A 576,716-nucleotide genomic window follows, 5' to 3' on the forward strand; every position below is an offset into this window, starting at 1 on the left:
GACCCGTGTGTATTAAACAATCTGGGGAACGCACTCTCCTCACTTATACTGTTTACCTGGGAACATGTCCCGTGTTTATTAAAACATCAGGGAAACACTCTCTCCTAACTTATACTGTTCACCTGGCAACATGTCCCGTGTGTACTAAACAATCTGGGGAACACACTCTCCTCACTTATACTGTTCACCTGGTAACATGTCCCTTGTATATTAAACCATCAAAGGAACACAGTCTCCTCACCTGTACTGTTAACCTGGTAACATGACCCGTGTGTATTAAACAATCTGGGGAACACACTCTCCTCACTTATACTGTTCACCTGGTAACATGTCCCGTGTGTCTTAAACCATCAGGGGAACACAATCTCCTCACTTATACTGTTCGCCTGGTGACATGTCCCATGTGTTTGAAACCATCAGGGGAACACAATCTCCTCACTGATACTGTTCACCTGGTAACATGTTCCGTGTATATTAAACCATCAGGGGAACACACTCTCCTCACTTATACTGTTCACCTGGTAAAACGTCCCGTGTAAATTGAACAATCAGGGGAACACACTCTCCACACTTATACTGTTCAACTGGTAACATGTCCCGTGTATATTAAACAATCAGGGGAACACACTCTCCTCGCCTTCCTGTTCACCTGGTAACATGTCCCGTGTATATTAAACCATCAGGGGAACACAGTCTCCTCACTAAAACTGTTCTCCTGGAAGCATGTCCTGAGTATATTAAACCATCAGGGGAACACACTCTCCTCACTCATACTGTTCACCTGGTAACATGTCCCGTGTGTCTTAAACCATCAGGGGAACACACTCTGCTCACTTATACTGTTCACCTGGTAAGATGTCCCGTGTATATTAAACCATCAAAGGAACACAGTCTCCTCACCTGTACTGTTTACCTGGTAACATGACCCGTGTGTATTAAACAATCAGGGGAACACACTCTGCTCCCTTCTTCTGTTCACCTGGTAACATGTCCCTTGTGTATTAAACAATCAGGGGAAAACACTCTCCTCACTTATACTGTTCACCTGGGAAGATGTCCCGTGTATTTTAAACCATCAGGGAACACACTCTCCTCACTTATACAGTTCACCTGGCAACATGCCCCGTGTATATTAAACCATCAGGGGAACACACTCTCCTCACTTATACTGTTCACCTAAAGCCATGTCCTGTGTGTATTAAACCATCAGGGGTACACACTCTCCTCACTCATACTTTTCACCTGGTAACATGTCCTGTTTGTCTTAAAGCATCAGGGGAACACACTCTGCTCACTTATACAGTTCACCTGGTAACATGTCCCTTGTATATTAAACCATCAAAGGAACACAGTCTCCTCACCTGTACTGTTAACCTGGTAACATGACCCGTGTGTATTAAACAATCTGGGGAACACACTCTCCTAACTTACACTGTTCACCTGGCAACATGTCCCGTGTGTACTAAACAATCTGGGGAACACACTCTCCTCACTTATACTGTTCACCTGGTAACATGTCCCTTGTATATAAACCATCAAAGGAACACAGTCTCCTCACCTGTACTGTTAACCTGGTAACATGACCCGTGTGTATTAAACAATCTGGGGAACACACTCTCCTCACTTATACTGTTCACCTGGTAAGATGTCCCGTGTATATTAAACCATCAAAGCAACACAGTCTCCTCACCTGTACTGTTTACCTGGTAACATGACCCGTGTGTATTAAACAATCTGGGGAACACACTCTCCTCACTTATACTGTTCACCTGGTAACATGTCCCGTATGTTTTAAACCATCCGGGGAACACACTCTCCTCACTTATAATGTTCACCTGGTGAAATGTCCCGTGTGTATTAAACAATCAGGGGAACTCACTCTCCTGACTTATACTGTTCACCTGGTGACATGTCCCGTGTGTATTAAACCTTCAGGGGAACACACTCTCCTCACTTATACTGTTCACCTGGTGACATGTCCCGTGTGCATTAAACAATCAGGGGAACACATTCTCCTCACTTATACTGTTCACCTGGTGACATGTCCCGTGTGTATTAAACCATCAGGGGAACACACTCTCCTCACTTATACTGTTCACCTGGTGACATGTCCCGTGTGTATTAAACAATGAGGGGAACACAATCTCCTCAATTATACTGTTCACCTGCTGACATGTCCCGGGTATATTAAACCATCAGGGGAACACACTCTCCTCACTTATACTGTTCACCTGCTGACATGTCCCGGGTATATTAAACCATCAGCGGAACACACTCTACTCACTTATACTGTTCACCTAGTAACATGTCCCGTGCGTGTTAAACCATCAGGGGAACACACTCTCCTCACATATACTGTTCACCTGCTGACATGTCCCGTGTGTATTAAACCATCAGTGGAACACAGTCTCCTCCTTATACTGTTCACCTGGTGAAATGTCCTGTGTGTAATAAACAATCAGGGGAACACACTCTCCTCACTTATACTGTTCACCTGGTAACATGTCCCGTGTATATTAAACAATCAGGGGAACACACTCTGCTCACTTAAACTGTTCACCTGGTAACATGTCCCGTGTGTATTAAACCATCAGGGAACACACTCTCCTCACTTATACTGTTCACCTGGTAACATGTCCCGTGTGTATTAAACCATCAGGGAACACACTCTCCTCACTTATACTGCTCACCTGGTAACATGTCCCGTGTGTATTAAACCATCAGGGAACACACTCTCCTCACTTATACTGTTCACCTGGTAACATGTCCCGTGTGTATTAAACCATCAGGGAACACACTCTCCTCACTTATACTGTTCACCTGGTAACATGTCCCGTGTGTATTAAACTATCAGGGGAAAACACTCTCCTCACTTATACTGTTCACCTGGTAACATGTCCAGTGTGTATTAAACAGTCAGGGGAACACACTCTCCTCACTTATACTGCTCACCTGGTAACATGTCCCGTGTATATTAAACAATCTGGGGAACATACTCGCCTCACTTATACTGTTCACCTGGTAACATGTCCCGTGTGTATTAAACAATCAGGGGAACACACTCTGCTCACTTATACTGTTCACCTGGTAACATGTACCGTGTGTATTAAAACATCAGCGAAACACACTCTCCTGACTTATACTGTTCACCTGGTAACATATCCCGTGTCTATTAAAACATTAGGGGAAGACACTCTCCTCACGTATACTGTTCACCTGGTAACATGTCCCGTGTGTATTAAAACATCAGGGGAACACACTCTCCTCACTTATACTGTTCGCCTGCTAACATGTCCCGTGTGTCTTAAACCATCAGGGGAACACAATCTCCTCACTTATACTGTTCGCCTGGTGACATGTCCCATCTGTTTGAAACCATCAGGGGAACACAATCTCCTCACTGATACTGTTCACCTGGTAACATGTTCCGTGTATATTAAACCATCAGGGGAACACACTCTCCTCACTTATACTGTTCACCTGGTAAAACGTCCCGTGTAAATTGAACAATCAGGGGAACACACTCTCCTCACCTTCCTGTTCACCTGGTAACATGTCCCGGGTATATTAAACCATCAGGGGAACACAGTCTCCTCACTAAAAGTGTTCTCCTGGAAGCATGTCCTGAGTATATTAAACCATCAGGGGAACACACTCTCCTCACTCATACTGTTCACCTGGTAACATGTCCTGTGTGTATTAAACAATCAGGGGAACACACTCTCCTCACTTACACTCTTCACCTGGTGACATGTCCCGTCAGTATTAAACAATCAGGGGAACACACTCTCCTCACTTATACTGTTCACCTGGTGACATGTCCCGTCAGTATTAAACAATCAGGGGAACACACTCTCGTCAATTATACTGTTCACCTGGTAACATGTCCCGTGCGTGTTAAACCATCAGGGGAACACACTCTCCTCACTTATACTGTTCACCTGGTAACATGTCCCGTGAGTATTAAACAATCAGGGGAACACACTCTCCTCACTTATACTGTTCTCCAGATAATATGTCCAGTGTATATTAAACCATCAGGGGAACACATTCTCCTCACTTATACTGTTCACCTGGTAACATGTCCTGTGTGTATTAAACAATCAGGGAAACACACTCTCCTCATTTATACTCTTCACCTGGTAACATGTCCCGTGAATATTAAACCATCAGGGGAAAGCACTCTCCTCACTTATACTCTTCACCTGGTAACATGTCCTGTGTGCCTTAAACCATCAGGGGAACACACTCTCCTCAATTCTACTCTTCACCTGGTGACATGTCCCGGGTTTATTAAACAATCAGGGGAACACACTCTCCTCACTTATACTATTCACCTGGTAACATGTCCCGTGCGTGTTAAACCATCAGGGGAACACACTCTCCTCACTTATACTATTCACCTGGTAACATGTCCCGTGAGTAATAAACAATCAGGGGAACACACTCTCCTCACTTATATTGTTCACCTGGGAACATGTCCAGTGCATATTAAACCATCAGGGGAACACACTCTCCTCACTTATACTGTTCACCTGGTAACATTTCCCTCGTATATTAAACCATCAGGGGAACACACTCTCCTCACTTATACTGTTCACCTGGTAACATGTCCCCTGTGTATTAAACCATCAGGGAACACAATCTCCTCACTTATACTGTTCACCTGGTAACATGTCCCGTGTGTATTAAACTATCAGGGGAAAACACTCTCCTCACTTATACTGTTCACCTGGTAACATGTCCAGTGTGTATTAAACAGTCAGGGGAACACAGTCTCCTCACTAAAAGTGTTCTCCTGGAAGCATGTCCTGAGTATATTAAACCATCAGGGGAACACACTCTCCTCACTTATACTGTTCACCTGGTGACATGTCCCGTGCGTGTTAAACCATCAGGGGAACACACTCTCCTCACTTATACTGTTCACCTGGTAACATGTCCCGTGAGTATTAAACAATCAGGGGAACACACTCTCCTCACTTATACTGTTCTCCAGATAATATGTCCAGTGTATATTAAACCATCAGGGGAACACATTCTCCTCACTTATACTGTTCACCTGGTAACATGTCCTGTGTGTATTAAACAATCAGGGGAACACACTCTCCTCATTTATACTCTTCACCTGGTAACATGTCCCGTGAATATTAAACCATCAGGGGAAAGCACTCTCCTCACTTATACTCTTCACCTGGTAACATGTCCCGTGTGCATTAAACCATCAGAGGAACACACTCTCCTCACTTATACTGTTCACCTGGTAGCATGTCCTGTGTGCCTTAAACCATCAGGGGAACACACTCTCCTCAATTCTACTCTTCACCTGGTGACATGTCCCGGGTATATTAAACAATCAGGGGAACACACTCTCCTCACTTATACTATTCACCTGGTAACATGTCCCGTGCGTGTTAAACCATCAGGGGAAGACACTCTCCTCACTTATACTATTCACCTGGTAACATGTCCCGTGAGTAATAAACAATCAGGGGAACACACTCTCCTCACTTATATTGTTCACCTGGGAACATGTCCAGTGCATATTAAACCATCAGGGGAACACACTCTCCTCACTTATACTGTTCACCTGGTAACATTTCCCTCGTATATTAAACCATCAGGGGAACACACTCTCCTCACTTATACTGTTCACCTGGTAACATGTCCCATGCGTGTTAAACCATCAGGGGAACACTCTCTCCTCACTTATACTGTTCACCTGGCAACATGTCCCGTGAGTATAAAACATTCAGGGGAACATACTCTCCTCACTTATACTGTTCACCTGGTGACATGTCCCGTCTGTATTAACCCATCAGGTGAACACACTCGCCTCACTTATACTGTTCATCTGGTAACATGTCCCGTGTATATTAAACCATCAGGGGAACACACTCTCCTCGCTTGTACTGTTCACCTGGTAACATGTCCCGTGTATATTAAACCATCAGGGGAACACATTCTTCTCACTTATCCTGTTCACCTGGTAACATGTTCCGTGAATATTAAACAATCAGGGGAACACACTCTCCTCACTTATACTGTTCACCTGGTAACATTTCCCTCGTATATTAAACCATCAGTGGAACACACTCTCCTCACTTATACTGTTCACCTGGTAACATGTCCGGTGTGTATTAAACAATCAGGGGAAGACACTCTCCTCACTTATACTGTTCACCTGGTAACATGTCCTGTGTGCATTAAACCATCAGAGTAACACACTCTCCTCACTTATACTGTTCATCTGGTAACATGTCCCGTCAGTATTAAACCATCAGGAGAACACAGTCTCCTCACTTATACTGTTCACCTGGTAACATGTCCTTTGCATATTTAACCATCAGGGGAAAACATTCTGCTCACTTATACTGTTCACCTGGTGACATGTCCCGTGTGTATTAAACAATCAGGGGAACACACTCTCCTCACTTATACTGTTCACCCGATGACATGTCCCGTGTGTATTAAACAATCAGGGGAATACACTCTCCTCACTTATACTGTTCACCTGGTGACATGTCCCGTGTGTATTAAACAATCAGGGGAACACACTCTCCTCACTTATACTGTTCACCTGGTAACATGTCCTGTGTATATTAAACCATCAGGGGAACACACTCTCCTCACTTATACTGTTCACCTGGTAACATGTCCCGTGAGTATTAAACAATCAGGGGAACACACTCTCCTCACTTATACTGTTCACCAGATAATATGTCCAGTGTATATTAAACCATCAGGGGAACACATTCTCCTCACTTATACTGTTCACCTGGTAACATGTCCTGTTTGTATTAAACAATCAGGGGAACACACTCTCCTCACTTATACTGTTCACCTGGTAACATGTCCCGTGAATATTAAACCATCAGGGGAACACACTCTCCTCACTTATACTGTTCACCTGGTAACATGTCCCGTGTATATGAAACCTTCAGGGGAACACACTCTCCTCACTTATACTGTTCACCTGGTAACATGTCCCGTGTGTATTAAACAATCAGGGGAACACACTCCCCTCACTTATACTGTTCTCCTGGTAACATGTCCCGTGTATATGAAACCTTCAGGGGAACACATTATCCTCACTTATACTGTTCACCTGGTAACATGTCCCGTGTGTATTAAACAATCAGGGGAACACACTCTCCTCACTTATACTGTTCACCTGGTGACATGTGTCGTGTGCATTAAAGAATCAGGGGAACACACTCTCCTCACTTATACTGTTCACCTGGTCACATGTCCCGTGTGCATTAAACCATCAGGGGAACACACTCTCCTCACTTATACTGTTCACCTGGTAACATGTCCCGTGCGTGTTAAACCATCAGGAAAACACTCTCTCCTCACTTATACTGTTCACCTGGTGACATGTCCCGTCTGTATTAACCCATCAGGTGAACACACCGCCTCACTTATACTGTTCACCTGGTAACATGTCCTGTGTGTATTAAACAATCAGGGGAACACACTCTCCTCATTTATACTCTTCACCTGGTAACATGTCCCGTGTGTATTAAACAATCAGGGGAACACACTCTCCTCACTTATACTGTTCACCTGGTGACATGTCCCGTGTGCATTAAAGAATCAGGGGAACACACTCTCCTCACTTATACTGTTCACCTGGTGACATGTCCCGTGTGCATTAAACCATCAGGGGAACACACTCTCCTCACTTATACTGTTCACCTGGTAACATGTCTCGTGCGTGTTAAACCATCAGGGGAACACTCTCTCCTCACTTATACTGTTCACCTGGTGACATGTCCCGTCTGTATTAACCCATCAGGTGAACACACCGCCTCACTTATACTGTTCACCTGGTAACATGTCCTGTGTGTATTAAACAATCAGGGGAACACACTCTCCTCATTTATACTCTTCACCTGGTAACATGTCCCGTGTGTATTAAACCATCAGGGAACACATTCTCCTCACTTATACTGCTCACCTGGTAACATGTCCCGTGTATATTAAACAATCTGGGGAACACACTCGCCTCACTTATACTGTTCACCTGGTAACATGTCCCGTGTGTATTAAACAATCAGGGGAACACAATCTGCTCACTTATACTGTTCACCTGGTAACATGTACCGTGTGTATTAAAACATCAGCGAAACACACTCTCCTGACTTATACTGTTCACCTGGTAACATGTCCCGTGTCTATTAAAACATTAGGGGAACACACCCTCCTCACGTACACTGTTCACCTGGTAACATGTCCCGTGAGTATTAAAACATCAGGGGAACACACTCTCCTCACTTATACTGTTCGCCTGGTGACATGTCCCATGTGTTTGAAACCATCAGGGGAACACAATCTCCTCACTGATACTGTTCACCTGGTAACATGTTCCGTGTATATTAAACCATCAGGGGAACACACTCTCCTCACTTATACTGTTCACCTGGTAAAACGTCCCGTGTAAATTGAACACTCAGGGGAACACACTCTCCTCGCCTTCCTGTTCACCTGGTAACATGTCCCGTGTATATTAAACCATCAGGGGAACACAGTCTCCTCACTAAAACTGTTCTCCTGGAAGCATGTCCTGAGTATATTAAACCATCAGGGGAACACACTCTCCTCACTAGTACTGTTCACCTGGTAACATGTCCTGTGTGTATTAAACCATCAGGGGAACACACTCTCCTCACTTATACTGTTCACCTGGTAACATGTCCCGTGAATATTAAACCATCAAGGGAAAGCACTCTCCTCACTTATACTCTTCACCTGGTAACATGTCCCGTGTGCATTAAACCATCAGAGGAACACACTCTCCTCACTTATACTGTTCACCTGGTAGCATGTCCTGTGTGCCTTAAACCATCAGGGGAACACACTCTCCTCAATTCTACTCTTCACCTGGTGACATGTCCCGGGTATATTAAACAATCAGGGGAACACACTCTCCTCACTTATACTATTCACCTGGTAACATGTCCCGTGCGTGTTAAACCATCAGTGGAACACACTCTCCTCACTTATACTATTCACCTGGTAACATGTCCCGTGAGTAAAAAAACAATCAGGGGAACACACTCTCCTCACTTATATTGTTCACCTGGGAACATGTCCAGTGCATATTAAACCATCAGGGGAACACACTCTCCTCACTTATACTGTTCACCTGGTAACATTTCCCTCGTATATTAAACCATCAGGGGAACACACTCTCCTCACTTATACTGTTCACCTGGTAACATGTCCCTTGCGTGTTAAACCATCAGGGGAACACTCTCTCCTCACTTATACTGTTCACCTGGCAACATGTCCCGTGAGTATAAAACAATCAGGGGAACATACTCTCCTCACTTATACTGTTCACCTGGTAACATGTCCCGTCTGTATTAACCCATCAGGTGAACACACTCGCCTCACTTATACTGTTCATCTGGTAACATGTCCCGTGTATATTAAACCATCAGGGGAACACACTCTCCTCGCTTGTACTGTTCACCTGGTAACATGTCCCGTGTATATTAAACCATCAGGGGAACACATTCTTCTCACTTATCCTTTTCACCTGGTAACATGTTCCGTGAATATTAAACAATCAGGGGAACACACTCTCCTCACTTATACTGTTCACCTGGTAACATTTCCCTCGTATATTAAACCATCAGTGGAACACACTCTCCTCACTTATACTGTTCACCTGGTAACATGTCCTGTGTGCATTAAACCATCAGAGGAACACACTCTCCTCACTTATACTGTTCATCTGGTAACATGTCCCGTCAGTATTAAACCATCAGGAGAACACAGTCTCCTCACTTATACTGTTCACCTGGTAACATGTCCTTTGCATATTTAACCATCAGGGGAAAACATTCTGCTCACTTATACTGTTCACCTGGTGACATGTCCCGTGTGTATTAAACAATCAGGGGAACACACTCTCCTCACTTATACTGTTCACCCGATGACATGTCCCGTGTGTATTAAACAATCAGGGGAACACACTCTCCTCACTTATACTGTTCACCTGGTGACATGTCCCGTGTGTATTAAACAATCAGGGGAACACACTCTCCTCACTTATACTGTTCACCTGGTAACATGTCCTGTGTATATTAAACAATCAGGGGAACACACTCTCCTCACTTATACTGTTCACCTGGTGACATGTCCCGTCAGTATTAAACAATCAGGGGAACACACTCTCGTCAATTATACTGTTCACCTGGTAACATGTCCCGTGCGTGTTAAACCATCAGGGGAACACACTCTCCTCACTTATACTGTTCACCTGGTAACATGTCCCGTGAGTATTAAACAATCAGGGGAACACACTCTCCTCACTTATACTGTTCACCAGTTATTATGTCCAGTGTATATCAAAACAATCAGGGGAACACATTCTCCTCACTTACACTGTTCACCTGGTAACATGTCCTGTTTGTATTAAACAATCAGGGGAACACACTCTCCTCACTTATACTGTTCACCTGGTAACATGTCCCGTGAATATTAAACCATCAGGGGAACACACTCTCCTCACTTATACTGTTCAGCTGGTAACATGTCCCGTGTATATGAAACCTTCAGGGGAACACACTCTCCTCACTTCTTCTGTTCACCTGGTAACATGTCCCGTGTGTAATAAACAATCAGGGGAACACACTCCCATCACTTATACTGTTCTCCTGGTAACATGTCCCGTGTATATGAAACCTTCAGGGGAACACACTCTCCTCACTTATACTGTTCACCTGGTAACATGTCCCGTGTGTATTAAACAATCAGGGGAACACACTCTCCTCACTTATACTGTTCACCTGGTGACATGTCCCGTGTGCATTAAACCATCACGGGAACACACTCTCCTCACTTATACTGTTCACCTGGTAACATGTCCCGTGCGTGTTAAACCATCAGGGGAACACTCTCTCCTCACTTATACTGTTCACCTGGTGACATGTCCCGTCTGTATTAACCCATCAGGTGAACACACTCGCCTCACTTATACTGTTCACCTGGTAACATGTCCTGTGTGTATTAAACCATCAGGGAACACATTCTCCTCACTTATACTGTTCACCTGGTGACATGTCCCGTGTGCATTAAAGAATCAGGGGAACACACTCTCCTCACTTATACTGTTCACCTGGTGACATGTCCCGTGTGCATTAAACCATCAGGGGAACACACTCTCCTCACTTATACTGTTCACCTGGTAACATGTCCCGTGAGTATAAAACAATCAGGGGAACATACTCTCCTCACTTATACTGTTCACCGGGTGACATGTCCCGTGTGCATTAAACCATCAGGGGAACACACTCTCCTCACTTATACTGTTCACCTGGTAACATGTCCCGTGAGTATAAAACAATCAGGGGAACATACTCTCCACACTTATACTGTTCACCGGGTGACATGTCCCGTGTGTATTAAACCATCAGGGGAACACACTCTCCTCACTTATACTCTTCACCTGGTAACATGTCCCGTTTGTATTAAACCATCAGGGAACACACTCTCCTCACTTATACTGTTCACCTGGTAACATGTCCCGTGTGTATTAAACTATCAGGGGAAAACACTCTCCTCACTTATACTGTTCACCTGGTAAAATGTCCAGTGTGTATTAAACAATCAGGGGAACACAATCTGCTCACTTATACTGTTCACCTGGTAACATGTACCGTGTGTATTAAAACATCAGCGAAACACACTCTCCTGACTTATACTGTTCACCTGGTAACATGTCCCGTGTCTATTAAAACATTAGGGGAACACACTCTCCTCACGTATACTGTTCACCTGGTAACATGACCCGTGTGTATTAAAACATCAGGGGAACACACTCTCCTCACTTATACTGTTCGCCTGCTGACATGTCCCGTGTGTCTTAAACCAGCAGGGGAACACAATCTCCTCACTTATACTGTTCGCCTGGTGACATGTCCCATGTGTTTGAAACCATCAGGGGAACACAATCTCCTCACTGATACTGTTCACCTGGTAACATGTTCCGTGTATATTAAACCATCAGGGGAACACACTCTCCTCACTTATACTGTTCACCTGGTAAAACGTCCCGTGTAAATTGAACAATCAGGGGAACACACTCTCCTCACTTATACTCTTCACCTGGTGACATGTCCTGTGTGTATTAAACAATCAGGGGAACTCACTCTCCTCACTTATACTGTTCACCTGGTGACATGTCCCGTGAATATTAAACCATCAGGGGAAAGCACTCTCCTCACTTATACTCTTCACCTGGTTACATGTCCCGTGTGCATTAAACCATCAGAGGAACACACTCTCCTCACTCATAATGTTCACCTGGTAACATGTCCTGTGTGCCTTAAACCATCAGGGGAACACACTCTCCTCAATTCTACTCTTCACCTGGTGACATGTCCCGGGTATATTAAACAATCAGGGGAACACACTCTCCTCACTTATACTGTTCACCTGGTAACATGTCCCGTGCGTGTTAAACCATCAGGGGAAGACACTCTCCTCACTTATACTGTTCACCTGGTAACATGTCCAGTGAGTATTAAACAATCAGGGGAAGACACTCTCCTCACTTAGACTGTTCACCTGGTACGATGTCCCGTGTGTATTAAACCATCAGGGAAACACACACTCCTCACTTATACTGTTCACCTGGTAACATGTCCCGTGTATATTAAACCAACAGGGGAACACACTCTCCTCACTTATACTGTTCACCTGGTAACATGTCCCGTGTGTATTAATCAATCAGGGGAACACACTCTCCTCACCTATACTGTTCACCTGTTAACATTTCCCTCGTACATTAAACCATCAGGGGAACATACTCGCCTCACTTATACTGTTCACCTGGTAACATGTCCCTTGCGTGTAAAACCATCAGGGGAACACTCTCTCCTCACTTATACCGTTCACCTGGCAACATGTCCCGTGAGTATAAAACAATCAGGGCAACATACTCTCCTCACTTATACTGTTGACCTGGTGACATGTCCCGTCTGTATTAACCCATCAGGTGAACACACTCGCCTCACTTATACTGTTCATCTGGTAACATGTCCCGAGTATATTAAACCATCAGGGGAACACACTCTCCTCGCTTGTACTGTTCACCTGGTAACATGTCCCGTGTATATTAAACCATCAGGGGAACACATTCTTCTCACTTATCCTGTTCACCTGGTAACATGTTCCGTGAATATTAAACAATCAGGGGAACACACTCTCCTCACTTATACTGTTCACCTGGTAACATGTCCTGTGTGTATTAAACAATCAGGGGAAGACACTCTCCTCACTTATACTGTTCACCTGGCAACATGTCCTGTGTGCATTAAACCATCAGAGGAACACACTCTCCTCACTTATACTGTTCATCTGGTAACATGTCCCGTCAGTATTAAACCATCAGGAGAACACAGTCTCCTCACTTATACTGTTCACCTGGTAACATGTCCTTTGCATATTTAACCATCAGGGGAAAACATTCTGCTCACTTATACTGTTCACCTGGTGACATGTCCCGTGTGTATTAAACAATCAGGGGAACACACTCTCGTCACTTATACTGTTCACCTGGTGACATGTCCCGTGTGTATTAAACAATCAGGGGAACACACTCTCCTCACTTATACTGTTCACCTGGTAACATGTCCTGTGTATATTAAACCATCAGGGGAACACACTCTCCTCACTTATACTGTTCACCTGGTGACATGTCCCATCAGTATTAAACAATCAGGGGAACACACTCTCCTCACTTATACTGTTCACCTGGTGACATGTCCCGTCAGTATTAAACAATCAGGGGAACACACTCTCGTCAATTATACTGTTCACCTGGTAACATGTCCCGTGCGTGTTAAACCATCAGGGGAACACACTCTCCTCACTTATACTGTTCACCTGGTAACATGTCCCGTGAGTATTAAACAATCAGGGGAACACACTCTCCTCACTTATACTGTTCACCAGATAATATGTCCAGTGTATATTAAACCATCATGGGAACACATTCTCCTCACTTATACTGTTCACCTGGTAACATGTCCTGTTTGTATTAAACAATCAGGGGAACACACTCTCCTCACTTATACTGTTCACCTGGTAACATGTCCCGTGAATGTTAAACCATCAGGGGAACACACTCTCCTCACTTATACTGTTCACCTGGTAACATGTCCCGTGTATATGAAACCTTCAGGGGAACACACTCTCCTCACTTATACTGTTCACCTGGTAACATGTCCCGTGTGTATTAAACAATCAGGGGAACACACTCTCCTCACTTATACTGTTCACCTGGTGACATGTCCCGTGTGCATTAAAGAATCAGGGGAACACACTCTCCTCACTTATACTGTTCACCTGGTGACATGTCCCGTGTGCATTAAACCATCAGGGGAACACACTCTCCTCACTTATACTGTTCACCTGGTAACATGTCCCGTGCGTGTTAAACCATCAGGGGAACACTCTCTCCTCAATTATACTGTTCACCTGGTGACATGTCGCGTCTGTATTAACCCATCAGGGGAACACACTCTCCTCACTTATACTGTTCACCTGGTAACATGTCCTGTGTGTATTAAACAATCAGGGGAACACACTCTCCTCATTTATACTCTTCACCTGGTAACATGTCCCGTGTGTATTAAACCATCAGGGAACACATTCTCCTCACTTATACTGTTCACCTGGTAACATGTCCCGTTTGTATTAAACCATCAGGGAAAACACTCTCCTCACTTATACTGTTCACCTGGTAACATGTCCTGTGTGCATTAAACCATCAGGGGAACACACTCTCCTCACTTATACTCTTCACCTGGTAACATGTCCCGTTTGTATTAAACCATCAGGGAAAACACTCTCCTCACTTATACTGTTCACCTGGTAACATGTCCCGTGTGTATTAAACTATCAGGGGAAAACACTCTCCTCACTTATACTGTTCACCTGGTAACATGTCCAGTGTGTATTAAACAATCAGGGGAACACACTCTCCTCACTTATACTGCTCACCTGGTAACATGTCCCGTGTATATTAAACAATCTGGGGAACACACTCGCCTCACTTATACTGTTCACCTGGTAACATGTCCCGTGTGTATTAAACAATCAGGGGAACACAATCTGCTCACTTATACTGTTCACCTGGTAACATGTACCGTGTGTATTAAAACATCAGCGAAACACACTCTCCTGACTTATACTGTTCACCTGGTAACATGTCCCGTGTCTATTAAAACATTAGGGGAACACACTCTCCTCACGTATACTGTTCACCTGGTAACATGTCCCGTGTGTATTAAAACATCAGGGGAACACACTCTCCTCACTTATACTGTTCGCCTGCTGACATGTCCCGTGTGTCGAAACCATCAGGGGAACACAATCTCCTCACTTATACTGTTCGCCTGGTGACATGTCCCATGTGTTTGAAACCATCAGGGGAACACAATCTCCTCACTTATACTGTTCACCTGGTAAAACGTCCCGTGTAAATTGAACAATCAGGGGAACACACTCTCCTCGCCTTCCTGTTCACCTGGTAACATGTCCCGTGTATATTAAACCATCAGGGGAACACAGTCTCCTCACTAAAACTGTTCTCCTGGAAGCATGTCCTGAGTATATTAAACCATCAGGGGAACACACTCTCCTCACTTGTACTGTTCACCTGGTAACATGTCCTGTGTGTATTAAACAATCAGGGGAACACACTCTCCTCACTTATACTCTTCACCTGGTGACATGTCCTGTGTGTATTAAACAATCAGGGGAACTCACTCTCCTCACTTATACTGTTCACCTGGTGACATGTCCCGTGTATATTAAACCATCAGGGGAAAGCACTCTCCTCACTTATACTCTTCACCTGGTAACATGTCCCGTGTGCATTAAACCATCAGAGGAACACACTCTCCTCACTCATAATGTTCACCTGGTAACATGTCCTGTGTGCCTTAAACCATCAGGGGAACACACTCTCCTCAATTCTACTCTTCACCTGGTGACATGTCCCGGGTATATTAAACAATCAGGGGAACACACTCTCCTCACTTATACTGTTCACCTGGTAACATGTCCCGTGCGTATTAAACCATCAGGGGAACACACTCTCCTCACTTATACTGTTCACCTGGTAACATGTCCCGTGAGTATTAAACAATCAGGGGAACACACTCTCCTCACTTATACTGTTCACCAGATAATATGTCCAGTGTATATTAAACCATCATGGGAACACATTCTCCTCACTTATACTGTTCACCTGGTAACATGTCCTGTTTGTATTAAACAATCAGGGGAACACACTCTCCTCACTTATACTGTTCACCTGGTAACATGTCCCGTGAATGTTAAACCATCAGGGGAACACACTCTCCTCACTTATACTGTTCACCTGGTAACATGTCCCGTGTATATGAAACCTTCAGGGGAACACACTCTCCTCACTTATACTGTTCACCTGGTAACATGTCCCGTGTGTATTAAACAATCAGGGGAACACACTCTCCTCACTTATACTGTTCACCTGGTGACATGTCCCGTGTGCATTAAAGAATCAGGGGAACACACTCTCCTCACTTATACTGTTCACCTGGTGACATGTCCCGTGTGCATTAAACCATCAGGGGAACACACTCTCCTCACTTATACTGTTCACCTGGTAACATGTCCCGTGCGTGTTAAACCATCAGGGGAACACTCTCTCCTCACTTATACTGTTCACCTGGTGACATGTCCCGTCTGTATTAACCCATCAGGGGAACACACTCTCCTCACTTATACTGTTCACCTGGTAACATGTCCTGTGTGTATTAAACAATCAGGGGAACACACTCTCCTCATTTATACTCTTCACCTGGTAACATGTCCCGTGTGTATTAAACCATCAGGGAACACATTCTCCTCACTTATACTGTTCACCTGGTGACATGTCCCGTGTGCATTAAAGAATCAGGGGAACACACTCTCCTCACTTATACTGTTCACCTGGTGACATGTCCCGTGTGCATTAAACCATCAGGGGAACACACTCTCCTCACTTATACTGTTCACCTGGTAACATGTCCCGTGAGTATAAAACAATCAGGGGAACATACTCTCCTCACTTATACTGTTCACCTGGTGACATGTCCCGTCTGTATTAACCCATCAGGTGAACACACTCGCCTCACTTATCCTGTTCAACTGGTAACATGTCCTGTGTGTATTAAACAATCAGGGGAACACACTCTCCTCACTTATACTCTTCACCTGGTAACATGTCCCGTTTGTATTAAACCATCAGGGAACACACTCTCCTCACTTATACTGTTCACCTGGTAACATGTCCCGTGTGTATTAAACTATCAGGGGAAAACAGTCTCCTCACTTATACTGTTCACCTGGTAACATGTCCAGTGTGTATTAAACAATCAGGGGAACACACTCTCCTCACTTATACTGCTCACCTGGTAACATGTCCCGTGTATATTAAACAATCTGGGGAACACACTCGCCTCACTTATACTGTTCACCTGGTAACATGTCCCGTGTGTATTAAACAATCAGGGGAACACAATCTGCTCACTTATACTGTTCACCTGGTAACATGTACCGTGTGTATTAAAACATCAGCGAAACACACTCTCCTGACTTATACTGTTCACCTGGTAACATGTCCCGTGTCTATTAAAACATTAGGGGAACACACTCTCCTCACGTATACTGTTCACCTGGTAACATGTCCCGTGTGTATTAAAACATCAGGGGAACACACTCTCCTCACTTATACTGTTCGCCTGCTGACATGTCCCGTGTGTCGAAACCATCAGGGGAACACAATCTCCTCACGTATACTGTTCACCTGGTAACATGTCCCGTGTGTATTAAAACATCAGGGGAACACACTCTCCTCACTTATACTGTTCGCCTGGTGACATGTCCCATGTGTTTGAAACCATCAGGGGAACACAATCTCCTCACTGATACTGTTCACCTGGTAACATGTTCCGTGTATATTAAACCATCAGGGGAACACACTCTCCTCACTTATACTATTCATCTGGTAACATGTCCCGTGTGTGTTAAACCATCAGGGGAACAGACTCTCCTCACTTATACTATTCACCTGGTAACATGTCCCGTGAGTAATAAACAATCAGGGGAACACACTCTCCTCACTTATATTGTTCACCTGGTAACATGTCCAGTGCATATTAAACCATCAGGGGAACACATTCTCCTCACTTATACTGTTCACCTGGTAACATGTCCCGTGCGTGTTAAACCATCAGGGGAACACACTCTCCTCGCCTTCCTGTTCACCTGGTAACATGTCCCGTGTATATTAAACCATCAGGGGAACACCGTCTCCTCACTAAAACTGTTCTCCTGGAAGCATGTCCTGAGTATATTAAACCATCAGGGGAACACACTCACCTCACTCATACTGTTCACCTGGTAACATGTCCTGTGTGTATTAAACAATCAGGGGAATACACTCTCCTCACTTATACTCTTCACCTGGTGACATGTCCTGTGTGTATTAAACAATCAGGGGAACACACTCTCCTCACTTATACTGTTCACCTGGTAACATGTCCCGTGAGTATTAAACAATCAGGGGAACACACTCTCCTCACTTATACTGTTCACCTGGTGACATGTCCCGTCAGTATTAAACAATCAGGGGAACACACTCTCCTCACTTATACTGTTCACCTGGTGACATGTCCCGTCAGTATTAAACCATCAGGGGAACACACTCTCCTCACTTATACTGTTCACCTGGTAACATGTCCCGTGAGTATTAAACAATCAGGGGAACACACTCTCCTCACTTATACTGTTCACCAGATAATATGTCCAGTGTATATTAAACCATCAGGGGAACACATTCTCCTCACTTATACTGTTCACCTGGTAACATGTCCTGTTTGTATTAAACAATCAGGGGAACACACTCTCCTCACTTATACTGTTCACCTGGTAACATGTCCCGTGAATATTAAACCATCAGGGGAACACACTCGCCTCACTTATACTGTTCACCTGGTAACATGTCCCGTGTATATGAAACCTTCAGGGGAACACCCTCTCCTCACTTATACTGTTCACCTGGTAACATATCCCTCGTATATTAAACCATCAGTGGAAGACACTCTCCTCACTTATACTGTTCACCTGGTGACATGTCCCGTGTGCATTAAACAATCAGGGGAACACACTTTCCTCACTTATACTGTTCACCTGGTGACATGTCCCGTGTGCATTAAACCATCAGGGGAACACACTCTCCTCACTTATACTGTTCACCTGGTAACATGTCCCGTGCGTGTTAAACCATCAGGGGAACACTCTCTCCTCACTTATACTGTTCACCTGGTAACATGTCCCGTGAGTATAAAACAATCAGGGGAACATACTCTCCTCACTTATACAGTTCACCTGGTGACATGTCCCGTCTGTATTAACCCATCAGGTGAACACTCTCGCCTCACTTATACTGTTCACCTGGTAACATGTCCCTTGCGTGTTAAACCATCAGGGGAACACTCTCTCCTAACTTATACTGTTCACCTGGCAACATGTCCCGTGAGTATAAAACAATCAGAGGAACATACTCTCCTCACTTATACTGTTCACCTGGTGACATGTCCCATCTGTATTAACCCATCAGGTGAACACACTCGCCTCACTTATACTGTTCATCTGGTAACATGTCCCGTGTATATTAAACCATCAGGGGAACACACTCTCCTCGCTTGTACTGTTCACCTGGTAACATGTCCCGTGTATATTAAACCATCAGGGGAACACATTCTTCTCACTTATACTGTTCACCTGGTAACATGTCCCGTGCGTGTTAAACCATCAGGGGAACACACTCTCCTCACTTATCCTGTTCACCTGGTAACATGTTCCGTGAGTATTAAACAATCAGGGGAACACACTCTCCTCACTTATACTGTTCACCTGGTAACATGTCCTGTGTGCATTAAACCATCAGAGGAACACACTCTCCTCACTTATACTGTTCATCTGGTAACATGTCCCGTCAGTATTAAAACATCAGGAGAACACAGTCTCCTCACTTATACTGTTCACCTGGTAACATGTCCTTTGCATATTTAACCATCAGGGGAAAACATTCTGCTCACTTATACTGTTCACCTGGTGACATGTCCCGTGTGTATTAAACAATCAGGGGAACACACTCTCCTCACTTATACTGTTCACCCGATGACATGTCCCGTGTGTATTAAACAATCAGGGGAACACACTCTCCTCACTTATACTGTTCACCTAGTGACATGTCCCGTGTGTATTAATCAATCAGGGGAACACACTCTCCTCACTTATACTGTTCACCTGGTAACATGTCCCGTGAGTATTAAACAATCAGGGGAACACACTCTCCTCACTTATACTGTTCACCTGGTGACATGTCCCGTGTGTATTAAACAATCAGGGGAACACACTCTCCTCACTTATACTGTTCACCCGATGACATGTCCCGTCAGTATTAAACAATCAGGGGAACACACTCTCCTCACTTATACTGTTCACCTGGTGACATGTCCCGTCAGTATTAAACAATCAGGGGAACACACTCTCGTCAATTTTACTGTTCACCTGGTAACATGTCCCGTGAGTATTAAACAATCAGGGGAACACACTCTCCTCACTTATACTGTTCACCTGGTAACATGTCCCGTGAGTATTAAACAATCAGGGGAACACACTCTCCTCACTTATACTGTTCACCGGATAATATGTCCAGTGTATATTAAACCATCAGGGGAACACATTCTCCTCACTTATACTGTTCACCTGGTAACATGTCCCGTGAATATTAAACCATCAGGGGAAAGCACTCCCCTCACTTATACTGTTCTCCTGGTAACATGTCCCGTGTATATGAAACCTTCAGGGGAACACACTCTCCACACTTATACTGTTCACCTGGTAACATTTCCCTCGTATATTAAACCATCAGGGGAAGACACTCTCCTCACTTATACTGTTCACCTGGTGACATGTCCCGTGTGCATTAAACAATCAGGGGAACACACTCTCCTCACTTATACTGTTCACCTGGTGACATGTCCCGTGTGCATTAAACCATCAGGGGAACACACTCTCCTCACTTATACTGTTCACCTGGTAACATGTCCCGTGCGTGTTAAACCATCAGGGGAACACTCTCTCCTCACTTATACTGTTCACCTGGTAACATGTCTCGTGAGTATAAAACAATCAGGGGAACACACTCTCCTCACTTATACTGTTCACCTGGTGACATGTCCCGTCTGTATTAACCCATCAGGTGAACACACTCGCCTCACTTATACTGTTCACCTGGTAACATGTCCTGTGTGTATTAAACAATCAGGGGAACACACTCTCCTCACTTATACTCTTCACCTGGTAACATGTCCCGTGTGTATTAAACCATCAGGGAACACACTCTCCTCACTTATACTGTTCACCTGGTAACATGTCCCGTGTGTATTAAACTATCAGGGGAAAACACTCTCCTCACTTATACTGTTCACCTGGTAACATGTCCAGTGTGTATTAAACAATCAGGGGAACACACTCTCCTCACTTATACAGCTCATCTGGTAACATGTCCCGTGTATATTAAACAATCTGGGGAACACACTCGCCTCACTTATACTGTTCACCTGGTAACATGTGCCGTGTGTATTAAACAATCAGGGGAACACACTCTGCTCACTTATACTGTTCACCTGGTAACATGTACCGTGTGTATTAAAACATCAGCGAAACACACTCTCCTGACTTATACTGTTCACCTAGTAACATGTCCCGTGTCTATTAAAACATTAGGGGAACACACTCTCCTCACGTATACTGTCACCTGGTAACATGTCCCGTGTGTATTAAAACATCAGGGGAACACACTCTCCTCACTTATACTGTTCGCCTGCTAACATGTCCCGTGTGTCTTAAACCATCAGGGGAACACAATCTCCTCACTTATACTGTTCGCCTGGTGACATGTCCCATGTGTTTGAAACCATCAGGGGAACACAATCTCCTCACTGATACTGTTCACCTGGTAACATGTTCCGTGTATATTAAACCATCAGGGGAACACACTCTCCTCACTTATACTGTTCACCTGGTAAAACGTCCCGTGTAAATTGAACAATCAGGGGAACACACTCTCCTCACTTATACTGTTCACCTGGTGACATGTCCCGTGAATATTAAACCATCAGGGGAAATCACTCTCCTCACTTATACTGTTCATCTGGTAACATGTCCTGTGTGTATTAAACAATCAGGGGAACACACTCTCCTCACTTATACTGTTCACCTGGTAACATGTCCTGTGTGTATTAAACAATCAGGGGAACACACTCTCCTCACTTATACTATTCACCTGGTAACATGTCCCGTGAGTAATAAACAATCAGGGGAACACACTCTCCTCACTTATATTGTTCACCTGGTAACATGTCCAGTGCATATTAAACCATCAGGGGAACGCATTCTCCTCACTTATACTGTTCACCTGGTAACATGTCCCGTGCGTGTTAAACCATCAGGGGAACACAATCTCCTCACATATACTGTTCACCTGGTAACATGTTCCGTGAGTATTAAACAATCAGGGGAACACACTCTCCTCACTTATACTGTTCACCTGGTAACATTTCCCTCGTATATTAAACCATCAGGGGAACACACTCTCCTCACTTATACTGTTCAACTGGTAACATTTCCCTCGTATATAAAACCATCAGGGGAACACAATCTCCTCACTTATACTGTTCACCTGGTAACATGTCCTGTGTGTATTAAACAATCAGGGGAACACACTCTCCTCACTTATACTGTTCACCCGATGACATGTCCCGTGTGTATTAAACAATCAGGGGAACACACTCTCCTCACTTATACTGTTCACCTGGTAACATGTCCTGTGTATATTAAACCATCAGGGGAACACACTCTCCTCACTTATACTGTTCACCTGGTGACATGTCCCGTCAGTATTAAACAATCAGGGGAACACACTCTCGTCAATTATACTGTTCACCTGGTAACATGTCCCGTGCGTGTTAAACCATCAGGGGAACACACTCTCCTCACTTATACTGTTCACCTGGTAACATGTCCCGTGAGTATTAAACAATCAGGGGAAAACACTCTCCTCACTTATACTGTTCACTAGATAATATGTCCAGTGTATATTAAACCATCAGGGGAACACATTCTCCTCACTTATACTGTTCACCTGGTAACATGTCCTGTTTGTATTAAACAATCAGGGGAACACACTCTCCTCACTTATACTGTTCACCTGGTAACATGTCCCGTGAATATTAAACCATCAGGGGAAAGCACTCCCCTCACTTATACTGTTCACCTGGTAACATGTCCCGTGTGTATTAAGCAATCAGGGGAACACACTCTCCTCACTTATACTGTTCACCTGGTGACATGTCCCGTGTGCATTAAACAATCAGGGGAACACACTCTCCTCACTTATACTGTTCACCTGGTAACATGTCCCGTGCGTGTTAAACCATCAGGGGAACACTCTCTCCTCACTTATACTGTTCACCTGGTAACATGTCCCGTGAGTATAAAACCATCAGGGGAACACACTCTCCTCACTTATACTGTTCACCTGGTAACATGTCCCGTGCGTGTTAAACCATCAGGGGAACACACTCTCCTCACTTATACTGTTCATCTGGTAACATGTCCCGTGTATATTAACCCATCAGGGGAACACACTCTCCTCATTTATACTGTTCACCTGGTAATATGTCCAGTGCATATTAAACCATCAGGGGAACACATTCTCCTCACTTATACTGTTCACCTGGTAACATGTCCCGTGCGTGTTAAACCATCAGGGTATCACACTCTCCTCACTTATCCTGTTCACCTGGTAACATGTTCCGTGAGTATTAAACAATCAGGGGAACACACTCTCCTCACTGATACTGTTCACCTGGTAACATATCCCTCGTATATTAAACCATCAGGGGAACACACTCTCCTCACTTATACTGTTCACCTGGTAACATGTCCGGTGTGTATTAAACAATCAGGGGAACACACTCTCCTCACTTATACTGTTTACCTGGTAACATGTCCCGTGCGTGTTAAACCATCAGGGTAACACACTCTCCTCACTTATACTGTTCACCTGGTAACATGTCCGGTGTGTATTAAATAATCAGGGGAACACACTCTACTCACTTATACTGTTTACCTGGTAACATGTCCTGTGTGTATTAAACCATCAGGGGAACACACTCTCCTCACTTATACTGTTCACCTGGTAACATGTCCTGTGTGCATGAAACCATCAGAGGAACACACTCTCCTCACTTATACTGTTCATCTGGTAACATGTCCCGTCAGTATTAAACCATCAGGGGAACACTCTCTCCTCAATTATACTGTTCACCTGGTGACATGTCCCGTCAGTATTTAACAATCAGGGGAACACACTCTCGTCAATTATACTGTTCACCTGGTAACATGTCCCGTGCGTGTTAAACCATCAGGGGAACACACTCTCCTCACTTATACTGTTCACCTGGTAACATGTCCCGTGAGTATTAAACAATCAGGGGAACACACTCTCCTCACTTATACTGTTCACCAGATAATATGTCCAGTGCATATTAAACCATCAGGGGAACACATTCTCCTCACTTATACTGTTCACCTGGTAACATGTCCTGTGTATATTAAACCATCAGGGGAACACACTCTCCTCACTTATACTGTTCACCTGGTAACATGTCCCGTGAGTATTAAACAATCAGGGGAACACACTCTCCTCACTTATACTGTTCACCAGATAATATGTCCAGTGCATATTAAACCATCAGGGGAACACATTCTCCTCACTTATACTGTTCACCTGGTAACATGTCCTGTGTATATTAAACCATCAGGGGAACACACTCTCCTCACTTATACTGTTCACCAGATAATATGTCCAGTGCATATTAAACCATCAGGGGAACACATTCTCCTCACTTATACTGTTCACCTGGTAACATGTCCCGTGAATATTAAACCATCAGGGGAAAGCACTCCCCTCACTTATACTGTTCTCCTGGTAACATGTCCCGTGTATATGAAACCATCAGGGGAACACACTCTCCTCACTTATACTGTTCACCTGGTAACATGTCCCGTGTGCATTAAACCATCAGGGGAACACACTCTCCTCACTTATACTGTTCACCTGGTAACATGTCCTGTGTGCATGAAACCATCAGAGGAACACACTCTCCTCACTTATACTGTTCATCTGGTAACATGTCCCGTCAGTATTAAACCATCAGGAGAACACAGTCTCCTCACATATACTGTTCACCTGGTAACATGTCCTTTGCATATTTAACCATCAGGGGAAAACATTCTGCTCACTTATACTGTTCACCTGGTGACATGTCCCGTGTGTATTAAACAATCAGGGGAACACACTCTCCTCACTTATACTGTTCACCCGATGACATGTCCCGTGTGTATTAAACAATCAGGGGAACACACTCTCCTCACTTATACTGTTCACCTGGTGACATGTCCCGTGTGCATTAAACAATCAGGGGAACTCACTCTCCTCACTTATACTGTTCACCTGGTAACATGTCCAGTGTATATTAAACCATCAGGGGAACACACTCTCCTCACTTATACTGTTTACCTGGTGACATGTCCCGTCAGTATTTAACAATCAGGGGAACACACTCTCGTCAATTATACTGTTCACCTTGTAAGATGTCCCGTGCGTGTTAAACCATCAGGGGACCACACTCTCCTCACTTATACTGTTCACCTGGTAACATGTCCAGTGAGTATTAAACAATCAGGGGAACACACTCTCCTCACTTATACTGTTCACCAGATAATATGTCCAGTGTATATTAAACCATCAGGGGAACACATTCTCCTCACTTATACTGTTCACCTGGTAACATGTCCTGTTTGTATTAAACCACAAGGGGAACACACTCTCCTCACTTATAATGTTCACCTGGTAACATGTCCTGTGTATATTAAACCATCAGGGGAACACACTCTCCTTACTTATACTGTTCACCTGGTAACATGTCCCGTGAATATTAAACCATCAGGGGAAAGCTCTCCCCTCACTTATCCTGTTCTCCTGGTAACATGTCCCGTGTATATGAAACCATCAGGGGAACACACTCTCCTCACTTATACTGTTCACCTGGTAACATGTCCCGTGTGCATTAAACCATCAGGGGAACACACTCTCCTCACTTATACTGTTCACCTGGTAACATGTCCCATGTGTATTGAACAATCAGGGGAACACACTCTCCTCACTTATACTGTTTACCTGGTAACATTTCCTGTGTGTATTAAACCATCAGGGGAACACACTCTCCTCACTTATACTGTTCACCTGGTAACATTTCCCTCGTATATTAAACCATCAGGGGAAGACACTCTCCTCACTTATACTGTTCACCTGGTAACATGTCCCCTGCGTGTTAAACCATCAGGGGAACACACTCTCCTCACTTACACTGTTCACCTGGTGAAATGTCCCGTGTGTATTAAAGAATCAGGGGAACAGACTCTCCTCACTTATACTGTTCACCTGGTAACATGTCCTGTGTGCATGAAACCATCAGAGGAACACACTCTCCTCACTTATACTGTTCATCTGGTAACATGTCCCGTCAGTATTAAACCATCAGGGGAACACACTCTCCTCACTTATACTGTTCACCTGGTGACATGTCCCGTCAGTATTTAACAATCAGGGGAACACACTCTCGTCAATTATACTGTTCACCTTGTAACATGTCCCGTGCGTGTTAAACCATCAGGGGAACACACTCTCCTCACTTATACTGTTCACCAGATAATATGTCCAGTGCATATTAAACCATCAGGGGAACACATTCTCCTCACTTATACTGTTCACCTGGTAACATGTCCTGTTTATATTAAACCATCAGGGGAACACACTCTCCTTACTTATACTGTTCACCTGGTAACATGTCCCGTGAATATTAAACCATCAGGGGAAAGCACTCCCCTCACCTATACTGTTCTCCTGGTAACATGTCCCGTGTATATGAAACCATCAGGGGAACACACTCTCCTCACTTATACTGTTCACCTGGTAACATGTCCCGTGTGCATTAAACCATCAGGGGAACACACTCTCCTCACTTATACTGTTCACCTGGTAACATGTCCTGTGTGCATGAAACCATCAGAGGAACACACTCTCCTCACTTATACTGTTCATCTGGTAACATGTCCCGTCAGTATTAAACCATCAGGAGAACACAGTCTCCTCACATATACTGTTCACCTGGTAACATGTCCTTTGCATATTTAACCATCAGGGGAAAACATTCTGCTCACTTATACTGTTCACCTGGTGACATGTCCCGTGTGTATTAAACAATCAGGGGAACACACTCTCCTCACTTATACTGTTCACCCGATGACATGTCCCGTGTGTATTAAACAATCAGGGGAACACACTCTCCTCACTTATACTGTTCACCTGGTGACATGTCCCGTGTGCATTAAACAATCAGGGGAACTCACTCTCCTCACTTATACTGTTCACCTGGTAACATGTCCAGTGTATATTAAACCATCAGGGGAACACACTCTCCTCACTTATACTGTTTACCTGGTGACATGTCCCGTCAGTATTTAACAATCAGGGGAACACACTCTCGTCAATTATACTGTTCACCTTGTAAGATGTCCCGTGCGTGTTAAACCATCAGGGGACCACACTCTCCTCACTTATACTGTTCACCTGGTAACATGTCCAGTGAGTATTAAACAATCAGGGGAACACACTCTCCTCACTTATACTGTTCACCAGATAATATGTCCAGTGTATATTAAACCATCAGGGGAACACATTCTCCTCACTTATACTGTTCACCTGGTAACATGTCCTGTTTGTATTAAACCACAAGGGGAACACACTCTCCTCACTTATAATGTTCACCTGGTAACATGTCCTGTGTATATTAAACCATCAGGGGAACACACTCTCCTTACTTATACTGTTCACCTGGTAACATGTCCCGTGAATATTAAACCATCAGGGGAAAGCTCTCCCCTCACTTATCCTGTTCTCCTGGTAACATGTCCCGTGTATATGAAACCATCAGGGGAACACACTCTCCTCACTTATACTGTTCACCTGGTAACATGTCCCGTGTGCATTAAACCATCAGGGGAACACACTCTCCTCACTTATACTGTTCACCTGGTAACATGTCCCGTGTGTATTGAACAATCAGGGGAACACACTCTCCTCACTTATACTGTTTACCTGGTAACATGTCCTGTGTGTATTAAACCATCAGGGGAACACACTCTCCTCACTTATACTGTTCACCTGGTAACATTTCCCTCGTATATTAAACCATCAGGGGAAGACACTCTCCTCACTTATACTGTTCACCTGGTAACATGTCCCCTGCGTGTTAAACCATCAGGGGAACACACTCTCCTCACTTACACTGTTCACCTGGTGAAATGTCCCGTGTGTATTAAAGAATCAGGGGAACAGACTCTCCTCACTTATACTGTTCACCTGGTAACATGTCCTGTGTGCATGAAACCATCAGAGGAACACACTCTCCTCACTTATACTGTTCATCTGGTAACATGTCCCGTCAGTATTAAACCATCAGGGGAACACACTCTCCTCACTTATACTGTTCACCTGGTGACATGTCCCGTCAGTATTTAACAATCAGGGGAACACACTCTCGTCAATTATACTGTTCACCTTGTAACATGTCCCGTGCGTGTTAAACCATCAGGGGAACACACTCTCCTCACTTATACTGTTCACCAGATAATATGTCCAGTGCATATTAAACCATCAGGGGAACACATTCTCCTCACTTATACTGTTCACCTGGTAACATGTCCTGTTTATATTAAACCATCAGGGGAACACACTCTCCTTACTTATACTGTTCACCTGGTAACATGTCCCGTGAATATTAAACCATCAGGGGAAAGCACTCCCCTCACTTATACTGTTCTCCTGGTAACATGTCCCGTGTATATGAAACCATCAGGGGAACACACTCTCCTCACTTATACTGTTCACCTGGTAACATGTCCCGTGTGTATTAAACCATCAGGGGAACACACTCTCCTCACTTATACTGTTCACCTGGTAACATGTCCCGTGTGCATGAAACCATCAGAGGAACACACTCTCCTCACTTATACTGTTCATCTGGTAACATGTCCCGTCAGTATTAAACCATCAGGAGAACACAGTCTCCTCACTTATACTGTTCACCTGGTAACATGTCCTTTGCATATTTAACCATCAGGGGAAAACATTCTGCTCACTTATACTGTTCACCTGGTGACATGTCCCGTGTGTATTAAACAATCAGGGGAACACACTCTCCTCACTTATACTGTTCACCCGATGACATGTCCCGTGTGTATTAAACAATCAGGGGAACACACACTCCTCACTTATACTGTTCACCTGGTGACATGTCCCGTGTGTATTAAACAATCAGGGGAACTCACTCTCCTCACTTATACTGTTCACCTGGTAACATGTCCAGTGTGTATTAAACAATCAGGGGAACACACTCTCCTCACTTACACTGTTCACCTGGTGACATGTCCCGTGTGTATTAAACAATCAGGGGAACACACTCTCCTCACTTATACTGTTCACCCGATGACATGTCCCGTGTGTATTAAACAATCAGGGGAACACACTCTCCTCACTTATACTGTTCACCTGGTGACATGTCCCGTGTGTATTAAACAATCAGGGGAACACACTCTCCTCACTTATACTGTTCACCTGGTAACATGTCCAGTGTATATTAAACCATCAGGGGAACACACTCTCCTCAATTATACTGTTCACCTGGTGACATGTCCCGTGTGTATTAAACAATCAGGGGAACACACTCTCCTCACTTATACTGTTCACCTGGTAACATGTCCTGTGTATATTAAACCATCAGGGGAACTCACTCTCCTCACTTATACTGTTCACCTGGTAACATGTCCCGTGTATATTAAAATATCAGGGGAACTCACTCTCCTCACTTATACTGTTCACCTGGTAACATGTCGAGTGAATATTAAGCCATCAGGGGAACACATTCTCCTCACTTATACTGTTCATCTGGTAACATGTCCAGTGAATATTAAACCATCAGGGGAATACACTCTCCTCACTTATACTGTTCACCTGGTAACATGTCGAGTGAATATTAAGCCATCAGGGGAACACATTCTCCTCACTTATACTGTTCATCTGGTAACATGTCCAGTGAATATTAAACCATCAGGGGAACACACTCTCATCACTTATACTGTTCATCTGGTAACATGTCCCGTGCATATTAAACCATGAGGGGAACACACTCACCTCACTTATACTGTTCACCTGGTAACATGTCCAGTGAATATTAAACCATCAAGGGAACACATTCTCCTCACTTATACTGTTCATCTGGTAACATGTCCAGTGAATATTAAACCATCAGGGGAACACACTCTCATCACTTATACTGTTCATCTGGTAACATGTCCCGTGCATATTAAACCATAAGGGGAACACACTCTCCTCACTTATACTGTTCACCTGGTAACATGTCCAGTGAATATTAAACCATAAGGGGAACACACTCTCCTCACTTATACTGTTCACCTGGTAACATGTCCAGTGAATATTAAACCAACAAGGGAACACACTCTCCTCACTTATACTGTTCACCTGGTAACATGTCCAGTGAATATTAAACCATCAGGGGAACACATTCTCCTCACTTATACTGTTCACCTGGTAACATGTCCAGTGTATATTAAACCAACAAGGGAACACACTCTCCTCACTTATACTGTTCATCTGGTAACATGTCCTGTGTATATTAAACCATCAGGGGAACACACTCTCCTTACTTATACTGTTCACCTGGTAACATGTCCAGTGAGTATTAAACAATCAGGGGAACACACTCTCCTCACTTATACTGTTCACCAGATAATATGTCCAGTGTATATTAAACCATCAGGGGAACACATTCTCCTCACTTATACTGTTCACCTGGTAACATGTCCTGTTTGTATTAAACCACAAGGGGAACACACTCTCCTCACATATAATGTTCACCTGGTAACATGTCCTGTGTATATTAAACCATCAGGGGAACACACTCTCCTTACTTATACTGTTCACCTGGTAACATGTCCCGTGAATATTAAACCATCAGGGGAAAGCTCTCCCCTCACTTATCCTGTTCTCCTGGTAACATGTCCCGTGTATATGAAACCATCAGGGGAACACACTCTCCTCACTTATACTGTTCACCTGGTAACATGTCCCGTGTGCATTAAACCATCAGGGGAACACACTCTCCTCACTTATACTGTTCACCTGGTAACATGTCCCATGTGTATTGAACAATCAGGGGAACACACTCTCCTCACTTATACTGTTTACCTGGTAACATGTCCTGTGTGTATTAAACCATCAGGGGAACACACTCTCCTCACTTATACTGTTCACCTGGTAACATTTCCCTCGTATATTAAACCATCAGGGGAAGACACTCTCCTCACTTATACTGTTCACCTGGTAACATGTCCCCTGCGTGTTAAACCATCAGGGGAACACACTCTCCTCACTTACACTGTTCACCTGGTGAAATGTCCCGTGTGTATTAAAGAATCAGGGGAACAGACTCTCCTCACTTATACTGTTCACCTGGTAACATGTCCTGTGTGCATGAAACCATCAGAGGAACACACTCTCCTCACTTATACTGTTCATCTGGTAACATGTCCCGTCAGTATTAAACCATCAGGGGAACACACTCTCCTCACTTATACTGTTCACCTGGTGACATGTCCCGTCAGTATTTAACAATCAGGGGAACACACTCTCGTCAATTATACTGTTCACCTTGTAACATGTCCCGTGCGTGTTAAACCATCAGGGGAACACACTCTCCTCACTTATACTGTTCACCAGATAATATGTCCAGTGCATATTAAACCATCAGGGGAACACATTCTCCTCACTTATACTGTTCACCTGGTAACATGTCCTGTTTATATTAAACCATCAGGGGAACACACTCTCCTTACTTATACTGTTCACCTGGTAACATGTCCCGTGAATATTAAACCATCAGGGGAAAGCACTCCCCTCAACTATACTGTTCTCCTGGTAACATGTCCCGTGTATATGAAACCATCAGGGGAACACACTCTCCTCACTTATACTGTTCACCTGGTAACATGTCCCGTGTGCATTAAACCATCAGGGGAACACACTCTCCTCACTTATACTGTTCACCTGGTAACATGTCCTGTGTGCATGAAACCATCAGAGGAACACACTCTCCTCACTTATACTGTTCATCTGGTAACATGTCCCGTCAGTATTAAACCATCAGGAGAACACAGTCTCCTCACATATACTGTTCACCTGGTAACATGTCCTTTGCATATTTAACCATCAGGGGAAAACATTCTGCTCACTTATACTGTTCACCTGGTGACATGTCCCGTGTGTATTAAACAATCAGGGGAACACACTCTCCTCACTTATACTGTTCACCCGATGACATGTCCCGTGTGTATTAAACAATCAGGGGAACACACTCTCCTCACTTATACTGTTCACCTGGTGACATGTCCCGTGTGCATTAAACAATCAGGGGAACTCACTCTCCTCACTTATACTGTTCACCTGGTAACATGTCCAGTGTATATTAAACCATCAGGGGAACACACTCTCCTCACTTATACTGTTTACCTGGTGACATGTCCCGTCAGTATTTAACAATCAGGGGAACACACTCTCGTCAATTATACTGTTCACCTTGTAAGATGTCCCGTGCGTGTTAAACCATCAGGGGACCACACTCTCCTCACTTATACTGTTCACCTGGTAACATGTCCAGTGAGTATTAAACAATCAGGGGAACACACTCTCCTCACTTATACTGTTCACCAGATAATATGTCCAGTGTATATTAAACCATCAGGGGAACACATTCTCCTCACTTATACTGTTCACCTGGTAACATGTCCTGTTTGTATTAAACCACAAGGGGAACACACTCTCCTCACTTATAATGTTCACCTGGTAACATGTCCTGTGTATATTAAACCATCAGGGGAACACACTCTCCTTACTTATACTGTTCACCTGGTAACATGTCCCGTGAATATTAAACCATCAGGGGAAAGCTCTCCCCTCACTTATCCTGTTCTCCTGGTAACATGTCCCGTGTATATGAAACCATCAGGGGAACACACTCTCCTCACTTATACTGTTCACCTGGTAACATGTCCCGTGTGCATTAAACCATCAGGGGAACACACTCTCCTCACTTATACTGTTCACCTGGTAACATGTCCCGTGTGTATTGAACAATCAGGGGAACACACTCTCCTCACTTATACTGTTTACCTGGTAACATGTCCTGTGTGTATTAAACCATCAGGGGAACACACTCTCCTCACTTATACTGTTCACCTGGTAACATTTCCCTCGTATATTAAACCATCAGGGGAAGACACTCTCCTCACTTATACTGTTCACCTGGTAACATGTCCCCTGCGTGTTAAACCATCAGGGGAACACACTCTCCTCACTTACACTGTTCACCTGGTGAAATGTCCCGTGTGTATTAAAGAATCAGGGGAACAGACTCTCCTCACTTATACTGTTCACCTGGTAACATGTCCTGTGTGCATGAAACCATCAGAGGAACACACTCTCCTCACTTATACTGTTCATCTGGTAACATGTCCCGTCAGTATTAAACCATCAGGGGAACACACTCTCCTCACTTATACTGTTCACCTGGTGACATGTCCCGTCAGTATTTAACAATCAGGGGAACACACTCTCGTCAATTATACTGTTCACCTTGTAACATGTCCCGTGCGTGTTAAACCATCAGGGGAACACACTCTCCTCACTTATACTGTTCACCAGATAATATGTCCAGTGCATATTAAACCATCAGGGGAACACATTCTCCTCACTTATACTGTTCACCTGGTAACATGTCCTGTTTATATTAAACCATCAGGGGAACACACTCTCCTTACTTATACTGTTCACCTGGTAACATGTCCCGTGAATATTAAACCATCAGGGGAAAGCACTCCCCTCACTTATACTGTTCTCCTGGTAACATGTCCCGTGTATATGAAACCATCAGGGGAACACACTCTCCTCACTTATACTGTTCACCTGGTAACATGTCCCGTGTGCATTAAACCATCAGGGGAACACACTCTCCTCACTTATACTGTTCACCTGGTAACATGTCCTGTGTGCATGAAACCATCAGAGGAACACACTCTCCTCACTTATACTGTTCATCTGGTAACATGTCCCGTCAGTATTAAACCATCAGGGGAACACACTCTCCTCACTTATACTGTTCACCTGGTGACATGTCCCGTCAGTATTTAACAATCAGGGGAACACACTCTCGTCAATTATACTGTTCACCTTGTAACATGTCCCGTGCGTGTTAAACCATCAGGGGAACACACTCTCCTCACTTATACTGTTCACCAGATAATATGTCCAGTGCATATTAAACCATCAGGGGAACACATTCTCCTCACTTATACTGTTCACCTGGTAACATGTCCTGTTTATATTAAACCATCAGGGGAACACACTCTCCTTACTTATACTGTTCACCTGGTAACATGTCCCGTGAATATTAAACCATCAGGGGAAAGCACTCCCCTCACTTATACTGTTCTCCTGGTAACATGTCCCGTGTATATGAAACCATCAGGGGAACACACTCTCCTCACTTATACTGTTCACCTGGTAACATGTCCCGTGTGCATTAAACCATCAGGGGAACACACTCTCCTCACTTATACTGTTCACCTGGTAACATGTCCCGTGTGCATGAAACCATCAGAGGAACACACTCTCCTCACTTATACTGTTCATCTGGTAACATGTCCCGTCAGTATTAAACCATCAGGAGAACACAGTCTCCTCACTTATACTGTTCACCTGGTAACATGTCCTTTGCATATTTAACCATCAGGGGAAAACATTCTGCTCACTTATACTGTTCACCTGGTGACATGTCCCGTGTGTATTAAACAATCAGGGGAACACACTCTCCTCACTTATACTGTTCACCCGATGACATGTCCCGTGTGTATTAAACAATCAGGGGAACACACACTCCTCACTTATACTGTTCACCTGGTGACATGTCCCGTGTGTATTAAACAATCAGGGGAACTCACTCTCCTCACTTATACTGTTCACCTGGTAACATGTCCAGTGTGTATTAAACAATCAGGGGAACACACTCTCCTCACTTACACTGTTCACCTGGTGACATGTCCCGTGTGTATTAAACAATCAGGGGAACACACTCTCCTCACTTATACTGTTCACCCGATGACATGTCCCGTGTGTATTAAACAATCAGGGGAACACACTCTCCTCACTTATACTGTTCACCTGGTGACATGTCCCGTGTGTATTAAACAATCAGGGGAACACACTCTCCTCACTTATACTGTTCACCTGGTAACATGTCCAGTGTATATTAAACCATCAGGGGAACACACTCTCCTCAATTATACTGTTCACCTGGTGACATGTCCCGTGTGTATTAAACAATCAGGGGAACACACTCTCCTCACTTATACTGTTCACCTGGTAACATGTCCTGTGTATATTAAACCATCAGGGGAACTCACTCTCCTCACTTATACTGTTCACCTGGTAACATGTCCCGTGTATATTAAAATATCAGGGGAACTCACTCTCCTCACTTATACTGTTCACCTGGTAACATGTCGAGTGAATATTAAGCCATCAGGGGAACACATTCTCCTCACTTATACTGTTCATCTGGTAACATGTCCAGTGAATATTAAACCATCAGGGGAACACACTCTCCTCACTTATACTGTTCACCTGGTAACATGTCGAGTGAATATTAAGCCATCAGGGGAACACATTCTCCTCACTTATACTGTTCATCTGGTAACATGTCCAGTGAATATTAAACCATCAGGGGAACACACTCTCATCACTTATACTGTTCATCTGGTAACATGTCCCGTGCATATTAAACCATGAGGGGAACACACTCACCTCACTTATACTGTTCACCTGGTAACATGTCCAGTGAATATTAAACCATCAAGGGAACACATTCTCCTCACTTATACTGTTCATCTGGTAACATGTCCAGTGAATATTAAACCATCAGGGGAACACACTCTCATCACTTATACTGTTCATCTGGTAACATGTCCCGTGCATATTAAACCATAAGGGGAACACACTCTCCTCACTTATACTGTTCACCTGGTAACATGTCCAGTGAATATTAAACCATAAGGGGAACACACTCTCCTCACTTATACTGTTCACCTGGTAACATGTCCAGTGAATATTAAACCAACAAGGGAACACACTCTCCTCACTTATACTGTTCACCTGGTAACATGTCCAGTGAATATTAAACCATCAGGGGAACACATTCTCCTCACTTATACTGTTCACCTGGTAACATGTCCAGTGTATATTAAACCAACAAGGGAACACACTCTCCTCACTTATACTGTTCATCTGGTAACATGTCCTGTGTATATTAAACCATCAGGGGAACACACTCTCCTTACTTATACTGTTCACCTGGTAACATGTCCAGTGAGTATTAAACAATCAGGGGAACACACTCTCCTCACTTATACTGTTCACCAGATAATATGTCCAGTGTATATTAAACCATCAGGGGAACACATTCTCCTCACTTATACTGTTCACCTGGTAACATGTCCTGTTTGTATTAAACCACAAGGGGAACACACTCTCCTCACTTATAATGTTCACCTGGTAACATGTCCTGTGTATATTAAACCATCAGGGGAACACACTCTCCTTACTTATACTGTTCACCTGGTAACATGTCCCGTGAATATTAAACCATCAGGGGAAAGCTCTCCCCTCACTTATCCTGTTCTCCTGGTAACATGTCCCGTGTATATGAAACCATCAGGGGAACACACTCTCCTCACTTATACTGTTCACCTGGTAACATGTCCCGTGTGCATTAAACCATCAGGGGAACACACTCTCCTCACTTATACTGTTCACCTGGTAACATGTCCCATGTGTATTGAACAATCAGGGGAACACACTCTCCTCACTTATACTGTTTACCTGGTAACATGTCCTGTGTGTATTAAACCATCAGGGGAACACACTCTCCTCACTTATACTGTTCACCTGGTAACATTTCCCTCGTATATTAAACCATCAGGGGAAGACACTCTCCTCACTTATACTGTTCACCTGGTAACATGTCCCCTGCGTGTTAAACCATCAGGGGAACACACTCTCCTCACTTACACTGTTCACCTGGTGAAATGTCCCGTGTGTATTAAAGAATCAGGGGAACAGACTCTCCTCACTTATACTGTTCACCTGGTAACATGTCCTGTGTGCATGAAACCATCAGAGGAACACACTCTCCTCACTTATACTGTTCATCTGGTAACATGTCCCGTCAGTATTAAACCATCAGGGGAACACACTCTCCTCACTTATACTGTTCACCTGGTGACATGTCCCGTCAGTATTTAACAATCAGGGGAACACACTCTCGTCAATTATACTGTTCACCTTGTAACATGTCCCGTGCGTGTTAAACCATCAGGGGAACACACTCTCCTCACTTATACTGTTCACCAGATAATATGTCCAGTGCATATTAAACCATCAGGGGAACACATTCTCCTCACTTATACTGTTCACCTGGTAACATGTCCTGTTTATATTAAACCATCAGGGGAACACACTCTCCTTACTTATACTGTTCACCTGGTAACATGTCCCGTGAATATTAAACCATCAGGGGAAAGCACTCCCCTCACCTATACTGTTCTCCTGGTAACATGTCCCGTGTATATGAAACCATCAGGGGAACACACTCTCCTCACTTATACTGTTCACCTGGTAACATGTCCCGTGTGCATTAAACCATCAGGGGAACACACTCTCCTCACTTATACTGTTCACCTGGTAACATGTCCTGTGTGCATGAAACCATCAGAGGAACACACTCTCCTCACTTATACTGTTCATCTGGTAACATGTCCCGTCAGTATTAAACCATCAGGAGAACACAGTCTCCTCACATATACTGTTCACCTGGTAACATGTCCTTTGCATATTTAACCATCAGGGGAAAACATTCTGCTCACTTATACTGTTCACCTGGTGACATGTCCCGTGTGTATTAAACAATCAGGGGAACACACTCTCCTCACTTATACTGTTCACCCGATGACATGTCCCGTGTGTATTAAACAATCAGGGGAACACACTCTCCTCACTTATACTGTTCACCTGGTGACATGTCCCGTGTGCATTAAACAATCAGGGGAACTCACTCTCCTCACTTATACTGTTCACCTGGTAACATGTCCAGTGTATATTAAACCATCAGGGGAACACACTCTCCTCACTTATACTGTTTACCTGGTGACATGTCCCGTCAGTATTTAACAATCAGGGGAACACACTCTCGTCAATTATACTGTTCACCTTGTAAGATGTCCCGTGCGTGTTAAACCATCAGGGGACCACACTCTCCTCACTTATACTGTTCACCTGGTAACATGTCCAGTGAGTATTAAACAATCAGGGGAACACACTCTCCTCACTTATACTGTTCACCAGATAATATGTCCAGTGTATATTAAACCATCAGGGGAACACATTCTCCTCACTTATACTGTTCACCTGGTAACATGTCCTGTTTGTATTAAACCACAAGGGGAACACACTCTCCTCACTTATAATGTTCACCTGGTAACATGTCCTGTGTATATTAAACCATCAGGGGAACACACTCTCCTTACTTATACTGTTCACCTGGTAACATGTCCCGTGAATATTAAACCATCAGGGGAAAGCTCTCCCCTCACTTATCCTGTTCTCCTGGTAACATGTCCCGTGTATATGAAACCATCAGGGGAACACACTCTCCTCACTTATACTGTTCACCTGGTAACATGTCCCGTGTGCATTAAACCATCAGGGGAACACACTCTCCTCACTTATACTGTTCACCTGGTAACATGTCCCGTGTGTATTGAACAATCAGGGGAACACACTCTCCTCACTTATACTGTTTACCTGGTAACATGTCCTGTGTGTATTAAACCATCAGGGGAACACACTCTCCTCACTTATACTGTTCACCTGGTAACATTTCCCTCGTATATTAAACCATCAGGGGAAGACACTCTCCTCACTTATACTGTTCACCTGGTAACATGTCCCCTGCGTGTTAAACCATCAGGGGAACACACTCTCCTCACTTACACTGTTCACCTGGTGAAATGTCCCGTGTGTATTAAAGAATCAGGGGAACAGACTCTCCTCACTTATACTGTTCACCTGGTAACATGTCCTGTGTGCATGAAACCATCAGAGGAACACACTCTCCTCACTTATACTGTTCATCTGGTAACATGTCCCGTCAGTATTAAACCATCAGGGGAACACACTCTCCTCACTTATACTGTTCACCTGGTGACATGTCCCGTCAGTATTTAACAATCAGGGGAACACACTCTCGTCAATTATACTGTTCACCTTGTAACATGTCCCGTGCGTGTTAAACCATCAGGGGAACACACTCTCCTCACTTATACTGTTCACCAGATAATATGTCCAGTGCATATTAAACCATCAGGGGAACACATTCTCCTCACTTATACTGTTCACCTGGTAACATGTCCTGTTTATATTAAACCATCAGGGGAACACACTCTCCTTACTTATACTGTTCACCTGGTAACATGTCCCGTGAATATTAAACCATCAGGGGAAAGCACTCCCCTCACTTATACTGTTCTCCTGGTAACATGTCCCGTGTATATGAAACCATCAGGGGAACACACTCTCCTCACTTATACTGTTCACCTGGTAACATGTCCCGTGTGCATTAAACCATCAGGGGAACACACTCTCCTCACTTATACTGTTCACCTGGTAACATGTCCCGTGTGCATGAAACCATCAGAGGAACACACTCTCCTCACTTATACTGTTCATCTGGTAACATGTCCCGTCAGTATTAAACCATCAGGAGAACACAGTCTCCTCACTTATACTGTTCACCTGGTAACATGTCCTTTGCATATTTAACCATCAGGGGAAAACATTCTGCTCACTTATACTGTTCACCTGGTGACATGTCCCGTGTGTATTAAACAATCAGGGGAACACACTCTCCTCACTTATACTGTTCACCCGATGACATGTCCCGTGTGTATTAAACAATCAGGGGAACACACACTCCTCACTTATACTGTTCACCTGGTGACATGTCCCGTGTGTATTAAACAATCAGGGGAACTCACTCTCCTCACTTATACTGTTCACCTGGTAACATGTCCAGTGTGTATTAAACAATCAGGGGAACACACTCTCCTCACTTACACTGTTCACCTGGTGACATGTCCCGTGTGTATTAAACAATCAGGGGAACACACTCTCCTCACTTATACTGTTCACCCGATGACATGTCCCGTGTGTATTAAACAATCAGGGGAACACACTCTCCTCACTTATACTGTTCACCTGGTGACATGTCCCGTGTGTATTAAACAATCAGGGGAACACACTCTCCTCACTTATACTGTTCACCTGGTAACATGTCCAGTGTATATTAAACCATCAGGGGAACACACTCTCCTCAATTATACTGTTCACCTGGTGACATGTCCCGTGTGTATTAAACAATCAGGGGAACACACTCTCCTCACTTATACTGTTCACCTGGTAACATGTCCTGTGTATATTAAACCATCAGGGGAACTCACTCTCCTCACTTATACTGTTCACCTGGTAACATGTCCCGTGTATATTAAAATATCAGGGGAACTCACTCTCCTCACTTATACTGTTCACCTGGTAACATGTCGAGTGAATATTAAGCCATCAGGGGAACACATTCTCCTCACTTATACTGTTCATCTGGTAACATGTCCAGTGAATATTAAACCATCAGGGGAACACACTCTCCTCACTTATACTGTTCACCTGGTAACATGTCGAGTGAATATTAAGCCATCAGGGGAACACATTCTCCTCACTTATACTGTTCATCTGGTAACATGTCCAGTGAATATTAAACCATCAGGGGAACACACTCTCATCACTTATACTGTTCATCTGGTAACATGTCCCGTGCATATTAAACCATGAGGGGAACACACTCACCTCACTTATACTGTTCACCTGGTAACATGTCCAGTGAATATTAAACCATCAAGGGAACACATTCTCCTCACTTATACTGTTCATCTGGTAACATGTCCAGTGAATATTAAACCATCAGGGGAACACACTCTCATCACTTATACTGTTCATCTGGTAACATGTCCCGTGCATATTAAACCATAAGGGGAACACACTCTCCTCACTTATACTGTTCACCTGGTAACATGTCCAGTGAATATTAAACCATAAGGGGAACACACTCTCCTCACTTATACTGTTCACCTGGTAACATGTCCAGTGAATATTAAACCAACAAGGGAACACACTCTCCTCACTTATACTGTTCACCTGGTAACATGTCCAGTGAATATTAAACCATCAGGGGAACACATTCTCCTCACTTATACTGTTCACCTGGTAACATGTCCAGTGTATATTAAACCAACAAGGGAACACACTCTCCTCACTTATACTGTTCATCTGGTAACATGTCCTGTGTATATTAAACCATCAGGGGAACACACTCTCCTTACTTATACTGTTCACCTGGTAACATGTCCCGTGAATATTAAACCATCAGGGGAAAGCACTCCCCTCACTTATACTGTTCTCCTGGTAACATGTCCCGTGTATATGAAACCATCAGGGGAACACACTCTCCTCACTTATACTGTTCACCTGGTAACATGTCCCGTGTGCATTAAACCATCAGGGGAACACACTCTCCTCACTTATACTGTTCACCTGGTAACATGTCCTGTGTGCATGAAACCATCAGAGGAACACACTCTCCTCACTTATACTGTTCATCTGGTAACATGTCCCGTCAGTATTAAACCATCAGGAGAACACAGTCTCCTCACATATACTGTTCACCTGGTAACATGTCCTTTGCATATTTAACCATCAGGGGAAAACATTCTGCTCACTTATACTGTTCACCTGGTGACATGTCCCGTGTGTATTAAACAATCAGGGGAACACACTCTCCTCACTTATACTGTTCACCCGATGACATGTCCCGTGTGTATTAAACAATCAGGGGAACACACTCTCCTCACTTATACTGTTCACCTGGTGACATGTCCCGTGTGCATTAAACAATCAGGGGAACTCACTCTCCTCACTTATACTGTTCACCTGGTAACATGTCCAGTGTATATTAAACCATCAGGGGAACACACTCTCCTCACTTATACTGTTTACCTGGTGACATGTCCCGTCAGTATTTAACAATCAGGGGAACACACTCTCGTCAATTATACTGTTCACCTTGTAAGATGTCCCGTGCGTGTTAAACCATCAGGGGACCACACTCTCCTCACTTATACTGTTCACCTGGTAACATGTCCAGTGAGTATTAAACAATCAGGGGAACACACTCTCCTCACTTATACTGTTCACCAGATAATATGTCCAGTGTATATTAAACCATCAGGGGAACACATTCTCCTCACTTATACTGTTCACCTGGTAACATGTCCTGTTTGTATTAAACCACAAGGGGAACACACTCTCCTCACTTATAATGTTCACCTGGTAACATGTCCTGTGTATATTAAACCATCAGGGGAATACACTCTGCTTACTTACTCTGTTCACCTGGTAACATGTCCCGTGAATATTAAACCATCAGGGGAAAGCTCTCCCCTCACTTATCCTGTTCTCCTGGTAACATGTCCCGTGTATATGAAACCATCAGGGGAACACACTCTCCTCACTTATACTGTTCACCTGGTAACATGTCCCGTGTGCATTAAACCATCAGGGGAACACACTCTCCTCACTTATACTGTTCACCTGGTAACATGTCCCGTGTGTATTGAACAATCAGGGGAACACACTCTCCTCACTTATACTGTTTACCTGGTAACATGTCCTGTGTGTATTAAACCATCAGGGGAACACACTCTCCTCACTTATACTGTTCACCTGGTAACATTTCCCTCGTATATTAAACCATCAGGGGAAGACACTCTCCTCACTTATACTGTTCACCTGGTAACATGTCCCCTGCGTGTTAAACCATCAGGGGAACACACTCTCCTCACTTACACTGTTCACCTGGTGAAATGTCCCGTGTGTATTAAAGAATCAGGGGAACAGACTCTCCTCACTTATACTGTTCACCTGGTAACATGTCCTGTGTGCATGAAACCATCAGAGGAACACACTCTCCTCACTTATACTGTTCATCTGGTAACATGTCCCGTCAGTATTAAACCATCAGGGGAACACACTCTCCTCACTTATACTGTTCACCTGGTGACATGTCCCGTCAGTATTTAACAATCAGGGGAAGACACTCTCGTCAATTATACTGTTCACCTTGTAACATGTCCCGTGCGTGTTAAACCATCAGGGGAACACACTCTCCTCACTTATACTGTTCACCAGATAATATGTCCAGTGCATATTAAACCATCAGGGGAACACATTCTCCTCACTTATACTGTTCACCTGGTAACATGCCCTGTTTATATTAAACCATCAGGGGAACACACTCTCCTTACTTATACTGTTCACCTGGTAACATGTCCCGTGAATATTAAACCATCAGGGGAAAGCACTCCCCTCACTTATACTGTTCTCCTGGTAACATGTCCCGTGTATATGAAACCATCAGGGGAACACACTCTCCTCACTTATACTGTTCACCTGGTAACATGTCCCGTGTGCATTAAACCATCAGGGGAACACACTCTCCTCACTTATACTGTTCACCTGGTAACATGTCCCGTGTGCATGAAACCATCAGAGGAACACACTCTCCTCACTTATACTGTTCATCTGGTAACATGTCCCGTCAGTATTAAACCATCAGGAGAACACAGTCTCCTCACTTATACTGTTCACCTGGTAACATGTCCTTTGCATATTTAACCATCAGGGGAAAACATTCTGCTCACTTATACTGTTCACCTGGTGACATGTCCCGTGTGTATTAAACAATCAGGGGAACACACTCTCCTCACTTATACTGTTCACCCGATGACATGTCCCGTGTGTATTAAACAATCAGGGGAACACACACTCCTCACTTATACTATTCACCTGGTGACATGTCCCGTGTGTATTAAACAATCAGGGGAACTCACTCTCCTCACTTATACTGTTCACCTGGTAACATGTCCAGTGTGTATTAAACAATCAGGGGAACACACTCTCCTCACTTATACTGTTCACCTGGTGACATGTCCCGTGTGTATTAAACAATCAGGGGAACACACTCTCCTCACTTATACTGTTCACCCGATGACATGTCCCATGTGTATTAAACAATCAGGGGAACACACTCTCCTCACTTATACTGTTCACCTGGTGACATGTCCCGTGTGTATTAAACAATCAGGGGAACACACTCTCCTCACTTATACTGTTCACCTGGTAACATGTCCCGTGTGTATTAAACAATCAGGGGAACACACTCTCCTCACTTATACTGTTCACCTGGTGACATGTCCCGTGTGTATTAAACCATCAGGGGAACACACTCTCCTCAATTATACTGTTCACCTGGTGACATGTCCCGTGTGTATTAAACAATCAGGGGAACACACTCTCCTCACTTATACTGTTCACCTGGTAACATGTCCTGTGTATATTAAACCATCAGGGGAACTCACTCTCCTCACTTATACTGTTCACCTGGTAACATGTCCCGTGTATATTAAAATATCAGGGGAACTCACTCTCCTCACTTATACTGTTCATCTGCAACATGTCCAGTGAATATTAAACCATCAGGGGAACACACTCTCCTCACTTATACTGTTCACCTGGTAACATGTCCAGTGAATATTAAACCATCAGGGGAACACATTCTCCTCACTTATACTGTTCATCTGGTAACATGTCCAGTGAATATTAAACCATCAGGGGAACACACTCTCATCACTTATACTGTTCATCTGGTAACATGTCCCGTGCATATTAAACCATGAGGGGAACACACTCTCCTCACTTATACTGTTCACCTGGTAACATGTCCAGTGAATATTAAACCATCAAGGGAACACATTCTCCTCACTTATACTGTTCATCTGGTAACATGTCCAGTGAATATTAAACCATCAGGGGAACACACTCTCATCACTTATACTGTTCATCTGGTAACATGTCCCGTGCATATTAAACCATAAGGGGAACACACTCTCCTCACTTATACTGTTCACCTGGTAACATGTCCAGTGAATATTAAACCATAAGGGGAACACACTCTCCTCACTTATACTGTTCACCTGGTAACATGTCCAGTGAATATTAAACCAACAAGGGAACACACTCTCCTCACTTATACTGTTCACCTGGTAACATGTCCAGTGAATATTAAACCATCAGGGGAACACATTCTCCTCACTTATACTGTTCACCTGGTAACATGTCCAGTGTATATTAAACCAACAAGGGAACACACTCTCCTCACTTATACTGTTCATCTGGTAACATGTCCAGTGAATATTAAACCATCAGGGGAACACATTCTACTCACTTATACTGTTCACCTGGTGACATGTCCCGTGCATATTAAAGCATCAGGGGAACACACTCTCCTCACTTATACTGTTCATCTGGTAACATGTCCAGTGAATATTAAACCATCAGGGGAACACATTCTACTCACTTATCCTGTTCACCTGGTGACATGTCCCGTGTGTATTAAACCATCAGGGGAACACACTCTCCTCACTTATACTGTTCACCTGGTAACATGTCCCGTGCATATTAAACCATCAGGGGAACACTCTCTCCTCACTTACACTGTTCAGCTGGTAACATATCCTGTGTGTATTAAACCATCAGGGGAACACACTCTCCTCACTTACACTGTTCATCTGGTAACATGTCCCGTCAGTATTAAACCATCAGGGGAATACACTCTCCTCACTTATACAGTTCACCTGGTAACATGTCCCGTGAATATTAAACCATCAGGGGAACACACTCTCCTCACTTAGACTTTTCTCTTGGTAACATATCCCGTGTATATTTAACCATCAGGAGAACACACTCTCCTCACTTACACTGTTCACTTGGAAACATGTCCCGTGAATATTAAACCATCAGGGGAAAGCACTCTCCTCACTTAGACTTTTCTCCTGGTAACATGTCCCGTGCGTATTAAACCATCAGGGGAACACACTCTCCTCACTTATACTGTTCATCTGGTAACATGTCCCGTCAGTATTAAACCATCTGTGGAACACTCTCTCCTCACTTATACTGTTCACTTGATGAAATTTCCCGTTTATATTAAACCATCAGGGGAACACACTCTCCTCACTTATACTGTTCACCGAGTCACCTGTCACGTGTATATTAAACCATCAGGGGAACACATTCTCCTCACTTATACTGTTCACCTGGTAACATGTCCCGTGTTAATTAAACCATCAGGGGAACACAATCTCCTCACTTATACTGTTCACCTGGTAACATATCCCGTGTATATTAAACCATCTGGGGAACACACTCTCCTCACTTACACTGTTCACCTGGTAAAATGTCCTGTGTGCATTAAACCATCAGGGGAACACACTCTCCTGACTTATACAGTTCACCTGGTAACATGTCCCGTGCGTATTAAACCATCAGGTGAACACACTCGACTCATTTATACTGTTCATCTGGTAACATGTCTCGTGTATATTAAACCATCAGGGGAACACACTCTCCTCACTTATACTGTTCACATGGTGTCATGTCCCGTGTATATTAAACAATCATGGGAACACACTCTCCTCACTTATACTGTTCACCTGGTAACATGTCCTGTGTGCATTAAACCATCAGGGGAACACACTCTCCTCACTTATACTGTTCACCTGCTAACATGTCCTTTGCATATTTAACCATCAGGGTAAAACATTCTGCTCACTTATACTGTTCACCTGGTGACATGTCCCGTGTGTATTAAACAATCAGGGGAACACACTCTCCTCAGTTATACTGTACATCTGGTAACATGTCCCGTCAGTATTAAACCATCAGGGGAACACACTCTCCTCACTTATACTGTTCACCTGGTGACATGTCCTTTGCATATTTAACCATCAGGGGATAACATTCTGCTCACTTATACTGTTCACCTGGTGACATGTCCCGTGTGTATTAAACAATCAGGGGAACACACTCTCCTCACTTATACTGTTCACCTGGTAACATGTCCCGTGTGTATTAAACAATCAGGGGAACACACTCTCCTCACTTATACTGTTCACCTGGTGCCAATGTCCCGGGTATATTAATCAATCAGGGGAAAACACTCTCCTCACTTATACTGTTCACCTGGTAACATGTCCCGTGCGTGTTAAACCATCAGGGGAACACACTCTCCTCATTTATACTGTTCAGCTGGTAACATGTCCCATGTGCATTAAACAATCAGGGAAACACACTCTCCTCACTTATACTGTTCACCTGATAACATGTCCCGTGTGTATTAAACCATAAGGGGAACACACTCTCCTCACTTATACTGTTCACCTGGTAATATGCCCAGTGTATATTAAACAATCAGGGGAACACACTCTCCTCACTTATACTGTTCACCTGGGAACATGTCCCGTGTATATTAAACCATCAGGGGAACACACTCTCCTCACTTATACTGTCAACCTGGTATCATGTTCTGTGTATATTAAACCATCAGGGGAACACAATCTCCACACTTATACTGTTCACCTGGTAACATGCCCTGTGTATATTAAACCATCAGGGGAACACACTCTCCTCACTTATACTGTTTACCTGGAAACATGTCCCGTGTATATTAAACCATCAGGGGAACACATTCTCTTCACTTATACTGTTCACCTGGTAACATGTCCCGTGTGCATTAAACAATCAGGGGAACACACTCTCCTCACTTATACCATTCACCTGATAACATGTCCCGTGTGTATTAAAACATCAGGGGAACACACTCTCCTCACTTATACTGCTAACCTGGTAACATGTCCCGTGTATATTAAACCATCAGGGGAACACATTCTACTCACTTATCCTGTTCACCTGGTGACATGTCCCGTGTGTATTAAACCATCAGGGGAACACACTCTCCTCACTTATACTGTTCTCCTGGTAACATGTCCCGTGCATATTAAACCATCAGGGGAACACTCTCTCCTCACTTATACTGTTCAGCTGGTAACATATCCTGTGTGTATTAAACCATCAGGGGAACACACTCTCCTCACTTACACTGTTCATCTGGTAACATGTCCCGTCAGTATTAAACCATCAGGGGAACACACTCTCCTCACTTATACAGTTCACCTGGTAACATGTCCCGTGAATATTAAACCATCAGGGGAACACACTCTCCTCACTTAGACTTTTCTCTTGGTAACATATCCCGTGTATATTAAACCATCAGGAGAACACACTCTCCTCACTTACACTGTTCACTTGGAAACATGTCCCGTGAATATTAAACCATCAGGGGAAAGCACTCTCCTCACTTAGACTTTTCTCCTGGTAACATGTCCCGTGCGTATTAAACCATCAGGGGAACACACTCTGCTCACTTATACTGTTCATCTGGTAACATGTCCCGTCAGTATTAAACCATCAGTGGAACACTCTCTCCTCACTTATACTGTTCACCTGGTAACATGTCCCGTGTGTATTAAACAATCAGGGGAACACACTCTCCTCACTTATACTGTTCACCTGGTAACATGTCCTGTGTATATTAAACCATCAGGGGAACACACTCTCCTCACTTATACTGTTCACCTGGTGCCAATGTCCCGGGTATATTAATCAATCAGGGGAAAACACTCTCCTCACTTATACTGTTCACCTGGTAACATGTCCCGTGCGTGTTAAACCATCAGGGGAACAAACTCTCCTCACTTATACTGTTCAGCTGGTAACATGTCCCATGTGCATTAAACAATCAGGGAAACACACTCTTCTCACTTATACTGTTCACCTGATAACATGTCCCGTGTGTATTAAACCATAAGGGGAACGCACTCTCCTCACTTATACTGTTCACCTGGTAATATGCCCAGTGTATATTAAACCATCAGGGGAACACACTCTCCTCACTTATACTGTTCACCTGGGAACATGTCCCGTGTATATTAAACCATCAGGGGAACACAATCTCCACACTTATACTGTTCACCTGGTAACATGCCCTGTGTATATTAAACCATCAGGGGAACACACTCTCCTCACTTATACTGTTTACCTGGAAACATGTCCCGTGTATATTAAACCATCAGGGGAACACATTCTCTTCACTTATACTGTTCACCTGGTAACATGTCCCGTGTGCATTAAACAATCAGGGGAACACACTCTCCTCACTTATACCATTCACCTGATAACATGTCCCGTGTGTATTAAAACATCAGGGGAACACAATCTCCTCACTTATACTGTTCACCTGGTAACATGCCCTGTGTATATTAAACCATCAGGGGAACACACTCTCCTCACTTATACTGCTAACCTGGTAACATGTCCCGTGTATATTAAACCATCAGGGGAACACATTCTACTCACTTATCCTGTTCACCTGGTGACATGTCCCGTGTGTATTAAACCATCAGGGGAACACACTCTCCTCACTTATACTGTTCACCTGGTAACATGTCCCGTGCATATTAAACCATCAGGGGAACACTCTCTCCTCACTTATACTGTTCAGCTGGTAACATATCCTGTGTGTATTAAACCATCAGGGGAACACACTCTCCTCACTTACACTGTTCATCTGGTAACATGTCCCGTCAGTATTAAACCATCAGGGGAACACACTCTCCTCACTTATACAGTTCACCTGGTAACATGTCCCGTGAATATTAAACCATCAGGGGAACACACTCTCCTCACTTAGACTTTTCTCTTGGTAACATATCCCGTGTATATTAAACCATCAGGAGAACACACTCTCCTCACTTACACTGTTCACTTGGAAACATGTCCCGTGAATATTAAACCATCAGGGGAAAGCACTCTCCTCACTTAGACTTTTCTCCTGGTAACATGTCCCGTGCGTATTAAACCATCAGGGGAACACACTCTCCTCACTTATACTGTTCATCTGGTAACATGTCCCGTCAGTATTAAACCATCAGTGGAACACTCTCTCCTCACTTATACTGTTCACTTGATGAAATGTCCCGTTTATATTAAACCATCAGGGGAACACACTCTCCTCACTTATACTGTTCACCGAGTCACCTGTCCCGTGTATATTAAACCATCAGGGGAACACATTCTCCTCACTTATACTGTTCACCTGGTAACATGTCCCGTGTATATTAAACCATCAGGGGAACACACTCTCCTCACTTATACTGTTCACCTGGTAACATATCCCGTGTATATTAAACCATCTGGGGAACACACTCTCCTCACTTACACTGTTCACCTGGTAAAATGTCCTGTGTGCATTAAACCATCAGGGGAACACACTCTCCTCACTTATACAGTTCACCTGGTAACATGTCCCGTGCGTATTAAACCATCAGGTGAACACACTCGACTCATTTATACTGTTCACCTGGTGTCATGTCCCGTGTATATTAAACAATCATGGGAACACACTCTCCTCACTTATACTGTTCACCTGGTAACATGTCCCGTGTATATTAAACCATCAGGGGAACACATTCTCCTCACTGATACTGTTCACCTGGTAACATGTCCTGTGTGCATTAAACCATCAGGGGAACACACTCTCCTCACTTATACTGTTCACCTGCTAACATGTCCTTTGCATATTTAACCATCAGGGTAAAACATTCTGCTCACTTATACTGTTCACCTGGTGACATGTCCCGTGTGTATTAAACAATCAGGGGAACACACTCTCCTCACTTATACTGTACATCTGGTAACATGTCCCGTCAGTATTAAACCATCAGGGGAACACACTCTCCTCACTTATACTGTTCACCTGGTGACATGTCCTTTGCATATTTAACCATCAGGGGATAACATTCTGCTCACTTATACTGTTCACCTGGTGACATGTCCCGTGTGTATTAAACAATCAGGGGAACACACTCTCCTCACTTATACTGTTCACCTGGTAACATGTCCCGTGTGTATTAAACAATCAGGGGAACACACTCTCCTCACTTATACTGTTCACCTGGTAACATGTCCTGTGTATATTAAACCATCAGGGGAACACACTCTCCTCACTTATACTGTTCACCTGGTGCCAATGTCCCGGGTATATTAATCAATCAGGGGAAAACACTCTCCTCACTTATACTGTTCACCTGTTAACATGTCCCTTGCGTGTTAAACCATCAGGGGAACACACTCTCCTCACTTATACTGTTCAGCTGGTAACATGTCCCATGTGCATTAAACAATCAGGGAAACACACTCTCCTCACTTATACTGTTCACCTGATAACATGTCCCGTGTGTATTAAACCATAAGGGGAACACACTCTCCTCACTTATACTGTTCACCTGGTAATATGCCCAGTGTATATTAAACCATCAGGGGAACACACTCTCCTCACTTATACTGTTCACCTGGGAACATGTCCCGTGTATATTAAACCATCAGGGGAACACACTCTCCTCACTTATACTGTTCACTTGGTAACATGTCCCGTGTATATTAAACCATCAGGGGAACACATTCTCTTCACTTATACTGTTCACCTGGTATCATGTTCTGTGTATATTAAACCATCAGGGGAACACAATCTCCACACTTATACTGTTCACCTGGTAACATGCCCTGTGTATATTAAACCATCAGGGGAACACACTCTCCTCACTTATACTGTTTACCTGGAAACATGTCCCGTGTATATTAAACCATCAGGGGAACACATTCTCTTCACTTATACTGTTCACCTGGTAACATGTCCCGTGTGCATTAAACAATCAGGGGAACACACTCTCCTCACTTATACCATTCACCTGATAACATGTCCCGTGTGTATTAAAACATCAGGGGAACACACTCTCCTCACTTATACTGCTAACCTGGTAACATGTCCCGTGTATATTAAACCATCAGGGGAACACATTCTACTCACTTATCCTGTTCACCTGGTGACATGTCACGTGTGTATTAAACCATCAGGGGAACACACTCTCCTCACTTATACTGTTCACCTGGTAACATGTCCCGTGCATACTAAACCATCAGGGGAACACTCTCTCCTCACTTATACTGTTCAGCTGGTAACATATCCTGTGTGTATTAAACCATCAGGGGAACACACTCTCCTCACTTACACTGTTCATCTGGTAACATGTCCCATCAGTATTAAACCATCAGGGGAACACACTCTCCTCACTTATACAGTTCACCTGGTAACATGTCCCATGAATATTAAACCATCAGGGGAACACACTCTCCTCACTTAGACTTTTCTCTTGGTAACATATCCCGTGTATATTAAACCATCAGGAGAACACACTCTCCTCACTTACACTGTTCACTTGGAAACATGTCCCGTGAATATTAAACCATCAGGGGAAAGCACTCTCCTCACTTAGACTTTTCTCCTGGTATCATGTCCCGTGCGTATTAAACCATCAGGGGAACACACTCTCCTCACTTATACTGTTCATCTGGTAACATGTCCCGTCAGTATTAAACCATCAGTGGAACACTCTCTCCTCACTTATACTGTTCACTTGATGAAATGTCCCGTGTATATTAAACCATCAGGGGAACACACTCTCCTCACTTATACTGCTAACCTGGTAACATGTCCCGTGTATATTAAACCATCAGGGGAACACATTCTACTCACTTATCCTGTTCCCCTGGTGACATGTCCCGTGTGTATTAAACCATCAGGGGAACACACTCTCCTCACTTATACTGTTCACCTGGTAACATGTCCCGTGCATATTAAACCATCAGGGGAACACTCTCTCCTCACTTATACTGTTCAGCTGGTAACATATCCTGTGTGTATTAAACCATCAGGGGAACACACTCTCCTCACTTACACTGTTCATCTGGTAACATGTCCCGTCAGTATTAGACCATCAGGGGAACACACTCTCCTCACTTATACAGTTCACCTGGTAACATGTCCCGTGAATATTAAACCATCAGGGGAACACAGTCTCCTCACTTATACAGTTCACCTGGTAACATATCCCGTGTATATTAAACCATCAGGAGAACACACTCTCCTCACTTACACTGTTCACTTGGAAACATGTCCCGTGAATATTAAACCATCAGGGGAAAGCACTCTCCTCACTTAGACTTTTCTCCTGGTAACATGTCCCGTGCGTATTAAACCATCAGGGGAACACACTCTCCTCACTTATACTGTTCATCTGGTAACATGTCCCGTCAGTATTAAACCATCAGCGGAACACTCTCTCCTCACTTATACTGTTCACCTGGTAACATGTCCCGTGTGTATTAAACAATCAGGGGAACACACTCTCCTCACTTATACTGTTCACCTGGTAACATGTCCTGTGTATATTAAACCATCAGGGGAACACACTCTCCTCACTTGTACTGTTCACCTGGTGCCAATGTCCCGGGTATATTAATCAATCAGGGGAAAACACTCTCCTCACTTATACTGTTCACCTGGTAACATGTCCCGTGCGTGTTAAACCATCAGGGGAACACACTCTCCTCACTTATACTGTTCAGCTGGTAACATGTCCCATGTGCATTAAACAATCAGGGAAACACACTCTCCTCACTTATACTGTTCACCTGATAACATGTCCCGTGTGTATTAAACCATAAGGGGAACACACTCTCCTCACTTATACTGTTCACCTGGTAGTATGCCCAGTGTATATTAAACCATCAGGGGAACACACTCTCCTCACTTATACTGTTCACCTGGGAACATGTCCCGTGTATATTAAACCATCAGGGGAACACACTCTCCTCACTTATACTGTTCACCTGGTATCATGTTCTGTGTATATTAAACCATCAAGGGAACACAATCTCCACACTTATACTGTTCACCTGGTAACATGCCCTGTGTATATTAAACCATCAGGGGAACACACTCTCCTCACTTATACTGCTAACCTGGTAACATGTCCCGTGTATATTAAACCATCAGGGGAACACATTCTACTCACTTATCCTGTTCACCTGGTGACATGTCCCGTGTGTATTAAACCATCAGGGGAACACACTCTCCTCACTTATACTGTTCACCTGGTAACATGTCCCGTGCATATTAAACCATCAGGGGAACACTCTCTCCTCACTTATACTGTTCAGCTGGTAACATATCCTGTGTGTATTAAACCATCAGGGGAATACACTCTCCTCACTTACACTGTTCATCTGGTAACATGTCCCGTCAGTATTAAACCATCAGGGGAACACACTCTCCTCACTTATACAGTTCACCTGGTAACATGTCCCGTGAATATTAAACCATCAGGGGAACACACTCTCCTCACTTAGACTTTTCTCTTGGTAACATATCCCGTGTATATTAAACCATCAGGAGAACACACTCTCCTCACTTACACTGTTCACTTGGAAACATGTCCCGTGAATATTAAACCATCAGGGGAAAGCACTCTCCTCACTTAGACTTTTCTCCTGGTAACATGTCCCGTGCGTATTAAACCATCAGGGGAACACACTCTCCTCACTTATACTGTTCATCTGGTAACATGTCCCGTCAGTATTAAACCATCAGTGGAACACTCTCTCCTCACTTATACTGTTCACTTGATGAAATGTCCCGTGTATATTAAACCATCAGGGGAACACATTCTCCTCACTTATACTGTTCACCGAGTCACCTGTCCCGTGTATATTAAACCATCAGGGGAACACATTCTCCTCACTTATACTGTTCACCTGGTAACATGTCCCGTGTATATTAAACCATCAGGGGAACACAATCTCCTCACTTATACTGTTCACCTGGTAACATATCCCGTGTATATTAAACCATCTGGGGAACACACTCTCCTCACTTACACTGTTCACCTGGTAAAATGTCCTGTGTGCATTAAACCATCAGGGGAACACACTCTCCTGACTTATACAGTTCACCTGGCAACATGTGCCGTGCGTATTAAACCATCAGGTGAACACACTCGACTCATTTATACTGTTCATCTGGTAACATGTCCCGTGTATATTAAACCATCAGGGGAACACACTCTCCTCACTTATACTGTTCACCTGGTGACATGTCCCGTGTATATTAAACAATCATGGGAACACACTCTCCTCACTTATACTGTTCACCTGGTAACATGTCCCGTGTATATTAAACCATCAGGGGAACACATTCTCCTCACTGATACTGTTCACCTGGTAACATGTCCTGTGTGCATTAAACCATCAGGGGAACACACTCTCCTCACTTATACTGTTCACCTGCTAACATGTCCTTTGCATATTTAACCATCAGGGTAAAACATTCTGCTCACTTATACTGTTCACCTGGTGACAAGTCCCCTGTGTATTAAACAATCAGGGGAACACACTCTCCTCACTTATACTGTACATCTGGTAACATGTCCCGTCAGTATTAAACCATCAGGGGAACACACTCTCCTCACTTATACTGTTCACCTGGTGACATGTCCTTTGCATATTTATCCATCAGGGGATAACATTCTGCTCACTTATACTGTTCACCTGGTGACATGTCCCGTGTGTATTAAACAATCAGGGGAACACACTCTCCTCACTTATACTGTTCACCTGGTAACATGACCCGTGTGTATTAAACAATCAGGGGAACACACTCTCCTCACTTATACTGTTCACCTGGTAACATGTCCTGTGTATATTAAACCATCAGGGGAACACACTCTCCTCACTTATACTGTTCACCTGGTGCCATGTCCCGGGTATATTAATCAATCAGGGGAAAACACTCTCCTCACTTATACTGTTCACCTGGTAACATGTCCCGTGCGTGTTAAACCATCAGGGGAACACACTCTCCTCACTTATACTGTTCACCTGGTAACATGTCCTGTGTATATTAAACCATCAGGGGAACACACTCTCCTCACTTATACTGTTCACCTGGTGCCATGTCCCGGGTATATTAATCAATCAGGGGAAAACACTCTCCTCACTTATACTGTTCACCTGGTAACATGTCCCGTGCGTGTTAAACCATCAGGGGAACACACTCTCCTCACTTATACTGTTCACCTGGTAGTATGCCCAGTGTATATTAAACCATCAGGGGAACACACTCTCCTCACTTATACTGTTCACCTGGGAACATGTCCCGTGTATATTAAACCATCAGGGGAACACACTCTCCTCACTTATACTGTTCACCTGGTATCATGTTCTGTGTATATTAAACCATCAAGGGAACACAATCTCCACACTTATACTGTTCACCTGGTAACATGCCCTGTGTATATTAAACCATCAGGGGAACACACTCTCCTCACTTATACTGCTAACCTGGTAACATGTCCCGTGTATATTAAACCATCAGGGGAACACATTCTACTCACTTATCCTGTTCACCTGGTGACATGTCCCGTGTGTATTAAACCATCAGGGGAACACACTCTCCTCACTTATACTGTTCACCTGGTAACATGTCCCGTGCATATTAAACCATCAGGGGAACACTCTCTCCTCACTTATACTGTTCAGCTGGTAACATATCCTGTGTGTATTAAACCATCAGGGGAACACACTCTCCTCACTTACACTGTTCATCTGGTAACATGTCCCGTCAGTATTAAACCATCAGGGGAACACACTCTCCTCACTTATACAGTTCACCTGGTAACATGTCCCGTGAATATTAAACCATCAGGGGAACACACTCTCCTCACTTAGACTTTTCTCTTGGTAACATATCCCGTGTATATTAAACCATCAGGAGAACACACTCTCCTCACTTACACTGTTCACTTGGAAACATGTCCCGTGAATATTAAACCATCAGGGGAAAGCACTCTCCTCACTTAGACTTTTCTCCTGGTAACATGTCCCGTGCGTATTAAACCATCAGGGGAACACACTCTCCTCACTTATACTGTTCATCTGGTAACATGTCCCGTCAGTATTAAACCATCAGTGGAACACTCTCTCCTCACTTATACTGTTCACTTGATGAAATGTCCCGTGTATATTAAACCATCAGGGGAACACATTCTCCTCACTTATACTGTTCACCGAGTCACCTGTCCCGTGTATATTAAACCATCAGGGGAACACATTCTCCTCACTTATACTGTTCACCTGGTAACATGTCCCGTGTATATTAAACCATCAGGGGAACACAATCTCCTCACTTATACTGTTCACCTGGTAACATATCCCGTGTATATTAAACCATCTGGGGAACACACTCTCCTCACTTACACTGTTCACCTGGTAAAATGTCCTGTGTGCATTAAACCATCAGGGGAACACACTCTCCTGACTTATACAGTTCACCTGGCAACATGTCCCGTGCGTATTAAACCATCAGGTGAACACACTCGACTCATTTATACTGTTCATCTGGTAACATGTCCCGTGTATATTAAACCATCAGGGGAACACACTCTCCTCACTTATACTGTTCACCTGGTGACATGTCCCGTGTATATTAAACAATCATGGGAACACACTCTCCTCACTTATACTGTTCACCTGGTAACATGTCCCGTGTATATTAAACCATCAGGGGAACACATTCTCCTCACTGATACTGTTCACCTGGTAACATGTCCTGTGTGCATTAAACCATCAGGGGAACACACTCTCCTCACTTATACTGTTCACCTGCTAACATGTCCTTTGCATATTTAACCATCAGGGTAAAACATTCTGCTCACTTATACTGTTCACCTGGTGACAAGTCCCCTGTGTATTAAACAATCAGGGGAACACACTCTCCTCACTTATACTGTACATCTGGTAACATGTCCCGTCAGTATTAAACCATCAGGGGAACACACTCTCCTCACTTATACTGTTCACCTGGTGACATGTCCTTTGCATATTTATCCATCAGGGGATAACATTCTGCTCACTTATACTGTTCACCTGGTGACATGTCCCGTGTGTATTAAACAATCAGGGGAACACACTCTCCTCACTTATACTGTTCACCTGGTAACATGACCCGTGTGTATTAAACAATCAGGGGAACACACTCTCCTCACTTATACTGTTCACCTGGTAACATGTCCTGTGTATATTAAACCATCAGGGGAACACACTCTCCTCACTTATACTGTTCACCTGGTGCCATGTCCCGGGTATATTAATCAATCAGGGGAAAACACTCTCCTCACTTATACTGTTCACCTGGTAACATGTCCCGTGCGTGTTAAACCATCAGGGGAACACACTCTCCTCACTTATACTGTTCACCTGATAACATGTCCCGTGTGTACTAAACCATAAGGGGAACACACTCTCCTCACTTATACTGTTCACCTGGTAATATGCCCAGTGTATATTAAACCATCAGGGGAACACACTCTCCTCACTTATACTGTTCACCTGGGAACATGTCCCGTGTATATTAAACAATCAGGGGAATACAATCTCCTCACTTATACTGTTCACCTGGTAACATGTCCTGTGTATATTAAAACATCAGAGGAACTCACTCTCCTCACTTATGCTGTTCACCTGGTAACATGTCCCGTGTGCATTAAACAATCAGGGGAACACACTCTCCTCACTTATACCATTCACCTGATAACATGTCCCGTGTGTATTATAACATCAGGGGAACACAATCTCCTCACTTATACTGTTCACCTGGTAACATGCCCTGTGTATATTAAACCATCAGGGAAACACACTCTCCTCACTTATACTGTTCACCTAGTCACCTGTCCCGTGTATATTAAACCATCAGGGGAACACATTCTCCTCACTTATACTGTTCACCTGGTAACATGTCCCGTGTAAATTAAACCATCAGGGGAACACACTCTCCTCACTTATACTGTTCACCTGGTAACATATCCTGTGCATATTAAACCATCAGGGGAACACACTCTCATCACTTACACTGTTCACCTGGTAAAATGTCCTGTGTGCATTAAACCATCAGGGGAACACACTCTCCTGACTTATACAGTTCACTTGGTGACATGTCCCGTGCGTATTAAACCGTCAGGTGAACACACTCGCCTCACTTATGCTGTTCACCTGGTAACATGTCCCGTGCGTGTTAAACCATCAGGGGAAAACACTCTCCTCACTTATACTGTTCACCTGGGAACATGTTCCGTGTATATTAAACCATCAGGGGAAAACACTCTCCTCACTTATACTGTTCACCTGGTAACATGTCCCGTGCGTGTTAAACCATCAGGGGAACACACTCTCCTCAATTATACTGTTCACCTGGTAACATGTCCCGTGTATATTAAACCATCAGGGGAACACACTCTCCACAATTATACTGTTCACCTGGTAACATGTCCCGTGTATATTAAACCATCAGGGGAACACACTCTCCTCAATTATACTGTTCAACTGGTAACATGTCCCGTGAATATTAAACCATCAGGGGAAAGCACTCCCTTCACTTATTCTGTTCTCCTGGTTACATGTCCCGTGTATATGAAACCATCAGGGGAACACACTCTCCTCACTTATACTGTTCAGCTGGTAACATGTCCCGTGTGCATTAAACAATCAGGGGAACACACTCTCCTCACTTATACTGTTCACCTGATAACATGTCCCGTGTGTATTAAACCACAAGGGGAACACACTCTCCTCACTTATACTGTTCACCTGGGACATGTCCCGTGTATATTAAACCATCAGGGGAACACACTCTCCTCACTTATACTATTCATCTGGTAACATGTTCCGTGTATATTAAACCATCAGGGGAACACACTCTCCTCACTTATACTGTTCACCTGGTAACATGTACCGTGTATATTAAACCATCAGGGGAACACACTCTCCTCAATTATACATTTCACTTGGTGACATGTCCCGTGTGTATTGAACAATCAGGGGAACACACTCTTCTCACTTATACTGTTCACCTGGTAACATGTCCCGTGTGTATTGAACAATCAGGGGAACACACTGTCCTCACCTATACTGTTCACCTGGTAACATGTCCCGTGCGTATTAAACAATCAGGGGAACACATTCTCCTCACTTATACTGTTCACTTGGTAAAATGTCCCGTCCGTATTAACCCAACAGGGGAACACATTCTCCTCACTTATACTGTTCACCTGGTAACATGTCCCGTGTGTATTAAACAATCAGGGGAACTCACTCTCCTCACTTATACTGTTCACTTGTTAACATTTCCCGTGCGTATTAAACAAACAGGGGAACACATTCTCCTCACTTATACTGTTCACTTGGTAACATGTCCCGTGCGTATTAAACAAACAGGGGAACACATTCTCCTCACTTATACTGTTCACCTGGAAACATGTCCCGTGTGTATTAAACAAACAGGGGAACACATTCTCCTCACTTATACTGTTCACCTGGTAACATGTACCGTGTATATTAAACCTCAGGGGAACACACTCTCCTCAATTATACATTTCACTTGGTGACATGTCCCGTGTGTATTGAACAATCAGGGGAACACACTCTTCTCACTTATACTGTTCACCTGGTAACATGTCCCGTGTGTATTGAACAATCAGGGGAACACACTGTCCTCACCTATACTGTTCACATGGTAACATGTCCCGTGCGTATTAAACAATCAGGGGAACACATTCTCCTCACTTATACTGTTCACTTGGTAAAATGTCCCGTCCGTATTAAACCAACAGGGGAACACATTCTCCTCACTTATACTGTTCACCTGGTAACATGTCCCGTGTGTATTAAACAATCAGGGGAACTCACTCTCCTCACTTATACTGTTCACTTGGTAACATGTCCCGTGCGTATTAAACAAACAGGGGAACACATTCTCCTCACTTATACTGTTCACTTGGTAACATGTCCCGTGCGTATTAAACAAACAGGGGAACACATTCTCCTCACTTATACTGTTCACCTGGAAACATGTCCCGTGTGTATTAAACAAACAGGGGAACACATTCTCCTCACTTATACTGTTCACCTGGTAACATGTCCCGTGTGCATTAAACAATCAGGGGAACACATTCTCGTCACTTATACTGTTCACCTGGTAACATGTCCCGTGTGCATTAAACAATCAGGGGAACTCACTCTCCTCACTTATACTGTTCACTTGGTAACATGTCCCGTGCGTATTAAACAAACAGGGGAACACACTCTCCTCACTTATACTGTTCACCTGGGAACATGTTCCGTGTATATTAAACCATCAGGGGAAAACACTCTCCTCACTTATACTGTTCACCTGGTAACATGTCCCGTGCGTGTTAAACCATCAGGGGAACACACTCTCCTCAATTATACTGTTCACCTGGTAACATGTCCCGTGTATATTAAACCATCAGGGGAACACACTCTCCTCAATTATACTGTTCACCTGGTAACATGTCCCGTGTATATTAAACCATCAGGGGAACACACTCTCCTCAATTATACTGTTCAACTGGTAACATGTCCCGTGAATATTAAACCATCAGGGGAAAGCACTCCCTTCACTTATTCTGTTCTCCTGGTTACATGTCCCGTGCATATGAAACCATCAGGGGAACACACTCTCCTCACTTATACTGTTCAGCTGGTAACATGTCCCGTGTGCATTAAACAATCAGGGGAACACACTCTCCTCACTTATACTGTTCATCTGATAACATGTCCCGTGTGTATTAAACCACAAGGGGAACACACTCTCCTCACTTATACTGTTCACCTGGGAACATGTCCCGTGTATATTAAACCATCAGGGGAACACACTCTCCTCACTTATACTATTCATCTGGTAACATGTTCCGTGTATATTAAACCATCAGGGGAACACACTCTCCTCACTTATACTGTTCACCTGGTAACATGTACCGTGTATATTAAAACATCAGGGGAACACACTCTCCTCAATTATACATTTCACCTGGTAACATGTCCCGTGTGCATTAAACAAGCAGGGGAACACATTCTCCTCACTTATACTGTTCACCTGGTAACATGTCCCGTGTGCATTAAACAATCAGGGGAACACATTCTCCTCACTTATACTGTTCACTTGGTAACATGTCCCGTGCGTATTAAACAATCAGGGAAACACACTCTCCTCACTTATACTATTCACCTGGTAACATGTGCTGTGTATATTAAACAATCAGGGGAACACACTCTCCTCCCTTATACTGTTCACCTGGTAACATGTCCCGTGTATATTAAACCATCAGGGGAACACACTCTCCACAATTATACTGTTCACCTGGTAACATGTCCCGTGTATATTAAACCATCAGGGGAACACACTCTCCTCAATTATACTGTTCAACTGGTAACATGTCCCGTGAATATTAAACCATCAGGGGAAAGCACTCCCTTCACTTATTCTGTTCTCCTGGTTACATGTCCCGTGTATATGAAACCATCAGGGGAACACACTCTCCTCACTTATACTGTTCAGCTGGTAACATGTCCCGTGTGCATTAAACAATCAGGGGAACACACTCTCCTCACTTATACTGTTCACCTGATAACATGTCCCGTGTGTATTAAACCACAAGGGGAACACACTCTCCTCACTTATACTGTTCACCTGGGACATGTCCCGTGTATATTAAACCATCAGGGGAACACACTCTCCTCACTTATACTATTCATCTGGTAACATGTTCCGTGTATATTAAACCATCAGGGGAACACACTCTCCTCACTTATACTGTTCACCTGGTAACATGTACCGTGTATATTAAACCATCAGGGGAACACACTCTCCTCAATTATACATTTCACTTGGTGACATGTCCCGTGTGTATTGAACAATCAGGGGAACACACTCTTCTCACTTATACTGTTCACCTGGTAACATGTCCCGTGTGTATTGAACAATCAGGGGAACACACTGTCCTCACCTATACTGTTCACCTGGTAACATGTCCCGTGCGTATTAAACAATCAGGGGAACACATTCTCCTCACTTATACTGTTCACTTGGTAAAATGTCCCGTCCGTATTAACCCAACAGGGGAACACATTCTCCTCACTTATACTGTTCACCTGGTAACATGTCCCGTGTGTATTAAACAATCAGGGGAACTCACTCTCCTCACTTATACTGTTCACTTGTTAACATTTCCCGTGCGTATTAAACAAACAGGGGAACACATTCTCCTCACTTATACTGTTCACTTGGTAACATGTCCCGTGCGTATTAAACAAACAGGGGAACACATTCTCCTCACTTATACTGTTCACCTGGAAACATGTCCCGTGTGTATTAAACAAACAGGGGAACACATTCTCCTCACTTATACTGTTCACCTGGTAACATGTACCGTGTATATTAAACCTCAGGGGAACACACTCTCCTCAATTATACATTTCACTTGGTGACATGTCCCGTGTGTATTGAACAATCAGGGGAACACACTCTTCTCACTTATACTGTTCACCTGGTAACATGTCCCGTGTGTATTGAACAATCAGGGGAACACACTGTCCTCACCTATACTGTTCACATGGTAACATGTCCCGTGCGTATTAAACAATCAGGGGAACACATTCTCCTCACTTATACTGTTCACTTGGTAAAATGTCCCGTCCGTATTAAACCAACAGGGGAACACATTCTCCTCACTTATACTGTTCACCTGGTAACATGTCCCGTGTGTATTAAACAATCAGGGGAACTCACTCTCCTCACTTATACTGTTCACTTGGTAACATGTCCCGTGCGTATTAAACAAACAGGGGAACACATTCTCCTCACTTATACTGTTCACTTGGTAACATGTCCCGTGCGTATTAAACAAACAGGGGAACACATTCTCCTCACTTATACTGTTCACCTGGAAACATGTCCCGTGTGTATTAAACAAACAGGGGAACACATTCTCCTCACTTATACTGTTCACCTGGTAACATGTCCCGTGTGCATTAAACAATCAGGGGAACACATTCTCCTCACTTATACTGTTCACCTGGTAACATGTCCCGTGTGCATTAAACAATCAGGGGAACTCACTCTCCTCACTTATACTGTTCACTTGGTAACATGTCCCGTGCGTATTAAACAAACAGGGGAACACACTCTCCTCACTTATACTGTTCACCTGGGAACATGTTCCGTGTATATTAAACCATCAGGGGAAAACACTCTCCTCACTTATACTGTTCACCTGGTAACATGTCCCGTGCGTGTTAAACCATCAGGGGAACACACTCTCCTCAATTATACTGTTCACCTGGTAACATGTCCCGTGTATATTAAACCATCAGGGGAACACACTCTCCTCAATTATACTGTTCACCTGGTAACATGTCCCGTGTATATTAAACCATCAGGGGAACACACTCTCCTCAATTATACTGTTCAACTGGTAACATGTCCCGTGAATATTAAACCATCAGGGGAAAGCACTCCCTTCACTTATTCTGTTCTCCTGGTTACATGTCCCGTGTATATGAAACCATCAGGGGAACACACTCTCCTCACTTATACTGTTCAGCTGGTAACATGTCCCGTGTGCATTAAACAATCAGGGGAACACACTCTCCTCACTTATACTGTTCATCTGATAACATGTCCCGTGTGTATTAAACCACAAGGGGAACACACTCTCCTCACTTATACTGTTCACCTGGGAACATGTCCCGTGTATATTAAACCATCAGGGGAACACACTCTCCTCACTTATACTATTCATCTGGTAACATGTTCCGTGTATATTAAACCATCAGGGGAACACACTCTCCTCACTTATACTGTTCACCTGGTAACATGTACCGTGTATATTAAAACATCAGGGGAACACACTCTCCTCAATTATACATTTCACCTGGTAACATGTCCCGTGTGCATTAAACAAGCAGGGGAACACATTCTCCTCACTTATACTGTTCACCTGGTAACATGTCCCGTGTGCATTAAACAATCAGGGGAACACATTCTCCTCACTTATACTGTTCACTTGGTAACATGTCCCGTGCGTATTAAACAATCAGGGAAACACACTCTCCTCACTTATACTATTCACCTGGTAACATGTGCTGTGTATATTAAACAATCAGGGGAACACACTCTCCTCCCTTATACTGTTCACCTGATAACATGTCCCGTGTGTATTAAACCACAAGGGGAACACACTCTCCTCACTTATAATGTTCACCTGGGAACATGTCCCGTGTATATTAAACCATCAGGGGAACACACTCTCCTCACTTATACTGTTCACCTGGTAACATGTTCCGTGTATATTAAACCATCAGGGGAACACACTCTCCTCACTTATACTGTTCACCTGGTAACATGTACCGTGTATATTAAACCATCAGGGCAACACACTCTCCTCAATTATACATTTCACTTGGTGACATGTCCCGTGTGTATTGAACAATCAGGGGAACACACTCTCCTCACTTATACTGTTCACCTGGTAACATGTCCCGTGTGTATTAAACAATCAGGGGAACGCACTCTCCTCACTTATACTGTTCACTTGGTAACATGTCCCGTGCGTATTAAACTAACAGGGGAACAGATTCTCCTCACTTATACTGTTCACCTGGTAACATGTCCCGTGTGTATTAAACAATCAGGGGAACACATTCTCCTCACTTATACTGTTCACTTGGTAACATGTCCCGTGCGTATTAAACAAACAGGGGAACACATTTTCCTCACTTATACTGTTCACCTGGAAACATGTCCCGTGTGTATTAAACAAACAGGGGAACACATTCTCCTCACTTATACTGTTCACCTGGTAACATGTCCCATGTGTATTAAACAATCAGGGGAACACATTCTCCTCACTTATATTGTTCACTTGGTAACATGTCCCGTGCGTATTAAACAATCAGGGGAACACATTCTCCTCACTTCTACTGTTCACCTGGTAACATGTCCCGTGCGTATTAAACAATCAGGGGAACACACTCTCCTCACTTATACTGTTCACCTGGTAACATGTCCTGTGTATATTAAAACATCAGGGGAATACACTCTCCTCACTTATACTGTTCACCTGATAACATGTCCCGTGTGCATTAAACAATCAGGGGAACACACTCTCCTCACTTATACCGTTCACCTGATAACATGTCATGTGTGTATTAAACCATCAGGGGAACACACTCTCCTCACTTATACTGTTTACCTGGTAACATGTCCCGTGTATATTAAATCATCAGGGGAACACACTCTCCTCACTTATACTGTTCACCTGGTAAAATGTCTTGTGTGCATTAAACCATCAGGGGAACACACTCTCCTCACTTATACTGTTCACCTGGTAACAGGTCCTGTGTGCATTAAACCTTCAGGGGAACACACTCTCCTCACTTACACTGTTCACCTGGTAAAATGTCTTGTGTGCATTAAACCATCAGGGGAACACACTCTCCTCACTTATACTGTTCACCTGGTAACATGTCCCGTGTATATTAAACCATCAGGGGAACACATTCTCCTCACTTATACTGTTCACCTGGTAACATGTCCCGTGTATATTAAACCATCAGGGGAACACACTCTCCTCACTTATACTGTTCACCTGGTAACATGTCCTGTGTGCATTAAACCATCAGGGGAACACACTCTCCTCACTTATACTGTTCATCTGGTAACATGTCCCGTGTGTATTAAACAATCAGGGGAACACATTCTCCTCACTTATACTGTTCCCCTGGTAACATGTCCCGTGGGTATTAAACAATCAGGGGAACACATTCTCCTCACTTATACTGTTCCCCTGGTGACATGTCCTGTCAGTTTTAAACAATCAGGGGAACACAATCTCCTCACTTATACTGTTCACCGGGTAACATGTCCTGTGTGTATTAAAACATCAGGGGAACACACTCTCCTCACTAATACTGTTTACCTGGTAACATGTCCTGTGTGTATTAAAACATCAGGGGAACACAATCTCCTCACTTATACTGTTCACCTGGTAACATGCCCTCTGCATATTAAACCATCAGGGGAACACACTCTCCTCACATATACTGTTTACCTGGTAACATGTCCCGTGTATATTAAACCATCAGGGGAACACACTCTCCTCACTTATCCTGTTCACCTAGTCACATGTCACGTGTATATTAAACCATCAGGGGAACACACTCGCCTCACTTATACTGTTCACCTGGTAACATGTCCCATGACTATTGAACAATCAGGGGAACACACTCTCCTCACTTATACTGTTCACCTGGTAACATGTCCCGTGCGTATTAAACAATCAGGGGAACACATTCTCCTCACTTATATTGTTCACTTGGTAAAATGTCCCGTGCGTATTAAACCAACAGGCGAACACATTCTCCTCACTTATACTGTTCACCTGGTAACATGTCCCGTGTGTATTAAACAATCAGGGGAACGCACTCTCCTCACTTATACTGTTCACTTGGTAACATGTCCCGTGTGTATTAAACAATCAGGGGAACACAATCTCCTCACTTATACTGTTCACTTGGCAACATGTCCAGTGCGTATTAAACAAACAGGGGAACACATTCTCCTCACTTATACTGTTCACCTGGAAACATGTCCCGTGTGTATTAAACAAACAGGGGAACACATTCTCCTCACTTATACTGTTCACCTGGTAACATGTCCCGTGTGTATTAAACAATCAGGGGAACACATTCTCCTCACTTATACTGTTCACTTGGTAACATGTCCTGGGCGTATTAAACAAACAGGGGAACACACTCTCCTCACATATACTGTTCACTTGGTAACATGTCCTGTGCGTATTAAACAAACAGGGGAACACACTCTCCTCACTTATACTATTCACCTGGTAGCATGTCCCGTGCGTATTAAACAATCAGGGGAACACACACTCCTCACTTATACTGTTCACCTGGTAACATGTCCCGTGTGCATTAAACAATCAGGGGAACACACTCTCCTCACTTATACCGTTCACCTGATAACATGTCCCGTGTGTATTACACCATCAGGGGAACACAATCTCCTCACTTATACTGTTCACCTGGTAACATGCCCTGTGTATATTAAACCATCAGGGGAACACACTCTCCTCACTTATACTGTTTACCTGGTAACATGTCCCTTGTATATTAAACCATCAGGGGAACACACTCTCCTCACTTATACTGTTCACCTAGTCACATGTCCCGTGCATATTAAACAATCTGGGGAACACACTCTCCTCACTTATACTGTTCACCTGGTAACATGTCCCGTGTATATTAAACCATCAGGGGAACACACTCTCCTCACTTACACTGTTCACCTGGTAAAATGTCTTGTGTGCATTAAACCATCAGGGGAACACATTCTCCTCACTTATACTGTTCACCTGGTAACATGTCCCGTGTATATTAAACCATCAGGGGAACACACTCTCCTCACATATACTGTTCACCTGGTAACATGTCCCGTGAGTATTAAACAATCAGGGGAACACACTCTCCTCACTTACACTGTTCACCTGGTAACATGTCCCGTGAATATTAAACCATCAGGGGAAAGCAGTCTCCTCACTTATACTGTTCACCTGGTAACATGTCCTGTGTGTATTAAACCATCAGGGGAACACACTCTCCTCACTTATACTGTTCACCTGGTAACATGTCTCGTGAATATTAAACCATCAGGGGAACACTCTCTGCTCACTTATGCTGTTCACCTGCTAACATGTCCTGTGTGCATTAAATCATCAGGGGAACACACTCTCCTCACTTAGACTGTTCATCTGGTAACATGTCCAGTGAATATTAAACCATCAGGGGAACACATTCTCCTCACTTATACTGTTCCCCTGGTGACATGTCCTGTGTGTATTAAACAATCAGGGGAATTCACTCTCCTCACTTATACTGTTCACCTGGTATCATGTCCTGTGTATATTAAACCATCAGGGGAACACACTCTCCTCACTTATACTGTTCACCTTTTAACATGTCCCGGGCGTGTTAAACCATCAGGGGAACACACTCTCCTCACTTATACTGTTCTCCTGGCAACATGTCCCGTGAATATTAAACAATCAGGGGAACACACTCTCCTCACTTATACTGTTCACCTGGTGACATGTCCCGTGTGTATTAAAGAATCAGGGGAACACACTCTCCTCACTTCTACTGTTCACCTGGTAACATGACCCGTGTATATGAAACCATCAGGGGAACACATTCTCCTCACTTATACTGTTCACCTGGTAACATGTCCCTTTTGTATTAAACAATCAGGGGAACACACTCTCCTCACTTATACTGTTCACCTGATAACATGTCCCGTGTGTATTAAACCATAAGGGGAACACACTCTCCTCACTTATACTGTTCACCTGGTAATATGCCCTGTGTATATTAAACCATCAGCGGAACACACTCTCCTCACTTATACTGTTCACTTGGTAACATGTCCCGTGTATATTAGACACACTCTCCTCACTTATACTGTTCAGCTGGTAACATGTCCCGTGTGCATTAAACAATCAGGGGAACACACTCTCCTCACTTATACTGTTCACCTGATAACATGTCCCGTGTGTATTAAACCATAAGGGGAACACACTCTCCTCACTTATACTGTTCACCTGGTATTATGCCCTGTGTATATTAAACCATCAGGGGAACACACTCTCCTCACTTATAATGTTCACCTGGGAACATGTCCCGTGTATATTAAACCATCAGGGGAACACACTCTCCTCACTTATACTGTTCACCTGGTAACATGTTCCGTTTATATTAAACCATCAGGGGAACACACTCTCCTCACTTATACTGTTCACCTGGTAACATGTACCGTGTATATTAAACAATCAGGGGAACACACTCTCCTCACTTATACTGTTCACCTGGTAACATGTCCCGTGTGTATTGAACAATCAGGGGAACACACTCTCCTCACTTATACTGTTCACCTGGTAACATGTCCCGTGCGTATTAAACAATCAGGGGAACAGATTCTCCTCACTTATACTGTTCACTTGGTAACATGTCCCGTGCGTATTAAACCAACAGGGGAACACATTCTCCTCACTTATACTGTTCACATGGTAACATGTCCTGTGTGTATTAAACAAACAGGGGAACACATTCTTCTCACTTATACTGTTCACCTGGTAACATGTCCCGTGTGTATTAAACAATCAGGGGAACAGACTCTCCTCACTTATACTGTTCACCTGGTAACATGCCCTGTGTATATTAAACCATCAGGGGAACACACTCTCCTCACATATACTGTTTACCTGGTAACATGTCCCGTGTATATTAAACCATCAGGGGAACACACTCTCCTCACTTATACTGTTCACCTAGTCACATGTCACGTGTATATTAAACCATCAGGGGAACACACTCGCCTCACTTATACTGTTCATCTGGTAACATGTCCCGTGTATATTAAACCATCAGGGGAACACACTCTCCTCACTTATACTGTTCACCTGGTAACATGTCCTGTGTGCATTAAACCATCAGGGGAACACACTCTCCTCACTTATACTGTTCATCTGGTAACATGTCCCGTCAGTATTAAAAAATCAGGGGAACACACTCTCCTCACTTATACTGTTCACCTGGTAACATGTCCTGTGTGCATTAAACCATCAGGGGAACACACTCTCCTCACTTCTACTGTTCAGTTGGTGACATGTCCCGTGTGTATTAAACCATCAGGGGAACACACTCTCCTCACTTATACTGTTCACCTGGTAACAAGTCCCGTGTATATTAAACCATCAGGGGAAGACACTCTCCTCACTTATACTGTTCACCTGGTAACATGTCCCGTGTGTATTGAACAATCAGGGGAACACACTCTCCTCACTTATACTGTTCACCTGGTAACATGTCCCGTGTATATTAAACCATCAGGGGAACACACTCTCCTCACATATACTGTTCACCTGGTAACATGTCCCGTGAGTATTAAACAATCAGGGGAACACACTCTCCTCACTTATACTGTTCACCTGGTAACATGTCCTGTGTGTATTAAACCATCAGGGGAACACACTCTCCTCACGTAGACTGTTCATCTGGTAACATGTCATGTGTGCATTAAATCATCAGGGGAACACACTCTCCTAACTTAGACTGTTCATCTGGTAACATGTCCAGTGAATATTAAACCATCAGGGGAACACATTCTCCTCACTTATACTGTTCACCTGGTGACATGTCCTGTGTGTATTAAACAATCAGGGGAATTCACTCTCCTCACTTATACTGTTCACCTGGTAACATGTCCTGTGTATATTAAACCATCAGGGGAACACACTCTCCTCACTTATACTGTTCACCTGGTAACATGTCCCGTGCGTGTTAAACCATCAGGGGAACACACTCTCCTCACTTATACTGTTCTCCTGGCAACATGTCCCGTGAGTATTAAACAATCAGGGGAACACACTCTCCTCACTTATACTGTTCACCTGGTGACATGTCCCGTGTGTATTAAAGAATCAGGGGAACACACTCTCCTCACTTCTACTGTTCACCTGGTAACATGTCCCGTGTATATGAAACCATCAGGGGAACACATTCTCCTCACTTATACTGTTCACCTGGTAACATGTCCCTTGTGTAATAAACCATCAGGGGAACACACTCTCCTCACATATACTGTTTACCTGGTAACATGTCCCGTGTATATTAAACCATCAGGGGAACACACTCTCCTCACTTATACTGTTCACCTAGTCACATGTCACGTGTATATTAAACCATCAGCGGAACACACTCTCCTCACTTATACTGTTCACTTGGTAACATGTCCCGTGTATATTAGACACACTCTCCTCACTTATACTGTTCAGCTGGTAACATGTCCCGTGTGCATTAAACAATCAGGGGAACACACTCTCCTCACTAAAACTGTTCACCTGATAACATGTCCCGTGTGTATTAAACCATAAGGGGAACACACTCTCCTCACTTATACTGTTTACCTGGTAATATGCCCTGTGTATATTAAACCATCAGGGGAACACACTCTCCTCACTGATACTGTTCACCTGGTAACATGTCCCGTGCGTATTAAACAATCAGGGGAACAGATTCTCCTCACTTATACTGTTCACTTGGTAACATGTCCCGTGCGTATTAAACCAACAGGGGAACACATTCTCCTCACTTATACTGTTCACATGGTAACATGTCCCGTGTGTATTAAACAAACAGGGGAACACATTCTTCTCACTTATACTGTTCACCTGGTAACATGTCCCGTGTGTATTAAACAATCAGGGGAACAGACTCTCCTCACTTATACTGTTCACCTGGTAACATGCCCTGTGTATATTAAACCATCAGGGGAACACACTCTCCTCACATATACTGTTTACCTGGTAACATGTCCCGTGTATATTAAACCATCAGGGGAACACACTCTCCTCACTTATACTGTTCACCTAGTCACATGTCACGTGTATATTAACCCATCAGGGGAACACACTCGCCTCACTTATACTGTTCATCTGGTAACATGTCCCGTGTATATTAAACCATCAGGGGAACACACTCTCCTCACTTATACTGTTCACCTGGTAACATGTCCTGTGTGCATTAAACCATCAGGGGAACACACTCTCCTCACTTATACTGTTCATCTGGTAACATGTCCCGTCAGTATTAAAAAATCAGGGGAACACACTCTCCTCACTTATACTGTTCACCTGGTAACATGTCCTGTGTGCATTAAACCATCAGGGGAACACACTCTCCTCACTTCTACTGTTCAGCTGGTGACATGTCCCGTGTGTATTAAACCATCAGGGGAACACACTCTCCTCACTTATACTGTTCACCTGGTAACATGTCCCGTGTATATTAAACCATCAGGGGAAGACACTCTCCTCACTTATACTGTTCACCTGGTAACATGTCCCGTGTGTATTGAACAATCAGGGGAACACACTCTCCTCACTTATACTGTTCAACTGGTAACATGTCCCGTGTGTATTAAACCATCAGGGGAACACACTCTCCTCACTTATACTGTTCAACTGGTAACATGTCCCGTGTGTATTAAACCATCAGGGGAACACACTCTCCTCACTTATACTGTTCACCTGGTAACATGTCCCGTGTGTATTAAACCATCAGGGGAACACACTCTCCTCACTTATACTGTTCACCTGGTAACATGTCCCGTGTATATTAAACCATCAGGGGAACACACTCTCCTCACATATACTGTTCACCTGGTAACATGTCCCGTGAGTATTAAACAATCAGGGGAACACACTCTCCTCACTTATACTGTTCACCTTGTAACATGTCCTGTGTGTATTAAACCATCAGGGGAACACACTCTCCTCACGTAGACTGTTCATCTGGTAACATGTCATGTGTGCATTAAATCATCAGGGGAACACACTCTCCTCACTTAGACTGTTCATCTGGTAACATGTCCAGTGAATATTAAACCATCAGGGGAACACATTCTCCTCACTTATACTGTTCACCTGGTGACATGTCCTGTGTGTATTAAACAATCAGGGGAATTCACTCTCCTCACTTATACTGTTCACCTGGTATCATGTCCTGTGTATATTAAACCATCAGGGGAACACACTCTCCTCACTTATACTGTTCACCTGGTAACATGTCCCGTGCGTGTTAAACCATCAGGGGAACACACTCTCCTCACTTATACTGTTCTCCTGGCAACATGTCCCGTGAGTATTAAACAATCAGGGGAACACACTCTCCTGACTTATACTGTTCACCTGGTGACATGTCCCATGTGTATTAAAGAATCAGGGGAACACACTCTCCTCACTTCTACTGTTCACCTGGTAACATGTCCCGTGTATATGAAACCATCAGGGGAACACATTCTCCTCACTTATACTGTTCACCTGGTAACATGTCCCTTGTGTATTAAACAATCAGGGGAACACACTCTCCTCACTTATACTGTTCACCTGATAACATGTCCCGTGTGTATTAAACCATAAGGGGAACACACTCTCCTCACTTATACTGTTCACCTGGTAATATGCCCTGTGTATATTAAACCATCAGGGGAACACACTCTCCTCACTGATACTGTTCACTTGGTAACATGTCCCGTGTATATTAGACACACTCTCCTCACTTATACTGTTCGGCTGGTAACATGTCCCGTGTGCATTAAACAATCAGGGGAACACACTCTCCTCACTTATACTGTTCACCTGATAACATGTCCCGTGTGTATTAAACCATCAGGGGAACACACTCTCCTCACTTATACTGTTCACCTGGTAATATGCCCTGTGTATATTAAACCATCAGGGAAACACACTCTCCTCACTTATACTGTTCACCTGGGAACATGTCCCGTGTATATTAAACCATCAGGGGAACACACTCTCCTCACTTATACTGTTCACCTGGTAACATGTTCCGTGTATATTAAACCATCAGGGGAACACACTCTCCTCACTTATACTGTTCACCTGGTAACATGTACCGTGTATATTAAACAATCAGGGGAACACACTCTCCTCACTTATACAGTTCACCTGGTAACATGTCCCGTGTGTATTGAACAATCAGGGGAACACACTCTCCTCACTTATACTGTTCACCTGGTAACATGTCCCGTGCGTATTAAACAATCAGGGGAACAGATTCTCCTCACTTATACTGTTCACTTGGTAACATGTCCCGTGCGTATTAAACCAACAGGGGAACACATTCTCCTCACTTATACTGTTCACATGGCAACATGTCCCGTGTGTATTAAACAAACAGGGGAACACATTCTTCTCACTTATACTGTTCACCTGGTAACATGTCCCGTGTGTATTAAACAATCAGGGGAACAGACTCTCCTCACTTATACTGTTCACCTGGTAACATGCCCTGTGTATATTAAACCATCAGGGGAACACACTCTCCTCACATATACTGTTTACCTGGTAACATGTCCCGTGTAAATTAAACCATCAGGGGAACGCACTCTCCTCACTTATACTGTTCACCTAGTCACATGTCACGTGTATATTAAACCATCAGGGGAACACACTCGCCTCACTTATACTGTTCATCTGGTAACATGTCCCGTGTATATTAAACCATCAGGGGAACACACTCTCCTCACTTATACTGTTCACCTGGTAACATGTCCTGTGTGCATTAAACCATCAGGGGAACACACTCTCCTCACTTATACTGTTCATCTGGTAACATGTCCCGTGCGTATTAAACAATCAGGGGAACACACTCTCGTCACTCATACTGTTCACCTGGTAACATGTCCTGTGTGCATTAAACCATCAGGGGAACACACTCTCCTCACTTCTACTGTTCACCTGGTGACATGTCCCGTGTGTAATAAACCATCAGGGGAACACACTCTCCTCACTTATACTGTTCACCTGGTAACATGTCCCGTGTATATTAAACCATCAGGGGAAGACACTCTCCTCACTTATACTGTTCACATGGCAACATTTCCCGTGTGTATTAAACAAACAGGGGAACACATTCTTCTCACTTATACTGTTCACCTGGTAACATGTCCCGTGTGTATTAAACAATCAGGGGAACAGACTCTCCTCACTTATACTGTTCACCTGGTAACATGCCCTGTGTATATTAAACCATCAGGGGAACACACTCTCCTCACATATACTGTTTACCTGGTAACATGTCCCGTGTAAATTAAACCATCAGGGGAACGCACTCTCCTCACTTATACTGTTCACCTAGTCACATGTCACGTGTATATTAAACCATCAGGGGAACACACTCGCCTCACTTATACTGTTCATCTGGTAACATGTCCCGTGTATATTAAACCATCAGGGGAACACACTCTCCTCACTTATAATGGTCACCTGGTAACATGTCCTGTGTGCATTAAACCATCAGGGGAACACACTCTCCTCACTTATACTGCTCATCTGGTAACATGTCCCGTGCGTATTAAACAATCAGGGGAACACACTCTCGTCACTCATACTGTTCACCTGGTAACATGTCCTGTGTGCATTAAACCATCAGGGGAACACACTCTCCTCACTTCTACTGTTCACCTGGTGACATGTCCCGTGTGTATTAAACCATCAGGGGAACACACTCTCCTCACTTATACTGTTCACCTGGTAACATGTCCCGTGTATATTAAACCATCAGGGGAAGACACTCTCCTCACTTATACTGTTCACCTGGTAACATGTCCCGTGTGTATTGAACAATCAGGGGAACACACTCTCCTCACTTATACTGTTCAACTGGTAACATGTCCCGTGTGTATTAAACCATCAGGGGAACACACTCTCCTCACTTATACTGTTCAACTGGTAACATGTCCCGTGTGTATTAAACCATCAGGGGAACACACTCTCCTCACTTATACTGTTCACCTGGTAACGTGTCCCGTGTGTATTAAACCATCAGGGGAACACACTCTCCTCACTTATAGTGTTCACCTGGTAATATGCCGTGTGTATATTAAACCATCAGCGGAGCACACTCTCCTCACTTATACTGTTCAACTGGTAACATGTCCCGTGTGTATTAAACCATCAGGGGAACACACTCTCCTCACTTATACTGTTCAACTGGTAACATGTCCCGTGTGTATTAAACCATCAGGGGAACACACTCTCCTCACTTATACTGTTCACCTGGTAACATGTCCCGTGTGTATTGAACAATCAGGGGAACACACTCTCCTCACTTATACTGTTCAACTGGTAACATGTCCCGTGTGTATTAAACCATCAGGGGAACACACTCTCCTCACTTATACTGTTCAACTGGTAACATGTCCCATGTGTATTAAACCATCAGGGGAACACACTCTCCTCACTTATACTGTTCACCTGGTAACATGTCCCGTGTGTATTAAACCATCAGGGGAACACACTCTCCTCACGTAGACTGTTCATCTGGTAACATGTCATGTGTGCATTAAATCATCAGGGGAACACACTCTCCTCACTTAGACTGTTCATCTGGTAACATGTCCAGTGAATATTAAACCATCAGGGGAACACATTCTCCTCACTTATACTGTTCACCTGGTGACATGTCCTGTGTGTATTAAACCATCAGGGGAACACACTCTCCTCACTTATACTGTTCACCTGGTAACATGTCCCGTGCGTGTTAAACCATCAGGGGAACACACTCTCCTCACTTATACTGTTCTCCTGGCAACATGTCCCGTGAGTATTAAACAATCAGGGGAACACACTCTCCTCACTTATACAGTTCACCTGGTGACATGTCCCGTGTGTATTAAAGAATCAGGGGAACACACTCTCCTCACTTCTACTGTTCACCTGGTAACATGTCCCCTGTATATGAAACCATCAGGGGAACACATTCTCCTCACTTATACTGTTCACCTGGTAACATGTCCCTTGTGTATTAAACAATCAGGGGAACACACTCTCCTCACTTATACTGTTCACCTGATAACATGTCCCGTGTGTATTAAACCATAAGGGGAACACACTCTCCTCACTTATACTGTTCACCTGGTAATATGCCCTGTGTATATTAAACCATCAGGGGAACACACTCTCCTCACTGATACTGTTCACTTGGTAACATGTCCCGTGTATATTAGACACACTCTCCTCACTTATACTGTTCAGCTGGTGACATGTCCCGTGTGCATTAAACAATCAGGGGAACACACTCTCCTCACTTATACTGTTCACCTGATAACATGTCCCGTGTGTATTAAACCATAAGGGGAACACACTCTCCTCACTTATACTGTTCACCTGGTAATATGCCCTGTGTATATTAAACCATCAGGGGAACACACTCTCCTCACTTATACTGTTCACCTGGGAACATGTCCCGTGTATATTAAACCATCAGGGGAACACACTCTCCTCACTTATACTGTTCACCTGGTAACTTGTTCCGTGTATATTAAACCATCAGGGGAACACACTCTCCTCACTTATACTGTTCACCTGGTAACATGTACCGTGTATATTAAACAATCAGGGGAACACACTCTCCTCACTTATACAATTCACCTGGTAACATGTCCCGTGTGTATTGAACAATCAGGGGAACACACTCTCCTCACTTATACTGTTCACCTGGTAACATGTCCCGTGCGTATTAAACAATCAGGGGAACAGATTCTCCTCACTTATACTGTTCACTTGGTAACATGTCCCGTGCGTATTAAACCAACAGGGGAACACATTCTCCTCACTTATACTGTTCACATGGTAACATGTCCCGTGTGTATTAAACAAACAGCGGAACACATTCTTCTCACTTATACTGTTCACCTGGTAACATTTCCCGTGTGTATTAAACAATCAGGGGAACAGCCTCTCCTCACTTATACTGTTCACCTGGTAACATGCCCTGTGTATATTAAACCATCAGGGGAACACACTCTCCTCACATATACTGTTTACCTGGTAACATGTCCCGTGTAAATTAAACCATCAGGGGAACACACTCTCCTCACTTATACTGTTCACCTAGTCACATGTCACGTGTATATTAAACCATCAGGGGAACACACTCTCCTCACTTATACTGTTCACCTGGTAACATGTCCTGTGTGCATTAAACCATCAGGGGAACACACTCTCCTCACTTATACTGTTCATCTGGTAACATGTCCCGTCAGTATTAAACAATCAGGGGAACACACTCTCGTCACTCATACTGTTCACCTGGTAACATGTCCTGTGTGCATTAAACCATCAGGGGAACACACTCTACTCACTTCTACTGTTCACCTGGTGACATGTCCCGTGTGTATTAAACCATCAGGGGAACACACTCTCCTCACTTATACTGTTCACCTGGTAACATGTCCCGTGTATATTAAACCATCAGGGGAAGACACTCTCCTCACTTATACTGTTCACCTGGTAACATGTCCCGTGTGTATTGAACAATCAGGGGAACACACTCTCCTCACTTATACTGTTCAACTGGTAACATGTCCCGTGTGTATTAAACCATCAGGGGAACACACTCTCCTCACTTATACAGTTCAACTGGTAACATGTCCCGTGTGTATTAAACCATCAGGGGAACACACTCTCCTCACTTATACTGTTCACCTGGTAACATGTCCCGTGTGTATTAAACCATCAGGGGAACACACTCTCCTCACTTATACTGTTCACCTGGTAATATGCCGTGTGTATATTAAACCATCAGCGGAGCACACTCTCCTCACTTATACTGTTCAACTGGTAACATGTCCCGTGTGTATTAAACCATCAGGGGAACACACTCTCCTCACTTATACTGTTCAACTGGTAACATGTCCCGTGTGTATTAAACCATCAGGGGAACACACTCTCCTCACTTATACTGTTCACCTGGTAACATGTCCCGTGTGTATTGAACAATCAGGGGAACACACTCTCCTCACTTATACTGTTCAACTGGTAACATGTCCCGTGTGTATTAAACCATCAGGGGAACACACTCTCCTCACTTATACTGTTCAACTGGTAACATGTCCCGTGTGTATTAAACCATCAGGGGAACACACTCTCCTCACTTATACTGTTCACCTGGTAACATGTCCCGTGTGTATTAAACCATCAGGGGAACATACTCTCCTCACTTATACTGTTCACCTGGTAATTTGCCGTGTGTATATTAAACCATCAGCGGAGCACACTCTCCTCACTTATACTGTTCACCTGGGAACATGTCCCGTGTATATTAAACCATCAGGGGAACACAGTCTCCTCACTTATACTGTTCACCTGGTAACATGTCCCGTGTATATTAAACCATCAGGGGAACACACTCTCCTCACTTATACTGTTCACCTGGTAACATGTCCCGTGTATATTAAACCATCAAGGGAACACAGTCTCCTCACTTATACTGTTCACCTGGTAACATGTCCTGTGTGCATTAAACCATCAGGGGAACACACTCTCCTCACTTATACTGCTCATCTGGTAACATGCCCCGTCAGTATTAAACCATCAGGGGAACACACTCTCCTCACTTATACTGTTCACCTGGTAACATGTCCTTTGCATATTTAACCATCAGGGGAAAACAATCTGCTCACTTCTACTGTTCACCTGGTGACATGTCCCGTGTGTATTAAACCATCAGGAGAACACACTCTCCTCACTTATACTGTTCACCTGGTAACATGTCCCTTGTATATTAAACCATCAGGGGAACACACTCTCCTCAATTATACATTTCACTTGGTGACATCTCCTGTGTGTATTGAACAATCAGGGGAACACACTCTCCTCACTTATACTGTTCAACTGGTAACATGTCCCGTGTGTATTAAACCATCAGGGGAACACACTCTCCTCACTTATACTGTTCACCTGGTAACATGTCCCGTGGATATTAAACCATCAGGGGAACACACTCTCCTCACTTATACTGTTCTCCTAGTCACATGTCCCGTGTATGTTAAACCATCAGGGGAACACACTCTCCTCACTTATACTGTTCACCTGGTAACATGTCCCGTGTATATTAAACCATCAGGGGAACACATTCTCCTCACTTCTACTGTTCACTTGGTAACATGTCCCGTGCGTACTAAACCATCAGGGGAACACATTCTCCTCACTTCTACTGTTCACTTGGTAACATGTCCCGTGCGTATTAAACAATCAGGGGAACACACTCTGCTCACTAATACTGTTCACCTGGTAACATGTCCTGTGTATATTAAACCTTCAATGGAACACACTCTCCTCACTTATACTGTTCACCGGGTAACATGTCCTGTGTATATTAAAACATCAGGGGAACACACTCTCCTCACTTATACTGTTCACCTGGTAACATGTCCCGTGTGTATTAAACCATCAGGGGAACACAATCTCCTCACTTCTACTGTTCACCTGGTAACATGCCCTGTGTATATTAAACAATCAGGGGAACACACTCTCCTCACATATACTGTTTACCTGGTAACATGTCCCGTGTATATTAAACCATCAGGGGAACACACTCTCCTCACGCACACTGTTCACCTAGTCACATGTCCCGTGTATATTAAACCATCAGGGGAACACACTCACCTCACTTATACTGTTCATCTGGTAACATGTCCCGTGTATATTAAACCATCAGCGGAACACACTCTCCTCACTTATACTGTTCACCTGGTAACATGTCCCGTGTGCATTAAACCATCAGGGGAACACACTCTCCTCACTTATACTGTTCATCTGGTAACATGTCCCGTCAGTATTAAACCATCAGGGGAACACACTCTACTCACTTATACTGTTCACCTGGTAACATGTCCTGTGTGTATTAAACCATCAGGGGAACACACTCTCCTCACTTATACTGTTCACCTGGTAACATGTCCTTTGCATATTTAACCATCAGGGGAAAACAATCTGCTCACTTCTACTGTTCACCTGGTGACATGTCCCGTGTGTATTAAACAATCAGGGGAACACACTCTCCTCACTTATCCAGTTCACCTGGTAACATGTCCTGTGTATATTAAACCATCAGGGGAACACACTCTCCTCACTTATACTGTTCACCTGGTAATATGTCCCGTGTATATTAAACCATCATGGGAACACACTCTCCTCACTTATGCTGCTCAACCGGTGACATGTCCCGTGTGTATTAAACAATCAGGGGAACAGACTCTCCTCACTTATCCAGTTCACCAGGTAACATGTCCTGTGTATACTAAACCATCAGGGGAACACACTCTCCTCACTTATACTGTTCACCTGGTAATATGTCCCGTGTATATTAAACCATCATGGGAACACACTCTCCTTACTTATACTGTTCACCTGGTAACATGTCCCGTGCGTGTTAAACCATCAGGGGAACACACTCTCCTCACTTATACTGTTCACCTGGCAACATGTCCCGTGAGTATTAAACAATCAGGGGAACACACTCTCCTCACTGATACTGTTCACCTGGTAACATGTCCCGTGCGTATTAAACCATCAGGGGAACACATTCTCCTCACTTATACTGTTCACTTGGTAACATGTCCCGTGCGTATTAAACCAACAGTGGAACACACTCTCCTCACTTATACTGTTCACTTGGTAACATGTCCCGTGTGTATTAAACAAACAGGGGAACACATTCTCCTCACTTATACTGTTCACCTGGTAACATGTCCCGTGTGTATTAAACAATCAGGGGAACACATTCTCCTCACTTATACAGTTCACCTGGTAACATGTCCCGTCAGTATTTAACAAACAGGGGAACACATTCTCCTCACTTCTTCTGTTCACCTGGTAACATGTCCCGTGCGTATTAAACAATCAGGGGAACACACTCTCCTCACTTATACTGTTCACCTGGTAACATGTCCCGTGTATATTAAACCATCAGGGGAACACACTCTCCTCACTTATACTGTTCATCTGGTAACATGTCCCGTGTGTATTAAACCATCAGGGGAACACACTCTCCTCACTTATACTGTTCACCTGGTAACATGTCCGGTGTATATTAAACCATCAGGGGAATAGACTCTCCTCACTTATACTGTTCACCTGGTAACATGTCCCGTGTGTATTAAACCATCAGGGGAACACAATCTCCTCACTTATACTGTTCACCTGGTAACATGCCCTGTGTATATTAATCCATCAGGGGAACACACTCTCCTCACATATACTGTTTACCTGGTAACATGTCCCGTGTATATTAAACCATCAGGGGAACACACTCTCCTCACTTATACAGTTCACCTGGTAACATGTCCCGTGTATATTAAACCATCAGGGGATCACACTCTCCTCACTTATACTGTTCACCTGGTAACATATCCCGTGTATATTAAACCATCAGGGGAAATCACTCTCCTCACTTACACTGTTCACCTGGTAAAATGTCCTGTGTGCATTAAACCATCAGGGGAACACACTCTCCTCACTTATACAGTTCACTTGCTGACATGTCCCGTGCGTATTAAACCATCAGGTGAACACACTCGCCTAAATTATACTGTTCATCTGGTGACATGTCCCGTGTATATTAAACCATCAGGGGAACACACTCTCCTCACTTATACTGTTCACCTGGTAACATGTCCTGTGTATATTAAACCATCAAGGGAACACACTCTCCTCAATTATACTGTTCACCTGGTGCCATGTCCCGGGTATATTAAACAATCAGGGGAAAAGACTCTCCTCACTTATACTGTTCACCTGGTAACATGTCCCGTGCGTGTTAAACCATCAGGGGAACACACTCTCCTCACTTACACTGTTCACCTGGTAAAATGTCCTTTGTGCATTAAACCTTCAGGGGAACACACTCTCCTCACTTATACTGTTCATCTGGTAACATGTCCCGTTAGTATTAAACCATCAGGGGAACACTCTCTCCTCACTTATACTGTTCACCTGGTAATATGTCCTGTGTGTATTAAACAATCAGGGGAACACACTCTCCTCACGCACACTGTTCACCTGGTAACATGTCCCGTGTATATTAAACCATCAGGGGAACACACTCTCCTCACTTATACTGTTCATCTGGTAACATGTCCCGTCAGTATTAAACCATCAGGGGAACACACTCTCCTCACTTATACTGTTCACCTGGTAACATGTCCCGTCAGTATTAAACAATCAGGGGAACACACTCTCCTCACTTATCCAGTTCACCTGGTAACATGTCCTGTGTATATTAAACCATCAGGGGAACACACTCTCCTCACTTATACTGTTCACCTGGTAATATGTCCCGTGTATATTAAACCATCATGGGAACACACTCTCCTCACTTATGCTGCTCAACCGGTGACATGTCCCGTGTGTATTAAACAATCAGGGGAAAAGACTCTCCTCACTTATCCAATTCACCTGGTAACATGTCCTGTGTATATTAAACCATCAGGGGAACACACTCTCCTCACTTATACTGTTCACCTGTTAATATGTCCCGTGTATATTAAACCATCATGGGAACACACTCTCCTTACTTATACTGTTCACCTGGTAACATGTCCCGTGCGTGTTAAACCATCAGGGGAACACACTCTCCTCACTTATACTGTTCACCTGGCAACATGTCCCGTGAGTATTAAACAATCAGGGGAACACACTCTCCTCACTGATACTGTTCACCTGGTAACATGTCCCGTGCGTATTAAACCATCAGGTGAACACATTCTCCTCACTTATACTGTTCACTTGGTAACATGTCCCGTGCGTATTAAACCAACAGGGGAACACACTCTCCTCACTTATACTGTTCACTTGGTAACATGTCCCGTGTGTATTAAACAAACAGGGGAACACATTCTCCTCACTTATACTGTTCACCTGGTAACATGTCCCGTGTGTATTAAACAATCAGGGGAACACATTCTCCTCACTTATACAGTTCACCTGGTAACATGTCCCGTCAGTATTAAACAAACAGGGGAACACATTCTCCTCACTTCTTCTGTTCACCTGGTAACATGTCCCGTGCGTATTAAACAATCAGGGGAACACACTCTCCTCACTTATACTGTTCACCTGGTAACATGTCCCGTGTATATTAAACCATCAGGGGAACACACTCTCCTCACTTATATGTTCATCTGGTAACATGTCCCGTGTGTATTAAACCATCAGGGTAACACACTCTCCTCACTTATACTGTTCACCTGGTAACATGTCCGGTGTATATTAAACCATCAGGGGAATACACTCTCCTCACTTATACTGTTCACCTGGTAACATGTCCCGTGTGTATTAAACCATCAGGGGAACACAATCTCCTCACTTATACTGTTCACCTGGTAACATGCCCTGTGTATATTAATCCATCAGGGGAACACAATCTCCTCACATATACTGTTTACCTGGTAACATGTCCCGTGTATATTAAACCATCAGGGGAACACACTCTCCTCACTTATACAGTTCACCTGGTAACATGTCCCGTGTATATTAAACCATCAGGGGATCACACTCTCCTCACTTATACTGTTCACCTGGTAACATATCCCGTGTATATTAAACCATCAGGGGAAATCACTCTCCTCACTTAAACTGTTCACCTGGTAAAATGTCCTGTGTGCATTAAACCATCAGGGGAACACACTCTCCTCACTTATACAGTTCACTTGGTGACATGTCCCGTGCGTATTAAACCATCAGGTGAACACACTCGCCTAAATTATACTGTTCATCTGGTGACATGTCCCGTGTATATTAAACCATCAGGAAAACACACTCTCCTCACTTATACTGTTCACCTGGTAACATGTCCTGTGTATATTAAACCATCAAGGGAACACACTCTCCTCAATTATACTGTTCACCTGGTGCCATGTCCCGGGTATATTAAACAATCAGGGGAAAAGACTCTCCTCACTTATACTGTTCACCTGGTAACATGTCCCGTGCGTGTTAAACCATCAGGGGAACACACTCTCCTCACTTACACTGTTCACCTGGTAAAATGTCCTTTGTGCATTAAACCTTCAGGGGAACACACTCTCCTCACTTATACTGTTCATCTGGTAACATGTCCCGTTAGTATTAAACCATCAGGGGAACACTCTCTCCTCACTTATACTGTTCACCTGGTAATATGTCCTGTGTGTATTAAACAATCAGGGGAACACACTCTCCTCACGCACACTGTTCACCTGGTAACATGTCCCGTGTATATTAAACCATCAGGGGAACACACTCTCCTCAATTAGACTGTTCACCTGGTAACATGTCCCGTGAATATTAAACCATGAGGGGAAAGCACTCCCCTCACTTATACGGTTCTCCTGGTAACATGTCCCGTGTACATGAAACCATCAGGGGAACACACTCTCCTCACTTATACTGTTCACCTGGTAACATATCCCGTGTATATTAAACCATCAGGGGAAAACACTCTCCTCACTTACACTGTTCACCTGGTAAAATGTCCTGTGTGCATTAAACCTTCAGGGGAACACACTCGCCTCACTTATACTGTTCATCTGGTAACATGTCCTGTGTATATCAAACCATCAGGGGAACACACTCTCCTCACTTATACTGTTCACCTGTTGACATGTCCCGTCAGTATTAAACAATCAGGGGAACACACTCTCCTCACTTACACTGTTCACCTGGTGCCATGTCCCGGGTATATTAAACAATCAGGGGAAAAGACTCTCCTCACTTATACTGTTCAGCTGGTAACATGTCCTGTGTGTATTAAACAATCAGGGGAACACACTCTCCTCACGTACACTGTTCACCTGGTAACATGTCCCGTGTATATTAAACCATCAGGGGAACACACTCTCCTCAATTATACTGTTCACCTGGTAACATGTCCCGTGAATATTAAACCATGAGGGGAAAGCACTCCCCTCACTTATACGGTTCTCCTGGTAACATGTCCCGTGTCTATTAAACCATCAGGGGAACACACTCTCCTCACTTATACTGTTCACCTGATAACATGTCCCATGTGTATTAAACCATAAGGGGAACACACTCTCCACACTTATACTGTTCACCTGGTACTATGCCCTGTGTATATTAAACCATCAGGGGAACGCACTCTACTCACTTATACAGTTCACCTGGGAACATGTCCCGTGTATATTAAACCATCAGGGGAAAACACTCTCCTCACTTATACTGTACACCTGGTAACATGTCCCGTGTATATTAAACCATCAGGGGAACACACTCTCCTCACTTATACTGTTCACCTGGTAACATGTACCGTGAATATTAAACCATCAGGGGAACACACTCTCCTCAATTATACATTTCACTTGGTGACATGTCCCGTGTGTATTGAACAATCAGGGGAACACACTCTCCTCACTTATACTGTTCACCTGGTAACATGTCCCGTGTATATTAAACCAACAGGGGAACACACTCTCCTCACTTATACTGTTCACCTGGTAACATGTCCCGTGCGTATTAAACAATCAGGGGAACACATTCTCCTCACTTATACTGTTCACTTGGTAACATGTCCCGTGCTTATTAAACCAACTGGGGAACACATTCTCCTCACTTATACTGTTCACCTGGTAACATGTCCCGTGTGTATTAAACAATCAGGGGAACAAACTCTCCTCACTTCTACTGTTCACTTGGCAACATGTCCCTTGCGTATTAAACAAACAGGGGAACACATTCTCCTCACTTATACTGTTCACCTGGTAACATGTCCCGTGTGTATTAAACAATCAGGGGAACACATTCTCCTCACTTATACTGTTCACCTGGTAACATGTCCCGTGTGTATTAAACAAACAGGGGAACACATTCTCCTCACTTATACTGTTCACCTGGTAACATGCCCCGTGTGTATTAAACAATCAGGGGAACACATTCTCCTCACTTATACAGTTCACCTGGTAACATGTCCCGTCCGTATTAAACAAACAGGGGAACACATACTCCTCACTTCTACTGTTCACCTGGTAACATGTCCCGTGCGTATTAAACAATCAGGGGAACACACTCTCCTCACTTATACTGTTCACCTGGTAACATGACCCGTGTATATTAAACCATCAGGGGAACACACTCTCCTCACATATACTGTTCACCTGGTGACATGTCCCGTGCGTATTAAACCATCAGGGGAACACAATCTCCTCACTTATACTGTTCACCTGGTAATATGCCCTGTGTATATTAAACCATCAGGGGAACACACTCTCCTCACATATACTGTTTACCTGGTAACATGTCCCGTGTATATTCAACCATCAGGGGAACACACTCTCCTCACTTACACTGTTCACCTGGTAAAATGTCCTGTGTGCATTAAACCATCAGGGGAACACACTCTCCTCACTTATACTGTTCACTTGGTGCCATGTCCTGTGCGTATTAACCATCAGGTGAACACACTCGCCTCACTTATACTGTTCACCTGGTAACATTTCCTGTGTATATTAAACCATCAGGGGAACACACTCTCCTCACTTATACTGTTCACCTGGTAACATGACCCGTGTATATTAAACCATCAGGGGAACACACTCTCCTCACTTATACTGTTCACCTGGTAACATTTCCTGTGTACATTAAACCATCAGGGGAACACACTCTCCTCACTTATACTGTTCATCTGGTAACATGTCCCGTCAGTATTAAACCATCAGGGGAACACACTCTCCTCACTTATACTGTTCACCTGGTAACATGTCCTTTGCATATTTAACCATCAGGGGAAAACAATCTGCTCACTTCTACTGTTCACCTGGTGACATGTCCCGTGTGTATTAAACAATCAGGGGAACACACTCTCCTCACTTATACTGTTCACCTGGTGCCATGTTCCGGGTATATTAAACAATCAGGGGAAAAGACTTGCCTCACTTATACTGTTCACCTGGTAACAGGTCCCGTGCGTGTTAAACCATCAGGGGAACACACTCTCCTAACTTAAACTGTTCAGCTGGTAACATGTCCCGTGAGTATTAAACCATCAGGGGAACACACTCTCCTCACTTATGCTGTTCACCTGGTAATATGTCCTGTGTGTATTAAAAAATCAGGGGAACACACTCTCCTCACTTATACTGTTCACCTGGTAACATGTCCCGTGTATATTAAACCATCAGGGGAACACACTCTCCTCACTTATACTGTTCACCTGGTAACAAGTCCCGTCAGTATTAAACCATCAGGGGAACACACTCTCCTCAATTATACTGTTCACCTGGTAACATGTCCCGTGAATATTAAACCATGAGGGGAAAGCACTCCCCTCACTTATGCTGTTCTCCTGGTAACATGTCCCGTGTATATGAAACCATCAGGGGAGCACACTCTCCTCACTTCTCCTGTTCACCTGGTAACATTTCCCGTGTGCATTAAACAATCAGGGGAACACACTCTCCTCACTTATACTGTTCACCTGATAACATGTCCCGTGTGTATTAAACCATCAGGGGAACACACTCTCCTCACTTATACTGTTCACCTGGTAATATGCCCTGTTTATATTAAACCATCAGGGGAACACACTCTACTCACTTATACAGTTCACCTGGGAACATGTCCCGTGTATATTAAACCATCAGGGGAAAACACTCTCCTCACTTATACTGTACACCTGGTAACATGTCCCGTGTATATTAAACCATCAGGGGAACACACTCTCCTCAGTTATACATTTCACTTGGTGACATGTCCCGTGTGTATTGAACAATCAGGGGAATACACTCTCCTCACTTATACTGTTCACCTGGTAACATGTCCCGTGTATATTAAACCATCAGGGGAACACACTCTCCTCACTTATACTGTTCACCTGGTAACATGTCCCGTGCGTGTTAAACCATCAGGGGAACACACTCTCCTCACTTATACTGTTCACCTGGCAACATGTCCAGTGAATATTAAACCATCAGGGGAACACATTCTCCTCACTTATACTGTTCACCTGGTAACATGTCCTGTGTGTATTGAACAATCAGGGGAACACACTCTGCTCACTTATACTGTTCACCTGGTAACATGTCCTGTGTGTATTAAACAATCAGGGGAATACAATCTCCTCACTTATACTGTTCACCTGGCAACATGTCCCGTGTGTATATTAAACCATCAGGGGAGCACACTCTCCTCACTTATACTGTTCACCTGGGAACATGTCCCGTGTATATTAAACCATCAGGGGAACATACTCTCCTCACTTATACTGTTCACCTGGTAATATGCCGTGTGTATATTAAACCATCAGGGGAACACACTCTCCTCACTTATACTGTTCACCTGGTAACATGTCCCGTGTATATTAAACCATCAGCGGAACACACTCTCCTCACATATACTGTTCACCTGGTAACATGTCCCGTGTGTATTGAACAATCAGGGGAACACACTCTGCTCACTTATACTGTTCACCTGGTAACATGTCCCGTGTATATTAAACCATCAGCGGAACACACTCTCCTCACATATAATGTTCAACTGGTAACATGTCCCGTGTGTATTGAACAATCAGGGGAACACACTCTGCTCACTTATACTGTTCACCTGGTAACATGTCCCGTGCGTATTAAACAATCAGGGGAACACATTCTCCTCACTTATGCTGTTCACTTGGTAACATGTCCCGTGCGTATTAAACCAACAGGGGAACACATTCTCCTCACTTATACTGTTCACCTGGTAACATGTCCCGTGTGTATTAAACAATCAGGGAAACACACTCTCCTCACTTATACTGTTCACTTGGTAACATGTCCCGTGTGCATTAAACAATCAGGGGATCACACTCTCCTCACTTATACTGTTCACTTGGTAACATGTCCCGTGCGTATTAAAGAAACAGGGGAACACATTCTCCTCACTTATACTGTTCACCTGGTAACATGTCCCGTGTGTATTAAACAAACAGGGGAACACATTCTCCTCACTTATACTGTTCACCTGGTAAAATGCCCCGTCCGTATTAAACAAACAGGGGAACACATTCTCCTCACTTCTACTGTTCACCTGGTAACATGTCCCGTGCGTATTAAACAATCAGGGGAACACACTCTCCTCACTAATACTGTTCACCTGGTAACATGTCCTGTGTATATTAAAACATCAATGGAACACACTCTCCTCACTTATTCAGTTCACCTGGTGACATTTCCCGTGTGTATTAAACCATCAATGGAACACACTCTCCTCACTTATACTGTTCAAATGGTAACATGTCCTGTGTATATTAAAGCATCAGGGGAACACACTATCCTCACATATACTGTACACCTGGTAACATGTCCTGTGTATATTGAACCATCAGGGGAACACACTCTCCTCACTTATGCTGTTCACGTGGTAACATGTCCCGTGTATATTAAACCATGAGGGGAGCACACTCTCCTCACTTATACTGTTCACCGAGTGACATGTCCTGTGTGCTTTAAACAATCAGGGGAACACTCTCTCCTCACTTATACTGTTCGCCTGGTGACATGTCCCGTCAGTATTAAACAATCAGGGGAACACACTCTCCTCACTTATTCTGTTCACCTGGTAACATGTCCCGTGAGTATTAAACAATCAGGGGAACACACTCTCCTCACTTATACTGTTCAACTGGTAACATGTCCCGTGTATATTAAACAATCAGGGGAACACTCTCTCCTCACTTATACTGTTCAGCTGGTAACATGTCCCATGCATATTAAACCATCAGGGGAACACACTCTCCTCACTTATACTGTTCAACTGGTAACATGTCCCGTGCATATTAAACCATCAGGGGAACACTCTCTACTCACTTATACTGTTCACCTGGTAACATGTCCCATGTGTATTAAATTATCAGGGGAACACAATCTCCTCACTTATACTGTTCACCTGGTAACATATCCCGTTCGTTTTAAACAATCAGGGGAACACACTCTCCTCACTTTACTGTTCACCTGGTAAAATGTCCCTTATGTATTAAACAATCAGGGGAACACACTCTCCTCACTTATACTGTTCGCCTGGTTACATGTCCCGTTCGTTTTAAACAATCAGGGGAACACACTCTCCTCACTTATACTGTTCACCTGGTAACATGTCCTGTGTGTATTAAACCATCAGGGGAACACACTCTCCTCACTTATACTGTTCACCTAGTAACATGTCCTGTGTGTATTAAACCGTCAGGGGAACACACTCTCCTCACTTATGCTGTTCACCTAGTAACATGTCCTGTGTGTATTAAACCGTCAGGGGAACACACTCTCCTGACTTATACTGTTCACCTGGTGACATGTCCCGTCAGTATTAAACAATCAGGGCAACAAACTGTCCTCACTTCTACTGTTCACCTGGTAACATGTCCCGTGTGTATTAAACCATCAGGGGAACACACTCTCCTCACTTATACTGTTCACCTGGTAACATGTCCCGTGTGTATTAAACCATCAGGGGAACACACTCTCCTCACTTATACTGTTCACCTGGTAACATGTCCCGTGTGTATTAAACCATCAGGGGAACACACTCTCCTCACTTATACTGTTCACCTGGTAACATGTCCCGTGTGTATTAAACCATCAGGGGAACACACTCTCCTCACTTATACTGTTCACCTGGTAACATGTCCCGTCAGTATTAAACAAGCAGGGGAACACACTATCCTCACTTATACTGTTCACCTGGTAACATGTCCCGTGAGTATTAAACAATCAGGGGAACACACTCTCCTCACTTATACTGTTCACCTGGTTACATGTCCCGTCAGTATTATACAATCAGGGGAACACAATCTCCTCACTTACACTGTTCACCTGGTAACATGTCCCGTGCTTATTAAACCTTCAGGGGAACACATTCTCCTCATTTACACTGTTCGCCTGGTGACATGTCCTGTGTGCATTAAACAATCAGGGGAACATACTTTCCTCACTTATACTGTTCGCCTGGTAACATGTCCTGTGTATATTAAAGCATCTGGGGCACACACTCTCCTCACTTATACTGTTCACCTGGTAACATGTCCTGTGTGTATTAAACAATCAGGGGAACACACACTCCTCACTTAGACTGTTCACCTGACAACATGTCCCGTCAGTATTAAACAATCCGGGGAACACACTCTCCTCACTTATACTGTTCACCTGGTAACATGTCCCGTCAGTATTAAACAATCAGGGGAACACACTCTCCTCACTTATACTGTTTACCTGGCAACATGTCCCGTCAGTATTAAACCATCAGGGGAAAAAACTCTCCTCACTTATACTGTTCACCTGGTGACATGTCCCGTGTATATTAAACAATCAGGGGAACACAGTCTCCTCACTTATACTGTTCACCTGGAAACATGTCCCGTGTATATTAAACAATCAGGGGAACACAGTCTCCTCACTTATACTGTTCACCTGGTAACATGTCCCGTGTATATTACACCATCAGGGGAACACAGTCTCCTCACATACACTGTTCACCTGGTAACATGTCCCGTGTATATTAAACAATCAGGGGAACACACTCTCCTCACTTGGTCTGTTCACCTGGTGACATGTCCCATGTATATTAAACCATCAGGGGAACACACTCTCGTCACTTATACTGTTCACCTGGTAACATGTCCCGTGTATAATAAACAATCAGGGGAACACACTCTCATCACTTATACTGTTCACCTGGTAACATTTTCCGTGTATAATAAACCATCAGGGGAACACACTCTCCTCACTTATTCTGTTCACCTGGTAACATGTCCCGTGTGTATTAAACAATCAGGGGAACACACTCTCCTCACTTATACTGTTCACCTGGTAACATTTTCCGTGTATATTCAACCATCAGGGGAACACACTCTCCTCACTTATTCTGTTCACCTGGTAACATGTCCCGTGAGCATTAAACAATCAGGGTAACGCACTCTCCTCAATTATACTGTTCACCTGGTAACATGTCCTGTGTGTATTAAACAATCAGGGGAACACACTCTCCTCACTTAAACTGTTCACCTGGTGACATGTCCTGTGTATATTAAACAATCAGGGGAACACACTCTCCTCACTTATACTGTTCACCTGGTAACATGTCCCGTGTGTATTCAATCATCAGGGGAACACACTCTCCTCACTTATACTGTTCACCTGGTAACATGTGCCGTGTGTATTAAACAATCAGGGGAACACACCCTCCTCACTTATACTGTTCACCTGGTAACATGTCCCGTGTATATTAAACAATCAGGGGAACACACTCTCCTCACTTATACTGTTCACCTGGTAACATGTCCCGTGTATATTCAATCATCAGGGGAACACACTCTCCTCACTGATACTGTTAACCTGGTAACATGTCCTGTGTGTATTAAACAATCAGGGGAACACACTCTCCTCACTTATACTGTTCACCTGGTAACATGTCCCATGTATATTAAACCATCAGGGGAACACACTCCCCTCACTTATACTGTTCACCTGGAAACATGTCCTATGTATATTTAACAATCAGGGGAACACACTCTCCTCACTTATACTGTTCACCTGGTAACATGTCCTGTGTATATTAAACCATCAGGGGAACACACTCTTCTCACTTATACTGTTCACCTGGTGACATGTCCTGTGTATATTAAACCATCAGGGGAACACACTCTCCTCACTTATACTGTTCAAATGGTGATACGTCCTGTGTGTATTTAACCATCAGGGGATCATACTCTTCTCACTTATAATGTTTACCTGGTAACATGTCCCGTGTGTATTAAACAATCAGGGGAACACACTCTCCTCACTTATTCTGTTCAAATGGTGATATGTCCTGTGTATATTAAACCATCAGGGGAACACACTCTCCTCACATATTCTGTTCACCTGGTAACATGTCCCGTGCGTATTAAACCATCAGGGGAACACACTCTCCTCACTTATACTGTTCACCTGATGACATATCCCGTGTATATTAAACAATCAGGGGAACACAATCTCCTCACTTATACTGTTCATCTGGTAACATGTCCCGTGTGTATTAAACCATCAGGGGAACACACTCTCCTCACTTAAACTGTTCATCTGGTAACATGTCCCGTGTATATTAAACCATCAGGGGAACACAATCTCCTCACTTATAGTGTTCATCTGGTAACATGTCCCGTGTATATTAAACCATCAGGGGAACACACTCTCCTCAAATATTCTGTTCACCTGGTAACATGTCCCGTGAGCATTAAACAATCAGGGGAACACACTCTCCTCACTTATACTGTTCACCTGGTGTCATGTCCCATGTGTATTAAACCATCAGGGGAACACACTCTCCTCACTTATACTGTTCACCTGGTGTCATGTCCCATGTGTATTAAACCATCAGGGGAACACACTCTCCTCACTTACACTGTTCACCTGGTGACATGTCCCATGTATATTAAACAATCAGGGGAACACATTCTCCTCACTTATCCTGTTCACCTTGTAACATGTCCTGTGTATATTAAACAATCAGGGGAACACACTCTCCTCACTTATACTGTTCACCTGGTAACATGTCCCGTGTGTATTAAACCATCAGGGGAACACAATCTCCTCACTTACACTGTTCACCTGGTGACATGTCCCATGTATATTAAACAATCAGGGGAACACACTCTCCTCACTTATCCTGTTCACCTGGTAACATGTCCTGTGTATATTAAACCATCAGGGGAACACACTCTCCTCACTTATACTGTTCACCTGGTGACATGTCCCGTGTATATTAAACAATCAGGAGAACACACTCTCTTCACTTATACTGTTCATCTGGTAACATGTCCCGTGTATATTAAACCATCAGGGGAACGCAGTCTCCTCACTTATACTGTTCACCTGGTAACATGGCCTGTGTGTATTAAACAATCTGGGGAACACACTCTCCTCACTTATAGAGTTCACCTGATGACATGTCCCGTGTATATTAAACCATCAGGGGAACGCAGTCTCCTCACTTATACTGATCACCTGGTAACATGGCCTGTGTGTATTAAACAATCAGGGAAACACACTCTCCTCACTTATACTGTTCACCTGGTAACATGGCCTGTGTGTATTAAACTATCAGGGGAACACACTCTCCTCACTTATATTGTTCATCTGGTAACATGTCCCGTGTGCATTAAACCATCAGGGGAACACAATCTCCTCACTTATACTGTTCACCTGGAAACATGTCCCGTGTATATTAAACCATCAGGGGAACACAATCTCCTCACTTATACTGTTCACCTGGTAACATGTCCCGTGCGTATTAAACCATCTGGGGAACACATTCTCCTCACTTATACTATTCACCTGTTGACATGTCCCATGTATATTAAACCATCAGGGGAACACACTCTGCTCTCTTAAACTGTTCACCTGGTAACATGTCCCATGTATATTAAACCATCAGGGGAACACACTCTCCTCACTTATACTGTTCACTTGTTAACATTTCCCGTGTATATTAAACAATCAGGGGAACACACTCTCCTCACTTATACTGTTCACCTGTTAACAAGTCCTGTTTATATTAAACCATCAGGGGAACACACTCTCCTCACTTATACTGCTCACCTGGTTACATGTCCCGTCAGTATTATACAATCGGGGGAACACACTCTCCTCACTTACACTGTTCACCTGGTAACATGTCCTGTGTATATTAAAGCATCTGGGGCACACACTCTCCTCACTTATACTGTTCACCAGGTAACATGTCCCGTGTATCTTAAACCATCAGCGGAACACACTCTCCTCACTTATACTGTTCACCTGGTTACATGTCCCGTCAGTATTATACAATCGGGTGAACACACTCTCCTCACTTACACTGTTCACCTGGTAACATGTCCCGTGCTTATTAAAACTTCAGGGGAACACATTCTCCTCATTTACACTGTTCGCCTGGTGACATGTCCTGTGTGCATTAAACAATCAGGGGAACACACTTTCCTCACTTATACTTTTCGCCTGGTAACATGTCCTGTGTATATTAAAGCATCTGGGGCACACACTCTCCTCACTTATACTGTTCATCTGGTAACATGTCCCGTGTATATTAAACCATCAGGGGAACACACTCTCCTCAAATATTCTGTTCACCTGGTAACATGTCCCGTGAGCATTAAACAATCAGGGGAACACACTCTCCTCACTTATACTGTTCACCTGGTGTCATGTCCCATGTGTATTAAACCATCAGGGGAACACACTCTCCTCACTTATACTGTTCACCTGGTGTCATGTCCCATGTGTATTAAACCATCAGGGGAACACACTCTCCTCACTTACACTGTTCACCTGGTGACATGTCCCATGTATATTAAACAATCAGGGGAACACATTCTCCTCACTTATCCTGTTCACCTTGTAACATGTCCTGTGTATATAAAACAATCAGGGGAACACACTCTCCTCACTTATACTGTTCACCTGGTAACATGTCCCGTGTGTATTAAACCATCAGGGGAACACAATCTCCTCACTTACACTGTTCACCTGGTGACATGTCCCATGTATATTAAACAATCAGGGGAACACACTCTCCTCACTTATCCTGTTCACCTGGTAACATGTTCTGTGTATATTAAACCATCAGGGGAACACACTCTCCTCACTTATACTGTTCACCTGGTGACATGTCCCGTGTATATTAAACAATCAGGAGAACACACTCTCTTCACTTATACTGTTCATCTGGTAACATGTCCCGTGTATATTAAACCATCAGGGGAACGCAGTCTCCTCACTTATACTGTTCACCTGGTAACATGGCCTGTGTGTATTCAACTATCAGGGGAACACACTCTCCTCACTTATATTGTTCATCTGGTAACATGTCCCGTGTGCATTAAACCATCAGGGGAACACAATCTCCTCACTTATACTGTTCACCTGGAAACATGTCCCGTGTATATTAAACCATCAGGGGAACACAATCTCCTCACTTATACTGTTCACCTGGTAACATGTCCCGTGCGTATTAAACCATCTGGGGAACACATTCTCCTCACTTATACTATTCACCTGTTGACATGTCCCATGTATATTAAACCATCAGGGGAACACACTCTGCTCTCTTAAACTGTTCACCTGGTAACATGTCCCATGTATATTAAACCATCAGGGGAACACACTCTCCTCACTTATACTGTTCACTTGTTAACATTTCCCGCGTATATTAAACAATCAGGGGAACACACTCTCCTCACTTATACTGTTCACCTGGTTACATGTCCCGTCATTATTATACAATCGGGTGAACACACTCTCCTCACTTACACTGTTCACCTGGTAACATGTCCCGTGCTTATTAAACAATCAGGGGAACACAATCTCCTCACTTATACTGTTCATCTGGTAACATGTCCCGTGTGTATTAAACCATCAGGGGAACACACTCTCCTCACTTAAACTGTTCATCTGGTAACATGTCCCCCGTGTATTAAACCATCAGGGGAACACAATCTCCTCACTTATACTGTTCATCTGGTAACATGTCCCGTGTATATTAAACCATCAGGGGAACACACTCTCCTCAAATATTCTGTTCACCTGGTAACATGTCCCGTGAGCATTAAACAATCAGGGGAACACACTCTCCTCACTTATACTGTTCACCTGGTGTCATGTCCCATGTGTATTAAACCATCAGGGGAACACACTCTCCTCACTTATACTGTTCACCTGGTGTCATGTCCCATGTGTATTAAACCATCAGGGGAACACACTCTCCTCACTTACACTGTTCACCTGGTGACATGTCCCATGTATATTAAACAATCAGGGGAACACATTCTCCTCACTTATCCTGTTCACCTTGTAACATGTCCTGTGTATATTAAACAATCAGGGGAACACACTCTCCTCACTTATACTGTTCACCTGGTAACATGTCCCGTGTGTATTAAACCATCAGGGGAACACAATCTCCTCACTTACACTGTTCACCTGGTGACATGTCCCATGTATATTAAACAATCAGGGGAACACACTCTCCTCACTTATCCTGTTCACCTGGTAACATGTCCTGTGTATATTAAACCATCAGGGGAACACACTCTCCTCACTTATACTGTTCACCTGGTGACATGTCCCGTGTATATTAAACAATCAGGAGAACACACTCTCTTCACTTATACTGTTCATCTGGTAACATGTCCCGTGTATATTAAACCATCAGGGGAACGCAGTCTCCTTACTTATACTGTTCACCTGGTAACATGGCCTGTGTGTATTAAACAATCTGGGGAACACACTCTCCTCACTTATAGAGTTCACCTGATGACATGTCCCGTGTATATTAAACCATCAGGGGAACGCAGTCTCCTCACTTATACTGATCACCTGGTAACATGGCCTGTGTGTATTAAACAATCAGGGAAACACACTCTCCTCACTTATAATGTTCACCTGGTAACATGGCCTGTGTGTATTAAACTATCAGGGGAACACACTCTCCTCACTTATATTGTTCATCTGGTAACATGTCCCGTGTGCATTAAACCATCAGGGGAACACAATCTCCTCACTTATACTGTTCACCTGGAAACATGTCCCGTGTATATTAAACCATCAGGGGAACACAATCTCCTCACTTATACTGTTCACCTGGTAACATGCCCCGTGCGTATTAAACCATCTGGGGAACACATTCTCCTCACTTATACTATTCACCTGTTGACATGTCCCATGTATATTAAACCATCAGGGGAACACACTCTGCTCTCTTAAACTGTTCACCTGGTAACATGTCCCATGTATATTAAACCATCAGGGGAACACACTCTCCTCACTTATACTGTTCACTTGTTAACATTTCCCGTGTATATTAAACAATCAGGGGAACACACTCTCCTCACTTATACTGTTCACCTGTTAACAAGTCCTGTTTATATTAAACCATCAGGGGAACACACTCTCCTCACTTATACTGCTCACCTGGTTACATGTCCCGTCAGTATTATACAATCGGGGGAACACACTCTCCTCACTTACACTGTTCACCTGGTAACATGTCCTGTGTATATTAAAGCATCTGGGGCACACACTCTCCTCACTTATACTGTTCACCAGGTAACATGTCCCGTGTATCTTAAACCATCAGCGGAACACACTCTCCTCACTTTTACTGTTCACCTGGTTACATGTCCCGTCAGTATTATACAATCGGGTGAACACACTCTCCTCACTTACACTGTTCACCTGGTAACATGTCCCGTGCTTATTAAACCTTCAGGGGAACACATTCTCCTCATTTACACTGTTTGCCTGGTGACATGTCCTGTGTGCATTAAACAATCAGGGGAACACACTTTCCTCACTTATACTTTTCGCCTGGTAACATGTCCTGTGTATATTAAAGCATCTGGGGCACACACTCTCCTCACTTATACTGTTCACCAGGTAACATGTCCCATGTGTATTAAACAATCAGGGGAACACACTCTCCTCACTTATACTCTTCGCCTGGTAACATGTCCCATGTGTATTAATCAATCAGGGGAACACACTCTCCTCACTTATACTGTTCACCTGGTAACATGTCCTGTGTGTATTAAACAAACAGGGGAACACACTCTCCTCACTTATACTGTTCACCTGATAACATGTCCCGTCAGTATTAAACAATCCGGGGCACACTCTCTCCTCACTAATACTGTTCACATGGTGACATGTCCCGTCAGTATTAAACAATCCGGGGAACACTCTCTCCTCACTAATACTGTTCACATGGTGACATGTCCCGTCAGTATTAAACAATCAGGGGAACACACTCTCCTCACTTATACTCTTCGCCTGGTAACATGTCCCATGTGTATTAATCAATCAGGGGAACACACTCTCCTCACTTATACTGTTCACCTGGTAACATGTCCTGTGTGTATTAAACAACCAGGGGAACACACTCTCCTCACTTATACTGTTCACCTGATAACATGTCCCGTCAGTATTAAACAATCCGGGGAACACTCTCTCCTCACTAATACTGTTCACATGGTGACATGTCCCGTCAGTATTAAACAATCAGGGGAACACACTCTCCTCACTTATACTGTTTACCTGGCAACATGTCCCGTCAGTATTAAACCATCAGGGGAACAAAATCTCCTCACTTATACTGTTCACCTGGTGACATGTCCCGTGTATATTAAACAATCAGGGGAACACAGTCTCCTCACTTATACTGTTCACCTGGAAACATGTCCCGTGTATATTAAACAATCAGGGGAACACAGTCTCCTCACTTATACTGTTCACCTGGTAACATGTCCCGTGTATATTACACCATCAGGGGAACACACTCTCCTCACTTATACTGTTCACCTGGTAACATGTCCCGTATTTATTAAATAATATGGGGAACACACTCTCCTCACTTATACTGTTCACCTGGTGACATGTCCCGTATATATTAAACAATCAGGGGAACACACTCTCCTCACTTGGTCTGTTCACCTGGTGACATGTCCCATGTATAATAAACAATCAGGGGAACACACTCTCATCACTTATACTGTTCATCTGGTAACATGTCCCGTGTATAATAAACAATCAGGGGAACACACTCTCCTCACTTATACTGTTCACCTGGTAACATGTCCCGTGAGCGTTAAACAATCAGGGGAACAGACTCTCCTCACTTATACTGTTCACCTGGGAACATGTCCCGTGAGCGTTAAACAATCAGGGGAACAGACTCTCCTCACTTATACTCTTCACCTGGTAACATGTCCCGTGTATATTAAACAATCAGGGGAACACATTCTCCTCACTTATACTGTTCACCTGGTACCATGTCCCGTGTGTATTAAACAATCAGGGGAACACATTCTCCTCACTTATACAGTTCACCTGGTAACATGTCCCGTCCGTATTAAACAAACAGGGGAACACATTCTCCTCACTTCTACTGTTCACCTGGTAACATGTCCCGTGCGTATTAAACAATCAGGGGAACACACTCTCCTCACTTATACTGTTCACCTGGTAACATGTCCTGTGTATATTAAAACATCAGGGGAACACACTCTCCTCACTTATACTGTTCACCTGGTAACATATCCCGTGTATATTAAACCATCAGGGGAACACACTCTCCTCACTTACACTGTTCACCTGGTAAAATGTCCTGTGTGCATTAAACCATCAGGGGAACACACTCTCCTCACTTATACAGTTCACTTGGTGACATGTCCCGTGCGTATTAAACCATCAGGGGAACACACTCGCCTAAATTATACTGTTCATCTGGTGACATGTCCCGTGTATATTAAACCATCAGGGGAACACACTCTCCTCACTTATACTGTTCACCTGGTAACATGTCCTGTGTATATTAAACCATCAAGGGAACACACTCTCCTCAATTATACTGTTCACCTGGTGCCATGTCCCGGGTATATTAAACAATCAGGGGAAAAGACTCTCCTCACTTATACTGTTCACCTGGTAACATGTCCCGTGCGTGTTAAACCATCAGGGGAACACACTCTCCTCACTTACACTGTTCACCTGGTAAAATGTCCTGTGTGCATTAAACCTTCAGGGGAACACACTCTCCTCACGCACACTGTTCACCTGGTAACATGTCCAGTGTATATTAAACCATCAGGGGAATATACTCTCCTCAATTAGACTGTTCACCTGGTAACATGTCCCGTGAATATTAAACCATGAGGGGAAAGCACTCCCCTCACTTATACGGTTCTCCTGGTAACATGTCCCGTGTACATGAAACCATCAGGGGAACACAATCTCCTCACTTATACTGTTCACCTGGTAACATATCCCGTGTATATTGAACCATCAGGGGAACACACTCTCCTCACTTACACTGTTCACCTGGTAAAATGTCCTGTGTGCATTAAACCTTCAGGGGAACACACTCTCCTCACTTATACTGTTCATCTGGTAACATGTCCTGTGTATATCAAACCATCAGGGGAACACACTCTCCTCACTTATACTGTTCACCTGTTGACATGTCCCGTCAGTATTAAACAATCAGGGGAACACACTCTCCTCACTTACACTGTTCACCTGGTAAAATGTCCTGTGTGCATTAAACCTTCAGGGGAACACACTCGCCTCACTTATACTGTTCATCTGGTAACATGTCCTGTGTATATCAAACCATCAGGGGAACACACTCTCCTCACTTATACTGTTCACCTGTTGACATGTCCCGTCAGTATTAAACAATCAGGGGAACACACTCTCCTCACTTACACTGTTCACCTGGTGCCATGTCCCAGGTATATTAAACAATCAGGGGAAAAGACTCTCCTCACTTATACTGTTCACCTGGTAACATGTCCCGTGCGTGTTAAACCATCAGGGGAACACACTCTCCTCACTTATACTGTTCAGCTGGTAACATGTCCTGTGTGTATTAAACAATCAGGGGAACACACTCTCCTCACGTACACTGTTCACCTGGTAACATGTCCCGTGTATATTAAACCATCAGGGGAACACACTCTCCTCAATTATACTGTTCACCTGGTAACATGTCCCGTGAATATTAAACCATGAGGGGAAAGCACTCCCCTCACTTATACTGTACACCTGGTAACATGTCCCGTGTATATTAAACCATCAGGGGAACACACTCTCCTCACTTATACTGTTCACCTGATAACATGTCCCGTGTGTATTAAACCATAAGGGGAACACACTCTCCTCACTTATACTGTTCACCTGGTAATATGCCGTGTGTATATTGAACCATCAGGGGAACGCACTCTACTCACTTATACAGTTCACCTGGGAACATGTCCCGTGTATATTAAACCATTAGGGGAAAACACTCTCCTCACTTATACTGTACACCTGGTAACATGTCCCGTGTATATTAAACCATCAGGGGAACACACTCTCCTCACTTATACTGTTCACCTGGTAACATGTCCCGTGTATTTTAAACCATCAGGGGAACACACTCTCCTCAATTATACATTTCACTTGGTGACATGTCCCGTGTGTATTGAACAATCAGGGGAACACACTCTCCTCACTTATACTGTTCACCTGGTAACATGTCCCGTGTATATTAAACCATCAGGGGAACACACTCTCCTCACTTATACTGTTCTACTGGTAACATGTCCCGTGCGTATTAAACAATCAGGGGAACACATTCTCCTCACTTATACTGTTCATCTGGTAACATGTCCCGTGTATATTAAACCAACAGGGGAACACATTCTCCTCACTTATACTGTTCATCTGGTAACATGTCCCGTGTATATTAAACCAACAGGGGAACACACTCTCCTCACTTATACTGTTCACTTGGTAACATGTCCCATGCGTATTAAACAAACAGGGGAACACATTCTCCTCACTTATACTGTTCACCTGGTAACATGTCCCGTGCTTATTAAACCAACTGGGGAACACATTCTCCTCACTTATACTGTTCACCTGGTAACATGTCCCGTGTGTATTAAACAATCAGGGGAACACACTCTCCTCACTTATACTGTTCACCTGGTAACATGTCCCATGCGTATTAAACAAACAGGGGAACACACTCTCCTCACTTATACTGTTCATCTGGTAACATGTCCCGTGTATATTAAACCAACAGGGGAACACATTCTCCTCACTTATACTGTTCACCTGGTAACATGTCCCGTGTGTATTAAACAAACAGGGGAACACACTCTCCTCACTTATACTGTTCATCTGGTAACATGTCCCGTGTATATTAAAGCATCAGGGGAACACACTATCCTCACATATACTGTACACCTGGTAACATGTCCTGTGTATATTGAACCATCAGGGGAACACACTCTCCTCACTTATGCTGTTCACGTGGTAACATGTCCCGTGTATATTAAACCATGAGGGGAGCACACTCTCCTCACTTATACTGTTCACCGAGTGACATGTCCTGTGTGCTTTAAACAATCAGGGGAACACTCTCTCCTCACTTATACTGTTCGCCTGGTGACATGTCCCGTCAGTATTAAACAATCAGGGGAACACACTCTCCTCACTTATATTGTTCGCCAGGTGACATGTCCCTTGTGTATTAAACAATCAGGGGAACACACTCTCCTCACTTATACTGTTCACCTGGTAACATGTCCCGTGAGTATTAAACAATCAGGGGAACACACTCCCCTCACTTATACGGTTCTCCTGGTAACATGTCCCGTGTACATGAAAACATCAGGGGAACACAATCTCCTCACTTATACTGTTCACCTGGTAACATATCCCGTGTATATTGAACCATCAGGGGAACACACTCTCCTCACTTACACTGTTCACCTGGTAAAATGACCTGTGTGCATTAAACCTTCAGGGGAACACACTCTCCTCACTTATACTGTTCATCTGGTAACATGTCCTGTGTATATCAAACCATCAGGGGAACACACTCTCCTCACTTATACTGTTCACCTGTTGACATGTCCCGTCAGTATTAAACAATCAGGGGAACACACTCTCCTCACTTACACTGTTCACCTGGTAAAATGTCCTGTGTGCATTAAACCTTCAGGGGAACACACTCGCCTCACTTATACTGTTCATCTGGTAACATGTCCTGTGTATATCAAACCATCAGGGGAACACACTCTCCTCACTTATACTGTTCACCTGTTGACATGTCCCGTCAGTATTAAACAATCAGGGGAACACACTCTCCTCACTTACACTGTTCACCTGGTGCCATGTCCCGGGTATATTAAACAATCAGGGGAAAAGACTCTCCTCACTTATACTGTTCACCTGGTAACATGTCCCGTGCGTGTTAAACCATCAGGGGAACACACTCTCCTCACTTATACTGTTCAGCTGGTAACATGTCCAGTGTGTAATAAACAATCAGGGGAACACACTCTCCTCACGTACACTGTTCACCTGGTAACATGTCCCGTGTATATTAAACCATCAGGGGAACACACTCTCCTCAATTATACTGTTCACCTGGTAACATGTCCCGTGAATATTAAACCATGAGGGGAAAGCACTCCCCTCACTTATACTGTACACCTGGTAACATGTCCCGTGTATATTAAACCATCAGGGGAACACACTCTCCTCACTTATACTGTTCACCTGATAACATGTCCCGTGTGTATTAAACCATAAGGGGAACACACTCTCCTCACTTATACTGTTCACCTGGTAATATGCCCTGTGTATATTAAACCATCAGGGGAACGCACTCTACTCACTTATACAGTTTACCTGGGAACATGTCCCGTGTATATTAAACCATTAGGGGAAAACACTCTCCTCACTTATACTGTACACCTGGTAACATGTCCCGTGTATATTAAACCATCAGGGGAACACACTCTCCTCACTTATACTGTTCACCTGGTAACATGTCCCGTGTATTTTAAACCATCAGGGGAACACACTCTCCTCAATTATACATTTCACTTGGTGACATGTCCCGTGTGTATTGAACAATCAGGGGAACACACTCTCCTCACTTATACTGTTCACCTGGTAACATGTCCCGTGTATATTAAACCATCAGGGGAACACACTCTCCTCACTTATACTGTTCTACTGGTAACATGTCCCGTGCGTATTAAACAATCAGGGGAACACATTCTCCTCACTTATACTGTTCATCTGGTAACATGTCCCGTGTATATTAAACCAACAGGGGAACACATTCTCCTCACTTATACTGTTCATCTGGTAACATGTCCCGTGTATATTAAACCAACAGGGGAACACACTCTCCTCACTTATACTGTTCACTTGGTAACATGTCCCATGCGTATTAAACAAACAGGGGAACACATTCTCCTCACTTATACTGTTCACCTGGTAACATGTCCCGTGCTTATTAAACCAACTGGGGAACACATTCTCCTCACTTATACTGTTCACCTGGTAACATGTCCCGTGTGTATTAAACAATCAGGGGAACACACTCTCCTCACTTATACTGTTCACCTGGTAACATGTCCCATGCGTATTAAACAAACAGGGGAACACACTCTCCTCACTTATACTGTTCATCTGGTAACATGTCCCGTGTATATTAAACCAACAGGGGAACACATTCTCCTCACTTATACTGTTCACCTGGTAACATGTCCCGTGTGCATTAAACAAACAGGGGAACACACTCTCCTCACTTATACTGTTCATCTGGTAACATGTCCCGTGTATATTAAACCAACAGGGGAACACACTCTCCTCACTTATACTGTTCACTTGGTAACATGTCCCATGCGTATTAAACAAACAGGGGAACACATTCTCCTCACTTATACTGTTCACCTGGTAACATGTCCCGTGTGTATTAAACAAACAGGGGAACACATTCTCCTCACTTATACAGTTCACCTGGTAACATGTCCCATGTGTATTAAACAAACAGGGGAACACATTCTCCTCACTTATACTGTTCACCTGGTAACATGTCCCGTGTGTATTAAACAAACAGGGGAACACACTCTCCTCACTTATACTGTTCAGCTGGTAACATGTCCCGTGAGTATTAAACAAACAGGGGAACACATTCTCCTCACTTATACAGTTCACCTGGTAACATGTCCCATGTGTATTAAACAAACAGGGGAACACATTCTCCTCACTTATACTGTTCACCAGGTAACATGTCCCGTGTGTATTAAACAAACAGGGGAACACATTCTCCTCACTTATACAGTTCACCTGGTAACATGTCCCGTGTGTATTAAACAAACAGGGGAACACACTCTCCTCACTTATACTGTTCACTTGGTAACATGTCCCGTGCGTATTAATCAAACAGGGGAACACATTCTCCTCACTTATACTGTTCACCTGGTAACATGTCCCGTGTGTATTAAACAAACAGGGGAACACATTCTCCTCACTTATACAGTTCACCTGGTAACATGTCCCGTCCGTATTAAACAAACAGGGGAACACATACTCCTCACTTCTACTGTTCACCTGGTAACATGTCCTGTGTATATTAAACCATCAGGGGAACACAATCTCCTCACTTATACTTTTCACCTGGTGACATGTCCTGTGTATATTAAACCATCAGGGGAACACATTCTCCTCACTTACACTGTTCACCTGGTAAAATGTCCTGTGTGCATTAAACCATCAGGGGAACACACTCTCCTCACTTATACTGGTCACTTGGTGCCATGTCCTGTGCGTATTAACCATCAGGTGAACACACTCGCCTCACTTATACTGTTCATCTGGTAACATGTCCCGTGTATATTAAACCATCAGGGGAACACACTCTCCTCACTTACACTGTTCACCTGGTAACATGTCCCGTGTATATTAAACCATCAGGGGAACACACTCTCCTCACTTATACTGTTCACCTGGTAACATTTCCTAAGTACATTAAACCATCAGGGGAACACACTCTCCTCACTTATACTGTTCATCTGGTAACATGTCCCGTCAGTATTAAACCATCAGGGGAACACACTCTCCTCACTTATACTGTTCACCTGGTAACATGTCCTTTGCATATTTAACCATCAGGGGAAAACAATCTGCTCACTTCTACTGTTCACCTGGTGACATGTCCCGTGTGTATGAAACAATCAGGGGAACACACTCTCCTCACTTATACTGCTCACCCGGTGACATGTCCCGTGTGTATTAAACAATCAGGGGAACACACTCTCCTCACTTATACTGTTCACGTGGTGCCATGTTCCGGGTATATTAAACAATCAGGGGAAAAGACTCGCCTCACTTATACTGTTCACCTGGTAACATGTCCCGTGCGTGTTAAACCATCAGGGGAACACACTCTCCTAACTTAAACTGTTCAGCTGGTAACATGTCCCGTGAGAATTAAACCATCAGGGGAACACACTCTCCTCACTTATGCTGTTCACCTGGTAATATGTCCTGTGTGTATTAAACAATCAGGGGAACACACTCTCCTCACTTATACTGTTCACCTGGTAACATGTCCCGTGTATATTAAACCATCAGGGGAACACACTCTCCTCAATTATACTGTTCACCTGGTAACATGTCCCGTGAATATTAAACCATGAGGGGAAAGCACTCCCCTCACTTATACTGTTCTCCTGGTAACATGTCCCGTGTATATGAAACCATCAGGGGAACACACTCTCCTCACTTATACTGTTCACCTGGTAACATTTCCCGTGTGCATTAAACAATCAGGGGAACACACTCTCCTCACTTATACTGTTCACCTGATAACATGTCCCGTGTGTATTAAACCATCAGGGGAACACACTCTCCTCACTTATACTGTTCACCTGGTAATATGCCCTGTGTATATTAAACCATCAGGGGAACACACTCTACTCACTTCTACAGTTCACCTGGGAACATGTCCCGTGTATATTAAACCATCAGGGGAACACACTCTCCTCACTTATACTGCTCACCCGGTGACATGTCCCGTGTGTATTAAACAATCAGGGGAACACACTCTCCTCACTTATACTGTTCACGTGGTGCCATGTTCCGGGTATATTAAACAAGCAGTGGAAAAGACTCGCCTCACTTATACTGTTCACCTGGTAACATGTCCCGTGCGTGTTAAACCATCAGGGGAACACACTCTCCTAACTTAAACTGTTCAGCTGGTAACATGTCCCGTGAGAATTAAACCATCAGGGGAACACACTCTCCTCACTTATGCTGTTCACCTGGTAATATGTCCTGTGTGTATTAAACAATCAGGGGAACACACTCTCCTCACTTATACTGTTCACCTGGTAACATGTCCCGTGTATATTAAACCATCAGGGGAACACACTCTCCTCAATTATACTGTTCACCTGGTAACATGTCCCGTGAATATTAAAACATGAGGGGAAAGCACTCCCCTCACTTATACTGTTCTCCTGGTAACATGTCCCGTGTATATAAAACCATCAGGGGAACACACTCTCCTCACTTATACTGTTCACCTGGTAACATTTCCCGTGTGCATTAAACAATCAGGGGAACACACTCTCCTCACTTATACTGTTCACCTGATAACATGTCCCGTGTGTATTAAACCATCAGGGGAACACACTCTCCTCACTTATACTGTTCACCTGGTAATATGCCCTGTGTATATTAAACCATCAGGGGAACACACTCTACTCACTTATACAGTTCACCTGGGAACATGTCCCGTGTATATTAAACCATCACGGGAAAACACTCTCCTCACTTATACTGTACACCTGGTAACATGTCCCGTGTATATTAAACCATCAGGGGAACACACTCTCCTCAATTATACATTTCACTTGGTGACATGTCCCGTGTGTATTGAACAATCAGGGGAATACACTCTCCTCACTTATACTGTTCACCTGGTAACATGTCCCGTGTACATTAAACCATCAGGGGAACACACTCTCCTCACTTATACTGTTCACCTGGTAACATGTCCCGTGCGTGTTAAACCATCAGGGGAACACACTCTCCTCACTTATACTGTTCACCTGGGCAACATGTCCCGTGAGTATTAAACAATCAGGGGAACACACTCTCCTCACTTATACTGTTCACCTGGGAACATGTCCTGTGTGTATTAAACAATCAGGGGAATACAATCTCCTCACTTATACTGTTCACCTGGCAACATGTCCCGTGTGTATATTAAACCATCAGGGGAGCACACTCTCCTCACTTATACTGTTCACCTGGGAACATGTCCCGTGTGTATATTAAACCATCAGGGGAACACACTCTCCTCACTTATACTGTTCACCTGGTAACATGTCCCGTGTATATTAAACCATCAGCGGAACACACTCTCCTCACATATACTGTTCACCTGGTAACATGTCCCGTGTGTATTGAACAATCAGGGGAACACACTCTCCTCACTTGGTCTGTTCACCTGGTGACATGTCCCATGTATATTAAACCATCAGGGGAACACACTCTCATCACTTATAATGTTCACCTGGTAACATGTCCCGTGTATAATAAACAATCAGGGGAACACACTCACATCACTTATACTGTTCATCTGGTAACATGTCCCGTGTATAATAAACAATCAGGGGAACACACTCTCCTCACTTATACTGTTCACCTGGTAACATGTCCCGTGAGCGTTAAACAATCAGGGGAACAGACTCTCCTCACTTATACTGTTCACCTGGGAACATGTCCCGTGAGCGTTAAACAATCAGGGGAACAGACTCTCCTCACTTATACTCTTCACCTGGTAACATGTCCCGTGTATATTAAACAATCAGGGGAACACATTCTCCTCACTTATACTGTTCACCTGGTACCATGTCCCGTGTGTATTAAACAATCAGGGGAACACATTCTCCTCACTTATACAGTTCACCTGGTAACATGTCCCGTCCGTATTAAACAAACAGGGGAACACATTCTCCTCACTTCTACTGTTCACCTGGTAACATGTCCCGTGCGTATTAAACAATCAGGGGAACACACTCTCCTCACTTATACTGTTCACCTGGTAACATGTCCTGTGTATATTAAAACATCAGGGGAACACACTCTCCTCACTTATACTGTTCACCTGGTAACATGTCCCGTGTATATTAAACCATCAGGGGAATACACTCTCCTCACTTATACTGTGCACCTGGTAACATGTCCCGTGCGTGTTAAACCATCAGGGGAACACACTCTCCTAACTTAAACTGTTCAGCTGGTAACATGTCCCGTGAGAATTAAACCATCAGGGGAACACACTCTCCTCACTTATGCTGTTCACCTGGTAATATGTCCTGTGTGTATTAAACAATCAGGGGAAAACACTCTCCTCACTTATACTGTTCACCTGGTAACATGTCCCGTGTATATTAAACCATCAGGGGAACACACTCTCCTCAATTATACTGTTCACCTGGTAACATGTCCCGTGAATATTAAACCATGAGGGGAAAGCACTCCCCTCACTTATACTGTTCTCCTGGTAACATGTCCCTTGTATATGAAACCATCAGGGGAACACACTCTCCTCACTTATACTGTTCACCTGGTAACATTTCCCGTGTGCATTAAACAATCAGGGGAACACACTCTCCTCACTTATACTGTTCACCTGATAACATGTCCCGTGTGTATTAAACCATCAGGGGAACACACTCTACTCACTTATACTGTTCACCTGGTAATATGCCCTGTGTATATTAAACCATCAGGGGAACACACTCTACTCACTTATACAGTTCACCTGGGAACATGTCCCGTGTATATTAAACCATCAGGGGAAAACACTCTCCTCACTTATACTGTACACCTGGTAACATGTCCCGTGTATATTAAACCATTAGGGGAACACACTCTCCTCAATTATACATTTCACTTGGTGACATGTCCCGTGTGTATTGAACAATCAGGGGAATACACTCTCCTCACTTATACTGTTCACCTGGTAACATGTCCCGTGTATATTAAACCATCAGGGGAACACACTCTCCTCACTTATACTGTTCACCTGGTAACATGTCCCGTGCGTGTTAAACCATCAGGGGAACTCACTCTCCTCACTTATACTGTTCACCTGGGCAACATGTCCCGTGAGTATTAAACAATCAGGGGAACACACTCTCCTCACTTATACTGTTCACCTGGTAACATGTCCCATGTATATTAAACCATCAGGGGAACACACTCTCCTCAATTATACATTTCACTTGGTGACATGTCCCGTGTGTATTGAACAATCAGGGGAATACACTCTCCTCACTTATACTGTTCACCTGGTAACATGTCCCGTGTATATTAAACCATCAGGGGAACACACTCTCCTCACTTATACTGTTCACCTGGCAACATGTCCCTTGAGAATTAAACAATCAGGGGAACACACGCTCCTCACTTATACTGTTCACCTGGTAACATGTCCCGTGCGTGTTAAACAATCAGGGGAACACACTCTCCTCACTTATACAGTTCACCTGGTAACATGTCCTGTGTGTATTAAACAATCAGGGGAATACAATCTCCTCACTTATACTGTTCACTTGGGAACATGTCCCGTGTGTATATTAAACCATCAGGGGAACACACTCTCCTCACTTATACTGTTCACCTGGTAACATGTCCCGTGATATATTAAACCATCAGCGGAACACACTCTCCTCACATATACTGTTCACCTGGTAACATGTCCCGGGTGTATTGAACAATCAGGGGAACACACTCTCCTCACTTGGTCTGTTCACCTGGTGACATGTCCCATGTATATTAAACCATCAGGGGAACACACTCTCATCACTTATAATGTTCACCTGGTAACATGTCCCGTGTATAATAAACAATCAGGGGAACACACTCTCATCACTTATACTGTTCATCTGGTAACATGTCCCGTGTATAATAAACAATCAGGGGAACACACTCTCCTTACTTATACTGTTCACCTGGTAACATGTCCCGTGAGCGTTAAACAATCAGGGGAACAGACTCTCCTCACTTATACTGTTCACCTGGGAACATGTCCCGTGAGCGTTAAACAATCAGGGGAACAGACTCTCCTCACTTATACTCTTCACCTGGTAACATGTCCCGTGTATATTAAACAATCAGGGGAACACATTCTCCTCACTTATACTGTTCACCTGGTACCATGTCCCGTGTGTATTAAACAATCAGGGGAACACATTCTCCTCACTTATACAGTTCACCTGGTAACATGTCCCGTCCGTATTAAACAAACAGGGGAACACATTCTCCTCACTTCTACTGTTCACCTGGTAACATGTCCCGTGCGTATTAAACAATCAGGGGAACACACTCTCCTCACTTATACTGTTCACCTGGTAACATGTCCTGTGTATATTAAAACACCAGGGGAACACACTCTCCTCTCTTATACTGTTCACCTGGTAACATGTCCCGTGTATATTAAACCATCAGGGAAATACACTCTCCTCACTTATACTGTTCACCTGGTAACATGTCCCGTTTGTATTAAAACATCAGGGGAACACAATCTCCTCACTTATACTGTTCACCTGGTAACATTCCCTGTGTATATTAAACCATCAGGGGAACACACTCTCCTCAATTATACTGTTCACCTGGTAACATATCCCGTGTATATTAAACCATCAGGGGAACACACTCTCCTCACTTACACTGTTCACCTGGTAAAATGTCCTGTGTGCATTAAACCATCAGGGGAACAGACTCTCCTCACTTATACAGTTCACTTGGTGACATGTCCCGTGCGTATTAAACCATCAGGTGAACACACTCGCCTAAATTATACTGTTCATCTGGTGACATGTCCCGTGTATATTAAACCATCAGGGGAACACACTCTCCTCACTTATACTGTTCACCTGGTGCCATGTCCCGGGTATATTAAACAATCAGGGGAAAAGACTCTCCTCACTTATACTGTTCACCTGGTAACATGTCCCGTGCGTGTTAAACCATCAGGGGAACACACTCTCCTCACTTACACTGTTCACCTGGTAAAATGTCCTGTGTGCATTAAACCTTCAGGGGAACACACTCTCCTCACGCACACTGTTCACCTGGTAACATGTCCAGTGTATATTAAACCATCAGGGGAACACACTCTCCTCAATTAGACTGTTCACCTGGTAACATGTCCCGTGAATATTAAACCATGAGGGGAAAGCACTCCCCTCACTTATACGGTTCTCCTGGTAACATGTCCCGTGTACATGAAACCATCAGGGGAACACACTCTCCTCACTTATACTGTTCTCCTGGTAACACATCCCGTGTATATTAAACCATCAGGGGAACACACTCTCCTCACTTACACTGTTCACCTGGTAAAATGTCCTGTGTGCATTAAACCTTCAGGGGAACACACTCTCTTCACTTATACTGTTCATCTGGTAACATGTCCTGTGTATATCAAACCATCAGGGGAACACACTCTCCTCACTTATACTGTTCACCTGTTGACATGTCCCGTCAGTATTAAACAATCAGGGGAACACACTCTCCTCACTTACACTGTTCACCTGGTAAAATGTCCTATGTGCATTAAACCTTCAGGGGAACACACTCGCCTCACTTATACTGTTCATCTGGTAACATGTCCTGTGTATATCAAACCTTCAGGGGAACACACTCTCCTCACTTATACTGTTCACCTGTTGACATGTCCCGTCAGTATTAAACAATCAGGGGAACACACTCTCCTCACTTACACTGTTCACCTGGTGCCATGTCCCGGGTATATTAAACAATCAGGGGAAAAGACTCTCCTCACTTATACTGTTCACCTGGTAACATGTCCCGTGCGTGTTAAACCATCAGGGGAACACACTCTCCTCACTTATACTGTTCAGCTGGTAACATGTCCTGTGTGTATTAAACAATCAGGGGAACACACTCTCCTCACGTACACTGTTCACCTGGTAACATGTCCCGTGTATATTAAACCATCAGGGGATCACACTCTCCTCAATTATACTGTTCACCTGGTAACATGTCCCGTGTATATTAAACCATCAGGGGAACACACTCTCCTCACTTATACTGTTCACCTGATAACATGTCCCGTGTGTATTAAACCATAAGGGGAACACACTCTCCTCACTTATACTGTTCACCTGGTAATATGCCCTGTGTATATTAAACCATCAGGGGAACGCACTCTACTCACTTATACAGTTCACCTGGGAACATGTCCCGTGATATATTAAACCATTAGGGGAAAACACTCTCCTCACTTATACTGTACACCTGGTAACATGTCCCGTGTATATTAAACCATCAGGGGAACACACTCTCCTCACTTATACTGTTCACCTGGTAACATGTCTCGTGTATTTTAAACCATCAGGGGAACACACTCTCCTCAATTATACATTTCACTTGGTGACATGTCCCGTGTGTATTGAACAATCAGGGGAACACACTCTCCTCACTTATACTGTTCACCTGGTAACATGTCCCGTGTATATTAAACCATCAGGGGAACACACTCTCCTCACTTATACTGTTCATCTGGTAACATGTCCCGTGCGTATTAAACAATCAGGGGAACACACTCTCCTCACTTATACTGTTCACCTGGTAACATGTCCCGTGTACATTAAACCATCAGGGGAACACACTCTCCTCACTTATACTGTTCTACTGGTAACATGTCCCGTGCGTATTAAACAATCAGGGGAACACACTCTCCTCACTTATACTGTTCACCTGGTAACATGTCCCGTGCGTATTAAACAAACAGGGGAACACATTCTCCTCACTTATACTGTTCACTTGGTAACATGTCCCGTGTGTATTAAACAAACAGGGGAACACATTCTCCTCACTTATACTGTTCACCTGGTAACATGTCCTGTGTGTATTAAACAATCAGGGGAACACATTCTCCTCACTTATACAGTTCACCTGGCAACATGTCCCGTCCGTATTAAACAATCAGGGGAACACATACTCCTCACTTCTACTGTTCACCTGGTAACATGTCCCGTGCGTATTAAACAATCAGGGGAACACACTCTCCTCACTTATACTGTTCACCTGGTAACATGTCCTGTGTATATTAAACCATCAATGGAACACACTCTCCTCACTTATACTGTTCACCTGGTGACATGTCCCGTGCGTATTAAACCATCAGGGGAACACAATCTCCTCACTTATACTGTTCACCTGGTAACATGTCCTGTGTATATTAAACCATCAGGGGAACACACTCTCCTCACTTACACTGTTCACCTGGTAACATGTCCCGTGTATATTAAACCATCAGGGGAACACACTCTCCTCACTTATACTGTTCACCTGGTAACATTTCCTGTGTACATTAAACCATCAGGGGAACACACTCTCCTCACTTATACTGTTCATCTGGTAACATGTCCCGTCAGTATTAAACCATCAGGGGAACACACTCTCCTCACTTATACTGTTCACCTGGTAACATGTCCTTTGCATATTTAACCATCAGGGGAAAACAATCTGCTCACTTCTACTGTTCACCTGGTGACATGTCCCGTGTGTATTAAACAATCAGGGGAACACACTCTCCTCACTTATACTGTTCACCTGGTGCCATGTTCCGGGTATATTAAACAATCAGGGGAAAAGACTCGCCTCCCTTATACTGTTCACCTGGTAACATGTCCCGTGCGTGTTAAACCATCAGGGGAACACACTCTCCTAACTTAAACTGTTCAGCTGGTAACATGTCCCGTGAGAATTAAACCATCAGGGGAACACACTCTCCTCACTTATGCTGTTCACCTGGTAATATGTCCTGTGTGTATTAAACAATCAGGGGAACACACTCTCCTCACTTATACTGTTCACCTGGTAACATGTCCCGTGTATATTACACCATCAGGGGAACACACTCTCCTCAATTATACTGTTCACCTGGTAACATGTCCCGTGAATATTAAACCATGAGGGGAAAGCACTCCCCTCACTTATACTGTTCTCCTGGTAACATGTCCCGTGTATATGAAACCATCAGGGGAACACACTCTCCTCACTTATACTGTTCACCTGGTAACATTTCCCGTGTGCATTAAACAATCAGGGGAACACACTCTCCTCACTTATACTGTTCACCTGATAACATGTCCCGTGTGTATTAAACCATCTGGGGAACACACTCTCCTCACTTATACTGTTCACCTGGTAATATGCCCTGTGTATATTAAACCATCAGGGGAACACACTCTACTCACTTATACAGTTCACCTGGGAACATGTCCCGTGTATATTAAACCATCAGGGGAAAACACTCTCCTCACTTATACTGTACACCTGGTAACATGTCCCGTGTATATTAAACCATCAGGGGAACACACTCTCCTCAATTATACATTTCACTTGGTGACATGTCCCGTGTGTATTGAACAATCAGGGGAATACACTCTCCTCACTTATACTGTTCACCTGGTAACATGTCCCGTGTATATTAAACCATCAGGGGAACACACTCTCCTCACTTATACTGTTCACCTGGTAACATGTCCCGTGCGTGTTAAACCATCAGGGGAACACACTCTCCTCACTTATACTGTTCACCTGGGCAACATGTCCCGTGAGTATTAAACAATCAGGGGAACACACTCTCCTCACTTACACTGTTCACCTGGTAACATGTCCCGTGCGTGTTAAACAATCAGGGGAACACACTCTCCTCACTTATACAGTTCACCTGGTAACATGTCCTGTGTGTATTAAACAATCAGGGGAATACAATCTCCTCACTTATACTGTTCACCTGGCAACATGTCCCGTGTGTATATTAAACCATCAGGGGAGCACACTCTCCTCACTTATACTGTTCACCTGGGAACATGTCCCGTGTGTATATTAAACCATCAGGGGAACACACTCTCCTCACTTATACTGTTCACCTGGTAACATGTCCCGTGTATATTAAACCATCAGCGGAACACACTCTCCTCACATATACTGTTCACCTGGTAACATGTCCCGTGTGTATTGAACAATCAGGGGAACACACTCTGCTCACTTATACTGTTCACCTGGTAACATGTCCCGTGCGTATTAAACCAACAGGGCAACACATTCTCCTCACTTATACTGTTCACCTGGTAACATGTCCCGTGTGTATTAAACAATCAGGGAAACAAACTCTCCTCACTTATACTGTTCACTTGGTAACATGTCCCGTGCGTATTAAAGAAACAGGGGAACACATTCTCCTCACTTATACTGTTCACCTGGTAACATGTCCCGTGTGTATTAAACAAACAGGGGAACACATTCTCCTCACTTATACTGTTCACCTGGTAACATGTCCCGTGTGTATTAAACAAACAGGGGAACACATTCTCCTCACTTATACTGTTCACCTGGTAACATGTCCCGTGTGTATTAAACAATCAGGGGAACACATTCTCCTCACTTATACAGTTCACCTGGTAACATGTCCCGTCCGTATTAAACAAACAGGGGAACACATTCTCCTCACTTCTACTGTTCACCTGGTAACATGTCCCGTGCGTATTAAACAATCAGGGGAACACACTCTCCTCACTAATACTGTTCACCTGGTAACATGTCCTGTGTATATTAAAACATCAATGGAACACACTCTCCTCACTTATTCAGTTCACCTGGTGACATGTCCCGTGTGTATTAAACCATCAATGGAACACACTCTCCTCACTTATACTGTTCAAATGGTAACATGTCCCGTGTTTATTAAACCATCAGGAGAACACACTCTCCTCACTTCTACTGTTCACCTGGTAACATGTCCCGTGTGTATTAAAGAATCAGGGGAACACACTATCCTCACATATACTGTACACCTGGTAACATGTCCTGTGTATATTGAACCATCAGGGGAACACACTCTGCTCACTTATGCTGTTCACGTGGTAACATGTCCCGTGTATATTAAACCATGAGGGGAGCACACTCTCCTCACTTATACTGTTCACCGAGTGACATGTCCTGTGTGCTTTAAACAATCAGGGGAACAGTCTCTCCTCACTTATACTGTTCGCCTGGTAACATGTCCCGTGTGTATTAAACAATCAGGGGAACACACTCTCCTCACTTATACTGTTCACCTGGTAACATGTCCCGTGAGTATTAAACAATCAGGGGAACACACTCTCCTCACTTATACTGTTCAACTGGTAACATGTCCCGTGTATATTAAACAATCAGGGGAACACACTCTCCTCACTTATACTGTTCAACTGGTAACATGTCCCGTGCATATTAAACAATCAGGGGAACACTCTCTCCTCACTTATACTGTTCACCTGGTTACATATCCCGTTCGTTTTAAACAATCAGGGGAACACACTCTCCTCACTTTACTGTTCACCTGGTAAAATGTCCCTTATGTATTAAACAATCAGGGGAACACATTCTCCTCACTTATACTGTTCACCTGGTAACATGTCCCGTGTATATTAAACAATCAGGGGAACACACTCTCCTCACTTATACTGTTCACCTGGTAACATGTCCCGTGAGTATTAAACAATCAGGGGAACACACTCTCCTCACTTATACTGTTCAACTGGTAACATGTCCCGTGAGTATTAAACAATCAGGGGAACACACTCTCCTCACTTAGACTGTTCAACTGGTAACATGTCCCGTGTATATTAAACAATCAGGGGAACACACTCTCCTCACTTATACTGTTCAACTGGTAACATGTCCCGTGCATATTAAACAATCAGGGGAACACTCTCTCCTCACTTATACTGTTCACCTGGTAACATGTCCCATGTGTATTAAATTATCAGGGGAACACAATCTCCTCACTTATACTGTTCACCTGGTTACATATCCCGTTCGTTTTAAACAATCAGGGGAACACACTCTCCTCACTTTACTGTTCACCTGGTAAAATGTCCCTTATGTATTAAACAATCAGGGGAACACATTCTCCTCACTTATACTGTTCACCTGGTTTCATGTCCCGTTCGTTTTAAACAATCAGGGGAACACACTCTCCTCACTTATACTGTTCACCTGGTAACATGTCCTGTGTGTATTAAACCATCAGGGGAACACACTCTCCTCACTTATGCTGTTCACCTAGTAACATGTCCTGTGTGTATTAAACCGTCAGGGGAACACACTCTCCTGACTTATACTGTTCACCTGGTGACATGTCCCGTCAGTATTAAACAATCAGGGGAACACACTCTCCTCACTTCTACTGTTCACCTGGTAAAATGTACCGTGTGTATTAAACCATCAGGGGAACACACTCTCCTCACTTATATTGTTCACCTGGTAACGTGTCCCGTGTGTATTAAACCATCAGGGGAACACACTCTCCTCACTTATACTGTTCACCTGGTAACATGTCCCGTGGGTATTAAACCATCAGGGGAACACACTCTCCTCACTTATACTGTTCACCTGGTAACATGTCCCGTGTGTCTTAAACAATCAGGGGAACACACTCTCCTCACTTATACTGTTCACCTGGTAACATGTCCCGTCAGTATTAAACAAGCAGGGGAACACACTATCCTCACTGATACTGTTCACCTGGTAACATTTCCCGTCAGTATTAAACAAGCAGGGGAACACACTCTCCTCACTTATACTGTTCACCTGGTTCCATGTCCCGTCAGTATTATACAATCAGGGGAACACACTCTCCTCACTTACACTGTTCACCTGGTAACATGTCCCGTGCTTATTAAACCTTCAGGGGAACACATTCTCCTCATTTACACTGTTCGCCTGGTGACATGTCCTGTGTGCATTAAACAATCAGGGGAACACACTTTCCTCACTTATACTGTTCGCCTGGTAACATGTCCTGTGTATATTAAAGCATCTGGGGCACACACTCTCCTCACTTATACTGTTCACCAGGTAACACGTCCCATGTGTAGAAACAATCAGGGGAACACACTCTCCTCACTTATACTCTTCGCCTGGTAACATGTCCCATGTGTATTAATCAATCAGGGGAACACACTCTCCTCACTTATACTGTTCACCTCTTAACATGTCCTGTGTGTATTAAACAATCAGGGGAACACACTGTCCTCAATTATACTGTTCACCTGATAACATGTCCCGTCAGTATTAAACAATCCGGGGAACACACTCTCCTCACTTATACTGTTCACCTGGAAACATGTCCCGTGTATATTAAACAATCAGGGGAACACAGTCTCCTCACTTATACTGTTCACCTGGTAACATGTCCCGTGTATATTACACCATCAGGGGAACACACTCTCCTCACTTACACTGTTCACCTGGTAACATGTCCCGTGTATATTAAACAATCAGGGGAACACACTCTCCTCACTTGGTCTGTTCACCTGGTGACATGTCCCATGTATATTAAACCATCAGGGGAACACACTCTCATCACTTATACTGTTCACCTGGTAACATGTCCCGTGTATAATAAACAATCAGGGGAACACACTCTCATCACTTATACTGTTCACCTGGTAACATTTTCCGTGTATAATAAACCATCAGGGGAACACACTCTCCTCACTTATTCTGTTCACCTGGGAACATGTCCCGTGAGCGTTAAACAATCAGGGGAACAGACTCTCCTCACTTATACTGTTCACCTGGTAACATGTCCCGTGTGTATTAAACAATCAGGGCAACACACTCTCCTCACTTATACTGTTCACCTGGTAACATTTTCCGTGTATATTCAACCATCAGGGGAACACACTCGCCTCACTTATTCTGTTCACCTGGTAACATGTCCCGTGAGCATTAAACAATCAGGGTAACGCACTCGCCTCAATAACACTGTTCACCTGGTAACATGTCCCGTGTATATTAAACAATCAGGGGAACACACTCTCCTCACTTAAACTGTTCACCTGGTGACATGTCCTGTGTATATTAAACAATCAGGGGAACACACTCTCCTCACTTATACTGTTCACCTGGTAACATGTCCCGTGTATATTCAATGATCAGGGGAACACACTCTCCTCACTTATACTGTTCACCTGGTAACATGTCCCGTGTGTATTAAACAATCAGGGGAACACACCCTCCTCACTTATACTGTTCACCTGGTAACATGTCCCGTGTATATTAAACAATCAGGGGAACACACTCTCCTCACTTATACTGTTCACCTGGTAACATGTCCCGTGCATATTCAATCATCAGGGGAACACACTCTCCTCACTGATACTGTTAACCTGGTAACATGTCCCGTGTGTATTAAACAATCAGGGGAACACGCTCTCCTCACTTATACTGTTCACCTGGTAACATGTCCCATGTATATTAAACCATCAGGGGAACACACTCCCCTCACTTATACTGTTCACCTGGTAACATGTCCTGTGTATATTTAACAATCAGGGGAGCACACTCTCCTCACATATACTGTTCTCCTGGTAACATGTCCTGTGTATATTAAACCATCAGGGGAACACACTCTTCTCACTTATACTGTTCACCTGGTGACATGTCCTGTGTATATTAAACCATCAGGGGAACACACTCTCCTCACTTATACTGTTCAAATGGTGATATGTCCTGTGTGTATTTAACCATCAGGGGATCATACTCTTCTCACTTATAATGTTTACCTGGTAACATGTCCCGTGTGTATTAAACAATCAGGGGAACACACTCTCCTCTCTTATTCTGTTCAAATGGTGATATGTCCTGTGTATATTAAACCATCAGGGGAACACACTCCTCACATATTCTGTTCACCTGGTAACATGTCCCGTGCGTATTAAACCATCAGGGGAACACACTCTCCTCACTTATACTGTTCACCTGTTGACATATCCCGTGTATATTAAACAATCAGGGGAACACAATCTCCTCACTTATACTGTTCATCTGGTAACATGTCCCGTGTGTATTAAACCATCAGGGGAACACAATCTCCTCACTTATACTGTTCATCTGGTAACATGTCCCGTGTATATTAAACCATCAGGGGAACACACTCTGATCAAATATTCTGTTCACCTGGTAACATGTCCCGTGAGCATTAAACAATCAGGGGAACATACTCTCCTCACTTATACTGTTCACCTGGTGTCATGTCCCATGTGTATTAAACCATCAGGGGAACACACTCTCCTCACTTATACTGTTCACCTGGTGTCATGTCCCATGTGTATTAAACCATCAGGGGAACACACTCTCCTCACTTACACTGTTCACCTGGTGACATGTCCCATGTATATTAAACAATCAGGGGAACACACTCTCCTCACTTATCCTGTTCACCTTGTAACATGTCCTGTGTATATTAAACAATCAGGGGAACACACTCTAATCACTTATACTGTTCACCAGGTAACATGTCCCGTGTGTATTAAACCATCAGGGGAACACAATCTCCTCACTTACACTGTTCACCTGGTGACATGTCCCATGTATATTAAACAATCAGGGGAACACACTCTCCTCACTTATCCTGTTCACCTGGTAACATGTCCTATGTATATTAAACCATCAGGGGAACACACTCTCCTCACTTATACTGTTCACCTGGTGACATGTCCCGTGTATATTAAACAATCAGGAGAACACACTCTCCTCACTTATACTGTTCATCTGGTAACATGTCCCGTGTATATTAAACCATCAGGGGAACGCAGTCTCCTCACTTATACTGTTCACCTGGTAACATGGCCTGTGTGTATTAAACAATCTGGGGAACACACTCTCCTCACTTATAGAGTTCACCTGATGACATGTCCCGTGTATATTAAACCATCAGGGGAACACACTCTCCTCAATTATACTGTTCACCTGGTGACATGTCCCGTGTATATTAAACAATCAGGAGAACACACTCTCCTCACTTATACTGTTCATCTGGTAACATGTCCCGTGTATATTAAACCATCAGGGGAACGCAATCTCCTCACTTATACTGTTCACCTGGTAACATGGCCTGTGTGTATTAAACAATCAGGGAAACACACTCTCCTCACTTATACTGTTCACCTGGTAACATGGCCTGTGTGTATTAAACTTTCAGGGGAACACACTCTCCTCACTTATATTGTTCATCTGGTAACATGTCCCGTGTGTATTAAACCATCAGGGGAACACAATCTCCTCACTTATACTGTTCACCTGGAAACATGTCCCGTGTATATTAAACCATCAGGGGAACACAATCTCCTCACTTATACTGTTCACCTGGTAACATGTCCCGTGCGTATTAAACCATCTGGGGAACACAGTCTCCTCACTTATACTATTCACCTGTTGACATGTCCCATGTATATTAAACCATCAGGGGAACACACTCTGCTCTCTTAAACTGTTCACCTGGTAACATGTCCCATGTATATTAAACCATCAGGGGAACACACTCTCCTCACTTATACTGTTCACTTGTTAACATTTCCCGTGTATATTAAACAATCAGGGGAACACACTCTCCTCACTTATACTGTTCACCTGTTAACAAGTCCTGTTTATATTAAACCATCAGGGGAACACACTCTCCTCACTTATACTGTTCGCCTGGTAACATGTCCTGTGTATATTAAAGCATCTGGGGCACACACTCTCCTCACTTATATTGTTCACCAGGTAACATGTCCCGTGTATATTAAACCATCAGCGGAACACACTCTCCTCACTTATACTGTTCACCTGGTTACATGTCCCGTCAGTATTATACAATCGGGGGAACACACTCTCCTCACTTACACTGTTCACCTGGTAACATGTCCCGTGCTTATTAAACCTTCAGGGGAACACATTCTCCTCATTTACACTGTTCGCCTGGTGACATGTCCTGTGTGCATTAAACAATCAGGGGAACAGACTTTCCTCACTTATACTGTTCGCCTGGTAACATGTCCTGTGTATATTAAAGCATCTGGGGCACACACTCTCCTCACTTATACTGTTCACCAGGTAACATGTCCAATGTGTATTAAACAATCAGGGGAACACACTCTCCTCACTTATACTCTTCGCCTGGTAACATGTCCCATGTGTATTAATCAATCAGGGGAACACACTCTCCTCACTTATACTGTTCACCTGATAACATGTCCCGTCAGTATTAAACAATCCGGGGAACACTTTCTCCTCACTAATACTGTTCAAATGGTGACATGTCCCGTCAGTATTAAACAATCAGGGGAACACACTCTCCTCACTTATACTGTTTACCTGGCAACATGTCCCGTCAGTATTAAACCATCAGGGGAACAAACTCTCCTCACTTATACTGTTCACCTGGTGACATGTCCCGTGTATATTAAACAATCAGGGGAACACAGTCTCCTCACTTATACTGTTCACCTGGAAACATGTCCCGTGTATATTGAACAATCAGGGGAACACAGTCTCCTCACTTATACTGTTCACCTGGTAACATGTCCCGTGTATTTTACACCATCAGGGGAACACACTCTCATCACTTATACTGTTCACCTGGTAACATGTCCCGTGTATAATAAACAATCAGGGGAACACACTCTCATCACTTATACTGTTCATCTGGTAACATGTCCCGTGTATAATAAACAATCAGGGGAACACACTCTCCTCACTTATACTGTTCACCTGGTAACATGTCCCGTGAGCGTTAAACAATCAGGGGAACAGACTCTCCTCACTTATACTGTTCACCTGGGAACATGACCCGTGAGCGTTAAACAATCAGGGGAACAGACTCTCCTCACTTGTACTCTTCACCTGGTAACATGTCCCGTGTATATTAAACAATCAGGGGAACACACTCTCCTCACTTATACTGTTCACCTGGTGACATGTCCCGTATATATTAAACAATCAGGGGAACACACTCTCCTCACTTGGTCTGTTCACCTGGTGACATGTCCCATGTATATTAAACCATCAGGGGAACACACTCTCATCACTTATACTGTTCACCTGGTAACATGTCCCGTGTATAATAAACAATCAGGGGAACACACTCTCATCACTTATACTGTTCATCTGGTAACATGTCCCGTGTATAATAAACAATCAGGGGAACACACTCTCCTCACTTATACTGTTCACCTGGTAACATGTCCCGTGAGCGTTAAACAATCAGGGGAACAGACTCTCCTCACTTATACTGTTCACCTGGGAACATGTCCCGTGAGCGTTAAACAATCAGGGGAACAGACTCTCCTCACTTATACTCTTCACCTGGTAACATGTCCCGTGTATATTAAACAATCAGGGGAACACACTCTCCTCACTTATACTGTTCACCTGGTAACATTTTCCGTGTATATTCAACCATCAGGGGAACACACTCTCCTCACTTATACTGTTCACCTGGTAACATGTCCCGTGTGTATTAAACAATCAGGGGAACACACTCTCCTCACTTAAACTGTTCACCTGGTGACATGTCCTGTGTATATTAAACAATCAGGGGAACACACATTCCTCACTTATACTGTTCACCTGGTAACATGTCCCGTGTATATTCAATCATCAGGGGAACACACTCTCCTCACTTATACTGTTCACCTGGTAACATGTCCCGTGTATATTAAACAATCAGGGGAACACACTGTCCTCACTTATATTGTTCACCTGGTAACATGTCCCGTGTGTATTAAACAATCAGGGGAACACACTCTCCTCACTTATACTGTTCACCTGGTAACATGTCCCATGTATATTAAACCATCAGGGGAAAACACTCTCCTCACTTATAATGTTCACCTGGTAACATGTCCTGTGTATATTTAACAATCAGGGGAACACACTCTCCTCACTTATACTGTTCTCCTGGTAACATGTCCTGTGTATATTTAACAATCAGGGGAACACACTCTCCTCACTTATACTGTTCACCTGGTAACATGTCCTGTGTATATTAAACCATCAGGGGAACACACTCTTCTCACTTATACTGTTCACCTGGTGACATGTCCTGTGTATATTAAACCATCAGGGGAACACACTCTCCTCACTTATACTGTTCAAATGGTGATATGTCCTGTGTGTATTTAACCATCAGGGGATCATACTCTTCTCACTTATAATGTTTACCTGGTAACATGTCCCGTGTGTATTAAATAATCAGGGGAACACACTCTCCTCACTTATTCTGTTCAAATGGTGATATGTCCTGTGTATATTAAACCATCAGGGGAACACACTCTCCTCACATATTCTGTTCACCTGGTAACATGTCCCGTGCGTATTAAACCATCAGGGGAACACACTCTCCTCACTTATACTGTTCACCTGTTGACATATCCCGTGTATATTAAACAATCAGGGGAACACAATCTCCTCACTTATACTGTTCATCTGGTAACATGTCCCGTGTGTATTAAACCATCAGGGGAACACACTCTCCTCAATTATACTGTTCACCTGGTAACATGTCCCCCGTGTATTAAACCATCAGGGGAACACAATCTCCTCACTTATACTGTTCATCTGGTAACATGTCCCGTGTAAATAAAACCATCAGGGGAACACAATCTCCTCAAATATTCTGTTCACCTGGTAACATGTCCCGTGAGCATTAAACAATCAGGGGAACACACTCTCCTCACTTATACTGTTCACCTGGTGTCATGTCCCATGTGTATTAAACCATCAGGGGAACACACTCTCCTCACTTACACTGTTCACCTGGTGACATGTCCCATGTATATTAAACAATCAGGGGAACACACGCTCCTCACTTATACTGTTCACCAGGTAACATGTCCTGTGTATATTAAACAATCAGGGGAACACACTCTCCTCACTTACACTGTTCACCTGGTAACATGTCCCGTGTATATTAAACCATCAGGGGAACGCAGTCTCCTCACTTATACTGTTCACCTGGTAACATGGCCTGTGTGTATTAAACAATCTGGGGAACAGACTCTCCTCACTTATAGAGTTCACCTGATGACATGTCCCGTGTATATTAAACCATCAGGGGAACGCAGTCTCCTCACTTATACTGTTCACCTGGTAACATGGCCTGTGTGTATTAAACAATCAGGGAAACACACTCTCCTCACTTATACTGTTCACCTGGTAACATGGCCTGTGTGTATTAAACTATCAGGGGAACACACTCTCCTCACATATATTGTTCATCTGGTAACATGTCCCGTGTGTATTAAACCATCAGGGGAACACAATCTCCTCACTTATACTGTTCACCTGGAAACATGTCCCGTGTATATTAAACCATCAGGGGAACACAATCTCCTCACTTATACTGTTCACCTGGTAACATGTCCCGTGCGTATTAAACCATCTGGGGAACACATTCTCCACACTTATACTATTCACCTGTTGACATGTCCCATGTATATTAAACCATCAGGGGAACACACTCTGCTCTCTTAAACTGTTCACCTGGTAACATGTCCCATGTATATTAAACCATCAGGGGAACACACTCTCCTCACTTATACTGTTCACTTGTTAACATGTCCCGTGTATATTAAACCATCAGGGGAACACACTCTCCTCACTTATACTGTTCACCTGTTAACAAGTCCTGTTTATATTAAACCATCAGGGGAACACACTCTCCTCACTTATACTGTTCACCTGGTAACATGTCCCTTGTATATTAAACCATCAGGGGAACACACTCTCCTCACTTATACTGGTCACCTGGTAACATGTCCCGTGTATATTAAACAATCAGGGGAACACACTCTCCTCACTTATACTGTTCACCTGGTAACATGTCCCGTGTATATTAAACCATCAGGGGAACACACTCTCCTCACTTATACTGTTCACCTGGTAACATGTCCCGTTTATATTCAACCATCAGGGGAACACACTCTCCTCACTTATACTGTTCATCTGGTAACATTTTCCGTGTATAATAAACAATCAGGGGAAAACACTCTCCTCACTTATTCTGTTCACCTGGGAACATGTCCCGTGTATATTAAACCATCAGGGGAACACTCTCTCCTCACTTATACTGTTCACCTGGTAACATTTTCCGTGTATATTCAACCATCAGGGGAACACACTCTCCTCACTTATTCTGTTCACCTGGTAACATGTCCCGTGAGCATTAAACAATCAGGGTAACGCACTCTCCTCAATTATACTGTTCACCTGGTAACATGTCCCGTGTGTATTAAACAATCAGGGGAACACACTCTCCTCACTTATACTGTTCACCTGGTAACATGTCCCGTGTATATTCAATCATCAGGGGAACACACTCTCCTCACTTATACTGTTCAGCTGGTAACATGTCCCGTGTGTATTAAACAATCAGGGGAACACACTCTCCTCACTTATACTGTTCACCTGGTAACATGTCCCGTGTATATTAAACAATCAGGGGAACACACTGTCCTCACTTATACTGTTCACCTGGTAACATGTCCCGTGTATATTCAATCATCAGGGGAACACACTCTCCTCACTTATACTGTTCACTTGGTAACATGGCCTGTGTGTATTAAACAATCTGGGGAACACACTCTCCTCACTTATAGAGTTCACCTGATGACATGTCCCGTGTATATTAAACCATCAGGGGAACGCAGTCTCCTCACTTATACTGTTCACCTGGTAACATGGCCTGTGTGTATTAAACAATCAGGGAAACACACTCTCCTCACTTATACTGTTCACCTGGTAACATGGCCTGTGTGTATTTAACTATCAGGGGAACACTCTCTCCTCACTTATATTGTTCATCTGGTAACATGTCCCGTGTGTATTAAACCATCAGGGGAACACAATCTCCTCACTTATACTGTTCACCTGGAAACATGTCCCGTGTATATTAAACCATCAGGGGAACACAATCTCCTCACTTATACTATTCACCTGTTGACATGTCCCATGTATATTAAACCATCAGGGGAACACACTCTGCTCTCTTAAACTGTTCACCTGGTAACATGTCCCTTGTATATTAAACCATCAGGGGAACACACTCTCCTCACTTATACTGTTCACCTGGTAACAAGTCCTGTTTATATTAAACCATCAGGGGAACACACTCTCCTCACTTATACTGTTCACCTGGTAACATGTCCCTTGTATATTAAACCATCAGGGGAACACACTCTCCTCACTTATACTGTTCACCTGGTAACATGTCCCTTGTATATTAAACAATCAGGGGAACACACTCTCTTCAATTATACTGTTCACCTGGCAATATGTCCCGTGTATATTAAACCGTCAGTGGAAAACACTCTCCTCACTTATACTGTTCACCTGGTAACATGTCCCGTGTCTCTTAAACCATCAGGGGAAAACACTCTCCTCACTTATACTGTTCACCTGGTAACATGTCCCGTGTCTCTTAAACCATCAGGGGAAAACACTCTCCTCACTTATACTGTTCACCTGCAAACATGTCCCGTCAGTTATTAAACAATCAGGGGAACAAACTCTCCTCACTTATACTGTTCACCTGGTAACATGTCCCGTGTATATTAAACCATCAGGGGAACACAGTCTCCTCACTTATACTGTTCACCTGGTAACATGTCCCATGCATATTAAACCATCAGGGGAACACACTCTCATCACTTATACTGTTCACCTGGTAACATGGTCCCGTGTATATTAAACCATCAGGGGAACACGCTCTCCTCACTTATACTGTTCACCTGGTAACATGCCCTGTGTGTATTAAACAATCAGGGGAACACACTCTCCTCACTTATACTGTTCACCTGGTAACATGTCCCGTGTGTATTAAACCATCAGGGGAACACACTCTCCTCAAATATTCTGTTCACCTGGTAACATGTCCCGTGAGCATTAAACAATCAGGGGAACACACTCTCCTCACTTATACTGTTCACCTGGTGTCATGTCCCATGTGTATTAAACCATCAGGGGAACACACTCTCCTCACTTATACTGTTCACCTGGTGTCATGTCCCATGTGTATTAAACCATCAGGGGAACACACTCTCCTCACTTACACTGTTCACCTGGTGACATGTCCCATGTATATTCAACAATCAGGGGAACACACTCTCCTCACTTATCCTGTTCACCTTGTAACATGTCCTGTGTATATTAAACAATCAGGGGAACACACTCTCCTCACTTATACTGTTCACCTGGTAACATGTCCCGTGTGTATTAAACCATCAGGGGAACACAATCTCCTCACTTACACTGTTCACCTGGTGACATGTCCCATGTATATTAAACAATCAGGGGAACACACTCTCCTCACTTATCCTGTTCACCTGGTAACATGTCCTGTGTATATTAAACCATCAGGGGAACACACTCTCCTCACTTATACTGTTCACCTGGTGACATGTCCCGTGTATATTAAACAATCAGGAGAACACACTCTCCTCACTTATACTGTTCATCTGGTAACATGTCCCGTGTATATTAAACCATCAGGGGAACGCAGTCTCCTCACTTATACTGTTCACCTGGTAACATGGCCTGTGTTTATTAAACAATCAGGGAAACACACTCTCCTCACTTATACTGTTCACCTGGTAACATGGCCTGTGTGTATTAAACTATCAGGGGAACACACTCTCCTCACTTATATTGTTCACCTGGAAACATGTCCCGTGTATATTAAACCATCAGGGGAACACAATCTCCTCACTTATCCTGTTCACCTGGTAACATGTCCCGTGCGTATTAAACCATCTGGGGAACACATTCTCCTCACTTATACTATTCACCTGTTGACATGTCCCATGTTTATTAAACCATCAGGGGAACACACTCTGCTCTCTTAAACTGTTCACCTGGTAACATGTCCCATGTATATTAAACCATCAGGGGAACACACTCTCCTCACTTATACTGTTCACTTGTTAACATTTCCCGTGTATATTAAACAATCAGGGGAACACACTCTCCTCACTTATACTGTTCACCTGTTAACAAGTCCTGTTTATATTAAACCATCAGGGGAACACACTCTCCTCACTTATACTCTTCGCCTGGTAACATGTCCTGTGTATATTAAAGCATCAGGGGCACACACTCTCCTCACTTATACTGTTCACCTGTTAACAAGTCCTGTTTATATTAAACCATCAGGGGAACACACTCTCCTCACTTATACTGTTCACCTGTTAACAAGTCCTGTTTATATTAAACCATCAGGGGAACACACTCTCCTCACTTATACTGTTCACCTGTTAACAAGTCCTGTTTATATTAAACCATCAGGGGAACACACTCTCCTCACTTATACTGTTCGCCTGGTAACATGTCCTGTGTATATTAAAGCATCAGGGGAACACACTCTCCTCACTTATACTGTTCACCTGTTAACAAGTCCTGTTTATATTAAACCATCAGGGGAACACACTCTTCTCACTTATACTGTTCACCTGTTAACAAGTCCTGTTTATATTAAACCATCAGGGGCACACACTCTCCTCACTTATACTGTTCACCAGGTAACATGTCCCATGTGTATTAAACCATCAGGGGAACACACTCTCCTCACTTATACTGTTCACCTGGTGACATGTCCCATGTATATTCAACAATCAGGGGAACACACTCTCCTCACTTATACTGTTCACCTGGTTACATGTCCCGTCAGTATTATACAATCAGGGGAACACACTCTCCTCACTTACACTGTTCACCTGGTAACATGTCCCGTGCTTATTAAACCTTCAGGGGAACACATTCTCCTCATTTACACTGTTCACCTGGTGACATGTCCTGTGTGCATTAAACAATCAGGGGAACACACTTTCCTCACTTATACTGTTCGCCTGGTAACATGTCCTGTGTATATTAAAGCATCTGGGGCACACACTCTCCTCACTTATACTGTTCACCAGGTAACATGTCCCATGTGTATTAAACAATCAGGGGAACACACTCTCCTCACTTATACTGTTCGCCTGGTAACATGTCCCATGTGAATTAATCAATCAGGTGAACACACTCTCCTCACTTATACTGTTCACCTGGTAACATGTCCTGTGTGTATTAAACAACCAAGGGAACACACTCTCCTCACTTATACTGTTCACCTGATAACATGTCCCGTCAGTATTAAACAATCCGGGGAACACTCTCTCCTTACTAATACTGTTCACATGGTGACATGTCCCGTCAGTATTAAACCATCAGAGGAACACACTCTCCTCACTTATACTGTTTACCTGGCAACATGTCCCGTCAGTATTAAACCATCAGGGGAACAAACTCTCCTCACTTATACTGTTCACCTGGTGACATGTCCCGTGTATATTAAACAATCAGGGGAACACAGTCTCCTCACTTATACTGTTCACCTGGAAACATGTCCCGTGTATATTAAACAATCAGAGGAACACAGTCTCCTCACTTATACTGTTCACCTGGTAACATGTCCCGTGTATATTACACCATCAGGGGAACACACTCTCCTCACTTGGTCTGTTCACCTGGTGACATGTCCCATGTATATTAAAACATCAGGGGAACACACTCTCATCACTTATACTGTTCACCTGGTAACATGTCCCGTGTATAATAAACAATCAGGGGAACACACTCTCATCACTTATACTGTTCACCTGGTAACATGTCCCGTGTATAATAAACAATCAGGGGAACACACTCTCCTCACTTATACTGTTCACCTGGTAACATTTTCCGTGTATAATAAACAAACTGGGGAACACACTCTCCTCACTTATACTGTTCACCTGGTAACATTTTCCGTGTATATTTAACCATCAGGGGAACACACTCTCCTCACTTATTCTGTTCACCTGGTAACATGTCCCGTGAGCATTAAACAATCAGGGGAACAGACTCTCCTCACTTATACTCTTCACCTGGTAACATGTCCCGTGTATATTAAACAATCAGGGGAACACACTCTCCTCACTTATACTGTTCACCTGGTAACATTTTCCGTGTATATTCAACCATCAGGGGATCACACTCTCCTCACTTATTCTGTTCACCTGGTAACATGTCCCGTGAGCATTAAACAATCAGGGTAACGCACTCTCCTCAATTATACTGTTCACCTGGTAACATGTCCCGTGTGTATTAAACCATCAGGGGAACACACTCTCCTCACTTATTCTGTTCACCTGGTAACATGTCCCGTGAGCATTAAACAATCAGGGGAACAGACTCTCCTCACTTATACTCTTCACCTGGTAACATGTCCCGTGTATATTAAACAATCAGGGGAACACACTCTCCTCACTTATACTGTTCACCTGGTAACATGTCCCGTGTATATTCAATCATCAGGGGAACACACTCTCCTCACTTATACTGTTCACCTGGTAACATGTCCCGTGTATATTAAACAATCAGGGGAACACACTCTCCTCACTTCTCCTGTTCACCTGGTAACATGTCCCGTGTATATTCAATCATCAGGGGAACACACTCTCCTCACTTATACTGTTAACCTGGTAACATGTCCCGTGTGTATTAAACAATCAGGGGAACACACTCTCCTCACTTATACTGTTCACCTGGTAACATGTCCCATGTATATTAAACCATCAGGGGAAAACACTCTCCTCACTTATACTGTTCACCTGGTAACATGTCCTGTGTATATTTAACAATCAGGGGAACACACTCTCCTCACTTATACTGTTCTCCTGGTAACATGTCCTGTGTATATTTAACAATCAGGGGAACACACTCTCCTCACTTATACTGTTCACCTGGTAACATGTCCTGTGTATATTAAACCATCAGGGGAACACACTCTTCTCACTTATACTGTTCACCTGGTGACATGTCCTGTGTATATTAAACCATCAGGGGAACACACTCTCCTCACTTATACTGTTCAAATGGTGATATGTCCTGTGTGTATTTAACCATCAGGGGATCATACTCTTCTCACTTATAATGTTTACCTGGTAACATGTCCCGTGTGTATTAAACAATCAGGGGAACACACTCTCCTCACTTATTCTGTTCAAATGGTGATATGTCCTGTGTATATTAAACCATCAGGGGAACACACTCTCCTCACATATTCTGTTCACCTGGTAACATGTCCCGTGCGTATTAAACCATCAGGGGAACACACTCTCCTCACTTATACTGTTCACCTGTTGACATATCCCGTGTATATTAAACAATCAGGGGAACACAATCTCCTCACTTATACTGTTCATCTGGTAACATGTCCCGTGTGTATTAAACCATCAGGGGAACACACTCTCCTCACTTATACTGTTCATCTGGTAACATGTCCCCCGTGTATTAAACCATCAGGGGAACACAATCTCCTCACTTATACTGTTCATCTGGTAACATGTCCCGTGTATATTAAACCATCAGGGGAACACACTCTCCTCAAATATTCTGTTCACCTGGTAACATGTCCCGTGAGCATTAAACAATCAGGGGAACACACTCTCCTCACTTATACTGTTCACCTGGTGTCATGTCCCATGTGTATTAAACCATCAGGGGAACACACTCTCCTCACTTATACTGTTCACCTGGTGTCATGTCCCATGTGTATTAAACCATCAGGGGAACACATTCTCCTCACTTACACTGTTCACCTGGTGACATGTCCCATGTATATTAAACAATCAGGGGAACACACTCTCCTCACTTATCCTGTTCACCTTGTAACATGTCCTGTGTATATTAAACAATCAGGGGAACACACTCTCCTCACTTATACTGTTCACCTGGTAACATGTCCCGTGTGTATTAAACCATCAGGGGAACACAATCTCCTCACTTACACTGTTCACCTGGTGACATGTCCCATGTATATTAAACAATCAAGGGAACACACTCTCCTCACTTATCCTGTTCACCTGGTAACATGTCCTGTGTATATTAAACCATCAGGGGAACACACTCTCCTCACTTATACTGTTCACCTGTTGACATGTCCCGTGTATATTAAACAATCAGGAGAACACAATCTCCTCACTTATACTGTTCATCTGGTAACATGTCCCGTGTATATTAAACCATCAGGGGAACGCATTCTCCTCACTTATACTGTTCACCTGGTAACATGGCCTGTGTGTATTAAACAATCTGGGGAACACACTCTCCTCACTTATAGAGTTCACCTGATGACATGTCCCGTGTATATTAAACCATCAGGGGAACGCAGTCTCCTCACTTATACTGTTCACCTGGTAACATGGCCTGTGTGTATTAAACAATCAGGGAAACAGACTCTCCTCACTTATACTGTTCACCTGGTAACATGGCCTGTGTGTATTAAACTATCAGGGGAACACACTCTCCTCACTTATATTGTTCTTCTGGTAACATGTCCCGTGTGTATTAAACCATCAGGGGAACACAATCTCCTCACTTATACTGCTCACCTGGAAACATGTCCCGTGTATATTAAACCATCAGGGGAACACAATCTCCTCACTTATACTGTTCACCTGGTAACATGTCCCGTGCGTATTAAACCATCTGGGGAACACATTCTCCTCACTTATACTATTCACCTGTTGACATGTCCCATGTATATTAAACCATCAGGGGAACACACTCTGCTCTCTTAAACTGTTCACCTGGTAACATGTCCCATGTATATTAAACCATCAGGGGAACACACTCTCCTCACTTATACTGTTCACTTGTTAACATGTCCCGTGTATATTAAACAATCAGGGGAACACACTCTCCTCACTTATACTGTTCACCTGTTAACAAGTCCTGTTTATATTAAACCATCAGGGGAACACACTCTCCTCACTTATACTGTTCACCTGGTAACATGTCCCTTGTATATTAAACCATCAGGGGAACACACTCTCCTCACTTATACTGGTCACCTGGTAACATGTCCCGTGTATATTAAACAATCAGGGGAACACACTCTCCTCACTTATACTGTTCACCTGGTGACATGTCCGGTGTATATTAAACCTTCAGGGGAACACACTCTCCTCACTTATACTGTTCACCTGGTAACATGTCCCGTGTATATTAAACCATCAGGGGAACACACTCTTCTCACTTATACTGTTCACCTGGTGACATGTCCTGTGTATATTAAACCATCAGGGGAACACACTCTCCTCACTTATACTGTTCACCTGGTAACATTTTCCGTGTATAATAAACAATCAGGGGAACACACTCTCCTCACTTATTCTGTTCACCTGGTAACATGTCCCGTGAGCGTTAAACAATCAGTGGAACAGACTCTCCTCACTTATACTCTTCACCTGGTAACATGTCCCGTGTATATTAAACAATCTGGGGAACACACTCTCCTCACTTATTCAGTTCACCTGGTAACATGTCCTGTGAGCATTAAACAATCAGGGTAACACACTCTCCTCAATTATACTGTTCACCTGGTAACATGTCCCGTGTGTATTAAACAATCAGGGGAAAACACTCTCCTCACTTATACTGTTCACCTGGTAACATGTCCTGTGTATATTAAACCATCAGGGGAACACACTCTTCTCACTTATACTGTTCACCTGGTGACATGTCCTGTGTATATTAAACCATCAGGGGAACACACTCTCCTCACTTATACTGTTCACTTGTTAACATGTCCCGTGTATATTAAACCATCAGGGGAACACACTCTCCTCACTTATACTGTTCACCTGTTAACAAGTCCTGTTTATATTAAACCATCAGGGGAACACACTCTCCTCACTTATACTGTTCACCTGGTAACATGTCCCTTGTATATTAAACCATCAGGGGAACACACTCTCCTCACTTATACTGGTCACCTGGTAACATGTCCCGTGTATATTAAACAATCAGGGGAACACACTCTCCTCACTTATACTGTTCACCTGGTAACATGTCCCGTGTATATTAAACCATCAGGGGAACACACTCTCCTCACTTATACTGTTCACCTGGTAACATGTCCCGTTTATATTCAACCATCAGGGGAACACACTCTCCTCACTTATACTGTTCATCTGGTAACATTTTCCGTGTATAATAAACAATCAGGGGAAAACACTCTCCTCACTTATTCTGTTCACCTGGGAACATGTCCCGTGTATATTAAACCATCAGGGGAACACTCTCTCCTCACTTATACTGTTCACCTGGTAACATTTTCCGTGTATATTCAACCATCAGGGGAACACACTCTCCTCACTTATTCTGTTCACCTGGTAACATGTCCCGTGAGCATTAAACAATCAGGGTAACGCACTCTCCTCAATTATACTGTTCACCTGGTAACATGTCCCGTGTGTATTAAACAATCAGGGGAACACACTCTCCTCACTTATACTGTTCACCTGGTAACATGTCCCGTGTATATTCAATCATCAGGGGAACACACTCTCCTCACTTATACTGTTCAGCTGGTAACATGTCCCGTGTGTATTAAACAATCAGGGGAACACACTCTCCTCACTTATACTGTTCACCTGGTAACATGTCCCGTGTATATTAAACAATCAGGGGAACACACTGTCCTCACTTATACTGTTCACCTGGTAACATGTCCCGTGTATATTCAATCATCAGGGGAACACACTCTCCTCACTTATACTGTTCACTTGGTAACATGGCCTGTGTGTATTAAACAATCTGGGGAACACACTCTCCTCACTTATAGAGTTCACCTGATGACATGTCCCGTGTATATTAAACCATCAGGGGAACGCAGTCTCCTCACTTATACTGTTCACCTGGTAACATGGCCTGTGTGTATTAAACAATCAGGGAAACACACTCTCCTCACTTATACTGTTCACCTGGTAACATGGCCTGTGTGTATTTAACTATCAGGGGAACACTCTCTCCTCACTTATATTGTTCATCTGGTAACATGTCCCGTGTGTATTAAACCATCAGGGGAACACAATCTCCTCACTTATACTGTTCACCTGGAAACATGTCCCGTGTATATTAAACCATCAGGGGAACACAATCTCCTCACTTATACTATTCACCTGTTGACATGTCCCATGTATATTAAACCATCAGGGGAACACACTCTGCTCTCTTAAACTGTTCACCTGGTAACATGTCCCTTGTATATTAAACCATCAGGGGAACACACTCTCCTCACTTATACTGTTCACCTGGTAACAAGTCCTGTTTATATTAAACCATCAGGGGAACACACTCTCCTCACTTATACTGTTCACCTGGTAACATGTCCCTTGTATATTAAACCATCAGGGGAACACACTCTCCTCACTTATACTGTTCACCTGGTAACATGTCCCTTGTATATTAAACAATCAGGGGAACACACTCTCTTCAATTATACTGTTCACCTGGCAATATGTCCCGTGTATATTAAACCGTCAGTGGAAAACACTCTCCTCACTTATACTGTTCACCTGGTAACATGTCCCGTGTCTCTTAAACCATCAGGGGAAAACACTCTCCTCACTTATACTGTTCACCTGGTAACATGTCCCGTGTCTCTTAAACCATCAGGGGAAAACACTCTCCTCACTTATACTGTTCACCTGCAAACATGTCCCGTCAGTTATTAAACAATCAGGGGAACAAACTCTCCTCACTTATACTGTTCACCTGGTAACATGTCCCGTGTATATTAAACCATCAGGGGAACACAGTCTCCTCACTTATACTGTTCACCTGGTAACATGTCCCATGCATATTAAACCATCAGGGGAACACACTCTCATCACTTATACTGTTCACCTGGTAACATGGTCCCGTGTATATTAAACCATCAGGGGAACACGCTCTCCTCACTTATACTGTTCACCTGGTAACATGCCCTGTGTGTATTAAACAATCAGGGGAACACACTCTCCTCACTTATACTGTTCACCTGGTAACATGTCCCGTGTGTATTAAACCATCAGGGGAACACACTCTCCTCAAATATTCTGTTCACCTGGTAACATGTCCCGTGAGCATTAAACAATCAGGGGAACACACTCTCCTCACTTATACTGTTCACCTGGTGTCATGTCCCATGTGTATTAAACCATCAGGGGAACACACTCTCCTCACTTATACTGTTCACCTGGTGTCATGTCCCATGTGTATTAAACCATCAGGGGAACACACTCTCCTCACTTACACTGTTCACCTGGTGACATGTCCCATGTATATTCAACAATCAGGGGAACACACTCTCCTCACTTATCCTGTTCACCTTGTAACATGTCCTGTGTATATTAAACAATCAGGGGAACACACTCTCCTCACTTATACTGTTCACCTGGTAACATGTCCCGTGTGTATTAAACCATCAGGGGAACACAATCTCCTCACTTACACTGTTCACCTGGTGACATGTCCCATGTATATTAAACAATCAGGGGAACACACTCTCCTCACTTATCCTGTTCACCTGGTAACATGTCCTGTGTATATTAAACCATCAGGGGAACACACTCTCCTCACTTATACTGTTCACCTGGTGACATGTCCCGTGTATATTAAACAATCAGGAGAACACACTCTCCTCACTTATACTGTTCATCTGGTAACATGTCCCGTGTATATTAAACCATCAGGGGAACGCAGTCTCCTCACTTATACTGTTCACCTGGTAACATGGCCTGTGTTTATTAAACAATCAGGGAAACACACTCTCCTCACTTATACTGTTCACCTGGTAACATGGCCTGTGTGTATTAAACTATCAGGGGAACACACTCTCCTCACTTATATTGTTCACCTGGAAACATGTCCCGTGTATATTAAACCATCAGGGGAACACAATCTCCTCACTTATCCTGTTCACCTGGTAACATGTCCCGTGCGTATTAAACCATCTGGGGAACACATTCTCCTCACTTATACTATTCACCTGTTGACATGTCCCATGTTTATTAAACCATCAGGGGAACACACTCTGCTCTCTTAAACTGTTCACCTGGTAACATGTCCCATGTATATTAAACCATCAGGGGAACACACTCTCCTCACTTATACTGTTCACTTGTTAACATTTCCCGTGTATATTAAACAATCAGGGGAACACACTCTCCTCACTTATACTGTTCACCTGTTAACAAGTCCTGTTTATATTAAACCATCAGGGGAACACACTCTCCTCACTTATACTCTTCGCCTGGTAACATGTCCTGTGTATATTAAAGCATCAGGGGCACACACTCTCCTCACTTATACTGTTCACCTGTTAACAAGTCCTGTTTATATTAAACCATCAGGGGAACACACTCTCCTCACTTATACTGTTCACCTGTTAACAAGTCCTGTTTATATTAAACCATCAGGGGAACACACTCTCCTCACTTATACTGTTCACCTGTTAACAAGTCCTGTTTATATTAAACCATCAGGGGAACACACTCTCCTCACTTATACTGTTCGCCTGGTAACATGTCCTGTGTATATTAAAGCATCAGGGGAACACACTCTCCTCACTTATACTGTTCACCTGTTAACAAGTCCTGTTTATATTAAACCATCAGGGGAACACACTCTTCTCACTTATACTGTTCACCTGTTAACAAGTCCTGTTTATATTAAACCATCAGGGGCACACACTCTCCTCACTTATACTGTTCACCAGGTAACATGTCCCATGTGTATTAAACCATCAGGGGAACACACTCTCCTCACTTATACTGTTCACCTGGTGACATGTCCCATGTATATTCAACAATCAGGGGAACACACTCTCCTCACTTATACTGTTCACCTGGTTACATGTCCCGTCAGTATTATACAATCAGGGGAACACACTCTCCTCACTTACACTGTTCACCTGGTAACATGTCCCGTGCTTATTAAACCTTCAGGGGAACACATTCTCCTCATTTACACTGTTCACCTGGTGACATGTCCTGTGTGCATTAAACAATCAGGGGAACACACTTTCCTCACTTATACTGTTCGCCTGGTAACATGTCCTGTGTATATTAAAGCATCTGGGGCACACACTCTCCTCACTTATACTGTTCACCAGGTAACATGTCCCATGTGTATTAAACAATCAGGGGAACACACTCTCCTCACTTATACTGTTCGCCTGGTAACATGTCCCATGTGAATTAATCAATCAGGTGAACACACTCTCCTCACTTATACTGTTCACCTGGTAACATGTCCTGTGTGTATTAAACAACCAAGGGAACACACTCTCCTCACTTATACTGTTCACCTGATAACATGTCCCGTCAGTATTAAACAATCCGGGGAACACTCTCTCCTTACTAATACTGTTCACATGGTGACATGTCCCGTCAGTATTAAACCATCAGGGGAACACACTCTCCTCACTTATACTGTTTACCTGGCAACATGTCCCGTCAGTATTAAACCATCAGGGGAACAAACTCTCCTCACTTATACTGTTCACCTGGTGACATGTCCCGTGTATATTAAACAATCAGGGGAACACAGTCTCCTCACTTATACTGTTCACCTGGAAACATGTCCCGTGTATATTAAACAATCAGAGGAACACAGTCTCCTCACTTATACTGTTCACCTGGTAACATGTCCCGTGTATATTACACCATCAGGGGAACACACTCTCCTCACTTGGTCTGTTCACCTGGTGACATGTCCCATGTATATTAAAACATCAGGGGAACACACTCTCATCACTTATACTGTTCACCTGGTAACATGTCCCGTGTATAATAAACAATCAGGGGAACACACTCTCATCACTTATACTGTTCACCTGGTAACATGTCCCGTGTATAATAAACAATCAGGGGAACACACTCTCCTCACTTATACTGTTCACCTGGTAACATTTTCCGTGTATAATAAACAAACTGGGGAACACACTCTCCTCACTTATACTGTTCACCTGGTAACATTTTCCGTGTATATTTAACCATCAGGGGAACACACTCTCCTCACTTATTCTGTTCACCTGGTAACATGTCCCGTGAGCATTAAACAATCAGGGGAACAGACTCTCCTCACTTATACTCTTCACCTGGTAACATGTCCCGTGTATATTAAACAATCAGGGGAACACACTCTCCTCACTTATACTGTTCACCTGGTAACATTTTCCGTGTATATTCAACCATCAGGGGATCACACTCTCCTCACTTATTCTGTTCACCTGGTAACATGTCCCGTGAGCATTAAACAATCAGGGTAACGCACTCTCCTCAATTATACTGTTCACCTGGTAACATGTCCCGTGTGTATTAAACCATCAGGGGAACACACTCTCCTCACTTATTCTGTTCACCTGGTAACATGTCCCGTGAGCATTAAACAATCAGGGGAACAGACTCTCCTCACTTATACTCTTCACCTGGTAACATGTCCCGTGTATATTAAACAATCAGGGGAACACACTCTCCTCACTTATACTGTTCACCTGGTAACATGTCCCGTGTATATTCAATCATCAGGGGAACACACTCTCCTCACTTATACTGTTCACCTGGTAACATGTCCCGTGTATATTAAACAATCAGGGGAACACACTCTCCTCACTTCTCCTGTTCACCTGGTAACATGTCCCGTGTATATTCAATCATCAGGGGAACACACTCTCCTCACTTATACTGTTAACCTGGTAACATGTCCCGTGTGTATTAAACAATCAGGGGAACACACTCTCCTCACTTATACTGTTCACCTGGTAACATGTCCCATGTATATTAAACCATCAGGGGAAAACACTCTCCTCACTTATACTGTTCACCTGGTAACATGTCCTGTGTATATTTAACAATCAGGGGAACACACTCTCCTCACTTATACTGTTCTCCTGGTAACATGTCCTGTGTATATTTAACAATCAGGGGAACACACTCTCCTCACTTATACTGTTCACCTGGTAACATGTCCTGTGTATATTAAACCATCAGGGGAACACACTCTTCTCACTTATACTGTTCACCTGGTGACATGTCCTGTGTATATTAAACCATCAGGGGAACACACTCTCCTCACTTATACTGTTCAAATGGTGATATGTCCTGTGTGTATTTAACCATCAGGGGATCATACTCTTCTCACTTATAATGTTTACCTGGTAACATGTCCCGTGTGTATTAAACAATCAGGGGAACACACTCTCCTCACTTATTCTGTTCAAATGGTGATATGTCCTGTGTATATTAAACCATCAGGGGAACACACTCTCCTCACATATTCTGTTCACCTGGTAACATGTCCCGTGCGTATTAAACCATCAGGGGAACACACTCTCCTCACTTATACTGTTCACCTGTTGACATATCCCGTGTATATTAAACAATCAGGGGAACACAATCTCCTCACTTATACTGTTCATCTGGTAACATGTCCCGTGTGTATTAAACCATCAGGGGAACACACTCTCCTCACTTAAACTGTTCATCTGGTAACATGTCCCCCGTGTATTAAACCATCAGGGGAACACAATCTCCTCACTTATACTGTTCATCTGGTAACATGTCCCGTGTATATTAAACCATCAGGGGAACACACTCTCCTCAAATATTCTGTTCACCTGGTAACATGTCCCGTGAGCATTAAACAATCAGGGGAACACACTCTCCTCACTTATACTGTTCACCTGGTGTCATGTCCCATGTGTATTAAACCATCAGGGGAACACACTCTCCTCACTTATACTGTTCACCTGGTGTCATGTCCCATGTGTATTAAACCATCAGGGGAACACATTCTCCTCACTTACACTGTTCACCTGGTGACATGTCCCATGTATATTAAACAATCAGGGGAACACACTCTCCTCACTTATCCTGTTCACCTTGTAACATGTCCTGTGTATATTAAACAATCAGGGGAACACACTCTCCTCACTTATACTGTTCACCTGGTAACATGTCCCGTGTGTATTAAACCATCAGGGGAACACAATCTCCTCACTTACACTGTTCACCTGGTGACATGTCCCATGTATATTAAACAATCAAGGGAACACACTCTCCTCACTTATCCTGTTCACCTGGTAACATGTCCTGTGTATATTAAACCATCAGGGGAACACACTCTCCTCACTTATACTGTTCACCTGTTGACATGTCCCGTGTATATTAAACAATCAGGAGAACACAATCTCCTCACTTATACTGTTCATCTGGTAACATGTCCCGTGTATATTAAACCATCAGGGGAACGCATTCTCCTCACTTATACTGTTCACCTGGTAACATGGCCTGTGTGTATTAAACAATCTGGGGAACACACTCTCCTCACTTATAGAGTTCACCTGATGACATGTCCCGTGTATATTAAACCATCAGGGGAACGCAGTCTCCTCACTTATACTGTTCACCTGGTAACATGGCCTGTGTGTATTAAACAATCAGGGAAACAGACTCTCCTCACTTATACTGTTCACCTGGTAACATGGCCTGTGTGTATTAAACTATCAGGGGAACACACTCTCCTCACTTATATTGTTCTTCTGGTAACATGTCCCGTGTGTATTAAACCATCAGGGGAACACAATCTCCTCACTTATACTGTTCACCTGGAAACATGTCCCGTGTATATTAAACCATCAGGGGAACACAATCTCCTCACTTATACTGTTCACCTGGTAACATGTCCCGTGCGTATTAAACCATCTGGGGAACACATTCTCCTCACTTATACTATTCACCTGTTGACATGTCCCATGTATATTAAACCATCAGGGGAACACACTCTGCTCTCTTAAACTGTTCACCTGGTAACATGTCCCATGTATATTAAACCATCAGGGGAACACACTCTCCTCACTTATACTGTTCACTTGTTAACATGTCCCGTGTATATTAAACAATCAGGGGAACACACTCTCCTCACTTATACTGTTCACCTGTTAACAAGTCCTGTTTATATTAAACCATCAGGGGAACACACTCTCCTCACTTATACTGTTCACCTGGTAACATGTCCCTTGTATATTAAACCATCAGGGGAACACACTCTCCTCACTTATACTGGTCACCTGGTAACATGTCCCGTGTATATTAAACAATCAGGGGAACACACTCTCCTCACTTATACTGTTCACCTGGTGACATGTCCGGTGTATATTAAACCTTCAGGGGAACACACTCTCCTCACTTATACTGTTCACCTGGTAACATGTCCCGTGTATATTAAACCATCAGGGGAACACACTCTTCTCACTTATACTGTTCACCTGGTGACATGTCCTGTGTATATTAAACCATCAGGGGAACACACTCTCCTCACTTATACTGTTCACCTGGTAACATTTTCCGTGTATAATAAACAATCAGGGGAACACACTCTCCTCACTTATTCTGTTCACCTGGTAACATGTCCCGTGAGCGTTAAACAATCAGTGGAACAGACTCTCCTCACTTATACTCTTCACCTGGTAACATGTCCCGTGTATATTAAACAATCAGGGGAACACACTCTCCTCACTTATTCAGTTCACCTGGTAACATGTCCTGTGAGCATTAAACAATCAGGGTAACACACTCTCCTCAATTATACTGTTCACCTGGTAACATGTCCCGTGTGTATTAAACAATCAGGGGAAAACACTCTCCTCACTTATACTGTTCACCTGGTAACATGTCCTGTGTATATTAAACCATCAGGGGAACACACTCTTCTCACTTATACTGTTCACCTGGTGACATGTCCTGTGTATATTAAACCATCAGGGGAACACACTCTCCTCACTTATACTGTTCAAATGGTGATATGTCCTGTGTGTATTTAACAATCAGGGGATCATACTCTTCTCACTTATAATGTTTACCTGGTAACATGTCCCGTGTGTATTAAACAATCAGGGGAACACACTCTCCTCACTTATTCTGTTCAAATGGTGATATGTCCTGTGTATATTAAACCATCAGGGGAACACACTCTCCTCACATATTCTGTTCACCTGGTAACATGTCCCGTGCGTATTAAACCATCAGGGGAACACATTCTCCTCACTTATACTGTTCACCTGTTGACATATCCCGTGTATATTAAACAATCAGGGGAACACAATCTCCTCACTTATACTGTTCATCTGGTAACATGTCCTGTGTATATTAAACCATCAGGGGAACACACTCTCCTCACTTAAACTGTTCATCTGGTAACATGTCCCCCGTGTATTAAACCATCAGGGGAACACAATCTCCTCACTTATACTGTTCATCTGGTAACATGTCCCGTGTATATTAAACCATCAGGGGAACACACTCTCCTCAAATATTCTGTTCACCTGGTAACATGTCCCGTGAGCATTAAACAATCAGGGGAACACACTCTCCTCACTTATACTGTTCACCTGGTGTCATGTCCCATGTGTATTAAACCATCAGGGGAACACACTCTCCTCACTTATACTGTTCACCTGGTGTCATGTCCCATGTGTATTAAACCATCAGGGGAACACAATCTCCTCACTTACACTGTTCACCTGGTGACATGTCCCATGTATATTAAACAATCAGGGGAACACACTCTCCTCACTTATACTGTTCACCTGGTAACATGTCCCGTGTATATTAAACAATCAGGGGAACACACTCTCCTCACTTCTCCTGTTCACCTGGTAACATGTCCCGTGTATATTCAATCATCAGGGGAACACACTCTCCTCACTTATACTGTTAACCTGGTAACATGTCCCGTGTGTATTAAACAATCAGGGGAAGACACTCTCCTCACTTATACTGTTCACCTGGTAACATGTCCCATGTATATTAAACCATCAGGGGAAAACACTCTCCTCACTTATAATGTTCACCTGGTAACATGTCCTGTGTATATTTAACAATCAGGGGAACACACTCTCCTCACTTATACTGTTCTCCTGGTAACATGTCCTGTGTATATTTAACAATCAGGGGAACACACTCTCCTCACTTATACTGTTCACCTGGTAACATGTCCTGTGTATATTAAACCATCAGGGGAACACACTCTTCTCACTTATACTGTTCACCTGGTGACATGTCCTGTGTATATTAAACCATCAGGGGAACACACTCTCCTCACTTATACTGTTCAAATGGTGATATGTCCTGTGTGTATTTAACCATCAGGGGATCATACTCTTCTCACTTATAATGTTTACCTGGTAACATGCCCTGTGTATATTAAACCATCAGGGGAACACACTCTCCTCACATATTCTGTTCACCTGGTAACATGTCCCGTGCGTATTAAACCATCAGGGGAACACACTCTCCTCACTTATACTGTTCATCTGGTAACATGTCCCGTGTGTATTAAACCATCAGGGGAACACACTCTCCTCACTTATACTGTTCATCTGGTAACATGTCCCGTGTGTATTAAACCATCAGGGGAACACACTCTCCTCACTTAAACTGTTCATCTGGTAACATGTCCCCCGTGTATTAAACCATCAGGGGAACACAATCTCCTCACTTATACTGTTCATCTGGTAACATGTCCCGTGTATATTAAACCATCAGGGGAACACACTCTCCTCAAATATTCTGTTCACCTGGTAACATGTCCCGTGAGCATTAAACAATCAGGGGAACACACTCTCCTCACTTATACTGTTCACCTGGTGTCATGTCCCATGTGTATTAAACCATCAGGGGAACACACTCTCCTCACTTATACTGTTCACCTGGTGTCATGTCCCATGTGTATTAAACCATCAGGGGAACACAATCTCCTCACTTACACTGTTCACCTGGTGACATGTCCCATGTATATTAAACAATCAGGGGAACACACTCTCCTCACTTATACTGTTCACCTGGTAACATGTCCCGTGTGTATTAAACCATCAGGGGAACACAATCTCCTCACTTACACTGTTCACCTGGTGACATGTCCCATGTATATTAAACAATCAAGGGAACACACTCTCCTCACTTATCCTGTTCACCTGGTAACATGTCCTGTGTATATTAAACCATCAGGGGAACACACTCTCCTCACTTATACTGTTCACCTGTTGACATGTCCCGTGTATATTAAACAATCAGGAGAACACAATCTCCTCACTTATACTGTTCATCTGGTAACATGTCCCGTGTATATTAAACCATCAGGGGAACGCATTCTCCTCACTTATACTGTTCACCTGGTGACATGTCCTGTGTATATTAAACCATCAGGGGAACACACTCTCCTCACTTATACTGTTCACCTGGTAACATTTTCCGTGTATAATAAACAATCAGGGGAACACACTCTCCTCACTTATTCTGTTCACCTGGTAACATGTCCCGTGAGCGTTAAACAATCAGTGGAACAGACTCTCCTCACTTATACTCTTCACCTGGTAACATGTCCCGTGTATATTAAACAATCAGGGGAACACACTCTCCTCACTTATTCAGTTCACCTGGTAACATGTCCTGTGAGCATTAAACAATCAGGGTAACACACTCTCCTCAATTATACTGTTCACCTGGTAACATGTCCCGTGTGTATTAAACAATCAGGGGAAAACACTCTCCTCACTTATACTGTTCACCTGGTAACATGTCCTGTGTATATTAAACCATCAGGGGAACACACTCTTCTCACTTATACTGTTCACCTGGTGACATGTCCTGTGTATATTAAACCATCAGGGGAACACACTCTCCTCACTTATACTGTTCAAATGGTGATATGTCCTGTGTGTATTTAACCATCAGGGGATCATACTCTTCTCACTTATAATGTTTACCTGGTAACATGTCCCGTGTGTATTAAACAATCAGGGGAACACACTCTCCTCACTTATTCTGTTCAAATGGTGATATGTCCTGTGTATATTAAACCATCAGGGGAACACACTCTCCTCACATATTCTGTTCACCTGGTAACATGTCCCGTGCGTATTAAACCATCAGGGGAACACATTCTCCTCACTTATACTGTTCACCTGTTGACATATCCCGTGTATATTAAACAATCAGGGGAACACAATCTCCTCACTTATACTGTTCATCTGGTAACATGTCCCGTGTGTATTAAACCATCAGGGGAACACACTCTCCTCACTTAAACTGTTCATCTGGTAACATGTCCCCCGTGTATTAAACCATCAGGGGAACACAATCTCCTCACTTATACTGTTCATCTGGTAACATGTCCCGTGTATATTAAACCATCAGGGGAACACACTCTCCTCAAATATTCTGTTCACCTGGTAACATGTCCCGTGAGCATTCAACAATCAGGGGAACACACTCTCCTCACTTATACTGTTCACCTGGTGTCATGTCCCATGTGTATTAAACCATCAGGGGAACACACTCTCCTCACTTATACTGTTCACCTGGTAACATGTCCCGTGTATATTAAACAATCAGGGGAACACACTCTCCTCACTTCTCCTGTTCACCTGGTAACATGTCCCGTGTATATTCAATCATCAGGGGAACACACTCTCCTCACTTATACTGTTAACCTGGTAACATGTCCCGTGTGTATTAAACAATCAGGGGAAGACACTCTCCTCACTTATACTGTTCACCTGGTAACATGTCCCATGTATATTAAACCATCAGGGGAAAACACTCTCCTCACTTATAATGTTCACCTGGTAACATGTCCTGTGTATATTTAACAATCAGGGGAACACACTCTCCTCACTTATACTGTTCTCCTGGTAACATGTCCTGTGTATATTTAACAATCAGGGGAACACACTCTCCTCACTTATACTGTTCACCTGGTAACATGTCCTGTGTATATTAAACCATCAGGGGAACACACTCTTCTCACTTATACTGTTCACCTGGTGACATGTCCTGTGTATATTAAACCATCAGGGGAACACACTCTCCTCACTTATACTGTTCAAATGGTGATATGTCCTGTGTGTATTTAACCATCAGGGGATCATACTCTTCTCACTTATAATGTTTACCTGGTAACATGTCCCGTGTGTATTAAACAATCAGGGGAACACACTCTCCTCACTTATTCTGTTCAAATGGTGATATGTCCTGTGTATATTAAACCATCAGGGGAACACACTCTCCTCACATATTCTGTTCACCTGGTAACATGTCCCGTGCGTATTAAACCATCAGGGGAACACACTCTCCTCACTTATACTGTTCATCTGGTAACATGTCCCGTGTGTATTAAACCATCAGGGGAACACACTCTCCTCACTTATACTGTTCATCTGGTAACATGTCCCGTGTGTATTAAACCATCAGGGGAACACACTCTCCTCACTTAAACTGTTCATCTGGTAACATGTCCCCCGTGTATTAAACCATCAGGGGAAAACAATCTCCTCACTTATACTGTTCATCTGGTAACATGTCCCGTGTATATTAAACCATCAGGGGAACACACTCTCCTCAAATATTCTGTTCACCTGGTAACATGTCCCGTGAGCATTAAACAATCAGGGGAACACACTCTCCTCACTTATACTGTTCACCTGGTGTCATGTCCCATGTGTATTAAACCATCAGGGGAACACACTCTCCTCACTTATACTGTTCACCTGGTGTCATGTCCCATGTGTATTAAACCATCAGGGGAACACAATCTCCTCACTTACACTGTTCACCTGGTGACATGTCCCATGTATATTAAACAATCAGGGGAACACACTCTCCTCACTTATACTGTTCACCTGGTAACATGTCCCGTGTGTATTAAACCATCAGGGGAACACAATCTCCTCACTTACACTGTTCACCTGGTGACATGTCCCATGTATATTAAACAATCAAGGGAACACACTCTCCTCACTTATCCTGTTCACCTGGTAACATGTCCTGTGTATATTAAACCATCAGGGGAACACACTCTCCTCACTTATACTGTTCACCTGTTGACATGTCCCGTGTATATTAAACAATCAGGAGAACACAATCTCCTCACTTATACTGTTCATCTGGTAACATGTCCCGTGTATATTAAACCATCAGGGGAACGCATTCTCCTCACTTATACTGTTCACCTGGTAACATGGCCTGTGTGTATTAAACAATCTGGGGAACACACTCTCCTCCCTTATAGAGTTCACCTGATGACATGTCCCGTGTATATTAAACCATCAGGGGAACGCAGTCTCCTCACTTATACTGTTCACCTGGTAACATGGCCTGTGTGTATTAAACTATCAGGGGAACACACTCTCCTCACTTATATTGTTCTTCTGGTAACATGTCCCGTGTGTATTAAACCATCAGGGGAACACAATCTCCTCACTTATACTGTTCACCTGGAAACATGTCCCGTGTATATTAAACCATCAGGGGAACACAATCTCCTCACTTATACTGTTCACCTGGTAACATGGCCTGTGTGTATTAAACTATCAGGGGAACACACTCTCCTCACTTATATTGTTCTTCTGGTAACATGTCCCGTGTGTATTAAACCATCAGGGGAACACAATCTCCTCACTTATACTGTTCACCTGGAAACATGTCCCGTGTATATTAAACCATCAGGGGAACACAATCTCCTCACTTATACTGTTCACCTGGTAACATGTCCCGTGCGTATTAAACCATCTGGGGAACACATTCTCCTCACTTATACTATTCACCTGTTGACATGTCCCATGTATATTAAACCATCAGGGGAACACACTCTGCTCTCTTAAACTGTTCACCTGGTAACATGTCCCATGTATATTAAACCATCAGGGGAACACACTCTCCTCACTTATACTGTTCACTTGTTAACATGTCCCGTGTATATTAAACAATCAGGGGAACACACTCTCCTCACTTATACTGTTCACCTGTTAACAAGTCCTGTTTATATTAAACCATCAGGGGAACACACTCTCCTCACTTATACTGTTCACCTGGTAACATGTCCCTTGTATATTAAACCATCAGGGGAACACACTCTCCTCACTTATACTGGTCACCTGGTAACATGTCCGGTGTATATTAAACCTTCAGGGGAACACACTCTCCTCACTTATACTGTTCACCTGGTAACATGTCCCGTGTATATTAAACCATCAGGGGAACACACTCTTCTCACTTATACTGTTCACCTGGTGACATGTCCTGTGTATATTAAACCATCAGGGGAACACACTCTCCTCACTTATACGGTTCACCTGGTAACATTTTCCGTGTATAATAAACAATCAGGGGAACACACTCTCCTCACTTATTCTGTTCACCTGGTAACATGTCCCGTGAGCGTTAAACAATCAGTGGAACAGACTCTCCTCACTTATACTCTTCACCTGGTAACATGTCCCGTGTATATTAAACAATCAGGGGAACACACTCTCCTCACTTTTTCAGTTCACCTGGTAACATGTCCCGTGAGCATTAAACAATCAGGGTAACACACTCTCCTCAATTATACTGTTCACCTGGTAACATGTCCCGTGTGTATTAAACAATCAGGGGAAAACACTCTCCTCACTTATACTGTTCACCTGGTAACATGTCCTGTGTATATTTAACAATCAGGGGAACACACTCTCCTCACTTATACTGTTCTCCTAGTAACATGTCCTGTGTATATTTAACAATCAGGGGAACACACTCTCCTCACTTATACTGTTCACCTGGTAACATGTCCTGTGTATATTAAACCATCAGGGGAACACACTCTTCTCACTTATACTGTTCACCTGGTGACATGTCCTGTGTATATTAAACCATCAGGGGAACACACTCTCCTCACTTATACTGTTCAAATGGTGATATGTCCTGTGTGTATTTAACCATCAGGGGATCATACTCTTCTCACTTATAATGTTTACCTGGTAACATGTCCCGTGTGTATTAAACAATCAGGGGAACACACTCTCCTCACTTATTCTGTTCAAATGGGGATATGTCCTGTGTATATTAAACCATCAGGGGAACACACTCTCCTCACATATTCTGTTCACCTGGTAACATGTCCCGTGCGTATTAAACCATCAGGGGAACACACTCTCCTCACTTATACTGTTCACCTGTTGACATATCCCGTGTATATTAAACAATCAGGGGAACACAATCTCCTCACTTATACTGTTCATCTGGTAACATGTCCCGTGTGTATTAAACCATCAGGGGAACACACTCTCCTCACTTAAACTGTTCATCTGGTAACATGTCCCCCGTGTATTAAACCATCAGGGGAACACAATCTCCTCACTTATACTGTTCATCTGGTAACATGTCCCGTGTATATTAAACCATCAGGGGAACACACTCTCCTCAAATATTCTGTTCACCTGGTAACATGTCCCGTGAGCATTCAACAATCAGGGGAACACACTCTCCTCACTTATACTGTTCACCTGGTGTCATGTCCCATGTGTATTAAACCATCAGGGGAACACACTCTCCTCACTTATACTGTTCACCTGGTGTCATGTCCCATGTGTATTAAACCATCAGGGGAACACACTCTCCTCACTTACACTGTTCACCTGGTGACATGCCCCATGTATATTAAACAATCAGGGGAACACACTCTCCTCACTTATCCTGTTCACCTTGTAACATGTCCTGTGTATATTAAACAATCTGGGGAACACACTCTCCTCACTTATACTGTTCACCTGGTAACATGTCCCGTGTGTATTAAACCATCAGGGGAACACAATCTCCTCACTTACACTGTTCACCTGGTGACATGTCCCATGTATATTAAACAATCAAGGGAACACACTCTCCTCACTTATCCTGTTCACCTGGTAACATGTCCTGTGTATATTAAACCATCAGGGGAACACACTCTCCTCACTTATACTGTTCACCTGGTGACATGTCCCGTGCATATTAAACAATCAGGAGAACACAATCTCCTCACTTATACTGTTCATCTGGTAACATGTCCCGTGCATATTAAACCATCAGGGGAACGCAGTCTCCTCACTTATACTGTTCACCTGGTAACATGTCCCGTGTGCATTAAACCATCAGGGAAACAGACTCTCCTCACTTATACTGTTCACCTGGTCACATGGCCTGTGTGTATTAAACTATCAGGGGAACACACTCTCCTCACTTATATTGTTCATCTGGTAACATGTCCCGTGTGTATTAAACCATCAGGGGAACACAATCTCCTCACTTATACTGTTCACCTGGAAACATGTCCCGTGTATATTAAACCATCAGGGGAACACAATCTCCTCACTTATACTGTTCACCTGGTAACATGTCCCGTGCGTATTAAACCATCTGGGGAACACATTCTCCTCACTTATACTATTCACCTGTTGACATGTCCCATGTATATTAAATCATCAGGGGAACACACTCTGCTCTCTTAAACTGTTCACCTGGTAACATGTCCCATGTATATTAAACCATCAGGGGAACACACTCTCCTCACTTATACTGTTCACTTGTTAACATGTCCCGTGTATATTAAACAATCAGGGGAACACACTCTCCTCACTTATACTGTTCACCTGTTAACAAGTCCTGTTTATATTAAACCATCAGGGGAACACACTCTCCTCACTTATACTGTTCACCTGGTAACATGTCCCTTGTATATTAAACCATCAGGGGAACACACTCTCCTCACTTATACTGGTCACCTGGTAACATGTCCCGTGTATATTAAACAATCAGGGGAACACACTCTCCTCACTTATACTGTTCACCTGGTAACATGGCCGGTGTATATTAAACCTTCAGGGGAACACACTCTCCTCAATTATACTGTTCACCTGGTAACATGTCCCGTGTATATTAAACCATCAAGGGAACACACTCTTCTCACTTATACTGTTCACCTGGTGACATGTCCTGTGTATATTAAACCATCAGGGGAACACACTCTCCTCACTTATACTGTTCACCGGGTAACATTTTCCGTGTATAATAAACAATCAGGGGAACACACTCTCCTCACTTATTCTGTTCACCTGGTAACATGTCCCGTGAGCGTTAAACAATCATTGGAACAGACTCTCCTCACTTATACTCTTCACCTGGTAACATGTCCCGTGTATATTAAACAATCAGGGGAACACACTCTCCTCACTTATTCTGTTCACCTGGTAACATGTCCCGTGAGCAATAAACAATCAGGGTAACGCACTCTCCTCAATTATACTGTTCACCTGGTAACATGTCCCGTGAGCATTAAACAATCAGGGTAACACACTCTCCTCAATTATACTGTTCACCTGTTAACATGTCCCGTGTGTATTAAACAATCAGGGGAAAACACTCTCCTCACTTATACTGTTCACCTGGTAACATGTCCTGTGTATATTTAACAATCAGGGGAACACACTCTCCTCACTTATACTGTTCTCCTAGTAACATGTCCTGTGTATATTTAACAATCAGGGGAACACACTCTCCTCACTTATACTGTTCACCTGGTAACATGTCCTGTGTATATTAAACCATCAGGGGAACACACTCTTCTCACTTATACTGTTCACCTGGTGACATGACCTGTGTATATTAAACCATCAGGGGAACACACTCTCCTCACTTATACTGTTCAAATGGTGATATGTCCTGTGTGTATTTAACCATCAGGGGATCATACTCTTCTCACTTATAATGTTTACCTGGTAACATGTCCCGTGTGTATTAAACAATCAGGGGAACACACTCTCCTCACTTATTCTGTTCAAATGGTGATATGTCCTGTGTATATTAAACCATCAGGGGAACACACTCTCCTCACATATTCTGTTCACCTGGTAACATGTCCCGTGCGTATTAAACCATCAGGGGAACACACTCTCCTCACTTATACTGTTCACCTGTTGACATATCCCGTGTATATTAAACAATCAGGGGAACACAATCTCCTCACTTATACTGTTCATCTGGTAACATGTCCCGTGTGTATTAAACCATCAGGGGAACACACTCTCCTCACTTAAACTGTTCATCTGGTAACATGTCCCCCGTGTATTAAACCATCAGGGGAACACAATCTCCTCACTTATACTGTTCATCTGGTAACATGTCCCGTGTATATTAAACCATCAGGGGAACACACTCTCCTCAAATATTCTGTTCACCTGGTAACATGTCCCGTGAGCATTAAACAATCAGGGGAACACACTCTCCTCACTTATACTGTTCACCTGGTGTCATGTCCCGTGTGTATTAAACCATCAGGGGAACACACTCTCCTCACTTATACTGTTCACCTGGTGTCATGTCCCATGTGTATTAAACCATCAGGGGAACACACTCTCCTCACTTACACTGTTCACCTGGTGACATGTCCCATGTATATTAAACAATCAGGGGAACACACTCTCCTCACTTATCCTGTTCACCTTGTAACATGTCCTGTGTATATTAAACAATCAGGGGAACACACTCTCCTCACTTATACTGTTCACCTGGTAACATGTCGCGTGTGTATTAAACCATCAGGGGAACACAATCTCCTCACTTACACTGTTCACCTGGTGACATGTCCCATGTATATTAAACAATCAAGGGAACACACTCTCCTCACTTATCCTGTTCACCTGGTAACATGTCCTGTGTATATTAAACCATCAGGGGAACACACTCTCCTCACTTATACTGTTCACCTGGTGACATGTCCCGTGCATATTAAACAATCAGGAGAACACAATCTCCTCACTTATACTGTTCATCTGGTAACATGTCCCGTGCATATTAAACCATCAGGGGAACGCAGTCTCCTCACTTATACTGTTCACCTGGTAACATGTCCCGTGTGCATTAAACCATCAGGGAAACAGACTCTCCTCACTTATACTGTTCACCTGGTAACATGGCCTGTGTGTATTAAACTATCAGGGGAACACACTCTCCTCACTTATATTGTTCATCTGGTAACATGTCCCGTGTGTATTAAACCATCAGGGGAACACAATCTCCTCACTTATACTGTTCACCTGGAAACATGTCCCGTGTATATTAAACCATCAGGGGAACACAATCTCCTCACTTATACTGTTCACCTGGTAACATGTCCCGTGCGTATTAAACCATCTGGGGAACACATTCTCCTCACTTATACTATTCACCTGTTGACATGTCCCATGTATATTAAACCATCAGGGGAACACACTCTGCTCTCTTAAACTGTTCACCTGGTAACATGTCCCATGTATATTAAACCATCAGGGGAACACACTCTCCTCACTTATACTGTTCACTTGTTAACATGTCCCGTGTATATTAAACAATCAGAGTAACACACTCTCCTCACTTATACTGTTCACCTGTTAACAAGTCCTGTTTATATTAAACCATCAGGGGAACACACTCTCCTCACTTATACTGTTCACCTGGTAACATGTCCCTTGTATATTAAACCATCAGGGGAACACACTCTCCTCACTTATACTGGTCACCTGGTAACATGTCCCGTGTATATTAAACAATCAGGGGAACACACTCTCCTCACTTATACTGTTCACCTGGTAACATGTCCGGTGTATATTAAACCTTCAGGGGAACACACTCTCCTCACTTATACTGTTCACCTGGTAACATGTCCCGTGTATATTAAACCATCAGGGGAACACACTCTTCTCACTTATACTGTTCACCTGGTGACATGTCCTGTGTATATTAAACCATCAGGGGAACACACTCTCCTCACTTATACTGTTCACCTGGTAACATTTTCCGTGTATAATAAACAATCAGGGGAACACACTCTCCTCACTTATTCTGTTCACCTGGTAACATGTCCCGTGAGCGTTAAACAATCAGTGGAACAGACTCTCCTCACTTATACTCTTCACCTGGTAACATGTCCCGTGTATATTTAACAATCAGGGGAACACACTCTCCTCACTTATTCTGTTCACCTGGTAACATGTCCCGTGAGCATTAAACAATCAGGGTAACGCACTCTCCTCAATTATACTGTTCACCTGGTAACATGTCCCGTGTGTATTAAACAATCAGGGGAAAACACTCTCCTCACTTATACTGTTCAGCTGGTAACATGTCCCGTGTGTATTAAACAATCAGGGGAACACACTCTCCTCACTTATACTGTTCAGCTGGTAACATGTCCCGTGTATATTCAATCATCAGGGGAACACACTCTCCTCACTTATACTGTTCAGCTGGTAACATGTCCCGTGTGTATTAAACAATCAGGGGAACACACTCTCCTCACTTATACTGTTCAGCTGGTAACATGTCCTGTGTGTATTAAACAATCAGGGGAACACACTCTCCTCACTTATACTGTTCAGCTGGTAACATGTCCCGTGTATATTCAATCATCAGGGGAACACACTCTCCTCACTTATACTGTTCAGCTGGTAACATGTCCCGTGTGTATTAAACAATCAGGGGAACACACTCTCCTCACTTATACTGTTCACCTGGTAACATGTCCCGTGTATATTAAACAATCAGGGGAACACACTCTCCTCACTTATACTGTTCACCTGGTAACATGTCCCGTGTATATTCAATCATCAGGGGAACACACTCTCCTCACTTATACTGTTAACCTGGTAACATGTCCCGAGTGTATTAAACAATCAGGGGAACACACTCTCCTCACTTATACTGTTCACCTGGTAACATGTCCCATGTATATTAAACCATCAGGGGAAAACACTCTCCTCACTTATACTGTTCACCTGGTAACATGTCCTGTGTATATTTAACAATCAGGGGAACACACTCTCCTCACTTATTCTGTTCTCCTGGTAACATGTCCTGTGTATATTTAACAATCAGGGGAACACACTCTCCTCACTTATACTGTTCACCTGGTAACATGTCCTGTGTATATTAAACCACCAGGGGAACACACTCTTCTCACTTATACTGTTCACCTGGTGACATGTCCTGTGTATATTAAACCATCAGGGGAACACACTCTCCTCACTTATACTGTTCAAATGGTGATATGTCCTGTGTGTATTTAACCATCAGGGGATCATACTCTTCTCACTTATAATGTTTACCTGGTAACATGTCCCGTGTGTATTAAACAATCAGGGGAACACACTCTCCTCACTTATTCTGTTCAAATGGTGATATGTCCTGTGTATATTAAACCATCAGGGGAACACACTCTCCTCACATATTCTGTTCACCTGGTAACATGTCCCGTGCGTATTAAACCATCAGGGGAACACACTCTCCTCACTTATACTGTTCACCTGTTGACATATCCCGTGTATATTAAACAATCAGGGGAACACAATCTCCTCACATATACTGTTCATCTGGTAACATGTCCCGTGTGTATTAAACCATCAGGGGAACACACTCTCCTCAATTAAACTGTTCATCTGGTAACATGTCCCCCGTGTATTAAACCATCAGGGGAACACAATCTCCTCACTTATACTGTTCATCTGGTAACATGTCCTGTGTATATTAAACCATCAGGGGAACACACTCTCCTCAAATATTCTGTTCACCTGGTAACATGTCCCGTGAGCATTAAACAATCAGGGGAACACACTCTCCTCACTTATACTGTTCACCTGGTGTCATGTCCCATGTGTATTAAACCATCAGGGGAACACACTCTCCTCACTTATACTTTTCACCTGGTGTCATGTCCCATGTGTATTAAACCATCAGGGGAACACACTCTCCTCACTTACACTGTTCACCTGATGACATGTCCCATGTATATTAAACAATCAGGGGAACACACTCTCCTCACTTATCCTGTTCACCTTGTAACATGTCCTGTGTATATTAAACAATCAGGGGAACACACTCTCCTCACTTATACTGTTCACCTGGTAACATGTCCCGTGTGTATTAAACCATCAGGTGAACACATTCTCCTCACTTATCCTGTTCACCTTGTAACATGTCCTGTGTATATTAAACAATCAGGGGAACACAATCTCCTCACTTACACTGTTCACCTGGTGACATGTCCCATGTATATTAAACAATCAGGGGAACACACTCTCCTCACTTATCCTGTTCACCTGGTAACATGTCCTGTGTATATTAAACCATCAGGGGAACACACTCTCCTCACTTATACTGTTCACCTGGTGACATGTCCTGTGTATATTAAACAATCAGGAGAACACAATCTCCTCACTTATAATGTTCATCTGGTACATGTCCCGTGTATATTAAACCATCAGGGGAACGCAGTCTCCTCACTTATACTGTTCACCTGGTAACATGGCCTATGTGTATTAAACAATCTGGGGAACACACTCTCCTCACTTATAGAGTTCACCTGATGACATGTCCCGTGTATATTAAACCATCAGGGGAACGCAGTCTCCTCACTTATACTGTTCACCTGGTAACATGGCCTGTGTGTATTAAACTATCAGGGGAACACACTCTCCTCACTTATATTGTTCATCTGGTAACATGTCCCGTGTGTATTAAACCATCAGGGGTACACAATCTCCTCACTTATACTGTTCACCTGGAAACATGTCCCGTGTATATTAAACCATCAGGGGTACACAATCTCCTCACTTATACTGTTCACCTGTTGACATGTCCCATGTATATTAAACCATCAGGGGAACACACTCTGCTCTCTTAAACTGTTCACCTGGTATCATGTCCCATGTATATTAAACCATCAGGGCAACACACTCTCCTCACTTATACTGTTCACTTGTTAACATGTCCCGTGTATATTAAACAATCAGGGGAACACACACTCCTCACTTATACTGTTCACCTGGTAACATGTCCCTTGCATATTAAACAATCAGGGGAACACACTCTCCTCACTTATACTGTTCACCTGGTAACATGTCCCTTGTATATTAAACCATCAGGGGAACACACTCTCCTCACTTATACTGTTCACCTGGTAACATGTCCCTTGTATATTAAACCATCAGGGGAACACACTCTCCTCACTTATACTGTTCACCTGGTAACATGTCCCTTGCATATTAAACAATCAGGGGAACACACTCTCCTCACTTATACTGTTCACCTGGTAACATGTCCGGTGTATATTAAACCTTCAGGGGAACACACTCTCCTCACTTATACTGTTCACCTGGTAACATGTCCCGTGTATATTAAACCATCAGGGGAACACACTCTCCTCACTTATACTGTTCACCTGGTAACATGTCCCGTTTATATTCAACCATCAGGGGAACACACTCTCCTCACTTATACTGTTCACCTGGTAACATGTCCTGTGTGCATTAAACCATCAGGGGAACACACTCTCTTCAATTATACTGTTCACCTGGCAATATGTCCCGTGTATATTAAACCGTCAGTGGAAAACACTCTCCTCACTTATACTGTTCACCTGGTAACATGTCCCGTGTCTCTTAAACCATCAGGGGAAAACACTCTCCTCACTTATACTGTTCACCTGGTAACATGTCCCGTGTCTCTTAAACCATCAGGGGAAAACACTCTCCTCACTTATACTGTTCACCTGCAAACATGTCCCGTCAGTTATTAAACAATCAGGGGAACAAACTCTCCTCACTTATACTGTTCACCTGGTAACATGTCCCGTGTATATTAAACCATCAGGGGAACACAGTCTCCTCACTTATACTGTTCACCTGGTAACATGTCCCATGCATATTAAACCATCAGGGGAACACGCTCTCCTCACTTATACTGTTCACCTGGTAACATGCCCTGTGTGTATTAAACAATCAGGGGAACACACTCTCCTCACTTATACTGTTCACCTGGTACCATGTCCCGTGTGTATTAAACCATCAGGGGAACACAATCTCCTCACTTATGCTGTTCACCTAGTAACATGTCCCGTGCGTATTAAACAATCAGGGGAACACACTCTCCTCACTTATACTGTTCACCTTGTGACATGTCCTGTCTACATTAAACCATCAGGGGAACACTCTCTCCTCACTTATACTGTTCAAATGGTGATATGTCCTGTGTGTATTTAACCATCAGGGGATCATACTCTCCACACTTATACTGTTTACCTGGTAACATGTCCCGTGTGTATTAAACAATCAGGGGAACATACTCTCCTCACTTATGCTGTTCACCTGGTAACATGTCCTGTGTATATTAAACCATCAGGGGAACACACTCTCCTCACATATTCTGTTCACCTGGTAACATGTCCCGTGTATATTAAACCATCAGGGGAACACACTCTCCTCACTTACACTGTTCACCTGGTGACATGTCCTGTGTATATTAAACAATCAGGGGAACACACTCTCCTCAATTATACTGTTCACCTGGTAACATGTCCCGTGTGTATTAAACCATCAGGGGAACACAATCTCCTCACTTACACTGTTCACCTGGTGACATGTCCCGTCAGTATTAAACAATCAGGGGAACACACTCTCCTCACTTATCCTGTTCACCTGGTAACATGTCCTTTGTATATTAAACCATCAGGGGAACACACTCTCCTCACTTATACTGTTCATCTGGTAACATGTCCTGTGTATATTTAACCATCAGGGGAACACACTCTCCTCACTTATACTGTTCACCTGTTGACATGTCCGTGTATATAAATCAATCAGGGGAACACACTCTCCTCACTTATACTGTTCACCTGGTAACATGTCCCGTGTATATTAAACAATCAGGAGAACACAATCTCCTCACTTATACTGTTCACCTGGTAACATGTCCCGTGTATATTAAGCCATCAGGGGAACACACTCTCCTCACTTACACTGTTCACCTGGTAACATGTCCCGTGTGCATTAAACAATCAGGGGAACACACTCTCCTCACTTATACTGTTCACCTGGTGACATGTCCCGTCAGTATTAAACAATCAGGGGAACAAACTCTCCTCACTTATACTGTTCACCTGGAAACATGTCCCGTGTGCATTAAACCATCAGGGGAACACACTCTCTTCAATTATACTGTTCACCTGGCAATATGTCCCGTGTATATTAAACAATCAAGGGAACACACTCTCCTCACTTATACTTTTCACCTGGTATCATGACCCGTGTATATTAAGCCATCAGGGGAACACACTCTCCTCACTTATACTGTTCACCTGCAAACATGTCCCGTGTGCTTTGAACAATCAGGGGAACACACTCTCCTCACTTATACTGTTCACCTGGTAACATGTCCCGTGTATATTAAACCATCAGGGGAACACAGTCTGCTCACTTATACTGTTCACCTGGTAACATGTCCCTTGCATATTAAACCATCAGGGGAACACACTCTCATCACTTACACTGTTCACCTGGTGACATGTCCTGTGTATATTAAACAATCAGGGGAACACACTCTCCTCAGTTATACTGTTCACCGGGTAACATGTCCCGTGCTTATTAAACCATCAGGGGAACACACTCTCCTCACTTATACTGTTCACCTGTTGACATGTCCGTGTATGTAAAACAATCAGGGGAACACACTCTCCTCACTTATACTGTTCCCCTGGTAACATGTCCCGTGTATATTAAACCATCAGGGGAACACACTCTCCTCACTTATACTGTTCACCTGGTAACATGTCCCGTGAGTATTAAACAATCAGGAGAACACAATCTCCTCACTTATACTGTTCACCTGGTAACATGTCCCGTGTATATTAAACCATCAGGGGAATACACTCTCCTCACTTATACTGTTCACCTGGTAACATGTCCCGTGTATATTAAACCATCAGGGGAACACACTCTCCTCACTTATACTGTTCACCTGGTAACATGTCCCGTGTCTCTTAAACCATCAGGGGAAAACACTCTCCTCACTTATACTGTTCACCTGGTAACATGTCCCGTGTCTCTTAAACCGTCAGGGGAACACAGTCTCCTCACTTATACTGTTCACCTGGTAACATGTCCCATGCATATTAAACCATCATGGGAACACGCTCTCCTCACTTAAACTGTTCACCTGGTAACATGCCCTGTGTGTATTAAACAATCAGGGGAACACACTCTCCTCACTTATACTGTTCACCTGGTACCATGTCCCGTGTGTATTAAACCATCAGGGGAACACAATCTCCTCACTTATGCTGTTCACCTAGGAACATGACACGTGCGTATTAAACAATCAGGGGAACACACTCTCCTCACTTATACTGTTCACCTGGTAACATGTCCCGTCAGTATTAAACAATCCGGGGAACACTCTCTCCTCACTAATACTGTTCACATGGTGACATGTCCTGTCAGTATTAAACAATCAGGGGAACACACTCTCCTCACTTATACTGTTCACCTGGTGACATGTCCTGTGTATATTAAACCATCAGGGGAACACACTCTCCTCACTTATACTGTTCAAATGGTGATATGTCCTGTGTGTATTTAACCATCAGGGGATCATACTCTCCTCACTTATACTGTTCACCTGGTAACATGTCCCGTCAGTATTAAACAATCCGGGGAACACTCTCTCCTCACTAATACTGTTCACATGGTGACATGTCCTGTCAGTATTAAACAATCAGGGGAACACACTCTCCTCACTTATACTGTTCACCTGGTGACATGTCCTGTGTATATTAAACCATCAGGGGAACACACTCTCCTCACTTATACTGTTCAAATGGTGATATGTCCTGTGTGTATTTAACCATCAGGGGATCATACTCTCCTCACTTATACTGTTTACCTGGTAACATGTCCCGTGTGTATTAAACAATCAGGGGAACATACTCTCCTCACTTATGCTGTTCACCTGGTAACATGTCCTGTGTATATTAAACCATCAGGGGAACACACTCTCCACAGATATTCTGTTCACCTGGTAACATGTCCCGTGTATATTAAACCATCAGGGGAACACACTCTCCTCACTTCTACTGTTCACCTGGTGTCATGTCCCATGTGTATTAAACCATCAGGGGAACGCAGTCTCCTCACTTACACTGTTCACCTGGTGACATGTCCTGTGTATATTAAACAATCAGGGGAACACACTCTCCTCAATTATACTGTTCACCTGGTAAAATGTCCCGTGTGTATTAAACCATCAGGGGAACACAATCTCCTCACTTACACTGTTCACCTGGTGACATGTCCCGTCAGTATTAAACAATCAGGGGAACACACTCTCCTCACTTATCCTGTTCACCTGGTAACATGTCCTTTGTATATTAAACCATCAGGGGAACACACTCTCCTCACTTATACTGTTCATCTGGTAACATGTCCTGTGTATATTTAACCATCAGGGGAACACACTCTCCTCACTTATACTGTTCACCTGTTGACATGTCCGTGTATATAAAACAATCAGGGGAACACACTCTCCTCACTTATACTGTTCACCTGGTAACATGTCCCGTGTATATTAAGCCATCAGGGGAACACACTCTCCTCACTTACACTGTTCACCTGGTAACATGTCCCGTCTGCATTAAACAATCAGGGGAAAACACTCTCCTCACTTATACTGTTCACCTGGTGACATGTCCCGTCAGTATTAAACAATCAGGGGAACAAACTCTCCTCACTTATACTGTTCACCTGGAAACATGTCCCGTGTGCATTAAACCATCAGGGGAAAACACTCTCCTCTCTTATACTTTTCACCTGGTAACATGCCCTGTGTGTATTAAACAATCAAGGGAACACACTCTCCTCACTTATACTGTTCACCTGCAAACATGTCCCGTGTGCATTGAACAATCAGGGGAACACACTCTCTTCACTTATACTGTTCACCTGGTATCATGACCCGTGTATATTAAGCCATCAGGGGAACACACTCTCCTCACTTATACTGTTCACCTGCAAACATGTCCCGTGTGCATTGAACAATCAGGGGAACACACTCTCCTCACTTATGCTGTTCACCTGGTAACATGTCCCGTGTATATTAAACCATCAGGGGAACACAGTCGGCTCACTTATACTGTTCACCCGGTAACATGTCCCTTGCATATTAAACCATCAGGGGAACACACTCTCATCACTTATACTGTTCACCTGGTAACATGTCCCGTGTATATTAAACCATCAGGGGAACACAGTCTCCTCACTTATACTGTTCTCCTGGTAACATGTCCCATGTATATTAAACAATCAGGGGAACACATTCCCCTCACTTATACTGTTCACCTGGTAACATGTCCCGTGTATATTAAACCATCAGGGGAACACACTCTCATCACTTATACTGTTCACCTGGTGACATGTCCCATGTGTATTAAACCATCATGGGAACACATTCTCCTCACTTATACTGTTCACCTGGTAACATGTCCCGTGTATATTAAACCATCAGGGGAACACACTCTCCACACTTACACTGTTCACCTGGTGACATGTCCTGTTTATATTGAACAATCAGGCGAACACACTCTCCTCAGTTATACTTTTCACCGGGTAACATGTCCCGTGCTTATTAAACCATCAGGGGAACACACTCTCCTCACTTATACTGTTCACCTGTTGACATGTCCGTGTATATAAAACAATCAGGGGAACACACTCTCCTCACTTATACTGTTCCCCTGGTAACATGTCCCGTGTATATTAAACCATCAGGGGAACACACTCTCCTCACTTATACTGTTCACCTGGTAACATGTCCCGTGAGTATTAAACAATCAGGAGAACACAATCTCCTCACTTATACTGTTCACCTGGTAACATGTCCTGTGTATATTAAACCATCAGGGGAACACACTCTCCTCACTTATACTGTTCACCTGGTAACATGTCCCGTGTATATTAAACCATCAGGGGAACACACTCTCCTCACTTATACTGTTCACCTGGTAACATGTCCCGTGTATATTAAACCATCAGGGGAACACACTCTCCTCACTTATACTGTTCACCTGGTAACATGTCCCATGTGTATTAAACCATCAGGGGAACACACTCTCCTCACTTATACTGTTCACCTGGTAACATGTCCCGTGAGTATTAAACAATCAGGGGAACACACTCTCCTCACTTATACAGATCACCTGGTAACATGTCCTGTGTATATTAAACCATCAGGGGAACACACTCTCCTCACTTATACTGTTCACCTGGTGACATGTCCCGTGAATATTAAACAATCAGGAGAACACACTCTCCTCACTTATACTGTTCATCTGGTAACATGTCCCGTGTATATTAAACAATCAGGAGAACACACTCTCCTCACTTATACTGTTCACCTGGTGACATGTCCTGTGTGTATTAAACAATCAGGGGAACGCACTCTCCTCACTTACACTGTTCACCTGGTGACATGTCCTGTGTATATTAAACAATCAGGGGAACACACTCTCCTCAATTATACTGTTCACCTGGTAACATGTCCCGTGTGTATTAAACCATCAGGGGAACACAATCTCCTCACTTACACTGTTCACCTGGTGACATGTCCCGTCAGTATTAAACAATCAGGGGAACACACTCTCCTCACTTATCCTGTTCACCTGGTAACATGTCCTTTGTATATTAAACCATCAGGGGAACACACTCTCCTCACTTATACTGTTCATCTGGTAACATGTCCTGTGTATATTTAACCATCAGGGGAACACACTCTCCTCACTTATACTGTTCACCTGTTGACATGTCCGTGTATATAAAACAATCAGGGGAACACACTCTCCTCACTTATACTGTTCACCTGGTAACATGTCCCGTGTATATTAAACAATCAGGAGAACACAATCTCCTCACTTATACTGTTCACCTGGTAACATGTCCCGTGTATATTAAGCCATCAGGGGAACACACTCTCCTCACTTACACTGTTCACCTGTTAACATGTCCCGTGTGCATTAAACAATCAGGGGAACACACTCTCCTCACTTATACTGTTCACCTGGTGACATGTCCCGTCAGTATTAAACAATCAGGGGAACAAACTCTCCTCACTTATACTGTTCACCTGGAAACATGTCCCGTGTGCATTAAACCATCAGGGGAACACACTCTCTTCAATTATACTGTTCACCTGGCAATATGTCCCGTGTATATTAAACAATCAAGGGAACACACTCTCCTCACTTATACTGTTCACCTGGTATCATGACCCGTGTATATTAAGCCATCAGGGGAACACACTCTCCTCACTTATACTGTTCACCTGCAAACATGTCCCGTGTGCATTGAACAATCAGGGGAACACACTCTCCTCACTTATACTGTTCACCTGGTAACATGTCCCGTGTACATTAAACCATCAGGGGAACACAGTCTGCTCACTTATACTGTTCACCTGGTAACATGTCCCTTGCATATTAAACCATCAGGGGAACACACTCTCATCACTTACACTGTTCACCTGGTGACATGTCCTGTGTATATTAAACAATCAGGGGAACACACTCTCCTCAGTTATACTGTTCACCGGGTAACATGTCCCGTGCTTATTAAACCATCAGGGGAACACACTCTCCTCACTTATACTGTTCACCTGTTGACATGTCCGTGTATGTAAAACAATCAGGGGAACACACTCTCCTCACTTATACTGTTCCCCTGGTAACATGTCCCGTGTATATTAAACCATCAGGGGAACACACTCTCCTCACTTATACTGTTCACCTGGTAACATGTCCCGTGAGTATTAAACAATCAGGAGAACACAATCTCCTCACTTATACTGTTCACCTGGTAACATGTCCCGTGTATATTAAACCATCAGGGGAACACACTCTCCTCACTTATACTGTTCACCTGGTAACATGTCCCGTGTATATTAAACCATCAGGGGAACACACTCTCCTCACTTATACTGTTCACCTGGTAACATGTCCCGTGTCTCTTAAACCATCAGGGGAAAACACTCTCCTCACTTATACTGTTCACCTGGTAACATGTCCCGTGTCTCTTAAACCGTCAGGGGAACACAGTCTCCTCACTTATACTGTTCACCTGGTAACATGTCCCATGCATATTAAACCATCAGGGGAACACGCTCTCCTCACTTAAACTGTTCACCTGGTAACATGCCCTGTGTGTATTAAACAATCAGGGGAACACACTCTCCTCACTTATACTGTTCACCTGGTACCATGTCCCGTGTGTATTAAACCATCAGGGGAACACAATCTCCTCACTTATGCTGTTCACCTAGGAAAATGACACGTGCGTATTAAACAATCAGGGGAACACACTCTCCTCACTTATACTGTTCACCTGGTAACATGTCCCGTCAGTATTAAACAATCCGGGGAACACTCTCTCCTCACTAATACTGTTCACATGGTGACATGTCCTGTCAGTATTAAACAATCAGGGGAACACACTCTCCTCACTTATACTGTTCACCTGGTGACATGTCCTGTGTATATTAAACCATCAGGGGAACACACTCTCCTCACTTATACTGTTCAAATGGTGATATGTCCTGTGTGTATTTAACCATCAGGGGATCATACTCTCCTCACTTATACTGTTTACCTGGTAACATGTCCCGTGTGTATTAAACAATCAGGGGAACATACTCTCCTCACTTATGCTGTTCACCTGGTAACATGTCCTGTGTATATTAAACCATCAGGGGAACACACTCTCCACAGATATTCTGTTCACCTGGTAACATGTCCCGTGTATATTAAACCATCAGGGGAACACACTCTCCTCACTTCTACTGTTCACCTGGTGTCATGTCCCATGTGTATTAAACCATCAGGGGAACGCAGTCTCCTCACTTACACTGTTCACCTGGTGACATGTCCTGTGTATATTAAACAATCAGGGGAACACACTCTCCTCAATTATACTGTTCACCTGGTAAAATGTCCCGTGTGTATTAAACCATCAGGGGAACACAATCTCCTCACTTACACTGTTCACCTGGTGACATGTCCCGTCAGTATTAAACAATCAGGGGAACACACTCTCCTCACTTATCCTGTTCACCTGTTGACATGTCCGTGTATATAAAACAATCAGGGGAACACACTCTCCTCACTTATACTTTTCATCTGGTAACATCTCCCGTGTATATTAAACAATCAGGAGAACACAATCTCCTCACTTATACTGTTCATCTGGTAACATGTCCCGTGTATATTAAACCATCAGGGAAACACACTCTCCTCTCTTATACTGTTCATGTGGTAACATGTCCCATGTGTATTAAACCATCAGGGGAACACACTCTCCTCAAATATACTGTTCACCTGGTGACATGTCCCGTGTATATTAAACCATCAGGGGAACACAATCTGCTCACTTATACTGTTCATGTGGTAACATGTCCCGTGTGTATTAAACCATCAGGGGAACACACTCTCCTCACTTATACTGTTCATGTGGTAACATGTCCCATGTGTATTAAACCATCAGGGGAACACACTCTCCTCACTTATACTGTTCACCTGGTGACATGTCCCGTGTATATTAAACCATCAGGGGAACACATTCTCCTCACTTATACTGTTCACCTGGTAACATGTCCCGTGTATATTAAACCATCAGGGGAACACACTCTCCTCACTTATACTGTTCACCAGGTAACATGTCCCGTGTATATTAAACCATCAGGGGAACACACTCTCCTCACTTATACTGTTCACCTGGTAGCATGTCCCTAGCATATTAAACCATCAGGGGAACACACTCTCATCACTTATACGGTTCATCTGGTAACATGTCCCGTGTATATTAAACCATCAGGGGAACACAGTCTCCTCACTTATACTGTTCTCCTGGTAACATGTCCCATGTATATTAAACAATCAGGGGAACACATTCCCCTCACTTATACTGTTCACCTGGTAACATGTCCCTTGCATATTAAACCATCAGGGGAACACACTCTCCTCACTTATACTGTTCACCTGGTGTCATGTCCCATGTGTATTAAACAATCAGGGGAACACATTCCCCTCACTTATACTGTTCACCTGGTAACATGTCCCTTGCATATTAAACCATCAGGGGAACACACTCTCCTCACTTATACTTTTCACCTGGTGACATGTCACATGTATATTAAACAATCAGGGGAACACATTCCCCTCACTTATACTGTTCACCTGGTAACATGTCCCTTGCATATTAAACCATCAGGGGAACACACTCTCCTCACTTATACTGTTCACCTGGTAGCATGTCCCTAGCATATTAAACCATCAGGGGAACACACTCTCATCACTTATACTGTTCATCTGGTAACATGTCCCGTGTATATTAAACCATCAGGGGAACACAGTCTCCTCACTTATACTGTTCTCCTGGTAACATGTCCCATGTATATTAAACAATCAGGGGAACACATTCCCCTCACTTATACTGTTCACCTGGTAACATGTCCCTTGCATATTAAACCATCAGGGGAACACACTCTCCTCACTTATACTGTTCACCTGGTGTCATGTCCCATGTGTATTAAACAATCAGGGGAACACATTCCCCTCACTTATACTGTTCACCTGGTAACATGTCCCTTGCATATTAAACCATCAGGGGAACACACTCTCCTCACTTATACTTTTCACCTGGTGACATGTCACATGTATATTAAACAATCAGGGGAACACATTCCCCTCACTTATACTGTTCACCTGGTAACATGTCCCTTGCATATTAAACCATCAGGGGAACACACTCTCCTCACTTATACTGTTCACCTGGTGACATGTCCTGTGTATATTAAACCATCAGGGGAACACACTCTCATCACATATACTGTTCACCTGGTAACATGTCCCGTGTATATTAAACAATCAGGGGAACACACTCTCCTCACTTATACTGTTCACCTGGTGTCATGTCCCATGTGTATTAAACCATCAGGGGAACACACTCTCCTCACTTACACTGTTCTCCTGGTGACATGTCCTGTGTATATTAAACAATCAGGGGAACACACTCTCCTCACTTATACTGTTCACCTGGTAACATGTCCCGTGTGTATTAAACCATCAGGGGAACACACTCTCCTCACTTATACTGTTCACCTGTTGACATGTCCGTGTATATAAAACAATCAGGGGAACACACTCTCCTCACTTATACTTTTCATCTGGTAACATCTCCCGTGTATATTAAACAATCAGGAGAACACAATCTCCTCACTTATACTGTTCATCTGGTAACATGTCCCGTGTATATTAAACCATCAGGGAAACACACTCTCCTCTCTTATACTGTTCATGTGGTAACATGTCCCATGTGTATTAAACCATCAGGGGAACACACTCTCCTCAAATATACTGTTCACCTGGTGACATGTCCCGTGTATATTAAACCATCAGGGGAACACAATCTGCTCACTTATACTGTTCATGTGGTAACATGTCCCGTGTGTATTAAACCATCAGGGGAACACACTCTCCTCACTTATACTGTTCATGTGGTAACATGTCCCATGTGTATTAAACCATCAGGGGAACACACTCTCCTCACTTATACTGTTCACCTGGTGACATGTCCCGTGTATATTAAACCATCAGGGGAACACATTCTCCTCACTTATACTGTTCACCTGGTAACATGTCCCGTGTATATTAAACCATCAGGGGAACACACTCTCCTCACTTATACTGTTCACCAGGTAACATGTCCCGTGTATATTAAACCATCAGGGGAACACACTCTCCTCACTTATACTGTTCACCTGGTAGCATGTCCCTAGCATATTAAACCATCAGGGGAACACACTCTCATCACTTATACTGTTCATCTGGTAACATGTCCCGTGTATATTAAACCATCAGGGGAACACAGTCTCCTCACTTATACTGTTCTCCTGGTAACATGTCCCATGTATATTAAACAATCAGGGGAACACATTCCCCTCACTTATACTGTTCACCTGGTAACATGTCCCTTGCATATTAAACCATCAGGGGAACACACTCTCCTCACTTATACTGTTCACCTGGTGTCATGTCCCATGTGTATTAAACAATCAGGGGAACATATTCCCCTCACTTATACTGTTCACCTGGTAACATGTCCCTTGCATATTAAACCATCAGGGGAACACACTCTCCTCACTTATACTGTTCACCTGGTGACATGTCCTGTGTATATTAAACCATCAGGGGAACACACTCTCCTCACTTATGCAGTTCACCTGGGAACATGTCCTGTGTCTATTAAACCATCAGGTGAACACACTCTCCTCACATATTCTGTTCACCTGGTAACATGACCCGTGCGTATTAAACCATCAGCGGAACACACTCTCCTCACTTATACTGTTCACCTGTTGACATGTCCGTGTATATAAAACCATCAGCGGAACACACTCTCCTCACTTATACTGTTCACCTGGTAACATGTCCCCCGTGTATTAAACCATCAGGGGAACACACTCTCCTCACTTATACAGTTCACCTGGTGACATGTCCCATGTGTATTAAACCATCAGGGGAACACACTCTCCTCACTTATACTGTTCACCTGGTGACATGTCCCATGTATATTAAACAATCAGGAGAACACAATCTCCTCACTTATACAGTTCACCTGGTGACATGTCCCATGTGTATTAAACCATCAGGGAACACACGCTCCTCACTAATGCTGTTCATCTGGTAACATGTCCCGTGGGTATTAAACCATCAGGGGAACACACTCTCCTCACTTATACTGTTCATGTGGTAACATGTCCCGTGTGTATTAAACCATCAGGGGAACACACTCTCCTCACTTATACTGTTCACCTGGAAACCTGTCCCGTGTATATTAAGCCATCAGGGGAACACAATCTCCTCACTTATACTGTTCATCTGGTAAAATGTCCCGTGTGTATTAAACCATCAGGGGAACACACTCTCCTCACTTATACTGTTCATCTGGTAACATGTCCTGTGTATATTAAACCATCAGGGGAAGACAATCTCCTCACTTATACTGTTCATCTGGTAAAATGTCCCGTGTGTATTAAACCATCAGGGGAACACACTCTCCTCACTTATACTGTTCATCTGGTAACATGTCCCGTGTGTATTAAACCATCAGGGGAACCCACTCTCCTCACTTATACTGTTCACTTGTTAACATGTCCCGTGTATATTAAACCATCAGGGGAACACACTCTCCTCACTTATACTGTTCACCTGGTAACATGTCCCGTGTATATTAAGGGATCAGGGGAACACACTCTCCTCACTTATACTGTTCACCTGGTAACATGTCCCGTGTGCATTAAACAATCAGGGGAACACACTCTCCTCACATATACTGTTCACCTGGTGACATGTCCCGTCAGTATTAAACAATCAGGGGAACAAACTCTCCTCACTTATACTGTTCACCTGGAAACATGTCCCGTGTATATTAAACCATCAGGGGAACACACTCTCCTCACTTACACTGTTCACCTGGTGACATGTCCTGTGTATATTAAACAATCAGGGGAACACACTCTCCTCAATTATACTGTTCACCTGGTAAAATGTCCCGTGTGTATTAAACCATCAGGGGAACACAATCTCCTCACTTACACTGTTCACCTGGTGACATGTCCCGTCAGTATTAAACAATCAGGGGAACACACTCTCCTCACTTATCCTGTTCACCTGGTAACATGTCCTTTGTATATTAAACCATCAGGGGAACACACTCTCCTCACTTATACTGTTCATCTGGTAACATGTCCTGTGTATATTTAACCATCAGGGGAACACACTCTCCTCACTTATACTGTTCACCTGTTGACATGTCCGTGTATATAAAACAATCAGGGGAACACACTCTCCTCACTTATACTGTTCACCTGGTAACATGTCCCGTGTTTATTAAACAATCAGGAGAACACAATCTCCTCACTTATACTGTTCACCTGGTAACATGTCCCGTGTATATTAAGCCATCAGGGGAACACACTCTCCTCACTTACACTGTTCACCTGGTAACATGTCCCGTCTGCATTAAACAATCAGGGGAAAAACTCTCCTCACTTATACTGTTCACCTGGTGACATGTCCCGTCAGTATTAAACAATCAGGGGAACAAACTCTCCTCACTTATACTGTTCACCTGGAAACATGTCCCGTGTGCATTAAACCATCAGGGGAAAACACTCTCCTCTCTTATACTTTTCACCTGGTAACATGCCCTGTGTGTATTAAACAATCAAGGGAACACACTCTCCTCACTTATACTGTTCACCTGCAAACATGTCCCGTGTGCATTGAACAATCAGGGGAACACACTCTCTTCACTTATACTGTTCACCTGGTATCATGACCCGTGTATATTAAGCCATCAGGGGAACACACTCTCCTCACTTATACTGTTCACCTGCAAACATGTCCCGTGTGCATTGAACAATCAGGGGAACACACTCTCCTCACTTATACTGTTCACCTGGTAACATGTCCCGTGTATATTAAACCATCAGGGGAACACAGTCGGCTCACTTATACTGTTCACCTGGTAACATGTCCCTTGCATATTAAACCATCAGGGGAACACACTCTCATCACTTATACTGTTCACCTGGTAACATGTCCCGTGTATATTAAACCATCAGGGGAACACAGTCTCCTCACTTATACTGTTCTCCTGGTAACATGTCCCATGTATATTAAACAATCAGGGGAACACATTCCCCTCACTTATACTGTTCACCTGGTAACATGTCCCGTGTATATTAAACCATCAGGGGAACACACTCTCATCACTTATACTGTTCACCTGGTGACATGTCCCATGTGTATTAAACCATCATGGGAACACATTCTCCTCACTTATACTGTTCACCTGGTAACATGTCCCGTGTATATTAAACCATCAGGGGAACACACTCTCCACACTTACACTGTTCACCTGGTGACATGTCCTGTTTATATTGAACAATCAGGCGAACACACTCTCCTCAGTTATACTTTTCACCGGGTAACATGTCCCGTGCTTATTAAACAATCAGGGGAACACACTCTCCTCACTTATACTGTTCACCTGTTGACATGTCCGTGTATATAAAACAATCAGGGGAACACACTCTCCTCACTTATACTGTTCCCCTGGTAACATGTCCCGTGTATATTAAACCATCAGGGGAACACACTCTCCTCACTTATACTGTTCACCTGGTAACATGTCCCGTGAGTATTAAACAATCAGGAGAACACAATCTCCTCACTTATACTGTTCACCTGGGAACATGTCCCGTGTATATTAAACCATCAGGGGAACACACTCTCCTCACTTATACTGTTCACCTGGTAACATGTCCCGTGTATATTAAACCATCAGGGGAACACACTCTCCTCACTTATACTGTTCACCTGGTAACATGTCCCGTGTATATTAAACCATCAGGGGAACACACTCTCCTCACTTATACTGTTCACCTGGTAACATGTCCCATGTGTATTAAACCATCAGGGGAACACACTCTCCTCACTTATACTGTTCACCTGGTAACATGTCCCGTGAGTATTAAACAATCAGGGGAACACACTCTCCTCACTTATACAGATCACCTGGTAACATGTCCTGTGTATATTAAACCATCAGGGGAACACACTCTCCTCACTTATACTGTTCACCTGTTGACATGTCCGTGTATATAAAACAATCAGGGGAACACACTCTCCTCACTTATACTGTTCATCTGGTAACATGTCCCATATGTATTAAACCATCAGGGGAACAAACTCTCCTCACTTATACTGTTCACCTGGTGACATGTCCCGTGAATATTAAACAATCAGGAGAACACACTCTCCTCACTTATACTGTTCATCTGGTAACATGTCCCGTGTATATTAAACAATCAGGAGAACACACTCTCCTCACTTATACTGTTCATCTGGTAACATGTCCCGTGTATATTAAACCATCAGGGGAACACACTCTCCTCACTTATACTGTTCCCCTGGTAACATGTCCCGTTTGTATTAAACCATCAGGGGAACACACTCTCCTCACTTATACTGTTCATCTGGTAACATGTCCCGTGTATATTAAACCATCAGGAGAACACACTCTCCTCACTTATACTGTTCATGTGGTAACATGTCCCGTGCGTATTAAACCATCAGGGGAACACACTCTCCTCACTTATACTGTTCACCTGGAAACCTGTCCCGTGTATATTAAACCATCAGGGGAACACAATCTCCTCACTTATACTCTTCATCTGGTAACATGTCCCGTGTGTATTAAACCATCAGGGGAACACATTCTCCTCACTAATACTATTCACCTGTTGACATGTCCCATGTACAATAAACCATCAGGGGAACACACTCTGCTCTCTTAAACTGTTCACCTGGTAACATGTCCCATGTATATTAAACCATCAGGGGAACACACTGTCCTCACTAATACTATTCAGCTAGTAACATGTCCCGTGTATAATAATCAATCTGGGGAACAGACTCTCCTCACTTATACTGTTGACTTGTTAACATGTCCCGTGTATATTAAACCATCAGGGGAACACACTCTCCTCACTTATACTGTTCACCTGGTAACATGTCTCGTGTATATTAAACCATCAGGGGAACACACTCTCCTCACTTATACTGTTCACCTGGTAACATGTCCCGTGTATATTAAACCATCAGGGGAACACACTCTCCTCACTTATACTGTTCACCTGGTAGCATGTCCCTAGCATATTAAACCATCAGGGGAACACACTCTCATCACTTATACTGTTCATCTGGTAACATGTCCCGTGTATATTAAACCATCAGGGGAACACAGTCTCCTCACTTATACTGTTCTCCTGGTAACATGTCCCATGTATATTAAACAATCAGGGGAACACATTCCCCTCACTTATACTGTTCACCTGGTAACATGTCCCTTGCATATTAAACCATCAGGGGAACACACTCTCCTCACTTATACTGTTCACCTGGTGTCATGTCCCATGTGTATTAAACAATCAGGGGAACACATTCCCCTCACTTATACTGTTCACCTGGTAACATGTCCCTTGCATATTAAACCATCAGGGGAACACACTCTCCTCACTTATACTTTTCACCTGGTGACATGTCACATGTATATTAAACAATCAGGGGAACACATTCCCCTCACTTATACTGTTCACCTGGTAACATGTCCCTTGCATATTAAACCATCAGGGGAACACACTCTCCTCACTTATACTGTTCACCTGGTGACATGTCCTGTGTATATTAAACCATCAGGGGAACACACTCTCATCACATATACTGTTCACCTGGTAACATGTCCCGTGTATATTAAACAATCAGGGGAACACACTCTCCTCACTTATACTGTTCACCTGGTGTCATGTCCCATGTGTATTAAACCATCAGGGGAACACACTCTCCTCACTTACACTGTTCTCCTGGTGACATGTCCTGTGTATATTAAACAATCAGGGGAACACACTCTCCTCACTTATACTGTTCACCTGGTAACATGTCCCGTGTGTATTAAACCATCAGGGGAACACACTCTCCTCACTTATACTGTTCACCTGTTGACATGTCCGTGTATATAAAACAATCAGGGGAACACACTCTCCTCACTTATACTTTTCATCTGGTAACATGTCCCGTGTATATTAAACAATCAGGAGAACACAATCTCCTCACTTATACTGTTCATCTGGTAACATGTCCCGTGTATATTAAACCATCAGGGAAACACACTCTCCTCTCTTATACTGTTCATGTGGTAACATGTCCCATGTGTATTAAACCATCAGGGGAACACACTCTCCTCAAATATACTGTTCACCTGGTGACATGTCCCGTGTATATTAAACCATCAGGGGAACACAATCTGCTCACTTATACTGTTCATGTGGTAACATGTCCCGTGTGTATTAAACCATCAGGGGAACACACTCTCCTCACTTATACTGTTCATGTGGTAACATGTCCCATGTGTATTAAACCATCAGGGGAACACACTCTCCTCACTTATACTGTTCACCTGGTGACATGTCCCGTGTATATTAAACCATCAGGGGAACACATTCTCCTCACTTATACTGTTCACCTGGTAACATGTCCCGTGTATATTAAACCATCAGGGGAACACACTCTCCTCACTTATACTGTTCACCTGGTGACATGTCCTGTGTATATTAAACCATCAGGGGAACACACTCTCCTCACTTATGCAGTTCACCTGGGAACATGTCCTGTGTCTATTAAACCATCAGGTGAACACACTCTCCTCACATATTCTGTTCACCTGGTAACATGACCCGTGCGTATTAAACCATCAGCGGAACACACTCTCCTCACTTATACTGTTCACCTGTTGACATGTCCGTGTATATAAAACCATCAGCGGAACACACTCTCCTCACTTATACTGTTCACCTGGTAACATGTCCCCCGTGTATTAAACCATCAGGGGAACACACTCTCCTCACTTATACTGTTCACCTGGTGACATGTCCCATGTGTATTAAACCATCAGGGGAACACACTCTCCTCACTTATACTGTTCACCTGGTGACATGTCCCATGTATATTAAACAATCAGGAGAACACAATCTCCTCACTTATACAGTTCACCTGGTGACATGTCCCATGTGTATTAAACCATCAGGGAACACACGCTCCTCACTAATGCTGTTCATCTGGTAACATGTCCCGTGGGTATTAAACCATCAGTGGAACACACTCTCCTCACTTATACTGTTCATGTGGTAACATGTCCCGTGTGTATTAAACCATCAGGGGAACACACTCTCCTCACTTATACTGTTCACCTGGAAACCTGTCCCGTGTATATTAAGCCATCAGGGGAACACAATCTCCTCACTTATACTGTTCATCTGGTAAAATGTCCCGTGTGTATTAAACCATCAGGGGAACACACTCTCCTCACTTATACTGTTCATCTGGTAACATGTCCTGTGTATATTAAACCATCAGGGGAAGACAATCTCCTCACTTATACTGTTCATCTGGTAAAATGTCCCGTGTGTATTAAACCATCAGGGGAACACACTCTCCTCACTTATACTGTTCATCTGGTAACATGTCCCGTGTGTATTAAACCATCAGGGGAACCCACTCTCCTCACTTATACTGTTCACTTGTTAACATGTCCCGTGTATATTAAACCATCAGGGGAACACACTCTCCTCACTTATACTGTTCACCTGGTAACATGTCCCGTGTATATTAAGGGATCAGGGGAACACACTCTCCTCACTTATACTGTTCACCTGGTAACATGTCCCGTGTGCATTAAACAATCAGGGGAACACACTCTCCTCACATATACTGTTCACCTGGTGACATGTCCCGTCAGTATTAAACAATCAGGGGAACAAACTCTCCTCACTTATACTGTTCACCTGGAAACATGTCCCGTGTATATTAAACCATCAGGGGAACACACTCTCCTCACTTATGCTGTTCACCTGGTAACATGTCCCATGTATATTAAACCATCAGGGGAACACACTCTCCTCACTTATACTGTTCACCTGGTAACATGTCCCGTGTATATTAAACCATCAGGGGAACACACTCTCCTCACTTATACTGTTCACCTGGTAACATGTCCCGTGTATATTAAGGAATCAGGGGAACACACTCTCCTCACTTATACTGTTCACCTGGTAACATGTCCCGTGTGCATTAAACAATCAGGGGAACACACTCTCCTCACATATACTGTTCACCTGGTGACATGTCCCGTCAGTATTAAACAATCAGGGGAACACACTCTCCTCACTTATACTGTTCACCTGGAAACATGTCCCTTGTATATTAAACCATCAGGGGAACACACTCTCCTCACTTATACTGTTCACCTGGTAACATGTCCCATGTATATTAAACCATCAGGGGAACACACTCTCCTCACTTATACTGTTCACCTGGTAACATGTCCCGTGTATATTAAACCATCAGCGGAACACACTCTCCTCACTTATACTGTTCACCTGGTAACATGTCCTGTGTGTATTAAACCATCAGGGGAACACACTGTCTTCAATTATACTGTTCACCTGGCAATATGTCCCGTGTCTTTTAAAACATCAGGGGAAAACGCTCTCCTCACTTATACTGTTCACCTGGTAACATGTCCCGTGTCTCTTAAACCATCAGGGGAACACACTCTCCTCACTTATACTCTTCACCTGGTAATATGTCCCGTGTGTATTAAACAATCAGGGGAAAACAATCTCCTCACTTATACTTTTCACCTGGTAACATGCCCTGTGTGTATTAAACAATCAGGGGAACACACTCTCCTCACTTATACTGTTCACCTGGTAACATGTCCCGTGTATATTAAACCATCAGTGGAACACACTCTCCTCACTTATACTGTTCATGTGGTAACATGTCCAGCGTGTATTAAACCATCAGGGGAAAACACTCTCCTCACTTATACTGTTCACCTGGAAACATGTCCCATATATATTAAACCATCAGGGGAACACACTCTCCTCACTTATACTGTTCATCTGGTAACATGTCCCGTGAGTATTAAACCATCAGGTGAACACACTCTCCTCACTTATACTGTTCATGTGGTAACATGTCCCGTGTGTATTAAACCATCAGGGGAACACACTCTCCTCACTTATACTGTTCACCTGGTAACATGTCCCGTGTATATTAAGGAATCAGGGGAACACACTCTCCTCACTTATACTGTTCACCTGGTAACATGTCCCGTGTGCATTAAACAATCAGGGGAACACACTCTCCTCACTTATACTGTTCACCTGGTAACATGTCCCGTGTATATTAAGGAATCAGGGGAACACACTCTCCTCACTTATACTGTTCACCTGGTAACATGTCCCGTGTGCATTAAACAATCAGGGGAACACACTCTCCTCACTTATACTGTTCACCTGGTAACATGTCCCGTGTATATTAAGGAATCAGGGGAACACACTCTCCTCACTTATACTGTTCACCTGGTAACATGTCCCGTGTGCATTAAACAATCAGGGGAACACACTCTCCTCACTTATACTGTTCACCTGGTGACATGTCCCGTCAGTATTAAACAATCAGGGGAACAAACTCTCCTCACTTATACTGTTCATGTGGTAACATGTCCCATGTGTATTAAACCATCAGGGGAACACACTCTCCTCACTTATACTGTTCACCTGGCAATATGTCCCGTGTCTTTTAAACCATCAGGGGAAAACGCTCTCCTCACTTATACTGTTCACCTGGTAACATGTCCCGTGTCTCTTAAACCATCAGGGGAACACACTCTCCTCACTTATACTCTTCACCTGGTAATATGTCCCGTGTGTATTAAACAATCAGGGGAAAACACTCTCCTCACTTATACTTTTCACCTGGTAACATGCCCTAAGTGTATATTAAACAATCAGGGGAACACACTCTCCTCACTTATACTGTTCACCTGGTAAAATGTCCCGTGTATATTAAACCATCAGGGGAACACACTCTCCTCACTTATACTGTTCACCTGGTAACATGTCCCGTGTATATTAAACCATCAGGGGAACACAGTCTCCTCACTTATACTGTTCACCTGGTAACATGTCCAATGCATATTAAACCATCAGGGGAACACACTCTCCTCACTTATACTGTTCACCTGGTAACATGTCCCGTGTATATTAAACCATCAGGGGAACACGCTCTCCTCACTTATACTGTTCACCTGGTAACATGTCCAATGCATATTAAACCATCAGGGGAACACACTCTCCTCACTTATACTGTTCACCTGGTAACATGTCCCGTGTATATTAAACCATCAGGGGAACACAGTCTCCTCACTTATACTGTTCACCTGGTAACATGTCCAATGCATATTAAACCATCAGGGGAACACACTCTCCTCACTTATACTGTTCACCTGGTAACATGTCCCGTGTATATTAAACCATCAGGGGAACACGCTCTCCTCACTTATACTGTTCACCTGGTAACATGTCCCGTGTGTATTAAACAATCAGGGGAACACACTCTCCTCACTTATACTGTTCACCTGGTAACATGTCCCGTGTATATTAAACCATCAGGGGAACACATTCTCCTCACTTATACTGTTCACCTGGTAACATGTCCCGTGTATATTAAACAATCAGGGGAACACTCTCTCCTCACTTATACTGTTCACCTGGTAACATGTCCCGTGTATATTAAACCATCAGGGGAACACACTCTCCTCACTTATACTGTTCACCTGGTAACATGTCCCGTGCGTATTAAACAATCAGGGGAACACAATCTCCTCACTTATGCTGTTCACCTAGTAACATGTCCCGTGCGTATTAAACCATCAGGGGAACACACTCTCCTCACTTATACTGTTCACCTGGTAACATGTCCCGTGTATATTAAACAATCAGGGGAACACAATCTCCTCACTTATACTGTTCATCTGGTAACATGTCCCGTGTATATTAAACAATCTGGGGAACACACTCGCCTCACTTATACTGTTCACCTGGTAACTTGTCCCGTGTCTATTAAAACATTAGGGGAACACACTCTCCTCACTTATACTGTTCATCTGGTAACATGTCCCGTGTGCATTAAAACATCAGGGGAACACCCTCTCCTCACTTATACTGTTCACCTGGTAACATGTCTCGTGTATATTAAACCATCAGGGGAACACACTCTCCTCACTTATACTGTTCACCTGGTAACATGTCCCGTGTATATTAAACAATCAGGGGAACACAATCTCCTCACTTATGCTGTTCACCTGGTAACATGTCCCGTGCGTATTAAACAATCAGGGGAACACACTCTCCTCACTTATACTGTTCACCTGGTAACATGTCCCGTGTATATTAAACAATCAGGGGAACACACTCTCCTCACTTATACTGTTCACCTGGTAACGTGTCCCGTGCGTATTAAACAATCAGGGGAACACAATCTCCTCACTTATACTGTTCACCTGGTAACATGTCCCGTGCGTATTAAACAATCAGGGGAACACAATCTCCTCACTTATGCTGTTCACCTGGTGACATGTCCTGTGTGCATTAAACAATCAGGGGAACACCCTCTCCTCACTTATACTGTTCACCTGGTAACATGTCTCGTGTATATTAAACCATCAGGGGAACACACTCTCCTCACTTATACTGTTCACCTGGTAACATGTCCCGTGTATATTAAACCATCAGGGGAACACGCTCTCCTCACTTATACTGTTCACCTGGTAACATGTCCAATGCATATTAAACCATCAGGGGAACACACTCTCCTCACTTATACTGTTCACCTGGTAACATGTCCCGTGTATATTAAACCATCAGGGGAACACAGTCTCCTCACTTATACTGTTCACCTGGTAACATGACCAATGCATATTAAACCATCAGGGGAACACACTCTCCTCACTTATACTGTTCACCTGGTAACATGTCCCGTGTATATTAAACCATCAGGGGAACACGCTCTCCTCACTTATACTGTTCACCTGGTAACATGTCCCGTGTGTATTAAACAATCAGGGGAACACACTCTCCTCACTTATACTGTTCACCTGGTAACATGTCCCGTGTATATTAAACCATCAGGGGAACACATTCTCCTCACTTATACTGTTCACCTGGTAACATGTCCCGTGTATATTAAACAATCAGGGGAACACACTCTCCTCACTTATACTGTTCACCTGGTAACATGTCCCGTGTATATTAAACCATCAGGGGAACACACTCTCCTCACTTATACTGTTCACCTGGTAACATGTCCCGTGCGTATTAAACAATCAGGGGAACACAATCTCCTCACTTATGCTGTTCACCTAGTAACATGTCCCGTGCGTATTAAACCATCAGGGGAACACACTCTCCTCACTTATACTGTTCACCTGGTAACATGTCCCGTGTATATTAAACAATCAGGGGAACACAATCTCCTCACTTATACTGTTCATCTGGTAACATGTCCCGTGTATATTAAACAATCTGGGGAACACACTCGCCTCACTTATACTGTTCACCTGGTAACTTGTCCCGTGTCTATTAAAACATTAGGGGAACACACTCTCCTCACTTATACTGTTCATCTGGTAACATGTCCCGTGTGCATTAAAACATCAGGGGAACACCCTCTCCTCACTTATACTGTTCACCTGGTAACATGTCTCGTGTATATTAAACCATCAGGGGAACACACTCTCCTCACTTATACTGTTCACCTGGTAACATGTCCCGTGTATATTAAACAATCAGGGGAACACAATCTCCTCACTTATGCTGTTCACCTGGTAACATGTCCCGTGCGTATTAAACAATCAGGGGAACACACTCTCCTCACTTATACTGTTCACCTGGTAACATGTCCCGTGTATATTAAACAATCAGGGGAACACACTCTCCTCACTTATACTGTTCACCTGGTAACGTGTCCCGTGCGTATTAAACAATCAGGGGAACACAATCTCCTCACTTATACTGTTCACCTGGTAACATGTCCCGTGCGTATTAAACAATCAGGGGAACACAATCTCCTCACTTATGCTGTTCACCTGGTGACATGTCCTGTGTGCATTAAACAATCAGGGGAACACCCTCTCCTCACTTATACTGTTCACCTGGTAACATGTCTCGTGTATATTAAACCATCAGGGGAACACACTCTCCTCACTTATACTGTTCACCTGGTAACATGTCCCGTGTATATTAAACAATCAGGGGAACACAATCTCCTCACTTATGCTGTTCACCTGGTAACATGTCCCGTGCGTATTAAACAATCAGGGGAACACACTCTCCTCACTTATACTGTTCACCTGGTAACATGTCCCGTGTATATTAAACAATCAGGGGAACACACTCTCCTCACTTATACTGTTCACCTGGTAACGTGTCCCGTGCGTATTAAACAATCAGGGGAACACAATCTCCTCACTTATACTGTTCACCTGGTAACATGTCCCGTGCGTATTAAACAATCAGGGGAACACAATCTCCTCACTTATGCTGTTCACCTGGTGACATGTCCTGTGTGCATTAAACAATCAGGGGAACACCCTCTCCTCACTTATACTGTTCACCTGGAGACATGTCCCGTGCGTATTAAACAATCAGGGGAACACAATCTCCTCACTTATACTGTTCACCTGGTAACATGTCCCGTGTGCATTAAACAATCAGGGGAACACCCTCTCCTCACTTATACTGTTCACCTGGAGACATGTCCCGTGCGTATTAAACCATCAGGGGAACACACTCTCCTCACTTTTCCAGTTCACCTGTTGACATGTCCGTGTATATAAAACAATCAGGGGAACACACTGTCCTCACTTATACTGTTCATCTGGTAACATGTCCCATGTGTATTAAACCATCAGGGGAACAAACTCTCCTCACTTATACAGTTCACCTGGTGACATGTCCCGTGAGTATTAAACCATCAGGGGAACACACTCTCCTCACTTATACTGTTCACCTGGAAACATGTCCCGTATATATTAAACCATCAGTGGAACACACTCTCCTCACTTATACTGTTCATGTGGTAACATGTCCCACTTGTATTAAACCATCAGGGGAAAACACTCTCCTCACTTATACTGTTCACCTGGAAACATGTCCCGTATATATTAAACCATCAGGGGAACACACTCTCCTCACTTATACTGTTCATCTGGTAACATGTCCCGTGAGTATTAAACCATCAGGTGAACACACTCTCCTCACTTATACTGTTCATGTGGTAACATGTCCCGTGTGTATTAAACCATCAGGGGAACACACTCTCCTCACTTATACTGTTCACCTGGTAACATATCCCGTGTATATTAAGGAATCAGGGGAACACACTCTCCTCACTTATACTGTTCACCTGGTAACATGTCCCGTGTGCATTAAACAATCAGGGGAACACACTCTCCTCACTTATACTGTTCACCTGGTAACATGTCCCGTGTATATTAAGGAATCAGGGGAACACACTCTCCTCACTTATACTGTTCACCTGGTAACATGTCCTGTGTGCATTAAACAATCAGGGGAACACACTCTCCTCACTTATACTGTTCACCTGGTAACATGTCCCGTGTATATTAAGGAATCAGGGGAACACACTCTCCTCACTTATACTGTTCACCTGGTAACATGTCCCGTGTGCATTAAACAATCAGGGGAACACCCTCTCCTCACTTATACTGTTCACCTGGTGACATGTCCCGTCAGTATTAAACAATCAGGGGAACAAACTCTCCTCACTTATACTGTTCATGTGGTAACATGTCCCATGTGTATTAAACCATCAGGGGAACACACTCTCCTCACTTATACTGTTCACCTGGTGACATGTCCCGTGTATATTAAACCATCAGGGGAACACATTCTCCTCACTTATACTGTTCACCTGGTAACATGTCCCGTGTACATTAAACCATCAGGGGAACACACTCTCCTCACTTATACTGTTCACCTGGTGACATATCCTGTGTATATTAAACCATCAGGGGAACACACTCTCCTCACTTATGCAGTTCACCTGGGAACATGTCCTGTGTCTATTAAACCATCAGGGGAACACACTCTCCTCACATATTCTGTTCACCTGGTAACATGACCCGTGCGTATTAAACCATCAGCGGAACACACTCTCCTCACTTATACTGTTCACCTGATGACATGTCCGTGTATATAAAACCATCAGCGGAACACACTCTCCTCACTTATACTGTTCACCTGGTAACATGTCCCCCGTGTATTAAACCATCAGGGGAACACACTCTCCTCACTTATACTGTTCACCTGGTGACATGTCCCATGAGTATTAAACCATCAGGGGAACACACTCTCCTCACTTAGACTGTTCACCTGGTGACATGTCCCATGTATATTCAACAATCAGGAGAACACAATCTCCTCACTTATACAGTTCACCTGGTGACATGTCCCATGTGTATTAAACCATCAGGGAACACACGCTCCTCACTAATGCTGTTCATCTGGTAACATGTCCCGTGGGTATTAAACCATCAGGGGAACACACTCTGCTCACTTATACTGTTCATGTGGTAACATGTCCCGTGTGTATTAAACCATCAGGGGAACACACTCTCCTCACTTATACTGTTCACCTGGAAACCTGTCCCGTGTATATTAAGCCATCAGGGGAACACAATCTCCTCACTTATACTGTTCATCTGGTAAAATGTCCCGTGTGTATTAAACCATCAGGGGAACACACTCTCCTCACTTATACTGTTCATCTGGTAACATGTCCTGTGTATATTAAACCATCAGGGGAAGACAATCTCCTCACTTATACTGTTCATCTGGTAAAATGTCCCGTGTGTATTAAACCATCAGGGGAACACACTCTCCTCACTTATACTGTTCATCTGGTAACATGTCCCGTGTGTATTAAACCATCAGGGGAACCCACTCTCCTCACTTATACTGTTCACTTGTTAACATGTCCCGTGTATATTAAACCATCAGGGGAACACACTCTCCTCACTTATACTGTTCACCTGGTAACATGTCCCGTGTATATTAAACCATCAGGGGAACACAGTCTCCTCACTTATACTGTTCACCTGGTAACATGTCCAATGCATATTAAACCATCAGGGGAACACACTCTCCTCACTTATACTGTTCACCTGGTAACATGTCCCGTGTATATTAAACCATCATGGGAACACGCTCTCCTCACTTATACTGTTCACCTGGTAACATGTCCCGTGTATATTAAACCATCAGGGGAACACACTCTCCTCACTTATACTGTTCACCTGGTAACATGTCCCGTGTATATTAAACCATCATGGGAACACGCTCTCCTCACTTATACTGTTCACCTGGTAACATGTCCCGTGTATATTAAACCATCATGGGAACACGCTCTCCTCACTTATACTGTTCACCTGGTAACATGTCCCGTGTATATTAAACCATCATGGGAACACGCTCTCCTCACTTATACTGTTCACCTGGTAACATATCCCGTGTATATTAAACAATCAGGGGAACACACTCTCCTCACTTATACTGTTCACCTGGTGACATGTCCCATGTATATTAAACTATCAGGGGAACACACTCTCCTCACTTATACTGTTCACCTGGTAACATGTCCCGTGTGTATTAAACCATCAGGGGAACACACTCTCCTCACTTACACTGTTCACCTGGTAACATGTCCCGTGTGTATTAAACCATCAGGGGAACACACTCTCCTCACTTATGCTGTTCACCTGGTAACATGTCCCGTGCGTATTAAACCATCAGGGGAACACACTCTCCTCACTTATACTGTTCACCTGTTGACATGTCCGTGTATATAAAAAAATCAGGGGAACACACTCTCCTCACTTATACTGTTCATCTGGTGACATGTCCCGTGTGTATTAAACCATCAGGGGAACACACTCTCCTCACTTATACTGTTCACCTGGTGACATGTCCCATGTGTATTAAACCATCAGGGGAACACACTCTCCTCACTTATACTGTTCACCTGGTGACGTGTCCCATGTATATTAAACAATCAGGAGAACACAATCTCCTCACTTATACAGTTCTCCTGGTGACATGTCCCATGTGTATTAAACCATCAGGGAACACACGCTCCTCACTAATGCTGTTCTTCTGGTAACATGTCCCGTGGGTATTAAATCATCAGGGGAACACACTCTCCTCACTTATACTGTTCATGTGGTAACATGTCCCGTGTGTATTAAACCATCAGGGGAACACACTCTCCTCACTTATACTGTTCACCTGGAAACCTGTCCCGTGTATATTAAGCCATCAGGGGAACACAATCTCCTCACTTATACTTTTCATCTGGTAAAATGTCCCGTGTGTATTAAACCATCAGGGGAACACACTCTCCTCACTTATACTGTTCATCTGGTAACATGTCCTGTGTATATTAAACCATCAGGGGAAGACAATCTCCTCACTTATACTGTTCATCTGGTAAAATGTCCCGTGTGTATTAAACCATCAGGGGAACACACTCTCCTCACTTATACTGTTCATCTGGTAACATGTCCCGTGTGTATTAAACCATCAGGGGAACCCACTCTCCTCACTTATACTGTTCACTTGTTAACATGTCCCGTGTATATTAAACCATCAGGGGAACACACTCTCCTCACTTATACTGTTCACCTGGTAACATGTCCCGTGTATATTAAGGAATCAGGGGAACACACTCTCCTCACTTATACTGTTCACCAGATGCCATGTCCCGTCAGTATTAAACAATCAGGGGAACAAACTCTCCTCACTTATACTGTTCACCTGGAAACATGTCCCGTGTATATTAAACCATCAGGGGAACACACTCTCCTCACTTATGCTGTTCACCTGGTAACATGTCCCATGTATATTAAACCATCAGGGGAAGACAATCTCCTCACTTATACTGTTCATCTGGTAAAATGTCCCGTGTGTATTAAACCATCAGGGGAACACACTCTCCTCACTTATACTGTTCATCTGGTAACATGTCCCGTGTGTATTAAACCATCAGGGGAACCCACTCTCCTCACTTATACTGTTCACTTGTTAACATGTCCCGTGTATATTAAACCATCAGGGGAACACACTCTCCTCACTTATACTGTTCACCTGGTAACATGTCCCGTGTATATTAAACCATCAGGGGAACACAGTCTCCTCACTTATACTGTTCACCTGGTAACATGTCCAATGCATATTAAACCATCAGGGGAACACACTCTCCTCACTTATACTGTTCACCTGGTAACATGTCCCGTGTATATTAAACCATCATGGGAACACGCTCTCCTCACTTATACTGTTCACCTGGTAACATGTCCCGTGTATATTAAACCATCAGGGGAACACACTCTCCTCACTTATACTGTTCACCTGGTAACATGTCCCGTGTATATTAAACCATCATGGGAACACGCTCTCCTCACTTATACTGTTCACCTGGTAACATGTCCCGTGTATATTAAACCATCATGGGAAGACGCTCTCCTCACTTATACTGTTCACCTGGTAACATGTCCCGTGTATATTAAACCATCATGGGAACACGCTCTCCTCACTTATACTGTTCACCTGGTAACATGTCCCGTGTATATTAAACAATCAGGGGAACACACTCTCCTCACTTATACTGTTCACCTGGTGACATGTCCCATGTATATTAAACTATCAGGGGAACACACTCTCCTCACTTATACTGTTCACCTGGTAACATGTCCCGTGTGTATTAAACCATCAGGGGAACACACTCTCCTCACTTACACTGTTCACCTGGTAACATGTCCCGTGTGTATTAAACCATCAGGGGAACACACTCTCCTCACTTATGCTGTTCACCTGGTAACATGTCCCGTGCGTATTAAACCATCAGGGGAACACACTCTCCTCACTTATACTGTTCACCTGTTGACATGTCCGTGTATATAAAAAAATCAGGGGAACACACTCTCCTCACTTATACTGTTCATCTGGTGACATGTCCCGTGTGTATTAAACCATCAGGGGAACACACTCTCCTCACTTATACTGTTCACCTGGTGACATGTCCCATGTGTATTAAACCATCAGGGGAACACACTCTCCTCACTTATACTGTTCACCTGGTGACGTGTCCCATGTATATTAAACAATCAGGAGAACACAATCTCCTCACTTATACAGTTCTCCTGGTGACATGTCCCATGTGTATTAAACCATCAGGGAACACACGCTCCTCACTAATGCTGTTCTTCTGGTAACATGTCCCGTGGGTATTAAACCATCAGGGGAACACGCTCTCCTCACTTATACTGTTCATGTGGTAACATGTCCCGTGTGTATTAAACCATCAGGGGAACACACTCTCCTCACTTATACTGTTCACCTGGAAACCTGTCCCGTGTATATTAAGCCATCAGGGGAACACAATCTCCTCACTTATACTTTTCATCTGGTAAAATGTCCCGTGTGTATTAAACCATCAGGGGAACACACTCTCCTCACTTATACTGTTCATCTGGTAACATGTCCTGTGTATATTAAACCATCAGGGGAAGACAATCTCCTCACTTATACTGTTCATCTGGTAAAATGTCCCGTGTGTATTAAACCATCAGGGGAACACACTCTCCTCACTTATACTGTTCATCTGGTAACATGTCCCGTGTGTATTAAACCATCAGGGGAACCCACTCTCCTCACTTATACTGTTCACTTGTTAACATGTCCCGTGTATATTAAACCATCAGGGGAACACACTCTCCTCACTTATACTGTTCACCTGGTAACATGTCCCGTGTATATTAAGGAATCAGGGGAACACACTCTCCTCACTTATACTGTTCACCAGGTGACATGTCCCGTCAGTATTAAACAATCAGGGGAACAAACTCTCCTCACTTATACTGTTCACCTGGATACATGTCCCGTGTATATTAAACCATCAGGGGAACACACTCTCCTCACTTATGCTGTTCACCTGGTAACATGTCCCATGTATATTAAACCATCAGGGGAACACACTCTCCTCACTTATACTGTTCACCTGGTAACATGTCCTGTGTGTATTAAACCATCAGGGGAACACACTGTCTTCAATTATACTGTTCACCTGGCAATATGTCCCGTGTGTATTAAACAATCAGGGGAAAACACTCTCCTCACTTATACTTTTCACCTGGTAACATGTCCAATGCATATTAAACCATCAGGGGAACACACTCTCCTCACTTATACTGTTCACCTGGTAACATGTCCAATGCATATTAAACCATCAGGGGAACACACTCTCCTCACTTATACTGTTCACCTGGTAACATGTCCCGTGTATATTAAACCATCAGGGGAACACGCTCTCCTCACTTATACTGTTCACCTGGTGACATGTCCCATGTGTATTAAACCATCAGGGGAACACACTCTCCTCACTTACACTGTTCACCTGGTGACATGTCCCATGTATATTAAACTATCAGGGGAACACACTCTCGTCACTTATACTGTTCACCTGGTAACATGTCCCGTGTGTATTAAACCATCAGGGGAACACACTCTCCTCACTTATAATGTTCACCTGGTAACATGTCCCGTGCGTATTAAACAATCAGGGGAACACAATCTCCTCACTTATACTGTTCATCTGGTAACATGTCCCGTGTGTATTAAACCATCAGGGGAACACACTCTCCTCACTTTTCCTGTTCACCTGTTGACATGTCCGTGTATATAAAACAATCAGGGGAACACACTCTCCTCACTTATACTGTTCATCTGGTAACATGTCCCATGTGTATTAAACCATCAGGGGAACAAACTCTCCTCACTTATACAGTTCACCTGGTGACATGTCCCGTGTATATTAAACAATCAGGAGAACACATTCTCCTCACTTATACTGTTCATCTGGTAACATGTCCCGTGTTTATTAAACAATCAGGGGAACACTCTCTCCTCACTTATACTGTTCACCTGGAAACATGTCCCGTATATATTAAACCATCAGTGGAACACACTCTCCTCACTTATACTGTTCATGTGGTAACATGTCCCGCGTGTATTAAACCATCAGGGGAAAACACTCTCCTCACTTATACTGTTCACCTGGAAACATGTCCCGTGAGTATTAAACCATCAGGTGAACACACTCTCCTCACTTATACTGTTCATGTGGTAACATGTCCCGTGTGTATTAAACCATCAGGTGAACACACTCTCCTCACTTATACTGTTCATCTGGTAACATGTCCCGTGAGTATTAAACCATCAGGTGAACACACTCTCCTCACTTATACTGTTCATGTGGTAACATGTCCCGTGTGTATTAAACCATCAGGGGAACACACTCTCCTCACTTATACTGTTCACCTGGTAACATATCCCGTGTATATTAAGGAATCAGGGGAACACACTCTCCTCACTTATACTGTTCACCTGGTAACATGTCCCGTGTGCATTAAACAATCAGGGGAACACACTCTCCTCACTTATACTGTTCACCTGGTAACATGTCCCGTGTATATTAAGGAATCAGGGGAAAACACTCTCCTCACTTATACTGTTCACCTGGTAACATGTCCTGTGTGCATTAAACAATCAGGGGAACACACTCTCCTCACTTATACTGTTCACCTGGTAACATGTCCCGTGTATATTAAGGAATCAGGGGAACACACTCTCCTCACTTATACTGTTCACCTGGTAACATGTCCCGTGTGCATTAAACAATCAGGGGAACACCCTCTCCTCACTTATACTGTTCACCTGGTGACATGTCCCGTCAGTATTAAACAATCAGGGGAACAAACTCTCCTCACTTATACTGTTCATGTGGTAACATGTCCCATGTGTATTAAACCATCAGGGGAACACACTCTCCTCACTTATACTGTTCACCTGGTGACATGTCCCGTGTATATTAAACCATCAGGGGAACACATTCTCCTCACTTATACTGTTCACCTGGTAACATGTCCCGTGTACATTAAACCATCAGGGGAACACACTCTCCTCACTTATACTGTTCACCTGGTGACATGTCCTGTGTATATTAAACCATCAGGGGAACACACTCTCCTCACTTATGCAGTTCACCTGGGAACATGTCCTGTGTCTATTAAACTATCAGGGGAACACACTCTCCTCACATATTCTGTTCACCTGGTAACATGACCCGTGCGTATTAAACCATCAGCGGAACACACTCTCCTCACTTATACTGTTCACCTGATGACATGTCCGTGTATATAAAACCATCAGCGGAACACACTCTCCTCACTTATACTGTTCACCTGGTAACATGTCCCCCGTGTATTAAACCATCAGGGGAACACACTCTCCTCACTTATACTGTTCACCTGGTGACATGTCCCATGTGTATTAAACCATCAGGGGAACACACTCTCCTCACTTATACTGTTCACCTGGTGACATGTCCCATGTATATTAAACAATCAGGAGAACACAATCTCCTCACTTATACAGTTCACCTGGTGACATGTCCCATGTGTATTAAACCATCAGGGAACACACGCTCCTCACTAATGCTGTTCATCTGGTAACATGTCCCGTGGGTATTAAACCATCAGGGGAACACACTCTGCTCACTTATACTGTTCATGTGGTAACATGTCCCGTGTGTATTAAACCATCAGGGGAACACACTCTCCTCACTTATACTGTTCACCTGGAAACCTGTCCCGTGTATATTAAGCCATCAGGGGAACACAATCTCCTCACTTATACTGTTCATCTGGTAAAATGTCCCGTGTGTATTAAACCATCAGGGGAACACACTCTCCTCACTTATACTGTTCATCTGGTAACATGTCCTGTGTATATTAAACCATCAGGGGAAGACAATCTCCTCACTTATACTGTTCATCTGGTAAAATGTCCCGTGTGTATTAAACCATCAGGGGAACACACTCTCCTCACTTATACTGTTCATCTGGTAACATGTCCCGTGTGTATTAAACCATCAGGGGAACCCACTCTCCTCACTTATACTGTTCACTTGTTAACATGTCCCGTGTATATTAAACCATCAGGGGAACACACTCTCCTCACTTATACTGTTCACCTGGTAACATGTCCCTTGTATATTAAACCATCAGGGGAACACACTCTCCTCACTTATACTGTTCACCTGGTAACATGTCCCGTGTATATTAAACCATCAGGGGAACACAGTCTCCTCACTTATACTGTTCACCTGGTAACATGTCCAATGCATATTAAACCATCAGGGGAACACACTCTCCTCACTTATACAGTTCACCTGGTAACATGTCCCGTGTATATTAAACCATCTGGGGAACACACTCTCCTCACTTATACTGTTCACCTGGTAACATGTCCCGTGTATATTAAACCATCAGGGGAACACACTCTCCTCACTTACACTGTTCACCTGGTAACATGTCCCGTGTATATTAAACCATCAGGGGAACACACTCTCCTCACTTATACTGTTCACCTGGTAACATGTCCCGTGTGTATTAAACCATCAGGGGAACACACTCTCCTCACTTACACTGTTCACCTGGTAACATGTCCCGTGCGTATTAAACAATCAGGGGAACACAATCTCCTCACTTATGCTGTTCACCTAGTAACATGTCCCGTGCGTATTAAACCATCAGGGGAACACACTCTCCTCACTTATACTGTTCATCTGGTGACATGTCCCGTGTGTATTAAACCATCAGGGGAACACACTCTCCTCACTTATACTGTTCACCTGGTGACATGTCCCATGTGTATTAAACCATCAGGGGAACACACTCTCCTCACTTATACTGTTCACCTGGTGACGTGTCCCATGTATATTAAACAATCAGGAGAACACAATCTCCTCACTTATACAGTTCTCCTGGTGACATGTCCCATGTGTATTAAACCATCAGGGAACACACGCTCCTCACTAATGCTGTTCATCTGGTAACATGTCCCGTGGGTATTAAACCATCAGGGGAACACACTCTCCTCACTTATACTGTTCATGTGGTAACATGTCCCGTGTGTATTAAACCATCAGGGGAACACACTCTCCTCACTTATACTGTTCACCTGGAAACCTGTCCCGTGTATATTAAGCCATCAGGGGAACACAATCTCCTCACTTATACTTTTCATCTGGTAAAATGTCCCGTGTGTATTAAACCATCAGGGGAACACACTCTCCTCACTTATACTGTTCATCTGGTAACATGTCCTGTGTATATTAAACCATTAGGGGAAGACAATCTCCTCACTTATACTGTTCATCTGGTAAAATGTCCCGTGTGTATTAAACCATCAGGGGAACACACTCTCCTCACTTATACTGTTCATCTGGTAACATGTCCCGTGTGTATTAAACCATCAGGGGAACCCACTCTCCTCACTTATACTGTTCACTTGTTAACATGTCCCGTGTATATTAAACCATCAGGGGAACACACTCTCCTCACTTATACTGTTCACCTGGTAACATGTCCCGTGTATATTAAGGAATCAGGGGAACACACTCTCCTCACTTATACTGTTCACCAGGTGACATGTCCCGTCAGTATTAAACAATCAGGGGAACAAACTCTCCTCACTTATACTGTTCACCTGGAAACATGTCCCGTGTATATTAAACCATCAGGGGAACACACTCTCCTCACTTATGCTGTTCACCTGGTAACATGTCCCATGTATATTAAACCATCAGGGGAACACACTCTCCTCACTTATACTGTTCACCTGGTAACATGTCCCGTGTATATTAAACCATCAGGGGAACACACTCTCCTCACTTATACTGTTCACCTGGTAACATGTCCTGTGTGTATTAAACCATCAGGGGAACACACTGTCTTCAATTATACTGTTCACCTGGCAATATGTCCCGTGTGTATTAAACAATCAGGGGAAAACACTCTCCTCACTTATACTTTTCACCTGGTAACATGTCCAATGCATATTAAACCATCAGGGGAACACAGTCTCCTCACTTATACTGTTCACCTGGTAACATGTCCAATGCATATTAAACCATCAGGGGAACACACTCTCCTCACTTATACTGTTCACCTGGTAACATGTCCCGTGTATATTAAACCATCAGGGGAACACACTCTCCTCACTTATCCTGTTCACCTTGTAACATGTCCTGTGTATATTAAACAATCAGGGGAACACACTCTCCTCACTTATACTGTTCACCTGGTAACACGTCCCGTGCGTATTAAACCATCAGGGGAACACACTCTCCTCACTTATACTGTTCACCTGTTGACATGTCCGTGTATATAAAACAATCAGTGGAACACATTCTCCTCACTTATACTGTTCACCTGGTAACATGTCCCGTGTGTATTAAACCATCAGGGGAACACACTCTCCTCACTTATACTGTTCACCTGGTAACATGTCCCGTGCGTATTAAATCATCTGGGGAACACATTCTCCTCACTTATACTATTCACCTGTTGACATGTCCCATGTATATTAAACCATCAGGGGAACACACTCTGCTCTCTTAAACTGTTCACCTGGTAACATGTCCCGTGTGTATTAAACAATCAGGGGAACACAGTCTCCTCACTTGCACTGTTAACCTGGTAACATGTCCCATGTATATTAAACCATCAGGGGAACACACTATCCTCACTAATACTATTCAGCTAGTAACATGTCCCGTGTATAATAATCAATCTGGGGAACAGACTCTCCTCACTTATACTGTTCACTTGTTCACATGTCCCGTGTGTATTAAACAATCAGGGGAACACACTCTCCTCACTTATACTGTTCACCTGCCAACATGTCCCGTGTATATTAAACCATCAGGGGAACACACTCTCCTCTCTTATACTGTTCACCTGGTAACATGTCCCGTGTATATTAAACCATCACGGGAACACACTCTCCTCACTTATACTGTTCATCTGGTAACATGTCCCGTGTCTTTTAAACAATCAGGGGAACACACTCTCCTCACATATACTGTTCACCTGGTGACATGTCCAGTCAGTATTAAACAATCAGGGGAACAAACTCTCCTCACTTATACTGTTCACCTGGAAACATGTCCTGTGTATATTAAACCATCAGGGGAACACACTCTCCTCACTTATACTGTTCACCTGGTAACATGTCCCATGTATATTAAACCATCAGGGGAACACACTCTCCTCACTTAAACCGTTCACCTGGTAACATGTCCCTTGTATATTAAACCATCAGGGGAACAAACTCTCCTCACTTATACTGTTCACCTGGTAACATGTCCTGTGTGCATTAAACCATCAGGGGAACACACTCTCTTCAATTATACTGTTCACCTGGTAACATGTCCCGTGTCTCTTAAACCGTCAGGGGAAAACACTCTCAGCACTTATACTGTTCACCTGGTAACATGTCCTGTGTGTATTAAACAATCAGGGGAACACACTCTCCTCACTTATACTGTTCACCTGGTAACATGTCCCGTGTATATTAAACCATCAGGGGAACACACTCTCCTCACTTATACTGTTCACCTGGTAACATGTCCTGTGTGCATTAAACCATCAGGGGAACACACTCTCTTCAATTATACTGTTCACCTGGCAATATGTCCCGTGTATATTAAACCATCAGGGGAAAACGCTCTCCTCACTTATACTGTTCACCTGTTAACATGTCCCGTGTCTCTTAAACCATCAGGGGAAAACACTCTCCTCACTTATACTTTTAACCTGGTAACATGCCCTGTGTGTATTAAACAATCAGGGGAACACACTCTCCTCACTTATACTGTTCACCTGGTAACATGTCCCGTGTATATTAAACCATCAGGGGAACACACTCTCCTCACTTATACTGTTCACCTGGTAACATGTCCCGTGTATATTAAACAATCAGGGGAACACACTCTCCTCACTTATACTGTTCACCTGCAAACATGTCCCGTGTGCATTGAACAATCAGGGGAACACACTCTCCTCACTTATACTGTTCACCTGGTAACATGTCCCGTGTATATTAAACCATCAGGGGAACACACTCTCCTCACTTATACTGTTCACCTGCAAACATGTCCCGTGTGCATTGAACAATCAGGGGAACACACTCTCCTCACTTATACTGTTCACCTGGTAACATGTCCCGTGTATATTAAACCATCAGGGGAACACACTCTCCTCACTTATACTGTTCACCTGGTAACATGTCCCGTGTATATTAAACAATCAGGGGAACACACTCTCCTCACTTATTCTGTTCACCTTGTAACATGTCCTGTGTACATTAAACAATCAGGGGAACACACTCTCCTCACTTATACTGTTCACCTGGTAACATGTCCCGTGTGTATTAAACCATCAGGGGAACACAATCTCCTCACTTATGCTGTTCACCTAGTAACATGTCCCGTGCGTATTAAACAATCAGGGGAACACACTCTCATCACTTATACTGTTCACCTGGGAACATGTCCCGTGCGTATTAAACCATCAGGGGGACACACTCTCCTCACTTATACTGTTCACCTGTTGACATGTCCGTGTATATAAAACAATCAGGGGAACACACTCTCCTCACTTATACTGTTCATCTGGTAACATGTCCCATGTGTATTAAACCATCAGGGGAACACACTTTCCTCACTTATACTGTTCACCTGGTGACATGTCCCGTGTATATTAAACAATCAGGAGAACACACACTCCTCACTTATACTGTTCATGTGGTAACAAGTCCCGTGTGTATTAAACCATCAAGGGAAAACACTCTCCTCACTTATACTGTTCACCTGCAAACATGTCCCGTGTATATTAAACCATCAGGGGAACACAATCTCCTCACTTATACTGTTCATCTGGTAAAATGTCCCGTGTGTATTAAACCATCAGGGGAACACACTCTCCTCACTTATACTGTTCATCTGGTAACATGTCCCGTGTGTATTAAACCATCAGGGGAACACAATCTCCTCACTTATACTGTTCACCCGGAAACATGTCCCGTGTATATTAAACCATCAGGGGAACACAATCTCCTCATTATACTGTTCACCTGGTAACATGTCCCGTGCGTATTAAACCATCTGGGGAACACATTCTCCTCACTTATACTATTCACCTGTTGACATTTCCCATGTATATTAAACCATCAGGGGAACACACTCTGCTCACTTAAACTTTTCACCTGCTGACATGTCCCGTGTGTATTAAACAATCAGGGGAACACAGTCTCCTCACTTACACTGTTAACCTGGTAACATGTCCCGTGTATAATAATCAATCTGGGGAACACACTCTCCTCACTTAATCTGTTCACCTGGTAACATGTCCCGTGTGTATTAAACCATCAGGGGAACACACTCTCCTCACTTATACTGTTCACCTGGTAACATGTCCTGTGTGCATTAAACCATCAGGGGAACACACTCTTCAATTATACTGTTCACCTGGTAACATGTCCCGTGTCTCTTAAACCATCAGGGGAAAACACTCTCCTCACAAATACTGTTCACCTGGTAACATGCCCTGTGTGTATTAAACAATCAGGGGAAAACGCTCTCATCACTTATACTGTTCACCTGGTAACATGTCCCGTGTCTCTTAAACCATCAGGGGAAAACACTCTCCTCACTTATACTTTTCACCTGGTAATATGTCCTGTGTGTATTAAACAATCAGGGGAACACACTCTCCTCACTTATAGTGTTCACCTGGTAACATGTCCCGTGTATATTAAACCATCAGGGGAACACACTCTCCTCACTTATACTGTTCACCTGGTAACATGTCCCGTGTATATTAAACAATCAGGGGAACACACTCTCCTCACTTATACTGTTCACCTGCAAACATGTCCCGTGTGCATTGAGCAATCAGGGGAACACACTCTCCTCACTTATACTGTTCACCTGGTAACATGTCCCGTGTATATTAAACCATCAGGGGAACACACTCTCCTCACTTATACTGTTCACCTGGTAACATGTCCCGTGTATATTAAACAATCAGGGGAACACACTCTCCTCACTTATACTGTTCACCTGCAAACATGTCCCGTGTGCATTGAACAATCAGGGGAACACACTCTCCTCACTTATACTGTTCACCTGGTAACATGTCCCGTGTATATTAAACCATCAGGGGAACACACTCTCCTCACTTATACTGTTCACCTGGTAACATGTCCCGTGTATATTGAACAATCAGGGGAACACACTCTCCTCACTTATACTGTTCACCTGGTAACATGTCCCGTGTATATTAAACCATCAGGGGAACACACTCTCCTCACTTATACTGTTCACCTGGTAACATGTCCCGTGTGTATTAAACAATCAGGGGAATACACTCTCCTCACATATTCTGTTCACCTGGTGACATGTCCCATGTATATTAAACCATCAGGGGAACACACTCTCCTCACTTATACTGTTCACCTGGTAACATGTCCCGTGTATATTAAACCATCAGGGGAACACACTCTCCTGACTTATACTGTTCACCTGGTAACATGTCCCGTGTGTATTAAACCATCAGGGGAACACAATCTCCTCACTTATGCTGTTCACCTAGTAACATGTCACGTGCGTATTAACCAATCAGGGGAACACACTCTCATCACTTATACTGTTCACCTGGGAACATGTCCCGTGCGTATTAAACCATCAGGGGAACACACTCTCCTCACTTATACTGTTCACCTGTTGACATGTCCGTGTATATAAAACAATCAGGGGAACACACTCTCCTCACTTATACTGTTCATCTGGTAACATGTCCCATGTGTATTAAACCATCAGGGGAACACACTCTCCTCACTTATACTGTTCACCTGGTAACATGTCCCGTGTATATTAAACCATCAGGGGAACACACTCTCCTCACTTATACTGTTCACCTGGTAACATGTCCTGTGTGCATTAAACCATCAGGGGAACACACTCTCTTCAATTATACTGTTCACCTGGCAATATGTCCCGTGTATATTAAACCATCAGGGGAAAACGCTCTCCTCACTTATACTGTTCACCTGTTAACATGTCCCGTGTCTCTTAAACCATCAGGGGAAAACACTCTCCTCACTTATACTTTTCACCTGGTAACATGCCCTGTGTGTATTAAACAATCAGGGGAACACACTCTCCTCACTTATACTGTTCACCTGGTAACATGTCCCGTGTATATTAAACCATCAGGGGAACACACTCTCCTCACTTATACTGTTCACCTGGTAACATGTCCCGTGTATATTAAACAATCAGGGGAACACACTCTCCTCACTTATACTGTTCACCTGCAAACATGTCCCGTGTGCATTGAACAATCAGGGGAACACACTCTCCTCACTTATACTGTTCACCTGGTAACATGTCCCGTGTATATTAAACCATCAGGGGAACACACTCTCCTCACTTATACTGTTCACCTGCAAACATGTCCCGTGTGCATTGAACAATCAGGGGAACACACTCTCCTCACTTATACTGTTCACCTGGTAACATGTCCCGTGTATATTAAACCATCAGGGGAACACACTCTCCTCACTTATACTGTTCACCTGGTAACATGTCCCGTGTATATTAAACAATCAGGGGAACACACTCTCCTCACTTATTCTGTTCACCTTGTAACATGTCCTGTGTACATTAAACAATCAGGGGAACACACTCTCCTCACTTATACTGTTCACCTGGTAACATGTCCCGTGTGTATTAAACCATCAGGGGAACACAATCTCCTCACTTATGCTGTTCACCTAGTAACATGTCCCGTGCGTATTAAACAATCAGGGGAACACACTCTCATCACTTATACTGTTCACCTGGGAACATGTCCCGTGCGTATTAAACCATCAGGGGGACACACTCTCCTCACTTATACTGTTCACCTGTTGACATGTCCGTGTATATAAAACAATCAGGGGAACACACTCTCCTCACTTATACTGTTCATCTGGTAACATGTCCCATGTGTATTAAACCATCAGGGGAACACACTTTCCTCACTTATACTGTTCACCTGGTGACATGTCCCGTGTATATTAAACAATCAGGAGAACACACACTCCTCACTTATACTGTTCATGTGGTAACAAGTCCCGTGTGTATTAAACCATCAAGGGAAAACACTCTCCTCACTTATACTGTTCACCTGCAAACATGTCCCGTGTATATTAAACCATCAGGGGAACACAATCTCCTCACTTATACTGTTCATCTGGTAAAATGTCCCGTGTGTATTAAACCATCAGGGGAACACACTCTCCTCACTTATACTGTTCATCTGGTAACATGTCCCGTGTGTATTAAACCATCAGGGGAACACAATCTCCTCACTTATACTGTTCACCCGGAAACATGTCCCGTGTATATTAAACCATCAGGGGAACACAATCTCCTCATTATACTGTTCACCTGGTAACATGTCCCGTGCGTATTAAACCATCTGGGGAACACATTCTCCTCACTTATACTATTCACCTGTTGACATTTCCCATGTATATTAAACCATCAGGGGAACACACTCTGCTCACTTAAACTTTTCACCTGCTGACATGTCCCGTGTGTATTAAACAATCAGGGGAACACAGTCTCCTCACTTACACTGTTAACCTGGTAACATGTCCCGTGTATAATAATCAATCTGGGGAACACACTCTCCTCACTTAATCTGTTCACCTGGTAACATGTCCCGTGTGTATTAAACCATCAGGGGAACACACTCTCCTCACTTATACTGTTCACCTGGTAACATGTCCTGTGTGCATTAAACCATCAGGGGAACACACTCTTCAATTATACTGTTCACCTGGTAACATGTCCCGTGTCTCTTAAACCATCAGGGGAAAACACTCTCCTCACAAATACTGTTCACCTGGTAACATGCCCTGTGTGTATTAAACAATCAGGGGAACACACTCTCCTCACTTATACTGATCACCTGGTAACATGTCCCGTGTGTATTAAACAATCAGGGGAAGACACTCTCCTCACTTATACTGTTCACCTGGTAACATGCCATGTGTGTATTAAACAATCAGGGGAACACACTCTCCTCACTTATACTGTTCACCTGGTAACATGTCCCGTGTTATTAAACAATCAGGGGAACACACTCTCCTCACTTACACTGTTCACCTGTTAACATGTCCCGTGTGTATTAAACCATCAGGGGAACACACTCTCGTCACTTATACTGTTCACCTGGTAACATGTCCCGTGTCTCTTAAACCATCAGGGGAAAACACTCTCCTCACAAATACTGTTCACCTGGTAACATGCCCTGTGTGTATTAAACAATCAGGGGAAAACGCTCTCATCACTTATACTGTTCACCTGGTAACATGTCCCGTGTCTCTTAAACCATCAGGGGAAAACACTCTCCTCACTTATACTTTTCACCTGGTAATATGTCCTGTGTGTATTAAACAATCAGGGGAACACACTCTCCTCACTTATACTGTTCACCTGGTAACATGTCCCGTGTATATTAAACCATCAGGGGAACACACTCTCCTCACTTATACTGTTCACCTGGTAACATGTCCCGTGTATATTAAACAATCAGGGGAACACACTCTCCTCACTTATACTGTTCACCTGCAAACATGTCCCGTGTGCATTGAACAATCAGGGGAACACACTCTCCTCACTTATACTGTTCACCTGGTAACATGTCCCGTGTATATTAAACCATCAGGGGAACACACTCTCCTCACTTATACTGTTCACCTGGTAACATGTCCCGTGTATATTAAACAATCAGGGGAACACACTCTCCTCACTTATACTGTTCACCTGCAAACATGTCCCGTGTGCATTGAACAATCAGGGGAACACACTCTCCTCACTTATACTGTTCACCTGGTAACATGTCCCGTGTATATTAAACCATCAGGGGAACACACTCTCCTCACTTATACTGTTCACCTGGTAACATGTCCCGTGTATATTGAACAATCAGGGGAACACACTCTCCTCACTTATACTGTTCACCTGGTAACATGTCCCGTGTATATTAAACCATCAGGGGAACACACTCTCCTCACTTATACTGTTCACCTGGTAACATGTCCCGTGTGTATTAAACAATCAGGGGAATACACTCTCCTCACATATTCTGTTCACCTGGTGACATGTCCCATGTATATTAAACCATCAGGGGAACACACTCTCCTCACTTATACTGTTCACCTGGTAACATGTCCCGTGTATATTAAACCATCAGGGGAACACACTCTCCTGACTTATACTGTTCACCTGGTAACATGTCCCGTGTGTATTAAACCATCAGGGGAACACAATCTCCTCACTTATGCTGTTCACCTAGTAACATGTCACGTGCGTATTAACCAATCAGGGGAACACACTCTCATCACTTATACTGTTCACCTGGGAACATGTCCCGTGCGTATTAAACCATCAGGGGAACACACTCTCCTCACTTATACTGTTCACCTGTTGACATGTCCGTGTATATAAAACAATCAGGGGAACACACTCTCCTCACTTATACTGTTCATCTGGTAACATGTCCCATGTGTATTAAACCATCAGGGGAACACACTCTCCTCACTTATACTGTTCACCTGGTGACATGTCCCGTGTATATTAAACAATCAGGAGAACACACACTCCTCACTTATACTGTTCATGTGGTAACAAGTCCCGTGTGTATTAAACCATCAAGGGAAAACACTCTCCTCACTTATACTGTTCACCTGCAAACATGTCCCGTGTATATTAAACCATCAGGGGAACACAATCTCCTCACTTATACTGTTCATCTGGTAAAATGTCCCGTGTGTATTAAACCATCAGGGGAACACACTCTCCTCACTTATACTGTTCATCTGGTAACATGTCCCGTGTGTATTAAACCATCAGGGGAACACAATCTCCTCACTTATACTGTTCACCCGGAAACATGTCCCGTGTATATTAAACCATCAGGGGAACACAATCTCCTCATTATACTGTTCACCTGGTAACATGTCCCGTGCGTATTAAATCATCTGGGGAACACATTCTCCTCACTTATACTATTCACCTGTTGACATGTCCCATGTATATTAAACCATCAGGGGAACACACTCTGCTCACTTAAACTTTTCACCTGCTGACATGTCCCGTGTGTATTAAACAATCAGGGGAACACAGTCTCCTCACTTACACTGTTAACCTGGTAACATGTCCCGTGTATAATAATCAATCTGGGGAACACACTCTCCTCACTTATACTGTTCACCTGGTAACATGTCCCGTGTATATTAAACCATCAGGGGAACACACTCTCCTCACTTATACTATTCACCTGGTAACATGTCCCGTGTATATTAAGCCATCAGGGGAACACACTCTCCTCACTTATACTGTTCACCTGGTAACATGTCCCGTGTGCATTAAACAATCAGGGGAACACACTCTCCTCACATATACTGTTCACCTGGTGACATGTCCCGTGTATATTAAACAATCAGGGGAACAAACTCTCCTCACTTATACTGTTCACCTGGAAACATGTCCTGTGTATATTAAACCATCTGGGGAACACACTCTCCTCACTTATACTGTTCACCTGGTAACATGTCCCATGTATATTAAACCATCAGGGGAACACACTCTCCTCACTTAAACCGTTCATCTGGTAACATGTCCCGTGTATATTAAACCATCAGGGGAACACACTCTCCTCACTTATACTGTTCACCTGGTAACATGTCCTGTGTGCATTAAACCATCAGGGGAACACACTCTTCAATTATACTGTTCACCTGGTAACATGTCCCGTGTCTCTTAAACCATCAGGGGAAAACACTCTCCTCACAAATACTGTTCACCTGGTAACATGCCCTGTGTGTATTAAACAATCGGTGAACACACGCTCCTCACTTATACTGTTCACCTGGTAACATGTCCCGTGTGCATTAAACAATCAGGGGAACACACTCTCCTCACATATACTGTTCACCTGGTGACATGTCCCGTGTATATGAAACAATCTGGGGAACACACTCTCCTCACTTATACTGTTCACCTGGTGACATGTCCCGTGTATATTAAACAATCAGGAGAACACACACTCCTCACTTATACTGTTCATGTGGTAACAAGTCCCGTGTGTATTAAACCATCAAGGGAAAACACTCTCCTCACTTATACTGTTCACCTGCAAACATGTCCCGTGTATATTAAACCATCAGGGGAACACAATCTCCTCACTTATACTGTTCATCTGGTAACATGTCCCATGTGTATTAAACCATCAGGGGAACACACTCTCCTCACTTATACTGTTCACCTGGTGACATGTCCCGTGTATATTAAACAATCAGGAGAACACACACTCCTCACTTATACTGTTCATGTGGTAACAAGTCCCGTGTGTATTAAACCATCAAGGGAAAACACTCTCCTCACTTATACTGTTCACCTGCAAACATGTCCCGTGTATATTAAACCATCAGGGGAACACAATCTCCTCACTTATACTGTTCATCTGGTAAAATGTCCCGTGTGTATTAAACCATCAGGGGAACACACTCTCCTCACTTATACTGTTCATCTGGTAACATGTCCCGTGTGTATTAAACCATCAGGGGAACACAATCTCCTCACTTATACTGTTCACCCGGAAACATGTCCCGTGTATATTAAACCATCAGGGGAACACAATCTCCTCATTATACTGTTCACCTGGTAACATGTCCCGTGCGTATTAAATCATCTGGGGAACACATTCTCCTCACTTATACTATTCACCTGTTGACATGTCCCATGTATATTAAACCATCAGGGGAACACACTCTGCTCACTTAAACTTTTCACCTGCTGACATGTCCCGTGTGTATTAAACAATCAGGGGAACACAGTCTCCTCACTTACACTGTTAACCTGGTAACATGTCCCGTGTATAATAATCAATCTGGGGAACACACTCTCCTCACTTATACTGTTCACCTGGTAACATGTCCCGTGTATATTAAACCATCAGGGGAACACACTCTCCTCACTTATACTATTCACCTGGTAACATGTCCCGTGTATATTAAGCCATCAGGGGAACACACTCTCCTCACTTATACTGTTCACCTGGTAACATGTCCCGTGTGCATTAAACAATCAGGGGAACACACTCTCCTCACATATACTGTTCACCTGGTGACATGTCCCGTGTATATTAAACAATCAGGGGAACAAACTCTCCTCACTTATACTGTTCACCTGGAAACATGTCCTGTGTATATTAAACCATCTGGGGAACACACTCTCCTCACTTATACTGTTCACCTGGTAACATGTCCCATGTATATTAAACCATCAGGGGAACACACTCTCCTCACTTAAACCGTTCATCTGGTAACATGTCCCGTGTATATTAAACCATCAGGGGAACACACTCTCCTCACTTATACTGTTCACCTGGTAACATGTCCTGTGTGCATTAAACCATCAGGGGAACACACTCTTCAATTATACTGTTCACCTGGTAACATGTCCCGTGTCTCTTAAACCATCAGGGGAAAACACTCTCCTCACAAATACTGTTCACCTGGTAACATGCCCTGTGTGTATTAAACAATCGGTGAACACACGCTCCTCACTTATACTGTTCACCTGGTAACATGTCCCGTGTGCATTAAACAATCAGGGGAACACACTCTCCTCACATATACTGTTCACCTGGTGACATGTCCCGTGTATATGAAACAATCTGGGGAACACACTCTCCTCACTTATACTGTTCACCTGGTAACATGTCCCATGTACATTAAACCATCAGGGGAACACACTCTCCTCACTTAAACCGTTCACCTGGTAACATGTCCCGTGTATATTAAACCATCAGGGGAACACACTCTCCTCACTTATACTGTTCACCTGGTAACATGTCCTGTGTGCATTAAACCATCAGGGGAACCCACTCTTCAATTATACTGTTCACCTGGTAACATGTCCCGTGTCTCTTAAACCATCAGGGGAACACACTCTCCTCACAAATACTGTTCACCTGGTAACATGCCCTGTGTGTATTAAACAATCAGGGGAACACACTCTCCTCACTTATACTGATCACCTGGTAACATGTCCCGTGTGTATTAAACAATCAGGGGAACACACTCTCCTCACTTATACTGTTCACCTGGTAACATGTCCCGTGTGTATTAAACAATCAGGGGAACACACTCTCCTCACTTATACTGATCACCTGGTAACATGTCCCGTGTGTATTAAACAATCAGGGGAACACACTCTCCTCACTTATACTGTTCACCTGGTAACATGTCCCGTGTGTATTAAACAATCAGGGGAACACACTCTCCTCACTTACACTGTTCACCTGTTAACATGTCCCGTGTGTATTAAACCATCAGGGCAACACACTCTCCTCACTTATACTGTTCACCTGGTAACATGTCCCGTGTGTATTAAACAATCAGGGGAACACACTCTCCTCACTTATACTGTTCATCTGGTAACATGTCCCGTGTGTATTAAACAATCAGGGGAAAACACTCTCCTCACTTATACTGTTCACCTGGTAACATGTCCCGTGTGTATTAAACAATCAGGGGAACACACTCTCCTCACTTATACTGTTCATCTGGTAACATGTCCCGTGTGTATTAAACAATCAGGGGAACACACTCTCCTCACTTATACTGTTCACCTGTTAACATGTCTCGTGTGTATTAAACAATCAGGGGAACACACTCTCCTCACTTATACTGTTCATCTGGTAACATGTCCCGTGTGTATTAAACAATCAGGGGAACACACTCTCCTCACTTATACTGTTCATCTGGTAACATGTCCCGTGGTGTATTAAACAATCAGGGGAACACACTCTCCTCACTTATACTGTTCATCTGGTAACATATCACGTCAGTATTAAACCATCAGGGCAACACACTCTCCTCACTTATACTGTTCACCTGGTGACATGTCCCGTGTGTATTAAACAATCAGGGGAAAACACTCTCCTCACTTATACTGTTCACCTGGTGACATGTCCCATGTATATTAAACCATCAGGGGAAAACCATCTCCTCACTTACACTTTTCACCTGGTAACATGTCCCATGTATATTAAACCATCAGATGAACACACTCTCCTCACTATACTGTTCATCTGGGAACATGTCCCGTGTATATGAAACCATCAGGGGAACACACTCTCCTCACTTATACTGTTCACCTGGTAACATGTCCCATGTGCATTAAACCATCAGGGGAACACACTCTCCTCACTTATACTGTTCACCTGGTAACATGTCCCGTGTGTATTGAACAATCAGGGGAACACACTCTCCTCACTTACACTGTTCACCTGGTGAAATGTCCCGTGTGTATTAAAGAATCAGGGGAACACACTCTCCTCACTTATACTGTTCACCTGGTGACATGTCCCGTCAGTATTAAACAATCAGGGGAACAGACTCTCCTCACTTATACTGTTCACCTGGAAACATGTCCCGTGTGTATTAAACAATCAGGGGATCACACTCTCCTCAATTATACTGTTCACCTGGTGACATGTCCAGTCTGTATTAAACCATCAGGGGAACACACTCTCCTCCCTGATACTGTTCACCTGGTAACATGTCCCGTGTGTATTAAACAATCAGGGGAACACACTCTCCTCACTTTTACTGATCATCTGGTAACATGTCCCGTGAGTATTAAACAATCAGGGGAACACACTCTCCTCACTTATACTGTTCACCTGGTAACATGTCCCGTGTGTATTAAACAATCAGGGGAACACACTCTCCTCACTTATACTGATCTTCTGGTAACATGTCCCGTGTGTATTAAACAATCAGGGGAACACACTCTCCTCACTTATACTGTTCACCTGGTAACATGCCCTGTGTGTATTAAACAATCAGGGGAACACACTCTCCTCACTTATACTGTTCACCTGGTAACATGTCCCGTGTATATTAAGCCATCAGGGGAAGACACTCTCCTCACTTATACTGTTCACCTGGTAACATGCCCTGTGTGTATTAAACAATCAGGGGAACACACTCTCCTCACTTATACTGTTCACCTGGTAACATGTCCCGTGTATATTAAACCATCAGGGGAACACACTCTCCTCACTTATACTGTTCACCTGGTCACATGTCCCGTCAGTTATTAAACAATCAGGGGAACACACTCTCCTCACTTATACTGTTCACCAGGTAACATGTCCCGTGTATATTAAACCATCAGGGGAACACACTCTCCTCACTTATACTGTTCACCTGGTAACATGTCCCGTGTATATTAAACCATCAGGGGAACACAGTCTCCTCACTTATACTGTTCACCTGGTAACATATCACGTCAGTAGTAAACAATCAGGGGAACACACTCTCCTCACTTATACTGTTCACCTGGTAACATATCACGTCAGTAGTAAACAATCAGGGGAACACACTCTACTCACTTATACTGTTCATCTGGTAACATGTCCCGTGTGCATTCAACAATCAGGGGAACACAGTCTCCTCACTTATACTAAAATAAAAGCAAAATACTGCGGATGCTGGAAATCTGAAACAAAAACAAGAAATGCTGGATTCACTCAGCAGGTCTGGCAGCATCTGTGGAAAGAGAAGCAGAGTTAACGTTTCGGGTCAGTGACCCTTCTTCGGAACTGACAAATATTAGAAAAGTCACAGATTATAAACAAGTGAGGTGGGGGTTGGGCAAGAGATAACAAAGGAGAAGGTGCAGATTGGACCAGGCCACATAGCTGACCAAAAGGTCATGGAGCAAAGGCAAACAATATGTTAATGGTGTGTTGAAAGACAAAGCATTAGTACAGATTAGGTGTGAATATACTGAATATTGAACATCAGCAAGTGCAAACCTGAAGAAAAACAACCTGAAAAAAACAGTGGGTGAGCAAACTGAACTTATACTGTTCACCTGGTAACATATCACGTCAGTAGTAAACAATCAGGGGAACACACTCTCCTCACTTATACTGCTCATCTGGTAACATGTCCCGTGTGCATTCAACAATCAGGGGAACACACTCTCCTCACTTATACTGCTCATCTGGTAACATGTCCCGTCAGTATTAAACCATCCAGGGAACACACTCTCCTCACTTATACTGTTCACCTGGTAACATGTCCCGTGTATATTAAGCCATCAGGGGAACACACTCTCCTCACTTATACTGTTCACCTGGTAACATGTCCCGTGTGCATTAAACCATCAGGGGAACACACTCTCCTCACTTCTACTGTTCACCTGGTAACATGTCCCGTGTGTATTAAACAATCAGGGGAACACACTCGCCTCACTTATACTGTTCATCTGGTAACATTTCCCGTGTACATTAAACCATCAGGGGAAGACACTCTCCTCACTTATACTGTTCACCTGGTAACATGTCCCGTGTCTCTTAAACCATCAGGGGAAAACACTCTCCTCACTTATACTGTTCACCTGGTAACATGTCCCGTGTATATTAAGCCATCAGGGGAAGACACTCTCCTCACTTATACTGTTCACCTGGTAACATGCCCTGTGTGTATTAAACAATCAGGGGAACACACTCTCCTCACTTATACTGTTCACCTGGTAACATATCACGTCAGTAGTAAACAATCAGGGGAACACACTCTCCTCACTTATACTGTTCATCTGGTAACATGTCCCGTGTATATTAAGCCATCAGGGGAAGACACTCTCCTCACTTATACTGTTCACCTGGTAACATGCCCTGTGTGTATTAAACAATCAGGGGAACACACTCTCCTCACTTATACTGTTCACCTGGTAACATGTCCCGTGTATATTAAACAATCAGGGGAACACACTCTCCTCACTTATACTGTTCACCTGGTAACATATCACGTCAGTAGTAAACAATCAGGGGAACACACTCTCCTCACTTATACTGTTCATCTGGTAACATGTCCCGTGTATATTAAGCCATCAGGGGAAGACACTCTCCTCACTTATACTGTTCACCTGGTAACATGCCCTGTGTGTATTAAACAATCAGGGGAACACACTCTCCTCACTTATACTGTTCACCTGGTAACATGTCCCGTGTATATTAAACCATCAGGGGAACACACTCTCCTCACTTATACTGTTCACCTGGTAACATGTCCCGTGTATATTAAACCATCAGGGGAACACATTCTCCTCACTTATACTGTTCACCTGGTGACATGTCCCGTCAGTTATTAAACAATCAGGGGAACACACTCTCCTCACTTATACTGTTCACCTGGTAACATGTCCCGTGTATATTAAACCATCAGGGGAACACACTCTCCTCACTTATACAGTTCACCTGGTAACATATCCTGTGTGTATTAAACCATCAGGGGAACACACGATCCTCACTTATACTGTTCACCTGGTAACATATCACGTCAGTAGTAAACAATCAGGGGAACACACTCTCCTCACTTATACTGTTCACCTGGTAACATATCCTGTGTGTATTAAACCATCAGGGGAACACACGCTCCTCACTTATACTGTTCATCTGGTAACATATCACGTCAGTATTAAACCATCCAGGGAACACACTCTCCTCACTTATACTGTTCACCTGGTAACATGTCCCGTGTATATTAAACCATCAGGGGAACACACTCTCCTCACTTATACTGTTCAACTGGTAACATGTCCCGTCAGTATTAAAACATCAGGGGAACACACTCTCCTCACTTACACTGTTCACCTGGTAACATGTCCTGTGCGCATTAAACCATCAGCGGAACACACTCTCCTCACTTCTACTGTTCACCTGGTAACATGTCCCATGTGTATTAAACAATCAGGGGAACACACTCTCCTCACTTATACAGTTCATCTGGTAACATGTCCCGTGTGTATTAAACAATCAGGGGAACACACTCTCCTCACTTATACAGTTCACTTGGTAACATTTCCCGTGTACATTAAAACATCAGGGGAAGACACTCTCCTCACTTATACTGTTCACCTGGTAACATCTCCCGTGTGTATTAAACAATCAGGGGAACACACTCTCCTCACTTATACTGTTCATCTGGTAACATGTCCTATGTGTATTAAACAATCAGGGGAACACACTCTCCTCACTTACACTGTTCATCTGGTAACATGTCCCGTGTGAATTAAACAATCAGGGGAACACACTCTCCTCACTGAGACTGTTCATCTGGTAACATATCACGTCAGTATTAAACCATCAGGGGAACACACTCTCCTCACTTATACTGTTCACCTGGTGACATGTCCCGTGTGTATTAAACAATCAGGGGAACATACTCTCCTCACTATTACAGTTCACCTGGTGACATGTCCTGTGTATATTAAACCATCAGGGGAACACACTCTCCTCACTTATACTGTTCACCTGGTAACATGTCCCGTGCGTATTAAACCATCAGGGGAACACACTCTCCTCACTTATACTGTTCATCTGGTAACATATCACGTCAGTATTAAACCATCAGGGGAACACACTCTCCTAACTTATACTGTTCACCTGGTGACATGTCCCGTGCGTATTAAACAATCAGGGGAACATACTCTCCTCACTATTACAGTTCACCTGGTGACATGTCCTGTGTGTATTAAACCATCAGGGGAACACACTCTCCTCACTTATACTGTTCACCTGGTAACATGTCCCGTGCGTATTAAACCATCAGGGGAACACACTCTCCTCACTTATACTGTTCATCTGGTAACATATCACGTCAGTATTAAACCATCAGGGGAACACACTCTCCTCACTTATACTGTTCACCTGGCAAGATGTCCCGTGCGTATTAAACCATCAGGGGAACACACTCTCCTCACTTATACTGTTCACCTGGTGACATGTCCCGTGTATATTAAACAATCAGGGGAACACATTCTCCTCACTTATACTGTTCACCTGGTAACATGTCCCGTGTATATTAAACAATCAGGGGAAAACACTCTCCTCACTTATACTGTTCACCTGGTGACATGTCCCATGTATATTAAACCATCAGGGCAACACTCTCTTCTCTCTTAAACTGTTCACCTGGTAACATGTCCCATGTTTATTAAACCATCAGGGGAACACACCCTCCTCACTTAAGCTTTTCACCTGTTGACATGTCCCGTGTGTATTAAACAATCAGGGGAAAACCCTCTCCTCACTTACACTTTTCACCTGGTAACATGTCCCATGTATATTAAACCATCAGATGAACACACTCTCCTCACTTATACTGTTCACCTGGTAACATGTCCCGTCAGTATTAAACCATCAGGGGAACACACTCTCCTCCATTATACTGTTCACCTGGTAACATGTCCCGTGTGTATTAAATAATCAGGGGAACACACTCTCCTCACTTATACTGATCATCTGGTAACATGTCCCGTCAGTATTAAACCATCCAGGGAACACACTCTCCTCACTTATACTGTTCACCTGGTAACATGTCCCGTCAGTATTAAACCATCCAGGGAACACACTCTCCTCACTTATACTGTTCACTTGGTAACATGTCCTGTGCGCATTAAAGCATCAGGGGAACACACTCTCCTCACTTCTACTGTTCGCCTGGTAACATGTCCCGTGTGTATTAAACAATCAGGGAACACACTCGCCTCACTTATACTGTTCATCTGGTAACATGTCCCGTGTGTATTAAACAATCAGGGGAACACAGTCTCCTCACTTATGCAGTTCACCTGGTAACATTTCCCGTGTACATTAAACCATCAGGGGAAGACACTCTCCTCACTTATAAAGTTCACCTGGTAACATGTCCCGTGTCTCTTAAACCATCAGGGGAAAACACTCTCCTCACTTATACTGTTCACCTGGTAACATGCCCTGTGTGTATTAAACAATCAGGGGAACACACTCTCCTCACTTATACTGTTCACCTGGTAACATGCCCTGTGTGTATTAAACAATCAGGGGAACACACTCTCCTCACTTATACTGTTCATCTGGTAACATGTCCCGTGTATATTAAGCCATCAGGGGAAGACACTCTCCTCACTTCTACTGTTCACCTGGTAACATGTCCCATGCATATTAAACCATCAGGGGAACACACTCTCCTCACTTATACTGTTCACCTGGTAACATGTCCCTTGTGTATTAAACAATCAGGGGAACACACTCTCCTCACTTATACTGTTCACCTGGTAACATGTCCCGTGTGTATTAAACAATCAGGGGAACACACTCTCCTCACTTCTACTGTTCACCTGGTAACATGTCCCGTGTATATTAAGCCATCAGTGGAACACACTCTCCTCACTTATACTGTTCAACTGGTAACATGTCCCGTCAGTATTAAAACATCAGGGGAACACACTCTCCTCACTTATACTGTTCACCTGGTAACATGTCCTGTGCGCATTAAACCATCAGGGGAACACACTCTCCTCACTTCTACTGTTTACCTGGTAACATGTCCCGTGTGTATTAAACAATCAGGGGAACACACTCTCCTCACTTATACTGTTCATCTGGTAACATGTCCCGTGTGTATTAAACAATCAGGGGAACACACTCTCCTCACTTATACAGTTCACTTGGTAACATTTCCCGTGTACATTAAAACATCAGGGGAAGACACTCTCCTCACTTATACTGTTCACCTGGTAACATGTCCCGTGTGTATTCAACAATCAGGGGAACACACTCTCCTCACTTATACTGTTCATCTGGTAACATGTCCTATGTGTATTAAACAATCAGGGGAACACACTCTCCTCACTTACACTGTTCATCTGGTAACATGTCCCGTGTGTATTAAACAATCAGGGGAACACACTCTCCTCACTGAGACTGTTCATCTGGTAACATATCACGTCAGGATTAAACCATCAGGGGAACACACTCTCCTCACTTATACTGTTCACCTGGTGGCATGTCCCGTGTGTATTAAACAATCAGGGGAACATACTCTCCTCACTATTACAGTTCACCTGGTGACATGTCCTGTGTATATTAAACCATCAGGGGAACACACTCTCCTCACTTATACTGTTCACCTGGTAACATGTCCTATGTGTATTAAACAATCAGGGGAACACACTCTCCTCACTTACACTGTTCATCTGGTAACATGTCCCGTGTGTATTAAACAATCAGGGGAACACACTCTCCTCACTGAGACTGTTCATCTGGTAACATATCACGTCAGGATTAAACCATCAGGGGAACACACTCTCCTCACTGAGACTGTTCATCTGGTAACATATCACGTCAGGATTAAACCATCAGGGGAACACACTCTCCTCACTTATACTGTTCACCTGGTGACATGTCCCGTGCGTATTAAACAATCAGGGGAACATACTCTCCTCACTATTACAGTTCACCTGGTGACATGTCCCGTGCGTATTAAACCATCAGGGGAACAGACTCTCCTCACTTATACTGTTCATCTGGTAACATATCACGTCAGTATTAAACCATCAGGGGAACACACTCTCCTAACTTATACTGTTCACCTGGTGACATGTCCCGTGCGTATTAAACAATCAGGGGAACATACTCTCCTCACTATTACAGTTCACCTGGTGACATGTCCTGTGTATATTAAACCATCAGGGGAACACACTCTCCTCACTTATACTGTTCACCTGGTAACATGTCCCGTGCGTATTAAACCATCAGGGGAACACACTCTCCTCACTTATACTGTTCATCTGGTAACATATCACCTCAGTATTAAACCATCAGGGGAACACACTCTCCTCACTTATACTGATCACCTGGTGACATGTCCCGTGTATATTAAACAATCAGGGGAACACATTCTCCTCACTTATACTTTTCACCTGGTAACATGTCCCGTGTATATTAAACAATCAGGGGAAAACACTCTCCTCACTTATACTGTTCACCTGGTGACATGTCCCATGTTTATTAAACCATCAGGGGAACACACCCTCCTCACTTAAGCTTTTCACCTGTTGACATGTCCCGTGTGCATTAAACAATCAGGGGAAAACCCTCCCCTCACTTACACTTTTCACCTGGTAACATGTCCCATGTATATTAAACCATCAGGGGAACACACTCTCCTCACTTATACTGTTCACCTGGTAACATGTCCCGTGTGTATTAAACAATCAGGGGAACACACTCTCCTCACTTATACTGTTCACCTGGTAACATGTCCCGTGTGTATTAAACAATCAGGGGAACACACTCTCCTCACTTATACTGTTCACCTGGTAACATGTCCCGTGTGTATTAAACAATCAGGGGAACACACTCTCCTCACTTATACTGTTCACCTGGTAACATGTCCTGTGTGTATTAAACCATCAGGGGAACACACTCTCCTCACTTAGACTGTTCATCTGGTAACATGTCCCGTGGTGTATTAAACAATCAGGGGAACACACTCTCCTCACTTATACTGTTCACCTGGTAACATGTCCTGTGTGTATTAAACCATCAGGGGAACACACTCTCCTCACTTATACTGTTCATCTGGTAACATGTCCCGTGGTGTATTAAACAATCAGGGGAACACACTCTCCTCACTTATACTGTTCACCTGGTAACATGTCCTGTGTGTATTAAACCATCAGGGGAACACACGCTCCTCATTTATACTGTTCATCTGGTACAATATCACGTCAGTAGTAAACAATCAGGGGAACACACTCTCCTCACTTATACTGTTCATCTGGTAACATGTCCCGTGTTTATTAAACAATCAGGGGAACACACTCTCCTCACTTATACAGTGCATCTGGTAACATGTCCCGTCAGTATTAAACCATCCAGGGAACACACTCTCCTCACTTATACTGTGAACCTGGTAACATGTCCCGTGCATATTAAGCCATCAGGGGAACACACTCTCCTCACTTATACTGTTCAACTGGTAACATGTCCCGTCAGTATTAAAACATCAGGGGAACACACTCTCCTCACTTATACTGTTCACCTGGTAACATGTCCTGTGCGCATTAAAACATCATGGAACACACTCTCCTCACTTCTACTGTTCACCTGGTAACATGTCCCGTGTGTATTAAACAATCAGGGGAACACACTCTCCTCACTTATACTGTTCATCTGGTAACATGTCCCGTGTGTATTAAACAATCAGGGGAACACACTCTCCTCACTTATACAGTTCACCTGGTAACATTTCCCGTGTACATTAAAACATCAGGCGAAGACACTCTCCTCACTTATACTGTTCACCTGGTAACATGTCCCGTGTGTATTAAACAATCAGGGGAACACACTCTCCTCACTTATACTGTTCACCTGGTAACATGTCCCGTGTGTATTAAACAATCAGGGGAACACACTCTCCTCACTTATACTGTTCATCTGGTAACATGTCCTATGTGTATTAAACAATCAGGGGAACACACTCTCCTCACTTATACTGTTCATCTGGTAACATGTCCCATGTGTATTAAACCATCAGGGGAACACACTCTCCTCACTTATACTGATCATCTGGTAACATGTCTCGTGTGTATTAAACCATCAGGGGAACACACTCTCCTCACTTATACTGTTCATCTGGTAACATGTCCCATGTATATTAAACCATCAGGGGAACAAAGTCTCCTCACTTAAACTTTTCACCTGCTAACATGTCCCGTGTGTATTAAACAATCAGGGGAACACACTCTCCTCACTTATACTGTTCACCTGGTAACATGTCCCGTGTGTATTAAACCATCAGGGGAACACACTCTCCTCACTTATACTGTTCATCTGGTAACATGTCCCGTCAGTATTAAACCATCAGGGGAACACAGACTCCTCACTTATGCTGTTCACCTGGTAACACGTCCCTTGCGTAAAAAACCATCAGGGGAACACACTCTCCTCACTTATACTGTTCATCTGGTAACATGTCCCGTGTATATTAAACTATCAGGGGAACACACTCTCCTCACTTATAGTGTTCATCTCGTAACATTTCCAGTGTGTATTAAACCATCAGGGGAACACACTCTCCTCACTTATACTGTTCACCTGGTGACATGTCCGTGTATATAAAACCATCAGGGGAACACACTCTCCTCACTTATACTGTTCACCTGGTAACATGTCCCGTGTTTATTAAACAATCAGTGGAACACACTCTCCTCACTTATACTGTTCATCTGGTAACATGTCCCGTGTGTATTAAACAATCAGGGGAACACACTCTCCTCACTTATACAGTTCACTTGGTGACATGTCCATTGCGTATTAAACCATCAGGGGAACAAACTCTCCTCACTTATCCTGTTCACCTGGTTACATATCCCGTGTATATTAAACAATCAGGGGAACACACTCTCCTCACTTATACTGTTCATCTGGTAACATGTCCCGTGTATATTAAACCATCAGGGGAACACACTCTCCTCACTTATACTGTTCATCTGGTAACATTTCCCGTGTGTATTAAACCATCAGGGGAACACACTCTCCTCACTTATACTGTTCATCTTGTAACATTTCCCGTCAGTATTAAACCATCAGGGGAACACACTCTCCTCACTTATACTGTTCACCTGGTTACATATCCCGTGTATATTAAACAATCAGGGGAACACACTCTCCTCACTTATACTGTTCATCTGGTAACATGTCCCGTGTATATTAAACCATCAGGGGAACACACTCTCCTCACTTATACTGTTCATCTGGTAACATTTCCCGTGTGTATTAAACCATCAGGGGAACACACTCTCCTCACTTACACTTGTCACCTGGTAACATGTCCCATGTATATTAAACCATCAGGGGAACAAAGTCTCCTCACTTAATCTTTTCAACTGCTAACATGTCCCGTGTGTATTAAACAATCAGGGGAACACACTCTCCTCTCTTATACTGTTCATCTGGTGACATGTCCCGTGTATTTTAAACCATCAGGGGAACAAACTCTCCTCACTTACACTGTTCACCTGGTAACATGTCCCATGTATATTAAACAATCTGGGGAACACACTCTCCTCACTTATACTGTTCACCTGGTAACATGTCCCGTGTGTATTAAACAATGAGGGGAACACACTCTCCTCACTTATACTGTTCACCTGGTAACATGTCCCTTGCGTAAAAAACCATCAGGGGAACACACTCTCCTCACTTATACTGTTCACCTGGTAACACGTCCCTTGCGTAAAAAACCATCAGGGGAACACACTCTCCTCACTTACACTGTTCACCTGGTGACATGTCCCGTGTGTATTGAACCATCAGGGGAACACACTCTCCTCACTTATACTGTTTACCTGGTAACATGTCCCTTTGCATTAAACAATCAGGGGAACACACTCTCCTCACTTATACTGTTCGCCTGGAAACATGTCCCGTGTATATTAAACCATCAGGGGAACATACTCTCCTCACTTATACTCTTCACCTGGTAACATGTCCCTTGCGTAAAAAACCATCAGGGGAACACACTCTCCTCACTTATACTGTTCATCTGGTAACACGTCCCTTGCGTAAAAAACCATCAGGGGAACACACTCTCCTCACTTATACTGTTCATCTGGTAACATGTCCCGTGTATATTAAACTATCAAGGGAACACACTCTCCTCACTTATACTGTTCACCTGGTAACATGTCCCGTGTATATTAAACACTCAGGGGAACACACTCTCCTCACTTATACTGTTCGCCTGGAAACATGTCCCCTGTATATTAAACCATCAGGGGAACACACTCTCCTCACTTATACTGTTCACGTGGTAACATGTCCCGTGTTTATTAAACAATCAGGGGAACACACTCTCCTCACTTATACTGTTCACCTGGTAACATGTCCATTGTGTATTAAACCATCAGGGGAAAACACTCTCCTCACTTATACTGTTCACCTGGTGACATGTCCGTGTATATAAAACCATCAGGGGAACACACTCTCCTCACTTATACTGTTCACCTGGTAACATGTCCCGTGTTTATTAAACAATCAGGGGATCACACTCTCCTCACTTATACTGTTCACCTGGTAACATGTCCCATGTGCATTAAACCATCAGGGGAACACACTCTCCTCAATTATACTGTTCACCTGGTCACATGTCCCGTGTATATGAAACCATCAGGGGAACACACTCTCCTCACTTAAACTGTTCGACCGGAATCATGTCCCGTGTGTATTAAACCATCAGGGGAACACACTCTCCTCACATATACTGTTCATCTGGTAACATTTCCCATGTATATTAAGCAATCAGAGGAACACACTCTCCTCACTTACACTGTTCACCTGGTAACATGTCCCATGTATATTAAACAATCTGGGGAACACATTCTCCTCACTTATACTGTTCACCTGGTGACATGTCCCGTGTATATTAAACAATCAGGGGAACACACTCTCCTCACTTATACTGTTCACCTGGCATCATATCCTGTGTATATTAAACCATCAGGGGAACACATTCTCCTCACTTACACTTTTCACCTGGTAACATGTCCTGTGTATATTAAACCATCAGGGGAACACACTCTCCTCACTTATACTGTTCATCTGGTAAAATGTCCCGTGTGTATTAAACAATCAGGGGAACACACTCTCCTCACTTATACTGTTCATCTGGTAACATGTCCCGGCAGTATTAAACAATCAGGGGAACACACTCTCCTCACTTATACTGTTCATCTGGTAACATGTCCCGGCAGTATTAAACAATCAGGGGAACACACTCTCCTCACTTATACTGTTCATCTGGTAACATGTCCCGGCAGTATTAAACAATCAGGGGAACACACTCTACTCACTTATACTGTTCATCTGGTAACATGTCCCGGCAGTATTAAACCATCAGGGGAACACAAGCTCTTCACTTATACTGTTCATCTGGTAACATGTCCCGTGTATATTAAACCATGAGGGGAACACACTCTCCTCACATATACTGTTCACCTGGTAACATGTACCGTGTATATTAAACCATCAGGGGAACACACTCTCCTCACTTATACTGTTCACCTGGTAACATGTCCCGTGTGTATTAATCCATCAGGGGAACACACTCTCCTCACTTTTACTGTTCTCCTGGTAACATGTCCTGTGTATATTAAACCATCAGGGGAACACACTCTCCTCACTGAGAGTGTTCATCTGGTAACATGTCCCGTGTGTATTAAACCATCAGGGCAATACACTCTCCTCACTTACACTGTTCATCTGGTAACATGTCCTGTGTATATTAAACCATCAGGGGAACACACTCTCCTCACTTATACTGTTCACCTGGTAACATGTCCTGTGTATATTAAACCATCAGGGGAACACACTCTCCTCACTTATACTGTTCATCTGGTTAAATGTCCCGTGTGTATTAAACAATCAGGGGAACACACTCTCCTCACTTACACTGTTCACCTGGTAACATGTCCCATGTATATTAAACCATCAGGGGAACACACTCTCCTCACTTATACTGTTCATCTGGTAACATGTCCTGTGTATATTAAACCATCAGGGGAACACACTCTCCTCACTTATACTGTTCACCTGGTAACATGTCCTGTGTATATTAAACCATCAGGGGAACACACTCTCCTCACTGAGAGTGTTCATGTGGTAACATGTCCCGTGTGTATTAAACCATCAGGGGAATACACTCTCCTCACTTATACTGTTCACCTGGTGACATGTCCCGGCTATATTAAACCACCAGGGCATCACACTCTCCTCACTTACACTGTTCACCTGGTAACATGTCCCATGTATATTAAACCATCAGGGGAACACACTCTCCTCACTTATAATGTTCACTTGGTGACAAGTCCCGTGCGTATTAAACAATCAGGGGAACACACTCTCCTCACTTACACTGTTCACCTGGTAACATGTCCCATGTATATTAAACCATCAGGGGAACACACTCTCCTCACTTATACTGTTCATCTGGTAACATGTCCTGTGTATATTAAACCATCAGGGGAACACACTCTCCTCACTTATACTGTTCACCTGGTAACATGTCCTGTGTATATTAAACCATCAGGGGAACACACTCTCCTCACTGAGAGTGTTCATCTGGTAACATGTCCCGTGTGTATTAAACCATCAGGGGAATACACTCTCCTCACTTATACTGTTCACCTGGTGACATGTCCCGGGTATATTAAACCACCAGGGCATCACACTCTCCTCACTTAAACTTTTCACCTGGTGACATGTCCCGTGTATATTAAACCATCAGGGGAACACACTCTCCTCACTTACACTGTTCACCTGGTAACATGTCCCATGTATATTAAACCATCAGGGGAACACACTCTCCTCACTTATACTGTTCACTTGGTGACAAGTCCCGTGCGTATTAAACAATCCGGGGAACATATTCTCCTCACTTATACTGTTCACCAGGTAACATGTCCCGTGTATATTAAACCATCAGGGGAACACACTCTCCTCACTTATACTGTTCACCTGGTAACATTTACCGTGTATATTAAATCATCAGGGGAACACAATCTCCTCACTCATACAGTTCATTTGGTGACTTGTCCCGTGTGTATTAAACAATCAGGGGAACAGACTCTCCTCTCTTATACTGTTCATCTGGTGACATGTCCCGTGTATTTTAAACCATCTGGGGAACACACTCTCCTCACTTACACTGTTCACCTGGTAACATGTCCCATGTATATTAAACCATCAGGGGAACACACTCTCCTCACTTATACTATTCACCTGGCATCATGTCCCGTGTATATTAAAACATCAGGGGAACACACTCTGCTCACTTATACTGTACACTTGGTAACATGTACCGTGTATATTAAACCATCAGGGGAAGACTCTCTCCTCACTTAAACTTTTCACCTGGTGACATGTCCCGTGTATATTAAACCATCAGGGGAACACACTCTCCTCACTTATACTGTTCACCTGGCATCATGTCCCGTGTATATTAAATCATCAGGGGAACACACTCTCCTCACTTATACAGTTCATTTGGTGACTTGTCCCGTGTGTATTAAACAATCAGGGGAACACACTCTCCTCTCTTATACTGTTCATCTGGTGACTTGTCCCGTGTGTATTAAACAATCAGGGGAACACACTCTCCTCACTCATACAGTTCATTTGGTGACTTGTCCCGTGTGTATTAAACAATCAGGGGAACACACACTCCTCTCTTATACTGTTCATCTGGTGACATGTCCCGTGTATTTTAAACCATCAGGGGAACACACTCTCCTCACTTATACTGTTCACCTGGTAACATGTCCCGTGTATATTAAACCATCAGGGGAACACACTCTCCTCACTTACACTGTTCACCTGGTAACATGTCCCATGTATATTAAACAATCTGGGGAACACATTCTCCTCACTTATACTGTTCACCTGGCATCATATCCTGTGTATATTAAACCATCAGGGGAACACATTCTCCTCACTTACACTGTTCACCTGGTAACATGTCCCGTGTATATTAAACCATCAGGGGAACACACTCTCCTCACTTACACTGTTCATCTGGTAACATGTCCTGTGTATATTAAACCATCAGGGGAACACACTCTCCTCACTTATACTGTTCACCTGGTAACATGTCCTGTGTATATTAAACCATCAGGGGAACACACTCTCCACACTTATACTGTTCATCTGGTAAAATGTCCCGTGTGTATTAAACAATCAGGGGAACACACTCTCCTCACTTATACTGTTCATCTGGTAACATGTCCCGGCAGTATTAAACAATCAGAGGAACACACTCTCCTCACTTATACTGTTCATCTGGTAACATGTCCCGTCAGTATTAAACAATCAGGGGAACACACTCTCCTCACTTATACTGTTCATCTGGTAACATGACCTGGCAGTATTAAACAATCAGGGGAACACACTCTCCTCACTTATACTGTTCATCTGGTAACATGTCCAGGCAGTATTAAACCATCAGGGGAACACAAGCTCCTCACTTATACTGTTCATCTGGTAACATGTCCCGTGTATATTAAACCATGAGGGGAACACACTCTCCTCACATATACTGTTCACCTGGTAACATGTACCGTGTATATTAAACCATCAGGGGAACACACTCTCCTCACTTACACTGTTCATCTGGTAACATGTCCTGTGTATATTAAACCATCAGGGGAACACACTCTCCTCACTTATACTGTTCACCTGGTAACATGTCCTGTGTATATTAAACCATCAGGGGAACACACTCTCCTCACTTATACTGTTCATCTGGTAAAATGTCCCGTGTGTATTAAACAATCAGTGGAACACACTCTCCTCACTTATACTGTTCATCTGGTAACATGTCCCGGCAGTATTAAACAATCAGGGGAACACACTCTCCTCACTTATACTGTTCATCTGGTAACATGTCCCGGCAGTATTAAACAATCAGGGGAACACACTCTCCTCACTTATACTGTTCATCTGGTAACATTTCCCGGCAGTATTAAACAATCAGGGGAACACACTTTCCTCACTTATACTGTTCATCTGGTAACATGTCCCGGCAGTATTAAACCATCAGGTGAACACAAGCTCCTCACTTATACTGTTCATCTGGTAACATGTCCCGTGTATATTAAACCATGAGGGGAACACACTCTCCTCACATATACTGTTCACCTGGTAACATGTACCGTGTATATTAAACCATCAGGGGAACACACTCTCCTCACTTATACTGTTCACCTGGTAACATGTCCCGTGTGTATTAAACCATCAGGGGAACACACTCTCCTCACTTTTACTGTTCTCCTGGTAACATGCCCTGTGTATATTAAACCATCAGGGGAACACACTCTCCTCACTGAGAGTGTTCATCTGGTAACATGTCCCGTGTGTATTAAACCATCAGGGCAATACACTCTCCTCACTTATACTGTTCACCTGGTGACATGTCCCGTGTGTATTAAACAATCAGGGGAACAAACTCTCCTCTCTTATACTGTTCATCTGGTGACATGTCCCGTGTATTTTAAACCATCAGGGGAACACACTCTCCTCACTTAAACTTTTCACCTGGTGACATGTCCCGTGTATATTAAACCATCAGGGGAACACACTCTCCTCACTTATACTGTTCACCTGGTGACATGTCCCGTGTATTTTAAACCATCAGGGGAACACACTCTCCTCACTTAAACTTTTCACCTGGTGACATGTCCCGTGTGTATTAAACAATCAGGGGAACACACTCTCCTCTCTTATACTGTTCACCTGGCATCATGTCCCGTGTATATTAAACCATCAGTGGAACACACTCTCCTCACTGAGAGTGTTCATCTGGTAACATGTCCCGTGTGTATTAAATCATCAGGGGAACACACTCTCCTCACTCATACAGTTCATTTGGTGACTTGTCCCGTGTGTATTAAACAATCAGGGGAACACACTCTCCTCTCTTATACTGTTCATCTGGTGACATGTCCTGTGTATTTTAAACCATCAGGGGAACACACTCTCCTCACTTAAACTTTTCACCTGGTGACATGTCCCGTGTATATTAAACCATCAGGGGAACACACTCTCCTCACTTACACTGTTCACCTGGTAACATGTCCCATGTATATTAAACAATCTGGGGAACACATTCTCCTCACTTATACTGTTCACCTGGTGACATGTCCCGTGTATATTAAACAATCAGGGGAACACACTCTCCTCACTTATACTGTTCACCTGGCATCATGTCCTGTGTATATTAAACCATCAGGGGAACACACTCTCCTCACTTATACTGTTCACCTGGTAACATGTCCCGTGTATATTAAACCATCAGGGGAACACACTCTCCTCACTTATACTGTTCACCTGGTAACATGTGCCGTGTATATTAAACCATCAGGTGAACACACTCTCCTCACTTATACTGTTCACCTGGCAACATGTCCCGTGTGTATTAAACAATCAGGGGAACACACTCTCCTCACTTACACTGTTCACCTGGTAACATGTCCCATGCATATTAAACCATCAGGGGAACACACTCTCCTCACTTATACAGTTCAGTTGGTGACATGTCCCGTGTGTATTAAACAATCAGGGGAACACCCTCTCCTCACTTATACTGTTCATCTGGTAACATGTCCCGGCAGTATTAAACCATCAGGGGAACACAAGCTCCTCACTTATACTGTTCATCTGGTAACATGTTCCGTGTATATTAAACCATGAGGGGAACACACTCTCCTCACATATACTGTTCACCTGGTAACATGTCCCATGCATATTAAACCATCAGGGGAACACACTCTCCTCACTTATACTGTTCATCTGGTAACATGTTCCGTCAGTATTAAACCATCAGGGGAACACACTCTCCTCACTTATACTGTTCATCTGGTAACATGTTCCGTCAGTATTAAACCATCAGGGGAACACACTCTCCTCACTTATACTGTTCACCTGGTAACATGTCCCGTGTGTATTAAACCATCAGGGGAACACATTCTCCTCACTTATACTGTTCATCTGGTAACATTTCCCGTGTGTATTAAACCATCAGGGGAACAATCTCTCCTCACTTATACTGTTCACCTGGTGACATGTCCCGGGTATATTAAACCATCAGGGGAACACACTCTCCTCACTTAAACTTTTCACCTGGTAACATGTCCCACGTATATTAAACCATCAGGGGAACACACTCTCCTCACTGAGAGAGTTCATCTGGTAACATGTCCCGTGTGTATTAAACCATAAGGGGAACAGACTCTCCTCACTTAAACTTTTCACCTGGTAACATGTCCCACGTATATTAAATCATCAGGGGAACACACTCTCCTCACTTATACTGTTCACCTGGCATCATGTCCCGTGTATAATAAACAATCTGGGGAACACATTCTCCTCACTTATACAGTTCACTTGGTGACAAGTCCCGTGCTTATTTAACAATCAGGGGAACACACTCTCCTCACTTATACTGTTCATCTGGTAACATTTCCCATGTATATTAAACAATCAGGGGAACACACTCTCCTCACTTGTACTGTTCACCAGGTGACATGTCCCGTGTGTATTAAACCATCCGGGGAATACACTCTCCTCACTTATACTGTTCACCAGGTAACATGTCCCGTGTATATTAACCCATCAGGGGAACACACTCTCCTCACTTATACTGTTCACCTGGTAACATGTACCGTGTATATTAAATCATCAGGGGAACACAATCTCCTCACTCATACAGTTCATTTGGTGACTTGTCCCGTGTTTATTAAACAATCAGGGGAACACACTCTCCTCTCTTATACTGTTCATCTGGTGACATGTCCCGTGTATTTTAAACCATCAGGGGAACACACTCTCCTCACTTAAACTTTTCACCTGGTGACATGTCCGTGTATATAAAACCATCAGGGGAACACACTCTCCTCACTTGTACTGTTCACCAGGTGACATGTCCCGTGTGTATTAAACCATCCGGGGAATACACTCTCCTCACTTATACTGTTCACAAGGTAACATGTCCCGTGTATATTAAACCATCAGGGGAACACACTCTCCTCTCTTATACTGTTCACCTGGTAACATGTACCGTGTATATTAAATCATCAGGGGAACACAATCTCCTCACTCATACAGTTCATTTAGTGACTTGTCCCGTGTGTATTAAACAATCAGGGGAACACACTCTCCTCTCTTATACTGTTCATCTGGTGACATGTCCCGTGTATATTAAACCATCAGGGGAACACACTCTCCTCACTTAAACTTTTCACCTGGTGACATGTCCCGTGTGTATTAAACCATCAGGGGAACACAGTCTCCTCACTTATACTGTTCACCTGGTAACATGTCATGTGTATATTAAATCATCAGGGGAACACACTCACCTCACTGAGAGTGTTCATCTGGTAACATGTCCCGTGTGTATTAAATCATCAGGGGAACACACTCTCCTCACTCATACAGTTCATTTGGTGACTTGTCCCGTGTGTATTAAACAATCAGGGGAACACACTCTCCTCTCTTATACTGTTCATCTGGTGACATGTCCCGTGTATTTTAAACCATCAGGGGAACACACTCTCCTCACTTAAACTTTTCACCTGGTGACATGTCCCGTGTATATTAAACCATCAGGGGAACACACTCTCCTCACTTACACTGTTCACCTGGTAACATGTCCCATGTATATTAAACATTCTGGGGAACACATTCTCCTCACTTATACTGTTCACCTGGTGACATGTCCCGTGTATATTAAACAATCAGGGAACACACTCTCCTCACTTATTCTGTTCACCTGGCATCATGTCCTGTGTATATTAAACCATCAGGGGAACACAATCTCCTCACTTATACTGTTCACCTGGTAACATGTCCCGTGTATATTAAACCATCCGGGGAATACACTCTCCTCACTTATACTGTTCACCAGGTAACATGTCCCGTGTATATTAAACCATCAGGGGAACACACTCTCCTCACTTATACTGTTCACCTGGTAACATGTACCGTGTATATTAAATCATCAGGCGAACACACTCTCCTCACTTGTACTGTTCACCAGGTGACATGTCCCGTGTGTATTAAACCATCCGGGGAATACACTCTCCTCACTTATACTGTTCACCTGGTAACATGTCCCGTGTATATTAAACCATCAGGGGAACACACTCTCCTCACTTATACTGTTCACCTGGTAACATGTATCGTGTATACTAAATCATCAGGGGAACACAATCTCCTCACTCATACAGTTCATTTGGTGACTTGTCCCGTGTGTATTAAACAATCAAAGGAACACACTCTCCTCTCTTATACTGTTCATCTGGTGACATGTCCCGTGTATATTAAACCATCAGGGGAACACACTCTCCTCACTTAAACTTTTCACCTGGTGACATGTCCCGTGTGTATTAAACCATCAGGGGAACACACTGTCCTCACTTATACTGTTCACCTGGTAACATGTCATGTGTATATTAAATCATCAGGGGAACACACTCACCTCACTGAGAGTGTTCATCTGGTAACATGTCCCGTGTGTATTAAATCATCAGGGGAACACACTCTCCTCACTCATACAGTTCATTTGGTGACTTGTCCCGTGTGTATTAAACAATCAGGGGAACACACTCTCCTCTCTTATACTGTTCATCTGGTGACATGTCCCGAGTATTTTAAACCATCAGGGGAACACACTCTCCTCACTTCAACTTTTCACCTGGTGACATGTCCCGTGTATATTAAACCATCAGGGGAACACACTCTCCTCACTTACACTGTTCACCTGGTAACATGTCCCATGTATATTAAACATTCTGGGGAACACATTCTCCTCACTTATACTGTTCACCTGGTGACATGTCCCGTGTATATTAAACCATCAGGGGAACACACTCTCCTCACTTATACTGTTCACCTGGTAACATGTGCCGTGTATATTAAACCATCAGGTGAACACACTCTCCTCACTTATACTGTTCACCTGGCAACATGTCCCGTGTTTATTAAACAATCAGGGGAACACACTCTCCTCACTTACACTGTTCACCTGGGAACATGTCCCATGCATATTAAACCATCAGGGGAACACACTCTCCTCACTTATAGAGTTCAGTTGGTGACATGTCCCGTGTGTATTAAACAATCAGGGGAACACACTCTCCTCACTTATACTGTTCATCTGGTAACATGTCCCGGCAGTATTAAACCATCAGGGGAACACAAGCTCCTCACTTATACTGTTCATCTGGTAACATGTCCCGTGTATATTAAACCATGAGGGGAACACACTCTCCTCACATATACTGTTCACCTGGTAACATGTAACGTGTATATTAAACCATCAGGGGAACACACTCTCCTCACTTATACTGTTCACCTGGTAACATGTCCCATGCATATTAAACCATCAGGGGAACACACTCTCCTCACATATACTGTTCACCTGGTAACATGTAACGTGTATATTAAACCATCAGGGGAACACACTCTCCTCACTTATACTGTTCACCTGGCATCATGTCCTGTGTATATTAAACCATCAGGGGAACACACTCTCCTCACTTATACTGTTCACCTGGTAACATGTCCCGTGTATATTAAACCATCAGGGGAACACACTCTCCTCACTTATACTGTTCACCTGGTAACATGTGCCGTGTATATTAAACCATCAGGTGAACACACTCTCCTCACTTATACTGTTCACCTGGCAACATGTCCCGTGTGTATTAAACAATCAGGGGAACACACTCTCCTCACTTACACTGTTCACCTGGGAACATGTCCCATGCATATTAAACCATCAGGGGAACACACTCTCCTCACTTATACAGTTCAGTTGGTGACATGTCCTGTGTGTATTAAACAATCAGGGGAACACACTCTCCTCACTTATACTGTTCATCTGGTAACATGTCCCGGCAGTATTAAACCATCAGGGGAACACAAGCTCCTCACTTATACTGTTCATCTGGTAACATGTCCCGTGTATATTAAACCATGAGGGGAACACACTCTCCTCACATATACTGTTCACCTGGTAACATGTAACGTGTATATTAAACCATCAGGGTAACACACTCTCCTCACTTATACTGTTCACCTGGTAACATGTCCCATGCATATTAAACCATCAGGGGAACACACTCTCCTCACATATACTGTTCACCTGGTAACATGTAACGTGTATATTAAACCATCAGGGGAACACACTCTCCTCACTTATACTGTTCACCTGGTGACATGTCCGTGTATATAAAACCATCAGGGGAACACACTCTCCTCACTTACACTGTTCACCTGGTAAAATGTCCCATGTATATTAAACCATCAGGGGAACACACTCTCCTCACTTAAACTTTTCACCTGGTGACATGTCCCGTGTGTATTAAACAATCAGGGGAACACACTCTCCTCTCTTATACTGTTCACCTGGCATCATGTCCCGTGTATATTAAACCATCAGGGGAACACTCTCTCCTCACTTAAACTTTTCACCTGGTAACATATACCGGGTATATTAAACCATCAGGGGAACACACTCTCCTCACTTATACTGTTCACCTGGTAACATGTCATGTGTATATTAAATCATCAGGGGAACACACTCTCCTCACTTATACTGTTCATCTGGTAACATTTCCCATATATATTAAACAATCAGGGGAACACACTCTCCTCACTTATACTGTTCACCTGGTAACATGTCCCGTGTGTATTAAACCATCAGGGGAACACACTCTCCTCACTTATACTGTTCACCTGGTGACATGTCCGTGTATATAAAACCATCAGGGGAACACACTCTCCTCACTTGTACTGTTCACCTGGTGACATGTCCCGTGTGTATTAAACCATCCGGGGAATACACTCTCCTCACTTATACTGTTCACCAGGTAACATGTCCCGTGTATATTAAACCATCAGGCGAACACACTCTCCTCACTTATACTGTTCACCTGGTAACATGTCCCGTGTATATTAAATCATCAGGGGAACACACTCTCCTCACTTACACTGTTCGCCTGGTAACATGTCCCATGTATATTATACAATCTGGGGAACACATTCTCCTCACTTATACTGTTCACCTGGTAACATGTCCCGTGTATATTAAATCATCAGGGGAACACACTCTCCTCACTTATACTGTTCACCTGGTAACATGTCCCGTGTATATTAAATCATCAGGGGAACACACTCTCCTCACTTATACTGTTCATCTGGTAACACGTCCCGTGTGTATTAAATCATCAGGGGAACACACTCTCCTCACTCATACAGTTCATTTGGTGACTTGTCCCGTGTGTATTAAACAATCAGGGGAACACACTCTCCTCACTTATACTGTTCACCTGGTGACATGTCCCGTGTAATTTAAACCATCAGGGGAACACACTCTCCTCACTTAAACTTTTCACCTGGTGACATGTCCCGTGTATATTAAACCATCAGGGGAACACACTCTCCTCACTTACATTGTTCGCCTGGTAACATGTCCCATGTATATTAAACAATCTGGGGAACACATTCTCCTCACTTATACTGTTCACCTGGTGACATGTCCCGTGTATATTAAACAATGAGGTGAACACTCTCTCCTGACTTATACTGTTCACCTGGCATCATGTCCTGTGTATATTAAACCATCAAGGGGAACACATTCTCCTCACTTACACTGTTCACCTGGTAACATGTCCTGTGTATATTAAACCATCAGGGGAACACAATCTCCTCACTTATACTGTTCACCTGGTAACATGTCCCCTCAGTATTAAACCATCAGTGGAACACACACTCCTCAATTATACTGTTCACCTGGTAACATGTCCCGTGTGTATTAAACAATCAGGGGAACACACTCTCCTCACTTATACTGTTCATCTGGTAACATGTCCCGGCAGTATTAAACCATCAGGGGAACACAAGCTCCTCACTTATACTGTTCATCTGGTTACATGTCCCGTGTATATTAAACCATGAGGGGAACACACTCTCCTCACATATACTGTTCACCTGGTAACATGTCCCGTGTATATTAAAACATCAGGGGAACACACTCTCCTCACTTATACTGTTCACCTGGTAACATGTCCCATGCATATTAAACCATCAGGGGAACACACTCTCCTCACATATACTGTTCACCTGGTAACATGTCCCGTGTATATTAAACCATGAGGGAACACACTCTCCTCACATATACTGTTCACCTGGTAACATGTACCGTGTATATTAAACCATCAGGGGAACACACTCTCCTCACTTATACTGTTCATCTGGTAACATGTTCCGTCAGTATTAAACCATCAGGGGAACACACTCTCCTCACTTATACTGTTCACCTGGTAACATGTCCCGTGTATATTAAACCATCAGGGGAACACACTCTCCTCACATATACTGTTCACCTGGTAACATGTCCCGTGTATATTGAACCATCAGGGGAATACAGTATCCTCACTTATACTGTTCACCTGGTAACATGTCCCATGCATATTAAACCATCAGGGGAACACACTCTCCTCACTTATACTGTTCATCTGGTAACATGTTCCGTCAGTATTAAACCATCAGGGGAACACACTCTCCTCACTTATACTGTTCACCTGGTAACATGTCCAGTGTGTATTAAACCATCAGGGGAACACACTCTCCTCACTTATACTGTTCATCTGGTAACATTTCCCGCGTATATTAAACCATCAGGGGAACACACTCTCCTCACTTATACTGTTCATCTGGTAACATTTCCCGCGTATATTAAACCATCAGGGGAACTCACTCTCCTCACTTATACTGTTCATCTGGTAACATGTCCCGTGTATAATAAACAATCAGGGGAACACATTCTCCTCACTTATACTGTTCATCTGGTAACATTTCCCGCGTATATTAAACCATCAGGGGAACTCACTCTCCTCACTTATACTGTTCACCTGGTAACATGTCCTGTGTATATTAAACCATCAGGGGAACACACTCTCCTCACTGAGACAGTTCATCTGGTAACATGTCCCGTGTGTATTAAACCATCAGGGGAACAATCTCTCCTCACTTATACTGTTCACCTGGTGACATGTCCCGGGTATATTAAACCATCAGGGGATCACACTCTCCGCACTTAAACTTTTCACCTGGTAACATGTCCCATTTATATTAAACCATCAGGGGAACACACTCTCCTCACTTATACTGTTCACCTGGCATCATGTCCTGTGTATATTAAACCATCAGGGGAACACACTCTCCTCACTTATACTGTTCACCTGGTAACATGTCCCGTGTATATTAAACCATCAGGGGAACACACTCTCCTCACTTATACTGTTCACCTGGTAACATGTGCCGTGTATATTAAACCATCAGGTGAACACACTCTCCTCACTTATACTGTTCACCTGGCAACATGTCCCGTGTGTATTAAACAATCAGGGGAACACACTCTCCTCACTTACACTGTTCACCTGGGAACATGTCCCATGCATATTAAACCATCAGGGGAACACACTCTCCTCACTTATACAGTTCAGTTGGTGACATGTCCCGTGTGTATTAAACAATCAGGGGAACACACTCTCCTCACTTATACTGTTCATCTGGTAACATGTCCCGGCAGTATTAAACCATCAGGGGAACACAAGCTCCTCACTTATACTGTTCATCTGGTAACATGTCCCGTGTATATTAAACCATGAGGGGAACACACTCTCCTCACATATACTGTTCACCTGGTAACATGTAACGTGTATATTAAACCATCAGGGGAACACACTCTCCTCACTTATACTGTTCACCTGGTAACATGTCCCATGCATATTAAACCATCAGGGGAACACACTCTCCTCACATATACTGTTCACCTGGTAACATGTAACGTGTATATTAAACCATCAGGGGAACACACTCTCCTCACTTATACTGTTCACCTGGTGACATGTCCGTGTATATAAAACCATCAGGGGAACACACTCTCCTCACTTACACTGTTCACCTGGTAAAATGTCCCATGTATATTAAACCATCAGGGGAACACACTCTCCTCACTTAAACTTTTCACCTGGTGACATGTCCCGTGTGTATTAAACAATCAGGGGAACACACTCTCCTCTCTTATACTGTTCACCTGGCATCATGTCCCGTGTATATTAAACCATCAGGGGAACACTCTCTCCTCACTTAAACTTTTCACCTGGTAACATATACCGGGTATATTAAACCATCAGGGGAACACACTCTCCTCACTTATACTGTTCACCTGGTAACATGTCATGTGTATATTAAATCATCAGGGGAACACACTCTCCTCACTTATACTGTTCATCTGGTAACATTTCCCATATATATTAAACAATCAGGGGAACACACTCTCCTCACTTATACTGTTCACCTGGTAACATGTCCCGTGTGTATTAAACCATCAGGGCAACACACTCTCCTCACTTATACTGTTCACCTGGTGACATGTCCGTGTATATAAAACCATCAGGGGAACACACTCTCCTCACTTGTACTGTTCACCTGGTGACATGTCCCGTGTGTATTAAACCATCCGGGGAATACACTCTCCTCACTTATACTGTTCACCAGGTAACATGTCCCGTGTATATTAAACCATCAGGCGAACACACTCTCCTCACTTATACTGTTCACCTGGTAACATGTCCCGTGTATATTAAATCATCAGGGGAACACACTCTCCTCACTTACACTGTTCGCCTGGTAACATGTCCCATGTATATTATACAATCTGGGGAACACATTCTCCTCACTTATACTGTTCACCTGGTAACATGTCCCGTGTATATTAAATCATCAGGGGAACACACTCTCCTCACTTATACTGTTCACCTGGTAACATGTCCCGTGTATATTAAATCATCAGGGGAACACACTCTCCTCACTTATACTGTTCATCTGGTAACACGTCCCGTGTGTATTAAATCATCAGGGGAACACACTCTCCTCACTCATACAGTTCATTTGGTGACTTGTCCCGTGTGTATTAAACAATCAGGGGAACACACTCTCCTCACTTATACTGTTCACCTGGTGACATGTCCCGTGTATTTTAAACCATCAGGGGAACACACTCTCCTCACTTAAACTTTTCACCTGGTGACATGTCCCGTGTATATTAAACCATCAGGGGAACACACTCTCCTCACTTACACTGTTCGCCTGGTAACATGTCCCATGTATATTAAACAATCTGGGGAACACATTCTCCTCACTTATACTGTTCACCTGGTGACATGTCCCGTGTATATTAAACAATGAGGTGAACACTCTCTCCTGACTTATACTGTTCACCTGGCATCATGTCCTGTGTATATTAAACCATCAAGGGGAACACATTCTCCTCACTTACACTGTTCACCTGGTAACATGTCCTGTGTATATTAAACCATCAGGGGAACACAATCTCCTCACTTATACTGTTCACCTGGTAACATGTCCCCTCAGTATTAAACCATCAGTGGAACACACTCTCCTCAATTATACTGTTCACCTGGTAACATGTCCCGTGTGTATTAAACAATCAGGGGAACACACTCTCCTCACTTATACTGTTCATCTGGTAACATGTCCCGGCAGTATTAAACCATCAGGGGAACACAAGCTCCTCACTTATACTGTTCATCTGGTTACATGTCCCGTGTATATTAAACCATGAGGGGAACACACTCTCCTCACATATACTGTTCACCTGGTAACATGTCCCGTGTATATTAAACCATCAGTGGAACACACTCTCCTCACTTATACTGTTCACCTGGTAACATGTCCCATGCATATTAAACCATCAGGGGAACACACTCTCCTCACATATACTGTTCACCTGGTAACATGTCCCGTGTATATTAAACCATGAGGGGAACACACTCTCCTCACATATACTTTTCACCTGGTAACATGTACTGTGTATATTAAACCATCAGGGGAACACACTCTCCTCACTTATACTGTTCATCTGGTAACATGTTCCGTCAGTATTAAACCATCAGGGGAACACACTCTCCTCACTTATACTGTTCACCTGGTAACATGTCCCGTGTATATTAAACCATCAGGGGAACACACTCTCCTCACATATACTGTTCACCTGGTAACATGTCCCGTGTATATTGAACCATCAGGGGAATACAGTATCCTCACTTATACTGTTCACCTGGTAACATGTCCCATGCATATTAAACCATCAGGGGAACACACTCTCCTCACTTATACTGTTCATCTGGTAACATGTTCCGTCAGTATTAAACCATCAGGGGAACACACTCTCCTCACTTATACTGTTCACCTGGTAACATGTCCAGTGTGTATTAAACCATCAGGGGAACACACTCTCCTCACTTATACTGTTCATCTGGTAACATTTCCCGCGTATATTAAACCATCAGGGGAACACACTCTCCTCACTTATACTGTTCACCTGGTAACATGTCCCGTGTATAATAAACAATCAGGGGAACACATTCTCCTCACTTATACTGTTCATCTGGTAACATTTCCCGCGTATATTAAACCATCAGGGGAACTCACTCTCCTCACTTATACTGTTCACCTGGTAACATGTCCTGTGTATATTAAACCATCAGGGGAACACACTCTCCTCACTGAGACAGTTCATCTGGTAACATGTCCCGTGTGTATTAAACCATCAGGGGAACAATATCTCCTCACTTATACTGTTCACCTGGTGACATGTCCCGGGTATATTAAACCATCAGGGGATCACACTCTCCGCACTTAAACTTTTCACCTGGTAACATGTCCCATTTATATTAAACCATCAGGGGAACACACTCTCCTCACTTATACTGTTCACCTGGCATCATGTCCCGTGTATAATAAACAATCTGGGGAACACATTCTCCTCACCTATACAGTTCACTTGGTGACAAATCCCGTGCGTATTTAACAATCAGGGGAACACATTCTCCTCACTTACACTGTTCACCTGGTAACATGTCCTGTGTATATTAAACCATAAGGGGAACACCCTCTCCTCACTTATACTGTTCACCTGGTAACATGTACTGTGTATATTAAAGCATCAGGGGAACACACTCTCCTCACTTATACTGTTCACCTGGTAACATGTCCTGTGTATATTAAACCATAAGGGGAACACCCTCTCCTCACTTAAACTGTTCAGCTGGTAACATGTCTGAGTATATTAAAGCATCAGGGGAACACATTCTCCTCACTTATACTGTTCACCTGGTAACATGTCCTGTGAATATTAAATCATCAGGGGAACACACTCTACTCACTGAGAGTGTTCATCTGGTAACATGACCCGTGTGTATTAAATCATCAGGGGAACAGACTCTCCTCACTTATGCAGTTCATTTGGTGACATGTCCCGTGTGTATTAAACAATCAGGGGAACACACTCTCCTCACTTATACTGTTCACCTGGTGACATGTCCCGTGTATATTAAAGCTTCAGGGGAACACACTCTCCTCACTTAAAACTTTCACCTGGTAACATGTCCCGTGCATATTAAACCATCAGGGGAACACACTCTCCTCACTTATACTGTTCACCTGGCATCATGTCCCATGTATATTAAAACATCAGGGGAACACACTCTCCTCACTTATACTGTTCACCTGGCATCATGTCCCGTGTATATTAAACAAACTGGGGAACACACTCTCCTCACTTACACTGTTCACCTGGTAACATGTCCCATGTATATTAAAACATCAGGGGAACACACTCTCCTCACTTATACTGTTCACCTGGTAACATGTCCCCTCAGTATTAAACCATCAGTGGAACACACTCTCCTCAATTATACTGTTCACCTGGTAACATGTCCTGTGTGCATTAAACCATCAGGGGAACACACTCTCCTCACTTATACAGTTCAGTTGGTGACATGTCCCGTGTGTATTAAACAATCAGGGGTACACACTGTCCTCACTTGTACTGTTCATCTGGTAACATGTCCCGTCAGTATTAAACCATCAGGGGAACACAAGCTCCCCACTTATACTGTTCATCTGGTAACATGTCCCGTGCATATTAAACCTTCAGGGGAACACACTCTCCTCACTTCTCCTGTTCATCTGGTAACATGTCCCGTGTGTATTAAACAATCAGGGGAACACACTCTCCTCACTTATACTGTTCACATGTTGACATGTCCCGGGTATATTAAACAATCAGGGGAACTCAATCTCCTCACTTATACTGTTCACCTTGTGATATGTCCCGTGCGTATTAAACAATCAGGGTAACACACTCTCCTCACTTATACTGTTCACCTGGTAACATGTCCCGTCAGTATTAAACCATGAGGGGAACACAAGCTCCTCACTTATACTGTTCATCTGGTAACATGTCCCGTCAGTATCAAACCATCAGGTGAACACACTCTCCTCACTTATACTGTTCACCTGGTAACATGTCCCGTGTATATCAAACCATCAGGGGAACACAATCTCCTCACTTATACTGTTCACCTGGTAACATGTCCCGTGTATATCAAACCATCAGGGGAACACAAGCTCCTCACTAATACTGTTCACCTGGTAACATGTCCTGTGTATATTAAACCATCAAGGGAGCACATTCTCCTCACTTATACTGTTCACCTGGTAACATGTCCCGTGGATATTAAACCATCAGGGGAACACTCTCTCCTCAATTATACTGTTCACCTGGTAACATGTCCCGTCAGTATTAAATCATCAGGGGAACACATTCTCCTCACTTATACTGTTCACCTGGTAACATGTCCCGTGTATATTAAACCATCAGGGGAACACACTCTCCTCACTTATACTGTTCACCTGGTAACATGTCCCGTGTATATTAAACCATCAGGGGAACACACTCTCCTCACTTATACTTTTCACCTGGTAACATATACCGTGTATATTAAACCATCAGGGGAACTCACTCTCCTCAGTTACACTGTTCACCTGGTGACATGTCCCGTGTGTATTAAACCATCAGGGGAACACACTCTCCTCACTTATACTGTTCACCTGGTGACATGTCCTGTGTATATTAAACCATCAGGGGAACACACTCTCCTCACTTATACTGTTCACCTGGTGACATGTCCCGCGTGTATTAAACCATCAGGGGAACACATTCTCCTCACTTATACTGTTCACCTGGTAACATGTCCCCTCAGTATTAAACCATCAGAGGAACACACTCTCCTCATTTATACTGTTCACCTGGTAACATGTCCTGTGTGCATTAAACCATCAGGGGAACACACTCTCCTCACTTATACTGTTCATCTGGTAACATGACCCGTCTGTATTAAACCAACATGGGAACACAAGCTCTTCACTTATACTGTTCATCTGGTAACATGTCCCGTCAGTATTAATCCATCAGGGGAACACAAGCTCCTCACTTATACTGTTCACCTGGTGACATGTCCTGTGTATATTAAACCATCAGGGGAACACACTCTCCTCACTTAAACTTTTCACCTGGTGACATGTCCCGTGTATATTAAACCATCAGGGGAACACACTCTCCTCACTTACACTGTTCACCTGGTAACATGTCCCATGTATATTAAACCAGCAGGGGAACACACTCTCCTCACTTATACTGTTCACCTGCTAACATGTCCCGTGTATATTAAACCACCAGGGGAACACACTGTCCTCACTTATACTGTTCACCTGGTAACATGTCCCGTGTATATTAAACCATCAAGTGAACACACTCTCCTCACTTATACTGTTCACCTGGTAACATGTCCCGTGTATATTAAACCATCAGGGGAACACACTCTCGTCATTTATACTGTTCAGCTGGAAACATGTCCCGTGCATATTAAACCATCAGGGGAACACACTCTCCTCACTTATACTGTTCAGCTGGAAACATGTCCCGTGCATATTAAACCATCAGGGGAACACACTCTCCTCACTTATACTGTTCAGCTGGAAACATGTCCCGTGCATATTAAACCATCAGGGGAACACACTCTCCTCACTTATACTGTTCAGCTGGAAACATGTCCCGTGCATATTAAACCATCAGGGGAACACTCTCTCCTCACTTATACTGTTCATCTGGTAACATGTCCCGTGCATATTAAACCATCAGGGGAACACATTCCGCTCACTTATACTGTTCACCTGGTGACATGTCCCGTGTGTATTAAACAATCAGGGGAACACACTCTCCTCACTTATACTGTTCACCTGTTGACATGTCCCGTGTGTATTAAACAATCAGGGGAACACACTCTCCTCACTTATACTGTTCACCTGTTGACATGTCCCGGGTATATAAAACAATCAGGGGAACTCAGTCTCCTCACTTATACTGTTCACCTGGTGACATGTCCCGTGTGTATTAAACAATCAGGGGAACACACTCTCCTCACTTATACTGTTCACCTGTTGACATGTCCCGGGTATATAAAACAATCAGGGGAACTCACTCTCCTCACTTATACTGTTCACCTGGTAACATGTCCCGTGTATATTAAACCATCAAGGGAACACACTCTCCTCACTTATACTGTTCAGCTGGAAACATGACCCGTGCATATTAAACCATCAGGGGAACACACTCTCCTCACTTATACTGTTCAGCTGGAAACATGTCCCGTGCATATTAAACCATCAGGGGAACACAGTCTCCTCACTTATACTGTTCACCTGGTAACATGTCCCGTGTGTATTAAACCATCAGGGGAACACACTCTCCTCACTTATACTGTTCACCTGGTAACATGTCCCGTGTATATTAAACCATCAGGGGAACACACTGTCCTCACTTATACTGTTCACCTGGTAATATGTCCTGTGTATATTAAACCATCAGGGGAAAGCACTCTCCTCACTTATACTGTTCACCTGGTAACATGTCCCGTGTATATTAAACCATCAGGGGAACACACTCTCTTCAGTTATACTGTTCACCTGGTAACATGTCCCATGTATATTAAACCATCAGGGGAACACACTCTCCTCACTTATACTGTTCAGCTGGAAACATGTCCCGTGCATATTAAACCATCAGGGGAACACACTCTCCTCACTTATACTGTTCATCTGGTAACATGTCCCGTGCATATTAAACCATCAGGGGAAAGCACTCTCCTCACTTATACTGTTCACCTGGTAACATGTCCCGTGTATATTAAACCATCAGGGGAACACACTCTCTTCAGTTATACTGTTCACCTGGTAACATGTCCCGTGTATATTAAACCATCAAGGGTACACACTCTCCTCACTTATACTGTTCACCTGGTAATATGTCCTGTGTATATTAAACCATCAGGGGAAAACACTCTCCTCACTTATACTGTTCACCTGGTAACATGTCCCGTGTATATTAAACCATCAGGGGAACACACTCTCTTCAGTTATACTGTTCACCTGGTAACATGTCCCATGTATATTAAACCATCAGGGGAACACACTCTCCTCACTTATACTGTTCAGCTGGAAACATGTCCCGTGCATATTAAACCATCAGGGGAACACACTCTCCTCACTTATACTGTTCATCTGGTAACATGTCCCGTGCATATTAAACCATCAGGGGAAAGCACTCTCCTCACTTATACTGTTCACCTGGTAACATGTCCCGTGTATATTAAACCATCAGGGGAACACACTCTCTTCAGTTATACTGTTCACCTGGTAACATGTCCCATGTATATTAAACCATCAGGGGAACACACTCTCCTCACTTATACTGTTCAGCTGGAAACATGTCCCGTGCATATTAAACCATCAGGGGAACACACTCTCCTCACTTATACTGTTCACCTGGTAACATGTCCCATGTATATTAAACCATCAGGGGAACACACTCTCCTCACTTATACTGTTCAGCTGGAAACATGTCCCGTGCATATTAAACCATCAGGGGAACACACTCTCCTCACTTATACTGTTCATCTGGTAACATGTCCCGTGCATATTAAACCATCAGGGGAACACACTCTCCTCACTTATACTGTTCACCTGGTGACATGTCCCGGGTATATAAAACAATCAGGGGAACTCACTCTCCTCACTTATACTGTTCACCTGGTAACATGTCCCGTGTATATTAAATCATCATGGGAACACACTCTCCTCACTTATACTGTTCACCTGGTAACATGTCTCGTGTATATTAAACCATCAAGGGAAAACACTCTCCTCACTTATACTGTTCACCTGGTAACATGTCCTGTGTATATTAAACCATCAGGGGAAAGCCTTCTCCTCACTTATACAGTTCACTTGGTGAAATGTCACGTGTGTATTAAACAATCAGGGGAACACACTCTCTTCACTTATACTGTTCACCTTGTGACATGTCGCGTGTGTATTAAACAATCAGGGGAACAAACTCTCCTCACTTATACATTCACCTGGTAACATGTGCTGTGTATATTAAACCATCAGGGGAACACACTCTCCTCACTGAGACTGTTCATCTGGTAACATGTCCCATGTGTATTAAACCATCTGGGAAACACACTCTCCTCACTTATACAGTTCATTTGGTGACAAGTCCCGGGTGTACTAAACAATCAGGGGAACACTCTCTCCGCACTTCTACTGTTCACCTGATGACATGTCCCGTGGATATTAAACCATCAGGGGAACACACTCTCCTCACTTAAACTTTTCACCTGTTGACATGTCCCGTGTATATTAAACCATCAGGGGAACACACTCTCCTAACTTACACTGTTCGCCTGGCAACATGTCCCGTGTATATTAAACCATCAGGGGAACACACTCTCCTCACATATACAGTTCACCTGGTGACATGTCCCGTGTATATTAAACCATCAGGGGAACACACTCTCCTCACTTATACTGTTCACCTGGTAATATGTCCCGTGCATATTAAACCATCAGGGGAACACACTCTCCTCACTTATACTGTTCACCTGGTAACATGTCCTGTGTGCATTAAACCATCAGGGGGACACACTCTCCTCACTTATACTCTTCACCTGGTGACATGTCCCGTGTGTATTAAACCATCAGGGGAACACACTCTCCTCACTTATACAGTTCACCTGGTAACATGTCCCGTGTATATTAAACCATCAGGGGAACACATTCTCCTCACTTATACTGTTCACCTGGTAACATGTCCCGTGTATATTAAACCATCAGGGGAACACATTCTCCTCACTTATACTGTTCACCTGGTAACATGTCCTGTGTGTATTAAACAATCAGGGGAATACACTCTCCTCACTTATACTGTTCACCTGGTAACTTGTCCCGTGTATATTAAACCATCAGTGGAACACACTCTCCTCACTTATACTGTTCATCTGGTAACATGTTCCGTGCATATTAAACCATCAGTGGAACACACTCTCCTCACTTATACTGTTCACCTGGTAACTTGTCCCGTGTATATTAAACCATCAGTGGAACACACTCTCCTCACTTATACTGTTCACCTGGTGAAATGTCCCTTGTATATTAAACCATCAGGGGAACACACTCTCCTCAGTTATACTGTTCATCTGGTAACATGTCCCGTGCATATTAAACCATCAGGGGAACACATTCTGCTCACTTATACTGTTCACCTGGTGACATGTCCCGTGCGTATTAAACAATCAGGGGAACACACTCTCCTCACTTATACTTTTCACTTTGTTACATGTCCCGTGAGTATTAAACAATCAGGGGAACGCACTCTCCTCACTTATTCTGTTCACCTGGTAACATGTCCCGTGTATATTAAACCATCAAGGGAACACACTCTCCTCACTTAAACGTTTCACCAGTTGACATGTCCCGTGTATATTAAACCATCAGGGGAACACACTCTCCTCACTTACACTGTTCACCTGGTAACATGTCCCTTGCATATTAAACTATCAGGGGAACACACTCTCCTCACTTACACTGTTCACCTGGTAACATGTCCCTTGCATATTAAACCATCAGGGGAACACACTCTCCTCACTTATACTGTTCACACGGCAACATGTCCCGTGCGTATTAAACAATCAGGGGAACACATTCTCCTCACATATACTGTTCACCTGGTGACATGTCCCGTGTATATTAAACCATCAGGGGAACACACTCTCCTCACTTATACTGTTCACCTGGTAACATGTCCCGTGTATATTAAACCTTCAGGGGAACACACTCTCCTCACTTATACTGTTCACCTGGTAACATGTCCTGTGTGCATTAAACCATCAGGGGAACACACTCTCCTCACTTATACAGTTCATTTGGTGACATGTCCCGTGTGTATTAAACAATCCGGGGAACACACTCTCCTCACTTATACTGTTCACCTGGTAACATGTCCTGTGTGCATTAAACCATCAGGGGAACACACTCTCCTCACTCAGACAGTTCATTTGGTGACATGTCCCATGTGTATTAAACAATCGGGGAACACACTCTCCTCACTTATACTGTTCATCTGGTAACATGTCCCGGGTATATTAAACCATCAGGGGAACACACTCTCCTCACTTATACTGTTCACCTGGTAACATGTCCCGTGTATATTAAACCATCAGGCGAACACACTCTCCTCACTTATTCTGTTCACCTGGTGAAATGTCACGTGCGTATTAAACAATCAGGGGAACACACTCTCCTCACTTATACTTTTCACTTTGTTACATGTCCCGTGAGTATTAAACAATTAGGGGAACGCACTCTCCTCACTTATACTGTTCACCTGGTGACATGTCGCGTGTGTATTAAACAATCATGGGAACAATCTCTCCTCACTTATACATTCACCTGGTAACATGTCCTGTGTCCATTAAACCACCAGGGGAACAGACTCTCCTCACTGAGACTGTTCATCTGGTAACATGTCCCATGTGTATTAAACCATCAGGGAAACACACTCTCTTCAATTATACAGTTCATTTGGTGACATGTCCCGTGTGTATTAAACAATCAGGGGAACACACGCTCCGCTCTTATACTGTTCACCTGGTGACATGTCCCGTGTATATTAAACCATCAGGGGAACACACTCTCCTCACTTAAACTTTTCACCTGTTGACATGTCCCGTGTATATTAAACCATCAGGGGAACACACTCTCCTCACTTACACTGATCACCTGGTAACATGTCCCATGTATATTAAAACATCAGGGGAACACACTCTCCTCACTTATACTGTTCACCTTGTAACATGTCCCGTGTGTATTAAACCATCAGGGGAACACACTCTCCTCACTTAATCATTTCACCTGTTGACATGTCCCGTGTATATTAAACCATCAGGGGAACACACTTTCCTCACTTACACTGATCACCTGGTAACATGTCCCGTCAGTATTAAACAATCAGGGGAACACACTCTCCTCACTTATACTGTTCACCTGGTAACATGTCCCGTGTATATTAAACAATCAGGGGAACACACTCTCCTCACTTACACTGATCACCTGGAAACATGTCCCGTGTATATTAAACCATCAGGGGAACACACTCTCCTCACTTATACTGTTGACCTGGTAACATGTCCTGTGTGCATTAAACCATCATGGGAACACACTCTCCTCACTTATCCAGTTCATTTGGTGACATGTCTCGTGTGTATTAAACAATCAGGGGAACACACTCTCCTCACTTATACTGTTCACCTGGTAACATGTCCTGTGTGTATTAAACAATCAGGGGAATACACTCTCCTCACTTATACTGTTCACCTTGTAACATGTCCCGTGTGTATTAAACTATCAGGGGAACACACTCTCCTCTCTTGTACTGTTCACCTGGTAACATGTCCTGTGTATATTAAACCATCAGGGGAACACAATCTCATCACTTATACTGTTCACCTTGTAACATGTCCCGTGTGCATTAAACCATCAGGGGAAAGCACTCTCCTCACTTATACTGTTCACCTGGTAACATGTCCCGTGTGTATTAAACCATCAGTGGACCACACTCTCCTCACTATAATCTGTTCATCTGGTAACATGTCCCGTGTATATTAAACCATCAGGGGAACACACTCTCCTCACTTATACTTTTCACCTGGTGACATGTCCCCTCTGTATTAAACCATCAGTGGAACACACTCTCCTCACTACAATCTGTTCATCTGGTAACATGCCCCGTGTATATTAAACCATCAGGGGAACAAACTCTCCTCACTTCTACTGTTCTCCTGGCAACATGTCCCGTGTGCATTAAACCATCAGGGGAACACACTCTCCTCACTTATACTGTTCAAATGGTCACATGTCCTGTGTGCATTAAACCATCAGGGGAACACACTCTCCTCACTTATACTGTTCACCTGGTAACATGTCCCATGTGTATCAAACCATCAGTGGAACACACTCTCCTCACTAATACTGTTCACCTGGTAACATGTCCCGTGCGTATTAAACAATCAGGGGAACACACTCTCCTCACTTATACTGTTCACCTGGTAACATGTCCCGTACATATTAAACCATCAGTGGAACACACTCTCCTCACTTATACTGTTCACCTGGTAACATGTCCCGTGCATATTAAACAATCAGGGGAACACACTCTCCTCACTTATGCTGTTCACCTGGTAACATGTCCCGTGCATATTAAACCATCAGTGGAACACACTCTCCTCACTAATACTGTTCACCTGGAAACATGTCCCGTGCGTATTAAACCATCAGGGGAACACACTCTCCTCACTTATATTGTTCACCTGGTAACATGTCCCGTGCATATTAAACCATCAGGGGAACACAAGCTCCTCAATTATACTGTTCACCTGGTAACATGTCCTGTGTATATTAAACCATCAGGAGAACACACTCTCCTCACTTATACTGTTCACCTGGTAACATGTCCCGTGCATATTAAACAATCAGGGGAACACACTCTCCTCACTTATACTGTTCACCTGGTAACATGTCCTGTGTATATTAAACCATCAGGGGAACACACTCTCCTCACTTATACTGTTCAACTGGTAACATGTCCCGTGCGTATTAAACAATCAGGGGAACACACTCTCCTCACTTATATTGTTCACCTGGTAACATGTCCCATGCATATTAAACCATCAGGGGAACACACTCTCCTCACTTATACTGTTCACCTGGTAACATGTCCTGTGTATATTAAACCATCAGGGGAACACACTCTCCTCACTTATACTGTTCAACTGGTAACATGTCCCGTGCGTATTAAACAATCAGGGGAACACACTCTCCTCACTTATACTGTTCACCTGGTAACATGTCCTGTGTATATTAAACCATCAGGGGAACACACTCCCCTCACTTATACTGTTCACCTGGTAACATGTCCCGTGCATATTAAACCTTCAGGGGAACACACTCTCCTCACTTATATTGTTCAACTGGTAACATGTCCCGTGCATATTAAACCATCAGGGGAACACACTCTCCTCACTTATACTGTTCACCTGGTAACATGTCCTGTGTATATTAAACCATCAGGAGAACACACTCTCCTCACTTATACTGTTCACCTGGTAACATGTCCTGTGTATATTAAACCATCAGGGGAACACACTCTCCTCACTTAATCATTTGACCTGTTGACATGTCCCGTGTATATTAAACCATCAGGGGAACACACTTTTCTCACTTACACTGATCACCTGGTGACATGTCCCGTCAGTATTAAACAATCAAGGGAACACACTCTCCTCACTTATACTGTTCACCTGGTAACATGTCCCGTGTATATTAAACAATCAGGGGAACACATTCTCCTCACTTATATAGTTCACTTGGTGACAAGTCCCGTGCGTATTAAACAATTAGGGGAACACACTCTCCTCACTTACACTGATCACCTGGAAACATGTCCCGTGTATATTAAACCATCAGGGGAACACACTCTCCTCACTTATACTGTTGACCTGGTAACATGTCCTGTGTGCATTAAACCATCAGGGGAACACACTCTCCTCACTTATACAGTTCATTTGGTGACATGTCTCGTGTGTATTAAACAATCAGGGTAACACACTCTCCTCACTTATACTGTTCACCTGGTAACATGTCCTGTGTGTATTAAACAAGCAGGGGAATACACTCTCATCTCTTGTACTGTTCACCTGGTAACATGTCCTGTGTATATTAAACCATCAGGGGAACACACTCTCCTCACTGATACTGTTCACCTGGTAACATGTCCCGTGTGCATTAAACCATGAGGGGAAAGCACTCTCCTCACTTATACTGTTCACCTGGTAACATGTCCTGTGTATATTAAACCATCAGGGGAACACACTCTCCTCACTTATACTGTTCACCTTGTAACTTGTCCTGTGTGTATTAAACAATCAGGGGAATACACTCTCCTCACTTATACTGTTCACCTTGTAACATGTCCCGTGTGTATTAAACTATCAGGGGAAAACACTCTCCTCTCTTGTACTGTTCACCTGGTAACATGTCCTGTGTATATTAAACCATCAGGGGAACACACTCTCCTCACTTATACTGTTCACCTGGTAACATGTCCCGTGTGCATTAAACCATCAGGGGAAAGCACTCTCCTCACTTACACTGTTCACCTGGTAACATGTCCCGTGTGTATTAAACCATCAGTGGAACACACTCTCCTCACTACAATCTGTTCATCTGGTAACATGCCCCGTGTATATTAAACCATCAGGGAAACACACTCTCCTCACTTCTACTGTTCTCCTGGCAACATGTCCCGTGTGCATTAAACCATCAGGGGAACACACTCTCCTCACTTATACTGTTCAAATGGTCACATGTCCTGTGTGCATTAAACCATCAGGGGAACACACTCTCCTCACTTATACTGTTCACCTGGTAACATGTCCCATGTGTATCAAACCATCAGTGGAACACACTCTCCTCGCTAATACTGTTCACCTGGTAACATGTCCCGTTCATATTAAACAATCAGGGGAACACACTCTCCTCACTTATACTGTTCACCTGGTAACATGTCCCGTGCATATTAAACCATCAGTGGAACACACTCTCCTCACTTATACTGTTCACCTGGTAACATGTCCCGTGCATATTAAACAATCAGGGGAACACACTCTCCTCACTTATACTGTTCACCTGGTAACATGTCCCGTGCATATTAAACCATCAGTGGAACACACTCTCCTCACTAATACTGTTCACCTGGAAACATGTCCCGTGCGTATTAAACCATCAGGGGAACACACTCTCCTCACTTATATTGTTCACCTGGTAACATGTCCCGTGCATATTAAACCATCAGGGGAACACAAGCTCCTCAATTATACTGTTCACCTGGTAACATGTCCTGTGTATATTAAACCATCAGGAGAACACACTCTCCTCACTTATACTGTTCACCTGGTAACATGTCCCGTGCATATTAAACAATCAGGGGAACACACTCTCCTCACTTATACTGTTCACCTGGTAACATGTCCTGTGTATATTAAACCATCAGGGGAACACACTCTCCTCACTTATACTGTTCAACTGGTAACATGTCCCGTGCGTATTAAACAATCAGGGGAACACACTCTCCTCACTTATATTGTTCACCTGGTAACATGTCCCATGCATATTAAACCATCAGTGGAACACACTCTCCTCACTTATACTGTTGAACTGGTAACATGTCCCGTGCGTATTAAACAATCAGGGGAACACACTCTCCTCACTTATACTGTTCACCTGGTAACATGTCCAGTGTATATTAAACCATCAGGGGAACACACTCTCCTCACTTATACTGTTCACCTGGTAACATGTCCCGTGCATATTAAACCATCAGGGGAACACACTCTCCTCACTTATATTGTTCAACTGGTAACATGTCCCGTGCATATTAAACCATCAGGGGAACACACTCTCCTCACTTATACTGTTCACCTGGTAACATGTCCTGTGTATATTAAACCATCAGGAGAACACACTCTCCTCACTTATACTGTTCACCTGGTAACATGTCCTGTGTATATTAAACCATCAGGGGAACACACTCTCCTCACTTAATCATTTCACCTGTTGACATGTCCCGTGTATATTAAACCATCAGGGGAACACACTTTTCTCACTTACACTGATCACCTGGTGACATGTCCCGTCAGTATTAAACAATCAAGGGAACACAATCTCCTCACTTATACTGTTCACCTGGTAACATGTCCCGTGTATATTAAACAATCAGGGGAACACATTCTCCTCACTTATACAGTTCACTTGGTGACAAGTCCCGTGCGTATTAAACAATCAGGGGAACACACTCTCCTCATTTACACTGATCACCTGGAAACATGTCCCGTGTATATTAAACCATCAGGGGAACACACTCTCCTCACTTATACTGTTGACCTGGTAACATGTCCTGTGTGCATTAAACCATCAGGGGAACACACTCTCCTCACTTATACAGTTCATTTGGTGACATGTCTCGTGTGTATTAAACAATCAGGGGAACACACTCTCCTCACTTATACTGTTCACCTGGTAACATGTCCTGTGTGTATTAAACAATCAGGGGAATACACTCTCCTCTCTTGTACTGTTCACCTGGTAACATGTCCTGTGTATATTAAACCATCAGGGGAACACACTCTCCTCACTTATACTGTTCACCTGGTAAAATGTCCCGTGTGCATTAAACCATCAGGGGAAAGCACTCTCCTCACTTATACTGTTCACCTGGTAACATGTCCTGTGTATATTAAACCATCAGGGGAACACACTCTCCTCACTTATACTGTTCACCTTGTAACATGTCCCGTGTGTATTAAAATATCAGGGGAACACACTCTCCTCTCTTGTACTGTTCAACTGGTAACATGTCCTGTGTATATTAAACCATCAGGGGAACACACTCTCCCCACTTATACTGTTCACCTGGTAACATGTCCCGTGTACATTAAACCATCAGGGGAAAGCACTCTCCTCACTTATACTGTTCACCTGGTAACATGTCCCGTGTGTATTAAACCATCAGTGGACCACACTCTCCTCACTATAATCTGTTCATCTGGTAACATGTCCCGTGTATATTAAACCATCAGGGGAACACACTCTCCTCACTTATACTTTTCACCTGGTGACATGTCCCCTCTGTATTAAACCATCAGTGGAACACACTCTCCTCACTACAATCTGTTCATCTGGTAACATGCCCCGTGTATATTAAAACATCAGGGGAACACACTCTCCTCACTTATACTGTTCTCCTGGCAACATGTCCCGTGTGCATTAAACCATCAGGGGAACACACTCTCCTCACTTATACTGTTCACCTGGTCACATGTCCTGTGTATATTAAACCATCAGGGGAACACACTCTCCTCACTTATACGGTTCACCTGGTCACATGTCCTGTGTGTATAAAACAATCAGGGGAACAACCTCTCCTCACTTATACTGTTCACCTGGTAACATGTCCTGTGTGTATTAAACCAACAGGGGAATACACTCTCCTCACTTATACTGTTCACCTTGTAACATGTCCCGTGTGTATTAAACCATCAGGGGAACACACTCTCCTCACTTAATCATTTCACCTGTTGACATGTCCCGTGTATATTAAACCATCAGGGGAACACACTTTCCTCACTTACACTGATCACCTGGTGACATGTCCCGTCAGTATTAAACAATCAGGGGAACACACTCTCCTCACTTATACTGTTCACCTGGTAACATGTCCCGTGTATATTAAACAATCAGGGGAACACATTCTCCTCACTTATATAGTTCACTTGGTGACAAGTCCCGTGCGTATTAAACAATCAGGGGAACACACTCTCCTCACTTACACTGATCACCTGGAAACATGTCCCGTGTATATTAAACCATCAGGGGAACACACTCTCCTCACTTATACTGTTGACCTGGTAACATGTCCTGTGTGCATTAAACCATCAGGGGAACACACTCTCCTCACTTATACAGTTCATTTGGTGACATGTCTCGTGTGTATTAAACAATCAGGGGAACACACTCTCCTCACTTATACTGTTCACCTGGTAACATGTCCTGTGTGTATTAAACAATCAGGGGAATACACTCTCCTCACTTATACTGTTCACCTTGTAACATGTCCCGTGTGTATTAAACTATCAGGGGAACACACTCTCCTCTCTTGTACTGTTCACCTGGCAACATGTCCTGTGTATATTAAACCATCAGGGGAACACACTCTCCTCACTTATACTGTTCACCTGGTAACATGTCCCGTGTGCATTAAACCATCAGGGGAAAGCACTCTCCTCACTTATACTGTTCACCTGGTAACATGTCCCGTGTGTATTAAACCATCAGTGGACCACACTCTCCTCACTATAATCTGTTCATCTGGTAACATGTCCCGTGTATATTAAACCATCAGGGGAACACACTCTCCTCACTTATACTTTTCACCTGGTGACATGTCCCCTCTGTATTAAACCATCAGTGGACCACACTCTCCTCACTACAATCTGTTCATCTGGGAACATGCCCCGTGTATATTAAACCATCAGGGGAACACACTCTCCTCACTTATACTGTTCTCCTGGCAACATGTCCCGTGTGCATTAAACCATCAGGGGAACACACTCTCCTCACTTATACTGTTCACCTGGTAACTTGTCCCGTGAGTATTAGACCATCAGGGGAACACACTCTCCTCACTTATACTGTTCACCTGGTCACATGTCCTGTGTATATTAAACCATCAGGGGAACACACTCTCCTCACTTATACTGTTCACCTGGTCACATGTCCTGTGTGTATTAAACAATCAGGGGAACACTCTCTCCTCACTTATACTATTCACCTGGTAACATGTCCCGTGAGTATTAAACCATCAGGGGAACACACTCTCCTCACTTATACTGTTCAGCTGGTCACATGTCCTGTGTATATTAAACCATCAGGGGAACACACTCTCCTCACTTATACTGTTCACCTGGTAACATGTCCCATGTGTATCAAACCATCAGTGGAACACACTCTCCTCACTAATACTGTTCACCTGGTAACATGTCCCGTGCGTTTTAAACAATCAGGGGAACACACTCTACTCACTTATCCTTTTCACCTGGTAACATGTCCCGTGCATATTAAACCATCAGTGGAACACACTCTCCTCACTTATACTGTTCACCTGGTGACATGTCCCGTATATATTAAACAATCAGGGGAACACCCTCTCCTCACTTATATTGTTCACCTGGTAACATGTCCCGTGCATATTAAACCATCAGGGGAACACAAGCCCCTCACTTATACTGTTCACCTGGTAACATGTCCCGTGCGTATTAAACCATCAGGGGAACACACTCTCCTCACTTATACTGTTCACCTAGTAACATGTCCCGTGCATATTAAACCATCAGGGGAACACAATCTCCTTAATTACACTGTTCACCTGGAAACATGTCCTGTGTATATTAAACCATCAGGAGAACACTATCTCCTCACTTATACTGTTCACCTGGTAACATGTCCCGTGCATATTAAACAATCAGGGGAACACACTCTCCTCACTTATACTGTTCACCTGGTAACATGTCCTGTGTATATTAAACCATCAGGGGAACACACTCTCCTCACTTATACTGTTCAACTGGTAACATGTCCCGTGCGTATTAAACAATCAGGGGAACACACTCTCCTCACTTATACTGTTCACCTGGTAACATGTCCTGTGTATATTAAACCATCAGGGGAACACACTCTCCTCACTTATACTGTTCACCTGGTAACATGTCCCGTGCATATTAAACCATCAGGGGAACACACTCTCCTCACTTATATTGTTCACCTGGTAACATGTCCCGTGCATATTAAACCATCAGGGGAACACACTCTCCTCAATTATACTGTTCACCTGGTAACATGTCCTGTGTATATTAAACCATCAGGAGAACACACTCTCCTCACTTATACTGTTCACCTGGTAACATGTCCTGTGTATATTAAACCATCAGGGGAACACACTCTCCTCACTTATACTGTTCACCTGGTAACATGTCCCGTGTGTATTAAACAATCAGGGGAACACACTCTCCTCACTTATACTGTTCACCTGGTAACATGTCCCGTGTGCATTAAACCATCAGGGGAAAGCACTCTCCTCACTTATACTGTTCACCTGGTAACATGTACCGTGTGTATTAAACCATCAGTGGACCATACTCTCCTCACTATAATCTGTTCATCTGGTAACATGTCCCGTGTATATTAAACCATCAGGGGAACACACTCTCCTCACTTATACTTTTCACCTGGTGACATGTCTCCTCTGTATTAAACCATCAGTGGAACACACTCTCCTCACTACAATCTGTTCATCTGGTAACATGCCCCGTGTATATTAAACCATCAGGGGAACACACTCTCCTCACTTATACTGTTCACCTGGTAACATGTCCCGTGTGCATTAAACCATCAGGGGAAAGCACTCTCCTCACTTATACTGTTCACCTGGTAACATGTACCGTGTGTATTAAACCATCAGTGGACCACACTCTCCTCACTATAATCTGTTCATCTGGTAACATGTCCCGTGTATATTAAACCATCAGGGGAACACACTCTCCTCACTTATACTTTTCACCTGGTGACATGTCCCCTCTGTATTAAACCATCAGTGGAACACACTCTCCTCACTACAATCTGTTCATCTGGTAACATGCCCCGTGTATATTAAACCATCAGGGGCACAAACTCTCCTCACTTATACTGTTCACCTGGTCAAATGTCCTGTGTATATTAAACCATCAGGGGAACACACTCTCCTCACTTATACTGTTCACCTGGTCACATGTCCTGTGTGTATTAAACAATCAGGGGAACACACTCTCCTCACTTATACTGTTCACCTGGTAACATGTCCTGTGTGTATTAAACAATCAGGGGAATACACTCTCCTCACTTATACTGTTCACCTTGTAACATGTCCCGTGTGTATTAAACCATCAGGGGAACACACTTTCCTCACTTACACTGATCACCTGGTGAAATGTCCCGTCAGTATTAAACAATCAGGGGAACACACTCTCCTCACTTATATAGTTCACTTGGTGACATGTCCTGTGTGTATTAAACAATCAGGGGAATACACTCTCCTCAATTACACTGATCACCTGGAAACATGTCCCGTGTATATTAAACCATCAGGGGAACACACTCTCCTCACTTATACTGTTGACCTGGTAACATGTCCTGTGTGCATTAAACCATCAGGGGAACACACTCTCCTCACTTATACAGTTCATTTGATGACATGTCTCGTGTGTATTAAACAATCAGGGGAACACACTCTCCTCACTTATACTGTTCACCTGGTAACATGTCCTGTGTGTATTAAACAATCAGGGGAATACACTCTCCTCACTTATACTGTTCACCTTGTAACATGTCCCGTGTGTATTAAACTATCAGTGGAACACACTCTCCTCTCTTGTACTGTTCACCTGGTAACATGTCCTGTGTATATTAAACCATCAGGGGAACACACTCTCCTCACTTATACTGTTCACCTGGTAACATGTCCCGTGTGCATTAAACCATCAGGGGAAAGCACTCTCCTCACTTATACTGTTCACCTGGTAACATGTCCCGTGTGTATTAAACCATCAGTGGACCGCACTCTCATCACTATAATCTGTTCATCTGGTAACATGTCCCGTGTATATTAAACCATCAGGGGAACACACTCTCTTCACTTATACTTTTCACCTGGTGACATGTCCCCTCTGTATTAAACCATCAGTGGACCACACTCTCCTCACTACAATCTGTTCATCTGGTAACATGCCCCGTGTATATTAAACCATCAGGGGAACACACTCTCCTCACTTATACTGTTCTCCTGGCAACATGTCCAGTGTGCATTAAACCATCAGGGGAACACACTCTCCTCACTTATACTGTTCACCTGGTAACATGTCCCGTGAGTATTTAACCATCAGGGGAACACACTCTCCTCACTTATACTGTTCACCTGGTCACATGTCCTGTGTATATTAAACCATCAGGGGAACACAGTCTCCTCACTTATACTGCTCACATGGTCACATGTCCTGTGTGTATTAAACAATCAGGGGAACACACTCTCCTCACTTATACTGTTCACCTGGTAACATGTCCCGTGAGTATTAAACCATCAGGGGAACACACTCTCCTCACTTATACTGTTCACCTGGTCACATGTCCTGTGTATATTAAACCATCAGGGGAACACACTCTCCTCACTTACACTGTTCACCTGGTAACATGTCCCATGTGTATCAAACCATCAGTGGAACACACTCTCCTCACTAATACTGTTCACCTGGTAACATGTCCCGTGCGTATTAAACAATCAGGGGAACACACTCTCCTCACTTATACTGTTCACCTGGTGACATGTCCCGTATATATTAAACAATCAGGGGAACACACTCTCCTCACTTATATTGTTCACCTGGTAACATGTCCCGTGCATATTAAACCATCAGGGGAACACAAGCTCCTCACTTATACTGTTCACCTGCTAACATGTCCCGTGCGTATTAAACCATCAGGGGAACACACTCTCCTCACTTATACTGTTCACCTAGTAACATGTCCCGTGCATATTAAACCATCAGGGGAACACAATCTCCTCAATTACACTGTTCACCTGGTAACATGTCCTGTGTATATTAAACCATCAGGAGAACACACTCTCCTCACTTATACTGTTCACCTGGTAAAATGTCCCGTGCATATTAAACAATCAGGGGAACACACTCTCCTCACTTATACTGTTCACCTGGTAACATGTCCTGTGTATATTAAACCATCAGGGGAACACACTCTCCTCACTTATACTGTTCAACTGGTAACATGTCCCGTGCGTATTAAACAATCAGGGGAACACACTCTCCTCACTTATACTGTTCACCTGGTAACATGTCCTGTGTATATTAAACCATCAGGCGAACACACTCTCCTCACTTATACTGTTCACCTGGTAACATGTCCCGTGCATATAAACCATCAGGGGAACACACTCTCCTCACTTATATTGTTCACCTGGTAACATGTCCCGTGCATATTAAACCATCAGGGGAACACACTCTCCTCACTTATACTGTTCACCTGGTAACATGTCCTGTGTATATTAAACCATCAGGAGAACACACTCTCCTCACTTATACTGTTCACCTGGTAACATGTCCTGTGTATATTAAACCATCAGGGGAACACACTCTCCTCACTTATACTGTTCACCTGGTAACATGTCCCGTGTGTATTAAACAATCAGGGGAACACACTCTCCTCACTTACACTGTTCACCTGGTGACATGTCCCCTTTGTATTCAACCATCAGGGGAACACACTCTCCTCACTTATACTGTTCACCTGGTGACATGTCCCCTGTGTATTAAAACATCAGGGGAACACACTCTCCTCACTTATACAGTTCACTTGGTGACATGTCCCGTGCGTATTAAACCATCAGTGGAACACACTCTCCTCACTAATACTGTCCACCTGGTGACATGTCCTGTATATATTAAACCATCAGGGGAACACACTCTCCTCACTTATACTGTTCACCTGGTGACATGTCCCCTGTGTATTAAAACATCAGGGGAACACACTCTCCTCACTTATACTGTTCACCTGGTGACATGTCCCCTGTGTATTAAAACATCAGGGGAACACACACTCCTCACTTATACTGTTCACCTGGCAACATGTCCCGGATGTATTCATCAATCAGGGGAACACATTCTCCTCACTATACTGTTCACCTGGTAACATGTCCCGTGTATATTAAACCATCAGGGGAAGACACTCTACTCACTTATACTGTTCACCTGTTAACATGTCCCATGTATATTAAACCATCAGGGGAACACACTCTCCTCACTTATTCTGTTCACCTGGTAACATGTCCCGTTTGTATTAAACAATCAGGGGAACACACTCTCCTCACTTATACTGTTCACCTGCTAACATGTCCGGTGTATATTAAACCTTCAGGGGAACACACTCTCCTCACTTATACTGTTCACCTGGTAACATGTCCCGTGTATATTAATCCATCAGGGGAACACTCTCTCCTCACTTATACTGTTCACCTGGTGACATGTCCTGTGTGTATTAAACCATCAGGGGAACACACTCTCCTCACTTATACTGTTCACCTGGTAACATGTCCAGTGTGCATTAAACAATCAGGGGAACACACTCTCCTCACTTATACTGTTCACCTGGTAACATGTCAAGTGTGCATTAAACAATCAGGGGAAAACACTCTCCTCACTTATACTGTTCACCTGGTAACATGTCGCGTGTATATTAAACCATCAGGGGAACACACTATGCTCACTTATACTGTTCACCTGGTAACATGTCCGGTGTATATTAAACCATCAGGGGAACACACTCTCCTCACTTATACTGTTCATTTGGTGACATGTCCCGTGTATATTAAACCATCAGGGGAACACACTCTCCTCACTTATACAGTTCATTTGGTGACATGTCCCGTGTATATTAAACCATCAGGGGAACACACTCTCCTCACTTATACAGTTCATTTGGTGACATGTCCCGTGTATATTAAACCATCAGGGGAACACACTCTCCTCACTGAGACTGTTCATCTGGTAACATGTCCCGTGTATATTAAACCATCAGGGGAACACACTCTCCTCACTTAAACTTTTCACCTGTTGACATGTCCCGTGTATATTAAACCATCAGGGGAACACACTCTCCTCACTTACACTGTTCACCTGGTAACATGTCCCATGTATATTAAACCATCAGGGGAACACACTCTCCTCACTTATACTGTTCACCTGGCAACATGTCCCGTGTATATTAAACACTCAGGGGAACACACTCTCCTCACTCATACAGTTCACTTGGTGACAAGTCCCGTGCGTATTAAACAATCAGGGGAACACATTCTCCTCACTTATGCTGTTCACCTGGTAACATGTCCCGTGTATATTAAACCATCAGGGGAACACACTCTCCTCACTTATACTGTTCACCTGGTAACATGTCTCGTGTATATTAAACCATCAGGGGAACACACTCTCCTCACTTGTACTGTTCACCTGGTAGCATGTCCTGTGTGCATTAAACAATCAGGGGAACACACACTCCTCTCTTATACTGTTCACCTGGAAACATGTCCCGTCATTATTAAACCATCAGGGGAACACAAGCTCCTCACTTATACTGATCATCTGGTAACATTTCCCGTCAGTATTAAACCATCAGGGGAACACACTCTCCTCACTTATACTGTTCACCTGGTAACATGTCGCGTGTATATTAAACAATCAGGGGAACACACTCTGCTCACTTATACTGTTCACCTGGTAACATGTGCGGTGTATATTAAACCATCAGGGGAACACACTCTCCTCACTGAGACTGTTCATCTGGTAACATGTCTCGTGTGTATTAAACCATCAGGGGAACACACTCTCCTCACCTATACAGTTCATTTGGTGACACGTCCCGTGTATATTAAACCATCAGGGGAACACACTCTCCTCACTTAAACTTTTCACCTGTTGACATGTCCCGTGTATATTAAACCATCAGGGGAACACACTCTCCTCACTTAAACTTTTCACCTGTTGACATGTCCCGTGTATATTAAACCATCAGGGGAACACACTCTCCTCACTGAGACTGTTCATCTGGTAACATGTCCCGTGTATATTAAACCATCAGGGGAACACACTCTCCTCACTTAAACTTTTCACCTGTTGACATGTCCCGTGTATATTAAACCATCAGGGGAACACACTCTCCTCACTTACACTGTTCACCTGGTAACATGTCCCATGTATATTAAACCATCAGGGGAACACACTATCCTCACTTATACTGTTCACCTGGCAACATGTCCCGTGTATATTAAACACTCAGGGGAACACATTCTCCTCACTTATACAGTTCACTTGGTGACAAGTCCCGTGCGTATTAAACAATCAGGGGAACACATTCTCCTCACTTATGCTGTTCACCTGGTAACATGTCCCGTGTATATTAAACCATCAGGGGAACACACTCTCCTCCCCTATACTGTTCACCTGGTAACATGTCTCGTGTATATTAAACCATCAGGGGAAGACACTCTCCTCACTGAGACTGTTCATCTGGTAACATGTCTCGTGTGTATTAAACCATCAGGGGAACACACTCTCCTCACCTATACAGTTCATTTGGTGACATGTCCCGTGTATATTAAACCATCAGGGGAACACACTCTCCTCACTTATACAGTTCATTTGGTGACATGTCCGTGTATATTAAACCATCAGGGGAGCACACTCTCCTCACTGAGACTGTTCATCTGGTAACATGTCCCGTGTATATTAAACCATCAGGGGAACACACTCTCCTCACTTAAACTTTTCACCTGTTGACATGTCCCGTGTATATTAAACCATCAGGGGAACACACTCTCCTCACTTACACTGTTCACCTGGTAACATGTCCCATGTATATTAAACCATCAGGGGAACACACTATCCTCACTTATACTGTTCACCTGGCAACATGTCCCGTGTATATTAAACACTCAGGGGAACACATTCTCCTCACTTATACAGTTCACTTGGTGACAAGTCCCGTGCGTATTAAACAGTCAGGGGAACACATTCTCCTCACTTATGCTGTTCACCTGGTAACATGTCTCGTGTATATTAAACCATCAGGGGAACACACTCTCCTCACCTATACTGTTCACCTGGTAACATGTCTCGTGTATATTAAACCATCAGGGGAACACACTCTCCTCACTTGTCCTGTTCACCTGGTAACATGTCCTGTGTGCATTAAGCCATCAGGGGAACACACTCTCCTCACTTGTACTGTTCACCTGGTAACATGTCCTTTGTGTATTAAACAATCAGGGGAACACATTCTCCTCACTTATACTGTTTATCTGGTAACATGTCCCGTCAGTATTAAACCATCAGGGGAACACAAGATCCTCACTTATACTGTTCATCTGGTAACATGTCCCGTCAGTATTAAACCATCAGGAAAACACACTCTCCTCACTTATACTGTTCACCTGGAGACATGTCCCGTGTATCTTAAACCAGCAGGGGAACACACTCTTCTCACTTATCCTGTACACCTGGTAACATGTCCCGTGTATATTAAACAATCAGGGGAACACACTCTCCTCACTTATACAGTTCACCTGGTGACATGTCCCCTGTGTATTAAACCATCAGGGGAACACACTCTCCTCACTTATACTGTTCACCTGGTGACATGTCCTGTGTATATTAAACCATCAGGGGAACACACTCTCCTCACTTATACTGTTCACCTGGTGACATGTCCGGTGTATATTAAACCATCAGGGGAACACACTCTCCTCACTTATAATGTTCACCTGGTGACATGTCCCATGTATATTAAAACATCAGGGGAACACACTCTCCTCACTTATACTGTTCACCTGGTAACATGTCCTGTGTATATTAAACAATCAGGGGAAAACACTCTGCTCACTTATACATTCACCTGGTAACATGTCCGGTGTATATTAAACCATCAGGGGAACACACTCTCCTCACTTCTACTGTTCACCTGGTAACATGTCCTGTGTATATTAAACAATCAGGGGAACACACTCTCCTCACTTATACTGTTCACCTGGTAACATGTCCCGTGTATATTAAACAATCAGGGGAAAACACTCTCCTCACTTATACATTCACCTGGTAACATGTCCGGTGTATATTAAACCATCAGGGGAACTCACTCTCCTCACTTATACTGGTCACCTGGTAACATGTCGCGTGTATATTAAACAATCAGGGGAACACACTCTCCTCACTTATACTGTTCATCTGGTAACATGTCCCGTGTATATTAAACCATCAGGGGAACAAACTCACCTCACTTATACTGTTCACCTGGTAACATGTCCCGTGTATATTAAACCATCAGGGGAACAAACTCACCTCACTTATACTGTTCACCTGGCAACATGTCCTGTGTATATTAAACAATCAGGGGAACAAACTCTCCTCACTTATACTGTTCACCTGGGGAAATGTCCCGACAGTATTAAACCATCAGGGGAACACAGTCTCCTCACTTATACTGTTCACCTGGTGACATGTCCCGTGTGTATTAAACCATCAGGGGAACAAACTCACCTCACTTATACTGTTCACCTGGTAACATGTCCCGTGTATATTAAACCATCAGGGGAACACACTCTCCTCACTTACACTGTTCACCTGGTAACATGTCCCATGTATATTAAACCATCAGGGGAACCCACTATCCTCACTTATACTGTTCACCTGGCAACATGTCCCGTGTATATTAAACACTCAGGGGAACACATTCTCCTCACTTATACAGTTCACTTGGTGACAAGTCCCGTGCGTATTAAACAATCAGGGGAACACATTCTCCTCACTTATGCTGTTCACCTGGTAACATGTCCCGTGTATATTAAACCATCAGGGAACACACTCTCCTCACCTATACTGTTCACCTGGTAACATGTCTCGTGTATATTAAACCATCAGGGAAACACACTCTCCTCACTTGTCCTGTTCACCTGGTAACATGTCCTGTGTGCATTAAGCCATCAGGGGAACACACTCTCCTCACTTGTACTGTTCACCTGGTAACATGTCCTTTGTGTATTAAACAATCAGGGGAACACATTCTCCTCACTTATACTGTTTATCTGGTAACATGTCCCGTCAGTATTAAACCATCAGGGGAACACAAGATCCTCACTTATACTGTTCATCTGGTAACATGTCCCGTCAGTATTAAACCATCAGGGGAACACACTCTCCTCACTTATAGTGTTCACCTGGTAACATGTCCCGTGTGTGTTGAACAATCAGGGAAACACACTCTCCTCACTTATACTGTTCACCTGGAGACATGTCCCGTGTATCTTAAACCAGCAGGGGAACACACTCTCCTCACTTATCCTGTACACTTGGTAACATGTCCAGTGTGCATTAAACAATCAGGGGAAAACACTCTCCTCACTTATACTGTTCACCTGGTAACATGTCGCGTGTATATTAAACCATCAGGGGAACACACTATGCTCACTTATACTGTTCACCTGGTAACATGTCCGGTGTATATTAAACCATCAGGGGAACACACTCTCCTCACTTATACTGTTCATTTGGTGACATGTCCCGTGTATATTAAACCATCAGGGGAACACACTCTCCTCACTTATACAGTTCATTTGGTGACATGTCCCGTGTATATTAAACCATCAGGGGAACACACTCTCCTCACTTATACAGTTCATTTGGTGACATGTCCCGTGTATATTAAACCATCAGGGGAACACACTCTCCTCACTGAGACTGTTCATCTGGTAACATGTCCCGTGTATATTAAACCATCAGGGGAACACACTCTCCTCACTTAAACTTTTCACCTGTTGACATGTCCCGTGTATATTAAACCATCAGGGAAACACACTCTCCTCACTTACACTGTTCACCTGGTAACATGTCCCATGTATATTAAACCATCAGGGGAACACACTCTCCTCACTTATACTGTTCACCTGGCAACATGTCCCGTGTATATTAAACACTCAGGGGAACACACTCTCCTCACTCATACAGTTCACTTGGTGACAAGTCCCGTGCGTATTAAACAATCAGGGGAACACATTCTCCTCACTTATGCTGTTCACCTGGTAACATGTCCCGTGTATATTAAACCATCAGGGGAACACACTCTCCTCACTTATACTGTTCACCTGGTAACATGTCTCGTGTATATTAAACCATCAGGGGAACACACTCTCCTCACTTGTACTGTTCACCTGGTAGCATGTCCTGTGTGCATTAAACAATCAGGGGAACACACACTCCTCTCTTATACTGTTCACCTGGAAACATGTCCCGTCATTATTAAACCATCAGGGGAACACAAGCTCCTCACTTATACTGATCATCTGGTAACATTTCCCGTCAGTATTAAACCATCAGGGGAACACACTCTCCTCACTTATACTGTTCACCTGGTAACATGTCGCGTGTATATTAAACAATCAGGGGAACACACTCTGCTCACTTATACTGTTCACCTGGTAACATGTGCGGTGTATATTAAACCATCAGGGGAACACACTCTCCTCACTGAGACTGTTCATCTGGTAACATGTCTCGTGTGTATTAAACCATCAGGGGAACACACTCTCCTCACCTATACAGTTCATTTGGTGACACGTCCCGTGTATATTAAACCATCAGGGGAACACACTCTCCTCACTTAAACTTTTCACCTGTTGACATGTCCCGTGTATATTAAACCATCAGGGGAACACACTCTCCTCACTTAAACTTTTCACCTGTTGACATGTCCCGTGTATATTAAACCATCAGGGGAACACACTCTCCTCACTGAGACTGTTCATCTGGTAACATGTCCCGTGTATATTAAACCATCAGGGGAACACACTCTCCTCACTTAAACTTTTCACCTGTTGACATGTCCCGTGTATATTAAACCATCAGGGGAACACACTCTCCTCACTTACACTGTTCACCTGGTAACATGTCCCATGTATATTAAACCATCAGGGGAACACACTATCCTCACTTATACTGTTCACCTGGCAACATGTCCCGTGTATATTAAACACTCAGGGGAACACATTCTCCTCACTTATACAGTTCACTTGGTGACAAGTCCCGTGCGTATTAAACAATCAGGGGAACACATTCTCCTCACTTATGCTGTTCACCTGGTAACATGTCCCGTGTATATTAAACCATCAGGGGAACACACTCTCCTCCCCTATACTGTTCACCTGGTAACATGTCTCGTGTATATTAAACCATCAGGGGAAGACAATCTCCTCACTGAGACTGTTCATCTGGTAACATGTCTCGTGTGTATTAAACCATCAGGGGAACACACTCTCCTCACCTATACAGTTCATTTGGTGACATGTCCCGTGTATATTAAACCATCAGGGGAACACACTCTCCTCACTTATACAGTTCATTTGGTGACATGTCCGTGTATATTAAACCATCAGGGGAGCACACTCTCCTCACTGAGACTGTTCATCTGGTAACATGTCCCGTGTATATTAAACCATCAGGGGAACACACTCTCCTCACTTAAACTTTTCACCTGTTGACATGTCCCGTGTATATTAAACCATCAGGGGAACACACTCTCCTCACTTACACTGTTCACCTGGTAACATGTCCCATGTATATTAAACCATCAGGGGAACACACTATCCTCACTTATACTGTTCACCTGGCAACATGTCCCGTGTATATTAAACACTCAGGGGAACACATTCTCCTCACTTATACAGTTCACTTGGTGACAAGTCCTGTGCGTATTAAACAGTCAGGGGAACACATTCTCCTCACTTATGCTGTTCACCTGGTAACATGTCTCGTGTATATTAAACCATCAGGGGAACACACTCTCCTCACCTATACTGTTCACCTGGTAACATGTCTCGTGTATATTAAACCATCAGGGGAACACACTCTCCTCACTTGTCCTGTTCACCTGGTAACATGTCCTGTGTGCATTAAGCCATCAGGGGAACACACTCTCCTCACTTGTACTGTTCACCTGGTAACATGTCCTTTGTGTATTAAACAATCAGGGGAACACATTCTCCTCACTTATACTGTTTATCTGGTAACATGTCCCGTCAGTATTAAACCATCAGGGGAACACAAGATCCTCACTTATACTGTTCATCTGGTAACATGTCCCGTCAGTATTAAACCATCAGGGGAACACACTCTCCTCACTTATACTGTTCACCTGGAGACATGTCCCGTGTATCTTAAACCAGCAGGGGAACACACTCTTCTCACTTATCCTGTACACCTGGTAACATGTCCCGTGTATATTAAACAATCAGGGGAACACACTCTCCTCACTTATACAGTTCACCTGGTGACATGTCCCCTGTGTATTAAACCATCAGGGGAACACACTCTCCTCACTTATACTGTTCACCTGGTGACATGTCCTGTGTATATTAAACCATCAGGGGAACACACTCTCCTCACTTATACTGTTCACCTGGTGACATGTCCGGTGTATATTAAACCATCAGGGGAACACACTCTCCTCACTTATAATGTTCACCTGGTGACATGTCCCATGTATATTAAAACATCAGGGGAACACACTCTCCTCACTTATACTGTTCACCTGGTAACATGTCCCGTGTGTATTAAACAATCAGGGGAACACACTCTCCTCACTTATACTGTTCACCTGCTAACATGTCCGGTGTATATTAAACCTTCAGGGGAACACACTCTCCTCACTTATACTGTTCACCTGGTAACATGTCCCGTGTATATTAATCCATCAGGGGAACACTCTCTCCTCACTTATACTGTTCACCTGGTGACATGTCCTGTGTGTATTAAACCATCAGGGGAACACACTCTCCTCACTTATACTGTTCACCTGGTAACATGTCCAGTGTGCATTAAACAATCAGGGGAACACACTCTCCTCACTTATACTGTTCACCTGGTAACATGTCAAGTGTGCATTAAACAATCAGGGGAAAACACTCTCCTCACTTATACTGTTCACCTGGTAACATGTCGCGTGTATATTAAACCATCAGGGGAACACACTATGCTCACTTATACTGTTCACCTGGTAACATGTCCGGTGTATATTAAACCATCAGGGGAACACACTCTCCTCACTTATACTGTTCATTTGGTGACATGTCCCGTGTATATTAAACCATCAGGGGAACACACTCTCCTCACTTATACAGTTCATTTGGTGACATGTCCCGTGTATATTAAACCATCAGGGGAACACACTCTCCTCACTTATACAGTTCATTTGGTGACATGTCCCGTGTATATTAAACCATCAGGGGAACACACTCTCCTCACTGAGACTGTTCATCTGGTAACATGTCCCGTGTATATTAAACCATCAGGGGAACACACTCTCCTCACTTAAACTTTTCACCTGTTGACATGTCCCGTGTATATTAAACCATCAGGGGAACACACTCTCCTCACTTACACTGTTCACCTGGTAACATGTCCCATGTATATTAAACCATCAGGGGAACACACTCTCCTCACTTATACTGTTCACCTGGCAACATGTCCCGTGTATATTAAACACTCAGGGGAACACACTCTCCTCACTCATACAGTTCACTTGGTGACAAGTCCCGTGCGTATTAAACAATCAGGGGAACACATTCTCCTCACTTATGCTGTTCACCTGGTAACATGTCCCGTGTATATTAAACCATCAGGGGAACACACTCTCCTCACTTATACTGTTCACCTGGTAACATGTCTCGTGTATATTAAACCATCAGGGGAACACACTCTCCTCACTTGTACTGTTCACCTGGTAGCATGTCCTGTGTGCATTAAACAATCAGGGGAACACACACTCCTCTCTTATACTGTTCACCTGGAAACATGTCCCGTCATTATTAAACCATCAGGGGAACACAAGCTCCTCACTTATACTGATCATCTGGTAACATTTCCCGTCAGTATTAAACCATCAGGGGAACACACTCTCCTCACTTATACTGTTCACCTGGTAACATGTCGCGTGTATATTAAACAATCAGGGGAACACACTCTGCTCACTTATACTGTTCACCTGGTAACATGTGCGGTGTATATTAAACCATCAGGGGAACACACTCTCCTCACTGAGACTGTTCATCTGGTAACATGTCTCGTGTGTATTAAACCATCAGGGGAACACACTCTCCTCACCTATACAGTTCATTTGGTGACACGTCCCGTGTATATTAAACCATCAGGGGAACACACTCTCCTCACTTAAACTTTTCACCTGTTGACATGTCCCGTGTATATTAAACCATCAGGGGAACACACTCTCCTCACTTAAACTTTTCACCTGTTGACATGTCCCGTGTATATTAAACCATCAGGGGAACACACTCTCCTCACTGAGACTGTTCATCTGGTAACATGTCCCGTGTATATTAAACCATCAGGGGAACACACTCTCCTCACTTAAACTTTTCACCTGTTGACATGTCCCGTGTATATTAAACCATCAGGGGAACACACTCTCCTCACTTACACTGTTCACCTGGTAACATGTCCCATGTATATTAAACCATCAGGGGAACACACTATCCTCACTTATACTGTTCACCTGGCAACATGTCCCGTGTATATTAAACACTCAGGGGAACACATTCTCCTCACTTATACAGTTCACTTGGTGACAAGTCCCGTGCGTATTAAACAATCAGGGGAACACATTCTCCTCACTTATGCTGTTCACCTGGTAACATGTCCCGTGTATATTAAACCATCAGGGGAACACACTCTCCTCCCCTATACTGTTCACCTGGTAACATGTCTCGTGTATATTAAACCATCAGGGGAAGACACTCTCCTCACTGAGACTGTTCATCTGGTAACATGTCTCGTGTGTATTAAACCATCAGGGGAACACACTCTCCTCACCTATACAGTTCATTTGGTGACATGTCCCGTGTATATTAAACCATCAGGGGAACACACTCTCCTCACTTATACAGTTCATTTGGTGACATGTCCGTGTATATTAAACCATCAGGGGAGCACACTCTCCTCACTGAGACTGTTCATCTGGTAACATGTCCCGTGTATATTAAACCATCAGGGGAACACACTCTCCTCACTTAAACTTTTCACCTGTTGACATGTCCCGTGTATATTAAACCATCAGGGGAACACACTCTCCTCACTTACACTGTTCACCTGGTAACATGTCCCATGTATATTAAACCATCAGGGGAACACACTATCCTCACTTATACTGTTCACCTGGCAACATGTCCCGTGTATATTAAACACTCAGGGGAACACATTCTCCTCACTTATACAGTTCACTTGGTGACAAGTCCCGTGCGTATTAAACAGTCAGGGGAACACATTCTCCTCACTTATGCTGTTCACCTGGTAACATGTCTCGTGTATATTAAACCATCAGGGGAACACACTCTCCTCACCTATACTGTTCACCTGGTAACATGTCTCGTGTATATTAAACCATCAGGGGAACACACTCTCCTCACTTGTCCTGTTCACCTGGTAACATGTCCTGTGTGCATTAAGCCATCAGGGGAACACACTCTCCTCACTTGTACTGTTCACCTGGTAACATGTCCTTTGTGTATTAAACAATCAGGGGAACACATTCTCCTCACTTATACTGTTTATCTGGTAACATGTCCCGTCAGTATTAAACCATCAGGGGAACACAAGATCCTCACTTATACTGTTCATCTGGTAACATGTCCCGTCAGTATTAAACCATCAGGAAAACACACTCTCCTCACTTATACTGTTCACCTGGAGACATGTCCCGTGTATCTTAAACCAGCAGGGGAACACACTCTTCTCACTTATCCTGTACACCTGGTAACATGTCCCGTGTATATTAAACAATCAGGGGAACACACTCTCCTCACTTATACAGTTCACCTGGTGACATGTCCCCTGTGTATTAAACCATCAGGGGAACACACTCTCCTCACTTATACTGTTCACCTGGTGACATGTCCTGTGTATATTAAACCATCAGGGGAACACACTCTCCTCACTTATACTGTTCACCTGGTGACATGTCCGGTGTATATTAAACCATCAGGGGAACACACTCTCCTCACTTATAATGTTCACCTGGTGACATGTCCCATGTATATTAAAACATCAGGGGAACACACTCTCCTCACTTATACTGTTCACCTGGTAACATGTCCTGTGTATATTAAACAATCAGGGGAAAACACTCTGCTCACTTATACATTCACCTGGTAACATGTCCGGTGTATATTAAACCATCAGGGGAACACACTCTCCTCACTTCTACTGTTCACCTGGTAACATGTCCTGTGTATATTAAACAATCAGGGGAACACACTCTCCTCACTTATACTGTTCACCTGGTAACATGTCCCGTGTATATTAAACAATCAGGGGAAAACACTCTCCTCACTTATACATTCACCTGGTAACATGTCCGGTGTATATTAAACCATCAGGGGAACTCACTCTCCTCACTTATACTGGTCACCTGGTAACATGTCGCGTGTATATTAAACAATCAGGGGAACACACTCTCCTCACTTATACTGTTCATCTGGTAACATGTCCCGTGTATATTAAACCATCAGGGGAACAAACTCACCTCACTTATACTGTTCACCTGGTAACATGTCCCGTGTATATTAAACCATCAGGGGAACAAACTCACCTCACTTATACTGTTCACCTGGCAACATGTCCTGTGTATATTAAACAATCAGGGGAACAAACTCTCCTCACTTATACTGTTCACCTGGGGAAATGTCCCGACAGTATTAAACCATCAGGGGAACACAGTCTCCTCACTTATACTGTTCACCTGGTGACATGTCCCGTGTGTATTAAACCATCAGGGGAACAAACTCACCTCACTTATACTGTTCACCTGGTAACATGTCCCGTGTATATTAAACCATCAGGGGAACACACTCTCCTCACTTACACTGTTCACCTGGTAACATGTCCCATGTATATTAAACCATCAGGGGAACCCACTATCCTCACTTATACTGTTCACCTGGCAACATGTCCCGTGTATATTAAACACTCAGGGGAACACATTCTCCTCACTTATACAGTTCACTTGGTGACAAGTCCCGTGCGTATTAAACAATCAGGGGAACACATTCTCCTCACTTATGCTGTTCACCTGGTAACATGTCCCGTGTATATTAAACCATCAGGGAACACACTCTCCTCACCTATACTGTTCACCTGGTAACATGTCTCGTGTATATTAAACCATCAGGGAAACACACTCTCCTCACTTGTCCTGTTCACCTGGTAACATGTCCTGTGTGCATTAAGCCATCAGGGGAACACACTCTCCTCACTTGTACTGTTCACCTGGTAACATGTCCTTTGTGTATTAAACAATCAGGGGAACACATTCTCCTCACTTATACTGTTTATCTGGTAACATGTCCCGTCAGTATTAAACCATCAGGGGAACACAAGATCCTCACTTATACTGTTCATCTGGTAACATGTCCCGTCAGTATTAAACCATCAGGGGAACACACTCTCCTCACTTATAGTGTTCACCTGGTAACATGTCCCGTGTGTGTTGAACAATCAGGGAAACACACTCTCCTCACTTATACTGTTCACCTGGAGACATGTCCCGTGTATCTTAAACCAGCAGGGGAACACACTCTCCTCACTTATCCTGTACACTTGGTAACATGTCCAGTGTGCATTAAACAATCAGGGGAAAACACTCTCCTCACTTATACTGTTCACCTGGTAACATGTCGCGTGTATATTAAACCATCAGGGGAACACACTATGCTCACTTATACTGTTCACCTGGTAACATGTCCGGTGTATATTAAACCATCAGGGGAACACACTCTCCTCACTTATACTGTTCATTTGGTGACATGTCCCGTGTATATTAAACCATCAGGGGAACACACTCTCCTCACTTATACAGTTCATTTGGTGACATGTCCCGTGTATATTAAACCATCAGGGGAACACACTCTCCTCACTTATACAGTTCATTTGGTGACATGTCCCGTGTATATTAAACCATCAGGGGAACACACTCTCCTCACTGAGACTGTTCATCTGGTAACATGTCCCGTGTATATTAAACCATCAGGGGAACACACTCTCCTCACTTAAACTTTTCACCTGTTGACATGTCCCGTGTATATTAAACCATCAGGGAAACACACTCTCCTCACTTACACTGTTCACCTGGTAACATGTCCCATGTATATTAAACCATCAGGGGAACCCACTATCCTCACTTCTACTGTTCACCTGGTAACATGTCCTGTGTATATTAAACAATCAGGGGAAAACACTCTCCTCACTTATACTGTTCACCTGGTAACATGTCGCGTGTATATTAAACCATCAGGGGAACACACTATGCTCACTTATACTGTTCACCTGGTAACATGTCCGGTGTATATTAAACCATCAGGGGAACACACTCTCCTCACTTATACTGTTCATTTGGTGACATGTCCCGTGTATATTAAACCATCAGGGGAACACACTCTCCTCACTTATACAGTTCATTTGGTGACATGTCCCGTGTATATTAAACCATCAGGGGAACACACTCTCCTCACTTATACAGTTCATTTGGTGACATGTCCCGTGTATATTAAACCATCAGGGGAACACACTCTCCTCACTGAGACTGTTCATTTGGTGACATGTCCCGTGTATATTAAACACTCAGGGGAACACATTCTCCTCACTTATACAGTTCACTTGGTGACAAGTCCCGTGCGTATTAAACAATCAGGGGAACACATTCTCCTCACTTATGCTGTTCACCTGGTAACATGTCCCGTGTATATTAAACCATCAGGGAACACACTCTCCTCACCTATACTGTTCACCTGGTAACATGTCTCGTGTATATTAAACCATCAGGGAAACACACTCTCCTCACTTGTCCTGTTCACCTGGTAACATGTCCTGTGTGCATTAAGCCATCAGGGGAACACACTCTCCTCACTTGTACTGTTCACCTGGTAACATGTCCTTTGTGTATTAAACAATCAGGGGAACACATTCTCCTCACTTATACTGTTTATCTGGTAACATGTCCCGTCAGTATTAAACCATCAGGGGAACACAAGATCCTCACTTATACTGTTCATCTGGTAACATGTCCCGTCAGTATTAAACCATCAGGGGAACACACTCTCCTCACTTATAGTGTTCACCTGGTAACATGTCCCGTGTGTGTTGAACAATCAGGGAAACACACTCTCCTCACTTATACTGTTCACCTGGAGACATGTCCCGTGTATCTTAAACCAGCAGGGGAACACACTCTCCTCACTTATCCTGTACACTTGGTAACATGTCCAGTGTGCATTAAACAATCAGGGGAAAACACTCTCCTCACTTATACTGTTCACCTGGTAACATGTCGCGTGTATATTAAACCATCAGGGGAACACACTATGCTCACTTATACTGTTCACCTGGTAACATGTCCGGTGTATATTAAACCATCAGGGGAACACACTCTCCTCACTTATACTGTTCATTTGGTGACATGTCCCGTGTATATTAAACCATCAGGGGAACACACTCTCCTCACTTATACAGTTCATTTGGTGACATGTCCCGTGTATATTAAACCATCAGGGGAACACACTCTCCTCACTTATACAGTTCATTTGGTGACATGTCCCGTGTATATTAAACCATCAGGGGAACACACTCTCCTCACTGAGACTGTTCATCTGGTAACATGTCCCGTGTATATTAAACCATCAGGGGAACACACTCTCCTCACTTAAACTTTTCACCTGTTGACATGTCCCGTGTATATTAAACCATCAGGGAAACACACTCTCCTCACTTACACTGTTCACCTGGTAACATGTCCCATGTATATTAAACCATCAGGGGAACACACTCTCCTCACTTATACTGTTCACCTGGCAACATGTCCCGTGTATATTAAACACTCAGGGGAACACACTCTCCTCACTCATACAGTTCACTTGGTGACAAGTCCCGTGCGTATTAAACAATCAGGGGAACACATTCTCCTCACTTATGCTGTTCACCTGGTAACATGTCCCGTGTATATTAAACCATCAGGGGAACACACTCTCCTCACTTATACTGTTCACCTGGTAACATGTCTCGTGTATATTAAACCATCAGGGGAACACACTCTCCTCACTTGTACTGTTCACCTGGTAGCATGTCCTGTGTGCATTAAACAATCAGGGGAACACACACTCCTCTCTTATACTGTTCACCTGGAAACATGTCCCGTCATTATTAAACCATCAGGGGAACACAAGCTCCTCACTTATACTGATCATCTGGTAACATTTCCCGTCAGTATTAAACCATCAGGGGAACACACTCTCCTCACTTATACTGTTCACCTGGTAACATGTCGCGTGTATATTAAACAATCAGGGGAACACACTCTGCTCACTTATACTGTTCACCTGGTAACATGTGCGGTGTATATTAAACCATCAGGGGAACACACTCTCCTCACTGAGACTGTTCATCTGGTAACATGTCTCGTGTGTATTAAACCATCAGGGGAACACACTCTCCTCACCTATACAGTTCATTTGGTGACACGTCCCGTGTATATTAAACCATCAGGGGAACACACTCTCCTCACTTAAACTTTTCACCTGTTGACATGTCCCGTGTATATTAAACCATCAGGGGAACACACTCTCCTCACTTAAACTTTTCACCTGTTGACATGTCCCGTGTATATTAAACCATCAGGGGAACACACTCTCCTCACTGAGACTGTTCATCTGGTAACATGTCCCGTGTATATTAAACCATCAGGGGAACACACTCTCCTCACTTAAACTTTTCACCTGTTGACATGTCCCGTGTATATTAAACCATCAGGGGAACACACTCTCCTCACTTACACTGTTCACCTGGTAACATGTCCCATGTATATTAAACCATCAGGGGAACACACTATCCTCACTTATACTGTTCACCTGGCAACATGTCCCGTGTATATTAAACACTCAGGGGAACACATTCTCCTCACTTATACAGTTCACTTGGTGACAAGTCCCGTGCGTATTAAACAATCAGGGGAACACATTCTCCTCACTTATGCTGTTCACCTGGTAACATGTCCCGTGTATATTAAACCATCAGGGGAACACACTCTCCTCCCCTATACTGTTCACCTGGTAACATGTCTCGTGTATATTAAACCATCAGGGGAAGACAATCTCCTCACTGAGACTGTTCATCTGGTAACATGTCTCGTGTGTATTAAACCATCAGGGGAACACACTCTCCTCACCTATACAGTTCATTTGGTGACATGTCCCGTGTATATTAAACCATCAGGGGAACACACTCTCCTCACTTATACAGTTCATTTGGTGACATGTCCGTGTATATTAAACCATCAGGGGAGCACACTCTCCTCACTGAGACTGTTCATCTGGTAACATGTCCCGTGTATATTAAACCATCAGGGGAACACACTCTCCTCACTTAAACTTTTCACCTGTTGACATGTCCCGTGTATATTAAACCATCAGGGGAACACACTCTCCTCACTTACACTGTTCACCTGGTAACATGTCCCATGTATATTAAACCATCAGGGGAACACACTATCCTCACTTATACTGTTCACCTGGCAACATGTCCCGTGTATATTAAACACTCAGGGGAACACATTCTCCTCACTTATACAGTTCACTTGGTGACAAGTCCTGTGCGTATTAAACAGTCAGGGGAACACATTCTCCTCACTTATGCTGTTCACCTGGTAACATGTCTCGTGTATATTAAACCATCAGGGGAACACACTCTCCTCACCTATACTGTTCACCTGGTAACATGTCTCGTGTATATTAAACCATCAGGGGAACACACTCTCCTCACTTGTCCTGTTCACCTGGTAACATGTCCTGTGTGCATTAAGCCATCAGGGGAACACACTCTCCTCACTTGTACTGTTCACCTGGTAACATGTCCTTTGTGTATTAAACAATCAGGGGAACACATTCTCCTCACTTATACTGTTTATCTGGTAACATGTCCCGTCAGTATTAAACCATCAGGGGAACACAAGATCCTCACTTATACTGTTCATCTGGTAACATGTCCCGTCAGTATTAAACCATCAGGGGAACACACTCTCCTCACTTATACTGTTCACCTGGAGACATGTCCCGTGTATCTTAAACCAGCAGGGGAACACACTCTTCTCACTTATCCTGTACACCTGGTAACATGTCCCGTGTATATTAAACAATCAGGGGAACACACTCTCCTCACTTATACAGTTCACCTGGTGACATGTCCCCTGTGTATTAAACCATCAGGGGAACACACTCTCCTCACTTATACTGTTCACCTGGTGACATGTCCTGTGTATATTAAACCATCAGGGGAACACACTCTCCTCACTTATACTGTTCACCTGGTGACATGTCCGGTGTATATTAAACCATCAGGGGAACACACTCTCCTCACTTATAATGTTCACCTGGTGACATGTCCCATGTATATTAAAACATCAGGGGAACACACTCTCCTCACTTATACTGTTCACCTGGTAACATGTCCTGTGTATATTAAACAATCAGGGGAAAACACTCTGCTCACTTATACATTCACCTGGTAACATGTCCGGTGTATATTAAACCATCAGGGGAACACACTCTCCTCACTTCTACTGTTCACCTGGTAACATGTCCTGTGTATATTAAACAATCAGGGGAACACACTCTCCTCACTTATACTGTTCACCTGGTAACATGTCCCGTGTATATTAAACAATCAGGGGAAAACACTCTCCTCACTTATACATTCACCTGGTAACATGTCCGGTGTATATTAAACCATCAGGGGAACTCACTCTCCTCACTTATACTGGTCACCTGGTAACATGTCGCGTGTATATTAAACAATCAGGGGAACACACTCTCCTCACTTATACTGTTCATCTGGTAACATGTCCCGTGTATATTAAACCATCAGGGGAACAAACTCACCTCACTTATACTGTTCACCTGGTAACATGTCCCGTGTATATTAAACACTCAGGGGAACACATTCTCCTCACTTATACAGTTCACTTGGTGACAAGTCCCGTGCGTATTAAACAGTCAGGGGAACACATTCTCCTCACTTATGCTGTTCACCTGGTAACATGTCTCGTGTATATTAAACCATCAGGGGAACACACTCTCCTCACCTATACTGTTCACCTGGTAACATGTCTCGTGTATATTAAACCATCAGGGGAACACACTCTCCTCACTTGTCCTGTTCACCTGGTAACATGTCCTGTGTGCATTAAGCCATCAGGGGAACACACTCTCCTCACTTGTACTGTTCACCTGGTAACATGTCCTTTGTGTATTAAACAATCAGGGGAACACATTCTCCTCACTTATACTGTTTATCTGGTAACATGTCCCGTCAGTATTAAACCATCAGGGGAACACAAGATCCTCACTTATACTGTTCATCTGGTAACATGTCCCGTCAGTATTAAACCATCAGGGGAACACACTCTCCTCACTTATACTGTTCACCTGGAGACATGTCCCGTGTATCTTAAACCAGCAGGGGAACACACTCTTCTCACTTATCCTGTACACCTGGTAACATGTCCCGTGTATATTAAACAATCAGGGGAACACACTCTCCTCACTTATACAGTTCACCTGGTGACATGTCCCCTGTGTATTAAACCATCAGGGGAACACACTCTCCTCACTTATACTGTTCACCTGGTGACATGTCCTGTGTATATTAAACCATCAGGGGAACACACTCTCCTCACTTATACTGTTCACCTGGTGACATGTCCCGTGTATATTAAACCATCAGGGGAACACACTCTCCTCACTTATAATGTTCACCTGGTGACATGTCCCATGTATATTAAAACATCAGGGGAACACACTCTCCTCACTTATACTGTTCACCTGGTAACATGTCCTGTGTATATTAAACAATCAGGGGAAAACACTCTGCTCACTTATACATTCACCTGGTAACATGTCCGGTGTATATTAAACCATCAGGGGAACACACTCTCCTCACTTCTACTGTTCACCTGGTAACATGTCCTGTGTATATTAAACAATCAGGGGAACACACTCTCCTCACTTATACTGTTCACCTGGTAACATGTCCCGTGTATATTAAACAATCAGGGGAAAACACTCTCCTCACTTATACATTCACCTGGTAACATGTCCGGTGTATATTAAACCATCAGGGGAACTCACTCTCCTCACTTATACTGGTCACCTGGTAACATGTCGCGTGTATATTAAACAATCAGGGGAACACACTCTCCTCACTTATACTGTTCATCTGGTAACATGTCCCGTGTATATTAAACCATCAGGGGAACAAACTCACCTCACTTATACTGTTCACCTGGTAACATGTCCCGTGTATATTAAACCATCAGGGGAACAAACTCACCTCACTTATACTGTTCACCTGGCAACATGTCCTGTGTATATTAAACAATCAGGGGAACAAACTCTCCTCACTTATACTGTTCACCTGGGGAAATGTCCCGACAGTATTAAACCATCAGGGGAACACAGTCTCCTCACTTATACTGTTCACCTGGTGACATGTCCCGTGTGTATTAAACCATCAGGGGAACAAACTCACCTCACTTATACTGTTCACCTGGTAACATGTCCCGTGTATATTAAACCATCAGGGGAACACACTCTCCTCACTTACACTGTTCACCTGGTAACATGTCCCATGTATATTAAACCATCAGGGGAACCCACTATCCTCACTTATACTGTTCACCTGGCAACATGTCCCGTGTATATTAAACACTCAGGGGAACACATTCTCCTCACTTATACAGTTCACTTGGTGACAAGTCCCGTGCGTATTAAACAATCAGGGGAACACATTCTCCTCACTTATGCTGTTCACCTGGTAACATGTCCCATGTATATTAAACCATCAGGGGAACACACTCTCCTCACCTATACTGTTCACCTGGTAACATGTCTCGTGTATATTAAACCATCAGGGAAACACACTCTCCTCACTTGTCCTGTTCACCTGGTAACATGTCCTGTGTGCATTAAGCCATCAGGGGAACACACTCTCCTCACTTGTACTGTTCACCTGGTAACATGTCCTTTGTGTATTAAACAATCAGGGGAACACATTCTCCTCACTTATACTGTTTATCTGGTAACATGTCCCGTCAGTATTAAACCATCAGGGGAACACAAGATCCTCACTTATACTGTTCATCTGGTAACATGTCCCGTCAGTATTAAACCATCAGGGGAACACACTCTCCTCACTTATAGTGTTCACCTGGTAACATGTCCCGTGTGTGTTGAACAATCAGGGAAACACACTCTCCTCACTTATACTGTTCACCTGGAGACATGTCCCGTGTATCTTAAACCAGCAGGGGAACACACTCTCCTCACTTATCCTGTACACCTGGTAACATGTCCCGTGTATATTAAACAATTAGGGGAACACACTCTCCTCACTTATACTGTTCACCTGGTGACATGTCCCCTGTGTATTAAACCATCAGGGGAACACACTCTCCTCACTTATACTGTTCACCTGGTGACATGTCCTGTGTATATTAAACCATCAGGGGAACACACTCTCCTCACTTATACTGTTCACCTGGTGACATGTCCGGTGTATATTAAACCATCAGGGGAACACACTCTCCTCACTTATAATGTTCACCTGGTGACATGTCCCATGTATATTAAACCATCAGGGGAACACACTCTCCTCACTTATACTGTTCACCTGGTAACATGTCCTGTGTATATTAAACAATCAGGGGAAAACACTCTGCTCACTTATACATTCACCTGGTAACATGTCCGGTGTATATTAAACCATCAGGGGAACACACTCTCCTCACTTCTACTGTTCACCTGGTAACATGTCCTGTGTATATTAAACAATCAGGGGAACACACTCTCCTCACTTATACTGTTCACCTGGTAACATGTCCCGTGTATATTAAACAATCAGGGGAAAACACTCTCCTCACTTATACATTCACCTGGTAACATGTCCGGTGTATATTAAACCATCAGGGGAACTCACTCTCCTCACTTATACTGGTCACCTGGTAACATGTCGCGTGTATATTAAACAATCAGGGGAACACACTCTCCTCACTTATACTGTTCATCTGGTAACATGTCCCGTGTATATTAAACCATCAGGGGAACAAACTCACCTCACTTATACTGTTCACCTGGTAACATGTCCCGTGTATATTAAACCATCAGGGGAACAAACTCACCTCACTTATACTGTTCACCTGGCAACATGTCCTGTGTATATTAAACAATCAGGGGAACAAACTCTCCTCACTTATACTGTTCACCTGGGGAAATGTCCCGACAGTATTAAACCATCAGGGGAACACTGTCTCCTCACTTATACTGTTCACCTGGTGACATGTCCCGTGTGTATTAAACCATCAGGGGAACAAACTCACCTCACTTATACTGTTCACCTGGTCACATGTCCCGTGTATATTAAACCATCAGGGGAACACACTCTCCTCACTTATACTGTTCACCTGGTGACATGTCCGATGTATATTAAACCATCAGGGAAACACACTCTCCTCACTTATACTGTTCACCTGGCAACATGTCCCGTGTATATTAAACACTCAGGGGAACACACTCTCCTCACTTATACAGTTCACTTGGTGACAAGTCCCGTGCGTATTCATCAATCAGGGGAACACACTCTCCTCACTTAAACTTTTCACCTGTTGACATGTCCCGTGTATATTAAACCATCAGGGGAACACACTCTCCTCACTTACACTTTTCACCTGGTAACATGTCCCATGTATATTAAACCATCAGGGGAACACACTCTCCTCACTTATACTGTTCACCTGGCAACATGTCCCGTGTATATTAAACACTCAGGGGAACACACTCTCCTCACTTATACAGTTCACTTGGTGACAAGTCCCGTGCGTATTAAACAATCAGGGGAACACATTCTCCTCACTTATGCTGTTCACCTGGTAACATGTCCCGTGTATATTAAACCATCAGGGGAACACACTCTCCTCACTTATACTGTTCACCTGGTAACATGTCTCGTGTATATTAAACCATCAGGGGAACACACTCTCCTCACTTGTACTGTTCACCTGGTAACATGTCCTGTGTGCATTAAACCATCAGGGGAACACACTCTCCTCACTTATACTGTTCACCTGGTAACATGTCTCGTGTATATTAAACCATCAGGGGAACACACTCTCCTCACTTGTCCTGTTCCCCTGGTAACATGTCCTGTGTGCATTAAACAATCAGGGGAACACACTCTCATCTCTTATACTGTTCACCTGGTAACATGTCCCGTGTGTATTAAACAATCAGGGGAACACATTCTCCTCACTTATACTGTCTATCTGGTAACATGTCCCGTCATTATTAAACCATCAGGGGAACACAAGCTCCTCACTTATACTGTTCATCTGGTAACATTTCCCGTCAGTATTAAACCATCAGGGGAACACACTCTCCTCACTTATAGTGTACACCTGGTAACATGTCCCGTGTGTGTTGAACAATCAGGGAAACACACTCTCCTCACTTATACTGTTCACCTGGTGACATGTCCCCTGTGTATTAAACCATCAGGGGAACACACTCTCCTCACTTATACTGTTCACCTGGTGACATGTCCTGTGTATATTAAACCATCAGGGGAACACACTCTCCTCACTTATACTGTTCACCTGGTGACATGTCCGGTGTATATTAAACCATCAGGGGAACACACTCTCCTCACTTATAATGTTCACCTGGTGACATGTCCCATGTATATTAAACCATCAGGGGAACACACTCTCCTCACTTATACTGTTCACCTGGTAACATGTCCTGTGTATATTAAACAATCAGGGGAAAACACTCTGCTCACTTATACATTCACCTGGTAACATGTCCGGTGTATATTAAACCATCAGGGGAACACACTCTCCTCACTTCTACTGTTCACCTGGTAACATGTCCTGTGTATATTAAACAATCAGGGGAACACACTCTCCTCACTTATACTGTTCACCTGGTAACATGTCCCGTGTATATTAAACAATCAGGGGAAAACACTCTCCTCACTTATACATTCACCTGGTAACATGTCCGGTGTATATTAAACCATCAGGGGAACTCACTCTCCTCACTTATACTGGTCACCTGGTAACATGTCGCGTGTATATTAAACAATCAGGGGAACACACTCTCCTCACTTATACTGTTCATCTGGTAACATGTCCCGTGTATATTAAACCATCAGGGGAACAAACTCACCTCACTTATACTGTTCACCTGGTAACATGTCCCGTGTATATTAAACCATCAGGGGAACAAACTCACCTCACTTATACTGTTCACCTGGCAACATGTCCTGTGTATATTAAACAATCAGGGGAACAAACTCTCCTCACTTATACTGTTCACCTGGGGAAATGTCCCGACAGTATTAAACCATCAGGGGAACACAGTCTCCTCACTTATACTGTTCACCTGGTGACATGTCCCGTGTGTATTAAACCATCAGGGGAACAAACTCACCTCACTTATACTGTTCACCTGGTCACATGTCCCGTGTATATTAAACCATCAGGGGAACACACTCTCCTCACTTATACTGTTCACCTGGTAACATGTCTCGTGTATATTAAACCATCAGGGGAACACACTCTCCTCACTTGTACTGTTCACCTGGTAACATGTCCTGTGTGCATTAAACCATCAGGGGAACACACTCTCCTCACTTATACTGTTCACCTGGTAACATGTCTCGTGTATATTAAACCATCAGGGGAACACACTCTCCTCACTTGTCCTGTTCCCCTGGTAACATGTCCTGTGTGCATTAAACAATCAGGGGAACACACTCTCATCTCTTATACTGTTCACCTGGTAACATGTCCCGTGTGTATTAAACAATCAGGGGAACACATTCTCCTCACTTATACTGTCTATCTGGTAACATGTCCCGTCATTATTAAACCATCAGGGGAACACAAGCTCCTCACTTATACTGTTCATCTGGTAACATTTCCCGTCAGTATTAAACCATCAGGGGAACACACTCTCCTCACTTATAGTGTACACCTGGTAACATGTCCCGTGTGTGTTGAACAATCAGGGAAACACACTCTCCTCACTTATACTGTTCACCTGGTGACATGTCCCCTGTGTATTAAACCATCAGGGGAACACACTCTCCTCACTTATACTGTTCACCTGGTGACATGTCCTGTGTATATTAAACCATCAGGGGAACACACTCTCCTCACTTATACTGTTCACCTGGTGACATGTCCGGTGTATATTAAACCATCAGGGGAACACACTCTCCTCACTTATAATGTTCACCTGGTGACATGTCCCATGTATATTAAACCATCAGGGGAACACACTCTCCTCACTTATACTGTTCACCTGGTAACATGTCCTGTGTATATTAAACAATCAGGGGAAAACACTCTGCTCACTTATACATTCACCTGGTAACATGTCCGGTGTATATTAAACCATCAGGGGAACACACTCTCCTCACTTCTACTGTTCACCTGGTAACATGTCCTGTGTATATTAAACAATCAGGGGAACACACTCTCCTCACTTATACTGTTCACCTGGTAACATGTCCCGTGTATATTAAACAATCAGGGGAAAACACTCTCCTCACTTATACATTCACCTGGTAACATGTCCGGTGTATATTAAACCATCAGGGGAACTCACTCTCCTCACTTATACTGGTCACCTGGTAACATGTCGCGTGTATATTAAACAATCAGGGGAACACACTCTCCTCACTTATACTGTTCATCTGGTAACATGTCCCGTGTATATTAAACCATCAGGGGAACAAACTCACCTCACTTATACTGTTCACCTGGTAACATGTCCCGTGTATATTAAACCATCAGGGGAACAAACTCACCTCACTTATACTGTTCACCTGGCAACATGTCCTGTGTATATTAAACAATCAGGGGAACAAACTCTCCTCACTTATACTGTTCACCTGGGGAAATGTCCCGACAGTATTAAACCATCAGGGGAACACAGTCTCCTCACTTATACTGTTCACCTGGTGACATGTCCCGTGTGTATTAAACCATCAGGGGAACAAACTCACCTCACTTATACTGTTCACCTGGTCACATGTCCCGTGTATATTAAACCATCAGGGGAACACACTCTCCTCACTTATACTGTTCACCTGGTGACATGTCCGATGTATATTAAACCATCAGGGAAACACACTCTCCTCACTTATACTGTTCACCTGGCAACATGTCCCGTGTATATTAAACACTCAGGGGAACACACTCTCCTCACTTATACAGTTCACTTGGTGACAAGTCCCGTGCGTATTCATCAATCAGGGGAACACACTCTCCTCACTTAAACTTTTCACCTGTTGACATGTCCCGTGTATATTAAACCATCAGGGGAACACACTCTCCTCACTTACACTTTTCACCTGGTAACATGTCCCATGTATATTAAACCATCAGGGGAACACACTCTCCTCACTTATACTGTTCACCTGGCAACATGTCCCGTGTATATTAAACACTCAGGGGAACACACTCTCCTCACTTATACAGTTCACTTGGTGACAAGTCCCGTGCGTATTAAACAATCAGGGGAACACATTCTCCTCACTTATGCTGTTCACCTGGTAACATGTCCCGTGTATATTAAACCATCAGGGGAACACACTCTCCTCACTTATACTGTTCACCTGGTAACATGTCTCGTGTATATTAAACCATCAGGGGAACACACTCTCCTCACTTGTACTGTTCACCTGGTAACATGTCCTGTGTGCATTAAACCATCAGGGGAACACACTCTCCTCACTTATACTGTTCACCTGGTAACATGTCTCGTGTATATTAAACCATCAGGGGAACACACTCTCCTCACTTGTCCTGTTCCCCTGGTAACATGTCCTGTGTGCATTAAACAATCAGGGGAACACACTCTCATCTCTTATACTGTTCACCTGGTAACATGTCCCGTGTGTATTAAACAATCAGGGGAACACATTCTCCTCACTTATACTGTCTATCTGGTAACATGTCCCGTCATTATTAAACCATCAGGGGAACACAAGCTCCTCACTTATACTGTTCATCTGGTAACATTTCCCGTCAGTATTAAACCATCAGGGGAACACACTCTCCTCACTTATAGTGTACACCTGGTAACATGTCCCGTGTGTGTTGAACAATCAGGGAAACACACTCTCCTCACTTATACTGTTCACCTGGTGACATGTCCCCTGTGTATTAAAACATCAGGGGAACACACTCTCCTCACTTATACTGTTCATCTGGTCACATGTCCCGTGTATATGAAACCATCAGGGGAACACACTCTCCTCACTTATACTGTTCACCTGGTAACATGTCCCGTGTTTATTAAACAATCAGGGGAACACACTCTCCTCACTTATCCTGTACACCTGGTAACATGTCCCGTGTATATTAAACAATCAGGGGAGCACAGTCTCCTCACTTACACTGTTCACCTGGTGACATGTCCCCTGTGTATTAAACCATCAGGGGAACACACTCTCCTCACTTATACTGTTCACCTGGTGACATGTCCCCTGTGTATTAAAACATCAGGGGAACACACTCTCCTCACTTATACTGTTCACCTGGTGACATGTCCCCTGTGTATTAAAACATCAGGGGAACAAACTCTCCTCACTTATACTGTTCATCTGCTAACATGTCCCGCGTATATTAAACCATCAGGGGAACACACTCTCCTCACTTATACTGTTCATCTGGTAACATGTCCCATGTGTATTAAACCATCAGGGGAACACACTCTCCGCACTTATACTGTTCATCTGGTAACATGTCCTGTGTATATTAAACCATCAGGGGAACACACTCTGCTCTCTTATACTGTTCACCTGGTGACATGTCCCGTGTGTATTAAACCATCAGGGGAACACAATCTCCTCACTTATACTGTTCACCTGGTAACATGTCCCATGTATATTAAACCATCAGGGGAACATACTCTCTTCACTTATACTGTTCACCTGGTGACATGTCCCGTGTGTATTAAACCATCAGGGGAACACAATCTCCTCACTTATACTGTTCACCTGGTAACATGTCCCATGTATATTAAACCATCAGGGGAACACACTCTCCTCACTTACACTGTTCACCTGGTAACATGTCCCGTGTGTATTAAACCATCAGGGGAACACACTCTCCTCACTTATACTGTTCACCTGGGAACATGTCCCGTGTATATTAAACAATCAGGGGAACAAACTCTCCTCACTTATACTGTTCACCTGGGGAAATGTCCCGACAGTATTAAACCATCAGGGGAACACAGTCTCCTCACTTATACTGTTCACCTGGTGACATGTCCCGTGTGTATTAAACCATCAGGGGAACAAACTCACCTCACTTATACTGTTCACCTGGTAACATGTCCCGTGTATATTAAACCATCAGGGGAACACACTCTCCTCACTTACACTGTTCACCTGGTAACATGTCCCATGTATATTAAACCATCAGGGGAACACACTATCCTCACTTATACTGTTCACCTGGCAACATGTCCCGTGTATATTAAACACTCAGGGGAACACATTCTCCTCACTTATACAGTTCACTTGGTGACAAGTCCCGTGCGTATTAAACAATCAGGGGAACACATTCTCCTCACTTATGCTGTTCACCTGGTAACATGTCCCGTGTATATTAAACCATCAGGGGAACACACTCTCCTCACCTATACTGTTCACCTGGTAACATGTCTCGTGTATATTAAACCATCAGGGAAACACACTCTCCTCACTTGTCCTGTTCACCTGGTAACATGTCCTGTGTGCATTAAGCCATCAGGGGAAAACACTCTCCTCACTTGTACTGTTCACCTGGTAACATGTCCTTTGTGTATTAAACAATCAGGGGAACACATTCTCCTCACTTATACTGTTTATCTGGTAACATGTCCCGTCAGTATTAAACCATCAGGGGAACACAAGATCCTCACTTATACTGTTCATCTGGTAACATGTCCCGTCAGTATTAAACCATCAGGGGAACACACTCTCCTCACTTATAGTGTTCACCTGGTAACATGTCCCGTGTGTGTTGAACAATCAGGGAAACACACTCTCCTCACTTATACTGTTCACCTGGAGACATGTCCCGTGTATCTTAAACCAGCAGGGGAACACACTCTCCTCACTTATCCTGTACACCTGGTAACATGTCCCGTGTATATTAAACAATTAGGGGAACACACTCTCCTCACTTATACTGTTCACCTGGTGACATGTCCCCTGTGTATTAAACCATCAGGGGAACACACTCTCCTCACTTATACTGTTCACCTGGTGACATGTCCTGTGTATATTAAACCATCAGGGGAACACACTCTCCTCACTTATACTGTTCACCTGGTGACATGTCCGGTGTATATTAAACCATCAGGGGAACACACTCTCCTCACTTATAATGTTCACCTGGTGACATGTCCCATGTATATTAAACCATCAGGGGAACACACTCTCCTCACTTATACTGTTCACCTGGTAACATGTCCTGTGTATATTAAACAATCAGGGGAAAACACTCTGCTCACTTATACATTCACCTGGTAACATGTCCGGTGTATATTAAACCATCAGGGGAACACACTCTCCTCACTTCTACTGTTCACCTGGTAACATGTCCTGTGTATATTAAACAATCAGGGGAACACACTCTCCTCACTTATACTGTTCACCTGGTAACATGTCCCGTGTATATTAAACAATCAGGGGAAAACACTCTCCTCACTTATACATTCACCTGGTAACATGTCCGGTGTATATTAAACCATCAGGGGAACTCACTCTCCTCACTTATACTGGTCACCTGGTAACATGTCGCGTGTATATTAAACAATCAGGGGAACACACTCTCCTCACTTATACTGTTCATCTGGTAACATGTCCCGTGTATATTAAACCATCAGGGGAACAAACTCACCTCACTTATACTGTTCACCTGGTAACATGTCCCGTGTATATTAAACCATCAGGGGAACAAACTCACCTCACTTATACTGTTCACCTGGCAACATGTCCTGTGTATATTAAACAATCAGGGGAACAAACTCTCCTCACTTATACTGTTCACCTGGGGAAATGTCCCGACAGTATTAAACCATCAGGGGAACACAGTCTCCTCACTTATACTGTTCACCTGGTGACATGTCCCGTGTGTATTAAACCATCAGGGGAACAAACTCACCTCACTTATACTGTTCACCTGGTCACATGTCCCGTGTATATTAAACCATCAGGGGAACACACTCTCCTCACTTATACTGTTCACCTGGTGACATGTCCAATGTATATTAAACCATCAGGGAAACACACTCTCCTCACTTATACTGTTCACCTGGCAACATGTCCCGTGTATATTAAACACTCAGGGGAACACACTCTCCTCACTTATACAGTTCACTTGGTGACAAGTCCCGTGCGTATTCATCAATCAGGGGAACACACTCTCCTCACTTAAACTTTTCACCTGTTGACATGTCCCGTGTATATTAAACCATCAGGGGAACACACTCTCCTCACTTACACTTTTCACCTGGTAACATGTCCCATGTATATTAAACCATCAGGGGAACACACTCTCCTCACTTATACTGTTCACCTGGCAACATGTCCCGTGTATATTAAACACTCAGGGGAACACACTCTCCTCACTTATACAGTTCACTTGGTGACAAGTCCCGTGCGTATTAAACAATCAGGGGAACACATTCTCCTCACTTATGCTGTTCACCTGGTAACATGTCCCGTGTATATTAAACCATCAGGGGAACACACTCTCCTCACTTATACTGTTCACCTGGTAACATGTCTCGTGTATATTAAACCATCAGGGGAACACACTCTCCTCACTTGTACTGTTCACCTGGTAACATGTCCTGTGTGCATTAAACCATCAGGGGAACACACTCTCCTCACTTATACTGTTCACCTGGTAACATGTCTCGTGTATATTAAACCATCAGGGGAACACACTCTCCTCACTTGTCCTGTTCCCCTGGTAACATGTCCTGTGTGCATTAAACAATCAGGGGAACACACTCTCATCTCTTATACTGTTCACCTGGTAACATGTCCCGTGTGTATTAAACAATCAGGGGAACACATTCTCCTCACTTATACTGTCTATCTGGTAACATGTCCCGTCATTATTAAACCATCAGGGGAACACAAGCTCCTCACTTATACTGTTCATCTGGTAACATTTCCCGTCAGTATTAAACCATCAGGGGAACACACTCTCCTCACTTATAGTGTACACCTGGTAACATGTCCCGTGTGTGTTGAACAATCAGGGAAACACACTCTCCTCACTTATACTGTTCACCTGGTGACATGTCCCCTGTGTATTAAAACATCAGGGGAACACACTCTCCTCACTTATACTGTTCATCTGGTCACATGTCCCGTGTATATGAAACCATCAGGGGAACACACTCTCCTCACTTATACTGTTCACCTGGTAACATGTCCCGTGTTTATTAAACAATCAGGGGAACACACTCTCCTCACTTATCCTGTACACCTGGTAACATGTCCCGTGTATATTAAACAATCAGGGGAACACAGTCTCCTCACTTACACTGTTCACCTGGTGACATGTCCCCTGTGTATTAAACCATCAGGGGAACACACTCTCCTCACTTATACTGTTCACCTGGTGACATGTCCCCTGTGTATTAAAACATCAGGGGAACACACTCTCCTCACTTATACTGTTCACCTGGTGACATGTCCCCTGTGTATTAAAACATCAGGGGAACAAACTCTCCTCACTTATACTGTTCATCTGCTAACATGTCCCGCGTATATTAAACCATCAGGGGAACACACTCTCCTCACTTATACTGTTCATCTGGTAACATGTCCCATGTGTATTAAACCATCAGGGGAACACACTCTCCGCACTTATACTGTTCATCTGGTAACATGTCCTGTGTATATTAAACCATCAGGGGAACACACTCTGCTCTCTTATACTGTTCACCTGGTGACATGTCCCGTGTGTATTAAACCATCAGGGGAACACAATCTCCTCACTTATACTGTTCACCTGGTAACATGTCCCATGTATATTAAACCATCAGGGGAACACACTCTCCTCACTTACACTGTTCACCTGGTAACATGTCCCGTGTGTATTAAACCATCAGGGGAACACACTCTCCTCACTTATACTGTTCACCTGGGAACATGTCCCGTGTATATTAAACAATCAGGGGAACACATTCTCCTCACTTATACTATTCACCTGGTAACATGTCCCGTGTATATTAAACCATCAGGGGAACACACTCTCCTCACTTATACTGTTCACCTGGTAACATGTCCCATGTATATTAAACCATCAGGGGAACACACTCTCCTCACTTATTCTGTTCACCTGGTAACATGTCCCGTGTGTATTAAACAATCAGGGGAACACACTTTCCTCACTTATACTGTTCACCTGGTAACATGTCCCGTGTATATTAAACCATCAGGGGAACACACTCTCCTCACTTATACTGTTCACCTGGTAACATGTCCCATGTATATTAAACCATCAGGGGAACACACTCTCCTCACTTATAATGTTCACCTGGTGACATGTCCCATGTATATTAAACCATCAGGGGAACACACTCTCCTCACTTATACTTTTCACCTGGTAAGATGTCCTGTGTATATTAAACAATCAGGGGAAAACACTCTGCTCACTTATACATTCACCTGGTAACATGTCCGGTGTATATTAAACCATCAGGGGAACACACTCTCCTCACTTCTACTGTTCACCTGGTAACATGTCCTGTGTATATTAAACAATCAGGGGAACACACTCTCCTCACTTATACTGTTCACCTGGTAACATGTCCCGTGTATATTAAACAATCAGGGGAAAACACTCTCCTCACTTATACATTCACCTGGTAACATGTCCGGTGTATATTAAACCATCAGGGGAACTCACTCTCCTCACTTATACTGGTCACCTGGTAACATGTCGCGTGTATATTAAACAATCAGGGGAACACACTCTCCTCACTTATACTGTTCATCTGGTAACATGTCCCGTGTATATTAAACCATCAGGGGAACAAACTCACCTCACTTATACTGTTCACCTGGTAACATGTCCCGTGTATATTAAACCATCAGGGGAACAAACTCACCTCACTTATACTGTTCACCTGGCAACATGTCCTGTGTATATTAAACAATCAGGGGAACAAACTCTCCTCACTTATACTGTTCACCTGGGGAAATGTCCCGACAGTATTAAACCATCAGGGGAACACAGTCTCCTCACTTATACTGTTCACCTGGTGACATGTCCCGTGTGTATTAAACCATCAGGGGAACAAACTCACCTCACTTATACTGTTCACCTGGTCACATGTCCCGTGTATATTAAACCATCAGGGGAACACACTCTCCTCACTTATACTGTTCACCTGGTGACATGTCCGATGTATATTAAACCATCAGGGAAACACACTCTCCTCACTTATACTGTTCACCTGGCAACATGTCCCGTGTATATTAAACACTCAGGGGAACACACTCTCCTCACTTATACAGTTCACTTGGTGACAAGTCCCGTGCGTATTCATCAATCAGGGGAACACACTCTCCTCACTTAAACTTTTCACCTGTTGACATGTCCCGTGTATATTAAACCATCAGGGGAACACACTCTCCTCACTTACACTTTTCACCTGGTAACATGTCCCATGTATATTAAACCATCAGGGGAACACACTCTCCTCACTTATACTGTTCACCTGGCAACATGTCCCGTGTATATTAAACACTCAGGGGAACACACTCTCCTCACTTATACAGTTCACTTGGTGACAAGTCCCGTGCGTATTAAACAATCAGGGGAACACATTCTCCTCACTTATGCTGTTCACCTGGTAACATGTCCCGTGTATATTAAACCATCAGGGGAACACACTCTCCTCACTTATACTGTTCACCTGGTAACATGTCTCGTGTATATTAAACCATCAGGGGAACACACTCTCCTCACTTGTACTGTTCACCTGGTAACATGTCCTGTGTGCATTAAACCATCAGGGGAACACACTCTCCTCACTTATACTGTTCACCTGGTAACATGTCTCGTGTATATTAAACCATCAGGGGAACACACTCTCCTCACTTGTCCTGTTCCCCTGGTAACATGTCCTGTGTGCATTAAACAATCAGGGGAACACACTCTCATCTCTTATACTGTTCACCTGGTAACATGTCCCGTGTGTATTAAACAATCAGGGGAACACATTCTCCTCACTTATACTGTCTATCTGGTAACATGTCCCGTCATTATTAAACCATCAGGGGAACACAAGCTCCTCACTTATACTGTTCATCTGGTAACATTTCCCGTCAGTATTAAACCATCAGGGGAACACACTCTCCTCACTTATAGTGTACACCTGGTAACATGTCCCGTGTGTGTTGAACAATCAGGGAAACACACTCTCCTCACTTATACTGTTCACCTGGTGACATGTCCCCTGTGTATTAAAACATCAGGGGAACACACTCTCCTCACTTATACTGTTCATCTGGTCACATGTCCCGTGTATATGAAACCATCAGGGGAACACACTCTCCTCACTTATACTGTTCACCTGGTAACATGTCCCGTGTTTATTAAACAATCAGGGGAACACACTCTCCTCACTTATCCTGTACACCTGGTAACATGTCCCGTGTATATTAAACAATCAGGGGAACACAGTCTCCTCACTTACACTGTTCACCTGGTGACATGTCCCCTGTGTATTAAACCATCAGGGGAACACACTCTCCTCACTTATACTGTTCACCTGGTGACATGTCCCCTGTGTATTAAAACATCAGGGGAACAAACTCTCCTCACTTATACTGTTCATCTGCTAACATGTCCCGCGTATATTAAACCATCAGGGGAACACACTCTCCTCACTTATACTGTTCATCTGGTAACATGTCCCATGTGTATTAAACCATCAGGGGAACACACTCTCCGCACTTATACTGTTCATCTGGTAACATGCCCTGTGTATATTAAACCATCAGGGGAACACACTCTGCTCTCTTATACTGTTCACCTGGTGACATGTCCCGTGTGTATTAAACCATCAGGGGAACACAATCTCCTCACTTATACTGTTCACCTGGTAACATGTCCCATGTATATTAAACCATCAGGGGAACACACTCTCTTCACTTATACTGTTCACCTGGTGACATGTCCCGTGTGTATTAAACCATCAGGGGAACACAATCTCCTCACTTATACTGTTCACCTGGTAACATGTCCCATGTATATTAAACCATCAGGGGAACACACTCTCCTCACTTACACTGTTCACCTGGTAACATGTCCCGTGTGTATTAAACCATCAGGGGAACACACTCTCCTCACTTATACTGTTCACCTGGGAACATGTCCCGTGTATATTAAACAATCAGGGGAACACATTCTCCTCACTTATACTATTCACCTGGTAACATGTCCCGTGTATATTAAACCATCAGGGGAACACACTCTCCTCACTTATACTGTTCACCTGGTAACATGTCCCATGTATATTAAACCATCAGGGGAACACACTCTCCTCACTTATTCTGTTCACCTGGTAACATGTCCCGTGTGTATTAAACAATCAGGGGAACACACTTTCCTCACTTATACTGTTCACCTGGTAACATGTCCCGTGTGAATTAAACCATCAGGGGAACACACTCTCCTCACTTGTACTGTTCACCTGGTAACATGTCCGGTGTATATTAAACCTTCAGTGGAACACATTCTCCTCACTTATACTGTTCACCTGGTAACATGTCCCGTGTATATTAAACCATCAGGGGAACACACTCTCCTCACTTATACTGTTCACCTGGTAACATGTCCAGTGTGCATTGAACAATCAGGGGAAAACACTCTCCTCACTTATACTGTTCACCTGGTAACATGTCGCGTGTATATTAAACAATCAGGGGAACACACTCCGCTCACTTATACTGTTCACCTGGTAACATGTCCGGTGTATATTAAACCATCAGGGGAACACACTCTCCTCACTGAGACTGTTCATCTGGTAACATGTCTCGTGTGTATTAAACCATCAGGGGAACACACTCTCCTCACCTATACAGTTCATTTGGTGACATGTCCCGTGTATATTAATCCATCAGGGGAACACACTCTCCTCACTTATACAGTTCATTTGGTGACATGTCCGTGTATATTAATCCATCAGGGGAACACACTCTCCTCACTTATACAGTTCATTTGGTGTCATGTCCGGTGTATATTAAACCATCAGGGGAACACACTCTCCTCACTGAGACTGTTCATCTGGTAACATGTCCCGTGTATATTAAACCATCAGGGGAACACACTCTCCTCACTTAAACTTTTCACCTGTTGACATGTCCCGTGTATATTAAACCATCAGGGGAACACACTCTCCTCACTTACACTGTTCACCTGGTAACATGTCCCATGTATATTAAACCATCAGGGGAACACACTATCCTCACTTATACTGTTCACCTGGCAACATGTCCCGTGTATATTAAACACTCAGGGGAACACATTCTCCTCACTTATACAGTTCACTTGGTGACAAGTCCCGTGCGTATTAAACAATCAGGGGAACACATTCTCCTCACTTATGCTGTTCACCTGGTAACATGTCCCGTGTATATTAAACCATCAGGGGAACACACTCTCCTCCCCTATACTGTTCACCTGGTAACATGTCTCGTGTATATTAAACCATCAGGGGAACACACTCTCCTCACTTGTACTGTTCACCTGGTAACATGTCCTGTGTGCATTAAACCATCAGGGGAACACATTCTCCTCACTTATACTGTTTATCTGGTAACATGTCCCGTCATTACTAAACCATCAGGGGAACACAAGATCCTCACTTATACTGTTCATCTGGTAACATGTCCCGTCAGTATTAAACCATCAGGGGAACACACTCTCCTCACTTATAGTGTTCACCTGGTAACATGTCCCGTGTGTGTTGAACAATCAGGGAAACACACTCTCCTCACTTATACTGTTCACCTGGTGACATGTCCGGTGTATCTTAAGCCAGCAGGGGAACACACTCTCCTCACTTATCCTGTACACCTGGTAACATGTCCCGTGTATATTAAACAATCAGGGGAACACACTCTCCTCACTTATACTGTTCACCTGGTGACATGTCCCCTGTGTATTAAACCATCAGGGGAACACACTCTCCTCACTTATACTGTTCACCTGGTGACATGTCCTGTGTATATTAAACCATCAGGGGAACACACTCTCCTCACTTATACTGTTCACCTGGTGACATGTCCGGTGTATATTAAACCATCAGGGGAACAAACTCTCCTCACTTATAATGTTCACCTGGTGACATGTCCCATGTATATTAAACCGTCAGGGGAACACACTCTCCTCACTTATACTGTTCACCTGGTAACATGTCCTGTGTATATTAAACAATCAGGGGAACACACTCTCCTCACTTATACTGTTCACCTTGTAACATGTCCCGTGTATATTAAACAATCAGGGGAAAACACTCTCCTCACTTATACATTCACCTGGTAACATGTCCCGTGTATATTAAACAATCAGGGGAAAACACTCTCCTCACTTATACATTCACCTGGTAACATGTCCCGTGTATATTAAACCATCAGGGGAACACACTCTCCTCACTTATAGTGTTCACCTGGTAACATGTCCCGTGTGTGTTGAACAATCAGGGAAACACACTCTCCTCACTTATACTGTTCACCTGGTGACATGTCCGGTGTATCTTAAGCCAGCAGGGGAACACACTCTCCTCACTTATCCTGTACACCTGGTAACATGTCCCGTGTATATTAAACAATCAGGGGAACACACTCTCCTCACTTATACTGTTCACCTGGTGACATGTCCCCTGTGTATTAAACCATCAGGGGAACACACTCTCCTCACTTATACTGTTCACCTGGTGACATGTCCTGTGTATATTAAACCATCAGGGGAACTCACTCTCCTCACTTATACTGTTCACCTGGTGACATGTCCTGTGTATATTAAACCATCAGGGGAACTCACTCTCCTCACTTATACTGTTCACCTGGTAACATGTCCCGTGTATATTAAACCATCAGGGGAACTCACTCTCCTCACTTATACTGTTCATCTGGTAACATGTCCCGTGTATCTTAAACCATCAGGGGAACAAACTCACCTCACTTATTCTGTTCACCTGGTAACATGTCCCGTGTATATTAAACCATCAGGGGAACAAACTCACCTCACTTATACTGTTCACCTGGTAACATGTCCCGTGTATATTAAACCATCAGGGGAACAGACTCTCCTCACTTATACTGTTCACCTGGGGAAATGTCCCGACATTATTAAACCATCAGGGGAACACAGTCTCCTCACTTATACTGTTCACCTGGTGACATGTCCCGTGTGTATTAAACCATCAGGGGAACAAACTCACCTCACTTATACTGTTCACCTGGTAACATGTCCCGTGTATATTAAACCATCAAGGGAACACACTCTCCTCACTTATACTGTTCACCTGGTGACATGTCCCATGTATATTAAACCATCAGGGGAACACAGTCTCCTCACTTATACTGTTCACCTGGTGACATGTCCCGTGTGTATTAAACCATCAGGGGAACAAACTCACCTCACTTATACTGTTCACCTGGTAACATGTCCCGTGTATATTAAACCATCAGGGGAACACACTCTCCTCACTTATACTGTTCACCTGGTGACAAGTCCCATGTATATTAAACCATCAGGGGAACACATTCTCCTCACTTATACTGTTCACCTGGTAACATGCCCTGTGTGCATTAAACCATCAGGGGAACACACTCTCCTCACTTATACTGTTCATCTGGTAACATGTCCCGTGTATATTAAACCATCAGGGGAACACACTCTCCTCACTTGTACTGTTCACCTGGTAACATGTCCTGTGTGCATTAAACCATCAGGGGAACACACTCTCCTCACTTGTACTGTTCACCTGGTAACATGTCCTTTGTGTATTAAACAATCAGGGGAACACACTCTCCTCACTTATACTGTTCACCTGGTAACATGTCATTTGTGTATTAAACAATCAGGGGAACACATTCTCCTCACTTATACTGTTTATCTGGTAACATGTCCCGTCATTACTAAACCATCAGGGGAACACATGCTCCTCACTTATACTGTTCATCTGGTAACATGTCCCGTCAGTATTAAACCATCAGGGGAACACACTCTCCTCACTTATAGTGTTCACCTGGTAACATGTCCTGTGTATCTTAAACCAGCAGGGGAACACACTCTCCTCACTTATACTGTTCACCTGGTGACATGTCCCGTGTATCTTAAACCAGCAGGGGATCACACTCTCCTCACTTATACTGTTCACCTGGTAACATGTCCGGTGTATATTAAACCATCAGGGGAACTCACTCTCCTCACCTATACAGTTCATTTGGTGACATGTCCCGTGTATATTAAACCATCAGGGGAACACACTCTCCTCACTTATACAGTTCATTTGGTGACATGTCCGTGTATATTAATCCATCAGGGGAACATACTCTCCTCACTTATACAGTTCATTTGGTGACATGTCCGGTGTATATTAAACCATCAGGGGAACACACTCTCCTCACTGAGACTGTTCATCTGGTAACATGTCCCGTGTATATTAAACCATCAGGGGAACACACTCTCCTCACTTAAACTTTTCACCTGTTGACATGTCCCGTGTATATTAAACCATCAGGGGAACACACTCTCCTCACTTACACTGTTCACCTGGTAACATGTCCCATGTATATTAAACCATCAGGGGAACACACTATCCTCACTTATACTGTTCACCTGGCAACATGTCCCGTGTATATTAAACACTCAGGGGAACACATTCTCCTCACTTATACAGTTCACTTGGTGACAAGTCCCGTGCGTATTAAACAATCAGGGGAACACATTCTCCTCACTTATGCTGTTCACCTGGTAACATGTCCCGTGTATATTAAACCATCAGGGGAACACACTCTCCTCATCTATACTGTTCACCTGGTAACATGTCTCGTGTATATTAAACCATCAGGGGAACACACTCTCCTCACTTGTACTGTTCACCTGGTAACATGTCCTGTGTGCATTAAACCATCAGGGGAACACATTCTCCTCACTTATACTGTTTATCTGGTAACATGTCCCGTCATTACTAAACCATCAGGGGAACACAAGATCCTCACTTATACTGTTCATCTGGTAACATGTCCCGTCAGTATTAAACCATCAGGGGAACACACTCTCCTCACTTATAGTGTTCACCTGGTAACATGTCCCGTGTGTGTTGAACAATCAGGGAAACACACTCTCCTCACTTATACTGTTCACCTGGTGACATGTCCCGTCAGTATTAAACCATCAGGGGAAGACACTCTCCTCCCTTTTCTGTTCACCTGGTAACATGTCCCGTGTGTATTAAACCATCAGTGGAAGTCACTGTCCTCACTTATACTTTTCACCTGGTATCATGTCCCGTGTATATTAAACCATCAGGGGAAAGCACTCTCCTCACTTATATTGTTCACCTGGTAATAAGTCCCGTGTATATTACACCATTAGGGGAACACACTCTCCTCACTTATACTCGTCACCTGGTAACATGTCCCACGTATATTAAACAATTAGGGGAACACGCTCTCTTCACTTATTCTGTTCACCTGGTAACATGTCCCATGTATATTAAACCATCAGGGGAACACACTCTCTTCACATATACTGTTCACCTGGTAACATGTCCCGTGTGTATTAAACAATCAGGGGAACACATTCTCCTCACTTATACTGTTCACCTGGTAACATGTCCCGTGTATATTAAACCATCAGGGGAATACAGTATCCTCATTATACTGTTCACCTGGTAACATGTCCCGTGTATATTAAACAATGAGGGGAACACACTCTCCTCACTTATACAGTTCACCTGGTAACATGTCCCGTGTATATTTAACAATCAGGGGAACACACTCTCCTCACTTATACTGTTCACCTGCAAAGATATCCCACGTATATTAAACAATCAGGGGAACACACTCTCCTCACTTATACTGTTGACCTGGTAACATGTCCCGTGAGTATTAAAAAATCAGGGGAACACACTCTCCTGACTTATACTTTTCACCTGGTGACATGTCCTGTGTATATTAAACCATCTGGGGAACACACTCTCCTCACTTATACTGTTCACCTGGTAACATGTCCCGTGTATATTAAACCATCAGGGGAACACACTCACCTCACTTATACTGTTCACCTGGTAACATGTCCCGTTACATTAAACCATCAGGGGAATACATTCTCCTCACTTATACTGTTCACCTGCTAACATGTCCCATGTATATTAAACAATCAGGGGAACACACTCTCCTCACTTACACTTTTCACCTGGTAACATGTCCTGTTTGTATTAAAGCATCAGGGGAACTCACTCTCCTCACTTACACTGTTTACCTGGTAACATGTCCCGTGTGTATTAAACCATCAGGGGAACACACTCTCCTCACTGACACTGTTCACCTGGTAACATGTCCCGTTTATATTTAACAATCAGGGGAACACACTCTCCTCACTTATACTGTTCAGCTGGTAACATGTCCCGTGTATATTATACCATCAGGGGAACACACTCTCCTCACTTATACTGTTTACCTGGTAACATGTCCCGTGTATATTAAACCATCAGGGGAATACATTCTCCTCACTTATACTGTTCACCAGCTAACAAGTCCCGTGTATATTGAACCATCAGGGGAATACAGTATCCTCACTTATACTGTTCACCTGGTAACATGTCCCGTGTATATCAAACCATCAGGGGAACACACTCTCCTCACTTTCCTGTTCACCTGGTATCATGTCCTGTGTATATTAAACCATCAGGGGAACACACTCTCCTCACTTATACTGATCACCTGGTGACATGTCCCGTGTGTATTAAACAATCAGGGGAACACACTCTCTTCACTTATACTGTTCACCTGGTAACATGTCCCATGTATATTAAACCATCAGGGGAACACACTCGCTTCACATATACTGTTCACCTGGTAACATGTCCCGTGCGTATAAAACAATCAGGGGAACACACTCTCCTCACTTATACTGTTCACCTGGTAACATGTCCCGTGTATATTAAACCATCAGGGGAATACATTCTCCTCACTTATACTGTTCACCAGCTAACATGTCCCGTGTATATTGAACCATCAGGGGAATACAGTATCCTCACTTATACTGTTCACATGGTAACATGTCCCGTGTATATTAAACCATCAGGGGAAGACACTCTCCTCCCTTTTCTGTTCACCTGGTAACATGTCCCGTGTGCATTAAACCATTAGGGGAACTCACTGTCCTCACTTATACTGTTCACCTCTTGACATGTCCCGTCAGTATTAAACCATCAGGGGAAGACACTCTCCTCCCTTTTCTTTTCAACTGGTAACATGTCCCGTGTGTATTAAACCATCAGGGGAAAGCACTCTCCTCACTTATACTGTTCACCTGGTAATAAGTCCCGTGTATATTGAACCATTAGGGGAACACACTCTCCTCACTTATTCTGTTCACCTGGTAACATGTCCCATGTATATTAAACCATCAGGGGAACACACTCTCTTCACATATACTGTTCACCTGGTAACATGTCCCGTGTGTATTAAACAATCAGGGGAACACATTCTCCTCACTTATCCTGTTTACCAGCTAACATGTCCCGTGTATATTGAACCATCAGGGGAATACAGTATCCTCATTATACTGTTCACCTGGTAACATGTCTCGTGTATATTAAACCATCAGGGGAACACACTCTCCTCACTTATACTGTTCACCTGGTAACATGTCCCGTGTATATTAAACCATCTGGGGAACACACTCTCCTCACTTATACTCTTCACCTGGTAACACGTCTCGTGTATATTAAACCATCAGGGGAACACACTCTCCTGACTTATACTTTTCACCTGGTGACATGTCCTGTGTATATTAAACCATCAGGGGAACACACTCTCATCACTTATACTGTGCACCTGGTAACATGTCCCGTGTATATTAAACCATCTGGGGAACACACTCTCCTGACTTATACTTTTCACTTGGTAACATGTCCCGTGTATATTAAACCATCAGGGGAAAGCCCTCTCCTCACTTATACTGTTCACCTGGTAACATGTCCCGTGTATATTAAACCATCTGGGGAACACACTCTCCTCACTTATACTCTTCACCTGGTAACACGTCTCGTGTATATTAAACCATCAGGGGAACACACTCTCCTGACTTATACTTTTCACCTGGTGACATGTCCTGTGTATATTAAACCATCAGGGGAACACACTCTCCTCACTTATACTGTTCACCTGGTAACATGTCCCGTGTATATTAAACCATCTGGGGAACACACTCTCCTCACTTATACTCTTCACCTGGTAACATGTCCCGTGTATATTAAACCATCAGGGGAAAGCCCTCTCCTCACTTATACAGTCCACCTGGTAACATGTCCCGTGTATATTTAACAATCAGGGGAACACACTCTCCTCTCTTATACTGTTCACCTGCTAACATATCCCACGTATATTAAACAATCAGGGGAACACACTCTCCTCACTTATACTGTTCACCTGGTAACATGTCCCGTGAGTATTAAAAAATCAGGGGAACACACTCTCCTGACTTATACTTTTCACCTGGTGATATGTCCTGTGTATATTAAACCATCTGGGGAACACACTCTCCTCACTTATACTGTTCACCTGGTAACATGTCCCGTTACATTAAACCATCAGGGGAATACATTCTCCTCACTTATACTGTTCACCTGCTAACATGTCCCGTGTATATTAAACAATCAGGGGAACACACTCTCCTCACTTACACTGTTCACCTGGTAACATGTCCTGTTTGTATTAAACCATCAGGGGAACTCACTCTCCTCACTTACACTGTTTACCTGGTAACATGTCCCGTGTGTTTTAAACCATCAGGGGAACACACTCTCCTCACTTACACTGTTCACCTGGTAACATGTCCCGTTTATATTTAACAATCAGGGGAACACACTCTCCTCACTTATACTGTTCAGCTGGTAACATGTCCCGTGTATATTATACCATCAGGGGAACACTCTCTCCTCACTTATACTGTTCACCTGGTAACATGTCCCGTGTATATTAAACCATCAGGGGAATACATTCTCCTCACTTATACTGTTCACCAGCTAACATGTCCCGTGTATATTGAACCATCAGGGGAATACAGTATCCTCACTTATACTGTTCACCTGGTAACATGTCCCGTGTATATCAAACCATCAGGGGAACACACTCTCCTCACTTTCCTGTTCACCTGGTATCATGTCCTGTGTATATTAAACCATCAGGGGAACACACTCTCCTCACTTATACTGATCACCTGGTGACATGTCCCGTGTTTATTAAACAATCAGGGGAACACACTCTCTTCACTTATACTGTTCACCTGGTAACATGTCCCATGTATATTAAACCATCAGGGGAACACACTCGCTTCACATATACTGTTCACCTGGTAACATGTCCCGTGCGTATAAAACAATCAGGGGAACACACTCTCCTCACTTATACTGTTCACCTGGTAACATGTCTGGTGTATATTAAACCATCAGGGGAATACATTCTCCTCACTTATACTGTTCACCAGCTAACATGTCCCGTGTATATTGAACCATCAGGGGAATACAGCATCCTCACTTATACTGTTCACCTGGTAACATGTCCCGTGTATATTAAACCATCAGGGGAAGACAATCTCCTCCCTTTTCTGTTCAGCTGTTAACATGTCCCGTGTGCATTAAACCATTAGGGGAACTCACTGTCCTCACTTATACTGTTCACCTGGTATCATGTCCCGTGCATGTTAAACCATCAGGGGAACACACTCTCCTCACTTATACTGTTGACCTGATAACATGTCCCGTGCATATTAAACCATCAGGGGAAGACACTCTCCTCCCTTTTCTGTTCACCTGGTAACATGTCCCGTGTGCATTGAATAATCAGGGGAACACACTCTCCTCACTTATACTGCTCACCTGGTAACATGTCCCGTGTATATTAAATCATCAGGGGAAGACACTCTCCTCCCTTTTCTGTTCACATGGTAACATGTCCCGTGTGCATTGAACCATCAGGGGAACACACTCTCCTCACTTATACTGTTCACCTGGTAACATGTCCCGTGTATATTAAACCATCTGGGGAACACACTCTCCTCACTTATACTGTTGACCTGATAACATGTCCCATGTATATTAAACCATGAGGGGAACACATTCTCGTCACCTATACTGTTCACCTGCTAAAATGTCCCGTGTATATTGAACCATCAGGCAAATGCACTCTCATCACTTATACTGTTCACCTGGTAACATGTCCCGTGTATATTAAACCATCAGGGGAACACACTCTCCTCATTATACTCGTCACCTGGTAACATGTCCCACGTATATTAAACAATCAGGGGAACACGCTCTCTTCACTTATACTGTTCACCTGGTAACATTTCCCATGTATATTAGACCATCAGGGGAACACTCTCCTCACTTCTACTCTTCACCTGGTGACACGTCCCGTGCTTGTTAAACCATCAGGGGAACACACTCTCCTCACTTATACTGTTCACGTTGTAACATGTCCCGTGTATGTTACACCATCTGGGGAACACACTCTCCTCACTTATACTGTTCACGTTGTAACATGTCCCGTGTATATTAAACCATCTGGGGAACACACTCTCCTCACTTATACTGTTCACCTGCTAACATGTCCCATGTATATTTAACCATCTGGGGAACTCACTCTCCTCACTTATACTGTTCACGTTGTAACATGTCCCGTGTATATTAAACCATCTGGGGAACACACTCTCCTCACTTATATAGTTCACCTGGTAACATGTCCCGTGTATATTAAACCATCAGGGGAACACATTCTCCTCACTGATACTGTTCACCTGCTAACATGTCCCATGTATATTAAACCATCAGGGGAAAGCCTTCTCCTCACTTATGCTGTTCACCTGGTAACATGTCCCGTGTATATTAGACCATCAGGGGAACACATTCTCCTCACTTCTACTCTTCACCTGGTGACACATCCCGTGCGTGTTAAACCATCAGGGGATCACACTCTCCTCACTTAGACTGCTCACCTGGTAACATGTCCAGTGTATATTAAACAATCAGGGGAACACATTCTCCTCACTTATGCTGTTCACCTGGTAACATGTCCCGTGTATATTATACCATCAGGGGAACACACTGTCCTCACTTATACTGTTCACCTGGTAACATGTCCCGTGTGTATTAAACAATGAGGAGAAAACACTCCCCTCACTTATACTCCTCACATTGTAACATGTCCCATGTATATTAAACCATCAGGGGAAAGCCTTCTCCTCACTTATGCTGTTCAGCTGGTAACATGTCCCGTGTATATTAGACAATCAGGGGAGCACACTCTCCTCACTTATACTGCTCTCCTGGTAACATGTCCCGTGTATGTTAAACCATCAGGGGGACACACTCTCCACACTTATAGAGTTCACCTGGTGACATGTCCCGTGTATGTTAAACCATCAAGGGAACACACTCTCCTTACTTATACTGTTCATCTGGTAACATGTCCTGTGTATATTAAACCATCAGGGGAACACATTCTCCTCACTTATACTGTTCACCTGGTAACATGTCCTGTGTATATTAAACCATCAGGGGAACACACTCTCCTCACTTATACTTTTCACCTGGTAACATGTCCCGTGTATATTAAACCATCAGGGGAATACATTCTCCTCACTTATACTGTTCACCTGCTAACGTGTCCCGTGTATATTAAACCATCAGGGGAACACACTCTCCTCACTTATACTGTTCACCTGGTAACATGTCCCGTGTATATTAAACCATCAGGGGAAAGCCTTCTCCTCACTTATGCTGTTCAGCTGGTAACATGTCCCGTGTATACTAAACCATCAGGGGAACACACTCTCCTCACATATACTGTTCACCTGGTAACATGTCCCATGTATATTAAACCATCAGGGGAAAGCCTTCTCCTCACTTATGCTGTTCACCTGGTAACATGTCCCGTGTATATTAGACCATCAGGGGAACACATTCTCCTCACTTCTACTCGTCACCTGGTGACACATCCCGTGCGTGTTAAACCATCAGGGGATCACACTCTCCTCACTTAGACTGCTCACCTGGTAACATGTCCCATGTATATTAAACAATCAGGGGAACACATTCTCCTCACTTATACTGTTCACCTGGTAACATGTCCCGTGTATGTTAAACCATCAGGGGAAAGCCTTCTCCTCACTTATGCTGTTCAGCTGGTAACATGTCCCGTGTGTATTAAACAATGAGGGGAAAACACTCCCCTCACTTATACTCCTCACATTGTAACATGTCCCATGTATATTAAACCATCAGGGGAAAGCCTTCTCCTCACTTATGCTGTTCAGCTGGTAACATATCCCGTGTATATTAAACCATCAGGGGAACACGCTCTCTTCACATATACTGTTCACCTGGTAACATGTCCCATGTATATTAGACAATCAGGGGAACACACTCTCCTCACTTATACTGCTCACCTGGTAACATGTCCCGTGTATGTTAAACCATCATGGGGACACACTCTCCACACTTATAGAGTTCACCTGGAGACATGTCCCGTGTATGTTAAACCATCAAGGCAACACACTCTCCTCACTTCTCGAGTTCACCTGGTAACATGTCCCGTGTACATTAAACAATCAGGGGAACACACTCTCCTTACTTATACTGTTCACCTGGTTACATGTACCGTGTGCATCAAACAATCAGGGGAACACACTCTCCTCACTTATACTGTTCACCTGGTAACATGTCCTGTGTGTATGAAACAATCAGGGGAACACACTCTCCTCGCTTATACTGCTCACCTGGTAACATGTCCTGTGTATATTAATCCATCAGGGGAACACACTCTCCTCGCTTATACTGTTCACCTGGTAACATGTCCCGTGTGTATTAAACCATCAGGGGAACACACTCTCCACACTTATAATGTTCACCTGGTAACATGTCCCGTGGATATAAAATCATCAGGGGAACACACTCTCCTCACTTATACCGTTCACCTGGTAACATGTCCCGTGTATGTTAAACCATCAGGGGAACACACTCTCCTCACTTATAGAGTTCACCTGGTGACATGTCACATGTATATTAAGCCATCAGGGGAACACACTCTCCTCACTTATAATGTTCACCTGGTAACATGACCCGTGTGTATTAAACCATCAGGGGAAAACACTCTCCTCACTTATACTGTTCACCTGGTGACATGTCCCATGTATATAAAACCCTCAGGGGAACACACTCTCCTCAATTATACTGATCACCTGGTAACATGTCCCGTCTGTATTAAACCATCAGGGGAACACACTCTCCACACTTATAATGTTCACCTGGTAACATGTCCCGTCTGTATTAAACCATCAGGGGAACACACTCTCCACACTTATACTGTTCACCTGGTAACATGTCCCGTGTGTATTAAACCATCAGGGAAACACACTCTCCACACTTATAATGTTCACCTGGTAACATGTCCCGTCTGTATTAAACCATCAGGGGAACACAGTCTCCACACTTACAATGTTCACCTGGTAACATGTCCCGTCTGTATTAAACCATCAGGGGAACACACTCTCCACACTTATTATGTTCACCTGGTAACATGTCCCGTGGATATAAAATCATCAGGGGAACACACTCTCCTCACTTATACCGTTCACCTGGTAACATGTCCCGTGTATGTTAAACCATCAGGGGAACACACTCTCCTCACTTATTGAGTTCACCTGGTAACATGTCCCGTGTGTATTAAACATTCAGGGGAACACACTCTCCTCACTTATACCGTTCACCTGGTAACATGTCCCGTGTATGTTAAACCATCAGGGGAAAGCCTTCTCCTCACTTATGCTGTTCAGCTGGTAACATGTCCCGTGTGTATTAAACAATGAGGGGAAAACACTCCCCTCACTTATACTCCTCACATTGTAACATGTCCCATGTATATTAAACCATCAGGGGAAAGCCTTCTCCTCACTTATGCTGTTCAGCTGGTAACATATCCCGTGTATATTAAACCATCAGGGGAACACGCTCTCTTCACATATACTGTTCACCTGGTAACATGTCCCATGTATATTAGACAATCAGGGGAACACACTCTCCTCACTTATACTGCTCACCTGGTAACATGTCCCGTGTATGTTAAACCATCATGGGGACACACTCTCCACACTTATAGAGTTCACCTGGAGACATGTCCCGTGTATGTTAAACCATCAAGGCAACACACTCTCCTCACTTCTCGAGTTCACCTGGTAACATGTCCCGTGTACATTAAACAATCAGGGGAACACACTCTCCTTACTTATACTGTTCACCTGGTTACATGTACCGTGTGCATCAAACAATCAGGGGAACACACTCTCCTCACTTATACTGTTCACCTGGTAACATGTCCTGTGTGTATGAAACAATCAGGGGAACACACTCTCCTCGCTTATACTGCTCACCTGGTAACATGTCCTGTGTATATTAATCCATCAGGGGAACACACTCTCCTCGCTTATACTGTTCACCTGGTAACATGTCCCGTGTGTATTAAACCATCAGGGGAACACACTCTCCACACTTATAATGTTCACCTGGTAACATGTCCCGTGGATATAAAATCATCAGGGGAACACACTCTCCTCACTTATACCGTTCACCTGGTAACATGTCCCGTGTATGTTAAACCATCAGGGGAACACACTCTCCTCACTTATAGAGTTCACCTGGTGACATGTCACATGTATATTAAGCCATCAGGGGAACACACTCTCCTCACTTATAATGTTCACCTGGTAACATGACCCGTGTGTATTAAACCATCAGGGGAAAACACTCTCCTCACTTATACTGTTCACCTGGTGACATGTCCCATGTATATAAAACCCTCAGGGGAACACACTATCCTCAATTATACTGATCACCTGGTAACATGTCCCGTCTGTATTAAACCATCAGGGGAACACACTCTCCACACTTATACTGTTCACCTGGTAACATGTCCCGTGTGTATTAAACCATCAGGGAAACACACTCTCCACACTTATAATGTTCACCTGGTAACATGTCCCGTCTGTATTAAACCATCAGGGGAACACAGTCTCCACACTTACAATGTTCACCTGGTAACATGTCCCGTCTGTATTAAACCATCAGGGGAACACACTCTCCACACTTATTATGTTCACCTGGTAACATGTCCCGTGGATATAAAATCATCAGGGGAACACACTCTCCTCACTTATACCGTTCACCTGGTAACATGTCCCGTGTATGTTAAACCATCAGGGGAACACACTCTCCTCACTTATTGAGTTCACCTGGTAACATGTCCCGTGTGTATTAAACATTCAGGGGAACACACTCTCCTCACTTATACCGTTCACCTGGTAACATGTCCCGTGTATTTTAAACCATTTGGGGGACACACTCTCCTCACTTATAGCGTTCACCTGGTGACATGTCCCATGTATATAAAATCATCAGGGGAACACACTCTCCTCACTTATACCATTCACCTGGTAACATGTCCCGTGTATGTTAAACCATCAGGGGGACACACTCTCCACACTTATAGAGTTCACCTGGTGACATGTCCCGTGTATGTTAAACCATCAGGGGGACACACTCTCCACACTTATAGAGTTCACCTGGTGACATGTCCCGTGTATGTTAAACCATCAAGGGAACACACTCTCCTCACTTATACTGTTCACCTGGTAACATGTCCTGTGTATATTAAACCATCAGGGGAACACACTCTCCTCACTTATACTTTTCACCTGGTAACATGTCCCGTGTATATTAAACCACCAGGGGAATACATTCTCCTCACTTATACTGTTCACCTGGTAACATGTCCTGTGTATATTAAACCATCATGGGAACACATTCTCCTCACTTATACTGTTCACCTGGTAACATGTCCTGTGTATATTAAACCATCAGGGGAACACATTCTCCTCACTTATACTGTTCACCTGGTAACATGTCCTGTGTATATTAAACCATCAGGGGAACACACTCTCCTCACTTATACTTTTCACCTGGTAACATGTCCCGTGTATATTAAACCACCAGGGGAATACATTCTCCTCACTTATACTGTTCACCTGCTAACGTGTCCCGTGTATATTAAACCATCAGGTGAACACACTCTCCTCACTTATACTGTTCACCTGGTAACATGTCCCGTGTATATTAAACCATCAGGGGAAAGCCTTCTCCTCACTTATGCTCTTCAGCTGGTAACATGTCCCGTGTATATTATACCATCAGGGGAACACACTCTCCTCACTTATACTGTTCACCTGGTAACATGTCCCGTGTATATTAAACCATCAGGGGAAAGCCTTCTCCTCACTTATGCTGTTCAGCTGGTAACATGTCCCGTGTATACTAAACCATCAGGGGAACACACTCTCCTCACATATACTGTTCACCTGGTAACATGTCCCGTGTATATTAAACAATCAGGGGAACACACTCTCCTCACTTATACCGTTCACCTGGTGACATGTCATGTGTATGTTAAACCATTTGGGGGACACACTCTCCTCACTGATAGAGATCACCTGGTGACATGTCCCATGTATATAAAATCAGCAGGGGAACACACTCTCCTCACTTATACCGTTCACCTGGTGACATGTCCCGTGTATGTTAAACCATCAAGGGAACACACTCTCCTCACTTATACTGTTCACCTGGTAACATGTCCTGTGTATATTAAACCATCAGGGGAACAGATTCTCCTCACATATACTGTTCACCTGGTAACATGTCCTGTGTATATTAAACCATCAGGGGAACACACTCTCCTCACTTATACTGTTCACCTGGAAACATGTCCCGTGTATATGAAACCATCAGGGGAATACATTCTCCTCACTTATACTGTTCACCTGCTAACATGTCCCGTGTATATTAAACCATCAGGGGAATACACTCTCCTCACTTATACTGTTCACCTGGTAACATGTCCCGTGTATATTAAACCATCAGGGGAATACATTCTCCTCACTTATACTGTTCACCTGGTAACATGTCCCGTGTATATTAAACCATCAGGGGAAAGCCTTCTCCTCACTTATGCTCGTCAGCTGGTAACATGTCCCGTGTATATTATACCATCAGGGGAACACACTCTCCTCACTTATACTGTTCAGCTGGTAACATGTCCCGTGTATATTAAACCATCAGGGGAAAACACTCTCCTCACTTATACTGTTCACCTGGTAACATGTCCCGTGTATATTAAACCATCAGGGGAAAACACTCTCCTCACTTATACTGTTCACCTGGTAACATGTCCCGTGTGTATTAAACCATCAGGGGAAAACACTCTCCTCACTTATACTGTTCACCTGGTAACATGTCCCGTGTATATTGAATCATCAGGAGAATACAGTATCCTTACTTATACTGTTCACCTGGTAACATGTCCCGTGTATATTAAACCATCAGGGGAACACACTCTCCTCACTTATACTGTTCACCTGGTAACATGTCCCGTGTATATTAAACCATCAGGGGAACACACTCTCCTCACTTATACTGTTCACCTGGTAACATGTCCCGTGTATATTAAACCATCAGGGGAACACACTCTCCTCACTTATACTGTTCACCTGGTAACATGTCCCGTGTATATTAAACCATCAGGGGAAAACACTCTCCTCACTTATACTGTTCACCTGGTAACATGTCCCGTGTATATTAAACCATCAGGGGAAAAAACTCTCCTCACTTATACTGTTCACCTGGTAACATGTCCCGTGTATATTGAATCATCAGGGGAATACAGTATCCTCACTTATACTGTTCACCTGGTAACATGTCCCGTGTATATTAAACCATCAGTGGAACACATTCTCCTCACTTATTCTGTTCACCAGGTAACATGTCCTGTGTATATTAAACCATCAGGGGAACACATTCTCCTCACTTATACTGTTCACCTGGTAACATGTCCCGTGTATATTAAACCATCAGTGGAACACATTCTCCTCACTTATTCTGTTCACCTGGTAACATGTCCTGTGTATATTAAACCATCAGGGGAACACATTCTCCTCACTTATACTGTTCACCTGGTAACATGTCCCGTGTATATTAAACCATCAGGGGAACACACTCTCCTCACTTATACTGTTCACCTGGTAACATGTCCCGTGTATATTAAACCATCAGGGGAACACACTCTCCTCACTTATACTGTTCACCTGGTAACATGTCCCGTGTATATAAAACCATCAGGGGAACACACTCTCCTCACTTATACTGTTCACCTGGTAACATGTCCCGTGTATATTAAACCATCGGGGGAACACATTCTCCTCACTTATACTGTTCACCTGGTAACATGTCCTGTGTATATTAAACCATCAGGGGAACACATTCTCCTCACTTATACTGTTCACCTGGTAACATGTCCCGTGTATATTAAACCATCAGGGGAACACATTCTCCTCACTTATACTGTTCACCTGGGAACATGTCCCTTGTATATTAAACCATCATGGCAAAGCCCTCTCCTCACTTATACTGTTCAGCTGATAACATGTCCCATGTACATTATACCATCAGGGGAACACAATGTCCTCACTTAGACTGTTCACCTGGTAACATGTCCCATGTATATTAAACCATCAGGGGATCTCACTCTCCTCACTTCTACTGTTCACCTGGTATCATGTCCTGTGTGTATTAAACCATCATGGGAAGACACTCTCCTCCCTTTTCTGTTCACCTGGTAACATGTCCCGTGTGTATTAAACCATCAGGGGAACTCAATGTCCTCACTTATACTGTTCACCTGGTAACATGTCCCGTGTATATTAAAACATCAGGGGAAAGCACTCTCCTCACTTATACTGTTCAACTGGTAACATGTCCCGTGTATATTAAACCATCAGGGGAACTCACTCTCCTCACTTCTACTGTTCACCTGGTATCATGTCCTGTGTGTATTAAACCATCATGGGAAGACACTCTCCTCCCTTTTCTGTTCACCTGGTAACATGTCCCGTGTATATTAAACCATCAGGGGAATACATTCTCCTCACTTATACTGTTCACCTGCTAACATGTCCCGTGTATATTAAACCATCAGGGGAACACACTGTCCTCACTTATACTGTTCACCTGGTAACACGTCCCGTGTATATTAAACCATCAGGGGAAAGCCTTCTCCTCACTTATGCTGTTCAGCTGGTATCATGTCCCGTGTATTTTAAACCATCAGGGGAAAACACTCTCCTCACTTATACTGTTCACCTGGCAACATGTCCCGTGTATAATAAACCATCAGGGGAAAACACTCTCCTCACTTATACTGTTCACCTGGTAACATGTCCCGTGTATATTGAATCATCAGGGGAATACAGTATCCTCACTTATACTGTTCACCTGGTAACATGTCCCGTGTATATTAAACCACCAGGGGAATACATTCTCCTCACTTATACTGTTCACCTGCTAACGTGTCCCGTGTATATTAAACCATCAGGTGAACACACTCTCCTCACTTATACTGTTCACCTGGTAACATGTCCCGTGTATATTAAACCATCAGGGGAAAGCCTTCTCCTCACTTATGCTCTTCAGCTGGTAACATGTCCCGTGTATATTATACCATCAGGGGAACACACTCTCCTCACTTATACTGTTCACCTGGTAACATGTCCCGTGTATATTAAACCATCAGGGGAAAGCCTTCTCCTCACTTATGCTGTTCAGCTGGTAACATGTCCCGTGTATACTAAACCATCAGGGGAACACACTCTCCTCACATATACTGTTCACCTGGTAACATGTCCCGTGTATATTAAACAATCAGGGGAACACACTCTCCTCACTTATACCGTTCACCTGGTGACATGTCATGTGTATGTTAAACCATTTGGGGGACACACTCTCCTCACTGATAGAGATCACCTGGTGACATGTCCCATGTATATAAAATCAGCAGGGGAACACACTCTCCTCACTTATACCGTTCACCTGGTGACATGTCCCGTGTATGTTAAACCATCAAGGGAACACACTCTCCTCACTTATACTGTTCACCTGGTAACATGTCCTGTGTATATTAAACCATCAGGGGAACAGATTCTCCTCACATATACTGTTCACCTGGTAACATGTCCTGTGTATATTAAACCATCAGGGGAACACACTCTCCTCACTTATACTGTTCACCTGGAAACATGTCCCGTGTATATGAAACCATCAGGGGAATACATTCTCCTCACTTATACTGTTCACCTGCTAACATGTCCCGTGTATATTAAACCATCAGGGGAATACACTCTCCTCACTTATACTGTTCACCTGGTAACATGTCCCGTGTATATTAAACCATCAGGGGAATACATTCTCCTCACTTATACTGTTCACCTGGTAACATGTCCCGTGTATATTAAACCATCAGGGGAAAGCCTTCTCCTCACTTATGCTCGTCAGCTGGTAACATGTCCCGTGTATATTATACCATCAGGGGAACACACTCTCCTCACTTATACTGTTCAGCTGGTAACATGTCCCGTGTATATTAAACCATCAGGGGAAAACACTCTCCTCACTTATACTGTTCACCTGGTAACATGTCCCGTGTATATTAAACCATCAGGGGAAAACACTCTCCTCACTTATACTGTTCACCTGGTAACATGTCCCGTGTGTATTAAACCATCAGGGGAAAACACTCTCCTCACTTATACTGTTCACCTGGTAACATGTCCCGTGTATATTGAATCATCAGGAGAATACAGTATCCTTAATTATACTGTTCACCTGGTAACATGTCCCGTGTATATTAAACCATCAGGGGAAAACACTCTCCTCACTTATACTGTTCACCTGGTAACATGTCCCGTGTATATTAAACCATCAGGGGAACACACTCTCCTCACTTATACTGTTCACCTGGTAACATGTCCCGTGTATATTAAACCATCAGGGGAACACACTCTCCTCACTTATACTGTTCACCTGGTAACATGTCCCGTGTATATTAAACCATCAGGGGAAAACACTCTCCTCACTTATACTGTTCACCTGGTAACATGTCCCGTGTATATTAAACCATCAGGGGAAAAAACTCTCCTCACTTATACTGTTCACCTGGTAACATGTCCCGTGTATATTGAATCATCAGGGGAATACAGTATCCTCACTTATACTGTTCACCTGGTAACATGTCCCGTGTATATTAAACCATCAGTGGAACACATTCTCCTCACTTATTCTGTTCACCAGGTAACATGTCCTGTGTATATTAAACCATCAGGGGAACACATTCTCCTCACTTATACTGTTCACCTGGTAACATGTCCCGTGTATATTAAACCATCAGTGGAACACATTCTCCTCACTTATTCTGTTCACCTGGTAACATGTCCTGTGTATATTAAACCATCAGGGGAACACATTCTCCTCACTTATACTGTTCACCTGGTAACATGTCCCGTGTATATTAAACCATCAGGGGAACACACTCTCCTCACTTATACTGTTCACCTGGTAACATGTCCCGTGTATATTAAACCATCAGGGGAACACACTCTCCTCACTTATACTGTTCACCTGGTAACATGTCCCGTGTATATAAAACCATCAGGGGAACACACTCTCCTCACTTATACTGTTCACCTGGTAACATGTCCCGTGTATATTAAACCATCGGGGGAACACATTCTCCTCACTTATACTGTTCACCTGGTAACATGTCCTGTGTATATTAAACCATCAGGGGAACACATTCTCCTCACTTATACTGTTCACCTGGTAACATGTCCCGTGTATATTAAACCATCAGGGGAACACATTCTCCTCACTTATACTGTTCACCTGGGAACATGTCCCTTGTATATTAAACCATCATGGCAAAGCCCTCTCCTCACTTATACTGTTCAGCTGATAACATGTCCCATGTACATTATACCATCAGGGGAACACAATGTCCTCACTTAGACTGTTCACCTGGTAACATGTCCCATGTATATTAAACCATCAGGGGATCTCACTCTCCTCACTTCTACTGTTCACCTGGTATCATGTCCTGTGTGTATTAAACCATCATGGGAAGACACTCTCCTCCCTTTTCTGTTCACCTGGTAACATGTCCCGTGTGTATTAAACCATCAGGGGAACTCAATGTCCTCACTTATACTGTTCACCTGGTAACATGTCCCGTGTATATTAAAACATCAGGGGAAAGCACTCTCCTCACTTATACTGTTCAACTGGTAACATGTCCCGTGTATATTAAACCATCAGGGGAACTCACTCTCCTCACTTCTACTGTTCACCTGGTATCATGTCCTGTGTGTATTAAACCATCATGGGAAGACACTCTCCTCCCTTTTCTGTTCACCTGGTAACATGTCCCGTGTATATTAAACCATCAGGGGAATACATTCTCCTCACTTATACTGTTCACCTGCTAACATGTCCCGTGTATATTAAACCATCAGGGGAACACACTGTCCTCACTTATACTGTTCACCTGGTAACACGTCCCGTGTATATTAAACCATCAGGGGAAAGCCTTCTCCTCACTTATGCTGTTCAGCTGGTATCATGTCCCGTGTATTTTAAACCATCAGGGGAAAACACTCTCCTCACTTATACTGTTCACCTGGCAACATGTCCCGTGTATAATAAACCATCAGGGGAAAACACTCTCCTCACTTATACTGTTCACCTGGTAACATGTCCCGTGTATATTGAATCATCAGGGGAATACAGTATCCTCACTTATACTGTTCACCTGGTAACATGTCCCGTGTATATTAAACCATCAAGGGAACACACTCTCCTTACTTATACTGTTCACCTGGTAACATGTCCTGTGTATATTAAACCATCAGGGGAACACATTCTCCTCACTTATACTGTTCACCTGGTAACATGTCCTGTGTATATTAAACCATCAGGGATACACACTCTCCTCACTTATACTTTTCACCTGGTAACATGTCCCGTGTATATTAAACCATCAGGGGAATACATTCTCCTCACTTATACTGTTCACCTGCTAACGTGTCCCGTGTATATTAAACCATCAGGGGAACACACTCTCCTCACTTATACTTTTCACCTGGTAACATGTCCCGTGTATATTAAACCATCAGGGGAAAGCCTTCTCCTCACTTATGCTCTTCAGCTGGTAACATGTCCCGTGTATATTATACCATCAGGGGAACACACTCTCCTCACTTATACTGTTCACCTGGTAACATGTCCCGTGTATATTAAACCATCAGGGGAAAGCCTTCTCCTCACTTATGCTGTTCAGCTGGTAACATGTCCCGTGTATACTAAACCATCAGGGGAACACACTCTCCTCACATATACTGTTCACCTGGTAACATGTCCCGTGTATATTAAACCATCAGGGGAAAACGCTCTCCTCACTTATACTGTTCACCTGGTAATATGTCCCGTGTATATTGAACCATCAGGGGAATACAGTATCCTCACTTATACCGTTCACCTGGTAACATGTCCCGTGTATATTAAACCATCAGTGGAACACATTCTCCTCACTCATACTGTTCACCTGGGAACATGTCCCTTGTATATTAAACCATCAGTGGAACACATTCTCCTCACTTATACTGTTCACCTGGGAACATGTCCCGTGTATATTAAACCATCAGGGGAACTCACTCTTCTCACTTCTACTGTTCACCTGGTATCATGTCCTGTGTGTATTAAACCATCAGGGGAACACATTCTCCTCACTTATACTGTTCACCTGGGAACATGTCCCGTGTATATTAAACCATCAGGGGAAGACACTCTCCTCCCTTTTCTGTTCACCTGGTAACATGTCCCGTGTGTATTAAACCATCAGGGGAACACATTCTCCTCACTTATACTGTTCACCTGGTGACATGTCCCATGTATATAAAACCCTCAGGGGAACACACTCTCCTCAATTATACTGATCACCTGGTAACATGTCCCGTCTGTATTAAACCATCAGGGGAACACACTCTCCACACTTATACTGTTCACCTGGTAACACGTCCCGTCTGTATTAAACCATCAGGGGAACACACTCTCCACACTTATTATGTTCACCTGGTAACATGTCCCGTGTATATTAAGCCATCAGTGGAACACACTTTCCTCACTTCTCGAGTTCACCTGGTAACATGTCCCGTGTGTATTAAACAATCAGGGGAACACACTCTCCTCACTTATACCGTTCACCTGGTAACATGTCCCGTGTATGTTAAACCATCAGGGGGACACACTCTCCTCACTTATCGAGTTCACCTGGTGACATGTCCCGTGTATGTTAAACCATCAAGGGAACACACTCTCCTTACTTATACTGTTCACCTGGTAACATGTCCTGTGTATATTAAACCATCAGGGGAACAGATTCTCCTCACTTATACTGTTCACCTGGTAACATGTCCTGTGTATATTAAACCATCAGGGGAACACACTCTCCTCACTTATACTGTTCACCTGGAAACATGTCCCGTGTATATTAAACCATCAGGGGAATACATTCTCCTCACTTATACTGTTCACCTGCTAACATGTCCCGTGTATATTAAACCATCAGGGGAACACACTCTCCTCACTTATACTGTTCACCTGGTAACATGTCCCGTGTATATTAAACCATCAGGGGAATACATTCTCCTCACTTATACTGTTCACCTGGTAACATGTCCCGTGTATATTAAACCATCAGGGGAAAGCCTTCTCCTCACTTATGCTCTTCAGCTGGTAACATGTCCCGTGTATATTATACCATCAGGGGAACACACTCTCCTCACTTATACTGTTCACCTGGTAACATGTCCCGTGTATATTAAACCATCAGGGGAAAGCCTTCTCCTCACTTATGCTGTTCAGCTGGTAACATGTCCCGTGTATATTAAACCATCAGGAGAAAACACTCTCCTCACTTATACTGTTCACCTGGTAACATGTCCCGTGTATATTAAACCATCAGGGGAAAACACTCTCCTCACTTATACTGTTCACCTGGTAACATGTCCCGTGTATATTAAACCATCAGGGGAAAAAACTCTCCTCACTTATACTGTTCACCTGGTAACATGTCCCGTGTATATTGAATCATCAGGGGAATACAGTATCCTCACTTATACTGTTCACCTGGCAACATGTCCCGTGTATATTAAACCATCAGTGGAACACATTCTCCTCACTTATTCTGTTCACCTGGTAACATGTCCCGTGTATATTAAACCATCAGTGGAACACATTCTCCTCACTCATACTGTTCACCTGGGAACATGTCCCTTGTATATTAAACCATCAGTGGAACACATTCTCCTCACTTATACTGTTCACCTGGGAACATGTCCCGTGTATATTAAACCATCAGGGGAACTCACTCTTCTCACTTCTACTGTTCACCTGGTATCATGTCCTGTGTGTATTAAACCATCAGGGTAACACATTCTCCTCACTTATACTGTTCACCTGGGAACATGTCCCGTGTATATTAAACCATCAGGGGAAGACACTCTCCTCCCTTTTCTGTTCACCTGGTAACATGTCCCGTGTGTATTAAACCATCAGGGGAACACATTCTCCTCACTTATACTGTTCACCTGGTGACATGTCCCATGTATATAAAACCCTCAGGGGAACACACTCTCCTCAATTATACTGATCACCTGGTAACATGTCCCGTCTGTATTAAACCATCAGGGGAACACACTCTCCACACTTATACTGTTCACCTGGTAACACGTCCCGTCTGTATTAAACCATCAGGGGAACACACTCTCCACACTTATTATGTTCACCTGGTAACATGTCCCGTGTATATTAAGCCATCAGTGGAACACACTTTCCTCACTTCTCGAGTTCACCTGGTAACATGTCCCGTGTGTATTAAACAATCAGGGGAACACACTCTCCTCACTTATACCGTTCACCTGGTAACATGTCCCGTGTATGTTAAACCATCAGGGGGACACACTCTCCTCACTTATCGAGTTCACCTGGTGACATGTCCCGTGTATGTTAAACCATCAAGGGAACACACTCTCCTTACTTATACTGTTCACCTGGTAACATGTCCTGTGTATATTAAACCATCAGGGGAACAGATTCTCCTCACTTATACTGTTCACCTGGTAACATGTCCTGTGTATATTAAACCATCAGGGGAACACACTCTCCTCACTTATACTGTTCACCTGGAAACATGTCCCGTGTATATTAAACCATCAGGGGAATACATTCTCCTCACTTATACTGTTCACCTGCTAACATGTCCCGTGTATATTAAACCATCAGGGGAACACACTCTCCTCACTTATACTGTTCACCTGGTAACATGTCCCGTGTATATTAAACCATCAGGGGAATACATTCTCCTCACTTATACTGTTCACCTGGTAACATGTCCCGTGTATATTAAACCATCAGGGGAAAGCCTTCTCCTCACTTATGCTCTTCAGCTGGTAACATGTCCCGTGTATATTATACCATCAGGGGAACACACTCTCCTCACTTATACTGTTCACCTGGTAACATGTCCCGTGTATATTAAACCATCAGGGGAAAGCCTTCTCCTCACTTATGCTGTTCAGCTGGTAACATGTCCCGTGTATATTAAACCATCAGGAGAAAACACTCTCCTCACTTATACTGTTCACCTGGTAACATGTCCCGTGTATATTAAACCATCAGGGGAAAACACTCTCCTCACTTATACTGTTCACCTGGTAACATGTCCCGTGTATATTAAACCATCAGGGGAAAAAACTCTCCTCACTTATACTGTTCACCTGGTAACATGTCCCGTGTATATTGAATCATCAGGGGAATACAGTATCCTCACTTATACTGTTCACCTGGCAACATGTCCCGTGTATATTAAACCATCAGTGGAACACATTCTCCTCACTTATTCTGTTCACCTGGTAACATGTCCTGTGTATATTAAACCATCAGGGGAACACATTCTCCTCACTTATACTGTTCACCTGGTAACATGTCCCGTGTATATTAAACCATCAGTGGAACACATTCTCCTCACTTATTCTGTTCACCTGGTAACATGTCCTGTGTATATTAAACCATCAGGGGAACACATTCTCCTCACTTATACTGTTCACCTGGTAACATGTCCCGTGTATATTAAACCATCAGGGGAACACACTCTCCTCACTTATACTGTTCACCTGGTAACATGTCCCGTGTATATTAAACCATCAGGGGAACACACTCTCCTCACTTATATTGTTCACCTGGTAACATGTCCCGTGTATATTAAACCATCAGGGGAACACACTCTCCTCACTTATACTGTTCACCTGGTAACATGTCCCGTGTATATTAAACCATCAGGGGAACACACTCTCCTCACTTATACTGTTCACCTGGTAACATGTCCCGTGTATATTAAACCATCGGGGGAACACATTCTCCTCACTTATACTGTTCACCTGGTAACATGTCCTGTGTATATTAAACCATTAGGGGAACACACTCTCCTCACTTATACTGTTCACCTGGTAACATGTCCCGTGTATATTAAACCATCAGGGGAACACATTCTCCTCACTTATACTGTTCACCTGGGAACATGTCCCTTGTATATTAAACCATCAGGGCAAAGCCCTCTCCTCACTTATACTGTTCAGCTGATAACATGTCCCATGTACATTATACCATCAGGGGAACACACTGTCCTCACTTAGACTGTTCACCTGGTAACATCTCCCGTGTATATTAAACAATCAGGGGAATACATTCTCCTCTCTTATACTGTTCACCTGGTAACATGTCCCGTGTATATTAAACCATCAGGGGAATACATTCTCCTCACTTATGCTGTTCAACTGCTAACATGTCCCGTGTATATTAAACCATCAGGGGAACACACTCTCCTCACTTATACTGTTCACCTGGTAACACGTCCCGTGTATATTAAACCATCAGGGGAAAGCCTTCTCCTCACTTATGCTGTTCAGCTGGTAACATGCCCCGTGTATTTTAAACCATCAGGGGAAAACACTCTTCTCACTTATACTATTCACCTGGCAACATGTCCCGTGTATATTGAATCATCAGGGGAATACAGTATCCTCACTTTTACTGTTCACCTGGTAACATGTCCCGTGTATATTAAACCATCAGGGGAACACATTCTCCTCACTTATACTGTTCACCTGGTAACATGTCCCGTGTATATTGAATCATCAGGGGAATACAGTATCCTCACTTTTACTGTTCACCTGGTAACATGTCCCGTGTATATTAAACCATCAGGGGAACACATTCTCCTCACTTATACTGTTCACCTGGTAACATGTCCCGTGTATATTAAACCATCAGGGGAACACACTCTGCTCACTTATACTGTTCACCTGGTAACATGTCCCGTGTATATTAAACCATCAGGGGAACACACTCTCCTCACTTATACTGTTCACCTGGTAACATGTCCCGTGTATATTAAACCATCAGGGGAACACACTCTCCTCACTTATACTGTTCACCTGGAAACATGTCCCGTGTATATTAAACCATCAGGGGAACACATTCTCCTCACTTATACTGTTCATCTGGTAACATGTCCTGTGTATATTAAACCATCAGGGGAACACATTCTCCTCACTTTTACTGTTCACCTGGTAACCTGTCCCGTGTATATTAAACCATCAGGGGAATACATTCTCCTCACTTATCCTGTTCACCTGGTAACATGTCCCGTGTATATTAAACCATCAGGGGAACACATTCTCCTCACTTATACAGTTCACCTGGTAACATGTCCCGTGTATATTAAACCATCAGGGGAAAGCCTTCTCCTCACTTATGCTCTTCAGCTGGTAACATGTCCCGTGTATATTATACCATCAGGGGAACACACTCTCCTCACTTATACTGTTCACCTGGTAACATGTCCCATGTACATTATACCATCAGGGGAACACACTGTCCTCACTTAGACTGTTCACCTGGTAACATCTCCCGTGTATATTAAACAATCAGGGGAACACACTCTCCTCACTTATAATGTTCACCTGGTAACATGTCCCGTGTAAATTAAACCATCAGGGGAAAACACTCTCCTCACTTATACTGTTCACCTGGTAACATGTCCCGTGTATATTAAACCATCAGGGGAAAAAACTCTCCTCACTTATACTGTTCACCTGGTAACATGTCCCGTGTATATTGAATCATCAGGGGAATACAGTATCCTCACTTATACTGTTCACCTGGCAACATGTCCCGTGTATATTAAACCATCAGTGGAACACATTCTCCTCACTTATTCTGTTCACCTGGTAACATGTCCCGTGTATATTAAACCATCAGTGGAACACATTCTCCTCACTCATACTGTTCACCTGGGAACATGTCCCTTGTATATTAAACCATCAGTGGAACACATTCTCCTCACTTATACTGTTCACCTGGGAACATGTCCCGTGTATATTAAACCATCAGGGGAACTCACTCTTCTCACTTCTACTGTTCACCTGGTATCATGTCCTGTGTGTATTAAACCATCAGGGTAACACATTCTCCTCACTTATACTGTTCACCTGGGAACATGTCCCGTGTATATTAAACCATCAGGGGAAGACACTCTCCTCCCTTTTCTGTTCACCTGGTAACATGTCCCGTGTGTATTAAACCATCAGGGGAACACATTCTCCTCACTTATACTGTTCACCTGGTGACATGTCCCATGTATATAAAACCCTCAGGGGAACACACTCTCCTCAATTATACTGATCACCTGGTAACATGTCCCGTCTGTATTAAACCATCAGGGGAACACACTCTCCACACTTATACTGTTCACCTGGTAACACGTCCCGTCTGTATTAAACCATCAGGGGAACACACTCTCCACACTTATTATGTTCACCTGGTAACATGTCCCGTGTATATTAAGCCATCAGTGGAACACACTTTCCTCACTTCTCGAGTTCACCTGGTAACATGTCCCGTGTGTATTAAACAATCAGGGGAACACACTCTCCTCACTTATACCGTTCACCTGGTAACATGTCCCGTGTATGTTAAACCATCAGGGGGACACACTCTCCTCACTTATCGAGTTCACCTGGTGACATGTCCCGTGTATGTTAAACCATCAAGGGAACACACTCTCCTTACTTATACTGTTCACCTGGTAACATGTCCTGTGTATATTAAACCATCAGGGGAACAGATTCTCCTCACTTATACTGTTCACCTGGTAACATGTCCTGTGTATATTAAACCATCAGGGGAACACACTCTCCTCACTTATACTGTTCACCTGGAAACATGTCCCGTGTATATTAAACCATCAGGGGAATACATTCTCCTCACTTATACTGTTCACCTGCTAACATGTCCCGTGTATATTAAACCATCAGGGGAACACACTCTCCTCACTTATACTGTTCACCTGGTAACATGTCCCGTGTATATTAAACCATCAGGGGAATACATTCTCCTCACTTATACTGTTCACCTGGTAACATGTCCCGTGTATATTAAACCATCAGGGGAAAGCCTTCTCCTCACTTATGCTCTTCAGCTGGTAACATGTCCCGTGTATATTATACCATCAGGGGAACACACTCTCCTCACTTATACTGTTCACCTGGTAACATGTCCCGTGTATATTAAACCATCAGGGGAAAGCCTTCTCCTCACTTATGCTGTTCAGCTGGTAACATGTCCCGTGTATATTAAACCATCAGGAGAAAACACTCTCCTCACTTATACTGTTCACCTGGTAACATGTCCCGTGTATATTAAACCATCAGGGGAAAACACTCTCCTCACTTATACTGTTCACCTGGTAACATGTCCCGTGTATATTAAACCATCAGGGGAAAAAACTCTCCTCACTTATACTGTTCACCTGGTAACATGTCCCGTGTATATTGAATCATCAGGGGAATACAGTATCCTCACTTATACTGTTCACCTGGCAACATGTCCCGTGTATATTAAACCATCAGTGGAACACATTCTCCTCACTTATTCTGTTCACCTGGTAACATGTCCTGTGTATATTAAACCATCAGGGGAACACATTCTCCTCACTTATACTGTTCACCTGGTAACATGTCCCGTGTATATTAAACCATCAGTGGAACACATTCTCCTCACTTATTCTGTTCACCTGGTAACATGTCCTGTGTATATTAAACCATCAGGGGAACACATTCTCCTCACTTATACTGTTCACCTGGTAACATGTCCCGTGTATATTAAACCATCAGGGGAACACACTCTCCTCACTTATACTGTTCACCTGGTAACATGTCCCGTGTATATTAAACCATCAGGGGAACACACTCTCCTCACTTATATTGTTCACCTGGTAACATGTCCCGTGTATATTAAACCATCAGGGGAACACACTCTCCTCACTTATACTGTTCACCTGGTAACATGTCCCGTGTATATTAAACCATCAGGGGAACACACTCTCCTCACTTATACTGTTCACCTGGTAACATGTCCCGTGTATATTAAACCATCGGGGGAACACATTCTCCTCACTTATACTGTTCACCTGGTAACATGTCCTGTGTATATTAAACCATTAGGGGAACACACTCTCCTCACTTATACTGTTCACCTGGTAACATGTCCCGTGTATATTAAACCATCAGGGGAACACATTCTCCTCACTTATACTGTTCACCTGGGAACATGTCCCTTGTATATTAAACCATCAGGGCAAAGCCCTCTCCTCACTTATACTGTTCAGCTGATAACATGTCCCATGTACATTATACCATCAGGGGAACACACTGTCCTCACTTAGACTGTTCACCTGGTAACATCTCCCGTGTATATTAAACAATCAGGGGAATACATTCTCCTCTCTTATACTGTTCACCTGGTAACATGTCCCGTGTATATTAAACCATCAGGGGAATACATTCTCCTCACTTATGCTGTTCAACTGCTAACATGTCCCGTGTATATTAAACCATCAGGGGAACACACTCTCCTCACTTATACTGTTCACCTGGTAACACGTCCCGTGTATATTAAACCATCAGGGGAAAGCCTTCTCCTCACTTATGCTGTTCAGCTGGTAACATGCCCCGTGTATTTTAAACCATCAGGGGAAAACACTCTTCTCACTTATACTATTCACCTGGCAACATGTCCCGTGTATATTGAATCATCAGGGGAATACAGTATCCTCACTTTTACTGTTCACCTGGTAACATGTCCCGTGTATATTAAACCATCAGGGGAACACATTCTCCTCACTTATACTGTTCACCTGGTAACATGTCCCGTGTATATTGAATCATCAGGGGAATACAGTATCCTCACTTTTACTGTTCACCTGGTAACATGTCCCGTGTATATTAAACCATCAGGGGAACACATTCTCCTCACTTATACTGTTCACCTGGTAACATGTCCCGTGTATATTAAACCATCAGGGGAACACACTCTGCTCACTTATACTGTTCACCTGGTAACATGTCCCGTGTATATTAAACCATCAGGGGAACACACTCTCCTCACTTATACTGTTCACCTGGTAACATGTCCCGTGTATATTAAACCATCAGGGGAACACACTCTCCTCACTTATACTGTTCACCTGGAAACATGTCCCGTGTATATTAAACCATCAGGGGAACACATTCTCCTCACTTATACTGTTCATCTGGTAACATGTCCTGTGTATATTAAACCATCAGGGGAACACATTCTCCTCACTTTTACTGTTCACCTGGTAACCTGTCCCGTGTATATTAAACCATCAGGGGAATACATTCTCCTCACTTATCCTGTTCACCTGGTAACATGTCCCGTGTATATTAAACCATCAGGGGAACACATTCTCCTCACTTATACAGTTCACCTGGTAACATGTCCCGTGTATATTAAACCATCAGGGGAAAGCCTTCTCCTCACTTATGCTCTTCAGCTGGTAACATGTCCCGTGTATATTATACCATCAGGGGAACACACTCTCCTCACTTATACTGTTCACCTGGTAACATGTCCCATGTACATTATACCATCAGGGGAACACACTGTCCTCACTTAGACTGTTCACCTGGTAACATCTCCCGTGTATATTAAACAATCAGGGGAACACACTCTCCTCACTTATAATGTTCACCTGGTAACATGTCCCGTGTAAATTAAACCATCAGGGGAACTCACTCTCCTCACTTCTACTGTTCACCTGGTAACATGTCCTGTGTGTATTAAACCATCAGGGGAAGACACTCTCCTCCCTTTTCTGTTCACCTGGTAACATGTCCCGTGTATATTAATCCATCAGGGGAACACACTCTCCTCACTTATACTGTTCAGCTGGTAACATGTCCCGTGTATATTAAAACATCAGGGGAAAGCACTGTCCTCACTTATACTGTTCACCTGGTAACATGTCCCGTGTATATTAAAACATCAGGGGAAAGCACTGTCCTCACTTATACTGTTCACCAGGTAACATGTCCCGTGTATATTATACCATCAGGGGAACACACTGTCCTCACTTATACTGTTCACCTGGTAACATGTCCCGTGTATATTAAAACATCAGGGGAATACATTCTCCTCACTTATACTGTTCACCTGGTAACATGTCCCGTGTATATTAAACCATCAGGGGAACACACTGTCCTCACTTATACTGTTCACCTGGTAACATGTCCCGTGTATATTATACCATCAGGGGAACACACTGTCCTCACTTATACTGTTCACCTGGTAACATGTCCCGTGTATATTATACCATCAGGGGAACACACTGTCCTCACTTATACTGTTCACCTGGTAACATGTCCCGTGTATATTATACCATCAGGGGAACACACTCTCCTCACTTATACTGTTCACCTGGTAACATGTCCTGTGCGTGTTAAACCATCAGGGGAACACACTCTCCTCACTTATACTGTTCACCTGGTAACTTGTCCTGTGCGTGTTAAACCATCAGGGGAACACACTCTCCTCACTTATACTGTTCACGTGGGGAAATGTCCCGTCAGTATTAAACCATCAGGGGAACACACTCTCCTCACTTATACTGTTCACCTGGTGACATGTCCTGTGCGTGTTAAACCATCAGGGGAACACACTCTCCTCACTTATACTGTTCACCTGGTGCCATGTCCCGTCAGTATTAAACCATCAGGGCAAGACACTCTCCTCCCTTTTCTGTTCACCTGGTAACATGTCCCGTGTGTATTAAACCAACAGGGGAACTCACTGTCCTCACTTATACTGTTCACCTGGTAATATGTCCCGTGTATATTAAACCATCAGGGGAACACACTCTCCTCAATTATACTGTTCACCTGGTAACATCTCCCGTGAGTATTAAACAATCAGGGGAACACTCTCTCCTCATTTATACTGTTCACCTGGTAACATGTCCCATGTATATTAAACTATCAGGGGAACACACTCTCCTCACTTATACTGTTCACCTGGCAACACGTCCCATGTATATTCAACCATCAGGGGAACACACTCTGCTCACTTATACTGTTCACCTGGTAACATGTCCCATGTATATTAAACAATCAGGGGAACACACTCTCCTCACTTATACTGTTCAGCTGGTAACATGTCCCGTGTATATTAAACAATCAGGGGAACACACTCTCCTCCCTTTTCTGTTCACCTGGTAACATGTCCCGTGTATATTAAACCATCAGGGGAACACATTCTCCTCACTTATACTGTTCACGTTGTAACATGTCCCGTGTATATTAAACAATCAGGGGAAAACACTCTCCTCACTTATACTTTTCACCTGGTAACATGTCCCGTGTAGATTAAACCATCAGGGGAACACATTCTCCTCACTTATACTGTTCACCTGCTAACATGTCCCGTGTATATTGAACCATCAGGGGAATACAGTCTCCTCACTTATATTGTTCACCTGGTAACATGTCCCGTGTATATTGAACCATCAGGGGAATACAGTCTCCTCACTTATACTGTTCACCTGGAAACATGTCCATTGTATATTAAACCATCAGGGGAACACACTCTCCTCACTTATACTGTTCACCTGGTAACATGTCCCGCCAGTATTAAACCATCAGGGGAAGACACTCTCCTCCCTTTTCTGTTCACCTGGTAACATGTCCCGTGTGTATTAAACCATCAGGGGAACTCACTGTCCTCACTTATACTGTTCACCTGGTAACATGTCCCGTGTATATTAAACCATCAGGGGAATACATTCTCCTCACTTATACTGTTCACCAGCTAACATGTCCCGTGTATATTAAACCATCAGTGGAACACATTCTCCTCACTTATACAGTTCACCTGGTAACATGTCCCTTGTATATTAAACCATCAGGGGAAAGCCCTCTCCTCACTTATACTGTTCACCAGATAACATGTCCCGTGTATATTAAACCATCAGGGGAATACATTCTCCTCACTTACACTGTTCACCAGCTAACATGTCCCGTGTATATTAAACCATCAGAGGAAAGCCCTCTCCTCACTTATACTGTTCAGCTGGTAACATGTCCCGTGTATATTAAAACATCAGGGGAAAGCACTCTCCTCACTCATACTGTTCACCTGATGGCATGTCCTGTGCGTGTTAAACCATCAGGGGAACACACTCTCCTCACTTATACTGTTCACCTGGTAACATGTCCTGTGCGTGTTAAACCATCAGGGGAACTCTCTGTCCTCACTTATACTGTTCACCTGGTAACATGTCCTGTGCGTGTTAAACCGTCAGGGGAACTCTCTCTCCTCACTTATACTGTTCACCTGGTAACATGTCCTGTGCGTGTTAAACCATCAGGGGAACACACTCTCCTCACTTATACTGTTCACCTGGTAACATGTCCTGTGCGTGTTAAACCATCAGGGGAACTCTCTCTCCTCACTTATACTGTTCACCTGGTAACATGTCCTGTGCGTGTTAAACCATCAGGGGAACACAATCTCCTCACTTATACTGTTCACCTGGTAACATGTCCCGTGTATATTAAACCATCAGGGGAAAGCCCTGTCCTCACTTATACTGTTCACCTGGTAATATGTCCCGTGTATATTCAATATCAGGGGAACACACTCTCCTCACTTATACTGTTCACCTGGTAACATGTCCCATGTATATTAAACCATCAGGGGAACACATTCTCCTCACTGATACTGTTCATCTGGTAACATGTCCCGTGTATATTAAACAATCAGGGGAACACACTCTCCTCACTTTTGCTGTTCACCTGGGAACTTGTCCCGTGTATATTAAACCATCACGGGAACACACTCTCATCACTTATACTGTTCACCTGGGAACATGTCCCGTGTATATTAAACCATCACGGTAACACACTCTCCTCACTTATACTGTTCAACTGGTAACTTGTCCCGTGTATATTAAACCATCACGGGAACACACTCTCCTCACTTATACTGTTCACCTGGTAATTTGTCCCGTGTATATTAAACCATCACGGGAACACACTCTCCTCACTTATACTGTTCACCTGGTAACTTGTCCCGTGTATATTAAACCATCACGGGAACACACTCTCCTCACTTATACTGTTCACCTGGTAACATGTCCCGTGTATATTAAACCATCAGGGGAACACATTCTCCTCACTGATACTGTTCACATGCTAACATGTCCCGTGTATATTAAACAATGAGGGGAACACACTCTCCTCACGTATACCCGTCACCAGGTAACATGTCCCACGTATATTAAGCAATCAGGGGAACACGCTCTCTTCCCTTATACTGTTCACCTGGTAACATGTCCCATGTATATTAAACCATCTGGGGAACACACTCTCTTCACATATACTGTTCACCTGGTAACATGTCCCGTGTATATTAGACCATCAGGGGAACACAATCTCCTCACTTCTACTCTTCACCTGGTGACACGTCCCGTGCATGTTAAACCATCAGGGGAAGGCATTCTCCTCACTTATACTGTTCACCTGGTAACATGTCCCGTGTATATTAAACCATCAGGGGAATACATTCTCCTCACTTACACTGTTCACCAGCTAACATGTCCCGTGTATATTAAACCATCAGTGGAACACATTCTCCTCACTTATACAGTTCACCTGGTAACATGTCCCTTGTATATCAAACCATCAGGGGAAAGCCCTCTCCTCACTTATACTGTTCAGCTGGTAACATGTCCCGTGTATATTATACCATCAGGGGAACACACTGTCCTCACTTATACTGTTCACCAGATAACATGTCCCGTGTATATTGAACCATCAGGGGAATACAGTCTCCTCACTTATACTGTTCACCTGGAAACATGTCCATTGTATATTAAACCATCAGGGGAACACACTCTCCTCACTTATACTGTTCACCTGGTAACATGTCCCGCCAGTATTAAACCATCAGGGGAAGACACTCTCCTCCCTTTTCTGTTCACCTGGTAACATGTCCCGTGTGTATTAAACCATCAGGGGAACTCACTGTCCTCACTTATACTGTTCACCTGGTAACATGTCCCGTGTATATTAAACCATCAGGGGAATACATTCTCCTCACTTATACTGTTCACCAGCTAACATGTCCCGTGTATATTAAACCATCAGTGGAACACATTCTCCTCACTTATACAGTTCACCTGGTAACATGTCCCTTGTATATTAAACCATCAGGGGAAAGCCCTCTCCTCACTTATACTGTTCACCAGATAACATGTCCCGTGTATATTAAACCATCAGGGGAATACATTCTCCTCACTTACACTGTTCACCAGCTTACATGTCCCGTGTATATTAAACCATCAGAGGAAAGCCCTCTCCTCACTTATACTGTTCAGCTGGTAACATGTCCCGTGTATATTAAAACATCAGGGGAAAGCACTCTCCTCACTCATACTGTTCACCTGATGGCATGTCCTGTGCGTGTTAAACCATCAGGGGAACACACTCTCCTCACTTATACTGTTCACCTGGTAACATGTCCTGTGCGTGTTAAACCATCAGGGGAACTCTCTGTCCTCACTTATACTGTTCACCTGGTAACATGTCCTGTGCGTGTTAAACCGTCAGGGGAACTCTCTCTCCTCACTTATACTGTTCACCTGGTAACATGTCCTGTGCGTGTTAAACCATCAGGGGAACACACTCTCCTCACTTATACTGTTCACCTGGTAACATGTCCTGTGCGTGTTAAACCATCAGGGGAACTCTCTCTCCTCACTTATACTGTTCACCTGGTAACATGTCCTGTGCGTGTTAAACCATCAGGGGAACACAATCTCCTCACTTATACTGTTCACCTGGTAACATGTCCCGTGTATATTAAACCATCAGGGGAAAGCCCTGTCCTCACTTATACTGTTCACCTGGTAATATGTCCCGTGTATATTCAATATAAGGGGAACACACTCTCCTCACTTATACTGTTCACCTGGTAACATGTCCCATGTATATTAAACCATCAGGGGAACACATTCTCCTCACTGATACTGTTCATCTGGTAACATGTCCCGTGTATATTAAACAATCAGGGGAACACACTCTCCTCACTTTTGCTGTTCACCTGGGAACTTGTCCCGTGTATATTAAACCATCACGGGAACACACTCTCATCACTTATACTGTTCACCTGGGAACATGTCCCGTGTATATTAAACCATCACGGTAACACACTCTCCTCACTTATACTGTTCAACTGGTAACTTGTCCCGTGTATATTAAACCATCACGGGAACACACTCTCCTCACTTATACTGTTCACCTGGTAATTTGTCCCGTGTATATTAAACCATCACGGGAACACACTCTCCTCACTTATACTGTTCACCTGGTAACTTGTCCCGTGTATATTAAACCATCACGGGAACACACTCTCCTCACTTATACTGTTCACCTGGTAACATGTCCCGTGTATATTAAACCATCAGGGGAACACATTCTCCTCACTGATACTGTTCACATGCTAACATGTCCCGTGTATATTAAACAATGAGGGGAACACACTCTCCTCACGTATACCCGTCACCAGGTAACATGTCCCACGTATATTAAGCAATCAGGGGAACACGCTCTCTTCCCTTATACTGTTCACCTGGTAACATGTCCCATGTATATTAAACCATCAGGGGAACACACTCTCTTCACATATACTGTTCACCTGGTAACATGTCCCGTGTATATTAGACCATCAGGGGAACACAATCTCCTCACTTCTACTCTTCACCTGGTGACACGTCCCGTGCATGTTAAACCATCAGGGGAAGGCATTCTCCTCACTTATACTGTTCACCTGGTAACATGTCCCGTGTATATTAAACCATCAGGGGAATACATTCTCCTCACTTACACTGTTCACCAGCTAACATGTCCCGTGTATATTAAACCATCAGTGGAACACATTCTCCTCACTTATACAGTTCACCTGGTAACATGTCCCTTGTATATCAAACCATCAGGGGAAAGCCCTCTCCTCACTTATACTGTTCAGCTGGTAACATGTCCCGTGTATATTATACCATCAGGGGAACACACTGTCCTCACTTATACTGTTCACCAGATAACATGTCCCGTGTATATTGAACCATCAGGGGAATACAGTCTCCTCACTTATACTGTTCACCTGGAAACATGTCCATTGTATATTAAACCATCAGGGGAACACACTCTCCTCACTTATACTGTTCACCTGGTAACATGTCCCGCCAGTATTAAACCATCAGGGGAACTCACTGTCCTCACTTATACTGTTCACCTGGTAACATGTCCCGTGTATATTAAACCATCAGGGGAATACATTCTCCTCACTTATACTGTTCACCAGCTAACATGTCCCGTGTATATTAAACCATCAGTGGAACACATTCTCCTCACTTATACAGTTCACCAGATAACATGTCCCGTGTATATTAAACCATCAGGGGAATACATTCTCCTCACTTACACTGTTCACCAGCTTACATGTCCCGTGTATATTAAACCATCAGAGGAAAGCCCTCTCCTCACTCATGCTGTTCACCTGATGGCATGTCCTGTGCGTGTTAAACCATCAGGGGAACACACTCTCCTCACTTATACTGTTCACCTGGTAACATGTCCTGTGCGTGTTAAACCATCAGGGGAACTCTCTCTCCTCACTTATACTGTTCACCTGGTAACATGTCACGTGTATATTAAACCATCAGAGCAAAGCCCTCTCCTCACTTATACTGTTCAGCTGGTAACATGTCCCGTGTATATTAAAACATCAGGGGAAAGCACTCTCCTCACTCATACTGTTCACCTGATGGCATGTCCTGTGCGTGTTAAACCATCAGGGGAACACACTCTCCTCACTTATACTGTTCACCTGGTAACATGTCCTGTGCGTGTTAAACCGTCAGGGGAACTCTCTCTCCTCACTTATACTGTTCACCTGGTAACATGTCCTGTGCGTGTTAAACCATCAGGGGAACACACTCTCCTCACTTATACTGTTCACCTGGTAACATGTCCTGTGCGTGTTAAACCATCAGGGGAACTCTCTCTCCTCACTTATACTGTTCACCTGGTAACATGTCCTGTGCGTGTTAAACCATCAGGGGAACACAATCTCCTCACTTATACTGTTCACCTGGTAACATGTCCCGTGTATATTAAACCATCAGGGGAAAGCCCTGTCCTCACTTATACTGTTCACCTGGTAATATGTCCCGTGTATATTCAATATCAGGGGAACACACTCTCCTCACTTATACTGTTCACCTGGTAACATGTCCCATGTATATTAAACCATCAGGGGAACACATTCTCCTCACTGATACTGTTCATCTGGTAACATGTCCCGTGTATATTAAACAATCAGGGGAACACACTCTCCTCACTTATGCTGTTCACCTGGGAACTTGTCCCGTGTATATTAAACCATCACGGGAACACACTCTCATCACTTATACTGTTCACCTGGGAACATGTCCCGTGTATATTAAACCATCACGGTAACACACTCTCCTCACTTATACTGTTCAACTGGTAACTTGTCCCGTGTATATTAAACCATCACGGGAACACACTCTCATCACTTATACTGTTCACCTGGTAATTTGTCCCGTGTATATTAAACCATCACGGGAACACACTCTCCTCACTTATACTGTTCACCTGGTAACTTGTCCCGTGTATATTAAACCATCACGGGAACACACTCTGCTCACTTATACTGTTCACCTGGTAACATGTCCCGTGTATATTAAACCATCAGGGGAACACATTCTCCTCACTGATACTGTTCACATGCTAACATGTCCCGTGTATATTAAACAATGAGGGGAACACAGTCTCCTCACGTATACCCGTCACCAGGTAACATGTCCCACGTATATTAAGCAATCAGGGGAACACGCTCTCTTCCCTTATAATGTTCACCTGGTAACATGTCCCATGGATATTAAACCATCAGGGGAACACAATCTCCTCACTTCTACTCTTCACCTGGTGACACGTCCCGTGCATGTTAAACCATCAGGGGAAGGCATTCTCCTCACTTATACTGTTCACCTGGTAACATGTCCCGTGTATATTAAACCATCAGGGGAATACATTCTCCTCACTTACACTGTTCACCAGCTAACATGTCCCGTGTATATTAAACCATCAGTGGAACACATTCTCCTCACTTATACAGTTCACCTGGTAACATGTCCCTTGTATATCAAACCATCAGGGGAAAGCCCTCTCCTCACTTATACTGTTCAGCTGGTAACATGTCCCGTGTATATTATACCATCAGGGGAACACACTGTCCTCACTTATACTGTTCACCAGATAACATGTCCCGTGTATATTGAACCATCAGGGGAATAAAGTATCCTCACTTATGCTCTTCACCTGGTAACATGTCCTGTGCGTGTTAAACCATCAGGGGAACACACTCTCCTCACTTATACTGTTCACCTGGTAACATGTCCCTTGTATATTAAACCATCAGTGGAAAGCCCTCTCCTCACTTCTACTCTTCACCTGGTGACACGTCCCGTGCATGTTAAACCATCAGGGGAACGCATTCTCCTCACTTATAATGCTCACCTGGTAACATGTCCCGTGAGTATTAAACAATCAGGGGAACACAATCTCCTCACTTACACTGTTCACCTGCTAACATGTCCCGTGTATATTGAACCATCAGGGGAATACAGTATCCTCACTTATACTGTTCACCTGGTAACATGTCCCGTGTATATTAAACCATCAGGGGAAAGCCCTCTCCTCAATTATACTGTTCAGCTGGGAACATGTCCCGTGTATATTAAACCATCAGGGGAACACACTCTCCTCACTTATACTGTTCACCTGGTAACATGTCCCGTTTATATTAAACCATCAGGGGAACACACTCTCCTCACTTATACTGTTCACCTGGTAACATGTCCCGTTTATATTAAACCATCAGGGGAACACACTCTCCTCACTTATACTGTTCACCTGGTGACATGTCCCGTCAGTATTAAACCATCAGGGGAAGACACTCTCCTCACTTATACTGTTCAACTGGTGACATGTCCCGTCAGTATTAAACCATCAGGGGAAGACACTCTCCTCACTTATACTGTTCACGTGGGAAATGTCCCGTCAGTATTAAACAATCAGGGGAACACACTCTCCTCACTAAAACTGTTCACCTGGTGACATGTCCCATCAGTATTAAACCATCAGGGGAACACACTCTCCTCACTAAAACTGTTCACCTGGTGACATGTCCCATCAGTATTAGATCATCAGCGGAACACACTCTCCTCACTTATACTCTTCACCTGGTAACATGGCCCGTGTATATTAAACCATCAGGGGAACACACTCTCCTCACTTATACTGCTCACCTGGTAACATGTTCCGTGAGTATTAAACAATCAGGGGAACACATTCTCCTCACTTATCATGTTCCCCTGGTAACATGTCCTGTGTATATGAAACAATCAGGGGAAAACACTCTCCTCACTTCTACTCGTCACCAGGTAACATGTCCCACGTATGTTAAGCAATCAGGGGAACACGCTCTCTTCACTTATACTGTTCACCTGGTAACATGTCCCATGTATATTAAACCATCAGGGGAACACACTCTCTTCACATATACTGTTCACCTGGTAACATGTCCCGTGTATATTAGACCATCAGGGGAACACAATCTCCTCACTTCTACTCTTCACCTGGTGACACGTCCCGTGCATGTTAAACCATCAGGGGAACGCATTCTCCTCACTTATACTGCTCACCTGGTAACATGTCCCGTGAGTATTAAACAATCAGGGGAACACAATCTCCTCACTTATACTTTTCACCTGCTAACATGTCCCGTGTATATTAAACCATCAGGGTAATACATTCTCCTCACTTATACTGTTCACCTGCTAACATGTCTCGTGTATATTGAACCATCAGGGGAATACACTCTCCTCACTTATACTGTTCACCTGGTAACATGTCCCGTGTATATTAAACCATCAGGGGAACACACTCTCATCACTTATACTATTCACCTGGTAACATGTCCTGTGCATGTTAAACCATCAGGGGAACACTCTCTCCTCACTTATAATGTTCAACTGGTGACATGTCCCGTCAGTATTAAACCATCAGGGGAAGACACTCTCCTCACTTATACTGCTCACCTGGTAACATGTCCCGTGAGTATTAAACAATCAGGGGAACACAATCTCCTCACTTATACTTTTCACCTGCTAACATGTCGCGTGTATATTAAACCATCAGGGTAATACATTCTCCTCACTTATACTGTTCACCTGCTAACATGTCTCGTGTATATTGAACCATCAGGGGAATACAGTATCCTCACTTATACTGTTCACCTGGTAACATGTCCCATGTATATTAAACCATCAGGGGAACACATTGTCCTCACTTATACTGTTCACCTGGTAACATGTCCCGTGTATATTAAACCATCAGGGTAAAGCCCTCTCCTCAATTATACTGTTCAGCTGGTAACATGTCCCGTGTATATTATACCATCAGGGGAACACACTCTCCTCACTTATACTGTTCACCTGGTATCATGTCCTGTGTATATTAAACCATCAGGGGAACACACTCTCATCACTTATACTATTCACCTGGTAACATGTCCTGTGCGTGTTAAACCATCAGGGGAACACTCTCTCCTCACTTATAATGTTCAACTGGTGACATGTCCCGTCAGTATTAAACCATCAGGGGAAGACACTCTCCTCACTTATACTGTTCACGTGGGGAAATGTCCCGTCAGTATTAAACCATCAGGGGAACACACTCTCCTCACTTATACTGTTCACCTGGTATCATGTCCTGTGTATATTATACCATCAGGGGAACACACTCTCCTCACTTATACTGTTCACCTGGTATCATGTCCTGTGTATATTAAACCATCAGGGGAACACACTCTCATCACTTATACTATTCACCTGGTAACATGTCCTGTGCATGTTAAACCATCAGGGGAACACTCTCTCCTCACTTATAATGTTCAACTGGTGACATGTCCCGTCAGTATTAAACCATCAGGGGAAGACACTCTCCTCACTTATACTGTTCACGTGGGGAAATGTCCCGTCAGTATTAAACAATCAGGGGAACACACTCTTCTCACTTATACTGTTCACTGGTAACATGTCCCGTGTATATTAAACCATCAGGGGAAAGCCATCTCTTCACATATATTGTTCACCTGGTAACATGTCCCGTTTATGTTAGACCATAAGGGGAACACACTCTCCTCACTTCTACTCTTCACCTGGTGACACGTCCCGTGCGTGTTAAACCATCAGGGGAACACACTCTCCTCACTTATAATGCTCACCTGGTAACATGTCCCGTGAGTATTAAACAATCAGGGGAACACACTCTCCTCACTTATACTGTTCACCTGGTAACATGTCCCATGTATATTAAACCATCAGGGGAACACACTCTCTTCACATACACTGTTCACGTTGTAACATGTCCCGTGTATATGAAACCATCAGGGGAATACACTCTCCTCACTTATACTGTTCACCTGGTAACATGTCCCGTGTATATTAAACCATCAGGGGAACACTTTCTCCTCACTTATACTGTTCACCTGCTAACATGTCCCGTGTATATTGAACCATCAGGGGAATACAGTCTCCTCACTTATACTGTTCACCTGGCAACATGTCCCGTGTGTATTAAACCATCAGGGGAACACACTCTCTTCACATACACTGTTCACGTTGTAACATGTCCCGTGTATATGAAACCATCAGGGGAATACACTCTCCTCACTTATACTGTTCACCTGGTAACATGTCCCGTGTATATTAAACAATCAGGGGAACACACTGTCCTCACTTATACTGTTCACCTGGTAACATGTCCCGTGCGTATTAAACAATCAGGGGAACACACTCTCCTCACAGATACTGTTCACTTGGTTACATGTCCCGTGTGTATTAAACATTCAGGGGAACACACTCTCTTCACTTATACTGTTCACCTGGGAACATGTCCCGTGTGTATTAAACAATCAGGGGAACACACTCTCCTCACTTATACTGTTCACCTGGTAACATGTCCCGTGTATATTAAACAATCAGGGGAACACACTGTCCTCACATATACTGTTCACTTGGTTACATGTCCCGTGTGTATTAAACATTCAGGGGAACACACTCTCTTCACTTATACTGTTCACCTGGGAACATGTCCCGTGTGTATTAAACAATCAGGGGAACACACTCTCCTCACTTATACTGTTCACCTGGTAACATGTCCCGTGTATATTAAACAATCAGGGGAACACACTGTCCTCACTTATACTGTTCACCTGGTAACATGTCCCGTGCGTGTTAAACCATCAGGGGAACACACTCTCCTCCCTTAAACTGTTCACTTGGTTACATGTCCCGTGTATATTAAACCATCAGGGGAACTCACTCTCTTCACTTATACTGTTCACCTGTCGACATGTCCTGTGTGTATTAAACCATGAGGGGAACACACTCTCCTCACTTACACTCCTCACCTGGTAACATGTCCCGTGAGAATTAAACCATGAGGGGAACACACTCTCCTCACTTACACTCCTCACCTGGTAACATGTCCCGTGAGAATTAAACAATCAGGGGAACACACTCTCCTCACTTATACTGTTCACCTGGTAACATGTCGTGTGTATTAAACAATCAGGGGAACACACTCTCTTCTCTTATACTGTTCACCTGGTAACATGTCACGTGAGAATTAAACCATCTGGGGAACACACTCTCCTCACTTATACTGTTCACCTGGTAACATGTCCCATGTATATTAAATCATCAGGGAACACTCTCTCCTCACTTATACTGTTCACCTGGTGACATGTCCTGTGTGTATTAAACAATCAGGGGAACACACTCTCCTCACTTATAATGTTCACCTGGGGAAATGCCCTGTCAGTATTAAACCATCAGGGGAACACACTCTCCTCACATATACTGTTCAGTTGGGTACATGTCCTGTGTGTATTAAAGCATCAGGGGAACACACTCTCCTCACTTATACTGTTCACCTGTTGACATGTCCTGTGTGTATTAAACAATCAGGGGAACACACTCTCCTCACTTATAATGTTCACCTGGGGAAATGTCCTGTCAGTATTAAACCATCAGGGGAACACACTCTCCTCACATATACTGTTCAGTTGGGTACATGTCCTGTGTGTATTAAAGCATCAGGGGAACACACTCTCCTCACTTATACTGTTCACCTGGTAACATGTCACGTGAGAATTAAACCATCTGGGGAACACACTCTCCTCACTTATACTGTTCACCTGGTAACATGTCCCATGTATATTAAACCATCAGGGAACACTCTCTCCTCACTTATACTGTTCTCCTGGTGACATGTCCTGTGTGTATTAAACAATCAGGGGAACACACTCTCCTCACTTATAATGTTCACCTGGGGAAATGTCCTGTCAGTATTAAACCATCAGGGGAACACACTCTCCTCACATATACTGTTCAGTTGGGTACATGTCCTGTGTGTATTAAACCATCAGGGGAACACACTCTCCTCACATATACTGTTCAGTTGGGTACATGTCCTGTGTGTATTAAAGCATCAGGGAACACACTCTCCTCACTTATACTGTTCACCTGGTAACATGTCCTGTGTGTATTAAAGCATCAGGGGAACACACTCTCCTCACTTATACTGTTCACCTGTTGACATGTCCTGTGTGTATTAAACAATCAGGGGAACACACTCTCTTCTCTTATACTGTTCACCTGCTAACGTGTCCCATGTATATTAAACCATCAGGGAACACTCTCTCCTCACTTATACTGTTCACCTGGTATCATGTCCCGTGTATATTAAACCATCAGGGGAAAGCCCTCTCCTCACTTATACTGTTCACATGGTAACATGTCCCGTGTATATTAAACCATCAGGGGAAAGCTCTCTCCTCACTTATACTGTTCACCTGGGAACATGTCCCGTGTATATTAAACCATCAGGGGAACACACTCTCCTCACTTATACTGTTCATCTGGTAACATGTCCCGTGCGTATTAAACCATCAGGGAAACACACTCTCCTCATTTATACTGTTCATCTGGTAACATGTCCCGTGCATATTAAACCATCAGGGGAACACATTCCGCTCACTTATACTGTTCACATGGTAACATGTCCCGTGTATATTTAAAAATCGGGGGAACACAGTCTCCTCACTTCTACTGTTCACCTGGTGACATGTCCCATGTGTATTAAACCATCAGGGGAGCACACTCTCCTCACTTATACTGTTCACCTGGTGACGTGTCCCGTGTATATTAAACAATCAGGAGAACACACTCTCCTCACTTATACTGTTCACCTGGTATCATGTCCTGTGTATATTATACCATCAGGGGAACACACTCTCCTCACTTATACTGTTCACCTGGTATCATGTCCTGTGTATATTAAACCATCAGGGGAACACACTCTCATCACTTCTACTATTCACCTGGTAACATGTCCTGTGCATGTTAAACCATCAGGGGAACACTCTCTCCTCACTTATAATGTTCAACTGGTGACATGTCCCGTCAGTATTAAACCATCAGGGGAAGACACTCTCCTCACTTATACTGTTCACGTGGGGAAATGTCCCGTCAGTATTAAACAATCAGGGGAACACACTCTCCTCACTTATACTGTTCACGGGTAACATGTCCCGTGTATATTAAACCATCAGGGGAAAGCCATCTCTTCACATATATTGTTCACCTGGTAACATGTCCCGTGTATGTTAGACCATAAGGGGAACACACTCTCCTCACTTCTACTCTTCACCTGGTGACACGTCCCGTGCGTGTTAAACCATCAGGGGAACACACTCTCCTCACTTATAATGCTCACCTGGTAACATGTCCCGTGAGTATTAAACAATCAGGGGAACACACTCTCCTCACTTATACTGTTCACCTGGTAACATGTCCCATGTATATTAAACCATCAGGGGAACACACTCTCTTCACATACACTGTTCACGTTGTAACATGTCCCGTGTATATGAAACCATCAGGGGAATACACTCTCCTCACTTATACTGTTCACCTGGTAACATGTCCCGTGTATATTAAACCATCAGGGGAACACTTTCTCCTCACTTATACTGTTCACCTGCTAACATGTCCCGTGTATATTGAACCATCAGGGGAATACAGTCTCCTCACTTATACTGTTCACCTGGCAACATGTCCCGTGTGTATTAAACCATCAGGGGAACACACTCTCTTCACTTCTACTGTTCACGTTGTAACATGTCCCGTGTATATGAAACCATCAGGGGAATACACTCTCCTCACTTATACTGTTCACCTGGTAACATGTCCCGTGTATATTAAACAATCAGGGGAACACACTGTCCTCACTTATACTGTTCACCTGGTAACATGTCCCGTGCGTATTAAACAATCAGGGGAACACACTCTCCTCACAGATATTGTTCACTTGGTTACATGTCCCGTGTGTATTAAACATTCAGGGGAACACACTCTCTTCACTTATACTGTTCACCTGGGAACATGTCCCGTGTATATTAAACAATCAGGGGAACACACTGTCCTCACTTATACTGTTCACCTGGTAACATGTCCCGTGTGTATTAAACAATCAGGGGAACACACTCTCCTCACTTATACTGTTCACCTGGTAACATGTCCCGTGTATATTAAACAATCAGGGGAAAACACTGTCCTCACAGATACTGTTCACCTGGTGACATGTCCTGTGTGTATTAAACAATCAGGGGAACACACTCTCCTCACTTATAATGTTCACCTGGGGAAATGCCCTGTCAGTATTAAACCATCAGGGGAACACACTCTCCTCACATATACTGTTCAGTTGGGTACATGTCCTGTGTGTATTAAAGCATCAGGGGAACACACTCTCCTCACTTATACTGTTCACCTGGTAACATGTCCCATGTATATTAAACCATCAGGGAACACTCTCTCTTCACTTATACTGTTCACCTGGTGACATGTCCTGTGTGTATTAAACAATCAGGGGAACACACTCTCCTCACTTATAATGTTCACCTGGGGAAATGCCCTGTCAGTATTAAACCATCAGGGGAACACACTCTCCTCACATATACTGTTCAGTTGGGTACATGTCCTGTGTGTATTAAAGCATCAGGGGAACACACTCTCCTCACTTATACTGTTCACCTGTTGACATGTCCTGTGTGTATTAAACAATCAGGGGAACACACTCTCCTCACTTATAATGTTCACCTGGGGAAATGTCCTGTCAGTATTAAACCATCAGGGGAACACACTCTCCTCACATATACTGTTCAGTTGGGTACATGTCCTGTGTGTATTAAAGCATCAGGGGAACACACTCTCCTCACTTATACTGTTCACCTGGTAACATGTCACGTGAGAATTAAACCATCTGGGGAACACACTCTCCTCACTTATACTGTTCACCTGGTAACATGTCCCATGTATATTAAACCATCAGGGAACACTCTCTCCTCACTTATACTGTTCACCTGGTGACATGTCCTGTGTGTATTAAACAATCAGGGGAACACACTCTCCTCACTTATAATGTTCACCTGGGGAAATGCCCTGTCAGTATTAAACCATCAGGGGAACACACTCTCCTCACATGTACTGTTCAGTTGGGTACATGTCCTGTGTGTATTAAAGCATCAGGGGAACACACTCTCCTCACTTATACTGTTCACCTGTTGACATGTCCTGTGTGTATTAAACAATCAGGGGAACACACTCTCCTCACTTATAATGTTCACCTGGGGAAATGTCCTGTCAGTATTAAACCATCAGGGGAACACACTCTCCTCACATATACTGTTCAGTTGGGTACATGTCCTGTGTGTATTAAAGCATCAGGGGAACACACTCTCCTCACTTATACTGTTCACCTGGTAACATGTCACGTGAGAATTAAACCATCTGGGGAACACACTCTCCTCACTTATACTGTTCACCTGGTAACATGTCCCATGTATATTAAACCATCAGGGAACACACTCTCCTCACTTATACTGTTCACCTGGTGACATGTCCGGTGTATATTAAACCATCAGGGGAACACACTCTCCTCACTTATAATGTTCACCTGGGGAAATGTCCTGTCAGTATTAAACCATCAGGGGAACACACTCTCCTCACATATACTGTTCAGTTGGGTACATGTCCTGTGTGTATTAAACCATCAGGGGAACACACTCTCCTCACATATAATGTTCAGTTGGGTACATGTCCTGTGTGTATTAAAGCATCAGGGGAACACACTCTCCTCACTTATACTGTTCACCTGTTGACATGTCCTGTGTGTATTAAACAATCAGGGGAACACACTCTCTTCTCTTATACTGTTCACCTGGTAACGTGTCCCATGTATATTAAACCATCAGGGAACACTCTCTCCTCACTTATACTGTTCACCTGGTAACATGTCCTGTGTGTATTAAAGCATCAGGGGAACACACTCTCCTCACTTATACTGTTCACCTGTTGACATGTCCTGTGTGTATTAAACAATCAGGGGAACACACTCTCTTCTCTTATACTGTTCACCTGGTAACGTGTCCCATGTATATTAAACCATCAGGGAACACTCTCTCCTCACTTATACTGTTCACCTGGTATCATGTCCCGTGTATATTAAACCATCAGGGGAAAGCCCTCTCCTCACTTATACTGTTCACCTGGTAACATGTCCCGTGTATATTAAACCATCAGGGGAAAGCTCTCTCCTCACTTATACTGTTCACCTGGGAACATGTCCCGTGTATATTAAACCATCAGGGGAACACACTCTCCTCACTTATACTGTTCATCTGGTAACATGTCCCGTGCGTATTAAACCATCAGGGAAACACACTCTCCTCATTTATACTGTTCATCTGGTAACATGTCCCGTGCATATTAAACCATCAGGGGAACACATTCCGCTCACTTATACTGTTCACATGGTAACATGTCCCGTGTATATTTAAAAATCGGGGGAACACAGTCTCCTCACTTCTACTGTTCACCTGGTGACATGTCCCATGTGTATTAAACCATCAGGGGAGCACACTCTCCTCACTTATACTGTTCACCTGGTGACGTGTCCCGTGTATATTAAACAATCAGGAGAACACACTCTCCTCACTTATACTGTTCATCTGGTAACATGTCCCGTGTGTATTAAAGAATCTGGTGAATACACTCTCCTCACTTATCCTGTTCAACTGGTAACATATCCCGTGTGTATTAAACAATCAGGGGAATACACTCTGCTCAATTATACTGTTCACCTGGTAACATGTCCCGTGTGTATTAGACAATCAGGGGAACACACTCTCCTCACTTATTCTGTTCTCCTGGTGACATGTCCCCTGTGTATTAAAGAATCTGGTGAATACACTCTCCTCACTTATACTGTTCACCTGGTAACATGTCCCGTGCGTATTAAACCATCAGGGGAACACACTCTACTCAATTATACTGTTCACCTGGTAACATGTCCCGTGAATATTAAACCATCAGGAGAACACAATCTGCTCAATTATACAATTCTTCTGGTAACATGTCCTGTGTATATTAAACAATCAGGGGAACACACTCACCTCACTTACACGGTTCACCTGGTGACATGTCCCGTGCGTATTAAACCATCAGGGGAACACACTCTCCTCACTTATACTGTTCAACTGGTAAAATGTCCCGTGTATATTAAACCATCAGGGGAACACACTCTCCTCACTTATACTTTTCATCTGGTGACATGTCCCATGTATATGAAACCATCAGGGGAACACATTCTCCTCACTTATACTGTTCACCTCGTAACATGTCGCGTGTATATTAAACCATCAGGGCAACACACTCTCCTCACTTATACTGTTCACCTGGTAACATGGCCTGTTTGTATTAAACAATCAGGGGAACACACTCTCCTCCCTTATACTGTTCACCTGGTAACATGTCCTGTGAATATTAAACAATCAGGGGAACACACTCTCCTCACTTATACTGTTCATCTGGTAACATGTCCCGTGCATATTAAACCATCAGGAGAACACACTCTCCTCACTTATACTGTTCACCTGGTAACATGTCCCGTGTGTATTAAACCATGAGGGGAAAATGCTCTCCTCACTTATACTGTTCACCGGGTAACATTTCCCGTGTATATTAAACTATCAGGGGAACACACTCCGCTCACTTATACTGTTCACATGGTTACATGTCCCATGTATATTAAACCATCAGGGGAACATACTCTCCTCACATATACTGTTCACCTGGTGACATGTCCCGTGCGTAATAAACAATCAGGGGAACACACTCTCCTCACTCCTACTCTTGAGCTGGTAACATGTCCCGTGTATATTAAACCATCAGGGGAACACACTCTCCTCACTTCTACTGTTAACCTCGTAACATGTCCCGTGTATATTAAACCATCAGGGGAACACACTCTCCTCACTTATACTGTTCACCTGGTAACATGTCCCGTGTGTATTCAACAATCAGGGGAACACACTCTCCTCACTTATACTGTTCACCTGGTAACATGTGCCGTGTATATTAGACCATCAGGGGAAAGCTCTCTCCTCACTTATACTGTTCACCTGGGAACATGTCCCGTGTATATTAAACCATCAGGGGAACACACTCTCCTCACTTATACTGTTCATCTGGTAACATGTCCCGTGCGTATTAAACCATCAGGGAAACACACTCTCCTCATTTATACTGTTCATCTGGTAACATGTCCCATGCATATTAAACCATCAGGGGAACACATTCCGCTCAGTTATACTGTTCACATGGTAACATGTCCCGTGTATATTTAAAAATCGGGCGAACACAGTCTCCTCACTTCTACTGTTCACCTGGTGACATGTCCCATATGTATTAAACCATCAGGGGAGCACACTCTCCTCAATTATACTGTTCACCTGGTGACGTGTCCCGTGTATATTAAACAATCAGGAGAACACACTCTCCTCACTTATACTGTTCATCTGGTAACATGTCCCGTGTGTATTAAAGAATCTGGTGAATACACTCTCCTCACTTATACTGTTCAACTGGTAACATGTCCCGTGTGTATTAAACAATCAGGGGAATACACTCTGCTCAATTATACTGTTCACCTGGTAATATGTCCCGTGTGTATTAAACAATCAGGAGAACACACTCTCCTCACTTATACTGTTCATCTGGTGACATGTCCCGTGTGTATTAAAGAATCTGGTGAATACACTCTCCTCACTTATACTGTTCACCTGGTAACATGTCCCGTGCGTATTAAACCATCAGGGGAACACACTCTCCTCAATTATACTGTTCACCTGGGAACATGTCCCGTGAATATTAAACCATCAGGAGAACACAATCTGCTCAATTATACAATTCATCTGGTAACATGTCCTGTGTATATTAAACAATCAGGGGAACACACTCACCTCACTTACACGGTTCACCTGGTGACATGTCCCGTGCGTATTAAACCATCAGGGGAACACACTCTCCTCACTTATACTGTTCAACTGGTAAAATGTCCCGTGTATATTAAACCATCAGGGGAACACACTCTCCTCACTTATACTTTTCATCTGGTGACATGTCCCATGTATATGAAACCATCAGGGGAACACATTCTCCTCACTTATACTGTTCACCTCGTAACATGTCGCGTGTATATTAAACCATCAGGGCAACACACTCTCCTCACTTATACTGTTCACCTCGTAACATGGCCTGTTTGTATTAAAACATCAGGGGAAAGCACTCTCCTCACTTATACTGTTCACCTGGTAACATGTCCCGTGAATATTAAACCATCAGGGGAACTCACTCTCCTCACTTATACTGTTCACCTGGTATCTTGTCCCGTGTATTTTAAACCATCAGGGGAACTCACTCTCCTCACTTATACTGTTCACCTGGTAACATGTCCCTTGTATATTAAACCATCAGGGAAAAGCCCTCTCCTCACTTATACTGTTCAGCTGGTAACATGTCCCGTGTATATTAAATCATCAGGGGAACACACTCTCCTCACTTATACTGTTCACCTGGTAACATGTCCCGTGTGTATTAAATCATCAGGGGAACACACTCTCCTCACTTATACTGTTCACCTGGTAACATGTCCCGTGTGTATTAAACCATCAGGGGAACACACTCTCCTCACTTATACTGTTCACCTGGTAACATGTCCCGGGTATATTAAACCATCAGGGGAACACACTCTCCTCACTTATACTGTTCACCTGGTAACATGTCCCGTGTATATTAAATCATCAGGGGAACACACTCTCCTCACTTATACTGTTCACCTGGTAACATGTCCCGTGTATATTAAACCATCAGGGGAATACATTCTCCTCACTTATACTGTTCACCTGCTAACATGTCCCGTGTATATTAAACCATCAGGGGAATACACTCTCCTCACTTATACTGTTCACCTGCTAACATGTCCTGTTTGTATTAAACCATCAGGGGAACTCACTCTCCTCACTTACACTGTTTACCTGGTAACATGTCCCGTGTGTATTAAACCATCAGGGGATCACAGTCTCATCACTTATACTCTTCACCTGGTAACATGTCCTGTGTATATTAATCCATCAGGGGAACACACTCTCCTCACTTATACTGTTCACCTGGTAACATGTCCCGTGTATATTAAACCATCAGGGGGACACACTCTCCTCACTTACACTGTTCACCTGGTGACATGTCCCGTGTATATTAAACCATCAGGGGAACACACTCTCCTCACTTACACTGTTCACCTGGTGTCATGTCCCGTGCGTTTTAAACAATCAGGGGAACACACTCTCCTCACTTACACTGTTCACCTGGTGACATGTCCCGTGTATATTAAACCATCAGGGGAACACACTCTCCTCACTTATACTGTTCACCTGGGAACATGTCCCGTGTATATTAAACAATCAGGGGAACACACTCTCCTCACTTATACTGTTCACCTGGTAACATGTCCCGTGTATATCAAACCATCAGGGGAACACATTCTCCTCACTTATACTGTTCACCTGGTAACATGTCCCTTGTATATTAAACCATCAGGGGAACACACTCTCCTCACTTATACTGTTCAGCTGGTAACATGTCCCGTGTACATTAAACCATCAGAGGAATACATTCTCCTCACTTGTACTGTTCACCAGCTAACATGTCCCGTGTATATTGAACCATCAGGGGAATACAGTATCCTCACATATACTGTTCACCTGGTAACATGTCCCGTGTGTATCAAACCATCAGGGGAACACATTCTCCTCACTTATACTGTTCACCTGGTAACATGACCCTTGTAATATAAGCATCAGGGGAAAGCCCAATCCTCACTTATACTGTTCACCTGGTAACATGTCCTTTGTGTATTAAACAATCAGGGGAACACACTCTCCTCACTTATACTGTTCACCTGGTATCATGTCCTGTGTATATTAAACCATCAGGGGAACACTCTCTCCTCACTTATGCTGTTCACCAGGGGAAATGTCCCGTCAGTATTAAACCATCAGGGGAACACACTCTCCTCACTTATACTGTTCACCTGGTATCATGTCCTGTGTATATTAAACCATCAGGGGAACACTCTCTCTTCACTTATACAGTTCAACTGGGGAAATGTCCCGTCAGTATTAAACAATCAGGGGAACAGACTCTCCTCACTTATACTGTTCACCTGGTGACATATCCCGTCAGTATTAAACCATCAGGGGAAGACACTCTCCTCTCTTTTCTGTTCACCTGGTAACATGTCCCGTGTGTATTAAACCATCAGGGGAAAGCCGTCTCCTCACTTATACTGTTCAGCTGGTAACATGTCCCGTGTATATTAAACCATCAGGGGAACACACTCTCCTCACTTATACTGTTCACCTGGTAACATGTCCCGTGTATATTAAATCATCAGGGGAATACATTCTCCTCACTTCTACTGTTCACCAGCTAACATGTCCCGTGTATAATGAACCATTAGGGGAACACACTCTCCTCACTTACACTGTTCACCTGGTGACATGTCCCGTGTATATTAAACCATCAGGGGAACACACTCTCCTCACTTACACTGTTCACCTGGTGACATGTCCCGTGCGTTTTAAACAATCAGGGGAACACACTCTCCTCACTTACACTGTTCACCTGGTGACATGTCCCGTGTATATTAAACCATCAGGGGAACACACTCTCCTCACTTATACTGTTCACCTGGGAACATGTCCCGTGTATATTAAACAATCAGGGGAACACACTCTCCTCACTTATACTGTTCACCTGGTGACAGATCCCGCGTATATTAAACCATCAGGGGAACACACTCTCCTCACTTATACTGTTCACCTGGTAACATGTCCCTTGTATATTAAACCATCAGGGGAACACACTCTCCTCACTTATACTGTTCACCTGGTAACATGTCCCGTGTACATTAAACCATCAGAGGAATACATTCTCCTCACTTGTACTGTTCACCAGCTAACATGTCCCGTGTATATTGAACCATCAGGGGAATACAGTATCCTCACATATACTGTTCACCTGGTAACATGTCCCGTGTGTATCAAACCATCAGGGGAACACATTCTCCTCACTTATACTGTTCACCTGGTAACATGTCCCTTGTAATATAAGCATCAGGGGAAAGCCCTCTCCTCACTTATACTGTTCACCTGGTAACATGTCCTTTGTGTATTAAACAATCAGGGGAACACACTCTCCTCACTTATACTGTTCACCTGGTGACATATCACTTAAGTATTAAACCTTCAGGGGAAGACACTCTCCTCTCTTTTCTGTTCACCTGGTAACATGTCCCGTGTGTATTAAACCATCAGGGGAAAGCCCTCTCCTCACTTATACTGTTCACCTGGTAACATGTCCCGTGTATATTATACCATCAGGGGAACACACTCTGCTGACTTATACTGTTCACCTGGTAACATGTCCCGTGTATATTGAACCATCAGGGGAATACAGTATCCTCACATATACTGTTCACCTGGTAACATGTCCCTTGTATATTAAACCATCAGGCGAAAGCCCTCTCCTCACTTATACTGTTCAGCTGGTAACATGTCTCGTGTATATTAAACCATCAGGGGAACAAACTCTCCTCACTTATACTGTTCACCTGGTAACATGTCCCGTGTATATTAAACCATCAGGGGAAAGCCCTCTCCTCACTTACACTGTTCACCTGGTAATATGTCCCGTGTATATTAAACCATCAGGGGAACACACTCTCCTCACTTATACTGTTCACCTGGTAACATGTCCCGTGTATATTAAACCATCAGGGGAACACACTCTCCTCACTTATACTGTTCACCTGTTTACATGACCCGTGTATATTAAACCATCAGGGGAACACACTCTCCTCACTTATACTCGTCACCTGGTAACATGTTCCACGTATATTAAACCATCAGGGGAATACAGTATCCTCACTTATACTGTTCACCTGGTAACATGTCCCTTGTATATTAAACCATCAGGGGAAAGCCCTCTCCTCACTTATACTGTTCAGCTGGTAACATGTCCCGTGTTTATTAAACAATCAGGGGAACACATTCTCGTCACTTATACTGTTCACCTGTTTACATGTCCCGTGTATATTGAACCATCAGGGGAATACAGTATCCTCACATATACTGTTCACCTGGTAACATGTCCCGTGTATATTATACCATCAGGGGAAAACACTCTCTTCACTTATACTGTTCACCTGGTAACATGTCCCGTGTGTATATTAAACAATCAGGGGAACACACTCTCCTGACTTATACTTTTCACCTGGTAACATGTCCTGTGTATATTGAACCATCAGGGGAACACACTCTCCTCACTTATACTTTTCACCTGGTAACATGTCCCGTGTATATTAAACAATCAGGGGAACACACTCTCCTCACTTATACTGCTCACCTGGTAACATGTCCCGTGAGTATTAAACAATCAGGGGAACTCACTCTCCTCACTTATACTGTTCACCTGGTGACTTGTCCCGTGTATATTAAACCATCAGGGGAACACACTCTCCTCACTTATACTATTCATCTGGTAACATGTCCCGTGAGTATTAAACAATCAGGGGAACACACTCTCCTGACTTATACTTTTCACCTGGTAACATGTCCTGTGTATATTGAACCATCAGGGGAACACACTCTCCTCACTTATACTGTTCACCTGGTAACATGTCCCGTGTATATTAAACCATCAGGGGAACACACTCTCCTCACTTATACTGTTCACCTGGTAACATGTCCCGTGTGTATTAAACCATCAGGGGAACACACTCTCTTCACTTATACTGTTCACCTGATAACTTGTCCCGTGTATATTAAACCAACAGGGGAACACACTCTCCTCACTTATACTGTTCACCTGGTAACATGTCCCCTGCCTGTTAAACCATCATGGGAACACACTCTCCTCACTTATACTGTTGACCTGGTAACATGTCCCGTGCATGTTAAACCATCAGGGGAACTACTCTCCTCACTTATACTGTTCACCTGGTAACATGTCCCATGTATATTAAACCATGAGGGGAACACATTCTCCTCACCTATGCTGTTCACCTGCGAACATGTCCCGTGTATATTGAACCATCAGGGGAATACATTCTCATCACTTATACTGTTCACCTGGTAACATGTCCCGTCTATATTAAACCATCAGGGGAACATACTCTCCTCACTTATACTCGTCACCTGGTAACATGTCCCACGTATATTAAACAATCAGGGGAACACGCTCTCTTCACTTATACTGTTCACCTGGTAACATGTCCCATGTCTATTAAACCATCAGGGGAACACACTCTCCTCACTTATACTCTTCACCTGGTGACACGTCCCGTGCGTGTTAAACCATCAGCGGAACACACTCTCCTCACTTATACTGTTCACGTTGTAACATGTCCCGTGTATATTAAACCATCAGGGGAACACACTCTCTTCACTTATACTGTTCACCTGGTAACATGTCCCGTGTATATCAAACCATCAGGGGAACACATTCTCCTCAATTATACTGTTCACCTGGTAACATGTCCCTTGTATATTAAAATTTCATGGGAATACATTCTCCTCACTTATACTGTTCACCAGCTAACATGTCCCGTGTATATTGAACCATCAGGGGAATACAGTATCCTCACTTATACTGTTCACCTGGTAACATGTCCCGTGTATATCAAACCATCAGGGGAACACATTCTCCTCACTTATACTGTTCACCTGGTAACATGTCCCTTGTATATTAAACCATCAGGGTAAAGCCCTCTCCTCACTTATACTGTTCACCTGGTAACATGTACCTTGTGTATTAAACAATCAGGGGAACACACTCTCCTCACTTCTTCTGTTCACCTGGGGAAATGTCCCGTCAGAATTAAACCATCAGGGGAACACAATCTCCTCACTTATACAGATCACCTGGTGACATGTCCCGTCAGTATTAAACCATCAGGGGAAGACACTCTCCTCCCTTTTCTGTTCACCTGGTAACATGTCCCGTGTGTATTAAACCATCAGGGGAACTCACTGTCCTCACTTATACTGTTCACCTGGTATCATGTCCCGTGTATATTAAACCATCAGGGGAAAGCCCTCTCCTCACTTATACTGTTTACCTGGTAATAAGTCCCGTGTTTATTAAACAATCAGGGGAACACACTCTCCTCACTTATACTGTTCAGCTGGAAACATGTCCCGTGTATATTTAACAATCAGAGGAACACACACTCCTCACTTATACTGTTCACCTGTTTACATGTCCCGTGTTTATTAAACCATCAGGGGAACAAACTCTCCTCACCTATATTGTTCACCTGGCAACATGTCCCGTGTCTTTAAACCATGAGGGGAACACACTCTCCTCACTTATACTCGTCACCTGGTAACATGTCCAACGTATATTAAACAATCAGGGGAACACGCTGTCTTCACTTATACTGTTCACCTGGTAACATGTCCCATGTATATTATACCATCAGGGGAACACACTCTCTTCACATATACTGTTCACCTGGTAACATGTCCCGTGTTTATTAAACAATCAGGGGAACACATTCTCCACACTTCTACTCTTCACCTGGTGACACGTCCCGTGCATGTTAAACCATCAGGGGAACACACTCTCCTCACTAATACTGTTCACCTGGTAACATGTCCCTTTTATATTTAACAATCAGGGGAACACACTCTCCTCACTTATACTGTTCACCTGGTAACATGTCCCGTGTATATTAAACCATCAGGGCAAAACAGTCTCCTCAATTATACAATTCACCTGGTAACATGTCCCGTGAATATTAAACCATCAGGGGAAAGCCCTCTCCTCACTTATTCTGTTCACCTGGTAATAAGTCCCGTGTATATTAAACCATCAGGGGAACACACTCTCCTCACTTATACTGTTCACCTGGTAACATGTCCCGTGTATATTAAACGATCTGGGGAACACACTTTCCTCACTTATACTGTTCACCTGGTAACATGTCCCGTGTATATTTAACAATCAGGGGAACACACTCTCCTCACTTATACTGTTCTCCTGGTAACATGTCCCGTGTATATTAAACCATCTGGGGAACACATTCTCCTCACTGATACTGTTCACCTGCTAACATGTCCCGTGTATATTAAACAATGAGGGAAAACAAACTCTCCTCACTTATACTCGTCACCTTGTAACATGTCCCGCGTATATTAAGCAATCAGGGGAACACGCTCTCTTCACTTATACTGTTCACCTGGTAACATGTCCCATGTATATTAAACCATCAGGGGAACACACTCTCTTCACATATACTGTTCACCTGGTAACATGTCCCGTGTATATTAGACCATCAGGGGAACACAATCTCCTCACTTCTACTCTTCACCTGGTGACAACTCCCGTGCATGTTAAACCATCAGGGGAACACACTCTCCTCACTTATACTGCTCACCTGGTAACATGTCCCGTGAGTATTAAACAATCAGGGGAACACACTCTCCTCACTTATACTTTTCACCTGGTAACATGTCCCGTGTATATTAAACCATCAATGGAACACAATCTCCTCACTTATACTGTTCACCTGGTAACATGTCCTGTGTATATTAAACCATCAGGGGAACACACTCTCCTCACTTATACTGTTCACCTGGTAACATGTCCCGTGTATATTAAACCATCAGGGGAAAACATTCTCCTCACTTATCCTGTTCACCTGCTAACATGTCCCGTGTATATTAAACCATCAGGGGAACACACTCTCTTCACATATACTGTTCACCTGCTAACATGTCCCGTGTATATTAAACCATCAGGGGAAAGCCCTCTCCTCACTTATACTGTTCAGCTGGTAACATGTCCCGTGGATATTAAACCATCAGCGGAATACATTCTCCTCACATATACTGTTCACCTGCTAACATGTCCCGTGTATATCAAACCATCAGGGGAAAGCCCTCTCCTCACTTATACTGTTCAGCTGGTAACATGTCCCGTGTATATTAAACCATCAGGGGAACACATTCTCCTCACTTATACTGTTCACCTGGTAACATGTCCCTTGTATATTAAACCATCAGGGGAACACACTCTCCTCACTTATACTGTTCACCTGGTACCATGTCCCATGTATATTAAACCATCAGGGGAATACAGTATCCTCACTTATACTGTTCACCTGGTAACATGTCCCTTGTATATTAAACCATCAGGGGAAAGCCCTCTCCTCACTTATACTGTTCAGCTGGTAACATGTCCCGTGTTTATTAAACAATCAGGGGAACACATTCTCGTCACTTATACTGTTCACCTGGTAACATGTCCCTTGTATATTAAACCATCAGGGGAAAGCCCTCTCCTCACTTATACTGTTCAGCTGGTAACATGTCCCGTGTATATTATACCATCAGGGGAACACACTGTCCTCACTTATACTGTTCACCTGGTAACATGTCCTGTGTATATTAAAGCATCAGGTGAAAGCACTCTCCTCACTTATACTGTTCACCTGGTGACATGTCCCGTGTGTATTAAACAATCAGATGAACACACTCTCCTCACATATACTGTTCACCTGGTAACATGTCCCGTGTGTATTAAACAATCAGGGGAACTCACTCTCCTCACTTATACTGTTCACCTGGTGACATGTCCCGTCAGTATTAAACCATCAGGGGAAGACACTCTCCTCCCTTTTCTGTTCACCTGGGAACTTGTCCCGTGTGTATTGAACCATCAGGGGAACTCACTCTCCTCCCTTTTCTGTTCACCTGGGAACTTGTCCCGTGTGTAATAAACCATCAGGGGAACTCACTCTCCTCCCTTTTCTGTTCACCAGGTAACATGACCCGTGCATATTTAACAATCAGTGGAACACACTCTCCTCACTTTTTCTGTTCACCTGTTTACATGTCGCGTGTATATTAAACCATCAGGGGAACACACTCTCCTCACTAATACTGTTCACCTGGTAACATGTCCCTTTTATATTTAACAATCAGGGGAACACACTCTCCTCACTTATACTGTTCACCTGGTAACATGTCCCGTGTATATTAAACCATCAGGGGAACACATTCTCCTCACTGATACTGTTCACCTGCTAACATGTCCCGTGTATATTAAACAATCAGGGGAACACATTCTCCTCACTTCTACTCTTCACCTGGCAACATGTCCCATGTATATTAAACCATGAGGGGAACACATTCTCCTCACCTATACTGTTCACCTGCTAACATGTCCCGTGTATATTGAACCATCAGGGGAATACAGTCTCATCACTTATACTGTTCACCTGGTAACATGTCCCGTGTATATTAAACCATCAGGGCAAAACAGTCTCCTCAATTATACAATTCACCTGGTAACATGTCCCGTGAATATTAAACCATCAGGGGAAAGCCCTCTCCTCACTTATTCTGTTCACCTGGTAATAAGTCCCGTGTATATTAAACCATCAGGGGAACACACTCTCCTCACTTATACTGTTCACCTGGTAACATGTCCCGTGTATATTAAACGATCTGGGGAACACACTTTCCTCACTTATACTGTTCTCCTGGTAACATGTCCCGTGTATATTAAACCATCAGGGGAACACATTCTCCTCACTGATACTGTTCACCTGCTAACATGTCCCGTGTATATTAAACAATGAGGGAAAACAAACTCTCCTCACTTATACTCGTCACCTTGTAACATGTCCCGCGTATATTAAGCAATCAGGGGAACACGCTCTCTTCACTTATACTGTTCACCTGGTAACATGTCCCATGTATATTAAACCATCAGGGGAACACACTCTCTTCACATATACTGTTCACCTGGTAACATGTCCCGTGTATATTAGACCATCAGGGGAACATACTCTCCTCACTTCTACTCTTCACCTGGTGACAACTCCCGTGCATGTTAAACCATCAGGGGAACACACTCTCCTCACTTATACTGCTCACCTGGTAACATGTCCCGTGAGTATTAAACAATCAGGGGAACACACTCTCCTCACTTATACTTTTCACCTGGTAACATGTCCCGTGTATATTAAACCATCAATGGAACACAATCTCCTCACTTATACTTTTCACCTGGTAACATGTCCTGTGTATATTAAACCATCAGGGGAACACACTCTCCTCACTTATACTGTTCACCTGGTAACATGTCCCGTGTATATTAAACCATCAGGGGAAAACATTCTCCTCACTTATCCTGTTCACCTGCTAACATGTCCCGTGTATATTAAACCATCAGGGGAACACACTCTCTTCACATATACTGTTCACCTGCTAACATGTCCCGTGTATATTAAACCATCAGGGGAAAGCCCTCTCCTCACTTATAATGTTCAGCTGGTAACATGTCCCGTGGATATTAAACCATCAGAGGAATACATTCTCCTGACATATACTGTTCACCTGCTAACATGTCCCGTGTATATCAAACCATCAGGGGAAAGCCCTCTCCTCACTTATACTGTTCAGCTGGTAACATGTCCCGTGTATATTAAACCATCAGGGGAACACATTCTCCTCACTTATACTGTTCACCTGGTAACATGTCCCTTGTATATTAAACCATCAGGGGAACACACTCTCCTCACTTATACTCTTCACCTGGTAACATGTCCCATGTATATTAAACCATCAGGGGAATACAGTATCCTCACTTATACTGTTCACCTGTTAACATGTCCCTTGTATATTAAACCATCATGGGAAAGCCCTCTCCTCACTTATACTGTTCAGCTGGTAACATGTCCCGTGTTTATTAAACAATCAGGGGAACACATTCTCGTCACTTATACTGTTCACCTGGTAACATGTCCCTTGTATATTAAACCATCAGGGGAAAGCCCTCTCCTCACTTATACTGTTCAGCTGGTAACATGTCCCGTGTATATTATACCATCAGGGGAACACACTGTCCTCACTTATACTGTTCACCTGGTAACATGTCCCGTCTATATTAAAACATCAGGGGAAAGCACTCTCCTCACTTTTACTGTTCACCTGGTGACATGTCCCGTGTGTATTAAACAATCAGATGAACACACTCTCCTCACATATACTGTTCACCTGGTGACATGTCCCGTCAGTATTAAACCATCAGGGGAAGACACTCTCCTCCCTTTTCTGTTCACCTGGGAACTTGTCCCGTGTGTATTGAACCATCAGGGGAACTCACTCTCCTCCCTTTTCTGTTCACCTGGGAACTTGTCCCGTGTGTAATAAACCATCAGGGGAACTCACTCTCCTCCCTTTTCTGTTCACCTGGTAACATGACCCGTGCATATTTAACAATCAATGGAACACACTCTCCTCACTTTTTCTGTTCACCTGTTTACATGTCGCGTGTATATTAAACCATCAGGGGAACAAATTCTCCTCACGGATACTGTTCACCTGCTAACATGTCCCGTGTATATTAAACAATGAGGGGAACACACTCTCCTCACTTATACTCGTCACCTGGTAACATGTCCCACGTATATTAAACCATAAGGGGAACACACTCTCTTCACATAAACTGCTCACCTGTTAACATGTCCCGTGTATATTAAACCATCAGGGGAACACATTCTCCTCACTTATACTGTTCACCTGGTAACATGACCTGTGTATATTAAACCATCAGGGGAACACACTCTCCTCACTTATACTGTTCACCTGGTAACATGACCTGTGTATATTAAACCATCAGGGGAACACACTCTCCTCACTTATACTGTTCACCTGGTAACATGTCCCGTGTATATTAAACAGTCAGGGGAACACACTCTCCTGACTTATACTTTTCACCTGGTAACATGTCCTGTGTATATTAAATCATCAGGGGAACACATTCTCCTCACTTATACTGTTCACCTGGTAACATGACCTGTGAATATTAAACCATCAGGGGAACACACTCTCCTCACTGAGACTGTTCACCTGGTAACATGTCCCGTGTATATTAAACAATCAGGGGAACACAACCCCTCATTTCTACTCTTCACCTGGTAACATGTCCCGTGTATATTAAACAATCAGGGGAACACACTCCCCTCATTTCTACTCTTCACCTGTTGACACGTCCCGTGCGTGTTAATCCATCAGGGGAACACACTCTCCTCAGTTTTACTGCTCACCTGGTAACATCTCCCGTGAGTATTAAACAATCAGAGGAACACACTCTCCTCACATATACTGTTCACGTTGCAACATGTCCCGTGTATATTAAACCATCAGGGCAACACACTCTCATCACTTCTCCTGTTCACCTGGTAACATGTCCCGTGTATACTAAACCATCAGGGGAACACACTCTCCTCACTTATACTGTTCACCTGGTAACATGTCCCGTTTATATTTAACAATCAGGGGAACACACTCTCCTCACTTATACTGTTCACCTGGTAACATGTCCCATGTATATTAAACCATCAGGGGAAAGCCTTCTCCTCTCTTCTGCTGTTCAGCAGGTAACATGTCCCGTGTATATTATACCATCATGGGAACACACTCTCCTCACTTATACTGTTCACCTGGTAACATGTCCCTTGTATATTAAACCATCAGGGGAAAGCCCACTCCTCACTTATACTGTTCAGCTGGTAACATGTCCCGTGTATATTATACCATCAGGGGAACACACTCTCCTCACTTATACTGTTCACCTGGTGACATGTCCCATGTATATTAAACCATCAGGGGAAAGCCTTCTCCTCTCTTCTGCTGTTCAGCAGGTAACATGTCCCGTGTATATTATACCATCATGGGAACACACTCTCCTCACTTATACTGTTCACCTGGTAACATGTCCCTTGTATATTAAACCATCAGGGGAAAGCCCACTCCTCACTTATACTGTTCAGCTGGTAACATGTCCCGTGTATATTATACCATCAGGGGAACACACTCTCCTCACTTATACTGTTCACCTGGTGACATGTCCCGTGTGTATTAAACAATCAGATGAACACACTCTCCTCACATATACTGTTCACCTGGTAACATGTCCCGTGTGTATTAAACAATCAGGGGAACTCACTCTCCTCACTTATACTGTTCACCTGGTGACATGTCCCGTCAGTATTAAACCATCAGGGGAAGACACTCTCCTCCCTTTTCTGTTCACCTGGGAACTTGTCCCGTGTGTATTGAACCATCAGGGGAAATCACTCTCCTCCCTTTTCTGTTCACCTGGGAACTTGTCCCGTGTGTAATAAACCATCAGGGGAACACACTCTCCTCACTTATACAGTTCACCTGGTAACATGTCCCGTGCATATTTAACAATCAGGGGAACACACTCTCCTCACTTTTTCTGTTCACCTGTTTACATGTCGCGTGTATATTAAACCATCAGGGGAACAAATTCTCCTCACGGATACTGTTCACCTGCTAACATGTCCCGTGTATATTAAACAATGAGGGGAACACACTCTCCTCACTTATACTCGTCACCTGGTAACATGTCCCACGTATATTAAACCATAAGGGGAACACACTGTCTTCACATATACTGCTCACCTGTTAACATGTCCCGTGTATATTAAACCATCAGGGGAACACATTCTCCTCACTTTTACTGTTCACCTGGTAACATGACCTGTGTATATTAAACCATCAGGGGAACACACTCTCCTCACTTATACTGTTCACCTGGTAACATGACCTGTGTATATTAAACCATCAGGGGAACACACTCTCCTCACTTATACTGTTCACCTGGTAACATGTCCCGTGTATATTAAACCATCAGGGGAATACATTCTCCTCACTTATACTGTTCACCTGGTAACATGTCCTGTGTATATTATACCATCAGGGGAACACACTCTCCTCACTTATACTGTTCAACTGGTAACATGTCCCGTGTATATTAAACAATCAGGGGAACAAACTCTCCTCACTTATACTGTTCAGCTGGTAACATGTCCCGTGTATATTAAACCATCAGGGGAACACACTCTCCTCACTTATACTGTTCAGCTGGTAACATGTCCCATGTACATTATACCATCAGGGGAACACACTGTCGTGACTTATACTTTTCACCTGGTAACATGTCCCGTGTATATTAAACCATCAGGGGAAAGCCCTCTCCTCACTTATACTGTTCACCTGGTAACATGTCCCTTGTATATTAAACCATCAGGGGAAAGCCCTCTCCTCACTTATACTGTTCAGCTGGTAACATGTCCCATGTACATTATACCATCAGGGGAACACACTGTCGTGACTTATACTGTTCACCTGGTAACATGTCCCGTGTATATTAAACCTTCAGGGCAACACACACTCCTCACTTACACTGTTCACCTGGTAACATGTCCCGTGCATATTAAACCATCAGGGGAACACACTCTCCTCACTTATACTGTTCACCTGGTAACATGTCCCGTGTATATTAAACAATCAGGGGAACACACTCTCCTGACTTATACTTTTCACCTGGTAACATGTCGTGTGTATATTAAACAATCAGGGGAACACATTCTCCTCACTTATACTGTTCACCTGGTAACATGACCTGTGTCTATTAAACCATCAGGGGAACACACGCTCCTCACTTATACTGTTCACCTGGTAACATGTCCCGTGTATATTAAACCATCAGGGGAACACACTCTCCTCACTTATACTGTTCACCTGGTAACATGTCCCGTGTATATTAAACAATCAGGGGAACACACTCCCCTCATTTCTACTCTTCACCTGTTGACACGTCCCGTGCGTGTTAAACCATCAGGGGAACACACTCTCCTCACTTATACTGTTCACCTGGTAACATGTCCCGTGTATATTAAACAATCAGAGGAACACACTCCCCTCATTTCTACTCTTTACCTGTTGACACGTCCCGTGAGTATTAAACAATCAGGGGAACACACTCTCCTCACATATACTGTTGACGTTGCAACATGTCCCGTGTATATTAAACCATCAGGGCAAGACACTCTCCTCACTTCTCCTGTTCACCTGGTAACATGTCCCGTGTATATTAAACCATCAGGGGAACACACTCTCCTCACTTATACTGTTCACCTGGTCACATGTCCCGTTTATATTTAACAATCAGGGGAACACACTCTCCTCACTTATACTGTTCACCTGGTAACATGTCCCGTGTATATTAAACCATCAGGGGAACACATTCTCCTCACTGATACTGTTCACCTGCTAACATATCCCGTGTATATTAAACAATGAGGGGAAAACACTCTCCTCACTTATACTCGTCACCTTGTAACATGTCCCACGTATATTAAGCAATCAGGGGAACAGGCTCTCTTCACTTATACTGTTCACCTGGTAACATGTCCCATGTATATTAAACCATCAGGGGAAAGCCTTCTCCTCTCTTCTGCTGTTCAGCAGGTAACATGTCCCGTGTATGTTAAACCATCAGGGGAACACATTCTCCTCACTTATACTGTTCACCTGGTAACATGTCCTGTGTATATTAAACCATCAGGGTAACACATTCTCCTCACTTATACTGTTCACCTGGTAACATGTCCTGTGTATATTAAACCATCAGGAGAACACACTCTCCTCACTTATACTGTTCACCTGGTAACATGTCCCGTGTATATTAAACCATCAGGGGAATACATTCTCCTCACTTATACTGTTCACCTGGTAACATGTCCTGTGTATATTATACCATCAGGGGAACACACTCTCCTCACTTATACTGTTCAGCTGGTAACATGTCCCGTGTATATTAAACAATCAGGGGAACAAACTCTCCTCACTTATACTGTTCAGCTGGTAACATGTCCCGTGTATATTAAACCATCAGGGGAACACACTCTCCTCACTTATACTGTTCAGCTGGTAACATGTCCCATGTACATTATACCATCAGGGGAACACACTGTCGTGACTTATACTGTTCACCTGGTAACATGTCCCGGGTATATTAAACCATCAGGGGAAAGCCCTCTCCTCACTTATACTGTTCACCTGGTAACATGTCCCTTGTATATTAAACCATCAGGGGAAAGCCCTCTCCTCACTTATACTGTTCAGCTGGTAACATGTCCCATGTACATTATACCATCAGGGGAACACACTGTCGTGACTTATACTGTTCACCTGGTAACATGTCCCGTGTATATTAAACCATCAGGGGAAAGCCCTCTCCTCACTTATACTGTTCACCTGGTAACATGTCCCTTGTATATTAAACCATCAGGGGAAAGCCCTCTCCTCACTTATACTGTTCAGCTGGTAACATGTCCCATGTACATTATACCATCAGGGGAACACACTGTCGTGACTTATACTGTTCACCTGGTAACATGTCCCGTGTATATTAAAACATCAGAGGAACTCACTCTCCTCACTTCTACTGTTCACCTGGTAACATGTCCCGTGTATATAAAATCATCAGTGGAACACATTCTACTCACTTATTCAATTCATCTGGTGACATGTCCCATGTATATTAAAATATCAGGGGAACACACTCTCCTCACTTATACTGTTCACCTGGTAACATGTCCCGTGTATATTAAACCATCAGGGGAACACCCTCTCCTCACTTATACTGTTCACCTGGTAACATGTCCTGTGTATATTAAACCATCAGGGCAACACACTCTCCTCACTTACACTGTTCACCTGGTAACATGTCCCGTGCATATTAAACCATCAGGGGAACACACTCTCTTCACTTATACTGCTCACCTGGTAACATGTCCCGTGTATATTAGACCATCAGGGGAACACACTCTCCTCACTTATACTGTTCACCTGGCAACATGTCCCGTGTATATTATACCATCAGGGGAACACACTCTCCTCACCTATACTGTTCACCTGGTAACATGTCCCGTGTATATTAAACCATCAGTGGAACACATTCTCCTCACTTATACTGTTCACCTGGTAACATGTCCCGTGTATATTAAACCATCAGGGGAACACACTCTACTCACTTATGCTGTTCACCTGGTAACATGTCCCGTGTATATTAGACCATCAGGGGAACACACTCTCCTCACTTATACTGCTCACCTGGTAACACGTCCCGTGCGTGTTAAACCATCAGGGGAACACACTCTCCTCACTTATACTGCTCACCTGTTAACATGTCCCGTGAGTATTAAACAATCAGGTGAACACACTCTCCTGACTTATACTTTTCACCTGGTAACATGTCCTGTGTATATTAAACCATCAGGGGAACACATTCTCCTCACTTATACTGTTCACCTGGTAACATGTCCTGAGTATATTAAACCATCAGGGGAACACAGTCTCCTCACTTATACTGTTCACCTGGTAACATGTCCCGTGTATATTAAACCATCAGGGGAACACACTCTCTTCACATATACTGTTCACCTGGTAACATGTCCCGTGTATATTATACCATCAGGGGAACACACTCTCCTCACTTATACTGTTCAGCTGGTAACATGTCCCGTGCGTGTTAAACCATGAGGGGAACACTCTCTCCTCACTTATACTGTTCACCTGGTAACATGTCCCGTGTATATTAAACCATCAGGGGAACACACTCTCCTCACTTATACTGTTCACCTGGTAACATGTCCCGTGCGTGTTAAACCATGAGGGGAACACTCTCTCCTCACTTATACTGTTCACCTGGTAACATGTCCCGTTTATATTTAACAATCAGGGGAACACACTCTCCTCACTTATACTGTTCACCTGGTAACATGTCCCGTGTATATTAAACCATCAGGGGAACACATTCTCCTCACTGATACTGTTCACCTGCTAACATGTCCCGTGCATATTAAACAATGAGGGGAAAACACTCTCCTCACTTATACTCGTCACCTTGTAACATGTCCCACGTATATTAAGCAATCAGGGGAACAGGCTCTCTTCACTTATACTGTTCACCTGGTAACATGTCCCATGTATATTAAACCATCAGGGGAAAGCCTTCTCCTCTCTTCTGCTGTTCAGCAGGTAACATGTCCCGTGTATATTAAACCATCATGGGAACACACTCTCCTCACTTATACTGTTCTCCTGGTAACATGTCCCGTGTTTATTAAACAATCAGGGGAACACATTCTCGTCACTTATACTGTTCACCTGGTAACATGTCCCTTGTATATTAAACCATCAGGGGAAAGCCCACTCCTCACTTATACTGTTCAGCTGGTAACATGTCCCGTGTATATTATACCATCAGGGGAACACACTGTCCTCACTTATACTGTTCACCTGGTAACATGTCCCGTGTATATTAAAACATCAGGGGAAAGCACTCTCCTCACTTATACTGTTCACCTGGTGACATGTCCCGTGTGTATTAAACAATCAGATGAACACACTCTCCTCACATATACTGTTCACCTGGTAACATGTCCCGTGTGTATTAAACAATCAGGGGAACTCACTCTCCTCACTTATACTGTTCACCTGGTGACATGTCCCGTCAGTATTAAACCATCAGGGGAAGACACTCTCCTCCCTTTTCTGTTCACCTGGGAACTTGTCCCGTGTGTATTGAACCATCAGGGGAACTCACTCTCCTCCCTTTTCTGTTCACCTGGGAACTTGTCCCGTGTGTAATAAACCATCAGGGGAACACACTCTCCTCACTTATACAGTTCACCTGGTAACATGTCCCGTGCATATTTAACAATCAGGGGAACACACTCTCCTCACTTTTTCTGTTCACCTGTTTACATGTCGCGTGTATATTAAACCATCAGGGGAACAAATTCTCCTCACGGATACAGTTCACCTGCTAACATGTCCCGTGCATATTAAACAATGAGGGGAACACACTCTCCTCACTTATACTCGTCACCTGGTAACATGTCCCACGTATATTAAACCATAAGGGGAACACACTCTCTTCACATATACTGCTCACCTGTTAACATGTCCCGTGTATATTAAACCATCAGGGGAACACATTCTCCTCACTTATACTGTTCACCTGGTAACATGACCTGTGTATATTAAACCATCAGGGGAACACACTCTCCTCACTTATACTGTTCACCTGGTAACATGACCTGTGTATATTAAACAATCAGGGGAACACACTCTCCTCACTTATACTGTTCAGCTGGTAACATGTCCCGTGTATATTAAACAATCAGGGGAACACACTCTCCTGACTTATACTGTTCACCTGGTAACATGTCCCGTGTATATTAAACCATCAGGGGAATACATTCTCCTCACTTATACTGTTCACCTGGTAACATGTCCTGTGTATATTATACCATCAGGGGAACACACTCTCCTCACTTATACTGTTCAACTGGTAACATGTCCCGTGTATATTAAACAATCAGGGGAACACACTCTCCTCACTTATACTGTTCAGCTGGTAACATGTCCCGTGTATATTAAACAATCAGGGGAACAAACTCTCCTCACTTATACTGTTCAGCTGGTAACATGTCCCGTGTATATTAAACCATCGGGGGAACACACTCTCCTCACTTATACTGTTCAGCTGGTAACATGTCCCATGTACATTATACCATCAGGGGAACACACTGTCGTGACTTATACTTTTCACCTGGTAACATGTCCCGTGTATATTAAACCATCAGGGGAAAGCCCTCTCCTCACTTATACTGTTCACCTGGTAACATGTCCCTTGTATATTAAACCATCAAGGGAAAGCCCTCTCCTCACTTATACTGTTCAGCTGGTAACATGTCCCATGTACATTATACCATCAGGGGAACACACTGTTGTGACTTATACTGTTCACCTGGTAACATGTCCCGTGTATATTAAACCATCAGGGCAACACACTCTCCTCACTTACACTGTTCACCTGGTAACATGTCCCGTGCATATTAAACCATCAGGGGAACACACTCTCCTCACTTATACTGTTCACCTGGTAACATGTCCCGTGTATATTAAACAATCAGGGGAACACACTCTCCTGACTTATACTTTTCACCTGGTAACATGTCGTGTGTATATTAAACAATCAGGGGAACACATTCTCCTCACTTATACTGTTCACCTGGTAACATGACCTGTGTATATTAAACCATCAGGGGAACACACTCTCCTCACTTATACTGTTCACCTGGTAACATGTCCCGTGTATATTAAAGAATCAGGGGAACACACTCCCCTCATTTCTACTCTTCACCTGTTGACACGTCCCGTGCGTGTTAAACCATCAGGGGAACACACTCTCCTCACTTTTACTGCTCACCTGGTAACATCTCCCGTGAGTATTAAACAATCAGGGGAACACACTCTCCTCACATATACTGTTCACGTTGCAACATGTCCCGTGTATATTAAACCATCAGGGCAACACACTCTCCTCACTTCTCCTGTTCACCTGGGAACATGTCCCGTGTATATTAAACCATCAGGGGAACACACTCTCCTCACTTATACTGTTCACCTGCTAACATGTCCCGTTTATATTTAACAATCAGGGGAACACACTCTCCTCACTTATACTGTTCACCTGGTAACATGTCCCGTGTATATTAAACCATCAGGGGAACACATTCTCCTCACTGATACTGTTCACCTGCTAACATATCCCGTGTATATTAAACAATGAGGGGAAAACACTCTCCTCACTTATACTCGTCACCTTGTAACATGTCCCACGTATATTAAACAATCAGGGGAACAGGCTCTCTTCACTTATACTGTTCACCTGGTAACATGTCCCATGTATATTAACCCATCAGGGGAAAGCCTTCTCCTCTCTTCTGCTGTTCAGCAGGTAACATGTCCCGTGTATATTATACCATCAGGGGAACACACTCTCTTCACATATACTGTTCACCTGGTAACATGTCCCGTGTATATTAAACAATCAGGGGAACACACTCTCCAGACTTATACTTTTCACCTGGTAACATGTCCTGTGTATATTAAACCATCAGGGGAACACATTCTCCTCACTTATACTGTTCACCTGGTAACATGTCCTGTGTATATTAAACCATCAGGGTAACACATTCTCCTCACTTATACTGTTCACCTGGTAACATGTCCTGTGTATATTAAACCATCAGGGGAACTCACTCTCCTCACTTATACTGTTCACCTGGTAACATGTCCCGTGTATATTAAACCATCAGGGGAATACATTCTCCTCACTTATACTGTTCACCTGGTAACATGTCCTGTGTATATTATACCATCAGGGGAACACACTCTCCTCACTTATACTGTTCAGCTGGTAACATGTCCCGTGTATATTAAACAATCAGGGGAACAAACTCTCCTCACTTATACTGTTCAGATTGTAACATGTCCCGTGTATATTAAACCATCAGGGGAAAGCCCTCTCCTCACTTATACTGTTCACCTGGTAACATGTCCCTTGTATATTAAACCATCAGGGGAAAGCCCTCTCCTCACTTATACTGTTCAGCTGGTAACATGTCCCATGTACATTATACCATCAGGGGAACACACTGTCGTGACTTATACTGTTCACCTGGTAACATGTCCCGTGTATATTAAAACATCAGGGGAACTCACTCTCCTCACTTCTACTGTTCACCTGGTAACATGTCCCGTGTATATTAAATCATCAGTGGAACACATTCTACTCACTTATTCAATTCATCTGGTGACATGTCCCATGTATATTAAAACATCAGGGGAACACACTCTCCTCACTTATACTGTTCACCTGGTAACATGTCCCGTCTATATTAAACCATCAGGGGAACACCCTCTCCTCACTTATACTGTTCACCTGGTAACATGTCCTGTGTATATTAAACCATCAGGGCAACACACTCTCCTCACTTACACTGTTCACCTGGTAACATGTCCCGTGCATATTAAACCATCAGGGGAACACACTCTCTTCACTTATACTGTTCACCTGGTAACATGTCCCGTGTATATTAGACCATCAGGGGAACACACTCTCCTCACTTATACTGTTCACCTGGCAACATGTCCCGTGTATATTAAACCATCAGGGGAACACATTCTCCTCACTTATACTGTTCACCTGGTAACATGTCCTGTGTATATTAAACCATCAGGGTAACACATTCTCCTCACTTATACTGTTCACCTGGTAACATGTCCTGTGTATATTAAACCATCAGGGGAACTCACTCTCCTCACTTATACTGTTCACCTGGTAACATGTCCCGTGTATATTAAACCATCAGGGGAATACATTCTCCTCACTTATACTGTTCACCTGGTAACATGTCCTGTGTATATTATACCATCAGGGGAACACACTCTCCTCACTTATACTGTTCAGCTGGTAACATGTCCCGTGTATATTAAACAATCAGGGGAACAAACTCTCCTCACTTATACTGTTCAGCTGGTAACATGTCCCGTGTATATTAAACCATCAGGGGAAAGCCCTCTCCTCACTTATACTGTTCACCTGGTAACATGTCCCTTGTATATTAAACCATCAGGGGAAAGCCCTCTCCTCACTTATACTGTTCAGCTGGTAACATGTCCCATGTACATTATACCATCAGGGGAACACACTGTCGTGACTTATACTGTTCACCTGGTAACATGTCCCGTGTATATTAAAACATCAGGGGAACTCACTCTCCTCACTTCTACTGTTCACCTGGTAACATGTCCCGTGTATATTAAATCATCAGTGGAACACATTCTACTCACTTATTCAATTCATCTGGTGACATGTCCCATGTATATTAAAACATCAGGGGAACACACTCTCCTCACTTATACTGTTCACCTGGTAACATGTCCCGTCTATATTAAACCATCAGGGGAACACCCTCTCCTCACTTATACTGTTCACCTGGTAACATGTCCTGTGTATATTAAACCATCAGGGCAACACACTCTCCTCACTTACACTGTTCACCTGGTAACATGTCCCGTGCATATTAAACCATCAGGGGAACACACTCTCTTCACTTATACTGTTCACCTGGTAACATGTCCCGTGTATATTAGACCATCAGGGGAACACACTCTCCTCACTTATACTGTTCACCTGGCAACATGTCCCGTGTATATTAAACCATCAGGGGAACACACTCTCCTCACTTATACTGTTCACCTGGTAACATGTCCCGTGTATATTAAACCATCAGTGGAACACATTCTCCTCACTTATACTGTTCACCTGGTAACATGTCCCGTGTATATTAAACCATCAGGGGAACACACTCTACTCACTTATGCTGTTCACCTGGTAACATGTCCCATGTATATTAGACCATCAGGGGAACACACTCTCCTCACTTATACTGTTCACCTGGTAACATGTCCCGTGTATATTAAACCATCAGGGGAACACACTCTCCTCACTTATACTGTTCACCTGGTAACATGTCCTGTGCGTGTTAAACCATCAGGGGAACACACTCCTCACTGATACTGTTCACCTGTTGACATGTCGTGTGTTTTAAAAAATCAGGGGAACACACTCTCCTCACTTATACTGTTCACCTGGTAACATGTCCCGTGCGTGTTAAACCATCAGCGGAACACACACTCCTCACTTATACTCTTCACCTGGTGACACGTCCCGTGCGTGTTAAACCATCAGGGGAACACACTCTCCTCACTTATACTGCTCACCTGTTAACATGTCCCGTGAGTATTAAACAATCAGGTGAACACACTCTCCTGACTTATACTTTTCACCTGGTAACATGTCCTGTGTATATTAAACCATCAGGGGAACACATTCTCCTCACTTACACTGTTCACCTGGTAACATGTCCTGTGTATATTAAACCATCAGGGGAACACAGTCTCCTCACTTATACTGTTCACCTGGTAACATGTCCCGTGTATATTAAACCATCAGGGGAACACACTCTATTCACATATACTGTTCACCTGGTAACATGTCCCGTGTGTATTAAACAATCAGTGGAACACACTCTCCTCACTTATACTGTTCACCTGGTAACATGTCCCGTGCGTGTTAAACCATGAGGGGAACACTCTCTCCTCACTTATACTGTTCACCTGGTGACATGTCCTGTTTGTATTAAACCAGCAGGGGAACTCACTCTCCTCACTTATACTGTTCACCTGGTAACATGTCCGGTGCGTATTAAACCATCGGGGGAACACACTCTCCTCACTTATACTGTTCACATGGTAACATGTCCTGTGTATATTAAACCATCAGGGGAACACAATCTCCTCACTTATACTGTTCACCTGGTAACATGTCCTGTGTATATTAAACCATCAGGGGAACACACTCTCCTCACTTATACTGTTCACCTGGTAACATCTCCCGTGTGTATTAAACCATCAGGGGAATACATTCACCTCACTTATACTGTTCACCTGGTAACATGTCCGGTGCGTATTAAACCATGAGGGGAACACTCTCTCCTCACTTATACTGTTCACCTGGTAACATGTCCGGTGTGTATTAAACCATCGGGGGAACACACTCTCCTCACTTATACTGTTCACATGGTATCATGTCCTGTGTATATTAAACCATCAGGGGAACACACTCTCCTCACTTATACTGTTCACCTGGTAACATCTCCCGTGTGTATTAAACCATCAGGGGAATACATTCACCTCACTTATACTGTTCACCTGGTAACATGTCCCGTGTATATTAAACCATCAGGGGAACACACTCTCCTCACTTATACTGTTCACCTGGTGACATGTCCCGTGTATATTAAACCATCATTGGAACACACTCTCCTCACTTATACTGTTCACCTGGTAACATGTCCCATGTATATTAAGCTATCAGGGGAACACACTCTCCTCACTTATACTGTTCACCTGGTAACATGTCCAGTGCGTATTCAACAATCAGGGGAACACTCTCTCCTCACTTATACTGTTCACCTGGTGACATGTCCCGTGTATATTATACCATCAGTGGAACACACTCTCCTCACTTATACTGTTCACCTGGTGACATGTCCCTTGTGTATTAAACTATCAGGGGAACACACTCTCCTCACTTATACTGTTCACTTGGTTACATGTCCCGTGTGTATTAAACAATCAGGGGAACTCACTCTCTTCACTTATACTGTTCACCTGTCGACATGTCCTGTCTGTATTCAACCATGAGGGGAACACACTCTCCTCACTTATACTGTTCACCTGGGCAAATGTTCTGTCAGTATTAAACCATCAGGGGAAAACACTCTCCTCACTTATACTCTTCACCTGGTAACATGTCCCGTGTATATTAAACCATCAGGGGAACAGACTCTCCTCACTTATACTGTTCATCTGGTAACATGTCCCGTGCGTATTAAACCATCAGGGGAACACACTCTCCTCAATTAAACTGTTCACATGGTAACATGGCCCATGTATATTAAACCATCAGGGGAACACATTCTCCTCACTTATACTGTTCTCCTGGTATCATGTCCCGTGTATATTAAACAATCAGGGGAACACATTCTCCTCACTTGTGCTGTTCACCTGGTATCATGTCCTGTGTATATTGAACCATCAGGGGAACACACTCTCCTCACTTGTACTGTTCACCTGCTGACATGTCCCGTGTATATTAAACCATCAGGGGAACACACTCTCCTCACTTATACTGTTCACCTGCTGACATGTCCCGTGTATATTAAACCATCAGGGGAATACACTCTCCTCTCTTATACTGTTCACCTGGTGACATGTCCCGTGTATATTAAACCATCAGTGGAACACACTCTCCTCACTTATACTGTTCACCTGGTAACATGTCCCATGTATATTAAACCATCAGGGGAACACACTCTCCTCACTTATACTGTTCACTTGGTGACATGTCCCGTGTATATTTAACCATCAGGGGAACACTCTCTCCTCACTTATACTGTTCACTTGGTAACATATCCCGTGTATATTAAACCATCAGGGGAACACAATCTCCTCACTTATACTGTTCACCTGGTAACATGTCCTGTGTATATTAAACCATCAGGGGAATACATTCACCTCACTTATACTGTTCACCTGGTAACATGTCCCGTGCGTATTAAACCATCAGGGGAACACACTCTCCTCAATTAAACTGTTCACATGGTAACATGGCCCATGTATATTAAACCATCAGGGGAACACATTCTCCTCACTTATACTGTTCACCTGGTATCATGTCCCGTGTATATTAAACAATCAGGGGAACACATTCTCCTCACTTATGCTGTTCACCTGGTATCATGTCCTGTGTATATTGAACCATCAGGGGAACACACTCTCCTCACTTGTACTGTTCACCTGCTGACATGTCCCGTGTATATTAAACCATCAGGGGAACACACTCTCCTCACTTATACTGTTCACCTGCTGACATGTCCCGTGTATATTAAACCATCAGGGGAATACACTCTCCTCACTTATACTGTTCACCTGCTGACATGTCCCGTGTATATTAAACCATCAGGGGAACACACTCTCCTCACTTATACTGTTCACCTGGTAACATGTCCCATGTATATTAAACCATCAGGGGAACACACTCTCCTCACTTATACTGTTCACTTGGTGACATGTCCCGTGTATATTAAACCATCAGTGGAACACACTCTCCTCACTTATACTTTTAACCTGGTAACATGTCCCGTGTATATTAAACCATCAGGGGAACACGTTCTCCTCACTTATACTGTTCACCTGGTATCATGTCCCGTGTATATTTAACCATCAGGGGAACACTCTCTCCTCACTTATACTGTTCACTTGGTAACATATCCCGTGTATATTAAACCATCAGGGGAACACATTCTGCTCACTTATACTGTTCACCTGGTATCATGTCCCGTGTATATTTAACCATCAGGGGAACACTCTCTCCTCACTTATACTGTTCACTTGGTAACATATCCCGTGTATATTAAACCATCAGGGGAACACTCTCTCCTCACTTATACTGTTCACCTGGCATCATGTCCAGTGCGTATTAAAAAATCAGGGGAACACACTCTCCTCACAGATACTTTTCACTTGGTTACATGTCCCGTGTGTATTAAACAATCAGGGGAACACACTCTCTTCACTTACACTGTTCACCTGGTAACATGTCCCGTGCTTTTTAAACCATCAGGGGAAAACGTTCTCCTCACTTATACTGTTCACCTGGTGACATGTCCCGTGTATATTAAACCATCAGGGGAACACACTCTCCTCACTTATACTGTTCACCTGGGGAAATGTTCTGTCAGTATTAAACCATCAGGGGAACACACTCTCCTCTCTTCTTCTGCTCACCTGGTGACATGTCCCGTGAGAATTAAACCATCAGGGGAACACACTCTCCTCACTTATACTGTTCACCTGGTAACATGTCCCGTGTGTGTTAAACAATCAGGGGAACACTCTCTCCTCACTTATACTGTTCACCTGGCATCATGTCCAGTGCGTATTAAAAAATCAGGGGAACACACTCTCCTCACAGATACTTTTCACTTGGTTGCATGTCCCGTGTGTATTAACCAATCAGGGGAACACACTCTCTTCACTTATACTGTTCACCTGGTAACATGTCCCATGTATATTAAACTATCAGGGGAACACACTCTCCTCACTTATACTGTTCACCTGGTAACATGTCCTGTGTGTATTAAAGCATCAGGGGAACTCACTCTCCACATTTATACTGTTCACCTGGTAACATGTCCCGTGCGTGTTAAACCATCAGGGGAACACACTCTCCTCCCTTAAACTGGTCACTTGGTTACATGTCCCGTGCATATTAAACAATCAGGGGAACACACTCTCCTCACTTATACTGTTCACTTGGTGACATGTCCTGTGTGTATTAAACCATGAGGGGAACACACTCTCCTCACTTATACTGCTCACCTGGTAACATGTCCCGTGAGAATTAAACCATCAGGGGAACACACTCTCCTCACTTATACTGTCCACCTGGTAACATGTCGTGTGTTTTAAACAATCAGGGGAACACACTCTCCTCACTTATACTGTTCACCTGGTAACATGTCGTGTGTTTTAAACAATCAGGGGAACACACTCTCCTCACTTATACTGTTCACCTGTTGACATGTCGTGTGTTTTAAACAATCAGGGAACACACTCTCCTCACTTATACTATTCACCTGGTAACATGTCGTGTGTTTTAAACAATCAGGGGAACACTCTCTCCTCACTTATACTGTTCACCTGGTAACATGTCCCGTGCATATTAAACCATCAGGGGAACACACTCTCCTCACTTATACTGTTCACCTGGTAACATGTCGTGTGTTTTAAACAATCAGGGGAACACACTCTCCTCACTTATACTGTTCACCTGTTGACATGTCGTGTGTTTTAAACAATCAGGGAACACACACTCCTCACTGATACTGTTCACCTGGTAACATGTCCCGTGAGAATTGAACCATCAGGGGAACACACTCTCCTCACTTATACTGTTCACCTGGTAACATGTCGTGTGTTTTAAACAATCAGGGGAACACACTCTCCTCACTTATACTGTTCACCTGGTAACATGTCCCGTGCATATTAAACCATCAGTGGAACACATTCTCCTCACTTATGCTGTTCACCTGGTATCATGTCCCGTGTATATTAAACCATCAGGGGAACACACTCACCTCACTTATACTGTTCACCTGGTAACATGTCCTGTGTATATTAAACCATCAGGGGAACACACTCTCCTCACTTATGCTGTTCACCTGGTATCATGTCCCGCGTATATTAAACCATCAGGGGAACACACTCTCCTCACTTATACTGTTCACCTGGTAACATGTCCCGTCCATATTAAACCATCAGGGGAACACATTCTCCTCACTTATACTGTTCACCTGGTATCATGTGCCGTGTATATTAAACCATCAGGGGAACACACTCTCCTCACTTATACTGCTCACCTGTTAACATGTCCCGTGAGTATTAAACAATCAGGTGAACACACTCTCCTGACTTATACTTTTCACCTGGTAACATGTCCTGTGTATATTAAACCATCAGGGGAACACATTCTCCTCACTTATACTGTTCACCTGGGGAAATGTTCTGTCAGTATTAAACCATCAGGGGAACACACTCTCCTCACTTATACTCTTCACCTGGTAACATGTCCCGTGTATATTAAACCATCAGGGGAACACACTCTCTTCACATATACTGTTCACCTGGTAACATGTCCCGTGTGTATTAAACAATCAGTGGAACACACTCTCCTCACTTATACTGTTCACCTGGTAACATGTCCCGTGCGTGTTAAACCATGAGGGGAACACTCTCTCCTCACTTATACTGTTCACCTGGTGACATGTCCTGTTTGTATTAAACCAGCAGGGGAATACATTCACCTCACTTATACTGTTCACCTGGTAACATGTCCGGTGCGTATTAAACCATGAGGGGAACACTCTCTCCTCACTTATACTGTTCACCTGGTGACATGTCCTGTTTGTATTAAACCAGCAGGGGAACTCACTCTCCTCACTTATCCTGTTCACCTGGTAACATGTCCGGTGCGTATTAAACCATCGGGGGAACACACTCTCCTCACTTATACTGTTCACATGGTATCATGTCCTGTGTATATTAAACCATCAGGGGAACACACTCTCCTCACTTATACTGTTCACCTGGTAACATGTCCAGTGCGTATTCAACAATCAGGGGAACACTCTCTCCTCACTTATACTGTTCACCTGGTGACATGTCCCGTGTATATTAAACCATCAGTGGAACACACTCTCCTCACTTATACTGTTCACCTGGTGACATGTCCCTTGTGTATTAAACTATCAGGGGAACACACTCTCCTCACTTATACTGTTCACTTGGTTACATGTCCCGTGTGTATTAAACAATCAGGGGAACTCACTCTCTTCACTTATACTGTTCACCTGTCGACATGTCCTGTGTGTATTAAACCATGAGGGGAACACACTCTCCTCACTTATACTGTTCACCTGGGGAAATGTTCTGTCAGTATTAAACCATCAGGGGAACACACTCTCCTCACTTATACTCTTCACCTGGTAACATGTCCCGTGTATATTAAACCATCAGGGGAACAGACTCTCCTCACTTATACTGTTCATCTGGTAACATGTCCCGTGCGTATTAAACCATCAGGGGAACACACTCTCCTCAATTAAACTGTTCACATGGTAACATGGCCCATGTATATTAAACCATCAGGGGAACACATTCTCCTCACTTATACTGTTCACCTGGTATCATGTCCCGTGTATATTAAACAATCAGGGGAACACATTCTCCTCACTTGTGCTGTTCACCTGGTATCATGTCCTGTGTATATTGAACCATCAGGGGAACACACTCTCCTCACTTGTACTGTTCACCTGCTGACATGTCCCGTGTATATTAAACCATCAGGGGAACACACTCTCCTCACTTATACTGTTCACCTGCTGACATGTCCCGTGTATATTAAACCATCAGGGGAATACACTCTCCTCTCTTATACTGTTCACCTGGTGACATGTCCCGTGAAAATTAAACCATCAGTGGAACACACTCTCCTCACTTATACTGTTCACCTGGTAACATGTCCCATGTATTTTAAACCATCAGGGGAAGACACTCTCCTCACTTATACTGTTCACTTGGTGACATGTCCCGTGTATATTAAACCATCAGTGGAACACACTCTCCTCACTTATACTGTTCACCTGGTAACATGTCCCGTGTATATTAAACCATCAGTGGAACACACTCTCCTCACTTATACTGTTCACCTGGTAACATGTCCCATGTATATTAAACAATCAGGGGAACACACTCTCCTCACTTATACTTTTAACCAGGTATCATGTCCCGTGTATATTTAACCATCAGGGGAACACTCTCTCCTCACTTATACTGTTCACTTGGTAACATATCCCGTGTATATTAAACCATCAGGGGAACACAATCTCCTCACTTATACTGTTCACCTGGTAACATGTCCTGTGTATATTAAACCATCAGGGGAATACATTCACCTCACTTATACTCTTCACCTGGTAACATGTCCCGTGCGTATTAAACCATCAGGGGAACACACTCTCCTCAATTAAACTGTTCACATGGTAACATGGCCCATGTATATTAAACCATCAGGGGAACACATTCTCCTCACTTATACTGTTCACCTGGTAACATGTCGTGTGTTTTAAACAATCAGGGGAACACTCTCTCCTCACTTATACTGTTCACCTGGTAACATGTCCCGTGCATATTAAACCATCAGGGGAACACACTCTCCTCACTTATACTGTTCACCTGGTAACATGTCGTGTGTTTTAAACAATCAGGGGAACACACTCTCCTCACTTATACTGTTCACCTGGTAACATGTCGTGTGTTTTAAACAATCAGGGGAACACACTCTCCTCACTTATACTGTTCACCTGTTGACATGTCGTGTGTTTTAAACAATCAGGGAACACACACTCCTCACTTATACTGTTCACCTGGTAACATGTCCCGTGAGAATTGAACCATCAGGGGAACACACTCTCCTCACTTATACTGTTCACCTGGTAACATGTCGTGTGTTTTAAACAATCAGGGGAACACACTCTCCTCACTTATACTGTTCACCTGGTAACATGTCCCGTGCATATTAAACCATCAGTGGAACACATTCTACTCACTTATGCTGTTCACCTGGTATCATGTCCCGTGTATATTAAACCATCAGGGGAACACACTCTCCTCACTTATACTGTTCACCTGGTAACATGTCCTGTGTATATTAAACCATCAGGGGAACACACTCTCCTCACTTATGCTGTTCACCTGTTATCATGTCCCGCGTATATTAAACCATCAGGGGAACACACTCTCCTCACTTATACTGTTCACCTGGTAACATGTCCCGTCCATATTGAACCATCAGGGGAACACATTCTCCTCACTTATACTGTTCACCTGGTATCATGTGCCGTGTATATTAAACCATCAGGGGAACACACTCTCCTCACTTATACTGCTCACCTGTTAACATGTCCCGTGAGTATTAAACAATCAGGTGAACACACTCTCCTGACTTATACTTTTCACCTGGTAACATGTCCTGTGTATATTAAACCATCAGGGGAACACATTCTCCTCACTTATACTGTTCACCTGGGGAAATGTTCTGTCAGTATTAAACCATCAGGGGAACACACTCTCCTCACTTATACTCTTCACCTGGTAACATGTCCCGTGTATATTAAACCATCAGGGGAACACACTCTCTTCACATATACTGTTCACCTGGTAACATGTCCCGTGTGTATTAAACAATCAGTGGAACACACTCTCCTCACTTATACTGTTCACCTGGTAACATGTCCCGTGCGTGTTAAACCATGAGGGGAACACTCTCTCCTCACTTATACTGTTCACCTGGTGACATGTCCTGTTTGTATTAAACCAGCAGGGGAACACACTCTCCTCACTTATACTGTTCACCTGGTAACATGTCCGGTGCGTATTAAACCATCGGGGGAACACACTCTCCTCACTTATACTGTTCACATGGTATCATGTCCTGTGTATATTAAACCATCAGGGGAACACAATCTCCTCACTTATACTGTTCACCTGGTAACATGTCCTGTGTATATTAAACCATCAGGGGAATACATTCACCTCACTTATACTGTTCACCTGGTAACATGTCCGGTGCGTATTAAACCATGAGGGGAACACTCTCTCCTCACTTATACTGTTCCCCTGGTGACATGTCCTGTTTGTATTAAACCAGCAGGGGAACTCACTCTCCTCACTTATACTGTTCACCTGGTAACATGTCCGGTGCGTATTAAACCATCGGGGGAACACACTCTCCTCACTTATACTGTTCACATGGTATCATGTCCTGTGTATATTAAACCATCAGGGGAACACAATCTCCTCACTTATACTGTTCACCTGGTAACATGTCCTGTGTATATTAAACCATCAGGGGAATACATTCACCTCACTTATACTGTTCACCTGGTAACATGTCCGGTGCGTATTAAACCATGAGGGGAACACTCTCTCCTCACTTATACTGTTCCCCTGGTGACATGTCCGGTGCGTATTAAACCATCGGGGGAACACACTCTCCTCACTTATACTGTTCACATGGTATCATGTCCTGTGTATATTAAACCATCAGGGGAACACACTCTCCTCACTTATACTGTTCACCTGGTAACATGTCCAGTGCGTATTCAACAATCAGGGAAACACTCTCTCCTCACTTATACTGTTCACCTGGTGACATGTCCCGTGTATATTAAACCATCAGTGGAACACACTCTCCTCACTTATACTGTTCACCTGGTGACATGTCCCTTGTGTATTAAACTATCAGGGGAACACACTCTCCTCACTTATACTGTTCACTTGGTTACATGTCCCGTGTGTATTAAACAATCAGGGGAACTCACTCTCTTCACTTATACTGTTCACCTGTCGACATGTCCTGTGTGTATTAAACCATGAGGGGAACACACTCTCCTCACTTATACTGTTCACCTGGGGAAATGTTCTGTCAGTATTAAACCATCAGGGGAACACACTCTCCTCACTTATACTCTTCACCTGGTAACATGTCCCGTGTATATTAAACCATCAGGGGAACAGACTCTCCTCACTTATACTGTTCATCTGGTAACATGTCCCGTGCGTATTAAACCATCAGGGGAACACACTCTCCTCAATTAAACTGTTCACATGGTAACATGGCCCATGTATATTAAACCATCAGGGGAACACATTCTCCTCACTTATACTGTTCACCTGGTATCATGTCCCGTGTATATTAAACAATCAGGGGAACACATTCTCCTCACTTGTGCTGTTCACCTGGTATCATGTCCTGTGTATATTGAACCATCAGGGGAACACACTCTCCTCACTTGTACTGTTCACCTGCTGACATGTCCCGTGCATATTAAACCATCAGGGGAACACACTCTCCTCACTTATACTGTTCACCTGCTGACATGTCCCGTGTATATTAAACCATCAGGGGAATACACTCTCCTCTCTTATACTGTTCACCTGGTGACATGTCCCGTGAAAATTAAACCATCAGTGGAACACACTCTCCTCACTTATACTGTTCACCTGGTAACATGTCCCATGTATTTTAAACCATCAGGGGAAGACACTCTCCTCACTTATACTGTTCACTTGGTGACATGTCCCGTGTATATTAAACCATCAGTGGAACACACTCTCCTCACTTATACTGTTCACCTGGTAACATGTCCCGTGTATATTAAACCATCAGTGGAACACACTCTCCTCACTTATACTGTTCACCTGGTAACATGTCCCATGTATATTAAACAATCAGGGGAACACACTCTCCTCACTTATACTTTTAACCAGGTATCATGTCCCGTGTATATTTAACCATCAGGGGAACACTCTCTCCTCACTTATACTGTTCACTTGGTAACATATCCCGTGTATATTAAACCATCTGGGGAACACAATCTCCTCACTTATACTGTTCACCTGGTAACATGTCCTGTGTATATTAAACCATCAGGGGAATACATTCACCTCACTTATACTGTTCACCTGGTAACATGTCCCGTGCGTATTAAACCATCAGAGGAACACACTCTCCTCAATTAAACTGTTCACATGGTAACATGGCCCATGTATATTAAACCATCAGGGGAACACATTCTCCTCACTTATACTGTTCACCTGGTATCATGTCCCGTGTATATTAAACAATCAGGGGAACACATTCTCCTCACTTATGCTGTTCACCTGGTATCATGTCCTGTGTATATTGAACCATCAGGGGAACACACTCTCCTCACTTGTACTGTTCACCTGCTGACATGTCCCGTGTATATTAAACCATCAGGGGAACACACTCTCCTCACTTATACTGTTCACCTGGTAACATGTCCCATGTATATTAAACCATCAGGGGAACACACTCTCCTCACTTATACTGTTCACCTGCTGACATGTCCCGTGTATATTAAACCATCAGGGGAATACACTCTCCTCACTTATACTGTTCACCTGCTGACATGTCCCGTGTATATTAAACCATCAGGGGAACACACTCTCCTCACTTATACTGTTCACCTGGTAACATGTCCCATGTATATTAAACCATCAGGGGAACACACTCTCCTCACTTATACTGTTCACTTGGTGACATGTCCCGTGTATATTAAACCATCAGTGGAACACACTCTCCTCACTTATACTTTTATCCTGGTAACATGTCCCGTGTATATTAAACCATCAGGGGAACACGTTCTCCTCACTTATACTGTTCACCTGGTATCATGTCCCGTGTATATTTAACCATCAGGGGAACACTCTCTCCTCACTTATACTGTTCACTTGGTAACATATCCCGTGTATATTAAACCATCAGGGGAACACACTCTCCTCACTTATGCTGTTCACCTGGTATCATGTCCCGCGTATATTAAACCATCAGGGGAACACACTCTCCTCACTTATACTGTTCACCTGGTAACATGTCCCGTGCATATTAAACCATCAGGGGAACACATTCTCCTCACTTATACTGTTCACCTGGTATCATGTCCCGTGTATATTAAACCATCAGGGGAACACACTCTCCTCACTTATACTGCTCACCTGTTAACATGTCCCGTGAGTATTAAACAATCAGGTGAACACACTCTCCTGACTTATACTTTTCACCTGGTAACATGTCCTGTGTATATTAAACCATCAGGGGAACACATTCTCCTCACTTATACTGTTCACCTGGTAACATGTCCTGTGTATATTAAACCATCAGGGGAACACACTCTCCTCACTTATACTGTTCACCTGGTAACATGTCCCGTGTATATTAAACCATCAGGGGAACACACTCTCTTCACATATACTGTTCACCTGGTAACATGTCCCGTGTGTATTAAACAATCAGTGGAACACACTCTCCTCACTTATACTTTTAACCTGGTAACATGTCCCGTGTATATTAAACCATCAGGGGAACACGTTCTCCTCACTTATACTGTTCACCTGGTATCATGTCCCGTGTATATTTAACCATCAGGGGAACACTCTCTCCTCACTTATACTGTTCACTTGGTAACATATCCCGTGTATATTAAACCATCAGGGGAACACATTCTGCTCACTTATACTGTTCACCTGGTAACATGTCCCGTGTGTGTTAAACAATCAGGGGAACACTCTCTCCTCACTTATACTGTTCACCTGGCATCATGTCCAGTGCGTATTAAAAAATCAGGGGAACACACTCTCCTCACAGATACTTTTCACTTGGTTACATGTCCCGTGTGTATTAAACAATCAGGGGAACACTCTCTCCTCACTTATACTGTTCACCTGGTAACATGTCCCGTGCTTTTTAAACCATCAGGGGAACACGTTCTCCTCACTTATACTGTTCACCTGATGACATGTCCCGTGTATATTAAACCATCAGGGGAACACACTCTCCTCACTTATACTGTTCACCTGGGGAAATGTTCTGTCAGTATTAAACCATCAGGGGAACACACTCTCCTCTCTTCTTCTGCTCACCTGGTGACATGTCCTGTGTGTATTAAAGCATCAGGAGAACTCACTCTCCACATTTATACTGTTCACCTGGTAACATGTCCCGTGCGTGTTAAACCATCAGGGGAACACACTCTCCTCCCTTAAACTGGTCACTTGGTTACATGTCCCGTGCATATTAAACAATCAGGGGAACACACTCTCCTCACTTATACTGTTCACTTGGTGACATGTCCTGTGTGTATTAAACCATGAGGGGAACACACTCTCCTCACTTATACTGCTCACCTGGTAACATGTCCCGTGAGAATTAAACCATCAGGGGAACACACTCTCCTCACTTATACTGTTCACCTGGTAACATGTCGTCTGTTTTAAACAATCAGGGGAACACACTCTCCTCACTTATACTGTTCACCTGGTAACATGTCGTGTGTTTTAAACAATCAGGGGAACACACTCTCCTCACTTATACTGTTCACCTGTTGACATGTCGTGTGTTTTAAACAATCAGGGAACACACTCTCCTCACTTATACTGTTCACCTGTTGACATGTCGTGTGTTTTAAACAATCAGGGAACACACTCTCCTCACTTATACTGTTCACCTGGTAACATGTCGTGTGTTTTAAAAAATCAGGGGAACACTCTCTCCTCACTTATACTGTTCACCTGGTAACATGTCCCGTGCATATTAAACCATCAGGGGAACACACTCTCCTCACTTATACTGTTCACCTGGTAACATGTCGTGTGTTTTAAACAATCAGGGGAACACACTCTCCTCACTTATACTGTTCACCTGTTGACATGTCGTGTGTTTTAAACAATCAGGGAACACACTCTCCTCACTTATACTGTTCACCTGGTAACATGTCCCGTGAGAATTGAACCATCAGGGGAACACACTCTCCTCACTTATACTGTTCACCTGGTAACATGTCGTGTGTTTTAAACAATCAGGGGAACACACTCTCCTCACTTATACTGTTCACGTGGTAACATGTCCCGTGCATATTAAACCATCAGTGGAACACATTCTCCTCACTTATGCTGTTCACCTGGTATCATGTCCCGTGTATATTAAACCATCAGGGGAACACACTCTCCTCACTTATACTGTTCACCTGGTAACATGTCCCGTGTATATTAAACCATCAGGGGAACACACTCTCCTCACTTATACTGTTCACCTGGTAACATGTCCCGTGTATATTAAACCATCAGGGGAACACACTCTCTTCACATATACTGTTCACCTCGTAACATGTCCCGTGTGTATTAAACAATCAGTGGAACACACTCTCCTCACTTATACTGTTCACCTGGTAACATGTCCCGTGCGTGTTAAACCATGAGGGGAACACTCTCTCCTCACTTATACTGTTCACCTGGTGACATGTCCTGTTTGTATTAAACCAGCAGGGGAACTCACTCTCCTCACTTATACTGTTCACCTGGTAACATGTCCGGTGCGTATTAAACCATCGGGGGAACACACTCTCCTCACTTATACTGTTCACATGGTATCATGTCCTGTGTATATTAAACCATCAGGGGATCACAATCTCCTCACTTATACTGTTCACCTGGTAACATGTCCTGTGTATATTAAACCATCAGGGGAATACATTCACCTCACTTATACTGTTCACCTGGTAACATGTCCGGTGCGTATTAAACCATGAGGGGAACACTCTCTCCTCACTTATACTGTTCACCTGGTGACATGTCCTGTTTGTATTAAACCAGCAGGGGAACTCACTCTCCTCACTTATCCTGTTCACCTGGTAACATGTCCGGTGCGTATTAAACCATCGGGGGAACACACTCTCCTCACTTATACTGTTCACATGGTATCATGTCCTGTGTATATTAAACCATCAGGGGAACACACTCTCCTCACTTATACTGTTCACCTGGTAACATGTCCAGTGCGTATTCAACAATCAGAGGAACACTCTCTCCTCACTTATACTGTTCACCTGGTGACATGTCCCTTGTGTATTAAACTATCAGGGGAACACACTCTCCTCACTTATACTGTTCACTTGGTTACATGTCCCGTGTGTATTAAACAATCAGGGGAACTCACTCTCTTCACTTATACTGTTCACCTGTCGACATGTCCTGTGTGTATTAAACCATGAGGGGAACACACTCTCCTCACTTATACTGTTCACCTGGGGAAATGTTCTGTCAGTATTAAACCATCAGGGGAACACACTCTCCTCACTTATACTCTTCACCTGGTAACATGTCCCGTGTATATTAAACCATCAGGGGAACAGACTCTCCTCACTTATACTGTTCATCTGGTAACATGTCCCGTGCGTATTAAACCATCAGGGGAACACACTCTCCTCAATTAAACTGTTCACATGGTAACATGGCCCATGTATATTAAACCATCAGGGGAACACATTCTCCTCACTTATACTGTTCACCTGGTATCATGTCCCGTGTATATTAAACAATCAGGGGAACACATTCTCCTCACTTGTGCTGTTCACCTGGTATCATGTCCTGTGTATATTGAACCATCAGGGGAACACACTCTCCTCACTTGTACTGTTCACCTGCTGACATGTCCCGTGTATATTAAACCATCAGGGGAACACACTCTCCTCACTTATACTGTTCACCTGCTGACATGTCCCGTGTATATTAAACCATCAGGGGAATACACTCTCCTCTCTTATACTGTTCACCTGGTGACATGTCCCTTGTATATTAAACCATCAGTGGAACACACTCTCCTCACTTATACTGTTCACCTGGTAACATGTCCCATGTATATTAAACCATCAGGGGAACACACTCTCCTCACTTATACTGTTCACTTGGTGACATGTCCCGTGTATATTAAACCATCATTGGAACACACTCTCCTCACTTATACTGTTCACCTGGTAACATGTCCCGTGTATATTAAACCATCAGTGGAACACACTCTCCTCACTTATACTGTTCACCGGGTAACATGTCCCATGTATATTAAACAATCAGGGGAACACACTCTCCTCACTTATACTTTTAACCAGGTAACATGTCCCGTGTATATTTAACCATCAGGGGAACACTCTCTCCTCACTTATACTGTTCACTTGGTAACATATCCCGTGTATATTAAACCATCAGGGGAACACACTCTCCTCACTTATGCTGTTCACCTGGTATCATGTCCCGCGTATATTAAACCATCAGGGGAACACACTCTCCTCACTTATACTGTTCACCTGGTAACATGTCCCGTGCATATTAAACCATCAGGGGAACACATTCTCCTCACTTATACTGTTCACCTGGTATCATGTCCCGTGTATATTAAACCATCAGGGGAACACACTCTCCTCACTTATACTGCTCACCTGTTAACATGTCCCGTGAGTATTAAACAATCAGGTGAACACACTCTCCTGACTTATACTTTTCACCTGGTAACATGTCCTGTGTATATTAAACCATCAGGGGAACACATTCTCCTCACTTATACTGTTCACCTGGTAACATGTCCTGTGTATATTAAACCATCAGGGGAACACACTCTCCTCACTTATACTGTTCACCTGGTAACATGTCCCGTGTATATTAAACCATCAGGGGAACACACTCTCTTCACATATACTGTTCACCTGGTAACATGTCCCGTGTGTATTAAACAATCAGTGGAACACACTCTCCTCACTTATACTTTTAACCTGGTAACATGTCCCGTGTATATTAAACCATCAGGGGAACACGTTCTCCTCACTTATACTGTTCACCTGGTATCATGTCCCGTGTATATTTAACCATCAGGGGAACACTCTCTCCTCACTTATACTGTTCACTTGGTAACATATCCCGTGTATATTAAACCATCAGGGGAACACATTCTGCTCACTTATACTGTTCACCTGGTAACATGTCCCGTGTGTGTTAAACAATCAGGGGAACACTCTCTCCTCACTTATACTGTTCACCTGGCATCATGTCCAGTGCGTATTAAAAAATCAGGGGAACACACTCTCCTCACAGATACTTTTCACTTGGTTACATGTCCCGTGTGTATTAAACAATCAGGGGAACACACTCTCTTCACTTACACTGTTCACCTGGTAACATGTCCCGTGCTTTTTAAACCATCAGGGGAACACGTTCTCCTCACTTATACTGTTCACCTGGTGACATGTCCCGTGTATATTAAACCATCAGGGGAACACACTCTCCTCACTTATACTGTTCACCTGGGGAAATGTTCTGTCAGTATTAAACCATCTGGGGAACACACTCTCCTCTCTTCTTCTGCTCACCTGGTGACATGTCCCGTGAGAATTAAACCATCAGGGGAACACACTCTCCTCACTTATACTGTTCACCTGGTAACATGTCCAGTGTGTGTTAAACAATCAGGGGAACACTCTCTCCTCACTTATACTGTTCACCTGGCATCATGTCCAGTGCGTATTAAAAAATCAGGGGAACACACTCTCCTCACAGATACTTTTCACTTGGTTACATGTCCCGTGTGTATTAAACAATCAGGGGAACACACTCTCTTCACTTACACTGTTCACCTGGTAACATGTCCCATGTATATTAAACTATCAGGGGAACACACTCTCCTCACTTATACTGTTCACCTGGTAACATGTCCTGTGTGTATTAAAGCATCAGGGGAACTCACTCTCCACATTTATACTGTTCACCTGGTAACATGTCCCGTGCGTGTTAAACCATCAGGGGAACACACTCTCCTCCCTTAAACTGGTCACTTGGTTACATGTCCCGTGCATATTAAACAATCAGGGGAACACACTCTCCTCACTTATACTGTTCACTTGGTGACATGTCCTGTGTGTATTAAACCATGAGGGGAACACACTCTCCTCACTTATACTGCTCACCTGGTAACATGTCCCGTGAGAATTAAACCATCAGGGGAACACACTCTCCTCACTTATACTGTTCACCTGGTAACATGTCGTGTGTTTTAAACAATCAGGGGAACACACTCTCCTCACTTATACTGTTCACCTGTTGACATGTCGTGTGTTTTAAACAATCAGGGAACACACTCTCCTCACTTATACTGTTCACCTGGTAACATGTCGTGTGTTTTAAACAATCAGGGGAACACTCTCTCCTCACTTATACTGTTCACCTGGTAACATGTCCCGTGCATATTAAACCATCAGGGGAACACACTCTCCTCACTTATACTGTTCACCTGGTAACATGTCGTGTGTTTTAAACAATCAGGGGAACACACTCTCCTCACTTATACTGTTCACCTGATGACATGTCCCGTGTATATTAAACCATCAGGGGAACACACTCTCCTCACTTATACTGTTCACCTGGGGAAATGTTCTGTCAGTATTAAACCATCAGGGGAACACACTCTCCTCTCTTCTTCTGCTCACCTGGTGACATGTCCTGTGTGTATTAAAGCATCAGGAGAACTCACTCTCCACATTTATACTGTTCACCTGGTAACATGTCCCGTGCGTGTTAAACCATCAGGGGAACACACTCTCCTCCCTTAAACTGGTCACTTGGTTACATGTCCCGTGCATATTAAACAATCAGGGGAACACACTCTCCTCACTTATACTGTTCACTTGGTGACATGTCCTGTGTGTATTAAACCATGAGGGGAACACACTCTCCTCACTTATACTGCTCACCTGGTAACATGTCCCGTGAGAATTAAACCATCAGGGGAACACACTCTCCTCACTTATACTGTTCACCTGGTAACATGTCGTCTGTTTTAAACAATCAGGGGAACACACTCTCCTCACTTATACTGTTCACCTGGTAACATGTCGTGTGTTTTAAACAATCAGGGGAACACACTCTCCTCACTTATACTGTTCACCTGTTGACATGTCGTGTGTTTTAAACAATCAGGGAACACACTCTCCTCACTTATACTGTTCACCTGTTGACATGTCGTGTGTTTTAAACAATCAGGGAACACACTCTCCTCACTTATACTGTTCACCTGGTAACATGTCGTGTGTTTTAAAAAATCAGGGGAACACTCTCTCCTCACTTATACTGTTCACCTGGTAACATGTCCCGTGCATATTAAACCATCAGGGGAACACACTCTCCTCACTTATACTGTTCACCTGGTAACATGTCGTGTGTTTTAAACAATCAGGGGAACACACTCTCCTCACTTATACTGTTCACCTGTTGACATGTCGTGTGTTTTAAACAATCAGGGAACACACTCTCCTCACTTATACTGTTCACCTGGTAACATGTCCCGTGAGAATTGAACCATCAGGGGAACACACTCTCCTCACTTATACTGTTCACCTGGTAACATGTCGTGTGTTTTAAACAATCAGGGGAACACACTCTCCTCACTTATACTGTTCACGTGGTAACATGTCCCGTGCATATTAAACCATCAGTGGAACACATTCTCCTCACTTATGCTGTTCACCTGGTATCATGTCCCGTGTATATTAAACCATCAGGGGAACACACTCTCCTCACTTATACTGTTCACCTGGTAACATGTCCCGTGTATATTAAACCATCAGGGGAACACACTCTCCTCACTTATACTGTTCACCTGGTAACATGTCCCGTGTATATTAAACCATCAGGGGAACACACTCTCTTCACATATACTGTTCACCTCGTAACATGTCCCGTGTGTATTAAACAATCAGTGGAACACACTCTCCTCACTTATACTGTTCACCTGGTAACATGTCCCGTGCGTGTTAAACCATGAGGGGAACACTCTCTCCTCACTTATACTGTTCACCTGGTGACATGTCCTGTTTGTATTAAACCAGCAGGGGAACTCACTCTCCTCACTTATCCTGTTCACCTGGTAACATGTCCGGTGCGTATTAAACCATCGGGGGAACACACTCTCCTCACTTATACTGTTCACATGGTATCATGTCCTGTGTATATTAAACCATCAGGGGAACACACTCTCCTCACTTATACTGTTCACCTGGTAACATGTCCAGTGCGTATTCAACAATCAGAGGAACACTCTCTCCTCACTTATACTGTTCACCTGGTGACATGTCCCTTGTGTATTAAACTATCAGGGGAACACACTCTCCTCACTTATACTGTTCACTTGGTTACATGTCCCGTGTGTATTAAACAATCAGGGGAACTCACTCTCTTCACTTATACTGTTCACCTGTCGACATGTCCTGTGTGTATTAAACCATGAGGGGAACACACTCTCCTCACTTATACTGTTCACCTGGGGAAATGTTCTGTCAGTATTAAACCATCAGGGGAACACACTCTCCTCACTTATACTCTTCACCTGGTAACATGTCCCGTGTATATTAAACCATCAGGGGAACAGACTCTCCTCACTTATACTGTTCATCTGGTAACATGTCCCGTGCGTATTAAACCATCAGGGGAACACACTCTCCTCAATTAAACTGTTCACATGGTAACATGGCCCATGTATATTAAACCATCAGGGGAACACATTCTCCTCACTTATACTGTTCACCTGGTATCATGTCCCGTGTATATTAAACAATCAGGGGAACACATTCTCCTCACTTGTGCTGTTCACCTGGTATCATGTCCTGTGTATATTGAACCATCAGGGGAACACACTCTCCTCACTTGTACTGTTCACCTGCTGACATGTCCCGTGTATATTAAACCATCAGGGGAACACACTCTCCTCACTTATACTGTTCACCTGCTGACATGTCCCGTGTATATTAAACCATCAGGGGAATACACTCTCCTCTCTTATACTGTTCACCTGGTGACATGTCCCTTGTATATTAAACCATCAGTGGAACACACTCTCCTCACTTATACTGTTCACCTGGTAACATGTCCCATGTATATTAAACCATCAGGGGAACACACTCTCCTCACTTATACTGTTCACTTGGTGACATGTCCCGTGTATATTAAACCATCATTGGAACACACTCTCCTCACTTATACTGTTCACCTGGTAACATGTCCCGTGTATATTAAACCATCAGTGGAACACACTCTCCTCACTTATACTGTTCACCGGGTAACATGTCCCATGTATATTAAACAATCAGGGGAACACACTCTCCTCACTTATACTTTTAACCAGGTAACATGTCCCGTGTATATTTAACCATCAGGGGAACACTCTCTCCTCACTTATACTGTTCACTTGGTAACATATCCCGTGTATATTAAACCATCAGGGGAACACACTCTCCTCACTTATGCTGTTCACCTGGTATCATGTCCCGCGTATATTAAACCATCAGGGGAACACACTCTCCTCACTTATACTGTTCACCTGGTAACATGTCCCGTGCATATTAAACCATCAGGGGAACACATTCTCCTCACTTATACTGTTCACCTGGTATCATGTCCCGTGTATATTAAACCATCAGGGGAACACACTCTCCTCACTTATACTGCTCACCTGTTAACATGTCCCGTGAGTATTAAACAATCAGGTGAACACACTCTCCTGACTTATACTTTTCACCTGGTAACATGTCCTGTGTATATTAAACCATCAGGGGAACACATTCTCCTCACTTATACTGTTCACCTGGTAACATGTCCTGTGTATATTAAACCATCAGGGGAACACACTCTCCTCACTTATACTGTTCACCTGGTAACATGTCCCGTGTATATTAAACCATCAGGGGAACACACTCTCTTCACATATACTGTTCACCTGGTAACATGTCCCGTGTGTATTAAACAATCAGTGGAACACACTCTCCTCACTTATACTTTTAACCTGGTAACATGTCCCGTGTATATTAAACCATCAGGGGAACACGTTCTCCTCACTTATACTGTTCACCTGGTATCATGTCCCGTGTATATTTAACCATCAGGGGAACACTCTCTCCTCACTTATACTGTTCACTTGGTAACATATCCCGTGTATATTAAACCATCAGGGGAACACATTCTGCTCACTTATACTGTTCACCTGGTAACATGTCCCGTGTGTGTTAAACAATCAGGGGAACACTCTCTCCTCACTTATACTGTTCACCTGGCATCATGTCCAGTGCGTATTAAAAAATCAGGGGAACACACTCTCCTCACAGATACTTTTCACTTGGTTACATGTCCCGTGTGTATTAAACAATCAGGGGAACACACTCTCTTCACTTACACTGTTCACCTGGTAACATGTCCCGTGCTTTTTAAACCATCAGGGGAACACGTTCTCCTCACTTATACTGTTCACCTGGTGACATGTCCCGTGTATATTAAACCATCAGGGGAACACACTCTCCTCACTTATACTGTTCACCTGGGGAAATGTTCTGTCAGTATTAAACCATCTGGGGAACACACTCTCCTCTCTTCTTCTGCTCACCTGGTGACATGTCCCGTGAGAATTAAACCATCAGGGGAACACACTCTCCTCACTTATACTGTTCACCTGGTAACATGTCCCGTGTGTGTTAAACAATCAGGGGAACACTCTCTCCTCACTTATACTGTTCACCTGGCATCATGTCCAGTGCGTATTAAAAAATCAGGGGAACACACTCTCCTCACAGATACTTTTCACTTGGTTACATGTCCCGTGTGTATTAAACAATCAGGGGAACACACTCTCTTCACTTACACTGTTCACCTGGTAACATGTCCCATGTATATTAAACTATCAGGGGAACACACTCTCCTCACTTATACTGTTCACCTGGTAACATGTCCTGTGTGTATTAAAGCATCAGGGGAACTCACTCTCCACATTTATACTGTTCACCTGGTAACATGTCCCGTGCGTGTTAAACCATCAGGGGAACACACTCTCCTCCCTTAAACTGGTCACTTGGTTACATGTCCCGTGCATATTAAACAATCAGGGGAACACACTCTCCTCACTTATACTGTTCACTTGGTGACATGTCCTGTGTGTATTAAACCATGAGGGGAACACACTCTCCTCACTTATACTGCTCACCTGGTAACATGTCCCGTGAGAATTAAACCATCAGGGGAACACACTCTCCTCACTTATACTGTTCACCTGGTAACATGTCGTGTGTTTTAAACAATCAGGGGAACACACTCTCCTCACTTATACTGTTCACCTGTTGACATGTCGTGTGTTTTAAACAATCAGGGAACACACTCTCCTCACTTATACTGTTCACCTGGTAACATGTCGTGTGTTTTAAACAATCAGGGGAACACTCTCTCCTCACTTATACTGTTCACCTGGTAACATGTCCCGTGCATATTAAACCATCAGGGGAACACACTCTCCTCACTTATACTGTTCACCTGGTAACATGTCGTGTGTTTTAAACAATCAGGGGAACACACTCTCCTCACTTATACTGTTCACCTGATGACATGTCCCGTGTATATTAAACCATCAGGGGAACACACTCTCCTCACTTATACTGTTCACCTGGGGAAATGTTCTGTCAGTATTAAACCATCAGGGGAACACACTCTCCTCTCTTCTTCTGCTCACCTGGTGACATGTCCTGTGTGTATTAAAGCATCAGGAGAACTCACTCTCCACATTTATACTGTTCACCTGGTAACATGTCCCGTGCGTGTTAAACCATCAGGGGAACACACTCTCCTCCCTTAAACTGGTCACTTGGTTACATGTCCCGTGCATATTAAACAATCAGGGGAACACACTCTCCTCACTTATACTGTTCACTTGGTGACATGTCCTGTGTGTATTAAACCATGAGGGGAACACACTCTCCTCACTTATACTGCTCACCTGGTAACATGTCCCGTGAGAATTAAACCATCAGGGGAACACACTCTCCTCACTTATACTGTTCACCTGGTAACATGTCGTCTGTTTTAAACAATCAGGGGAACACACTCTCCTCACTTATACTGTTCACCTGGTAACATGTCGTGTGTTTTAAACAATCAGGGGAACACACTCTCCTCACTTATACTGTTCACCTGTTGACATGTCGTGTGTTTTAAACAATCAGGGAACACACTCTCCTCACTTATACTGTTCACCTGTTGACATGTCGTGTGTTTTAAACAATCAGGGAACACACTCTCCTCACTTATACTGTTCACCTGGTAACATGTCGTGTGTTTTAAAAAATCAGGGGAACACTCTCTCCTCACTTATACTGTTCACCTGGTAACATGTCCCGTGCATATTAAACCATCAGGGGAACACACTCTCCTCACTTATACTGTTCACCTGGTAACATGTCATGTGTTTTAAACAATCAGGGGAACACACTCTCCTCACTTATACTGTTCACCTGTTGACATGTCGTGTGTTTTAAACAATCAGGGAACACACTCTCCTCACTTATACTGTTCACCTGGTAACATGTCCCGTGAGAATTGAACCATCAGGGGAACACACTCTCCTCACTTATACTGTTCACCTGGTAACATGTCGTGTGTTTTAAACAATCAGGGGAACACACTCTCCTCACTTATACTGTTCACGTGGTAACATGACCCGTGCATATTAAACCATCAGTGGAACACATTCTCCTCACTTATGCTGTTCACCTGGTATCATGTCCCGTGTATATTAAACCATCAGGGGAACACACTCTCCTCACTTATACTGTTCACCTGGTAACATGTCCCGTGTATATTAAACCATCAGGGGAACACACTCTCCTCACTTATACTGTTCACCTGGTAACATGTCCCGTGTATATTAAACCATCAGGGGAACACACTCTCTTCACATATACTGTTCACCTCGTAACATGTCCCGTGTGTATTAAACAATCAGTGGAACACACTCTCCTCACTTATACTGTTCACCTGGTAACATGTCCCGTGCGTGTTAAACCATCGGGGGAACACACTCTCCTCACTTATACTGTTCACATGGTATCATGTCCTGTGTATATTAAACCATCAGGGGATCACAATCTCCTCACTTATACTGTTCACCTGGTAACATGTCCTGTGTATATTAAACCATCAGGGGAATACATTCACCTCACTTATACTGTTCACCTGGTAACATGTCCGGTGCGTATTAAACCATGAGGGGAACACTCTCTCCTCACTTATACTGTTCACCTGGTGACATGTCCTGTTTGTATTAAACCAGCAGGGGAACTCACTCTCCTCACTTATCCTGTTCACCTGGTAACATGTCCGGTGCGTATTAAACCATCGGGGGAACACACTCTCCTCACTTATACTGTTCACATGGTATCATGTCCTGTGTATATTAAACCATCAGGGGAACACACTCTCCTCACTTATACTGTTCACCTGGTAACATGTCCAGTGCGTATTCAACAATCAGAGGAACACTCTCTCCTCACTTATACTGTTCACCTGGTGACATGTCCCTTGTGTATTAAACTATCAGGGGAACACACTCTCCTCACTTATACTGTTCACTTGGTTACATGTCCCGTGTGTATTAAACAATCAGGGGAACTCACTCTCTTCACTTATACTGTTCACCTGTCGACATGTCCTGTGTGTATTAAACCATGAGGGGAACACACTCTCCTCACTTATACTGTTCACCTGGGGAAATGTTCTGTCAGTATTAAACCATCAGGGGAACACACTCTCCTCACTTATACTCTTCACCTGGTAACATGTCCCGTGTATATTAAACCATCAGGGGAACAGACTCTCCTCACTTATACTGTTCATCTGGTAACATGTCCCGTGCGTATTAAACCATCAGGGGAACACACTCTCCTCAATTAAACTGTTCACATGGTAACATGGCCCATGTATATTAAACCATCAGGGGAACACATTCTCCTCACTTATACTGTTCACCTGGTATCATGTCCCGTGTATATTAAACAATCAGGGGAACACATTCTCCTCACTTGTGCTGTTCACCTGGTATCATGTCCTGTGTATATTGAACCATCAGGGGAACACACTCTCCTCACTTGTACTGTTCACCTGCTGACATGTCCCGTGTATATTAAACCATCAGGGGAACACACTCTCCTCACTTATACTGTTCACCTGCTGACATGTCCCGTGTATATTAAACCATCAGGGGAATACACTCTCCTCTCTTATACTGTTCACCTGGTGACATGTCCCTTGTATATTAAACCATCAGTGGAACACACTCTCCTCACTTATACTGTTCACCTGGTAACATGTCCCATGTATATTAAACCATCAGGGGAACACACTCTCCTCACTTATACTGTTCACTTGGTGACATGTCCCGTGTATATTAAACCATCATTGGAACACACTCTCCTCACTTATACTGTTCACCTGGTAACATGTCCCGTGTATATTAAACCATCAGTGGAACACACTCTCCTCACTTATACTGTTCACCGGGTAACATGTCCCATGTATATTAAACAATCAGGGGAACACACTCTCCTCACTTATACTTTTAACCAGGTAACATGTCCCGTGTATATTTAACCATCAGGGGAACACTCTCTCCTCACTTATACTGTTCACTTGGTAACATATCCCGTGTATATTAAACCATCAGGGGAACACACTCTCCTCACTTATGCTGTTCACCTGGTATCATGTCCCGCGTATATTAAACCATCAGGGGAACACACTCTCCTCAATTATACTGTTCACCTGGTAACATGTCCCGTGCATATTAAACCATCAGGGGAACACATTCTCCTCACTTATACTGTTCACCTGGTATCATGTCCCGTGTATATTAAACCATCAGGGGAACACACTCTCCTCACTTATACTGCTCACCTGTTAACATGTCCCGTGAGTATTAAACAATCAGGTGAACACACTCTCCTGACTTATACTTTTCACCTGGTAACATGTCCTGTGTATATTAAACCATCAGGGGAACACATTCTCCTCACTTATACTGTTCACCTGGTAACATGTCCTGTGTATATTAAACCATCAGGGGAACACACTCTCCTCACTTATACTGTTCACCTGGTAACATGTCCCGTGTATATTAAACCATCAGGGGAACACACTCTCTTCACATATACTGTTCACCTGGTAACATGTCCCGTGTGTATTAAACAATCAGTGGAACACACTCTCCTCACTTATACTTTTAACCTGGTAACATGTCCCGTGTATATTAAACCATCAGGGGAACACGTTCTCCTCACTTATACTGTTCACCTGGTATCATGTCCCGTGTATATTTAACCATCAGGGGAACACTCTCTCCTCACTTATACTGTTCACTTGGTAACATATCCCGTGTATATTAAACCATCAGGGGAACACATTCTGCTCACTTATACTGTTCACCTGGTAACATGTCCCGTGTGTGTTAAACAATCAGGGGAACACTCTCTCCTCACTTATACTGTTCACCTGGCATCATGTCCAGTGCGTATTAAAAAATCAGGGGAACACACTCTCCTCACAGATACTTTTCACTTGGTTACATGTCCCGTGTGTATTAAACAATCAGGGGAACACACTCTCTTCACTTACACTGTTCACCTGGTAACATGTCCCGTGCTTTTTAAACCATCAGGGGAACACGTTCTCCTCACTTATACTGTTCACCTGGTGACATGTCCCGTGTATATTAAACCATCAGGGGAACACACTCTCCTCACTTATACTGTTCACCTGGGGAAATGTTCTGTCAGTATTAAACCATCTGGGGAACACACTCTCCTCTCTTCTTCTGCTCACCTGGTGACATGTCCCGTGAGAATTAAACCATCAGGGGAACACACTCTCCTCACTTATACTGTTCACCTGGTAACATGTCCCGTGTGTGTTAAACAATCAGGGGAACACTCTCTCCTCACTTATACTGTTCACCTGGCATCATGTCCAGTGCGTATTAAAAAATCAGGGGAACACACTCTCCTCACAGATACTTTTCACTTGGTTACATGTCCCGTGTGTATTAAACAATCAGGGGAACACACTCTCTTCACTTACACTGTTCACCTGGTAACATGTCCCATGTATATTAAACTATCAGGGGAACACACTCTCCTCACTTATACTGTTCACCTGGTAACATGTCCTGTGTGTATTAAAGCATCAGGGGAACTCACTCTCCACATTTATACTGTTCACCTGGTAACATGTCCCGTGCGTGTTAAACCATCAGGGGAACACACTCTCCTCCCTTAAACTGGTCACTTGGTTACATGTCCCGTGCATATTAAACAATCAGGGGAACACACTCTCCTCACTTATACTGTTCACTTGGTGACATGTCCTGTGTGTATTAAACCATGAGGGGAACACACTCTCCTCACTTATACTGCTCACCTGGTAACATGTCCCGTGAGAATTAAACCATCAGGGGAACACACTCTCCTCACTTATACTGTTCACCTGGTAACATGTCGTGTGTTTTAAACAATCAGGGGAACACACTCTCCTCACTTATACTGTTCACCTGTTGACATGTCGTGTGTTTTAAACAATCAGGGAACACACTCTCCTCACTTATACTGTTCACCTGGTAACATGTCGTGTGTTTTAAACAATCAGGGGAACACTCTCTCCTCACTTATACTGTTCACCTGGTAACATGTCCCGTGCATATTAAACCATCAGGGGAACACACTCTCCTCACTTATACTGTTCACCTGGTAACATGTCGTGTGTTTTAAACAATCAGGGGAACACACTCTCCTCACTTATACTGTTCACCTGGTAACATGTCGTGTGTTTTAAACAATCAGGGGAACACACTCTCCTCACTTATACTGTTCACCTGTTGACATGTCGTGTGTTTTAAACAATCAGGGAACACACTCTCCTCACTTATACTGTTCACCTGGTAACATGTCCCGTGAGAATTGAACCATCAGGGGAACACACTCTCCTCACTTATACTGTTCACCTGGTAACATGTCGTGTGTTTTAAACAATCAGGGGAACACACTCTCCTCACTTATACTGTTCACGTGGTAACATGTCCCGTGCATATTAAACCATCAGTGGAACACATTCTCCTCACTTATGCTGTTCACCTGGTATCATGTCCCGTATATATTAAACCATCAGGGGAACACACTCTCCTCACTTATACTGTTCACCTGGTAACATGTCCCGTGTATATTAAACCATCAGGGGAACACACTCTCCTCACTTATGCTGTTCACCTGGTATCATGTCCCGCGTATATTAAACCATCAGGGGAACACACTCTCCTCACTTATACTGTTCACCTGGTAACATGTCCCGTGCATATTAAACCATCAGGGGAACACATTCTCCTCACTTATACTGTTCACCTGGTATCATGTCCCGTGTATATTAAACCATCAGGGGAACACACTCTCCTCACTTATACTGCTCACCTGTTAACATGTCCCCTGAGTATTAAACAATCAGGTGAACACACTCTCCTGACTTATACTTTTCACCTGGTAACATGTCCTGTGTATATTAAACCATCAGGGGAACACATTCTCCTCACTTATACTGTTCACCTGGTAACATGTCCTGTGTATATTAAACCATCAGGGGAACACAGTCTCCTCACTTATACTGTTCACCTGGTAACATGTCCCGTGTATATTAAACCATCAGGGGAACACACTCTCTTCACATATACTGTTCACCTGGTAACATGTCCCGTGTGTATTAAACCATCGGGGGAACACACTCTCCTCACTTATACTGTTCACCTGGTAACATGTCCCGTGCGTGTTAAACCATGAGGGGAACACTCTCTCCTCACTTATACTGTTCACCTGGTGACATGTCCTGTTTGTATTAAACCAGCAGGGGAACTCACTCTCCTCACTTATACTGTTCACCTGGTAACATGTCCGGTGCGTATTAAACCATCGGGGGAACACACTCTCCTCACTTATACTGTTCACATGGTATCATGTCCTGTGTCTATTAAACCATCAGGGGATCACAATCTCCTCACTTATACTGTTCACCTGGTAACATGTCCTGTGTATATTAAACCATCAGGGGAATACATTCACCTCACTTATACTGTTCACCTGGTAACATGTCCGGTGCGTATTAAACCATGAGGGGAACACTCTCTCCTCACTTATACTGTTCACTTGGTTACATGTCCCGTGTGTATTAAACAATCAGGGGAACTCACTCTCTTCACTTATACTGTTCACCTGTCGACATGTCCCGTGTGTATTAAACAATCAGGGGAACACACTCTCCTCACTTATACTGTTCACTTGGTTACATGTCCCGTGTATATTAAACCATCAGGGGAACACACTCTCCTCACTTATACTGTTCACCTGGGGAAATGTTCTGTCAGTATTAAACCATCAGGGGAACAGACTCTCCTCACTTATACTGTTCATCTGGTAACATGTCCCGTGCGTACTAAACCATCAGGGGAACACACTCTCCTCAATTAAACTGTTCACATGGTAACATGGCCCATGTATATTAAACCATCAGGGGAACACATTCTCCTCACTTATACTGTTCACCTGGTATCATGTCCCGTGTATATTAAACAATCAGGGGAACACATTCTCCTCACTTGTGCTGTTCACCTGGTATCATGTCCTGTGTATATTGAACCATCAGGGGAACACACTCTCCTCACTTGTACTGTTCACCTGCTGACATGTCCCGTGTATATTAAACCATCAGGGGAACACACTCTCCTCACTTATACTGTTCACCTGCTGACATGTCCCGTGTATATTAAGCCATCAGGGGAATACACTCTCCTCTCTTATACTGTTCACCTGGTGACATGTCCCGTGTATATTAAACCATCAGTGGAACACACTCTCCTCACTTATACTGTTCACCTGGTAACATGTCCCATGTATATTAAACGATCAGGGGAACACACTCTCCTCACTTATACTGTTCACTTGGTGACATGTCCCGTGTATATTAAACCATCAGTGGAACACACTCTCCTCACTTATACTGTTCACCTGGTAACATGTCCCATGTATATTAAACAATCAGGGGAACACACTCTCCTCACTTATACTTTTAACAAGGTAACATGTCCCGTGTATATTTAACCATCAGGGGAACACTCTCTCCTCACTTATACTGTTCACTTGGTAACATATTCCGTGTATATTAAACCATCAGGGGAACACAATCTCCTCACTTATATTGTTCACCTGGTAACATGTCCTGTGTATATTAAACAATCAGGGGAATACATTCACCTCACTTATACTGTTCACCTGGTAACATGTCCCGTGCGTATTAAACCATCAGGGGAACACACTCTCCTCAATTAAACTGTTCACATGGTAACATGGCCCATGTATATTAAACCATCAGGGGAACACATTCTCCTCACTTATACTGTTCACCTGGTATCATGTCCCGTGTATATTAAACAATCAGGGGAACACATTCTCCTCACTTATGCTGTTCACCTGGTATCATGTCCTGTGTATATTGAACCATCAGGGGAACACACTCTCCTCACTTGTACTGTTCACCTGCTGACATGTCCCGTGTATATTAAACCATCAGGGGAACACACTCTCCTCACTTATACTGTTCACCTGCTGACATGTCCCGTGTATATTAAACCATCAGGGGAATACACTCTCCTCACTTATACTGTTCACCTGCTGACATGTCCCGTGTATATTAAACCATCAGGGGAACACACTCTCCTCACTTATACTGTTCACCTGGTAACATGTCCCATGTATATTAAACCATCAGTGGAACACACTCTCCTCACTTATACTGTTCACCTGGTAACATGTCCCGTGTATATTAAACCATCAGTGGAACACACTCTCCTCACTTATACTGTTCACCTGGTAACATGTCCCATGTATATTAAACAATCAGGGGAACACACTCTCCTCACTTATACTTTTAACCAGGTAACATGTCCCGTGTATATTTAACCATCAGGGGAACACTCTCTCCTCACTTATACTGTTCACTTGGTAACATATCCCGTGTATATTAAACCATCAGGGGAACACAATCTCCTCACTTATACTGTTCACCTGGTAACATGTCCTGTGTATAATAAACCATCAGGGGAACACGTTCTCCTCACTTATACTGTTCACCGGGTATCATGTCCCGTGTATATTTAACCATCAGGGGAACACTCTCTCCTCACTTATACTGTTCACTTGGTAACATATCCCGTGTATATTAAACCATCAGGGGAACACATTCTGCTCACTTATACTGTTCACCTGGTAACATGTCCCGTGTGTGTTAAACAATCAGGGGAACACTCTCTCCTCACTTATACTGTTCACCTGGCATCATGTCCAGTGCGTATTAAAAAATCAGGGGAACACACTCTCCTCACAGATACTTTTCACTTGGTTACATGTCCCGTGTGTATTAAACAATCAGGGGAACACACTCTCTTCACTTACACTGTTCACCTGGTAACATGTCCCGTGCTTTTTAAACCATCAGGGGAACACGTTCTCCTCACTTATACTGTTCACCTGGTGACATGTCCCGTGTATATTAAACCATCAGGGGAACACACTCTCCTCACTTATACTGTTCACCTGGGGAAATGTTCTGTCAGTATTAAACCATCAGGGGAACACACTCTCCTCTCTTCTTCTGCTCACCTGGTGACATGTCCCGTGAGAATTAAACCATCAGGGGAACACACTCTCCTCACTTATACTGTTCACCTGGTAACATGTCCCGTGTGTGTTAAACAATCAGGGGAACACTCTCTCCTCACTTATACTGTTCACCTGGCATCATGTCCAGTGCGTATTAAAAAATCAGGGGAACACACTCTCCTCACAGATACTTTTCACTTGGTTACATGTCCCGTGTGTATTAAACAATCAGGGGAACACACTCTCTTCACTTACACTGTTCACCTGGTAACATGTCCCATGTATATTAAACTATCAGGGGAACACACTCTCCTCACTTATACTGTTCACCTGGTAACATGTCCCGTGTATATTAAACCATCAGGGGAAAACATTCTCCTCCCTTAAACTGGTCACTTGGTTACATGTACCGTGCATATTAAACAATCAGGGGAACACACTCTCCTCACTTATACTGTTCACTTGGTGACATGTCCTGTGTGTATTAAACCATGAGGGGAACACACTCTCCTCACTTATACTGCTCACCTGGTAACATGTCCCGTGAGAATTAAACCATCAGGGGAACACACTCTCCTCACTTATACTGTTCACCTGGTAACATGTCGTGTGTTTTAAACAATCAGGGGAACACACTCTCCTCACTTATACTGTTCACCTGGTAACATGTCGTGTGTTTTAAACAATCAGGGGAACACACTCTCCTCACTTATACTGTTCACCTGTTGACATGTCGTGTGTTTTAAACAATCAGGGAACACACTCTCCTCACTTATACTGTTCACCTGGTAACATGTCGTGTGTTTTAAACAATCAGGGGAACACTCTCTCCTCACTTATACTGTTCACCTGGTAACATGTCCCGTGCATATTAAACCATCAGGGGAACACACTCTACTCACTTATACTGTTCACCTGGTAACATGTCGTGTGTTTTAAACAATCAGGGGAACACACTCTCCTCACTTATACTGTTAACCTGTTGACATGTCGTGTGTTTTAAACAATCAGGGAACACACTCTCCTCACTTATACTGTTCACCTGGTAACATGTCCCGTGAGAATTGAACCATCAGGGGAACACACTCTCCTCACTTATACTGTTCACCTGGTAACATGTCGTGTGTTTTAAACAATCAGGGGAACACACTCTCCTCACTTATACTGTTCACCTGGTATCATGTCCCGCGTATATTAAACCATCAGGGGAACACACTCTCCTCACTTATACTGTTCACCTGGTAACATGTCCCGTGCATATTAAACCATCAGGGGAAAACATTCTCCTCACTTATACTGTTCACCTGGTATCATGTCCCGTGTATATTAAACCATCAGGGGAACACACTCTCCTCACTTATACTGTTCACCTGGTAACATGTCCCGTGTATATTAAACCATCAGGGGAACACACTCTCTTCACATATACTGTTCACCTGGTAACATGTCCCGTGTGTATTAAACAATCAGTGGAACACACTCTCCTCACTTATACTGTTCACCTGGTAACATGTCCCGTGCGTGTTAAACCATGAGGGGAACACTCTCTCCTCACTTATACTGTTCACCTGGTGACATGTCCTGTTTGTATTAAACCAGCAGGGGAACTCACTCTCCTCACTTATACTGTTCACCTGGTAACATGTCCGGTGCGTATTAAACCATCGGGGGAACACACTCTCCTCACTTATACTGTTCACATGGTATCATGTCCTGTGTATATTAAACCATCAGGGGAACAGAATCTCCTCACTTATACTGTTCACCTGGTAACATGTCCTGTGTATATTAAACCATCAGGGGAATACATTCACCTCACTTATACTGTTCACCTGGTAACATGTCCCGTGCGTATTAAACCATGAGGGGAACACTCTCTCCTCACTTATACTGTTCACCTGGTGACATGTCCTGTTTGTATTAAACCAGCAGGGGAACTCACTCTCCTCACTTATCCTGTTCACCTGGTAACATGTCCCGTGTGTATTAAACCATCAGGGGAATACATTCACCTCACTTATACTGTTCACCTGGTAACATGTCCCGTGTATATTAAACCATCAGGGGAACACACTCTCCTCACTTATACTGTTCACCTGGTGACATGTCCCGTGTATATTATACCATCGGGGGAACACACTCTCCTCACTTATACTGTTCACCTGGTGACATGTCCCGTGTATATTAAACCATCAGGGGAACACACTCTCCTCACTTATACTGTTCACCTGGTAACATGTCCCGTGTATATTAAACCATCGGGGGAACACACTCTCCTCACTTATACTGTTCACATGGTATCATGTCCTGTGTATATTAAACCATCAGGGGAACACACTCTCCTCACTTATACTGTTCACCTGGTAACATGTCCCGTGTGTATTAAACCATCAGGGGAATACATTCACCTCACTTATACTGTTCACCTGGTAACATGTCCCGTGTATATTAAACCATCAGGGGAACACACTCTCCTCACTTATACTGTTCACCTGGTGACATGTCCCGTGTATATTATACCATCAGTGGAACACACTCTCCTCACTTATACTGTTCACCTGGTGACATGTCCCGTGTATATTAAACCATCAGGGGAACACACTCTCCTCACTTATACTGTTCACCTGGTGACATGTCCCGTGTATATTATACCATCAGTGGAACACACTCTCCTCACTTATACTGTTCACCTGGTGACATGTCCCTTGTGTATTAAACTATCAGGGGAACACACTCTCCTCACTTATACTGTTCACTTGGTTACATGTCCCGTGTTTATTAAACAATCAGGGGAACTCACTCTCTTCACTTATACTGTTCACCTGTCGACATGTCCTGTGTGTATTAAACTATGAGGGGAACACACTCTCCTCACTTATACTGTTCACCTGGGGAAATGTTCTGTCAGTATTAAACCATCAGGGGAACACACTCTCCTCACTTATACTCTTCACCTGGTAACATGTCCCGTGTATATTAAACCATCTGGGGAACAGACTCTCCTCACTTATACTGTTCATCTGGTAACATGTCCCGTGCGTATTAAACCATCAGGGGAACACATCTCCTCAATTAAACTGTTCACATGGTAACATGGCCCATGTATATTAAACCATCAGGGGAACACATTCTCCTCACTTATACTGTTCACCTGGTATCATGTCACATGTATATTAAACAATCAGGGGAACACATTCTCCTCACTTATGCTGTTCACCTGGTATCATGTCCTGTGTATATTGAACCATCAGGGGAACACACTCTCCTCACTTGTACTGTTCACCTGCTGACATGTCCCGTGTATATTAAACCATCAGGGGAATACACTCTCCTCTCTTATACTGTTCACCTGGCGACATGTCCCGTGTATATTAAACCATCAGTGGAACACACTCTCCTCACTTATACTGTTCACCTGGTAACATGTCCCATGTATATTAAACCATCAGGGGAACACACTCTCCTCACTTATACTGTTCACTTGGTGACATGTCCCGTGTATATTAAACCATCAGTGGAACACACTCTCCTCACTTATACTGTTCACCTGGTAACATGTCCCGTGTATATTAAACCATCAGTGGAACACACTCTCCTCACTTATACTGTTCACCTGGTAACATGTCCCATGTATATTAAACAATCAGGGGAACACACTCTCCTCACTTATACTTTTAACCTGGTAACATGTCCCGTGCTTTTTAAACCATCAGGGGAACACGTTCTCCTCACTTATACTGTTCACCTGGTAACATGTCCTGTGTATATTAAACCATCAGGGGAATACATTCACCTCACTTATACTGTTCACCTGGTAACATGTCCGGTGCGTATTAAACCATGAGGGGAACACTCTCTCCTCACTTATACTGTTCACCTGGTGACATGTCCTGTTTGTATTAAACCAGCAGGGGAACTCACTCTCCTCACTTATACTGTTCACCTGGTAACATGTCCGGTGCGTATTAAACCATCGGGGGAACACACTCTCCTCACTTATACTGTTCACATGGTATCATGTCCTGTGTATATTAAACCATCAGGGGAACACACTCTCCTCACTTATACTGTTCACTTGGTAACATATCCCGTGTATATTAAACCATCAGGGGAACACAATCTCCTCACTTATACTGTTCACCTGGTAACATGTCCCGTGTATATTTAACCATCAGGGGAACACTCTCTCCTCACTTATACTGTTCACTTGGTAACATATCCCGTGTATATTAAACCATCAGGGGAACACAATCTCCTCACTTATACTGTTCACCTGGTAACATGACCTGTGTATATTAAACCATCAGGGGAACTCACTCTCCTCACTTATACTGTTCACCTGGTAACATGTCCGGTGCGTATTAAACCATCGGGGGAACACACTCTCCTCACTTATACTGTTCACATGGTATCATGTCCTGTGTATATTAAACCATCAGGGGAACACACTCTCCTCACTTATACTGTTCACCTGGTAACATGTCCCGTGTGTATTAAACCATCAGGGGAATACATTCACCTCACTTATACTGTTCACCTGGTAACATGTCCCGTGTATATTAAACCATCAGGGGAACACACTCTCCTCACTTATACTGTTCACCTGGTAACATGTCCCATGTATATTAAACTATCAGGGGAACACACTGTCCTCACTTATACTGTTCACCTGGTAACATGTCCAGTGCGTATTCAACAATCAGGGGAACACTCTCTCCTCACTGATACTGTTCACCTGCTGACATGTCCCGTGTATATTATACCATCAGTGGAACACACTCTCCTCACTTATACTGTTCACCTGGTGACATGTCCCTTGTGTATTAAACTATCAGGGGAACACACTCTCCTCACTTATACTGTTCACTTGGTTACATGTCCCGTGTGTATTAAACAATCAGGGGAACTCACTCTCTTCACTTATACTGTTCACCTGTCGACATGTCCTGTGTGTATTAAACCATGAGGGGAACACACTCTCCTCACTTATACTCTTCACCTGGTAACATGTCCCGTGTATATTAAACCATCAGGGGAACAGACTCTCCTCACTTATACTGTTCATCTGGTAACATGTCCCGTGCGTATTAAACAATCAGGGGAACACATTCTCCTCACTTATGCTGTTCACCTGGTATCATGTCCTGTGTATATTGAACCATCAGGGGAACACACACTCCTCACTTGTACTGTTCACCTGCTGACATGTCCCGTGTATATTAAACCATCAGGGGAACACACTCTCCTCACTTATACTGTTCACCTACTGACATGTCCAGTGTATATTAAACCATCAGGGGAATACACTCTCCTCTCTTATACTGTTCACCTGGTGACATGTCCCATGTATATTAAACCATCAGTGGAACACACTCTCCTCACTTATACTGTTCACCTGGTAACATGTCCCATGTATATTAAACCATCAGGGGAACACACTCTCCTCACTTATACTGTTCACTTGGTGACATGTCCCGTGTATATTAAACAATCAGGGGAACACACTCTCCTCACTTATACTTTTAACCAGGTAACATGTCCCGTGTATATTTAACCATCAGGGGAACACTCTCTCCTCACTTATACTGTTCACTTGGTAACATATCCCGTGTATATTAAACCATCAGGGGAACACAATCTCCTCACTTATACTGTTCACCTGGTAACATGTCCTGTGTATAATAAACCATCAGGGGAACACGTTCTCCTCACTTATACTGTTCACCGGGTATCATGTCCCGTGTATATTTAACCATCAGGGGAACACTCTCTCCTCACTTATACTGTTCACTTGGTAACATATCCCGTGTATATTAAACCATCAGGGGAACACATTCTGCTCACTTATACTGTTCACCTGGTAACATGTCCCGTGTGTGTTAAACAATCAGGGGAACACTCTCTCCTCACTTATACTGTTCACCTGGCATCATGTCCAGTGCGTATTAAAAAATCAGGGGAACACACTCTCCTCACAGATACTTTTCACTTGGTTACATGTCCCGTGTGTATTAAACAATCAGGGGAACACACTCTCTTCACTTACACTGTTCACCTGGTAACATGTCCCGTGCTTTTTAAACCATCAGGGGAACACGTTCTCCTCACTTATACTGTTCACCTGGTGACATGTCCCGTGTATATTAAACCATCAGGGGAACACACTCTCCTCACTTATACTGTTCACCTGGGGAAATGTTCTGTCAGTATTAAACCATCAGGGGAACACACTCTCCTCTCTTCTTCTGCTCACCTGGTGACATGTCCCGTGAGAATTAAACCATCAGGGGAACACACTCTCCTCACTTATACTGTTCACCTGGTAACATGTCCCGTGTGTGTTAAACAATCAGGGGAACACTCTCTCCTCACTTATACTGTTCACCTGGCATCATGTCCAGTGCGTATTAAAAAATCAGGGGAACACACTCTCCTCACAGATACTTTTCACTTGGTTACATGTCCCGTGTGTATTAAACAATCAGGGGAACACACTCTCTTCACTTACACTGTTCACCTGGTAACATGTCCCATGTATATTAAACTATCAGGGGAACACACTCTCCTCACTTATACTGTTCACCTGGTAACATGTCCCGTGTATATTAAACCATCAGGGGAAAACATTCTCCTCCCTTAAACTGGTCACTTGGTTACATGTCCCGTGCATATTAAACAATCAGGGGAACACACTCTCCTCACTTATACTGTTCACTTGGTGACATGTCCTGTGTGTATTAAACCATGAGGGGAACACACTCTCCTCACTTATACTGCTCACCTGGTAACATGTCCCGTGAGAATTAAACCATCAGGGGAACACACTCTCCTCACTTATACTGTTCACCTGGTAACATGTCGTGTGTTTTAAACAATCAGGGGAACACACTCTCCTCACTTATACTGTTCACCTGGTAACATGTCGTGTGTTTTAAACAATCAGGGGAACACACTCTCCTCACTTATACTGTTCACCTGTTGACATGTCGTGTGTTTTAAACAATCAGGGAACACACTCTCCTCACTTATACTGTTCACCTGGTAACATGTCGTGTGTTTTAAACAATCAGGGGAACACTCTCTCCTCACTTATACTGTTCACCTGGTAACATGTCCCGTGCATATTAAACCATCAGGGGAACACACTCTACTCACTTATACTGTTCACCTGGTAACATGTCGTGTGTTTTAAACAATCAGGGGAACACACTCTCCTCACTTATACTGTTAACCTGTTGACATGTCGTGTGTTTTAAACAATCAGGGAACACACTCTCCTCACTTATACTGTTCACCTGGTAACATGTCCCGTGAGAATTGAACCATCAGGGGAACACACTCTCCTCACTTATACTGTTCACCTGGTAACATGTCGTGTGTTTTAAACAATCAGGGGAACACACTCTCCTCACTTATACTGTTCACCTGGTATCATGTCCCGCGTATATTAAACCATCAGGGGAACACACTCTCCTCACTTATACTGTTCACCTGGTAACATGTCCCGTGCATATTAAACCATCAGGGGAAAACATTCTCCTCACTTATACTGTTCACCTGGTATCATGTCCCGTGTATATTAAACCATCAGGGGAACACACTCTCCTCACTTATACTGTTCACCTGGTAACATGTCCCGTGTATATTAAACCATCAGGGGAACACACTCTCTTCACTTATACTGTTCACCTGGTAACATGTCCCGTGTGTATTAAACAATCAGTGGAACACACTCTCCTCACTTATACTGTTCACCTGGTAACATGTCCCGTGTGTATTAAACAATCAGTGGAACACACTCTCCTCACTTATACTGTTCACCTGGTAACATGTCCCGTGCGTGTTAAACCATGAGGGGAACACTCTCTCCTCACTTATACTGTTCACCTGGTGACATGTCCTGTTTGTATTAAACCAGCAGGGGAACTCACTCTCCTCACTTATACTGTTCACCTGGTAACATGTCCGGTGCGTATTAAACCATCGGGGGAACACACTCTCCTCACTTATACTGTTCACATGGTATCATGTCCTGTGTATATTAAACCATCAGGGGAACAGAATCTCCTCACTTATACTGTTCACCTGGTAACATGTCCTGTGTATATTAAACCATCAGGGGAATACATTCACCTCACTTATACTGTTCACCTGGTAACATGTCCCGTGCGTATTAAACCATGAGGGGAACACTCTCTCCTCACTTATACTGTTCACCTGGTGACATGTCCTGTTTGTATTAAACCAGCAGGGGAACTCACTCTCCTCACTTATCCTGTTCACCTGGTAACATGTCCCGTGTGTATTAAACCATCAGGGGAATACATTCACCTCACTTATACTGTTCACCTGGTAACATGTCCCGTGTATATTAAACCATCAGGGGAACACACTCTCCTCACTTATACTGTTCACCTGGTGACATGTCCCGTGTATATTATACCATCGGGGGAACACACTCTCCTCACTTATACTGTTCACCTGGTGACATGTCCCGTGTATATTAAACCATCAGGGGAACACACTCTCCTCACTTATACTGTTCACCTGGTAACATGTCCCGTGTATATTAAACCATCGGGGGAACACACTCTCCTCACTTATACTGTTCACATGGTATCATGTCCTGTGTATATTAAACCATCAGGGGAACACACTCTCCTCACTTATACTGTTCACCTGGTAACATGTCCCGTGTGTATTAAACCATCAGGGGAATACATTCACCTCACTTATACTGTTCACCTGGTAACATGTCCCGTGTATATTAAACCATCAGGGGAACACACTCTCCTCACTTATACTGTTCACCTGGTGACATGTCCCGTGTATATTATACCATCAGTGGAACACACTCTCCTCACTTATACTGTTCACCTGGTGACATGTCCCGTGTATATTAAACCATCAGGGGAACACACTCTCCTCACTTATACTGTTCACCTGGTGACATGTCCCGTGTATATTATACCATCAGTGGAACACACTCTCCTCACTTATACTGTTCACCTGGTGACATGTCCCTTGTGTATTAAACTATCAGGGGAACACACTCTCCTCACTTATACTGTTCACTTGGTTACATGTCCCGTGTTTATTAAACAATCAGGGGAACTCACTCTCTTCACTTATACTGTTCACCTGTCGACATGTCCTGTGTGTATTAAACTATGAGGGGAACACACTCTCCTCACTTATACTGTTCACCTGGGGAAATGTTCTGTCAGTATTAAACCATCAGGGGAACACACTCTCCTCACTTATACTCTTCACCTGGTAACATGTCCCGTGTATATTAAACCATCTGGGGAACAGACTCTCCTCACTTATACTGTTCATCTGGTAACATGTCCCGTGCGTATTAAACCATCAGGGGAACACATCTCCTCAATTAAACTGTTCACATGGTAACATGGCCCATGTATATTAAACCATCAGGGGAACACATTCTCCTCACTTATACTGTTCACCTGGTATCATGTCACATGTATATTAAACAATCAGGGGAACACATTCTCCTCACTTATGCTGTTCACCTGGTATCATGTCCTGTGTATATTGAACCATCAGGGGAACACACTCTCCTCACTTGTACTGTTCACCTGCTGACATGTCCCGTGTATATTAAACCATCAGGGGAATACACTCTCCTCTCTTATACTGTTCACCTGGCGACATGTCCCGTGTATATTAAACCATCAGTGGAACACACTCTCCTCACTTATACTGTTCACCTGGTAACATGTCCCATGTATATTAAACCATCAGGGGAACACACTCTCCTCACTTATACTGTTCACTTGGTGACATGTCCCGTGTATATTAAACCATCAGTGGAACACACTCTCCTCACTTATACTGTTCACCTGGTAACATGTCCCGTGTATATTAAACCATCAGTGGAACACACTCTCCTCACTTATACTGTTCACCTGGTAACATGTCCTGTGTATATTAAACCATCAGGGGAATACATTCACCTCACTTATACTGTTCACCTGGTAACATGTCCGGTGCGTATTAAACCATGAGGGGAACACTCTCTCCTCACTTATACTGTTCACCTGGTGACATGTCCTGTTTGTATTAAACCAGCAGGGGAACTCACTCTCCTCACTTATACTGTTCACCTGGTAACATGTCCGGTGCGTATTAAACCATCGGGGGAACACACTCTCCTCACTTATACTGTTCACATGGTATCATGTCCTGTGTATATTAAACCATCAGGGGAACACACTCTCCTCACTTATACTGTTCACTTGGTAACATATCCCGTGTATATTAAACCATCAGGGGAACACAATCTCCTCACTTATACTGTTCACCTGGTAACATGTCCCGTGTATATTTAACCATCAGGGGAACACTCTCTCCTCACTTATACTGTTCACTTGGTAACATATCCCGTGTATATTAAACCATCAGGGGAACACAATCTCCTCACTTATACTGTTCACCAGGTAACATGACCTGTGTATATTAAACCATCAGGGGAACTCACTCTCCTCACTTATACTGTTCACCTGGTAACATGTCCGGTGCGTATTAAACCATCGGGGGAACACACTCTCCTCACTTATACTGTTCACATGGTATCATGTCCTGTGTATATTAAACCATCAGGGGAACACACTCTCCTCACTTATACTGTTCACCTGGTAACATGTCCCGTGTGTATTAAACCATCAGGGGAATACATTCACCTCACTTATACTGTTCACCTGGTAACATGTCCCGTGTATATTAAACCATCAGGGGAACACACTCTCCTCACTTATACTGTTCACCTGGTAACATGTCCCATGTATATTAAACTATCAGGGGAACACACTGTCCTCACTTATACTGTTCACCTGGTAACATGTCCAGTGCGTATTCAACAATCAGGGGAACACTCTCTCCTCACTGATACTGTTCACCTGCTGACATGTCCCGTGTATATTATACCATCAGTGGAACACACTCTCCTCACTTATACTGTTCACCTGGTGACATGTCCCTTGTGTATTAAACTATCAGGGGAACACACTCTCCTCACTTATACTGTTCACTTGGTTACATGTCCCGTGTGTATTAAACAATCAGGGGAACTCACTCTCTTCACTTATACTGTTCACCTGTCGACATGTCCTGTGTGTATTAAACCATGAGGGGAACACACTCTCCTCACTTATACTCTTCACCTGGTAACATGTCCCGTGTATATTAAACCATCAGGGGAACAGACTCTCCTCACTTATACTGTTCATCTGGTAACATGTCCCGTGCGTATTAAACAATCAGGGGAACACATTCTCCTCACTTATGCTGTTCACCTGGTATCATGTCCTGTGTATATTGAACCATCAGGGGAACACACACTCCTCACTTGTACTGTTCACCTGCTGACATGTCCCGTGTATATTAAACCATCAGGGGAACACACTCTCCTCACTTATACTGTTCACCTACTGACATGTCCAGTGTATATTAAACCATCAGGGGAATACACTCTCCTCTCTTATACTGTTCACCTGGTGACATGTCCCATGTATATTAAACCATCAGTGGAACACACTCTCCTCACTTATACTGTTCACCTGGTAACATGTCCCATGTATATTAAACCATCAGGGGAACACACTCTCCTCACTTATACTGTTCACTTGGTGACATGTCCCGTGTATATTAAACCATCAGTGGAACACACTCTCCTCACTTATACTGTTCACCTGGTAACATGTCCCGTGTATATTAAACCATCAGTGGAACACACTCTCCTCACTTATACTGTTCACCTGGTAACATGTCCCATGTATATTAAACAATCAGGGGAACACACTCTCCTCACTTATACTTTTAACCTGGTAACATGTCCCGTGCTTTTTAAACCATCAGGGGAACACGTTCTCCTCACTTATACTGTTCACCTGGTATCATGTCCCGTGTATATTTAACCATCAGGGGAACACTCTCTCCTCACTTATACTGTTCACTTGGTAACATATCCCGTGTATATTAAACCATCAGGGGAACACATTCTGCTCACTTATACTGTTCACCTGGTAACATGTCCCGTGTGTATTAAACAATCAGGGGAACACATTCTGCTCACTTATACTGTTCACCTGGTAACATGTCCCGTGTGTATTAAACCATCAGGGGAACACACTCTCCTCACTTATACTGTTCACCTACTGACATGTCCAGTGTATATTAAACCATCAGGGGAATACACTCTCCTCTCTTATACTGTTCACCTGGTGACTTGTCCCGTGTATATTAAACCATCAGTGGAACACACTCTCCTCACTTATACTGTTCACCTGGTAACATGTCCCATGTATATTAAACCATCAGGGGAACACACTCTCCTCACTTATACTGTTCACTTGGTGACATGTCCCGTGTATATTAAACCATCAGTGGAACACACTCTCCTCACTTATACTGTTCACCTGGTAACATGTCCCGTGTATATTAAACCATCAGTGGAACACACTCTCCTCACTTATACTGTTCACCTGGTAACATGTCCCGTGTATATTAAACCATCAGTGGAACACACTCTCCTCACTTATACTGTTCACCTGGTAACATGTCCCGTGCTTTTTAAACCATCAGGGGAACACGTTCTCCTCACTTATACTGTTCACCTGGTATCATGTCCCGTGTATATTTAACCATCAGGGGAACACGTTCTCCTCACTTATACTGTTCACCTGGTATCATATCCCGTGTATATTAAACCATCAGGGGAACACATTCTGCTCACTTATACTGTTCACCTGGTAACATGTCCCGTGTGTGTTAAACAATCAGGGGAACACTCTCTCCTCACTTATACTGTTCACCTGGTAACATGTCCAGTGCGTATTAAAAAATCAGGGGAACACACTCTCCTCACAGATACTTTTCACTTGGTTACATGTCCCGTGTATATTAAACCATCAGGGGAACACACTCTCCTCACTTATACTGTTCACCTGGTAACATGTCCCGTGTGTATTAAACAATCAGGGGAACACACTCTCTTCACTTACACTGTTCACCTGGTAACATGTCCCGTGCTTTTTAAACCATCAGGGGAACACGTTCTCCTCACTTATACTGTTCACCTGGTGACATGTCCCGTGTATATTAAACCATCAGGGGAACACACTCTCCTCACTTATACTGTTCACCTGGGGAAATGTTCTGTCAGTATTAAACCATCAGGGGAACACACTCTCCTCTCTTCTTCTGCTCACCTGGTGACATGTCCCGTGAGAATTAAACCATCAGGGGAACACACTCTCCTCACTTATACTGTTCACCTGGTAACATGTCCCGTGTGTGTTAAACAATCCGGGGAACACTCTCTCCTCACTTATACTGTTCACCTGGCATCATGTCCAGTGCGTATTAAAAAATCAGGGGAACACACTCTCCTCACAGATACTTTTCACTTGGTTACATGTCCCGTGTGTATTAAACAATCAGGGGAACACACTCTCCTCACTTATACTGTTCACCTGGTAACATGTCCTGTGTGTATTAAAGCATGAGGGGAACTCACTCTCCACATTTATACTGTTCACCTGGTAACATGTCCCGTGCGTGTCAAACCATCAGGGGAACACACTCTCCTCCCTTAAACTGGTCACTTGGTTACATGTCCCGTGCATATTAAACAATCAGGGGATCACACTCTCCTCACTTATACTGTTCACTTGGTTACATGTCCCGTGTGTATTAAACAATCAGGGGAACTCACTCTCTTCACTTATACTGTTCACCTGTCGACATGTCCTGTGTGTATTAAACCATGAGGGGAACACACTCTCGTCACTTATACTGCTCACCTGGTAACATGTCCCGTGAGAATTAAACCATCAGGGGAACACACTCTCCTCACTTATACTGTTCACCTGGTAACATGTCGTGTGTTTTAAACAATCAGGGGAACACACTCTCCTCACTTATACTGTTCACCTGGTAACATGTCGTGTGTTTTAAACAATCAGGGGAACACACTCTCCTCACTTATACTGTTCACCTGTTGACATGTCGTGTGTTTTAAACAATCAGGGAACACACTCTCCTCACTTATACTGTTCACCTGGTAACATGTCGTGTGTTTTAAACAATCAGGGGAACACTCTCTCCTCACTTATACTGTTCACCTGGTAACATGTCCCGTGCATATTAAACCATCAGTGGAACACATTCTCCTCACTTATGCTGTTCACCTGGTATCATGTCCCGTGTATATTAAACCATCAGGGGAACACACTCTCCTCACTTATACTGTTCACCTGGTAACATGTCCCGTGTATATTAAACCATCAGGGGAACACATTCTCCTCACTTATGCTGTTCACCTGGTATCATGTCCCGTGTATATTAAACCATCAGGGGAACACACTCTCCTCACTTATACTGTTCACCTGGTAACATGTCCCGTGCATATTAAACCATCAGGGGAACACATTCTCCTCACTTATACTGTTCACCTGGTATCATGTCCCGTGTATATTAAACCATCAGGGGAACACACTCTCCTCACTTATACTGTTCACCTGGTAACATGTCCCGTGCGTGTTAAACAATCAGGGGAACACTCTCTCCTCACTTATGCTGTTCACCTGGTAACATGTCCCGTGCGTATTAAACCATCATGGGAACACACTCTCCTCACTTATACTGTTCACCTGGTAACATGTCCCGTGCGTGTTAAACAATCAGGGGAACACATTCTCCTCACTTATGCTGTTCACCTGGTATCATGTCCCGTGTATATTAAACCATCAGGGGAACACACTCTCCTCACTTATACTGTTCACCTGGTAACATGTCCCGTGTGTATTAAACAATCAGGGGAACACACTTTCCTCACTTATGCTGTTCACCTGGTATCATGTCCTGTGTATACTAAACCATCCGGGGAACACACTCTCCTCACTTATACTGTTCACCTGGTAACATGTCCAGTGCGTATTAAACAATCGGGGGAACACACTCTCCTCACAGATACTGTTCACTTGTTTACATGTCGCGTGTGTATTAAACAATCAAGGGAACACACTCTCCTCACTTATACAGTTCACCTGGTAACATGTCCAGTGAGAATTAAACCATCAGGGGAACACACTCTCCTCACTTATACTGTTCACCTGGTAACATGTCGTGTGTTTTAAACAATCAGGGGAACACACTCTCCTCACTTATACTGTTCACCTGTTGACATGTCGTGTGTTTTAAACCATCAGGGGAACACACTCTCCTCTCATATACTTTTCACCTGGTAACATGTCCCGTGCATATTAAAAAATCAGGGGATAACACTCTCCTCACTTATGCTGTTCACCTGGTATCATGTCCCGTGTATATTAAACCATCAGGGGAACACACTCTCCTCACTTAAACTGTTCACTTGGTAACATGTCACATGTATATTAAACAATCAGGGGAACACACTCTCTTCACATATACTGTTCACCTGGTAACATGTCCCGTGTGTATTAAACCATCAGGGGAACACATTCTCCTCACTTATACTGTTCACCTGGTAACATGTCCCGTGTGTATTAAACCATCAGGGGAACACAATCTCTTCACATATACTGTTCACCTGGTAACATGTCCCGTGTATATTAAACCATCAGGGGAACACACTCTCCTCACTTATACTGTTCACCTGGTAACATGTCATGTGTATATTAAACCATCAGGGGAACACACTCTCCTCACTTATACTGTTCATCTGGTGACATGTCCTGTGTATATTAAACCATCAGGGGAACACACTATCCTCACTTATACTGTTCATCTGGTAACATGTCCCGTGTGTATTAAACCATCAGGGGAACACATTCTCCTCACTTATACTGTTCACCTGGTAACATGGCCCATGTATATTAAACCATCAGGGGAACACACTCTCTTCACATATACTGTTCACCTGGTAACATGTCCCGTGTGTATTAAACCATCAGGGGAACACATTCTCCTCACTTATACTGTTCACCTGGTAACATGTCCTGTGTATATTAAACCATCAGGGGAACACACTCTCCTCACTTATACTGTTCATCTGGTGACATGTCCCGTGTATATTAGACCATCAGGGGAACACACTCTCCTCTCTTATACTGCTCACCTGGTAACATATCCCGTGTATATTAAACCATCAGGGGAACACACTCTCCTCACTTATGCTGTTCACCTGGTAACATGTCCCGTGTATATTAGACCATCAGGGGAACACACTCTCCTCTCTTATACTGCTCACCTGGTAACATATCCCGTGTATATTAAACCATCAGGGGAACACACTCTCCTCACTTATACTGTTCGCCTGGTATCATGTCCCGTGTATATTAAACAATCAGGGGAACACACTCTCCTCACTTATACTGTTCGCCTGGTATCATGTCCCGTGTATATTAAACAATCAGGGGAACACACTCTCCTCACTTATACTGTTCACCTGGTAACATGTCCTGTGTATATTAAACCATCAGGGGAACACACTCTCCTCTCATATACTTTTCACCTGGTAACATGTCCCGTGCATATTAAACCATCAGGGGATCACACTCTCCTCACTTATGCTGTTCACCTGGTATCATGTCCCGTGTATATTAAACCATCAGGGGAACACACTCTCCTCACTTAAACTGTTCACTTGGTAACATGTCACATGTATATTAAACAATCAGGGGAACACACTCTCTTCACATATACTGTTCACCTGGTAACATGTCCCGTGTGTATTAAACCATCAGGGGAACACATTCTCCTCACTTATACTGTTCACCTGGTAACATGTCCCGTGTGTATTAAACCATCAGGGGAACACAATCTCTTCACATATACTGTTCACCTGGTAACATGTCCCGTGTATATTAAACCATCAGGGGAACACACTCTCCTCACTTATACTGTTCACCTGGTAACATGTCATGTGTATATTAAACCATCAGGGGAACACACTCTCCTCACTTATACTGTTCATCTGGTGACATGTCCTGTGTATATTAAACCATCAGGGGAACACACTATCCTCACTTATACTGTTCATCTGGTAACATGTCCCGTGTGTATTAAACCATCAGGGGAACACATTCTCCTCACTTATACTGTTCACCTGGTAACATGGCCCATGTATATTAAACCATCAGGGGAACACACTCTCTTCACATATACTGTTCACCTGGTAACATGTCCCGTGTGTATTAAACCATCAGGGGAACACATTCTCCTCACTTATACTGTTCACCTGGTAACATGTCCTGTGTATATTAAACCATCAGGGGAACACACTCTCCTCACTTATACTGTTCATCTGGTGACATGTCCCGTGTATATTAGACCATCAGGGGAACACACTCTCCTCTCTTATACTGCTCACCTGGTAACATATCCCGTGTATATTAAACCATCAGGGGAACACACTCTCCTCACTTATGCTGTTCACCTGGTAACATGTCCCGTGTATATTAGACCATCAGGGGAACACACTCTCCTCTCTTATACTGCTCACCTGGTAACATATCCCGTGTATATTAAACCATCAGGGGAACACACTCTCCTCACTTATACTGTTCGCCTGGTATCATGTCCCGTGTATATTAAACAATCAGGGGAACACACTCTCCTCACTTATACTGTTCACCTGGTAACATGTCCCGTGTATATTAAACAATCAGGGGAACACACTCTCTTCACTTATACTGTTCACCTGGTAACATGTCCAGTGCGTATTAAACAATCAGGGGAACACACTCTCCTCACAGAAACTGTTCACTGGGTTACATGTCCCGTGTGTATTAAACAATCTGGGGAACACACTCTCTTCACATATACTGTTCACCTGGTAACATGTCCCGTGTATATTAGACCATCAGGGGAACACACTCTCCTCTATTATACTGCTCACCTGGTAACATATCCCGTGTATATTAAACCATCAGGGGAACACACTCTCCTCCCTTATTTTGTTCACCTGTTAACATGTCCCGTGTATATTAAACAATCAGGGGAACACACTCTCCTCACTTATACTGTTCACCTGTTAACATGTCCCGTGTATAATAAACCATCAGGGGAACACAATCTCCTCACTTATACTGTTCACCTGGTAACATGTCCCTGATGTATTAAACAATCAGGGGAACTCACTCTCCTCACTTATACTGTTCACCTGGTAACATGTCCCGTGCGTGTTAAACCATGAGGGGAACACACTCTCCTCACATATACTGTTCACCTGGTAACATGTCCCGTGCGTGTGAAACCATGAGGGGAACATTCTCTCCTCACTTATACTGGTCACATGGCGACATGTCCCGTCAGTATTAAACCATCAGGGGAACACACTCTCCTCACTTTTACTGTTCACCTGGTTACATGTCCTGTGTGTATTAAACAATCATGGGAACACACTCTCCTCACTTATACTGTTCACCTGGTAACATGTCCATTGCATGTTAAACCATGAGGGGAACACACTCTCCTCACATATACTGTTCACCTGGTAACATGTCCTGTGCGTGTTAAACCATGAGGGGAACACTCTCTCCTCACTTATACTGTTCACCTGGTGAAATGTCCTGTTTGTATTAAACCAGCAGGGGAACTCACTCTCCTCACTTACACTGTTCACCTGGTCACATGTCCCGTGCGTGTTAAACCATGAGGGGAACACACTCTCGTCTCATATACTTTTCACCTGGTAACATGTCCCGTGCATATTAAACCATCAGGGGAACACACTCTCCTCACTTATGCTGTTCACCTGGTAACATGTCCTGTGTATATTAAACCATCAGGGGAACACACTCTCCTCACTTATGCTGTTCACCTGGTAACATGTCCCGTGTATATTAAACCATCAGGGGAACACACTCTCCTCACTTAAACTGTTCACTTGGTAACATGTCACATGTATATTAAACAATCAGGGGAACACACTCTCTTCACATATACTGTTCATCTGGTAACATGTCCTGTGTATATTAAACCATCAGGGGAACACATTCTCCTCACTTATACTGTTCACCTGGTAACATGGCCCATGTATATTAAACCATCAGGGGAACACACTCTCTTCACATATACTGTTCACCTGGTAACATGTCCTGTGTGTATTAAACCATCAGGGGAACACATTCTCCTCACTTATACTGTTCACCTGGTAACATGTCCCGTGTGTATTAAACCATCAGGGGAACACACTCTCCTCACTTACACTGTTCACCTGGTAACATGTCCTGTGTATATTAAACCATCAGGGGAACACACTCTCCACACTTATACTGTTCATCTTGTGACATGTCCCGTGTATATTAGACCATCAGGGGAACACACTCTCCTCTCTTATACTGCTCACCTGGTAACATATCCCGTGTATATTAAACCATCAGGGGAACACACTCTCCTCACTTATACTGTTCGCCTGGTATCATGTCCCGTGTATATTAAACAATCAGGGGAACACACTCTCCTCACTTATGCTGTTCACCTGGTAACATGTCCCGTGTATATTAGACCATCAGGGGAACACACTCTCCTCACTTATACTGTTCGCCTGGTGTCATGTCCCGTGTATATTAAACAATCAGGGGAACACACTCTCCTCACTTATACTGTTCACCTGGTAACATGTCCCGTGTATATTAAACAATCAGGGGAACACACTCTCTTCACTTATACTGTTCACCTGGTAACATGTCCAGTGCGTATTAAACAATCAGGGGAACACACTCTCCTCACAGAAACTGTTCACTGGGTTACATGTCCCGTGTGTATTAAACAATCTGGGGAAGACACTCTCTTCACATATACTGTTCACCTGGTAACATGTCCCGTGTATATTAGACCATCAGGGGAACACACTCTCCTCACTTATACTGTTCACCTGGTAACATGTCATGTGTATATTAGACCATCAGGGGAACACACTCTCCTCTCTTATACTGCTCACCTGGTAACATATCCCGTGTATATTAAACAATCAGGGGAACACGTTCTCCTCACTTATTCTGTTCGCCTGGTATCATGTCCCGTGTATATTAAACCATCAGGGGAACACACTCTCCTCCCTTATACTGTTCACCTGGTAACATGTCCCGTCAGTATTAAACAATCAGGGGAACACACTCTCCTCACTTATACTGTTCACCTGTTAACATGTCCCGTGTATATTAAACTATCAGGGGAACACACTCTCCTCACTTATACTGTTCACCTGTTAACATGTCCCGTGTATAATAAACCATCAGGGGAACACAATCTCCTCACTTATACTGTTCACCTGGTAACATGTCCCGTGCGTGTTAAACCTTGAGGGGAACACACTCTCCTCACATATACTGTTCACCTGGTAACATGTCCCGTGCGTGTTAAACCATGAGGGGAACACTCTCTCCTCACTTATACTGGTCACATGGTGACATGTCCCGTCAGTATTAAACCATCAGGGGAACACACTCTCCTCACTTTTACTGTTCACCTGGTTACATGTCCTGTGTGTATTAAACAATCATGGGAACACACTCTCCTCACTTTTACTGTTCACCTGGTAACATGTCCCGTGCGTGTTAAACCATGAGGGGAACACTCTCTCCTCACTTATACTGTTCACCTGGTGAAATGTCCTGTTTGTATTAAACCAGCAGGGGAACTCACTCTCCTCACTTACACTGTTCACCTGGTAACATGTCCCGTGCGTGTTAAACCATGAGGGGAACACACTCTCCTCACATATACTGTTCACCTGGTAACATGTCCCGTGTATATTAAACCATCAGGGGAACACACTCTCCTCACTTATACTGTTCATCTGGTGACATGTCCTGTGTATATTAAACCATAAGGGGAACACACTCTCCTCACTTATACTGTTCATCTGGTAACATGTCCCGTGTGTATTAAACCATCAGGGGAACACATTCTCCTCACTTATACTGTTCACCTGGTAACATGGCCCATGTATATTAAACCATCAGGGGAATACGCTCTCTTCACATATACTGTTCACCTGGTAACATGTCCCGTGTGTATTAAACCATCAGGGGAACACATTCTCCTCACTTATACTGTTCATCTGGTGACATGTCCTGTGTATATTAAACCATAAGGGGAACACACTCTCCTCACTTATACTGTTCATCTGGTAACATGTCCCGTGTGTATTAAACCATCAGGGGAACACATTCTCCTCACTTATACTGTTCACCTGGTAACATGGCCCATGTATATTAAACCATCAGGGGAATACGCTCTCTTCACATATACTGTTCACCTGGTAACATGTCCCGTGTATATTAAACCATCAGGGGAACACACTCTCCTCACTTATACTCTTCGCCTGGTATCATGTCCCGTGTATATTAAACAATCAGGGGAACACACTCTCCTCACTTATACTGTTCACCTGGTAACATGTCCCGTGGATATTAAACCATCAGGGGAACACACTCTCCTCACTTATACTCTTCGCCTGGTATCATGTCCCGTGTATATTAAACAATCAGGGGAACACACTCTCCTCACTTATACTGTTCACCTGGTAACATGTCCAGTGCGTATTAAACAATCAGGGGAACACACTCTCCTCACAGAAACTGTTCACTGGGTTACATGTCCCGTGTGTATTAAACAATCAGGGGAACACACTCTCTTCACATATACTGTTCACCTGGTAACATCTGCCGTGTATATTAGACCATCAGGGGAACACATTCTCCTCTCTTATACTGCTCACCTGGTAACATATCCCGTTTATATTAAACAATCAGGGGAACACGTTCTCCTCACTTATACTGTTTGCCTGGTATCATGTCCCGTGTATATTAAACCATCAGGGGAACACACTCTCCTCCCTTATACTGTTCACCTGGTAACATGTCCCGTCAGTATTAAACAATCAGGGGAACACACTCTCCTCACTTATACTGTTCACCTGTTAACATGTCCCGTGTATATTAAACAATCAGGGGAACACACTCTCCTCACTTATACTGTTCACCTGTTAACATGTCCCGTGTATAATAAACCATCAGGGGAACACAATCTCCTCACTTATACTGTTCACCTGGCAACATGTCCCTTATGTATTAAACAATCAGGGGAACTCACTCTCCTCACTTATACTGTTCACCTGGTAACATGTCCTGTGTATATTAAACCATCAGGGGAACAGACTCTCCTCACTTATACTGTTCATCTGGTGACATGTCCCGTGTATATTAGATCATCAGGGGAACACACTCTCCTCTCTTATACTTCTCACCTGGTAACATATCCCGTGTATATTAAACCATCAGGGGAACACACTCTCCTCACTTATGCTGTTCACCTGGTAACATGTCCCGTGTATATTAGACCATCAGGGGAACACACTCTCCTCTCTTATACTGCTCATCTGGTAACATATCCCGTGTATATTAAACCATCAGGGGAACACACTCTCCTCACTTATACTGTTCGCCTGGTATCATGTCCCGTGTATATTAAACAGTCAGGGGAAGACACTCTCTTCACTTAAACTGTTCAACTGGTAACATGTCCCGTGTGTATTAAACAATCTGGGGAACACACTCTCTTCACATATACTGTTCACCTGGTAACATGTCCCGTGTATATTAGACCATCAGGGGAACACACTCTCCTCTCTTATACTGCTCACCTGGTAACATATCCCGTGTATATTAAACAATCAGGGGAACACGTTCTCCTCACTTATACTGTTCGCCTGGTATCATGTCCCGTGTATATTAAACCATCAGGGGAACACACTCTCCTCCCTTATACTGTTCACCTGGTAACATGTCCCGTCAGTATTAAACAATCAGGGGAACACACTCTCCTCACTTATACTGTTCACCTTTTAACATGTCCCGTGTATAATAAACCATCAGGGGAACACAATCTCCTCACTTATACTGTTCACCTGGTAACATGTCCCTTATGTATTAAACAATCAGGGGAACTCACTCTCCTCACTTATACTGTTCACCTGGTAACATGTCCCGTGCATATTAAACCATCATGGGAACACACTCTCCTCACTTATACTGTTCACCTGGTAACATGTCCCGTGCGTGTTAAACCATGAGGGGAACACACTCTCCTCACATATACTGTTCACCTGGTAACATGTCCCGTGCGTGTTAAACCATGAGGGGAACACTCTCTCCTCACTTATACTGGTCACATGGTGACATGTCCCGTCAGTATTAAACCATCAGGGGAACACACTCTCCTCACTTTTACTGTTCACCTGGTTACATGTCCTTTGTGTATTAAACAATCATGGGAACACACTCTCCTCACTTATACTGTTCACCTGGTAACATGTCCCGTGCGTGTTAAACCATGAGGGGAACACACTCTCCTCCCTTATACTGTTCACCTGGTAACATCTGCCGTGTATATTAGACCATCAGGGGAACACACTCGCCTCTCTTATACTGCTCACCAGGTAACATATCCCGTTTATATTAAACAATCAGGGGAACACGTTCTCCTCACTTATACTGTTTGCCTGGTATCATGTCCCGTGTATATGAAACCATCAGGGGAACACACTCTCCTCCCTTATACTGTTCACCTGGTAACATGTCCCGTCAGTATTAAACAATCAGGGGAACACACACTCCTCACTTATACTGTTCACCTGTTAACATGTCCCGTGTATATTAAACAATCAGGGGAACACAGTCTCCTCACTTATACTGTTCACCTGTTAACATGTCCCGTGTATAATAAACCATCAGGGGAACACAATCTCCTCACTTATACTGTTCACCTGGTAACATGTCCCTTATGTATTAAACAATCAGGGGAACTCACTCTCCTCACTTATACTGTTCACCTGGTAACATGTCCTGTGTATATTAAACCATCAGGGGAACAAACTCTCCTCACTTATACTGTTCATCTGGTGACATGTCCCGTGTATATTAGATCATCAGGGGAACACACTCTCCTCTCTTATACTGCTCACCTGGTAACATATCCCGTGTATATTAAACCATCAGGGGAACACACTCTCCTCACTTATGCTGTTCACCTGGTAACATGTCCCGTGTATATTAGACCATCAGGGGAACACACTCTCCTCTCTTATACTGCTCATCTGGTAACATATCCCGTGTATATTAAACCATCAGGGGAACACACTCTCCTCACTTATACTGTTCGCCTGGTATCATGTCCCGTGTATATTAAACAATCAGGGGAAGACACTCTCTTCTCTTATACTGTTCACCTGGTAACATGTCCAGTGCGTATTAAACAATCAGGGGAACACACTCTCCTCACAGAAACTGTTCACTGGGTTACATGTCCCGTGTGTATTAAACAATCTGGGGAACACACTCTCTTCACATATACTGTTCACCTGGTAACATGTCCCGTGTATATTAGACCATCAGGGGAACACACTCTCCTCTCTTATACTGCTCACCTGGTAACATATCCCGTGTATATTAAACAATCAGGGGAACACGTTCTCCTCACTTATACTGTTCGCCTGGTATCATGTCCCGTGTATATTAAACCATCAGGGGAACACACTCTCCTCCCTTATACTGTTCACCTGGTAACATGTCCCGTCAGTATTAAACAATCAGGGGAACACACTCTCCTCACTTATACTGTTCACCTTTTAACATGTCCCGTGTATAATAAACCATCAGGGGAACACAATCTCCTCACTTATACTGTTCACCTGGTAACATGTCCCGTGCATATTAAACCATCATGGGAACACACTCTCCTCACTTATACTGTTCACCTGGTAACATGTCCCGTGCGTGTTAAACCATGAGGGGAACTCACTCTCCTCACTTACACTGTTCACCTGGTAACATGTCCCGTGCGTGTTAAACCATGAGGGGAACACACTCTCCTCACATATACTGTTCACCTGGTAACATGTCCCGTGCGTGTTAAACCATGAGGGGAACACACTCTCCTCACTTATACTGTTCACCTGGTGAAATGTCCTGTTTGTATTAAACCAGCAGGGGAACACACTCTCCTCACTTATACTGTTCACCTGGTAACATGTCCCGTGCGTGTTAAACCATGAGGGGAACACACTCTCCTCACATATACTGTTCACCTGGTAACATGTCCCGTGCGTGTTAAACCATGAGGGGAACACACTCTCCTCACTTATACTGTTCACCTGGTAACATGTCCCGTGTGTATTAAACCATCAGGGGAACACACTCTCCTCAATTAAACTGTTCACATGGTAACATGTCACATGTATATTAAACAATCAGGGGAACACGCACTCTTCACTTCTACTGTTCACCTGGTAACATGGCCCATGTATGTTAAACCATCAGGGGAACACACTCTCTTCACATATACTGTTCACCTGGTAACATGTCCCGTGTGTATTAAACCATCAGGGGAACACATTCTCCTCACTTATACTGTTCACCTGGTAACATGTCCTGTGTATATTAAACCATCAGGGGAACACACTCTCCTCACTTATGCTGTTCACCTGGTATCATGTCCTGTGTATATTAAACCATCAGGGGAACACACTCTCCTCACTTATACTGTTCACCTGGTAACATGTCCCGTGTATATTAAACCATCAGGGGAACACACTCTCCTCACTTATACTGTTCACCTGGTAACATGTCCCGTGTATATTAAACAATCAGGGGAACACACTCTCTTCACTTATACTGTTCACCTGGTAACATGTCCAGTGCGTATTAAACAATCAGGGGAACACACACTCCTCACAGAAACTGTTCACTGGGTTACATGTCCCGTGTATATTAAACAATCAGGGGAACACACTCTCTTCACATATACTGCTCACCTGGTAACATATCCCGTGTATATTAAACAATCAGGGGAACACGTTCTCCTCACTAATACTGTTCGCCTGGTATCATGTCCCGTGTATATTAAACCATCAGGGGAACACACTCTCCTCCCTTATACTGTTCACCTGGTAACATATCCCGTGTATAATAAACCATCAGGGGAACACAATCTCCTCACTTATACTGTTCACCTGGTAACATGTCCCTTATGTATTAAACAATCAGGGGAACTCACTCTCCTCACTTATACTGTTCACCTGGTAACATGTCCCGTGCATATTAAACCATCAGGGGAACACACTCTCCTCACTTATACTGTTCACCTGGTAACATGTCCCGTGCGTGTTAAACCATGAGGGGAACACACTCTCCTCACATATACTGTTCACCTGGTAACATGTCCCGTGCGTGTTAAACCATGAGGGGAACACTCTCTCCTCACTTATACTGGTCACATGGTGACATGTCCCGTCAGTATTAAACCATCAGGGGAACACACTCTCCTCACTTTTACTGTTCACCTGGTAACATGTCCCGTGCGTGTTAAACCATGAGGGGAACACACTCTCCTCACATATACTGTTCACCTGGTAACATGTCCCGTGCGTGTTAAACCATGAGGGGAACACTCTCTCCTCACTTATACTGTTCACCTGGTGAAATGTCCTGTTTGTATTAAACCAGCAGGGGAACACACTCTCCTCACTTATACTGTTGACCTGGTAACATGTCCCAAAAGTATTAAACCATCAGGGGAACACACTCTCCTCACTTATACTGTTCACCTGGTAACATGTCCTGTGTGTATTAAACAATGAGGGGAACTCACTCTCCACACTTATACTGTTCACCTGGTAACATGTCCCAAAAGTATTAAACCATCAGGGGAACACACTCTCCTCACTTATACTGTTCACCTGGTAACATGTCCCGTGTGTATTAAACAATCAGGGGAACACATTCTCGTCACTTATACTGTTCACCTGGGTAAATGTCCCGACAGTATCAAACCATCAGGGGAACACACTCTCCTCACTTATCCTGTTCATCTGTTGACATGTCCTGACTGTATTAAAGCATCAGGGGAACTCACACTCCTCACTTATACTGTTCACCTGGGGAAATGTCCCGACAGTATCAAACCATCAGGGGAACACACTCTCCTCACTTATACTGTTCATCTGTTGACATCTCCTGACTGTATTAAAGCATCAGGGGAACTCACACTCCTCACTTATACTGTTCACCTGGTAACATGTCCCGTGTATATTAAACCATCAGGGGAACACACTCTCCTCACTTATACTGTTCACCTGGTGACATATCCTGTGTGTATTAAACAATCAGGGGAACACATTCTCGTCACTTCTACTGTTCAACTGATGACATGTCCCGGGTATATTAAACAATCAGGGGAACTCACTCTACTCACTTATACTGCTCACCTGGTATCATGTCCTGTGTATATTAAACCATTAGGGGAACACACTCTCCTCACTTATACTGTTCACCTGGTAACATGTCCCGTGCGTGTTAAACCATGAGGGGAACACTCTCTCCTCACTTATACTGTTCACCTGGTAACATGTCCCGTCAGTATTAAACCATCAGGGGAAGACACTCTCCTCCCTTTTCTGTTCACCTCGTAACATGTCCCGTTTGTATTAAACAATCTGGGGAAGACACTCACCTCACTTATACTGTTCACCTGGTAACATGTCCCGTGCGTATTAAAACATCAGGTTAACACACTCTCCTCCCTTAAACTGTTCACATGGTGAGATGTCCCGTCAGTATTAAACAATCAGGGGAACACACTCTCCTCACTTATACTGTTCACCTGGTGACATGTCCTGTTTGTATTAAACCATCAGGGGAACTCACTCTCCTCACTTACACTGTTCACCTGGTAACATGTCCCGTGCGTATTAAACCATCAGGGGAACACAATCTCCTCACTTATACTGTTTACATGGTAACATGTCCCATGTATATTAAACCATCAGGGGAACACACTCTCTTCACATATACTGCTCACCTGGTAACATGTCCCGTGTATATTAAACCATCAGGGGAACACATTCTCCTCACTTATACTGTTCACCTGGTATCATGTCCCGTGTATATTAAACCATCAGGGGAACGCACTCTCCTCACTTATGCTGTTGACCTGGTTACATGTCCTGTGTATATTAAACCATCAGGGGAACACACTCTCCTCACTTATACTGTTCACCTGGTAACTTGTCCTGTGTGTATTAAACCATCAGGGGAACACACTCTCCTCACTTATACTGTTCACCTGGTAACATGTCCTGTGTGTATTAAACCATCAGGGGAACACACTCTCCTCACTTATAATGTTCACCTGGGGAAATGTCCTGTCAGTATTAAACGATCAGGGGAACTCACTCTCCTCACTTATACTGTTAACCTGTTGACATGTCCTGTGTGTATTAAAGCATCAGGGGAACTCACTCGCCTCAATTATACTGTTCACCTGGTAACATGTCCCGTGCGTATTAAACCATCAGGGGAACACACTCTCCTCCCTTAATCTGGTCACATGGTGACATGTCCCGTCAGTATTAAACAATCAGGGGAACACACTTTCCTCACTTATACTGTTCACCTGGTGACATGTCCTGTGTGTATTAAACAATCAGGGGAATTCACTCTCCTCACTTATACTGTTCAGCTGGGGAAATGTCCCGACAGTATTAAACCATCAGGGGAACTCACTCTCCTCACTTCTACTGTTCACCTGGTGACATGTCCCGTGTGTATTAAACAATCAGGGGAACACACTCTCCTCACTTATACTGTTCACCTGGTGACATGTCCCGTCAGTATTAAACAATCAGGGGAACACACTTTCCTCACTTATACTGTTCACCTGGTGACATGTCCCGTCAGTATTAAACCATCAGGGGAACTCACTCTCCTCACTTCTACTGTTCACCTGGTAACATGTCCTGTGTGTATTAAACAATCAGGGGAATTCACTCTCCTCACTTATACTGTTCAGCTGGGGAAATGTCCCGACAGTATTAAACCATCAGGGGAACTCACTCTCCTCACTTATACTGTTCACCTGGAATCATCTCCTGTTTGTATTAAACCATCAGGGGAACTCACTCTCCTCACTTACACTGTTCACCTGGTAACATGTCCCGTGTGTATTAAACCATCAGGGGAACACACTCTCCTCACTTATAATGTTCACCTGGGGAAATGTCTCGTCAGTATTAAACCATCAGGGGAACACACTCTCCTCACATATACTGTTCACCTGTTGACATGTCCTGTGTGTATTAAAGCATCAGGGGAACACACTCTCCTCCGTTAAAGGGGTCACATGGTGACATGTCCCGTCAGTATTAAACAATGAGGGGAACTCACTCTCCACACTTATACTGTTCACCTGGTAACATGTCCCAAAAGTATTAAACCATCAGGGGAACACACTCTCCTCACTTATACTGTTCACCTGGTAACATGTCCCGTGTGTATTAAACAATCAGGGGAACACATTCTCGTCACTTATACTGTTCACCTGGGTAAATGTCCCGACAGTATCAAACCATCAGGGGAACACACTCTCCTCACTTATCCTGTTCATCTGTTGACATGTCCTGACTGTATTAAAGCATCAGGGGAACTCACACTCCTCACTTATACTGTTCACCTGGGGAAATGTCCCGACAGTATCAAACCATCAGGGGAACACACTCTCCTCACTTATACTGTTCATCTGTTGACATCTCCTGACTGTATTAAAGCATCAGGGGAACTCACACTCCTCACTTATACTGTTCACCTGGTAACATGTCCCGTGTATATTAAACCATCAGGGGAACACACTCTCCTCACTTATACTGTTCACCTGGTGACATGTCCTGTGTGTATTAAACAATCAGGGGAACACATTCTCGTCACTTATACTGTTCAACTGATGACATGTCCCGGGTATATTAAACAATCAGGGGAACTCACTCTACTCACTTATACTGCTCACCTGGTATCATGTCCTGTGTATATTAAACCATTAGGGGAACACACTCTCCTCACTTATACTGTTCACCTGGTAACATGTCCCGTGCGTGTTAAACCATGAGGGGAACAATCTCTCCTCACTTAAACTGTTCACCTGGTAACATGTCCCGTCAGTATTAAACCATCAGGGGAAGACACTCTCCTCCCTTTTCTGTTCACCTCGTAACATGTCCCGTTTGTATTAAACAATCTGGGGAAGACACTCACCTCACTTATACTGTTCACCTGGTAACATGTCCCGTGCGTATTAAAACATCAGGTTAACACACTCTCCTCCCTTAAACTGTTCACATGGTGAGATGTCCCGTCAGTATTAAACAATCAGGGGAACACACTCTCCTCACTTATACTGTTCACCTGGTGACATGTCCTGTTTGTATTAAACCATCAGGGGAACTCACTCTCCTCACTTACACTGTTCACCTGGTAACATGTCCCGTGCGTATTAAACCATCAGGGGAACACAATCTCCTCACTTATACTGTTTACATGGTAACATGTCCCATGTATATTAAACCATCAGGGGAACACACTCTCTTCACATATACTGCTCACCTGGTAACATGTCCCGTGTATATTAAACCATCAGGGGAACACATTCTCCTCACTTATACTGTTCACCTGGTATCATGTCCCGTGTATATTAAACCATCAGGGGAACGCACTCTCCTCACTTATGCTGTTGACCTGGTTACATGTCCTGTGTATATTAAACCATCAGGGGAACACACTCTCCTCACTTATACTGTTCACCTGGTAACATGTCCTGTGTGTATTAAACCATCAGGGGAACACACTCTCCTCACTTATAATGTTCACCTGGGGAAATGTCCTGTCAGTATTAAACGATCAGGGGAACTCACTCTCCTCACTTATACTGTTAACCTGTTGACATGTCCTGTGTGTATTAAAGCATCAGGGGAACTCACTCTCCTCAATTATACTGTTGACCTGGTAACATGTCCCGTGCGTATTAAACCATCAGGGGAACACACTCTCCTCCCTTAATCTGGTCACATGGTGACATGTCCCGTCAGTATTAAACAATCAGGGGAACACACTTTCCTCACTTATACTGTTCACCTGGTAACATGTCCTGTGTGTATTAAACAATCAGGGGAATTCACTCTCCTCACTTATACTGTTCAGCTGGGGAAATGTCCCGACAGTATTAAACCATCAGGGGAACTCACTCTCCTCACTTCTACTGTTCACCTGGTGACATGTCCCGTGTGTATTAAACAATCAGGGGAACACACTCTCCTCACTTATACTGTTCACCTGGTGACATGTCCCGTCAGTATTAAACCATCAGGGGAACTCACTCTCCTCACTTCTACTGTTCACCTGGTAACATGTCCTGTGTGTATTAAACAATCAGGGGAATTCACTCTCCTCACTTATACTGTTCAGCTGGGGAAATGTCCCGACAGTATTAAACCATCAGGGGAACTCACTCTCCTCACTTATACTGTTCACCTGGAATCATCTCCTGTTTGTATTAAACCATCAGGGGAACTCACTCTCCTCACTTACACTGTTCACCTGGTAACATGTCCCGTGTGTATTAAACCATCAGGGGAACACACTCTCCTCACTTATAATGTTCACCTGGGGAAATGTCTCGTCAGTATTAAACCATCAGGGGAACACACTCTCCTCACATATACTGTTCACCTGTTGACATGTCCTGTGTGTATTAAAGCATCAGGGGAACACACTCTCCTCCGTTAAAGGGGTCACATGGTGACATGTCCCGTCAGTATTAAACAATGAGGGGAACTCACTCTCCACACTTATACTGTTCACCTGGTAACATGTCCCAAAAGTATTAAACCATCAGGGGAACACACTCTCCTCACTTATACTGTTCACCTGGTAACATGTCCTGTGTGTATTAAACAATCAGGGGAACACACTCTCCTCACTTATACTGTTCACCTGGTGACATGTCCTGACTGTATTAAAGCATCAGGGGAACTCACACTCCTCACTTATACTGTTCATCTGGTAACATGTCCCGTGTATATTAAACCATCAGGGGAACACACTCTCCTCACTTATACTGTTCACTTGGTAACATGTCCTGTGTATATTAAACAATCAGGGGAACACACTCTCCTCACTTATGCTGTTGACCTGGTTACATGTCCTGTGTATATTAAACAATCAGGCGAACACACTCTCCTCACTTATACTGTTCACCTGGTAACATGTCCTGTGTATATTAAAACCTCAGGGGAACACACTGTCCTCACTTATACTGTTCACCTGGTAACATGTCCCGTGAGTATTAAACAATCAGGGAAACACACCCTCCTCACTTATACTGTTCACCTGGTAACATGTCCCGTGTATATTAAACCATCAGGGGAACACACTGTCCTCACTTATACTGTTCACCTGGTAACATGTCCCGTGTGTATTAAACAATCAGGGGAACACACTCTCTTCACATATACTGTTCACCTGGTAACATGTCCCGTGTATATTAGACCATCAGGGGAACACACTTTCCTCACCTCTGCTCTTCACCTGGTGACACGTCCCGTGTGTATTAAACAATCAGGGGAACTCACTCTCTTCACTTATACTGTTCAACTTTACACATGTCCCGTGCGTATTAAACAATCAGGGGAACACACTCTCCTCACTTATAATGTTCACCTGGGGAAATGTCCCGTCAGTATTAAACGATCAGGGGAACACAATCTCCTCAATTATACTGTTCACCTGGGGAAATGTCCCGACAGTATTAAACCATCAGGGGAACACACTCTCTTCACTTACACTGTTCAGCTGGTAACATGTCCCATGTATATTAAACAATCAGGGGAACACACTCTCCTCACTTATACCGTTCACCTGGTAACATGTCCCGTGTATATTAAACCATCAGGGGAACACACTCTCCTGACTTATACTGTTCACCTAGTCACATGTCCCGTGTATATTAAACCATCAGGGGAACACACTCTCCTCACTTATACTGTTCACCTGATGACATGTCCCGGGTATATTAAACAATCAGGGGAACTCACTCTACTCACTTATACTGTTCACCTGGTATCTTGTCCTGTGTATATTAAACCATCAGGGGAACACACTCTCCTCACTTATACTGTTCACCTGGTAACATGTCCCGTGCGTGTTAAACCATGAGGGGAACACTCTCTCCTCAATTATACTGTTCACCTGGTGACATGTCCTGTTTGTATTAAACCATCAGGGGAACACACTCTCCTCACTTATACTGTTCACCTGGTAACATGTCCCGTCACTATTAAACAATCAGGGGAACTCACTCTCCTCACTTATACTGTTCACCTGGGGAAATGTCCCGACAGTATTAAACCATCAGGGGAACACACTCTCCTCACTTATACGGTTCACCTGGTGACATGTCACGTCAGTATTAAACCATCAGGGGAAGACACTCTCCTCCCTTTTCTGTACACCTGGTAACATGTCCCGTGTGCATTAAACCATCAGGGGGAACTCACTCTCCTCACTTAAACTGTTCACCTGGTAACATGTCCCATGCGTATTAAACCATCAGGGGAACACCCTCTCCTCCCTTAAACTGTTCACATGGTGACATGTCCCATCAGTATTAAACAATCTGGGGAACACATTCTCCTCACTTATACTGTTTACCTGTTGACATGTCCTGTGTTTATTAAACCATCATGGGAACACACTCTCCTCACTTAAACTGTTCACGTGGTGACATGTCCCGTCAGTATTAAACAATCTGGGGAACACACTCTCCTCACTTATACTGTTTACCTGGTAACATGTCCCGTGTGTATTAAACCATCAGGGGAACACACTCTCTTCACTTATACTGTTCACCTGGTAACATGTCCCAAGTATATTTAACCATCAGGGGAACACTCTCTCCTCACTTCTAGTCTTCACCTGGTGACAAATCCCGTCAGTATTAAACAATCATGGGATCACACTCTCCTCACTTATACTCTTCACCTGTTAACATGCCCGTGTATATTAAACCATCAGGGGAACACACTCTCCTCACTTATACTTTTCACCTGCTAACATGTCCTGTGTATATTGAACCATCAGGGGAACACACTCTCCTCACTTATACTGTTCACCTGGTAACATGTCCCTTGTATATTAAACCATCAGGGGAAAGCCCTCTCCTCACTTATACTGTTCACCCGGTAACATGTCCCGTGTATATTATATCATCAGGGGAACACACTCTCCTCACTTATACTGTTCACCTGATGACATGTCCCGTGTATATTAAACAATCAGGGGAACTCACTCTACTCACTTATACTGTTCACCTGGTAACATGTCCCGTGTGCATTAAACCATCAGGGGAACACACTCTCTTCACGTATACTGTTCCCCTGGTAACATGTCCCGTGTTCATTAAACAATCAGGGGAACATACTCTCCTCACTTATACTGTTCACCTGGTAACATTTCCCGTGTATATTAAACCATCAGGGGAACACACTCTGCTCACTTATACTGTTCACCTGGTAACATGTCCTGTGTATATTAAACCATCAGGGGAACACACTCTCTTCACTTATTGAGTTCACCTGGTAACATGTCCCGTGTGCATTAAACCATCAGGGGAACACATTCTCTTCACTTATACTGTTCACCTAGTAACATGTCCTGTGTATATTAAACCATCAGGGGAACACACTCTCCTAACTTATACTGTTCTCCTGGTAACATGTCCCTTGTATATTAAACAATCAGGGGAACACACTCTCCTCACTTATAATGTTCACCTGGTAACATGTCCTGTGTGCATTAAACAATCAGGGGAAAACACTCTCCTCACTTATACTGTTCACCTGGTAACATGTACCGTGTGTATTAAACAATCAGGAGAACACACTCTCCTCACTTACACTGTTCACCGAGTGACATGTCCAGATTGTATTAAACAATCAGGGGAACAAACCCTCCTCACTTATACTGTTCACCTGGTAACATGTCAACTGTGCATTAAACAATCAGGGGAACACACTCTCCTCACTTATACTGTTCACCTGGTAACATGTCCCTTGTGCATTAAACTATCAGGGGAACACACTCTCTTCACTTATACTGTTCACCTGGTGACATGTCCCATGTATATTGAACCAACAGGGGAACACACTCACCACACTTATACTGTTCACCTGATAACAAGTCCTGTGTATATTAAACCATCAGGGGAACATACTGTCCTCACTTATACTGTTCATGTGGTAACATGTCCCATGTGTATTAAACAATCAGTGGAACACACTCTCCTCACTTACACTGTTCACCTGGTAACATGTCCCGTGTATATTAAACCATCAGGGGAACACATTCTCCTCACTTATACTGTTCACCTGGTATCATGTCCCGTGTATATTAAACCATCAGGGGAACGCACTCTCCTCACTTATGCTGTTGACCTGGTTACATGTCCTGTGTATATTAAACCATCAGGGGAACACACTCTCCTCACTTATACTGTTCACCTGGTAACATGTCCTGTGTGTATTAAACCATCAGGGGAACACACTCTCCTCACTTATAATGTTCACCTGGGGAAATGTCCTGTCAGTATTAAACGATCAGGGGAACTCACTCTCCTCACTTATACTGTTAACCTGTTGACATGTCCTGTGTGTATTAAAGCATCAGGGGAACTCACTCTCCTCAATTATACTGTTGACCTGGTAACATGTCCCGTGCGTATTAAACCATCAGGGGAACACACTCTCCTCCCTTAATCTGGTCACATGGTGACATGTCCCGTCAGTATTAAACAATCAGGGGAACACACTTTCCTCACTTATACTGTTCACCTGGTAACATGTCCTGTGTGTATTAAACAATCAGGGGAATTCACTCTCCTCACTTATACTGTTCAGCTGGGGACATGTCCCGTGTGTATTAAACAATCAGGGGAACACACTCTCCTCACTTATACTGTTCACCTGGTGACATGTCCCGTCAGTATTAAACCATCAGGGGAACTCACTCTCCTCACTTCTACTGTTCACCTGGTAACATGTCCTGTGTGTATTAAACAATCAGGGGAATTCACTCTCCTCACTTATACTGTTCAGCTGGGGAAATGTCCCGACAGTATTAAACCATCAGGGGAACTCACTCTCCTCACTTATACTGTTCACCTGGAATCATCTCCTGTTTGTATTAAACCATCAGGGGAACTCACTCTCCTCACTTACACTGTTCACCTGGTAACATGTCCCGTGTGTATTAAACCATCAGGGGAACACACTCTCCTCACTTATAATGTTCACCTGGGGAAATGTCTCGTCAGTATTAAACCATCAGGGGAACACACTCTCCTCACATATACTGTTCACCTGTTGACATGTCCTGTGTGTATTAAAGCATCAGGGGAACACACTCTCCTCCGTTAAAGGGGTCACATGGTGACATGTCCCGTCAGTATTAAACAATGAGGGGAACTCACTCTCCACACTTATACTGTTCACCTGGTAACATGTCCCAAAAGTATTAAACCATCAGGGGAACACACTCTCCTCACTTATACTGTTCACCTGGTAACATGTCCTGTGTGTATTAAACAATCAGGGGAACACACTCTCCTCACTTATACTGTTCACCTGGTGACATGTCCTGACTGTATTAAAGCATCAGGGGAACTCACACTCCTCACTTATACTGTTCATCTGGTAACATGTCCCGTGTATATTAAACCATCAGGGGAACACACTCTCCTCACTTATACTGTTCACTTGGTAACATGTCCTGTGTATATTAAACAATCAGGGGAACACACTCTCCTCACTTATGCTGTTGACCTGGTTACATGTCCTGTGTATATTAAACAATCAGGCGAACACACTCTCCTCACTTATACTGTTCACCTGGTAACATGTCCTGTGTATATTAAAACCTCAGGGGAACACACTGTCCTCACTTATACTGTTCACCTGGTAACATGTCCCGTGAGTATTAAACAATCAGGGAAACACACCCTCCTCACTTATACTGTTCACCTGGTAACATGTCCCGTGTATATTAAACCATCAGGGGAACACACTCTCTTCACATATACTGTTCACCTGGTAACATGTCCCGTGTATATTAGACCATCAGGGGAACACACTTTCCTCACCTCTGCTCTTCACCTGGTGACACGTCCCGTGTGTATTAAACAATCAGGGGAACTCACTCTCTTCACTTATACTGTTCAACTTTACACATGTCCCGTGCGTATTAAACAATCAGGGGAACACACTCTCCTCACTTATAATGTTCACCTGGGGAAATGTCCCGTCAGTATTAAACGATCAGGGGAACACAATCTCCTCAATTATACTGTTCACCTGGGGAAATGTCCCGACAGTATTAAACCATCAGGGGAACACACTCTCTTCACTTACACTGTTCAGCTGGTAACATGTCCCATGTATATTAAACAATCAGGGGAACACACTCTCCTCACTTATACTGTTCACCTGGTAACATGTCCCGTGTATATTAAACCATCAGGGGAACACACTCTCCTGACTTATACTGTTCACCTAGTCACATGTCCCGTGTATATTAAACCATCAGGGGAACACACTCTCCTCACTTATACTGTTCACCTGATGACATGTCCCGGGTATATTAAACAATCAGGGGAACTCACTCTACTCACTTATACTGTTCACCTGGTATCTTGTCCTGTGTATATTAAACCATCAGGGGAACACACTCTCCTCACTTATACTGTTCACCTGGTAACATGTCCCGTGCGTGTTAAACCATGAGGGGAACACTCTCTCCTCAATTATACTGTTCACCTGGTGACATGTCCTGTTTGTATTAAACCATCAGGGGAACACACTCTCCTCACTTATACTGTTCACCTGGTAACATGTCCCGTCACTATTAAACAATCAGGGGAACTCACTCTCCTCACTTATACTGTTCACCTGGGGAAATGTCCCGACAGTATTAAACCATCAGGGGAACACACTCTCCTCACTTATACGGTTCACCTGGTGACATGTCACGTCAGTATTAAACCATCAGGGGAAGACACTCTCCTCCCTTTTCTGTACACCTGGTAACATGTCCCGTGTGCATTAAACCATCAGGGGGAACTCACTCTCCTCACTTAAACTGTTCACCTGGTAACATGTCCCATGCGTATTAAACCATCAGGGGAACACCCTCTCCTCCCTTAAACTGTTCACATGGTGACATGTCCCATCAGTATTAAACAATCTGGGGAACACATTCTCCTCACTTATACTGTTTACCTGTTGACATGTCCTGTGTTTATTAAACCATCATGGGAACACACTCTCCTCACTTAAACTGTTCACGTGGTGACATGTCCCGTCAGTATTAAACAATCTGGGGAACACACTCTCCTCACTTATACTGTTTACCTGGTAACATGTCCCGTGTGTATTAAACCATCAGGGGAACACACTCTCTTCACTTATACTGTTCACCTGGTAACATGTCCCAAGTATATTTAACCATCAGGGGAACACTCTCTCCTCACTTCTAGTCTTCACCTGGTGACAAATCCCGTCAGTATTAAACAATCATGGGATCACACTCTCCTCACTTATACTCTTCACCTGTTAACATGCCCGTGTATATTAAACCATCAGGGGAACACACTCTCCTCACTTATACTTTTCACCTGCTAACATGTCCTGTGTATATTGAACCATCAGGGGAACACACTCTCCTCACTTATACTGTTCACCTGGTAACATGTCCCTTGTATATTAAACCATCAGGGGAAAGCCCTCTCCTCACTTATACTGTTCACCCGGTAACATGTCCCGTGTATATTATATCATCAGGGGAACACACTCTCCTCACTTATACTGTTCACCTGATGACATGTCCCGTGTATATTAAACAATCAGGGGAACTCACTCTACTCACTTATACTGTTCACCTGGTAACATGTCCCGTGTGCATTAAACCATCAGGGGAACACACTCTCTTCACGTATACTGTTCCCCTGGTAACATGTCCCGTGTTCATTAAACAATCAGGGGAACATACTCTCCTCACTTATACTGTTCACCTGGTAACATTTCCCGTGTATATTAAACCATCAGGGGAACACACTCTGCTCACTTATACTGTTCACCTGGTAACATGTCCTGTGTATATTAAACCATCAGGGGAACACACTGTCTTCACTTATTGAGTTCACCTGGTAACATGTCCCGTGTGCATTAAACCATCAGGGGAACACATTCTCTTCACTTATACTGTTCACCTAGTAACATGTCCTGTGTATATTAAACCATCAGGGGAACACACTCTCCTAACTTATACTGTTCTCCTGGTAACATGTCCCTTGTATATTAAACAATCAGGGGAACACACTCTCCTCACTTATAATGTTCACCTGGTAACATGTCCTGTGTGCATTAAACAATCAGGGGAAAACACTCTCCTCACTTATACTGTTCACCTGGTAACATGTACCGTGTGTATTAAACAATCAGGAGAACACACTCTCCTCACTTACACTGTTCACCGAGTGACATGTCCAGATTGTATTAAACAATCAGGGGAACAAACCCTCCTCACTTATACTGTTCACCTGGTAACATGTCAACTGTGCATTAAACAATCAGGGGAACACACTCTCCTCACTTATACTGTTCACCTGGTAACATGTCCCTTGTGCATTAAACTATCAGGGGAACACACTCTCTTCACTTATACTGTTCACCTGGTGACATGTCCCATGTATATTGAACCAACAGGGGAACACACTCACCACACTTATACTGTTCACCTGATAACAAGTCCTGTGTATATTAAACCATCAGGGGAACATACTGTCCTCACTTATACTGTTCATGTGGTAACATGTCCCATGTGTATTAAACAATCAGTGGAACACACTCTCCTCACTTACACTGTTCACCTGGTAACATGTCCCGTGTGTATTAAACAATCAGGGGTACACACTCTCCTCACTTATACTGTTCAACTGGTAACATGTGAACTGTGCATTAAACAATCACGGGAACACACTCTCCTCACTTATATTGTTCACCTGGTAACTTGTCCCGTGTATATTAAACAATCAGGGGAACAGACTCACCTCACTTATGCTGTTCACCTGGTAACATGTCCTGTGTATATTAAACAATCAGGGGAACAGACTCACCTCACTTATGCTGTTCACCAGGTATCATGTCCTGTGTATATTAAACAATCAGGGGAACAGACTCACCTCACTTATGCTGTTCACCAGGTATCATGTCCTGTGTATATTAAACCATCAGGGGAACATACTCTCCTCACTTATACTGTTCACCTGGTAACATGTCCTGTGTATATTAAACCATTAGGGGAACATACTCTCCTCACTTATACTGTTCACCTGACAACATGTCCTGTGTATATTGAACCATCATGGGAACACACTCTCCTCAGTTTTACTGTTCAGCTAGTAACATGTCCGGTGTGTATTAAACCATCAGGGGAACACACTCTCCTCACTTATACTGTTCACCGGTAACATGTCCCGTGTGTATTAAACAATCAGGGGAACAAGCTCTCCTCAGTTTCCTGTTCACCTGGTAACATGTCCGGTGTGTATTAACCATCAGGGGAACACACTCTCCTCACTCATACTGTTCACCTGGTAACATGTCCCGTGTGCATTAAACAATCAGGGGAACACACTCTCCTCACTTATACTGTTCACCTGGTAACATGTCCTGTGTGTATTGAACCATCAGAGGAACTGACTCTCCTCACTTCTACTGTTCACCTGGTAACATGTCCTGTGTATATTAAACCATCAGGGGAACACACTCTCCTCACTTCTGCTGTTCACCTGGTAACATGTCAAATGTGCATTAAAGAATCAGGGGAACACACTCTCCTCACTTATACTCTTTACCTGGTAACATGTCCCGTGTGTATTAAACAATCTGGGGAACACACTCTCCTCACTTATACTGTTCACCTGGCAACATGTCCCGTGTGTATTAAACATTCAGGGGAACACACTCTCCTCACTTATACTGTTCACCTGGTAACATGTCCCGTGTATATTAAACAATCAGGGGAACACACTCTCCTCACTTATACTGTTCACCTGGTAACATGTCCTGTGTGTATTAAACAATCAGGGGAACACACTCTCCTCACTTATACTGTTCACCTGGTAACATGTCCCATGTGTATTAAACAATCAGGGGAACACACTCTCCTCACTTATACTATTCACCTGGTAACATGTCAACTGTGCATTAAACAATCAGGGGAACACACTCTCGTCACTTATACTGTTCACCTGGTAACATGTCCCGTGTGCATTAAACTATCAGGGGACACACTCTCTTCACTTATACTGTTCACCTGGTAACATGTCCCATGTATATTGAACCAACAGGGGAACACACTCACCTCACTTATACTGTTCACCTGATAACATGTCCTGTGTATATTAAACCATCAGGGGAACATACTGTCCTCACTTATACTGTTCACCTTGTGACATGTGCCGTGTGTATTAAACAATCAGGGGAACAAACTCTCCTCAGTTATACTGTTCACCTGGTAACATGTCCGGTGTGTATTAAACCATCAGGGGAACACTCTCTCCTCACTTATACTGTTCACCTGGTAACATGTTCCGTGTGCATTAAACTATCAGGGGAACACACTCTCCTCACTTATACTGTTCACCTCGTAACATGTCCTGTGTGTATTAAACCATCAGGGGAACACACTCTCCTCACTTATACTGTTCACCTGGTAACATGTCCCGTGTGCATTAAACAATCAGGGGAACACACTCTCCTCACTTATACTGTTCACCTGGTTCCATGTCCCGTGTGTATTAAACCATCAGAGGAACATACTCTCCTCACTTATACTGTTCACCTGGTTCCATGTCCCGTGTATATTAAACAATCAGGGGAACACACTCTCCTCACTTATACTGTTCACATGGTAACATGTCCTGTGTATAATAAACCATCAGGGGAACACATTCTCCTCACTTCTACTGTTCACCTGGTAACATGTCAAATGTGCATAAAAGAATCAGGGGAACACACTCTCCTCACTTATACTGTTTACCTGGTAACATGTCCCTTTGCATTAAACAATCAGGGGAACACACTCTCCTCACTTATACTGTTCACCTGGTTCCATGTCCCGTGTGTATTAAACCATCAGAGGAACACACTCTCCTCACTTATACTGTTCACCTGGTAACATGTCCCGTGTGTATTAAACAATCAGGCGAACACACTCTCCTCACTTATACTGTTCACCTGGTAACATGTCAACTGTGCATTAAACCATCAGGGGAACACACTCTCCTCACTTATACTGTTCACCTGGTAACATGTCCCGTGTATATTAAACCATCAGGGGAACACACTCTCCTGACTTATACTGATCACCTGATGACATGTCCCGGGTATATTAAACAATCAGGGGAACTCACTCTACTCACTTATACTGTTCACCTGGTAACATGTCCCGTGTGCATTAAACCATCAGGGGAACACACTCTCCTCACTTATACTGTTCCCCTGGTAACATGCCCCGTGTGCATTAAACCATCAGGGGAACACACTCTCTTCACGTATACTGTTCCCCTGGTAACATGTCCCGTGTTCATTAAACAATCAGGGGAACATACTCTCCTCACTTATACTGTTCACCTGGTAACATGTCCCGTGTATATTAAACCATCAGGGGAACACACTCTGCTCACTTATACTGTTCACCTGGTAACATGTCCCGTGTGTATTAAACAATCAGGGGAACACACTCTCCTCACTTATACTGTTCACCTGGTAACATGTCCCATGTGTATTAAACAATCAGGGGAACACACTCTCCTCACTTATACTATTCACCTGGTAACATGTCCCATGTGCATTAAACAATCAGGGGAACACACTCTCGTCACTTATACTGTTCACCTGGTAACATGTCCCGTGTGCATTAAACTATCAGGGGACACACTCTCTTCACTTATACTGTTCAGCTGGTAACATGTCAACTGTGCATTAAACAATCAGGGGAACACACTCTCGTCACTTATACTGTTCACCTGGTAACATGTCCCGTGTGCATTAAACTATCAGGGGACACACTCTCTTCACTTATACTGTTCAGCTGGTAACATGTCCCATGTATATTGAACCAACAGGGGAACACACTCACCTCACTTATACTGTTCACCTGATAACATGTCCTGTGTATATTAAACCATCAGGGGAACATACTGTCCTCACTTATACTGTTCACCTTCTGACATGTCCCGTGTGTATTAAACAATCAGGGGAACAAACTCTCCTCAGTTATACTGTTCACCTGGTAACATGTCCCATGTGTATTAAACAATCAGGGGAACACACTCTCCTCACTTATACTATTCACCTGGTAACATGTCCCGTGTGTATTAAACAATCAGGGGAACACACTCTCCTCACTTATACTGTTCACCTGGTAACATGTCAACTGTGCATTAAACAATCAGGGGAACACACTCTCCTCACTTATACTGTTTACCTGGTAACATGTCCCGTGTGTATTAAACCATCAGGGGAACACACTCTCGTCACTTATACTGTTCACCTGGTAACATGTCCCGTGTGCATTAAACTATCAGGGGACACACTCTCTTCACTTATACTGTTCAGCTGGTAACATGTCAACTGTGCATTAAACAATCAGGGGAACACACTCTCGTCACTTATACTGTTCACCTGGTAACATGTCCCGTGTGCATTAAACTATCAGGGGACACACTCTCTTCACTTATACTGTTCAGCTGGTAACATGTCAACTGTGCATTAAACAATCAGGGGAACACACTCTCCTCACTTATACTATTCACCTGGTAACATGTCAACTGTGCATTAAACAATCAGGGGAACACACTCTCGTCACTTATACTGTTCACCTGGTAACATGTCCCGTGTGCATTAAACTATCAGGGGACACACTCTCTTCACTTATACTGTTCAGCTGGTAACATGTCAACTGTGCATTAAACAATCAGGGGAACACACTCTCCTCACTTATACTGTTCACCTGGTAACATGTCCCATGTGTATTAAACAATCAGGGGAACACACTCTCCTCACTTATACTATTCACCTGGTAACATGTCAACTGTGCATTAAACAATCAGGGGAACACACTCTCGTCACTTATACTGTTCACCTGGTAACATGTCCCGTGTGCATTAAACTATCAGGGGACACACTCTCTTCACTTATACTGTTCAGCTGGTAACATGTCCCATGTATATTGAACCAACAGGGGAACACACTCACCTCACTTATACTGTTCACCTGATAACATGTCCTGTGTATATTAAACCATCAGGGGAACATACTGTCCTCACTTATACTGTTCACCTTGTGACATGTCCCGTGTGTATTAAACAATCAGGGGAACAAACTCTCCTCAGTTATACTGTTCACCTGGTAACATGTCCGGTGTGTATTAAACCATCAGGGGAACACTCTCTCCTCACTTATACTGTTCACCTGGTAACATGTTCCGTGTGCATTAAACTATCAGGGGAACACACTCTCCTCACTTATACTGTTCACCTGGTAACATGTCCTGTGTGTATTAAACCATCAGGGGAACACACTCTCCTCACTTATACTGTTCACCTGGTAACATGTCCCGTGTGCATTAAACAATCAGGGGAACACACTCTCCTCACTTATACTATTCACCTGGTAACATGTCAACTGTGCATTAAACAATCAGGGGAACACACTCTCGTCACTTATACTGTTCACCTGGTAACATGTCCCGTGTGCATTAAACTATCAGGGGACACACTCTCTTCACTTATACTGTTCACCTGGTAACATGTCCCATGTATATTGAACCAACAGGGGAACACACTCACCTCACTTATACTGTTCACCTGATAACATGTCCTGTGTATATTAAACCATCAGGGGAACATACTGTCCTCACTTATACTGTTCACCTTGTGACATGTGCCGTGTGTATTAAACAATCAGGGGAACAAACTCTCCTCAGTTATACTGTTCACCTGGTAACATGTCCGGTGTGTATTAAACCATCAGGGGAACACTCTCTCCTCACTTATACTGTTCACCTGGTAACATGTTCCGTGTGCATTAAACTATCAGGGGAACACACTCTCCTCACTTATACTGTTCACCTCGTAACATGTCCTGTGTGTATTAAACCATCAGGGGAACACACTCTCCTCACTTATACTGTTCACCTGGTAACATGTCCCGTGTGCATTAAACAATCAGGGGAACACACTCTCCTCACTTATACTGTTCACCTGGTTCCATGTCCCGTGTGTATTAAACCATCAGAGGAACATACTCTCCTCACTTATACTGTTCACCTGGTTCCATGTCCCGTGTATATTAAACAATCAGGGGAACACACTCTCCTCACTTATACTGTTCACATGGTAACATGTCCTGTGTATAATAAACCATCAGGGGAACACATTCTCCTCACCTCTACTGTTCACATGGTAACATGTCAAATGTGCATAAAAGAATCAGGGGAACACACTCTCCTCACTTATACTGTTTACCTGGTAACATGTCCCTTTGCATTAAACAATCAGGGGAACACACTCTCCTCACTTATACTGTTCACCTGGTTCCATGTCCCGTGTGTATTAAACCATCAGAGGAACACACTCTCCTCACTTATACTGTTCACCTGGTAACATGTCCCGTGTGTATTAAACAATCAGGCGAACACACTCTCCTCACTTATACTGTTCACCTGGTAACATGTCAACTGTGCATTAAACCATCAGGGGAACACACTCTCCTCACTTATACTGTTCACCTGGTAACATGTCCCGTGTATATTAAACCATCAGGGGAACACACTCTCCTGACTTATACTGATCACCTGATGACATGTCCCGGGTATATTAAACAATCAGGGGAACTCACTCTACTCACTTATACTGTTCACCTGGTAACATGTCCCGTGTGCATTAAACCATCAGGGGAACACACTCTCCTCACTTATACTGTTCCCCTGGTAACATGCCCCGTGTGCATTAAACCATCAGGGGAACACACTCTCTTCACGTATACTGTTCCCCTGGTAACATGTCCCGTGTTCATTAAACAATCAGGGGAACATACTCTCCTCACTTATACTGTTCACCTGGTAACATGTCCCGTGTATATTAAACCATCAGGGGAACACACTCTGCTCACTTATACTGTTCACCTGGTAACATGTCCCGTGTGTATTAAACAATCAGGGGAACACACTCTCCTCACTTATACTGTTCACCTGGTAACATGTCCCATGTGTATTAAACAATCAGGGGAACACACTCTCCTCACTTATACTATTCACCTGGTAACATGTCCCATGTGCATTAAACAATCAGGGGAACACACTCTCGTCACTTATACTGTTCACCTGGTAACATGTCCCGTGTGCATTAAACTATCAGGGGACACACTCTCTTCACTTATACTGTTCAGCTGGTAACATGTCAACTGTGCATTAAACAATCAGGGGAACACACTCTCGTCACTTATACTGTTCACCTGGTAACATGTCCCGTGTGCATTAAACTATCAGGGGACACACTCTCTTCACTTATACTGTTCAGCTGGTAACATGTCCCATGTATATTGAACCAACAGGGGAACACACTCACCTCACTTATACTGTTCACCTGATAACATGTCCTGTGTATATTAAACCATCAGGGGAACATACTGTCCTCACTTATACTGTTCACCTTCTGACATGTCCCGTGTGTATTAAACAATCAGGGGAACAAACTCTCCTCAGTTATACTGTTCACCTGGTAACATGTCCCATGTGTATTAAACAATCAGGGGAACACACTCTCCTCACTTATACTATTCACCTGGTAACATGTCCCGTGTGTATTAAACAATCAGGGGAACACACTCTCCTCACTTATACTGTTCACCTGGTAACATGTCAACTGTGCATTAAACAATCAGGGGAACACACTCTCCTCACTTATACTGTTTACCTGGTAACATGTCCCGTGTGTATTAAACCATCAGGGGAACACACTCTCTTCACTTATACTGTTCACCTGGTAACATGTCCCAAGTATATTTAACCATCCGGGGAACACTCTCTCCTCACTTCTAGTCTTCACCTGGTGACAAATCCCGTCAGTATTAAACAATCATGGGATCACACTCTCCTCACTTATACTCTTCACCTGTTAACATGTCCCGTGTATATTAAACCATCAGGGGAACACACTCTCCTCACTTATACTTTTCACCTGCTAACATGTCCTGTGTATATTGAACCATCAGGGGAACACACTCTCCTCACTTATACTGTTCACCTGGTAACATGTCCCGTGTATATTAAACCATCAGGGGAAAGCCCTCTCCTCACTTATACTGTTCACCTGGTAACATGTCCCGTGTATATTATATCATCAGGGGAACACACTCTCCTCACTTATACTGTTCACCTGATGACATGTCCCGTGTATATTAAACAATCAGGGGAACTCACTCTACTCACTTATACTGTTCCCCTGGTAACATGCCCCGTGTGCATTAAACCATCAGGGGAACACACTCTCTTCACGTATACTGTTCCCCTGGTAACATGTCCCGTGTTCATTAAACAATCAGGGGAACATACTCTCCTCACTTATACTGTTCACCTGGTAACATGTCCCGTGTATATTAAACCATCAGGGGAACACACTCTCCTCACTTATACTGTTCACCTGGTAACATGTCCCGTGTGTATTAAACAATCAGGCAAACACACTCTCCTCACTTATACTGTTCACCTGGTAACATGTCCCATGTGTATTAAACAATCAGGGGAACACACTCTCCTCACTTATACTATTCACCTGGTAACATGTCAACTGTGCATTAAACAATCAGGGGAACACACTCTCGTCACTTATACTGTTCACCTGGTAACATGTCCCGTGTGCATTAAACTATCAGGGGACACACTCTCTTCACTTATACTGTTCAGCTGGTAACATGTCAACTGTGCATTAAACAATCAGGGGAACACACTCTCGTCACTTATACTGTTCACCTGGTAACATGTCCCGTGTGCATTAAACTATCAGGGGACACACTCTCTTCACTTATACTGTTCAGCTGGTAACATGTCAACTGTGCATTAAACAATCAGGGGAACACACTCTCCTCACTTATACTATTCACCTGGTAACATGTCAACTGTGCATTAAACAATCAGGGGAACACACTCTCGTCACTTATACTGTTCACCTGGTAACATGTCCCGTGTGCATTAAACTATCAGGGGACACACTCTCTTCACTTATACTGTTCAGCTGGTAACATGTCAACTGTGCATTAAACAATCAGGGGAACACACTCTCCTCACTTATACTGTTCACCTGGTAACATGTCCCATGTGTATTAAACAATCAGGGGAACACACTCTCCTCACTTATACTATTCACCTGGTAACATGTCAACTGTGCATTAAACAATCAGGGGAACACACTCTCGTCACTTATACTGTTCACCTGGTAACATGTCCCGTGTGCATTAAACTATCAGGGGACACACTCTCTTCACTTATACTGTTCAGCTGGTAACATGTCCCATGTATATTGAACCAACAGGGGAACACACTCACCTCACTTATACTGTTCACCTGATAACATGTCCTGTGTATATTAAACCATCAGGGGAACATACTGTCCTCACTTATACTGTTCACCTTGTGACATGTCCCGTGTGTATTAAACAATCAGGGGAACAAACTCTCCTCAGTTATACTGTTCACCTGGTAACATGTCCGGTGTGTATTAAACCATCAGGGGAACACTCTCTCCTCACTTATACTGTTCACCTGGTAACATGTTCCGTGTGCATTAAACTATCAGGGGAACACACTCTCCTCACTTATACTGTTCACCTGGTAACATGTCCTGTGTGTATTAAACCATCAGGGGAACACACTCTCCTCACTTATACTGTTCACCTGGTAACATGTCCCGTGTGCATTAAACAATCAGGGGAACACACTCTCCTCACTTATACTGTTCACCTGGTTCCATGTCCCGTGTATATTAAACAATCAGGGGAACACACTCTCCTCACTTATACTGTTCACATGGTAACATGTCCTGTGTATAATAAACCATCAGGGGAACACATTCTCCTCACTTCTACTGTTCACCTGGTAACATGTCCCTTTGCATTAAACAATCAGGGGAACACACTCTCCTCACTTATACTGTTTATCTGGTAACATGTCCCTTTGCATTAAACAATCAGGGGAACACACTCTCCTCACTTATACTGTTCACCTGGTTCCATGTCCCGTGTGTATTAAACCATCAGAGGAACACACTCTCCTCACTTATACTGTTCACCTGGTAACATGTCCCGTGTGTATTAAACAATCAGGCGAACACACTCTCCTCACTTATACTGTTCACCTGGTAACATGTCAACTGTGCATTAAACCATCAGGGGAACACACTCTCCTCACTTATACTGTTCACCTGGTAACATGTCCCGTGTATATTAAACCATCAGGGGAACACACTCTCCTGACTTATACTGTTCACCTGATGACATGTCCCGGGTATATTAAACAATCAGGGGAACTCACTCTACTCACTTATACTGTTCACCTGGTAACATGTCCCGTGTGCATTAAACCATCAGGGGAACACACTCTCCTCACTTATACTGTTCCCCTGGTAACATGCCCCGTGTGCATTAAACCATCAGGGGAACACACTCTCTTCACGTATACTGTTCCCCTGGTAACATGTCCCGTGTTCATTAAACAATCAGGGGAACATACTCTCCTCACTTATACTGTTCACCTGGTAACATGTCCCGTGTATATTAAACCATCAGGGGAACACACTCTGCTCACTTATACTGTTCACCTGGTAACATGTCCTGTGTATATTAAACCATCAGGGGAACACACTCTCTTCACTTATTGAGTTCACCTGGTAACATGTCCCGTGTGCATTAAACCATCAGGGGAACACACTCTCTTCACTTATACTGTTCACCTAGTAACATGTCCTGTGTATATTAAACCATCAGGGGAACACACTCTCCTCACTTATACTGCTCTCCTGGTAACATGTCCCTTGTATATTAAACAATCAGGGGAACACACTCTCCTCACTTATAATGTTCACCTGGTAACATGTACCGTGTGTATTAAACAATCAGGAGAACACACTCTCCTCACTTACACTGTTCACCGAGTGACATGTCCAGAGTGTATTAAACAATCAGGGGAACAAACTCTCCTCACTTATACTGTTCACCTGGTAACATGTCCCATGTGTATTAAACAATCAGGGGAACACACTCTCCTCACTTATACTATTCACCTGGTAACATGTCCCGTGTGTATTAAACAATCAGGGGAACACACTCTCCTCACTTATATTGTTCACCTGGTAACATGTCAACTGTGCATTAAACAATCAGGGGAACACACTCTCCTCACTTATACTGTTTACCTGGTAACATGTCCCGTGTGTATTAAACCATCAGGGGAACACACTCTCTTCACTTATACTGTTCACCTGGTAACATGTCCCAAGTATATTTAACCATCAGGGGAACACTCTCTCCTCACTTCTAGTCTTCACCTGGTGACAAATCCCGTCAGTATTAAACCATCAGGGGAACACACTCTCCTCACTTATACTTTTCACCTGCTAACATGTCCTGTGTATATTGAACCATCAGGGGAACACACTCTCCTCACTTATACTGTTCACCTGGTAACATGTCCCGTGTATATTAAACCATCAGGGGAAAGCCCTCTCCTCACTTATACTGTTCACCTGGTAACATGTCCCGTGTGCATGAAACAATCAGGGGAACACACTCTCCTCACTTATACTGTTCACCTGATGACATGTCCCGTATATATTAAACAATCAGGGGAACTCACTCTACTCACTTATACTGTTCACCTGGTAACATGTCCCGTGTGCATTAAACCATCAGGGGAACACACTCTCCTCACTTATACTGTTCCCCTGGTAACATGCCCCGTGTGCATTAAACCATCAGGGGAACACACTCTCTTCACGTATACTGTTCCCCTGGTAACATGTCCCGTGTTCATTAAACAATCAGGGGAACATACTCTCCTCACTTATACTGTTCACCTGGTAACATGTCCCGTGTATATTAAACCATCAGGGGAACACACTCTCCTCACTTATACTGTTCACCTGGTAACATGTCCCATGTGTATTAAACAATCAGGCAAACACACTCTCCTCACTTATACTGTTCACCTGGTAACATGTCCCATGTGTATTAAACAATCAGGGGAACACACTCTCCTCACTTATACTATTCACCTCGTAACATGTCAACTGTGCATTAAACAATCAAGGGAACACACTCTCGTCACTTATACTGTTCACCTGGTAACATGTCCCGTGTGCATTAAACTATCAGGGGACACACTCTCTTCACTTATACTGTTCAGCTGGTAACATGTCAACTGTGCATTAAACAATCAGGGGAACACACTCTCGTCACTTATACTGTTCACCTGGTAACATGTCCCGTGTGCATTAAACTATCAGGGGACACACTCTCTTCACTTATACTGTTCAGCTGGTAACATGTCCCATGTATATTGAACCAACAGGGGAACACACTCACCTCACTTATACTGTTCACCTGATAACATGTCCTGTGTATATTAAACCATCAGGGGAACATACTGTCCTCACTTATACTGTTCACCTTGTGACATGTCCCGTGTGTATTAAACAATCAGGGGAACAAACTCTCCTCAGTTATACTGTTCACCTGGTAACATGTCCGGTGTGTATTAAACCATCAGGGGAACACTCTCTCCTCACTTATACTGTTCACCTGGTAACATGTTCCGTGTGCATTAAACTATCAGGGGAACACACTCTCCTCACTTATACTGTTCACCTGGTAACATGTCCTGTGTGTATTAAACCATCAGGGGAACACACTCTCCTCACTTATACTGTTCACCTGGTAACATGTCCCGTGTGCATTAAACAATCAGGGGAACACACTCTCCTCACTTATACTGTTCACCTGGTTCCATGTCCCGTGTGTATTAAACCATCAGAGGAACATACTCTCCTCACTTATACTGTTCACCTGGTTCCATGTCCCGTGTATATTAAACAATCAGGGGAACACACTCTCCTCACTTATACTGTTCACATGGTAACATGTCCTGTGTATAATAAACCATCAGGGGAACACATTCTCCTCACTTCTACTGTTCACCTGGTAACATGTCAAATGTGCATAAAAGAATCAGGGGAACACACTCTCCTCACTTATACTGTTTACCTGGTAACATGTCCCTTTGCATTAAACAATCAGGGGAACACACTCTCCTCACTTATACTGTTCACCTGGTTCCATGTCCCGTGTGTATTAAACCATCAGAGGAACACACTCTCCTCACTTATACTGTTCACCTGGTAACATGTCCCGTGTGTATTAAACAATCAGGCGAACACACTCTCCTCACTTATACTGTTCACCTGGTAACATGTCAACTGTGCATTAAACCATCAGGGGAACACACTCTCCTCACTTATACTGTTCACCTGGTAACATGTCCCGGGTATATTAAACAATCAGGGGAACTCACTCTACTCACTTATACTGTTCACCTGGTAACATGTCCCGTGTGCATTAAACCATCAGGGGAACACACTCTCCTCACTTATACTGTTCCCCTGGTAACATGCCCCGTGTGCATTAAACCATCAGGGGAACACACTCTCTTCACGTATACTGTTCCCCTGGTAACATGTCCCGTGTTCATTATACAATCAGGGGAACATACTCTCCTCACTTATACTGTTCACCTGGTAACATGTCCCGTGTATATTAAACCATCAGGGGAACACACTCTGCTCACTTATACTGTTCACCTGGTAACATGTCCTGTGTATATTAAACCATCAGGGGAACACACTCTCTTCACTTATTGAGTTCACCTGGTAACATGTCCCGTGTGCATTAAACCATCAGGGGAACACACTCTCTTCACTTATACTGTTCACCTAGTAACATGTCCTGTGTATATTAAACCATCAGGGGAACACACTCTCCTCACTTATACTGCTCTCCTGGTAACATGTCCCTTGTATATTAAACAATCAGGGGAACACACTCTCCTCACTTATAATGTTCACCTGGTAACATGTACCGTGTGTATTAAACAATCAGGAGAACACACTCTCCTCACTTACACTGTTCACCGAGTGACATGTCCAGAGTGTATTAAACAATCAGGGGAACAAACTCTCCTCACTTATACTGTTCACCTGGTAACATGTCCCATGTGTATTAAGCAATCAGGGGAACACACTCTCCTCACTTATACTATTCACCTGGTAACATGTCCCGTGTGTATTAAACAATCAGGGGAACACACTCTCCTCACTTATACTGTTCACCTGGTAACATGTCAACTGTGCATTAAACAATCAGGGGAACACACTCTCCTCACTTATACTGTTTACCTGGTAACAAATCCCGTCAGTATTAAACAATCATGGGATCACACTCTCCTCACTTATACTCTTCACCTGTTAACATGTCCCGTGTATATTAAACCATCAGGGGAACACACTCTCCTCACTTATACTTTTCACCTGCTAACATGTCCTGTGTATATTGAACCATCAGGGGAACACACTCTCCTCACTTATACTTTTCACCTGCTAACATGTCCTGTGTATATTGAACCATCAGGGGAACACACTCTCCTCACTTATACTGTTCACCTGATGATTTGTCCCGTGTATATTAAACAATCAGGGGAACTCACTCTACTCACTTATACTGTTCACCTGGTAACATGTCCCGTGTGCATTAAACCATCAGGGGAACACACTCTCCTCACTTATACTGTTCCCCTGGTAACATGCCCCGTGTGCATTAAACCATCAGGGAAACACACTCTCTTCACGTATACTGTTCCCCTGGTAACATGTCCCGTGTTCATTAAACAATCAGGGGAACATACTCTCCTCACTTATACTGTTCACCTGGTAACATGTCCCGTGTATATTAAACCATCAGGGGAACACACTCTGCTCACTTATACTGTTCACCTGGTAACATGTCCTGTGTATATTAAACCATCAGGGGAACACACTCTCTTCACTTATTGAGTTCACCTGGTAACATGTCCCGTGTGCATTAAACCATCAGGGGAACACACTCTCTTCACTTATACTGTTCACCTAGTAACATGTCCTGTGTATATTAAACCATCAGGGGAACACACTCTCCTAACTTATACTGTTCTCCTGGTAACATGTCCCTTGTATATTAAACAATCAGGGGAACACACTCTCCTCACTTATAATGTTCACCTGGTAACATGTCCCGTGTTCATTAAACAATCAGGGGAACATACTCTCCTCACTTATACTGTTCACCTGGTAACATGTCCCGTGTATATTAAACCATCAGGGGAACACACTCTCCTCACCCCCCGACCAGCAGACCCATTCACCCGCCTCCAGTATTCTCCCTCTACCTGGACCCCTCACCCTGGCCTCTTACCCGCTCTTGATCTCTTCATTGAAAACTGTCGGCGAGACATTGGTCGTCTCAATTTCTCTGCCCCCCTCACTCACTCTAACCTGTCCCCCTCTGAACTTGAGGCACTCCGTTCTCTCAGGTCTAACCCCGACATGGTCATCAAACCTGCAGACAAGGGTGGTGCTGTTGTTGTATGGCGTACCGACCTCTACCTTGCAGAAGCTCAACGCCAACTCACAGACACCTCTTCCTACCTCCCTCTGGACCATGACCCCACCACCGAACATCAAGCCACCGTCCAAAGGACTGTCACTGACCTCATCTCCTCTGGAGATCTTCCCTCTACAGCTTCCAACCTCATAGTCCCGCAACCCCGGACAGCCCGCTTCTATCTCCTTCCCAAAATCCACAAACGGGACTGTCCCGGCAGACCCATTGTGTCAGCCTGCTCCTGCCCAACTGAACTTATTTCTTCCTACCTCGACTCTATCTTTTCTCCGCTGGTGCAGTCTCTTCCCACCTACATCCGTGACTCTTCTGATGCCCTACGTCATTTTGACAATTTCCAGTTTCCTGGTCCCAACCGCCTCCTCTTCACTATGGACGTCCAATCGCTCTACACCTCCATCCCCCACCAGGATGGTTTGAGGGCTCTCCGCTTCTTCCTGGAACAGAGGCCCAACCAGTCCCCATCCACCACCACCCTCCTCCGCCTGGCTGAACTTGTTCTCACATTGAACAACTTCTCCTTCAACTCCACGCACTTCCTTCAAGTAAAAGGTGTCGCTATGGGTACCCGCATGGGTCCTAGTTATGCCTGTCTTTTTGTGGGATATGTCGAGCATTCTTTGTTCCAGTCCTACTCAGGCCCCCTCCCCCAACTCTTTTTCCTGTACATTGATGACTGTATCGGTGCCGTTTCCTGCTCCCGCCCCGAACTCGAAAACTTTATCAACTTTGCTTCCAATTTCCACCCTTCTCTCACCTTTACATGGTCCATCTCTGACACTTCCCTTCCCTTCCTCGACTTCTCTGTCTCCATCTCTGGGGATAGGTTGTCTACCAATATCCATTATAAGCCCACTGACTCCCACAGCTACCTCGACTACACTTCTTCACACCCTACCTCCTGTAAGGACTCCATTCCATTCTCCCAGTTTCTCCGTCTCCGACGCATCTGCTCTGATGATGCTACCTTCCATGACGGTGCTTCTGATATGACCTCCTTTTTCCTCAACCGAGGATTTTCCCCCCACTGTGGTTGACAGGGCCCTCAACCGTGTCCGACCCATTCCCCGCACCTCTACCCTCACCCCTTCCCCTCCCTCCCAGAACCGTGACAGGGTTCCCCTTGTCCTCACTTTTCATCCCACCAGCCTCCATATCCAAAGGATCATCCTCCGCCATTTTCGCCACCTCCAGCGTGATGCCACTACCAGTCGCATCTTCCCCTCCCTTCCCCTGTCAGCATTCCGAAGGGATCGTTCCCTCCGCGACACCCTGGTCCACTCCTCCATTACCCCCACCACCTCGTCCCCGTCCCAGGGCACCTTCCCTTGCAATCGCAGGAGGTGTAATACCTGCCCATTTACCTCCTCTCTCCTCACTATCCCAGGCCCCAAACACTCCTTTCAGGTGAAGCAGCGATTTACTTGTACTTCTTTCAATGTAGTATACTGTATTCGCTGCTCACAGTGTGGTCTCCTCTACATTGGGGAGACCAAGCGCAGACTGGGTGACCGCTTTGCGGAACATCTCCGCTCAGTCCGCAAGCAGGACCCTGAGCTTCCGGTTGCTTGCCATTTCAACACTCCCCCCTGCTCTCATGCTCACATCTCTGTCCTGGGATTGCTGCAGTGTTCCAGTGAACATCAACGCAAGCTCGAGGAACAGCATCTCATCTACCGATTAGGCACACTACAGCCTGCCGGACTGAACATTGAGTTCAATAATTTCAGAGCATGACAGCCCCCCACTTTACTTTCATTTTTAGTTATTTTTTCTTCCTTTTTTTTTTGCATTCCTTTTTACATTTTTTGCATTTATTTCATTTCATCTTAGTTTGTTCAGTTTGCTTACCCACTGTTTTTTTCAGGTTGTTTTTCTTCAGGTTTGCACTTGCTGATGTTCTATATTCAGTATATTCACACCTAATCTGTACTAATGCTTTGTCTTTCAAAACACCATTAACATATTGTTTGCCTTTGCTCTGTGACCTTTTGGTCAGCTATGTGGCCTGGTCCAATCTGCACCTTCTCCTTTGTTATCTCTTGCCCAACCCCCACCTCACTTGTTTATAATCTGTGACTTTTCTAATATTTGTCAGTTCCGAAGAAGGGTCACTGACCCGAAACGTTAACTCTGCTTCTCTTTCCACAGATGCTGCCAGACCTGCTGAGTGAATCCAGCATTTCTTGTTTTTGCTCCTCACTTACACTGTTCACCGAGTGACATGTCCAGAGTGTATTAAACAATCAGGGGAACAAACTCTCCTCACTTATACTGTTCACCTGGTAACATGTCCCATGTGCATTAAACAATCAGGGGAACACACTCTCCTCACTTATACTATTCACCTGGTAACATGTCCCGTGTGTATTAAACAATCAGGGGAACACACTCTCCTCACTTATACTGTTCACCTGGTAACATGTCAACTGTGCATTAAACAATCAGGGGAACACACTCTCCTCACTTATACTGTTTACCTGGTAACATGTCCCGTGTGTATTAAACCATCAGGGGAACACACTCTCTTCACTTATACTGTTCACCTGGTAAAATGTCCCAAGTATATTTAACCATCAGGGGAACACTCTCTCCTCACTTCTAGTCTTCACCTGGTGACAAATCCCGTCAGTATTAAACAATCATGGGATCACACTCTCCTCACTTATACTCTTCACCTGTTAACATGTCCCGTGTATATTAAACCATCAGGGGAACACACTCTCCTCACTTATACTGTTCACCTGGTTCCATGTCCCGTGTGTATTAAACCATCAGAGGAACACACTCTCCTCACTTATACTGTTCACCTGGTAACATGTCCCGTGTGAATTAAACAATCAGGCGAACACACTCTCCTCACTTATACTGTTCACCTGGTAACATGTCCCAAGTATATTTAACCATCAGGGGAACACTCTCTCCTCACTTCTAGTCTTCACCTGGTGACAAATCCCGTCAGTATTAAACAATCATGGGATCACACTCTCCTCACTTATACTCTTCACCTGTTAACATGTCCCGTGTATATTAAACCATCATGGGAACACACTCTCCTCACTTATACTGTTCACCTGGTTCCATGTCCCGTGTGTATTAAACCATCAGAGGAACACACTCTCCTCACTTATACTGTTCACCTGGTAACATGTCCCGTGTGTATTAAACAATCAGGCGAACACACTCTCCTCACTTATACTGTTCACCTGGTAACATGTCAACTGTGCATTAAACCATCAGGGGAACACACTCTCCTCACTTATACTGTTCACCTGGTAACATGTCCCGTGTATATTAAACCATCAGGGGAACACACTCTCCTGACTTATACTGTTCACCTGATGACATGTCGCGGGTATATTAAGCAATCAGGGGAACTCACTCTACTCACTTATACTGTTCACCTGGTAACATGTCCCGTGTGCATTAAACCATCAGGGGAACACACTCTCCTCACTTATACTGTTCCCCTGGTAACATGCCCCGTGTGCATTAAACCATCAGGGGAACACACTCTCTTCACGTATACTGTTCCCCTGGTAACATGTCCCGTGTTCATTAAACAATCAGGGGAACATACTCTCCTCACTTATACTGTTCACCTGGTAACATGTCCCGTGTATATTAAACCATCAGGGGAACACACTCTGCTCACTTATACTGTTCACCTGGTAACATGTCCTGTGTATATTAAACCATCAGGGGAACACACTCTCTTCACTTATTGAGTTCACCTGGTAACATGTCCCGTGTGCATTAAACCATCAGGGGAACACACTCTCTTCACTTATACTGTTCACCTAGTAACATGTCCTGTGTATATTAAACCATCAGGGGAACACACTCTCCTAACTTATACTGTTCTCCTGGTAACATGTCCCTTGTATATTAAACAATCAGGGGAACACACTCTCCTCACTTATAATGTTCACCTGGTAACATGTACCGTGTGTATTAAACAATCAGGAGAACACACTCTCCTCACTTACACTGTTCACCGAGTGACATGTCCAGAGTGTATTAAACAATCAGGGGAACAAACTCTCCTCACTTATACTGTTCACCTGGTAACATGTCCCATGTGCATTAAACAATCAGGGGAACACACTCTCCTCACTTATACTATTCACCTGGTAACATGTCCCGTGTGTATTAAACAATCAGGGGAACACACTCTCCTCACTTATACTGTTCACCTGGTAACATGTCAACTGTGCATTAAACAATCAGGGGAACACACTCTCCTCACTTATACTGTTTACCTGGTAACATGTCCCGTGTGTATTAAACCATCAGGGGAACACACTCTCCTGACTTATACTGTTCACCTGATGACATGTCCCGGGTATATTAAGCAATCAGGGGAACTCACTCTACTCACTTATACTGTTCACCTGGTAACATGTCCCGTGTGCATTAAACCATCAGGGGAACACACTCTCCTCACTTATACTGTTCCCCTGGTAACATGCCCCGTGTGCATTAAACCATCAGGGGAACACACTCTCTTCACGTATACTGTTCCCCTGGTAACATGTCCCGTGTTCATTAAACAATCAGGCGAACACACTCTCCTCACTTATACTGTTCACCTGGTAACATGTCCCAAGTATATTTAACCATCAGGGGAACACTCTCTCCTCACTTCTAGTCTTCACCTGGTGACAAATCCCGTCAGTATTAAACAATCATGGGATCACACTCTCCTCACTTATACTCTTCACCTGTTAACATGTCCCGTGTATATTAAACCATCAGGGGAACACACTCTCCTCACTTATACTGTTCACCTGGTTCCATGTCCCGTGTGTATTAAACCATCAGAGGAACACACTCTCCTCACTTATACTGTTCACCTGGTAACATGTCCCGTGTGTATTAAACAATCAGGCGAACACACTCTCCTCACTTATACTGTTCACCTGGTAACATGTCAACTGTGCATTAAACCATCAGGGGAACACACTCTCCTCACTTATACTGTTCACCTGGTAACATGTCCCGTCTATATTAAACCATCAGGGGAACACACTCTCCTGACTTATACTGTTCACCTGATGACATGTCCCGGGTATATTAAACAATCAGGGGAACTCACTCTACTCACTTATACTGTTCACCTGGTAACATGTCCCGTGTGCATTAAACCATCAGGGGAACACACTCTCCTCACTTATACTGTTCCCCTGGTAACATGCCCCGTGTGCATTAAACCATCAGGGGAACACACTCTCTTCACGTATACTGTTCCCCTGGTAACATGTCCCGTGTTCATTAAACAATCAGGGGAACATACTCTCCTCACTTATACTGTTCACCTGGTAACATGTCCCGTGTATATTAAACCATCAGGGGAACACACTCTGCTCACTTATACTGTTCACCTGGTAACATGTCCTGTGTATATTAAACCATCAGGGGAACACACTCTCTTCACTTATTGAGTTCACCTGGTAACATGTCTTGTGTGCATTAAACCATCAGGGGAACACACTCTCTTCACTTATACTGTTCACCTAGTAACATGTCCTGTGTATATTAAACCATCAAGGGAACACACTCTCCTCACTTATACTGCTCTCCTGGTAACATGTCCCTTGTATATTAAACAATCAGGGGAACACACTCTCCTCACTTATAATGTTCACCTGGTAACATGTACCGTGTGTATTAAACAATCAGGAGAACACACTCTCCTCACTTACACTGTTCACCGAGTGACATGTCCAGAGTGTATTAAACAATCAGGGGAACAAACTCTCCTCACTTATACTGTTCACCTGGTAACATGTCCCATGTGTATTAAACAATCAGGGGAACACACTCTCCTCACTTATACTATTCACCTGGTAACATGTCCCGTGTGTATTAAACAATCAGGCGAACACACTCTCCTCACTTATACTGTTCACCTGGTAACATGTCAACTGTGCATTAAACAATCAGGGGAACACACTCTCCTCACTTATACTATTCACCTGGTAACATGTCCCGTGTGTATTAAACAATCAGGGGAACACACTCTCCTCACTTATACTCTTCACCTGTTAACATGTCCCGTGTATATTAAACCATCAGGGGAACACACTCTCCTCACTTATACTGTTCACCTGGTTCCATGTCCCGTGTGTATTAAACCATCAGAGGAACACACTCTCCTCACTTATACTGTTCACCTGGTAACATGTCCCGTGTGTATTAAACAATCAGGCGAACACATTCTCCTCACTTATACTGTTCACCTGGTAACATGTCCCGTGTATATTAAACCATCAGGGGAACACAGTCTCCTGACTTATACTGTTCACCTGATGACATGTCCCGGGTATATTAAACAATCAGGGGAACTCACTCTACTCACTTATAGTGTTCACCTGGTAACATGTCCCGTGTGCATTAAACCATCAGGGGAACACACTCTCCTCACTTATACTGTTCCCCTGGTAACATGCCCCTTGTGCATTAAACCATCAGGGGAACACACTCTCTTCACGTATACTGTTCCCCTGGTAACATGTCCCGTGTTCATTAAACAATCAGGGGAACATACTCTCCTCACTTATACTGTTCACCTGGTAACATGTCCCGTGTATATTAAACCATCAGGGGAACACAATCTGCTCACTTATACTGTTCACCTGGTAACATGTCCTGTGTATATTAAACCATCAGGGGAACACACTCTCTTCACTTATTGAGTTCACCTGGTAACATGTCCCGTGTGCATTAAACCATCAGGGGAACACACTCTCTTCACTTATACTGTTCACCTAGTAACATGTCCTGTGTATATTAAACCATCAGGGGAACACACTCTCCTCACTTATACTGCTCTCCTGGTAACATGTCCCTTGTATATTAAACAATCAGGGGAACACACTCTACTCACTGATAATGTTCACCTGGTAACATGTACCGTGTGTATTAAACAATCAGGAGAACACACTCTCCTCACTTACACTATTCACCGAGTGACATGTCCAGAGTGTATTAAACAATCAGGGGAACAAACTCTCCTCACTTATACTGTTCACCTGGTAACATGTCCCATGTGTATTAAACAATCAGGGGAACACACTCTCCTCACTTATACTATTCACCTGGTAACATGTCCCGTGTGTATTAAACAATCAGGGGAACACACTCTCCTCAATTATACTGTTCACCTGGTAACATGTCAACTGTGCATTAAACAATCAGGGGAACACACTCTCCTCACTTATACTGTTTACCTGGTAACATGTCCCGTGTGTATTAAACCATCAGGGGAACACACTCTCTTCACTTATACTGTTCACCTGGTAACATGTCCCAAGTATATTTAACCATCAGGGGAACACTCTCTCCTCACTTCTAGTCTTCACCTGGTGACAAATCCCGTCAGTATTAAACAATCATGGGATCACACTCTCCTCACTTATACTCTTCACCTGTTAACATGTCCCGTGTATATTAAACCATCAGGGGAACACGCTCTCCTCACTTATACTTTTCACCTGCTAACATGTCCTGTGTATATTGAACCATCAGGGGAACACACTCTCCTCACTTATACTGTTCACCTGGTAACATGTCCCGTGTATATTAAAACATCAGGGGAAAGCCCTCTCCTCACTTATACTGTTCACCTGGTAACATGTCCCGTGTATATTATATCATCAGGGGAACACACTCTCCTCACTTATACTGTTCACCTGATGACATGTCCCGTGTATATTAAACAATCAGGGGAACTCACTCTACTCACTTATACTGTTCACCTGGTAACATGTCCCGTGTGCATTAAACCATCAGGGGAACACACTCTCCTCACTTATACTGTTCCCCTGGTAACATGCCCCGTGTGCATTAAACCATCAGGGGAACACACTCTCTTCACGTATACTGTTCCCCTGGTAACATGTCCCGTGTTCATTAAACATTCAGGGGAACATACTCTCCTCACTTATACTGTTCACCTGGTAACATGTCCCGTGTATATTAAACCATCAGGGGAACACACTCTGCTCACTTATACTGTTCACCTGGTAACATGTCCTGTGTATATTAAACCATCAGGGGAACACACTCTCTTCACTTATTGAGTTCACCTGGTAACATGTCCCGTGTGCATTAAACCATCAGGGGAACACACTCTCTTCACTTATACTGTTCACCTAGTAACATGTCCTGTGTATATTAAACCATCAGGGGAACACACTCTCCTAACTTATACTGTTCTCCTGGTAACATGTCCCTTGTATATTAAACAATCAGGGGAACACACTCTCCTCACTTATAATGTTCACCTGGTAACATGTACCGTGTGTATTAAACAATCAGGAGAACACACTCTCCTCACTTACACTGTTCACCGAGTGACATGTCCAGAGTGTATTCAACAATCAGGGGAACAAACTCTCCTCACTTATACTATTCACCTGGTAACATGTCCCATGTGCATTAAACAATCAGGGGAACACACTCTCCTCACTTATACTATTCACCTGGTAACATGTCCCGTGTGTATTAAACAATCAGGGGAACACACTCTCCTCACTTATACTGTTCACCTGGTAACATGTCAACTGTGCATTAAACAATCAGGGGAACACACTCTCCTCACTTATACTGTTTACCTGGTAACATGTCCCGTGTGTATTAAACCATCTGGGGAACACACTCTCCTCACTTATACTGTTCACCTGGTAACATGTCCCGTTTATATTTAACAATCAGGGGAACACACTCTCCTCACTTATACTGTTCACCTGGTAACATGTCCCATGTATATTAAAAAATGAGGGGAACACATTCTCCTCACCTATACTGTTCACCTGCTAACATGTCCCGTGTATATTGAACCATCAGGGGAATACATTGTCATCACTTATACTGTTCACCTGGTAACATGTCCCGTGTATATTAAACCATCAGGGGAACACACTCTCCTCACTTATACTCGTCACCTGGTAATATGTCCCACGTATATTAAACAATCAGGGGAAAGCCCTCTCCTCACTTATACTGTTCACCTGGTGACATGTCCCGTCAGTATTAAACAATCAGGGGAACACACTCTCCTCAATTATACTGTTCACCTAGTAACATGTCCCGTGCGTGTTAAAACATCAGGGGACACATTCTCCTCACTTATACTGTTCACCTGGTAACATGTCCAGTGTGTATTAAACAATCAGGGGAACACACTCTCGTCACTTATACTGTTCACCTGGTAACATGTCCCGTGTATATTAATCAATCAGGGGAACACACTCTCCTCCCTTTTCAGTTCACCTGGTAACATGTCCAGTGTGTATTAAACCATCAGGTTGAACTCACTGTCCTCACTTATACTGTTCACCTGGTATCATGTCCCATGTATATTAAACCATCAGGGGAAAGCCCTCTCCTCACTTATACTGTTCACCTGGTAATAGGTTCCGTGTATATTCAATCATCAGGGGAACACACTCTCCTCACTTATACTGTTCACCTGGTAACATGTCCCGTGTATATTTAACAATCAGGGCAACACACTCTCCTCACTTATACTGTTCACCTGGTGACATGTCCCGTGCATATTAAACCATCAGGGGAACACACTCTCCTAACTTATACTCGTCACCTGGTAACATGTCCCACGTATATTAAACAATCAGGGGAACACGCTCTCTTCACTTATACTGTTCACCTGGTAACATGTCCCATGTATATTAAACCATCAGGGGAACACACTCTCTTCACATATACTGTTCACCTGGTGACATGTCCCGTGTGTATTAAACAATCAGGGGAACACATTCACCTCACTTCTACTCTTCACCTGGTGACACGTCCCGTGCATGTTAAACCATCAGGGGAACAACCTCTCCTCACTTATACTGCTCACCTGGTAACATCTCCCGTGAGTATTAAACAATCAGGGGAACACACTCTCCTCACTTATACTGTTCACTTGGTTACATGTCCCGTGTATATTAAACCATCTGGGGAACACACTCTCCTCACTTATACTGTTCACCTGGTAACATGTCCCGTTTATATTTAACAATCAGGGGAACACACTCTCCTCACTTATACTGTTCACCTGGTAACATGTCCCATGTATATTAAAAAATGAGGGGAACACATTCTCCTCACCTATACTGTTCACCTGCTAACATGTCCCGTGTATATTGAACCATCAGGGGAATACATTGTCATCACTTATACTGTTCACCTGGTAACATGTCCCGTGTATATTAAACCATCAGGGGAACACACTCTCCTCACTTATACTCGTCACCTGGTAATATGTCCCACGTATATTAAACAATCAGGGGAAAGCCCTCTCCTCACTTATACTGTTCACCTGGTAATAGGTTCCGTGTATATTCAATCATCAGGGGAACACACTCTCTTCACTTATACTGTTCACCTGGTAACATGTCCCGTGTATATTTAACAATCAGGGCAACACACTCTCCTCACTTATACTGTTCACCTGGTGACATGTCCCGTGCATATTAAACCATCAGGGGAACACACTCTCCTAACTTATACTCGTCACCTGGTAACATGTCCCACGTATATTAAACAATCAGGGGAACACGCTCTCTTCACTTATACTGTTCACCTGGTAACATGTCCCATGTATATTAAACCATCAGGGGAACACACTCTCTTCACATATACTGTTCACCTGGTGACATGTCCCGTGTGTATTAAACAATCAGGGGAACACATTCACCTCACTTCTACTCTTCACCTGGTGACACGTCCCGTGCATGTTAAACCATCAGGGGAACAACCTCTCCTCACTTATACTGCTCACCTGGTAACATCTCCCGTGAGTATTAAACAATCAGGGGAACACACTCTCCTCACTTATACTGTTCACTTGGTTACATGTCCCGTCTATATTAAACCATCTGGGGAACACACTCTCCTCACTTATACTGTTCACCTGGTAACATGTCCCGTTTATATTTAACAATCAGGGGAACACACTCTCCTCACTTATACTGTTCACCTGGTAACATGTCCCATGTATATAAAAAAATGAGGGGAACACATTCTCCTCACCTATACTGTTCACCTGCTAACATGTCCCGTGTATATTGAACCATCAGGGGAATACAGTCTCATCACTTATACTGTTCACCTGGTAACATGTCCCGTGTATATTAAACCATCAGGGGAACACACTCTCCTCACTTATACTCGTCACCTGGTAATATGTCCCACGTATATTAAACAATCAGGGGAACACGCTCTCTTCACTTATACTGTTCACCTGGTAACATTTCCCATGTATATTAAACCATCAGGGGAACACACTCTCCTCACATATACTGTTCACCTGGTAACATGTGCCGTGTGTATTAAACAATCAGGGGAACACACTCTCCTCACTTCTACTCTTCACCTGGTGACACGTCCCGTGCGTGTTAAACCATCAGGGGAACACACTCTCCTCACTTATACTGCTCACCTGGTAACATCTCCCGTGAGTATTAAACAATCAGGGGAACACACTCTCCTCACGTACAGTGTTCACGTTGTAACATGTCCCGTGTATATTAAACCATGAGGGGAACACACTCTCCTCACTTATATTGTTCACCTGGTAACATGTCCCGTGAATATTGAACAATCAGGGGAAAGCCTTCTCCTCACTAATGCTGTTCAGCTGGTAACATGTCCCGTGTATATTATACCATCAGGGGAACACACTCTCTTCACATATACTGTTCACCTGGTAACATGTCCCGTGTATATTAGACCATCAGGGGAACACATTCTCCTCACTTCTACTCTTCACCTGGTGACACGTCCCGTGCGTGTTAAACCATCAGGGGAACACACTCTCCTCACTTATACTGCTCACCTGGTAACATGTCCCGTGTATATTAAACAATCAGGGGAACACGCTCTCTTCACTTATGCTGTTCACCTGGTAACATGTCCCGTGTGTATTAAACAATCAGGGGAACACACTCTCCTCACTTATACTGTTCACGTTGTAACATGTCCCGTGTATATTAAACCATCAGGCCACCACACTCTCCTCACTTATACTGTTCACCTGGTAACATGTCCCGTGTATATTAAACCACCTGGGGAACACACTCTCCTCACTTATACTGTTCACCTGGTAACATGTCCCGTGTATATTAAACCATCAGGGGAACACATTCTCCTCACTGATACTGTTCACCTGCTAACATGTCCCGTGTATATTAAACAATGAAGGGAAAACACTCTCCTCACTTATACTCGTCACCTTGTAACATGTCCCACGTATATTAAGCAATCAGGGGAACAGGCTCTCTTCATTTATAATGTTCAAATGGTAACATGTCCTGTGTATATTATACCATCAGGGGAACACACTCTCTTCACATATACTGTTCACCTGGTAACATGTCCCGTGCATATTAGACCATCAGGGGAACACACTCTGCTCACTTCTACTCTTCACCTGGTGACACGTCCCGTGCGTGTTAAACCATCAGGGGAACACACTCTCCTCACTTATACTGCTCACCTGTTAACATGTCCTGTGAGTATTAAACAATCAGGGGAACACACTCTCCTGACTTATACTTTTCACCTGGTAACATGTCCTGTGTATATTAAACCATCAGGGGAACACATTCTCCTCACTTATACTGTTCACCTGGGAACATGTCCTGTGTATATTAAACCATCAGGGGAACACACTCTCTTCACATATACTGTTCACCAGTTAACATGTCCCGTGCGTGTTAAAACATCAGGGGAACACACTCTCCTCACTTTAATTGCTCACCTGGTAACATCTCCCGTGAGTATTAAACAATCAGGGGAACACACTCTCCTCACTTATACTGTTCACCTGGTAACATGTCCCGTTTATATTTAACAATCAGGGGAACATACTCTCCTCACTTATACTGTTCACATGGTAACATGTCCCGTGTATATTAAACCATCAGGGGAACACATTCTCCTCACTGATACTGTTCACCTGCTAACATGTCCCGTGTATATTAAACAATGAGGGGAAAACACTCTCCTCACTTATACTGTTCACCTGGTAACATGTCCAGTTTGTATTAAACCATCAGGGGAAGACACTCTCCTCACTTATCGAGTTCACCTGGTGACATGTCCCGTGTATGTTAAACCATCAAGGGAACACACTCTCCTTACTTATACTGCTCACCTGGTAACATGTCCTGTGTATATTAACCCATCAGGGGAACACACTCTCCTCACTTATACTGTTCACCTGGTAACATGTCCCGTGTGTATTAAACCATCAGGGGAACACACTCTCCACACTTATAATGTTCACCTGGTAACATGTCCCTTGTGTATTAAACCATCAGGGGAACACACTCTCCTCACTTATAGAGTTCACCTGGTGACATGTCCCGTGTATATTAAGCCATCAGGGGAACACACTCTCCTCACTTATAATGTTCACCTGGTAACATGTCCCGTGTGTATTATACCATCAGGGGAAAACACTCTCCTCACTTATACTGTTCACCTGGTGACATGTCCCATGTACATAAAACCCTCAGCGGAACACACTCTCCTCAATTATACTGATCACCTGGTAACATGTCCCGTCTGTATTAAACCAGCAGGGGAACACACTCTCCTCACTTATACTGTTCACCTGGTAACATGTCCCGTCTATATTAAGCCATCAGTGGAACACACTTTCCTCACTTATAGAGTTCACCTGGTAACATGTCCCGTGTGTATTAAACAATCAGGGGATCACACTCTCCTCACTTATACTGTTCACCTGGTAACATGTCCCGTGTATATTAAACCATCAGGGGAATACATTCTCCTCACTTATACTGTTCACCTGCTAACATGTCCCGTGTATATTAAACCATCAGGGGAACACACTCTCCTCACTTCTACTGTTCACCTGGTAACATGTCCCGTGTATATTAAACCATCAGGGGAAAGCCTTCTCCTCACTTATGCTGTTCAGCTGGTAACATGTCCCGTGTATATTAAACCATCAGGGGAACACACTCTCCTCAATTATACTGTTCACCTGGTAACATGTCCCGTGTATATTAAACCATCAGGGGAAAACACTCTCCTCACTTATACTGTTCACCTGGTAACATGTCCCGTGTATATTGAACCAACAGGGGAATACAGTATCCTCACTTATACTGTTCACCTGGTAACATGTCCCGTGTATATTAAACCATCAGTGGAACACATTCTCCTCACTTATACTGTTCACCTGGTAACCTGTCCCTTGTATATTAAAGCATCAGGGGAAAGCCCTCTCCTCACTTATACTGTTCACCTGGTAACATGTCCCGTGTATATTATAAAATCAGGGGAAAGCAGTCTCCTCACTTCTAATGTTCACATGGTAACATGTCCCGTGTATATTAAACCATCAGTGGAATACATTCTCCTCACTTATACTGTTCACCTGTGACATGTCCCGTGTATATTGAACCATCAGGGGAAGACACTCTCCTCCCTTTTCTGTTCACCTGGTAACATGTCCCGTGTGTATTAAACCATCAGGCGAACACACTCTCCTCACTTCTACTTTTCACCTGGTAACATGTCCGGTGTATATTAAACCATCAGGGGAAAGCCCTCTCCTCACTTATACTTTTCACCTGGTAATATGTCCCGTGTATATTAAACCATCAGGGGAACACACTCTCCTCAATTATACTGTTCACCTGGTAACATCTCCCGTGAGTATTAAACAATCAGGGGAACACACTCTCCTCACTTATACTTTTCACCTGGTAACATGTCCCGTGTGTATTAAACCATCAGGGGAACACGTTCTCCTCACTTATACTGTTCACGTTGTTACATTTCCCGTGTATATTAAACCATTAGGGGAACACACTCTCCTCACTTATACTTTTCACCTGGTAACATGTCCCGTGTATATTAAACCATCAGGGGAACACATTCTCCTCACTTATACTGTTCACCTGCTAACATGTCCCGTGTATATTGAACCATCAGGGGAATACCGTCTCCTCACTTATACTGTTCACCTGGTAACATGTCCCGTGTATATTAAACCATCAGGGGAACACACTCTCCTCACTTATACTGTTCACCTGGTAACATGTCCCGAAAATATTAAACCATCAGGGGAACACACTCTCCTCACTTATATTGTTCACCTGGTAACATGTCCCGTGTATATTTAACCATCAGGGGAACACACTCCCCTCACTTATACTATTCACCTGGTATCATGTCCCGTGTATATTAAACAATGAGGGGAACACACTCTCCTCACTTATACTCGTCAGCTGGTAACATATCCAAAGTATATTAAACCATCAGGGGAACCCGCTCTCTTCACTTATACTGTTCACCTGGAAACATGTCCCATGCATATTAAACCATCAGGGGAACACACTCTCTTCACATATACTGTTCACCTGGTAACATGTCCCGTGTATATTAGACCATCAGGGGAACACACTCTCCTCACTTCTACTCTTCACCTGGTGACACGTCCCGTGCGTGTTAAACCATCAGGGGAACACACTCTCCTCACTTATAATGTTCACCTGGTAACATGTCCCGTTTGTATTAAACCATCAGCGGAACACACTCTCCTCACTTATCGAGTTCACCTGGTAACATGTCCCATGTATATTAAACCCTTCGGGGAACACACTCTCCTCACTTATCCTTTTCACCTGGTAACATGTCACATGTATACTAAACCATCAGGGGAACACACTCTCTTCACATATACTGTTCACGTTGTAACATGTCCAGTGTATATTAGACCATCAGCGGAACACACTCTCCTCACTTATACTGTTCATCTGGTAACCTGTCCCGTGAGTATTAAACAATCAGGGGAACACAGTCCCCTCACTTATACTTTTCACCTGGTAACATGTCCCGTGTATATTAAACCATCAGGGGAACACATTCTCCTCAAATATAATGTTCACCTGGTAACATGTCCTGTGTATATTAAACAATCAGGGGAACACACTCTCCTCACTTATACTGTTCACTGGTAACACGTCCCGTGTTTTTTTACCATCAGGGGAACACACTCTCCTCGCTTATTCTGCTCACCTGGTAACATGTCCTGTGTATATTAACCCATCTGGGGAACACACTCTCCTCACTTATACTGTTCACCTGGTAACATGTCCCGTGTGTATTAAACCATCAGGGGAACACACTCTCCACACTTATAATGTTCACCTGGTAAAATGTCCCTTGTGTATTAAACCATCAGGGGAAAACACTCTCCTCACTTATACTGTTCACCTGGTAACATGTCCCGTCTGTATTAAACCATCAGGGGAACACACTCTCCTCACTTATAGAGTTCACCTGGTGACATGTCCCGTGTATATTAAGCCATCAGGGGAACACACTCTCCTCACTTATAATGTTCACCTGTTAACATGTCCCGTGTGTATTAAACCATCAGGGGAAAACACTCTCCTCACTTATACTGTTCACCTGGTAACATGTCCCGTCTGTATTAAACCATCAGGGGAACACACTCTCCTCACTTATAGAGTTCACCTGGTGACATGTCCCGTGTATATTAAGCCATCAGGGGAACACACTCTCCTCACTTATACTGTTCACCTGGTAACATGTCCCGTCTGTCTTAAACCATCAGGGGAACACACTCTCCTCACTTATAATGTTCACCTGGTAACATGTCCCGTCTGTATTAAACCATCAGGGGAACACACTCTATACACTTATAATGTTCACCTGGTAACATGTCCCGTCTGTATTAAACCATCAGGGGAACACACTCTCCTCACTTATACTGTTCACCTGGTAACATGTCCCGTCTGTATTAAACCATCAGGGGAACACACTCTCCACACTTATTATGTTCACCTGGTAACATGTCCCGTGTATATTAAACAATCAGGGGAACACACTCTCCTCACTTATATTGTTCACCTGGTGACATGTCCCGTGTGTATTAAGCAATCAGGGGAACTCACTCTCCTCAGTTATACCGTTCACCTGGTAACATGTCCCGTGTATGTTAAACCATTTGGGGGACACACTCTCCTCACTTATAGAGTTCACCTGGTGACATGTCCCATGTATATAAAATCATCAGGGGAACACACTCTCCTCACTTATACCGTTCAGCTGGTAACATGTCCCGTGTATGTTAAACCATCAGGGGGACACACTCTCCTCACTTATACCGTTCAGCTGGTAACATGTCCCGTGTATGTTAAACCATCAGGGGGACACTCTCTCCACACTCATAGTGTTCACCTGGTAACATGTGCTGTGTATATTAAACCATCAGGGGAACACATTCTCCTCACTTATACGGTTCACCTGGTAACATGTCCCGTGTATATTAAACCATCAGGGGAACACATTCTCCTCACTTACACTGCTCACCTGGTAACATGTCCTGTGTATATTAAAACATCAGGGGAACACACTCTCCTCACTTATACTGTTCACCTGGTAACATGTCCCGTGTATATTAAACCATCAGGGGAACACACTCTCCTCACTTATACTGTTCACCTGGTAACATGTCCCGTATATATTAAACCATCAGGGGAACACACTCTCCTCACTTCTACTGTTCACCTGGTAACATGTCCCGTGTATATTAAACCATCAGGGGAACACACTCTCCTCACTTATACTGTTCACCTGGTAACATGTCCCGTGTATATTAAACCATCAGGGGAAAGCCTTCTCCTCACTTATGCTGTTCAGCTGGTAACATGTCCCGTGTATATTAAACCATCAGGGGAACACACTCTCCTCACTTATACTGTTCACCTGGTAACATGTCCCGTGTATATTGAACCATCAGGGGAATACAGTATCCTCACTTATACTGTTCACCTGGTAACATGTCCCGTGTATATTAAACCATCAGGGGAAAACACTCTCCTCACTTATACTGTTCACTTGGTAACATGTCCCGTGTATATTGAACCATCAGGGGAATACAGTATCCTCACTTATACTGTTCACCTGGTAACATGTCCCTTGTATATTAAACCATCAGGGGAAAGCCCTCTCCTCACTTATACTGTTCAGCTGGTAACATGTCCCGTGTATATTAAAACATCAGGGGAAAGCCCTCTCCTCACTTATACTGTTCACCTGGTAATAAGTCCCGTGTATATTAAACCATCAGGGGAACACACTGTCCTCACTTATACTTTTCACGTGGTAACATGTCCCGTGTATATTAAACCATCAGGGGAACACACTCTACTCACTTATACTTTTCACGTGGTAACATGTCCCGTGTATATTAAACCATCAGGGGAACACATTCTCCTCACTTATACAGTTTACCTGCTAACATGTCCCGTGTATATTGAACCATCAGGGGAATACAGTCTCCTCACTTGGACTGTTCACCTGGTAACATGTCCCGTGTATATTAAACCATCAGGGGAACACACTCTCCTCACTTATATTGTTCACCTGGTAACATGTCCCGTGTATATTTAACCATCAGGGGAACACACTCTCCTCACTTATACTGTTCACCTGGTAACATGTCCCGTGTATATTTAACAATCAGGGGAACACACTCTACTCACTTATACTGTTCACCTGCTAACATTTCCCGTGTATATTAAACAATGACGGGAAAACACTCTCCTCACTTATACTCGTCACCTGGTAACATGTCCAACGTATATTAAGCAATCAGGGGAACACGCTCTCTTCACTTATACTGTTCACCTGGAAACATGTCCCATGTATATTAAACCATCAGGGGAACACACTCTCTTCACATATACTGTTCACCTGGTAACATGTCCCGTGTATATTAAACAATCAGGGGAACACGCTCTCTTCACTTATACTGTTCACCTGGTAACATGTCCCGTGTATATTAAACCATCAGGGGAAAGCACTCTCCTCACTTATACTGTTCACCTGGTAACATGTCCCGTGTATATTAAACAGTCAGGGGAATACACTCTCTTCACTTATACTGTTCACCTGGCAACATGTCCCGTGTATATTAAACCATCAGGGGAACACACTCTCCTCACTTATACTGTTCACCTGGTAACTTGTCCCGTGTATATTAAACCATCAGGGGAAAGCCCTCTCCTCACTTATACTGTTCAGCTGGTAACATGTCCCGTGTATATTAAACCATCAGGGGAACACACACTCCTCACTTATACTGTTCACATGGTAACTTGTCCCGTGTATATTAAACCATCACGGGAACACACTCTCCTCACTTATACTGTTCACCTGGTAACATGTCCCGTGTATATTAAACAATCAGGGGAACACGCTCTCTTCACTTATACTGTTCACCTGGTAACATGTCCCGTGTATATTATACCATCAGGGGAACACACACTCCTCACTTATACTGTTCACCTGGTAACTTGTCCCGTGTATATTAAACCATCACGGGAACATACTCTCCTGACTTATACTGTTCACCTGGTAACATGTCCCGTGTATATTAAACAATCAGGGGAACACACTCTCTTCACATATACTGTTCACCTGGTAACATGTCCCGTGTATATTAGACCATCAGGGGAAAACACTCTCCTCACTTCTACTCTTCACCTGGTGACACGTCCCTTGCATGTTAAACGATCAGGGGAACACACTCTCCTCACTTCGACTGTTCAGCTGGTAACATGTCCCGTGTATATTAAACCATCAGGGGAACACACTCTCCTCACTTCTACTGTTCACCTGGTAACATGTCCTGTGCATGTTAAACCATCAGGGGAACACCCTCTCCTCACTTATACTGTTCACCTGCTGACATGTCGTGTGTTTTAAAAAATCAGGGGAACACACTCTCCTCACTTAGACTGTTCACCTGGTAACATGTCCTGTGCGTGTTAAACCAACAGGGGAACACACTCTCCTCACTTATACTGTTCACGTGGGGAAATGTCCCGTCAGTATTGAACCATCAGGGGAACACACTCTCCTCACTTATGCTGTTCACCTGGTGACATGTTCCGTGTGTATTAACCAATCAGGGGAACTCACTCTCCTCACTTATACTGTTCACCAGGTAACATGTCCTGTGCGTGTTAAACCATCAGGGGAACACACTCTCCTCACTTATACTGTTCACCTGGTGACATGTCCCGTCAGTATTAAACCATCAGGGGAAGACACTCTCCTCCCTTTTCTGTTCACCTGGTAACATGTCCCGTGTGTATTAAAGCATCAGGGGAACTCACTGTCCTCACTTATTCTGTTCACCTGGTAACATGACCCGTGTATATTAAACCATCAGGGGAAAGCCCTCTCCTCACTTATACTGTTCACCTGGTAATATGTCCCGTGTATATTAAACCATCAGGGGAACACACTGTCCTCACTTATACTATTCACGTGGTAACATGTCCCGTGTATATTAGACCATCAGGGGAACACACTCTCCTCACTTCTACTCTTCACCTGGTGACACGTCCCGTGCGTGTTAAACCATCAGGGGAACACACTCTCCTCACTTATACTGCTCGCCTGGTAACATGTCCCGTGTATATTAAACCATCAGGGGAACACACTCTCCTCACTTATACTGTTCACCTGGTAACATGTCCCGTGTGTATTAAACAATCAGGGGAACACACTCTCCTCACTTATACTGTTCACCTGGTAACATGTCCCGTGTATATTATACCATCAGGGGAACACACTCTCCTCACTTATACTGTTCACCTGGTAACATGTCCCGTGTATGTTAAATCATCAGGGGAACACACTCTCCTAACTTATACTGTTCACCTGGTAACATGTCCCGTGTATATTTAACAATCAGGGGAACACACTCTCCTCACTTATACTGTTCACCTGGTAACATGTCCCGTGTATATTAAACCATAAGGGGAACACATTCTCCTCACTGATACTGTTCACCTGCTAACATGTCCCGTGTATATTAAACCATCAGGGGAACACACTCTCTTCACATATATTGTTCACCTGGTAACATGTCCCGTGTATGTTAGACCATCAGGGGAACACACTCTCCTCACTTCTACTCTTCACCTGGTGACACGTCCCGTGCGTGTTAAACCATCAGGGGAACACACTCTCCTCACTTATACTGCTCACCTGGTAACATGTCCCGTGAGTATTAAACAATCAGGGGAACACACTCTCCTCAGTTCTACTCTTCAACTGGTGACACGTCCCGTGCGTGTTAAACCATCAGGGGAAAACACTCTCCTCACTTACACTGCTCACCTGGTAAGATGTCACGTGTATATTAAACCATCAGGGGAACACACTCTCCTCACTTACACTGTTCACCTGGTAACATGTCCCGTGTATATTAAACCATCAGGGGAACACATTCTCCTCACTTATACTGTTCACCTGGTAACATGTCCCGTGTATATTATACCATCAGGGGAACACACTCTCCTCACTTATACTGTTCACCTGGTAACATGTCCCGTGTATATTTAACAATCAGGGGAACACACTCTCCTCACTTATACTGTTCACCTGGTAACATGTCCCGTGTATATTAAACCATCAGGGGAACACATTCTCCTCACTGTTACTGTTCACCTGCTAACATGTCCCGTGTATATTAAACAATGAGGGGAACACACTCTCTTCACTTATACTGTTCACCTGGTAACATGTCCCATGTATATTAAACCATCAGGGGAACACTCTATCTTCACATATACTGTTCACCTGGTAACATGTCCCGTGTATGTTAGACCATCAGGGGAACACACTGTCTGCACTTATACTTTTCACCTGGTAACATGTCCCATGTATATTAAACCATCAGGGGAAAACACTCTCTTCACATATACTGTTCACCTGGTAACATGTCCCGTGTATATTAGACCATCAGGGGAACACACTCTCCTCACTTCTGCTCTTCACCTGGTGACACGTCCCGTGCGTGTTAAACCATCAAGGAACACACTCTCCTCACTTATTCTGCCCACCTGGTAACATGTCCCGTGAGTATTAAACAATCAAGGGAACACACTCTCCTCACTTATACTTTTCACCTGGTAACATGTCCCGTGTATATTAAACCATCAGGGGAACACACTCTCCTCACTTATACTGTTCACCTGGTAACATGTCCCGTGTATATTAAACCATCAGGGGAACACACTCTCCTCACTTATACTGTTCACCTGGTAACATGTCCCGTGTATATTAAACCATCAGGGGAACACACTCTCCTCACTTATACTGTTCACCTGCTAACATGTCCCGTGTATATTATACCATCAGGGGAACACACTCTCCTCACTTATACTGTTCACCTGGCAACATGTCCCGTATATATTAAACCATCAGGGGAAAGCACTCTCCTCACTTATACTGTTCACCTGGTAACATGTCCCGTGTATGTTAAATCATCAGGGGATCACACTCTCCTAACTTATACTGTTCACCTGGTAACATGTCCCGTGTATATTTAACAATCAGGGGAACACACTCTCCTCACTTATACTGTTCACCTGCTAACATGTCCCGTGTATATTAAACTATCAGGGGAACACACTCTCTTCACATATATTGTTCACCTGGTAACATGTCCCGTGTATGTTAGACCATCAGGGGAACCCACTCTCCTCACTTATACTGCTCACCTGGTAACATGTCCCGTGAGTATTAAACAATCAGGGGAACACACTCTCCTCACTTATACTTTTCACCTGGTAACATGTCCCATGTATATTAAACCATCAGGGGAACACACTCTCTTCACATACACTGTTCACGTTGTAACATGTCCTGTGCATATTAGACCATCAGGGGAACACACTCTCCTCAGTTCTACTCTTCACCTGGTGACACGTCCCGTGCGTGTTAAACCATCAGGGGAAAACACTCTCCTCACTTACACTGCTCACCTGGTAAGATGTCAAGTGTATATTAAACCATCAGGGGAACACACTCTCCTCACTTACACTGTTCACCTGGTAACATGTCCCGTGTATATTAAACCATCAGGGGAACACATTCTCCTCACTTATACTGTTCCCCTGGTAACATGTCCCGTGTATATTATACCATCATGGGAACACACTCTCCTCACTTATACTGTTCACCTGGTAACATGTCCCGTGTATATTTAACAATCAGGGGAACACACTCTCCTCACTGTTACTGTTCACCTGCTAACATGTCCCGTGTATATTAAACAATGAGGGGAACACACTCTCTTCACTTATACTGTTCACCTGGTAACATGTCCCATGTATATTAAACCATCAGGGGAACACTCTATCTTCACATATACTGTTCACCTGGTAACATGTCCCGTGTATGTTAGACCATCAGGGGAACACACTGTCCGCACTTATACTTTTCACCTGGTAACATGTCCCATGTATATTAAACCATCAGGGGAACACACTCTCTTCACATATACTGTTCACCTGGTAACATGTCCCGTGTATATTAGACCATCAGGGGAACACACTCTCCTCACTTATTCTGCCCACCTGGTAACATGTCCCGTGAGTATTAAACAATCAAGGGAACACACTCTCCTCACTTATACTTTTCACCTGGTAACATGTCCCGTGTATATTAAACCATCAGGGGAACACACTCTCCTCACTTATACTGTTCACCTGGTAACATGTCCTGTGTATATTAAACCATCTGGGGAACACACTCTCCTCACTTATACTGTTCACCTGGTAACATTTCCTGTGTATATTAAACCATCAGGGGAACACACTCTCCTCACTTATACTGTTCACCTGGTAACATGTCCTGTGTATATTAAACCATCAGGGGAACACACTCTCCTCACTTATACTGTTCACCTGGTAACATGTCCCATGTATATTAAACCATCAGGGGAACACACTCTCCTCACTTATACTGTTCACCTGCTAACATGTCCCGTGTATATTATACCATCAGGGGAAATCCCTCTCCTCACTTATACTGTTCATCTGGTAACATGTCCCGTGTGTATTAAACAATCAGGGGAACACACTCTCCTCCCTTATACTGTTCACCTGGTAACATGTCCCGTGTATATTAAACCATCAGGGGAACACATTCTCCTCACTGATACTGTTCACCTGCTAACATTTCCCGTGTATATTAAACAATGAGGGGAACACACTCTCCTCACTTATACTCATCACCTGGTAACATGTCCCACGTATATTAAGCAATCAGGGGAACACGCTCTCTTCACTTATACTGTTCACCTGGTAACATGTCCCATGTATATTAAACCATCATGGGAAAGCCCTCTCCTCAATTATACTGTTCAGCTGGTAACATGTCCCGTGTATATTATACCATCAGGGGAACACACTGTCCTCACTTATACTGTTGACCTGGTAACATGTCCCGTGTATATTAAACCATCAGGGGAAAGCCCTCTCCTCAATTATACTGTTCAGCTGGTAACATGTCCTGTGTATATTAAACCATCAGGGGAACACACTCTCCTCACTGATACTGTTCACCTGGTAACATGTCCCGTGTATATTAAACCATCAGGGGAACACACTCTCCTCACTTATAGTGCTCACCTGGTAACATCGCCCGTGAGTATTAAACAATCAGGGGAACAAACTCTCCTCACTTATACTGTTCACGTTGTAACATGTCCCGTGTATATTAAACCATCAGGGGAACACACTCTCCTCACTTATACTGTTCACCTGGTAACATGTCCCGTGTGTATTAAACAATCAGGGGAACACACTCTCCTCACTTATACTGTTCACCTGGTAACATGTCCCGTGTATATTATACCATCAGGGGAACACACTCTCCTCACTTATACTGTTCACCTGGTAACATGTCCCGTGTATGTTAAATCATCAGGGGAACACACTCTCCTAACTTATACTGTTCACCTGGTAACATGTCCCGTGTATATTTAACAATCAGGGGAACACACTCTCCTCACTTATACTGTTCACCTGGTAACATGTCCCGTGTATATTAAACCATAAGGGGAACACATTCTCCTCACTGATACTGTTCACCTGCTAACATGTCCCGTGTATATTAAACCATCAGGGGAACACACTCTCTTCACATATATTGTTCACCTGGTAACATGTCCCGTGTATGTTAGACCATCAGGGGAACACACTCTCCTCACTTCTACTCTTCACCTGGTGACACGTCCCGTGCGTGTTAAACCATCAGGGGAACACACTCTCCTCACTTATACTGCTCACCTGGTAACATGTCCCGTGAGTATTAAACAATCAGGGGAACACACTCTCCTCAGTTCTACTCTTCAACTGGTGACACGTCCCGTGCGTGTTAAACCATCAGGGGAAAACACTCTCCTCACTTACACTGCTCACCTGGTAAGATGTCACGTGTATATTAAACCATCAGGGGAACACACTCTCCTCACTTACACTGTTCACCTGGTAACATGTCCCGTGTATATTAAACCATCAGGGGAACACATTCTCCTCACTTATACTGTTCACCTGGTAACATGTCCCGTGTATATTATACCATCAGGGGAACACACTCTCCTCACTTATACTGTTCACCTGGTAACATGTCCCGTGTATATTTAACAATCAGGGGAACACACTCTCCTCACTTATACTGTTCACCTGGTAACATGTCCCGTGTATATTAAACCATCAGGGGAACACATTCTCCTCACTGTTACTGTTCACCTGCTAACATGTCCCGTGTATATTAAACAATGAGGGGAACACACTCTCTTCACTTATACTGTTCACCTGGTAACATGTCCCATGTATATTAAACCATCAGGGGAACACTCTATCTTCACATATACTGTTCACCTGGTAACATGTCCCGTGTATGTTAGACCATCAGGGGAACACACTGTCCGCACTTATACTTTTCACCTGGTAACATGTCCCATGTATATTAAACCATCAGGGGAACACACTCTCTTCACATATACTGTTCACCTGGTAACATGTCCCGTGTATATTAGACCATCAGGGGAACACACTCTCCTCACTTCTGCTCTTCACCTGGTGACACGTCCCGTGCGTGTTAAACCATCAAGGAACACACTCTCCTCACTTATTCTGCCCACCTGGTAACATGTCCCGTGAGTATTAAACAATCAAGGGAACACACTCTCCTCACTTATACTTTTCACCTGGTAACATGTCCCGTGTATATTAAACCATCAGGGGAACACACTCTCCTCACTTATACTGTTCACCTGGTAACATGTCCCGTGTATATTAAACCATCAGGGGAACACACTCTCCTCACTTATACTGTTCACCTGGTAACATGTCCCGTGTATATTAAACCATCAGGGGAACACACTCTCCTCACTTATACTGTTCACCTGCTAACATGTCCCGTGTATATTATACCATCAGGGGAACACACTCTCCTCACTTATACTGTTCACCTGGCAACATGTCCCGTATATATTAAACCATCAGGGGAAAGCACTCTCCTCACTTATACTGTTCACCTGGTAACATGTCCCGTGTATGTTAAATCATCAGGGGAACACACTCTCCTAACTTATACTGTTCACCTGGTAACATGTCCCGTGTATATTTAACAATCAGGGGAACACACTCTCCTCACTTATACTGTTCACCTGCTAACATGTCCCGTGTATATTAAACTATCAGGGGAACACACTCTCTTCACATATATTGTTCACCTGGTAACATGTCCCGTGTATGTTAGACCATCAGGGGAACACACTCTCCTCACTTATACTGCTCACCTGGTAACATGTCCCGTGAGTATTAAACAATCAGGGGAACACACTCTCCTCACTTATACTTTTCACCTGGTAACATGTCCCATGTATATTAAACCATCAGGGGAACACACTCTCTTCACATACACTGTTCACGTTGTAACATGTCCTGTGCATATTAGACCATCAGGGGAACACACTCTCCTCAGTTCTACTCTTCACCTGGTGACACGTCCCGTGCGTGTTAAACCATCAGGGGAAAACACTCTCCTCACTTACACTGCTCACCTGGTAAGATGTCACGTGTATATTAAACCATCAGGGGAACACACTCTCCTCACTTACACTGTTCACCTGGTAACATGTCCCGTGTATATTAAACCATCAGGGGAACACATTCTCCTCACTTATACTGTTCACCTGGTAACATGTCCCGTGTATATTATACCATCAGGGGAACACACTCTCCTCACTTATACTGTTCACCTGGTAACATGTCCCGTGTATATTTAACAATCAGGGGAACACACTCTCCTCACTGTTACTGTTCACCTGCTAACATGTCCCGTGTATATTAAACAATGAGGGGAACACACTCTCTTCACTTATACTGTTCACCTGGTAACATGTCCCATGTATATTAAACCATCAGGGGAACACTCTATCTTCACATATACTGTTCACCTGGTAACATGTCCCGTGTATGTTAGACCATCAGGGGAACACACTGTCCGCACTTATACTTTTCACCTGGTAACATGTCCCATGTATATTAAACCATCAGGGGAACACACTCTCTTCACATATACTGTTCACCTGGTAACATGTCCCGTGTATATTAGACCATCAGGGGAACACACTCTCCTCACTTATTCTGCCCACCTGGTAACATGTCCCGTGAGTATTAAACAATCAAGGGAACACACTCTCCTCACTTATACTTTTCACCTGGTAACATGTCCCGTGTATATTAAACCATCAGGGGAACACACTCTCCTCACTTATACTGTTCACCTGGTAACATGTCCTGTGTATATTAAACCATCAGGGGAACACACTCTCCTCACTTATACTGTTCACCTGGTAACATTTCCTGTGTATATTAAACCATCAGGGGAACACACTCTCCTCACTTATACTGTTCACCTGGTAACATGTCCTGTGTATATTAAACCATCAGGGGAACACACTCTCCTCACTTATACTGTTCACCTGGTAACATGTCCCATGTATATTAAACCATCAGGGGAACACACTCTCCTCACTTATACTGTTCACCTGCTAACATGTCCCGTGTATATTATACCATCAGGGGAACACACTCTCCTCACTTATACTGTTCACCTGGTAACATGTCCCGTATATATTAAACCATCAGGGGAAAGCACTCTCCTCACTTATACTGTTCACCTGGTAACAAGTCCCATGTATATTAAACCATCTGGGGAACACACTCTCCTCACTTATACTGTTCAGCTGGTAACATGCCCCGTGCGTATTAAAGAATCAGGGGAACACACTCTCCTCACTTATATATTCACGTTGTAACATGTCCCGTGTATATTATACCATTAGTGGAACACACTCTCCTCACTTATACTGTTCACCTAGTAACATGTCCCGTGTATATTAAACCATCATGGGTAAGCCCTCTCCTCACTTATACTGTTCACCTGGCAACATGTCCCGTGTATATTAAACCATCAGGGGAACACAGTCTCCTCACTTATACTGTTCACCTGGTAACATGTCCCGTGTATATTAAACCATCAGGGGAAAGCAATCTCCTCACAATTACTGTTCACCTGGTAACATGTCCCGTATATATTAAACCATCAGGGGAACACACTCTCCTCACTTATACTGTTCACCTGATGACATGTCCCGGGTATATTAAACAATCAGGGGAACACACTCTCCTCACTTATACTGTTCACCTGCTAACATGTCCCGTGCGTATTAAACCATCAGGGGAACACATTCTCCTCACTTATACTGTTCACCTGGTAACATGTCCCATGTGTATTAAACAATCAGGGGAACACACTCTCCTCACTTATACTGTTCACCTGCTAACATGTCCCGTGTATATTAAACCATCAGGGGAACACATTCTCCTCACTTATACTGTTCACCTGTTGACATGTCCCGTGTATATTAAACAATCAGGGGAACACACTCTCCTCACTTATACTGTTCACCTGCTAACATGTCCCGTGTATATTAAACCATCAGGGGAACACATTCTCCTCACTTATACTGTTCACCTGGTAACATGTCCTGTGTATATTAAACCATCAGGGGAACACACTCTCCTCACTGATACTGTTCACCTGCTAACATGTCCCGTGTATATTAAACCATCAGGGGAACACACTCTCCTCACTTATATTGTTCAGCTGGTAACATGTCCCGTGCGTGTTCAACAATCAGGGGAACTCACTCTCCTCACTTATACTGTTCACCTGCTAACATGTTCCGTGTATATTAAACCATCAGGGGAACACACTCTCCTCACTTATACTGTTCACCTGGTAACATGTCCCGTGTATATTAGACCATCAGGGGAACACACTCTCCTCACTTATAATTTTCACCTGGTAACATGTCCCGTGTATATTAAACCATTAGGGAAACACACTCTCCTCACTTCTACTGTTCACCTGGTAACATGTCCCGTGGGTATTAAACCATCAGGGAAACACACTCTCCTCACTTTTACTTTTCACCTTGTAACATGTCCCGTGCATATTAAACCATCAGGGGAACACGTTCTCCTCACTTATACTGTTCACCTGGTATCATGTCCTGTGTGTATTAAACCATGAGGGGATCACACTCTCCTCACTTATACTGTTCACCTGGTAACATGTCCTGTGTGTATTAAACCATGAGGGGAACACACTCTCCTCACTTATACTGTTCACCTGGTAACATGTCCCATGTGTATTAAATAATCCGGGGAACACAATCACCTCACTTATACTGTTCACCTGGTATCATGTCCCGTGAGAATTAAACCATCAGGGGAACACACTGTCCTCATTATACTGTTCACCTGGTAACATGTCCCGTGCGTATTAAACCATCAGGGGAACACATTCTCCTCACTTATACTGTTCACCTGGTAACATGTCCCATGTGTATTAAATAATCCAGGGAACACAATCACCTCACTTATACTGTTCACCTGGTAACATGTCCCGTGCGTATTAAACCATCCGGGGAACACAATCTCCTCACTTATACTGTTCACCTGCTAACATGTCCCGTGTATATTAAACCATCAGGGGAACACACTCTCCTCACTTATACTGTTCACCTGGTAACATGTCCCGTGCATATTAAACCATCAGGGGAACACACTCTCCTCAATTATGCTGTTCACCTGATGACATGTCCCAGGTATATTAAACCATCAGGGGAACACACTCTCCTCACTTATACTGTTCACCTGGTAACATCTCCCGTGCGTGTTAAACAATCAGGGGAACACTCTCTCCTCACTTATACTGTTCACCTGGTGACATGTCCAGTGTGTATTAAACAATCAGGGGAACACACTCTCCTCACTTACACTGTTCACTTGGTGACATGTCCCGTGTGTATTAAACAATCAGGGGAACACACTCTCTTCACATATACTGTTCACCTGATAACATGTCCCGTGTGTATTAGACCATCAGGGGAACACACTCTCCTCACTTATAATGTTCACCTGGTAACATGTCCCGTGAGTGTTAAACAATCAGGGGAACACACTCTCCTCACTTATAATGTTCACCTGGGGAAATGTCCCGTCAGTATTAAACCATCAGGGGAACACACTCTCCTCACTTATACTGTTCAGTTGGTTACATGTCCCGTGCGTATTAAACAATCAGGGTAACACACTCTCCTCACTTATACTGTTCACCTGGTAACATGTCCCATGTATATTAAACAATCAGGGGAACACACTCTCTTCACATATACTGTTCACCTGCTAACATGTCCCGTGTATATTAAACCATCAGGGGAACACATTCTCCTCACTTATGCTGTTCACCTGGTATCATGTCCTGTGTATATTAAACCATCAGGGAAACATACTCTCCTCACTTATACTGTTCACCTGGTAACATGTGCCGTGCGTGATAAACAATCAGGGGAACACTCTCTCCTCACTTATACTGTTCACCTGGTAACATGTCCCGTGCGTATTAAACAATCAGGGGAACTCACTCTCTTCACTTATACTGTTCACCTGTAGACATGTCCTGTGTGTATTAAACCATGAGGGGAACACACTCTCCTCACTTATACTGTTCACCTGGAGAAATGTCCCGTCAGTATTAAACCATCAGGGGACCACACTCTCCTCACTCATAATGTTTACCTGGGGAAATGTCCCGTCAGTATTAAACCATCAGGGGAACACACTCTCCTCACATATACTGTTCAGTTGGTTACATGTCCCGTGCGTGTTAATCCATCAGGGGAACTCACTCTCCTCACTTATACTGTTCACCTGTTGACATGTCCTGTGTGTATTAAAGCATCAGGGGAACTCACTCTCCTCACTTATACTGTTCACCTGGTAACATGTCCCGTGCGTGTTAATCCATCAGGGGAACACACTCTCCTCCCTTAAACTGGTCACATGGTGACATGTCCGTGTATATTAAACAATCAGGGGAACACACTCTCCTCACTTATCCTGTTCACCTGGTAACATGTCCTGTGTGTATTAAACCATGAGGAGAACACACTCTCCTCACTTATACTGTTCACCTGGTAACATATCCCGTGTGTATTAAACCATCAGGGGAACACACTCTCATCACTTATACTGTTCACCTGTTGACATGTCCTGTGTGTATTAAACAATCAGGGGAACTCACTGTCCTCATTTATACTGTTCACCTGGTGACATGTCCCGTCAGTATTAAACCATCAGGGGAAGACACTCTCCTCCCTTTTCTGTTCACCTCTTAACATGTCCCGTTTGTATTAAACAATCCGGGGAAGACACTCACCTGACTTATACTGTTCAACTGTTGACATGTCCTGCGTGTATTAAACAATCAGGGGGAACTCACTCTCCTCACTTGTACAGTTCACCTGGTAACATGTCCCGTGCGTATTAAACCATCAGGGGAACACACTCTCCTCCCTTAAACTGTTCACATGGTGACATGTCCCGTCAGTATTAAACAATCAGGGGAACACACTCTCCTCACTTATACTGTTTACCTGTTGACATGCCCTCTGTGTATTAAACCATCAGGGGAACACACTCTCTTCACTTATTCTGTTCACATGGTGACATGTCCCATCAGCATTAAACAATCTGGGGAACACACTCTCCTCACTTATACAGTTTACCTGGTAACATGTCCCATGTATATTAAACCATCAGGGGAACACACTCTCCTCACTTATACTGTTCACGTGGTAACATGTCCCTTGTATATGAGACCATCAGGGGAACACTCTCTCCTCACTTATACTGTTCACCTGGTATCATGTCCCGTGTATATTAAACCATCAGGGGAACACACTCTCCTCACTTATACTGTTCACGTGGTAACATGTCCCTTGTATATGAGACCATCAGGGGAACACTCTCTCCTCACTTATACTGTTTACCTGGTAACATGTCCCATGTATATTAAACCATCAGGGGAACACACTCTCCTCACTTATACTGTTCACGTGGTAACATGTCCCTTGTATATGAGACCATCAGGGGAACACTCTCTCCTCACTTATACTGTTTACCTGGTAACATGTCCCATGTATATTAAACCATCAGGGGAACACACTCTCCTCACTTATCCTGTGCACCTGGTAACATGTCCCGTGTATATTAAACCATCAGGGCAAAGCACTCTCCTCACTTATACTGTTCACTTGGGAACATGTCCCGTGTATATTAAACCATCAGGGGAACACACTCTCCTCACTTATACTGTTCATCTGGTAACATGTCCCGTCAGCATTAAACAATCTGGGGAACACACTCTCCTCACTTATACTGTTTACCTGGTAACATGTCCCTTGGGTATTAAACGATAAGGGGAACACACTCTCTTCACTGATACTGTTCACCTGGTAACATGTCCCATGTATATTAAACCATCAGGGGAACACTCTCTCCTCACTTATACTGTTCACCTGGTATCATGTCCCGTGTATATTAAACCATCAGGGGAAAGCCTTCTCCTCACTTATACTGTTCACCTGGTAACATGTCCCGTGTATATTATACCATCAGGGGAACACACTCTCCTCACTTATACTGTTCATCTGGTAACATGTCCCGTCAGTATTAAACCATCTGTGGAACACACTCTCCTCACTTATTCTGTTCACATGGTGACATGTCCCGTCAGCATTAAACAATCTGGGGAACACACTCTCCTCACTTATCCTGTTCACCTGGTAACATGTCCCGTGTATATTAAACCATCAGGGCAAAGCACTCTCCTCACTTATACTGTTCACCTGGGAACATGTCCCGTGTATATTAAACCATCAGGGGAACACACTCTCCTCACTTATACTGTTCATCTGGTAACATGTCCCGTCAGTATTAAACCATCTGTGGAACACTCTCTCCTCACTTACACTGTTCACCTGGTAACATGTCCCATGTATATTAAACCATCAGGGGAACACACTCTCCTCACTTATACTGTTTACATGGTAACATGTCCCATGTATATTAAACAATCAGGGGAACACGCTCTCTTCACTTCTACTGTTCACCTGGTAACATGTCCCATGTATATTAAACCATCAGGGGAACACACTCTCCTCACTTATACTGTTAACCTGGTGACACGTCCCGTGTATATTAAACCATCAGGGGAACACAATCACCTCACTTATACTGCTCACCTGGTAACATGTCCCGTGAGTATTAAACAATCAGGGGAACACACTCTCCTCACTTATACATTTCACCTGGTAACATGTCCCGTGTATTTTAAACCATCAGGGGAACACATTCTCCTCACTTATACAGTTCACCTGGTATCATGTCCCGTGTATATTAAACCATCAGGGGAACACACTCTCTTCACATACACTGTTCTCGTTGTAACATGTCCCGTGCATATTAGACCATCAGGGGAACACACTCTCCTCACTTATACTGTTCACCTGGGGAAAAGTCCCGTCAGTATTAAACGATCAGGGGAACACACTCTCCTCACTTATACTGTTCACCTGGGGAAATGACCCGTCAGTATTAAACAATCAGGGGAACACACTCTCCTCACTTATACATTTCACCTGGTAACATGTCCTGTGTATATTAAACCATCAGGGGAACACACTCTTCTCACTTATACTGTTTACCTGTTGACATCTCATGTGTTTTAAACCATCAGGGGAACACACTCTCCTCACTTATACTGTTCATCTGGTAACATGTCCCGTCAGTATTAAACCATCTGTGGAACACACTCTCCTCACTTATACTGTTCATCTGGTAACATGTCCCGTCAGTATTAAACCATCTGTGGAACACAATCACCTCACTTATACTGCTCACCTGGTAACATGTCCCGGGAGTATTAAACAATCAGGGGAACACAGTCTCCTCACTTATACATTTCACCTGGTAACATGTCCCGTGTATTTTACACCATCAGGGGAACACATTCTCCTCACTTATACAGTTCACCTGGTATCATGTCCCGTGTATATTAAACCATCAGGGGAACACACTCTCCTCACTTATACTGTTCACCTGGGGAAATGTCCCGTCAGTATTAAACGATCAGGGGAACACACTCTCCTCACTTATACTGTTCACCTGGGGAAATGTCCCGTCAGTATTAAACAATCAGGGGAACACACTCTCCTCACTTATACATTTCACCTGGTAACATGTCCTGTGTATATTAAACCATCAGGGGAACACACTCTCCTCACTTATGCTGTTCTCCTGGTATCATGTACTGTGTATATTAAACCATCAGGGGAACACACTCTCCTCACTTATACTGTTCACCTGGGGAAATGTCCCGTCAGTATTAAACGATCAGGGGAACACACTCTCCTCACTTATACTGTTTACCTGTTGACATCTCGTGTGTTTTAAACCATCAAGGGAACACACTCTCCTCACTTATACTTTTCACCTGGTAACATATCCCGTGTGTATTAAACCATCAGGGGAACACACTCTCCTCACTTATACTGTTCACCTGGTAACATGTCCCGACAGTATCAAACCATCAGGGGAACACACTCTCCTCACTTATACTGTTCACCTGGTAACATGTCCCGTGTATATTAAACCATCAGGGGAAAACACTCTCCTCACTTATACTGTTCACGTGGTGACATGTCCCGTGCGTATTAAACCATCAGGGGAACACACTCTCCTCACTTATACTGTTCACCTGGTATCATGTCCCATGTATATTAAACCATCAGGGGAACACACGCTCCTCACTTATACTGTTCACCTGGTGACATGTCCCGTGCGTATTAAACCATCAGGGGAACACACTCTCCTCACTTATACTGTTCACCTGGTGACATGTCCCGTGCGTATTAAACCATCAGGGGAACACACGCTCCTCACTTATACTGTTCACCTGGTGACATGTCCCGTGCGTATTAAACCATCAGGGGAACACACGCTCCTCACTTATACTGTTCACTTGGTAACATGTCCTGTGTATATTAAACAATCAGGGGAACACTCTCTCCTCACTTATGCTGTTCACCTGGTAACATGTCCATTGCGTATTAAACAATCAGGGGAACCCACTCTCTTCACATATACTGTTCACCTGGTAACATGTCACGTGTATATTAGACCATCAGGGGAACACACTCTCCTCACTTCTACTCTTCACCTGGTGACACGTCCCGTGCGTGTTAAACCATCAGGGGAACACACTCTCCTCTCTTATACTGCTCACCTGGTAACATGTCCTGTGTATATTAAACAATCAGGGGAACACTCTCTCCTCACTTATGCTGTTCACCTGGTAACATGTCACGTGTATATTAGACAATCAGGGGAACACACTCTCCTCACTTCTACTCTTCACCTGGTAACATGTCCCGTGAGAATTAAACAATCAGGGGAACACACTCTCCTCACGTATACTTTTCACCTGGTAACATGTCCCGTGCATATTAAACCATCAGGGGAACACATTCTCCTCACTTATACTGTTCACCTGGTAACATGTCCCGTGCGTGTTAAACAATCAGGGGAACACTCTCTCCTCACTTATACTGTTCACCTGGTATCATGTCCCGTGTATATTAAACTATCAGGGGAACTCACTCTCCTCACTTATACTGTTCACCTGGGGAAATGTCCCGACAGTATCAAACCATCAGGGGAACACACTCTCCTCACTTATACTTTTCACCTGGTAACATGTCCCGTGCATATTAAACCATCAGGGGAACACTCTCTCCTCACTTATACTGTTCACCTGGTATCATGTCCCGTGTATATTAAACTATCAGGGGAACTCACTCTCCTCACTTATACTGTTCACCTGGTAACATGTCCTGTGTGTATTAAACAATCAGGGAAACACACTCTCCTCACTTATACTGTTCAGTTGGGTACATGTCCCATGTTTATTAAACAATCAGGGGAACACTCTCTCCTCACTTATACTGTTCAGTTGGGTACATGTCCCGTGCGTATTAAACCATCAGGGGAACACACTCTCCACCCTTAAAATGTTCACCTGGGGAAATGTCCTGTTCGTATTAAACAATCAGGGGAACACACACTCCTCACTTATACTGTTCACCTGTTCACATATCCCGTGCGTATTAAACCATCAGGGGAACACACTCTCCTCCCTTAAACTGTTCACCTGGTAATAAGTCCCGTCAGTATTAAACCATCAGGGGAACACATTCTCCTCACTTATCCTGTTCATCTGTTGACATGTCCTGACTGTATTAAAGCATCAGGGGAACTCACTCTCCTCACTTCTACTGTTCACCTGGTAACATGTCCCGTGTATATTAAACCATCAGGGGAACACACTCTCCTCACTTATACGGTTCACCTGGTAACATGTCAACTGTGCATTAAACAATCAGGGGAACACACTCTCCTCACTTATACTGTTCACCTGGTATCTGTCCTGTGTATATTAAACCATCAGGGGTACACACTCTCCTCACTTTTACTGTTCACCTGGTAACATGTCCCATGCGTGTTAAACCATGAGGGGAACACACTCTCCTCAATTAAACTGTTCACATGGTAACATGTCCCATGTATATTAAACAATCAGGGGAACACGCTCTCTTCATTTCTACTGTTCACCTGGTAACATGGCCCATGTATATTAAACCATCAGGGAAACACATTCTCCTCACTTATGCTGTTCACCTGGTAACATGTCCCGTGCGTGTTAAACAATCAGGGGAACACACTCTCCTCACTTATACTGTTCACCTGGTGACATGTCCCGTGTATATTAAACCATCAGTGGAACACACTCTCCTCACTTATACTGTTCACTTGGTAACATGTCCCGTGTATATTAAACAATCAGTGGAACACACTCTCTTCACTTCTACTCTTCACCTGGTGACACGTCACATGCGTGTTAAACCATCAGGGGAACACACTCTCCTCACTTATACTGTTCACCTGGTAACATGTCCCGTGCATATTAAACCATCAGGGGAACACGTTCTCCTCACTTATACTGTTCACCTGGTGTCATGTCCCGTGTATATTAAACCATCAGGGGAACACACTCTCCTCACTTATACTGTTCACCTGGTAACATGTCCCGTGCGTATTAAACCAACAGGGGAACACATTCTCCTCACTTATACTGTTCACATGGTAACATGTCCCGTGTGTATTAAACAAACAGGGGAACACATTCTTCTCACTTATACTGTTCACCGGGGGAAATGTCCCGACAGTATTAAACCATCAGGGGAACACACTCTCCTCACATCTACTGTTCACCTGGTAACATGTCGTGTGTATATTAAACCATCAGGGGAACACAGTCTCCTCACTTATACTGTTCACCTGGTAACATGTCCTGTGCGTGTTAAACCATCAGGGGAACACACTCTCCTCACTTATACTGTTCACCTGGTATCATGTCCTGTGTTTATTAAACCATCAGGGGAACACACTCTCCTCACTTATACTGTTCACCTGGTATCATGTCCCGTGCGTGTTAAACCATCAGGGGAACACACTCTCCTCACTTATCCTGTTCACCTGGTATCATGTCCTGTGTATATTAAACCATCAGGGGAACACACTCTCCTCACTTATACTGTTCACCTGGTAACATGTCCTGTGTATATTAAACCATCAGGGGAACACACTCTCCTCACTTATACTGTTCACCTGGTAACATGTCCCGTGCGTGTTAAACCATCAGGGGAACACACTCCCCTCACTTATACTGTTCACCTGGTAACATGTCCCGTGCGTGTTAAACCATCAGGGGAACACACTCCCCTCACTTATACTGTTCACCTGGTAACATTTCCCGTGCGTGTTAAACCATGAGGGGAACACAATCTCCTCACTTATACTGTTCACCTGGTATCATGCCCTGTGTATATTAAACCATCAGGGGAACACACTCTCCTCACTTATACTGTTCACCTGGTAACATGTCCCGTGTGTGTTAAACCATGAGGGGAACACTCTCTCCTCACTTATACTGTTCACCTGATGACATGTCCTGTTTGTATTAAAGCATCAGGGGAACACACTCTCCTCACTTATACTGTTCATCTGGTAACATGTCCCGTGCGTATTAAACCATCAGGGGATCACACTCTCCTCACTTATAATGTTCACCTGGGGAAATGTCTCGTCAGTATGAAACCAACAGGGGAACACACTCTCCTCACTTATACTGTTCACCTGGTAACATGTCCCGTGCGTGTTAAACAATCAGGGGAACACACTCTCCTCACTTATACTGATCACCTGGTAACATGTCCCGTGCGTGTTAAACAATCAGGGGAACACTCTCTCCTCACTTATACTGTTCACCTGATAACATGTCCTGTGTATATTAAACCATCAGGGGAACACACTCTCCTCACTTATACTGTTCACCTGATGACATGTCCCGTGTATATTAAACCATCAGGGGAACACACTCTCCTCACTTATACTGTTCACCTGATGACATGTCCCGTGTATATTAAACCATCAGGGGAACACTCTCTCCTCACTTAGACTGTTCATCTGGTAACATGTCCCGTGTGTATTAAACCATCAGGGGAACACACTCTCCTCACTTCTACTGTTCACCTGGTAACATGTCCCGGGTATATTAAACAATCAGGGGAACACACTCTCCTCACTTATACTGTTCACCTGGTAACATGTCCCGGGTATATTAAACAATCAGGGGAACTCACTCTACTCACTTATACTGTTCACCTGGTATCTGTCCTGTGTATATTAAACCATCAGGGGTACACACTCTCCTCACTTTTACTGTTCACCTGGTAACATGTCCCATGCGTGTTAAACCATGAGGGGAACACACTCTCCTCAATTAAACTGTTCACATGGTAACATGTCCCATGTATATTAAACAATCAGGGGAACACGCACTCTTCATTTCTACTGTTCACCTGGTAACATGGCCCATGTATATTAAACCATCAGGGGAACACACTCTCCTCACTTATACTGTTCACCTGGTAACATGGCCCATGTATATTAAACAATCAGGGGAACTCACTCTCCTCACTTATACTGTTCACCTGGTAACATGTCCCGTGCGTATTAAACCATTAGGGGAACACACTCTCCTCAATTAAACTGTTCACATGGTAACATGTCCCATGTATATTAAACAATCAGGGGAACAGGCACTCTTCATTTCTACTGTTCACCTGGTAACATGGCCCATGTATATTAAACCATCAGGGAAACACATTCTCCTCACTGATGCTGTTCACCTGGTAACATGTCCCGTGCGTGTTAAACAATCAGGGGAACACACTCTCCTCACTTATACTGTTCACCTGGTGACATGTCCCGTGTATATTAAACCATAAGTGGAACACACTCTCCTCACTTATACTGTTCACCTGGTAACATGTCCTGTGTATATTAAACCATCAGGGGAACACACTCTCCTCACTTATACTGTTCACCTGGTAACATGTCCTGTGTATATTAAACCATCAGGGGAACACACTCTCCTCATTTATACTGTTCACCTGGTAACATGTCCCGTGCGTGTTAAACCATCAGGGGAACACACTCCCCTCACTTATACTGTTCACCTGGTAACATTTCCCGTGCGTGTTAAACCATGAGGGGAACACTCTCTCCTCACTTATACTGTTCACCTGGTATCATGTCCTGTGTATATTAAACCATCAGGGGAACACACTCTCCTCACTTATACTGTTCACCTGGTAACATGTCCCGTGCGTGTTAAACCATCAGGGGAACACACTCCCCTCACTTATACTGTTCACCTGGTAACATGTCCCGTGCGTGTTAAACCATCAGGGGAACACACTCCCCTCACTTATACTGTTCACCTGGTAACATTTCCCGTGCGTGTTAAACCATGAGGGGAACACAATCTCCTCACTTATACTGTTCACCTGGTATCATGTCCTGTGTATATTAAACCATCAGGGGAACACACTCTCCTCACTTATACTGTTCACCTGGTAACATGTCCCGTGTGTGTTAAACCATGAGGGGAACACTCTCTCCTCACTTATACTGTTCACCTGATGACATGTCCTGTTTATATTAAAGCATCAGGGGAACACACTCTCCTCACTTATACTGTTCATCTGGTAACATGTCCCGTGCGTATTAAACCATCAGGGGATCACACTCTCCTCACTTATAATGTTCACCTGGGGAAATGTCTCGTCAGTATGAAACCAACAGGGGAACACACACTCCTCACTTATACTGTTCACCTGGTAACATGTCCCGTGCGTGTTAAACAATCAGGGGAACACACTCTCCTCACTTATACTGTTCACCTGGTAACATGTCCCGTGCGTGTTAAACAATCAGGGGAACACTCTCTCCTCACTTATACTGTTCACCTGATAACATGTCCTGTGTATATTAAACCATCAGGGGAACACACTCTCCTCACTTATACTGTTCACCTGATGACATGTCCCGTGTATATTAAACCATCAGGGGAACACACTCTTCTCACTTATACTGTTCACCTGATGACATGTCCCGTGTATATTAAACCATCAGGGGAACACTCTCTCCTCACTTATACTGTTCATCTGGTAACATGTCCCGTGTGTATTAAACCTTCAGGGGAACACACTCTCCTCACTTCTACTGTTCACCTGGTAACATGTCCCGGGTATATTAAACAATCAGGGGAACACACTCTCCTCACTTATACTGTTCACCTGGTAACATGTCCAGGGTATATTAAACAATCAGGGGAACTCACTCTACTCACTTATACTGTTCACCTGGTATCTGTCCTGTGTATATTAAACCATCAGGGGTACACACTCTCCTCACTTTTACTGTTCACCTGGTAACATGTCCCATGCGTGTTAAACCATGAGGGGAACACACTCTCCTCAATTAAACTGTTCACATGGTAACATGTCCCATGTATAGTAAACAATCAGGGGAACACGCACTCTTCATTTCTACTGTTCACCTGGTAACATGGCCCATGTATATTAAACCATCAGGGGAACACACTCTCCTCACTTATACTGTTCACCTGGTAACATGGCCCATGTATATTAAACAATCAGGGGAACTCACTCTCCTCACTTATACTGTTCACCTGGTAACATGTCCCGTGCGTATTAAACCATTAGGGGAACACACTCTCCTCAATTAAACTGTTCACATGGTAACATGTCCCATGTATATTAAACAATCAGGGGAACAGGCACTCTTCATTTCTACTGTTCACCTGGTAACATGGCCCATGTATATTAAACCATCAGGGAAACACATTCTCCTCACTGATGCTGTTCACCTGGTAACATGTCCCGTGCGTGTTAAACAATCAGGGGAACACACTCTCCTCACTTATACTGTTCACCTGGTGACATGTCCCGTGTATATTAAACCATAAGTGGAACACACTCTCCTCACTTATACTGTTCACCTGGTAACATGTCCTGTGTATATTAAACCATCAGGGGAACAAACTCTCCTCACTTATACTGTTCACCTGGTAACATGTCCTGTGTATATTAAACCATCAGGGGAACACACTCTCCTCACTTATACTGTTCACTTGGTTACATGTCCCGTGTATATTCAACCATCAGGGGAACACACTGTCCTCTCTTATACTGCTCACCTGGTAACATGTCCCGTGAGAATTAAACAATCAGGGGAACACACTCTCCACACTTATACTTTTCACCTGGTAACATGTCCCGTGCATATTAAACCATCAGGGGAACACGTTCTCCTCACTTATACTGTTCACCTGGTATCATGTCCCGTGTATATTAAACCATCAGGGGAACACACTCTCCTCACTTATACTGTTCACCTGGTAACATGTCCAGTGCGTATTAAAGAATCAGGGGAACACACTCTCCTCACTTATACTGTTCACTTGGTTAAATGTCCCGTGTGTATTAAACAATCAGGGGAACTCACTCTCCTGACTTATACTGTTCACCTGGTAACATGTCCCGTGTATATTAAACCATCAGGGGAACACTCTCTTATCATTTATACTGTTCACCTGGTAGCATGTCCTGTGTGTATTAAACAATCAGGGGAACTCACTCTCCTCACTTATACTGTTCATCTGTTGACATGTCCCGTGTATATTAAACCATCAGGGGAACACACTCTCCTCACTTATACTGTTCATCTGTTGACATGTCCCGTGTATATTAAACCATCAGGGGAACACACTCTCCTCACATCTACTGTTCACCTGGTAACATGTCCCGCGTATATTAAACCATCAGGGGAACACAGTCTCCTCACTTATACTGTTCACCTGGTAACATGTCCCGTGCGTGTTAAACCATCAGGGGAACACACTCTCCTCACTTATACTGTTCACCTGGTATCATGTCCTGTGTATATTAAACCATCAGGGGAACACACTCTCCTCACTTATACTGTTCACCTGGTATCATGTCCCGTGTGTGTTAAACCATCAGGGGAACACACTCTCCTCACTTATACTGTTCACCTGGTATCATGTCCTGTGTATATTAAACCATCAGGGGAACACACTCTCCTCACTTATACTGTTCACCTGGTAACATGTCCTGTGTATATTAAACCATCAGGGGAACACACTCTCCTCACTTATACTGTTCACCTGGTAACATGTCCCGTGCGTGTTAAACCATCAGGGGAACACACTCCCCTCACTTATACTGTTCACCTGGTAACATTTCCCGTGCGTGTTAAACCATGAGGGGAACACACTCTCCTCACTTATACTGTTCACCTGTTAACATGTCCCGTGCGTGTTAAACCATCAGGGGAACACACTCTCCTCACTTCTACTGTTCACCTGGTAACATGTCCCGGGTATATTAAACAATCAGGGGAACACAATCTCCTCACTTATACTGTTCACCTGGTATCATGTCCTGTGTATATTAAACCATCAGGGGAACACACTCTCCTCACTTATACTGTTCACCTGGTAACATGTCCCGTGCGTGTTAAACCATGAGGGGAACACACTCTCCTCACTTATACTGTTCACCTGGTATCATGTATTGTGTATATTAAACCATCAGGGGAACACACTGTCCTCACTTATACTGTTCACCTGGTTACATGTCCCGTGCGTGTTAAACCATCAGGGGAACACACTCTCCTCACTTCTACTGTTCACCTGGTAACATGTCCCCTGCCTGTTAAACCATCAGGGGAACACACTCTCCTCACTTCTACTGTTCACCTGGTAACATGTCCCCTGCCTGTTAAACCATCAGGGGAACACATTCTCCTCACTTCTACTCTTCACCTGGTGACACGTCCCGTGCGTGTTAAACCATCAGGGGAACACACTGTCCTCTCTTATACTGCTCACCTAGTAACATGTCCCGTGAGAATTAAACAATCAGGGGAACACACTCTCCTCACTTATACTTTTCACCTGGTAACATGTCCCGTGCATATTAAACCATCAGGGGAACACGTTCTCCTCACTTCTACTGTTCACGTGGTATCATGTCCCGTGTATATTAAACCATCAGGGGAACACACTCTGCTCACTTATACTGTTCACCTGGTAACATGTCCAGTGCGTATTAAACAATCAGGGGAACACACTCTCCTCACTTATACTGTTCACTTGGTTAAATGTCCCGTGTGTATTAAACAATCAGGGGAACTCACTCTCCTCACTTCTACTGTTCACCTGGTATCATGTCCCGTGTATATTAAACCATCAGGGGAACACACTCTCCTCACTTATACTGTTCACCTGGTAACATGTCCCGTGTATATTAAACCATCAGGGGAACGCTCTCTTTTCACTTATACTGTTCACCTGGTAGCATGTCCTGTGTGTATTAGACAATCAGGGGAACTCACTCTCCTCACTTATACTGTTCATCTCTTGACATGTCCCGTGTATATTAAACCAACAGGGGAACACACTCTCCTCACTTCTACTGTTCACCTGGCAACATGTCCCATGTATATTAAACCATCAGGGGAACACACTCTCCTCACTTATACTGTTCACCTGGTAACATGTCCCGTGCGTGTTAAACCATCAGGGGAACACACTCTCCTCACTTATACTGTTCACCTGGTTTCATGTCCTGTGTATATTAAACCATCAGTGGCACACACTCTCCTCACTTATACTGTTCACCTGGTATCATGTCCCGTGCGTGTTAAACCATCAGGGGAACACACTCTCCTCACTTATACTGTTCACCTGGTATCATGTCCCGTGTATATTAAACCATCCGGGAAACACACTCTCCTCACTTATACTGTTCACCTGGTAACATGTCCTGTGTATATTAAACCATCAGGGGAACACACTCTCCTCACTTATACTGTTCACCTGGTAACATGTCCTGTGTGTATTAAACAATCAGGGGAACACACTCTCCTCACTTATAATGTTCACCTGGTAACATTTCCCGTGCGTGTTAAACCATGAGGGGAATGCTCTCTCCTCACTTATACTGTTCACCTGGTATCATGTATTGTGTATATTAAACCATCAGGGGAACACACTCTCCTCACTTATACTGTTCACCTGGGTACATGTCCCGTGCGTGTTAAACCATCAGGGGAACACACTCTCCTCACTTATACTGTTCACCTGGTAACATGTCCCGTGCGTGTTAAACCATCAGGGGAACACTCTCTCCTCACTTATACTGTTCACCTGGTAACATGTCCCGTGCGTGTTAAACCATGAGGGGAACACACTCTCCTCACTTATACTGTTCACCTGGTAACATGTCCCGTGCGTGTTAAACCATCAGGGGAACACTCTCTCCTCACTTATACTGTTCACCTGGTAACATGTCCTGTGTGTATTAAACAATCAGGGGAACTCACTCTCCTCACTTATACTGTTCACCTGGTGACATGTCCCGTGTGTATTAAACAATCAGGGGAACACACTCTCCTCACTTATACTGTTCACCTTGTAACATGTCCCGTGTATATTAAACCATCAGGGGAACACACTCTCCTCACTTATACTGTTCACCTGGTGACATGTCCTGTGTATATTAAACCATCAGGGGAACAGACTCTCCTCACTTATACTGTTCACCTGTTGACATGTCCTGTTTGTATTAAACCATCAGGGGAACTCACTCTCCTCACATACACTGTTAACCTGGTAACATGTCCTGTTTGTATTAAACCATCAGGGGAACTCACACTCCTCACTTACACTGTTTACCTGGTAACATGTCCCGTGTATATTAAACCATCAGGGGAACACACTCTCCTCACTTCTACTGTTCACCTGGTAACATGTCCACTGCCTGTTAAACCATCATGGGAACTCACTCTCCACACTTACACTCTTCACCTGGCAACATGTCCCGTGTATATTAAACCATCAGGGGAACACACTCTCCTCACTTATACTGTTCACCTGCTAACATGTCCCGTGTATATTGAACCATGAGGGGAATACAGTCTCCTCACTTATACTGATCACCTGGTAACATGTCCCGTGTATAGTAAACCATCAGGGGAACACACTCTCCTCACTTATACTGTTCACCTGCTAACATGTCCCGTGTATATTGAACCATGAGGGGAATACAGTCTCCTCACTTACACTGTTCACCTGAGAACATGTCCCGTGTATATTAAACCATCAGGGGAACACATTCTCCTCACTTGTACTGTTCACCTGCTAACATGTCCCGTGTATATTGAACCATGAGGGGAATACAGTCTCCTCCATTACACTGTTCACCTGGGAACATGTCGCGTGTATATTAAACTATCAGTGGAGCACACTCTCCTCACTAACACTGTTTACCTGGTAACATGTCCCGTGTGTATTAAACCATCAGGGGAACACACTCTCTTCACTTATACTCTTCACCTGGCAACATGTCCCGTGTATATTAAACCATCAGGGGAAAGCCCTCTCCTCACTTATACTGTTCAGCTGGTAACATGTCCCGTGTATATTATACCATCAGGGGAACACACTGTCCTCACTTATACTGTTCACCTGGTAACATGTCCCGTGTATATTAAACCATCAGGGGAAAGCACTCTCCTCACTTATACTGTTCACCTGGTAACATGTCCCGTGTGTATTATACCATCAGGGGAACACACTGTCCTCACTTATACTGTTCACCTGGTAACATGTCCCGTGTATATTAAACCATCAGGGGAAAGCACTCTCCTCACTTATACTGTTCACCAGGTAACATGTCCCGTGCATATTAAACCATCATGGGTAAGCCTCTCCTCACTTATACTGCTCACCTGGTAACGTGTCCCATGTATATTATACCTTCAGGGGAACACACTCTCCTCACTTATACTGTTCACCTGGTGACATGTCCCGGGTATATTAAACAATCAGGGGAACTCACTCTCCTCACTTATACTGTTCACCTGGTATCATGTCCTGTGCATATTAAACCATCAGGGGAACTCAATCTCCTCACTTATACTGTTCACCTGTTGACATGTCCTGTTTGTTTAAACCATCAGGGGAACTCACTCTCCTCACTTACACTGTTCACCTGGTAACATGTCCTGTTTGTATTAAACCATCAGGGGAACTCACTCTCCTCACTTACACTGTTTACCTGGTAACATGTCCCGTGTGTATTAAACCATCAGGGGAACACACTCTCTTCACTTATACTCTTCACCTGGCAACATGTCGCGTGTTTATTAAACAATCAGGGGAACACACTCTCTTCACTTCTACTGTTCACCTGGTAACATGTCCCGTGAAAATTATACCATCAGGGGAACACACTCTCCTCACTTATACTGTTCATCTGGTAACATGTCCCGTCAGTATTAAACCATCTGTGGAACACACTCTCCTCACTTATTCTGTTCACATGGTGACATGTCCCGTCAGCATTAAACAATCAGGGGAACACAATCTCCTCACTTATACAGTTCAACTGGCAACATGTCCCGTGTGTATTAAACCATCAGGGGAACACACTCTCCTCACTTATACTGTTCACCTGGTAACATGTCCAGGGTGTATTAAACCATCAGGGGAACACACTCTCCTCACTTATACTGTTGACCTGGTAACATGTCCCGTGCATGTTAAACCATCAGGGGAACACACTCTCCTCACTTATACTGTTCACCTGGTAACATGTCCCATGTATATTAAACCATGAGGGGAACACATTCTCCTCACTTATAATGTTCACCTGCTAACATGTCCCGTGTATATTGAACCATCAGGGGAATACAGTCTCATCACTTATACTGTTCACATGGTAACATGTCCCGTGCATATTAAACCAACAGGGGAACACACTCTCCTCACTTATACTGTTCACCTGGTAACATGTCCCGTGTATATTAAACTATCTGGGGAACACACTCTCCTCACTTATACTGTTCACCTGGTAACATGTCCCGTGTATATTAAACCATCAGGGGAACACACTGTCTTCACATATACTGTTCACCTGGTAACATGTCCCGTGTATATTAGACCATCAGGGGAACACACTCTCCTCACTTCTGCTCTTCACCTGGTGACACGTCCCGTGCGTGTTAAACCATCAGGGGAACACACTCTCCTCACTTATACTGCTCACCTGGTAACATGTCCCGTGAGTATTAAACAATCAGGGGAACACACTCTCCTGACTTATACTTTTCTCCTGGTAACATGTCCCGTGTATATTAAACCATCAGCGGAACACATTCTCCTCACTTATACTGTTCACCTGGTAAAATGTCCTGTGTATATTAAACCATCAGGGGAAAACAGTCTCCTCACTTATACTGTTCACCTGGTAACATGTCCTGTGTATATTAAACCATCAGGGGAATACATTCTCCTCACTTATACTGTTCACCTGCTGACATGTCCCGTGTATATTAAGTCATCAGGGGAACACACTCTCCTCACTTATACTGTTCACCTGCTAAAATGTCCCGCGTATATTAAACCATCAGGGGAAAACACTCTCCTCACTTATACTGTTCACCTGATGACATGTCCCGGGTATATTAAACAATAAGGGGAACTCACTCTCCTCACTTATGCTCGTCACCTTGTAACATGTCCCATGTATATTAAGCAATCAGGAGAAAAGGCTCTCTTCTCTTATACTGTTCACCTGGTAACAAGTCCCATGTATATTAAACCATCAGGGGAACACACTCTCCTCACTTATACTGTTCACCTGATGACATGTCCCGGGTCTATTAAACAATCAGGGGAACTCACTCTCCTCACTTATACTGTTCACCTGGTAACATGTCCTGTGTATATTAAACCATCAGGGAACACACTCTCCTCACTTATACTGTTCACCTGATGACATGTCCCGGGTATATTAAACCATCAGGGGAATAAATTCTCCTCACTTATACTGTTCACCAGCTAACATGTCCAGTGTATATTAAACAATCAGGGGAACACACTCTCCTCACTTATACTGTTCACCTGGTAACATGTCCCGTGTGTATTAAACCATCAGAGGAACACATTCTCCTCACTTATACTGTTCACCTGGTAACATGTCCCGTGTATATTAAACCATTAGGGGAACACATTCTCCTCACTTATACTGTTCACCTGGTAACATGTCCCGTGTATCGTAAACCATCAGGGGAACACACTCTCCTCACTTATACTGTTCACCTGGTAACATGTCCCGTGTATATTAAACCGTCAGGGGAACACATTCTCCTCACTTATACTGTTCACCTGGTAACATGTCCCTTGTGTATTAAACCATCAGGGGAAAGCCCTCTCCTCACTTATACTGTTCTGCTGGTAACATGTCCCGTGTATATTATACCATCAGGGGAACACACTGTCCTCACTTATACTGTTCACCTGGTAACATGTCCCATGTATATTGAAACATCAGGGGAAAGCACTCTCCTCACTTATACTGTTCACCTGGTAACATGTCCCGTGTATATTAAACCATCAGGGGAACACACTCTCCTCACTTATACTGTTCACCTGGTAACATGTCCCGTCTATATTAAACAATCATTGGATCACACTCTCCTCACTTATAATGTTCACCTGGTAACATGTCACGGGTGTATTAAACCATCAGGGGAACACACTCTCCTCACTTATACTGTTCACCTGGTAACATGTCCCATGTATATTAAACCATGAGGGGAACACATTCTCCTCACTTATACTGTTCACCCGCTAACATGTCCCGTGTATATTGAACCATCAGGGGAATACAGTCTCATCACTTATACTGTTCACCTGGTAACATGTCCCGTGTATATTAAACCATCAGGGGAACACACTCTCCTCACTTATACTGTTCACCTGGTAACATGTCCCGTGTATATTAAACCATTAGGGGAAAGCCCTCTCCTCACTTATTCTGTTCACCTGGTAATAGGTCCCGTGTATATTAAAGCATCAGGGGAACACACTCTACTCACTTATACTGATCACATGGTAACATGTCCCGTGTATATTAAACCATCTGGGGAACACACTCTCTTTACTTATCCTGTTCATCTGGTAACATGTCCCGTGTATATTTAACAATCAGGGGAACACACTCTCCTCACTTATACTGTTCACCTGGTAACATGTCCCGTGTATATTAAACCATCAGGGTACACATTCTCCTCACTGATACTGTTCACCTGCTAACATGTCCCGTGTATATTAAACAATGAGGGGAACACAATCTCCTCACTTATACTGTTCACCTGGTAACATGTCCCGTGTATATTAAACCATCAGGGGAAGACATTCTCCTCACTTATACTGTTGAGCTGCTAACATGTCCTGTGTATATTAAACAATGAGGGGAACACACTCTCCTCAAATATACTCGTCACCTTGTAACATGTCCCACGTATATTAAGCAATCAGGGGAACAGGCTCTCTTCACTTATACTGTTCACCTGGTAACATGTCCAATGTATATTAAACCATCAGGGGAACACACTCTCTTCACATATAATGTTCACCTGGTAACATGTCCCGTGTATATTAGACCATCAGGGGAACACACTCTCCTCACTTCTACTCTTCACCTGGTGACACGTCCCGTGTATATTAAACCATCAGGGGAACACATTCTCCTCACTGATACTGTTCACCTGCTAACATGTCCCGTGTATATTAAACAATGAGGGGAACACACTCTCCTCACTTATACTCGTCACCTTGTAACATGTCCCACGTATATTAAGCAATCAGGGGAACAGGCTCTCTTCACTTATACTGTTCACCTGGTAACATGTCCCATGTATATTAAACCATCAGGGGAACACACTCTCTTCACAGATATGTTCACCTGGAAACATGTCCCGTGTATATTTGACCATCAGGGGAACACACTCTCCTCACTTCTACTGTTCACCTGGTGACACGTCCCGTGCGTGTTAAACCATCAGGGGAACACACTCTCCTCACTTATACTGCTCACCTGGTAACATGTCCCGTGAGTATTAAACATTCAGGGGAACACACTCTCCTAACTTTTACTTTTCACCTGGTAACATGTCCCGTGTATATTAAACCATCAGGGGAACACATTCTCCTCACTTATACTGTTCACCTGGTAACATGTTCCGTGTATATTAAACCATCAGGGGAACACAGTCTCCACACTTATACTGTTCACCTGGTAACATGTCCCGTGTATATTAAACCATCAGAGGAATACATTCTCCTCACTTATACTGTTCACCTGCAAACATGTCCCGTGTATATTAAACCATCAGGGGAACACACACTCCTCACTTCTACTGTTGACCTGCTAACATGTCCCGTCTATATTAAACCATCAGGGGAATACATTCTCCTCACTTATAGTGTTCACCTGCTAACATGTCCCGTGTATATTAAACCATCAGGGGAACACACTCTCCTCACTTATACTGTTCACCTGCTAACATGTCCCGTTTATATTAAACCATCAGGGGAACACACTCTCCTCACTTATACTGTTCACCTGGTAACATGTCCCCTGCCAGTTAAACCATCAGGGGAACACACACTCCTCACTTATACTGTTCACCTGGTAACATGTCCCGTGTATATTAAACCATCAGGGGAACACACTCCCCTCACTTATACTGTTCACCTGGTAACATGTCCCGTGTATATTAAACCATCAGGGGAACACACTCTCCTCACTTACACTCGTCACCTTGTAACATGTTCCACATATATTAAGCAATCAGGGGAACAGGCTCTCTTCACTTATACTGTTCACCTGGTAACATGTCCCATGTATATTAAACCATCAGGGGAACACACTCTCCTCACTTACACTCGTCACCTTGTAACATGTTCCACATATATTAAGCAATCAGGGGAACAGGCTCTCTTCACTTATACTTTTCACCTGGTATCATGTCCCGTGTATATTAAACCATCAGGGGAACACATTCTCCTCACTTATACTTTTCACCTGGTAACATGTACCGTGTATATTAAACCATCAGGGGAACACACTCTCCTCACTTATACTGTTCACCTGGTAACATGTCCTGTGTATATTAAACAATCAGGGGAACACAGTCTCCTCACTTATACTGTTCACCTGGTAACATGTCCCGTGTATATTAAACCATCAGGGGAACACACTCTCCTCACTGATACTGTTCACCTGGTAACATGTCCCGTGTATATTAAACCGTCAGGGGAACACACTCTCCTCACTTATACTGATTCACCGAATAAATTGTCCCGTGTGTATTATCCCATCAGGGGAACACACTCTCTTCACTTATACTGTTCACCTGCCAACATGTCCCGTGTATATTAAACGATCAGGGGATAGCCCTCTCCTCACTTATGCTGTTCAGCTGGTAACATGTCCCGTGTATATTATACCATCAGGGGAACACACTCTCCTCACTTATACTGTTCACCTGGTAACATGTCCCGTGTATATTAAACCATCAGGGGAACACACTCTCCTCACTTATACTGTTCACCTGGTAAGATGTCCCGTGTATATCAAACCATCAGGGGAATACATTCTCCTCACTTATACTGTTCACCAGCTAACATGTCCCGTGTATATTGAACCATCAATGGAATACAGTATCCTCACTTCTGCTGTTCACCTGGTAACATGTCCCGTGTATATTAAACCATCAGGGGAACACATTCTCCTCACTTATACTGTTCACCTGGTAACATGTCCCTTGTATATTAAACCATCAGGGGAAAGCCCTCTCCTCACTTATACTGTTCAGCTGGTAACATGTCCCGTGTATATTATACCATCAGGGGAACACACTGTCCTCACTTATACTGTTCACTTGGTAACATGTCCCGTGTATATTAAAACATCAGGGGAACACACTCTACTCACTTATACTGTTCACCTGGTAACATGTCCCGTGTATATTAAACCATCAGGGGAACACACTCTCCTCACTTATACTGTTCACCTGATGACATGTCCGGGTATATTAAACAATCAGGGGAACTCACTCTCCTCACTTCTACTGTTCACCTGGTATCATGTCCTGTGTATATTAAACCATCAGGGGAACACACTCTCCTCACTTATACTGTTCACCTGTTGACATGTCCTGTTTGTATTAAACCATCAGGGGAACTCACTCTCCTCACTTACACTGTTCACCTGGTAACATGTCCTGTTTGTATGAAACCATCAAGGGAACTCACTCTCCTCACTTACACTGTTTACCTGGTAACATGTCCCGTGTGTATTAAACCATCAGGGGAACACACTCTCTTCACTTATACTCTTCACCTGGCAACATGTCCCGTGTGTATTAAACAATCAGGGGAACACACTCTCTTCACTTATACTGTTCACCTGGTAACATGTCCCGTGTATATTAAACCATCAGGGGAACACACTCTCCTCACTTATACTGTTCACCTGGTAACATGTCCCGTGTATATTAAACCATCAGGGGAAAGCCCTCTCCTCACTTATTCTGTTCACCTGGTAATAAGTCCCGTGTATATTAAACCATCAGGGGAACACACTCTCCTCACTTATACTCTTCACCTGGTAACATGTCCCGTGTATATTAAACCATCTGGGGAACACACTCTCCTCACTTATACTGTTCACCTGGTAACATGTCCCGTGTATATTTAACAATCAGGGGAACACACTCTCCTCACTTCTTCTGTTCACCTGGTAACATGTCCCGTGTATATTAAACCATCAGGGGAACACATTCTCCTCACTGATACTGTTCACCTGCTAACATGTGCCATGTATATTAAACAATGAGGGGAACACACGCTCCTCACTTACACTCGTCACCTTGTAACATGTTCCACATATATTAAGCAATCAGGGGAACAGGCTCTCTTCACTTATACTGTTCACCTGGTAACATGTCCCATGTATATTAAACCATCAGGGGAATACACTCTCTTCACATATACTGTTCACCTGGTAACATGTCCCGTGTATATTAGACCATCAGGGGAAGACACTCTCCTCACTTCTACTCTTCACCTGGTGACACGTCCCGTGCGTGTTAAACCATCAGGGGAACACACTCTCCTCACTTACACTATTCACCTGGTAACATGTCCCGTGTATATTAAACCATCAGGGGAACACACTCTCCTCACTTATGCTGTTCACCTGGTAACATGTCCTGTGTATATTAAACAATCAGGGGAACACATTCTCCTCACTTATACTTTTCACCTGGTAACATGTACCGTGTATATTAAACCATCAGGGGAACACACTCTCCTCACTTATACTGTTCACCTGGTAACATGTCCTGTGTATATTAAACAATCAGGGGAACACAGTCTCCTCACTTATACTGTTCACCTGGTAACATGTCCTGTGTATATTAAACCATCAGGGGAATACATTCTCCTCACTTATACTGTTCACCTACTAACATGTCCCGTGTATATTAAACCGTCAGGGGAACACATTCTCCTCACTTATACTGTTCACCTACTAACATGTCCCGTGTATATTATCCCATCAGGGGAACACACTCTCTTCACTTATACTGTTCACCTGCCAACATGTCCTGTGTATATTAAACGATCAGGGGATAGCCCTCTCCTCACTTATGCTGTTCAGCTGGTAACATGTCCCGTGTATATTATACCATCAGGGGAACACACTCTCCTCACTTATACTGTTCACCTGGTAACATGACCCGTGTATATTAAACCATCAGGGGAACACACTCTCCTCACTTATACTGTTCACCTGGTAACATGTCTCGTGTATATTAAACCATCAGGGGAATACATTCTCCTCACTTATACTGTTCACCAGCTAACATGTCCCGTGTATATTGAACCATCAATGGAATACAGTATCCTCACTTCTGCTGTTCACCTGGTAACATGTCCCGTGTATATTAAACCATCAGGGGAACACATTCTCCTCACTTATACTGTTCACCTGGTAACATGTCCCTTGTATATTAAACCATCAGGGGAAAGCCCTCTCCTCACTTATACTGTTCAGCTGGTAACATGTCCCGTGTATATTATACCATCAGGGGAACACACTGTCCTCACTTATAATGTTCACCTGGTAACACGTCCCGTGTATATTAAAACATCAGGGGAACACACTCTACTCACTTATACTGTTCACCTGGTAACATGTCCCGTGTATATTAAAACATCAGGGGAACACATTCTCCTCACTTATACTGTTCACCTGATGACATGTCCCGGGTATATTAAACAATCAGGGGAACTCACTCTCCTCACTTCTACTGTTCACCTGGTATCATGTCCTGTGTATATTATACGATCAGGGGAACACACTCTCCTCACTTATACTGTTCACCTGTTGACATGTCCTGTTTGTATTAAACCATCAGGGGAACTCACTCTCCTCACTTACACTGTTCACCTGGTAACATGTCCTGTTTGTATTAAACCATCAAGGGAACTCACTCTCCTCACTTACACTGTTTACCTGGTAACATGTCCCGTGTGTATTAAACCATCAGGGGAACACACTCTCTTCACTTATACTCTTCACCTGGCTACATGTCCCGTGTGTATTAAACAATCAGGGGAACACACTCTCTTCACTTATACTGTTCACCTGGTAACATGTCCCGTGTATATTAAACCATCAGGGGAACACACTCTCCTCACTTATACTGTTCACCTGGTAACATGTCCCCTGCCTGTTAAACCATCATGGGAACACTCTCTCCTCACTTATCCTGTTCACCTGCTAACATGTCCAGTGTATATTAAACCATCAGGGGAACACACTCTCCTCACTTATACTGTTCACCTGCTAACATGTCCCGTGTATATTAAACCATCAGGGGAACACATTCTCCTCACTTATACTGTTCACCTGGGAACATGTCCCGTGTATATTAAACCATCAGGGGAACACACTCTCCTCACATATACTGTTCACCTGGTAACATGTCCCCTGCCTGTTAAACCATCAGGGGAACACACTCTCCTCACTTATACTGTTCAGCTGATGACACGTCCCGTCAGTATTAAACAATCATTGGATCACACTCTCCTCACTTACACTGTTGACCTGGTAACATGTCCCGTGCATGTTAAACCATCAAGGGAACTACTCTCATCACTTATACTGTTCACCTGGTAACATGTCCCGTGTATATTAAACCATCAGGGGAACACACTCTCCTCACTTACACTGTTCACCTGGTAACATGTTCCGTGTATATTAAACCATCAGGGGAACACAGTCTCCTCACTTATACTGTTCACCTGGTAACATGTCCCGTGTATATTAAACCATCAGGGGAATACATTCTCCTCACTTATACTGTTCACCTGCAAACATGTCCCGTGTATATTAAACCATCAGGGGAACACACTCTCCTCACTTATACTGTTCACCTGCTAACATGTCCCGTGTATATTAAACCATCAGGGGAATACATTCTCCTCACTTATAGTGTTCACCTGCTAACATGTCCCGTGTATATTAAACCATCAGGGGAACACACTCTCCTCACTTATACTGTTCACCTGCTAACATGTCCCGTGTATATTAAACCATCAGGGGAACACACTCTCCTCACTTATACTGTTCACCTGCTAACATGTCCCGTGTATATTAAACCATCAGGGGAACACACTCTCCTCACTTATACTGTTCAGCTGGTAACATGTCCCGTGTATATTATACCATCAGGGGAACACACTGTCCTCACTTATAATGTTCACCTGGTAACACGTCCCGTGTATATTAAAACATCAGGGGAACACACTCTACTCACTTATACTGTTCACCTGGTAACATGTCCCGTGTATATTAAAACATCAGGGGAACACACTCTCCTCACTTATACTGTTCACCTGCTAACATGTCCCGTGTATATTAAACCATCAGGGGAACACACTCTCCTCACTTATACTGTTCAGCTGGTAACATGTCCCGTGTATATTAAACCATCAGGGGAACACACTCTCCTCACTTATACTGTTCAGCTGGTAACATGTCCCGTGTATATTATACCATCAGGGGAACACACTGTCCTCACTTATAATGTTCACCTGGTAACACGTCCCGTGTATATTAAAACATCAGGGGAACACACTCTACTCACTTATACTGTTCACCTGGTAACATGTCCCGTGTATATTAAAACATCAGGGGAACACATTCTCCTCACTTATACTGTTCACCTGATGACATGTCCCGGGTATATTAAACAATCAGGGGAACTCACTCTCCTCACTTCTACTGTTCACCTGGTATCATGTCCTGTGTATATTAAACCATCAGGGGAACACACTCTCCTCACTTATACTGTTCACCTGTTGACATGTCCTGTTTGTATTAAACCATCAGGGGAACTCACTCTCCTCACTTACACTGTTCACCTGGTAACATGTCCTGTTTGTATTAAACCATCAAGGGAACTCACTCTCCTCACTTACACTGTTTACCTGGTAACATGTCCCGTGTGTATTAAACCATCAGGGGAACACACTCTCTTCACTTATACTCTTCACCTGGCAACATGTCCCGTGTGTATTAAACAATCAGGGGAACACACTCTCTTCACTTATACTGTTCACCTGGTAACATGTCCCGTGTATATTAAACCATCAGGGGAACACACTCTCCTCACTTATACTGTTCACCTGGTAACATGTCCCCTGCCTGTTAAACCATCATGGGAACACTCTCTCCTCACTTATCCTGTTCACCTGCTAACATGTCCAGTGTATATTAAACCATCAGGGGAACACACTCTCCTCACTTATACTGTTCACCTGCTAACATGTCCCGTGTATATTAAACCATCAGGGGAACACATTCTCCTCACTTATACTGTTCACCTGGTAACATGTCCCCTGCCTGTTAAACCATCAGGGGAACACATTCTCCTCACTTATATTGTTCAGCTGATGACACGTCCCGTCAGTATTAAACAATCATTGGATCACACTCTCCTCACTTACACTGTTCACCTGGTAACATGTCCCGGGTGTATTAAACCATCAGGGGAACACAGTCTCCTCACTTATACTGTTCACCTGGTAACATGTCCCGTGTATATTAAACCATCAGGGGAATACATTCTCCTCACTTATACTGTTCACCTGCAAACATGTCCCGTGTATATTAAACCATCAGGGGAACACACTCTCCTCACTTATACTGTTCACCTGCTAACATGTCCCGTGTATATTAAACCATCAGGGGAATACATTCTACTCACTTATATGGTTCACCTGCTAACATGTCCCGTGTATATTAAACCATCAGGGGAACACACTCTCCTCACTTATACTGTTCACCTGGTAACATGTCCCGTGTATATTAAACCATCAGGGGAACACACTCTCCTCACTTATACTGTTCACCTGGTAACATGTCCCGTGTATATTAAACCATCAGGGGAAAGCCCTCTCCTCACTTATTCTGTTCACCTGGTAATAAGTCCCGTGTATATTAAACAATGAGGGGAACACACTCTCCTCACTTATACTCGTCATCTTGTAACATGTTCCACGTATATTAAGCAATCAGGGGAACAGGCTCTCTTCACTTATACTGTTCACCTGGTAACATGTCCCATGTATATTAAACCATCAGGGGAACACACTCTCTTCACATATACTTTTCACCTGGTAACATGTCCCGTGTATATTAGACCATCAGGGGAAGGCACTCTCCTCACTTCTACTCTTCACCTGGTGACACGTCCCGTGTATATTAAACCATCAGGGGAACACATTCTCCTCACTGATACTGTTCACCTGCTAACATTTCCCATGTATATTAAACAATGAGGGGAACACACTCTCCTGACTTATACTGTTCACCTGGTAACATGTCTCGTGTATATTAAATCATCAGGGCAACACACTCTCCTCATTTATACTGTTCACCTGCTAACATGTCCTGGGTATATTAAACCATCAGCGGAACACACTCTCCTCTCTTATACTTTTCACCTGGTAACATGTCCCGTGTATATTAGACCATCAGGGGAAGACACTCTCCTCACTTCTACTCTTCACCTGGTGACACGTCCCGTGCGTGTTAAACCATCAGGGGAACACACTCTCCTCACTTATACTGCTCACCTGGTAACATGTCCCGTGAGTATTAAACAATCAGGGGGACACACTCTCCTGACTTATACTTTTCACCTGGTATCATGTCCCGTGTATATTAAACCATCAGGGGAACACATTCTCCTCACTTATACTTTTCACCTGGTATCATGTCCCCTGTATATTAAACCATCAGGGAAACACATTCTCCTCACTTATAATGTTCACCTGGTAACATGTCCTGTGTATATTAAACCATCAGGGGAACACACTCTCCTCACTTATACTGTTCACCTGGTAACATGTCCCGTGTATATTAAACCATCAGGGGAATACATTCTCCTCACTTATACTGTTCACCTGCTAACATGTCCCGTGTATATTAAACCGTGAGGGGAACACACTCTCCTCACTTATACTGTTCACCTACTAACATGTCCCGTGTATATTATACCATCAGGGGAACACACTCTCTTCACTTATACTGTTCACCTGCCAACATGTCCCGTGTATATTAAACGATCAGGGGAAAGCCCTCTCCTCACTTATGTTGTTCAACTGGTAACATGTCCCGTGTATATTATACCATCAGGGGAACACACTCTCCTCACTTATACTGTTCACCTGGTAACATGTCCCGTGTATATTAAACCATCAGGGGAACACACTCTCCTCACTTATACTGTTCACCTGGTAACATGTCCCGTGTACTTTAAACCATCAGGGGAATACATTCTCCTCACTTATACTGTTCACCAGCTAACATGTCCCGTTTATATTGAACCATCAGGGGAATACAGTATCCTCACTTATACTGTTCACCTGGTAACATGTCCCGTGTATATTAAACCATCAGGGGAACACATTCTCCTCACTTATACTGTTCACCTGGTAACGTGTCCCTTGTATATTAAACCATCAGGGGAAAGCCCTCTCCTCACTTATACTGTTCAGCTGGTAACATGTCCCGTGTATATTATACCATCAGGGGAACACACTGTCCTCACTTATACTGTTCACCTGGTAACATGTCCCGGGTATATTAAACCATCAGGGGAACACACTCTCCTCACTTATACTGTTCACCTGGTAACATGTCCCCTGCCTGTTAAACCATCATGGGAACATTCTCTCCTCACTTATACTGTTCACCTGCTAACATGTCCAGTGTATATTAAACCATCAGGGGAACACACTCTCCTCACTTATACTGTTCACCTGCTAACATGTCCCGTGTATATTAAAACATCAGGGGAATACATTCTCCTCACTTATAGTGTTCACCTGCTAACATGTCCCGTATATATTAAACCATCAGGGGAACACACTCTCCTCACATATACTGTTCACCTGCTAACATGTCCCGTGTATATTAAACCATCAGGGGAACACACTCTCCTCACATATACTGTTCACCTGCTAACATGTCCCGTGTATATTAAACCATCAGGGGAACACACTCTCCTCACTTATACTGTTCAGCTGGTGACACGTCCCGTCAGTATTAAACAATCATTGGATCACACTCTCCTCACTTACACTGTTCACCTGGTAACATGTCCCCTGCCTGTTAAACCATCATGGGAACACACTCTCCTCACTTATACTGTTGACCTGGTAACATGTCCCATGTATATTAAACGATGAGGGGAACACATTCTCCTCACTTATACTGTTCACCTGCTAACATGTCCAGTGTATATTAAACCATCAGGGGAACACACTCTCCTCACTTATACTGTTCACCTGGTAACATGTCCCGTGTATATTAAACCATCAGGGGAACACACTCTCCTCACTTATACTGTTCACCTGGTAACATGTCCCGTGTATATTAAACCATCAGGGGAAAGCCCTCTCCTCACTTATTCTGTTCACCTGGTAATAAGTCCCGTGTATATTAAACAATGAGGGGAACACACTCTCCTCACTTATACTCGTCATCTTGTAACATGTTCCACGTATATTAAGCAATCAGGGGAACAGGCTCTCTTCACTTATACTGTTCACCTGGTAACATGTCCCATGTATATTAAACCATCAGGGGAACACACTCTCTTCACATATACTTTTCACCTGGTAACATGTCCCGTGTATATTAGACCATCAGGGGAAGGCACTCTCCTCACTTCTACTCTTCACCTGGTGACACGTCCCGTGTATATTAAACCATCAGGGGAACACATTCTCCTCACTGATACTGTTCACCTGCTAACATTTCCCATGTATATTAAACAATGAGGGGAACACACTCTCCTGACTTATACTGTTCACCTGGTAACATGTCTCGTGTATATTAAATCATCAGGGCAACACACTCTCCTCATTTATACTGTTCACCTGCTAACATGTCCTGGGTATATTAAACCATCAGCGGAACACACTCTCCTCTCTTATACTTTTCACCTGGTAACATGTCCCGTGTATATTAGACCATCAGGGGAAGACACTCTCCTCACTTCTACTCTTCACCTGGTGACACGTCCCGTGCGTGTTAAACCATCAGGGGAACACACTCTCCTCACTTATACTGCTCACCTGGTAACATGTCCCGTGAGTATTAAACAATCAGGGGGACACACTCTCCTGACTTATACTTTTCACCTGGTATCATGTCCCGTGTATATTAAACCATCAGGGGAACACATTCTCCTCACTTATACTTTTCACCTGGTATCATGTCCCCTGTATATTAAACCATCAGGGAAACACATTCTCCTCACTTATAATGTTCACCTGGTAACATGTCCTGTGTATATTAAACCATCAGGGGAACACACTCTCCTCACTTATACTGTTCACCTGGTAACATGTCCCGTGTATATTAAACCATCAGGGGAATACATTCTCCTCACTTATACTGTTCACCTGCTAACATGTCCCGTGTATATTAAACCGTGAGGGGAACACACTCTCCTCACTTATACTGTTCACCTACTAACATGTCCCGTGTATATTATACCATCAGGGGAACACACTCTCTTCACTTATACTGTTCACCTGCCAACATGTCCCGTGTATATTAAACGATCAGGGGAAAGCCCTCTCCTCACTTATGTTGTTCAACTGGTAACATGTCCCGTGTATATTATACCATCAGGGGAACACACTCTCCTCACTTATACTGTTCACCTGGTAACATGTCCCGTGTATATTAAACCATCAGGGGAACACACTCTCCTCACTTATACTGTTCACCTGGTAACATGTCCCGTGTACTTTAAACCATCAGGGGAATACATTCTCCTCACCTATACTGTTCACCAGCTAACATGTCCCGTTTATATTGAACCATCAGGGGAATACAGTATCCTCACTTATACTGTTCACCTGGTAACATGTCCCGTGTATATTAAACCATCAGGGGAACACATTCTCCTCACTTATACTGTTCACCTGGTAACGTGTCCCTTGTATATTAAACCATCAGGGGAAAGCCCTCTCCTCACTTATACTGTTCAGCTGGTAACATGTCCCGTGTATATTATACCATCAGGGGAACACACTGTCCTCACTTATACTGTTCACCTGGTAACATGTCCCGGGTATATTAAACCATCAGGGGAACACACTCTCCTCACTTATACTGTTCACCTGGTAACATGTCCCCTGCCTGTTAAACCATCATGGGAACATTCTCTCCTCACTTATACTGTTCACCTGCTAACATGTCCAGTGTATATTAAACCATCAGGGGAACACACTCTCCTCACTTATACTGTTCACCTGCTAACATGTCCCGTGTATATTAAAACATCAGGGGAATACATTCTCCTCACTTATAGTGTTCACCTGCTAACATGTCCCGTATATATTAAACCATCAGGGGAACACACTCTCCTCACATATACTGTTCACCTGCTAACATGTCCCGTGTATATTAAACCATCAGGGGAACACACTCTCCTCACATATACTGTTCACCTGCTAACATGTCCCGTGTATATTAAACCATCAGGGGAACACACTCTCCTCACTTATACTGTTCAGCTGGTGACACGTCCCGTCAGTATTAAACAATCATTGGATCACACTCTCCTCACTTACACTGTTCACCTGGTAACATGTCCCCTGCCTGTTAAACCATCATGGGAACACACTCTCCTCACTTATACTGTTCACCTGGTAACATGTCCCGTGTATATTAAACCATCAGGGGAACACACTCTCCTCACTTACACTGTTCAGCTGGTAACATGTCCCGTGTATATTAAACCATCAGGGGAAAGCCCTCTCCTCACTTATTCTGTTCACCTGGTAATCAGTCCCGTGTATATTAAACCATCAGGGAAACACATTCTCCTCACTTATACTGTTCACCTGGTAACATGCCCCGTGTATATTAAACCATCAGGGGAATACATTCTCCTCACTTATACTGTTCACCTGCTAACATGTCCCGTGTATATTAAACCATCAGGGGAACACACTCTCCTCACTTATACTGTTCACCTACTAACATGTCCCGTGTATATTATACCATCAGGGGAACACACTCTCTTCACTTATACTGTTCACCTGCCAACATGTCCCGTGTATATTAAACGATCAGGGGATAGCCCTCTCCTCACTGATGCTGTTCAGCTGTTAACATGTCCCGTGTATATTGAACCATCAGGGGAACACACTCTCCTCACTTATACTGTTCACCTGGTAACATGTCCCGTGTATATTGAACCATCAGGGGAACACACTCTCCTCACTTATACTGTTCACCTGGTAACATGTCCCGTGTATATTAAACCATCAGGGGAACACACTCTCCTCACTTATACTGTTCACCTGGTAACATGTCCCGTGTGTATTAAACCATCAGGGGAACACACTCTCTTCACATATACTGTTCACCTGGTAACATGTCCTGTGTATATTAAACCATCAGGGGAACACACTCTCCTCACTTAAACTGTTCACCTGGTAACATGTCCCGTGTGTATTAAACAATCAGGGGAACACACTCTCCTCAATTATACTGCTCACCTGGTAACATGTCCCGTGAGTATTAAACAATCAGGGGGACACACTGTCGTCACTTATACTGTTCACCTGGTAACATGTCCCGTGTATATTAAACCATCATGGGAAATCACTCTCCTCACCTATACTGTTCACCTGGTAACATGTCCCGTGTATATTAAACCATCATGGGAACACACTCTCCTCACTTATACTGTTCACCTGGTAACATGTCCCGTGTATATTAAACCATCAGGGGAACACACTCTCCTCACTTATACTGTTCACCTGATGACATGTCCCGGGTATATTAAACAATCAGGGGAACTCACTCTCCTCTCTTACACTGTTCACCTGGTAACATGTCCCGGGTGTATGAAACAATCAGGGGAACACACTCTCTTCACTTATACTGTTCACCTGGTAACATGTCCCGTGTATCTTAAACCATCAGGGGAACACACTCTCCTCACTTATACTGTTCACCTGGTAACATGTCCCGTGTATGTTAAACCTTCATGGGAACACACTCTCCTCACTTATACTGTTCACCTGGTGACATGTCCCGGGTGTATTAAACCATCAGGGGAACACACTCTCCTCACTTATACTGTTGACCTGGTAACATGTCCCGTGCAAGTTAAACCATCAGATGAAAACATTCTCCTCACTTATACTGTTCACCTGGTAACATGTCCCGTGTATATTAAACCATGAGGGGAACACATTCTCCTCACTTATACTGTTCACCTGCTAACATGTCCCGTGTATATTGAACCATCAGGGGAATACACTCTCCTCACTTATTCTGTGCACCTGGTAATAAGTCCCGTGTATATTAAACCATCAGGGGAACACACTCTCCTCACTTATACTTTCACCTGGTGACATGTCCCGTGTATATTAAACCATGTGGGGAACACACTCTCCTCACTTATACTGTTCACCTGCTAACATGTCCCGTGTATATTAAATCATCAAGGGAACGACTCTCCTCACTTATACTATTCACCTGGTAACATGTCCAGTGTATATTGAACCATCAGGGGAATACAGTCTCATCACTTATACTGTTCACCTGCTAACATGTCCAGTGTATATTGAACCATCACGGGAATACAGTCTCATCACTTATACTGTTCACCTGGTAACATGTCCCGTGTATATTAAACCATCAGGGGAACACACTCTCCTCACTTACACTGTTCACCTGGTAACATGTCCCGTGTATATTAAACCATCAGGGGAAAGCACTCTCCTCACTTATACTGTTCACCTGGTAACATGTCCCGTGTATATTATACCATCAGGGGAACACACTCTCCTCACTTATACTATTCACCTGGTAACATGTCCCATGTATATTAAACCATGAGGGGAACACACTCTCCTCACTTAATCTGTTCACCTGGTAATAAGTCCCGTGTATATTAAACCATCAGGGGAACACATTCTCCTCACTTATACTTTTCATCTGGTATCATGTCCCGTGTATATTAAACCATCAGGGAAACACATTCTCCTCACTTATACTGTTCACCTGGTAACATGCCCCGTGTATATTAAACCATCAGGGGAATACATTCTCCTCACTTATACTGTTCACCTGCTAACATGTCCCGTGTATATTAAACCATCAGGGGAACACACTCTCCTCACTTATACTGTTCACCTACTAACATGTCCCGTGTATATTATACCATCAGGGGAACACACTCTCTTCACTTATACTGTTCACCTGCCAACATGTCCCGTGTATATTAAACGATCAGGGGATAGCCCTCTCCTCACTTATGCTGTTCAGCTGGTAACATGTCCCGTGTATATTATACCATCAGGGGAACACACTCTCCTCACTTATACAGTTCACCTGGTAACATGTCCCGTGTATATTGAACCATCAGGGGAACACACTCTCCTCACTTATACTGTTCACCTGGTAACATGTCCCGTGTATATTAAACCATCAGGGGAACACACTCTCCTCACTTATACTGTTCACCTGGTAACATGTCCCGTGTGTATTATACCATCAGGGGAACACACTCTCTTCACATATACTGTTCACCTGGTAACATGTCCTGTGTATATTAAACCATCAGGGGAACACACTCTCCTCACTTAAACTGTTCACCTGGTAACATGTCCCGTGTGTATTCAACCATCAGGGGAACACACTCTCGTCACTTATACTATTCACCTGGTAACATGTCCCGTGTGTATTAAACAATCAGGGGAACACACTCTCCACAATTATACTGCTCACCTGGTAACATGTCCCGTGAGTATTAAACAATCAGGGGGACACACTGTCCTCACTTATACTGTTCACCTGGTAACATGTCCCGTGTATATTAAAAATCAGGGGAAAGCACTCTCCTCACTTATAATGTTCACCTGGTAACATGTCCCGTGTGTATTAAACCATCAGGGGAAATCAGTCTCCTCACCTATACTGTTCACCTGGTAACATGTCCCGTGTATATTAAACCATCAGGGGAACACACTCTCCTCACTGATACTGTTCACCTGATGACATGTCCCGTGCATATTATACCATCAGGGGAACACACTCTCCTCACTTATACTGTTCCCCTGGTAACATGTCCCGTGTATATTAAACCATCAGGGGAACACACTCTCCTCACTTATACTGTTCACCTGATGACATGTCCCGGGTATATTAAACAATCAGGGGAACTCACTCTCCTCTCTTACACTGTTCACCTGGTAACATGTCCTGTTTGTATTAAACCATCAGGGGAACTCACTCTCCTCACTTACACTGTTTACCTGGTAACATGTCCCGTGTGTATTAAACCATCAGGGGAACACACTCTCCTCACTTATACTGTTCACCTGGTAATAAGTCCCGTGTATATTAAACCATCAGGGGAACACACTCTCCTCACTTATACTGTTCACCTGGTGACATGTCCCGTGTATATTAAACCATGTGGGGAACACACTCTCCTCACTTATACTGTTCACCTGGTGACATGTCCCGGGTGTATTAAACCATCAGGGGAACACACTCTCCTCACTTATACTGTTGACCTGGTAACATGTCCCGTGCAAGTTAAACCATCAGGGGAACACATTCTCCTCACTTATACTGTTCACCTGCTAACATGACCAGTGTATATTGAACCATCAGGGGAATACAGTCTCATCACTTATACTGTTCACCTGGTAACATGTCCCGTGTATATTAAACCATGAGGGGAACACATTCTCCTCACTTATACTGTTCACCTGCTAACATGTCCCGTGTATATTAAACCATCAGGGGAACACACTCTCCTCACTTATTCTGTTCACCTGGTAATAAGTCCCGTGTATATTAAACCATCAGGGGAACACACTCTCCTCACTTATACTGTTCACCTGGTGACATGTCCCGTGTATATTAAACCATGTGGGGAACACACTCTCCTCACTTATACCGTTCACCTGGTAACATGTCCCGTGTATATTTAACAATCAGGGGAACACACTCTCCTCACTTATACTGTTCACCTGGTAACATGTCCCGTGTGTATTAAACCATCAGGGGAACACATTCTCCTCACTTATACTGTTCACCTGATAACATGTCCCGTATATATTAGCAATGAGGGGAACACACTCTCCTCACTTAAACTCGTCACCTTGTAACATGTCCCACGTATATTAAGCAATCAGGGGAAAAGGCTCTCTTCACTTATACTGTTCACATGGTAACTTGTCCCATGTATATTAAACCATCAGGGGAACACACTCTCCTCACTTATACTGTTCACCTCGTAACATATCCCGTGTATGTTAAAACATCAGGGGAAAGCACTCTCCTCACTTATACTGTTCACCTGGTAACATGTCCCGTGTATATTATACCATCAGGGGAACACACTCTCCTCACTTCTCCTGTTCATCTGCTAACATGTCCCGTGTATATTAAACCATCAGGGGAACACACTCTCCTCACTTATACTGTTCACCTGGTAACATGTCCCGTGTATATTAAACCATCAGTGGAACACATTCTCCTCACTTATTCTGTTCACCTGGTAACATGTCCTGTGTATATTAAACCATCAGGGGAACACATTCTCCTCACTTATACTGTTCACCTGGTAACATGTCCCGTGTATATTAAACCATCAGGGGAACACACTCTCCTCACTTATACTGTTCACCTGGTAACATGTCCCGTGTATATTAAACCATCAGGGGAACACACTCTCCTCACTTATACTGTTCACCTGGTAACATGTCCCGTGTATATTAAACCATCAGGGGAACACACTCTCCTCACTTATACTGTTCACCTGGTAACATGTCCCGTGTATATTAAACCATCGGGGGAACACATTCTCCTCACTTATACTGTTCACCTGGTAACATGTCCTGTGTATATTAAACCATCAGGGGAACACATTCTCCTCACTTATACTGTTCACCTGGTAACATGTCCCGTGTATATTAAACCATTAGGGGAACACACTCTCCTCACTTATACTGTTCACCTGGTAACATGTCCCGTGTATATTAAACCATCAGGGGAACACATTCTCCTCACTTATACTGTTCACCTGGTAACATGTCCTGTGTATATTAAACCATCAGGGGAACACATTCTCCTCACTTATACTGTTCACCTGGTAACATGTCCCGTGTATATTAAACCATCAGGGGAACACACTCTCCTCACTTATACTGTTCACCTGGTAACATGTCCCGTGTATATTAAACCATCAGGGGAACACACTCTCCTCACTTATACTGTTCACCTGGTAACATGTCCCGTGTATATTAAACCATCGGGGGAACACATTCTCCTCACTTATACTGTTCACCTGGTAACATGTCCTGTGTATATTAAACCATCAGGGGAACACATTCTCCTCACTTATACTGTTCACCTGGTAACATGTCCCGTGTATATTAAACCATTAGGGGAACACACTCTCCTCACTTATACTGTTCACCTGGTAACATGTCCCGTGTATATTAAACCATCAGGGGAACACACTCTCCTCACTTATACTGTTCACCTGGTAACATGTCCCGTGTATATTAAACCATCGGGGGAACACATTCTCCTCACTTATACTGTTCACCTGGTAACATGTCCTGTGTATATTAAACCATCAGGGGAACACATTCTCCTCACTTATACTGTTCACCTGGTAACATGTCCCGTGTATATTAAACCATTAGGGGAACACACTCTCCTCACTTATACTGTTCACCTGGTAACATGTCCTGTGTATATTAAACCATCAGGGGAACACATTCTCCTCACTTATACTGTTCACCTGGTAACATGTCCTGTGTATATTAAACCATCAGGGGAACACACTCTCCTCACTTATACTGTTCACCTGGTAACATGTCCCGTGTATATTAAACCATCGGGGGAACACATTCTCCTCACTTATACTGTTCACCTGGTAACATGTCCTGTGTATATTAAACCATCAGGGGAACACATTCTCCTCACTTATACTGTTCACCTGGTAACATGTCCCGTGTATATTAAACCATTAGGGGAACACACTCTCCTCACTTATACTGTTCAGCTGATAACATGTCCCATGTACATTATACCATCAGGGGAACACAATGTCCTCACTTAGACTGTTCACCTGGTAACATGTCCCATGTATATTAAACCATCAGGGGATCTCACTCTCCTCACTTCTACTGTTCACCTGGTATCATGTCCTGTGTGTATTAAACCATCATGGGAAGACACTCTCCTCCCTTTTCTGTTCACCTGGTAACATGTCCTGTGTATATTAAACCATCAGGGGAATACAGTCTCCTCACTTATACTGTTCACCTGCTAACATGTCCCGTGTATATTAAACCATCAGGGGAACACACTCTCCTTACTTATACTGTTCATCTGGTAACATGTCCCATGTATATTAAACCATCAGGGGAATACATTCTCCTCACTTATACTGTTCACCTGCTAACATGTCCCGCGTATATTAAACAATCAGGGGAACTCACTCTCCTCACTTACACTGTTCACCTGGTAACATATCCTGTTTGTATTAAACCATCAGGGGAACTCACTCTCCTCACTTACACTGTTTACCTGGTAACATGTCCCGTGTGTATTAAACCATCAGGGGAACACACTCTCTTCACTTATACTCTTCACCTGGTAACATGTCCTGTGTATATTAAACCATCAGGGGAACACACTCTCCTCACTTATACTGTTCACCTGGTGACATGTCCCGTGTATATTAAACCATCAGGGGGATACATTCTCCTCACTTATACTGTTCACCTGCTAACATGTCCCGTGTATATTAAACAATCAGGGGAACTCACTCTCCGCACTTACACTGTTCACCTGTTAACATGTCCTGTTTGTATTAAACCATCAGGGGAACTCACTCTCCTCAGTTACACTGTTTACCTGGTAACATGTCCCGTGTGTATTAAACCATCAGGGGAACACACTCTTCTCACTTATACTGTTCACCTGGTAACATGTCCCGTGTATATTAAACCATCAGGGGAATACATTCTCCTCACTTATACAGTTCAACTGCTAACATGTCCCGTGTATATTAAACCATCAGGGGAATACATTCTCCTCACTTATACTGTTCACCTGCTAACATGTCCCGTGTATATTAAACAATCAGGGGAACTCACTCGCCTCACTTCCACTGTTCACCTGCTAACATGTCCCGTGTATATTAAACCATCAGGGGAAAGCCCTCTCCTCACTTATACTGTTTACCTGCTAACATGTCCCGTGTATATTAAACCATCAGGGGAACACACTCTCCTCACTTATACTGTTCACCTGGTAACATGTCCCGTGTATATTAAACCATCAGGGGAAAGCCCTCTCCTCACTTATACTGTTCACCTGGTAACATGTCCTTTATGTATTAAACAATCAGGGGAACACACTCTCCTCACTTATACTGTTCACCTGGTATCATGTCCTGTGTATATTTAACCATCAGAGGAACACTCTCTCCTCACTTATGCTGTTCACCTGGGGAAATGTCCCGTCAGCATTAAACCATCAGGGGAAAGCCCTCTCCTCACTTCTTCTGTTCACCTGGTAATAAGTCCCGTGGATATTAAACCATGAGGGTAACACACTTTCCTCACTTATACAGTTCACCTGGTAACATGTCCCGTGTATTTTTAACAATCAGGGGAACACACTCTCCTCACTTATACTCTTCACCTGTTTACATGTCCCGTGTATATTAAACCATCAGGGGAACACACTCTCCTCACTTATACTCGTCACCTGGTAACATGTCCCGTGTGTATTAAACAATCAGGGGAACACATTCTCCTCACATATACTGTTCACCTGGTAACATGTCCCGTGTGTATTAAACAATCAGGGGAACACATTCTCCTCACTTCTACTCTTCACCTGGTGACACGTCCCTTGCGTGTTAAACCATCAGGGGAACACACTATCCTCACTTATACAGCTCACCTGGTAACATCTCCCGTGAGTATTAAACAATCAGGGGAACACACTCTCCTCACTTATACTGTTCACCTGGTAACATGTCCCGTGTATATTAAACCATCTGGGGAACACACTCTTCTCACTTATACTGTTCACCTGGTAACATGTCCCGATTATATTTAACAATCAGGGGAACACACTCTCCTCACTTATACTGTTTACCTGGTAACATGTCCCGTGTATATTAAACCATCAGGGGAACACATTCTCCTCACTGATACTGTTCGCCTGCTAACATGTCCCGTGTATATTAAACAATGAGGGGAAAACAGTCTCCTCACTTATACTCGTCACCTTGTAACATGTCCCGTGTGAATTAAACCATCATGGGAAAGCCTTCTCCTCACTTATGCTGTTCAGCTGGTAACATGTCCCGTGTATATTATACCATCAGGGGAACACACTCTCTTCACATATACTGTTCACCTGGTAACATGTCCCGTGTATATTAGACCATCAGGGGAACACACTCTCCTCACTTATACTGTTCACCTGGTAACATGTCCCGTGTATATTAAACCATCAGGGGAACACACTCTCCTCACTTACACTGTTCACCTGCAAACATGTCCCGTGTATATTAAACCATCAGGGGAAAGCCCTCTCCTCACTTATACTGTTTACCTGCTAACATGTCCCGTGTATATTAAACAATGAGGGGAAAACACTCTCCTCACTTATACTCGTCACCTTGTAACATGTCCCACGTATATTAAGCAATCAGGGGACCAGGCTCTCTTCACTTATTCTGTTGACCTGGTAACATGTCCCATGTATATTAAACCATCAGTGGAAAGCCTTCTCCTCACTTATGCTGTTCAGCTGGTAACATGTCCCGTGTATATTATACCATCAGGGGAACACACTCTCTTCACATATACTGTTCACCTGGTAACATGTCCCGTGTATATTAGACCATCAGGGGAACACACTCTCCTCACTTATACTGTTCACCTGGTAACATGTCCCGTGTATAATAAACCATCAGGGGAACACACTCTCCTCACTTACACTGTTCACCTGCAAACATGTCCCGTGTATATTAAACCATCAGGGGAAAGCCCTCTCCTCACTTATACTGTTTACCTGCTAACATGTCCCGTGTATATTAAACCATCAGGGGAAAGCCCTCTCCTCACTTATACTGTTCACCTGGTAACATGTCCCGTGTATATTATACCATCAGGGGAACACACTCTCCTCACTTATACTGTTCACCTGGTAACATGTCCCGTGTATATTAAACCATCAGGGGAAAGCCCGTTCCTCACTTATGCTGTTCAGCTGGTAACATGTCCCGTGTATATTATACCATCAGGGGAACACACTCTCCTCACTTACACTGTTCACTTGGTAACATGTCCCGTGTATATTAAACCATCAGGGGAATGCATTCTCCTCACTTACACTGTTCACCAGCTAACATGTCCCGTGTATATTGAACCATCAGGGGAACACACTCTCTTCACTTATACTCTTCACCTGGTAACATGTCCTGTGTATATTAAACCATCAGGGGAACACACTCTCCTCACTTATACTGTTCACCTGGTAACATGTCCCGTGTATATTAAACCATCAGGGGAATACATTCTCCTCACTTATACTGTTCACCTGCTAACTTGTCCCGTGTATATTAAACCATCAGGGGAATACATTCTCCTCACTTATACTGTTCACCTGCTAACATGTCCCGTGTATATTAAACAATCAGGGGAACTCACTCTCCTCACTTACACTGTTCACCTGGTAACATATCCTGTTTGTATTAAACCATCAGGGGAACACACTCTCTTCACTTATACTCTTCACCTGGCAACATGTCCCGTGTGTATTAAACAATCAGGGGAACACACTCTCCTCACTTATACTGTCCACGTTGTAACATGTCCCGTGTATATTAAACCATCAGGGGAACACACTCTCCTCACTTATACTGTTCACCTGGTAACATGTCCCGTGTATATTAAACCATCAGGGGAATGCATTCTCCTCACTTATGCTGTTCACCAGCTGACATGTCCCATGTATATTGAACCATCAGGGGAATACAATATCCTCACTTATACTGTTCACCTGGTAACATGTCCCGTGTATATCAAACCATCAGGGGAACACATTCTCCTCACTTATACTGTTCACCTGGTAACATGTCCCTTGTATATTAAACCATCAGGGGAAAGCCCTCTCCTCCCTTATACTGTTCAGCTGGTGACATGTCCCGTGTATATTATACCATCAGGGGAACACACTCTCCTCACTTATACTGTTCACCTGGTGACATGTCCCGTGTATATTAAACCATCAGGGGAATACATTCTCCTCACTTATACTGTTCACCTGGGGAAATGTCCCGTCAGTATTAAACCATCAGGGGAACACACTCTCCTCACTTATACTGTTCACCTGGGGAAATGTCCCGTCAGCATTAAACCATCAGGGGAAAGCCCTCTCCTCACTTATTCTGTTCACCTGGTAATAAGTCCCGTGTATATTAAACCATGAGGGTAACACACTTCCCTCACTTATACAGTTCACCTGGTAACATGTCCCGTGTATTTTTAACAATCAGGGGAACACACTCTCCTCACTTATACTCTTCACCTGTTTACATGTCCCGTGTATATTAAACCATCAGGGGAACACACTCTCCTCACTTATACTCGTCACCTGGTAACATGTCCCGTGTGTATTAAACAATCAGGGGAACACATTCTCCTCACTTATACTGTTCACCTGGTAACATGTCCCATGTATATTAAACCATCAGGGGAACACACTCTCTTCACATATACTGTTCACCTGGTAACATGTCCCGTGTGTATTAAACAATCAGGGGAACACATTCTCCTCACTTCTACTCTTCACCTGGTGACACGTCCCTTGCGTGTTAAACCATCAGGGGAACACACTATCCTCACTTATACAGCTCACCTGGTAACATCTCCCGTGAGTATTAAACAATCAGGGGAACACACTCTCCTCACTTATACTGTTCACCTGGTAACATGTCCCGTGTGTATTAAACCATCAGGGGAAAGCCTTCTCCTCACTTATGCTGTTCAGCTGGTAACATGTCCCGTGTATATTAAACCATCAGGGGAACACACTCTCTTCACATATACTGTTCACCTGGTAACATGTCCCGTGTATATTGGACCATCAGGGGAACACACTCTCCTCACTTCTACTGTTCACCTGGTAACATGTCCTGTGTATATTAAACAATCAGGGGAACACACTCTCCTGACTTATACTTTTCACCAGGTAACATGTCCTGTGTATATTGAACCATCAGGGGAACACACTCTCCTCACTTATACTGTTCACCTGGTAACATGTCCCATGTATATTAAACCATCAGGGGAACACACTCTCTTCACATATACTGTTCACCTGGTAACATGTCCCGTGTGTAATAAACAAACAGGGGAACACATTCTCCTCACTTCTACTCTTCACCTGGTGACACGTCCCGTGCGTGTTAAACCATCAGGGGAACACACTCTCCTCACTTATACAGCTCACCTGGTAACATCTCCCGTGAGTATTAAACAATCAGGGGAACACACTCTCCTCACTTATACTGTTCACCTGGTAACATGTCCCGTGTATATTAAACCATCTGGGGAACACACTCTCCTCACTTATACTGTTCACCTGGTAACATGTCCCGTTTATATTTAACAATCAGGGGAACACACTCTCCTCACTTATACTGTTTACCTGGTAACATGTCCCGTGTATATTGAACCATCAGGGGAACACATTCTCCTCACTTATACTGTTCGCCTGCTAACATGTCCCGTGTATATTAAACAATGAGGGGAAAACACTCTCCTCACTTATACTCGTCACCTTGTAACATGTCCCACGTATATTAAGCAATCAGGGGAACACACTCTCTTCACTTATTCTGTTCACCTGGTAACATGTCCCATGTATATTAAACCATCAGGGGAAAGCCTTCTCCTCACTTATGCTGTTCAGCTGGTAACATGTCCCGTGTATATTATACCATCAGGGGAACACACTCTCTTCACATATACTGTTCACCTGGTAACATGTCCCGTGTATATTAGACCATCAGGGGAGCACACTCTCCTCACTTATACTGTTCACCTGTTAACATGTCCCGTGTATATTAAACCATCAGGGGAACACACTCTCCTCACTTATACTGTTCACCTGGTAACATGTCCCGTGTATATTAAACCATCAGGGGAAAGCCCGTTCCTCACTTATACTGTTCAGCTGGTAACATGTCCCGTGTATATTATACCATCAGGGGAACACACTCTCCTCACTTATACTGTTCATTTGGTAACATGTCCCGTGTATATTAAACCATCAGGGGAACACACTCTCCTCACTTATACTGTTCACCTGCAAACATGTCCCGTGTATATTAAACGATCAGGGGAAAGCCCTCTCCTCACTTATACTGTTTACCTGCTAACATGTCCCGTGTATATTAAACCATCAGGGGAAAGCCCTCTCCTCACTTATACTGTTCACTTGGTAACATGTCCCGTGTATATTATACCATCAGGGGAACACACTCTCCTCACTTATACTGTTCACCTGGTAACATGTCCCGTGTATATTAAACCATCAGGGGAAAGCCCGTTCCTCACTTATACTGTTCAGCTGGTAACATGTCCCGTGTATATTATACCATCAGGGGAACACACTCTCCTCACTTATACTGTTCATTTGGTAACATGTCCCGTGTATATTAAACCATCAGGGGAACACACTCTCCTCACTTATACTGTTCACTTGGTAACATGTCCCGTGTATATTAAACCATCATGGGAATGCATTCTCCTCACTTATGCTGTTCACCAGCTAACATGTCCCGTGTATATTGAACCATCAGGGGAACACACTCTCTTCACTTATACTCTTCACCTGGTAACATGTCCTGTGTATATTAAACCATCAGGGGAACACACTCTCCTCACTTATACTGTTCAGCTGGTAACATGTCCCGTGTATATTAAACCATCAGGGGAATACATTCTCCTCACTTATACTGTTCACCTGCTAACATGTCCCGTGTATATTAAACCATCAGGGGAATACATTCTCCTCACTTATACTGTTCACCTGCTAACATGTCCCGTGTATATTAAACAATCAGGGGAACTCACTCTCCTCACTTACACTGTTCACCTGGTAACATATCCTGTTTGTATTAAACCATCAGGGGAACACACTCTCTTCACTTATACTCTTCACCTGGCAACATGTCCCGTGTGTATTAAACAATCAGGGGAACACACTCTCTTCACTTATACTGTTCACGTTGTAACATGTCCCGTGTATATTAAACCATCAGGGGAACACACTCTCCTCACTTATACTGTTCACCTGGTAACATGTCCCGTGTATATTAAACCATCAGGGGAATGCATTCTCCTCACTTATGCTGTTCACCAGCTAACATGTCCCGTGTATATTGAACCATCAGGGGAATACAATATCCTCACTTATAGTGTTCACCTGGTAACATGTCCCGTGTATATCAAACCATCAGGGGAACACATTCTCCTCACTTATACTGTTCACCTGGTAACATGTCCCTTGTATATTAAACCATCAGGGGAAAGCCCTCTCCTCACTTATACTGTTCAGCTGGTGACATGTCCCGTGTATATTAAACCATCAGGGGAATACATTCTCCTCACTTATACTGTTCACCTGCTAACATGTCCCGTGTATATTGAACCATTAGGGGAATACAGTATCCTCACTTATACTGTTCACCTGGTGACATGTCCCGTGTGTATCAAACCATCAGGGGAACACATTCTCCTCACTTATACTGTTCACCTGGTAACATGTCCTTTGCATATTAAACCATCAGGGGAAATCCCTCTCCTCACTTATACTGTTCACCTGGTAACATGTCCTTTATGTATTAAACAATCAGGGGAACACACTCTCCTCACTTATACTGTTCACCTGGTATCATGTCCTGTGTATATTAAACCATCAGGGGAACACTCTCTCCTCACTTATGCTGTTCACCTGGGGAAATGTCCCGTCAGTATTAAACCATCATGGGAACACACTCTCCTCACTTATACTGTTCACCTGGGGAAATGTCCCGTCAGCATTAAACCATCAGGGGAAAGCCCTCTCCTCACTTATTCTGTTCACCTGGTAATAAGTTCCGTATATATTAAACCATGAGGGTAAAACACTTTCCTCACTTATACAGTTCACCTGGTAACATGTCCCGTGTATTTTTAACAATCAGGGGAACACACTCTCCTCACTTATACTGTTCACCTGTTTACATGTCCCGTGTATATTAAACCATCAGGGGAACACACTCTCCTCACTTATACTCGTCACCTGGTAACATGTCCCGTGTGTATTAAACCATCAGGGGAAAGACTTCTCCTCACTTATGCTGTTCAGCTGGTAACATGTCCCGTGTATATTATACCATCAGGGGAACACACTCTCTTCACATATACTGTTCACCTGGTAAGATGTCCTGTGTATATTAGACCATCAGGGGAACACACTCTCCTCACTTCTACTGTTCACCTGGTAACATGTCCTGTGTATATTAAGCAATCAAGGGAACACACAATCCTGACTTATACTTTTCACCTGGTAACATGTCCTGTGTATATTGAACCATCAGGGGAACACACTCTCCTCACTTATACTGTTCACCTGGTAACATGTCCCATGTATATTAAACAATCAGGGGAACACATTCTCTTCACATATACTGTTCACCTGGTAACATGTCCCGTGTGTATTAAACAATTAGGGGAACACATTCTCCTCACTTCTACTCTTCACCTGGTGACACGTCCCGTGCGTGTTAAACCATCAGGGGAACACACTCTCCTCACTTATACAGCTCACCTGGTAACATCTCCCGTGAGTATTAAACAATCAGGGGAACACACTCTCCTCACTTATACTGTTCACCTGGTAACATGTCCCGTTTATATTTAACAATCAGGGGAACACACTCTCCTCACTTATACTGTTTACCTGGTAACATGTCCCGTGTATATTAAACCATCAGGGGAACACATTCTCCTCACTGATACTGTTCGCCTGCTAACATGTCCCGTGTATATTAAACAATGAGGGGAAAACACTCTCCTCACTTATACTCGTCACCTTGTAACATGTCCCACGTATATTAAGCAATCAGGGGACCAGGCTCTCTTCACTTATTCTGTTCACCTGGTAACATGTCCCATGTATATTAAACCATCAGGGGAAAGCCTTCACCTCACTTATGCTGTTCAGCTGGTAACATGTCCCGTGTATATTAGACCATCAGGGGAACACACTCTCCTCACTTATACTGTTCACCTGGTAACATGTCCCGTGTATATTAAACCATCAGGGGAACACACTCTCCTCACTTACACTTTTCACCTGCAAACATGTCCCGTGAATATTAAACCATCAGGGGAAAGCCCACTCCTCACTTATACTGTTTACCTGCTAACATGTCCCGTGTATATTAAACCATCAGGGGAAAGCCCTCACCTCACTTATACTGTTCACCTGGTAACATGTCCCGTGTATATTATACCATCAGGGGAACACACTCTCCTCACTTATACTGTTCACCTGGTAACATGTCCCGTGTATATTAAACCATCAGGGGAAAGCCCGTTCCTCACTTATACTGTTTAGCTGGTAACGTGTCCCGTGTATATTATACCATCAGGGGAACACACTCTCCTCACATATACTGTTCATTTGGTAATATGTCCCGTGTATATTAAACCATCAGGGGAATACATTCTCCTCACTTATACTGTTCACCAGCTAACATGTCCCGTGTATATTGAACCATCAGGGGAACACATTCTCCTCACTTATACTGTTCAGATGGTAACATGTCCCGTGTATATTAAACCATCAGGGGAACACATTCTCCTCACTTATACTGTTCACCTGGTAACATGTCCCGTGTATATTAAACCATCAGGGGAACACACTCTCCTCACTTATACTGTTCACCTGGTAACATGTCCCGTGTATATTAAACCATCAGGGGAACACACTCTCCTCACTTATACTGTTCACCTGGTAACATGTCCCGTGTATATTAAACCATCAGGGGAACACATTCTCCTCACTTATACTGTTCACCTGGTAACATGTCCCGTGTATATTAAACCATCAGGGGAACACACTCTCCTCACTTATACTGTTCACCTGGTAACATGTCCCGTGTATATTAAACCATCAGGGGAACACACCCTCCTCACCTATACTGTTCACCTGGTAACATGTCCCTTGTATATTAAACCATCAGGGGAAAGCCCTCTCCTCACTTATACTGTTCAGCTGGTAACATGTCCCGTGTATATTATTCCATCAGGGGAACACACTGTCCTCACTTATACTGTTCACCTGGTAACATGTCCCGTGTATATTAAAACATCAGGGGAAAGCATTCTCCTCACTTATACTGTTCACCTGGTAACATGTCCCGTGTATATTAAACCATCAGGGGAACTCACTCTCCTCACTTATGCTGTTCACCTGGTATCATGTCCTTTGTATATTAAACCATCAGGGGAATAATTTCTCCTCACTTATACTGTTCACCTGCTAACATGTCCCTTGTATATTAAACCATCAGGGGAACACACTCTCCTCACTTACACTGTTCACCTGGTAACATGTCCCTTGTATATTAAACCATCAGGGGAAAGCGTTCTCCTCACTTATACTGTTCAGCTGGTAACATGTCCCGTGTATATTATACCATCAGGGGAACACAATGTCCTCACTTATACTGTTCACCTGCTAACATGTGCAGTGTATATTAAACCATCAGGGGAACACACTCTCCTCACTTATACTGTTCATCTGGTAACATGTCCAGTGTATATTAAACCATCAGGGGAAAGCGTTCTCCTCACTTATACTGTTCAGCTGGTAACATGTCCCGTGTATATTATACCATCAGGGGAACACACTGTCCTCACTTATACTGTTCACCTGCTAACATGTCCAGTGTATATTAAACCATCAGGGGAACACACTCTCCTCACTTATACTGTTCATCTGGTAACATGTCCCGTGTATATTAAACCATCAGGGGAATGCATTCTCCTCACTTATACTGTTCACCTGCTAACATGTCCCGTGTATATTAAACCATTAGGGGAATACATTCTCCTCACTTATACTGTTCACCTGCTAACATGTCCCGTGTATATTAAACCATCAGGGGAACTCACTGTCCTCAGTTACACTGTTTACCTGGTAACATGTCCCGTATGTATTAAACCATCAGGGGAACACACTCTCTTCACTTATACTGTTCACCTGGTAACATGTCCTGTGTATATTAAACCATCAGGGGAACACACTCTCCTCACTTATACTGTTCACCTGGTAACATGTCCCGTGTATATTAAACCATCAGGGGAATACATTCTCCTCACTTATACTGTTCACCTGCTAACATGTCCCGTGTATATTAAACCATCAGGGGAACACACTCTCCTCACTTACACTGTTCACCTGCTAACATGTCCCGTGTATATTAAACAATCAGGGGAACTCACTCTCCTCACTTACACTGTTCACCTGGTAACATATCCTGTTTGTATTAAACCATCAGGGGAACACACTCTCTTCACTTATACTCTTCACCTGGCAACATGTCCCGTGTGTATTAAACAATCAGGGGAACACACTCTCTTCACTTATACTGTTCACGTTGTAACATGTCCCGTGTATATTAAACCATCAGGGGAACACACTCTCCTCACTTATACTGTTCACTTGGTAACATGTCCCGTGTATATTAAACCATCAGGGGAATGCATTCTCCTCACTTATGCTGTTCACCAGCTAACATGTCCCGTGTATATTGAACCATCAGGGGAACACACTCTCCTCACTTATACTGTTCAGCTGGTGACATGTCCCGTGTATATCAAACCATCAGGGGAACACATTCTCCTCACTTATACTGTTCACCTGGTAACATGTCCCTTGTATATTAAACCATCAGGGGAAAGCCCTCTCCTCACTTATACTGTTCAGCTGGTGACATGTCCCGTGTATATTATACTATCAGGGGAACACACTCTCCTCACTTATACTGTTCAGCTGGTGACATGTCCCGTGTATATTAAACCATCAGGGGAATACATTCTCCTCACTTATTCTGTTCACCAGCTAACATGTCCCGTGTATATTGAACCATCAGGGGAATTCAGTATCCTCACTTATACTGTTCACCTGGTAACATGTCCCGTGTGTATCAAACCATCAGGGGAACACATTCTCCTCACTTATACTGTTCACCTGGTAACATGTCCCTTGTATATTAAACCATCAGGGGAAAGCCCTCTCCTCACTTATACTGTTCACCTGGTAACATGTCTTTTATGTATTAAACAATCAGGGGAACACACTCTCCTCACTTATACTGTTCACCTGATATCATGTCCTGTGTATATTAAACCATCAGGGGAACACTCTCTCCTCACTTATGCTGTTCACCTGGGGAAATGTCCCGTCAGTATTAAACCATCAGGGGAACACACTCTCCTCACTTATACTGTTCACCTGGGGAAATGTCCCGTCAGCATTAAAAAATCAGGGGAAAGCCCTCTCCTCACTTATTCTGTTCACCTGGTAATAAGTCCCGTGTATATTAAACCATCAGGGGAACACACTCTCCTCACTTATACTGTTCACCTGGTAACATGTCCCGTGTATATTAAACCATCAGGGGAATACATTCTCCTCACTTATACTGTTCACCTGCTAACATGTCCCGTGTATATTAAACCATCAGGGGAATACATTCTCCTCACTTATACTGTTCACCTGCTAACATGTCCCGTGTATATTAAACAATCAGGGGAACTCACTCTCCTCACTTACACTGTTCACCTGGTAACATATCCTGTTTGTATTAAACCATCAGGGGAACACACTCTCTTCACTTATACTCTTCACCTGGCAACATGTCCCGTGTGTATTAAACAATCAGGGGAACACACTCTCCTCACTTATACTGTTCACGTTGTAACATGTCCCGTGTATATTAAACCATCAGGGGAACACACTCTCCTCACTTATACTGTTCACTTGGTAACATGTCCCGTGTATATTAAACCATCAGGGGAATGCATTCTCCTCACTTATACTGTTCACCTGTTTACATGTCCCGTGTATATTAAACCATCAGGGGAACACACTCTCCTCACTTATACTCGTCACCTGGTAACATGTCCCGTGTGTATTAAACAATCAGGGGAATACATTCTCCTCACTTCTACTGTTCACCTGGTAACATGTCCTGTGTATATTAAACCATCAGGGGAACACACTCTCTTCACATATACTGTTCACCTGTTTACATGTCCCGTGTATATTAAACCATCAGGGGAACACACTCTCCTCACTTATACTCGTCACCTGGTAACATGTCCCGTGTCTATTAAACAATCAGGGGAACACACTCTCCTCACTTATACTGTTCACCTGTTTACATCTCCCGTGTATATTAAACCATCAGGGGAACACACTCTCGTCACTTATACTCGTCACCTGGTAACATGTCCCATGTGTATTAACCAATCAGGGGAATACATTCTCCTCACTAATACTGTTCACCTGGTAACATGTCCCGTGTGTATTAAACAATCAGGGGAACACACTCTCCTCACTTCTACTCTTCACCTGGTGACACGTCCCTTGCGTGTTAAACCATCAGGGGAACACACTCTCCTCACTTGAACAGCTCACCTGGTAACATCTCCCGTGAGTATTAAACAATCAGGGGAACACACGATCCTCACTTATACTGTTCACCTGGTAACATGTCCCGTGTATATTAAACCATCTGGGGAACACACTCTCCTCACTTATACTGTTCACCTGGTAACATGTCCCGTTTATATTTAACATTCAGGGGAACACACTCTCCTCTCTTATACTGTTTACCTGGTAACATGTCCCGTGTATATTAAACCATCAGGGGAACACATTCTCCTCACTGATACTGTTCGCATGCTAACATGTCCCGTGTATATTAAACAATTAGGGGATAACACTCTCCTCACTTATACTCGTCACCTTGTAACATGTCGCGTGTATATTATACCATCAGGGGAACACACTCTCTTCACATATACTGTTCACCTGGTAACATGTCCCGTGTATATTAGACCATCAGGGGAACACACTCTCCTCACTTCTACTGTTCACCTGGTAACATGTCCTGTGTATATTAAACAATCAGGGGAACACACTCTCCTGACTTATACTTTTCACCTGGTAACATGTCCTGTGTATATTGAACCATCAGGGGAACACACTATCCTCACTTCTCCTGTTCACCTGGTAACATGTCCCATGTATATTAAACCATCAGGGGAACACACTCTCTTCACATATACTGTTCACCTGGTAACATGTCCCGTGTGTATTAAACAATCAGGGGAACACATTCTCCTCACTTCTACTCTTCACCTGGTGACACGTCCCGTGCGTGTTAAACCATCAGGGGAACACACTCTCCTCACTTATACAGCTCACCTGGCAACATCTCCCGTGAGTATTAAACAATCAGGGGAACACACTCTCCTCACTTATACTGTTCACCTGGTAACATTTCCCGTGTATATTAAACCATCTGGCGAACAGACTCTCCTCACTTATACTGTTCACCTGGTAACATGTCCCGTTTATATTTAACAATCAGGGGAACACACTCTCCTCACTTATACTGTTTACCTGGTAACATGTCCCGTGTATATTAAACCATCAGGGGAACACATTCTCCTCACTGATACTGTTCGCCTGCTAACATGTCCCGTGTATATTAAACAATGAGGGGAAAACACTCTCCTCACTTATACTCGTCACCTTGTAACATGTCCCGTGTATATTAAACAATCAGGGGACCAGGCTCTCTTCACTTATTCTGTGCACCTGGTAACATGTCCCATGTATATTAAACCATCAGGGGAAAGCCTTCTCCTCACTTATGCTGTTCAGCTGGTAACATGTCCCGTGTTTATTTTACCATCAGGGGAACACACTCTCTTCACATATACTGTTCACCTGGTAACATGTCCCGTGTATATTAGACCATCAGGGGAACACACTCTCCTCACTTATACTATTCACCTGGTAACATGTCCTGTGTGTCTTAAACCATCAGGGAAACACACTCTCCTGACTTCTACTCTTCACCTGGTGACACGTCCCGTGCGTGTTAAACCATCAGGGGAACACACTCTCCTCACTTATACTGCTCACCTGGTAACATTTCCCGTGAGTATTAAACAATCAGGGGAACACACTCTCCTCACTTATACTGTTCACGTTGTAACATGTCCCGTGTATATTAAACCATCAGGGCAACACACTCTCCTCACTTATACTGTTCACCTGGTGACATGTCCCGTCAGTATTAAACCATCAGGGGAAGACACTCTCCTCCCTTTTCTGTTCACCTGGTAACATGTCCCGTGTGTATTAAACCATCAGGGCAACACACTCTCCTCACTTATACTGTTCACCTGGTGACATGTCCCGTCAGTATTAAAACATCAGGGGAAGACACTCTCCTCACTTATGCTGTTCAAATGGAAATAAGTCCCGTGTATTTTAAACCATCAGGGGAACACACTCTCCTCACTTATACTGTTCACCTGCTAACATGTCCCGTGTATATTAAACAATGAGGGGAAAACACTCTCCTCACTTATACTCGTCACCTTGTAATATGTCCCACGTATATTAAGCAATCAGGGGAACAGGCTCTCTTCACTTATACTGTTCACCTGGTAACATATCCCATGTATATTAAACCATCAGGGGAAAGCCTTCTCCTCTCTTATGCTGTTCAGCTGGTAACATGTCCCGTGTATATTATACCATCAGGGGAACACACTCTCTTCACATATACTGTTCACCTGGTAACATGTCCCGTGTATATTATACCATCAGGGGAACACACTCTCTTCACATATGCTGTTCACCTGGTAACATGTCCCGTGTATAATAGACCATCAGGGGAACACATTCTCCTCACTTCTACTCTTCACCTGGTGACACGTCCCGTGCGTGTTAAACCATCAGGGGAACACACTCTCCTCACTTATACTGTTCACCTGGTAACATGTCCCGTGTATATTAAACCATGAGGGGAACACATTCTCCTCACCTATGCTGTTCACCTGCTAACATGTCCCGTGTATATTGAACCATCAGGGGAACACACTCGCCTCACTTGTACTCGTCCCCTGGTAACATGTCCCACGTATATTAAGCAATCAGGGGAACATGCTCTCTTCACTTATACTGTTCACCTGGTAACATGTCCCATGTATATTAAACCATCAGGGCAACACACTCTCTTCACATATACTGTTCACCTGGTAACATGTCCCGTGTATATTAGACCATCAGGGGAACACAATCTCCTCACTTCTACTCTTCACTTGGTAACATGTCCCGTGTATATTAAACCATCAGGGGAATACATTCTCCTCACTTATACTGTTCACCTGGTAACATGTCCCGTGAGTATTAAACAATCAGGGGAACACAATCTCTTCACTTATACTTATCACCTGGTAACATGTCCCGTGTATATTAAACCATCAGGGGAATACATTCTCCTCACTTATACTGTTCACCTGCTAACATGTCCCGTGTATATTGAAACATCAGGGGAATACAGTATCCTCACTTATACTGTTCACGTGGTAACATGTCCCTTGTATATTAAACCATCAGGGGAACACATTCTCCTCACTTATACTGTTCACCTGGAAAGATGTCCCGTTTATATTAAACCATCAGGGGAAAGCCCTCTCCTCAATTATACTGTTCAGATGGTAACATGTCCCGTGTATATTATACCATCAGGGGAACACACTGTCCTCACTTATACTCTTCACCTGGCAACATGTCCCGCGTGTATTAAACAATCAGGGGAACACACTCTCTTCACTTATACTGTTCACGTTGTAACATGTCCCGTGTATATTAAACCATCAGGGGAACACACTCTCCTCACTTATACTGTTCAGCTGGTGACATGTCCCGTGTATATTATACCATCAGGGGAAAACACTCTCCTCACTTATACTGTTCACCTGGTAATAAGTCCCGTGTATTTTAAACCATCAGGGGAACACACTCTCCTCACTTATACTGTTCACCTGGCAACATGTCCCGTGTATATTAAACCATGAGAGGAACACACTTTCCTCACTTATACTCGTCACCTGGTAACATGTCCCACGTATATTAAACAATCAGGTGAACACGCTCTCTTCACTTATACTGTTCACCTGGTAACATGTCCCTTGTATATTAAACCATCAGGGGAACACATTCTCCTCACTTATACTGTTCACCTGGTAACATGTCCCGTTTATATTAAACCATCAGGGGAAAGCCCTCTCCTCAATTATACTGTTCAGATGGTAACATGTCCCGTGTATATTATTCCATCAGGGGAACACACTGTCCTCACTTATACTCTTCACCTGGCAACATGTCCCGTGTGTATTAAACAATCAGGGGAACACACTCTCTTCACTTATACTGTTCACGTTGTAACATGTCCCGTGTATATTAAACCATCAGGGGAACACAGTCTCCTCACTTATACTGTTCACCTGGTAACATGTCCCGTGTATATTAAACCATCAGGGGAATGCATTCTCCTCACTTATGCTGTTCACCAGCTAACATGTCCCGTGTATATTGAACCATCAGGGGAACACATTCTCCTCACTTATACTGTTGACCTGGTAACATGTCCCTTGTATATTAAACCATCAGGGGAAAGCCCTCTCCTCACTTATACTGTTCAGCTGGTGACATGTCCCGTGTATATTATACCATCAGGGGAACAGACTCTCCTCACTTATACTGTTCACCTGGTAACATGTCACGTGTATATTAAACCATCAGGGGAATACATTCTCCTCACTTATACTGTTCACCAGCTGACATATCCCGTGTATATTGAACCATCAGGGGAATACAGTATCCTCACTTATACTGTTCACCTGGTAACATGTCACGTGTGTATCAAACCATCAGGGGAACACATTCTCCTCACTTATACTGTTCACCTGGAAACATGTCCCTTGTATATTAAACCATCAGGGGAAAGCCCTCTCCTCACTTATACTGTTCACCTGGTAACATGTCCTTTATGTATTAAACAATCAGTGGAACACACTCTCCTCACTTATGCTGTTCACCTGGGGAAATGTCCCGTCAGTATTAAACCATCAGGGGAACACACTCTCCTCACTTATACTGTTCACCTGGGGAAATGTCCCGTCAGCATTAAACCATCAGGGGAAAGCACTCTCCTCACTTATTCTGTTCACCTGGTAAAAAGTCCCGTGTATATTAAACCATCAGGGGAACACACTCTCCTCACTTATACTGTTCACCTGGCAACATGTCCCGTGTATATTAAACCATGAGGGGAACACACTTTCCTCACTTATACAGTTCACCTGGTAACATGTCCCGTGTATTTTTAACCATCAGGGGAACACACTCTCCTCACTTATACTGTTCACCTGTTTACATGTCCCGTGTATATTAAACCATCAGGGGAACACACTCTCCTCACTTATACTCGTCACCTGGTAACATGTCCCGTGTGTATTAAATAATCAGGGGAACACATTCTCCTCACTTATACTATTCACCTGGTAACATGTCCCATGTATATTAAACCATCAGGGGAACACACTCTCTTCACATATACTGTTCACCTGGTAACATGTCCCGTGTGTATTAAACAATCAGTGGAACACATTCTCCTCACTTCTACTCTACACCTGGTGACACGTCCCGTGCGTGTTAAACCATCAGGGGAACACACTCTCCTCACTTATACAGCTCACCTGGTAACATCTCCCGTGAGTATTAAACAATCAGGGGAACACACTCTCCTCACTTATACTGTTCACCTGGTAACAGGTCCCGTGTATATTAAACCATCTGGGGAACACACTCACCTCACTTATACTGTTCACCTGGTAACATGTCCCGTTTATATTTAACAATCAGGGGAACACACTCTCCTCACTTATACTGTTTACCTGGTAACATGTCCCATGTATATTAAACCATCAGGGGAACACATTCTCGTCACTGATACTGTTCGCCTGCTAACATGTCCCGTGTATATTAAACAATGAGGGGAAAACACTTTCCTCACTTATACTCGTCACCTTGTAACATGTCCCGTGTGTATTAAACCATCAGGGGAAAGCCTTCTCCTCACTTATGCTGTTCAGCTGGTAACATGTCCCGTGTATTTTATACCATCAGGGGAACACACACTCTTCACATATACTGTTCACCTGGTAACATGTCCCGTGTATATTATACCATCAGGGGAACACACTCACCTCACTTATACTGTTCACCTGGTAACATGTCCCGTTTATATTTAACAATCAGGGGAACACACTCTCCTCACTTATACTGTTTACCTGGTAACATGTCCCATGTATATTAAACCATCAGGGGAACACATTCTCCTCACTGATACTGTTCGCCTGCTAACATGTCCCGTGTATATTAAACAATGAGGGGAAAACACTTTCCTCACTTATACTCGTCACCTTGTAACATGTCCCGTGTATATTAAACCATCAGGGGAAAGCCTTCTCCTCACTTATGCTGTTCAGCTGGTAACATGTCCCGTGTATTTTATACCATCAGGGGAACACACTCTCTTCACATATACTGTTCACCTGGTAACATGTCCTGTGTATATTAAACAATCAGGGGAACACACTCTCCTCACTTCTACTCTTCATCTGGTGACACGTCCCGTGCGTGTTAAACCATCAGGGGAACACACTCTCCTCACTTATACTGTTCACGTTGTAACATGTCCCGTGTATATTAAACCATCAGGGCAACACACTCTCCTCACTTATACTGTTCACCTGGTAACATGTCCCGTGTATATTAAACCATCTGGGGAACACACTCTCCTCACTTATACTGTTCACCTGGTGACATGTGCCGTCAGTATTAAACCATCAGGGGAAGACACTCTCCACCCTTTTCTGTTCACCTGGTAAAATGTCCCGTGTATATTAAACCATCAGGGGAAAGCCCTCTCCTCACTTATGCTGTTCACCTGGTAATAAGTTCCGTGTATTTTAAACCATCAGGGGAACACACTCTCCTCACTTATACTGTTCACCTGGCAACATGTCCCGTGTATATTAAACAATCAGGTGAACACGCTCTCTTCACTTATACTGTTCACCTGGTAACATGTCCCATGTATATTAAACCATCAGGGGAACACACTCTCTTCACATATACTGTTCATCTGGTAACATGTCCCGTGTGTATTAAACAATCAGGGGAACTCATTCTCCTCACTTCTACTCTTCACCTGGTGACACGTCCCGTGCGTGTTAAACCATCAGGGGAACACACTCTCCTCACTTATACTGTTCACCTGGTAACATGTCCTGTGTATATTAAACCATCAGGGGAATACATTCTCCTCAATTATACTGTTCACCAGCTAACATGTCCCGTGTATATTGAACCATCAGGGGAATACAGTATCCTCACTTATACTGTTCACCTGGTAACATGTCCCGTGTGTATCAAACCATCAGGGGAACACATTCTCCTCACTTATACTGTTCACCTGGTAACATGTCCCTTGTATATTAAACCATCAGGGGAAAGCCCTCTTCTCACTTATACTGTTCACCTGGTAACATGTCCTTTATGTATTAAACCATCAGGGGAACACACTCTCCTCACTTATACTGTTCACCTGGTATCATGTCCTGTGTATATTAAACCATCAGGGGAACACTCTATCCTCACTTATGCTGTTCACCTGGGGAAATGTCCCGTCAGTATTAAACCATCAGGGGAACACACTCTCCTCACTTATACTGTTCACCTGGGGAAATGTCCCGTCAGTATTAAACCATCAGGGGAAAGCCCTCTCCTCACTTATTCTGTTCACCTGGTAATAAGTCCCGTGTATATTAAACCATCAGGGGAACACACTCTCCTCACTTATACTGTTCACCTGGTAACATGTCCTGTGTATATTAAACCATCAGGGGAATACATTCTCCTCAATTATACTGTTCACCAGCTAACATGTCCCGTGTATATTGAACCATCAGGGGAATACAGTATCCTCACTTATACTGTTCACCTGGTAACATGTCCCGTGTGTATCAAACCATCAGGGGAACACATTCTCCTCACTTATACTGTTCACCTGGTAACATGTCCCTTGTATATTAAACCTTCAGGGGAAAGCCCTCTTCTCACTTATACTGTTCACCTGGTAACATGTCCTTTATGTATTAAACCATCAGGGGAACACACTCTCCTCACTTATACTGTTCACCTGGTATCATGTCCTGTGTATATTAAGCCATCAGGGGAACACTCTCTCCTCACTTATGCTGTTCACCTGGGGAAATGTCCCGTCAGTATTAAACCATCAGGGGAACACACTCTCCTCACTTATACTGTTCACCTGGGGAAATGTCCCGTCAGTATTAAACCATCAGGGGAAAGCCATCTCCTCACTTATTCTGTTCACCTGGTAATATGTCCCGTGTATATTAAACCATCAGGGGAACACACTCTCCTCACTTATACTGTTCACCTGGCAACATGTCCCGTGTATATTAAACCATGAGGGGAACACACTCTCCTCACTTATACTGTTCACCTGGTCACATGTCTCGTGTATTTTTAACAATCAGGGGAACACACTCTCCTCACTTATACTGTTCACCTGGTAACATTTCCCGTGTGTATTATACCATCAGGGAAACACACTCTCCTGACTTCTACTCTTCACCTGGTGACACGTCCCGTGCGTGTTAAACCATCAGGGGAACACACTCTCCTCACTTATACTGCTCACCTGGTAACATTTCCCGTGAGTATTAAACAATCAGGGGAACACACTCTCCTCACTTATACTGTTCACGTTGTAACATGTCCCGTGTATATTAAACCATCAGGGCAACACACTCTCCTCACTTATACTGTTCACCTGGTGACATGTCCCGTCAGTATTAAACCATCAGGGGAAGACACTCTCCTCCCTTTTCTGTTCACCTGGTAACATGTCCCGTGTGTATTAAACCATCAGGGCAACACACTCTCCTCACTTATACTGTTCACCTGGTGACATGTCCCGTCATTATTAAACCATCAGGGGAAGACACTCTCCTCCCTTTTCTGTTCACCTGGTAACATGTCCCATGTATATTAAACCATCAGGGGAAAGCCCTCTCCTCACTTATGCTGTTCACCTTGTAATAAGTCCCGTGTATTTTAAACCATCAGGGGAACACAATCTCCTCACTTATACTGTTCACCTGGCAACATGTCCCGTGTATATTAAACCATGAGAGGAACACACTTTCCTCACTTATACTGTTCACCTGGTAACATGTCCCGTGCATATTTAACAATCAGGGGAACACACTCTCCTCACTTATACTGTTCACCTGCTAACATGTCCCGTGTATATTAAACAATGAGGGGAAAACACTCTCCTCACTTATGCTGTTCAGCTGGTAACATGTCCCGTGTATATTATACCAACAGGGGAACACACTCTCTTCACATATACTGTTCACCTGGTAACATGTCCCGTGTATATTATACCATCAGGGGAACACACTCTCTTCACATATGCTGTTCACCTGGTAACATGTCCCGTGTATATTTGACCATCAGAGGAACATATTCTCCTCACTTCTACTCTTCACCTGGTGACACGTCTCGTGCGTGTTAAACCATCAGGGGAACACACTCTCCTCACTTATACTGTTCACCTGCTAACATGTCCTGTGTATATTAAACCATCAGGGGAACACACTATCCTCACTTATACTGTTCACCTGGTAACATGTCCCGTGTATATTAAACCATCAGGGGAATACATTCTCCGCACTTATACTGATCACCTGCTAACATGTCTCGTGAATATTAAACAATCAGGGGAACTCACTCTCCTCACTTACACTGTTCACCTGGTAACATGTCCCGGGTGTATTAAACCATCAGGGGAACACACTCTCCTCACTTATACTGTTCACCTGGTAACATGTCCCGTGTATATTAAACCATGAGGGGAACACATTCTCCTCACCTATGCTGTTCACCTGCTAACATGTCCCGTGTATATTGAACCATCAGGGGAACACACTCTCCTCACTTATACTCGTCACCTGGTAACATGTCCCACGTATATTAAGCAATCAGGGGAACACGCTCTCTTCACTTATACTGTTCACCTGGTAACATGTCCCATGTATATTAAACCATCAGGGCAACACACTCTCTTCACATATACTGTTCACCTGGTAACATGTCCCGTGTATATTAGACCATCAGGGGAACACAATCTCCTCACTTCTACTCTTCACTTGGTAACATGTCCCGTGTATATTAAACCATCAGGGGAATACAATCTCCTCACTTATACTTTTCACCTGGTAACATGTCCCGTGTATATTAAACCATCAGGGGAATACATTCTCCTCACTTATACTGTTCACCTCCTAACATGTCCCTTGTATATTGAAACATCAGGGGAATACAGTATCCTCACTTATACTGTTCACCTGGTAACATGTCCCTTGTATATTAAACCATCAGGGGAACACATTCTCCTCACTTATACTGTTCACCTGGTAACATGTCCCGTTTATATTAAACCATCAGGGGAAAGCCCTCTCCTCAATTATACTGTTCAGCTGGTAACATGTCCCGTGTATATTATACCATCAGGGGAACACACTGTCCTCACTTATACTCTTCACCTGGCAACATGTCCCGTGTGTATTAAACAATCAGGGGAACACACTGTCTTCACTTATACTGTTCACGTTGTAACATGTCCCGTGTATATTAAACCATCAGGGGAACACACTCTCCTCACTTATACTGTTCACCTGGTAACATGTCCCGTGTATATTAAACCATCAGGGGAATGCATTCTCCTCACTTATGCTGTTCACCAGCTAACATGTCCCGTGTATATTGAACCATCAGGGGAATACAATATCCTCACTTCCACTGTTGACCTGGTAACATGTCCCGTGTATATCAAACCATCAGGGGAACACATTCTCCTCACTTATACTGTTCACCTGGTAACATGTCCCTTGTATATTAAACCATCAGGGGAAAGCCCTCTCCTCACTTATACTGTTCAGCTGGTGACATGTCCCGTGTATATTAAACCATGAGGGGAACACACTTTCCTCACTTATACAGTTCACCTGGTAACATGTCCCGTGTATTTTTAACAATCAGGGGAACACACTCTCCTCACTTGTACTGTTCACCTGTTTACATGTCCCGTGTATATTAAACCATCAGTGGAACACACTCTCCTCATTTATACTCATCACCTGGTAACATGTCCCGTGTGTATTAAACAATCAGGGGAACACATTTTCCTCACTTATACTGTTCACCTGGTAACATGTCCCATGTATATTAAACCATCAGGGGAACACACTCTCTTCACATATACTGTTCACCTGGTAACATGTCCCGTGTGTATTAAACAATCAGGGGAACACATTCTCCTCACATCTACTCTTCACCTGGTGACACATCCCGTGCGTGTTAAACCATCAGGGGAACACACTCTCCTCACTTATACAGCTCACCTGGTAACATCTCCCGTGAGTATTAAACAATCAGGGGAACACACTTTCCTCACTTATACTGTTCACCTGGTAACATGTCCCGTGTATATTAAACCATCTGGGGAACACACTCTCCTCACTTATACTGTTCACCTGGTAACATGTCCCGTTTATATTTAACAATCAGGGGAACACACTCTCCTCACTTATACTGTTTACCTGGTAACATGTCCCGTGTATATTAAACCATCAAGGGAACACATTCTCCTCACTGATACTGTTCGCCTGCTAACATGTCCCGTGTATATTAAACAATGAGGGGAAAACACTCTCCTCACTTATACTCGTCACCTTGTAACATGTCCCACGTATATTAAGCAATCAGGGGACCAGGCTCTCTTCACTTATTCTGTTCACCTGGTAACATGTCCCATGTATACGAAACCATCATGGGAAAGCCTTCTCCTCACTTATGCTGTTCAGCTGGTAACATGTCCCTTGTATATTATACCATCAGTGGAACACACTCTCTTCACATAAACTGTTCACCTGGTAACATGTCCCGTGTATATTAGGCCATCAGGGGAACACACTCTCCTCTCTTATACTTTTCACCTGGTAACATGTCCTGTGTATATTGAACCATCAGGGGAACACACTCTCCTCACTTATACTGTTCACCTGTTAACATGTCCCATGTATATTAAACCATCAGGGGAACACACTCTCTTCACATGTACTGTTCACCTGGTAACATTTGCCGTGTGTATTAAACAATCAGGGAAACACACTCTCCTGACTTCTACTCTTCACCTGGTGACACGTCCCGTGCGTGTTAAACCATCAGGGGAACACACATCTCCTCACTTATACTGCTCACCTGGTAACATTTCCCGTGAGTATTAAACAATCAGGGGAACACACTCTCCTCACTTATACTGTTCACGTTGTAACATGTCCCGTGTATATTAAACCATCAGGGCAACACACTCTCCTCACTTATACTGTTCACCTGGTGACATGTCCCGTCAGTATTAAACCATCAGGGGAAGACACTCTCCTCCCTTTTCTGTTCACCTGGTAACATGTCCCATGTATATTAAACCATCAGGGGAAAGCCCTCTCCTCACTTATGCTGTTCACCTGGTAATAAGTCCCGTGTATTTTAAACCATCAGAGGAACACACTCTCCTCACTTATACTGTTCACCTGGCAACAAGTCCCGTGTATATTAAACCATGAGAGGAACACACTTTCCTCACTTATACTGTTCACCTGGTAACATGTCCTTTATGTATTAAACAATCAGGGGAACACACTCTCCTCACTTATACTGTTCACCTGGTAACATGTCCCGTGTATATTAAACCATCTGGGGAACACACTCTCCTCACTTATACTGTTCACCTGGTAACATGTCCCGTGTATATTAAACCATCTGGGGAACACACTCTCCTCACTTATACTGTTCACCTGGTAACATGTCCCGTTTATATTTAACAATCAGGGGAACACACTCTCCTCACTTATACTGTTCACCTGGTAACATGTCCCGTTTATATTTAACAATCAGGGGAACACACTCTCCTCACTTATACTGTTTACCTGCTAACATGTCCCGTGTATATTAAACAATGAGGGGAAAACACTCTCCTCACTTATACTCGTCACCTTGTAACATGTCCCGTGTGTATTAAACCATCAGGGGAAAGCCTTCTCCTCACTTATGCTGTTCAGCTGGTAACATGTCCCGTGTATATTATACCATCAGGGGAACACACTCTCTTCACATACACTGTTCACCTGGTAACATGTCCCGTGTATATTAGACCATCATGGGAACACACTCTCCTCACTTATACTGTTCACCTGGTAACATGTCCTGTGTATATTAAACAATCAGGGGAACACAATCTCCTGACTTATACTTTTCACCTGGTAACATGTCCTGTGTATTTTGAACCATCAGGGGAAGACACTCTCCTCACTTATACTGTTCACCTGGTAACATGTCCCATGTATATTAAACCATCAGGGGAACACACTCTCCTCACTTATACTGTTCACCTGGTAACATGTCCCATGTATATTAAACCATCAGGGGAACACACTCTCTTCACATATACTGTTCACCTGCTGACACGTCCCGTGCGTGTTAAACCATCCGGGGAACACACTCTCCTCACTTATACTGCTCACCTGGTGACATGTCCCGTCAGCATTAAACCATCAGGGGAAGACACTCTCCTCCCTTTTCTGTTCACCTGGTAACATGTCCCGTGTGTATTGAACCATCAGGGGAACTCACTGTCCTCACTTATACTGTTCACCTGGTAACATGTCCCGTGTCTATTAAACCATCAGGGGAAAGCCCTCTCCTCACTTATGCTGTTCACCTGGTAATACGTCCCGTGTATTTTAAACCATCAGGGGAACACACTCTCCTCACTTATACTGTTCACCTGGCAACATGTCCCGTGTATATTAAACCATGAGAGGAACACACTTTCCTCACTTATACTCGTCACCTGGTAACATGTCCCACGTATATTAAACAATCAGGTGAACACGCTCTCTTCACTTATACTGTTCACCTGGTAACATGTCCCATGTATATTAAACCATAAGGGGAACACACTCTCTTCACATATACTGTTCACCTGGTAACATGTCCCGTGTGTATTAAACAATCAGGGGAACTCATTCTCCTCACTTCTACTCTTCACCTGGTGACACGTCCCGTGCGTGTCAAACCATCAGGGGAACACACTCTCCTCCCTTATACTGTTCACCTGGTAACATGTCCTGTGTATATTAAACCATCAGGGGAATACATTCTCCTCAATTATACTGTTCACCTGCTAACATGTCCCGTGTATATTGAACCATCAGGGGAATACAGTATCCTCACTTATACTGTTCACCTGGTAACATGTCCCGTGTGTATCAAACCATCAGGGGAACACATTCTCCTCACTTATACTGTTCACCTGGTAACATGTCCCTTGTATATTAAACCATCAGGGGAAAGCCCTCTTCTCACTTATACTGTTCACCTGGTAACATGTCATTTATGTATTAAACAATCAGGGGAACACACTCTCCTCACTTATACTGTTCACCTGGTATCATGTCCCGTGTATATTAAACCATCAGGGGAACACTCTCTCCTCACTTATGCTGTTCACCTGGGGAAATGTCCCGTCAGTATTAAACCATCAGGGGAACACACTCTCCTCACTTATACTGTTCACCTGGGGAAATGTCCCGTCAGTATTAAACCATCAGGGGAAAGCCCTCTCCTCACTTATTCTGTTCACCTGGTAATAAGTCCCGTGTATATTAATCCACCAGGGGAACACACTCTCCTCACTTATACTGTTCACCTGGCAACATGTCCCGTGTATATTAAACCATGAGGGGAACTCACTTTCCTCACTTATACAGTTCACCTGGTAACATGTCCCGTGTATTTTTAACAATCAGGGGAACACACTCTCCTCACTTATACTGTTCATCTGTTTACATGTCCCGTGTATATTAAACCATCAGTGGAACACACTCTCCTCACTTATACTCGTCACCTGGTAACATGTCCCGTGTGTATTAAACAATCAGGGGAACACATTCGCCTCACTTATGCTGTTCACCTGGTAACATGTCCCATGTATATTAAACCATCAGGGGAACACACTCTCTTCACATATACTGTTCACCTGGTAACATGTCCCGTGTGTATTAAACAATCAGGGGAACACATTCTCCTCACTTCTACTCTTCACCTGGTGACGCGTCCCGTGCGTGTTAAACCATCAGGGGAACACACTCTCCTCACTTATACAGCTCACCTGGTAACATCTCCCGTGAGTATTAAACAATCAGGGGAACACACTCTCCTCACTTATACTGTTCATCTGGTAACATGTCCCGTGTATATTAAACCATCTATGGAACACACTCTCCTCACTTATACTGTGCACCTGGTAACATGTCCCGTTTATATTTAACAATCAGGGGAACACACTCTCCTCACTTATACTGTTTACCTGGTAACATGTCCCGTGTATATTAAACCATCAGGGGAACATATTCTCCTCACTGATACTGTTCGCCTGCTAACATGTCCCGTGTAAATTAAACAATGAGGGGAAAACACTCTCCTCACTTATACTCGTCACCTTGTAACATGTCCCACGTATATTAAGCAATCAGGGGACCAGGCTCTCTTCACTTATTCTGTTCACCTGGTAACATGTCCCATGTATACTAAACCATCAGGGGAAAGCCTTCTCCTCACTTATACTATTCACCTGGTAACATGTCCTGTGTATATTAAACAATCAAGGGAACACACCCTCTGACGTATACTTTTCACCTGGTAACATGTCCTGTGTATATTGAACCATCAGGGGAACACACTCTCCTCACTTATACTGCTCACCTGGTAACATGTCCCGTGTATATTAAACCATCAGGGGAATACATTCTCCTCACTTATACTGTTCACCTGCTAACATGTCCCGTGTATATTAAACCATCAGGGGAACACACTCTCCTCACTTATACTGTTCACCTGGTAACATGTCCCGTGTATATTAAACCATCAGGGGAATACATTCTCCTCACTTATACTGTTCACCTGGTAACATGTCTCGTGAATATTAAACAATCAGGGGAACTCACTCTCCTCACTTACACTGTTTACCTGGTAACATGTCCCGGGTGTATTAAACCATCAGGGGAACACACTCTCCTCACTTATACTGTTCACCTGGTAACATGTCCCGTGTATATTAAACCATGAGGGGAACACATTCTCCTCACCTATGCTGTTCACCTGCTAACATGTCCCGTGTATATTGAACCATCAGGGGAACACACTCTCCTCACTTATACTCGTCACCTGGTAACATGTCCCACGTATATTAAGCAATCAGGGGAACACACTCTCTTCACATATACTGTTCACCTGGTAACATGCCCCGTGTATATTAGACCATCAGGGGAACACAATCTCCTCACTTCTACTCTTCACCTGGTAACATGTCCCGTGTATATTAAACCATCAGGGGAATACATTCTCCTCACTTATGCTGTTCACCTGCTAACATGTCCCGTGTATATTGAACCATCAGGGGAATACAGTATCCTCACTTATACTGTTCACCTGCTAACATGTCCCGTGTATATTGAACCATCAGGGGAATACAGTATCCTCACTTATACTGTTCACCTGGTAACATGTCCCGTGTATATTAAACCATCAGGGGAATACATTCTCCTCACTTTTACTGTTCACCTGCTTACATGTCCCGTGTATATTGAACCATCAGGGGAATACAGTATCCTCACTTATACTGTTCACCTGCTAACATGTCCCGTGTATATTAAACCATCAGGGGAACACACTCTCCTCACTTATACTGTTCACCTGGTGACATGTCCCGTCAGTATTAAACCATCAGGGGAGGACACTCTCCTCCCTTTTCTGTTCACCTGGTAACATGTCCCATGCATATTAAACCATCATGGGAAAGCCCTCTCCTCACTTATGCTGTTCACCTGGTAATAAGTCCCGTTTATTTTAAACCATCAGGGGAACACACTCTCCTCACTTATACTGTTCACCTGGCAACATGTCCCGTGTATATTTAACAATCAGGGGAACACACTCTCCTCACTTATACTGTTCACCTGCTAACATGTCCCGTGTATATTAAACAATGAGGGGAAAACACTCTCCTCACTTATACTCGTCACCTTGTAATATGTCCCACGTATATTAAGCAATCAGGGGAACACGCTCTCCTCACTTATACTGTTCACCTGGTAACATGTCCCATGTATATTAAACCATCAGCGGAAAGCCTTCTCCTCACTTATGCTGTTCAGCTGGTAACATGTCCCGTGTATATTATACCATCAGGGGAACACACTCTCTTCACATATACTGTTCACCTGGTAACATGTCCCGTGTATTTTAGACCATCAGGGGAACACATTCTCCTCACTTCTACTCTTCACCTGGTGACACGTCCCGTGCGTGTTAAATCATCAGGGGAATACATTCTCCTCACTTATACTGTTCACCTGCTAACATGTCCTGTGTATATTAAACCATCAGGGGAACACACTCTCCTCACTTATCCTGTTCACCTGGTAACATGTCCCGTGTCTATTAAACCATCAGGGGAATACATTCTCCTCACTTATACTGTTCACCTGCTAACATGTCTCGTGAATATTAAACAATCAGGGGAACTCACTCTCCTCACTTACACTGTTTACCTGGTAACATGTCCCGGGTGTATTAAACCATCAGGGGAACACACTCTCCTCACTTATACTGTTCACCTGGTAACATGTCCCGTGTATATTAGACCATCAGGGGAATACATTCTCCTCACTTATACTGTTCACCTGCTAACATGTCCTGTGTATATTAAACCATCAGGGGAATACAGTCTCCTCACTTATACTGTTCACCTGGTAACATGTCCCGTGTATATTAAACCATCAGGGGAATACATTCTCCTCACTTATACTGTTCAACTGCTAACATGTCCCGTGTATATTGAACCATCAGGGGAATACATTCTCCTCACTTACACTGTTTACCTGGTAACATGTCCCGGGTGTATTAAACCATCAGGTGAACACGCTCTCTTCACTTATACTGTTCACCTGGTAACATGTCCCGTGTATATTGAACCATCAGGGGAACACACTCGCCTCACTTATAATCGTCACCTGGTAACATGTCCCACGTATATTAAGCAATCAGGGGAACACACTCTCCTCACTTACACTGTTCACCTGGTAACATGTCCCATGTATATTAAACCATCAGGGCAACACACTCTCTTCACATGACCTGTTCACCTGGTAACATGTCCCGTGTATATTAGACCATCAGGGGAACACAATCTCCCCACTTCTACTCTTCACCTGGTAACATGTCCCGTGTATATTAAACCATCAGGGGAATACATTCTCCTCACTTATACTGTTCACCTGCTAACATGTCCCGTGTATATTGAACCATCAGGGGAATACAGTATCCTCACTCATACTGTTCACCTGGTAACATGTCCCTTGTATATTAAACCATCAGGGGAACACATTCTCCTCACTTATAATGCTCACCTGGTAACATGTCCCATGTATATTGAACCATCAGGGGAATACATTCTCCTCACTTATACTGTTCACCTGCTAACATGTCCCGTGTATATTGAACCATCAGGGGAATACATTCTCCTCACTTATACTGTTCACCTGCTAACATGTCCCGTGTATATTAAACCATCAGTGGAACACACTCTCCTCACTTATACTGTTCACCTGGTAACATGTCCCGTGTATATTAAACCATCAGGGGAATACATTCTCCTCACTTATACTGTTCACCTGCTAACATGTCCCGTGTATATTGAACCATCAGGGAAACACACTCTCCTCACTTATACTGTTCACCTGGTAACATGTCCCGTGTATATTAAACCATCTGGGGAACACACTCTCCTCACTTATACTGTTCACCTGGTAACATGTCCCGGGTATATTAAACCATCTGGGGAACACACTCTCCTCACTTATACTGTTCACCTGGTAACATGTCCCGTGTATATTAAACCATCTGGGGAACACACTCTCCTCACTTATACTGTTCACCTGGTAACATGTCCCGTGTATATTAAACCATCTGGGGAACACACTCTCCTCACTTATACTGTTCACCTGGTAACATGTCCCGTGTGTATTAAACAATCTGGGGAACACACTCTCCTCACTTATACTGTTCACCTGGTAACATGTCCCGTGTATATTAAACCATCAGGGGAAAGCCCTCTCCTCAATTATACTGTTCAGCTGGTAACATGTCCCGTGTATATTATACCATCAGGGGAACACACTGTCCTCACTTATACTGTTCACCTGGTAACATGTCCCGTGTATATTAAACCATCAGGGGAAAGCCCTCTCCTCAATTATACCTTTCAGCTGGTAACATGTCCCGTGTATATTATACCATCAGGGGAACACACTCTCCTCACTTATACTGTTCACCTGGTATCATGTCCTGTGTATATTAAACCATCAGGGGAACACACTCTCCTCACTTATACTGTTCACCTGGTAACATGTCCTGTGCGTTTTAAACCATCAGGGGAACACTCTCTCCTCACTTATACTGTTCACCTGTTGACATGTCGTGTGTTTTAAACCATCAGCGGAACACACTCTCCTCAATTATACTGTTCACCTGGTGACATGTCCCGTCAGTATTAAACCATCAGCGGAACACACTCTCCTCAATTATACTGTTCACCTGGTGACATGTCCCGTCAGTATTAAACCATAAGGGGAACACAATCTGCTCACTTATACTGTTCACCTGGTGACATGTCCCGTGTGTATTAAACCATCAGGGGAACTCACTGCCCTCACTTATACTGTTCACTGGTAACATGTCCCGTGTATATTTAACAATCAGGGGAAAGCCCTCTCCTCACTTAAACTGTTCACCTGGTAATAAGTCCCGTGTATATTAAACCATCAGGGGAACACACTCTCCTCACTTATACTGTTCACCTGGCAACATGTCCCGTGTCTATTAAACCATCAGGGGAACACACTCTCCTCACTTATACTGTTCACCTGGTAACATGTCCCGTGTATATTTAACAATCAGGGGAACACACTCTCCTCACTTATACTGTTCACCTGTTTACATGTCCCGTGTATATTAAACCATCAGGGGAACACACTCTCCTCACTTATACTGTTCACCTGCTAACATGTCCCGTGTATATTAAACAATGAGGGGAACACATTCTCCTCACTTATACTCGTCACCTGGTAACATGTCCCACGTATATTAAACAATCAGGGGAACACGCTCTCTTCACTTATTCTGTTCACCTGGTAACATGTCCCATGTATATAAAACCATCAGGGGAACACACTCTCTTCACATATACTGTTCAACTGGTAACATGTCCCGTGTGTATTAAACCATCAGGGGAACACACTCTCCTCACTTATACTGCTCACCTGGTAACATCTCCCGTGAGTATTAAAAAATCAGGGGAACACACTCTCCTCACTTATACTGTTCACGTTGTAACATGTCCCGTGTATATTAAACCATCAGGGGAACACACTCTCCTCACTTATACTGTTCACCTGGTAACATGTCCCGTGTATATTAAACCATCAGGGGAACACATTCTCCTCACTTATACTGTTCACCTGCTAACATGTCCCTTGTATATTGAACCATTAGGGGAATACAGTCTCCTCACTTATACTGTTCACCTGTTAACATGTCCCGTGTATATTATACCATCAGGGGAACACACTCTCCTCACTTATACTGTTCACCTGGTAACATGTCCCGTGTATGTTAAATCATCAGGGGAACACACTCTCCTCACCTATACTGTTCACCTGGTAACATGTCCCGTGTATATTAAACCATCAGGGGAACACATTCTCCTCACTTATACTCGTCACCTGTTAACATGTCCCACGTATATTATACCATCAGCAGAACACACTCTCCTCACTTATACTGTTCACCTGGTAACATGTCCCGTGTATATTTAACAATCAGGGGAACACACTCTCCTCACTTATACTGTTCACCTGGTAACATGTCCCGTGTATATTAAACCATCAGGGGAACACATTCTCCTCACTTATACTCGTCACCTGTTAACATGTCCCACGTATATTATACCATCAGCAGAACACACTCTCCTCACCTATACTGTTCACCTGCTAACATGTCCCGTGTATATTAAGCAATGAGGGGAACACACTCTCCTCACTTATACTCGTCACCTGTTAACATGTCCCACGTATATTATACCATCAGCAGAACACACTCTCCTCACTTATACTGTTCACCTGGTAACATGTCCCGTGTATATTTAACAATCAGGGGAACACACTCTCCTCACTTATACTGTTCACCTGGTAACATGTCCCGTGTATATTAAACCATCAGGGGAACACATTCTCCTCACTGATACTGTTCACCTGCTAACATGTCCTGTGCATTTTAAACAATGAGGGGAACACACTCTCCTCACTTATACTCGTCACCTGGTAACATGTCCCACGTATATTAAGCAATCAGGGGAACACGCTCTCTTCACTTATACTGTTCACCTGGTAACATGTCCCATGTATATTAAACCATCAGGGGAACACACTCTCTTCACATATACTGTTCACCTGGTAACATGTCCCGTGTATGTTAGACCATCAGGGGAACACACTCTCCGCACTTATACTTTTCACCTGGTAACATGTCCCATGTATATTAAACCATCAGGGGAACACACTCTCTTCACATATACTGTTCACGTTGTAACATGTCCCGTGTATATTAAACAATGAGGGGAACACACTCTCCTCACTTATACTCGTCACCTGGTAACATGTCCCGTGTATATTACACCATCAGGGGAACACACTCTCCTCACTTCTACTCTTCACCTGGTGACACGTCCCGTGCGTGTTAAACCATCAAGGGAACACACTCTCATCACTTATACTGCCCACCTGCTAACATGTCTCGTGTATATTAAACCATCAGGGGAACACATTCTACTCACTTATACTGTTCACCTGGTAACATGTCCTGTGTATATTAAACCATCAGGGGAACACACTCTCCTCACTTATACTGTTCACCTGGTAACATGTCCGGTGTATATTAAACCATCAGGGGAATACATTCTCCTCACTTATACTGTTCACCTGCTAACATGTCCCGTGTATATAATACCATCAGGGGAACACACTCTCCTCACTTATACTGTTCACCTGGTAACATGTCCCGTGTATATTAAACCATCAGGGGAAAGCCCTCTCCTCACTTATACTGTTCAGCTGGTAACATGTCCCGTGTATATTATAACATCAGGGGAACACACTCTCCTCACTTATACTGTTCACCTGGTACCATGTCCCGTGTATATTAAACCATCAGGGGAAAGCCCTCTCCTCACTTATACTGTTCACCTGGTAACATGTCCCGTGTATATTAAACAATCAGGGGAACACACTCTCCTCCCTTAAACTGTTCACCTGGTAACATGTCCCGTGTATATTAAACCATCAGGGGAACACATTCTCCTCACTTATACTGTTCAGCTGGTAACATGTCCCGTGTATATTATACCATCAGGGGAACACACTCTCCTCACTTATACTCGTCACCTGGTAACATGTCCCACGTATATTAAGCAATCAGGGGAACACGCTCTCTTCACTTATACTGTTCACCTGGTAACATGTCCCGGGTATATTAAACCATCAGGGGAACACACTGTCCTCACTTATACTGTTCACCTGGTAACATGTCCCGTGTATATTAAAACATCAAGGGAAAGCACTCTCCTCACTTATACTGTTCACCTGGTAACATGTCCCGTGTTTATTAAAACATCAGGGGAACTCACTCTCCTCACTTATACTGTTCACCTGGTAACATGTCCTGTGCGTGTTAAAACATCAAGGGAAAGCACTCTCCTCACTTATACTGTTCACCTGGTAACATGTCCCGTGTTTATTAAACCATCAGGGGAACTCACTCTCCTCACATTTACTGTTCACCTGGGATCATGTCCCGGGTGTATTAAAGCATCAGGGGAACACACTATCCTCACTTATACTGTTGACCTGGTAACATGTCCCATGTATATTAAACAATGAGGGGAACACATTCTCCTCACCTATGCTGTTCACCTGCTAACATGTCCCGTGTATATTGAACCATCAGGGGAACACACTCTCCTCACTTATACTCGTCACCTGGTAACATGTCCCACGTATATTAAACAATCAGGGGAACACGCTCTCTTCACTTATACTGTTCAACTGGTAACATGTCCCATGTATATTAAACAATCAGGGGAACACACTCTCCTCACTTATACTGTTCACCTGGTAACATGTCCCGTGTATATTAAACCATCCGGGGAACACACTCTCCTCACTTATACTCGTCACCTGGTAACATGTCCCACGTATATTAAACCATCAGGGGAATACAGTCAAATCACTTATACTGTTCACCTGGTAACATGTCCCGTGTATATTAAACCATCAGGGGAACACACTCTCCTCACTTATACTCGTCACCTGGTAACATGTCCTACGTATATTAAACAATCAGGGGAACACGCTCTCTTCACTTATACTGTTCACCTGGTAACATGTCCCGTGTATATTAAACCATCTGGGGAAAACAATCTCCTCACTTATACTGTTCACCTGGTAACATGTCCCGTGTATATTAAACCATCTGGGGAACACACTCTCCTCACTTATACTGTTCACCTGGTAACATGTCCCGGGTATATTAAACCATCTGGGGAACACACTCTCCTCACTTATACTGTTCACCTGGTAACATGTCCCGTGTATATTAAACCATCTGGGGAACACACTCTCCTCACTTATACTGTTCACCTGGTAACATGTCCCGTGTATATTAAACCATCTGGGGAACACACTCTCCTCACTTATACTGTTCACCTGGTAACATGTCCCGGGTATATTAAACCATCTGGGGAACACACTATCCTCACTTATACTGTTCACCTGGTAACATGTCCCGTGTATATTAAACCATCTGGGGAACACACTCTCCTCACTTATACTGTTCACCTGGTAACGTGTCCCGTGTATATTAAACCATCTGGGGAACACACTCTCCTCACTTATACTGTTCACCTGGTAACATGTCCCGTGTGTATTAAACAATCTGGGGAACACACTCTCCTCACTTATACTGTTCACCTGGTAACATGTCCCGTGTATATTAAACCATCAGGGGAAAGCCCTCTCCTCAATTATACTGTTCAGCTGATAACATGTCCCGTGTATATTATACCATCAGGGGAACACACTGTCCTCACTTATACTGTTCACCTGGTAACATGTCCCGTGTATATTAAACCATCAGGGGAAAGCCCTCTCCTCAATTATACCTTTCATCTGGTAACATGTCCCGTGTATATTAAACCATCAGGGGAACACACTCTCCTCACTTATACTGTTCACCTGGTATCATGTCCTGTGTATATTAAACCATTGAGGGGAACACACTCTCCTCACTTATACTGTTCACCTGGTAACATGTCCTGTGCGTGTTAAACCATCAGGGGAACATTCTCTCCTCACTTATACTGTTCACCTGTTGACATGTCGTGTGTTTTAAACCATCAGCGGAACACACTCTCCTCAATTATACTGTTCACCTGGTGACATGTCCCGTCAGTATTAAACCATCAGCGGAACACACTCTCCTCAATTATACTGTTCACCTGGTGACATGTCCCGTTTATATTAAACCATCAGGGGAACACTCTCTCCTCACTTATACTGTTCACCTGGTAACATGTCCCGTGTATATTAAACCATCAGGGGAAAGCCCTCTCCTCACTTATACTGTTCACCTGGTAACATGTCCCGTGTGTATTAAACAATCAGGGGAACACACTCTCCTCCCTTATACTGTTCACCTGGTAACATGTCCCGTGTATATTAAACCATCAGGGGAACACATTCTCCTCACTTATACTGTTCAGCTGGTAACATGTCCCGTGTATATTATACCATCAGGGGAACACACTCTCCTCACTTATACTGCTCACCTGGTAACATCTCCCGTGAGTATTAAAAAATCAGGGGAACACACTCTCCTCACTTATACTGTTCACGTTGTAACATGTCCCGTGTATATTAAACCATCAGGGGAACACACTCTCCTCACTTATACTGTTCACCTGTTAACATGTCCCGTGTATATTAAACCATCAGGGGAACACATTCTCCTCACTTATACTGTTCACCTGCTAACATGTCCTTTGTATATTGAACCATCAGGGGAATACAGTCTCCTCACTTATACTGTTCACCTGGTAACATGTCCCGTGTATATTATACCATCAGGGGAACACACTCTCCTCACTTATACTGTTCACCTGGTAACATGTCCCGTGTATGTTAAATCATCAGGGGAACACACTCTCCTCACCTAAACTGTTCACCTGGTAACATGTCCCGTGTATATTAAACCATCAGGGGAACACACTCTCCTCACTTATACTCGTCACCTGGTAACATGTCCCACGTATATTAAGCAATCAGGGGAACACGCTCTCTTCACTTATACTGTTCACCTGGTAACATGTCCCATGTATATTAAACCTTCAGGGGAACACACTCTCTTCACATATAGTGTTCACCTGGTAACATGTCCCGTGTATGTTAGACCATCAGGGGAACACACTCTCCTCACTTCTACTCTTCACCTGGTGACACGTCCCGTGCGTGTTAAACCATCAGGGGAACACATTCTCCTTACTTATACTGTTCACCTGGTAACATGTCCCGTGTATATTAAACAATGAGGGGAACACACTCTCCTCACTTATACTGTTCACCTGGTAACATGTCCCGTGTATATTAAACCATCAGGGGAACACACTCTCTTCACATATACTGTTCACCTGGTAACATGTCCCGTGTATGTTAGACCATCAGGGGAACACACTCTCCGCACTTATACTTTTCACCTGGTAACATGTCCCATGTATATTAAATCATCAGGGGAACACACTCTCTTCACATATACTGTTCACGTTGTAACATGTCCCGTGTATATTAAACAATGAGGGGAACACACTCTCCTCACTTATACTCGTCACCTGGTAACATGTCCCGTGTATATTACACCATCAGGGGAACACACTCTCCTCACTTATACTGTTCACCTGGTATCATGTCCTGTGTATATTAAACCATTGAGGGGAACACACTCTCCTCACTTATACTGTTCACCTGGTAACATGTCCTGTGCGTGTTAAACCATCAGGGGAACACTCTCTCCTCACTTATACTGTTCACCTGTTGACATGTCGTGTGTTTTAAACCATCAGCGGAACACACTCTCCTCAATTATACTGTTCACCTGGTGACATGTCCCGTCAGTATTAAACCATCAGCGGAACACACTCTCCTCAATTATACTGTTCACCTGGTGACATGTCCCGTTTATATTAAACCATCAGGGGAACACTCTCTCCTCACTTATACTGTTCACCTGGTAACATGTCCCGTGTATATTAAACCATCAGGGGAAAGCCCTCTCCTCACATATACTGTTCACCTGGTAACATGTCCCGTGTGTATTAAACAATCAGGGGAACACACTCTCCTCCCTTATACTGTTCACCTGGTAACATGTCCCGTGTATATTAAACCATCAGGGGAACACATTCTCCTCACTTATACTGTTCAGCTGGTAACATGTCCCGTGTATATTATACCATCAGGGGAACACACTCTCCTCACTTATACTGCTCACCTGGTAACATCTCCCGTGAGTATTAAAAAATCAGGGGAACACACTCTCCTCACTTATACTGTTCACGTTGTAACATGTCCCGTGTATATTAAACCATCAGGGGAACACACTCTCCTCACTTATACTGTTCACCTGGTAACATGTCCCGTGTATATTAAACCATCAGGGGAACACATTCTCCTCACTTATACTGTTCACCTGCTAACATGTCCTTTGTATATTGAACCATCAGGGGAATACAGTCTCCTCACTTATACTGTTCACCTGGTAACATGTCCCGTGTATATTATACCATCAGGGGAACACACTCTCCTCACTTATACTGTTCACCTGGTAACATGTCCCGTGTATGTTAAATCATCAGGGGAACACACTCTCCTCACCTAAACTGTTCACCTGGTAACATGTCCCGTGTATATTAAACCATCAGGGGAACACACTCTCCTCACTTATACTCGTCACCTGGTAACATGTCCCACGTATATTAAGCAATCAGGGGAACACGCTCTCTTCACTTATACTGTTCACCTGGTAACATGTCCCATGTATATTAAACCTTCAGGGGAACACACTCTCTTCACATATAGTGTTCACCTGGTAACATGTCCAGTGTATGTTAGACCATCAGGGGAACACACTCTCCTCACTTCTACTCTTCACCTGGTGACACGTCCCGTGCGTGTTAAACCATGAGGGGAACACATTCTCCTTACTTATACTGTTCACCTGGTAACATGTCCCGTGTATATTAAACAATGAGGGGAACACACTCTCCTCACTTATACTGTTCACCTGGTAACATGTCCCGTGTATATTAAACCATCAGGGGAACACACTCTCTTCACATATACTGTTCACCTGGTAACATGTCCCGTGTATGTTAGACCATCAGGGGAACACACTCTCCGCACTTATACTTTTCACCTGGTAACATGTCCCATGTATATTAAATCATCAGGGGAACACACTCTCTTCACATATACTGTTCACGTTGTAACATGTCCCGTGTATATTAAACAATGAGGGGAACACACTCTCCTCACTTATACTCGTCACCTGGTAACATGTCCCGTGTATATTACACCATCAGGGGAACACACTCTCCTCACTTCTACTCTTCACCTGTTGACACGTCCCGTGCGTGTTAAACCATCAAGGGAACACACTCTCCTCACTTATACTGCCCACCTGCTAACATGTCTCGTGTATATTAAACCATCAGGGGAACACATTCTCCTCACTTATACTGTTCACCTGGTAACATGTCCTGTGTATATTAAACCATCAGGGGAACACACTCTCCTCACTTATACTGTTCACCTGGTAACATGTCCGGTGTATATTAAACCATCAGGGGAATACATTCTCCTCACTTATACTGTTCACCTGCTAACATGTCCCGTGTATATTATACCATCAGGGGAACACACTCTCCTCACTTATACTGTTCACCTGGTAACATGTCCCGTGTATATTAAACCATCAGGGGAAAGCCCTCTCCTCACTTATACTGTTGAGCTGGTAACATGTCCCGTGTATATTATAACATCAGGGGAACACACTCTCCTCACTTATACTGTTCACCTGGTAACATGTCCCGTGTATATTAAACCATCAGGGGAACACACTCTCCTCCCTTAAACTGTTCACCTGGTAACATGTCCCGTGTATATTAAACCATCAGGGGAACACATTCTCCTCACTTATACTGTTCAGCTGGTAACATGTCCCGTGTATATTATACCATCAGGGGAACACACTCTCCTCACTTATACTCGTCACCTGGTAACATGTCCCACGTATATTAAGCAATCAGGGGAACACGCTCTCTTCACTTATACTGTTCACCTGGTAACATGTCCCGGTTATATTAAACCATCAGGGGAACACACTGTCCTCACTTATACTGTTCACCTGGTAACATGTCCCGTGTATATTAAAACATCAAGGGAAAGCACTCTCCTCACTTATACTGTTCACCTGGTAACATGTCCCGTGTTTATTAAAACATCAGGGGAACTCACTCTCCTCACATATACTGTTCACCTGGTAACATGTCCTGTGCGTGTTAAAACATCAAGGGAAAGCACTCTCCTCACTTATACTGTTCACCTGGTAACATGTCCCGTGTTTATTAAACCATCAGGGGAACTCACTCTCCTCACTTATACTGTTCACCTGGGATCATGTCCCGGGTGTATTAAAGCATCAGGGGAACACACTCTCCTCACTTATACTGTTGACCTGGTAACATGTCCCATGTATATTAAACAATGAGGCGAACACATTCTCCTCACCTATGCTGTTCACCTGCTAACATGTCCCGTGTATATTGAACCATCAGGGGAACACACTCTCCTCACTTATACTCGTCACCTGGTAACATGTCCCACGTATATTAAACAATCAGGGGAACACGCTCTCTTCAATTATACTGTTCAACTGGTAACATGTCCCATGTATATTAAACAATCAGGGGAACACACTCTCCTCACTTATACTGTTCACCTGGTAACATGTCCCGTGTATATTAAACAATGAGGGGAACACACTCTCCTCACTTATACTGTTCACCTGGTAACATGTCCCGTGTATATTAAACCATCAGGGGAACACACTCTCTTCACATATACTGTTCACCTGGTAACATGTCCCGTGTATGTTAGACCATCAGGGGAACACACTCTCCGCACTTATACTTTTCACCTGGTAACATGTCCCATGTATATTAAATCATCAGGGGAACACACTCTCTTCACATATACTGTTCACGTTGTAACATGTCCCGTGTATATTAAACAATGAGGGGAACACACTCTCCTCACTTATACTCGTCACCTGGTAACATGTCCCGTGTATATTACACCATCAGGGGAACACATTCTCCTCACTTATACTGTTCACCTGGTGACACGTCCCGTGCGTGTTAAACCATCAAGGGAACTCACTCTCCTCACTTATACTGCCCACCTGCTAACATGTCTCGTGTATATTAAACCATCAGGGGAACACATTCTCCTCACTTATACTGTTCACCTGGTAACATGTCCTGTGTATATTAAACCATCAGGGGAACACACTCTCCTCACTTATACTGTTCACCTGGTAACATGTCCGGTGTATATTAAACCACCAGGGGAATACATTCTCCTCACTTATACTGTTCACCTGCTAACATGTCCCGTGTATATTATACCATCAGGGGAACACACTCTCCTCACTTATACTGTTCACCTGGTAACATGTCCCGTGTATATTAAACCATCAGGGGAAAGCCCTCTCCTCACTTATACTGTTCAGCTGGTAACATGTCCCGTGTATATTATAACATAAGGGGAACACACTCTCCTCCCTTAAACTGTTCACCTGGTAACATGTCCCGTGTATATTAAACCATCAGGGGAACACATTCTCCTCACTTATACTGTTCAGCTGGTAACATGTCCCGTGTATATTATACCATCAGGGGAACACACTCTCCTCACTTATACTCGTCACCTGGTAACATGTCCCACGTATATTAAACCATCAGGGGAACACACTCTCTTCATATATACTGTTCACCTGGTAACATGTCCCGTGTATGTTAGACCATCAGGGGAACACACTCTCCGCACTTATACTTTTCACCTGGTAACATGTCCCATGTATATTAAATCATCAGGGGAACACACTCTCTTCACATATACTGTTCACGTTGTAACATGTCCCGTGTATATTAAACAATGAGGGGAAAACACTCTCCTCACTTATACTCGTCACCTGGTAACATGTCCCGTGTATATTACACCATCAGGGGAACACATTCTCCTCACTTATACTGTTCACCTGGTGACACGTCCCGTGCGTGTTAAACCATCAAGGGAACTCACTCTCCTCACTTATACTGCCCACCTGCTAACATGTCTCGTGTATATTAAACCATCAGGGGAACACATTCTCCTCACTTATACTGTTCACCTGGTAACATGTCCTGTGTATATTAAACCATCAGGGGAACACACTCTCCTCACTTATACTGTTCACCTGGTAACATGTCCGGTGTATATTAAACCATCAGGGGAATACATTCTCCTCACTTATACTGTTCACCTGCTAACATGTCCCGTGTATATTATACCATCAGGGGAACACACTCTCCTCACTTATACTGTTCACCTGGTAACATGTCCCGTGTATATTAAACCATCAGGGGAAAGCCCTCTCCTCACTTATACTGTTCAGCTGGTAACATGTCCCGTGTATATTATAACATAAGGGGAACACACTCTCCTCCCTTAAACTGTTCACCTGGTAACATGTCCCGTGTATATTAAACCATCAGGGGAACACATTCTCCTCACTTATACTGTTCAGCTGGTAACATGTCCCGTGTATATTATACCATCAGGGGAACACACTCTCCTCACTTATACTCGTCACCTGGTAACATGTCCCACGTATATTAAGCAATCAGGGGAACACGCTCTCTTCACTTATACTGTTCACCTGGTAACATGTCCCGGGTATATTAAACCATCAGGGGAACACACTGTCCTCACTTATACTGTTCACCTGGTAACATGTCCCGTGTATATTAAAACATCAAGGGAAAGCACTCTCCTCACTTATACTGTTCACCTGGTAACATGTCCCGTGTTTATTAAAACATCAGGGGAACTCACTCTCCTCACATATACTGTTCAGCTGGTAACATGTCCTGTGCGTGTTAAAACATCAAGGGAAAGCACTCTCCTCACTTATACTGTTCACCTGGTAACATGTCCCGTGTTTATTAAACCATCAGGGGAACTCACTCTCCTCACTTATACTGTTCACCTGGGATCATGTCCCGGGTGTATTAAAGCATCAGGGGAACACACTCTCCTCACTTATACTGTTGACCTGGTAACATGTCCCATGTATATTAAACAATGAGGCGAACACATTCTCCTCACCTATGCTGTTCACCTGCTAACATGTCCCGTGTATATTGAACCATCAGGGGAACACACTCTCCTCACTTATACTCGTCACCTGGTAACATGTCCCACGTATATTAAACAATCAGGGGAACACGCTCTCTTCACTTATACTGTTCAACTGGTAACATGTCCCATGTATATTAAACAATCAGGGGAACACACTCTCCTCACTTATACTGTTCACCTGGTAACATGTCCCGTGTATATTAAACCATCCGGGGAACACACTCTCCTCACTTATACTCGTCACCTGGTAACATGTCCCACGTATATAAAACCATCAGGGGAATACAGTCACATCACTTGTACTGTTCACCTGCTAACATGTCCCGTGTATATTAAACCATCAGGGGAACACACTCTCCTCACTTATACTCGTCACCTGGTAACATGTCCCACGTATATTAAACAATCAGGGGAACACGCTCTCTTCACTTATACTGTTCACCTGGTAACATGTCCCGTGTATATTAAACCATCTGGGGAAAACACTCTCCTCACTTATACTGTTCACCTGGTAACATGTCCCGTGTATATTAAACCATCTGGGGAACACACTCTCCTCACTTATACTGTTCACCTGGTAACATGTCCCGGGTATATTAAACCATCTGGGGAACACACTCTCCTCACTTATACTGTTCACCTGGTAACATGTCCCGTGTATATTAAACCATCTGGGGAACACACTCTCCTCACTTATACTGTTCACCTGGTAACATGTCCCGTGTATATTAAACCATCTGGGGAACACACTCTCCTCACTTATACTGTTCACCTGGTAACATGTCCCGGGTATAATAAACCGTCTGGGGAACACACTCTCCTCACTTATACTGTTCACCTGGTAACATGTCCCGTGTATATTAAACCATCTGGGGAACACACTCTCCTCACTTATACTGTTCACCTGGTAACATGTCCCGTGTATATTAAACCATCTGGGGAACACACTCTCCTCATTTATACTGTTCACCTGGTAACATGTCCCGTGTGTATTAAACAATCTGGGGAACACACTCTCCTCACTTATACTGTTCACCTGGTAACATGTCCCGTTTATATTTAACAATCAGGGGAACACACTCTCCTCACTTATACTGTTCACCTGCTAACATGTCCCGTGTATATTAAACAATGAGGGGAAAACACTCTCATCACTTATACTCGTCACCTTGTAACATGTCCCACGTTTATGAAGCAATCAGGAGAACAGGCTCTCTTCACTTATTCTGTTCACCTGGTAACATGTCCCGTGTATGTTAGACCATCAGGGGAACACACAGTCCTCACTTCTACTCTTCACCTGGTGACACGTCCCGTGCGTGTTAAACCATCAGGGGAACACACTCTCCTCACTTATACTGTTCACCTGGTA

Source organism: Heterodontus francisci, chromosome 20 (genome assembly GCF_036365525.1).
Source record: "Heterodontus francisci isolate sHetFra1 chromosome 20, sHetFra1.hap1, whole genome shotgun sequence".
Classification (NCBI taxonomy): Eukaryota; Metazoa; Chordata; class Chondrichthyes; order Heterodontiformes; family Heterodontidae; genus Heterodontus; species Heterodontus francisci.